Here is a 434,806-nt window from a genome sequence, read left to right on the forward strand (position 1 = left end):
CGACCTTTATATGCCATTATCTTTGAATATATTGGTTTAATCAAAAAGTGCGCCATACATTTTTTGTTCGCCTTTTTATGACGAAGAGATTCATGTATAATAGAAGCCCAAATCTGTTAATTTAATTTTTCCAAAAAATCCGACCTTTATATGCCATTATCTTTGAATATATTGGTTTAATCAAAAAGTGCGCCATACATTTTTTGTTCGCCTTTTTATGACGAAGAGATTCATGTATAATAGAAGCCCAAATCTGTTAATTTAATTTTTCCAAAAAATCCGACCTTTATATGCCATTATCTTTGAATATATTGGTTTAATCAAAAAGTGCGCCATACATTTTTTGTTCGCCTTTTTATGACGAAGAGATTCATGTATAATAGAAGCCCAAATCTGTTAATTTAATTTTTCCAAAAAATCCGACCTTTATATGCCATTATCTTTGAATATATTGGTTTAATCAAAAAGTGCGCCATACATTTTTTGTTCGCCTTTTTATGACGAAGAGATTCATGTATAATAGAAGCCCAAATCTGTTAATTTAATTTTTCCAAAAAATCCGACCTTTATATGCCATTATCTTTGAATATATTGGTTTAATCAAAAAGTGCGCCATACATTTTTTGTTCGCCTTTTTATGACGAAGAGATTCATGTATAATAGAAGCCCAAATCTGTTAATTTAATTTTTCCAAAAAATCCGACCTTTATATGCCATTATCTTTGAATATATTGGTTTAATCAAAAAGTGCGCCATACATTTTTTGTTCGCCTTTTTATGACGAAGAGATTCATGTATAATAGAAGCCCAAATCTGTTAATTTAATTTTTCCAAAAAATCCGACCTTTATATGCCATTATCTTTGAATATATTGGTTTAATCAAAAAGTGCGCCATACATTTTTTGTTCGCCTTTTTATGACGAAGAGATTCATGTATAATAGAAGCCCAAATCTGTTAATTTATTTTTCCCAAAAAATCCGACCTTTATATGCCATTATCTTTGAATATATTGGTTTAATCAAAAAGTGCGCCATACATTTTTTGTTCGCCTTTTTATGACGAAGAGATTCATGTATAATAGAAGCCCAAATCTGTTAATTTAATTTTTCCAAAAAATCCGACCTTTATATGCCATTATCTTTGAATATATTGGTTTAATCAAAAAGTGCGCCATACATTTTTTGTTCGCCTTTTTATGACGAAGAGATTCATGTATAATAGAAGCCCAAATCTGTTAATTTAATTTTTCCCAAAAAATCCGACCTTTATATGCCATTATCTTTGAATATATTGGTTTAATCAAAAAGTGCGCCATACATTTTTTGTTCGCCTTTTTATGACGAAGAGATTCATGTATAATAGAAGCCCAAATCTGTTAATTTAATTTTTCCAAAAAATCCGACCTTTATATGCCATTATCTTTGAATATATTGGTTTAATCAAAAAGTGCGCCATACATTTTTTGTTCGCCTTTTTATGACGAAGAGATTCATGTATAATAGAAGCCCAAATCTGTTAATTTAATTTTTCCAAAAAATACGACCTTTATATGCCATTATCTTTGAATATATTGGTTTAATCAAAAAGTGCGCAATACATTTTTTGTTCGCCTTTTTATGACGAAGAGATTCATGTATAATAGAAGCCCAAATCTGTTAATTTATTTTTCCCAAAAATCCGACCTTTATATGCCATTATCTTTGAATATATTGGTTTAATCAAAAAGTGCGCCATACATTTTTTGTTCGCCTTTTTATGACGAAGAGATTCATGTATAATAGAAGCCCAAATCTGTTAATTTATTTTTCCCAAAAAATCCGACCTTTATATGCCATTATCTTTGAATATATTGGTTTAATCAAAAAGTGCGCCATACATTTTTTGTTCGCCTTTTTATGACGAAGAGATTCATGTATAATAGAAGCCCAAATCTGTTAATTTAATTTTTCCAAAAAATCCGACCTTTATATGCCATTATCTTTGAATATATTGGTTTAATCAAAAAGTGCGCCATACATTTTTTGTTCGCCTTTTTATGACGAAGAGATTCATGTATAATAGAAGCCCAAATCTGTTAATTTATTTTTCCCAAAAAATCCGACCTTTATATGCCATTATCTTTGAATATATTGGTTTAATCAAAAAGTGCGCCATACATTTTTTGTTCGCCTTTTTATGACGAAGAGATTCATGTATAATAGAAGCCCAAATCTGTTAATTTAATTTTTCCAAAAAATCCGACCTTTATATGCCATTATCTTTGAATATATTGGTTTAATCAAAAAGTGCGCCATACATTTTTTGTTCGCCTTTTTATGACGAAGAGATTCATGTATAATAGAAGCCCAAATCTGTTAATTTAATTTTTCCAAAAAATCCGACCTTTATATGCCATTATCTTTGAATATATTGGTTTAATCAAAAAGTGCGCCATACATTTTTTGTTCGCCTTTTTATGACGAAGAGATTCATGTATAATAGAAGCCCAAATCTGTTAATTTAATTTTTCCAAAAAATCCGACCTTTATATGCCATTATCTTTGAATATATTGGTTTAATCAAAAAGTGCGCCATACATTTTTTGTTCGCCTTTTTATGACGAAGAGATTCATGTATAATAGAAGCCCAAATCTGTTAATTTAATTTTTCCAAAAAATCCGACCTTTATATGCCATTATCTTTGAATATATTGGTTTAATCAAAAAGTGCGCCATACATTTTTTGTTCGCCTTTTTATGACGAAGAGATTCATGTATAATAGAAGCCCAAATCTGTTAATTTATTTTTCCCAAAAAATCCGACCTTTATATGCCATTATCTTTGAATATATTGGTTTAATCAAAAAGTGCGCCATACATTTTTTGTTCGCCTTTTTATGACGAAGAGATTCATGTATAATAGAAGCCCAAATCTGTTAATTTATTTTTCCATAAAATCCGACCTTTATATGCCATTATCTTTGAATATATTGGTTTAATCAAAAAGTGCGCCATACATTTTTTGTTCGCCTTTTTATGACGAAGAGATTCATGTATAATAGAAGCCCAAATCTGTTAATTTAATTTTTCCAAAAAATCCGACCTTTATATGCCATTATCTTTGAATATATTGGTTTAATCAAAAAGTGCGCCATACATTTTTTGTTCGCCTTTTTATGACGAAGAGATTCATGTATAATAGAAGACCAAATCTGTTAATTTAATTTTTCCAAAAAATCCGACCTTTATATGCCATTATCTTTGAATATATTGGTTTAATCAAAAAGTGCGCCATACATTTTTTGTTCGCCTTTTTATGACGAAGAGATTCATGTATAATAGAAGCCCAAATCTGTTAATTTATTTTTCCCAAAAAATCCGACCTTTATATGCCATTATCTTTGAATATATTGGTTTAATCAAAAAGTGCGCCATACATTTTTTGTTCGCCTTTTTATGACGAAGAGATTCATGTATAATAGAAGCCCAAATCTGTTAATTTATTTTTCCCAAAAAATCCGACCTTTATATGCCATTATCTTTGAATATATTGGTTTAATCAAAAAGTGCGCCATACATTTTTTGTTCGCCTTTTTATGACGAAGAGATTCATGTATAATAGAAGCCCAAATCTGTTAATTTATTTTTCCCAAAAAATCCGACCTTTATATGCCATTATCTTTGAATATATTGGTTTAATCAAAAAGTGCGCCATACATTTTTTGTTCGCCTTTTTATGACGAAGAGATTCATGTATAATAGAAGCCCAAATCTGTTAATTTATTTTTCCCAAAAAATCCGACCTTTATATGCCATTATCTTTGAATATATTGGTTTAATCAAAAAGTGCGCCATACATTTTTTGTTCGCCTTTTTATGACGAAGAGATTCATGTATAATAGAAGCCCAAATCTGTTAATTTATTTTTCCCAAAAAATCCGACCTTTATATGCCATTATCTTTGAATATATTGGTTTAATCAAAAAGTGCGCCATACATTTTTTGTTCGCCTTTTTATGACGAAGAGATTCATGTATAATAGAAGCCCAAATCTGTTAATTTAATTTTTCCCAAAAAATCCGACCTTTATATGCCATTATCTTTGAATATATTGGTTTAATCAAAAAGTGCGCCATACATTTTTTGTTCGCCTTTTTATGACGAAGAGATTCATGTATAATAGAAGCCCAAATCTGTTAATTTAATTTTTCCAAAAAATCCGACCTTTATATGCCATTATCTTTGAATATATTGGTTTAATCAAAAAGTGCGCCATACATTTTTTGTTCGCCTTTTTATGACGAAGAGATTCATGTATAATAGAAGCCCAAATCTGTTAATTTATTTTTCCCAAAAAATCCGACCTTTATATGCCATTATCTTTGAATATATTGGTTTAATCAAAAAGTGCGCCATACATTTTTTGTTCGCCTTTTTATGACGAAGAGATTCATGTATAATAGAAGCCCAAATCTGTTAATTTATTTTTCCAAAAAATCCGACCTTTATATGCCATTATCTTTGAATATATTGGTTTAATCAAAAAGTGCGCCATACATTTTTTGTTCGCCTTTTTATGACGAAGAGATTCATGTATAATAGAAGCCCAAATCTGTTAATTTAATTTTTCCCAAAAAATCCGACCTTTATATGCCATTATCTTTGAATATATTGCTTGCATCAAAAAGTGCGCCATACATTTTTTGTTCGCCTTTTTATGACGAAGAGATTCATGTATAATAGAAGCCCAAATCTGTTAATTTAATTTTTCCAAAAAATCCGACCTTTATATGCCATTATCTTTGAATATATTGGTTTAATCAAAAAGTGCGCCATACATTTTTTGTTCGCCTTTTTATGACGAAGAGATTCATGTATAATAGAAGCCCAAATCTGTTAATTTATTTTTCCAAAAAATCCGACCTTTATATGCCATTATCTTTGAATATATTGCTTTCATCAAAAAGTGCGCCATACATTTTTTGTTCGCCTTTTTATGACGAAGAGATTCATGTATAATAGAAGCCCAAATCTGTTAATTTAATTTTTCCAAAAAATCCGACCTTTATATGCCATTATCTTTGAATATATTGGTTTAATCAAAAAGTGCGCCATACATTTTTTGTTCGCCTTTTTATGACGAAGAGATTCATGTATAATAGAAGCCCAAATCTGTTAATTTAATTTTTCCAAAAAATCCGACCTTTATATGCCATTATCTTTGAATATATTGGTTTAATCAAAAAGTGCGCCATACATTTTTTGTTCGCCTTTTTATGACGAAGAGATTCATGTATAATAGAAGCCCAAATCTGTTAATTTAATTTTTCCAAAAAATCCGACCTTTATATGCCATTATCTTTGAATATATTGCTTGCATCAAAAAGTGCGCCATACATTTTTTGTTCGCCTTTTTATGACGAAGAGATTCATGTATAATAGAAGCCCAAATCTGTTAATTTAATTTTTCCAAAAAATCCGACCTTTATATGCCATTATCTTTGAATATATTGGTTTAATCAAAAAGTGCGCCATACATTTTTTGTTCGCCTTTTTATGACGAAGAGATTCATGTATAATAGAAGCCCAAATCTGTTAATTTAATTTTCCCAAAAAATCCGACCTTTATATGCCATTATCTTTGAATATATTGGTTTAATCAAAAAGTGCGCCATACATTTTTTGTTCGCCTTTTTATGACGAAGAGATTCATGTATAATAGAAGCCCAAATCTGTTAATTTAATTTTTCCAAAAAATCCGACCTTTATATGCCATTATCTTTGAATATATTGGTTTAATCAAAAAGTGCGCCATACATTTTTTGTTCGCCTTTTTATGACGAAGAGATTCATGTATAATAGAAGCCCAAATCTGTTAATTTAATTTTTCCCAAAAAATCCGACCTTTATATGCCATTATCTTTGAATATATTGGTTTAATCAAAAAGTGCGCCATACATTTTTTGTTCGCCTTTTTATGACGAAGAGATTCATGTATAATAGAAGCCCAAATCTGTTAATTTAATTTTTCCAAAAAATCCGACCTTTATATGCCATTATCTTTGAATATATTGGTTTAATCAAAAAGTGCGCCATACATTTTTTGTTCGCCTTTTTATGACGAAGAGATTCATGTATAATAGAAGCCCAAATCTGTTAATTTATTTTTCCAAAAAATCCGACCTTTATATGCCATTATCTTTGAATATATTGCTTTAATCAAAAAGTGCGCCATACATTTTTTGTTCGCCTTTTTATGACGAAGAGATTCATGTATAATAGAAGCCCAAATCTGTTAATTTAATTTTTCCAAAAAATCCGACCTTTATATGCCATTATCTTTGAATATATTGGTTTAATCAAAAAGTGCGCCATACATTTTTTGTTCGCCTTTTTATGACGAAGAGATTCATGTATAATAGAAGCCCAAATCTGTTAATTTATTTTTCCCAAAAAATCCGACCTTTATATGCCATTATCTTTGAATATATTGCTTGCATCAAAAAGTGCGCCATACATTTTTTGTTCGCCTTTTTATGACGAAGAGATTCATGTATAATAGAAGCCCAAATCTGTTAATTTAATTTTTCCAAAAAATCCGACCTTTATATGCCATTATCTTTGAATATATTGGTTTAATCAAAAAGTGCGCCATACATTTTTTGTTCGCCTTTTTATGACGAAGAGATTCATGTATAATAGAAGCCCAAATCTGTTAATTTAATTTTTCCAAAAAATCCGACCTTTATATGCCATTATCTTTGAATATATTGCTTGCATCAAAAAGTGCGCCATACATTTTTTGTTCGCCTTTTTATGACGAAGAGATTCATGTATAATAGAAGCCCAAATCTGTTAATTTAATTTTTCCAAAAAATCCGACCTTTATATGCCATTATCTTTGAATATATTGCTTGCATCAAAAAGTGCGCCATACATTTTTTGTTCGCCTTTTTATGACGAAGAGATTCATGTATAATAGAAGCCCAAATCTGTTAATTTAATTTTTCCAAAAAATCCGACCTTTATATGCCATTATCTTTGAATATATTGCTTGCATCAAAAAGTGCGCCATACATTTTTTGTTCGCCTTTTTATGACGAAGAGATTCATGTATAATAGAAGCCCAAATCTGTTAATTTATTTTTTCCCAAAAAATCCGACCTTTATATGCCATTATCTTTGAATATATTGCTTGCATCAAAAAGTGCGCCATACATTTTTTGTTCGCCTTTTTATGACGAAGAGATTCATGTATAATAGAAGCCCAAATCTGTTAATTTAATTTTCCCAAAAAATCCGACCTTTATATGCCATTATCTTTGAATATATTGCTTGCATCAAAAAGTGCGCCATACATTTTTTGTTCGCCTTTTTATGACGAAGAGATTCATGTATAATAGAAGCCCAAATCTGTTAATTTAATTTTTCCAAAAAATCCGACCTTTATATGCCATTATCTTTGAATATATTGCTTGCATCAAAAAGTGCGCCATACATTTTTTGTTCGCCTTTTTGTGACGAAGAGATTCATGTATAATATAAGCCCAAATCTGTTAATTTAATTTTTCCAAAAAATCCGACCTTTATATGCCATTATCTTTGAATATATTGCTTGCATCAAAAAGTGCGCCATACATTTTTTGTTCGCCTTTTTATGACGAAGAGATTCATGTATAATAGAAGCCCAAATCTGTTAATTTAATTTTTCCAAAAAATCCGACCTTTATATGCCATTATCTTTGAATATATTGCTTGCATCAAAAAGTGCGCCATACATTTTTTGTTCGCCTTTTTATGACGAAGAGATTCATGTATAATAGAAGCCCAAATCTGTTAATTTAATTTTTCCAAAAAATCCGACCTTTATATGCCATTATCTTTGAATATATTGCTTGCATCAAAAAGTGCGCCATACATTTTTTGTTCGCCTTTTTATGACGAAGAGATTCATGTATAATAGAAGCCCAAATCTGTTAATTTAATTTTCCCAAAAAATCCGACCTTTATATGCCATTATCTTTGAATATATTGCTTGCATCAAAAAGTGCGCCATACATTTTTTGTTCGCCTTTTTATGACGAAGAGATTCATGTATAATAGAAGCCCAAATCTGTTAATTTAATTTTCCCAAAAAATCCGACCTTTATATGCCATTATCTTTGAATATATTGCTTGCATCAAAAAGTGCGCCATACATTTTTTGTTCGCCTTTTTATGACGAAGAGATTCATGTATAATAGAAGCCCAAATCTGTTAATTTAATTTTCCCAAAAAATCCGACCTTTATATGCCATTATCTTTGAATATATTGCTTGCATCAAAAAGTGCGCCATACATTTTTTGTTTGCCTTTTTATGACGAAGAGATTCATGTATAATAGAAGCCCAAATCTGTTAATTTAATTTTTCCAAAAAATCCGACCTTTATATGCCATTATCTTTGAATATATTGCTTGCATCAAAAAGTGCGCCATACATATTTTGTTTGCCTTTTTATGACGAAGAGATTCATGTATAATAGAAGCCCAAATCTGTTAATTTAATTTTTCCAAAAAATCCGACCTTTATATGCCATTATCTTTGAATATATTGCTTGCATCAAAAAGTGCGCCATACATTTTTTGTTCGCCTTTTTATGACGAAAAGATTGTGCAATGCACAAAATACACCTTAAAGTGTAGAAAAAAATTGACAGCCAAATTCGAGTAGAGGAAGGCACCTATTACCACCTAAAAGTCATTTTACCCATAAATTCAAAATTATAAAAAAGTTCCCAATATAATTCAATTTTTCTTTTGCGGACTATTTTATTGCATTTTCTTGCACAAAATACACATAAAAGTGTACCAAAAAATTGACAGCCAAATACGAGTAGAGGAAGACACCTATTACCACCTAAAAGTCATTTTACCCATAAATCCAAAATTATAAAAAAGTTCCCAATATAATTCAATTTTTCTTAGGCGGTCTATTTTATTGCATTTTCTTCCACAAAATACACCTAAAAGTGTAGAAAAAAATTGACAGCCAAATACGAGTAGAGGAAGACAACTATTACCACCTAAAAGTCATTTTACCAAAAAAACCAAAATTATAAAAAAATTTCCCAATATAATTCAATTTTTCTTAGGCGGACTATTTTATTGCATTTTCTTGCACAAAGTACACCTAAAAGTGTAGAAAAAAATTGACAGCCAAATACGAGTAGAGGAAGACACCTATTACCACCTAAAAGTCATTTTACCAAAAAAACTAAAATTATAAAAAAGTTCCCAATATAATTCAATTTTTCTTTTGCGGACTATTTTATTGCATTTTCTTGCACAAAATACACCTAAAAGTGTACCAAAAAATTGACAGCCAAATACGAGTAGAGGAAGACACCTATTACCACCTAAAAGTCATTTTACCCATAAATTCAAAATTATAAAAAAGTTCCCAATATAATTCAATTTTTCTTAGGCGGACTATTTTATTGCATTTTCTTGCACAAAATACACCTTAAAGTGTAGAAAAAAATTGATAGCCAAATACGAGTAGAGGAAGACACCTATTACCACCAAAAAGTCATTTTACCAAAAAAACCAAAATTATAAAAAAGTTCCCAATATAATTCAATTTTTCTTAGGCGGACAATTTTATTGCATTTTCTTGCACAAAATACACCTAAAAGTGTAGAAAAAAATTGATAGCCAAATACGAGTAGAGGAAGACACCTATTACCACCTAAAAGTCATTTTACCCATAAATTCAAAATTATAAAAAAGTTCCCAATATAATTCAATTTTTCTTAGGCGGACTATTTTATTGCATTTTCTTGCACAAAATACACCTAAAAGTGTACAAAAAAATTGACAGCCAAATACGAGTAGAGGAGGACACCTATTACCACCTAAAAGTCATTTTACCCATAAATCCAAAATTATAAAAAAGTTCCCAATATAATTCAATTTTTCTTAGGCGGACTATTTTATTGCATTTTCTTGCACAAAATACACCTAAAAGGGTAGAAAAAAATTGACAGCCAAATACGAGTAGAGGAAGACACCTATTACCACCTAAAAGTCATTTTACAAAAAAAAACCAAATTATAAAAAAGTTCCTAATATAATTCAATTTTTCTTAGGCGGACAATTTTATTGCATTTTCTTTCACAAAATACACCTAAAAGTGTAGAAAAAAATTGATAGCCAAATACGAGTAGAGGAAGACACCTATTACCACCTAAAAGTCATTTTACCAAAAAAACCAAAATTATAAAAAAGTTCCCAATATAATTCAATTTTTATAGGCGGTCTATTTTATTGCATTTTCTTCCACAAAATACACCTAAAAGTGTAGAAAAAAATTGACAGCCAAATACGAGTAGAGGAAGACAACTATTACCACCTAAAAGTCATTTTACCAAAAAAACCAAAATTATAAAAAAATTTCCCAATATAATTCAATTTTTCTTAGGCGGACTATTTTATTGCAGTTTCTTGCACAAAATACACCTAAAAGTGTAGAAAAAAATTGACAGCCAAATACGAGTAGAGGAAGACACCTATTACCACCTAAAAGTCATTTTACCAAAAAAACTAAAATTATAAAAAAGTTCCCAATATAATTCAATTTTTCTTAGGCGGACTATTTTATTGCATTTTCTTGCACAAAATACACCTAAAAGTGTAGAAAAAAATTGACAGCCAAATACGAGTAGAGGAAGACACCTATTACCACCTAAAAGTCATTTTACAAAAAAAAACCAAATTATAAAAAAGTTCCTAATATAATTCAATTTTTCTTAGGCGGAATATTTTATTGCATTTTCTTCCACAAAATACACCTTAAAGTGTAGAAAAAAATTGACAGCCAAATACGAGTAGAGGAAGACAACTATTACCACCTAAAAGTCATTTTACCAAAAAAACTAAAATTATAAAAAAGTTCCCAATATAATTCAATTTTTCTTTTGCGGACTATTTTATTGCATTTTCTTGCACAAAATACACCTAAAAGTGTACCAAAAAATTGACAGCCAAATACGAGTAGAGGAAGACACCTATTACCACCTAAAAGTCATTTTACCCATAATTCCAAAATTATAAAAAAGTTCCCAATATAATTCAATTTTTCTTAGGCGGACTATTTTATTGCATTTTCTTGCACAAAATACACCTAAAAGTGTAGAAAAAAATTGACAGCCAAATTCGAGTAGAGGAAGACACCTATTACCACCTAAAAGTCATTTTACCAAAAAAACCAAAATTATAAAAAAGTTCCCCATATAATTCAATTTATCTTAGGCGGACTATTTTATTGCATTTTCTTGCACAAAATACACCTAAATGTGTACAAAAAAATTGACAGCCAAATACGAGTAGAGGAAGACACCTATTACCACCTAAAAGTCATTTTACCAAAAAAACCAAAATTATAAAAAAGTTCCCAATATAATTCAATTTTTCTTAGGCGGACTATTTTATTGCATTTTCTTGCACAAAATACACCTATAAGTGTAGAAAAAAATTGACAGCCAAATACGAGTAGAGGAAGACACCTATTACCACCTAAAAGTCATTTTACCAAAAAAACCAAAATTATAAAAAAGTTCCCAATATAAATTCAATTTTTCTTAGGCGGACTATTTTATTGCATTTTCTTCCACAAAATACACCTAAAAGTGTAGAAAAAAATTGACAGCCAAATACGAGTAGAGGAAGACAACTATTACCACCTAAAAGTCATTTTACCCATAAATCCAAAATTATAAAAAAGTTCCCAATATAATTCAATTTTTCTTAGGCGGTCTATTTTATTGCATTTTCTTCCACAAAATACACCTAAAAGTGTAGAAAAAAATTGACAGCCAAATACGAGTAGAGGAAGACACCTATTACCACCTAAAAGTCATTTTACCAAAAAAACCAAAATTATAAAAAAGTTCCCAATATAATTCAATTTTTCTTAGGCGGTCTATTTTATTGCATTTTCTTCCACAAAATACACCTAAAAGTGTAGAAAAAAATTGACAGCCAAATACGAGTAGAGGAAGACAACTATTACCACCTAAAAGTCATTTTACCAAAAAAACCAAAATTATAAAAAAATTTCCCAATATAATTCAATTTTTCTTAGGCGGACTATTTTATTGCAGTTTCTTGCACAAAATACACCTAAAAGTGTAGAAAAAAATTGACAGCCAAATACGAGTAGAGGAAGACACCTATTACCACCTAAAAGTCATTTTACCAAAAAAACTAAAATTATAAAAAAGTTCCCAATATAATTCAATTTTTCTTTTGCAGACTATTTTATTGCATTTTCTTGCACAAAATACACCTAAAAGTGTACCAAAAAATTGACAGCCAAATACGAGTAGAGGAAGACATCTATTACCACCTAAAAGTCATTTTACCCATAAATCCAAAATTATAAAAAAGTTCCCAATATAATTCAATTTTTCTTAGGCGGACTATTTTATTGCATTTTCTTCCACAAAATATACCTAAAAGTGTGGAAAAAAATTGACAGCCAAATACGAGTAGAGGAAGACACCTATTACCACCTAAAAGTCATTTTACCAAAAAAACCAAAATTATAAAAAAGTTCCCCATATAATTCAATTTATCTTAGGCGGACTATTTTATTGCATTTTCTTGCACAAAATACACCTAAATGTGTACAAAAAAATTGACAGCCAAATACGAGTAGAGGAAGACACCTATTACCACCTAAAAGTCATTTTACCAAAAAAACCAAAATTATAAAAAAGTTCCCAATATAATTCAATTTTTCTTAGGTGGACTATTTTATTGCATTTTCTTGCACAAAATACACCTATAAGTGTAGAAAAAAATTGACAGCCAAATACGAGTAGAGGAAGACACCTATTACCACCTAAAAGTCATTTTACCAAAAAAACCAAAATTATAAAAAAGTTCCCAATATAAATTCAATTTTTCTTAGGCGGACTATTTTATTGCATTTTCTTCCACAAAATACACCTAAAAGTGTAGAAAAAAATTGACAGCCAAATACGAGTAGAGGAAGACAACTATTACCACCTAAAAGTCATTTTACCCATAAATCCAAAATTATAAAAAAGTTCCCAATATAATTCAATTTTTCTTAGGCGGTCTATTTTATTGCATTTTCTTCCACAAAATACACCTAAAAGTGTAGATAAAAATTGACAGCCTAATACGAGTAGAGGAAGACAACTATTACCACCTAAAAGTCATTTTACCAAAAAAACCAAAATTATAAAAAAATTTCCCAATATAATTCAATTTTTCTTAGGCGGACTATTTTATTGCATTTTCTTGCACAAAATACACCTAAAAGTGTAGAAAAAAATTGACAGCCAAATACGAGTAGAGGAAGACACCTATTACCACCTAAAAGTCATCCAACCCAAAAATCCAAAATCACAAAAAAGTTCCTAAAAAAATTCAATTTTTTTTAGGCAGACTATTTTATTGCAATTTCTTGCACAAAATACACCTAAAAGTGTAGAAAAAAATTGACAGCCCGATCCGAGTAGAGAAAGACCCCTATTATGACCTTTAAAGCGTTTATCGTAAAACAAAAATTTCAAAAAAATTTAATTTTTCTTAGGCAGACTATTTTATTGCAATTTCTTGCACAAAATACACCTAAAAGTGTAGAAAAAAATTGACAGCCCGATCCGAGTAGAGGAACACCAATTTTATGACCATTAAAGCGATTTTCGTAAAAAAAAAATTTTCAAAAAAATTCAATTTTTCTTAGGCAGATTATTTCATTGCAATTTCTTGCATTAATTACACTAAAAAGTGTAGAAAAAAATTGCCCTGGCGGATTGTATGATGATTATTGTTAAATAATTGTAAAAATTTAATGTTCTTATTACTTTCAATCGCTATTACAGTTTATTATTAACATTTGTCGATAAATTTAATAGTACCGTGTTTTTTAGAATGTAGGTGGCAGCACTTTTTTTTCCTTTTCTTATATAATTCCAGTTACTTTTTTATCAAAAGAAAATCTTATATTTGTTAATCTGAAATATTGGTGAAAAAAATGTATTGTTTTATAAGTCTAAATAAATTTTGTGATTTTTTGAATTGTTTGACATCCCGGCAAGAAGTCTGGAATTGAAATAAATTAAAGTTATCTCATAATCGTATACGAAATTTAAAAATTTTAATTCCATTTAATACCTGATTTTTCCACTTTTTCAATGTCATCGAAGTAAGATAGATGGACAACGAAATAAATTCCACTTAAACCTAAAATTCGTTTTGCATTACACGTATAAAAATCGGTAAGTGTGCTTTCTGTTATATTGACAATTGTTTATATTTTTGTGCTTCGAAAATAATTTGCTCATGATTTTATTTAGAAGTAATAGTGAATGAATTTGATGTGTTTTTTCTGTTCAATGTGAAAATAATAAATAATTTATAAAGAATATGATGTTGGTAAAAAGTTTAATAAATTTAAACGTGAGGCATCAAAAATTGAACATAATATATTGTCTCAACAATTTTTTAGGTTATGCGTTGAATATAAAACAGTCGCCTTCACTTTTTTTTTTTAAATTGAGTACAATTTATTAGCCACGATGTTAGTGGCTTAAAAACATTAAAAATCGAGATAAGGTAAGTAAAAATATTTATAAATTTTTTAATTAAATACAAAATAGTTATAAAATTTTTAACAATACTTTTCTATTCTGTGATTTAATTACTTAAATTTAAAAGAAATTAACAAAATAATTTTCCATAAAACTATTAAATATTTATTTTACTAAAACTTGCATTTTAAAATTTCTAAAAATTTTCAGCGCAATTTTGCTACAAATTGTTCTTGAAACTTTTCGACAATTTTGCTTAGCATGTTTGCAGAAAGTTTTTGCTGCAATATTTCAATATTTGCCACAAGTTTGCTGCAAACTTACCTTATAAACTTTCAAACCTTGCACTGCAAACTTGCAGCAAACTTGCTGCAAGTTTCCGTGCTATTTGGGTAGATTACAATTAAAAAAATAACTCAAATTTTTATCAATTAATAAATTATTAATAAAACGTATTTAATTCATTTAAATATATTCTATTTCATATTGCACGCATTACGAAAACGGAATTAAAAGGTATTTAAGTTTGATGCTGCCTATTCCTTACAAAAACTTACGAAATAACAAAAACATCAGGTATTAAATGGAATTGATTTCTTCAATTATTTTTAATTCCAGCCTTCTTGACAAGATAATCATTCCGACATAGCACCAAAGTCTTAACCCGGAAGTTGTCTACAAAAATTATATGGTGAACTATTTAATTAGTCCAGGGGATGCTGAGCTACACGCAAATCAATTTCGGAAAAAATTTTGAAAAATTAAATTTTCGAGATAATCATTCTGGAATACCGCCAATAAAACAAGAAAAAAGTTTTGTAGAAGAAATGTATGGGACATTTTTTGATTGGTCCAGCGGATGCTGAGCTACAGTAAAAGACAAATTTGGAAAAAATTACAAAAAATTAAATTTGCGAGATTATCGGTCGGGAATACCACCAATAAAATAGTCAAAAAGTTTCGAACAAAAAATGTATGGGGCACTTTTTGATTGGTTTAGCGGATGCTGAACTACACTCAAATAAATTTCGGAAAAAATTTTGAAAAATTAACTTTTCGAGATAATCGCTCCGGAATATCATAACTGTTTTTAGAAAAAAGTATCGAACACAAATTGTATGGGGAACTTTTTGAATGGTCTAACGGATGCTGAGCTACAGTAGAAAACAGATTTGGAAAAAATTACAAAAAATTTTTGCGAGATTATCGGTCGGGAATACCACCAATAAAATAGTCAAAAAGTTTCGAACAAAAAATGTATGTTGCACATTTCGATTGGTCCAGCGGATGCTGAGCTACATTCAAATAAAGTTGAGAAAAATTTCGAAAAATTAAAATTTAAAGATAACCGTTCGGGCATATCGGCAAAGTCTTTAGAAACAAGTTGTAAATTCAGATGTTCATTACATGAACATTTTGCTTCCTCTTTACGATCATTAAAAAAATTTGCTTCTTCGTGGAGAAAGCATTAACATTGAAATAAACATACAAAAATAATATAATAATATAAACATTTGAGTACCTATACATTTAAGTTAAATTTAGAGAATTAATGGAAGTTAAAAAATCAAAAATTCACATTTTAGCCGAAATTTCTAAAAATTAATGAAAAATAATATATAATTTATAATTATTTACAATTATATCGATTCGTTTCAATGCAAGGAACACAATTATTTTATATTTAAACTTGAATTTAAAAAAAAACAAAATTTTTCAGCTAAAATGTGAATTTTATATTTTTTAACTTTCATTAATTTATGAAATTTACCTCAAATGTAAATTTTATATATAACAATCGATTCGTTTTCATGCAAGGAATACAATTATTTCATCTATAAACTTAAATTCAAATAATCACAAAATTTTATAGCCAAAATGTGAATTTTTGATTTTTTAACTTTTATTAATTCTTTAAATTTAAATTAATACTATACTTTATATATACCGATCAATTTGTCTTGACGTAAGGAATACCATTTTATTATATATAACCTTAAATTTTTCTATTTAAAAATTTTTTCGATTAAAAAAAAATTTTGGAAAAATGACGATAAAATTTTTTTTTTGGTATTTTTTAAAATCCTTTGGTCAGATTTGAGATATTATTATGATAAATAAGCCTACCAAATTTTATCTAAATTCATTAAAACCTGTTAAAGTTATCTTCTAAACAATAAAGGGATCCACACACACACACATACATCCGGAGAATTGATCAGGATCTCATATAACACGTTTCAGTTTAGAGAAATAGTATATTGCTTAACATGGGGAAGACAGACCCATTTACGGAGAGGACGAATGTTTTTAGCACGAGTCGAGCACTGAAATGAACGAAGCCGTAGCCCAAGCTACGCATGCAACATATTTTTTATCACGAATGCACGATTTGGACAGTTTTGTGCCCCGTCCAGCGAGTTTAAACTTCAGGTTTTTGAGTCGGTGCCAATGACATCCCGATTAGTATATCTAGCAGACATGCAGGTACTGTCTCACAGAAAACATTGACCTGCGTGCGCCGGTATAGAGCATGCGCACAGCAACAACGACAGACTGAAAAGTGTGTGTAAATGATTTGTTTCATGTGTGTGACGTCACGTTTTTACTCCCTAGAGTATAAATTTTTAATTTAAACGCACCCACGCACGCCGCTCGAGGAAGCAAAATTTCTAAAAATCATATTTTCATTATTAATGCTGCTTCTGTTTATTTGTAAAACAGTTTTAATCTACACAGAAGCTATTTAAAAATAAATATAAAAATAGGTTGTTCAACTGTTCTTCTTATGTTTTCTAAGTATAAAACTATTATACTATTAACTATTAAAATAATTTTTTTTGTACAATAAGATTTTTATTAATGAGAAAATAACCAAATTAATCAACAAAAAGTGAAAAAATTCTAATACGCAGCGGTCTTCCCTATTTTGTCTTTGCATCTGGTTAATAAACTTTTGGCTATAACTCAAAATTTAAACATTTTCACGATTAAAGATAGTGGATAAGTTTTGGACATTCTTTAAAATTATATAAATTTCCGCTTAAACAACACAGAAAAAAATAATCACATAATAAATCCATCTAGTTGGACTCTGGAGCCTGATCTAATTTATCAGATGATACAAACTATTTTTAGGATAGCATAACTACTTGCGTAATAGATGTTTAAAAATTTCCACGGTTAAAAACATAATTGACTTTTCCTTTAGTTCATAAGCTTTTACCGTTGTTTAAAATTTCAAAATTTACACGTTTAAAAATATTGTTATCTTTGCCCAAGTTTTTAGATACGGTTCAAAATTTTACAATTTTCACGTTTAAAAGTATGTTTGTTTTTCCCCGTAGTTCATAACCATTTGTCTATGGTTCAAGATTTTACAATTTTTACGTTTAAAAATTCCTCATTCTTTGCACAAGGTTGGTTAACTTTATTGTCCATGGTTCCAAATTTTTAATATTTTCACGTTTAAAATTATGTTTGTCTTTACCCATGATTCACAGGTTTTTTGCCATAGGTAGTTAAAAATTTCAAAATTTACACGTTTAAAAATTCGCTTGTCATTGCCTAAAGTTCATAAGTTTTTAGCCACAGTTAAAAATTTTACAATTCTCATGTTTAAAAATATATTTGTCTTCACCCATGGTTGATAAGATTTTGACCGAGGTTAAAGTTTTAAAGTATTCTCGTTTAAAAATATGTTTCTCTTTGCTCATGGTTCATAAGCTTCTGACTATGGTAAAAAGTTTCAAATTTTTACGTTTAAAAATACATTTCTCTTTGCCCATGGTTTATAAGCTACTAATCGAGTTATCATTCCTGACCGCCCCGGCTGTAAGCCGGTTGTAATGGCACTACCGGGCGACCACCATATAATAAAAGTTAAAAAATCAAAAATTTTCATTTTGGCTAAAAAGTTTTGTGTTTTATTAAATTATAGTTTATATATAAAATAATTGTATTCCTTTCATTGAAACGAATCGATTGGTATATATATTTATTTTACTGTTAATGCTTTCTCCACGAAGAAGCAAATTTTTTTGGTGATAGTAAAGAGGAAGCAAAATGTTCATGTAATGAACATCTGAAGTTACATCTTGTTTCTAATTGTACATGTTTTATAAATAAACAGAAACTGGAAAATATATATGCTGTAAGTATAGATTGAATAGGATTAGAAATAAAAATTGTTATTTTCGAAAAGATCGACTTACACTTTATTGTCAATAGCCATCGGTAATCCTTGTGTTACACGATACACCCAAAATACATTATACATATACATATTTTACATAATCATCGATACAGTATTAATAATTATATTAACAAACCAGATAGTACCGGCGAATAACAATAATTTTTTTGCTTCTAATTTACAAACTACACAAGGTATATTATAATAATTATATAGAAACTTTTTGTATCAGGATCTGTGGAAATGTATGCGATGATAGCAATTATAATATTATACGTTGTGTGTTTCGGGTGAGTTTTATTTATCTCTAATGCATTTTTCGAATTTCACAAAACAATGCGTTCTCTAAATTTTGAATACCTCTTTAAAAATAATAATCATTTTTAGAGATTTTAAAAATTATGTAGATTTTCATAATTGAAATTAGTACTCGGAAAAATGAATTCTGTTTATTTTTTTATAACTTTTCTGGATTTGTGGATCCGCCATTTACGAAATTGAGGTCTTTAAAATTTGATGAATATTATGGTAATTTGATTGTTATAATTTGGCACAAATAAATATTCTCCGCATATTTTCTCGCAAAATACTTGATACATTGAATTAATATTTTGTGGAGAACTCAAAAATAGTATAAGGATTCGTTGTCAGGCGCCAGAGTTTATAATAATAATTTGTTATAAAAAATTATTGAAAGAAAAATGAATATGTTGGTAATACAATTTTGGTCAATTCTTCAAATATGCATTTTTTTATAAACTTTGGTACATGACAACGAATCTTTATACTATTTTTCGGTTCTCCACAAAATTTTAACTCAATCTATCAAATATTTTGCGAGAAAACCTGCAGAGAATATTTACATGAAAAATCACATGAAACAATCACATAGCATTAAAGATAAGCATGGAAATGTTTAGCATTTTGCATATATTAATATAATTTAAAAATACTGAAATTCTATACTCTTTTAGAGTTTATCCTAAAATATTCATCACATTTTACAGAACTTATTGTTTCGTGAATGGTTGTATCTCCAAGTCTAGAGAATTATCTAAAATTTACCGAATGTATTTTTTGTGTAATAAAAGAAAATTTTTCCCCAAACGAAATTCAATACTTATTTATTATTAATAATTTTTAAGTTATGATTCACATAGTTTTTTTCTTTATTTCTTTTTCCTAACGTGTTATTTTTTTCCATTAGATGATTTTTGTTTAAAGAGGAATCTAAAATTCTATTGAGATTTTTTTTCGCACGCATAATGACAATAAGTATAGAACGCTTTTATTATTATACATATGCAGTGAGTTAGATTAGCAGGTAATGACTAAGAAGAATTATACAATCACATTGAAATTTTTTTTTCGAAGTTCATTTACACCGGAAATACATCAAAATTCGTGAAATCGATGTGAAAAGAAAAAAAATTTCTCTATGCTTTTATATTTGAAATTACTTAACATTTTTTTCCGTGAGGTATATTTTTTCAGAATTTTTTTTTTATTTTCACTTTTTATTAATTGTTGCACATTTCTGAATTAAAATAGAAATTTTAAATCTGACTCAAGAAGAAAAATTTTTGTTTGCTATTTTTATTCTTATAAAATTTTAAGACAACTCTTTCTATTCATTTCGATTTTACAAAATTTTTTCTACCCGTTTTCGTCGTTTATTATTTTATATTAAATACAGAACTCGGATTTAATATTGTCGAGAATAAAATTTTATATATAGTATATATGTGAAATGCATGTCATTTAATTATTGCATTATTTATAATAATCACTTTATAAACGCAACACACATCACACGCAACATTCTCTATAACAATATATTTTCTGATTCTAAATTTATAAATAATTATGGTTTTATAATTTATATTAAGACAAAAAAAAATAGGGATGTAATATATTGTAAATTATAAATTCCATATAAATTTTAATTCCTGCGCAATGATTAAAACAGTATAGTTATTCTTATATAATCAATTAAACAAACCACAGAGCTATTTAAATGTTGCTAATTTATACACGTATAAAGTTCGCAAGGGATATTATATAGATTTTTTATATTCTTCTCATTATTATTGTCCTTAATAACAATTTACTTTCATTCGTTTCGTATTACTTTCACGATTATTGTCCTCGTGTAATTGATGTCACTTTCGTCAACGTTTTTGTGTGCAAAATTTTTTTAACAGAATTATTATTACGTAAATAAATATTATTTTCACATATTTATATATCAAATGTTTCAATGCAATCGTGATACAAAATCCGAAGGCACACTGGAAACGATGATGGTCTAAATAATCATTATTTGATTTACAAAAGGATATTAGGAAAAAGTAATTTTATTATTTATTTATTATTAAATCAATTAACTTAGTATTTTTGAATGATTTATTTGATTATAATAATATTTGTATTTTCATTGTTGTTGAATAGAGAAAATCAATTTAGCATTATCGCATGCCCACAGACACGTTGACGAAAAGCATATTACAATTTTTAGATGAACACTTAGGTTAATAAAAAAAATCTCCATTCATGACTCGTTCTTTCTAATTTTATTTATATATATATATAGTAGGGGTGAGTGGGGAGTTGGGGGGTCGTGCTCCACCTTAATATTTTTAAAATGGCAATTAATATGACAAATTTCAATTTTTGGTATATTATTTCTCGTTAAAAACTAACTTTTTAAGTGGTACCAGTTATTTTTGGAAGTATTTTTCGTGTCTTTCCAGATAGTGAGTTAAAATATGTTTCTAAAAGTTTTTTTGTCTCTTTATGTTTAGGTCATTTTCACTAATTTTTTTAAAGTGATCACAATGTTTAATGCATAAAAATTAGCTGTCATTAATACCTTTTCAATGTACAAAAAAGAAATTCGCATAAAAATTGGATGTATGTATTAATTATTCTATGACTATTTCGAAAATGTAGAAAGTGGGGAGTTGTGCTCCAGCGTTAGTGGGGAGTTGTGCCTCACATCATATTTAACAGTTTTTGATCCTAATACGCACTCTCTATTTTCATTTTGCATTATTTATGAATAATTAGAATATTTTATGCAATAAAAATATTGTTCTTTAGTGAAATAAGACTTTTTACATCTGTATTCACTGTAAATAAAATTAATTACCTAGTTTAATTAAATTATTTTTAAAATAATCCAATTTTATTTAAATTATCTGAAATTAATCTTTTATTATCTTATCTATTACTTTATTTTAGGTAAGTTATCTTACTTTTCACATTTTATAATTTAAATAAAAAATATTCTAAAGAATATGTCTTTTTCTTCAATTTTTAACGGTGGAGCACAATTCCCCACTGTTTTTGAAAAGTCATAAAACCACTATTTTCCAAAAACAAGCAAAATTTCTATTTCCGTTTTGAATTTTGATTAATCCATCATGCCAAAAGTTGTGTTTTTACGTGTACTAAAAGTTCCATATAATAGAATAGTTAAAAAAAAAATTTTATATAATAGTTCTAATCGAAAACCAAAACCTGGAGCACAACTCCCCAGTCTCCCCTACAAATAAGGTTTCTAAAATTATCTTTCTTGTGGATTTAAGGTACCCCGCGGCACGTAATATATATTACTTTAATACTCAAGTTTCACGAAAAAAAAAATTTCCGGGATTAGGAAATTTTAACCAACAAACCAACCTGACTGTTAGTAGATAAATTTACGTTTTTGCCCGAGTATGGATAACTGTTAAAGATCTTTTGTTTTATATTTTGTGAATAATCCAAATCTAAATATTTCAGTAATAATATATAGGTATAATCTTAATCCTTATTATCTTTATTGTAATATTGTTGTGATATTATAAGATAATATTATGTGCTTCTTTGGGGGAAACGAAAATACTTTCTTTGCAAAAAAGACGGTTAGTATAATGTTTTTAGGGACCATACTTTAATTACGTAACGCTTCATAGGGGAGGGGGTGGGTCAAGCTATTTGTTACACACATCAAAAAAATGGTGCTAATGTATTAAAAAAATTTGTTTCATAGGGAGGGGGGGATCAATTTTCAAAGAAAAAGCGTTACGTAATTAAAGTATGGCCCCTTATGTTCTAGAAAATCTATGCTTATATACATTTGAAGGTTTTAAGCAATTTAATAACAAAGTTATCGCATCGAATTATATAACTTAAAATAATAGTAATAATGACATAATGTTTGTTTGTAACTTAACTGCGATTCGGCACTATGAATTTTCACGGTAGGTGTATCATACCGAATCGCTCTCCCAAAGTACCTGAGGTTTAAAAGTACCTTTAGAGTAGATTGAGATGTAAAAGACATTTTCAATATTTCATTTTAGAACAGGTGTTGTAGCTCAATTATCTCATTAACTATGAATAATTTCCTACTATAATTTTGTAGTTGATATACTAAATTTTTTGAGGCAGTTCAAAATTTGAAATAAAATAAAAATTAAACATTTTATAGTTAAAAAGAATTGTTTTGAAAGTGTCTTTTTCGCCACATTCTATACTATTGCGGAACAATGAATAACAACAATAACATTCCAGATAACAAGCAAGTTTGTTTCTCGCAAATACATAGAAAAATGTCCCTCCATTACAAGGTAACTCTGAAATATTGCTGCAGTCCTGAAATGAATAATTGCTGGAAGCTTGCAACATTTTTTCACATTAAGATTATAAAGGAGTTTCTACAATACATAGGTAAAAAAAGGCAAGTCCAAGTGCAAGCCGCTATGATGCGCGCATCATATACTGTAATTATACTGTGGCAAAATTACATCACTTTGAATAAAGAAATAAAATTATTTTTTGTCGTTATACATAGAGAAAAATATAATAAAAATAAAAGTGTATTTTATTGTCAGAGTAAATAATTCGATGCGCATAATTTTATTGTCGTAAATAATCATCTCTTTTTATATATTATATATGTATCTATGAGTGTATACTTTATATAGGTATATATATATAAATATCTCAGTTATTATTGTTCGAACAGCATTTGAACTTAGCCTAGGATTAAGTAATGCATTTTTTTATAATAAGGAATGCGAATTACAATCTTTATTTATTATTATTATTTTTTTTTTCAAAAACCGACTAAATTTCCAATTATCACACACCAGGAATGTAACATTAGGCCAGTCAACTACTTCACTTTGATGATGACGAAACGCTCGTCTCTTATAGAGCAATCAAAACTTTCAAAAATTGACTGCAACTTCATCACAATTTCGAATGAAAAAAGGAGGGGTCTAAAATAAGTGCCCACTTTTTTTCCAGCAAGAATGACCCCATGTGGCATTACTTAAGAACAGACGAATTTCTTATTTTAATTTTTATTATTAAGAAAGAATTCACCCTTTTTATTATTTTTTTTATTTCGATAAATATGTTTATATAAATACCTTTAGTTATTTTAAATTTATGTTATTTCATAACAAAAGATATATGTATGTAGTTATAAACTTTACTACTAGAACAATCAACAATAATAATAATAATAATAATAATAATAATAATAATAATGATAATAATAATAATAATAATAATAATAATAATAATAATAATAATGATAGTAATAATAATAACAGCAATATTAATAACAATAATAATAATATAAATAATACTGATAATAATAAGAATTATTGTTATGATGATATTAATAACATTTATATTATCTGTATACATATATATTTTCTCTTCACTTAATATAGGTGAAACCACTATTTTTACTTGCATTATAATTTAATATACTCACTTTTAGAAAGGTCTCGCGTAAATTGACTAAATTCCGTGAATATATACGTGTACAATTACTTTCTTTTATTTATATATATATATTATATGTACGTATAGTTATGTATATATATAATATTTTTCACTCTTTTTTTTGCAATTGAAAACTCAAACTGACTTTATACAAGTTTTTTTTATAATTTTATGGTAATATTTATCGTTAGGGATGTAAAATAAATATTTTTTTTTTTATTAACAATAATATAATATTCATACAATGCATTGGAGAATTCTGGTATATATAATCAACATTATTTTTTTTGTTATTTAAAAATATATTTAATTAAGTATTTACCTCTTTATCACCCAGTGAAATAATAGAGGTATTGTTTAACATTTTTGAACAATTTTTTGCAATTAATATAAAGTGCTAAAAATTTTATTACATTAATATAATTTTTAATAAAATTAAAATTCTTTTAAAATAATTTGGTTCTTTTTATAAAAAATAAACCAAATTTCACTGAGTGTTATCCATAAAACATGTGATCTAATAATAAGTGCATATGAAAAGTCTCACTATTGAGGCATGGAAAACAACGTTTCGACAAATAGCATATATGTCAACCTTTAAATGTCCATCTCAGGGAACCTTTACATAAACCTCAAGGAAAGCTGCCCTTAAGGTTGCATTGGAATGTTGACTAAAACATTTTTTGAATATTTTTAAAAAATTTTATGTAATAGTATAATGTAAATAAGGATCTTCATTCATTCCGAAATATTTCGAAAATTAATCTGTCACTGAAATCTTTATGGAAGCTGCCCTTGAGATTTCGCATTGAAAGCTTCCTTTCAAGTACCACGCAGGAAGAAACTGTTGGAAAGGAATGGAATTTTTTTAAACACTTTAAATATGCATACATATGTGTTATATGTATAATTATTTAGTAATTTTTCAAAATGCTCATGTGCATTGTATGAAGTATATATTTTTTTAATTTGCAAATATATTCATTATATTGAATTCAGACCATCATTTATAGCTACACACTAAGCTCAATAATAGTATAATTTAGTTTAGTTAATTATACCTTTCATTAATTTATTTACTTTCATATGTATTGTACGATATAGACGAAACATGTTTTAAACTTTCCATTGTTTTCATATTTTTTTTTATAGTGTGTCTTGCGTGTGAATGAGCATGTATGTATATAAATCGACTGCAATTTTATTATTATTATATAATATATAGTTACATGTAAAATACTCTGGGATGTACTATTATTTATTATATACATTACATATAATACATTTCATATTTACAATGTATAATACATTATATTCAGTAATATATAATGTATAATAATTTATGATATGTATATTATATGTTGTATATAATTCAGTATGTATAATGTAATATATAATATATGAATAATTATATAATTTTGTTTATTAATGTAATTCGTAAATCGTGTGCATATATTATTTATTGATATAAGTATATGACTTTCAGCGGTTTTTTAATTTTCTTTCCCCCGAATATCGCCTTTATTATTTTTTGTACCTAAAAGTTCAGCAAATGGCGCGCTAAATAACATTATTGAGTGTTCATTATCATTATTATATATTGTAAATAAATAGAAAAATTAATACTTTCATGTATTTTAATATACATATAATCCGTTTGACCAGATTAAATATACCTATATCGACATTATCATCTTTTTTTCTGTAAATAAAAGAATGTTTCGTTTTTATATATTATTATTTAATTAATGTATTGTCAATTAATTAATTGTTTTTTAGTGAAATTTAACCAGTGCAATTATTGTCCTCATATGTGTGAACATTTATTGTCAGTTTAACAAATTTCATTTTTTAATTAGGTTTAGTGTGGTAATGATTGGATTACTTTTCTGAAAAAATTACAGGAGCGGAATTTTATCATGAGACGGAGTCTCGCGGTTCAGCCCGCCGATAGGTATCTACGTGTCGAAAAGTCTTTGATTACATAACATAAAGAAACGAACTTAACCTCCAGTAATACATATATAACTTATTTGTGCGCGCACAGAAAAAAATTGGACACCTATTTGTTGCATCTTAAAATGAGTTCATGTTAAATGACATAGCACGTGGTGCCATCTGCCTGTCTCATTTTTGATGCGTATGAAATTGAGTAGAAATTTTGTACTCAATTTGAGATTAGGTTTTTTCTGGGCGTCGTATATGGCTTCACTGAGAAAAATGTTTAATGAAAGCAACCAATATTTGATTAGGCCAACAAAAAAATTTTGTTGATATTTAAGCAAACAAACTATTTGTTTGATATTATATTTCAGGAAAGAAATTTTAACCCTGAGTAAGAAGAAATTACAATTTTTCAAATAATCAGTTTACAAAAATTTTTCTTTTTTTAAAAAGTGACTAACCTTTTTTTATTAAAATGATTCCTTTAATATTAAAATTAAATCTTTTTACCATAAAAGGACTTGATCTAAAAGGAAATTAGTTTGATATTGAATGGACTATTTCTCTCAATGTGGACTTTGAAAAATCTCATCTCCGCCTGGGATCGAACCTCTGTTTTTAAACTGCGAGTAAAGTGCTCTGACCACTGGACTACCCATCTTTGTATGAGATTTAAACTAATTGTTTTCTTAAGATACTAACTGAAAGCGAATTAAATTATTTGGTTGTCGTAACCAAATTTTGGTTAGGACAACAAACGGTCATTTGGTTTTTTAAACCAAACTATTTTGTTGTCGGAACCAAATTTTGGTTGGAATTTAAAAATGTTGAACCAAATAATTTTGTTGTCCTAACCAAATGTTTGGTTGAGATAACTTTACGACTTTATTTCAGCCAACCAAAATTTGGTTACAAGAACCAAAATTGCCTAACCAAACGATATTGTTGCAAACACAAATTTTTTTTTCAGTTTTACATCCTAATAATTGTTTTTTAAAAAAAGTCCGGCGTGTTTTGTTTGAAAGTATGACATTAAAACTTTTAAAAAAAGTTCTTGATAAGTAGACAGTCTGTAAATGCAAATGTTATTATTATAGGTCATGTTCGTTTGTTAAATTGTGACCAAAGACTTTTCGATAAATGCGCCTTGGACTTCAAGCACAGATCCATCAAACTATTATGAGATTCCGGACCTATATATGTATGATCACTGAAATATATATAATATATACTAGCGGAACAGGCACTGTCTACTTGTGCCTGTAAAAGGAAAACGATCTTCCGATAGACTGTAGTTAAGGGGGTTCACTCGTGTCATGGGTTCAAAATATCAAAAAAAAATTTTTCCTACAACTTTTGTAGAATATGTGGTTAAAATAAAATGATATTTCAATATTCGATGTCGTTAGAAAGTTATAGCGCTTCGGTTTCTTATCAGCGACCGTTTTACACACGAGTAATATAGCTATAATAATAAATATATAATATAATAATATATATATACATATACCCAGATAGCACACAAGTCTACTGCCAACTTGCATTGCAAGTTTTGCAAGCTTGCAATGCCCCATCCTTTACAATCTTGCAAAAGACTTGCAGCAAGTTTACTGCAAGTTTGATGCAAGTTTGATGGAAGTCTTCTGCAAGTTTGCTGCAAGCCAGCTGAAAAGTATTATTAATTTATTATTCAATTTATTAATTAATTAATTATTAATTTAATTTCAGATACAAATTTTTAGAATTGAACTGAGTATTGTTTTTAGTTTTGCAAAATATACGGTTTCATTTGCAAACTTGCAGAAGACATACAGAAGACTTGCAGCAAACTTGCAAAACTTGCAATGCAAGTCGGCTGCAAGTTGGCAGCAGACTTGCGTGGTATATCTGAGTACTACACGAAGAGAAAAGTCTAGCTTTTATAGCATGATAAGGCATACGTTTAACGCATGAATCTTTTCCATGCTATTATAGTAGAGAAATTCTAGTAATATTAGTAATAATTCATAGGTTATTTGTATGATTAGTGTCCATGCTTAAAAGGTTTGAGAAACATGCTTTCGTAGTATGTATTTAATACTTTAAATGCACAAGCGCCACGCGCAAATCGTATGAAACTGAAACCTATACTACTATGTAGGAGTCTCACGCTTTTTCGTTATTAGAGTCCTGCAACTGGCGATGAATCCACGCCCACTTTAACTTGACTTAAACTTGGTGATCGCCAGTTGCAGGACTCTAATACGGAAAAAGCATGAGACTCCTGCAATAGTAGTAGGTTTTGGTTTCATACAATTTGCGCGTGGCGCTTATGCATGTAAAGTATTAAATGCATACTACGAAGACGTGTTTCTCAAACATACTAAGAAAAAAGAATTCTTGCTTTAATGGTAGGTACCATTTTTATGCTATTAAAGCTAGATTTTTCTCTCCGTGCATGTACTTTCGGAAATTGTCGGTACGGCGACACCGAGCACAATCATCGAATATATACCTATCTTCAAACTAAGCTATAACACAATCAATAATTAAGATAGAGACGTGATTCGTACTTGAACTTTTAAACGCGTTTTTCTCGAAATCACTTTTTAGGGTTCCGTTCACGCAGTGAACTGAAACGGAACCCTCATGGTTTCACTCATGTCCGTCCATAAAATCCTGCCCCCCCCCCCCTCTAAAATCTATCCATTTTAACCGATTAGGCTCAAACTTAGGATATACATACGTATTTTCGATTATAGCGAATCCTACACTCTAAATTTAAATCAGTGAAAATTTTACTGAATTCAAATCAATGGCTAAGTTTTCTTTAATTCAGTAAATACCACTGATTCTCAGTGGAATTCCACTGGTGAATTAAAGAAAACTGAGCCTCTGATTTGAATTCAGTAAAATTTTCACTGATTCAAATTTATAGTGTATTGGAATTGAATTTAATATAACTATAGTACAAAACTCGAAATTTCGGAAAAAAGCGTGTCTCCCATTTACTTTTACAGTTTTGGAGCTAGGATGCTCAAATTTTGTATATATACGTAATTTTGCAAGTAGATTAAAGGAAAATTATAGTGAACCCAATTGAATTGAATATAGTTATATCCCAAAAACTCGAAATTTCTGAAAAAAGGCGTGTTCCCCCCGTCTTAACTTTATAGTTTTGGAGTTAAGAAGCTGAAAATGGTACACATATTTAATTTCACGTTGATATTTCACGAAAAAAATAGCCAAGCCCTTAAAATATTATATTTAAATATTTAAATAATCGTGAAGCAGCTGAACTTGTACCTGTTCTGGTGAGAACATGTACAAGATGTTGTACAATTTCGACACCAGAATTTGGAACAAGTTCTTGTACGATAACTTGTACAAGATCTTGCACAAGATTTTGTACAATTAAATTATTTAATATTTGTGTACAAGAAAATGTACATGTTCTTGTACAGGTTAATTTATGTTTTCGTTTAGTAAAAATTAAAAACTTTAAAGGCTGCACAGTAGTTTTCTTAGGACTTTACAGCTGCGCAATAATTTTTAGCATGCCTAAATGAAAGGTTTTAATGATTCTAAATTATTAAAATCTAAATTTTTTTAATGAACTTGTACAAGAACATGTACATTTTCTTGTATACAAATGTTAAATATATTTACTTCTACAAGATCTTGTACATGTTCTCACCAGAACAGGTACAAGTTCAGCAGCTGAATATGTACATTTTCTTGTACAAGATCTTGTACAGGGTTTTTCAATAGGGGTGTAGCTCGTACTTGACCAAATTTTTAAACTGGTCGTTATAATATCTCAAAAACGACTTGACCGATCGCCTTAAAATTTATAGGGTATGTTCAGCACATGTAGGTGAATAAGCTGAACTAGGATAATTAAAAAAGGTCATGTCGTTTTTATTTTAAAGAACAAAACAGACCAAAAATTGAGTTTTTTTTAGAAATAAAAATTTAAAGTCGCGTAAAATTTGTATTTTTCAATATTTTAAAATAATCCTAGTTCACCTTGTAGCTACAGTAACACACATTAAAATACTTTTTTGCTTTTTGATTTCTAATCATTTAGTTGGATGGAATCGTGGCGACCAGTGCAATACCTTTTTTTTACATAAAGTACTTCCCCGCGTTGTATCACGGAAAGTTTTCATTATTTTGACTTCAAAAAATTTATAAATGTACTTCAAAAGTTACTAAATATATGGTAAAAAATTCAAAGTTCTAAATTTTAATCGCTCTTCAAAAAAAAATTCCCAAAATAGAGTTAAAAAACGGCCGTCACACGGGTGAACCCCTTTAAGGTGGTTCTACAATAAGTGCAGAAGGCAAATGCAAGTCAAAAAAAAAAAAAACCAAAAGTGCAAGAGAGATTGCTAGACTATCTATCTCCTTTGCAATCATGGTTTTCTTGGACTTTCACTTGCCTTTTGCACCTATTGTAGAAGCTCCTTTAGGGGCATGGTATTTCTCTCACTGCGTTTGTACGTAGGCGCAAAACGCCTCATCACATTAAGCAGCGTCTACAATAAGCTCGTCGGACGTGGACGCGGATGTGTACCTAATGAGAGAGAGGGGTATAGATGCATCTATACCCCTCTCTCTCATTAAGTACACGTCCGACGCGCTTATTGTAGACGCTGCTTTATAGATTGTACTGAGAGAGAAAGTGAGCCCCTAACTACAGTCTGTCGCAGGCTCGTTTTTAAGGCCAAAGCAGAATAGATTCTTGAACGGGAACGCAACCTTGAACGGAAACGTAAGAATGAGTGAGAAAAGAATAAAGATATTTGTTATCCTTCTCTTACTCATTCTTACGTTTCCGTTTACGATTGCGTTCCCGTTCAAGAATCTATTCTGCTTAGGCCTTTAGCAGAGTAGTTCCCGTTCCAGTGGTATATATATATATATATTTCAGTGTATATGACTGTGATAAATACGTAAGTATGTAAATGAAAGTTTGTTGACTTTCTTTCAATTTTATGAAATTTGGTATTAGTCAAAATTTATATTACAAGAGAGAAGTTTTTAGGAAAAAATATTTCCTAAATTATAATTTTTAGAGTATTTAAAAATTATTTTTAAAAAACTGCCAATTCGATTGCAGTGCAATTATAAATAAAATGCCATTATTGTCAAATCGAACATTTTGTTATAGACAGTTGATAAAATTAACAAACAACTTGTATATCAAGACATTTCGTATAACCTATAAATAATAACATCGTGTATTGTAATACAAATTATATACAGAGTGTTCAAAAATTATGAAAACTGATTGTATCTCGAAAATTACGCATTTCCGTTATACTTTTTTTTGCACTGTAGGGTCTTATATTGGGCACGGGGCCGAATTTTTTGGGTTTAAAAATGTAGACCTTTTTGTTAGAAACAACTTTTTTGTTGATCATTTTTCACGAAAATGCTTACTTTTCGAGACATTTACAAGTTTCCATACTTTTGAACACCCTGTATATGTAATAATAAGTACATGTCTCTAAAAGTCAAGTCCATTTAAGAAATGCGTTGGTTTACACTAAGATTTTCTTTTCTCGCACCAACGCATCGATTGAACCTACATGTATATTGTGGAACTATCTTAAATATTGCCTTTGTTTCCACACATTTTTAAAAACTATCATTAAAAAAATTAAGTTTTAATAAATTATAAGTATGTCTCACAATTATATTGAAATTTAAATATATATTATAAAATGTAAATACAATTTTATCGCAAATATAATTTCATTAAAATTTAAATATACTTTCAATATCATTAATATTATATATATATATATACTTTCATTGAGATATACATACTTTCATTTTTTCTTAAAAACTAAATTATTTAAAGCGACTCATTTTATTTTGTACTTTTATCTTTTATTATAAAATGCGCTATCTTCTGTCCTCTTAGGTATCATTTTCGAAAATTAGAAAATACATTTTCACATAACAGCTTATTTTCTTTTCGTATAATTCTGTTATTTTTTTATTGTTAATAATACGTTTTATAGAAATATAACACAACCCAAGTAGCACGGAATATTACTTGAATGTCAAGGTGATATCAAGCGAGAATATTCTTGTGACATTCAGGCGATATCATAATGTCCGCTTTATGGGGACATTCCACGGTGATATTCCTGTGATATTGAGCGGAATATTCCTCTTATATTGAGGGAATATTCCCGTGAAATTCATGTAATATTGAGGGGATACACTGCAAAAATAAGTGACTTACTTGGTATCTTACAATAAGATGTAATATGGAAAAATGGTATCTTCCATCTTAAAAAAAGATATTTTATAAAGTATCTTATTAATATTTAAGATGTTTTTTGAGTTTTAACAAGAATTAAAATATTTCTTCCATCTTAAAATGTAAGTTACTTAGGTAAGTTTCTATAAATAACTTGAATTAAGATATTTGTGGAGTCATAAGATGTTTAGAAAAAAGATGCTTGTAAATTCTAAGATACGTCACAATTTGAAGTTACTAAAATATAAAATACATTAAACATCTTACATAAGAGGCCATAGTTAACCTCAAAATTTTTTTCATCAAAAATATGTGAAGCACTTTGTCGAAGATACTATTAACATCTTAAACTAAGATATTTCAAATAACTAAAAAGTTACTACCAAACATCTTAAAAATGACTACCAAAACATCTTATATTAAGATACTTCTTTTTGCATGTATCCCTGTGATATTGAACGGAATATTCCTGTGATATTGAGGGAATATTCCTCTGGTATTGAGGGAATATCCCTGTGTTATTGAGAGAATATTCCTGTTATTTATAAAATTCTAAAATGTTGATTGTTTAGAATATTTAAATAAAAAAATAAATAAATGAAAAAAAAATTGAAAAAAATTTTTCTTTAGAATTTTTTAAATTATCTCATCAATATCACTGGAATATTCCCTCAATATCAGAGGAATATTCCGCTCAATATCACAGAAATATCACCGTGGAATGTCCCCATGAAGCGGACATTATTGATATCGCCTGAATGTCACAGGAATATTCCCACTTGATATCACCTTGACATTCGAGCAATATTCCGTGCTACTTGGGAATATATTGCTGTAAGATTACCTTAACCTTACATGGATGATTCGTAAGCTTAGTCTGTAAACTTTAAGTAAGTTTAAGGTGCATGAGTTATATAACACTGTCGTCCAAAGTAAAAAAGCCGTAAACAACAATGTTTTTATTGTTAATTGTATACTTTTTTACTTTGGAAGTCAGAACACACTGCGGGACAATTTCACCAACGCCGGTTTAAAGTTAATTAGCAATTAAATTTAATTTAACCGCCCATGATTTGCAACAATATTTCAAGAATTTTTCATTAAAATATTTGAAAACCTTTAGTGAAATATTTCAAAAATATTTAGGAAATATTAATGTGCTGTGTGGAGAGAAATTCATACGTATAAACTGAATTACCGCACATAAAATATGAGGTTATAATTTTTAAATGATTATTAAATAGTTAAAACGTGTCAAGATTGTAGGAATTGTAAACATGCTTTCAGGTCATATTAATTGAGTAAAAATAAATTGTCTTAAAATTACAAAAGAAAATAAAAAAAATATATTTCAAATATGTTAACCCGTGTTTTGGCCCCGGTTTGGTCCATGTTAAAATTTCTACACAAGAATTTTCCATTCATTTAAATACATTATTATTATTATATTACCGTGTAAAAATTTTGTCATGGCCTAAACCGGGATCATATCTGGTATTCCTACACTGAGAGACCTTTTGCACCGTAGCCGACTTTCGACAGGCGTCTGCAGAGCATTCTGTTGGTAAGCTACGAGACTATACGTTTGGGCTGCTGCAGTACATTTTTGGTCGCGTGGCTACCAAAACGTTGTACAGCTACAAACCAAAGATGGCGTCCCCACAACTTCGGTGAGCTACTCACCAACATTTTGGACAGTCACGCTCCCAAAATTGTACCGCCGCACACCAAAACCATAGTGGCGCTGCTGTCACTTACCTTGTTCCGCTGCAGTTCAAAAGGTCTATCCAAGAAGACTAGAATAAGGAGGTCTAACTCAGGTAGTGGGGGTACGTAAAAAATTGGTTTTCGAGGTTGGCCGAAAGGCAGAGTGTGCGGTAGACTTCTGCGCACACCAATGCATATACATTTTTGTTGCCTTGTCAAGAATTACTGAAACTTGTATGTATTGGTATGCGCAGAAGTCTACCGAACACTCTGTCTTTCTCGAAAATCCGCCTACTGCAACTACCAATTTCATACGTATATTTACCATACCCTCACTACCTGAGTTAGACCTCCTTATTCTAGTCTTCTTGGGTCTATCAGTGTAAGATTCATAGCGGAGGCACTTTCATTGCATAAAAGGGGGACTATATAACATTAGTTTCAGGTAAAAGGTGCAAATGTCGCCGTTGTATATCATGGTTATGATCATGCGCAAATTTGAAAATTCAAATTATGCTTTTTATTTTCATGATTATAATTGTTTTATTAATCATTTTTGTGTCTTTATGTAAACCACATATGAGAATACAAAAAATTATAAAATAAAACAATAATAATCATGAAAATAAAAAAAGCATAATTTGAATTTTCAAATTTGAACATGCGCATAACCGTGATCCACAACGGCGACATCTGTACCTTTTACCTGAAACTAAGGTTATATAGTCCCCCTTTTATACAATGACAGTGCCTCCGCTGTGGTAAGATTGTCATGAAACTTCTTACCCGATTTGCGCCACAAGATGAAGCCACATTTCAACGCTTTGAGTTACCCATATCGGGTGAGACTTTTCATGACATTTTTAGGCCAAATATTGCAATTTCTAAACGGGAAACTTACGGAAGTTTTCAATTTAAGCTTACGAATCTTCCATATGTGAGCTTAGGTAAGCTTACAGCAATATATTGTGCTGTGTGTGTTCATGTAGAAAAAAATCGTTTCCCATTATGAATTTAAGTTTTCCAAATCAAAACTATTGTTCGTGGTAATAATTTGTTTATTAATAATAATAAATTTAGTTATTATTACTTAATTTTCATTCAATGTTCTTCAAAATTCATTTACATGAATGGAAAAAAAATTCACCTTTTTTTAACAATGTAGCACGATATTTGTCTGAAGAATACTGTAAGCTTATATTTGAATGGTTTGTAACGTTACACCGTACACCAACTATACAGGGAAAGTATGGAAACTTGCAAATATCTCGAAAATTACGCATTTTCGTGAAAAATATTCAAAACAAAAGTTGTTTCCAAAAAAAAGATCTACATTTTTGAAGCCAAAAGATTGGTTCCGGGACCCAACAGTGAAAAAAAAGTATTACGAAAATGCGTACTTTTCAAGATATTTGCAAGTTTCCATACTTTGGAACACCCTGTATAAACTTAACTCAAGACTTAAAATAATCCCAAACAGCACATTATATTTCCTAAACATTTCATGAATATTTCATTGAAAGATTTGAAATATTTCAATGCAATGTTCATGAAATTTTGATGAAAACAGGAAAATGTCCGCCTATAAGAAATATTGCCGTGCAATTTTGCTGAAATATTACACTTTAAGACTCCTGCAATATTACACATGAAGACTCTGCAATATTCAGGAACTATTTCAAAGAAAGTTTGAAACTTTTTTAAAATATAAAATCAATCGTTATTTTCATCATCATAGGAAATTAAAAACTACTTCGCAGCTGTACAAGGCATAGAAACTGAAATCGACCAGTGCGCATCATTTAAGTTCGAATTTTTCTATAATATGTGAATGAAATATTTCAGCAAAATTACACCGCAGTATTTCTTATAGGCGGACATTTCCCTAATTTCAACAATATTTAAAGGACTTTGCATTGGAATATTTCAAAATTTCAATTAAATATTTTAGAAATATTTAGGAAATATCATGTGCTGTGTGGGAACTTAAAATTGATAGTAAGGCTTTGTCGTGTATTGTCGTGATAGTAAGGCTTGCGGTGTAACGTTACACTCTAAATTTGAATCAGCAATAAGTTTACCACTGGTACCAATCATTGTATATACGCTGAAGAATCAGTGAAATTTCACTAATTCATCAGTGCATATACTCTGATTGGAGATTTCGCTGATTCAAATTCAGAGAGTAAATGGCATTTAAAGAATGCTTACCTTATCCTAACAGCAATATGTCATGCTATTATAAATAATATAATAACTTTGTATACTGATAACAATTACATTAAAATATTTTAAAATGTCATAAATTTTTTAAAGCTACGAATTAAATTTTGATTTGGAAAATGATAATAATTTTCAAGATGTCAAAAATTTTATATATACTTTCAAAATTTGAAAGATACCTTTGAGAATTGTATTTTCCGTTATACCATGTGACTTATTGACGACATTGTGTCGATGATGTCGCCTAAAAGTCATAAGGTGTTAAGGAATGGATGCGAGAGAGAGAGAAATTTCACTTTAATTAACTAATATTATTGTCAATGTATCTCAACTCTCGAATTCATTTTGTTCTTTGATAAGAACGGGAAACGAATTTAGTGACTCAAAAGATGACTGATTTAAAAAATACTTTTATATATGCATGGTTTAATAAAAAAATGTCATTCTAACTGAATAAAAGAATCTTTTACAGAAATTTTAATTAAAGGAAAAAAATTAGTTACCTTAACTAAATAATATTGTTTTTGTATGGACCAATTATTTTTATCTGATTCAACTAATAATTAGATTTCTCAGTTAACATATTTACTGTAACATATTTTTATGTACCATAGTTTAAAATTATCTATCCACATAATACCAATAGTACATTGTGCATCAAGAGCATATAGGAGCTGTTTTTCGATGACTTTGTAAGTCGATGCACAAAGTCTTAAAATTTAGTAGGGTCAGTTGTGATAAATGGGGACAAGAGGTTTTGGAGCTTAATTTTCAGTTTTAAAATTAAGTTCAACGTCAATATTTTAACCTCAGATCACCTGCAAGAGGTTCTGAGTATTGCCACGCTTTTACCTTAACAATTGGCAGCAAGATAATTCAAGTTATCGCTCAATGCATAAAAACTTGAAAATCAATGTCAAACAGTTTCAGTATTTTGTCTCGCATTTCAAAGAAAACAGACTTAAAAATCATACCAAATTTTTTTCTTATTCCTTATGACTCCTATAACAGAAATTCACTTGAATTTTTCATTTTTGTCAATTTGGTTAATAATGGCAAGCTGTCCCCATTTACATTGAGTTTTCGAATTTTTGGAGTAAATGAGGACAGCTTGTCATTATTAACCAAATTAACAAAAATCAAAAATTCAAATGAATTTCTGCTATAGGAGTCATAAGGAATAAGAAAAAAATTTGGTATGATTTTTAAGTCTGTTTTTTTTCAAATGCGAGACAAATAACTGAAATAAAAAAAAAAATAAAAAAAATTTAATTGGTTTAACTATTATATATCTACCACAAATTTTTTTCAAGTTTTTTTTATCCCTTAGTACAGTAATATACTTTAAGAAACTTTTTTCTTAAAACTTTCTTAGAAACTATGCTGTCCCCATTTACCCCAAATTTTATGAAATTTTCTAAATTTTGGGGTAAATGGGGACAGTCAGTTTTATGCGTTTAAAGCTTATCTAAATTTTTTTCTGCTGCATAAAATTAATCCTGGGAACGTAAATAACAAGTTAAAAAAAATAAACCCGCAAATATTACCTTTTAAAGGAAGAAACTTACGTGATTAGTGAAAAATAGCGATTTTGTCCCCATTTACCCCAAATGACCCTATTTTACAAAGTAGATCAATTTTTAACAGATTGATGCAATCTAAATTAGGGAACGTTCACAAATAATGTCATACACTTTTTCAAAATTTTTTACCCCTACTCCATCTGTCACGATATTTTGATATAATTTTCTTGAAAAAGAAAAAATACATTGTGTTACGTTTGGCAAAGACCCCCCTCCTCCTTTTCAGTGCGTCGCATCATTTGTGAACGTTCCCTTAGCTGTGGAAATAAAAAATTTTGATAAAAATTGATGAGACTATTTGAAGGATTGTCATTTTTTTTAAACAGTAAGTCATCTTTTGATTAATTTATAATTAAATTATTATAAATGATCGGGGGAACCCTTTAAAATTGTAGCTTCTTCTCGCAGATGCAAGCCTGCAATTCTTTTCATTTAATGACATATTTTTTCTACTTTTTCCTTTTTTTTTAGTTTTGACATTTTCGTGTCTTTTTTATTTAATAATTGATTCAAGAATGAAATTTGTATATTTACTCATCTTGCATGACGTCGTACGAATTATCATCTGTCGTTGAAGGCTGAACGTAGGACATATTTACTTCTGAGACGAAGGGGTTCGTCGAGTGGAATGGATTGACGGAACTACTTTCCGTCGAGCCATAATTCACCGTTGAATGTGGTTCAATTTTCTCTTGACTGTAGTATTCATTGTATTGTGGAGGTCCAGAACTGTCGTGAGTGCTCCATTTCTCGCTTGTTCCACCCAACGATGGTTGTGTCTGGGAAAGAATTTTTTTTCGTTTTACATAGAGTAACATTATTTTATAAAATATATCACTGGAATATTCCCTCATTATCACCTGAATATCCACTCAATGTCACTGGAATATTCCCTGAATGTCAACTTGGACTATTCCCATGAGGCGGACATTTTTATTTTTCTAGAAGATCATGGTAATATTCACTGAGAAAAATGTTTAGTCAGAACAACCAAAATTTGGTTGGGTCAACAAAAAAATTTTGTTGGTATTTAAGCAACCAAACTATTTGTTTGATTCAACCATAAAATTTGGTTGAGTGTTTTTTGTTGGCATAATAAAAATGTTTGGTTAGCTCAACCAAATTTTTTTTGTTAGGTCAACAAAAATGTTTGGTTTATCAAACAAACAGTTTTTTTGTAAAATTAAAAATTTTATTTGACCTTATTTGTTTTCTTTTTATCTTTTTTATTTATTTCATTATTTATTTATTATCAATTTAACACTGAATTTATATTTATCCAATTGAAATATTTGTGGACATTAAAAAATCTCATCTCCGCCTGGGATTGAACCTCTGTTTAAAACTGAAGATCGGGAGCTCTGACCACTGGACTACCCATTCTTATGAGAGATTTAAACTAACTGTTCTCTTAAGGCCAGGTCCAAGTCGTGTCAGCTGTTCCATTGAAACTTCAATGGAACAGCTGACTCGACTTGGACCTGGCCTTAAGTTATGAGCTGAGAGCAAATCAAATTATTTTGTTGTCGCAACCCAATTTTGGTTTAGGACAACAAACGATCATTTGGTTTTTTAGACCAAACTCTTTTGTTGTGTTAACCACATTATTTTGTTGTCGTAACCAAATTTTGGTTGGAATTTAAAAATATTCAACCAAATAATTTTGTTGGCCCAACCAAATGTTTAGTTGAGATAACTCTACGACTTTGTTTCAGCCAACCAAAATTTGGTTACAAGAACCAAAATTGCCTAACCGAACAATTTTGTTGCAAACACTAAATTTTTTTTCTCAGTGTTCCACGGTGGTATTCAAGGGATATTCAGGGGATATATCGGGCTGCTTGCTTCAGATATGTATCTTGGTTAATATTGTCAAAGTCGATTTAGTAGAATTGACCCCTTGTTTTCTAGTTATATTAACTAAGGTGTTTGGTTAATATCGCATGTATCTATAGTCAATTTTGCTAAAGTTTAATGTGTGAATTAGGAAAAAAATATTTAAAAATTTTTTTTTAATATTTTTTTTTCGTCTCATTTTGACCTCATATATTTGTCACAATAATATACATATAATGTTAAAATAAGGCGAAAAAAAATTATTTTAAAAAATTTTTAAATATTTTTTTCCTAATTCTACACATAATAAGGAACATTTTTTCTTTAAACAATTTTTTTCAAAAGTCAATTATTCATAAGTTTATCAACAATTGAAAAAAGGGTTATTTTTGTAAACAAATGGTCATATCTTGCTCAAAAATCATCGTAGAAAAATTTCAAAAAAGCGTTGGAAAAGTGATGAAATATGCTTTCAAATGCCGTATTCAGAATTAAATTCTGATCATTTCTTCACAAAGTGTATCAATTTGAAATTTACAAAAAAAATGGAAATTTTTTTTTTCATTTTAAACAATTAAACAATGAAATTTTTTTTTAATTTTCTCTTTTGTATCGTTCAAGTCAAATATATAAGCTCTAAGATGAATATTTGACGAAGATTATATCTGTATTAGAATTAAAGATACAAAACTTTTTGTAAAGCCTTTATATGCTGTAAGGTGGGCAAATATTATTGTGCGGCAGTGTATATCTACCTAAAAAAATACTTGAGTATAGAAAGAATGGCTAAATTTTTCAAAAAAAGAAGTTAATAATAATGTAATATAATGTTAAAAAGTATTCTTTACTATGAATTCAGACTGCATCGTCACTGGTGGTGGTCGAACTGGTGGCCCAGTTTGACTTAGTTCACCTAAAGGATTCCAGGTTTTTTGTTCTTCTAAACTTGGATCCGCCCATGGCTGCAACTCTCCAGAACAGAAAAAGGCGTAAAAAGCTACTCCAAAGAAGTGAACACAAGCCGCCACGATAAATACGTTCACCCAACTTTCTTTTTTCTAAAAAGCAATTAGTTTTCATATTGTCAGGATAGTACTTCAGAAATTGTCCTCTATTCAATTGATTTAATGGTTAATTCAAAGGTTGAGTATATACAAACCTTGTCTTCAGTGATGTGATCCACAAAAATAGGAACAAGCAGCCCAGCAATTGTTCCAATTCCATTAGACAGTCCCATCAGAATGCTTGCGTAACGGGGAGCAATATCGAGATGATTGACATTGAAACCAGAAATTGCGAATCCACTACAGGCAACCCCAATTGTTAAACCCGTGGTTGCTGCTAAAGCGCTGCCTTTGGTGGTTGCATTGGCGACTACCAAAAAGAAAAGTGCCTCCATTCCAAAACCACCACAATTAAAGAGCTTTCTCACATTTGTTGTGGTCATAATTCCTCGCTTTCGAAGATGATCCGCCAGCAGACCACCAAGGGGTACGATGACCGTCATCAAAAGATGGGGCAACGAGCCCACGAAACCAGTCTAAAAAAACAATTCAATTGGAGAACACGATACGGAAATAGTAAAGGGATGAAAGTAGAATGTGAGAAGCATGTTATAAATATTTTTTTTATCAATATGATTATGATTAATTGTTTTACCTCAATTATATTCATGTTAAATGCCTCGTGCATGAATCGGTTTTGGAATAGCACCAATAAATAGAAATTCCAGGATCTGCAAAAATTAGCGACAATGATAGCGTAGACTGGAGTCGACCTGGCAATGCTTTTCCAAGGTGTCGTGGTAAATGTTGGCATTGGTAAGACGGCTTGACCTTGTCCTTGACCCAATGAATCCTCGATGTATTTCAATTCTCTCCCCGAAATACAAGGATGTAATGAAGGCTTCTCGAACGCCAACCACAACCATAAACAATACCACATCAATCCAGCAAACCCTAAAAACCATAGCAGGAAACACAATATTAATTTTTTTTAAACTTCTCCATTCGTGAAATTGAATTTAATGCCTCAATTTTATATAGATTTTGATACTAAAATATTTAACAATTTTTTTTTATGTTTATGTATGTAAATTTCCTTTACCATAAAAATAAAAGGATGCTGACCATCCTAATCCTGAGCTGAGAATACTTGATAGAGGCATTCCTATAACCATTGCAGCATAAGATCCACAAAATGCAAGAGTTGCTAAACGTGATCTTTCTAGTGGTGGAGCCCAATATTTCCAAATACCGTGACATGCCGGATATGTTACTCCCTGTAATTTTGTTATTTCTTCCAATAAAACTTATATTGCTATGAGTTAATGTAAAATTTACGTACATAACTTCTAAATGAAGTTACAGATTTAAAGCGGGTTTTATCCAAAATGATAAACTACCTCATGATTTTAGTACGTCAATTTCCCATTTTTCATAAACACCCATGCAGCACCTAAACTTCCAGCAATATTGGCAAAATTCCAATGTTGGAAAAATACAGACACCTTTGAGGAAATGTTTTTTATTTAATGCAACTTCAGGTGCTCTAAGAGTATCTTATATCAAAAGAAGATCTTGAGTTATATTTAATTGTCAATTTAGAGGCTCCTCATACAAAAAACATTCACCATATAGGTGACCTCAATATACAGGCTTAAATAAATTACCGTTAATGGACTGCAGAGAAAATCTTTTTAGTCCTTTATTGTTAAATAATTTGAATTTATATGAGATTCACTTTAAACTGTTAATAAAAATATATTCTCACACCATCTTAGACCGAAAGATAAAGATTTATCTAAATTATTATTTTTTTCAAGAAAGGAAGTTGAAGAAAAGTACTTAAGGAATTATGAAATCTGTCTGAGGAGATTATAACTCTCGGAATACCTAATAGATAATCATTCAAAGCATTATTAATAGTTATAAAGACTGACGTACCTCAACCAATCCTTTGCCGACTTGCGTCAACATTTCCATGGCAGGATTCACCATTAATGCACCAGGCACCAATAAATTTAGAAATGATGAAGTCGCAATTGCTAGTCCAAATACTTTATTTGCAGGATATAGAGAAGCTAAAAAGCCCCCTGGTACTTGAGTTATTAGATAACCCCAAAAAAAAGACGAGTCCATGGCACTTTCGGTGTTAATGGACCAATTAAATTTCATGCCTTCAGTATTGTCAGTTGTATTTTTTAGGATTATTTTCGCTGTACTCATGTTTAATCTCATTCCAAAAGAAATTATAAAACCTGTTTTTATAAAAATTCTTTATTACTTCTTTCGGTTTACGTTGAAAAATAATGTTTAGAAAAATTATTTTCGGATTAAATATTTTATGAGTACTCTATTTTATTTGGTAGTGTATTACGTTGAATAGTAAAGTTGTGAATGTCTTTACCTGTGCAAGCTAAAACTGCTACCGTGTACCTCTTAGACAAACAGGGACATTCTGGTTTGATGTAAGTATCAATATGTCGTAAAGGAGGTCTCTCAGGTTCTGGTATTGAGTCAAAAGAAGCGTGTCTACTGTAACCCCTCTCATCCTCGAATCCTTTATTGTCTCTATTCCTATCACCGGACATGGCAAATTCATGATAGCTTGCATTATCTCGCCGGTATCTGTAAAAAATTATTTCACCTAAATTCTGAAATTTTTTGTTTTTTTGTTATTTAAAACATCATTCTACTTTCTATTTGTAACAATTTTAAATTAAGTATTCTTTAATAACAATAAGTTATTTTGAATACTTATTTTGAATACTAAATAGAGATTATATTCTGATGTAATTATTGTCTATGACAAAATCAGATATATCTCTTATATCCAGAATAATTTGAAAATTAAAAATGGAAAAGCAATTAAAATTAATAAATAAATATTCCTTACTCTGCGAGTTTTCCCTTTAAAGAGTTAAGTGCCGCGAAACCCGTCGACGCAAATCCGGACATTTTCCAATTATTGGGGTTGTTTTGAATTATCTTGCTATCACGTTGTTACTTCGCAGCCCCTGTAATATAAGTTACAGAATGAGAACTGACAATAAACGTGCCTATGGTCCAGTTTATCTAAATAATTAAAAGAATCAAATGACATAGCATGTGAATTGAAAATTATTAATTAGGTAATAATGTTTGATTTATGTGTAATTAAATAGTATTAGGTCTTCTATACATTCATCCCAGTGCCTACTTTCCCATGCGAGAGTACGAAAAGTCAGGTTACTGACTAAAAGTAGATGCATGAACATTATAAAGGGTTAAGACGGCACTGTAATATAAAATTTTTGGAATTTCGAATTCAAAGGGCCAAGTAGATATAATTAACAATCAATATAAAAAATTGTAATGGAGGAATGAAATTAATAAACACAATTTTTGTTTTTTTCTATATAGGGATGAAGATCAACATAATGGTCTACTCGTAAACTCGACAACTTTCCAATATTCTTGAGAGCAGTGGAAGATCCCCTTTCATGGTTTTAACGGGTGTATTTGGGGAGTGAAGGGAGTGTTCTTTCAGTTTGTGTGAGTGTTTAACGGAACTAAGGGTTGGGGGTGGCTTTAGGAGCAAGGGCTGTTTATTTGGAGTGGAACCCTCTTCAAGCTTAATCCGCGAATTCGCCAGGGAGAATCAGCAGTGGATGAAAAACGGCTACTGGAAAGAACCATCATGGCACACAACGCGCTTTTCTTTGTCAAGAATATTTTTAGGATCAAATTTGCTGAGATAGATAGGTTACGGTACTTCGCAATTAGGAAGATAATAATATTTTTTCTAGATTAAATAAATCTGGATTTTTCTGGACATAATAGTGGAAAAAATTCTGATCCGTTTTCTTAATTTTTATTTTTAAGTCAGAATTTATGAACTGGTCCGCATTATAATCAGATAATATCAGAAAAAATTTGATTACTATACGTTAACAGTTTCTCAAAAAAGACATCGACACCCTCCTCTTTGATTCCGGATATGTAGTAAATAAAAAAATAATAACACTTAATTAATAATTGTATAAAATATTAAACAATAATTCTTTAATCACTTCTAAAATACTAAAACTCATTTGGTAAAATGGAGGACCAGTTCATAATTTCTGACTCATGCGTACTATAAGAATATCCGTAGAATATCTTGAGGATATCCATAGAACGACTGGAGAAATCCGTAGAATGTCGTGAAGATATCCGAAAAATATCCTTTATAGATCCATTTGGCTCGTAATATTACAGTCATATTAACCGGTAATATCACCATGAGACGGACATTTTAATATAACTGTAATATTACGTGTTACTTGGGGAGGCGCACAGTGGTCTGAAATCCGAACCTATATAGCTGGACAAAACTACTTTCGCTTCGTTGAATTTTCGAAAAATTTGTTACTCGGGGATTTTCGGGGTTGCCGAATACGAATCTGAAATCAGTTTTCGAAAATTCAAACGAACGGATCCAATATGGCAGACATTAAACTTAAAAAATTAGTGGATTTTAATGAAGCATGGTATTCAAGGATTTTCTGGATCACTGATTACGAATCTAAAGTCAATTTTCCAAAATTTAAAATGGCTGTGTTGGCTAAATACCACGTTTCTTTCAAATCCAGTAATTTTTTAAATTTGATGTCCGCCATATTGGAACCGACATTTTGAATTTCTGAAAACTGACTTTAAATGAAACAATTATTTTACTTAAAAAGTTTATTTTCTGAATCTTTAGACTAACAATTTTAAAAAAATTTTAGAATCTCTGGGGCATAAATTTTCAATAATTTTAATTTATTAATCAAGTAGCTGTTATTTTTCCAATTATAACTGAAAGATTTTAAAATTTGAACAAGAATATATTCTTCTTCAAATTTCTCAGGAAATGTAATATAATTTTTTTTCTCTGAACAATGTCTATTGAAAAAGTAATATCAAAATTACAGGACGAAACAGACAAAAGGCATATCGTGACACGTGCCCACAAAAGGATAGCGCTGAATTGATTGCGAGAAATACATTACCGGAGGACAATTATTCCAAAGGGGAGATGACATTTTGCGATATTCACAGTTCTAATGGCCTTTTACACAATTCCGCAATTTTTATTTGGTATTTCATTAAATTCTTCTATTTATTTCAACAAAAATTTTACATACCAAATATTTTGTTGTTCGAAAATATAGAAAATAATCCATAACTCTTTATAATAATGTTTTTCCAACAATTGAATAGATAAAAAAGTCCCGGTTGGGTTATTTTATGTTTTATATATATTTTTTATATATATATATTTAAGCTTTATAAGATATAGGTAGTAGATTTTTTATGTTTATTTCTATTTTAAAGAATATTAACTAATTTTGCTTCCTCGTGGAGGAAGCTTTGTAGTCCTTTCGTTTATAAAATTTTTAGAAATGGTGAAAACAAATTTTCCTCTATATAGAAACATATGAGATCCTGATCAATAGTCCGGATGTATGTATGTGTGTGTATGTGTGTGTGAATCGTTTTTGTGAACAAAATATCTTTAACAGGTTTTAATGGATTTGGGTAAAATTTGGTAGGCTTATTTATCACATTTATCTTTCAAAAATGACAAGAGGATTTTTAAAAATACCCAAAAAAAAAAATTTTATCGTCCTTTTTCCAAAATTTTATTTGTAATTGAAAAATTTTTTAAATAGAAAAATTTAAGGTAATATATAATATAATCGTCTTCCTTACGTCAAGACGAATCGATTGCGGTAGGTATATATAAAGTATAGATTTGATTGAAATTTAAAGAATTAATGAAAGTTAAAAAATCAAAAATTCACATTTTAGCTAAAAAATGTTGTTTTCTTAAATTTATGTTTATATATATGAAATAATTTTATTCCCTGCATTGAAACGAATTGGTTGATATATATAAAGTATAGATTTGATTTAAATTTTAAGAATTAATAAAAATTAAAAAATCGAACATTTATATTTTAACTAAAAAATGTTGTGTTTCTTTATATTCACACGGAGAGAAGAGTATAGTGGTTCATACTTAACCTGCAGTCATGGTTACTAAACAATATAGTGACTTTTTCAATTAACAAAACAAACTGTCAGATGCACTAAACGTCCGTTTATTTATCACGATTACTCACTTGTTAAGTAACGTACACAGAATAAACTGTCATCTCTACAACTTTGTTTATAATTTATTTAAATAAACATTAACGATTAACCTCTTATGATTCAATAAAAATATCGCATTTGTGTTGTTAATAATATTTTCAAATTTTATAGTCAGTATTTTCCAAGATTTTGTTATATGGTTATCATGGTGCAAATCGTCAAAAAGAATTTTATAAAAAATACGGATTGGTGGGTTTAAAATATTAAATTAGTATAAAAAGTATTTTTATATAATACTTTAGGAGAATGAAAAGCTTACAGGATTTATTTTCATAGTTTTTAGAAAATATATTTATTATCTTCAAATAAAAAGTAAAGAATAAATGTTTATAATCGTGACAATATCGTAAAAAATATTATAACATAAATAAGTATAGAAAGATTTGAAAAATATTGATGCTACTTAACCTTAATTTTTTTTCATTTTATTCTTTAAATGTGCAATATAACTGATTTTAATATATCTTTTAAAATTAATCTAATAATTTTATTTTTAAAAAAACCCAAGCAGTAAAGTGAATAATATTTTAATGTCTTTTTTAAAAATATATGGATTAATATATAAAATATACCGATTGCAAGGTTGACAATTATTGGTATAGTTCACTTAACTAAGCAGACATTCATCTTCACTACTTTGTTTAGTACAATCAACACGAAAAAAATAAAAGCTGTATAGTAACCTATACTGAATACTCATTTCTCATAACTCAATTTTTCTTCCTAAACGCATAATAGTCGAATGCACTACAACTCTTTTCTCCGTGCAAGTTAATACATAAAACAATTGTATTCCTTGCATTGAAACGAATCGATTCGTATATATAAAGTATATGTTACACCCAAAATGAATTAAAATTTTCTTACTTTTTCAAAAAATTTAATTAATTTAAAACAGTTTTCAACTCGAAATTTTTTAAATCAATCAATTGAATAGGAGAAATTCATAGCTTCCTCCACGAGGAAGCAAATTTTTTGCTTCACACAATGAGGAAGCAAAATTTTTATGAAATAAACATAAAGGACCCCCTCCATGTTTATTTAGGTATTATATCTTTCAAAATGTATCGCTTTTGTATAGCATTAAGTAAACAAATGTTGAAATTATAAATCAATGATAATTTCACCGTTAAATTATTTAATTTTTATTTACTACCTAATTTTTAGCAACAGTTTACTATATATTAAGTCGTTCACAAAGCATGTGATATATATTTTCGGAAATTTGACACCCCTTCCCCCTCCCGACCGTGATACTTTCATGTTCTATTCATCTTTTTAACATGAAGAGTGATATTTTCCTGATACGTCCCCACCCTCTAAAGTATCACATGCTTTATGGATGACCCATATATAAAGATAGCAACGTCTAGGGTATTTATAATGTACATGTATTTTAAAATAATAAAATAAATAATATTTAAAAGAATAGTATATTTTTTGACTAAAATAATAAAAGAATAGATTATTTAATTTAAATGAACAGAACATGACATGCGGTAGACGTTGTATAATTATTTTTTAATTAACATTTAATTTTCTTAAATTTATATTTAAAATATTTCAGGACAAAATTATTGATTTAAAAAATTTTTTAAATGTGTAATTAAAACTTTTGCACTCATTTATTATTTAATAATTTTAGACTATTCTTCTTATTGATCTTCAACAAAAGTAAAAGAAAGAGTCTTGCGCCAAATTTGGTTCAATTCGCACATGAATAGAAGATAATTCTGACAAAATACATTAATGCTTGTACCAAAAATGATTATAAATTATGTTTTAAAAAATAAGACTTGAAATTTTTTTTTGCAAATTTGATTATTAGAAAATATCAATATTAATTTTAAAAAAACTTGTATAAAAAATTCATTATTTTAATGTATAATATATTAAAAATTTTTAAATTATGGAAAATTAATTTTAAATAATGTATCAAAATCATGAGAAAAATAATTTAAAAAACAATAATTTGCAAGTAATTTTAACATTTAAATGGGCAAAATTTGCTCCTCTTATGTAATAATTAACAAGGTCTTCATCTCAAGTTGGAGCATTAATCCTATTAGAAATTTGATTTTCGCCTGAAAATCTTGTTTTATGGAACAAATTATGTTTCCATAATACACAAAAAGTGGTTTAAATCCGAGTGATACTATCACTGCCACAGAAAAAAATTCAACACTTTGAAAACAAAATCACCAACAATTTAACAAATAATTTTTTATTCCGAAACTGATTGCACACATTCTTCGGGGAAATTCCCTTTTCAATGGAAAAGGAAATCCAAAAAATAACGAGATTTGGCGGAGAAAGGATAAAGAGGATGAGGGAGTGAGGGAAGGTAGGGGAGGTCAAAATTAGGAGCAAATATTTTTAAGGATCTCGATCACATTTCACTCACCAATAATGAAGTCCAGATCGCGTAAGGTGCAAAGCGGGTTCGAAAGCGCGGGGAACGCGACGGAGAACGTTTTAACGTCGTCCTGTTTCTCCTCGTCTAGAGTTGAGCTGGTTGCAATAGTTTTAGGCGCCGGCGTCGCGTAAAAGCTCGCACTCTGATTGGTCCGATATCACAGCGCATCGATATCACTGGCCAACCTCCTGCAGGCGTACCGTTTTCGGATCGACCCCAGGCGGAGCTTGCCTGCTTGAGGCCTTTTTGACAATTAATTCGTTCACCTGCCGTCAGAAATTATTATTTTTTCGCCCCTGTGATAATAATCGTCATAAAGTGAGCCAAATTTATCTGTAGTATTTGTATTATAAGCCATGTGGAGATCTTGAAGAGGAAAATAAAAATCCTCGTTTAAATAAATGTTTGTTTCGTTTCGACATTTTTATTTAAAGTTGAATGAACCTGATACAATATATATCTAAATCTGAATCAGTGAAAATTTCACTGAATTTAAATCAGTGGCTCAGTTTTCTTTAATTCACCAGTGAAATTTCACTGAGAATTAGTGGTTTTTACTGATTCCCAGTGAAGTGAAATTTTCACTGATTCAGATTTAGAGTGTATATTACTTTTGCAAATAATATTCTTCAATCTCTTAAATTTGACATAGTGATCAAATCTGTTTTTTGTTTTAATTATTTCAATTTATTTATACTACGATTTGTTATATTAATTAATATAGTTAGAAAAAATATAAAAGTGACAGATATAGATATACGATAAATACACTACTGGAAATTATCCATCTCTTCTATACACATAATTCCACTGTTAAATCTGTCCGTCGAAAATTAACTAAACTGTTAATTTAGACATAAGAAAAGTACGACAGTCGCCAATCGCATTATATTCATTTCTCTCTGTGTACTTTATATGCTATATTGTATATAGATTTTTTTTATTTTTTTGAGAATTAGTTGTAAACACCCAAGTGAAAAAATTAACGTTACTAATGTTACTAACATTAGTACCTATTATAAAAATTAAGAAAATGTTTCTGTAATATATATTTACGCAGAAACTTTGCGAGAATCGATCACCAGAAAGTATATTTAATGTTCTTAGAGAAGCGTCCTCTTAATTTTTTGTTAACTTCTTCGAAAAAGTCAACCTGAAATGGTTTTGGTAGCGTTTTCAAGACATCAAGACATCTTAAACATTTGAATGTCTTAAAAACGCTACCAAAACATCTTAAAATAAGATACTTCTTTTTGCAGTGTATGCATAAAAAGTTGTCTATATATTCAATTCTTTAACTCTGTATTAATTTGTTATAAAAATTATTAATTCTTAATTTTTATATTTTGAATACAACTTCAGAAAGCTTAGTGATCTAAGTAAAAAAACATTGATTTTTTTGCAATTTGGTGTTTTCTATTTCAAATTAGTTTTGTTGAAGGAAAATAACACCACACACTAAAAAAGAAATCTTGATTTCAGCCTATTTTTGAGGCTGAATTTAAGGTGTAAACGGAGTCAGAACAATTAAAAAAGGACAGACTTATGCAAAATATATGGGCTTAATTTAAGGTGTAAACGGTTTAAGACTTTGTTTTACTGTGCATATTTCATCGGTATATAAGTTCATAAACCAGTTTTTGGTAAACTATTTTCACTATTTCAGTTTTAAACAAAAAGAAACCAAAAATTTATTGGATATCGCGGTATAAGTTTGGAAACCACAATGTTGACCATTTCGGGTTGACTTCTTCGGAGAAGTTAACCAAAAATTGAGAGGATGCTTCTCTGCCCATAGGTATAGGGTTTGCTGACTAGTCGGACCGACACCAAACTGATATCGTAATCCAGTACCGAATATTAGTACTGAATTAACAATGCAAATTAAGTAGGACGAACACTGGATACTGATACTGAACACTGATACTATGGATTTTGACACCGAAATTCAGTATCAGTTCCAGATACTGAAACCGTTAACAACTTAAAATTAAAATGCCTGGAAACTAGTGTAATTTTTATCTTAAAACTAAATTAAGTCAATTTTAGGACTTAAAATCATACACCCAAGGCAAAAATAGTTCTAATGTTAACGGTTTTAGTCAAAAGTGAACTGAAAGTAAGTATTATTTTTTAGTGTGTAAGGAACCAATATTGGACCTGTACTGGATTCATGTTGAAAATATATACGATTACTGCGGATTTGCAGTACAAAATTTATATTGGACAAGTTTCAATTTCACGTTGGTTCTCCAATACTGTTTTTATGTTGTTTAATTTAACTGATGACGGATCGATACTGGATTCATGTTAGAAATCCGATACTGGATAGTACTAATATCAATGATCGATTCTCGCAAAGCTTCTGCGAAAATATATTTCAGAAACATTTTCTTAATTTTTTAATAGGTACTAACGTTAGTTTAACGTTAGTAAGATTAGTAACGTTACTAAAGTTAATTTTTTCACATTCTCAAATGTATTTATTTGTAAATGTTTTGTACCACCCCATTTTCTTACAATCAATTTAGTATATCCAATAATCGATTCAAATATTTGAGTTGTCTCAATTAAAGATCACAACTCGGAGTTATGGTTTCCACATTGATAAAAATTTGATGTCAGTTCCACAAAATTCAAAATGTACATACTTTTTGAAAGTTTATCTGGTCACAGTGAATTATATTTTGAATGTTGAAAAACATACATCGGATTCAGATTATACACGGAATAAATTTTCTGTTTAGCCGACAACGCTATCAATTTGATACTTTTAAATTAGTGTGCATGCGTCAACAAAATCACAGTAAATACCTGAACTCAAAATGAGTAGCAAAAATAGCAGCAAAAATATGAGTCAGGTTGGTGGCCGCACTGTCTATGTCGTTTAGCATTGACTTATTTTGAACTGCAGCAAAAAAGAGACTAGGTTTTTTCTGTGATGTCTTTATGGAATATCGAACGAAGAACAAGCGTTCTTGTTCAAATTAATATGAAGGTTAATTGATAGTCCTTATCAAAATAAGATAGGAGATTGTGAATATGTCTTTTCATTGAGAAAATGAGTATAATAATTATTTAAATTTTGTATATCATCTTCTTTGTTAAGCGAATTTTTTTGCAAATTAATATGAATCATCTCAGATATTAGTCGTTTATTAAAATTATTTTCTTTGTCAAGTGTCAAAAAATTATTTCAATCCAATCCGTGATTAAATGTACTACCATGAATAGCAACAACATTATTTTTTGAAATTTTATGTTCATTAATTTTTGTTACGAAATGTCCACGATAGATCAGGGTTTGTAAAAAACCAAAAAAAAAACCGCTGTCAAGTTAAATTTTTCTGTTCACTTGACTCCAAAGGGGATTTCGCGTTCTAAGACACTTTTTTCCTGAATTTTTAAATCATTTTATAGATAGATTTCGATCAACGACAGAACGTCTTACATTTAGATATTTTCTTAACCAATAAGACAACTTGGGACAACTTTAAGACGTTTTCTACTCTCTAAATCTGAATTAGTAAAAATGTTTACTAATTTGAATTAGTGACTCACTTTCTTCTTCTGAATTAGTAAAATTTTACTAATTGTTAGTAAAAGTTACTAATAATAAATTTTACTAATTCAGAAGCAAAAAGTGAGTCACTAATTCAAATTAGTAAACATTTTTACTAATTCAGATTTAGAGAGTATGTGTCTTGCGGTATTTTTTGCGGATTTTGTGTTTTTTGTTGTGGTTTTTAAAATTTTTTGGCCATATTTTTGATCCTATCAAATAACAAAAAACGCTATCTTCTTCCTTATAAAAAAATTAAGAAAATTATATATAATAAAGTTATTTTGCCTGAACTATGAACATTCTAGCAACAAAACAATTTTGGGGTGGTTTTCTACCCCAGATGTGCTTCCACTTATGAGCCTGCTATGTTGCGCTGTTTAGGGTTAAAATAAGACACCAGTTTTTGCAGTGATTTACATGTTTAAAAATAAATTTCAGTTACCGTAATTGAAAATTGAATAAAATAAGTAACTTCTAAAAGTGTATAGAGGAGAGTGACAAAGAGTGGGACAGTTTAAACAGTAGGACACTTTAATTTTCTGAAAAACTACTTAAAGAAACTCGACCAAAATTTATTTGTAAACCATGTTTATGACAACACGCTATCTCCCAAAATTTTAGCCACATTGATTCATTATTTACAAAGAATATTGAAAAAAACTGTTTTTGACGTTCCGGAGTAATTTTTTTCTTGAAATACAATGCTGATTTTTATATAGATGGGACAGTTTTAAAAAAAAGTGTAATTATTACTTCGTTTACTCATGTTTTTAAATATAATATCCAATAATTTAAAATATTTTAAAATTTCACAAACAATTTTTATTTAAATAATTTCTTGCGATTGCTCAATTTAAACAGTGGGACATTCAACACTGGGACAGACAAAAATTTAAGTTTATGAAACGTGGATTTTGGCAACACTGATTATAAGTTGTGTCAGCTATACGCATGCGCATTTATACTTACACAGCGACTAAAAATGTGATTTTTTTATGCTAAAAAACAATAAAAAATTCAAAATTTATAATTAATAATTATTACAATTATTGTTCGACAACATTTAAAAAGTAACACTTGGTACGAGAATGACTATTCAAATTTTTCTCCAAATTGTTTTTAGGTTATGACCAAATTATGACGTATGATTAGCAGTACTGTAAACGTAAAAAAAAATAATAGCAATTTTTTATATGAAACTTGACATCGTATTATTTGTATTTGAATATTCTCATTTGAAATAATAATTTGATTATTTGAAACTCACTTTTAAAATTAATATTAAAGAATTTGAAAACAAAATTTAGTTTCTCTCTGCTTCACTCAAGTGAGAGTCGAATTTTTCTCTGTTGAAAATGGAAAACGTTTCGGTAATTAGAGAAGAATTTGAAAAAAATGTAAAGAGGCATATGTGATAAAACTTCTAGTAATCGGTGTATGTGGAGTAGAAAGCATTTAGAAAAAGTAAAAAGTATTTTAATCGATGATAAGTGTGGTGCATATTTGACTATAATTAATAATAATAAATTATTACTGCAGTTATGAGAAAAATATTTGCAGTCTTTTATTCTAATTCATAATAAGATATTTGATATTTCTATTCGCCTGACGCGCTTTGGGCGTTTAGGTTAATGCCTAGACATTAACCTAAACGACTAAATGAATCCAGTCTAATAAGAAATAAGCATCTATTTCGTGTATATTTTTCTATTCGCCAGCGTTTAGCTTAAAGCCTAGGCATTAAGCTAAACGACGCATACTTCTATTCGCCTACGACATGTATAAACGCGCAGCCTTTGAGATTGAAAACTCGTCAATTATCGTGGTGGGAGTGGATTCAACGATAACGACAGTGAAATCTGAGTTGTTTGCCAGGGGAAGAAAAAGTATTCACGTCGACGAGAACGAGCGGTCCAAGCAAAGTCAAGATAAGGCCGCCGACCATTGAACGAAAGCAGTAGCAGCATCCACGTTCCCCTCATTGGATCGATATTTCCTGGCAACCGTGGAGGGCCCACCCTCCTCCCCCACAATTCACCCCTAAATGCTGACTCTGTGTTTGCAACAATGCGAGTTAACTCCTAACGTCTAGCGATGGCCTCGAGCTGTCATCGATGACGGAGCATTTCTTTTTCTGCCCTTTTTATGGATAGAAACATAGCTGATCCATAAACCCCTCCTATAGAAATATTTGGCATCTTCATGGAATGTTATGACTTGATGACTACGCCGTATATACATCTCACTCTCGATGCTTCGAAGCCTCTGATTAATGAGGTTATATTTCGTCCCATTCTGATGACTTAATAATAATGGTTTACGATTATGTCTCACATAATAAAAAATGGGGCGAACTGAAAATAATAATTTACACCAAATGCGGTTAAATTACATTAAAGTTGTTTTCAGAAACCGCCAAGTGACGAGTTTCAAGCGCGTTATCGATCAATTTTTAAAAATTATTCCACCATATTGGTTTCGAAATTTTTAATTTTGAAAATATGATTTTTGATTCGTAATCAGCGATCTTGAAAACCCCCGAGTAAAGAATTTAAAGCCATATAGCAAGGCGCAAGTGCATCACTATCGACTTATTTATTTACTTTGAATAGTTGTTTTCTTGAAAATTTCTTTAAGACCTTTATATGTCCCGTTTCAAAAATTAAAAAAAATTAATTCAATGTTTTTGATTAAAAAAAAATTTCAATTCTTCTGACTTTTTCATTAACATGTTCAAAGTCGGGATTTAGAGAAAAAATCTATTTTCACCGACAACCAAGAAAAAAAACTGTGGAAAACCATGTAGGTATATAAACTAAATTGAGATTCGAGGGCGATGTTGGGAAGGTAATTTATATCCGTCCTATATAGTGTCTTTTAGGTCTCGACTCGATATCGTCCTTTGGGACGAATTAAATTCCGCTCAATTTCGGTTTCAAACGTGGAATCTTTTTTTTATTTTTATTTATATATTCTCCACTCACTTCAGGCTAAACAAGTCACGTGACCAAGAGATTATACCAAAAAAAACTTTACTAGTAAATTCAGTCAATCTCGATTGAAATCTAAGATTTTACTTGGTTCTATATAGTCTTGCTTCTTCACAATCTAACTTCATGAATTGATATTCCCAATCAGTATATGTAAGTTTCCAACATACTCTCTTAATCTGAATCAGTGGAATTTCACTGATTCCCCAATGTATTTTCACTTATTTGAATAAGTGGTATACTTTTATCACTGATTCAAATTTAGAGAGTAGGAGATATACCGGGGTTACTTGGCGTACTTTTCACTCTTTGTTGTGTAACTTACTCATTTTTGCTTTTTTAAAAAAGTTATTGTAGAAAACTTGTTGTAACATCTCAGCTTTAATTTAAAAAAAAGAAAGTTGTAATATATATTAATACTTTTCTTTTTATATCACTTTATTTCAAGCTGTGTAAAGCGCGTCAAATAACTCCGGCCCGGGGTTGATTAGCGCTGGAGTGAAATTAATTAAATTATATAATTTAAAGTTTAAACAATATAAAACTTAAGAAAATAAGTCTTGTACTTTAATTTTACAATAAAAGGATTGTTTTTGGTGCTTATTAATGTGTAAAATATATATTATATAGGATAAAATTCCTGTAGCGTATACTAAGTGAAAAAAAAGTTGATCGGATCAGGCTGAAACTTGGACATAGTTTAGCTCTAGGGGTGAGTACTTTAAAAACGAAGTATTGTTAGGTTTGTCTTATATGTTTTCAAAAGGTTTTTTCCTGCTCTTTCGAACGATGAAAAAATTTTTTCAAAAACTTCAAATTTTTTTTTTTTTTGAAAAACAAACTTTTTTTTTAAGTTCGGTCTTTTTTATTTATTTATTTATTTTTTTTTTTTTTGAAAGCTAAAAATGTGTATTTGTACCACAAAAAATAATGAGATATCCTTTTTAGGGTTCCGTACCCGAAGGGGGAACCCTATTAATGAGACTAGTGAAGCAAGGCATGTTTCCCCCCCCCCCTGCTGGCCACATTTTTTCACATAGAGATCTCAAATTTGGTACACTTATGTATTTTTACGTGAAAATTACAGGAAAAATATAGCGAACATGATTCGGATCGATTTACATAGCGTTGGCAAGGAAAAATCAAAAATTTAAAAAAAAGCGTTTAATCATCCTAGCACACACACTATTTGACCAAGACAGTTAATATTTGGTATACATACGTATTTTTGCGTATAGATTACAGAAAAAATATAGCTTGCACGATTGGAGTTGATGATCATAATGTTTTTAAGGTAAACTCATATTTTTAGAAAAAATGATGGATTTTTCGAATAAAAAAAGAAGAAAATTTTATCTTAAGGGATTCAAATTTATAAATTTTTACGTATTTTTACGTGTAGATTACAAAAAAAATATAGTAAGCATGATTGGAGTTGATAATCATAGCGTTTTCAAGGAAAAACTGATAATTTTCGTTATATGTGACTATGTGTCTATCTATGTTTTTTTATGCTCACATTACAGGAAAAATTAAGCAAAATTGGAATTTTTCTACCTGCCTTTACACTTTAACCCCCTTAATTTTTAGGTTTAAGGGTACGGAACCCTCGGTTTTAATGCGAGTGTAACTCGCACATGTCCGATTTTTTTATTTTCGAGATATTAATTAATTAATTAATGTTAATAAAAAATGAAATATTTCACAAATAAACAAAGTTATTGCAATCCTAAAGGTACCAATTGAAAGCTGCCGTAATTCCGCATCCAACGAGCCCTATAAAAAACCTTTCGAAAACATATAAGACAAATTCTTTTCTTCTTTCTGTTTAAAAGTTAAAAGTCTTCAAAAATTCACTGTTAAAATTTTTTTAAAAAATTCAACCCCCTCCCTCTCCGACAGTTTTTGAAAAAACCTAAAAATACTTAGTGGTTAAAGTACTCACCCCTAGGGCTAAACTATGTGCAAGTTACAGCCCAATCCGATCAACTTTTTTTTCACTTAGTACACTACGGGAATTTTATCCCATATATATTATATATTCAACTACTTGTAGCAAACTTGCCTTGCAAGGTACACGGCAAGCTTAACAAAATTCATCATATCATATCGTGTCTAGTAAATTATTATTTACTGTAGGGGTACCTAATTTGATTAATGATTGTAATATGTAAAATATTTTTGAGAATATTTAATAAGATATATAAATAAATTCCTTAGTATTGCACCCCATTGAAGATCATATCGGGCATCTTGTTAGGCTTACACGGTGAAAGGCCAAATTGATTGTGTTAGATCAGTGATTAGAGCCGAGTATGATGATCCGAAAATGTGATCTTTAAATTAAGTTCATGAGAGTTGATTGATTGAATATAAAATTTACCATGTTTGGTTCTTTAAAAAAAATTCATGAAAATAGCTGGAATAGCCATTTTATGACCATTTAAGATAAAATTACTGATAAACTTGATTTGTCTATAATACCTTTAAATTTTTTGAACATACACTTTGGGCGGAGTAGAAAATTAATTATTCAATGCCGAAAATCTATAATTTGTATATGATATATACTTCCGCAATTGTTGTGCGCAAAAAAAGTTTGATTTATTGATTTGTAAAAAGTTATACAAAAAACTACATAAAATTATTGTTGTGATAATATGCATTTAAATGTGACATGGTTGAGATCAGTGAGAATCTGGTCCATTAATGAATGCAATCGATGGACTCTTAACCCCGTATAAGTCGTTAGAACCCTTCCTAATTAAATATTTAGTGCTTTTACAAAGACTCACGTATTTTAACTTGGATTTAATGTTTTGTTCGAAATCACAAAACGATTCGTCTATCCCTCTTCTCTCAGGAGATAAACGATTTTTCCTCTGAAGATTGTCGCTTGGTAATGAAAATTTTCCCTTCTCATTGTTGAAATTAAATCGTCCTTGAAGAATCTTTCTCGTGACATTGCAATCATTTTCTTCATCACCTTCACGAGTTCCGTCGTTTTGGCCTACACTTAATTGGAATAACTTACCATTTTTATGTCCTAAATGATAGGAAGTTATCATGTCACCTGGAGAATTGAAAGGTTTGTCTTTTATTTTTTTTCCTTCCCCTTTCTTGATGTGGATATAATTTCTATAAGTTTTTTTGCTTTCTTGTTCATAATCTCTTTTCAATTTTTCGCTCATCCATCGTTTTTCTTTTTGACACACTAGTTCTTCTATTTCTATCCCCCGCTTTTCTTCGCTTTTATTTTTTCTTTTTGACACTACTTTACTGACACTTCTTTTTTCCCCTTTTCTTCTTATTTTCTCATCGCCGTTTACTTCCTCTGCCACCCATTCTCTTTTTTCTTTTTGCCATCCTATTTGTTGATTTGCATTTTCTTCATTTACTTTCCATCCTCTTAAATTTTTTATTTCCATATCTACATTCTCTCCCTTTTCTTCTTTCGCTTTCCCCATTTTTGTCACTTTTCGTTTCACTTTTCTTCCTCTTCTGCTTCCTACTTCCTCACCTCCCTCTATTTCTTGTTCAATCCATTGACTTGTTTTTTTTTGCCAAGTAATTTCTTCTTTTTCTGTCATTTCTTTATTTACACTCCTTCCTCTTTCTTCGATTCGGTTTTTAATTATCGTATCCTTTCTAGGTATCTTATCGATTTTTCTATTTTCTCTATCTTCCTCTTTCCAGACCGTTCGTTTTTTTCCTTCCTTAATCTCATAACTTTCTTCATCTCCCCCTGCTCCTTGATATCTACCACTGAAAGTGGGATTGTCACTTCCCCCTGCCATTCTCCTTGTACGTCGTCTCGAATTTTTAGTGATGGAAAATTGTGAAGATGAAATATTTGCGCTAGAAGAAGAGCATGTTTTCTCTCTGGAAACACTTACGAAGTATCGCTCGCTTGAAACAAATGATTTTGAACCATTATTCGCTTCTTGATTCAGAAGCAAGTGACAAACATTTTTTCTAATCAGATGTTTAATTCTGTCAATTGATTTTTGCGAAAATGGTTCACAAATGGCTTTGAATAGATTTTGAGCTTTTGCCACACTTTTTGGACACAACCAAGAGTAGTGAATTGAATCAATTCTCTTTGATCTTCCACAGCCGCATGATTTAATTTTTTGATGCTCCCTATTGATTTGACAACGTTTGTCAAGAGTTATGGAATCAACGTTAGTTTTCAAATGGAGTCTTGAATTCCTCACCGTGATAGTGGAGGACTTTCTTGAAGCAGGAGAAATTGAAGATTTAATCAAATATGAAAAATCAGCTGAATTTTGATCATGTGGAGATGATGTTAAACATGGAAGATAATATGAATTTGGAAAACCTCTTGGACGTGGAGAATTTTTGAGTATTAAGGAATCACTTGAATAAGAAAAACCACGTGAAAAACCTGCAAACGATAATTGTAAAAAGATGGTCACCAAAGATGAAATAATTAAAATAAGTGAACTATGTGGAACAGAAAAGCCTCCCCTGTTGGCAAAAAACCATGTTCGTTCTAAAAACGTTTTAAGAACGTTTTTAGAATGTTTCATGTCTACCAAATAATATTCTGGAACATTATTTGAACATCCATGTTCTTAAAATGTTCCAGAACATTATTTGGCGGACATGAAACGTTCTAAGAACGTCCTTAAAACGTTTTAAGAACGAACATGGTTTTTTGCCCACAGGGTCCCTTACATTTTAGTAAACAGAATAGTCCATTTAACTGACTGTTTAGTCAGTCCAAAATGGATGATTCTGTTTAGTATAGATTTCACTGACATGATAGTAATAAGAACTATACTCCTTACTCAACATTCCTGTACAAGAAAATGTACATGTTCTTGTGCAGGTTTATGTAAAAGTATTTCTACTTGAACGCGTTCATTTTGGTACGTAACCCTTTAACATTTATAGAGAATCACATTAAATGCAAAAGACTTTCTAAATGGAAAAGGTGTTTCAAAAGGAATATATTATACATATATAAAAGAAAATCATATTGCTCGGAAAAGAATACCTTTTGAAACAGAGGAACTGCATGGAGACATTCGTTTCAGACAACCACGACAAATTCCTCTTCTACAAAAATCCTCTACTGGTTTTGTACATCTTGGTCCATTTTCAAAAATTGTTATATCTATGATGGATATGATTTTAGTGACGTTGGTTTGCAACGAAATGACTGAATCCTTAGAGACCACATTTGGATTAACAACTTTTATCCCTGGCTCTCTTTGGACAACATTAACACCTTTCGATATTGTTTCTTTCATTTCCCTTATGTCAATATTAATTCCTTTAGTTAGCACCTTCTGTTTCATAGTCTGTACGGAAACATTTACAAGTTTTTTATTGAAAATACAGTTACTTCTCATCAAGCCCGACTGAGGATTTAAGCGACAATCTTCTACTACCTTAAAGGTATTTGCTTTAAGGTTACCGGCCATTACCTTTAGAGTGGGAGTGCAAGAATTGAAATGTTTTTGTTTGACAATATGATTTTTGGCAGATGATTCTATTGTAGATAGTTGGATATTGGAGACTTTTATATTTTCATTTTTCGGAGAAAAGGAATTATTTACTTGAGATTCCAGATTAGAATATTCATGTAAGTCTCTTTGGTGATTTACAATTATTTTATCTTGATCCTGTTGAAAATTAAATGACTTTTGGGTTTTTATTAATTCAACAGGAGTTTCTAGACACGACAGATTTTCAGATTTAAAATTTTCCTCCGTTTTTTCGAAATACAAACAAGAAACAAGATTTCTATCAGGAATGTCAAAGCTTCCTCTACATGGACACTCAGAATCGCATCTTGGAATTGCTTCCTCAGAATTCGTTACAATTACAAAGGTAGGTTTTTCCTTTTGCAAAATATTAGCAGAAATTTTCTGATCCACCTTGGATACAGAAGGAAACGATTCAGTGCAGATACATTGGTCAATTTTTGACAAACTTTTTCTCCTTGGAGAAGGATTAGGGCAAAGAACAATCCGCTTTGCCGGTTGAGGAACATTTCCTTTGGACAGAAAAGTGGATGAAACATTAACCTTAATGAACGTAACATTAGTAGACGTTTTATTGTAAGTTTTCGCATCCATATGGTTATACTTTGGAATAGTACTCTTGGTGGCAAAACATCTGGAAAGCTCAGAACATCTTTGACTCGGAGTTGTCGACCTCTTTCTAGAAGCTAAGGAGTCTAATCGAGTTCCTTGTTTTTCATTTAATAAAGGAATCGATGAATTTATATTTTGAGTTGTAGATCTACTTGTTCTTTGCGAATTGTAAGGTTTTGAAACTTTGTTCTGTAGAACAGGAATCTTAGAAACTGAACATGTATTTGATGATTCATATTGCCTTCTGAATGAGGATTGTCTCTGCGAACAAGAAAACAATCTTGAATTTGACTTTTCTTTTTTCAAATCCTTCATTTTTGAGTAAGATCGACAACTAATGGGTACAGGAATTCTAGACATAGATTTCTCTGATTTTTTAAAATTTTCATGAATCTGAGGTTGTTTGTTTTCTTGTTCTTGATTTTCTTGGCTATTGGCACGATCTAAATTTTCTTTGGCATTATATCTATCCTGAGGAACAGGATAATTTTGATTTTCTAAAAGAACGGATTGATTTTGCTGATTTCGAATATGATTAGTTTCTTGATTTTTATTGACTGAAGAGTCCAACGCTAGTTGAAGATCTACAACCGAACAAAAACATTCTGAATCTGCATTTTTTTTATTTTTATTTGATTGATTTAAGTTTTTAACAACAAGAACTTTCTCTACATCAGTCAATTTTACTTGTGAATTTTCCAATTGTTGGGTATTAATTTTCTTTTCCTGAGTTTTGTTTGACTCAATTTGTGACGTGAATTTCTTGAGACACTCTGAGAGATCTTGTAGCTTCAGTTCAATTTGAGAAAAACTGTGTTTCGAAACACTAACAAGTACTTCGCAAGGACAATATATGTTAGGAGCTTTGGAATCACTGAAATCACTAATCTCAAGAGTTTCTAAACCCTTCCCTTGGAGAATTTCTACAACAGGAAAATTTTCTAACTCATGAGGAATTTCTGGTTTCTTCAAGACTTCTGATTCGTCCAAATTTTTTGCTTTAGGTAATGCTTCCGGTTCAATAAACACTTTTGAAGAAAATTTCAAAGCAAGTAAATCATTTTCTACAATTGTAGAATCAGTTTCACTGATTTTCTCCTTCTTTTGTTCTTCTTCCTCTTCCTCTGATACTACAGCTAGACAATTTTGTTGACAATAATTGACTCCTAATTTTTGTGGATTTAATGTTTTATGTTGGATCTCGTTCTTATTGATGATTCTTCTAGAATAGTTTGTGATTTCAGATGTGGCAATTCTTGTAGAAAAAAGAAAAGGTTTAGAACCGCTGATTTCACCCAAAAGGGATTTTAGTTTAAAGCTGATGTAACAGGGACGAACTTCGCAAATAAGACACAAATTATTGATGGTACCACCTAGAAGAGAAGGAATTAAAAATTTCTGAACAAAAATAATTGCAATTGTGTTTAAATTACTTGATTTTACCATCTATATTGATTAAGATATCATTGAGTTGAGAGCAAACATGGTCAAACTTTTTTTTAATAGTCACCAAGGAAAAATGTTGAAAATTCTGATGGACTTTGTAGATATTCCTGATTAAATCATCAGCTTTGCAAGGTAATTTTAATTTTCCACATTTTTTTGACTTAACTACATCAACACATCCACAAGAGGAAAATTGAACTCTTGAGATTGTTGTTCGCAAATATTCAGCTTCTGAATTTGCTTGGTATGATGAAGATGTCGATTCTCTCTGAAAATCGGAATCACTACGTTTCGTTTTAGAGATTGAATCTGAACCTGATTTAAAATCAGTTTCATTTTTCATTTTGTCATTTGATTTTCTTAGTACATGGAAACCTGTACTATTTTCATCTTCAGAACCAACTTCTGCAGCAAGGTCGTCGTCAAATTCCGTTTCACATCTTTTATAAATTTTTCAAGAAATTAATTACCGGAATACATTTATTGTCAAGTTTTGATAAGGTTTTAATTATAGAAAGAATTCTTAAACAGTTTGAAAATTCAATGAAAAATAAATAAAGAAACGAAAGTGAAAAAACAAATTCAAGTACTGAAAACAAAGAAGAGTGATTTTGACGGAATAACTGAAAAAATACGAATTGTTGATAGTAATACTTACGACTGGTCAATCCAGTAATCCTTTTCGCAAACGTAATTATAGACATTGAGATAGGTGAGAGAATCTTTCTGAAAATCAAGAGCACCCAGTTGACGTCCAATTCTATTTATCCTATTGTTCAATACGAGGGAATTGATGAAAGATCCAAAGACACCTTCCTTGATCAAACACTTGATGGCTCGTGTAATAACGTCTTGGACGACAATTCCCGTGGCCATGTGGTTTCCACAGTTCTCATTTACGCAAGTACTCAGTGTTGTTGTCGTCGTCTGTCCGATGCAATTCTTCAAGCATGGAAATTGCTTCTGGAATCGATCAGCGTTCTCCGTATAAATGAATCTTTCCAGCAAGGCGTGAATTTTATCCTCAAGTGTCGAAACGAAGAAGGGTCTAATTTTCTCCAGATATAAATCATAATGGCAAAAGTTGATTTCCTCGGATTCAAGATACGTTTGATCACAGGTATTTCCCTAAATCAATGATTTATTTATTATCATGATATTTATCCGTTTTCTATTTTCGAACCTGCCGATGCTCAATATAATATTTCATTCAAAATAAGTATAGTTTAAAACTTCCCAGAAAAATACTCTTTAAATTTGAATCAGCGAAACGTCGCTAATTTGCAGCTGATTCAAACAGCCTTTATACACTGATGAAATAGTGTATATGCGCTAATTATCAATGTATATACGCTGCTTGAATCAGCTGCATACTTATAGCTGCCCAATCAGCGATTTTCCGCTGATTCAAATTTAGAGAGTATGATGAAATTGCTGTCTATCTAAATTATTTATGTGCTTTTTTCATTCCATGTAATTCTCTTTTACAATTCTAATTCTAAGGCAAAGACAAGAAATTTTATAAAATAATTGACCAACTTATGAAACATTTATACAACTAAAAAGAAATTTTTTGTACTCCTAATTAGGATCATATCGTTGAATATGAATAGAAAATTTAATTGAAAGGGTGCGCCTCCAATTATTATGGTAAATGATTTTGGAAATTTTTTATTTACAGTTTCTATAAGGTCTTAGAAAAGAAATATTAAAATTTAGATATTGTTTAAAAAAAGTTGTGAAAAATTAGAAATAATTGTTTTTGTTTATAATTAACCTATAGAATGCTGTTTTGCTGCAACACTTTTTAGCTGTTAAAATTCTTTGAAAAAAGTCTCACTAATATAAGTATTATCTATTGTCATGCCTATTAATTTATTTTGCAGGATAATAATTAAAATTAAAATATTAATTATTTATGATATTTGTTTGAATCATTTCGTTTCTTCTTGTAGGAAGTATTTTGTTAGCAATTTTGAATATTTTTATTAATAAAACAGGTTAAGCTCATTTTTGAAATTATAATTAATTGTTATGTAATAAATAAATAATTAAAGAAATAAAATACAATGTAAAGAATAAAATATAGTGTAAAATATAAAATAAATAAATGCATAAAAAGAAGTTTATTTGGATTTGCATTAAATAATATTCGAAATTTTAAAAAAGCTTTATATTAATTACAGAAAATTGTTATTTAACCCTATAAGTATAACACAAGTTTGATAAATTTTGAAAATAAATATATCATTAGGTTAGACAAATCGTGACCTCCATGAAGTTGGCCTTGACGCTCAGCGTCGCAAAATTATTTTTCACAAGATCAAAAATATCAAATCATTATTAAAAAGGTTTTGGGTCCACATATAATAACTTGAAAAGTATTTTTTAAGGCATTATTTGGACAGAAAATCTTTAAAAAAATAATTTGACATTTTTGGTCTTGTGAAAAACAATTTTCGGTGCTAAGCGTCGACACCAACTTCATGGAGGTATAAATCGTATTATACTGAGAACAATAAAAAAGTGCAAATTATTGGACCAACTAAATCATTTAATTCGAGTAAAGGTCTTGTTATTGGCTATAATAAATTCGATCTTGTAAAGACAAAGTGTTTGATATTATAGGGTTACGTTACTTTTTTTTTATTTTTGAAGAAGAGTCAATTACCAAGAATTCTTCCAGCTCGTTACAACAAAATGGCAATTTCTCCTCTGGCATGTCACGAAAATTTCTTTAAAAACTTCTCTTGTCCATTTTCACATTCTCATCATATTTTTATTTTAATTTTTTCTGTCAACAGTCCATTTTTTCAGTTGTATGTTTACCTATAAATTCTTGACGATAATCTTGTACCAAAATAATGAAGTTGGCAGATTCTCGGAAGTGAATGAAAAATTAATTTTTAAAACATCAAAAAAGTTATGTTTTTTTATATTTTTATTGGGAAAATGCACTAATTGCGGCGCGATTCGAGTCAAAACACCTTTGAAATAGAAAATTCGACATTTCTATTGTATAAACTCAATTTAAGACTTATTAAACTAAAAGCTTATGTTATAATCATAAAGCATATAATTAATTATATTTTATAAATTGCATTTAATTGGAAAATATAACTTAATATCTTAACTTTAACTAAATGATGTTAAGCACTTTTCTGAGTTAGGTCTTTTGCAAGTTTAAATTACATCAAGAAGTTAACATTCGTTTTTATGTAACGTGCGTAGCGTAGTTGGTAAAGCGTTAGACTCATAATCCGTAGGTTGTAGGTTCGATTCCCCCCATGCGTTAGATTTATTTATTTCTCAGGTTTGCGTTTAATCATTAATTGTATATATGAATTAGTTGAAAAATAAAAATATGCAATCATAGTATGCAGAAATTACGTATTATTTAATTTATTTATTTGAGTAAGAATTTAATTTAGAAATGGAAGAATTAGTAAATAAATATGTTATTTACTCAATTCAAATCTTGATTTATTTGAATCAAAAAATTCTTACATTTTATTCAAATAAATTATGTATTTGTATTATTTGTATTATTTGTATTAAATAAAATAATAATTGCCGCAATTAAAGAGGTTTTAGTTTCAATTAAAACAATTACTTATGACAAATAATCGAATATTTGATTCAAGAAAATTTTTAGTTGTTTCAAGAAAAATATTTTATTAATACAAATAAATATTTATTTGAATCAAAAAACATTCAGTATTGAATGAAATAATTTTCATAATTGATTCAAATAATTATTTATTAGCTTTGAATATTCCATTTATTTGATTTGAATACTTTGTATTTGATTCAAATAACTATTTATTTGATACGATAAAATAAAATACTTATGTCTAGTAAATATTTATTTGAATGGAATAATTTTCATAATTGATTTAAATAATTATTTATTAGCTTTGAATATTCCATTTATTTGATTTTAGAACTTTGTATTTGATTCAAATAACTATTTATTTGATACAATAAAATAAAATACTTAGGTTTAGTAAATGTGTATTTGGTTCAAATACATATTTATTGGATAATAGACAAGTAAGTGATGTATTTGGATCAAATACTTTTTATTTGATCCAAATAAATTTTTTTTCAGTGTAAGTAATTGTATCAAAAAAAGATTAGAATAATTTTTTTAATCATTTTGCAACAGTTATATTAAATATAATAGTAATAATAATTATTTTTTATGAACGCGCCATAATTGATGCACTCGCCGTAATTGGTACACTTCCCCAATACCTATTGTACTTTGGGTATTAAAAATTTAATATAATAGTTAATAGTCAATATACTTTTTCATGAAAATAATAAAAATCAAACATTTTAATCATTACATTCCGCTTTATTGCACTGTTCGAGACTTTTTGCAAAATTTTCCTATTTTATATGAAATTGGAACAAAATATCTTTGAAATGCAAAAAAAAACACTTTAAATTAACTTTAGTATACCTATTGAAACGTGATATGTGTTTATTTGCTCATTTAACTTCAAAAATTATTTATGAATTTTAGTCAAATAAGGAGAAATAGAAAAGAACTATTAACTTTTTAAATGCTAAATAATTTTTAATTATTATTCAAGTTTTTAAATGGTACTAACGATTTTTGTATATATATTGTATATACATATTTCAATAAAAATGTTATACTCAAGAATCCTCAATTAATTAGATACGCCTCGCTCTCCTATACAGTTTTTTCATTTGTAGTTTATAATTTTAATTGAATAACATAATGGTAATAATGATAATGTGAAGAAGAGGAAACAATAATGTGAAAATAATCACCTGAACAACGAATATAAAAAAAATAATTATCACACTGAGAAAAAAAATTTAGTGTTTGCAACAAAATTGTTTGATTAGGCAATTTTGGTTGCTTAAATACCAACAAAATTTTTTTGTTGGCCCAACCAAATTTTGGTTGCTCTGACTAAACATTTTTCTCAGTGCACTCTTTTAACAATCCCACTGAAAGCCTAAAGATCTTGGAAAAAAATTAATCAAGACTAAAAGACTGTTAATGTATGTCTATCGTGCAATTTGAAAAAATGACCTTCACCCCAATTTTCCATTTGCTTATCACCATTTAAAATGGACCATTCCTCCCTCGCACGTTAAGTCTAAGCCTGAGGGTCAAAAATCTTTGTTCAACTGTTTGCAGGGCAAAGCATCGCCACAGGAAATCAAAAGAGAAAGAGAGAGAGAGAGAGAGAGAGAGAGAGAGAGAGAGAGAGAGAGAGAGAGAGAGAGAGAGAGAGAGAGAGATGTGTGAAATCGCAGAATCTTTGTGGCAATACATCACGTGTATGATATGGGTTGTTATGCTACGTCTCGGCGTCACGCGAGTATTGATCCAAAACTTGGCGAGGTTTTTGTGTGTGTGTGTGTGTGAATATGTGTACTCGAATGGGTACCCGACGTCTCACCCCGGAAATAGAGTCGTTCGACTCCTTCCAGTTCCTCCGCTCCCCTTCCCACCATCTCTTTCCCCACCTCTGATCTTCACTATTCGTGTCTCATCCCCGAATCTTTCTTCACTCCCCCCTTACAATTGACACTCGTCCTCTCTCTTAATTGAGCTCCTTCATAAAACTTTTTCAACCCTCTCATAATGCTCTTTTTTTTAAATATTCCCCTTTCATAGAGATTTTTTTCTTATGGTTTGACGCTTTCTCACATCTAATATAATCGGTAATTTTTTTTCAAACAGAGTTGTTATATTGACTTAAGAAACATTTTGCTAATTGCTTTATTAAAATTGAATAAATATTTATCAATTTCTATAGAATTCCTTTTCCCATTTTTTATATACATTAAACCTTATCTGTAAATATATTTGAATCCATGTAAAATTTGTATGTAATTAGTCTGCAATAATTTGGAGACACCACTGCTCTCTATATATCTGAATAAGTGGAATTTCACTTAGAATATGTTTCAAAAGTCTTCCACGTAGAAAAATAAGTGCATATACACTTATTTTTCTACGTGGAGAACCCGTTTAGGAAAATCTTCTCGATCGCCTAGAGTCAAGCTGAGCGCAATCTAGAAAGCGTCTAGCATCGCTAGTCTGGAAGATCTAGCTTGTCCCAGTTCTGGTGCTACTCAGACACATGTCAGACCCTGAATAACGTCGCTAGTCTGGAAAGTCTAGACAGACCCAGATCTGATGCTAGACAGAAAGTCCAGATAACTAAAAAATTTTATTTTGTAATTTCTAGACTGTATCTAGCGATACTGGTCTGGAAAGTCTAGCCAGACCCAGCTCTGATGCTAGCCAGAAGTAATAAATACACTGGAACGCCGGTTATTAGGACAGCTCGGGTGTGTGTCCGAATAATCGGGACAGGTCACCTTGACGAAAAAGCATAAACTTACAGGGCCGTAAGAATTTTTTTTTTGCCTTCGATTGAAATACATAACCAAAGTTTGACAGTTGAACAACGATTTTGAGGTTAGACGCATGAGACGTAAGAAAAAAAAATTAATTAAGTGAGAAATATTAATTGTTTTTTAGAAATAAAACAAATTTTACTTAGCAAAATTGTCACACAGTTTATTAATTTTTATCACATTCATATAACACCAATAAATAATTGCAAAATAATACATTAAGTCAAGGCGGGGAACGGACTCTTTAATAGATGCGCTACTGCGTGCAGAGATACTTCATCCCCTTTCTCCTCACCCCGTTTTAACGCCTAAGCTTTCCAAATAATCCAGTGTCCTAATAAAAGGCGTTCCAGTGTAACTCAAATTTTTATTTGTCGATTTAGGCGCGGTCGTTAAAGCGTTAGATTAGATCTTAGGTTAGGTATACAGTGAAGAAACGTTGGTGCACTGCAAAAATAAGTAACTTATTTTGTATCTTACAATAAGATGTAATATGGAAAAATAGTATCTTCCATCTTGAGGGGGGAAACCACATTACGACGCTGTTTTTAGCCGTTTTTCGGTATTTTTTTCAAAAGAGATAAAAATTTTTAAATGAAATGCAAGTATGACATCATGTTGCATATGTATATTTATTTGTGTCTCACAATTTTTTAAGCATTTTTATTAAAAACATTTCAAGTTAGCAGCCATTAAACCTGGAGCTGTGCCGTCTGAGTTTATGATTGCTGTGCAAGGTGGAGTCTACAAATTTGATCTAAAAGCAAAAAATAAAGGTTATTCACATTTTATACAAATTTTATTATTAATTGAACTAATTTTTAAGTGAAAATATTGAAATTTGAAAAATTGACACTACTTTTAAGTTAATGTTTGATTTTTGGCATATTTTTTTGCGTCTTTGAGATTAAAAAAGAAGGTATACAATTTTTTTTCTTTCTAACGTTTAGTTCACTTAATAATAAATTTAATAACGAACAATTTGCAATTTTCTTTTTTGAAATTGGTCAATAACATTTTGAGCTATTCTGCACAGCAATTTCAAAAATCCTGTTTCGAGAAAAATGCTTTTGAAAAAATATCGAAAATTTGAAAATAATGATAAGAAAAAAACCATTTAACCACTTTAATCTGCTATTCCTGCACCATACATTAGTCCTTTCCCACACAGCACCCAAAATTCCCTGAAACTTGACAGAACCTCACATGGCGGGGTTAGGAAACTTTAGTGGCAAGGTTCATACAAGTTTGTGTCGATGTTTAAATGTCCACATGAAAAGAATATTTACACGAAACTTTGAGGAAATATTACACATCAATATTCACGTGCAATGTTCAGTCAATGTTGTGTCAATATTCACCTATACTTATTATATTAGTAAATGAAATTTTTATAACTAGGCGAAAATGTAATTTCAATATTGACACAACATTGACTGAACATTGCACGTGAATATTTATGTGTAATATTTCCTCAAAGTTTCGTGTGAATATTCTTTTCATGTGGACATTTAAACATCGACACAAACTTGTATGAACCTTGCCACTAAAGTTTCCTAACCCCGCCATGTGAGGTTCTGTCAAGTTTCAGGGAATTTTGGGTGCTGTGTGGGTCCTTTTCTTCATAAGTCAAATCATAAATTCACAAAGGGACTTCCTCGTTCCTCAGTGACGCCGTTACCAACCTGCTTCGCTACTCGGAGCAAGCTTCATCCATTGCCTGTAGCACAGAGAGGACCCCGAATTTTGCTGTAAAAAATTTTTCTACATACTTTTGAATACATAAGCTGAATATTTATGCAAAAAAACAATTCGATTTTTTGAATCCTGTAATGTGGTTTCCCCCCTTAAAAAAAGATATTTTGTAAAGTATCTTATTAATATTTAAGATGCTTTTTACGTTATAACAAAAATGAAAATATTTCTTCCATCTTGAAATGTAAGTTACTTTGGTAAGTTTCTATAAGTAACTTGAATTAAGATATTTGTGGGGTCATAAAATGTTTAAAAAAAAGATGCTTGTAAATTCTAAGATACGCCAGAATTTGAAGTTACTAAAATATAAAATACATTAAGCATCTTACATAAGAGGCCATAATTAACCTCAAAATGTTTTTCATCAAAAATATGTAAAGCACTTTGGCGAAGATACTATTAACATCTTAAACTATAAGATATTTCAAATAACTAAAACATCTTATATTGAGATACTTCTTTTTGCAGTGTGGACAGGGTTGCTCACATAGCATAGAATTGTGACGTTAAATAAAAGCAAGTCGTTCACTGTCACTTTTGTGTGAATCTTTCTCCTTTCTGAGCGAACGAATCGACTTTGCGTAATGCGACTTTTTACCTAATGGTGTCAGTTGGGTAAACGAGTCACAATTTAAATTAAATTTGAATCTTATTGTATTATTTATTATAAATAATGAATAAATTGTAGGATATTAAATAAATAAACACTTATTTGATTGGAAAAACCCCTTTCGGGTAAAAACCAATTTTATTCTGTTTGAAGATTTAAAATTAACAAATTTAATAATTCTCAGTTGAATTATAGAATTAGTTAATTTAAATTATTTATAATATAATATTTATTGTAATTACTCTAAGTTAATTACAATACTTAGTTTGAAAATCATAAGTTACGCACAAAACGTCTTCCTTCTAACAATTCTCAAAATGTTCTGAAATTCAAGCCGAACTGCCGAAGATGCTCGCTTTATATACTTTCGTTAGTGGGAGGAGTTTTATCCCCTCTTACTTATTCAGCCAATCGGAGCGCTCATGTCGTGCTTTTCGACGATCCGTTACTTTCTGTTACGATCTATGCTACGCAGTTCACGAGTAAAATCAATATTTGCTATTTTTAGATTGAAAGACGTCTCGCATTAGTCATTGCATTACTGCGTAGAAAAATCGCCGCCATATTGAATTTTAATACCAAAACTCCTAAATAATAAAATATTACAATTTTAAATCATAAATAAACATTTTGTTTATTTATTTATAATTGTTTTATAAATATAATTTTAATTGCATAATTTATATTATTATAAAATACTTTTACGCTCATTTTAATATCATTTAAAATTATTAACGATAATTTTACATGGTTTAAAAATATTTACTAATTATAAACAATATCAAATAATATTTATTGGATTTTTGAATAAATATTTAGCTTATATTTTCTTTTCGTTAAATGACATAAGAAATATTAATTTTATAATAACAATTACTATATATATATATATCATAATGAAAAATAAATGGAAAATGTGTTTCAATTAAATAATTTAAAATTTCATCAGAGTCTAAATTTTTAAATCTCTATTGAAATTTTTCGACTCATTTCATTTATTTTCGAGTTCCCTAGAAAATTTTAGTAGAAGCAGACGCAAGACGTCACAGCGGACATTTAGGACTTGAACTAAAGTGGCGCCGCTCATCTATGAGTGTCTTATCTGTTCCGCCAAACATTTTTCATTGTAGGGTCGTGGGTTCGATCCCCGTGGGTAGTAAATTTTAATTTAATTCTTGAAATTTAATATTAGACGTGCAAGTGTACTGAGTTAATAAGAATTGTGGATAATATTAATTTTTATTGTATGCGCAATTTTTTTAAGTTCAGAAATATAACGAATTGTTCTTATAAGTTAAATCAATTAAATTTAATAGAAAATTCAATTTGTCCAGCGCCAGGTCATACCGTCTGACCGCTTCTAGTATTACACTTTTGGCCAGCTGCTGGCCAGAGTTTCTGGGCAGCTGCTAGTCTGGAAACTAGGCGGTCTGGCTAGAATCTGACCAGCCTAAGAGGATTTTTCTACACGGGAACTTTCGAAACATTCTAAGTGAAATTTCACTTATTCAGATTTAGAGAGTGTGATTCTAATTATAGCGTACATGCATATTAGTGAAATTTCGTAAGTTTAATAGTAATCACTATTATTTCAGATTTAATGATGAGTAGGTACGTTACAAATCCGAATTTAATCTCTATATTTGTATGTATCGCGTTTGAAAAAAAATTTACAATATGATTAAAAAACCAATTTTCCCTTTTCTGTTGATTCTAGTACAAAAAAGGACTCCAATTACGAATACCAAGTCAGATTTTCAAAATTTTAAATGGTAGGTCCAATACGGCAAAACGTATTGGCTTGAAGCTTGTTAGTTTTTGAGGATAATGAAGAGTCTTCGGGGCAGATTTTTAGAAGCAAAATACTTTGACAATAACCCAGAAGAATTAAGCGCCACTCTCTAAATTTGAAATAGTTATAAACTAATTACAAAAAGAGTATGTATTATGCTTTTTGAAATTATAGTAGAATGCTTAGCGCTGTGAATCAGTAGACTTCACTAATTCAAATTCAGAATGGAAAAGCACGGCATACACACTAAAAAAAGTATTGATTACGGACCATTTTGAGGCTGAACATGTACAAGGGCATTACATGGACTTGTATAAAATATTGTACAGGTTTTTTAAATCGGAATGCTTTCTCTTCACAATCCGGGATATTTACAAATGAGAATTTTGGATTTTCTACCTGTCAAGTAGAACTGCTGCTGATAAGATTTAATAATATCACGTAAAAAATATTTTTCCAACAAACTATCATCAAAGCTGAAAGTATCGATTTCTAATTTCCCTTTTGAAGTATCAAGCACTCACATAGACGCTCTCATCAAGAAACACATTACCATATTTCACGACCCCTATTTTCACTTACACCGCAACTCAGGATAATTAACACAATTAAAATATAGCTACAACAACCAAAAATTTTGCAGACGGAATGACAAAATAAATTTTCTCAACTTCCATCATAACCTTCTCCTAATACTTTACTCAATGAACAAATCAATTTTGCCTCTCTATAAATTTAACTGGAAATTTCATTCTGTAATGTAGTTACAAAATTTAACTTTCAAAGAAATTTTCATGAATCGATTATAATTTTTTTTCAATTAAATATACTAACATGGTTACATTCATTTTCTAATGATTTCAAAATATTTCCTGCATATGAACTAAAATATTTAGCGAACTTTATGCAAAAAAAGAACATTTCTAAGTGTAGGTACTATCAGTGATTTAAAGAAATCACATTTTATTGAAGAATATTAAGGGTGATTTAGTGTCTTGGAAAAATTGAAGATTATCAAGGACCCAGGTGCGAGTTGGCGGTCGGCCCCAAGTTGGGCCAACCATGTGCTCAGTCGGCCCACCTTGGGTAGCCAGAGGACGGGCCAACTAGCGAATTGATAACGTCAACCGACCTAGGGTCGACTTGGTTGGCCCAACTATGGCTGCCAAAGGTTGGCCGACTTTGGCATTAAAATTTTTGCCGACCAATAAAAAATAAAATATAAAAATTTGTTATACGAATAACATATACACTACCGTCCGAAATTGTGCGAACTCTGCTTTTTCAACAACTATAAAACTGTTCAAATCTTCAAAAATATTAAAACTAAAATTTTTTCCTCTTTATTTTATTAAAGCTAATAAAATTCTGAAAGAAATGCCACCTTGACAAAGAGAATATGTTAATTTTTCAATTAGATATCTAAGAAAAACCCAATTTTCAATGTTTTTACTATTTTTTTTATTTCTCTGGCAAAAATTAATATTTTTAAACGTTCTTAGGCTCATTGAAATCATATTTTGTTATGCAATTCAAATTATATAAAACAATTCATGTACACATTCTTCCCGTGAAAACCGTGAAAGTTGGCTCATAAAATGTCAAAAAATTTAAATTTAATTCTACAATAAAATATAATGTTTAAAAATCAAGTAAATATATCATTCTAAACTTCTCTGATTTATGTAAGTAAATTTAAGATTTATACATTTTACTGATCATTTTTTGTCATATAAATATTAATCACAATTTTTTGACATTTTATGAGCCAACTTTCACGGTTTGCATACGCTAGCGAAGAATGTGTACATGAATTGTTTTATATAATTTGAATTGCATAACAAAATATGATTTCAATGAGCCTAAGAACGTTTAAAAATATTAATTTTTGCCAGAGAAATAAAAAAAATAGTAAAAACATTGAAAATTGGGTTTTTCTTAGATATCTAATTGAAAAATTAACATATTCTCTTTGTCAAGGTGTCATTTCTTTCAGAATTTTATTAACTTTAATAAAATAAAGAGAAAAAAATTTTAGTTTTAATATTTTTGAAGATTTGAACAGTTTTATAGTTGTTGAAAAAGCAGAGTTCGCACAATTTCGGATGGTAGTGTATGAGTAATTATTCTAAATTCATCATACAATTATTTTAGGTATTTAAACACTAAACGCATACATACATTTTAAAAATATTTATCGCTCGCAAGGATCGAACCCGCAACCTAACGCACCGAAATCTATAACACGCTATCCATTACCCTACGCTTACATGAGAGTCTAAGGAAAAATTAGTCTCATAAGTTGCATCTTCAAAGAAATTTAGCCGACCATTAAGAAGTGGGTTTCTTAAAATTTTGGCTGCCACAGTTTTATTAATCACCATTTTGTTTAAAGTATATCCCAACTGTGATTGCTAAATCACAAGTCATGTCAACCGACGATTCCATAGTCGGCCCAACTAGGGCGGCCAAGGTTGGTCCAACTGTGGCTGCCCAAGTCATGCCGACCATTATCCCCCACAGTTGGCCCAACTAGGGCTGCCGACGTTGGCAGCCATAGTCGGGCCACCTTTGGGTGACAATATTTACCATGGTCGGCCCAACTAGGGCGGCCGACTCTCGTGCAGCCCTAGTTGGGCCGACCATGGGCCAACCAACCATCTCTAGCGGCCGACCGACATTCGCACCTGGGAAAGCGTAGGAACAGAATATTTTCTCTTAGAGTCTCAAAGAATAAACAATTTGCTAAATGGAAATGCGGTTAAATAAAAATTTTAATAAATGGTAATTCGGCATTATATAAATCGATAAAAATATTTAAAAGCTTAGAGATAAGTATCTATGTGGATCTTAATGATAGGTTTGGGTATCGTCACTAAAACGTCCTGCCTATCAAGATAATACACATTTCAGGTGGGAGGAGACTGGTCTCTTTGATCAACGCAACCCTGACTCAAAGCACATTACGTTTTACGACCTCGGTTCACTCCCCTCGTGAAAATGAGTCTCAGTCAACTAAAGCCACAACTCCAGCTTTAAACTGTTTTCCTAAACTGTGCTTCAGGCCTTCTCAAAATGTATTTATGGGGAAGGTGTTCTATTTTAGCAAAAAGTTATTCTAACTACTACTTTATTATTAATAAACTTTATTTATTTCTATAAAAGCGAAATGCTAAGACTGCCAATGCGGACAACATTGGCCCAGTAATGTCTACCGAAAATACGGCAAATATGTTATTGGGACAGAAGTAGAGTTCAAATCGTCCCGTTACTGTACCAATTTTGGTACCGATGGTCAGTTTCTTCAATTTTCCGAACTTCGGCTGACTCTGGGCTCAATACTATCTTTTTAATCTCCCAAGTATCGAATCTACACTGTTAAAAATGTTCGTAGTTTTAATATACATAAAGTATACTTAAATTTAAGAAACTGATATATTAGATATATATATTTTTATAATTTTATCAAATTTTTTTTTTATTCAAATTAAAAAATTGTATTTTACTCAATTTATACATGTTCTTGTGTACAAAATAAGGTTTTTATTAATAAAGCAAAGTAATTTCTTTCTTGTAAATACAAGTTTAAATCAATTTACATTGTAAAAATGCATATAATTTGACATTTAGAGTACTTAACCTAAATGTCACATATATAAGTATTAAAATACTTGTATTATTTAGAATGATTTTTTGAAAAATTTCCCCGTTATAAAACATTATTTGGACATGAGCAACATATTAGTTAAAGAATTACGCACTGTTGTTTCAATTTACTGTAATAACGAGTAATACTTACCTATGCAGAAATTGCCACTTTTCATCCCGATTACTGACCTGCCCCCGATCCAATTTCCTGTTCTGGCCCCGGGTTAGTAAATTTCTATGGGCCCGACCAGGGCTCGGCCTGGTTGCCATATTTAAAATTTTTAAAAAACTATGTGAAAATACATTTATAGCATTTTATGACATTTTTTACTCTCTAAATCTGAATTAGTAAAAATGTTTACTAATTTGAATTAGTGACTCAATTTTTGCTTATGAATTAGTAAAATTTTACTAATTATTAGTAACTTTTACTAAAAATTAGTAAAATTTAACTAATTCTAAAGCAAAAAGTGCATTGAAAAAAAACTAGTACGTTTTACTACTTTTTAACTACTCTGAGTAGTACAATAGGTCCTCAAGTGAATTTAAACGGTTCTATTAACTATATAAAAATAGTTAAAACAATTAAAAATGAGTGTCCCGATCAAATATCTCGACCGACGCTCGGACACACGCTCTAATGGTAGTCGGGTAGCAGTGAGCCGCCCACAGGCTGTCACTGCTACTTGACTGGTAATAGAGCGTTCGTCCGAGCGTCGGTCGAGTTATTTGATCGGGACACTCAAATGTAATTCGTAGAATGACATTTTGTGATTGTATTAACTCAATTTAAAAATGATAAAACAACTCAAGATGTAAGTAGTAGATTTTACTACTTAAAGTGGTTCAATAGGCTTTAAGAACATTTTTTTGTAGAATTAATAAATCTTTTGCAATTAAAACTACTACTTTAAGCAGTAGATTTTACTACTTAAAATAGTAAAATAAAATTATTTTTTATTTATAATTGTTTATTATCAGTAGAATTGACTTTTTCATCCTCTCTCCTATACTGACGCTTATTTTATGCCCTAATGAAAAAAATTTCTAACCGACGGGAATTGAACCCTCGAGCCTAACGCTCGCTAACCCATACCTTAACCGACTAACCACGCACGCTCTCTACGACAGTCTGCAAACTACTCGAAGATTACTTTCTGCTTGTCCAATTGGTAATTAATTATTTACAGTAGTCATTTTTACTACTTTTATTAGTTGCTATAACTATCCTTTTTAAGTTTTGACTTGTAAATTTTTCATCTTTTAATTATATATTATAAGTTGTTTAATTGCATAGTGCAGTAAAATCTACTACTTAAAGTGATAGTTTTAATCGCAAAGAATTTTTTAATTCTACGACATAAATGTTCTTAAAGCCTATTTGAACCACTTTAGGTAGTAAAATCTACTACTTACATCTTGAGTTGTTTTAACATTTTTAAATTGAGTTAATACAATCACAAAATGTCATTCTACCAATTACATTTTTAATTGGTTTAACTATTTTTATATAGTTAATAGAATCGTTTAAATTCAGTTGAGGACCTATTGTACTACTCATAGTAGTTAAAAAGTAGTAAAACCTACTAGTTTTTTTTTAGTGTAATAAATGTGTTTTTTGTTATTTCTTCAAAGAAAAAACCCCATTAAAATGACGTAGACATTTTTTTTTTCAAACAACATTCAATGTCCAAGAAATGTGTCAATTTTGAAAATTATTTTCGCATCAGAAATCTTCTTTTTCTTGATTTATTAAAACTAAATTATTTGTATATTTTATAAAAATGAAAAGACGAAAATTTCGAAGATAGCAGATAAATAGGGAGTTTCAAGTGTCGCGTGGAATTTGCAAAACGAAGAATAAGAAGGTTAGTGGCTGAAAAAGGTTCAAGGCCAGAGTTGCGTTAACTTTTTTCGAAATCAATGATTTGTTGGACGTGATTTTCAATTGAAATACTATAGGAAATCCCGTGTGAGCAGACTCAATCGCGTGCGATAAAAATTGTCATGAGACCTACCACGAAATAAAGACCTAAAGATGGTGAACCGCATATTTATGCAGTATAGTGTAGACGTTAAAGGGAACATTAATAAGATTCGAATGAGGGGGTGAAAAGAGAATAAAAATGTAAAATCGAGGGTGGCTCTCTCATATCCATTGCACGTGTTTGTGCCCGAAATATGATCAATACTTTAGTGAGAAATTTTCCCATCAGCGGCGCTTATCATCCAAAGAAAACGCCATCAAGATTCAATAGTCTGTATCTGTCAAAGACCTTTCACAGCTGTTTTCCTATTTGGACATTACAAAAATAATTGTAAGTCTATTTATTTCCTCTTTACTATTTTTGATTGTTTATTATAATTATAATTATTAATAGAATTTTCATTTTCTTATTTTCAGTTCCACCCCCTTTTTTATATTTTTACACTCTGTGGAAATACAACCCTACCAAAAATTACTAGAGTTCAATTTCTAATAGGGAAAAATCGACTTCTATTTTGCTTTTCGGACAGTTTTACGTTTATTTTTCTGTTTTTTCATTTTGATAAAAAATTATTCTATTTTATTGTTTTCAATTAAGTTTTATGCTGTTTTCTATAGGAGTCCTGAATGTTTTGTTTATTATGTCATTATAAGTAGTCTCATTTTGAAAAATGATTTCTTTATTTATTTAAAATACATCCGGGTAAAATACCTTTAGCTTATTGTCAGTACTACTCATTACAATAATACAATTAGGAAGGCAATTGTAGAGAAATGTGCAAAAGAATTTTGTCATATTATTCTAATTCTTGAACTTATTATTGAAGGACTATACATGTATAAGAAATTAATATTTGATTTATATAATAATATAATAATTATTTTTGCAGTACAAAACCTCAAAATGCGTTATGCTCTCGTGGTATTCACTCTTTTTGCTGCTGCACACGCAACAATGTATTTGCCCCCATTGAAGGTAATATATTTTATTGCATTTTTCGAAATTCAATAGTCTATCAAATTCACTCGTATTAAGGTACAATGAATTTTATTTGTCAAATATTTGTATTAAAAATACTTTAAATAAAAAAATGTTTTTTTCAATTTGAAAAGGAACATTATTATGCGGACCTAGTACTTCGAGAATTAATCGATCAAATGGGAAACGATCTAGTGGATGCTGCAGATTCATATTTAGAATATCAAGACGGATCAAGAATTGGTAATGATTTTCAGGCGATGAAGGAAATTCCAGTTGAATTGCCAATTGACTATGATGGGATTGAGACTCTAAATCCTAATCCGAGTATTCGCGATCAAGAATATTTGCAGCACAGTACACTATGGAGTCATCAAAAGTCTGATGAAAATGGAAACGACAGACACAGAATTCAACCCGGAGGACTCAAGGGCGCTAAGGATGAGAAATCTGAAAATACTTTGCCCGCCTATTGCACTCCTCCTAATCCCTGTCCAGTTGGATATACAAGTAAGTTATTATTCATTTTGAAGCAAGTGTTTCAATTTGCAAAAACTGAATATCTTTTTTATTATTTTTTTTAATATAACAATTACTCTTCATTAATGTACCAGGAATAAGAATTTCTATTCGCTGAAGAATCCAATAATTTCCTATCAAAGAAGTTGAATTGAAAAACTATCAATTGAGCCGCTGGATACTAGAAGGATACGTAAATTTTTCCGGCCGGAAAACGAAGTCCTCTGGACACTCAAAATTCATTTTTCGAATTTTAATATTTTTCGAGCATATTCTTGTACAGAATTCGATTGCGCATCTTTTTTTCTTAATAAAAAACTTTCCATCTTTTTCCGGTTTCGAAATACATATAAGAGAAAAACTGGTTTTTTGGAAACGTAAAATTTAATTGTTTTTTTGACTTCAACTCGCGCTAGCTCAGTCAATTTTACGAGTTTTTCTATGAAACAAAAACGAAAATACGTGTTATTATATCCTACGAGTGACTAAAAAAGAAAAAAGTTTTTTGGATTAAAAATAAAAAAGTTATTAATTTTTTATTGAGACATTGCGAAATTCGTTAAGTGCAATTTTCTCAATGCGGGGAAGTAAGCCCTTCTAGAATCCAACGGCTCAATTTTTATCCGCAAGTAAATCTAATAATTCCTTATTAAAGGTTTTGATAAAAATTCTATCAAATTCTATCCTACGAAAAATGATATAATTTTCTATCAAAGGATTTGTATTGAGTATCTATCAAGTTCTATCCGCAGATAAATTTATTAACCTCTATCAAAAATTTTGATAAAAATGAAGTTAAGGCAATAATTTGATAGGATTCATTTTTCCAAGAATGCTCTTAGAAGTTTTCTTAGAAGTTTCTTTTGCGAACTCTTTAATAGTGGAGGGTTTATGAATCATCTAGATATGATGGATTTTGTCAAATAATGTTCTGATTTTTTTCATTGACCAGGTTGGAAAGTACTACTTTCCCTACTGAAAATCCCTGTACAAGAAAATGACAAGTTCAGCACAAGATCTTGTATGTACAGGGATTTTCAGCAGGGTTGGTTTTTAAAGTATTTTCTTATATTCGCTTTGTTATTTGATGTAGGTATAACATCAATTTCTCGCTATTATTAAATTAATGGAATTAAATCTAAGTAACCTACCAGCACTATGATTTAAAAAATATTTGTGACGTACGTGCTATGAAAAGAGGTATATTACCTAAGTAGTAAAAGCAAACGAATTATAAGTTATATTTACGACAATTTTATCTTGGATTAAAAGTTTCTTTTTATAGCCTTCTACTTACATGAAATCGAATCAAGTTTTTATTGAATTTCACTTGAAAATTTCTAAACATAACATAAAATTTTTTGCTTTCTCTTAAAACATTACGGTTTCGGTATTCAAGTTTAGGTTTTTAATGTAAAAAATTTCGGTTTTTTTGGTTATCGGCAGAGATGGCAACCGAAACCGAAACCCTTATTATAAAAATAATTCAAATCCATACAAATATTTTTATTCATATTATTATTATCAGAAGGAAACAATCGGAAACCGACAACCAAAAAAACTGAAATTTTTTACTTTAAAAACCCAAACTTGAATGCGGAAACCGTAATGTTTAAAGAAAAGACAGTAACCGAAAAAAAGTCGGGTTTCCATCCCTGATTTTTACCTTTGTACTCGCTTCTACATTATCTGAATATTTTAGCTTTAGCTATTTGATTACATACTGAGAAACAGTTACTCGGGTCTTCTTGGATTTATTTAGAGGGAGATTTAAATTAATTATAAATTTAAAATTTGTTTTTGTATTAACTTCATTATATTCAAATAATTAAGAGGAAAATTAAAAAGCAGTTATAAATATGTATTTTTTTAAGGGGAAAATCATTGCATCACTGATTTTGAGAATACAGCAGCTTTCAGTCGAGATTTTCAAAGCGCCCAAGACTGCATGTGCGACACGGAACACATGCTTGATTGTGCAAATGAAATTGACACTGAAGAAGAACAAGCAAACTTGAAAATTTCCAGTACCGATCTCGACCAAATTGTTGAAAGATTCCAGGTACAGAAATAATTTCATGAAGGTAGTAAAATAGTCTTCATTTTCTCCATTCAATCACAAAAAAATAAATTATTTTATTTTCCTTTTAAATTTGCGTTTCAGGAGGAAAATCCATTCTTTCAAGGTGAAAAATTGCCCATCGCTGCTAAAAAAGGAATTAACGTTGTTTATTGAGTTATCAAAATAATAGGACAGCCCCGGAAAATTTGGATAAAGAAGGAAAACTGAATTTGAAAATAATGGAAGGAAATTACAAATTTCTATTTTATGGGCAATATTTTTTTCTTTTTATTTTCGAATACTTGACAGTAATCGAAAAATATTGATCGGTGTGTAAATTTTAATTTTTTCGCGATCAACAAGACGAAAAGTCTAAATAGTTTCAATTGATTAATAATTTGTCTCCAGTTGAAATCAGATAAAGTTAGATAATTCTAATTCTTTTATATTAATTCCTTTTTTAATATAAATATAGAGAATTTTTTATTTGTTAAATTTTACTTTATTGCGATTAAATTTTATTTATTATTTTTATACAATTTTTATTGTTCTTTTCTTTATTATGCATTTTTACAATGTACTCATGAATTTTTTAGAGTTGTATTAGAAATGAGAATTAATGATGAAATAATGAAGACTTCAAAATATATCTAATCAATTATTACGAAATATATTTTTGAGAGATAATTGAAAGTTAAATTGCAATTTTCGAAATATTACAAAAAGATAATTAGTTTTACATAAAGAAATAAAAATTTTTTTGTTTAAAAATAAAAAAATATTTTTGGAGATCAATAATCAACAGATATCCTACTTAAATTAAATTAAATAAAATAAAGGTTTCTTAAAATTTCCGAATACTTTCGCAAGTTAATGAAGGAGATTAAAAAAAATATATTAAAAAATTGACAAATTAATAAAAATACTTGTAAATGTAAAAACTCTTTTTGGAAAAACTTTTATTTTAAATATTCTAGAATCTAATATTTTGAATATGAACTTGTATTTTGAAAGAGTAAAAAATTTTCAAAACATTTCTTAAATATCCTGCATAATTTTAGGAAACAAATATTTATCAATATAAAAAAATACAGTACCGTCGGAAATAGTCGGTACGGCTGACGTTTGAGGAGTTGAAATTTTATGCTGACTTTAAAGCAAGATATTTTAAGTTAGAAACATGTAACTTAGATGGTTGGAAAGCTGATAAAATTCTGCGTGTGAATGTGTATAAATAAAACTTTTTTCTTATTTTTCACATTTATAACGCCGAAAAAATTTCAAGAAAAAATTATGCAATTTTCCTACTTCCGTACTAATGTTTTTGACTCCTAGCATAATCTAGAATAATGTATGGAAATATTTGACAATTTTACAACATAATTTCTTAGGTCTTAGCATTAATTTGCATTTTTGAAACTTAAAAAATATTTTGTGGTTCCTAAAATATGTTAAAAAAGGTCCGAGCATGTTTTTCTACAACTCAGCAGCGAATAATCGAAAAGTGATGATCGACGGCTGAGTTGTAGGAAAACATGCTCGGACCTTTTTTAACATATTTCAGGAACCACAAAACATTTTTTAAGTTTCAAAAATGCAAATTAATGCACGGAGAGAAAAATCATACTATATTCACATGGGTTGTGTCACTCATTATTCACATCACCTGAGACGTGTTTTTTTTAGACAAAATGTAAAATTTTTAGACATAATGTAAAAACTCGACGCAGTGGGGAGACATGCCCGTCTTTAAACCATTATACTGTCAAAAGCATTTGACATCTACTATTTCTGTTTTTTCCCATTTGCAAGAAATCCATCCGAAAAGCGCATGGATTTCAAGCTTTTATATAGAGAGAAGGAAGGCAATTTTATCATGTTTCTTAAGCGTTTAAAGTTTACAGATCAATCAGAATTAGTATACGTGTCTTTCTAATTTTACACAACGTTTATTCATGTAATAAACACAAGATTTCATGAAAAAATATCTTGCGTGATAAACGATTTTTACATGAAATAATGTTATGTGAAAAAAGCAACAGTGGCTCATGTGAATATAGTATGATTTTTCTGTCCGTGTGCTAAGACCTAAGAAATTATGTTGTAAAATTGTCAAATATTTCCATACATTATTCTAGATTATGCTAGGAGCCAAAAACATTAGTACGGAAGTAGGAAAATTGCATAATTTTTTCTTTAAATTTTTTCGGTGTTATAAATGTGAAAAATAAGAAAAAAAATTATATTTATACATTTTCACACGCAGAATTTTATCAGCTTTCCAACCATCTAAGTTACTAGTTTCTAACTTAAAATATCTTGCTTTAAAGTCAGCATAAAATTTCCACTCATCGCACGTTCTGAAAGCTATTAAAATATTGTAATGTTGTATTTTTTTAATATATTTTATCGTTTATTGTAATACGTTTTTGAAAATTATTTTCCTTTTTTGTTTTCTTTAAAATGACTAATATAATGTTCCATATAAATGATTTTCAATAATCAAATATATAAATCAATTAACAATATTATACTAAATTAATTAAAGAAAATATTATGTTTGTCTATTGAAATTTATTTTTACGATTGGTACAAAAATTTGTGAAACAGTTGAAAAATACATGAGAATATTTTAAATATAAAGATTTTTTATTTTTTTACCTTAGCCATTTAACAAAAAAAATCAAACCAAAATAATTTGGTTTACAAAACAAAATCCAATAATACAAATCAAAAATTGTAGAACTGCATAAATAAAAAATTACGGTAAGACAATTTTCATAAATAAATTAATGCTTACGACTGTAAGAGTATTTCAAAAAATTGAAATTAAAGAGATTTTTTTTTAAAGATTCTTTCAAAAAGCTCAAATTTCAAAATAACAAATGAGGAAACTCAACTTCTAACAAAATAGAAAACAAGATTAAATTAAATGAACATAATAATTATATCGTTTAAAAGTTTAAACTTTTCGAAAGAATCATTTATTACGCTTCGATTTTATATATACATTGCGATTTCCGATTTATTAAAAAAAACTTTATAGTTTTCTAAAACTCTTTAAAATCGGGTAAATATTCGTTAAAGCGTCTTGAAGATCACTTCGATTCTTTGCACCTGGAAAGAAAATTTTCTTATTTGTAATAGATATATATAATATATAGAATCATTTCTATAAATTTGTCGGTATAGGTAACGATTTTCATAAAAACTTCATTGTCTGACCTTCTCTCACAAATATGCTTCTATGTGTAAGATAAGGACAGATAATGCAATTTTTATGACAAATGAGTTTTATTTCAAAAGAATTTTATGTCAAATAAGTTTCATATCAAATGATTTTATGACAAATGAGGTTTATGTCAAATAAAATTTGGGAAATATTCATGCAAGTCGAAATTTGAGTCAAATTGAATGATTTTTGTAAAAGATTTGAATGCGACTTTTGAAAATTATTTTTATATGAAGGGTGCGCTGTAAGATAGCGTTAAAATCAGTAAGAAAATCTTGTTTGGACAAAGTTTACGATAATTATAAACAATATCAATAGTTAATATTTAGCTCCAAAAGTGTAAGTGCTGTTTTGTCGGATACAGCTTTCTTAGAGTGCACCATTCATATATAAAAATTAATTTTAAAATTGTTTGACATTTTTTAAATTACTTTTTGCTTCCTCGTGGAGGAAGTTTTGTAGTCCTTTCGTTTATAAAAATATTCAAAGTGGCGGAAACAAATTTTTGTCTATATAGAAACATGTTATATGAGATCCTGATCAATTGTCCGGATGTGTGTGTGTGTGTGTGTGGATCCCTTTTTTGTTTAGACGATAACTTTAACAGGTTTTAATGGATTTAGATAAAATTTGGTAGGCTCATTTATCATATTAATATCTCAAATCTGACCAAAGGATTTTAAAAAATACCAAAAAAAAAAATTTTATCGTCTTTTTTCCAAAATTTATTTTTTAATCGAAAAAATTTTTAAATAGAAAAATTTAAGGTTACATGTAATAAAATCGTATTCCTTACGTCAAGACAAATCGATTGGTATATATAAAGTATAGTTTCAATTTGAATTTAAAGAATTAATGAAAGTTAAAAAATCAAAAATTCACATTTTGGCAATAAAATTTTGTGCTTTTTAAATTGAAGTTTACATATGAAATAATTGTATTCCTTGCATGAAAACGAATCGATTGGTACATATATATAAAGTATACATTTGAGGTAAATTTAATAAATTAATGAAAGTTAAAAAAAAAAATTCCCATTTTAGCTGAAAAATTTTGTATTTATTTAAATTCAAGTTTAAATATAAAATAATTGTGTTCCTTGCATTGAAACAAACCGATATAATTGTAAATAATTATAAATTATATATTATTTTTCATTAATTTTCAGAAATTTCAGCTAAAATGTGAAATTTTGATTTTTTAACTTCCATTAATTCTTTAAATTTAACTCAAATCTATAGGTACTCAAATGTTTATATTATTATATTATTTTTTTATGTTTATTTCAATGTTAATACTTTCTCCACGAGGAAGCAAAATGTTCATGTAATGAACATCTGAATTTACAACTTGTTTTATATGTACAATTTTTGAAATAAATGAATTTTGATAAAAAATAAGTGTTTTTAATCAGTCGCTTAGATGCAGAACTGACTTCATAAAAATAGAAGATACAAACTCACCAGTGAAGACGATTTTTCCATTAACAAAAATTAAAAGTACAACTCTTGGTGCAACCATTCGATAAATTAAACCTGGATAAAGTTCTGGTTCATAACTTGAAAATTGACCATGCATATGATTGAGATTATCTAATTTGATCGGAAACTTTAAATCTGCAGTGGCGACAATATTTTGTATTTTGAAGTTTAGAAATTTGGCCTGAAATTAAAAATTTTATAAAATGTAAAAAGATTAATTTTTTAAAAATAAAATTTAACTTATTTTCTTTCTTTCTTTTTGAAGGCTCAAAGTAATTTTTATGCTAAAATATAATTTTTTTTTGTTGATATTCACAGTAACTTTTTTTCTAGAAAATAGAGGTGAAAAAGGTGTATTTATCGAAAACAGGTCAATTAAAAACATATAACTTATTTGTATAACATGTTATAATGTAAGTAAATATAACTTGTCTTGGAAAGAATGATTTTTTCATCTATAAAATTTAATTAAATTGAAATTTGGATTAATTAAAATTTGAACCTCATGAAAATTGTTTATAAATTCAAGCTTCAACTAATTAAATTATTTATTTAAAAGATGAAAATTTTTAATTTTGTGTCCTCTAAATTAATAAAAGCTCAGAAATGTTAGAGAAAATTATTTTTAAACTAAAAAATATTTTCCCACCTTCCTGAGCTTAAATGAATATTTCTACATTATAAATTTTATTATTTGTTTTTACATTTTTACCTCCGGAAATTAATGAAATAATAAAAAAGGTGAAAAAGGTAAGAAATTATGAAAATAGGTGAAAGATTGACTCAATAAATAGATTAATAACAAACCGGAAATCCAAGCTTCTGAATAATTCTGGCGAATTTCCTCGCAGCGAGAAAAGAATCTTCCTCACATCTTGCACCAGTGCAAACCAACTTCCCAGAACGAAAAATTAAGGCAGTCGCTTTGGGATCGCGGATTCGCATAATTAATCCTGTGAAGCGGGCAGGATTATATTCCGAATTTCTTGTTCGAGTATTAATATAAGTAAGTTTCAATTCTGTTCCTAAATTTACAGTAGAAACGACATTTCTGAAAATTGAAACAATTATTTATCATTTTTTCAAGTTTAAAGTATTTAAATTCTTTACACTTTATAATTCAAAATAACGCTGTCTATATTTAGTTAGACTACTTTTGTATTATTTTAGATCAGTATTTTTAAAATACTACCTTAAAAACATTAATGAAGTTTTTTTTTTTTTTTTTTTTTTGAAAAACGAAGCTTACTGTAAACAAGGTTCGAAGACTTCTTTTGTGCTATGAACTGGTGTCATGGGATTCATTGCAGATTGTGGATTTTGCGAAGTACTTGGTCGTGGAACGTTTGCCTAAATTTTAGAGAAATGCAATTAAACTTTCCATAAAATAGGAACAAGAATTCATTATTATCATATTACACAAATTATCCAGCATTGCATCATGCAAGCAATTTTAACCAGATTAATTTTTAATGATAAAAATTAAGACAATTTTTAAAAACTAAAGGCTTCGTCAGTGTTTTGAGAAAATACTTTCAGTGATTTACTTTATTTTAATAATAGAAATAATTGACAAAAACACAAACTCAAACATTAACATAACCTAAAATTACCATATGTCAAGAACTTACGAATACTGGAGGAGCCATCGAACCCTCGTCGCTGGCATTTTTAGCCGGCTTGTTTAAAAGTCTTTTTAACTCGTTGTCACTTTGTAACGCCATTGTTTAACTTTTAATTAATACAACAAATTGTAAAAATTAAATTTCAAAATAAATTTACATTATCACATAATTATGTATATATAATATCCGATCCATGGCGATCATGACCAGAGACCATGATCCATGTCTTCTTAACTACAGCATCTGTATAGAAAGAACGTAAAACTATAAATAAAGTTCCTCTTCCTTCCCATTTTGCGCTGGCGCAGTGCAGTTGAAAAATAAAGGTACGGCCACAGCTCAGCTATCAGTAGAGCCTCCATTAAGGTGTCAGTTCATCGAGATATTTCGAGTTCAAGATATGACGTCAGAAGCCTGGAGGGACAACAAACAGACGACACAATGTTATTCTTATGGGGAAGAAAATTAGTTTCCACTTTCATCAATTTTATTCATACTTTAAACATGGAAAATGCTTGTTGACATCTAATAAAATTAAAATGTGTGTTGATAATTAATTTTTTTTATATATTTGGTTCAATTGCATTGACAGATTCTCTGAATTCGTGATAAAATATAAATTTTGAGGTTAGGGGTGTTTGTTTACTAATCACATTTTACATTTTAACAACATTATTAAACAATATCCAGTATGCATGTTATTAAAAAGATATAAAATATATATTTTAAGTGGGAATTACCACAGCAGTAAAAGATTTCAAGTTAGTAAACAAACACCCCTAACCTCAAAATTTATATTCTATCACGAATTCAGAGAATCTATAAATGCAATTGTATCAAATATAGGGGAGACTGGGGAAAACCGGCCATGTTAACAGTTGTAAGGCTCTAGTAACTAAAGAAACTAATGAAAAACCTTTTACAATACCTTGTTGGAAAGGTCATCTAATTGCCATCTAATCTAATCTTAAAATGTATTGTTTAGCTGCTGCCAGAAGACTAGAAGCAGGAGAGACAACTACGTTGAAAACATACAATGATGGAAGGAACTTTAACTTTGGTTAGAGTGCGAAAGACGAATTTGGGTGTTCTGCGCTTCGTGCTAACACATATGCAATGTAAATACGTTATATGCAACACGTGGAATCGTGATTCGTAGTTAAAAAAATAATTATTGACAAAATATTTTAGAAAAAAATAATTTTTTTCAAAAGGAGTAAATCTAGATCTTCTAAAATTGTTTGAAATTAATATTTATTATATATTTGTTTGCGTTAAAAACAATTTTTAGTTTTTACAGGTTTTTGAGGTTATGTTTACCCTCCACCCTTCTTAACCTAAAATTGTTTACTTGGAGAATTTAGATGATAATTTATTTTGTAGGAAAATAAAAAAATATACATGAATGTTATTGGCGACAAGCTTAAAGAAAAGTGTCGCGCTAATTCAAATTTGTTTATTTGTGAACTGATGAACACATCGCAACATACCAATCAAATTCACTTGAATAGTTTAAACTTAGTGACCACACTTTTAATACTTCAGATACAATTTACGTAGAAAAAATGACATTTAGGTAAAAAACACTAAAAAAAACCACGAAAGAAAAAAAAAGATACTAAATTTCCTACTAAAATATTTCTCTCACTAAAAATGTTACTGAAGGACCAAAATCTTACTAAATTTAGTGGGAAAACCACTAACTTGGCAACACTGGTTTGCCCCAGTCTCCCCTATAACAAAATTAATTATCAACACACATTTTAATTTTATTAGATGTCAACAAGCGTTTTCCATGTTTAATAAGTATGAATAAAATTGATGAAAATGGAAAGAAATTTTCTTCCCCATAAGAATAACATTGTGTCGTCTGTTTGTTGTCCCTCCAGGCCTCTGACGTCACACCTAGAATCGACTCTGACGTCAGACAGAGCCTAATGGTAAAGGCCTGAGCAGAATAGAAGTTAGTTCAATTGTGTAATTAATCGTAATTATTTATTTTTATCTTTCAAATTTTTAAATTTTCCCGCTATTTCCAACGTCATCTTGAAACTTTGAAACGTTTCCAAAATTTCATGAAACTTTTCTGTTTTTCAAAATTTAATGAAACTTTACAACCCTACTTCAACAATTAGAAGTCTCAATAACCTTGAATCTTAATTGACCTAATTATTCGAACCATACCCAAATTGTGTAGCAATAGAAGAAGAAGAAAAAGAACCTTGAGTCTTAAGACTCAATAGTCTCAACAGTATTAAGTTTCAACAGTCACAAGTTTTAATAGTTCGAATAATCTGAAGTCTCGTGTCATCCGTCGTATACGACAGACGGACGGACGCCAATTAGTTTCCTTATAAGAGTTTTAGATCAAAGCAACGAAACCCTAAATAAGGGAAAAATTATCTTGATTTTAGGTATTTTATTAAGTGATTTCTTTTTCAAACGGAAAATGAAAAAAACATCTTTTACCATTAACTAAATCTCTTTATTGCTCTAAACTCGTACCTTAATCTCTTTAAAAGTACACTTGTAGCTAAAAATGAGTTTATCCATGAAAACTCGTGCATATTAAAATTGCACATCTCTCTTTTTTTATTCTTGTCTCCCATTCCTTTTTCTTCTATCTTCTCCTTGCACAGCAGGTGAGTTTCCGAGAAGTAGATTGCCACCAACACGATTACTAATCGTTAACCACATTCATAGGATAAACGTGTCTATAGGTGAAAATGAAGTGTGAATGTGAGGAGTGTAAAAAGGAAAACTCGAGATGAAAATCTCTCGATTTTTGGTCCACGACGAAGGATCGAGGTCCGAAAGTTGGGATGACCGCCAAAAAGGTATATTATTCATTCTTTGTTTTTTTTTCTAGAAGCTCTCCGATTTAACGAGACTGTGCTGAAGTTGTAGTCCCTCAATTAAATCGAGACGAGGCGGCGATTGTGCGACATTGACTTTTCTTTCACGAAAATAATCGCATCTTTGCTTTTGACTGTCAACGGCCTGATGTCGATTTGTTCTTGGGCTCTTACCATTTTTTTCCAAACGATCGTCTTGCTCACTTGTTTGGGCAATACTGTCAGGAATTGGCAAAGGTTTTGCAACTCCAATTCTCACAACACCTTTTGGCGCACCCTTCAATGCCTGTACGGCTTGGTCTAGAGTCGCATTCTCCAATGTGATATCGTTGACAAATAGTAAACGATCGCCCGGTATTAGCTGACCGTCAACTTGAGCAACTCCCCCCGGTACCAAGGATCTTATTACTATCACAGTTTCATTGGGATTCATTGGATCCTGTAAAAGAAAAGATTTTATTTTTTTTTATTAAATGACAGGAACTTTTGATGAATTTCATCTTTAGTTTGGGATCATCCATAAATTACGTGATCCTTTTTTCTGTTGTTGAAATATTAACTCCCTCCCGCCCCCACACTGTTAGAAATGATCTTAATTTGAATATTTGATATACATAAAGTACTTAATTTCATTACCTATATAAGAATCAGAATTAAAAAATTTTGTTTTAATTTACATTGTAAAAAGGCACGTAATGAGACATTTAGAGTACTTAACCTAAATGTCACATTTCCTAACACCGTAAACATGCCAGCACTGAGAGATCTTTTGCACCGTAGCCGACTTTCGACAGGCGGCTGCGGAGCATTCTGTTGGTAAGCTACGAGACTATACGTTTGGGCTGCTGCAGTACATTTTTGGTCGCGTGGCTACCAAAACGTTGTACAGCTACAAACCAAAGGTGGCGTCCCACAACTTCGGTGAGCTACTCACCAACATTTTGGACAGTCACGCTCCCAAAATTGTACCGCCGCACACCAAAACCATAGTGGCGCTGCTGTCACTTACCTTGTTCCGCTGCAGTTCAAAAGGTCTCTCAGTTCAAGAATTGGCCTGACTAGTCGAAGCCACAAATAGAAGAAGAAGAAGAGGAAGAAGAAGAAGTCTCTCAGTGAGGAAATTTGAAAATTAGGTGGATCGAAAGTATGATTCATGATAGAGGTCTTAAAACACAGTACGGAAGACAAAAGGCCTTATTTCTTATGATTGCCCACAAGGATGGGGTTTTATCCCTGTTAGCAACTTAGATTTTGGGTCTGCAGAAAGGCAATAGGAATACCTATCATGGAGGCTAAAACCGAATATGGTTGTCTGGCTATACCAGATGGTACTTCAACCCAGATTTTTAGATTCGGTAATTGTTGGTGGATGAGAAGCTAGTTGATAAAGGTGAAAAAGAAACTGGAACGAGCAATAGAGGAACCACAGAAGCTATGAGAACCACGCCAAATGTAGCGTTGGGATTCATTATAGCGGAGGAACCTCTACATATCGAGCACAATAAGTAAACATATTGGTTTTTTTGAAAATTTTAACTTTACACGTCTAACTTTCTGGACATGAATTTTTTGGCAGTTTTTGACACGATCACTTCTTCGATTTCCACTTTTATTCACAAAAAATAATTTACATCCGAGAAGATTTCTGTGCACTTACAATTAGTGCATAATTAATTTCTAAATTAATTAATTAATTCTAAAGCTATGCTTAAGGCCAGGTTCAAGTGAGGCAGCGCCATCTACATTGATACTCAAATTTTGGAAAATTTTCAACAGCCTTTTCTTGAAAACAAGATGGTAAAATGCTTTTTCCTTTATAGATAATTGATTATTGGCAAGATATACACCAGCTAAAACTTTTTTTGAGTTAAAATAATAAAAAAAATTTCATGTCAATAAATTAAATATGAGCACTTTTTTCACAAAAACTGTAACAGTACTTTCTCAGAAATTACAATCAAAAATGCAATTTGCATTTGGAAAATTAATAAACGCTAACAAATACACAACCTAAGATTTACCAATCACGAAAATAACAAAAAAAAATTTTATTAAATATTTAACATATTGATACTGGTTTACTGATTGTGACAGCCCTTTGGTAGATTATATGTATTTCAGGTGGTTAGCAACAGCGCCAATCTCCTCCTTTCGGCAAAACTGCGAAACGTCTGGTGACATATATAACCTGCCAAACGGCTGTCATAATGAGTAAAATATGTTATGTTAAAATACTTTTTTTTTGTTATTTTCGTGATTGGTAAATCTTAGGTCGTGTATTTGTTAGCGTTTATTAATTTTCCAAATGCAAATTGCATTTTTGATTGTAATTTCTGAGAAAGTACTGTTACAGTTTTTGTGAAAAAAGTGCTCATATTTAATTTATTGACATGAAATTTTTTTTATTATTTTAACTCAAAAAAAGTTTTAGCTGGTGTATATCTTGCCAATAATCAATTATCTATAAAGGAAAAAGCATTTTACCATCTTGTTTTCAAGAAAAGGCTGTTGAAAATTTTCCAACGTTTGAGTATCAATGTAGATGGCGCTGCCTCACTTGGACCTGGCCTTAAGACAATTTATATTAATATAATCTGTATTTACGGTTTGTTTTCGGACATAACAACATGTATAAATAAATAATTCTAATAAATATTGAAGCAAATTATTATCATTTACCTGATAATCTAAAATAGAAAATCCAAGGCCTCTCTCTCCCTTAACAAGCTCTATTATTTGTGGCTCGGAGCTCCACATTGCAAGACCCGTCAATGGCTCCAGAGATCTTGATTTTATTTTATTGAAACTGGCATCGGTGACGGTTGCAGTTGTCGTTGCCGATGCCAGAGAGCCATCAGACTTTGCCTTCACGAGACGATCCATCGATGGTAGTAAATTTTGTAAAGAGCCTCCGAGAATACTCTGAACAAGATAATATCATGAAATGAAAATATTTACAATATATAAAACCTTTGTCATAGACTTTTTTCAATTTCTTCACAAGTAACTGCATTTCACAAAAATATAAAAATAAATAAATCATTCAATTATAAGTAGATAATCCAAAACAGTAAATAAATAAAAAAAACTTTACCCTAGTTTGAAAAGCTGCCTGATGTTGAGCTGTGTCAATGGGACAAAGCGGATCTTGAGATTTGATATTTCTTCCACAAACCATTCTCACATGAACGGGTAATTCCTTCAAAACACTCACGACCTCCATGTGATTAATTCCCAAAAGTCGATATCCGTTGACCTAAAAAAAATTATATAAGATAAATAATAGTTTATATAAAGTACATGAAATTTTAAAATAAAATGAAACTACTAAACCTCCAGCAATTCATCTCCAGATCGTAATGTGTCATTTTGTCCAACTGGACCTTGCGGCAAAATTGAGCGTATATAATGATGCGGCCTTACTTCTTGACCATTTTCAACATCGACTGTTCCCTCTAAGCTTATTCCTAAACCGCTTCCTTCGGCAAATTTTTTTAATTGCGCCACCTAGAGAAACAAAACACAAAATTTTGAAAAGAAATTGAAATTCGAAATGGTGATTATTAAAAATAGTACATAAAAAATTAAAAAATAATAAATAAACACTTACCACTATTTCCACATCGGGACCAACTATTTTTTGCCATTTGGATTTAATTGCAGCTTCAATTTGAGGCGATAGATCTTGTGAGGGATCACTTAGAAGAGCTTCCACATTTGTTTCTGGTGAAGAGCCACGTTTTTCAGCTTCTTTCTCCATTTCGTGAAGAATTGCACTATCAATTGTTGTATGTGACTCGCCCTCTGCTTCGATTTCAGTCGTTGATTCTCCATCTTGCTGCAGAAATGTATTTTTAAATTTGAATTTTTTTTGGACTTAATTTTTTTAATTTTTATTGTTTTTCAATTAATTTTCCAGTCTACATGTAATTCGTCATATTGTTATTTAATTCTAAATGAATTTAATTTTAAGAAGTAAGAAAGAGAATTTGTTGAATAAATAAATAAATAAATAAATAAAATAAATTTTCTATTGTCTAAAAACTTACTGCAGTAATTGGAAAAGTAGCAAGACTCGTAATAGATGGAGAACTGGGTTGTGGTAATCGAAGTTCACTGGCGGCAATTGCTTGCTGTAATTGTTCGTATTTTGGACCTCGGAGATACCTTTCTAAACAAAGAACAACAGTGTATCCCGTACTTCTTAAAACTTCAACTGCCTCATGATTCGAATAACCCTGCAGTGAATGACCGTTCACCTCGACAATTCGATCGTTTATTTGAATTTTTCCACTTAAATCAGCCGCACTTCCTTCGCTTATACTTTTTACAAAAATACCCGAGAGTTCCTCTGAAATGAAAAACAATTTGTTTACGTTTTATTAAAGGTAAGATACAAATAAATAAATAACAAGTTTAAAGTACTTTTTATTTTTAAAACTAAAAAATGTCGATTTTCAACTATAAATAATTTGCAAACAAAAATATACAAAACGTGAGAAAAAAAATTTGTTTTTTTACCCTTTTCACAAACGTAACCAGCGATCGTTATACCGAGACCATAACTATCTTTTTTCAGCTCAACGGTAAAACGTTCCATTTCAGGCAAGGAGTCGACGTCAATTGGATCCATTGAAAGTGCTGGAAGGTCTTGGATTTGAATCGAACCTGTGAGCGTTGGAATGAAGGGCGCCGTACCAATGGGCGTCGGATTTCGCACGACGTCCATAATAAGGCTCGGCCTCGTCTAAAGCACAATTAGTAATTTTATCAGACTGTAACCTAAGCACTAATACTTTACTTTTTAATTCATTAAAAAAAAATAAGAAACTATTCGCCATTTTTTTTATAAGAAATTAATTTTTATGTAACGAGCAGAAGTAAATAATTATTACAAAGTTATATGTTGATAAACGATTTATAACGTATCAATTCTAAAAAAATGTTTTCTCGTCTGATGAAGAAAATATTTATAATTAAGATGTTCAGCAACTTTTGAAAAAAAGCTGATGGTTTTAAAGGATTAAAATAATTTTCGACTCTTAATCCTTTTAAACACTTATAATTTTACCAATTAAATTTCTTGAAAAATTTAATTATATATTTTCAAAAATTTTGAAATGAAATTCTTTGAAAAAATTAATTATTTTCTAAATTTTCAATCCAATTTTACGAAATTTTAATTATTATAAATGTCTGTTTGTCTCAAAAATTTTGATTGTGCATCACGCGAAAATGGTTCGATTGATTTATAACTGAAACTTGACAGAATTTTTATTATTAATAATAATAAAGAAAGTGTAAGTACTCACATGAATTTCAATGTCGGGATCCTGCGTGTACATGTATCCATTGTCATAGTTGGAATCCGTTTTTGTGTGCCGAACATTGTAGGTTTCAGGAGTTGAATGAATCAAATGTCTATCGAGTTCGTCGGGATCACCGAGAATTTTCGTTGGTACAATCGGAGCGTGACTGCCGAGGGCCTGAGAGAAAAGAAAGATTGCGTTTTGTCATTCAACAGCAATGAATAATTTTCAGTTTCCCTTTTTTTTTTTTTGGTTTTTTGTTTTTCTATTTTACCTGATAATCGGGTGAAGTAGGTTCGACTGGTCGCGCAACAACGAGTCTCACGTGTGTTCCAGATTGTCTGAGAACTGCGGCAACTTGCTCGCTACCCATTCCCCGTAAATTGACATCACCAATTTGCAAAATATGATCTCCACTCTGCAATCTATTGTCCTAAAATAAATAAAAAATTTACTATTACTTTCTTTTTTTATTTATTCTATTTTTTCTTGTCTCATTTCAATGACACTTTTTTCTCGGATTTGTGCAAGTTCCCATAAGAGCCCATAATTTCTAGTTTCCTGTTTTCTTTTTATACATTTATAAAATTTACTTACTCGATCAGCAACCCCGCCAGGAAGAATAGTCTTGACGACAACTCCAGTGCTCCGTCCGCCGATAATTCCGAATCCAAGACCACTTCCATCATTGATGAGATTTATTACTTCTACTTGTGCCCACTCGGTGTTCAACTAGAAAAAAAAACTCGATTCAAGAATTGTCAATTTCTCGAGCTTTAAGGTTGGTTCCACAGTAGGCAAAATCGCAAAATTGTCATCTAAACTTACCACCATGTCAGTGCCACTTTTAGCGATTTCGCTAACGGCGGACGGAGCTGTTTCAACAACAGGAACTCCAGGAACAATAGTTGAAATGGATGTTGATATTGGCGCAACAGTAACTGTAGTTGTAATAGGAACAATTGGTTTTGATACACCCGGTGAGACTGCAGATGGGAGGGGTGGTGGTGCTGATTGCTCTTTGGAAGTGGTGATGTCGGTAAATCCACTGCAGACGCCAGATCCAGTTCCCTCGGCTGCAGCTGCGGTCGAAATCGAGGCCCCGGATACCTCATCCGGCGCCGCTGGACTCCCAATATCTAATACATTTCAAATAGTCCATTCAATAATAATAATTGGCTGAATTTATATCAATTCAGGCAGGCTAAACGTTGTCGGAGCTGAAAATGAATTTTTCTCCGAAATTCTCTTCTTTAAAAATCCGGTAGAAAAATTAAAAAAATCAAACCTTGGGCGCTTCTTGCGACAATGAGCTCAACTACTCCACGAGCCTTTTGAAGAATCGCAATTGCCTGCTCATGGGAAATATTCGAATCCAAGGGTTGTCCATCTATCGCTAAAATTTGATCTCCTTCCACAAGACGACCATCGCTAAAATGACAAAAATTTAATAATAAATTTATTTCCCTTTCATTATATTCATCAATTTTTTTTTATAAAATAGTTCAATATTTTACTGGCAAAGTAATTAAAATATTTTTTATTTTTAATATTTATAAAAATAACACAATAATTAAAATTGATTTCAGAAAATTTCAGTTCAGTTTGGGATAATTATAAGCGATTTAAGCCCCTATAAACTTCCTATATATATATTTAACCTCATGAAATTGTTCTAGGCAAGTTAAATAACAACTTAAAATAAAAAAACAATCTTTTAAAAGAAAAAGAAATTGATTTATTGGTGAAAATTAAATATTCTGTTTACATTTACTTTAGTTGACCCTATATTAGCTATATGTAAAAGTCATTATTCAATTAATTCAATAATCTCCTTGTGTTTATTTTTTCTAATTCACGGTTCAATGTTTACTTCGTTCTGTTTTTTCTTTTAATTCTTTGTTTTATTTTCGATTAAAAATAATATACCAAGCTCATTGGAGCATTTAATAATTGACAAGCGATTATTGCTGATGAAAATAACTGTATCGTGACCAAGTGCACTTCACAGTGAATCGACAATTTGGATATTTTTATCGCTTTCTCTTCTCCTTTTTATATTTCATGATGAAAGCTTCATCGATGAGGGCACTTATATATATGTATATAATTAATGGAACATTTTTAATTAAGTTGACGTTGTGAAAAGATTTCAAGATTCGTTATTATCAGTATATGAAAGAGATATGTAGGTATTCAAATTAGTAGCTTAAAAATATATCTACATATCCCGTTCGTTGATGAAGTAATTAAAAAAATTTAAAGCTGAATAAAAAAAGCAAAACAAAAAAACAAAAATGGAGAGAAATAAAACTCAATAAATTCGAAATATTTTTCGTGGAAACATCACGAACTTTATTATAAAAATTTTTTGAGGACTTTGAACGAATTGAAATTCAAATAATTTCAAACTTAAATAGATTAATCCTTATTGAAATTTTTATGAATTAAAATTTAAACTGATTCAAATTCGGATAAATTGAATTTATGATTAATTAAATTTATGGTTGATTAGAATTAGAATGAATTTAACTTTAGATAGATTACAATTTTAATCAATAAATGTTTTAACTAATTTAAATCTGGATTTATTGAAATTTGTCCCAAACAATTTTTTAATCGATGAAAAATTTTGATAAATTCAAGCTTGGGACAATTGAATCATTTATAGAAAAGATGAAAATTCATCATTTTCAGACAAGAAATTCCTCGTAATTTTGTAAGGAATTGACCTTTCCGCCCGTGTTGCACCCGATGTCAAGATCAAATATTGCATGTTTAAGATACTGGATATATTTTTATTACGTTTGAGGGAAATTTATATTATTATATTTTATAACATTATTTAAAAATATTAAAAATTTGGTCAACTAATTGTTTAAAAATACTTAACTTGAAAAATGTGTCTTAAATAACCCAGAAAATTACTTTTCTAGAGTAGCGGGCGGAAAAAGCCTATTTTCCGCCGGCTGTACCTGCACGAAAAGTCGCGTTTATCATGCATGTAGGACAAAAAAGTAATATAAGCTCAAGGAATATTAAAAAAATTCTTTTTAAAAATAATAAATTATTTTTTAACATTCCTGAGGTTAAATCAATATTTTTTTTACATTGTAAATTTAATTATTTATGAAATATTACACACGTAAATGAATTTAGGTACTAATAATAATTAGTTATTTCTCACTAATTGATATACATATAACAAAATTAACCAAAATTTTACTTATTTACTAATTCAAGTTGATTTGATTTTTTAAAATAAAAATTTTACAGTTTATACACTTTTTGATTTCTTTAATATAATATGTTTATGATTTCAACATTTTTTACGATTTATTCTTTTCCTTTTCTTTTATTCTAATTCCTTTAGTAAAATTACAATTTCAAGTGTATTAAATACTGATTAAATTCACTGCTTACTAAAGCATAATAATAATTCAAAGCTTCAGAAACTCAAACTTTGTACATTTCATGTTTATTAACTTCAAACTATGATTAGTTTTAATTAGAAAGTTTAGATTCAAATAATACATTGTTAATAATTATTTTCAGTGTATTATAACGTATTATGACTAAATCTCCGTGAATTTAATTTTTTCAATAAAGGTTTATTTAACAGAATTTTTAAGTTGTCAATTTTCGAGACGCTTTTCATAAATTATAAAATTTATTAATAGTTTAAATTTTCATTTGATAGAAATTCATTAGACATAATTTTTTTAGCTAAATTTTCATTTTTTCGACTCAGTTTTTGTAATTATTTCTATATTATCACGTTATTTTTATCAATATTTTCTACTTAAACGAATTTTCTTATTATAGGAGAATTTTTACTGAACTAAAAAAACGTGATTTTTATATTTTTAAATTGTCATCGAATTCATACTGAATTTAAAAAAAATTTTTTTTACATTTTTTTTATCTCTCACAAAAATTTGGAGCGCGAACTTTAAAATTGAATATAGCCAAAAAGTATTGTAGCAAGATAATTTTAAAATTTGCACCAAAAAATCTTATACCAATTATTTTTTCGGACAATTAAATTCAATTAAATGAAAATTAGGTTAAATACATATGATTATAAAAAATCGAAAATTCCATTTAATATATTAATTTAACTAGTATATGATGTTTATTTTTTTATTTTTTAAATTAATCCACTTTTTATTATTAAAAATCTCTTAGTACATAAGCTTTCGCCCAACGACGTCGGGCCTCTTCAGATGAGAATAAACTACAAAAAATATAAAAAATGAGGTTCTCTTTTCTATAAGTAATTTTTCTGTTGAGAATAAAAGATAATAAAAAATTATAAACTTCATTTAAGAGTTAAAACCTTTTGTAGAAAAAATGTTAGAGTTTTTTTAGAAAATGAAAGAACAAAAGGGCATATATACATATAATAAATAGTATTATTAAATTTATTTTATTTTTATTTTAATAGCATAAGGGACTTGATTGTACAAACTATGTAATAGTATACAATGGAGATAATAAATTCTATTCTAATAAATAATATTTAAAAATATTTTAATTGAAGACGATATGTAAATAATTAAATAAAAATCATTTACCTTCATTTAAAAAAGAAGATTTTGAAAAGTTAATTTTCAAAATAAAAAAATAAATGTTGTTAAATATAACATTAAATAAAATTATGAATCATAAATGAAATGAATGTGAAGAATAAAATCCAAATTTCTAATGCAAGAAAAACAAAAAGAATTTAAAAAATTATTTTGAGACAAATATTGTTTTTATTGTATAAAAAAAAAAAAAAAAAAAAATTATGAATTAAAAAATAGAGAAATTTATTTTTAAAAAAATACAATTTTTAGTTGCGTAAATATAAAAAAAAAGTATACGAAGTGCATAATAAAGTGAGCGATGAATGTTTAAAAGGGGTCAATTTTGCATTATTCCCTTGTAGTCGAGGGTGAACGGCATGAAATCGATTGACAAGACCTAAAAACAAAGCCAATCGATTGCTATGAACGCTCGCGATTAACTAAACTAAAAAAAAGAAGAAAAAAAGAAATAAATTTCCCAAACTTAGGGAAAAATCGTGCAAATCCCCCCACTATCAATAAATCGAGTAGTGGTGGGGGAGAGGGTAGGATTCGTGACACGTGACAATTACTCGGAGGATAATAAATAATCGACCAGTGGCGCGTATCAGTTACACACATCAAGCACACAAAGCGTAAAAAAGAAAGGCAATCAAACGAAATTAACCTTGTGTCGAATGATGATCACTTTTTTTTCTCGAAAAAATCCCTTATAATATCACCGAAATTGAAAATACTGTCAACGAAAAAGAGTAAAAAATACACTGCATCAGTCGATCGTTGGTAGTCTCGCGCATTGTAACAAGGAGTCAGAAGCAGACGACATCGTTGTTTCACAATGAATTTGGAGTTTGTGTAATTGCGACCTTGCGCAACAACAGTTTCTGATCAACTGTTTTATCAGACGATGACGACGACGACGACGACGACCGCACATAGTCGCCCCCGCACATATACTGCAAGTGAATCCTTAAAAAAAAAGAAAATCACGCTCACTGTATATACTCACTTCAGTCTCTAAGCGCAGTGTCCGTGTTTGTGTATCGGAGTGCAAACGGCACGCAAAGGGAAAATTTTTGAAAATGGAGGGGTTGAATTGACGCGCCTGCGTTCTTCTTTCTTTTGCAAAAGGCAACCCCGCTTTACATAAATACGACCCTCCGCAACACTCCGCAAACTTCGCGAAACGACCCCACACGATGCGTCACTTTCCACCCCCTTTTCGACGCGGTCAATCATCCCCGTGGGACGGCCGACTTCTCTCTCACCCACTCAATCCACTTGCTGCACACAAACCATCATATTACTCGCCCACATCATGCAATCCAAATGATGTGTTCATTATTTTTCTTCTCTCTGCAATTTATATATTTATTTCGAATATCAATTAAAATTAATTTTCCACTTCTCTCAAGCCATATCGTATTGTTCTCAAACTAATTGGAAAATTCGGGGCGCATGATTATTCCATAAAAATCATTAGTTAGATATATTTATTTTTTAGACGAATTTTCATTTTTCAAATTAGCATTTCATGGCAGAATTTCTTTTTAAACGAATATTTACATTACAGAATTTTCAGATTCACCGAAATATAATTCTTTAAAATGAAAATCACAGTCTTTTTAGCACAAGTGCTTAAAAGGAGGGGAAATAGTACCTTTAAGCACACTTTCTCCTTCCATCACAGCAATTTAGTCGATCTCGCGTGATTGTTAAACTCACGCGTGTCTCGATTCCCTTACTTTTGCGCACTTGACACATAAATAACTATTTTTAATTACGAAAATGGATGTAAAAGCTAAAATCTTTAAATTCTATTAATGGATGAAAATCATAATTTCAGGAAAATTATTTTCCTTCACTTTCGAAGAAAATTAAACGTTCCCAATTAAATGATGAAAATTTCGACGAAACTGATAAAGATTCCTAATTTTAAGAAAATTATTTTTTTATGTAAATTCTGAGAAGTTGAAATTTCTCGAATCGAAATACATATGTGCCCTGACGCGGTGAAAGGGACCTTATGGTCCAATTGCAAATTGTACTTTAAATGTTCACAATAAAAAATGAATTGAACAAAATAATTTCTAATTTTTGGAAATCAAATTATTTGAGTTGCTCTTTCATTTCCAAAAACTAGAAATTATTTTGTTCAATTCATTTTTTATTATGAACATTCAAAAGTACAATTTGCTATTGTACCATAAGGTCCCTTTCACCGCGTCAGGACACATATATATATATATATAAAATTCAAGTAAAACGAATGAGAAATCTTTATAATTTATAACTAAAAGAAAAATTATTTTCTATTTAAATTATGAGACACAGTTCATTCTCTTTAATCAATCATGAAAATATTATCTATTGATGAATGTGTATTTTAGGATTGCAGTATTTCTACTGAAATTCAAATAGAGAGAGAGAGATACAAGGTGTATCAAAAGTTCCGGGACAATTGGATATTTCTTAAGGATTGCATTTTTGGAAAAAATGTTCAGACTAAAATAGTTATTTATGGTACGAGTGATGCAATCACACGAGTATAATCAGATTTACGCAAGAGTGTCATACAACAGTTTTTGCAACTCTCCTCTCCTCCTTCACCTAAATTTGATGTCAGAATTAAAAAATCCAAAATGACAGACCCATTATAGTAATCTTTTAAATTTAAAGGTAATTGATTAAAAAAAGTTTCAGTTATTTTTTATTATTAATAATTTCAAGTCCAGAAAAAAGTGGTAAGTAGAAAAAAATATGCGCTTTTTTTCCTCTACAATGACATATTTTTAAAATATTTTTTCTATGAGTTTGAAAATTTAAAAATATAGTGGAGGGGCGGACAATACAATAATTCAACTGGGCATAACGATTTTTTTAAGACGCATGAATAATTCATGAACTTAATTTGTTAAAATTCGATTTTCTATATTACAGAATTTTTATACTTAACCGAAAATTCATTTAAGAGAATTTCTATTTTATCGGATTCATATTTGCCAGAATTTAAATTTAAATTTAGATAAAAAAATTGTTTTTCCTTGTTGATTTAATGCATTCTGACTCTTAGGTATTACTGATGCGTCTCGAATTTTTTCTTTTGTAATGAAAGTAAGGAAAATACAAACTTACATTCCAGCAATTCCATTTGGTTGAATTTCTTGTAAAAATATGCCAATGTCTCCTTTATCTTTGCTTCGTAATCCAACAACGCTAAATCCTAGACTCATCCCTTCGGATTTAAAAAGCTGTGGAAATTTTTTATGTATATATAGTATATCGCGAAACAATAAATTAATTTACAACATTTCTAAATGGGGCATACTCTAGAAAAAGAACCATCCAAAAATTATTAATTCAATCGAATAATTTTAAATTTCGGGTGGCATTTTCAACAGAAAGTATATAAAAAAGCAAACAAATAATAATAATAATCAATAAAAAATTTATCAATATTTACTGAATTTACCTGAACAGTAAAAGTTTGACGGCCCTTCGCTGCAGATTCAATTACTTTACGAAATTCCTTGGCGTATGATGGAGTTGTAATGTGAGGCATGCCTCCAACATCTGATATTAAACTTGGACTCGTCACCTGGTTAAACATATTTAATAAGTATTTACTTTTTTTGACATAATTTACAGAGTCATTTTGAGTATATTGTAAAATTTCTTTCATTAATTCCGATTGAAAACATTTGATTAATTAATTTACAAGATAAAGTTAAATTATTTGCACTGTTTTTTCTTTTTATTAATATTATAAAATTTTGCATATTTTAAAACAGGAAAGTATTTACAAGGTAATCGTATTTTTTTCTTTATATTTATTGTTTCAAACTACTTTATCCCCGAAGGAGTATGTACTAATTTAAAAGGTGTACACAGTAATATATGCTATTACGCACGTTAATATAACTACACAAATACTTATTACGCGTAGTAACATGCATTTACATGAAAAAACCGAAAGTAATACACGTTAATACGCAACTATTACGCGAGAGGTGTTCACGCCAATACACGAGTAAATAGAAATCTAATAATTTCACTAGAGTAGAGATTACAGTACCTTTTTTCATGAAAATTGGCGAAAGGGTGAATTATTTACCAAAAATAGGTGACAGAAAAGATATTATTGCTCGTCATTGCCTATTTTGGTGTTCTAGATTTTTCCAACCTGAGTTTGATTCGAAAATCTAGTTGTAAACAAAAAAAAACTCAAAAGCCTTATTTTTTGGTTTAGACAATCATAATTTCATAAGACGAAAGTTAAATTGTGTCGATTTTCTTCAAAGGGACCAACTCATAAAACGGAATGCTAGAACTTGACCAAAAATGGGAGTTTTGGGAATAATTGGAGTTAAGAAATTCGTACCTGAGCGCTGGTATCTTCACTGCTACTGTGCACGAGCGGAGCAACGGGTACACGTTGATCATCAAATTCGTTAGAATCCTGATAAAGTTCTTGGAAAATATTTTGCCCAACTGGTTGTAACGGTGTATTCGGTACAGAAAATTCCAACTGTCCACTGAGACGAATATCAAAGTCACCAGGAAGAATTGATGGATGTTGTCCAAGTTGTGTGTTCAATTCAGAGAGGGAATCTTGCAGGGTAATGATACTCCGAAATACAGGATCTTGGAGAAGTGCAATTAATGAACGAATATCTTGATTTGTGTGCATTTGAAGTTTTGGATCGTCACAATCCTCGAGACGCTCCTCCATGTGCTCCAACAAGTGGAGAGCCGTGGACATGTCTTGAAAAATTATAATATATGTCTAAGAAATTTATTTCATTTATAATAAATCGATATAAAAATTACCAAGAAATGCAAGAAAATCGTTATTTAACAAATTTTGCTTTATTTATTGTTACTTAAAAAGTCTAGACTAACTCTGGATTACTAAAACAGATAAATTTATGCATTTGTTAATTATTATTAATATAATGATAATAATGGGACTGATGAATATTTCCTACACTGAGTTAGTTGGAATTTTTACGTTGTCCAAATTAATAAGCTCGAATTTCTATGTTGCCGAATTTTATAAAATAGAATTTTCATATTTAAGAATTTTTATTTAGCTGAATTCATAATTAAAGGACATTATATTTAGTTGAAATTTAAAAAAACCAGATATTCTAGTTGACCAAAGTTTCATTTAATATAATTTCTATTTAACAGAATTTATATTCTGCACAATTTCCATAATACAGAATTTTTAATTAACATAATTGTTCTTTAATCTAATTTTCATTTATCAGAATATTCACAATTTCGATTAAACTGAACTTTCATTTATTTAAAAAATATTTTTACAATGTCTCTGCATAAAATATTTTACTTCAATATGCAATTTCAACAATGCTTCCTAGTTATTAGTTATTGTTGTTTAGTTTCTAAGAAATAATTATGTTTAAATATTAATATATTTTATAATTTCTTTAATTTGAGTACCTTGGTACAAACGGGCAAATTTTTCTTTTTTTTATAAGTCCAGCTTTTACATGTAAATAAGAGATCATATTTAATGATCAACAACAAGTATTGAAAAAAATTCTCTTTCGCGACGTAAATTTAACACTCAAAACAAAAATCATGTTAATTTAATTTTTCATTATTTAATAAAGAATAATAATTACCTGTATTCAACGCCATTGCTGTTCTTCAACAGCTTCCTAGAATACTTTAATTCTCCTTTCTGTAAAAAATAAAGTCAAAGAGACTTAAGGAAAGAAAAAAAAATTTCAGGGAGTGTACCTTTAAATTTCCGAAGCTTACAAAAAAACAACTAAAATATATTTTTTGCAATTTTCATTTTAAAAAATACAATATACTAAAAATAATAATAATAAAAAATAAAGTGACATGAATCAATGGTTGAAACATATTAATGAATTCTTTTTGCGCAATTAAAAATACAATATCTAAACTTTCAAACATAACCTACAAACGCCTATAATATTCTAAAATAGGATTTATTTTCAGGTCAAGTTACGTAACAAGGACAATCGATTAATAAATATCTAGAAATTATTATTTTGTTTTTGCTAAAGAATATATTCTTATTAAAATGTGATGAAAAAAATTGAATAACTTACGTGAAAAGGCGATGCGCGTAAAATTCCAAAACAAGAAACAGTTAATCACAAAACTTGTATTCGCAATTATTATAAACTTATAAAGGCTTTTACACAATATTATTTATTTCAGGAATCATGCACTGTTAATTAATAAATGGTTCTGGGATATTTATTTTACTTTTTTTTTTACTCTATATAGCTGTGACTAGACAACTATTTTTTGACAGTAATCACAAGTTCACAGATGATTTTTCTGACAGTTCTAACAAACATGACAACTGTTGACAGCTTAACAACTAGTGACAACTGTTGATGTTCACGCAAAGTTCTCTGATTGTTAACAAAATTTCTCCATAGGTAACAAAGAAAAAATAATATTATGCTAAATAAAATTTATTTAATTTTCCATTTTTTATAATAAAAAATTTATAGGTATTATGAGTAAAAAAAGCCACCAAGATAAAAAATATCACTAAAATTTAATTTGGATCTAAATGGGGCTTTCACAATTACTATAAAGGTTCCGTCAAACCGTGAAAATTTTGTTGAAACACCCCATATGTGACACTTCCAGTTCCCCTCCATATAACTATGATTCTGCTCTCATCTATCTAAAGTTTTGTAGTCTTGGAACATAATATTGAACAGATTGAAACTGAACATATAAGAGAACAAAGTAATTTCCATTACTGACTGTTACTTATTTAGTCAAAAAACAGAAATATACACATTATTATTTATACTTTCTTTTAGTATTTGTAGCCTTATGCTTTTATTGAAATCTGTGTGGTTATTAAATAATGGAAGATGTTTTAGATGAAATTGTTTCTTCAGAAGATTTAAAGGTATTCTATGTTTTATCAATAAAACAAATTTATTTTCTTGCATCAATTATTTCACTGCTTTTTTTCTTATTTTTTAAAATGCAAAAAAAAAAAAATATATATATATATATATGTATAAAACCATAATTTAACAGTGCTTTTTAAATATCGAAAACCGTTAGTATTTTGTTTAAAAAAATATGAGTCACTTTTTTATAATATAATTTCTAGTATATTTCCTTTTTTCTTTTTGGTTTTATTTTTTCACAGTAAATTAAATTCATATTACAACGTAACATGATTAATTTGCATTTTGCCTGGTTAAAAATTCTTTAAAAACTTTTCTCTGTTCAAATGTATTGTAATAGAAACAGAAAAATAAAATCGATTTTATCCCTCGTAAAGAATATAATTACGCCTAAATTGTTATTGATTTTATTAATTGGATAAATTGTTAAAATATATCTACGACATACTCCTTTTATCTTATCTACTTATTTTCACAATCGTATGCAATTTTCTATTTTGTCATATTTTTTATCGATTTAATAAATAATATATAGGTATTATCAAATTTCGTTATTCTCATACAACGAAAAATAAAATTACATTCACTTTTTATTATTATTAATTAATAATCTCTTTCAAATTGAAATCTATTTGTAAGAAAAATATTTCTTTCGTCATTTTTTGCAATGACGTCAGCTATTTTCCTTGGAAAATTATATTCTAAACAATATTTACAAATCCAGGGACGTAAGAAAGAATTTTTTTCAGGCAGCAAAAATTTCAATAAAAATTGAAAGTATTTTTTTTTTATAAACATAAATTATTATTAGAGAAAAAATTAGACGGACGGTCAAAATAAAAATTAATTCAACTCCACCTTTTTTTACATTAAAAAAAATACATTTAAATTAAATTAAATTACTAATATAGTTACTAATTTTTTAATAACAATGTGAGTAAATTTATTTTTTATTGTTTTAATTATTAAAAGTTGCATTGATGGATTAAGATTAAAAACTCATTAATAACACTGGTTTACAGTGAAATTGTCACTCGAACAAAACATTTTTTTCCCGATTAATATGTGTTTTTTGAGTAAGAAAATCATATTTCAAATTCTTTTCCCTCGTGCAATTTTTTTGAAACATCAAATTATGCATTTTCGAGGTGTCACGTCACATAAAGTCACCGGTAGAGAAAGTAGTTAATCCAAATGTAAAAAATAAATCACTGTTTGAAAGATAATTAAATTACCTCTCAAACCATTGGTCAACCAATAAAATCCATTCAAAATTGTCAGAGTTACAGTCGATCAAAGTTCAAATTTCAAGCAAATTTTAATGATTTTTAAACATTCGTCTAACTTTCGCTAATTTTTTCAAAGTTAAACAATCAAAAAAAGGCAAGTTCAAAATTTTTTTAAATTGTATATTTAATTACGAAACTTTTAAGCTTTTATAGACCTCGGTCGGATAAAAAATGACAATTCTATACACTAGATTTATTGAACAAAGAACTTTTTCACTTTTTGTATATTTTCAAGTGATTTCGATCTATATAGTTTTGTACAAAACTAAGTTAAGCGAAGCTCACCAAAATGAGTACTCGGGGGATTTCGGGGTCGCTGATTACGAATCCGAGTTCAGTTTTTGTATAGTATAGTAATATAGTACTATTAAAAATAAAATCTAACCAGACTAGATGTTGTCACTACGCGATAACGTAAGTAAAATTAAAATATACGGGATCCGCCATTATGAATTTTGAAAAACTGACCTCAGATTCGTAATCAGCGACCCCGAAAACCCCCGAGTACTTACTTTGGTGAGCTTCGTTTAACTTAGTTTTATACAAAACTATATAGATCGAAATCACTTCAAACAATACAAAAAGTGAAAAAGTACTTTGTTCAATAAATCTAGTGTAGAATTGTCATTTTTTATCCGATCGAAGTCTATAAAAGCTTAAAAGTTTCGTAATTAAATATACAATTTAAAAAAATTTTGAACTTGCCTTTTTTTGATTGTTTAACTTTGAAAAAATTAGCGAAAGTTAGACGAATGTTTAAAAATCATTAAAATTTGCTTGAAATTTGAACTTTGATCGACTGTAACTCTGACAATTTTGAATGGATTTTATTGGTTGACCAATGGTTTGAAAGGTAATTTAATTATCTTTCAAATGGTGATTTATTTTTTACATTTGGATTAACTACTTTCTCTACCGGTGACTTTATGTGACGTCACACCTCGAAAATGCATAATTTGCTGTTACAAAAAAATTGCACGAGGGAAAAGAATTTGAAATATGATTTTCTTACTCAAAAAACACATATTAATCGAAAAAAAATTTGAAATTTGTAAACCTGCGTAATTAATTAACTAATTATTATTAGTACCCGTTTTGTAGAGAGAGAGAGAGAGAGAATTTCTTAAGCGGATTGTCTAAAATTATTTTAATGACATATCCTTAAATAGATCTAATAACCAAGAAAATATTATATCATTTTATATAAATGTTGATAAATATAAGAAAGAATATTGATATTTTAATATTTTAGAAATTTGAACGTACTTACCATGAAAATCTACGTTCATCAAATGTATCTCAAAAAGTACAATTTGAATATGCATGGTGCTTAGTAAGAAGCAAATACCCAGCTGATATCAGAAAAGGAATTATTCTCCTCGAGGATTTATTTAATCATCCTGAAGAAGAAACAGGAAAGCGTGACTGCCTTTATTATTTAGCTATAGGAAATGCCAGAATAAAGGTATTTATAATAATTAATAATGAAATTATTTACATTTTATGTATCATAATTATGAAACCTTAAAACTGAATTATTAAGTCACTTACTTAAATTAAATTTTTAATATTTCGATTCTGTATTAGTCATTGAATGAAAGGATCAATTTAGCATTTCGTTGATTTATGTGTATTCAGAAATTTTATTAAAGACTCTAATAAAAAAAACACTACCACAAAATAATTGAAGAAAAAGATAAATTAATATATTTTTCTTAAATTTTTTCGTCTTTATTTATTTATTTATTATAATTTCGAAAAACTAAACTGTATAAACGTTTTTATTTTTAATTTCAGGAGTACACAAAAGCTTTATCTTATGTTAGAGCATTTTTACAAATAGAACCTGGCAATCAGCAAGTACAACATTTAGAGACTCTTATAAAAAAGAAAATGGACAAAGGTAATTTGATTTTTATAATTTTAGTATGTATGATCACAAGATATTTTGATCGAAAAAAATATAAAAAGAATAAATTTTTTTAATAACCAATTTTTTCTGAATTTTACAAACTTGGACAATAAAAAAATGTTAACAATAATTACTTTTATTATTGTGTTATTGCTAAAAATATTTATTTTTGTTTCGTAAATGACAGGCTTTCCCATGATGATTTGGCTCTTTAATTTGCATTTTAAAAATAATATTTAATTTCATAAATGAAAGTTGCTATATGCTTTTGTTTGTAAACATTAAAGTTACTTTTTCATGTTGGATTAATTACAATATGTAAAATTTATTTTTTAAAAAACACAAGGGACATGGAATTGTACGCATATATATTTTTCTAATTGAAATTTTTCGAATTATCAATTTTAAAGTTCTCGCATTGTTTCTGAATTTACAGCAATTATTACTGCAAGTTTAGGGTTAGATAAATTCTGTATGACACAAGTGCTTTGGTTTTTTGTTCTGACAATTTTGTTTGTGTATGCGTGTAGGTCTATGAAATTAAAGAATAAAATAAATAAATAAAATAGGTATACGGTATTCAATATAAAAAGTGATTAATTTTAAGACTATTTGTTTTTTTAGAAGGACTAGTTGGTATGGCTGTCGCTGGTGGTGTTATTATAGGAATTGCTAGTATACTTGGACTTGGCATAGCAATGTCAAAGAAATGATAAAATGTATGGAATTTTGCTACTGAACCAAAAAAATGTAATAAATTTAATATAATAAAACATCTAAAAATTATTTAAATGTTTATATAACAGTTCACAGTAAATGAAATCTAATAATTGAATAAGTCTGTGTACATTATGTATTTCTATGTAATAAAAACATACAAATATTATTTTTTTTAAATATAATTACCGGTTTTCATTACAGTATTGTCAACCGCTCTAAATCGCATTCAGTCTAAGCTGGGTGAAAATTATCCAACAATTTTGTAATTATTTTTAATAAGTTAGAAATTTTTTTTCAAATTCTCTTTATTTTTCCTCTATTCTCTATCAAATAAGATTTCATTTCATTTTTGAATTATTAAATAGTCAGTGGACATTTTAATATCACTTGTGACTTGAGCCTACATAGAAAATATTAAGAAATATTAAAAAATAGAAAATATAATGAGCCTAAAAAGAAATTTTTTAATGAGGATATTAGCAACATATAACTTATATTTTCATGAATTATTGAAAACTGCCTATTAATCAATCAAAGTAAAATACCAAATAAGAAAATAATTGTCCCCTCATTTCTATGAGGTGCCATTCATTTTAGTGACCAAAAATCAAATTTCTTCAATTTTAACTGTCATTTACTTTTGCGATTGATCTGGCAACAAAATTTGTTATTTCTTGGATGTAAAAGAATGTAAGAAAAAAGTATGATATTGGTACCAAGTCATTTGATATTTAATTTTTAAAAAATATTAAAAGTAAAAAAATATTTTTCAAATATTCTAAATTTGAATAGTTAACAAATTAGTTATATTTTGTTCATTAATTGGTTTTAAGTATCAGTTTTGTTATCACCTTTTCCTAAATATTTTCGGTAAATTTTCGATAAATAATGAAAAAAGTTACTGTGATTCCTTTTATATAGTGAAATGAGATAAAGCAAGCCTCGGATTATACGACTTTTTCCACTTTTTTTTTCATTTTTTACAACATACTTCTTCTTTAAAAGACAATGCAGATCTTCTTTATTTCAATTATTTAACTAAAAACTCTAAAATTTAATGGTTGTCATAAATTAAAAATAAAAAAACTACAGCAGTTTACATTTGTAGACAATTTATTTCAAATTTTAAAAACTTTTGCAATTCAATTCTTAAAAAAAATTTAATTTAAAAATCTGTAAAACTTAATTCGTCAGAAATTTTTTTGTCCATTAATAAGTACTAAAAACTGTGCAAAAGTTTAAAATTTGAATAAAATAAAGTTTTAAAAATGGAACTTTAAGAATTATTTTTAGAAATTTGTCCTACTTAATTAAAATTTTGAAAATTTGTCTTTTGTTAGTTCGATTCTGAAATATTCTAAATAAATTTTCTTGATAAAATTCTTATAGAATTCTTCTTATTAAGGAATTAATAAAATGAATATAATATCTAATTATTTTATCAGTTTTTGGAAAATGAAAACCAAAAAATTTTAGTATTTTATATTTTTTTCAATTTGAAGTTCTTTTACAATAATAAAAAAAGGGGAGGAAGGTCGCATTGTTTCCGCGCCGGTAGCGTATGTATTTAATTTTCAATGTTAATTTCTATAGCAACAAGCTGTTGACATTATTGATGAAAGTGTTACGAAATTTCGGGTTGTAAATTTGTTATCTCTAATTTCGTAAATTATAAACATGTTTGTTTGTGTTTGTTAAATAAATTTTTTGAAGAAAATTAAAAAATATGTTCAAATTAAATATAAATAATATGGTAGCTGCCAATTCATCTTGTACTAATAAATTTACTCCAGACCAATGGATAAACAATAATGAATACAGGTTAAATTTATTACAATATTACATTTAATTTATTTATATGTATAATAATTATCGTCATTTGAATTTTCTGTCTTTATAGTAAATTTTTCAATATTCTTAAACTAAGTAAAAAAACTTGAAAAATACATCATATAATTAAAAAAGCATAAAAACGTAAATTTCGAATGGTAGTTTAAATGTTCAGTGTCGCGGATTTTGTCTACCTATGTAATTATTTATATATTTTCAGGCACTTTAAGTTCAGTTAAACTAGGGTTGATTGCTAAGGGGCAGGGAATTAATCAGGGAATTTTATGAAAAGTACTAGAAAAATATCAAATTTCTAAAATTGCTACTAAAATTATAATTTTTGAAATTTTCAATTAAAATTTTTTCTTCTAAAAATTATTGTCTTATATTTTTATAATTGTAAGCCTCGGTCATTTTAGTCAATTTACATTACAAAAAAGTCTAAAATGTCGGTTTTTTTATTTTTAATGAATTTAATTAGTTGATAAATATTTTATTATTATTAACAATTTCTTATTAGAAATTAAATAAAATTTATTTGGAACTAATTGAATTTAAGATTTCGTAAATTGGAATTTCTGTAGATATTTTATAAGTTTTAAACAATAATTAAACTTTGGAGAATGTTAGATTGGAAAATGTTTTAAATAATTAAATTTTCACAAATCGATTAAAATTATTAAACTTAAATTATTCAACAAAGAATTTTAAATACAATATTTGGAAATAATTGTATTTTAGAAGAGTTCGAGTTAAAATTTTAAGAAATAATAATTGAATTTCAGGAGATTATTAATTGAAACTTTCATTTTAAATTGGTGAAATTTTTTGCAAATCTTTAGACAATAATTGAATTTTAGTGAATTTGTAATTGAAAACTGTTTTAAAAAATGTAATTTTCGAAGAATTTGTTCTAAATTATTGAAAATAATTGATTTTGCAAACAATTCGAGTTAATATATTTTTTTAATAATTCAATTTTAAAAAATAAATTAAATTCGAAAAAGTCGTGCAATCCGAGGCCTGTTATTGAAAACCTCTTGAAATATTTTCATTAGGGTCAGGGAAAAACAGATTAATATTTTTGTGTCAACCCTGAGTTAATTGTCAGCTATATCAATAAAATGAACTAAATGTTCCTAAAATACTTACTTTTATAGACTTGCATGCAGTAAGGCACATCGTAGTTCAGCAGAACGCCTCATTTTCGAAGTTAAACGTATCGCCGAATTAACAGCAGAAAAGGATAGATTGAATAAAGAAGAAACAGATTACCATTTAAAAGAAAATATCAAAACAATAGAATTTTCGAAAGATGAACTTTTTGAAATTCAGAAAAACGTCGCTCTTGAAATAGATGCTCTACTTGTTGGGATAAAAAGAATTTCAAATACTTTGAATAATGAATTTGAAAGTGCTTATCTAATTTGTGGAAAATGCCTTTTTGCCAGGTAATATAGTAAAAATTTATATAACATTTACAAGTTTGCCATATGAAAAAGTTGAAAATACATATATGGTGTATAACGAAATTATTAAAAATTAATTAATGTTATTAATTAATAACCCCTCTTAATTGTTACAAAAGAAAACCCAACGTGATTATTGTTAGACGCCAGCCAATTTTTAGATGGAATTGGCAAACCAGAGAAAACATCAAAATAACCCCAAAACTCAAAATAAATCAAATAGTCTCTCAGAGGAGATTCTGTCGAGAACGAAAGTCGCAAAAAGGGACACGACCCTTGAGACACGACACAACAAAATTGGACTTACCCACGTCGACAAATTCAGCACACAGCTTCCTCCCGGCAGGTCCTCGTGGTCGATGTAACTCGCCGGTGTCGAGAAAAAGGGGCTGATAAATAACACAAATTAACACTTCTTTTCTACTCTTTATTTGCTAGTGAGTCGAGCTCTATCTCGACTCTATCTCTGAACACTCTCGACACTCTTTACAAAACTCCTCTACACAACTTAATCAACAACACGCAGAAACGTCGACGACTCAATACACGCTCTCTGTGTCTCTTACATTGATTTCTACTTCGATCGCCTTCGTCTCCGACTCGTTCCATGAGTGGCCGCCGCGATGGCGCCACCTCCTGGACTCCTGCGTTGTCTCTGCTACAAATCCCCAAACGCGCGAAACCCAACCCCAGTCAAAAATTGCCTTGTGACGAATTACTTCGTCACAAACACCCCTCCCCTAGGCCGTTACTACTCCCAGCAGTAACGCCTAACCACAACACCAAACCCAAGTCGAAAATTAATCGTCCCTTGTCGACAATCTGGAGGACTACATTTTGTCCATGGTCCTTCGCCTCTCTTCAATCAACTGTCGAACCGCCAAATTGATTGTTTCAACTGGTAACCCGGTCATCATTCGAGTCAGTTGTTCAATGGCGCTGACCAAGTCCATAGCAGGAACCTCCTCTGTCGCCACTAACTCCGAAGACGACGGTGTGTTCTTCTTCGGTGGTTCCGTTTTCTCTTCTGCAGAGACCACCGTTGGCTTACGAGGTGTCACGTCGTAAAGAATTGGGACTGCTGCTACATGTCGGGACTTCTCCGGTGTTTTTGGGCCCGATGGTGAAGGATCAACTCCCGATTGGGACCGTCCTCGCGCTTTCTCCAACTTTCCCCTGTCACTAATTGTTGATGACTCCTTTTTCTCCAGAAACCGTTCGTGAGCCTCTTTACATCTGGGGCAGTTGATTAGGGTGACATATTTCCTGCCGCAGTTATAACAGCAAGATTCTGTCACTTTCTTGGGACACTCCTGGCGTCGATGTCCTCTCAACCAGCAGTTCTGGCAAACATGGGGAGGGGGGTCGACTGTTGGGTCGGTCAATATTGGTTTTAATCCATTGAACATAACCCCGGTCGTCTTTGTAGGTAACGGTCTGGATCGATTTCCCCCACCCACATCGCCCCCTTGTCGCAAATTTCCGGTCCCAGATTGGCTCTCATTCCGTTTGGAGACAACGGCTGATGTTTTAGATCGATTAGGAGGTCCAGGCGGAGTGATTGGCCTGGGTGGGATTTCCTTCTCTTCCTCCTCCCCTGGGTAGACCAAGTCTTCCTTCCTAAAAACCTTTCTCCTCTTTTCCTTCTCTTCCCGTTGTCTGTCCCTCAACTTCTCCAGCTCCATCGTCGACTTTCGAGGCTTGTCCTGTATGAACCGCTCCAGTTCGATCATCGACAATCTTGACTCGAACTGCGCCCAACTTTCGCCCGCGCGTTTATGTGGGTGATCGTCAATTGGTTCGGCCACCGGTAAGGACTTTGGTTCGATGACCCTATCCCCCGAACGATCATCGCTCAATCCCCCAGTCGCTAACAGCGGCCGTCTGACAGCCCCCAATTCCCCGGTCGTCATAGGATCTGGATTTGGAAAGTCCAAAAGTGAAGGTGGGACCGACAGGTCTCTTGGTGGTTCGAAGGTCCTCTCTGGGCGATGGAGTGACATCGATCTTGGTCGATAACGATCACTTCGCCGTTCATCTCCTCGTCGACTATTCCCATGTCCGGACATCCTCTCTCTCCAATATGGCCCCCGTCGCTTATCCCTCTCTCTCCGTCTCTTACTACCCTCGTCAAAACTCCTCCTCTGATCTACAAAAGAAATAATCATTAGATATGGTCACTAATTTCGCGGAGGAAGGTATCGTTTTAGGTCGGAGACATGGATTTTAGGGATACGACGACTCTCGTTATCACTTAAGACAAAAACCGTAGGTGATAATTTCTCCACGATCTCGAAAGGGCCCTCATATTTCGGTGCGAGTTTCGTCGCGAAATTCCGTGTACCACTCGACAATTTGTGTGATTTACGGAGTACTAAATCACCCACATTAAACAACCCCTCACGTCGATTACGGTTATAGTACTCGGTCTGTCGATCACGTTCTTTGTCGATAAATTTCGCTATCAAGTCTCGCAACGCATCCAACCTCTTTACCCTGTCTACCCAATCTTCTGGCGCAATTCTCCTAACCTGATCTCGTGGTTCTACCTCCCGTCGCAAACTTTTAACCGGTCGAGGATGTCTTCCGTAATTCAAAAATGCGGGAGACGTTTTAGTCGCCACCTGTGTCGCAGTGTTCATAGCATGGCGAAACTCGTGAACATGAAGATCCCAGTCGCGATGATCATTCCCTATGAAAGTCGCAATCATGGTCTTCAATGTGCGGTTACTCCTCTCCACAGGATTAGCTTGCGGGTGGTAGGGTGGTGTGGTGATGTGTTTGACACCATATTCCTGAAGCGTTTCCTTGAGGAACTTGTTGTCGAACTCCTTCCCATTGTCTGTTAATAAAAAGTCAGGGGTTTCCCAGCGAAAGAGGACCAATTCTTCAAATGCTTTGGCCACCGACTTTCCATCAGCTGATCGCAACGGTTTCACCTCAACCCACCTCGAGAAAAGATCTTGGAACACGACAAGATATTTACACCTACTCTTGCTTGGTGGAAACTCCATCGTGTCCGCTGCCACTACAGCCCAAGGTCGCTCAACTATCCTCTGTCCCATTAGTCCTGCCGGTCCTGCTTGTGATGCCTTGTGAAGCTGGCACTGGGGACATCGAGTGACATACTGGTGGACATCATTCCAGATTCCTTGCCAGTAATATTCTCTCGCCACTCGATTGTACGTTTTCTCTACCCCCAAATGACCTGCCGACGCCAATCCATGGCCGTCGTGGAGAACTCTCTCTCTGTACTCCTCAGGTACCACCAGTTTCCAACCATCCTCGTCGCCAACAATCGGAAGGAGTAACGGGTCACTCCTATGTCGATAAAGATGATCGTTCTCAATTTTCCATCCAGGAAAACGCTCCGGGAATTGTCGAACCAAATCTCGTCGCTTAAGGTACCATTGATCCATAATGGTATCAAAGGCATCGATCATCCCTTCGTCATCCTCGCTCATCCTGGACAATGCATCTGGGACTTGGTTCAATGCACCTCTCCTGTGAATGATTTCAAAATCCCACACCTGCATTTCCAAGGCCCATCTCGCTAGTCGACCACTCGGGTCCTTCAAGTTTCTGAGCCACTTTAGGGCACTGTGATCTGTGATCACCTTAAACTTGTATCCCTCGATATACGGTCGCAACTTCTTAATCGCCCACAACAACGCTAAACACTCCTTCTCCGTGACGCTATAATTCCGTTCTGCCCCTGTCAGAACACGGCTGATATACATCACCGGATGTTCACCGTCGTCAAACTCCTGAGTCAACACAGCTCCAATAGCAAAATTACTCGCATCGCATTGGATGGTGAATGTCTTACTAAAGTCAGGACGGGCCAACACTGGCGCTGTCGTAAGTTTGTCCTTCAACTTGTCGAAAGCCTCTTGTTGCTCCTCGCCCCATTCCCAGTCTTGACTTTTCTTGAGCAATTTAAGAAGAGGTATCTTGATTTCGCTATCGTTCTTGGATAAATCTCGAATACCACCCCACCATGCCCAAAAATCTTCGGAGTTGTTTGACGTTCTTTGGTGCTGGATAGTTTCTCACTGGCTCGGTTTTTTCGGGGTCTGGTCGCAATCCTTCATTGTCGAGAAGATACCCCAAGTAGGTAACCCTAGAGCACCCAAACTCACATTTCTCTGGGTTAACCACAAATCCCGCGTCTGCCAACTTCTTTAAAACTATCTCCAGCCATTTCACGTGTTCGTCGAAAGTATCTGTCACAATTATTATATCGTCGAGATAACCAAACACGTGAGGTTCAAATTCCGGTCCGAAAAGAGCATCAATTACTCGTTGAAAAGTCATCGGCGCGTTAGTCAAGCCGAATGGCATTCGTCGATATTGCCACAGTCCTGAGCCGGGGATGGCAAAGGCCGTGTACTTTCTGCTCTCTTCTGCCATTGGAATTTGGTGATATGCCAGTTTCAAATCGATCTTCGACAAGTATCGCGCCTTCCTCAACTTGTCGAGTATGGAGTCTATCGTCGGAATTAAATAGGCGTCCTTGACGGTAACCTTGTTGACATCCCTATAGTCCATACACATTCGAAAATCTCCATTCCCTTTTCTGGCAATCACCGGTGCACTCCTCCAGTCGCTACTTGATGGTTCGATCACGCCTTGCCCATGTAATTGAATCATGTGTCCTTGAGCCCACGTGATCATAATAGGTGACATGCGTCTCTGTCGATGCTGTACTGGTGTCTCGTCTGTAACCCTTATATGGTGTTCTGTCAGATTTGTCACCCCCAGTACGTCAGATTCTGGAAGAACCAATCGGTTCACCATTTCTTGAATGATCTCTCTTTGTTTGTCCGTCAACGCAGAGATTCCAGCGCATTCAGCGTAGATCGACTCATCACTCTCAATCCCATCCTTGACGCCAAAAACATGCCAGTCGCCATTGAAAACTCTCCATAACCCCAGTCCCAATTGTACCTCCATATTCCAGGCTTTACAGAAATCCACACCCAAAATTATGTCTTGTACTACTGAACTAAGGACCTTGACGCTAAATGGTTGAGAATGGCCATCCACCTCGATGTTCAAATTCAACAATCCAGCTGTCTCAGTTACTCCTCCAATGGCGCTTCTTATCGATGTATTGCAAGGCTGGATGCGGCTCTTATAAGGCTCAGCTACTCTGTCGCTAATCACCGAGATCATCGCTCCAGGGTCGAAAAGTGCCTCATAAGATTTGTCGCCAATGGTCATTCGAAAGAAATAACGATTTTCCATACGACTGCCGTCTACATCCTTGTCGAATAAGGGTTCTGGGTCAGCTGTGCCCGTCACAGCCTCTCCCCTCCCCTGGACTATTGGTACTGACTCCATTTCAGTATCTTTAGTCCCATCTGTCACTAACACGTTTTTGAGTGAACGCTCTCCACTCATTTGGCTTTTTGGTACCTGTGTCGCAAATTTAAATGAATTCTCTTCATTTAATTCGTCAGTACCAACTCTCTCATCACACTGTGTGAGTGGTCTCTTCCCACTCTGTTGCCCACTACAGGATGCACCCTCGTTGATGGGGAAAAAATTTAACCCTCTTGGTTTACTCTTGTTTTCCCCTGAACCTTCTCCAACCCTGGTCGCTACCCCGTCGTTAAGAATCGGTTTTAAGGATTCTTCAGTGGGTTGGAGGGGGGTACAGACCCGCTCTGTGCCCCCCATTGTCCGTTTCCCAAAGCGGCCCTCACTTGGACGCAATTCGGACAATTAAGGAAATTCACGCCAGGTGCTCGACAAACAAGGCATGACTCTACCTGGACTCTAGCTGGGCACTGTGCCGCGAAATGACCACGCTGTTGACAGACAAAGCATGTCCTCATGGGGCATTCCGAAACTTTGTGTCCGACCATTTGACATGTGAAACATGCCCCCACAAATGGCTTCGACCCGCCCGTCGCAATTTGTGTTGTATGTCCAGTATTTGTAACTCCTTGTTTTGGTGGAAATTGGCGCTTGCCTTTCCCAGCGGCCACTGTCGCAAAAGTAGGGTTAGAAGCCCGTATCGGAGTCGCGGATGGCTGAGGACTTGATTGCCTAATTGCATTCACCTCTGTAGTCCCTTTCTCAGAATCGGTCTTCTTTGTCTTCTTCGACTTTTTCCCCTTACTCTTCTTGTCGACCACCTTCTCTACCTCGCTACCCGTCGCTGACTCGTCTTCTAAAGCCGCTATCTTCTTGGTCTCTTTAGAGGAAGATGGCTTTTTCTCATCCTTCTTCGCACCCTTATAAGCCGCGGCGGGAAAACGCATTTTCTCTTTAGGGGGAGGGGGAACGTATCTGTCGTCGAGGTCTTGAACCTTTTCGAACTGTCGCAAATTTCTCTCTAATTTCGAGAGTGATTCTAACCCCGATGAATCAACTTGTTTACGATAAGTGGGGGTAAGTCCCTTATACGCGATTTTAACCTGTTCCCTGGTCGACAATGGTTTCCTAAGGTGCCCCATTATCAGTCGCAAACTGGTTATGTAAGAGGATATTTTCTCCCCTTTCGCTTGAGTCCTACTCCTCATCTCGTCTATCACTTCGTCGTCATCAATGGTCGTTAAATACTCTCGTCGAAAAGCTTTTTTGAATGACCTCCACGAACTGATTTCATTACGAATTGTGCGGAACCACCTACTCGCATTACCCTTAAAAATGCTGGGGAGTGTTTGGAGGAGATCTTCGTCGCTTATCATGGCGCAATCTCGGCAGTCTTCTATTCTCTCCAGGAATTCTTCGGGATCTTCTCGTTCTTCACCCGAGAACTTAATATCCCAATCTTTAAGAGTCCTATTGATTTGAGTTAATCGAGAAGCTACACGATAGTCTCTTCGCCTCTGAGTCCTGTCGCTAACGTCAGTCTCGTTATCAGTTGAAGAATTGTCGAAAAGTGTCCTCCTAGCATCAACCCGTGGTGTATTTTGGGGGGTATGCCTTCGGCTGGATTCCCTACGTCTCTGACGATCCCCTTCCCTAGTCGAGAATCTGTCGCTAACTTCCGATCTCACACTTCTATTGTCGCTACCTAACTCGCTGGGTTCGCTCTTTACGCCTGAACCCCTTTCTCTCTTTATGTATGTGCGCCTACTGTCACATACTTCCCCACTCCTAATCCTGTTGTCGCCTACTGTCCGGGGGGTTGGGTTAGGGATGGTGTTGGGACTCTCTCCTCCTGATTGGTCCTGATTAACAGAAGTTATTTCATCCCCTTCCCCTGTCGCAAATTCTACTGGATTTTGACATGGCCGGTGGAAATTGCTATTATCCCCCACATTCTGACCCATTCTAGCCATTAAATGGTTATTAATACGGATCAGCTGTTGTAGTTCTGGACTCAGGGTAAACTTGGCTACAGACTGTCGCAAGCTAATCACCCCGGGCGACATCGTCGCTGAAACCCTCATTGACGGGGCAGAATTCACGGTGGTCGTTGGCGCAGAGTTCATAGAATGAACGGCTGACATTCGTGGTGGGGAATTCGTGGGGATCGACGCTGTGGACATCACCGGTGGTGATTGTGGAAGGGGCGGTGGAGGGGTTGGAAAGTCATCGGTGGTCGGACTTGGTCTGCTGTGCGATGATTCACTTCCCCCCCTTTTTCTAATGGCTCCTTGAATTTGTCGGTCTCCTAAATATCCCAAGTCACGAATCGACCGTGAATTTTTCTCCTCGTCGCTACTCGGATAAAACTCGCCTCCTCTTTTAAGATTTACGTTAGGCAATAAACTCTCTTCCGTGAATGCCTCAAACTGAAAAACTTTGACTGAGTTCCCCTTATCGTACTCGTCGCAAAAGGGCACGTCAGTTTCTGGGGGAAGCGCGAGTTTTAATTCTGCCCGAAACAGTCGTTCGCGCAGAACTTGTAAAGAGCCACTAATACATAATTGATTAGTCAACAGGCTCGTTACCACTTGTCCTACCGGCATTCCTAAAATCACTTGCCACAATTCCTTCGCCTGTGGAATTGTTGACAAGAGACGCATTCTTTCTTTGTAGAAATGCATTCGTTCAATTGCCTCTGCCATCTTGAACGCTCGAAAAAATTTAATTGTCGAAAAACACAATAAAAAAAATTTTTTTTTTTTTTTTTTTAAAGGGGGCCCGTTCCCTACTAGATACGGCACTGGTCAATAAAAAGAAATTCCGTTAAATAATCGAGTCGCCACAAAGAAAATTTTTCTCCCTTAAAAATTTTCACGCAAAATTGTAAATTAATTTTTTGAAGGGCCCGTCGATCCGTTGACACGGCCCTGGTCAATAATTTTTATACACTTGCTTGACTAGTCGCAAAGGAAAATTTTACTCCCTAAAATTTTTCAGTTATTTTGGAATTCTAGAAATAGGGGTGCCAATTTTATAGGTACGGCCCTGACAATTAAATTCAAGTTAACACAACTTGACTTTTCACAAAAATAAATTGTCGCAAAAATTAACCTGTCGCAAAAATTAAATTAAATAAAATTTATAATTTTTGGGGCCCGCTAACTATTAGTCACGGCACTGGTCACTCGTAAAAATTTACTTTTATAACCGGGTCGTCATTAAGAGAATTTTTCCCATTAAAAATTCTCACGTAAAATGTCAATTAATTTTTGATAGGGCCCGTCGGTCCGTTGACACGGCCCTGGTAAACAAAAAGAAAATTCAACAATTACTTGACTTGTCGTTAAGGAAATTTTACCCACTAAAATTTCCAATTATAATTAAAGAAAATTTTTTTAAGATGACCGTCGCGATAATAATACGGTCCTGGATTAATTTTTGTTTATTTAACAATTCTCTTTTTTAAAAGTCACACTAATCGACACTCAAATTTATTCCACGCGTTTCATTTAAAATTTTCAATTTCTCCACTCATTGAAAATTTTACAAGTCGCAAGATTCCCTACTGCGCAAGTCACAAGTGTTTGAAATTTCTATCTTCTTCCAAGTCGAGAAGCATGGCTCAAATTCAAACACCGAGATATCACGTAATACGCATGCGCGACGAATCACATGGTATGGTATAATTAATACGCCGGCCACGTGGGAAGCAATTATTATTAATAAATAATTTTTTCAAAATTTAATCACGCACAAAAATCCAGAAAAATTCACTGATTCCGAGAAAAATCGATTCGTCAAAATCGGTCGAGAAATGTCTCTGAAATTAATTCTTGAAAATTTCTACACGTGACTATGGCGGACGCTATGCATATTAAATTTACCTGGGAACACTCGCGAAATTTTCTCACTTTAATTGCCCGAACACAACTCCTCAACCATGTCGCAAATTATAAATTTCAGGGCAAAAACAATAAATTCATTACATGAAAAATTACAATCAGCAACAAAATATTTTCTGTCGAAAATATCAGGTCGAGAAAGTCACAAAAATCAAGTCACAAAAATTTGTCGTGTCTCAAAGTTTCTCAACGAGGCCCCACGTTGGGCGCCAATTTTTATAACGAAATTATTTAATTAATTAATGTTATTAATTAATAACCCCTCTTAATTGTTACAAAAGAAAACCCAACGTGATTATTGTTAGACGCCAGCCAATTTTTAGATGGAATTGGCAAACCAGAGAAAACATCAAAATAACCCCAAAACTCAAAATAAATCAAATAGTCTCTCAGAGGAGATTCTGTCGAGAACGAAAGTCGCAAAAAGGGACACGACCCTTGAGACACGACACAACAAAATTGGACTTACCCACGTCGACAAATTCAGCACACAGCTTCCTCCCGGCAGGTCCTCGTGGTCGATGTAACTCGCCGGTGTCGAGAAAAAGGGGCTGATAAATAACACAAATTAACACTTCTTTTCTACTCTTTATTTGCTAGTGAGTCGAGCTCTATCTCGACTCTATCTCTGAACACTCTCGACACTCTTTACAAAACTCCTCTACACAACTTAATCAACAACACGCAGAAACGTCGACGACTCAATACACGCTCTCTGTGTCTCTTACATTGATTTCTACTTCGATCGCCTTCGTCTCCGACTCGTTCCATGAGTGGCCGCCGCGATGGCGCCACCTCCTGGACTCCTGCGTTGTCTCTGCTACAAATCCCCAAACGCGCGAAACCCAACCCCAGTCAAAAATTGCCTTGTGACGAATTACTTCGTCACAGGTGAAAAAATGAAGTAATTAAATTAATTATGATTGCAGAGAACATCGTATTGGAATTGATTTGGTTTATGATGACGTACAAAAAGAGTTGCATAAAGAAAATGAATTGATACAAAGAATAAAAATTATTTTATTTCAAGTACTTGAACAATCTCAAGAACAAGTTAGAAAATTAAAATCTATTTTATATCATATGAATCATGATCTTGAAGGTAAAGAATATAATTTAAATGTTCATCAAGAAAATTTAAACTCTAAGGAAAGTTGCTTAGATCTGAATTCTCATCGTGGAAAATTTAATCACAACTCGTAAGAATATTACCTTTGCCTTCTATATTTAAAAGAAATTTAATTTAATTTAATTTAAAAAAATTTTTTACTTTTAAAATTTCTGTTATGTTTTGTAGAAATTAATTTTTGGTCTCTAATTAAATACATAAAGTCAAATTAGCATGATAATTTTTGTTATCTTTTACGATCTAGAAGATCAATTCTACTTTTCTGATATAAGTAATTTCATTCTAAATATAAACTATATGAAGCATTTTTTGTGAATTTCCAGGATAACTACATTACAGGAATGGGAAATTCAATGGCGGGAAATTATTTTAACCGGTACTAAAGAAATAAATACAGCTAATACATTGCGAAGTTATGTAGATAAAAGCTTGAAGCGAGCTATTGATGATTTAAATAAACAAAAGAAATTAACAGACGAAGCTTTTAAGAAAAGAATCGAACAAACTAGTGAAGCAAAGATAAAATTAGAGAATGAACATTCAGAAGTAAGTTCTTAAGGCGGTTTTAACAAGTAATTGATCCGTTATTACCAATGCCGGTTTTAATTCGTCTTTATTTTTAGATATTTTAATTTTCACATTTTTAAGTCTGGAATTGCATCCACTAACTTAGGAATACTTAGATTCAAATATATTTTTCTTTACCAACATGAAAATAGTGAATTGTCATTAAACTGATTTTCTATATTTCAGAATTTTTACATAACCGAAAAGTTACTTCACAAAACTTTTATTTGATAGAATTTCCATATAACCGATTTTTCATACTATAGAATTTATACTTAACCGAAAAATCATTTAACAAAATAACTGAATTTTCAAATAGTATTGAATTAAAAGAATTTTAATTGAAATTTCGTAAAATTTATGTGAAAGTTTTGAAAATAATTGAATTTTTAAAAAGAATTTCATTAAAACTTTAAAATATTACAGCCACCTAGCGGCAATTCGTTTTTTTTTTTTTTTTTTTTTTTTTTTTTGACTCGGTTATTATATTAAACCTACACCGAAACAAATAATTAAAATAGTGTAATTTAAATAATTAGCACTAAATATAATAATAATATGATTATTTAGATTATTCGCCAGACAAAAACATTGGGTGGCCAAATCACAAATTTGGAAAAATCAATTGCACAAAAAGAAAATTCAATGGCACTTGTTTTTAAACAGTTAAACAATTGCTGTAAAAAAGAGGATTCGATATCACTATATGATGTATATAATAAATCATTAATTGCGGAAGTCGTGGATCAGAGGAAAATAATTTCAGAACTTCAAAGAAAATTATATGATGTGAGTTTAACTCTGTAAATTACATTGAAGGAATTTTAAAATTTGAAAAGTATAATTTTAAAATTATTTTAGGCTCAAACTTGTATGCGTTCTTTATTTAAAATTCAAATCCAGTTGGAGGAAGATATTAATATTAAAAGTAATACAATAAAAATTGACGAAGTTGATTGTATGACTCTACGGCAAATTTTGGAGTAGTTTTGTACTACAGTCAGGTCTCACAAAGTGACCAAATTCTATCTTTTTCTAAATCCCCACCTTACTTCTACCCTCTCCATAGTTGAAAGATAGTTCCACCAGAGCCGAGTCACAAAATAAAGAAAGGCCCCCAGGCAACTTATATTGTATTGAATATAATTTCTTAATAAATTATATTACTTTTATTGAGAAAAAAAAATACAATGGTGAATATTTTATAATCGATTTTTTGTTTAATTTTTTTAAATAGAAATTCTTCGATATTAAAATTAGGCTAATTATTTATAGAATCCACTTTCTTAACCCTAGAAGGAGTAACTGGGGTGTCTAGACACCCCAAGCCACATTCAAAGTATTTTCTTGACTTAACCATTCATTTTTTCGCGACGGGACCATAACGATAATTCAATTTGTACATCTGACCGAAATTTTTGCTCCAGGAAAAGCTCTGTATCGAATTGAAATACGTGTGGGGTATATTTACACCCCAGTTATCCCCTAACGTTACAAAATAGACTACAAATTTATAGATTATACATGAGAATAAGTTGTATTTTATAAAAAATACATTTTTAAACAAAATATATATTGTTGAAAAAATAAACATTTTTTATTTATAACTTCATATGGAATATCAATTGAGGATTATTACTGATAATATTATATTCACATATATTATATACATATTCAAATTGTAAAATTTTATATTTATAACACCCATTTTAATAAATATTAATTGATAAAATCTATTTTATAATTAATTTTTGTGATTTTTTCAATTGGTCAATTTTCATCAATTTTTTTTGCACTTCAGTTGTTCAAACAATTATATTTATTTTTATTTTTTTAAAATAATGCAAAAACCAATATTTTTTCTAAAAGTGTATTTATTCACCTTTCAAAATCTGATCGATATTTTTAAAATTGTCAAATTTTCGAAAAACTACAACATTTTTAAAAAAAAGACAAATTTGGCAAATTTTTTGTTTTTTTTTCGTTTTTGCAAGCTTTTTTAAACTTTTTTTTATTTTTATCAAAAAATCAGTAAAACTATTGTTTTCTTTACTAAAAAACCAATAAAAATCACAATATATAATTAGTTTTATGTCAAATAGAAACCTTTTTACACAAGTTTCAATTTGGAGGTGTCTGGACACCCCAGCTACCCTTTAAATTATATTCGACACCACAAAAATTCAGGCGTCTAATTTGGGAAATTTTCATGCGTCCCCAGAAAAATCACGATTGTCTGATCTTGACTTCTTTCTTTTAAAAAAATATTTGTCTAAAAGATAGTTTGTTTTAATAAATTATATAAGTAATAATAACGAATATGTTCGTAACTGTGAAAATAATTGAAAAGTTTACAAAAATGTAATTTATTATTTTTATTTCTTTTTACAAAATTTATATTATATTGAAATATAATTATTAAAAATATTAACAATATATGAAGTAATAAGTTGTTATTAATTTTCAATTATTTACTTTCAATTAGGCGTCTCTGGTTCACTATGATCGTCTGAATCCAAAGATTCAGAACTTTTACTTTTGCACTCAATTTTTTTACTATGATCAGTTAACATACTAGTTGAATTATTGGATTCACTGTTATTATCACTACTGGAAGACGTTGTTGAATCTGAATCTGAATCTGAATCGGAATCCGAATCAGTATCACTACTGTCAGAAACAACTCTAAAACAATACGTATATAAACTGCATTATTACTAATTGCATTTATACTAACTTTTAATTTTTGAATGCTCATAACTTCCTTAAAAATGCAACAATTTTAAAAGCCTTTTTTTTAAATGTGTGTTTTTAAACGTACTTTTCAAAAAAAAATCGAAATTTTTTTTAAACCATTTTAAAAATTTTTTACAATATTTTCGGAATTTTTTAAAAATATTTTTGGTTTTTTTTATACTACGTACTTTTATGTATTTTGATGCGCTGATTACGAAAATCATAGTGACAATAGCCAAAAATTTGATTTTTGTGGTGAAAACCATAAAAAAGACCCAAAATTTATGGTTTTTTTCGTTCATTGGGTAAAATATGCAAAATTAAAAAAAAACTTTCAAATAAAAGTTATAGACCTTATTAAAATACATTTTTATATCTTATGCATTTCTTTTAATTTTGCATTTTTTATCCAATAAACGAAAAAAACCATTATCGGGCTAGGCTTAAAAGTTTCGTAAAAAGAAGTGGTTTTTTTAAAAAAAATTTTGAAAAAAATCGATTAGTACGTCAAATGAGAAAAATGACTTTTAATCATTAAAACTCAAAAATTTGATAGTAATATGGTTTAAAAAAAATTTTCGATTTTTTTTGCAAAGTACGTTTAAAAACACACATTTTGAAAAAAAGATTTTTAAAATTGATGCATTTTTAAGGAAGTTATGAGCATTCAAAAATTAAAAGTCATGAAAAATCTCCAATTTTCAAAATTCCATAACTCGAAAACGACTTGCTAAAAAAAATTTGAAAAAATTCATGGAAGCTAGTCTCAATTAGTACACAGGGTGTTCCAAAAGTATGGAAACTTGCAAATATCTCGAAAAGTACGCATTTTCGTAAAAAATATCCAAAACAAAAGTTGTTCCCAAAAAAAAAGATCTACATTTTTGAACCCAAAAAATAGGTCCCGGGACCCAACAGTGAAAAAAGAAGTATCACGAAAATGCGTACTTTTCGAGATATTTGCAAGTTTCCATACTTTTGGAACTGTATATGAGGCAAAATTCCTGAAATGTCCGAAAAAAAATTAAAACTTCTCGAATTTAATCCATACTTTTCTAAAATGTTGTTATTGTTGGTGAAAGTCTAAAAATCAATTGTTATTGAATTTAATAAAATAGTTTTTGAATTACAACGTTTTTAATTTTTGACTTTTGAAAAAAAAATTTTTTTTCAATGTACAATATTTATAAGTAGAATGCATAAAAGTTAACATATATATAATGATTTTTAAAGCTTTTTTGACGAGCTACACGCTGTTAATAAAATTTTTTTTTTTTTAAATAACATTTGACCTTGAAATTCAAGGTCAAAATGTTAATTTACGTTTATCTCAAAATCGGATTTTTTAAAATTATTTTTAACTATCTCAATGGAAAGCTTGACTAATTTCCTACAAAACATGTAATTTTCAGAGTGGGATCTTTTAAAGTTTTTGAGATATTAATTAATTAATTAATTAATGTTTATAACAAATCAAATATTTTACAAACGAATAAAGTTACCGTAATTCTGAAGTTAGTAATTGAAAGTTAACGTAATTCCGCATCCAACGAGCCCTATATGAAGTATTTTGGATAAGTAGATTGTTGCAATGTATGTATGTATAATATATTGCAATGTTAACTAATTGTTTATTAACAATCTACTCATCCAAAATACTTCATATAGGGCTCGTTGGATGCGGAATTACGTTAACTTTCAACTACTAACTTCAGAATTACGGTAACTTTATTCGTTTGTAAAATATTTGATTTGTTATAAACATTAATTAATTAATTAATTAATATCTCAAAAACTTTAAAAGATCCCACTCTGAAAATTACATGTTTTGTAGGAAATTAGTCAAGCTTTCCATTGAGATAGTTAAAAATAATTTTAAAAAATCCGATTTTGAGATAAACGTAAATTAACATTTTGACCTTGAATTTCAAGGTCAAATGTTATTTAAAAAAAAAAAATTTTTATTAACAGCGTGTAGCTCGTCAAAAAAGCTTTAAAAATCATTATATATACACTGAGAGAAATTAAACACAGATTTCGTACTAAACACACGTTCAGATAGTGTACCTAACCTTTCGAGCAACATCGGTTCTAAATTGTATCGCAGCTGCGCTTTTTGGTGGACAGATACTGTACTAAATCGTTTGTCCCACAAGTTAGGTCAGAGTCAGTACTCAATTGGCGCTGCTGCTGTTCGATTTTAGTACTGCGTCTGCACATAATTGTGGTACAATATCTGTCCCTCAAAAAATGCAGATGTTGCGTTAAACTTCTCTCAGTGTATGTTAACTTTTATGCATTCTACTTATAAATATTGTACATTGAAAAAAATTTTTTTTTTCAAAGGTCAAAAATTAAAAACGTTGTAATTCAAAAACTATTTTATTAAATTCAATAACAATTGATTTTTAGACTTTCACCAACAATAACAACATTTTAGAAAAGTATGGATTAAATTCGAGAAGTTTTAATTTTTTTCGGACATTTCAGGAATTTTGCCTCATATATATAATTAATAAAAAATTAAGTCGCATTACTTTATAAACAAAAGTCAATATTTTTAATTCTCAATAAATCTGTTAACTAATTAATAAATATATTAATATCACTAGTATTATCAATCACTTGACAATCAGTGTAAAAGAAGATAATTATACTTACGGAGTAATTGGTTTTTTGTTTATTGTCAAATTACTAAAACTGGTCATTAAATTACCATCTTCTGTCTTAGTATTTTCTATAATCAAGTCCTTTGCATAAATATCATATGCTGAATTTTCTAATGAAGGTAAGTCAAAGCCAATTTCTTCTTTCTTCACTTCTATCTATAGAAATAAAAAATTAAAGTAAATTCTAATTGCAATGCACTTTTTTCTTTTATTTTTTTATGAAAATAAATAAAAATTACCTGATTCAATTCTTTAAGAAGAAATTCTAACACAGAATTTGGTGATTGTTGAATCCATATTAAATAATCTTTTATATAAAGTTGATTAAGAACGTATCTTGGTTCGCATGATGAATTAAAGAAAGTGTATATTTCGCACAAAGATTTAACAACATATTTTTTTCCTAATAAAATTATAATTAATAATATCAATAATAATTATAACATAATTTACCAATAATAATGCAAAAAAGAAACTTTCTACATACCAAGTTTTAAGACTTGTTTAATGTCTTCAATTATTTTCATAGAAAGATTCCAATTTCTAAACAATGGAAAACATAAAGATCGTCTAATACATCCAATAACTACATCTTTCATTTCCAAAAAATTCTGAAATCAGTTTATAAATTTATAAACTAAATGAAATAGTTTGCTTGAAAGTAGACATAAAATTTAAATATTAACTATAATATATTATTAATATTTTTCAAGAGTCATATGAATATTCCCCACACAGAACTTGTTGGAATTTCTACGGTTTCGAAATTAATAAGCTCAAATTTCTATGTTAGTGAATTTTATACACTAGAATTTATATTGAATTTTCATATTTTAGAATTTTTATTTAATTGAATTCATAATTTAAGAAATTTTTATTTAGTCTAACTTTTATAAAACAGATTTTCTAGTTGAACAAATTTTCATTTAATATGATTTCTATTTAACATAATTGACATTTAAACGAATTTTTATTTAACATTCTAAATAAATTTTCTTGATAATATTCTTATAAAATTCTTCTTATTAAGGAGTTAATAAATGAATATAATATCTAATAACATTTGTTATTTGAAGTAAAATATTTATTAGCTAATTATATTTAATTGAAATAAAAAAATCGACTTTTTCGACTTTTCGGTATGTAAATCGACTAAATAAATTTTCCTTCAAGTATGAATGCAGTTAAATAAAAATTCTTAAATATGAAAATTCAATACAATAAAAATTTTACTTTGTAAAATTTGATAACATAGAAATTGGAGCTTATTAATTTCGAAACCGTAGAAATTCGAACAAATTCAGTGTGTGGAATATTCATACGTCCCTTTGTTAATATAATTTAAAAATAAATACTGATTAACTAACTGATAAAATTTTCTCAATATTTTACCTCAAACCACGATAAAGTAGAACTTAGTTTAGCAACAGTCCATCCGCTTTCAACTGTATTTTCCCCTAAAGTTGTTCTATAATTATAACAAAATCCAAAAAGTATATCGACAAGACCTAGACTAATATTTAAAATTTCTTTATCATCCAATAAATATTCTTTATTAGGCATTTCTTTCAAAATTGAGACTTCTTTTTCAGTGAAAGTTACATCCTTATCACTTATTATTTCCCATTCGGCTTTAAATTTAATATACTCATCGATTTGTTCTGATTCCAGATATTCTGCTATGTAATGCACAACATTGAAACTACTTGACTCATGTTTTTCTCTAAGATTTTTCCGAAGATTTATTGGTGTGTCGTCTGGACGAGGAAGATCGATTATTTCCGCCAACCACGATTCCTAATTTCACGTTATGTTAGTAAAAAAAATTAATTTTACCATTGTATGTATTACGCCGTCAACCGGGGTAATTATACCCACAAAAAGCTATTTTTTTTCCTCGCAGAATTTATTCAGATTTTTAAAAAATTAACTGTTGCGTTATGTTGATAACAGCCTTCTAAAGAGTTCCCATAAGTTGGATGAAAAAAATTTTTTTTTTTTTGACACAGTTGCAGAAACTTAAAATCGTGGATGTATTACTCCCGTGGTAGGGGATATTATACACATCAAAGTTTTATTTATAAAGTAATGGGCGCATGAATTTTTCATAAAAATCATTAATTATAATTTTTATTTTAAAGTAGGAGAGATTCTTAAGAATTATTAAAAAAGCGTGGAAAAAAATTGTCGATGAAAAATAATCAAAATTGTGAAAAAATATAGATATTTAAAATAATAGGTAATTTATTTAAGACTTTAATTTCTAAAATAGTCAAAAATTAAAATTTTTTTTATTCTGTATGTTTTTAGGACCCAAATGGTACAAGAAAAAAAGTATAACTTCCTGCGATCATTAAAATTTAAAGGACTCAAAATAAAGGTGATGACTCCCTTTAAAATATAAATTTTAATCATTAAAAACTGTCGATGGGTAAAATTGACCCTGAGACGGTATAATTACCCCGGTTGACGGTGTTTAAATAATAATAATAATTGGTACCTCAAATGCGTCTAAGGCTCGAGATATTTTATTTGCAAAACCATATTTAGAAGAATTTAAGGATATGCAAGAATCTTCGCTTGGTACATTTTGAGGAATAAACCATTCATCGTCATCGCCATCATCTTTATCATCTTCTTCGTTATCATTTACTACATCTGTACCACTTGTTACAGGGTTACCTTTAAATATATTTATGTAATATTGTATATAATAAATTAGGTACTTTGAAGAAATAGAATTATTTAATTAGGGAAGGGAATGGGGCAAAGCGGACATATTAACAGGTTTCACTCTCTGGTGATCGAAAGAAAAGACTGATTTTATTTTATGATGTCTTGTTTTAAAAGTAATTTCATTACGCAACTTTTCCATAGACACCTATACTGTATGATGTATTGTTTGGTTGCTGCATTAACTTGAAAAAAAATTTGCAAACTGCACGATTTGCCCCACCTCGTGGGGTAAACCGGCCTTACTCTACTTTGTAACCATAAAAAGATGGGGTTTAAAAATCTATTACTTACATATTAAATTACTATCATATTTAGAGGAATAAGTTCAAAAAGTGTGAAAGCGTTTTAAAAATATGACAAAAATAATTTGGAGCAGTTCCAGAATAAAGACCCAAAAGTAAGTAGACTATAAAATATAATTAAAAACATAATTATGTATGTAGAAGGCCTTTTAATTATAAAATTAATTAAAAAATGATTTTAACAAAAAGCGAATATTAAAAGAATATAATTTTTTTATTTCAAAAGAAAGAAAACAAAAATATTCATACATACTGATAACTTGAATATCCGGAATTATGGTTTTTTTTGTTGATGGTAAAAGTAAACTGCTTATCATATCCAAATTTTCAAAATGTTCTCCTTTATTAATTTTTGAAAATCTCATAGAAAAATCTCCTTTTTCACAATCATAACTTCCTGTCGATGCATCATTTTCCTCTATTTCTCCAGGAAGATTTAATCTATTACAATTTATATTTATTGTCATTCAATTGAAAAAAAAAATAATGTTAATAGATACTTAAAGTTTCAACATCTTTTTTTTATAATAAAAAATTGAACTTTTTGTTTCTGAAATATAAATAATCAAAAGATCTTGAAAATAAAGAATAAAAAAAATTATAATTTTTTTCATATCTAAAATTATTTCTTTAAAATTTTCTACCTAAGGTAATAAGGATTGGAGAAGAATCTGAAATCACATGCCTCAACATGTACTTCAGTATCTTTAATATTCGCATAAGGTGCGTGAATGACAACGAGCACTTCATCTTCTGTTTGGGTCAACTCAAACCGTGGAGTTAACATTTTTGCGAAATACTAATACTTAGTCACCTGCAAGTAACCAATTAAAGCATTAAATTTTTAACATTCCGCAAAATTTCAAGTATGAATTTTCATTAATATGAATATGAATCTGATTAAAAATTTAAGTCGGTTAATTAGAAAATAAAAAAAAGAGTTTAAACAAAAACTCTAAATAATTAAACTTTTCTAAAACAACTTTGAATTTTTTAAATTTACAATGACTTTTTAATTTGAGGTCGTATAAGATTCAAACATAGGTCAATCGATCCTTTTTCAAAGAGTTTATAAAATAGATACGGTATATTAAAATTACATAAAAATTTAATAGCAAAAAATATAGAAAAGCACTATTAAATTGTTATAAATAAGGAAAAATGATATATTGTAAGAAAGTGAAAAATAAAGAAAATAAATCTAATTTCTGATAGTACCTGAAATAGACTTTTTTTGAAATTTTAATTTTTCAATTATTTATTTATTTATTTAATACAATGGTTAACCCGCAGTCTCCTTGAGACATTAGTTTTTACAATTACTGATTGATAGAAAAAAGTTAATTTTGTTTTAGTTTAAAAAAAAATTTTTTGTTATTAAATTTAAAATTATTTATATTTATGTAAGGGATTTGAAAATGTAAAAACTATGTACATAGTATACAAGAATAAATACTACTACTACTACTACTTGATAGGAAAAAGTTATAAATATTTAAATTTTTAAGCACTCTTTTACAAATTTCATGATTTCTCAGGACGCATGAAAAAGTTTTAAAAATTAATTGTTCAAATTTTCATTTAATACAATTTCATTAGAATTAGAATGAATTTTAATTTAGACCGATTAGAATTAATACCAGTTATTATTTAAAGTTATGTCAAATTTTTTTGTCTAGAATTTATTTGAGTAAAATCGCAAAAATACTGCAAAAGTTTAAAAAACTAACAAATATTATAAATATAACCTAAAAAGTGGACAAAATCTTTAATATCGTAATATTCTTTTAATAAACGTACTCTGTAAAATTAAAATATTTTTTTCTATTTTCTATATAAAAAAAAATTAATATACCAATTTATTTAGAATTCTTAAAATAAACATTCACACCTGATTATGTTTACAAATTTCGCAATCGCGTTGGGTTAACTACACTTCATTTAATATTGGAAGACACAATTAACAACTCGTTTCAAAGTTATAGAAAATAATTGACACTACTTTATTTTTACATTAACACATATTTACTAACTCTATATAGAAATTATTAAAATTTACTGTACTCAAATCTATTTTATTTTTGTAATTATAATAATAAACATCCAGGAATGGAAAATTACTTCATAAATAAGGTTTTCATATAAAGTCCGAATTGTGACACTGTCCTAGAGATAAGGCTGCGGTCACACCTTCTTTCTTTTAATAGATTTTCATCTCTTTCTCTGTTAAATGATTTGAGCTTAACTGTGTCTTATTTTAAGGTGCTTATATACCTCAAATTTCGATCAGATGAACATTATTTCTGGACCGTGAAAATGCGTGAAAAGTCATTTTCACGGCGGGTATTTTTGAATTGTTTTAAACAAAAAATGTTTTTTTAAGAAATATAATATTAAATAATTGTTTTAATATGTAAGAACACTTTAAAATAGTGATAGAAAAATGATTTGATTAAAAAATATAGCAAATTTTGCTTTAAAATGTTTCTGCTACAAGAAAGTGTAAAATGACGATGTTTGTGAAATGGTTTGTACAGTGTACATGTGTACATGTTTCTTTCAGTTATTCGAAACAATTAGTAGAATTTAAATTTATTTGATAAACATTTCAACTTACCGATTTATTTCCAGCACTCATTATTTATTACAAGTTAAAAAGAAACGATATAACATAAACAAAACTCTGAGAGACACTCACAAGGAAGAAGCACTGTACAAACCATTTCACAAACATCGTCATTTTACACTTTCTTGTAGCAGAAAACGTTTTAGAGCAAAATTTGCTAAATTTTTTAATCAAATCATCTCTCTATCACTATTTTAAAGTGTTCTTACATATTAAAACAATTATTTAATATTATATTTCTTAAAAAAACATTTTTTGTTTAAAACAATTCAAAAATACCCGCCGTGAAAATGACTTTTCACGCATTTTCACGGTCCAGAAATAATGTTCATCTGATCGAAATTTGAGGTATATAAGCACCTTTACAGTTTGGTATCCTGGAAAATTCAAACGTAAAATTATTGTAAAATACATAAAAAAAGAAAAGAAAAAAGGGAATATTTTCAAAGAAAGGTGTGAACGCAGCCTAAGTCATTTAACTTACATGAAAATTCACCTTTTCGATTATGTTTTTGATGTTGACATTTTATATTTTATAAGCATGACTAATACAAAAGTCTCAAAACAGTCAACAAAGAAAAATATTTGCTAATTTTTACTCTTTATTAGGACATTAATAAAAGCAATGCTAATATTATTAGTTGTGCAGTTACGAATATTATTGGTATGTATAATTTTAATTTTTATAGTAAAATTTCTTTTAATAAATACATTCATCAATTGAATTTCGTGCTTAACCTTAAATTTGGATTGTGTGAAAATAAATTGTAAACAAGATTCTACATAGTTTGTTTATTTTCTTTTTAATAATATTTTATTTAGCATTACAATTTTTTTTACTATTTTATTGCATTGAAATTAACAATTTGAAATTATAGGTAGTATAAATTTTAATGTTCGAATATAATCAGTATTGTTATTAAATCCTCCCGGTAATTTCTTTTTTCAATACCCTCATAATGGATTGAATTTTGGAAAATTTAATTCATTTCTTTTCCAAATGCAACTTTTGATCCACTAGGCGAACATATTTCGAAAATTTTTAATTTCAAAAATGATAAATTTTGTTAAATTATTTGATAAATTATTTTTAATTCTGGAAAACTTAATTATTGTTTGAAAGGAAACTAAATACACTAAATACACAGAAAATGGCTTACAGTTAAATTTGGCTATATTTTCAGAATTTTTAGTTGAAAGTGTCCTGATTGAAAAGAAATTGTCCGGAGGTCACTGAATTAATTTTTTTAATAATAGTTTTTTATAATATTCACTTTCGAACAGCGTTGTTTCGACATTTTTTTTAGCTAAACTATTTATTCAGTGACCTCCGGACAATTTTTTTTCAATTAGGACACTTTCAACTAAAATTTCTCAAAATATAGCCAAATTTAACCGTATGCCATTTTATGTGTATTTAGTGCGGGGTCCTTTAACAAAATCTTTTGAAATTCAATTATTTCTAAAACTTTCAACTGTTAACTTCCAAAATTAAATTAAATTACTCTAAAATTGAATTGTCAGAAATTTAAAAATAAAATTACAGCATTTAAAATTTATTTCAAATTAAAAATTTTGTGCAATTCAATTATTTGAAAAAAAATTAATTTAAAAATCTGTAAAACTTAGGGGAGAGGGCCCCAAGATGGATATTTGGTATAAAATTTTCGTAAAATTGGTCACTTTCGGATAATTTAGAAAATGTCATCAATCTAAATTTAAACTATTTTATTTTATATAATTTTATTTTCATTCAACTCAGTTTCTTACATTTATTTCCAGTGCTTACAATAAATCTCAAAAATTGTAAATTGATCTGAATAAGATCACCAGTATGGATATCCTTTTTACTCAGAATGCTCCTGAGGACTTGGAAGATATTCCACAAACAGAAGAACCTGTTTGGATTTTAGGAAAAAAATATAACGCAATGAAAGGTGATTACTGTTGTACATATTAGTGAGTAGAAGTAGACGTAATTTATGTTCATTTTTATTTTATTGAACGATTAAATTAAAATTCCAAATACATTAAATTAATATTTATAAATTTCTAGAATTAGACGCAATTCGAAGAAATATTCAATCCAAATTGTGGTTTACATATCGAAAAAATTTTGTACCCATTGGTGGATTTGGATCCACATTTACTTCTGATAAAGGTTGGGGTTGTATGTTACGATGCGGTCAGATGGTTCTTGGACAAGCTTTAATTTCATTACATTTAGGTATGTACATGTATTTAACATATTGTACAAATTTTAAGTTTATATATTTACAAATAAAAATATACGCGGGAAATCCTATTTATCTTTAAAAAAAACAAGATTTATGGAATGTCCGTACGATGGGTGTGAGTATAGTGGACAATTTCTACTGACTTTCAAAGAAGATAGTTTAATTTAGAAAAAATATAAACTTGAAACTTAGTTTGTTTGAAAGCCTAAAGAGTTCTGCGTTTAATGACATATAATTCAAATTTTTTTAATCTTTTGGAGAGATTACATCAATTGATATATTTTTAAAAACATTTTTGTTATTTTCCCATTTTCGATTAATTTTTTTGAGGCCCTAATAATTTAGAAAAATTGAAAGAAAAATTTTAAACTTACACAGCTTTAATTGCAGTGTCAGTTTTAAAAAACGCTTTTGAAACTTAATAATATTTTTATTATAAATGCCAATGTTAATAATTAAATGAATGAAGTAATATTGAAGCATTATTATTATTATTTTTATGAATAATATTAAAATATTATCAATTTTTATATTTTACTGATAAAAGAATAAAATACAATTGCCTGGGTTACTACGCTTTTTGGAAACCTGGAAAAGTCATGGAAAAAGTGTAAAATATTTATTATAATAATAAACTTTACTGTATTTTAATGAATTTTTTATATTTAATACAGCGAAACCTCTCATAAGACAATTTTAGTGGGGGGTTCTCTTAAAGCAGGTTTTTCGCAAGAGGAGAAATTGATGCGCAGTGACCGTTTGCGCATGGCGGTCTATTTCAAAATAATGTTGGAGTTTATTGAAAATTATGTTAGAAGAAATAAAGAGATGAATATAAAAAATAGTAGAAAAATTACAGAAAGTAATCATAAATTTCTTTCTTGCATTTTTTCCATAACCAAAATTAGCCTAATATTTATGCTATTGTGTTTTGATAGGTTTTGACAATTCATAATAGTGGTTGTTTTTTTATTTCTATTAAGTATTTTATTTATGTTTTATATTGCAGTTATTTTGTTTTTTTCGATTTAAAAATACATAGTATTTTAGAAGATATTTAATTGGGCTTAAAATTTTTGAAAAATATAAATTACCTCTTTAGAATTTATTTTATTACAGGTAAGAGATATGATAAGTAGTTTTTAAGTGTGCAAAGTATTATCTAACAAGGAAATATCAAACTTTAATATTTGGCTTTAATCTTTTAAATTATTACCATCTACCTCTAAAATAAAGTTATTTATTAGAAATTAAATTAATGAATTGTAATAGTTGTAATTCAAAAAAAAAAAAAAAAATGAAACAGATAATCGATTCTAGAAGTATTTAAAAGAATTTATATAATGATGTAATTTGTATAATTATTATAAATGAAAAAGATAGGGTACAAATGTAACGAGAATTAAGTAATTTTTATTATTTGTCTCATAATATATTTAGAATTAAAATAAAGATCTGAGTTTCAACAATTTTCTTACATAATGTAATTTAAAATATTATAAAGCAACGTTTTAAATATATAATGAAAATAAATATTTTTAATGTAATTATTTATGAAGAACACATTTCATAACATTCGTATATTCTTTGACATTATAGCTTTGGAATTATATCACTATTGTTAGCATCAGAACTTTTGGAAACTTCTTCTTGAGATTTTTTCATAGTCAGATTCTCCCATTTCCGAAAGAGACGATAATCCGAAAGTGTATATTCATTTTTCTGTTTACACCAATTGTGTAAAATGTGAACTGTGGTGTTAATATCTTCAGAACTTGGAATACTGATACTGTTAGGCTCTATTGATTGGAAGATTTTTCTCTCATGTAACTTTTCCTTCGCAATGGTTTGAGGATTTTTTCCTGTGACAATTTCAATAATTTCGCAGTCGCTGAGTTGTTTCCATCCAGGCTCGTGCTGATCTTCAGATAACCATTCTTTCACCTCAGATCGATCAACTTTTTCAAGACCTATTCAACAATAAGAAAGTTATTGTAAATTTTAATTATAATAATCTTATAACAAAAACTTTGCTCTATAAACAAACATTTATGATACAAGTGTTGATGAATAAAGAGAGTGTAAAATATGTACGTGGGATTAGAGTGTCCGTAAAAAAGTCGACTTTCGAATTTTATTTGGACCACCCCCCAGTTCGTTTTCAATACATAGTGCCAGTAATCAATCGAAATTTCCCATTGAAAGTACACGGGGAAAATGCACTTTTTTTAAAAAAAAAAAAAATTCATAACTTTTTCAATTATTGAGCAAAAGATTTTTCAGGTCACAAATTCTTTTATTTTTAGCTACACTTTATGTTGGCATTTTTAAAAAAAATTAAATATTCAAAATTTTTAAAATGGTAGATGATCAAAAATAGGTCTTAAAAATGCATTGCAATGTAATCAGTGATTTATCACATAAATCCAGAATTTTGAAAAATTAAATTTTGCTATCCGATTCTTGACTAGAGACTCAAAAACCTCACGAATAAGAAGAATTGTTGTATTATTTTGAATAATTATATGATAAATCATTTATTACATTGCAGTGCATTTTCAAGACCTATTTTTGATCATCCACCATTTTGAAAACTTTGATTTAGAAAAAAAAAAACTAATTTAGAAATTAGTATTGCAAAAATATATTTCCATTTTATGAACATAAATGAATAAAAACGTAGGATATAATTTACCTTTAATTTTGTTGACCATTGCATGCATTTGGCTAATTGTTGTTGAATTGTCAGAATCATTACTATTCTTTTCCATTACTCTTGAAATTCCACGGAGCTTATTCCAAGCATTTTGTAAGTTCTCCTGAGTCAAGGATTGGAATGCCTTTGCAAGCATGCAACAGCAGTCTCTGAGGTTAAAAGATTTCATAAAGTCCTGAACAGCAATGTGGTCATTTTTTAATATTAACAATCTAAGTAGATCCTTTCGATAGAGAGTTTTTGCCTTTGCAAATACGCCTTGATCCATTGGCTGGATGAGTGACGTAACGTTGGGAGGTAAAAATTCAACTTTAAAATTTTCGTTTACATTATTTAGAATTTCTTTCGGTGGATGGCAGTTAGCATTATCGAGTAACAGCAATACTTTTCCATATTTTTGTGTTTGCACTTGCATGGCCTGTACTAACGGAATAAACTGATCTTTATACCAACTGAAAAAAATCTTTGCATTCATCCAAGCTGAGGCTTGATGTGTATACGTGACTGGTAAAGACGTAGTATAATTATTATTAAAGCAACGGGGTCTTTCAGATTTTCCAATAACTAGTAATGGTAGAGTGAAAGAACCATCTGCGTTTGAACAAAATAAAACGGTCACCCGGTCCTTTTTTAATTTCCAACCTGCATAAAAAAAATATTAAAATAAATTGTAACTATAAATATGTATTGGAGTCACTACAGAGAAAATTGCAAAAATTTTTTTGTCTATTAATAATTAATAAACATTTTGTGTTTTTTCTTAAAAGTTAGTGAATAATTTTAATTTTTATCCAATTTTTATTAAAAATAGCAACTCATTTTACTATATCTGAAAGATTCTCTATAATTCAGTTCGCGGTTTAATTTTGTTAATAAATGATTCATTAACAAAATATTAAATAAAAAAATTTTATTTATTTTATAACTTTTGAACAAATTTTTTTTTAACAAAATTCAAGAAATAAATTTGTAGAGAAACTTTTGGAGATTAAAATGAGCGATTGTTTATAAAAATTGGATACAAATTACAATAATTCCGTTGACTAACTTTCAAGTAAAAACACAAAATGTTACTTAATTATTAATAAACAACAAATTTTAAGTAAAAATAATTTTTTCGGAAAATTGTACAACTGGATCTTTCAAAATTGAGTGAAATACATTTTAAATATATTTTTAGTTTCCTTGTTAAAAACTACTTAGTTTGATGTTTAAAGATACATATATCCTTAATCTTTTTAGTTTAATAAATTAGGAATGAGTCGAGATTTCATGGAGATTTCACTTTAAATGAGTTTATAATTTCCATTTAAACTAAATTTAAAAAGTGTGAATTGTTTTGTAAGTTTTTAAAAATCATCACATTCAACTTTGCAGTTTTATAGGTTATAATTATTGCAATTCACGAATTTCAATATAATTACAAGTCAAAAAGATTAAAAACTACCAACATTTTTTTATATTAATTTATTAAAGTTAGAAAAACTGTGAAAATGTTAAATTAAAGTGTGTTTTACCTGGACAATCATAATCCTCGTTTGCTCCAGCTAGAGTTACTTCTGGCAGCCGTTTCCAATAAACTCCACTTTCGTCTGCATTAAAAATTAAACTCAAATCGCAGCCTTCCTCTTCAACTAAATTTTGAAAATAAAAGGCAAAACTTATGGCAGCATCAACATCCGCAGATAATTTTTCTCCTTTCATAGATAACTGTCTAATACCATATCTTTTTTTAAACGCATGCAGCCAGCCATTGCTAGCTTTAAAATTTTCCGAGCCGTTTAATTGTTCATTTAACACCAAAGCCTTTTCGCAAATCAGCGGTCCACTCACTGGTTCACCCGCAGCACGTTTCTCGTTAAACCACCTGATTAAAACTTTCTCCAAATCAGCATTATGCACTGGTTTTTTGACCTTCCTCTTTTGCAGGACTTTTGGACTTAAATTCTCAACATCTTTAAGGCTTTCTGAATTTTTCTTCAATCTACTAACAACCGATGGTGAAATATGGTATTGCTCAGCTATTTCTCTCAACTTATTTTTTGTACTTCCATTATTGAGGCTTTTTATAATATTAATCTTCTCCTGTAATGGAAGATGCACGTGAGTCTTCTGTTGCTTATTGCACATAATCAGTCTTTACACTTACAGAAATATTAAACTTTAAATATAAACTACATAACTGTGATCACAGATAGGGGTTTTTTTGCACATTTTTAGGCAGGTTATTTTCTGTTTACATTGTTAGCCATATGCTCCGCTTGACGCTACTGCGCATGACGCAATATATATCTAAAGTTTGAGGCTGCAGTCCCATGGCAGCGTTTTGCGTTGCGTTTTGTCACTAGACCATGAGTGTAAAAGAGATGCAGATATATGTTTGCTATGTTTACACTCAGGGTCTAGTGACAAAACGCAACGCAAAACGCTGCCATGGGACTGCAGCCTTAGGGAAGGGGAACACGATAGGGGAAATTTGTCTTATTAGAGGTTGTCTTATGAAAGGTTCGCCTGTAACTATTTTTATATAAACCATTCTTTTATGGAGTATGGAAAAATATCATATTAAGTCCTGGAAAACCTGGAAAAGTCATGGAATTTTGTTCGAGAAAAATCGTAGCAACCCTGAATTGCACATTTGTTACAAATCCTTTATTATTTAGCACAAAAGCAATTAAATACAAGTGAATTTATCAAATCAAGTTTATTCAATAAACTATGTAATTAAAAAATTATTCCATAATAGTTTTGGCAACTGTTAAAATAAATTCTAGATGTAACATAACTGTTGCCCCAAGATCAGATCTTTCGAATAAATAAATATATATATATAAATGTTGCAAATATTGCGTCAAAAATATTTAGGCTACAAGATAGGACTATTGGGAAAATTAAATTTGATAATTGCGGATAAACTTCAAAATTTCATCCTTGAGTACCTATCAAACAATTTACATTTTAAAAAAAATCCGACATATTGATTCCGCCATTTTGAATTTTCAAAATTTGCTGATAGATTCGTAATCAGCGACCCTAAAAACCCCCCGAATAACGAGTTTTAAGTGAATCCGACATGTTGAATTTTTAAAATCTTAATTCAGATTCGCAATCAGCAAGCTTGAAAACCCTCGAGTAAATTGTTCCAAGTACATCCGATGAATTAAATAAGATTGCCTTATTGGATCCGACATTTTGAATTTTTATAAATTGACATCGGATTCTTAATAATCAGCGACCCCGAAAACATAGATATACCAAGTGTGAATAAAATCCGTTCCCTTGAATAATGTGCTGTTTTTAATTTTTAAAAACTAAATGCAGATTCGTAAACAACGCCCACAAAAACTCCTAGATAACAAGTTTTAGAAAAATAGAGGGATATTTTAAAAATCTTGATTTGTCTGATTTATTGTTTACACATTATTATTTTTATTGCAGGTAAAAACTGGGAGTGGACGCCGGAGACAAAAGACAGTACGTACCTGAAAATACTAAGTCGTTTTGAAGATAGAAGGGCTGCGCCTTTTTCAATTCATCAAATCGCTCTAACTGGAGCCTCAGAAGGAAAAGAGGTCGGTCAATGGTTTGGACCTAACACTGTTGCACAAGTATTAAAGTAAGCTTCATTTATTTTTGAGACTTTCACATTGTTTAATTACCAGTATAAAATTGATTAATTTTTTCAATAAAAAGTAAACTAGATCAAAGAAAGGTAATTTAAAATAGCGAATCCAATATAGCGGACGACAAAAAAATATTTAAGGCCAGGTCCAAGTGAGGCAGCGCCATCTACATTGATACTAAAATTTTGGAAAATTTTCAACAGCCTTTTCTTGAAAACAAGATGATAAAATGCTTTTTTCTTTATGGATAATTGATTATTGACAAGATATACACCAGCTAAAACTTTTTTTGAGTTAAAATAATAAAAAAAATTTCATGTCAATAAATTAAATATGAGCACTTTTTTCACAAAAACTGTAACAGTACTTTCTCAGAAATTACAGTCAAAAATGCAATTTCCATTTGGAAAATTAATAAACGCTAAAAAATACACGACCTAAGATTTACCAATCACGAAAATAACAAAAAAAAATTTTATTAAATATTTAACATATTGATACTGCTTTACTGATTGTGACAGCCCTTTGGTAGATTATGTATTTCAGGTGGTTAGATACAGCGCCAATCTCCTCCTTTCGGCAAATTTTTCCATTTTCCAAATGGAAATTGCATTTTTGATTGTAATTTCTGAGAAAGTACTGTTACAGTTTTTGTGAAAAAAGTGCTCATATTTAATTTATTGACATGAAATTTTTTTTATTATTTTAACTCAAAAAAAGTTTTAGCTGGTGTATATCTTGCCAATAATCAATTATTCATAAAGGAAAAAGCATTTTACCTTCTTGTTTTCAAGAAAAGGCTGTTGAAAATTTTCCAAAATTTTAGTTTCAATGTAGATGGCGCTGCCTCACTTGGACCTGGCCTTAACGGATTTACATGAAACTGTAAGTTGTTTGAAACTTGTTACTCGGTGGTTTTTGGGGTTTCTCATTACGAATATGACGTCAGATTTCAAAAATTTAAAATGTCGGATTCAATATGAACTATATTCAATTTGACTATTTTTAAAAAATTTTCCACCATTTTGAATTTAAAAAAATTTTTTAAACTGACATGATATTCGTAATTAGCGACCCCGAGAACACCTTAGCAACAAAAGTTTCATGTAAAACCGACTAATTTTGAATTTTTTTTGTCCGCCATATTGGATCCGCCGTTTTGAATTTTTGAAAACTGACATCGGATTCGTAATTTTCAACCTCAAAAACCTCCTATCAGTGATTTATATAATTTTTCTGAATTCATTTTTTAATCATATTGAAATTTCTTACTGTGCAAGTGTCTTTCAACCGAAAATTATTTTTTAAAAATAGTTCCATGATTTTTCTCGACTTAAAACTAATGGGATATCATTTCTAATACCCCAAGGGACCATTTAAGCATGAAAAATTCGATTTTTGAAATTGTTTGGGTGGTTTTACCCCTTAACCCATAAACGCCGAAAACCAAAAAATTTTTTGTTCACTTTCAACCTAAGTTATTATTAATAAAACGGTCAATATTTTTTACTAGAGATACGTTTCCCGTAGGTCTTAAGTGTGCTCTTTCCGATTCCGGTGTAAAAAATGTTAGTTTTCAAAAATTCAAAATGGCGAATTTAATATGGAGGACGACTTTTTGAAAATACCAAGAAAATACAATGCAATTTGCTTGAAATTTGTTACTCGGGGGTTTTCGGGGTCGCTGATTACGAATCTAAATTTCGTTTTCAAAAATTCAAAACGACAATCATAATTTTTGAAAAGGTTTTCTTTGTCTTTTAGCCGCCTTTTTACACGTTTCCAACTCTTAGCGCGTGGAGGTAGACAAGTTCAAGAATCATTTATTTTATTGGTAAGCTGAAAATGGAAACTATATTTTAGTTATCGACTAACTTTAGCCGCTGCTTGTCGAAGACAAAAAAAAAAAAATTTGTCTGACATTTTGGATCCCCCATTTTGAATTTTTGAAAACGAAGTTCAGATTCGTAATAAGCAACCACGAAAATCCCCGAGTAACAAGTTTTGTGTAAATCTGATGCAATTTAAAAAACATGTCCGCCATTTTGGAGCCGACATTTGAAATTTTTGAAAACAAAATTCAGATTCGTAATCGGCAACCTTGAAAACCCCCGAGTAACTAATTTCAAGTGAATTGCATTGAATTTTCAAAAAGTCGTCCGCCATTTTGAACTTTTGAAAACGAAGTTTAGATTCGTAATCTGCGACCCCGAAAACCTCCGAGTAACAAATTTCAAGCGAATTTCATTGTATTTTCAAAAAGTCGTCCTCCATATTAAATTCACCATTTTGAATTTTTGAAAACTAACATCGCATTGGTAATCAGCGACCCGAAAAACCCCCAATTTTGCAAAATGCAGGCAAATTCAATGACATTAGGGCAGTTTAGCACATATTGATCAAAACTTTCACATCTTACTTTATATTTGACGCCATATTGGTACAAATGTATATTGTTAATTCATTTGAAAAAATTTAAAAATTATTTCTGTTGCAGGAAATTAATTGTTTTCGATGAATGGAGTTCTATAACGATACATGTTGCACTAGATAATACATTGATTGTCAACGATGTCTGTTAGTATTAAAATTTAAATATCATTATTAACCCTACACCGCATAACAATTTATGCACAAAAAGAAGTTTAAATATACGTCACAATTTGAGCTATAACTTCTTAAGCTTAAGTAAGTTTATTGATAGATTCAAATATTTTTTTTTAATTATAAGTTTTAGTAAATAAATAATTTAAATTCATATTAAATTGAAGAAATTTTCCAATTTCACATATGTAGTATGAAACATCATTCGTTTTGTTAGACATAAGTACTTCATGCGGTGTGGAGTTAAATTCAGTTAAGTAATCAATATTAATAGTATTAGATTTTTGTCTCTACATTGCTCAGAACTTACATTTTTTTTACTTAGTTCATTGTTTTGAATAAAAAATGCAAACACGTTTTCTCGAATTAGAAAAAACTTATCCCTGGAGTTATGAGTATTTGAATGTTAAAGATATTTCTAAAGTACATAATTTTATTAATAGTGGATCAAATTTGTATGAATTATTACATGAACAATAAGATTTAGGCGGATTTCATTTATTTAATTTGATAACATTTATAAAAGATTTTATTCTTTTATTTATTTACTTAAATTAATGAGTCCATTGAATGCCCAAAAAAAATTTTTTTTAATGTATAGTTTAAATTATTATATGAAATATTTGTAAAAATAGACTAGTCTGTTTGTTGAACTTGTAAAATATTTTAAACTGATTGTTTTAGGATAGAGTCTCTCTTTTTAACCATTTTATTTTATTTTACCATATAATTAAAAGCGTATTACTGTAAGTACAAGCGTTGAATAGTTTTGTATAAATATTTCATTTTTCTTGTAGAAGGTTAAAAAAATGATAAAAGAAAGACAAATAGAGAAAATTGGTCAGTAGAGAGCATGAAAAATGGGTTTCAACTTGGCAGGGAAAATATTTTCAGTGCCTCAAATCACGTTGGAAAGAAAGGTGAAGATGCAACTTTCACTTTCGAAAATTGAAAGTAGGGTATCCCATCTTACCCACAGGGGAGGGCAAGATGGTCATATTTCACTTTTCTACATTTTGTTAATTTTATATTTAATTATGCAACAAATGTTCCTAATAAGACTGATTCCCAAAGATGATTATTGTAATAAATAATAAAATATAGATATAATTCCCCTATATTTTCTTCTTTTTTATCACTAAGAAATTTTTGATTTTCTGTGAAATTTTGTTAGTCAATACACCTAATATGTCCCTATGTACCCCTTTCAGTGTTTGCCTTCAAATGTATTTTTAAACCACTTTAAACCCTTATGAGTATTTCGATTCGTGTAGTACAGCTGAAAGATTTGTACACTTAAACTATTTTTTAACGTATAGTTAGCTTTGCCAAAATTTTAGATTTAGACATTAAGATTAAAATTATCATCCTAAAGTTTATAAAAATGTTTCCACATTTTTTCTTGTTAGCACACAGTGGAGGACGAAACTCTTTGTTGACATGTCTTGAAGATAGATTTTAATATTTAATGTAGATATTTAAAAAAATGTTTAAATGTTTCAATAATTATAATTAAATTAAGGTGTGGCAATCTTTTTGGAACTTAGTAAAAGAATAAAACATATCCATATCAGAATTATTATCTTCGGTTAAATATGATGATGAGATCGGTACCGATCTCGAAACGTCAAGGATATGTTTTATTCTTTTACTAAGTTCCAAAAAGATTGCCACACCTTAATTTAAGTAGATATTTATTTTTTGTTCAGCTCATATATATTTCAATTGTGGATGTTAATTTGACTTTCAGTAAGGCAGTGCAAGGTCGAAGGAGCTACAACTGCAGAAGCGGATGGTAATATTCCGCTGCAAGCTCCAAGTCAATGGAAGCCTCTTTTACTTCTAATTCCACTTAGGCTGGGTATAAGTGAAATTAATCCAATCTACATAAATGCCCTTAAAGTAAGTAGGAAATGTTGTATATTTTTTCTCTATGTTACTTGAAAATTGTACATTCTGTTGACTCTTAGCAAGGGTTGTCTGTTTAGTAAGATTTTTTTTGTTAGCTTCATCGCCATAATCATATATGAGAAATGTCACAATATTTTAGACAGAATTCCCCAGTTAAATCAGTTTTTTTTTAAATTGGTGACAACTTTAACTCGAAATGTATTTCACGCAGGTGGTTTTTAAAATTGATTCATTTTGTAAGGCTTTAAGGAACTAATCGAAAGTAATTTACTAATGTTTTTCCATTCATACTTTTTCAAATGGACAACTCCTCAAAAAAAGAAAATTTTTTACGCAATAAATACTATCACATTCAAACAGGAAACCATCGAAACTACAGTGTTGATATTTTTATGACAAAAAGCGAACTGCCCATAAAACTTAAACATTATTTTATTTCTCATAATTATCTTTATTATAATTTGAAAATGTCTTTGGTATTAAGCAGTATTTTTCATAATGCACCATTTAAAAGGGCGTTTCATCAGCCATAAAAAATGTGTTTTGCAAAATTTGTTTATTACATTTTAATACTATAAATAACTATAGCAGATACTCAAATTTAATTGAAAATTAAAAGAATTTTTGCTTTAGTACATAACAAACTTAACTTAAAATATTATTTTCAGACTTCGTTTCAATTTCCACAGTCCATGGGAGTAATTGGAGGAAAACCAAATCTAGCTCTTTATTTCATAGGATGTGTAGGTGAGTGGTAGAAAAATATTTAATTTATGGTTTTTGTGTGTGGTTTAATAACCTTACAGCTAATTCTGCTGATTTTCCCCATTCGATAACAATTATCTAAAACAAAAATTTATTGCTATAGAATGCAACTGCTTCATAATTGTTAAAAAAAGTGATTTTAAACTTTACTTTATTAATAATTAAGATGATGATATCGATCACTCAGAGTTAAGTTAAATTAAAAATAAAAGACGTTTACGTTTCAATAGCACAGCTGCACTCTTCAGAAACTTAAATTTTATTAGAAAAAAATTACTTTAAAAAAAAGTACACAGAAATAAAAATTATAAACAATATAAATAAAGGTTTTTATCTTAAAAAAATAACATAAATAAATAAAATTAAGATATTTTAAAATGTTGTTAGATTATAAAACGTCTAGATCCATAAAATCGCTAATCACTGATTGCCTATGTGTTTAGGTGTTATGTCGTACGTAAGGCATTGTAGTAAAAAATGAAGTTGCGATGAATGACAAGCAAAATTCCGATTAGTGTTAATCCAGTCTTGAAAATTATTTTTTGGTTGTTGGAAAAGACTGAAGCATATATTAATTTTCACATCTGGGATATTTACTATATTTTTATTTATATTTATTTCTTTATCAATTTTATCCCTGACTTTACATCGGTTCTGAGTAATTAATAAGTTGAAAAATGTGGTTGAATCACCGTAAACATAGATATTTAGGTAATTATCATTGTATTCTTGGATTTAATTATTTAATATAATGAAACACATGCCAACTATATCAACAGATATGATTGTATAGATTGTAACGTGTTTTTCTGCTATTAATTGAGTGTATCAATGCAATAATCGGACGCACGCTCTGATGGTAGTCCGGTAGCAGTGGGAGAGCCATTGACTAAACTATAATAATAAAAATGTCAAAATTTATAACTAATCGAAATACTAAATTAAGATCGACTGACAATAGTTAAGTTTTTCTGCACATACCGGTGTTTCGAAGGAAGTTTTCTAAATGTCATAAGCATTAAATGGTTACTCACAACAAAGTTCAAATAACTAAAACTCAAAAGTTTCGAATGTGGATTGGTGCTATTGTGACGCTAATCACAAAAAATACTTAACGTCACAACCCGTCTCAACCCGAAAAGATTAGTGAAGATAAATTAATAAATAATACAAGTTATTTCTCTAAAATCGGGACATTACCTAAACGGGACTTTAAAAATATACTTTAAAAACAAAAAGAAATCTGCTATTCCGGAAAACCTATTGGTTGATCAACAAATATAATAAGTAAACAAATGCTAAATTCTGGTGTATGAAGAAGTGCGATTCCAGGTGAGATTTTGACTTTTTAGGAGTAGGTTAACCGATTGCAATGAAACTTTGGAATTTTGTTATATATAGTAAGACTAATCTTTAACGTAAATTTCAGCCTAAAATATTTGTTAGTTTACGAGATTTGCAATAATAACAAAAAATTTAAAACTGCTATATCTTCAGTTCTAATAAACGGATTGAGGTCTACTTTTTTTTAAAATGTCAAGGAAAATGAGAGGAATAAATCTCTTTCAGAATATTTTTTTATAATTTTACAACTAAAAAAATTATTAAATAATAATTGAATAACTTTCGCGCGACTAACTAAAATTCAATCACTTAAACGCTAAAATGATCTTACCTGTGTTTTCTTTAATGTTCCAAAGGATTTTTATTGTAAATGTAAGTTTAACTTAAGAAATTTTATTAATTTATTAGTATAAACAATTGAGATTTCTGCTAGTTGACGTGCAGACGACATTGCGCACGCAGCATTCTGACATAGCCAATTTAGTCCACGAATCACGTCAGTTGGTTACAGGAGAATGCTGCGTGCGCAATGTCGTCTGCACGTCAACTAGCAGAAATCTCAATTGTTTATACTAATAAATTAATAAAATTTCTTAAGTTAAACTTACATTTACAATAAAAATCCTTTGGAACATTAAAGAAAACACAGGTAAGATCATTTTAGCGTTTAAGTGATTGAATTTTAGATAGTCGCGCGAAAGTTATTCAATTATTATTTAATAATTTTTTTAGTTGTAAAATTATAAAAAAATGTTCTGAAAGAGATTTATTCCTCTCATTTTCCTTGACATTTTAAAAAAAAGTAGACCTCAATCCGTTTATTAGAACGGAAGATATAGCAGTTTTAAATTTTTTGTTATTATTGCAAATCTCGTAAACTAACAAATATTTTAGGCTGAAATTTACGTTAAAGATTAGTCTTACTAAATATAACAAAATTCCAAAGTTTCATTGCAATCGGTTAACCTACTCCGAAAAAGTCAAAATCTCACCTGGAATCGCACAGAAGGCATACTCATACTAACTTGCAAATCATTTTTTATTTCAATTAGATGGAATAATATCATGAATAGGGGAATCCTATAAGGAAAACGTACAACACTTTTATATTTTAATACAAGTAAAATTGTTAGAATTAACCAGAGCGGAGTGAATTGTAAGCAAGTGAACTATGAAGAAGTGAAATATAACGAAGTGCATCGCAAAAACGTAAATGTTAACTGTAACTAGACTGGATATCTCATGATAAATCTAGCAGCGGTTTTCCAGTAAACAAGGGTATAGGGGCATGAATAAGGGAGTGAAGGTAATGAAGGGAAAAAAGAAAGAAAATGTTTTCTTAACAAATGAAGGAACGTAAAAAGTGAGTAAGTGAACATAAGAAAGGTGCAGAAATTTGTGATACTTTGTCGGAGCAAATTAACAAAGCACTAACAATAAGCAATTATTCCAAATTGAACCTGTTTCCAATAAAAATAACATACAACAGATATTCTACCAAGATGGACAGAGGCAAAATACTTGTATTATGTCTCTGTCTATACGAGCAGAACTCGAAAGAAAAAGGCGAAATAATGCAATGATATAAAAAAATTGTTGCTTACTCGATAAAACCACAATAAAGAATGATAAAAAAGACGTTGTATGTTTATCTTTTAAGACAATTCGATAGATTAGGCTTTCGGACTTTTAACAATTCGATCTTTTGATATAATTCGGTTATTCGACATTTTGGATTTCAATCAATTGATAATTTAAACTTTTGAGATTTAGAACAAAATAAGGCGACTCCTTGATAAAATTAATATTGTTTATTTGAATAAAAACGCCTAAATAATTTCCAGTTCAATATGTTTTACTGGAATTTTTCGTATAAAAAAATTATTTCAATTTTATTTCTACAACATTGAAGGCTTTCATTTTTTAAATGTGACACGCTAATTTTTACAACTGTTTCTCATTTTGTAGAAAATTACCTTAGAATTAAGAGTCATTCAGGGTGTCTAACGGTCAGGGAAAAGTCTGGGAATTTCAGAAAATTTCATTCAAAGTCAGGGAAATTACTGTAAATTTTTACAAAAATTAAAATTTTTTTAATCTAAAAAAACTTGAATGGTTTTTATTACCATTTGTTACTACCATTAGAAATTAATTTATTGTTAAATATGTCAATAACCATATTTTTGTCCAAAGAAAGCAGAAATAAAGTTATTAAAAAGTCAGGGAAAAATAAAAAAATGTCAAGGAGGAGTCAGGGAATTATTTTCTCAATCCTTGTTAGACAGAATGACTCATTCTTTTCGTGTCATACTTTTCGTATGGGAGTGAGAATTATTTTTTAAACAAATAACAATATTTCCAAACGGTGCATTTTGGTGAAGATGTTAAAAATTATGTTTTTAAAGAAATAGGTCCTTATTTGTTTGAATCGGATCATTTTTAAAAAATTTTATAGAAGAAATATTAAGAAAATTTTGATCATATGTAAAATATAGAAATAAATAATTGGTGTATTATTATTATTATTAATAATATTATTAATAATAATATTTTGATTTTTTAAATGTCAAATAAATATTTTTTCTGGAGGTTTGTATCCGGGTACAAACATTCTAAAAAAGTTAAATTTTTTTGTAGGTGACGAAGTGATTTTTTTAGATCCTCATACAACACAAAGGTCCGGAAATGTTGATCAAAAAATAGATGAAAATGAAATTGATCTGGACATGACGTATCATTGTAACGTCGCTAGTCGAGTTCACATCACTGGAATAGACCCCTCAGTTGCACTTGTAAGTGCAGTATTCTTTTGTAACTAGCTTCTTTTTTTCTTGCCTGCCAACTGCAGCATTATTATTTTATTTTATTGCTATGGTACTATTTATTAAAGGTTTGAAATTAATATGACAGTTACGTAACTCCGACTGCTTTTTTTGTTTGCATCAATACCAAATCATTAACTTGTATATTTATAGTGTTTTTTCTGCCAAACGGAGAATGATTTTAAATCATTATGTACGTTAATGCAAGAAAAGCTAATATCATCAGATAAGCAGCCACTTTTTGAACTATTGGATGAGCAAACTGCTCATTGGTCTCCAGCAGAAGATGTTATGGTTTCACAAGTCCTAGGAGCAGCAGCTTCAACTGGTAAGAAAGTTTTATTTTTTAAGTATAATAAAACAATTTTTAGTAATACATGATCGACCCTTATCTCAAAAAATCGGAAAATAATGTTTTAATTTGGTATATTTTAAAATAATATTTTTAAAAATGCATTTTTCTACAAGTTATGGAGTGTAAAAGTTGAAAATATGAAAAATTTGTAATTTTGCCAAACCCAACTCTATTGAAACAAAATGAAAAATGTCTTGGAGAAAAACATATTTTTTTATTTTGCTTTCCCTCTCCATAATTCAGTTTTATTTTTATTTCACACTTTGGTAAGACAAAACTGTACCACATTTTTCTATTCACTAGTTTTAATATAATTATTGACTGCTTTTAGTACTGGAATTCGAAGATTTTAATCGACAATATGATACATCAGACGAGGAATTTGAACTTTTAGGTTAATTTTAAATAACTTCATCAGACGAGGAATTTGAATTTGTAGGATAATTTTATGAAACTTATCAATTCTATCATTACCTTCGCCAGCATAATTTGAATTAATTTCAAAAAATATTTTTTTTTTCATATACTAATTTCTATATGTTTTAAATGAATCAAATGTATTAAAAATTAAAAATACTCATAACCTTTAAAGTAATTAACATCACTTTATATATCTGCAATCAAAAATAAATACTCTCATCAGGATTTGTTATAAATATTTTATTGTAATATCAGAATAATTATGAATTTAATATGTTTTCGAAAATAATCTAAATTTGTACCAAAAGTTTTTGTTGTAAAACTTTTGATATTCTACATTCTTGATGTTAATTTACTGATGTATCTTTAATTATTTATATGGTTTGAGTTTATTGTTTGTAAATTTGTTTAATTATTAAAAAAATTCATGTTACTGTTAAAGTGAAATCAATGTCAAGTACAGTTTCTTGTATTTTTATTTATAAAAAATTTTAGTGTATGGTCACAATCAATTTGTATTTAATACATTAAATGTAAGTACACATAAAGATGTTGACAAAAAAATTTTCTGATACAATAAACAATTTTTTTGAAAAAGATTTTAAATCATTATGTTATTTTTGTATTATATCAATACAAATTTTATGTGATTTGATTTACTTTCCGGCGGCTCATATATTGACCTATATATAATATCAATGTTGACTAAAAACCTTATCGATTTTATAGAATATCACTTTCAAATAACTAACTTTGTTTCGTGTAAGGAATCCTAGGTTACAGTGTGAGTGTAACACACACTTGACGTATTTTTTCTGTTTTATGTTTGACATTTTTTTAGAATATTCAATACCTATAAGCAATTATAATTTAAATTTTTTATTTATTGTACAAAAGTTATACGGATTTTAAAATAACCGTGTTATCTGAAAACTCAAAACTTCAGTGCCCTCTAAATTAATAAGCTGGAATTTTATAAAATAGAATTTATATTCAATTGAATTTCCATATTTCAGAACTTTTATTTAACTAAATTCATAATTGAAGGAATTTTTATTTAGTCGAGTTTTTAAAAAACAGATTTTCTAGTTGACCGAATTTTCATTTACTATAATTTGTATTTATTAGAATTTATACATATACGTTAAAACTTTGTATTATATAAATTTTGCATAAAAATTCGTTTAACTAGAGAATCTGTTGAATAAAAATTTCTTAAATACGAAAATCGAATTCAATAGAAATTCCAACAAATTCAGAGTGGGGAATATTCATGCGCCTCATTTTCAAAATCAGCTACGTACTTTTGTAGTTTCTGTAAATTAAGAAAAAAAATTAATTTGCTCCAGATTATTTCTTGCATCGTCTGTACTGTTTGTTGGGGGAGCCCCTCCAAAAAAAAATCGTCTCACATGACCTGCTTCTCATACCGCCATTTTGTTATTTTTTTTAATAACATTTTTTTAAAAGCTTCCACACATGTCTAACTACATACATAATTGAACATTATTGAACCTTTCTACCCAAAAAAATATGGGTTTAAAAAACGCTTAATTTTCGCTCTCTACAGTGGATTCTAACCAATCACATTTTTCTAGTAAATGTATGAGACTTTCAAAAATAGTTCTCATTGAAAATCTGTTGTTCTAAGAATCCAAAAATAATAGTTGATATCTCAGAAAGTAGATAAACAGTATTAATCGTAGTGTTCCGTTATATAATAACGATGTTGTGAACAACAAATTCCAAATTATTAAAATCGGATCCAATATATCTTACTTTACCAATATCCCATAATTATTCTGTAATTTTTACTTTATATTTCGCCAACACTTGGCGAAAGAAGAATTTACACTATGTAAATTGTTATACTTTTTGGAAATATAAAATTATCAAATGGAAACTTTGATAAATTGTCTTTATCAATTTCAGATGAGAAATTTGTTATAAAAATGAACAATAACATATGTTAACATATACAAATTAAAGCACAAAGAAAGAAATATTGCTATACTGAAGATTCTGTTTCATCATGTTTCATTCATGTTTAAATAATAGATATTTAGAAATGGTCAAAATTTGAGCAATAACTATTATACTGCATAACGCATAAAATTGTGTATAGAAATGAATAAATACACTTCCTTGAGCGTAAGATTGAGAAACCTGTTCTTATTCTGATTTCATAGCGGACATATCCGGCTGTATCTGGTTTCAAGCAGTCTTTTAAAATTTGTTTTCGTGTCCCATAAGTTCTTTTGCACTTGAGCCATCTTCGTCTTATAACTAACGTACTTCAAAAATATCTAAATATAATGTATTGGTACATATGTATACAAAATTGTGTATATATATATATATATATATATATTTATAAATTAGAGTATTCTTTAGAAAAATGCAATATTATTAAAGCTTAACTTTCCTAATGCAAATAACTTGTGTCCAAATCATAACTTAAATTTTTCGAATTTCTAAATAGAGTCACATAACGCTTGCAAAAATTGTTTTCGTTGATATTTTTTAAAAATACAAAGTACTAGGCAAGTCATATGTACTAATGAATAATAATTTAGTTCCAATAATTTATTTCACGGGAAAAATAAATTAGAAAAATATGATGTAGTTTTGACCAAAACTATTGCCTGCTTATATAACATATATATGAGAGGTGTGTCGACTGTGAGAGGGAAAGCGGTGGCCATCTGTAGTGCGCCACTCGAATCCTTTCTTTGAAATAACAGTGCATGCAAAGCACATGAGAAAGTATTAAAATATCTCCACATATACATAATTGTTGCCCTCAAACCATAGTACAACACTTCTACCATAGATTGAGCATCTGATGCAGCTGTCATATGAATTAGAAACGAACATAACCTATATTGAGTTGAAATTCACGTAATATTATTATACGCTATATAACTATAACCGATATAAGTGTTTGAGAAAACAATTTTCTCCCATTTTTTCATACCAAACATTTACCTAAATGTTGGTTCAAGAGGTTTAAAATTATTTTCTCAAACATCAAGCCGTCATAGTTTGTTATTTTTATTGATAAAGACAATTATAAATGAAACGAAAATTAAAAAACATTTTGAATCCTAACAAGCGAAAAAAATTTATTTATAACTATTTCACTGGAATGTTTGATTACTTTTTATGTATTTAAAAATTATTTGACACAGCAATTTTATTTTATTTTTATTACATAACTATTTATAAATTAAACTTTTTAATGCAAGTAATATACGTAATGGGAGTAATACAAGTTATAAATATTTGGATCAAATCAATAATACATTTTAAGAAAAATAATTAATTATTTTAGAACAATTTATTTATTTCACTGAAAAATTTAGTTACTAATGCAATTGAAAATTATTTTATTTTATTGATTCAATTAAACTCAATTTTTTAATACAATTTTTTTTAAACATAAAACATTTTTCGATCACATAAATAGTTTATATAAGTTTATAATTAGGAATATCAGTTTAGTTAAGTAATTATCAAAATTTTATCTGAAAAGATATCTTTAATTGATAATCGCCGGCGTCTAAAAGGGCTAATGCGTTAAACGTCATCGTTTTTTACTGGCCCCTGGTTATTACATATTATTGTTTATTAAAAATTTTAATTTTTAATTATATATTTAAATTTAAATTTATTTTCAATTTAATAATTAAAATTCCAGAGATAGTTGAACACTCTAAAATTTTAAATAATAAATTTATAAATATAATGATTTCAAAAAAAAATTAGATTGTTTAATTATAATAATATTGGTAATGTGTACCTATCAAAGATAAAATGTAAAAATTATTTATTTTGTGAATTTTTATATAAAATTATTAGTTTACAAAAATTGAATTTAAAAGCATTAATTAATGATTTATAAATAATAATAATTAATTTTTTAATTTTATTCTTTTTTTTGTAAACCATTGTAATTACATTGTAATTAAATAAATAAATAAATAATTGGTTTAATTTTTTAATTAATAAAATAATTTTCGTAAATAATTTGCACGAAAATAATAATTATACTGTAATTAAATAAATTAGCAGTTATAAATAAATAATTTTGATAAATTAATTTGTAATTTACAAATTTATATTTTAAAAACTCTTGAAAATTCCCACGTGGGATCCTATATTATATGATTCCGTATAGGTTCCCTTATGAAATCCCAGCTCCCACATAGGAATCCAAATGGGATTTTATGTAAAATCATATAGGAAATTGGAACACGATTTGGTGTATGATATCTTGTAGGAATTTATGATTTTGTTTCTACATTGAAACCAATGTGAATTCCTACATTATTTCCTATAATTTTTCTGGCATATCATTTTTGTCAATTTCCTTTATATAATTAATCCACCTCAAATCTTATAAAAAATATTATATACAATTCTAAAGATTTCCTTATAAAATCTTACATAGAAGTTTTAATACAGAGGAAACCATATAAGATTTCATGTGCATTCTTACACAAGATTTCACATTGACTTGAACATAATAAATCATATGGGATTTCATGTAGATTCTGAAATATCTACCTAAGACTTCACATGGAATTATAGAAAGGAAACAATATACATATATAGGATTTCATTTGGGAATTTTAAGTTGGCTATGTAGATGGCAGTTTACAAAAATTAATTAATAATAAAGTCCCTTTTCTCGTGGACCGTCACAAATGAGGGAATTTTCCAAAATTAAGTGGAATTAATATTTTTAATTCTATTCAATTTCAGCCTTGTCACTGGGTATTTTAATAGTATTTTATCCTAAAATTTGACACCAATTTGCGGGCAAACTTATTTTTTTAAACCGTACCTTTAAGCTAAATTTTAATAATCCTAAATTTTTGATTCCTAATCTTGTATCTAATAAAATATTGCTTCAGCACGAACCAGCCTTGACCTTATATATATATAAGAAATAGTTACATTGTGTTATCAGTAAAAGTGCTTACAACTTAGATTATATGGCATTTGAAGCTAAATTGTTTTCTCAATGATAATGAAAAATGTTTAAAATAAATTTTTAAAAACACTTATCATAAGTATTAACTTAGGTTGAGTGTATTTTAAAATTTATTTTAAGCGACATATTTGTAAATAACAATTTATTTACTCTTTAGAATAAAATTGCAGAAAATAATCAGTGAGAATTACAATATCTAATTTTAAATAAAAAAATAAATCTGTGCATTTATAATAATATCAAAGTTGTAAATCTTGTTTTAACATATGAATATTTATATTATGGGCAAATCGTTTATCTTAGTCTATTCATTTGTTGCAATTACAAAATAATTTTTTTTCACCTCTACTTATTAATTATTCGAGATATTTGTGTGAAATCATACATATATACTATCCTAAGTTATCTCTTATCTGTATCCTCTTCCAAATGGTCTCCCCTCTCTTTTTAAGTAAACTTCTTAAGGTAGATTCAGTGCTTTTGTGTATACTTTCTAGTTAGAGTTAATTCTCAGAGTAACGTTGATGTCGAACAGAGCGTATGCGCTCTGTATAGAATTTTAATTTAAAGTTCAAAAAGCAAAATTTAAGAAAATAGTGAAAATGAGTATTCCGGGAAAATTGGTGAAAAATGGTGTTTATGAATTTGCTTATATGCGGCCAAAAGATACAAGAACAAAGTGGCAAATATTCAGGGATGGAATTTATAATAACAAAAAGAAAACAATTTTTGGACACACTAAGCATGAGTGGAGTAAGAATTTTTTATTCAAAAAAATATTTCAACTATTTTTAATGAAAATAGGAAATTGTCTTCTATGTCAAATATTTAGTACATTTATTTTTAAAAACAATGATTTTTTTTAACAATTTTTGAAAACAAGGTTTTTTAATTATTTTTAAAAACAATATTTTTCTTAATATAAAACAATTTTTAAATACCTAACTATTTTTAACTGTCAATTATTTTTTATCATAGTGTTTTTTAAAAATAACACAAGTAATATTTTTATATACATAAAATTTAGTACAATTTTAACATTAAAATAATTCATTTTTTTATATTTCGTAAAAAATAAAATTTAATCAAACATTAAAATAACACTGGTCATATTTTTTACATTTAGTAAAAAATAAAATTTAGTAAATTTTTAACATTTACATTTTTTTATTCAGTTCAAGTGGAATAATAACTTTTATTTAAAATGTTATAAATAGTTTAAATATTCTGGAAAATAGACACTAAACAGATAAATTTTAAGAAACTTCAAAATGCTATTTAAGTCTTGCACAATAAAAAGAATGTTTAAATTTTTGGAATGTTAAAATCGCTCATAAGTTGAAGTTGAAATTTTTTTTGTTCATTTCATTATTAATTTGCTTTCATCACATTTTCAGAAAATGTCGCTACTCGCGCGCGTAGTTGTGTGTGTGTGGGAGTGTATGCATATAAAATTTTTATATATAAATAATTTTTTTTTTAAATTGTTCTTATAGCAGGATATGTATAAAATAGTTTATTATCTTGAATTAAATTAATTAAAAACTCAACTACATTATTTTTAAAATTCCAGAAAAAAAATGTTTTTTTAATTAGTTTAAAAATTATTTTAAAAAATTATTTAATAAAATAAAAAAGTAAAAAAAATGGTGACGAGAGAAGTTAAAAAAAGCTAAAAGTTTAAAAAAAATTTTGTTAGAAAATACATAGACAAATATATTACATTTCTACAGTTGCGTATATTTTAATTACAAGTAATTAGAAACAGCAATTATAGATTATAATTCTGACATGGATTTATCGATAAATAATTATCACATCAAAGTTAATTTTTGTTTTTGAAAATAGATGTCGCTTTATCGAATGTAGCATTTAGAATATTTGTATGCGCAAATAAGTAACAAAACAGTCGTTGGTTCGACGAAAAAACATATACCTAACTTTATAATAGCCTTGAAAAAAATATACTGTTTCAAAATTCCATTGAAAATTAAAACATTTCAAATAAGATTTGGAAGGCATATACAACAATTCAAAATTATTTGGCATTTTTATTTTACGTTATGCCAGTATTAAAAAGAATTACTTTATACAATTTACAAAAATAATTTATCAAATATTAATGTAATTGTTTATGACAGAACACAGAAACAACCTGGTCTCAAAATGAGTAGCGTACGCTACAAGGAGGGGGTCCTTTATATTTATTTCATAAACATTTTGCTTCCTCATTGTGTGAAGCAAAAAATTTGCTTCCTCGTGGAGAAAGCAATGAATTTCTGCAATTCAATTGATTGATTTAAAACGTTTCGAGTTGAAAACTTTTATAAATTTATTAAATTTTTTGAAAAATTAAGAAATTTTAATTACTTTTGGGTGTAACATATACCTATACTCTATATATACAAATCAATTCGTTTCAATGCAAGAAATATAATTATTTTATGTATTAAGTTGAATTTAAATTAACAAAATTTTTTTTAACTATAAGATATGAATTTTTGATTTTTTAATTTTCATTAATTCTTAAAATTTAAATCAAATCTATACTTTATATATACCTACCGCAATCGATTCGTCTTGACGTAAGGATGACGATTTTATTATATACCACCTTAAATTTTTCTACTTAAAAATTTTTTCAATTAAAAAAAATTTTTGGAAAAAAAACGATAAAATTTTTTTTTGGGGTATTTTTTAAAAATCTTCTTGTCATTTTTGAGAGATTAATATCATAAATAAGCCTACCAAATTTTACCCAAATCCATTAAAACCTGTTAAAGATATCGTGTTCACAAAAAAGATCCACACACACACACATATACATCCCCAGACTGCACGTAAACTTGCAGCAACCTTGCTCCAATGTTGCGGCAAGCTTGAAATGTCCCACCTAACACAAGTTTGCATGGTAAGCTTGCCGAAAGATTGCAGTGTAAAGTTACTGCAAGATTGCATGATAAGATTATCGCAAGCTTGCATAGTAAGCTTGCAGGGTAAACTTGTGGCAAGGTTGGTGCAAGGTTGCCAATAACCTTCCCCAATGAGCACAGAAGTTTGCATTGAAAATGAGCACTATGCGCACTTGCAATCACAAGTACTTACGGCTGCGCAGTACATTTTTTTGACCTTCCAGGAACTGGTGCTCAATGTATGTACAAAAATAAATTTCCTCTCCCCAAAACATTTTTTGTTATATTCCGCAAGCTTGCCATGAGGTTGCCGAGAAAACTTACATGGCAAGCTTGCTGCAACTTTCTGTGCTGATTGGCAAGGTTATTTGGAAACCTTGCACCAACCTTGCGACAAGCTTACCGTGCAAGATTACTGAGCAATCTTGCGATAATTTTATTGTGCAATCTTGCAGTAACCTTTCACTGCAATCTTTCGGCAAGCTTACCCTGCAAGCTTGGGTTAGGTGGGACATTTGAAGCTTGCCACAAGGTTGCTGCAAGCTTACGTTCTATCTGGGTCCGGAGAATTGAGCAGGATCTCATATAACATGTTTCCATATAGAGAAAAATTTGTTTTCACCATTTTTAAAAATTTTATAAACGAAAGGACTACAAAGCTTCCTCCACGAGGAAGCAAAAGTATCAAAATCGAACTTAATACGTGGACAGTGTCGTAACTAAAAAGGGTTAGATGAAGCCCCGACTTAATCGCAACAATTATTCATTAACTTTTAATTGAATCATAAATAATATTATAATGAGGCTTTACTGTAGGTTATTTTTCTTTTTCTGTCTTTAAAATTTCACAATCCGGTTAGATTATACATCGAAAATACTTTTTTTTATGAAATTAGGGCGCCCTTTTACTTTCCGGCGGCTCATATAATACATAGTTAAACCAATTGCAATTTTTTTTATTTTTTTTTCATTTCAGTATTTTGTCTCGCATTTGAAAAAAAACAGACTTAAAAATCATTCCAAATTTTTTTCTTATTCCTTAAGACTCCTATGACAGAAATTCACTTGAATTTTTGATTTTTGTTAATTTGGTTAATAATGACAAAAATCAAAAATTCAAGTGAATTTCTGTTATAGGAGTCATAAATAATAAGAAAAAAATGTGGTATGTGGTCAAGATAAAAGCTTGGCAATACTCAAAACCTCTTGCAGGTGACCTGAGGTTAAAATATTGACGTTGAACTTAATTTTAAAACTGTAAATTAAGCTTCAAAACCTCTTGTCCCCATTTACCCCAACTGACCCTAAATATATTTTTTGACAAAATATTTATCAACTCTGGGAACATGACAACGAATTCTTATTCTTAAGTGGAACTTAACTATTATTTTTTAGTGAAAATCACTTATTTTTAAGTGCATATACACTTAGTTAGGAATTCGGTCGATTAAAAACTTTATATTTGATCTGCAAACATTCTGGTTGTACAAAATTTAAGTATTTTGAGTAACTCTTTGACTATCTTTAGAAACTTCTTAAGAACTAATATTATGAATTTTGAATTTCAGTGAGGACCGCTCTTTTTTACTTAGTTTTTTTTAGTATATTAGCAGCATTTTTTGCTATCTGTATGAAAGGCTTATTAGCGACTTTGAGAGAAGATAAACCGAGATGGATTCTCGACAGCAGTATTATTGGAACTTCTCCTGGTAAGAAATCTTAACAAGAAATAAATTGTTAAAATTATTTTAAAATTTAAAAGATACACTGAGAAAAAAAATTTAGTGTTTGGAACAAAATTGTTTGGTTAGGCAATTTTGGTTCTTGTAACCAAATTTTGGTTGGCTAAAACAAAGTCGTAGAGCTATATCAACCAAACATAGTTAGGCCAACAAAATTATGTGGTTGAACATTTTTAAATTCCAACCAAAATTTGGTTACGACAACAAAATAATTTGGTTAACACAACAAAATAGGTTGGTCTGAAAAACCAAATGATCGTTTGTTGTCCTAACCAAACTTTGGTTGCGATAACCATTCAATGTTAAATTGATAACAAAATAAATAATGATAAATATAAATGATAAATAAATAATGAAATAAATAAAAAAGATAAGGTAGAATAAAATTTTTAATTTTACAAAAAAACTGTTTGTTTGATCAACCAAACATTTTTGTTATGCCAACAAAAAAAACTCAACCAATTTTTTTGGTTGACTCAAACAAATAGTTTGGTTGCTTAAATACCAACAAAATTTTTTAGTTGGCCCAACCAAATTTTGGTTGCTCTGACTAGACATTTTTCTGAGTGATAAGTTCTTTAAAAGAAAAGAATTTTTCCATTGCACACTGCTTCAAGTTAAATTAGATTTTGCAAAAATGGTGTCAAAATTATTATTGGTCTTTGAATTCAGCCACAATGTGAAATTCATGTTGTTGCTAAAAAACGTCACTGGTCTACAAATGTTGCTGCTTTAAATCATAGAATATAAAATTTTTGAACTCTTTATTTCAATCGTGGTGACTAATGACACTGTTAAACTATTATAATAAATAATAAGTAATTAGGTATTAAATAGGTAATTAAAAATTACCTTGTCTATAAATGACAAAATTATATTTCAATGTCTATAGCGTTATTAATTTTTTTGCTCAATGAGCATTTTTTATCATTGAGCCTAACATATATATTTTACAAATTTTGAATTTTTATTTATTAAAAATTTCAGGTCTAGGACTTCGCCCTTTAACAACAGATATAAGTGACGAAATGATAATATCTTATAATACAAAAAATAGTACTGATATTAACATTTGGATTCAAAGGTTGAATTTATTTCTAAGCGGTAAGTATAATGTTATTGCCAAGAATGTTCTTAGAAAAATTAATTAAAACGTCTTAAAATGCTTCTACTAAAATTTAAAAATCGGCATTGATTTGGATTAAAATCATTATGAATTACCGAGTTCTGTATCAACTTGTATATTATTAGATAATTGTATGTTTTAACATTTTTATAACTTTGTGTAGATTACCATAACTCATCGTTACTGTTAAATGATGGACGAAATCAACAAATCTGCAACTATGATTCTCTTCCACAACCCAGCAAAGTGTGTATGTTTGATGTGGATAACTTAGGTCCGTGTTCATATGGAAAAGGATACGGATTCGCGTCTAGTAAGCCATGTGTGTTTCTCAAGTTAAATAAGGTAATAACAGAAATTTTAATATATGTATATATATATATATATATATATATACGTATAATGCAGTATTCTAATTGTAAATGCATAGGGGAATAATTTTCAGAATTCACGTTTCCCAGTGAATATTTTTTCCAATGGACATATTTCACAAAAATTTATTTTTCAAAATGTACATAAACCAACTAACTTCATTGTTGTTTAATAAATAAATCATTTGATATTTATAACCATTCAGACTAGCTATAATATGGTTGAGACAAAGGACCCCGCACTAAATACACAGAAAATGGCTAGCCATTTTAAGCCCGTAAGCTTACGGTTAAATTTGGCTATATTTTGAGAATTTTAAGTTGAAAGTGTCCTTATTGAAAAAAAATTGTCCAGAGGTCACTGAATTAATTTTTTTAATCAAAGATTTTTATAATATTCGATGAAACAAATACTTTCGAACAAGTGATTTGACCACTTAGATACGCAAGTTTATTATAGGCAGCGTCATTTCAATAATTTTTTTTAGCTAAACTATTTACTCAGTGACCTCCGGGCAATTTTTTTTAAATCACGACACTTTCAACTAAAAATTCTCAAAATATAGCCACATTTAACCGTAAGCCATTTTCTGTGTATTTATTGTATTTGTATTCTGTGTATTATTGTATTTATTCTACTACAATACGACGAATAATAATAATATGTATTTAAAAACATTTGGATATCATATTAAATTTTTAATTTCATCGGCATTAAATAAATATTTCAATATAGTTTTTACAAAGCCGAGTGTTTCTTGCTGATATTATTTTAATTTAATAAATCCAAAGTGTCCATTTCTTGAGAGCTGCACAGAAAATTTTTGTAATCCCGCAACAGATATAATTTTGTCAATATAATATATATAAACACAAATGAATTCGTTAAATTTGTTTTAATAAAAAAATTAATTTTAGATATTTGGCTGGATACCAAAGTACCACAATGATCCAGAGAAACTGCCGAGTAATATGCCACAACAACTCAAAAAACATATTCAAAATACTGACTCAACCCAGGTTAGTTTTGGTATATCTTAAAAATTTAAATTTGACAGTTGGATCATTAACAAATCGCCTGCACAATATATTATTACTACTTTGATGACTTTATATTTAATATTTAATCAGCAAATTTCCTTTCAGATTAAAAATATATGGCTATCTTGTGAACCACTCAATCAAATGGTGAATAACACTTTTAATGAAATTATAGACTACTACCCAAAAATACAGGGATTTCCTGGGTATTTCTACCCATACGAAAATCAACCTGGATATCTTAGTCCTCTGATTGCTGTGCAGTTTACAAATTTCAGAAGTGAGTATATAAGGTTTTAGGAAGTATCCGAATTCCCTAGAGATTTACAGGCATTTCCCGTTTATAGGCTGGAGCCGTTCTAGGCGAATTGAAAAATTGAGTTTTGTTTTGTACCTGGCGGCATGAGTAGGAACTAATAAAAGTAGCAAATCCGGTCTTAATCCGGTATAACATCTTAATTAAGATTTTAAACCTGACTAAATCCGGATTCGTTACAGATTTTGTACTTATCAATTCCGAACTCTTACAGACTCATTTCGGATTAGGATTTTTTACCAGATTAAATCAGGATTATTGTGGACTAATACCGGATTTTCCACATAAAGATCTCAGATTATTACGGACTCATGTCGGATTTAGTTTTTTGACAGTACTTAATCCGGATTGTTGCGTACCGTTTACACATGCAAATTCTGGATTATGTATTCTGGACTCATTTTGGATTGTTTTTTGATCTAACTAAAATCAAATTGTTGCGGGCTAATCCAGACTGATTACTGACTAATACGGATCATTTTCGTATTGTTTTCGTACAATTTCTGGACTAATCCAGACTGATCTGTCTGTATTTAATCTGAAATCAGTCCGAAATTTTAACCCAGGTGCAAATCTCTAGGAAATTCTGATATTTCCTAAAATTATAGACATTTCGCAAATTACCTGGTCTTCTGGTTTTGCCGGTAACAAATACATTTTAGTGGGTAGCAAAATTAAAACCAGGATATCAATTCAAATAACATCTAGACAAATTGTTTTCTTAGTTAAAAATATAAAGTTACTTTTTTAACAACTAACAATTTATATTATATTTTTCAGAAAATACAGTTGTTGAAATCGAATGTCGAACTTGGGCGAAAAACATAAGGGATGGAGACGACGCAGACTCAAAAGCGTATAGAGTACGCTTCTCATTGAAGATGATCGTTTAGTTTATTTATTTTCTCCTACTATTAAAAAATGTACTTATATGTATATAAATAATTAATTGTCAATTGTTATCAAATTATCAAATTCTATTAAATTAGTTACCATAAAGCGCCGGATAATTCAGAATATCCGGTTTGCTGAAAGGATTAATGTGATATTTACAGAGAGAAACTATATTTATTTATGGTAAAAAATAATCTGAGGGGAAGCATCACTGAAATGTAGCTGTAAATCCTCTTGTACCTGAATTTGTTATCAATTAGTTTGCCTAATTGACATTGACGACTTACTATAATACTATTAATTCTCAGGAAGATTTCTGAATAAATAAATTTATTGTAAAAAAAAAGTTTGCAACATTTTAACAATCAACTTTGATGTCCTCTTCATGTGCTTACATTTAAATAATAATAATAATCTTAATTTTAAAATGAACAAGCATTTAGTTAAAAGACATGCGTTGAAAAACATGGATTTATTGGATTAATCAACTTTCATCAACTTTGACAATTACAGAAATTTGTTAATTATAAGTATACAAATCTCTACATAATTTAAGAATTTTGCAAACTTCAGCGTCTTGACTCACTCTTGTAAAACTAATCGTAGAAAAAGTATCTTCCTGGATAGTTTTAACGAATCTGTGTGCGAAGAAAGTTTGCACAGAACGTGTCAATATTTTGTCGCCATTCACTTCATTTAAAATGACAAGTAAAAATTAACACGAAGTTATTGAAGTAAACTCTATTATTAATTTGTGTATAAACTTCACATATATTTTCACTTGTCAATTCTTCTGCAAATTAATGTTGAAACGCTTCTGGATAGATTTTTATAGTGTCCTGAAGCATAAGATTTTTTTCCGATTGTTTTACTAGTGTAATTATCTTAATTTCTGTTACAATTTATACGTACAAAGTCAATAATTATTGTCAATTCACTTGTTCAGTTATTTCAACTAGTTATAAGAAAATTTATAACATCAACTGTGTAAAGAAATAAGAAATTTACTGAATGTCTTTATGTTTAAAGTATTATTATTTTATTCTGAAAAATAAAACAAGAATAAAACCGAGGGGGAATTTACTCAGGTAGTCAAGTGTACACTCTTCCCGTAATACTTGTGTAATAACGTGTAATACCGCGTTATTACGGTGCTGTAATAACGCAAAAAAATCTGTAATATCTCTGTAATAATGTGTAAAACTCTGTAATAACGTGTAATAACTTAGTAATAAGGGTAATATGAGGTGTAATACCGGTAGTCAAGTGTACACGTTTTTAACTAGTAAATTCCCCCGCGAATACAACCAACTTGTATCAGTTATAATTATAAAATTTTGTCAAAATACTACTATGCTACTGGTAATGCGACTGTTTCATTGTTGAAAATTTACGTCCCCAGCGCTGGCCTCATGAGGTACTAATGTCTCCTTAGTACATATATTAAAGTGGGTCATTATTTCAGAAGTGGCATAGGCAAAAAAAGTACTATAGGACTGACTATATACTTTAGGAATTAAAAACTAGTTAGCATACAAATTAATACACAACAATCGAATACAACGCAACTACGCTCACGTGAAGTTAACACTCTTTTTATAAAATATCAAATTGTATTCGATATTCCTTAAACCTACAGCATAGTTCTACAGTTCTGTATAAATACTTTAAATAGTTCTGTCAATTAAATCTAAAAAAAATGAAAAGTCAAAATTAAGGTACTAAGTTTACGCAACATCATTTTTACGACCAAAAATAGGTCTGATACGATAAATTGCTTCCATAGTAATATTTTTATAGTTTCCTAACAAATTTAATAATAGTTCTACAAATTTTAAAAAATTTTTAAAAAATTTATATTTTCAAAATCAAAGTATTGTAGTAACGCTTGGATGAAAGGATTCAAGAAAAGAAATTATTTAACTTTTTTCTAAAATAAATGGCAATTTTATAATTGTAAATCACTTTCAGCTTGCCCTAAGACTAACGACGTGGGCATAGTGTTAATAAAAATTAAAAATATTATTTTTTGTTTTGTCGATTTAAAAAATTTTGTTTTTATTTTTTCAGATGCATAACCTTCTCCGTAGTCTAAATTAATAATAGAATTAAGCTTTTTAGCGCATTCAAGATCAAGGTTCTAAAAGTAAATGCCAGGGTTGGGCAGGGATATGTGTGAAGCCTCTCGGCCTCGGCATTTTTAAGTCTTAATGAAAAAGAAGAGTTGTTAATGTTAATCTTATACCGCACCCAGAATTTTAAGAACACACAATAGATTGATTATTCACCTGCTTCATTTTTAATTTTTAAAAATTTACATCGGATTTGTAAACAGCGACCCCAAAAAAACCCCGAGTAACAATAAGTTTCAAGTTTGTGACCACTATGTTTGGCATTATTAAACAAAAATTCAATGAATAATTTACTATACTTATATTTCGAAACTTTTTTGTTAATATTATATAGATTAATTAGATGATTCAATAGAATTTCTAATAAGCTATTCAGTTTGAAAATTTAATTTTAAATCATTTAAATATCAATATAACTGTCACTTTTTCAGGCTACACGAAAAGAAATCCTTTGCAATAAATGTTAAAAATGATACAAAAATTTAGTATATTCTTTAGCAAGTTATGGAAACTAAGGCTATTTATTAAAAATTAATATATTTTTAGCAAAAACTTTGTAGAAACAGTTTTAACAGAAATTAAAATTACTATTCTAAAATTCATAAGAAAGTTTTCTTATTTTTACTAAAACTATATGAAAAAGGGAAGCGGAATTAAAAAGCGCGCATTTCGTTTGCAAAAAAGAAACGAAAAATTAAAAACGAGGTTAAAATAAAAGAAAAAAATTTTTCATTATTTGCTACCTGTCGAAGGATTGGGGCATCGCTGTTAATTGTTCTCTATTGTAGCAATGCAGCTTTGGTTTATATACCCCAGTCGAAAATCGTAAGTTTCCCTGAAGGGTTCACATGGCCTTCAGGTAACTGTTATGAAGGTTTCAAAAGCTTCATGGCAACTATTTATACATTAGACCTAAAATTCTGTGATATTTGCTTTCTGACTTCTTAACGGGTAGCTTTTTCTACAGCTTGTTGAATATCTGTGGACATCTAGCAAAAGGTCTACCAGTTTGCTTGGTGAATGCTTTCCTAATGCCTGGTTTAATGTGTAAGAAAGCAATTCTATTTGCTTTTCACAAGTTGCAAATTAATATGTAATTAATTACCTTTTTTACACTTCCTGAAAACTAGAATAATTTCATTAAATTAAACTAAATCGAAAAATCATAAAAATTCTATAGTAATTTGTAAATCCGTTTTATACAATTAATAATTATTTTTTATATATTATATAAAAATTATTTTTCAAAGAAAACATTTATTTTTAAACACTTAAATTATATACGAAAAAAATTATATATAACTTGAGCAAAATTTAGGGTTAGGAATACGAACACGGTGAATACCTTTTATATTGAATAATGAATACAATTTCTTAAAAAAAAAGACAAAATATTTCATATTTAAAAAAAAGATTATTATTTTTATACTTGATATTTATGAATATTTTTTATAAATAATATATTCTTTATTCTTTTAGAATTTCATAATTTATGAAAATGAATTTAACAGCGTATTTTTATTTACAAATTTTGGTTGACAACAATGTACTAAAAGTTAAAAATTTACAAAATATTTTAATTATTTATTAAAATATTTAGCAGACGTTGATAATAATACATAAAATACATTTTATACATTATATATTGTTTTTAAATATTTATGAAGTGTCATAACAACCATCTATATAAATTTATGCTTTTAAAAATAAAAAATCAGTTTAAAAGTATTCTACATGAAACATTAAATTATTAATCAATATTAATTGTGTAATTTCACTATAGAAAATTAATTGACAACTAACTTTTAATTGAAATAAGATAATAATTAATTAAAAAAAAGTATTTAATATCACTAATAGATATTTTATAAAACAATTGTACGATTTTAAAAAGACTGTGGAAATACCGAGTCTGACGTAAATAATTTTTCTTTAATTCTTCAATATTTAAATATAATAATCTAATACATAATATTTTTACGAGATAAATAAAGATGGAAAGAAAGGTTAAATTTAATTTTTGATCATTGTCATTTTTCCGCTGTTTCCTGAAACATCCATGACGCTTCATTTAATTTTCGCCACCTGAACGCTTTCTTTTTATATATGCAAAATCCTGCAACTCTTTGATAACTCTCTCAAAGCTACTTGAATGCTTTGTTTAAAACGTACAAAATTTTTAATTTTCAAGCTTTCCGTGGAAGCGAAAAATCGGCCATAACAGGCCTCCTGAAAGTTTTCTATAGCTAGTTATCTACTGTCTCACAATTCTCTAATGGTTATCTCAATACTTCAAAACAACTTTTTGTTCAGCTTAACATAGCGTAGGATTTTCGGTTGAGTCCACAATAGACAGCGTTAAAGAGATTTGAACTATTTAAGGAGATAAAACCCATGCTAAATTCTGCTTAAGAGCTCCTTAAGTAGTCCAAATCTATTTAACGCTGTCTATTGTGGACTCAACCTTCGACTGGGACACAACTACACACGCACGCAGGTTCGCTTTGATTTTCTTAACATATGTATATCCCTACCTAACTTATCGAAAATACGCATATACATAAACGCAGAATATATCAACGCACACACTTATATTATACAGTAAGAAAAGTTCCATGGTAGTCACAACCCATGAGTGCGAGTGAGACAAACTTATGCGTAACGCATGCTTTCCTATGACTACCATGGTACTTTTCTTACTGTATACATGTTTCACGAAGGTAGAAAATTTCCTTATATACTAAGAAGATAGATTTTAATGCACTTGCGAGAAACGCTTTATTTATTAGTTTAAATTTTATGCGCTATTATTTTTTAATATTCATAAGAAAACAATAACTAACTTAAACTAACGTTTAAGAGGTCATTTTTTTAAAGTAACAATGATTATGAATTTAATTAGTTAGTGAATTGAGTAAATATTTAAAACTTTATTAGCTGAGAAATGTTTTTACTTTTAAAAATTAATTACTACTGATGGTTATGTGAACTTTTAAGTTGCTCGGTTATAAGATCCACATTCAATTCAGTTTAATCTTAATATTGATTAAAGAAATACAATATATGGGTGATTCTACAAACGAAGGACGAAAATGAAGAAAATATGGACACAACATTTTTTTCTCATTTAAGGTCTGAAAAGTACTTCCCTGTTGAAAATTCCTATGTGAGAACACATATGGGATCCCATCCAGGATCTCTTGTGAGTTCTTATGTGGGTTCCCGTACAGGTTCACACATAAGATCCTGTATGAAAAGGTTCCTGGGATGAACTTGCGTGAGATCAAGCGCACGATCTTATGTCTCTGTAAAAGCAATAACACAGGATCCCATGAGGTTTCCTGTGTAGGTTCCTATATGAACAACACGATAAATAGAAACACACATGGGATCTTATCCGAGATCTTGTATGAGTTCTTACATAGGTTCTCACATATAAGAAGATTAATAGCATATATATAAAAGCATTCTATAAAATCTTATTAAGCTGCTATTAATCTTCTTATATGTGAGAACCTATGTAAGAACTCATACAAGATCTCGGATAAGATCCCATGTGTGTTCCTATTTATCGTGTTGTTCATATAGGAACCTACACAGGAAACCTCATGGGATCCTGTGTTATTGCTTTTACAGAGACATAAGATCGTGCGCTTGATCTCACGCAAGTTCATCCCAGGAACCTTTTCATACAGGATCTTATGTGTGAACCTGTATGGGAACCCACATAAGAACTCACAAGAGATCCTGGATGGGATCCCATATGTGTTCTCACATAGGAATTTTCAACAGGGTTTAACTTCAAGTTAATGACACTAAAAAAGATATCTGAAAGTGGCCAGACAAAATATTAAAAATTACAAAAGATATGGTTGTTTATAAACAATTTATCCAGGAAATTAAGATCGTGCATAGAAAATTCACATTAACACAAAAAATAATGGATGGATTTATACAAAATTTATTACTCGGGGGTTTTCGGGGTCGCTGATTACGAATCCGAGGTCAATTTTTCAAAATTCAAAATGGAGGATCCAATATGGCGGAAATTTTTTTAAAAAATCGTTCGGATTTGCTTGAAACAAGTTTGGGGTCGCTGAAAATGAATCCGGAGTCAGTTTTTCAAAATTCAAAATGGCGGATGCAACATGGCGGACAAATATTTTAAATCACTGGAAACTACTTACTTCAGACGAATATATTAAGTTTTTTCAAAAGTTGTCCGCCATATTGGATTCGCCATTTTGAATTTTGAAAAACTGACCTCTGATTCGTAATCAGCGACCCCGAAAACCCCCGAGTAACGAATTTTACAAGGATCAATAAAAGGTATCGGTTTAATTAGTAATTTGTTTATTTAATTTGTTTATAACAAATTACGTGTGTTCTACTAGAACATAATTTTACAAATCACAAATCTGTAGGAGTACTTTAAGTGTCTAATAATAAAAAATATTTCGATTTTGTTGTGATATTCATACGATTCACAGGAAAAAGGTATACTTTTTATTTGTTTATTTATATTAATATAATTATATATACAAAATGAAAATTAAAGATTGGGGTTTAGCAATATCTTAAAAATTTAGTGAGGATTATTTTAAGTCAAGAAAATCGAAAAATGTTGAAAAATTATTAGTTTTACGCTGTTTTCAGTGCTTAATGTATATGAGGCATTTCATATGAGAATACGGGGTCATGTCTCGGATTTTTCTCAAAATTCGATGAATTGAGGGCCTCCATGCAATAAGGGGACGAGCGCGCCAGTAGAAGTCCCCGCGGACGGCGCGCTGCCGGCTGCGCAAGGAGACAACGAAAATCACGTTCGTCCCCTTATTGCATGGAGGCCCTCAATTGTACTGTTAGTGGTACTAAATAAGTGTACAAATTTTCAATTTGAAATTTTTAATATTTTTCGAGATATTTACAATAACAAAAAATGTTGTAAATGTTTTTTACGCAGAAGATCTTAAACTTTTAGAAAAAAATTATTTTTTTCTAAAAATCCGAGACATGACCCCGTATTCTCATATGAAATGCCTCATATACATAATTCACGCTGAAATGAGAAATTCTGAACTTCTTTATTTACTAAATAGACAAATTTTTCTGCACTTGTGAGGAACTTAATAATATTACATTGTTAAATATTTAAAAATAAAAATAATTATTTATTAAGAAATAATAAAATATTTTATTACCTTTCAAAGAACAATTTTTATTATAAAATCATTTAATTTAATTATAGAAGCAAACTTATAACTCCTTATAAAACTTATAAGCCCCTTATTACATTCTAAAAATTATTTAGATTTACAAAATATAATTTATTCGATTTTATTAAAAATTTTGGAATGTGGAAAGTATTAGAAGGAATTCGAAAATTAAAAAATGAAATACGTTATGTTAAAAGTGGGTTCCGGAATGCAGAAAGGGAAAAGTGGAATTCGGAATGTGAAAAATGGAATGCTGAATGTGAATAATAGATTGCGGAATGAGGAAAGTGAAAAGTGGAATGAGGAATCCGTAAAGTGAAAAGTGGAAGCGGAAAATTAAAAATGGAATGGGGTATGTACACAGAAAAAACCTAGTCTCATTTTTGTTGCAAATCAAAATGAGCCAATGCTAAACGACATAGACAGTGGCGCCACCAACCTGGTTCATTTTTGTTGCACATCAAAATGAGTCGCCTAGGCGGCTCATTCTGAGTTCAGTTTTTTTCTGTGTATATGGAATATTCATGTATAATGGACCCCAGTAGGGAAATGAACAATAACTTATACTAAATCCTCATCTGTTTAAAAAAGACAATTCTAATAATATAATGTGTACTTGTCGCAAAGTATTCAATAAAGGAGTACTACACTGTTTCGAAATAACTCAGATTTTCATTTTTCTCCTTGTTGTTTTGTCTTCTGAAAGGAAACACCGGAAACAAAATTTGTCAGAAAATTACGATTGGTACAAAAAAAAAATTTAATTTGTTAAAATCTACCGTGTAATTATTCCAATATGCAAGAAATCATGCAAAATTGCACCAAAGTTCTTTACAAGGTCTTTTAATGTAAAACTTACTCAGGAATACGTGAGGGTAACTTATAAAGGAACTCGTTTATAAGATTCCATGCGTGATCTTTTATAGAAATTTTCAACAGAGAATTACATATTCCATTATTTACATATTTTCGGCAAACTTATGATTACAATTCTCCTTCCATGTGGGGTATTACTCACCCTGTCACATTATTTCTTTTACTTTCACTTTATATTATTTTCTGTCAGCAGTATATAAGTGCGGAACATCATTTTCGTAAAATTATTTGAAAATATAGTTTAAATTCCAATTATTTAATTTTTATTTAAAAAAAAAAAAAAAATGCTAATTAAATGTTAACTAGCAAAATTACACGCGCGCAAGCGCGCGTCCAACTTTGATTACGATGGTTCTTTTAAAATATTAATAATAATAATAATAATAATAATAATAATAATAATAATAATAATAATAATAATAATAATAATAATAATAATTCTGCATCAATGGAGTAATAAATTAATAATAGGTATATTTCTAATTTTCACGTTATCATTTATTTATACACAGAAAAAAATGAGTTTGATGTTATATAAATAAATAAATTTAAGTAAAAATTTTAAAATATAAATATTAAAATATTAGAAATAAATATTTTTGATAAAGTCAATGTTCGATGAATTTTTTATAATCTTTCAAATTACAAAAAATTAGTTATGCTAAATATTTTTTTGTATTTTCTATAAATATTTCGTTGCAAATGAAAATTTTAAAATGTTTTTTTTTCAAAAAATTTAATTAACTGATAATTAATAAATATTAAAAAATTATATAATCAAAAAGAAATTTAAATTAACAGAAAATTATTAATTATATTTTTAAAAGTATTAAGCAATTAAAAAATATTTAAAAATTTTGAAAAAATAAAACCTAAAAAAAATTTGTAATGTTTTAAACTTTAAACTTAAATTAAAAATTAAAATCAAATTGAAAATTTTTTAAAAAAGCAAACTATTTTTATATTGTTTATAGATAAAAAAATATAACAATTTAATAATTAATAATAAAAACAAATTAATAATAATAAATTTATGAATAATAATTTATAATAAATAATAATGAATAATGAAAAAATAATGAAAGATAAATAATAATTATAAGTTAACATGTTCTAATTATCTGTAATAATCATTACATTTAAAAAAATGTATATATAATATAATAAATTTATAAATAATAATAAAAATTATATTATAATTGAAACTTTTTTTTCTATAAATACCAAGTAGGAAATATACTGGTGCTGCACACAATGAACAATATTTTTTTTTACTTTAAACTGTCACTTACAATATATTAAAAATATCCGTCGTGTTAACCATAAAATATTACGAAATCAAGAATTGTCAAAATTTTAGAAAAACAAAAGGAACAAAATACGACTAACTTCAAGTGTGGACAGACGGAATGAATGAATGAATACGGAAATTATTATAGTTAATAAAAATAGTGTACAGTGTATTAGAGTAAATGTTGAATTAATAAAGCTTATTGGTTTTTAAAACTAATAAATAATAAATAAATTATATCGAAAATTAAATTGTAATTATACAAGAAAAAACGCATTATAACCAATGTATATTTACAACTAGTTTAAACTTTAAACTCCAGTAAGTGGTTTATGCAAATATAATGAACATGTAAGTTTTCTCTAAGGTGATATGTTAATTATTTTGATTTTGTTTGATCTGTAAGAATAATGATGTTGCAATTGTCAAACTAAACTCGTGTTTGTAGTACTCTATCAGTGTTTGTATAAATGTTGTGACACTTTTAGTGGGGGATTGTGCGGACCATAAGGATAGGTTGTTTCTAGGTGTAACCTTGAACTTACTGATTCAGAATAATTGTAAGGCCATCAGGTAGCCTCGAATATATAAATACGATTCTTCAGAATCAACTATTAACAGTGTAAAACTGTACGTTGTTGACAAATTATATTATATATTCCACTCATTAAACAACATGTTCACTTTGTTCAGTATCTTACTTTTGTCAACATGCATTGTTGCAGAAATTCGTAAGTACATGAATTCTAACACATAAATCAAACGGAAAATTATATAAATATTATTCATAATTAAATTACAGATATTAAGAAATATGTTTAAAAAATTATATATTATATGTTTCTTGGAAAATTTTTATACTATAGAAGAATGTGCTTTGTTTATGAAAATGTTGTTATTAGACATACAAAAATAACATGACTTTTAATTACTCTGAAAATTGTTCAAAAAAGTGTTAATAAAGCAATAAAATTGTAGCTGCAACTAATTTGGATAAAATTTTGGTTTAGGTATTGAGATTTTTTTAGAAATAGAAAATATTTACTGTTTTTTCTTACTAAAATTCAAAATTAATATTTTTTAATATAAGCCAATGTTTGATTTAAAAAATTCATATTTATGTATATCGGTTTAGTGTTTTATTTACTCCTTCCAACATTATTAAAATTATTTCAAACATTTTTAGAACGTTATGTGAGCTGACATTAACATTCTAAGAACGTTGTGAGAACATTATTGGAACATAGAACGTTTTGTGCCCACCGAGACATTTTCTTATTGTTTTAGTTCCTTTAAATTTAAGGTGGAACGCAATTAAAAGCTTAAAATTGAGGTATTACCGGTTTATCCCAAAGAATGGGGCAAACCTGACCTATAAAAGAAAGCGGTTAATGTCTCGAAAACCAAACTATATCCCTTGAAAATGGAATGTAAATTTTATTTTCTGGAAATGTAGAGTATTTTGATGTATGACTCAGGAAAGATTTTTTTTTTATAATTATAGTGCAAATTAGCTGACACTTGACAAACAGGCAGACACTCTCATCAAAACTGGATTTTTGCTATCAGAGCACTTTTCAACGTAAATATCTGTTGAGAAAGTGACTCATTTGACGAGAATGTAATCTAATAACATCTTTTCATTAATAAATTCAATACTTTTCAAGGTAAATCTTTAACGAAACTGCTATTTATTTTCCACAACGCATATTTTTTTAGAGTTGAAGGTGATTTAACATCTTCCACAAACATATAGCATATATGTAGGAACAGTACTCTCAATCATACTGATTCATAAAAATATAATAATATAAATTTGAAGATATATCGTACGCACACGAAGAAAAAGGAACAGTTAGCCTAACTGAATATCTAGTTAGACTTACTATTCGGCGTAGTGAAATATGGGCACACTAACCCAGTGGGAAAAGCACGATTGGCTGAATATTGGTCCATTATTGGGAGCACTTTTGCTAATCTTGGTCTATTATTTTAGCCAATATTGGACCAAGTCTGGGAGTGTAGAGACCAATGCCAAGGCTCGAATTTCAATATTGGCCCAATATTCAAAAATATAAAAAATCAGACTTCAGCCAAGATTAAAAAAATTAATTAATAAAACTAAAATATAATAAAATTTTTTGTTATATTTATATATTATATTTTATTACATATAATAAAATTATTATTTCCCTTCGGATCAAGGGTTACTTTATATAAAATCATCCGCAATAAACGGAAAAAAAAAAAAATATTTTCTAATGTCCTGGCTAGGCATTAACAATTATCAGCTGAATAAAAGAGATATTGTAAAGATTCTGTACCCTATTGAAAAACCCTGTACAAGATCTTGTAAAAAAAATGTACATGTTCAGCAGCTGAACTTGTACATAATCAAACAATAATAATTAATGAAAAACTATTGTCTGCTAACAAGCGGCTGGAGCTGCTGACTATTAATTTTCTGAAAAAAAATAAATAAATAAATTTTTTGAGTCGGTTTTAGTGAAAAAAATCAAAAAAACGACTGTCTGCTAACAAGCGGCTGGGGCTGCTGGCTATTAATTTTTCCAAAAAAAATTCTTGCAAATAAAAAACCTGCTAATAAACATTCCAAGAAGGTTTTCCAAAAATAAAAATAAAAATATATTAATAAATAAAATAATTAATAGCCAGCAGCCCCAGCTGCTTGTTAGCGTTTTTTTTTTTGGTTTTTTTCATTAAAACCGACTCAAAAAATATATTTCTCAATGAATTTTTGATTTTCTTGTTGGAAAAACTTCTGGGTATGTTTATTAACAAGTTTTTTATCAGCAAGAATTTTTTTTGGAAAAATTAATAGGCAGCAGCCCCAGCCGCTTATTAGCAGACAGTCGTTTTTTTGATTTTTTTCACTAAAACCGACAGTGTTTTTCTCTCTCATAAACAACATCAATCGGTTAGGGTATAAGTATTCGCGATATGTACAGAATCTTTACAATATCTCTTTTATTCAGCTGATAATTGTTAATGCCTAGCAGGACGTTAGAAAATATTTTTTTCTTTTTCTCTGTTTATTGCGGATGATTTTATATATAAACCTTTATCCGAAGGGAAATAATAATGTTATTATATATAAATATAACCAAAAATTTTATTATATTTTAGTTTTAATAATTAATTTTTTTAATCTTCGCTGAATTCTGTTTTTTTGTATTTTTGAATATTGGTTGAATATTGGGCCAATATTGAAATTTGAGACTTGGCATTGGTCTCTACACTTCCAGTCTTGGTCCAATATTTAGCCAATTTTCAGCCTTGGCAATTTCCCACTGGGTAAGCAGCGTAGTTACACTTACTAAAGGCTCTAGTCATAGTCAGACTCTTTAGTTAGTTTACCTAATTGATGTAGTCCTACACACTAATCTCATTAGTTAGGCTAACTAATTTAGTAAGTAATATATACTATTATCTTTAGTTAGTTTAACTAATTGGCTTAAAACACAGTAATTTCATTAGTCAGGCTTACTAATTTTCTTAGTAAAATATACTACGTTCTGTAGTTAGTTTAACTAATTGTTGGATTGAAACACACTACTCTGTTTAATTATACTAAATAATATGTAGTTTTATGGTATTAAATAAAAGAAATTAATTATAATTATATAATTTATTGTATCCAATGTTAACATTTTTGCAATTGAATCACTTAACAAATGTTTCCTTACATATTTTTATTTACATTTATTATATAGTTTTACTACATAAAACAAATCAAAATATTTAAAATAGTTTTAACTATATAATAGTACATTTCATTAATTCAATAAATAACGGACACAAAATGTTTCACTATATATTGAAAATTAACACAGTTTAATAAAAATGATCACTATATGTCATTATAAATTATTAGTTAGTTTTAAAATTATTTAAACACACATTTCACAATTTTGACGCAATGTGTACAGTGAAATTAATTATATGAAATGGATATGCAAACATTTTAATGTTTACTTAAGGAAACGTGTGCTCTCAAAAATGGCGTCCATTTTCTTCATTGAACCAACTAATGTTTTCATTATAATTAAATGTTAATTTCACTTATTCAGATTTAGAGAGCAGAGTTTTACTAGTCGTCTTCCACCGTTAAGGGATTATTATTTTATAAATGAAAAATAAAAGTGGCAAATATAAGAAGCGATATTTGTAAAAAAAAATTGATAAAAATACAAAAAATTATTTAAAAATAAAATAAACGTAATGGCTTTTAATCTTTTTTATTACATGTATTGAACTCATATTTGAATCGACTTTAAGACGCAAAAATCGTTTTAATTCCGCAATAATATAAAAAAGTCATAAACTGCCAATAGTGTTGAATCTTCATAAATTTAATTAATTAATAAATATTTTATTACTATTAAATATTCATTACACCAGTTTACAATGAAATTGTCAATCGAATGATTCATATTTACTTCTAATAGTTATAGAATGTAATAAGCAAACAAAATTTTTCCTCATGCAGTTTTGCTGTAATTGAAAATTATTGTGGTTTTCGATATGTGACTTAATTCACTTAACTTAACCTGTGTAGGAAAAATTTCTATCCTGATTCCAGGAAATTACGTATAAGTAACCGAAGAGGAAAGTAACAATTCTTGAAAACTCTTAGACTAATCAGCTGAAAAAACATTTATTTCGGTCATAGAATATATGAACTTGAAAGCTCTTATTTTCAATAACATTTTCCAATATTGATCTTTTAAACATATTTATTTCTCTATGAGAGTTATCTATGTATGAGATACGCACTACAATGTTAAACACTCTAAAACGAAACAGGTGCTTCAAATTGTATAGAAGAGCAGAAAAAATTCAAGTACTTGCCATATTGTATCCGCCAATTTGAATTTTAAAAATTCGATGTCAAATTCATAACTCATAGACAAATAAAAATTTTTAAAAGGTCAAAATTAAAAAATGTTGAGGAGGATATTACCTTTTAAGTGTATATGTTTAATGAGCAAAAAAAAATTTTGTTCAAATATAAAAACCGAAAAATACTCCAAAACAGCGGTTTTCAATAATTTTCAAGGTCAAATTTCTCAAGAACCTAGGGTGATGTCATATATAAACTTGGAGATTAGCTTAAAAAAGACTACACCTCAAAAATCAATGAATGGATTGAAAAGATATAAATAGTGGAACTTGAAATATTCGTTGACGATTTTTTAAACTCATTTTAATATTGAAATGTAATTCGCAATGTCATCATTAAGTGACATGTTTCAACAATTAATAATATTTACTTCAATAAACTATTACATGACTTTTAGTATTTTACAATAAAAGTTAAACTTTACGTCAATTTTATGACACGGAAAAAATGTCATGCGTACACGGAGAGAAAAAACATGCTTTTGCAACATGAAGACACATGATGATGCTGAAGTCCGCAACGTTTTCAAAAACGAAAAATTAAAATAGAATTATTTTTTCATGTCAATTTATCTCTAATTTTGATTTGCACAAACTTTCCAGAAATTAATACTTTTATAAAAACCAGTTATCCCCGAATAACTTTAATTTTAACCCAAAGTAATAGATATTGTCTAATTATTTTTTCGTTTTCGTTTATAAAAACGTTGCGGACTTCAGCATCATGACACATGCTTGTGCCGCATGAAACTTCCCCATGCGATTTTAGTAGGACAATTCTTGTAATGTTAGTATGAATTAATGCCTTTTTCGTATGGAAGCAATCCATATCTAAAAACGCATGCCAGCAAACATACTCTCGTAGTAAGGACTTCATACTAGGTATAGAAGCAAGAGCGCCACGCGGCAAAAGCATGGAACATCATGCTACTATATGTGGCGTAATTTTTATTACTTTTCTTCGCGACGCTACGCAAATTATATGACACGAAAAAGGTTATACAATAAATAAAAATGAAATTTTTTTAAAATTTATTATAAAATAAAAATATTTCTTTCTTGTGAAAAATATAAAAATATAGAAACCTGTCAAACAGATTTTTTGATTTTATAACAAAATTGAAAAAAGCTGCTTTAGTCACTGACGCATGTGGGCCAGGAACGCCGATTTTTGGCCAAAATTCAATAACTTTCAAAAAACCAAAAATTTACCACTGTCAATTATACTATCTATAGTTTTTTGGGTCGCTGATTACAAATCTGAAATCAGATTTTGGAAATTCAAAATGGTGGATCTAATATGGCGGATATGAAATTTCAAAAACGAATCAATTTTCAAAAACCTTGGTATCTGGATCGCTGATTAAGAACAAATTGCAATTTTTTTTTTAAATCAGGCAATAATTTTTTGAGCTACATTGTACAGCACCCACATAGCACGACATTTTTCAGCAAGTTTGCAGCAAGTTTGCACGGCAAACTTACGAAGTTTGCATTGCAAGTTTTCTGCAAACTTGCGAAGTGTATAGAAATGTCCTCAGTGCTGCAAGTTTATAATGAAAACTTGCCGAAAGTTTGCAATGAAAACTTGCCAAAAGTTTAAAATGAAAACTTGCCGAAAATTTGCAATGAAAACTTGCCGAAAATTTTTCATGTAAATTGGCTAAAAACTTTCATTGTAAATTAACCGAAAACTACCCTTATAAAATTACTGAAAATCTTTATGTTAAATTTGTCAAAAAATGTTATAGTGACCTACCCAAATTTATCCCGAAATATATTATTGTTATTTTTAAAAAATTTTGCATTGTAAACTTACTAATAATTTGTTTTTAATTTGACTGAAACTACATAAAAAATTTAATAAATATTAGGTTATTCTACTTAAGGAAATTAATATTTTAAACTGATGTAATGTTAAAAGGTTAGAGATAATTAACATTAATTTAAATTAGTTATAGTACTACAATTCTTACAATTATATAATAATGAATAATGGAGCAAAGGGATAAAATAAAATTATTAATTTAAAATAATATTTTTTTTAATAATTAACAAAAAGAGATGACGATATAACAATAAAATAAATTTTTGATTTTTGAAAAAAAGAAAACTATTTTTATTTCTTTCTTCTTCTTGAAGTAAATAAATTATTCTTCTTCCGAATGGATACTTTCAATTTCCTCTTCTAATGTCACTTCGGTTTCTTTTTTTTTCCTAGAAAAGAAAAACAATTTAACACTTATTCAGGGAAGTTAATACATTTAGAAATTAATAATTATTTTTTCTATCTAAAATGAAGTATATATAACTCACAGTAAACGATTATGTCTGTTGCAACATTGGTGTAACCAGCTTTTAATTCCAACATACACCTCCTCTCTACCTACATTAGGTATTATTTTCCTGACTGCCTCTAAAATAACAATAAATAAGGATAAAAATTTATAGATTAATATTTTAAACAATGGTTTTTAAACAGATGAATATTACATTTTAATTTATCTTTACTTAATTGTAATTTTTAATTAAATATACTTATATGAAATTTTAATAATAAACATTTTTTTCAATATTAATTCACAGAAAATATAATCAACGTTGCAACAATATTTCACTAATTTTTTGGATATACAAATTGTGTAATAATAATTATAAAATTCATTATAGAATTATTATTATTAGTATTACTGGTAATCTATAGTAAATTATTACTAAATTATTACTTTTATTAGTAAATTATTAGTATTATAATAATAGTTACTTTTACACTTACTGAATACAACGAGGTTTATTTTCAGAGGCTTGAAAGCTGGCTTCTTTCTTAGTCTACCCAAAAATGTATAATTTTTCCCTAACTCATACGTAAGAAGTTCATCTAGCATGTTTTTTATTGTGATTTTAAGGGAATGGCTTCTTCCAATTGAACAAAGAGCATTAATCTAAAAAAGAACTTTAATTAATAAAGTATAATTATTTTATAGAGTAGACATTAAGGGCTAAATGGATTAATTAGACCTTTAGATAAAAAAATCGATTATCACATTTTTATTGATTTTGGTACAATTAAATATACTTTTTATATTAATAACTATTAATAACTTACAACTTTATCACGAAAACGTCTTGATTTCATTTTTTCTTCAGCATCCGTAAGTTGCTCTTTATTTTTAACTGGAAATATTCTTAGCTCTTCATCGTCAAAAAAATTTTGAATTACAGGACTGCTTTCTGATTTTTCAGCAATCGATTTCATCATTACATACATAGCATTTATTTTTTTTATTGTTTGTTGATCAATTTTAGGACCTGAAGGATGTAAAATATGTTTTATTAATAAATACTGTCATCCGGGGCTAATATGTTAAAAAATCGGAATTCTGGGTTCTATGATTAAACAAAATTCCAATTTTTATAAAAAAATGTTTTAAGGTATACTGTTGACACCCTTTTAAATATTTTCACAAAATTTTATCAGAAAAAATTGTTTATCTTTAGAAAAAATAATTATCTCAGTTATATTAACTGAAAATTTGTACCATAATAGCCCCGTAGTTGGGGAAATCGTGGTGAAAAAGGGGTTTTTTATTCTTAAAATAATGTATTTCAACCATTTATAATTTTTCAAAATTTTAAGAATCTGACTTTAGATTTGTAATCATCGACTTCAAAATTCCTTAGAAACCCATTTTTTAAAAAAATGCAATGATTTTTCAAATAATCATCTGCCATATTGGATCAATTAATCAACTTGTAAAAAAAAGTCCCCATTTTAAATTTTCTGATACAAAAATAATTCATTTATACATAAAATCGAACCGCATTAGTTTTTGTTTTTCTTTAAAAAGAAACCGCAAGTTAGATGGAATCGTACTCTGAAACTAACTTACACAAATTTAACGTTCTATCCAATAAACCAACTTAAATATTGGTAGTTTAAAATTTTTCAGAAATATAAAATCTTTAAAAATCTGTATATTTTTATAACTTGTGAATAACCTAAAATGTCAATGTCAGATTGGTTCGTTGGTTAACTCTTTCGATTAGTGGTTTCAAGTTTTAACTCCGTATTATCTCAATATTATAAGTAATTTTACCTTAAGGGGAGGAAAAGCTGAAATTTCAACCTTTTGAAATTAAGGCTGTTTAAGGTTGTCTATTTTTTGTTAATATTGAATATTTAAAACTGTAATATACTATGTGAAATCGAAAAATAATTAATTCATTAATAATTTATTAAATAGAACTTAAAATTTTTAAAAATCGGAAATTTTAAACTAATATCTCAATTTTTATTATTTTAATTTTTTTTAATTTCATTATTTGAATTTTAAAAAATTCAATTTTTTCAAAAAATAAAATTTCTGATAAATAAAAAACATTGTAACATTTTTAAAAAATGCTGCTTTTAATTTTTCGTAGTCAAGTATGATTTCAGGTTTTAAAATAATTTTAAAAAAATTGTTACCCCTAAATCAAACCAATTATTATCAAACCAATCAAAACCAATTATCAAACCAATTTTATCAATTATTCTTTTAAATTCAACTTCTGCAATTTTAATTATTTATCATCGGTAATTTTTTTGTAAACTTCTTTCATGATTTGTCTTCTAAAATAGACAAAAATATTTTTTTATTTTGGAAATTTACAATAATTTTATATCCCAAATAAAAATATGAAAAAATTGACACCCCTTGACAACATTATTTTCGATGAGTTGAAATTACACCGGTCCCTCTCTTTAAAGCGGACATTTTAATGTTACTATAATTTTTAATTTAGTTACTATTACTACTTAGGAAATAGCTATTACCTTCCATGTGAAAAGACTCAGATGAATCTGTGCGAGAAGTATTATGACTTACAGGGCTACTATTAGAGTTCGTTGACGAAGATGTTTTATTTAATGTCACAGCGACGTTACATGTTTCATTTTCTAAAAAAATTGCAATAAATGTTATGGTATTAATAAATTTAAGTCACTAATTCTTTTCAGTCGAAAGTCTATAGAATAATCTTAAAGTAAAATCAGTGCAAAATTAATTACCTTCAGGTACAATTGGACTGTCGTTATTGTTTAATTGTAAAGTAGCACTTGGTGCTGGTTTCCACAAAGTGTTACTTATGATGGCTGTATAAGACAATATATTAATTTTAATTTATTTGAAAGGTATCTAGTTATACATTTTTATGTATTATAAAACAAAATACACTAGATACAAAATATAATTAAATTCATTTAACTGGAATTAACTAGATTTACTATAACATTATGAATATATCGACACAGTTTAAAGAGCGCTTTAATTATTCTTAAAAAAAATTACCAATCTGTTTGCGTTTCTTTGGTACACTGCATTCAGGTTCTATGGAATCGTCAAACTCCTCGTATTTCTTTTTAATACATCTAACATGTCTAGATTTTTTTAATTTTTCAAAATTTTTATGTTCATCACTTTCAATGTCAGTCAACTGTAAATATAATTCGCATTTCTTCATTGCTGCTTCATAAGAATCTGAAAAACATTAGTACAATTTAATACATTGAACCCTTGAACGCCACCAGTTTGAATTAAAAAATTTGGATATCCTGTGGACAACCTCTGAATATCCTAGGATATCCTGTGGGCTTTTGAGGTCACTGATTACTAATCTGATGTCAGTTTTTTAAAATTTATTTAAAATTCAAAATGGCGGATCAAATATGGTGGACGAAATTTTAATAGTTGAGCTAAGCTCTTTAAAATGACTGCGTGGGGGATTTTTCGGTAGCTGATTACGAATCCATTGTCAGGTTTTAAAGATTTTCTAAATTCAAAATGGTGGGTGCGAAATAACGGATTTTTTTAAAATAATTACATTTGCATGAAACTTGTTATTCGGGGGTTTTTAGGGTATTTTTTTATTATTATTAAAAAAATAAAAACAAAAGATGATAAATGGAATTAGTCTCAGAAACCCTGAATAAAGACTTTCATGCAAATCTGATAATTAAACAAAATTGTCCGCCATATTGTATCCGCCACACTGAATTATAAAATACTGATACTGGATTCGTAATCAGCGACCCCGAAAACCCTTAACAGCAGTTAATTCGCCAATTCGTTTACTATATGAATTAGTAACCGTTGTGACTAATTATTAGTAAAAAAACAAATTAGTATAGAGGAATCGATTCTTTTGAATTGAGGATCACAACAAAATAAATCGATCGACGCTAGATTGACAAAATATACAAAATGAAGATCCAACAAGGAGAATTTTTAGAAGTTTTTTTGATTAGCTTGCAACTAGTAACTTAGATTTTTCACTGTCATTGATTACAAGTCTAATATTAAATTTGGAATTAATGATCCCAAAAGCAGCAAAGTATCAAGTTATAAGAAAATCGTTTTAATTACAATTTTTTGATTCATCGGATGATTAAAATACTAAACTTGACTAAAAAACTTAAGTTTTGTTAAAAAATTAATATTCGTTGATGTTAGTGATATTTATGTAGATAGAAGATATATGTCTCATACGCTTTATTGAAATTTTGTTTTAATTTAATGTTTAACTGAAAAAATAAAACTTACTTGAATAACTAAAAAGTTTAACCACGGGAAATGGGTTTCCATCCTGGTCCGAAAATTTTCTTAAATCAATATCTCCTTCTTTTTGTAATAAGCTGTATAACTCCTTTTTTGAAATATTTGATGGAAAATATGACGCTATTATTTTTGAATCGTCATAAATTGCCCATTCGTCTCTTATAATTTCCAGAGAACCATCATCGAATTCAACAATCGCAAATTTATTGTCACCCATGATTTACTAAAATTTTTCGTAATCAAAATATATAAAAGTACGTAGTATAAAAAAAAATATTTTTAAAAAATTCAAAAATTTGCAGATGGACTTTCACTTTGGCGTAGAGTAGATCATACGTATATGGGGTAAAATTCCTGTAGCGTACTAAGTAAAAAAAACTTTCATCTGATCGTGCAGTAGCTTGCACGTAGTTTAGCCATAGGGGTGAGTACTTCAACTACAAAGTGTAGTTAGGTTTTTTCATAAATAGTCGGAGAGGCAGGGCAGGGGGTTGAATTTTTGTGAAAAATTTAAACAGTGAATTTTTGAAGAATTGTTACTTTTTAATAGAAAGATGAATAAAAAATTTGACCTATATGTTTTCAAAAGGTTTTTTTCTGCTCTTTCGAAAGGTGCAAAATTTTTTCAAAAAATTCAAAATTAGACCCTTTTTAAAAAATTAAAATTTTTTTGACTTCTTTTTTAAGTTTGGTCTTTTTTTTATTTTTTTTTTGAAAGTTAAAAATGTGTATTTTCACAACAAAAAATATTGAGATGTCCATTTTTATTATTTTCGAGATATAACAGCATCCAACGAGCCCTATATGATCTATTTTGGATTAGAGGATTTTTTATAAACAATTGCAATGTTATCCAATTGATTATTAGACGGAGAGAAGAGTGTATTGAATGTAACTACGCGCTGAGTAACAGTCACTAAACAATTTCGTTTGTTTTTGACTGACAAAACAAATTTTAAGGATAACTAAAATTTTGTCAGATGTATTAAACGAATAGTGAATTTGACATTAATGAATATTGTTCCTTACAAGGAACAGTCAAATTGACTGAAACTCTTCTTTCCACGTAACAATCCACTTATCGAAAGTACTTATAATAGGGCTCATGGATGCGGAATGGTGTCAACTTTCATTTAGTAACGTACATATATATATATATATATATATATATATATATATAATATATATATATATATGATTTCCAAAGGTTTTTTTGTGTCCTTTCGATTAGTGAAATTTTTTTTTAAATTTTACTCCATTTTTTAAGAATCATTACAATTATTTATAAAACATTCTCTAATCCGAAATAGTTTTTGAAGAAACCTAATAATACTTCGTGGATAAAGTTTTCACCCCTTGGGATAAACTATGTGCAAATTATAGCTCGATTCGATCAACTTTTTTCTCACTTAGGAATTTTACCCCATATACATTGATATGGAATGACCGATTCCTAACGTAACCTTGTCGAAAACATTGGTTAGGTACACTAGATATGGAATGACTCATACTGAAGAAAGCGGCGAAATCTTTTGTAGTATAGAAATGTTCTATTATATTTTATTATATTATATAATTATTTTAATATAATGTTTTACATTAAATTTCAATTAATTATTAGTTTTAGTATTTAAATTTAATTATACTTTTAAATACAAATACTAATTTTAAAATAATATAATATAACATAATATAATATATAATATATAATATATAATATATAATATATAATATATAATATATAATATATAATATATAATGTATAATGTATAATGTATAATGTATAATGTATAATGTATAATGTATAATGTATAATGTATAATGTATAATGTATAATGTATAATGTATAATGTATAATGTATAATGTATAATGTATAATGTATAATGTATAGTATGTGTATAGTATAGTATAGTATAGTATAGTTTATAGAATAGTATAGTATAGTATAGTTTATAGAATAGTATAGTATAGTATAGTTTATAGAATAGTATAGTATAGTATAGTTTATAGAATAGAATAGAATAGAATAGAATAGAATAGAATAGAATAGAATAGAATAGAATAGAATAGAATAGAATAGAATAGAATAGAATAGAATAGAATAGAATAGAATAGAATAGAATAGAATAGAATAGAATAGAATAGAATAGAATAGAATAGAATAGAATAGAATAGAATAGAATAGAATAGAATAGAATAGAATAGAATAGAATAGAATAGAATAGAATAGAATAGAATAGAATAGAATAGAATAGAATAGAATAGAATAGAATAGAATAGAATAGAATAGAATAGAATAGAATATAATATAATATAATATAATATAATATAATATAATATAATATAATATAATATAATATAATATAATATAATATAATATAATATAATATAATATAATATAATATAATATAATATAATATAATATAATATAATATAATATAATATAATATAATATAATATAATATAATATAATATAATATAATATAATATAATATAATATAATATAATATAATATAATATAATATAATATAATATAATATAATATAATATAATATAATATAATATAATATAATATAATATAATATAATATAATATAATATAATATAATATAATATAATATAATATAATATAATATAATATAATATAATATAATATAATATAATATAATATAATATAATATAATATAATATAATATAATATAATATAATATAATATAATATAATATAATATAATATAATATAATATAATATAATATAATATAATATAATATAATATAATATAATATAATATAATATAATATAATATAATATAATATAATATAATATAATATAATATAATATAATATAATATAATATAATATAATATAATATAATATAATATAATATAATATAATATAATATATAAAATTCGATTTCTTTGAAATATCTTTTGAAGGAACATTTCTGGGACTGTATAGAGCAGTTATTCAAGATAGTATTGTTGGGATCAGCGAAGCATGAAAATGTAAACAAATAGAGACATACAGACTACCTACATTGACTTTTCTTTCACTGCATTAGGATTAATAATACATTTAAATACAAATATTAATTTTACAAAATTAAAATTTAAAGTCAAATAAAATATATTTTAATATTATAATATAATATGTATTTATGTTAACAAAAAAGATATCTATGGATAAATTGATTTTTAAAATAACAATTTCATAATATTAAAATTTTTACTGTATAATTTAAAATAATATAATACATAATATACTATATAGGCGAAAACATGTGAGATTTCCGTCGACCCTTTAAATTCGGCCGCATATATTATTTTCTTGCTCTGTAGCGAAAAAAAAGACATAGGTATTTTTTTACTTTTTTATTTTTTGAAAAATTTTCGAGTTATGAATTTTCAAAAATTCAATTTCTTCAATGTAGACCTATTTTCAATGGCTGATAACTTGAAAAAAATGGATTTTTTTAAAATTTTTGATAAATGAACAAAAGTTTCAGTTTTTCTGTTACTTCTCCATAATGTTAACAAAATTTTTTTTCATTTTTTATTAAAGAAATAAAAATTTTTATAAACCAATTAAGTTTTTTTTCGATATGATTTATTTTAAAATTTTTTTTAAAACATACTTGGAAGTACCAAGAAAATTTTGCAAAAAAAATTCAGAGTGGGCCGATAACTTTTATAGATTTAAATAAACATTTAAACACCGCGCAGTAAAATTGTTAAAAATTATTTTTTTTCTTTTTTTTTGAACCTGCAATCATATTTCACTATGAATGAAAAAAAATAATTTTTAACAATTTTACAATTTTTTTAATTTTCAAAAAAAGTGCAAAATGCTGCGCGCGGTGTTAAAATGTTTATTTAAACCTATAAAACTTATCGGCCCACTCTGAATTTTTTTTGCAAAATTTTCTTGGTATTTTAAGGTATGTTTAAAAAATTTTTTTTTTAAAAAATCATATCCCAATTTAAAAAAAACTTAATTTGTTTATCAAAAATTGTAATTTTTTTAATAAAAAATGAAAAAAAATTTTTTTTTTATATTATTAAAAAGTAACAGACAAACTGAAACTTTTCTTTTCTTATAAAAAATTGAAAAAATCCATTTTTATCAAATTATCAGCCATTGAAAATAGGTCTACATTGAAGAAAATGAAATTTTGAAAATTTTTCAAAAAAATAAAAAAATACGTATCTCTTTTTTTTCACTACAAAACAAGAAAAAAATATATTTGGCCGAATTTAAAGGGCCGACGGAAATCTCATGTGATTTCGCCCATATATAATATTATTCTATATTATATAATTCACTTTAATATTTAGGTTTTAAAACTTAATTTTTGTAAATTATATTTATTCAGCAATCTAAATGTAGTGATAGAAAAGTGTACACAGTTTGAATGTCTTTAGTTGTTTATATTTCATACTTCACTGATTTCAACAATACTATCATAGATTACCTCTCTATACTGACCCACAAATTTTTCCTTAAAGGATCTTCCAAGAAATCGATTTTTATACTGTAGTTAATTTAGGTAGATAAATATTCGCCGTTTATATAATATTAAATATGTGGGGCATTCCATCCCAAACCAACATGACGTTGACTTTGACCTTTTCGTTTTGGCTTAACTATTTGTACCTTTATGAATCTCCAAAAAAAGGTTTTTCAAATTTTTTCTTCATACCGTTTACAAAATATGAATTTTTTAAAAAATGCAAATATGCAAAATTTTCAAAAAATGCATGAAGTGAAAAAGATGTATTTCAATATTATCTACAATTTTCGTCTAAAATTTTTGATATGATTAATAATTTATGATTTATTATATTATATTATATTATATTATATTATATTATATTATATTATATTATATTATATTATATTATATTATATTATATAATACTTTTTAATATTATATAATTTAATTTAATATTTAGGTTTTAAAACTTAATTTTTGTAAATTATATTTATTCAGCAATCTAAATGTAGTGATAGAAAAGTGTACACAGTTTGTATGTCTTTAGTTGTTTACATTTTCATACTTCACTGATTCCAACAATACTATCATGAATTACCTCTCTATACTAACCCACGAATTTTTTCTAAACGGATCTTCCAAGAAAATCGATTTCTATACTTTAGTCAATTTACATGGAAAAATATTCGCAGTTTTAATCAATTAAATATATGGGCATTCCATGCCAATCCAACATATCGTTAAGTTTGACCTTTTTATTTTGGCTTATTTATTTTTACCTTTATAACTCACCAAAAAAAGCTTCACAATTTTTTAAAATTTTTTCCTCAATCCGTTTAGAATATATGAATTTTTAGAAATATACAAAATATGTATTTTTCAAAAAAAGTAAATATGGAAAATTTTTAAAAAATGCATAAGGCATAAAAAATGTATTTCAATATTATCTGCAATTTTCGTTTAAATTTTTTCTTACTTTTGCATATTTTATCCAATGAACAAAAACAAATCAAAAATTTTATGATATTATGTATGGTATTAACCATAAAAATTAAAAAAGTTTGGTATTGTCACTATGATCTTAATAATCAGTGCATAAAAATACATAAAACTACATTGTAAAAAATCTGGAGATATTTTTAAAAAATTTCGAAAAAATTAAAAATATCGTTTTCCCACGTCCAGATTAGGCTTAAAACTTTTGTAAAAGAAAATAATTTTTTTGAAAATTTTTTGAAAAAATCGAAGGATACAAGCAGTTTTAAAAACAAGATTTTAACATTTAAATTTAAAAAATATGAAAAGTTTTAATTTTTTATTTTTTTGCATGAAATTTCCAAAAAGTTTAGTTAATAACACACATTTTGAAAAACATTTAAACTAAATATATTATAATTTATATTATACTACATTTTATTACTTACAAAGAAGTTGATGGAAGATGTCCCTTATTGGAAACTACACAAATACACATAAATTATTTTCACTTCTATTTTTCTTCCCCTTCCTTTGCAAGATACTGATATCAACTAAAGGAAAAATTTTGGAAAGTTCAAAGCATTATACCATGCTTGCGACGTTGTCATATTACTAAGACGTTGACTGCTCCATCATGTCATTGCGACGTGATACCTGGTTCGATTCAAATATAGTGATTACATTTACTCTTCGTTAACGCGAGTGTCTTCATTTTCAATTACTAGTGTTTTTAAAAGTTTAGTAAATCTTTACTTTCTTTTAAGAAAAAAAGTCAGTACATTGTATAGTTGATTTCGTGTACTTTTCAACTTTAAAAAAAATTGACAGATCTTATTCAGCTTTAAGTGAGTATTATTTTATGTAATTATAGAAATATATATACCATCACATACTTAAAAAATTATTTTATCAAGATTAAAATGAAAAATCAATTTTTCAAAATTACATTTATTTTAAAAATTTGATTCATTTAAATATAATAAAATTTATATTGATTTGGAAAAAATAAATGTTGCATTAAGCATTTTATTCATTATCATATTGTTTTATGTATTTACAAATTTTATATTTATAAAATAAATATATTATAGAATTTAGGTATACTTATAATTTTTTGATTTAATTATATAAACTAAAAATATTTAGAATGCATCAGAGCAAACATTTTTTTAGATATTCAAAATGTAACCCCTTTTTTATGAAATTCAAAAATATAAAATGTTTTTTTAGGTATCTTCCTTATCCTCTTTAAACTTGCATATATACATATCAAATTATAATATATGGGCGAAATCACGTGAGATTTCCGTCGATCATTTAAATTTGGCCAAATATATTTTTTTCTTGTTTTGTAGTGAAAAAAAAGAGATACGTATTTTTTTATTTTTTTGAAAAATTTTCAAGTTATGAATTTTCAATTTCTTTCTTTTCTTAAAAAATTTTTTTCTTTTTTTATAGTGAAATATGATTTCAGGTTCCAAAAAAATTAAAAAAATAATTTTTAACAATTTTTTGAAATTTTTAGAAATTTGTAAAATTACAAAAAATTGTAAAATTGTTAAATACTATTTTTATTCATTTTTTTGGAACCTGAAATTATATTTCACTATGAAAAATAAAAAAAAATTTTTTAACAAGTTTACAATTTTTTTTAATTTTCAAAAATGCGCAAAATGCTGCACTCGGTGTTTAAATGTTAATTTAAACCTATTAACTTATTGACCCACTCTAAATTTTTTTTCTAAATTTCTTTAGTATTTCCAGATATGTTTAAAAAAAATTAAATAAATATCATATTCAAATTTAAAAAAACAATTTGTTTATAAAGAATTGTTATTTATTAATAAAAAATGAAAAAAAATTTTGTTAACATTATGGAGAAGTAACAGAAAAACTGAAACTTTTGTTCATTTATCAAAAATTTTAAAAAAATCCATTTTTTTCAAGTTATCAGCCATTGAAAATAGGTCTACATTGAAGAAATTGAATTTTTGAAAATTCATAACTCGAAAATTTTTCAAAAAATAAAAAAGTAAAAAAATACCTATGTCTTTTTTTTCGCTACAGAGCAAGAAAATAATATATGCGGCCGAATTTAAAGGGTCGACGGAAATCTCACATGTTTTCGCCTATATAGTATATTATGTATTATATTATTTTAAATTATACAGTAAAAATTTTAATATTATGAAATTGTTATTTTAAAAATCAATTTATCCATAGATATCTTTTTTGTTAACATAAATACATATTATATTATAATATTAAAATATATTTTATTTGACTTTAAATTTTAATTTTGTAAAATTAATATTTGTATTTAAATGTATTATTAATCCTAATGCAGTGAAAGAAAAGTCAATGTAGGTAGTCTGTATGTCTCTATTTGTTTACATTTTCATGCTTCGCTGATCCCAACAATACTATCTTGAATAACTGCTCTATACAGTCCCAGAAATGTTCCTTCAAAAGATATTTCAAAGAAATCGAATTTTATATATTATATTATATTATATTATATTATATTATATTATATTATATTATATTATATTATATTATATTATATTATATTATATTATATTATATTATATTATATTATATTATATTATATTATATTATATTATATTATATTATATTATATTATATTATATTATATTATATTATATTATATTATATTATATTATATTATATTATATTATATTATATTATATTATATTATATTATATTATATTATATTATATTATATTATATTATATTATATTATATTATATTATATTATATTATATTATATTATATTATATTATATTATATTATATTATATTATATTATATTATATTAAATCAAGATTCGCGGTAGAGAATCGACGCCAAGTAATTTTTCCAAACCGCGAATCTATTTTCTCAAAATATCGGCATTTTTCGACCAAAATTGGATATCTCGAAAAGTTCTTTATCGATTTCGTTCAAACTTTTTTTGCCGAGTAAAAAATGTCAAAAAAAGAACTTCTGTAAAAAAAATTTTAATTTTTTTAATAAATTAGGAAAATTAGGCTGAAAAAACACAAAAATTAATGATTTTTTAATATTTGCTCACACCTGGAGCCTGTAGTTCTTAACCGATTCGCTTGAAACTCACCTATAATATCAATTGGGTCAAAATCTCGATATATATTTCAGGATATTTTAATACACTCAAAAAATTTAAAAAATTTTGAATTTTTAGGTTAAAAAATAAATTTTTTTGATATTTGCTCACACCTGGAACCCATAATTCTTAACCGATTCACTTGAAACTCCCCGACAATATCAGTTCGGTAAAAATCTCGATATATAATTAAGGATTTTGAAATACACTCAAAAAATTTAAAAAATTTTTAATTTTTAAGGTAAAAAATCGATTTTATTGATATTTGCTTACACGTGGAGCCTATAGATCTTAATCGATTCGAGTTGTGAGTATTAAATTTTAAGCATGCATTACCAAAAATTTATGTACTTTAAATTAAGACAAAAAAGTAAAGAATCAAGATGTAAAAGTTTTAAAGTGTACATATAGGTGTGAATAGAATTTTAATAATCCGTGTATTTGCCAAAAATGCGTTTTACACAAATTAAAAAATATTTGATCACATAAAAATGGGAACAATAAGTTAGACAAAAGTATTAATTTATTATTATTATTATTATTATTATTATTATTATTATTACTATTATTTAAGTCAAACAAAAAGTATTGAAATCTCAACAAAAACATCTTCGATGCAAAAAGTTACGCCAAGTAAAAATTATCTTAGTTCTGGAAACAATTTGTGAAATGAAAGTTAGCCAAGTAAAATTTATAATTATATTTTAGCTTTTCACAAGACGTATATTTAATTATATTTTTAAAATATGCGTGTAATAAAGAAATGTAATAAAAAAAATGTAATAGAGTTTAATAATTCTTCAAATAATAAAAATTTAAATCGGATTTCTAATTAATAAAAATTTATTTCATAGGCAAAATTGAAAAACTTGGCGTAAATAATTTTTTTACATCTACTTATGCTGTAAATGAATAAAGAAACATCGATTAGGAGTGTAAAAAAATCATCTATATTCGCATCTCAATTATTTAAAAATTATTCAAGCCAAGTTTTTCAATTTTGCCTATGAAATAAATTTTTATTAATTAGAAATCCGATTTAAATTTTTATTATTTAAAGAATTGTTAAACTCTATTACATTTTTTTCTATTACATTTCTTTATTACACGCATATTTTAAAAATATAATTAAATATACGTCTTGTGAAAAGCTAAAATATAATTATAAATTTTACTTGGCTAACTTTCATTTCACAAATTGTTTCCAGAACTAAGATAATTTTTACTTGGCGTAACTTTTTGCATCGAAGATGTTTTTGTTGAGATTATATTATTTTAAAATTAGTATTTGTATTTAAAAGTATTATTAATTATAATGTAGTGAAAGAAGAATCGATATGGGGCATTCCACGGGAGATTTTCATTCAATTTTTTTTCCCCGAAACATTTTTTTTCGAAATCTATATGAAAAATAAGGAAATACGTATATTTTTATTTTTTTATTTGATGAAAATGAAGGAAGTTATGATTTTTTGAAATTTAACGTCAACGAAGAAAGTGTGTTTTTAGAACATTTTTAATCTATTGTACTAAGAAATTAAAAATTATGCTATATATGACATTTGTTCATTTTGTCTCAAATTTTTCAAATATGTGCTCAAAAATAACGTACTTATAACAGAAACAACAAAAAAGTTGAAATTAAACTTATAAAGTGAGTTTTCTCAAAAGAGACACTTTCGACTTTTAATTTTTTTTTGCATTACAATCTCTGATGATTGAAGAATTTTTTCCCCTATCTGCGAAAGTGGTATTTTTAGTTTTTAAATTACGATTTATAATTTTTTTAGTACAGCTCACAGAATTTAAGCATTTTTTCTACAAATATAACCTTTTTCCATTAACATTCATTTGTTTTTTTTTAATTTTCATAAAAACATATTAAAAATCGTTGCGTCAAGCTTAAAAATTGTAAATAGTAATTTAAAAACTAAAAGTACCACTTTCGTAGATAGGGGAAAAAATTCTTCAGCCATCAGAGATTGTAATGCAAAAAAAAAATTAAAAATCGAAAGTGTCTCTTTTGAGAAAACTCACTTTATAAGTTTAATTTCAACTTTTTTGTTGTTTCTGTTATAAGTACGTTATTTTTGAGCACATATTTGAAAAATTTGAGACAAAATGAACAAATGTCATATATAACATAATTTTTAATTTCTTAGTACAATAGATTAAAAAATGTTCCAAAAACACACTTTCTTCGTTGACGTTAAATTTCAAAAAATCATAACTTCTTTCATTTTCATCAAATAAAAAAATAAAAATATACGTATTTCCTTATTTTTCTTATAGATTTCGAAAAAGAATGTTTCGGGGAAAAAAAAATTTTCAATGAAAATCTCCCGTTGAATGACCCATATAGTTTATAAATCTGTTATTTTGTTCATATTTTTATGCTTCAGTGATCCCAACAATGTTATAATAAATTACAGCTCTATACAGAAGCACTATTTTTTCATGAATTGATACTGAGTGTCTTGGTTCAAGACGAACAAATTTAAGATTTGAAATCTTTGTCAAAATCAAGCATAAAGTTCCTATGCAATTTTTGAAAATATGCAACTTGAATACCACGAAAATGTCTCCCCACCACTGCCTCTAACAATGTTAAAAGTGCTTTTTATTTTTTAAAAACTCGGAACAGATTAGAATATTTTAAAAAAGTGCATATGAATATTTTTATGTCCAAGAAGTTAGAACAGTAAAGTTAAAATTTTCAAAAATCAAATATTGCCCTGCATTGTGTTCCAGTCGTACAAAAATTAATTTTTTAAAACACTCAAAATTCTTTTTTGAAAATTTTAACTTTTTAGATAAAAACATTTTTTTGGTTTTTGCTTAACAAACACTTATTGCTTGTTTTTTGTAAATAATTCCAACCTTTAAATATCGTTTGATTATTTAAATACATATATATTTTTTAAATTATTTTTTAGGGTTCCGTACTCGGTTCGGAACCCTATTAATATCGGTTTTTTGAAATCGTGTACCCCCCCCCCTAATCGGCCACACGACTTTATCTGGAGAACTGAAATTTGGTACATATATGTATTTTCGCGTGTAGATTCCAGGAAAAATATAGCGAACCTGATTGGAATTGATTATCATAGGATTATTAAGGAAAAACCATGAATTTTTACGAAAAATGCCTAAAAATGACTATGTCCCCCCCCTAGCGGCCACATATTTTGACATAAAGAGCTCAAATTTGGCACACTTACGTATTTTAACGTGTAAATTACAGGAAAAATATAGTGAACTTAAATGGGATCAATTTACATTGCGTTGTCAAGGAAAAATAAAAAATTTCAAAAAAATGGTATATTCTACCTAGCGCACACAATATTCAACCCAGACAGTTCATGTTTGCTGTATAAATGTATTTTTGCTTGAAAATTATAGGGAAAAAATATAAGCACGATAAGCAAAAAACGAAAAAAGGTTATCCAAAGTGATTTAAATTTATACATTTTGACGTACTTTGACGTGTAGATTACAAAAAAATATAGCGAGGATGATTAGATTGAATTTTCAGGTGCTGTCAAGAAGAAACTGATAATTTTAGAAAAAATCATGAATTTTCTCCCAATAACGAAAAAAATTTTATCTAAAGGGCTTCAAATTTATTATTTTTACGTATTTTTGTGTATAGATTATAGAAATAATTTAATAAACATGATAAGAATTTGACTTTTTCCTTAAGTTTATTTCTTCAGTCGTTACAACTCTAAAATAAAAAAAATCAGACAAGTGCGAGTTACGCTCGCACTGAAATCGAGGGTTCCGTACTCGAAGCGAACTTATTTGGTATAAAATCAAATGTTTCAAAAATATGTGTTGTATGTTAAATAATATAAGTGATACAAAAAGGAACAATTTTGTAAAATTCAAGAAAATTGTTCCTCTTCGTATCACTTATATTTTTTGTCATACAACACATATTTTTTAACCATTTGTTTTTTTACCAAGTAAGTTCGCTTCGAGTACGGAACCCTTGGTTTCAGTGCGAGTGTAACTCGCACTTGTCTGATTTTTTTTATATTTCAGATAAAAATTTCTGTATCGTACTAAGTGAAATAACAGTTGGTCGGATCGGGCGGCAACTTGCACATAATTAAGCCCTATGTGTGATTACTTTAACCATTAAGTATTGTTAGGTTTTATATGAAAATGTAGAAGGAAAAGGAGATTCAATTTTTTTTAAAAATGTAAACAGTGTATTTTTAAAGAGTTATAACATTTAAGTAGTTATATGTGAAAAATATTTTGACCTGTATGTTTTCAAAAGGCCTTTTCCCGCTCTTTCGAATGGTGCACAAACTTTTTCAAAAATATTTAAATTTGACTCCTTTTTTTGGAAATCAAACATTTTTTTCCTTTTTTTAAAATCGGTTTTTTCTTGAGTTTTTCTAAAGTTAAAAATATGTATTTTCACTGCAAAAAATATTGAGAAACCTATCCTTTTTTGTTATTTTTGAGATATTAATTAATTTATTTATTAATATTAATAAAAAATGTAATATTTTACAAATAAATGAAGTTATTGAAATTCTGAAGCTATCAATTAAAAGCTGTCGTAATTCCGCATCCAATGAGCCTAATATGAACTATTTTGGATTAGTGGATTTTTCGTAAACAATTGCAATGTTAGCCAATTTTTTAAAAATAATTCATATAGGACTCGTTGGATGCGTTACTGTTTCCTTTCATTTGATAACGTCAGAATTACGATAAATTTATTTGCTTATAAAATATATCATTTTTTATTTTATTGGTAATTTTTTTATAACATATGGGTGTAGTTCCGATTAGCCCAAACCGCCAATCTTTTTGAAACTGTGTATATCCACGTATTTTGGTGTGCTGATGGCGAAAATCATAATAAAAATTGGCGCAAAATTGAATATCATGGTAAAAACCATAAAAAACACCATAAAACTATAATTTTTTGCGATTAACTCTTAATAAACACTAAAATTCCAGAAAAATTTTTCAACAAAAATTGTAGGTCTCAAAAAAGCAAAAATTTTATTTTGTATACATTCTTTACCAGAAGTGATTATTTTTCGAGAAAAATAAAAAAAACATAAAAAATGATGGAGAAACAGTGCACATCATAACTAGAGAGAAATTTGGTACATGTAGATATACTCTCGTATTTTGATGCGCAGATTACGAAAATGATAGTGAAAATTGGCGCAAAATTGATTATCATGGTGAAAACAATAAAATTATGGTTTTTTGCGATTAATCGTAAAAAACGCAAAATTTCGAAAAATGTTTTAGACAAAAATTGTAGGTCTCAAAAGAATATACAATTTTTTTACCAAAAGTGATTATTCTGCGAGAAAAAAGAAAAAAACCAATCAAAAATGATGGACAAGCAGTGCACATCATAACTAGAGAGAAATTTGGATCCCACCCGATTTTGTCTGCAGAATACTTTCGGCCGTATCCGACCCCTCTCGCCAAGGTTTCTTTAAAATGCAAGCGAGCAAAGCTATACGCGAGGAAAAACGCAACGCGGCCGTATGCCGCATAACTTTTTTTGTCGCAGATCAATTTCCCCCATAACCTACCCCTCTCGCCAAGATTTTTTTAAAATACAAGCGAGCAAAACTCTACGCGAGTAAAAACGTAACGTGGACAACTTCTTTTGTCAATGGTATTCGAAGTTTTTTGAACTTTTCTCAAAAACTAATCAGTTTGGGTGAAAATGTATAGGACATAAAATGTGTGTTCTTTTGAGACCTACAACTTTTGTATACAACATTTTTCGAATTGTTGCGCTTTTTACGAGTTTAGTATAGTTAATTTTTTTTGTTTTTCAGTAAGGAAGACGATGGTATACTGTAAATTTTTTAATAAAGTGATAAGAAATGTGAAAGAATTTGTAAAAACGATCTATAAAAAATAGAAATTTTTTGCATTTTGCGTCGGGTGCATAACCACTCAAGTTTTTCATTCTAGGGTTATAATTGAATTATTAAATAAATTATTTTTATAAAATTTCTTTAATTTGGAGAAAAATAAAAAATTAAATGTTAATTTTCAATTAGAATTTATTATATTAATTTATGTAAAATAATATTTTCTATTGATGTGATAAAATTATATTGAAATAATTAAAAAATGGTTACAAAACTTGATTTATGATAGAATATAAAAAATTTAAAAAGATTGATCTTAATATCTTGATTGCATTATCTCTAAAAATTCCTTTAGAAAAGGACGCTCGTCATTACAGTTCCCTCCTTTCTTTATTAAAGTACTTATTAATTAGCATATAAATTAAACTCTTTTCATTACAGATATTCTACATTAATAATTTTTGTAGTTGCTGAAAATTCGAACAAGAACCTACTGCTAAGAGGAGGAAGGTAAATAAGATTCAGCAACGTGAAAAACGCGAGCTGAAACGAAAGTCATGTTTCATCCAAGACGAAAGAGGACACCACGATTATGTGGTTACTCAACACGTCATTTCAGACGAATTATTAATAATGAAGTAGTAGATGATAAACAGTTACCTGGAAGTTCGCAGTTTAGTGGTACCGATTCTGAAAGTGATATTGAAAAATCATCAGCCCGTGTTTCAACACCAGACACTATTAAAAGTGTCAACAAGAATTTTGAAATGTATGTATTTTATAAATTTTCTACTTTTTTTTCTATCATGTGAGCCATTTATTTATAGTATTACTTTTTTTAAATGTCCTATAAACAATTTTATAATTTATAATTAATATTAATGAATTTAACTAAAAATAACATAAAGTTGCGTTTATCAGTAAATTAAGTTGTATTAAAAATTTTGAATTATTAATAATATTGTTTTTGAAAAGTTTCTTAGAAATTTTGTTTTAGAAAACTGCTTGAAGTTAATAATTTTTTAAAAAGAGGATATTTTCTTAATATTGGAGCAATATATTATGATGATTTGATAAACCAATTTTCAATGTCTAGACAAATGAGCAATTATCGTACACAATATTAAATAATTAAAAAGAAGAATGTTCCAAATTTGACACATTATATTTTTTTAGAATTGAAAGCGGACAATTAAAAAACGTCCATGATAATTTTGATGAGGAGACAACGCAGACGTTTGTTACTTCTACAAGTAATTCAGAAATATCTTTTGATTTATTAAGGAATGAAATAATTGTGGAAGATCAAAACGATTTCAGGTACTATTTATAATTAAACTGTTTTATTTAATCAAAGTAAAATATTTTATTTATTTAAATCTAAAAGGTAACCCGCAGTCATAATATTCAATAAATACATTTTTACATTTTCATCAAATAAATTATCTAGTAAATTTTTTGTGGAATTTTCAAATCAATTTAAAAATTATCGAGTCTAGTAAGTCAGTTAGCAAAATGAAGGGCTTATGCTTTAATCTTGTTTTCTTAAAGTTTTGTTTTTAAGATAGGTGAACACGATAACAAAAACCGCTTATTCGATGCCTATAAAATTTGGAATGCTTCTTTTACACATAAAAAGATATCCTTAATGGAATAAATTTTTGTTTTGATAAAATCTTATTTATTTATTTATTAACAATTAAACAGATAAGTTTTCCAGGAGATTTAAAGTTAATAGTTTGAGCTTCCTTCATTTTTTCAAAATTTCTTTTCCATTTAATTACATTTATGAAAATTAAAAAGTGACAAAAATAAGAATCAAACAGAGATTTTCTCACTGCATATCTACAAATGTAAATAATCTGCCACAAAAATTTAAAAGTAAATTGACAAAAAGAAACTATTGAAGTTAAAGAAACAAAGAATTGAAAAGAATTGAAAAGATTTTCAAAAACTGAATTAAACTTTGATTATGACATATTATTATATGTCGGTAAAGAAAAAATGTCACTTTTGAAATAGAAATTTTTTAACTTCGAACTAAACAAGTTTTAATTATAGTTTCATAAAAATTACAATAACTTTTATTGAAAATGTGTGCGTTAAAAAAATTATAAGAAATTAATATTTGATCGACAAATTTTTAATAATTTAAAAAATTTACTTAAAACATGTTATTTCCGGGTTTTCCGGGTCTCTCATAACGAATTTGGTGCCAGTTTTTAAAAATTCAAAATGGCGGAACCAATATGGCGGACGACTTTTTGAAAATCAAATGCAGTTCGGTTAAAACTTCTAACTCGGGGGTTTTCTGTCACTAATTACGAATTAGGTGTTTTTCAAAATTGAAAATGTTAGATCCAATATGGCGGACAGAAAAATTAAAAATCTATTCAATTTACTAATATCAGATTCTTAATCAGCGACATTGAAAACCCCTGAATAACAAGTTTCAGGCAAAACTGTCAAATTTAAAAAAATTTATTTGTCGTACTGGTTCCGCTAGTTTAATTTTTGAAAAAGTAACATCAGATTTGTAATCAGCGATCCAAAAAACCCCGAGTAACGATTTTCGAGCCATTTTTTTAAAATTATTCCCCCATATTAAACTTTGAAAAACCGGCAACGGATTCGTAATCAGAGACCTTAAAAATGTAAAAATTATAAATGACTAAAGGATGGTTTTACGATTATTAATTCGTACCTTAAAGGGTTAAGAGAGTTTTAAATGTATAGTTTCAACACAAAAAATATTAAAATTTCTTTTTTCTTAACTTTCGACATATTTATTAATTATTTAATTAATGTTAATAAAAAATGATATATTTTTATAAACAAACGAAATTATTGTAATTCTGAAGCTATAAATTAAAAGCTGACTTAATTCTGAATCCAACGAGCCTAATATGAACTATTTTTTTAGAGAATATTTGATAAACAATTGCAATGTTAGCCAATTGTTAATTAAGACTTTACGAATTCAAAGTACTTCCTATAAGGTTCGTTGGATGCGGTTAACTTGTTAACTTTTATTTGGTAATGTCAGAAATACAATAACTTTATTTGTTTATAACATGTATCATTTTTTGATAATTGAAGTATTAACTAAAAATTGTAATTATTATATAAGTAGTTGAAAAATATTTGACATATATGTTTTGGGAGCTTTTACAAATGATGTCACGCACTGAGGAGGAAGAAGGAGATCTTTGCTAAACGTGACACAATGTATTTTTTATATAAGAAAATATAGTAAAAGGGCATGAAGGGGGGGTAGGGGTTAAAAATCTTGAAAAAGTGCGTGACATCATTTGTGAACGCTCCCTTTCAAAGATTTTTTTAGCTCTTTTGATTGGCAAAAAAATGTCAAAAATATCAAAATTTTATCCTGTTTTTAAAATTAAAAATTCTGTTTGTTTTTTTTCAATCGGCCTTTTATTTCTTTTTCAAATTGTTTTAAGAGAGTTTTAAATGTATACTTTCAACACAAAATATATTGAATTTTCTATTTTCTTTGTTTTCGAGATATTTATTAATTATTTAATAAAAAATTATGTATTTTATAAGCAGAATTATCGTCATTCTAAAGCTAAGAATTGAAAATTGACATAATGCCGCATCCAACGAGCCGTATATGAAATATTTTTAATTCGTGAATTGTTAATAAACAATTAGCTAACATTGCAATTGTTTATGAAATATCCTCTAATCCAACGTAGTTCATATTAGGCTCTTTGAATTCCGCATTACGTCAGTTTTCAATCAGTAACTTTAGAATTACAATAACTTTATTTATTTGTAAAATATTTCATTTTTTATTAACATTCATTAGTTAATTAATTAATTAAAATATTGAAAGTAAATAAAAAGGACATCTTAATATTTCTTTAAAAAACCAATCTTAGAAAAAGTCAAAAAAAATTTTATTTTAAAAATGAGGCAAATTTTAAATTTTTTGAAAAGTTTTTTTATGTAGGGGAGAGGGCCCCAAGATGGACATTTGATATAAAATTTTCGTATAAGTGTATATCGCCACGTGATTTTTTTACATTACATTAAAAAATGTTTGTTTACAAATAAAAATTTTTTCTTTGTGGCCAGAGAATACCTTATTTATTGTACTTTCATACGGTATGCACCATTTTAAAATATCCTAAGACATTTGTATTCTACAGCACAAAATAAAAACTTTGTCCATCCTGGGGCCTTCTCCTCTATAAAAAATTTTTGATTAATTTATTACTATTACTTAATACTTATTATTGATTAATTTCTTTACAGGATGGATTGTTCTGACTCTGATTTGCAATATTGGGATACTGAAGAAGAAGAATATTTACATTCTGATGCCAGTATTGAGAGCACTTCATTAGACGATTCTTTCGGTGAGGAAAATAATGATAGTGATGAAATATTTAGAGTTGAAGAAACAATTGTTCATGTACTTGATGAAAATGATGATTTGAATGATACTGACGATGATGATATTGATAATCAAGACAGTTCTAACCCACGAAACATTTTTCTAAGGAAATTACGGGATTGGGCTTTGTTTTTTCACATTAGTCTTATGGCACTTTCTGCTTTATTATTACTCTTGCAACCTTTTATAAACTTTCCGTTGCCAGTAGATGCAAGAACTTTGTTGAGAACAGTAAAACAAGTTAAAATTTCCAAAATGAATGATGGCGAGTATCACCACTTTGGTTTAGACAGAGCAGTAAAAGGAATTATTCGGGAGTTTAATAAACAAGGTCAATCAATCAAAAAAGTAGAATTAATGATTAATATTGATGGTTTACCAATCTCCAAGTCTGGAACTGAAAGCCTCTGGTTGATTCTTTGTTCCGAACTTAACGGTGATGTAGTATATCCTGTTGGTGCCTTTTATGGAAAAAAGAAACCGGATGATGCAAATGAGTTTTTGAAACAATTTGTTGACGAATTGTCTTATTTATGCAACAATGGCTTTGAAGAATCGAATGTACGTATTTCATGTGCAGCAATTATTTGTGATGCTCCAGCCAAGTCTTTCGCTTTCAATCTCAAGGGACACACTGGCTATGATAGTTGCTCAAAATGTGTTATAACTGGTGAATACATTAAACGAACAACAAAACGCAAAAATGGAAAGAAAAATAAGAACCAACGGAAAAACAAGGGCACAGTATGCTTTCCCGGAACTAAACCTTTTGCAGTTAAAACTGATGAAGGCTTTGCAAGAGGTGATTATGAAGAGTTTGACACCGGGAGGGAAACAATTTTACAATCCATTCCAAATTTTGGTTGTATTTCAAATGTTCCGTTAGACTATATGCATTTAGTTTTATTAGGTGTGATGAAAAAACTTATTAAATTGTGGATTACTGGTCCATTGAAAATTCGATTAAGTGCAGTAGATGTTGGAAGAATAGATAAAAGAATGCGTACTCTTCGTTACAATATACCAACTGAATTTTCAAGAAAACCTAGATCAATGTTATTATACCGTTTTTGGAAGGCAACAGAATTCCGTACATTTCTATTGTACGCGGGGCCTGTTGCTCTACAAGGTATTGTTTCTTCTGAAATATTTGATAATTTCATACTTTTACATACTGCAATTTCAGTTTTAGTTGATGAGCTTCTTCTTCAAAATTCGACAAATATTGATGCATGTCACGATATGTTCATAGAATTTGTGAACGGATTTGAAAAAATATACGGCAAAGAGTACGTTTCTCATAACGTTCATAATTTATTGCATATCTGCCCTGACGTAAAAAAGTACGGACGCCTTGACAAATACAGTTCATTCAGATTTGAAAACTATATGTCCACAATAAAGAGGATGATAAGAAAGGGGGAGAAACCTCTTCAACAAATTGCTAAAAGATATTCTGAACGTGAAGCTGCACAAAACAACTCGGAAATAATTGAAAAAATTGAAATAAAGGATGTTCATAGTACAGGACCAGTAACAAAAGATTGCACTAATATAAAACACCAGTTTAAGAGATTGGAATGCAAATCATTTAAAATTAATTGTCGTGAATCTAAAAACAGTTTTGTCATTTTAAAAGACGGAAGATTTGGCCAAGTACTAAATATTGTAGAATGTGACGATGACATTCTATTAGTTATTAAAAATATTGTCTCTATTGAAAAATTATACGACAATCCAGATTCTCGATATATTAATATTCATATTGGAAATTTTTCAAGAGATGGTTACTGCACAATTTCATTCAAGAACATATTATCCAAAATGTGGAGAATACCTTCCAAAAGAGGAATAATCATGCTTCCTTTAAAACATTCTTGATGATCCTTCTCTATTGAAGAAGTATAAGATAATTTCCTAATAATTTAAAAAAAAATAAATTCACTTTTTTAAAAATTGAACATATATTTTATGTATATATTTCGTTAAAACTTAAATCTAATAATAGATGAATTTGTATGAATATAAGTTATTTTTCTTAATAATCAAAGTGAATTTAAAACATATTTTTCAACAAATTTTTATTATCGGATATTGACATATTTATCATCGTCATCTATGTGTTTATAAATAAAAAATAAATATTATCCTAAATTAATAATTTTATTTTATTTCTCCGTTTCATTTTTATATGATTATGTACTATATAATTACAATAATTGTAGTAGTAAAACCAATTTAAATTAATGAAAATTAATTTTTTTAAATTTTTCGTATATAGAAATTTAGATTACATACAATTTTTCCAGAGGAATTTCGGCAAGGACACCTAACATTTTTTAACAAATTTAACATGAAAGTTTCCAGTAATTGTATCAGGTAAGTTTTCGGTTAATTTACAAAGAAAGTTTTTAGAAAATTTATATGACAAATTTTAGGCAAGTTTTCATTGTAAACTTTTGGCAAGTTTCGATTGCAAACTTTCAGCAAGATTTTATTGCAAACTTTCGGCAAGTTTTCATTTCAAACTTTCGGCAAGTTTTCATTGCAAACTTTCGGCAAGTTTTCATTACAAACTTGCAGCACTGAGGACATTTCTATACACTTTGCAAGTTTGCAGAAAACTTGCAATGCAAACTTCGTAAGTTTGCCGTGCAAACTTGCTGCAAACTTGCTGAAAAATGTCGTGCTATGTGGGCAATTTCAATAATCTTGTTTCAAGAAAAACGCGTTTGAAAAAAAGATCGAAAAATTGAAATTTATGATAAGAAAAAAACTATTTAAAGTGCTTACATTTCAATCTGCTATTCTAGCAGCATACATCAGTCCTTTCTCTTTTTCCCAATTCAAATCACAAAGGGACTTCCTCAGCGACTCCGCTATCTACCTGCTTCGCTATTAGAACCAAGCTCCCGTCATTACCTTTAGCACAGAGAAGACATCGAATTTCGCTCTGAAAACTTTTTCAGCATACTTTTAAATATACAAACTAACTATTTCTGCAAAAAATTGATTTTTTGAACCCTGTAATGTGGTTTCTCCTTTAATACCTATAGGTATGTCCGATTTGTCCCATCCCCTGGAGTAAACCAGACATATCTCAATTTTAAGCTTCTAATGAGGATGGATTTACATGTTGATGTAAATACAGAATGCTAAACCGAAAATAATAAGAATAGAAGGGATAGTGACATGTCCCTGTCTTTTTCACTCTCATTATTTTTGGTTTTCCATCCTGACATTGACCAGTCGCATTCACCGACACCTCGAAGCACTCTATTCGTATATCTCTATACGATAAGAAGAGATGACTTAAAAGTGTGTATAAACAATTTGTTTCACGCCAGTGACGTCACTTTCGCAAAAGTAGCAAAATAGTGCATGTGTAATGAAAGATATTTTTACACTAAAAGGAGATTTTTATTTATTCTAATTTTGTACTTTACAGCATCCTACATCAAAGTCTGTGGTCGCAGAAATCCTCAATTAGACAATTGTATACGAAATTCTGTTGAAGCAATGAGAGCCAAACTTAGAGAAGGGATTCCCGAACTTAAAATTCCTTCTATAGAACCAATGTATATGGACAATGTTTCGTTGGCTGATTTACCAAATTTTAAAGCATTTGCTCGTGATGTCAGATTGCATGGTTTATCTAATTTCATAGTTGATAATTTGCATTCAGATTTGGAAAAAAATCAGTTTGAAGTTGAATTAACCTTTAAGGAAGTAACACTTAAAGCTGATTACGATGTTAATGCAAAAATTCTTGTCCCTGTCGCTGGAACTGGACCCATTAACATAGTTGCAAGTGAGTAAATATTATATCAATTTATATTCAACTTTTATTAAGCAGTATATAAATTTAATTAAGATAAATTATTAAAATATTATTATTCTTACAACTAGATTATAGTTTAAAAAGACAAGAAAAATAAATTTTCTGTATTAAATAAATTAGTAATTTTTCAGTTGATTGAAGAGTGGAGTAAAAAAGACACAATTGTAACGATTGATTTTACTCTTAACAATTTATCGAGGCACAAAATAATTCAATTCAAATTAAATAAAAAATATATACAAGAGGAAAATTAAATTAATAAACTAAAAAACTTATGTAGTCGGTGGCTTAAAATGATGCGATGACGCATCATTTTGTTTTGGATTCCGTCTCCACTCAAGTCTGGATGCTGCTGAGTTGCTATTTTGCAAAGAACAAAATCGTTAATTATGGGCCCAATTTTCCGATAAATAATTAAATGACTCGACCAACTGAGAAATTCCAATCACCATGTATTAAGTCCCACACTATATTTATTATAAAAGGATATAATTCTCCAATAATAGAAAAAATAATTCAAAAATAGACTGTCGGCGACAGGCAAAAATCAAGGCGTTTGGATTCTAATTCCTATGTGAGCAGGACATATTTTGGTAAGGTCCAATTCGTATTTATTGCTAAGCAAGATTCAGTGAGGTCCTTTGTATATTCGATCAATTCAATTCGTACCAATCAGTTTTCATCGGTTGAGAATTCAAAAAAAGTGACCAACTCGTCTATTGAATTTCTGCTGTCGATTGGAAAAAGATTAAAGCTCAAAAGTTTGTTCATTGAATCGGTACGAATAGAAAGTTTGGATATTGAATACAGGTTTGTCGAATTCAGGAGAATTCCAACATAGCTCCAATTCGAATTTGTCGCTAAGCGGGAATCACTGAAGCCCAGGATGTATTCATTTCAATTCGATTGAATTAGTTTTCATTACTCATCCCAAAACAAGCCTCACAATAGAGCATTTTATGACCGCGAAGGTCCTTCTTCTCAACCATGAACCCAGAAGTACAAACCAATAACAACAAATCGAACGTGAAAACTATTCCACATGACAAATCAAATGGAAATATTAATATTAAACCAATGACTATAACAAAATAACTGGAACGTACAGCACCGACTCACTAACTAACAATGTGAACGACTTAACAAACCTGGTTAAATTTTCGGATTGATTTCAGATTAAATACAGAGAGAACGGTCCGGATTAGCCCAGAAATTGTACGAAAACCGTATTCAATCCGTCAGCAATCGGTCTGGATGAAAAGATAAATCCAAAACTCGAAAAAGTTACAATTTAAAAAGAAAAATTTCATACAAGTGTCATTTTTACCCCATTCTATACTATTAATTACTTTTACTACTTTCAACCTATTTTATATATAAATAATTAATTTTTTTGCAGCTGATGTTACAGCAAAAGTTATAATGAACTTTAAGGTAATAGATCGCAAAGGAAAAAAATTTGTTTTCTTTCCATCAATGAATACCAAATTGAATATCAAAGATTATACTTCGCAATTTACACCCCAGGAGGGACCTGATAGTACACTTTCTACAGCTATCAACGCTGCATTAGAGAATAGCCGTCAAGAAATTATTGACAGTACAACACCAAACTTAGAGAGGAAAATTTCTGAAGATATACTGCAAATTGCTAATAAAATTTGCAAATTTTTCACATATGATGAGCTATTTCCAGATCGTGAATAATAATGATGAAAATTATTTAATTTATTTCTTGGAAATGAGTTACATGTAATTTATTTAAATCTAAATAACGTTAAATTTAAGAAATTTTTATAACAAATATCTATTAAAATTTGAAAATAAAGCAAATAGAAAAAATAAATATTTTAACTAAAACAAGAGATTGAATATTGGAATTGGAACCCTTTTTGAACTTATAGTAACTTCATTTATTTCTATATGGAAGGCATTTAAGCAGGTTTGGAAACCAATAACTGTAAATTTAAATTTTAAACAAAATGTATTTAAAAATAAAAGTGAGTAAAACAATTTTATAGTTGATAAAGAAGGTAAAGGTGTTATGTAAAATAAATATGTTTATTTCACATATCATTTAGATTTAATCAATCAATAGTAAAAATAATTAGGAAAAGTTAATACATGATATTTGTTATATACATTTACTTACTGTTTTTGATGCCCTGAAAAAATGACTTTTCTTTTCTCTGCACTGTTGACTTTATTCATTTTTATAGAAGTAGAATCACAAATATTTGATGAAAATAAACATCTCAATTTTAATTGAATAATAAGTTAATCGAATTTACAACTTAACCACACTTTTATCACGCCTGACGCATTAAAAGCCAATCAAAACAATTATATTGTGAATTTCGTCCTTCAGGGGCGCTGCAATCTACGTGCGCATAAATTATTCTGTTTCACGATTGCACGATCTTTTCCGGAAATCTCCAAGCAAACTAAATATGTACATGTGATATTACAGTAAATAATAGCGAGAAAAATTAATTTATTGAAACTTCGATGTTTGTAATAACTTTAATCATCAATAAAATAAAAAGGAATCCAAGGGGCGCCACTTTTCCGATAAAAGATATATTATGTATCTAAATTAAAATTCTGTTTTTTAGAAAAGGTTTGAAAAAATTGAACTCTGCAAAAAGAATATATATATATATTAAATATCATAGAAGTTACTCTGAATTATATAATAACATATATACATTTTGATATTTAGTATTCAATTGTAATGTCACAAGTAAGAAGAATTACACTTTAGTACTATTAAATTTGTAAAAAGGTTGTGGTTTTATAATTTCTTGAAATGGAAAGTTTTTAAAAGCTTTCCCAAATATTTCAGTGAACGCTGTTGATACTAATTCATTAATTATTGGCCGTATTACAGCAAATCCTGGTTGCCAAGCTCCATTTATAATGCGATCTAAAACTTCCTCCAAAAAATTTCTTCCTTGTAGCAAATTTGATATATGCAGTTCTAAATCTTTTATTGTTTGCACGTTAACCTTCACTTGCATTGCTTTTTTTGGAACACTGGTTATTGTTGTAGTCTGCACAAGATTATCTAAAATGCAGGATGTACTTTTAAATATTTATTTCATTTATACATTAATAAGTCAAAATTCGAATAATTATTAATAAATTCAATTACTAATAGTCTGCAAAAGTAATATTCTACAGAATAAAATTCGATCAAATCATAATTTCTAAAAATTTGATTTGGAATGCGTCCCTGATAAATTGAGATATCTAAAAATCTGTCAGTAACAATATAATCACTTGTTTCGCATTAATTTGCCACAAATTAGGTCTTAATTGACACATGAACACTTTTTATACAAATCCCAATACAGTAAAACCCCGTTTATCCGAGGTGGTGTCCCAGTAGTAAGTTCTGCATTATCCGAGTCTAGTCCGCGTCATCCGAGTTATTTTTAATAAATTCAAATTTTTTAAATTATTATGGAATATATATAACATTTTTTCCCGTTTGTAATAAATAATAATTGTTTAAAGAACAATAATGTTAAATTGTAATAAATATTTAACAATTCGGATTATCCGAGTTTTCGCCTTATCCGATAGGTAGGTCTGGTCCACATTAGCTCGGATAACCGGAGTCTCACTGTAGTTACTTTATCATATTAGATTGTTTAAACAATATTTTTAGTGCCCGTTGAGTTTTCAACGCTTTTCCGTTCAAAGCGCGCTAAACTGATCCACTTAAGGGTACAAAATCCTATACAGTGATTTTCAACAGGGAACCCCTCAAATATGTGGTTTACAGGAGTAGAAAAACTAATTATGTCAACTATAATATTTTTAATGCACTTGTTTAACAAATAAAAAATAATAATTGTGAAAAACTATTACCATTGTCCTAAAGGATGTTTTTTCCTCAGGTGTTTGTGGTGACTATACGCGATTTCTCCAAAACCACTGTATCAACCGATCTGGAACTTTAAGACTTTGTTCCAGCTCGATTGGTACAATTGTTTCAAAGAAATCGTACACTAAAAAAAAATTTATTTCATTCAAATACTCGATTACTTGACTATTATATTTTATCAAATAAACATTTACTTGCAACAATAATTTTTATTTGAATTCAATAAATCCCAGGTGCGAATTTCGGTCGGCCGCCAGAGTTGGTTCGTCGGCCCATGGTCGGCCCAACTCTGGCTGCCGACCGGTCGGCAGCCAGAGTTGGGCCGACCATGGTAAATATTTGCACCCAAAGTTGGGCCGACTATGGCTGCCGACGTCGGCAGTCACAGTTGGGCCGACTATGGGGGATTATGGTCGGCACAACCTTGGCAGCCATAGTTGGGCCAACCTTGGCTGCCATAGTTGGGCCGACCATGGGGGACAATGGTCGGTACGACCTTGGCAGCCAAGGTCGGTCCAACCTTGGCTGCCATAGTTGGGCCGACCATCATAAAGTAAATTTCTCTCCTACCATTGACAAATGTAAAATGTTTTTGTTAATTTACTTGTAATTGATTAATTTAAAAAGAAAAAAGGTTATATGTGATTAATTTATTATTTTGAATTACTAACTTTAATTTTTTTCAAGCTGTAGCTTATAACATTTATTTTTCTCCGTGACTCATATGTCATTGCGTAGTGTAGTGGTTAGCGTATTAGACTGCGGTGCGTTAGGTTGCGAGTTCGATCCCTGCGAGCGTTAAAAATTTTAATTTGTATATATGTATGTTTACGATTGCGTTTAGTGTTTAAGTATATAAAATAAATGTATAATGAATTTAAAATGATTACTAATATATGTTATTTGTATAACAAATTTTTATATTTTAATGTTTATGGTCGGCAAAATTTTAGCTGCCAAGGTTGGCCCAACCATGGCAGCCATAGTCGGGCCGACTATGGCTGCCGACCGTCAAGTTGGATGGTCGGCAGCCAAGGTCGGCCCAACTATGGTACCCATAGTTGGCCCGACTTAGTCGACCATAGGTCGGCCGACGTTATCAATTCGCTAGTTGGCCCGACCATCGGCAGCCATAGTCGGGCCGACCAAGGCTGCCATAGTTGGGCCGACTATCATAGCCGACGGTCGGCAGCCATAGTCGGGCCGACCATGGCAGCCATAGTTGGGCCGACCTCGGCTGCCTTAGTCGGGCCGACTATGGCTGCCGACCGTCAAGTTGGATGGTCGGCAGCCAAGGTTGGCCCAACTATGGCTGCCATGGTCGGCCCGACTATGGCTGCCGACCGTCGGCAAGGATGGTCGGCCCAACTAGGGCAGCCTTGGTCGGCCCGACTATGGTACCCATAGTCGGTCCAACTTAGTCGACCATAGGTCGGCCGACGTTATCAATTCGCTAGTTGGCCCGACCTCTGGCTGCCCGAGGTGGGCCGACCATGCACATGGTCGGCCCGACCATGGGCCGACCGACAATTCGCACCTGGGATTGTATTTGAACCAATAATTTCTGTATTTAAAAAAATACCATTTAATTCGCTAAAATAATAATTATTTGGTTCAAGTAAATAATTATTTGATAAGAGTCAAGTAATCGAGTATTTGAATGAAATAAATTTTTTTTTAGTGTAATTACCGAAAAAGAGGTAATTCTGGACAACAAACAGTTTTAAAATTATTATGTAATATGTTTAGTTTGTGAAACACGTCATAAGAACAGTGGCTAAAATGATCCCTTAAAAAATAAACGTTTAGGTATAGTTGCTTTATTAAGGTCCAGTTTCACCAACTCCGGTTAAAAGTTAATCAGCGATTAAATCCCTAACTGACCAATCATGAGCTGTTAAATTGACTTTAATCGCAGATTAACTTTTAACCGAAGTTGGTGAAACTGTTCCTAAAACTTACACAGAATCAATGAAAATGTTCCTTTATTGTTTATTGTTGATCCGAGGAAAAATCCCGAAAAATCATAATCTCCAACCAATTTCTTTTTAGGAAACTTCTGAGTGTATGTTATCTGAAAGAAAACACGTAAATAATTTAGTGATTAATATGGTGGTTTAAAGAAGCTGAAATAGGATGTATAAAAATATCAAAAAACGGCAGACGATGCAGTGATATGAAATCGAAAAGAATATATAGGGTTCAAAATATCCTAGAGCATAACAGAACTCTTGAACACCCAAAGAAAAGTGAGAGTATAAATCAATGTCATATATTCTAAAGGTTTTCAGGGTTGCTGACCCCAAACTTCACTGAATTAAAGTAACTAAGCTGTCGGATCAGAAATTTAATGTCAAATTGGCAATTGCCAACCGCCAAAATGCAATTGGTTTTAATGAAAATGTCAATGAAAGGTTATTTGGGGGTTGCTATGTGAAATTGACAATCTATCATTTAACAGCTATCAATAATAATCAACTGTCAACTTTGCTGAAAGTGATTTTTTCAAATTACCAAATCAATTGCCCCATTTTTTAAAAGATTAATTTTTAAGAAAAAGACATTAAAAGAGTTAGTTTTAGTTTCTAAAATATACCTTGTAGTTATCTAAATCACTGAAGAATTTTGTCACTTTGCTAGCTGTCCATCCACTTTCCGTTATATTCCTCAAAGTTAATTTAAATCCTGCATTTGGTAAACCTCTGCGTACTGATACTTCCTTGGCATAAAATGGATCGAACGGAGTCACATTGTATTTTGGTAATCCAGTTTTGAAATAGGGCCTTACAGCATTTAAACTTTCCACGATGCAAGAATCAAATTCAGGAGAATTCAGATAACAATTTTTAAAGTATTCTCCTAAAAAATTACAAATTATTTTTTTTCTCAATTTAATCGTTAAACGCTTTAAACATAAACCCGTGTGGAAATTTATCGTGGCTAGTGTTTCCACCCTCTCAAAAAAGAATGACCACCTGAACGTCATAAATTAGTGTGTCTTTCCTTTCGAAGTGACAAGAAATTGTGGTGATAAGGGAAGATCAAAGGTACTATCTCAAAGTCTATTTATACAAAACCGATTTTATAGTTTTTATTATCTGGATTTGAAGAAAATCTTAGGGCTGATATATTACCTCATCACAATGGCGTGAGAGCCCAATCAGCACGAAAACTTGCAGGAAGCTTGCCGTACAAGTTGTGCAAGATTGCAGTGCAAACATTTAGCAAGTTTGGTGCAAGTAACAAAATATCCTCTCTCACGGCAAGGTAGTTAAGCAAACTTGCAAAAAGCTTGCTGCAAGCAAAAACATTTTTTTAGAAACAATGTGTTTAAAGGGTTTAAACATAAAGGGCACCCTGCTTTGGAGGTTAAAAAATTTATTGCGCGCCGTAAGAGGATATTTTGCGAGAAAACACAATCACATATGACCTTAAATCAAAATTTTTATTTTTTTTAATTATTAATTTGATTATTTTTTGAGAGCACTATTAATTAAATTTTTATTACGTTTCCAAATATTGAAAATTAATCAGAAATATTACTTTCGATAATTAAATTTTTCGACGTAAATCCGACTTGTTTTTTTTTCACTAACCAAATGTTTTGTTCTCTTAAATCGAATAAAAAAATAATTAACCTTGATAAAATTTGTCATTTAAATTTAGTTTAAGTATCCCGTTTCAATTTAAACTTGTTTGTCTTTTCTTAGAATTTATTGGCTTTTAAAAAATGACGGAGATTTAATTTTATTGTAATATTTTTTATGTTCGAAGATATTATTGATCATGAATTCAAAAATATTCATCTAGTAATTAATAACAGAAGGTAAAGAAGAGAGTTTTTAAAAAAGTAGCGATAAAGATAGTGAATTAAGTGACGCATTCGAGGCTCGGAAGAGATTGAAAAAAGAAACAGAATCTCATGAAAAATACATTGAAAACAAATTAATGCGTAGTTTTTGTCTCTTTTCTTTTATGAGAGGAGAAAGATTTTCGAATGCATCACCATTAACGTGTGCCAAACATTGTAAATAAACGCATATATACTTGGACTAGTGAACTCATCAAAAATTATTATTGCGCGGTCGTAAATTGGTTAGGTAACGAACCTTGACTCAATTGCAAGTTTATTTCGCAAAGTTGACACTAATAAATAAACAAAATAATTATAATGATGTAAAAAATACTTTTAAAAAAAATTGCTAATATATAAATTTTTTAAAATAATAAAGCCTTTTAGTGCTTTATTTAAAATATTTCAAATTTTTTAATGGTCCAGGGAAACAATGACTTTCTGCTTTGAAAACTTGAATTTCAAAAGTGAATTAAATTGCATAAATTATATATTGATAAAAATTGAAGATTTTTTGTTTTATAACTTAATATTTGAATTTCTTTGGCACTAAAATTATCTTTTAAATGTAAATAATATTTTATGTGAACAAATAAAATCGATTACTTTTTTATGAAAGTTTACTTACCAAATTCTATTGACAAGCATCCATCGAGTAGAAAAAAAATAATTATTAATTGTTGTCTCAAATTCATTATTGTATATAATAAATACAATTTTTTAAAGATTTTAGAATAAAATTGAAGGAAACTTCACGGTTACTGTTTATACTTTCACTTTTAGCCAAGCATCTGAAAGGCATACTTTCTTATAAGTCTGCTATACTCCAAGATTTTTAGGACATATACTTGTGTAAGTTGATTATCCCTGATGAAACATAATTGCCAAATCCAATCAAAGTGTAATGATAAAATTCCTAACAAAAAACACTGAAAAAGAATGTTGTTAATCTTTGAGATTTTTTGTCATTTGTCAAAAACAGAATTAAATTATTAAAAAATATTTTAAATTGCTTTGATATATACACAGAAACACATTTAATATTATTAATAACTACAATAAATCCTGACATAGATCTGTTTTTTTCTCGCAAAACAAGTTTTTGAGATTTGGTTATAACTTGGTATATTCATTCCTTTGTGGTAGTAACATAAAATTCCCAAGTATTTTTTAAAAATTTCCAAAACTGTCCTCGATATTCGATTTTAATTTTTTTTTAATTTTGTATTTTTAATACGGCGCTTTAAAAAAAATTAATTATAAATATTAATTACTATGTATATAAATTTCAGGTTTTTTTAAAGTCACCAAGCAATCGGCTCTAGATGATTTTTGCTAAAAATAATTAAGTTATTAAATATAGGTATTATTTAATTATTAAAAATCCATAAATTAATAAAAATTAATTTGAGAAAATTATTATAAACAATATTGAAAAATAATTTATTAGTCTAATCCAGGCGCTGATCCACGGTGGGGCGATCACCCCCCAAAAGCTTCTTAAAAGTTACAAGTTTAACATAGAAACTAAGAGAACATTTATACTTTCTGTCCACCATTTCTTTTTATCTTTTTAACAACACCGTTTTCTTAAAAAAAGTCAGTTTTCAAATCCTTAATTTCCTTATTCGTCAAATTCTTGTCATTTCTTGAACTTCAAGTGTTCCAATAATGATGATTTTTTTTAATTTCCAAAACACGCTTATTGGTCTCTCAAGTAAATCTATTTAGCTTTACAAATCCAAAGGAATTGTTAAAAAAAATTAATTTCTTTAAAAGATACACTATTTTTTTTTTAAATGGCATTTTGCAAATTTTGTATTTTTTTTGTTTTTGTAATTTTATGACCATATTTTTGATTGTATCAAAAAACAAAAAAACGCTATCTTCTTCATTATAAAATAACGAACAAAATGACTTATATAATAAAGTTATTTTGCGTTAAATATGAACATTTTATCAACAAATCAATTTAGGGGTAGTTTTCTACCCCAGTTGTATACTTCTACACATGAGCCAGGTATGTTTTACTGTCTAGGGTTAAAAAATGTTTAAAATTAAAACAGACTTTTTTCATCTAATATTTAATATTCCGCTTGTGTGAAACATTTTTTTATGTACAAATGAGAAACTATTTATTGTACTAAAGTAAAATTAAACTGTCATTAATTAAAACATTACTTTTTTTAAACTAAAGCAAATTATTAATAAGAAAATTTTTCTATAAAGCGAGTTAAGGGAAAAGAAGTTTAAATAAAATAGTTATACAAACCACGGGTTTTATATGCTTAAAAAGTACTTAATTCCATTGAGTCTTCACAATTTACAATGACAATGTAACTTCAAAAACAAGTCTTTAGAAGTCGGATATAACAAGAGATTAATCACAAAAAAGAAATACAGGGATAATAAATAACAAGAATTTATTATTCTTTAATTGTAATTTCTGTAAGCAAAACAAAACAACATTGACGCTCGCGCCGTTATTCGTGTTTCATACCAGATCTGAAAATGGGAAAGATAATTGACCTATGATTATGTCTATATCATTTTGCAACCTAATTTACTTGGAAAATTTTGTTATGTTGTTAAATGCGAAAAAAATTTTATTTTTAATATCTTTAAAATAAAAAATATTATTTTGTACATTATTATTAAATATTTATTCGACAGTTTGTATAATTATTGAAGAATTTTTTCATTAGGGAATTGCGAAACTTGATTTTCGATGTTAACAATTTATGTTTACCATACTAAATAAATTTTATATGATAAAAAATATAAAAATATTATATGTAACATTTAGTTTTTTAAATAGTTTCTTAGGAGAGTTAGTAATAAATAGTTTAATTTACAACAAATTTTAGAGATTTTCGGAATGAAGTTAATTATGATATAACTCTAACGACAATATTATATTGAACATATGGAAATAATATATTTTCAATCTCGAAAAGTGTAAGTGTTTGCATGTCATTGGTTGCGCATAAAACTTTAAGCCAGTGAAATAAAAAAAAATCGCACTTTTCGAGATTGAAACTGTATAAATTCAATTTCCCGCAAATCTCCCGCAAATCCTATTAGTGAAGTCAGTTACAAAAAGTTTGTACGTTTTGTGAAACCAGATGAAATTTTTGTTGTATATAATTCAGGACAATTGGAGATGGCGGTACAGTTTCACTTCCAAATTTTGATTGCGGGCCATTCGATTTTCATAATAATTTAGTATAGTGACTGAAGGCCTAAGCAGAACAGTTTCGCGAACGTTGTTCATGAGATAGAAAAAGACACAGATATATCTCTGTTCTCTTCTAACGTATGCATTTCGTTTGCGAACGACTTTCGCCAAGTTATTGTGCGTTTGCCCTGACACTGATAAAATGGTGTCTACGAAATCGGAACTACAAATCGACTAATAAACAACTATAATAAATGCAGTACTGGTTTTTACGAAGTGTGATATTCAGTAGGCTGGAAATGAAGTTATGAAAATTAACAATCTTCCTTAAGAGAAGTTGTATCTTCGCAAAAAACAAGATTTGAAATAATTAAAAAAATTTTAATCGTGATAAATGAATTAATAATGGGGGAAAAGTTACAGAAATGTCAATATTATGTTCACATATAATTTGCCAAAAAAATTTTTTAAAAATTATATAATCTATTAATAGAAAGTAAGTGTCCCCGCAATTGAGCCTAATAAAAATCGATTTAAAAAAGTTCTCTGATTGACACAGATTCAAATCGATCATTTCAGTTCTATGGCTTTGAATCACACTTTGTCAATTACTTTTAGATGTATTGTTTGTTGGCTATTGTTCTCAAGAAAATAAATCATCGGTTTTCCTTCCAACGTGTTTATAATATTTTGAGCAGCTATTACTGACATACTATTTCTTGTTTTCACAGTTGCACTGCCTTGATGTGGTATAATTTCTATAAAAAAATTATTTAGTTAATTAAACGTAAATGAAGAAACACACTTTTTGTTTTATGTTACTTTCAACTAACCAACATTTGGTAATTTCAGAAGTTCGAGATCAGAAGGAAGAGGTTCAGGATCAACGACATCGAGGCCAGCAGCAAAAATCGTTTTATTTTTTAGAGCCCTCACCAATGAATCAGTATCGACAACTTTTCCTCTTCCAAGATTGACAAAAACGGCAGTATTCTTCATCTTTGAAAAAGTATTGTCATTAAACATATTTAAAGTCTCATTTGTTAAAGGAGTGACTGCGATCACAAAATCGCTTTGTTCTAAAAGTTTTTCAAGAGACACAAATTTAGCTTGTTATTCATCACCTAAAAAATTAATTTCTTATTTAATTTGAATTTACTTTTTTCTTAATTTACCTACCAACTTTCTTTTTTTTGTGTCCAGTGCTATTTATGAATGCTATTTATCTCGAATCCTTTTAAGCGTTTTGCGATTGCTTGTCCAATATTTCCGAATCCCACGATTCCTATTGTTGAGTCTTTTATATCAACTCCTAACAACCATTGTGGCCTATGTTCAACTTTGCCTCTTTATAAACAGAGATAATTAAATATATTAATTTATCGATAAATTAATAAAATTAAAATTAAAAATTAGAATCAAAATTTTCTTAAACAGTTGTTGACCATAGTAGATTATGATTAATGTTCCTAGTGTGAGTTGAACCTGGAGCTTTGGTGCTATCGGGGGGAAAAAAAAGCTACTCTACTATAGTTCTTATGACAACCTACTCTTCTAGTTTCAATCGAGCTTCGTGGGCTCTTTTGGCTGCACTCAATAGCAACATCACAGCGGTATCAGCAACAGAGGATGATGAAACTTCAGATGTGTGTCCAACTTTTATTCCCCTTTTTTAATTTCTTGAACATACAGATGATCGTAACCGGCTGACATTGTCGAGACGGCTTTCATGTTAGGACCTAATAAAAAAAACAGAAAATCATGCTTATGAACCCCACAAAAAGTACTGGATAGCATGATCTAAGAAAACAGATTGGACTATTTAGTCGAATCCTTTTTGAATAAAATAACCCGCTCGATTAAAAGGTATTTAGCTTACTTCCTAGGCAGTAAGTTAAACTTAGGCAAATATTAGAATGCACGAGTGAAGGACACGCATTCTTATATCTGCCTGGATTCAGTCAGTCATTTAGCTTACTGCCTAGTCAATAAGCTAAAATGTTCCCGGAAAATGGAAAAAGATGTATAAATATCTTTAGAAACCCATAATTAATTTAAAAAAATCGGACAAGTGCGAGTTACACTCGCACTGAAATCGAGGGTTCCGTACTCGAAGCGAACTTATTTGGTATAAAAACAAATGTTTAAAAAATATGTGTTGTATGACAACTATTATAAGTGATACAAAAAGGAACAATTTTGTAAAATTCAAGAAAATTGTTCCTCTTCGTATCACTTATATTAGTTGTCATACAACACATATTTTTTAAACATTTGTTTTTATACCAAATAAGTTCGCTTCGAGTACGGAACCCTCGATTTCAGTGCGAGTGTAACTCGCACTTGTCCGATTTTATTTTTTAAAAAATATTTTACTAAAAAAATATAAGAAACATAATTTTATTTCAACTCGCAATATTTTTATTGTATTTACATTTTAAAAATATATTGAATATTAAATTTTATCTTTCTAAGTCAAAAAGAGATAAAACTTAAGATATTGATATAAGGCTAGTAGCTGCTTGTCAAGGAAAAATCGAAAGTTATCTAAAAAATAAAATTTGTTTATTAATTCCAGAAAAATCAACTCGAATCATCCTCGCTATATTTTTTTTGTAATCTACACGTAAAAATACGTCAAAATATATAAATTTAAATCACTGTAGAAAAACTTTTTTCGTTTTTTGCGGAAAAATACATTTTTTTCTGAAATTTATCATTTTTCTTCAAAAATTTGATAAAAATTGATCATCAACTCCAATCGCGCTTACATTTTTTCCCTGTATTTTTCACGCAAAAATTGAGTTTTACAGCAAGTATGAACAGTCTGGATTGAATATTGTGTGCGCTAGGGAGAATAAATCATTTTTTTCGAAATTTTTGATTTTTCCTTGACAACGCTATGTAAATTAATCCGAATCAAGTTCGCTATAATTTTCCTGTAATTTTCACGTAAAAATACGTAAGTGTGTCAAATTTGAGCTCTTTATGTCAAAAGATGTGGCCGCTAGGGGGGGGGGGGGGTACATACTCATTTTTAGGTATTTTTCGTAAAAATTCATGGTTTTTCCTTGACAACGCTATGATAATCAACTCCAATCATGCTCGCTATATTTTTTTTGTAATCTACACCTAAAAATACGTTAAAATATATAAATTTAATTTCCTTTAAATAAAATTTTGTTCGTTTTTGGTGGAAAAATACATTTTTTTCCTAAAATTGTCATTTTTTCTTGAAAAACTTGATAAAAAGTTAATCATCAACTCTAATCGTGACCGCTTTTTTTCCCCTGTATTTTTCCCGTAAAAATACATTTGTATACTAAATATGATCTGTCTGGGTTGAATATTGTGTGCGCTAGGGAGAATAAATTATTTTTTTCGAAATTTTTGATTTTTCCTTGACAACGCTATCTAAATTGATCCGAATCAAGTTCGCTATAATTTTCCTGTAATTTTCACGTAAAAATACGTAAGTGTGTCAAATTTGAGCTCTTTATGTCAAAAGATGTGGCCGCTAGGGGGGGGGTACATAGTCATTTTTAGGCATTTTTCGTAAAAATTCATGGTTTTTCCTTGACAACGCTATGTTAATCAATTCCAATCAAGTTCGCTATAATTTTCCTGTAATCTACACGCGAAAATACATATGTGTACTAATTTTCAGCCCTCCAGATAAATTTATGTGGCCGCTAGGGGGGGGGTACACGATTTCAAAAAAACCGATATTAATAGGGTTCCGAACCGAGTACGGAACCCTAAAAATGTTAAATTGTATTTATTTGATAATATTTAAAATAATTTTAAAATTCAATCAATTATTTTGTTGCCTGTTACAATAAGTTGATGACATCGTGAATTATATTTTAACTTTAATTTAAAACGTGAACACCAATTGTTTTGGCCTTGTGTTTCTGGATGTCGTGGTCTTTCGTGAACAATTTTGTAGTGTGGTCAAATAGAAACCAATTCTTTTATTATAGAAGCAACAAATTCTCGGCCATTATCACTTTGTAGAATACAAGGTGCATCAAACGTGAAAAAAATTTTGAACTCTTCAGCAGTATAAATTGCTTCTTTTGATTTTAGTCGTCCTAGATGTAAATATTTAGTTGCGATATCCTGATAGTTAATAGAGCCACTTGTATTCTTCGTCAGGACTTGATTGAAAATTAATCAAATTGACCTGTCTTCTGCTGTTAAATCCGTCAGAAGTAACAAGTTTCACAACACTTTTTTTTATTGTACTCCTTTTTACGCTTGCAAGTTGTACACCATTGGAACAAAAATTCGCCCGCAGTTTGAGTCTCGCTTTCCCTAGATATGCGCTTTTGATACATAAATAAATATTTTTCATCAGCTTTACCAGCAGCATCAAGCATTTCGCTGTTAATATCGGCATGAATACCGAGAAAAATCCCATCATGTCCAGGAATTGCTTTAAGAACTTGTTCCCTTGTTGGAATAGAAGATGGGATAATTGTTAAATCACATCTGAAAAAGGGGAAATAAAATAATATTGGTTAATTACTAAAAACCCTAGTTATTTATTTTGGTACAACAGGAGCTATAGAAACTTATTGTTAGTGCGCAACAAGTTTAACTTAACTTTATGTCATTTTCTTCATTTTTTTATAAGGAAGAAGGTAGCGTTTTTTTTCTTTGATACAATCAAAAATATGGTCAAAAAATTACAAATAACACAAAATTTACAGAAAATTCCAAAGTTTGAATTTTTTGGGGATAGTTTTCAATCCTAGTTGTATTGTCTAAGATTAAATTGATTGAATCCATTTGAAACTCTTTACACTAGGGTGAAAACAGAAATTCTCTCACTTAAAAGTTCCCTGTAAGTAGAATTTAAATTGAATGGAAATTAGTTGTAATAAACATTTGGTTAAATAGAAATTATATCAAATGAGAATTCAGTTAATGAACATTAATTCTATTAATTCTATTCTATCTATTTTTGTTAATATGAAAATGTCTAATATGGGGAATATTCAAGCTTCCCAAACTCACTTGGTTCTAAGGAGATCTAAACCAACTGCAGGTGTGTCATCACTGATCACGAGAACACGTGGTTTAACCATCTTGAAATATTTTTATCAACGTTCAACTTGTAATGATAAATGTATACTAATTGTGTTCCGACAGAAATTCCGAGTTATATAATACAAATATCTACACACCGTAAAGCAAGAGTAAACTGTCAAGTGATTATAGACATATTAACAATCGGAAGTACACAATAATAATTGTTAGATGAGACCCATTAAATTTAATTATTTTCTATGAACGATCCTACATAGAAAATAATTAAATTTTATGGGTTTAAAAAATGTATTTCAGGTTCACTGCAAAAAAATCTTATTTTAAAATGTTTTGGTAGCGTTTTTAAGACATTAAAATGTCTTGATGTCTTGAAAACCTTACCAAAACATCTTAAAATAAGATACTTCTTTTTGCAGTGTTGTTATTTCTGATTATTATATCTCTAAATACTAATTTTAATATGTATGGAAATTCTCACAAATTTTTTTTCTCCCAAAAAAAATACACGGAAGTACTATTTAACTAAGATATACATACGTTATTTAAATAGATAATTAATAATGTGTGTGACCAACAGATGTCTTCACTCTAACAATTCTATGAATTTTTTCCTGAAAGATATTTTTTGTAATATTTATTACAAATTATAAAAACATTTTTTCAAACAAAATTTTTTATAATTTTATGTCAAAAATAAAACATAACATATACATTTTTAACATATCTTCGTTCTGTAAATAAAGGTGCTTTTATACCTCCTTTGTTTTGAGCAAGCGATGGATTTTCACTGGCACCGAGTGTCGAATATTCTTTCGATAAGACAAATTTCTATTAATAATACTTTTAATAAATAAACTCTTTGACGTGAATCACACTTTATAGTCATGTAAATAATCACTCAATTATATTTTGGTCAGTATATATTCGCAGTTTCGTTCATGTTATTAATTTACATGTATGTCATTTTACCATTAATTTTTTAATAATTTTGACTTAATATAGGTATTTAAATAGTAATAAATGTACAATAAAGATAGTAAAGAAGAAATTTTAATTAATTTTTAATTCAATCATTGAATTCATTACATTTGTTGAAAAATTTAATTACATTCGAAAAAACAAGAAATTTAAATGACTTTATTTCTTCAGTTTTAGAAAAATACAAAACGCGTATACAATTTCAAGGGAAACTATATTTTTTTAATTACAATTATTCGATGCATAAATTAAATTTCTCAAATCTAAATTGCTAATATAGAAAAAGATATTTTCAACAACCAAGTATGGTATTTTTATATCCAATATATTTTCCAAAGAGTTACTCGCTAATTTTATTAACATATTCCTTCTCTTTGCTTTATTGATTTGAACATTTAAAATATCAAAATAAATTGGATATAAATCTTTAAAATCACTGAAATCAAACAGTAAAATTTGTTCATTACGCATGTACAATTCGACTTGAGCGACATTTTTAATTAATAAATCATATAATGAAATTTTTGCCTCCAATTGACAATGTCTCATTCTATTAATTTCTTCAATACACTTGTGAACATATTCACTATTATCTGATTGAAATTCATCGACAGCAAGTAATTTCATTTTAATTGAATGTTGCATTAGTATTTCGGAAATTTCACTTGTGAAACAAGAATTCGTATTGTATGTCCCACCATATTGTAATAAAACATGAATAATTTCATAGTTTTTACAATTTATCGCAAAATCAAGTGGTGTTGCGTTAACAATGTTTTTCAAATTTACAATAGCATCATATTCCAAGAGGAGTTTAACCAAATTTTCCTTACCATTTTTTACGGCAATATGAAGAGCAGTGCTCTCCATTGTTCTAGTTTTTGAATTGATATCAGCGCCAGCGTCTAAAATTAATTGGACAATATTTGCTTTTCGATGTGAAGCAAGATGAAGTGCCGTCTCGCCATTTTTATTTCGAGCTTCAATATTAATTTGCGATTTTAATAGAAATTCAATAGTATCCATACAATCGTTAAGAACACTAATGTGTAACAATGTATTGCCATGAATGTCTTTTGTATTTAAATCTGCCCCGAATTTCAAAAGTTCCCTCATCATTTTATATTGACAATTATTTATTGCAATTTCTAATAATGTAAAACTTTGTTCCAAAAATACATTTACGTTAGCATTCGGTTTTAGTAAATAAGGAATTATTAAAGTAAATCCCTTTTCAATCGAACAACATAAAATTCGATATTCGAAAAAACCTTTAATTGATGGTTTTTTATGTTTCAAGAGTTCATCAAACATTGTTTTGTATTTTGCTTTTCTATATTCTTTGGAAAATTGTGTGTACAGTGGTTCTGGTATGTGGATTTTGTCAAAATTTTCCGATACTATTTTAAAGCGGCGTATTAAAAATAATTCAACAATATTACGATGTTCTACCGAATTACCAAGTACAGCAAGACAAAAAGCTAATTTATTATTATAATTACATACATTTGGATTTTTGTCCAATAGAAATAGAACTATGTTTGTATTTTGATTTTCGACAGCGTAACAAATTGGTGTTTTATAATTATAATCGATTGCATTGACATTCGCGCCTTCGTGAATTAAATGTCTGAGAATTTTTTCATCATCTTGTTTTGCAGCCTCGTGAAGACAAGTTAAACCATTATTATCAATAATTGAAGTGTCGCTTTTATATTTTAGTAATAATTTGACAATTTTTTTAAAACCATTTCTACAAGCTATATGAAGTGATGTACAACCATTGATTGTAATTGCATTAACATCGGCTCCATTTTTTAATAGAAATTTCACAAATTTTTCATCATTATTTTCAACACTCACATGAAGAATATTTAAATTTTCATCAATTTTTTCATTAATAGATGAACCACTTTTTAATAAATATTTGCAAATATCCAATTTATTGTGAGTATACGCGTGATACATTGGTGTTCGTCCAAATTCATCTTTTGAATTTATGTCAAAATTATACTTTACAAGCACTGCAATTATTTCCCTATTACCATCAACTACAGCCCTATGTAATAAGACTTTAAAATTACTCTCTGAATTTATCTTTTCATCGACATTCATTTCATTTTCATTTTCATTTTGATGTTCCAAAAGAAGAAGTAGTATTTTATGATTACATTGCGAAACGGCAAGGAAGAGAAGTGAATAATACGAAGTTGAATTTATTTTAATTACATCATTTTTTAATAGTAATTTTACAATATCACTACGATTATTCTTAACAGCAAAATGTAATGCTGTCTCGTTTTCACGAAATGAATTTATATCCGCTTTATGATTAATTAAATGTTGAATAATTTTTAAATTTCCATTTTTTATTGCCATATGAAGAGGTGTGTAATTAAATTTATCTTTAAATTCAGTGTCGGCACCTTTATCTAATAATAATTTGACAAATTCTTCATTTTGTTGATCAATTGCAATGTGTAGAGGAGTTTTCTTTTCTTTATTTACAACATTAAGACGAACATTTTTTTCCAATAAAAGTTGAAGTATTTCTATATTATTTTTTATAATTGCTAGATGAAGAGGACTATTCTCAGTTGAATTTCGAGTAACATTTACATTTGCACCATTTTGTAGAAGCAATTTTACAACTTGCATATTGTCATTATTTAAAGCTTCGCAAATTAATACATATCCCTCTAATAATTCTGGATAATCGGAAAATTTATAGTGAGTAATAATATGTTTAACGTCTTCTTCATCACCCAAACGACAGCAGTTAATTAAAGATGAACATATATCCAACGACATAATTCTTATTTGTGTGTGCTCTCTCTAATTATTTTTACAGCAACTCACTAACTCAAGAACATCTGTTGAAAACATTTTTTTTTTAGTTGCAAATTTTGTAAAATGTTTTTTTAAACATAGACAATACATTTAATAGTTAAAGTTTCGTATGTATGTATATAACTGCAAATCAAAAATTATAGTACACGTTTTTAAGGTTAAGTTTTAACAGGTATATTTATTATAAATAATGATGTAATATTTTTATTATTGACACACTTTTTATCATCTAATAAAATTTTATCCATGACCTGTGGACAGATCTATTTTATACGTAACGTAATTTTTCTTTAAATTTAAAATCATACAGTTCGATCATTTTAATTTGTTATACTTACAATTATTTTTCTTCTGAGGAATAATAATTTTTTCTTTTCACAAAATGTAAACAATAAATTTTTTGTAATATATTAAATAATAAAACAATATTTCCTCTTCTGGAACTTGTAATTTTTATTTGATTGAGCAAGTAACTGAGCAGATCGAATCAAAATTCGTACAATTATTAACTTCCTTGTTTTATTTTATAATTTTTATCAAGAAGACAGAAACGTCTTTACTCTTTATGTTGTTTTGATAAAGTGACAGGTCCAGAGTTGACAAGGATTGAAAATGACCAGGGATGGGCTCCATAATAATAAAGCTGCTTCTACAACTTTTTTTCGTATAAAACGTAAATCGAAAATTTAACATAAGGTAGAAAAGGATAGAGAATATATTTGTCTTCCTCTCATGTTTACGAGATTGATCCGACTTATCTTGTAACTATATATCTCTGTCCTTTTCTATAACGCATGCATTTCGTTAGAGAACAAGAATATTTTTTTAAGTATATTTTATTCTCAATATTAGATTTCCGTTGTTTCGGTAAAGTTTAATAGTGAATTAGATTAGGCAACAAAAATTTTGAAAGATATAAATAATAATACTATTGTCATTGAAATTTTATTTTACATCAATGCAGTAACATATTTACATTTATATATTTGTTCATTATTATTGAATGTTTAAAAAATGATGTTGACATTTTTTTCAAAAGATTTAAAATTATTTCAATACTTTTTCAAGTAAATTCTTGATCATAAAAATATATAAATAAAAAAATTTATAATTTTTTGTAGAAATATGTAGTCATTATGACTCTTCTTCTTCACCTGTACCCAGCAGCATGTTAATAAGACTTTCGGTGTCTATCTTTCCGTTGTCATCAATATCCATTAGATCATATGCATCATTTATTTCCTTTTGAGTAAATTTATCTCCGAAAGTCATGAGAGCTTTCTTTAATCTGAAAGTAAAAGAATTTGAAAATTAGCAGCTAAAAGTAAAAAAAAAAATTTTTCCAGCGACGGCAATTTTCCTTTTAAAATCTCTAGTAATAATACTACTTTTAATGTGGGGAAATACTAAATATTGTAATTTTGATATTTTGAGTATTGGGATTTTCAAATCTGCGGTAAATTTCCTTTCTTTGACGGTAAATTTGTTTCTTTTAAAGAGGGTAATAATCGTTCCCACATTCAATGAGGTAAAATGATTAATGATGGCGAAATTACAGCAGATGGGAAAATTCCATTACCGAAACGGAACCTTACCATGTTGAAAATGTCAAATATCCAGAAGATGGGAATTTTTCTTTTATCAAACCAAGGAATATTGCCATTTTTAATATGGTACAATCACTTGTTTATGTAAAAGTGACACATTAAAAGTGGGAAATAATCGTTCCCTCTTTCAAACAGGGAAAATTCCTTTAATAATTTTTACAGTGATAGGTATATTTAATTTCATAAATTTTAAAAATATTCTTCTTTCATTTTAATTTTAAAAGAAGTAATGTAATTAAAATAAATAGTGAGAGTTTTTTAAATTACAAAAGAAAAGAGAGTTATATCATTGCTAGAAAAGTAAATAATTTAAAAATAATTAAAATAAAAACTTTTCTATAATATAAACACTGTAAGTTCTTGGAACTGCTTTTGTAACTATTTTTTATTGTTCATTATTCAGTTAATTATTTATTTAATAAAACTCATAGATATATAATAAATTATCTTGTAATGAGCGAATCGAATTTTTACTTAATTGTATAGCTGAAAATATTTTAATATTGTTTTAATTTTATATCAATTCTAACCAAAAGTATAGAAACCCTTGATTTAGAGTTAAGCAATGTTTATACTAAAATAAAAATTAAATGTACCTTTGTGCGTCAATTTTTCCATTGCCGTCATCAAAACTTTTAAACGCTTGCATTACAACGTCATCATCATCAGCACCTTAAATTATTTAAATTTTTATTAATTAATTAATTTTTTCTATGGAATGTTTATATTCTTTATAAGATATTATTAATAATTATATTAATTATTCGAAAAAGTCACTTTGATAATCAACTTAATTGTTTAGAATCTTTTACTAAAAGTACCTCCAGATCCAGACATGCGAGTTGCAAAAAGATTAAGTAGTTGTGTAAAGTTGATAGGACCAGACGCTTCTCCAATCATTTCATCTAACTCTTTTTCATTACATAAACGTCCGACTTGATCGTAAGTATGGCGTAAATCACTCTTAGAAATTATTCCATCTTTGTCATGATCCATCATACTGAAACCCTATAAAAATAAAAACATTTTGTTGGACTCAATAAATAGCACAATAATTTTCATATTTTTTACAGCCTCCTTCAAGGAGGTAATTTATATTTAAAGATTCGAATTTTTAATTTTTACATGAAAGTTCAGTTGATCTATGAGATTAACTATTGATACGGACCGTAGCAATTCGCAAGGCTGAAATCTTTTAATGGAGGGAGACGGGTAAATTTGCAAAGGGAAATAAATCGAAGCAAACGAAGAGGAACGAAAAAGCCGGTAATTCAGTAACCTTTGAAAGAAACAATAGGAACGTGATAAAAGTTCAGTTCGATAATTTTGAAAATTAAGTATGTACCTATCGTGTCGCGATTAATTAAAAGTCAAGTGTTTCGACAGTTATATAGTGCGAGTGTTCTATATCCACTTGGTGGATGAATACGCACGAAGGAATGAATCTGATGAACATCGTACTAATTGAAGATCATATGGACATCATCAATTAACGACTTTGGATATCCACAGCGAGTAAGTCGTATCAATAACATATAAAAGTGTTAATCAAATAACTATTTGGAAATTAAATTAAATTAAATTTGTGTTCCACTTTTAACAATTAAGATTTAGGAAAGAGATTCAAATGAATCAAATTCGATTTGTTGCTAAAGTTAAAACTTCCCTTATAAAAAAAAATAATTACTGCGGAATAATTATTGCAAAAACCACTGAATTAATTACTAGAAACTCCAGTAATTTTTTCGTGATATGTATTTTTTAGTACAACAACAAAATTTTTAATTTCAATGGAATCATATTTTTTTGTTAATTTTATTCCTAACCATTTAATTTACAACAAAAAACTTTTGCACATATAGAAACTTAGTGCACAAGTAAATTTTTATCAAATGTATGGCGAAAAAATTACTGCGGATGCTCTAGTAATTATTCCATTGGTTTTTTTGCAGTAATTTATCCCAGTAGTTATAAATAATTATTTCAGTAATTATTTTTCATAAGGATTTATATATCAAAATTTCTGTTCAAGGAAAATTAAAACAAACATGAATGAAAATTTATATAAAATTAGTATTTGATAAAAACTTATGAGATATTATACAAAGCGATTTTTATGTTTCGGACCCCATAAATTTTTTTTAAAATCTAATTTTTTTCGTTTTTTAAATCCTAGGATGTCCACAGGATATCCAGGATTTTAGTGTGCTATGTGAACATTTTTTTTAATAATCTTTAAATTATACCTCTTTAAATTCCGCCACTTGTTTCTGCGAGAACATAGAAAATACATTTGAGCCAGATCGTTTTGTTCGTTTACTGCCACGGCTAGCTCTATTAGATTCTGATGGAGATTTCGTTGCTGGTTCAGGTTCTGGCGCGGGGGCAGCTGCTGGGGCTGGTGCTGCATCAGGCTCTGCTTTTGCCTCAGCTGCGGGCGCTTCCTCCTTCTTTTTTGGTTTTTTTTTCTTCTCCTTATCCGCCTTTTAATAAAATAACAAATATATTTCCAGCACAAATCGATAAATTTCAGTTTTTAAAATTTTAAGAATTTTAGATTCGATTAAAAAATTAAAAAAATTTGTTATCTGCGACCCCAAAAACCTTCAAATGCATTCGTTGAATTTAAAAAAAAAAACTTCCCGCGACTTAAAAACAAATAATTGGTCACGTTCTAAAAGAACTTTTTTAAAAAATATTCTTTTAGAATTTGATTTTTTTTCGATAAGTCAAAATAAATTATTTTTTGTAAAATATTTTTATTACTTTTATTTAATATGTACGCAACTAAAAACATTTCTATTTTAAAGTAATAAGAAACTATTTTGTCAAATTAAGAAATAGATTGGTTTCATTTAGCACAACATTTTCTGATCCATCTGAAGTTTGGTCTTGTTCCAAGTATGTAGTCCAAGTCATTTATTTACTTGCATCACATCCATAATACTATCGTCCATATTCCACCCACGCTTGGCTTAGGTCAAGTCAAATTTTCTTTAGCCAAAAACATTTCATTTTCACATAAATATATAAATAATCTGCATTGATTCAAAATTTCATGATTTCTATAATATTATATTTTCAAGTGATAAAGATTATTTATAAATTTTATAATTGTAATTTTAACTTAGGTATTATTATTTATTTATTAGCGGGACAAGCCCTTTCGTTCAAATGTACTCCTAAATTTTAATAGTTACGTAAGTAACAATACAAAATATGAAATATTAACTAAATCTAGGTTGGCGCTATAAAAGACGTTGGTGAAGTTTGCGAAAAAAAATATTTTTCACTCAAAAAATAATAACTAATTTTTTGCCTACAATTTTTTTTCAAAAAATTATTGATCAAGAAACGTTGCAAAAAAAATTTTTTGATAAATAAATAAACAGTTTGCATAGAAAAATATTTTCTCTTCTCAATCGTTGATCAAAAACGTTGTGAACTTCACCGACGTTATAAAAGTTAGAGTTCAGTATAAATTTATACAATAAAAAAATAAATTTAATTATATTATTATCAAAGGAAAAAATGAATCTGTATAACCATTAAGTCTATTAATTACAAAAATAAGCATTAATTATAACTACAAAAATATATTTAGTACAAAACCTTCTACAAGTTCAAAACAGTTTTTTTGAATTAAAAAATATAAAACAGTTCTAGAGAAGTATATTATATTTTATTTTTAAAATATATCAAATGGCTTTGTGATGGATTAACTAATTTTAAGTATTTGTGGAAATACTTAAAAAAATGAAATTAGTTGAACTTTAAGTCGATTTTCTCTTCTCAGAATTATTGGTGGTGTAATTCATAAAAAATTATAGTTTATTTTTTCACATTATGACGTTATCTATTATAATATGCAGTTAATTATGAAAATCATGTGCCAAGAAAAATACAAATTTACAAATAGACTGTCTCGTTCAGTGTAGCATTTATCATGTCAGAAAGTGCCATCTTTCCAAACGCTCGTTTTGTAATATGCAAATTAAATCCTCAAGGAGCACTTATTTCCCGAAAATTTTCGAATTATTACTGGAAGCGGCTATTACGGGTAAAAGGCACCACTCAAGCTTACGCAACACTTCTGCTGCATCCAAGGATCTGCTGTTTTACATTTCTGAGGCTACTGCCTCGAAACAACATTTGCAGGTCACAAATCATTGTTTCAGTCAACAGTAATCAAGGATTTAAACTTTTGATTGATTCTACCTTTAACCTCAACCTCCAAAATTTGTACTCATTAAATAAAAAATAATTTAATAGTATTGTTCAGTGAACCTTTTCTTTTAATCCTGTTCTCTTAACTCAAGTCTTCCACTTGTAAATATAAAACAAAGATTTTTATTAAATTTTAAAAATATGTTATGACCCTTCAGGTCATAACACAAGACACATATATGTATATGTAGATATTAGAATTGATTTTGCCAAGTAAATTAAGTTAACCACACTAAATTTTTCAAATGAAAAACAATTGCTAATTATGCCATTGTGGAATTGGGAAAAAATATACTTTATAGGAAAAGAAAATTTGGAAAATGCAATTAGAAAAATCCAATTGGGAAATTTTTTTATGAAAAAGTTTCTATTAGGAAAAATTGTTATTAGGAATATATAATTAGAAAAATAAAATTAGGAGAAAACAACAAATTTTCGACTATGATAAAAAATTGTAATCTAAAAGTTAATTTAAATCCTATTTTTTCATTTCTCTCCACTACCCTCACAGTAACGAATATTTGAGGATATCTTATGTACGTCCTAGGGATATAATTTCGTCCGAAAACATTAGGATATCCCTAAGATGTCTTAAGGAAATCCTAAGAATATCCAAATTTCCCCAAATAAAATTATCTAAATTTTGGAATCCGACGAATATTTTAGGATATCCTAAAATATCCAGTGATGTAACTCCCATAGCAATGGACATCCTTGAAATATCATTTGGTTCGGGAAATCTTAGGGTTATCCTAATTTCCCCGGACAAAATGATATCTCTAGGACGTCCACAGAATACTTTGAGTATCCCATTCACAGCAACGGATATTTTAGGATATCCTACTGACGTTCTAAGGATATCTAGTGCCTTTCAGAAATTAGGATGCCTTCAATATGTCCATAAGATAACCAAGGATATCCCCGGAAGATTCTGTAAATATGTTAATTTTTAAGTCTCCGGATATCCCTTGGATATCCTAGGTTTGTAGAATATCCTTAATATCCGAATGCAATAAGAAATAGTATACATTTAGCTGTTTATTCTTTTTTTCTCGAACTGCTTTGAAAACAATTTTATACTAATTTCTGTTCTATACGTAGAATTAAAAGATAATACTTTTATTACGAAGAATTATTTTTTTTTAATTGTGCGGTCTATTTTAACCTTCTTATAGGATGTGTATTAAACCTAATGTGTATGCATCCTTATGGAATGCTAATGTCACTAATGTATTTTTTCTTTCATTAACTACCAATATTCTCATTGTACAATTATTTTTAAAATTTATTAATTTTTTCTACATGTATACTTGTGACTAATGCTATATACTAATTGTTACTAATACTAATTTTATGATAAAAAAAATTTTTACTACAGTATTAATTACAATTAATAAACAATGTAAGTATATTTTAAGTAACAATATTTTTAGTTTGTTGTTTTATATCCTCAAATATATATCAGAAACTCTTTTCATAGTATTTATTTAAGAGTATCCTGATAGAAGAATTTTTAATTATAAATTCGCAAAATATTTTTTTAAGTATCACGATAAGGAAAGGAATAATCAGTAGCCTGCATTGGTACTGTCATGATGTCCTGTTAATGTGTTTTTTTTGGGGAGGATTTGCAATTACACTTACCATAGTTGTTTAAGTAATGTTAAGAAGAATTGTACGAGAAGATAGCAATAAACCTACTGTCTAAAATTTAGAGTTGAAATTGCCTAAGTATATTTTACATGAAATTCCCCTTCCACAGATTGGCATTTGAGCAGGGATATATGCCCGGTAAAACGCCAACGCATATATGACCATGTTTAGAACGAGCTTCCCGAAAATAGCGACCTTACATACATATATTTGAGCTACTGCAAATTGCTTTATTTCGAATCAGTATCGTTATAACTTCACCTTCCCGAAAGAAAATACAAGTCAAATGCGCGTCTCCGAATAAGCACTCTGAAAAAAATTACAATTTATTTATTTCACTGGAATGTTTGGTTATTTCATCTAATTATAAACACACTTATTATTTATTATTATTATATATTTCAATCAATAATTTTATTTTATTAACTAAATTAATAATACAATTAATGCATTTTTATTGCTAAAATACAGTCAATTTCAATTTCATTATATTCTCAGAAATTACTGATTAATAAATTTTTATATGGAGCGATACTTTTATAACAATTCTATTGGAGGGCATATTCGGCTTTATACGCAAAAGGGTTAAATTTTTTTTTTCTACTATATCAGATCCGCCATTTTGAATTTTGAAAAACTGACAAAGAATATATAATCAGCCATCCCAAAAACCCCTAGATATATCTACATTAATAAAAATTCGAATATTTTTTGATAATTGGTCAAACATATTGGATCCGTCATTTTGAATTTTGAAAATATGACATCGTATTCCTAATTAGTTAGATCTGCACATTTCAGTAATGATTACTGCAAATTTTAGGTACCAGAAAAAAGATTTATTATAGTTCAGTAATACATTTTCATTCGTTCTCGTCATGTAATTCAAAGAAATAAATGTTTTGATCAAAAAGTCTGTGAAAAGCATTGTGATTGAGAAATTTACAATTTACAACTTTTGAAGGTAGGTGTACAAGTATAGTTTAAGGAAGCTTTCATCTTTTATTTATCCACTGTATCGATGATTTTTTTGACGTTATTTCCTGGTACTGGGTTCTCTTCCATTTCAGCAAATTTTTGACGTATCGTTGCATCAATTTGACGCTTAAAGGATTCCATTTCCTTTCTTTTAACGAGACCTTCATGAATTTTTTGTTGCTTCTCTAATTTACGCTCATTTTCTTTTTCACTAATCTGTTAAAATAAATTACTTATAGTAATAGAAATTGAATATTATATATGAGGAACATTCTAAATAAGAGGTCAACTCTTTGATTTTATTCATCTTATGGTTTTGAGTTGAATATCGGCGCTTTTTTATTTTCAAGAATAAAATAATAAAATAAAAAGTAGTATCTTTTTATCAGAATGTACCTGTTTTAAAATTTCATTTCGATAATAAATAGCCTCTTGATGTTTTTTACTCATCTCTTTTAAATCATTATTAATAGTCTGACTTTGAATTGTAGCGAATTTATCCAGTTGTTCTTTATCCCTTTTTATTTCTAAAGCCAACATGATTTGTTTATCTTTAATTTGTTCATCTCGTGCCAATTTCAGAATAACTTTATTTTTTGCAGCTTCAAAAGCTTCTTCTTTTTCTTTTAACTTCCATTGTTTTTCAACTTTTTCTTGTATTCTTAAAGCAGTTATTTCTTGTTGTACATCCTGAAACAAAAATCCGTTTATTTTAATTGTTGACGACAGAGTACACACAATTTTAACTTGTTTAGTTTCAGATTCCCAATTCAGATTTCCCTAAAACTTTTATGAAAATTTGATTAACTTAATGTTTGTAAATAGTTTTATTAAAAAACTAGGGTACAAATTTAATTTTTTAGATACGTTTTGAGCCAATATGAATATTGAAATTATCCTCATAATCTTAAAAGAGAATAATTACTATAGATTTTTCCAACAGCTTAAGATTATACAAAAAGTCGTTACCTTAATTTTGCAAACGTTTTGAACTTCAAGTGCAACTTTTTCTTTTTTCTTCTCTCTTTGATACCTTAATAAATTTAATTTAAGAACATTTTCCTTATCACGTTGTTGTTTCATTCGATGATATTCTTGTATCCTGAAATAAATATTAACATGTCATTGATAAATATTTTTGTTGAGTAAATTGGGAAAAAATTATCTAGTTTTCGAACTTACTGCCTTACTTTACTAATGCTTAACAATTTGACATAAATTTACCTAGCTTCCATTATTCTATTTTCTTCTGTCTCAACATTTTTAAAATGCTTTAACTGATCGTTCGTTTCAGACAAATTCTTTCTAATGTTTGCATTTTCAATCCCTTGAGCTTTAAGTTTAGAAATGTCTGCTTTTTCATTCATAATTCTTATATAATTGTTCATTCTATTTTCTTCTTGCTTTCTTTGAATTTCTAGTTGACGCTTTTCATCATTTTCCAATATTTGGGTCTTTAACGCTTCAGCATAGTGTCGTTTCTTTTCATATTCTTTTCTCTTATTTTCAATTTCAGACTTAATTGCTAATCTTCTTTCATTTTCCATCATATCATTAATGTTTTGCGCTTCCATTTTAAGTTCTTCATTGATAATATTCTTTTCAGCAATCTTAAAAAGGAAATATTATAAATGCCTCTTAACAAATTTCAACTTCTGAGGTATGTGATTTGAAGAAGTTTGATAGAATAAAGCTTAATTTAATTTCTATTAAATTAATAAATAGAATACAAAAATTTCTTAAAGCGATACAATTATGTAATATGAAAATTTTAAACTACCATTGATATTTGTCGATCCATAAATAAAATTTACTAAACTTACTTGTGCATCTCTTACAGCTCTACATTTCATTTCTAATATAAGTCTAGAACACTTTTGAATTTCTTCTTCTTGTTCCATTTTAAGTTTGCTGGCTCTTTGTAAAATGTGCATGGAGCGTTGTCTAGCTTCCGATAGAACATCATTTAGTTTGTCATTGTTTGTATTTATTCTCTTAGAGTCTATTTTATTCATTTTCGACTGCCTTTTCATACTTTCAAGTATCATATTGTTTCTTTCTTTTTCCTCTAACTGTTGTTGTAAGTGAATTTCTTTACTAGAGACAACTTTGCCAACATTTTTGTAGTACTTAAATTTTTCTGATGTAATTATCTGAGGAACAGCTGAAGTCATTTTCTCGTCTTATTACAAAATACCTTTAGAGAAAAAAAATTTCTATTTTATTAATTTTTTTGGAGAATTGATTCAATTGTATAGATTGTGGTGGATCCAATATGGTGGAGAAAAATTTTAAAAATCGAGATACGATCATAAAAATGGCTACTTGGGGAGGTTTTAGGGATCACGCATTGTGCATCCAATGTCCAATTTCATTATAGATTTACTTGAAACTTATTACTTGGGGACATTGAATTTGTAATTAGCGGACCTGAAACCCACGAGTAGCCATTTTTATGGCTACTCGTGGGTTTTTTATTTTTTATTTTTTTTTTAATTAGTTAAGGTCTGTGAAAATGGCAGAACGACATTATATTATATCATGTTGAGGTTACACTTTTTCACACAATTTATTGTATTCTTATTTTTCATAGATATATGAAACGTCATTTTTTAAATCACAAAATATAATTTTGCAATATTGTAAATAATATTATAGAATATTTAACAGATGTTATAAATATGAACAATATTTTTACGATAATTTTAAGAATCTAATATTAGAAAGTAACTGTTACCTTTTTGTATATGAAATTAATATTTTGAATTTTATACGATTAATTCGTGAAATCTGCTTCGCATATTATTTTTTTTAAATATTTGACGTTAGCAAATATTTGTATTCAGCATTAGATACAATTTTGCAATATTTTTAAAAATATAAAATGAATTTTTAACAATTGTTATTTGTAAATACTGTGAAAATAGTTAAGATTCAATATTCTTTTTGACATTTAATTAACCCTATTTGTTAATTAATTTAATAAAAATGTTTAACAATAATATTATTAAAATTTTTAATAATAAGAAAATCTAATTATTTAACAGATGAATCCTGATTTTTCCATAAAAAAGAATATATGTTATTTATAAAATTTTGAGTTTTTGCTTATTTTCAGTGATTGGCACTGGAGTTTTTTTATTGTCATCCAAACTATACACATATATTCTGCTTCTTTGAAATACTGGTCGGAATCATTTAAACAATTTCTATAATTTTACCAATCGTCTGGTTATTTATCGACTTATAAGACTTAAATTTAACCGAACTTCTTGCTGTTAACTCCACATATAATTTTCATTATTTAATCAATATTAACATGACAACGTATGTAGCTATTCTACAAAGTTTATACATTTTTTGCGTTTGAAGAAGTTTTTTAATATAATGATACATTATTAATTACCACTATAAATTATTTTTTTTATATATTATTATATTGAAGAAGATATAAGATATACAGAAAATTTATTTGTTTCAAACAAATTATCTTTCATTCAAAAATAATTATTTTCGTATCAACAAAATTTTTTATTTAATTCAAATAAAAATATTTTTTTGACCCTATAGCAATGTTAGCCTGTTTGTCATTTGTGTCAAACAATAGAATCACTTGCAGCTAAATTTTTTCTCCTGACAGTTTCTTATGTTATTCATTTCTGCACAGCGAACCCGCGGGATCTATACCCAGTCTCCCTAAATTTATTAGGTATATATCTATATCACAGAAATATTAAAGTTTGCATTAAAATTAATCAAATACGGACATTTCTATCACTTTCAATACAAAATAAAAATTTCCATCAATCTTTTTCGAACATTTGAATAAAATTTTAATCAAAATTATACGAAATGAAACTCTAATCCTTTGCAATGAAAAGATTTCTTCTATATAGAAACATCGCATTAAATTAAGTTGAGAATCTATAAAATTACGCAGAATAGTTAAGAAAACTAATCAAATCTATTAAGAATTTTTTTCACCATAATAAATTCAATCTTAAAAATTAACTTCATTAAAATGCAAATTTTTATTTGCTTCCTAAATATTTGTTTAATAAATTTGTTCGTCATTTAATGTATTCATTATAATATTAAAAATTTTATTAAGTGTCTACTGTTATCTGAGATAAATTTACATTAAAAATTAATAATTTTAGAATACTATTTAATACACGTGTACGGAACATAATATATATGTGATTTTAAGATGTCAATAAACGCTGTAAAATTAAATCAACGAACAACTGAACCTACAAAAAGAAGATATAAAAGTAAGGTAAGTAGTAAGTATAAATAAATCAATCGAAGATCAGGAAAAATATCATTAGGCAGTAGTGTATAAATTTAAAAGTAAAGTTTTTTTTTAATTTTGTGGTTTTGTATGGTCTAAAACAATCCTTATATTATGTGAGAAAAATTTTGGTGCCTAAAGTAAATTTCGCAGTGCGTAAAGTGAATCACTTTACACACCGTTTTAAAAAGAGCTCCTTTACACACACTTTTCGGTGTGTAAAATTTAACTTTAGAGGTTAGTGTTGCAAAAAATAATTTTTTTTAAAAAAGTTAATATTCTCATTTTTCTAAAAACAAAAGACGATTTAGGCCAGGCAATAAAGACAAAAAGTGCCATTAAATGTAAACAGGCAGTTCTAAATGGATTTCGGTAGTTTAAAGGCCCCATAGTTTGCTCTCGATTTCCGGTTGCAAAAATTATTATAAACAATGGTTAAAGTTGGGATATATTAATAATAATAATTTCTGCAACCGGAAATCGAGAGCAAACTACCCCCTTAAACTACCGAAATCCATTTAGAACTGCCTGTCTACATTTAATGGCACTTTTTGTCTTTATTGACTGGCCTAATTATCAATTTCAGATTCGAAGGGTCAATAGAAGTTAAATTAAACAGCAAATAATATGCACGAATTTTCAATGAACAACACATCAATTTTTAATCAACAGTCATCAGACTTTCAGTTTCTTTCCGCTTGTCACTACATTACTATTCTCGGCATATATTTTTACAACAATGATTTAATTACACTTGAAGAGCGAAATCAGACTGTTCCTGTTCTAAATACTTTCTTTGAATATATCAATAAATCGAAAAATGAAACTGAGGCAAAACATCAGCTTCTAAAAACTATATTGAAAGGAAGTGATCTATATGGTGGACAAGGAAATGAAACACTTGACATGAAATACGTAAACGAAACATATCAGTACATCATTAGCACAACATTGTTTTCTCACTATGGCAACATTAATGGATACTTGGCAAAAATAATTAACAGGGGAAATAATACAAATTACTCATATCTCAAGGAGAATGTGTTTCAACATCTCTCGGAAAATTACACAAGTAGGGAATACTGTTTGGCAAAAAATTACAGTTTGAAACTTACACCATTGACAATTAAAAAAGTTTTTCAAGATCACATTTGGACAATTTTTCCCCAACCTGAACAAGATATGAGTATAATTGAAGTGAATTATATATACGCAATGGTAGGTTTAAAAATAATCAGATCTGTATCAGCAGACGCAGTGAGTCTTACGTTCCAGGAATATATTTTAATTTCCCGCGAAATTGATTTGCACAATTTCAGTAATGAAATCTATGAAATGGTGTTGAAATTATTCTCAACTCCTGCTTTATTTTTCTACGCCTTTAATCAAAAAGTTAAATTTCGAGAAATAGATTATACTCTAAATGATGGATTTTGGAATGAAGCTTATGAAAATCTATTTTCACATATCAGTTTTACTGTGAAAAAAATTGTACAGGAAGATATTAAAAATAGTTTGCATTACAAATTGGAGAAGAAAATCAGTGCTCTAAAAAGTCGAACGTTTCGTGCCACGGAAATACTTAGATTTTATTGTGATTATGAGAATTATGCACAAGTACCTGTAGTTTATGTGCAAGCGTATATGACTTTCTACCTTTGGCTAACGATTCTTATTCTTCCAGATCATTGTCTAATTGGTGATCTTCCTGATTTGGAAAAAGTATACGAAGATCAGTTTATAGACGTTAGGGAGACGTACAATGCAATTGAAAAAAATGCAATTGAAAAAGTCTTAGTGGATGGAAAAATGGTAGAAAAAATGAATTTCAATTCTGTTATGCTCGCACGAGTTCCTACCTATCCAATGCATTGCATGTATTGTCCACCTATGGACCGAAGGACAAACAGCAATATTTATCTTTTGTTCGCAATAAAAAAAGAAGGGGAAAATGATTTTTATGCACTTAGACAAGAGAATAATACTCTGACCTTACTTACAAACAGTGGAAACGAACAAGAGTTTTCTAGAGCAATTGCTAATGATTCTTCCTTACAGATGGAAAATGAAATATTTTCGAAAGCTCTTAAATATAGGAATGAAGATTATGGAATATTTATAGAAAGGGTTGCGGATATAAAAACAACACAGTTTCTTAAAAGCCTTAAAATGTACTATTACGATGAAACGCTTGGGGAAAAATTTCTGAACTACGTGAAATCTCTTATTCCATTTTACAAGTGTATTGAAAGTGCAAAAGCAGGCAACGTGGTAGGAGCGACATTTATTTGTTCTATGGATGTTCTTAGTCTGATTCCACTTGTGGGTTTTGCAGCAAAATATACAGCTACACTAAGCAGTAGCTTAACGGTAGAAATTGGTAAAAAGTACTTAATCACTAATACTCTTGTAAGAGCAGGAATTATTAACAAATTGCCGATAACAACAGCGTTGAATGAAATTTCAAGAACTGCTGCTCGAACAATCGCAACTGAAATTCTCACTAAAAGACTCTTGAAAGATTTAGCTGTAGCGTCTATTCGAACAGTGGATCCTGGATTTGAATTGTCTTACCAAGTTAGTCGCTTTGGGTTTCAAGCACTTCGCAACCTATTTCGAAACATGATTTCCAATTTTAAGAACATTCCCGCAGTTAAAAGCACAGTAGCATTTATAAAATCATTAATAACAAATGTAAAACAAAATTTAAACGTTCCTGATCAGATGGGATTACTACCACTGGTTCTAGCAGAGCATAATGGTTACAACCTTGTTAGGTACTTCTATCCCGGTGGATCACAATTATTTGGACCTGCCTGTGTTCAATCGTTTGGAAAAACCGCCGAATTAAGAAGCATTGAAGGATATTCATTCCAAATTCCAGTTGTGCCAGTTAAATCAAATGGAGCATTTTCTTACAAACAATACATTCCGGAAACTGGTAAAATAACAGATATCGAATTTCAAAAGGGAAACAACGACGTTTTACATCGATTAGGGGAACTGTTAAACGAATTGGTTATCGGTGGACAGAAAATAAATCTGTTACACAATTATCATGTCTTTCATCATGAAATAAAATGGAACAAAGTACCTGCGAAGGAGCAGACCGAAATTTTTCATCAACCTATTGAAGAACCCAATCAGGAATCACTTCAGAATCCCGCGAATACACGAGAAAATATAATGGAACAGCACACCAATTCTCATATTCAAGAGAACTTACCTAACTCTAAATCTCCAATTACTATGGAAGAAAACACAGGAAATAAATTTCCTCAAGTAACAAATTCCGAACTTCCGGGAACATCAACAGGAATTGCAAGAAAAGAACACGACTATTCACAATCCCTTGATCCATTATACTCTATGAATAAGAAATATTTTGTTAATACACCATCATTTCTTAAATTAGATATTCCAGAAATGAAAAAAATTCTACTCGTAGAAGATGGATCAGTAACTCAGGTACAATATCGTCACAAAAAGTTTGATGCAGTTCCGGAAAAGATTAGAAAAGTAGATGTTGATGATATTCCGGGTACATCGAGACAATTTGTAAAAAATGTAGATTCAACAATTAATAACAATATCATAAGATATCCAATATACACAAAAGAGGTGGAAATTTTAAGGATGTTGAAGAATTATGGTTTAGCTTTTATAAAGACAAACAATGTGGAACTAAATTTCCTACGCACTACTATTAACAAATTGGCCCTCCTTCAATTGGAGACAGGACTTTCACAAAAAGCAGAAATTAATTTGTGGTACACTCAAATTGTATACGGACATTTTAACAAAGATGTTTTAAGACAATTGAGAGGAAATACTTTCTTCTTTAATGACATTACTCTATTAGAAAATAAACCACCCGGTCCATTTGTGATTGATAAGATAAGACAATCTTTGGAAGTAGAAGTTCGATATTACTTAACGATTGATTCTTCATATTGTGGATTTGTGGATTTAACTCATTTTCATGACGAATTTAAAGGAAATTACATCACATTCAGCGACGTGTTATTTACAGTAACGGATTCTTTTTTTATTTTATCTGATAAAATTTTAATTGTTCATCTCAGAAATAAAGAAATGTCGAAAGATTTATGGCAGCACTTAAGACAACGAGATATTAGCAATTTATTAAACGAGGAAGTAATTAAAGAAACTGCAAGAATGAAAACCATCTCAAAAGTTGCCAATTTCATTAGCGAAAATGCACTTCTACATACATTCAAGACATCACAAAATGTACTTTCAAATTACATTTTAAACATAAATCCAAGTGGTTTAAGCTCTGTACCAACATATGAGAAGTTAGCTCACGATTTAATACATTTGAATTCTTTGCATTCTTATAATGATTGGAAAATAGAAAGCAATAAGTATATTCAAGATGTGTTATTAAATTATAATTTAGATGAAATCACTGAATTGAGTGAAGCAAAAAAAATAATTAACGAGATTTATGATTTTGTTTATACTCAAAATATAGAAGAGGCATTTGAAAATTACAGAAAGATAGTAGACGTTAAACGATATCTTCGATTTGAAGATTATTATGTATTATATTCTTCCGCGAACAACAAATTAGTAATGACTAAAGATGGAGTAAGACGATTTGAAGCTGCAATTCATCGACTTGCTCTTAAACAATGTAGCGAGGAAATAATTATGAAACCAATTATACTTTACCGTGGTGAAAAGCTGGATATGGAGATGTCTTTAAAGCTTAAATCAATTGACAAGAATAATATTATTAAATTTGATAGATTTATGAAGTTTTCTGTAAATCAAATTGTGGAAGAATCAAATTGTTTAAACATGGTGGGCACATCATCACAAATTCCGTTATTAATGGAAATTAAAATAACAAATCATATAGGCGTTGTGGACATTAATCGTCTTTTTAATGATGGAAATCCATTTCATATAGCAACAGCAAATTTTGAATTCGTATTGAATGACATACGCTTTAAAACAATTAAAGGTAGGAAAGTGTTGTATATGAAACTTTCTGATTATGATAGTGGAATAGAAAAAAGAATGGTTCAAATGGCAAGGAGGCTTCATGAGCTATTTTCCACAGATACTACGTTTTACTCGGATATTGTTAGAATCTCGCAATGATATGGTATTTTTCTTTTGTTAAGAAAAATCATATTCGAATAATAATTACAAAATTAAATCAAACAAAACCAATTATCACTTTATTATGGTGAAATGATTAGGAGATTTTTTATAAACATTAATTTAATTATGTAAGAGGGAAAAAGTACCATTAGATTCTTTTAATGTGTATTCTTGTTAAATCTTGTTTAATAATAAATATGTTTTGCTAAAAAAAACTGTGATTTATTAAAACCATTTAAATCTTTTATTGCCTATTGCTCTTAATTGTTAAAAACTTTCAATATATTTTTACAAATAAGATTCAAATCTATCATATTTGAGTCTTTTAAAAGTGTCATGTTTTATTAATTTTTCAAACTAGAAAAATACATTGTATATTTTGCAACAATTTCTAGATTACATTTCATAAAATAGAAGTTAAATAAAATCTTTTATTTACAAATATATGATTGATCTGTACATATGTATAATTAAATAGTTGTAAAAAACTTATTAAAAAACGCAAAATAAATGAAGAACTTTACATAGGGGAAAGTGGGGAGTTGTGCTCCGGGTTTTGTTTTTCGATTAAAACTATTACCTATATAAATTTTTTTTTACTATTCTATTATATACAATTTTTAGTACACGTACAAGCTCAACTTTTGTCATGATCGATTAACTAAAAAATTCAAAACGGAAATAAAAATTTTGCCTTTTTTTCGAAAATACTGATTTTATGACTTCTTAAAAAAGAGTTGTGCTCCACCGTTGAAAATTGAAGAAAAAAACATATTTTTTAAAATATTCTTTATTTAAATTATGAAATGTGAAAAGTAAGATAACTTACATAAAATAAAGTAATAGGTAAGATAATAAAAGATTACTTTTAGATAAAATAAAATTATTTTAGAAAAAAAGACACTATTTGTAGACTATTAATTGCCATAATAAAAAAATTACGGTGGAGCACGACTCCCCTATTAAATATCGACAATTACAAATAGTTCTTTCTTTTCTCGATCGGGTTCGTCGTAAATTTGCATAGCTGAATAAGTAATTGCCTTCACCTCACAATCTTGACTGTGTTTCCTTATATCAAAAGTTTCACCGGCAACGCGTACCTTAATCTTGAAATTTGTGGAATCAAATTCAGTGATTGTGACTTTCTGAAAAAGGTGGAAAATAAATTACTCGATTTTTTTGCCAACTTGCAAAAGAGATTTTAATAATGTAAAAATATAAAAGCGTTTAAGGAAGAGAATATATATGTAATGCGTGTATGTGATGTATATTATAATTTTTGAGTCGAAATAGTTAAAATAGTAACAATAAAAAACATTTTTTTTAAAGAATGGATAAATTATAACCCGACGTTATGATCAGCTGATTGTAACATGAAAATTCGGTTAAATCAGAGTTATGTGTTACTTATAAATTCTGTTGAATGTGAATTCAGTGAAATAAAAATACTTTCAAGTAAATATTTAGGTTAGCAGCAAATTAAATGAAAAATAATTTTGTTAAATGAGAATTCGGTGAACTAGAGTGTTGGCTATGTAAAAATTAGGTTACATAAAAATTAAAATAAATAGAAATTGTTTTGTATAAAAATTCAATAATTTTTTATTCAACACCGCCAAAATTCTCATAAGTTGAATGTGGGGAATATTCATGCGCCCCTAAGTTCATATAAGCAAAGTTGCAATACTGTGCTTCGAAATATTTTTTCAATTTTTCCTATAGTAAAATGTTAAATCTTCTACACGAAGAAAATTTGTTCCGGATATTTTACTGAATTTTAACTGAATGTTGGGATATAGTTGCACAAAAGAAATTTTTCAAAATATTTTTTTTATTTTTTGTAGTGATGACAGTTAAAACTTAATATGATATTTTAATTTATTACAAGCTTATACTGTAAATATATGAAAAATTTGAATCATTAAACATTGGTTTATATTACGATAACGTATACGTAGATTATGTTGACAAGTCTACAAGAAATTATAAATCAATATTTATTCAGTGAATTTCTCAAAAAGTTGGTTTTTGAAACAATCGTTTATTAAGATTTAAAAGTAACCAAAAAAAACCTGTGCTATTTATCACTTTTTGATGAATCTTTTATTTAAAATATGTAGTCCTTCTCTTAACGGTCTACTAATTTTACAAACAAATCAAATTTAAAGCTACATGTAATTGTATGGAATTTTAGTTTGACGAATGAAACTATAGCCAGCTCTCCTGAGTATTTCCTTTTTGGGCACTACATAATTCAAGTCCAGTTCGGTAAAACTTACGTACAATTCTAACCGTATTTGTTTTCAGGATTGAAGTACTTTTTTATGAACTTTTATACCTTCTATATATTATTATTATTATTATTATTATTATTATTATTATTATTGCACAATCTTTTTTCAATTTTTCAGGAAACATAATAAAAAATTATTTTAATTCATTAACTATTATTAGAGGTGAAATAAACAAAAAATTGAATTTTGTTCAAATGTATTTTCAAACTAAATCATATTTTTAAATTAAATTTTAGGGAAAATAATTTATTTTTAATATACAAACAAAATAATTTTTTTTCATTAATTTGTTTCTATTCAAATCACAAATAAATTTTAAATAAAATTTTCATAAAAAATGAATTAATTACTTAAAAAAAATAAGTTTGCTTCCTAATTTTGTCATATGTAGTCTTAAAATTAGTTGTCATATTCAGAAATAATTGAATCTAAATTATTTTTTTTTTCAATAAATTGTTTGAACGTTTCTCACAAGCAGTAAACTAAAATCCTGGTTAATATAAGAACAGCTCAAACCTTCAGAAGCAATGTAAAGCGAGCGATTATATGTATTGCGTTATTATTTACAAATGTATGCGTTTAATATGTATTAAGTAAAATAAAAATGTGTTGCGTGTATTTGGTGTAAGGTTAACATGATGTATACTGTTTCAATTCCTATATGTGAGTATAAAATTGTAAACGATCAGAGAATCATTAAAGTAGGTGAATTGAGATTTCCAGTAATGGTAATATTTATTTTTTATATTTCTGCCTGAAGTTTTAACGAACTCTTCAATAATAATTTATGAAATTTCAATTCTGTTTTATCAAAAACGGACCTTAATATTCTTAGCTATTGCTCTAGTTTATGTACTGCCAGTACCTTACGGTTTCCCGAACTGAACTTGCGACACTAATATATGTATTATAATTTTTTATGCATTTTACATTACTGTTTTATGAAATTCATTTTACTGTACTAATTCTTGAAAAATTACCGTTTTGCTGTTATATCCCTATTTTACCGAACTGAGATCAGTAAAACTCTCGGAACAAATTTTCTCCGTGTATATATATGTAGATGTACTAAACATAAAAACTTACTTTTCCTATTATAAATGGATCTGCAGAAAAGAGAAATAGCAATTCGTCCAAAAAGTGAAAGAGAAGGCTATCCATATCATGCCCCTCAGCTTCCAAATTATGAATTTCTTTAATTTCTACTCTTTTTAAATCCGTCATATATCCGTACATTGCCATTCCACATTGTTCGAAAGCTTCCTTTAAGGTACTGCCCCAAGCATGTAACCTAATAAAATTACTTCCTTATGATTATGTTACAGGGCTGATAAAAGTTATAATTTTTTTAAAAAATTAAAAAATACGACTTTTTTAATTTAAATCTGCCCGAGGTGAAATTTAAGGCCTACTTTTCTAGGAGTAAAGTAGGGTTAAACAGACCCCCTTTAGCTAAAGGGGATTCAAATTTCAACTCGGGTGATCTTTTTTTCTAACTTAATATTGAATTGAATTTCAATTTATCCGAATTTTAATTTAATAGAATTTACATTTGAAAAAATGTCTATGCGTCCTCAGAATGTCTTTTTGACCAGATTATCAAAAAGAGCATCTTTTTTTCGTTTGACTTTTTTTGTAGAACGAATATTTTAGATAATAATTAACAAAAACTGAGAAATTTAAATTCTAAAAATTCATTCAATTTTAGAACATAAATCGTTTCAAAATTAAAAAAAAACTCAAAAACACGTTTTTTTGACACTACTCAAAATCCTGACGTGATGTACAATTTTGGAACCCGGGATCGTGTTCAACACACAAAAATGCTTTGGAAATCACCTCGATATCTTAAAAAAATCTTATTTGTTTTTAAAAATTCAATAATTCTGTAATATTATACCGTAGGTTTGAATAACCAGAATTTATTTTTAATTTATCAAAACGTATATAAGTGGCGCTCCTGTGTATTGTCAATTAAAACTTAAAACTATTAATACAAAATAATAATTTACGGCTATTTTGTCGTTAATTAGTTATTTTAAAAATGTGGAACATCTTCTGAACTTTTTTAATTATAACTTACTGAACGTCTGCGGTATGATCCAAATCTGAAAAATTTAAATACCAAACTTTAAAATATTTACATTAAAAAAATTAATTTAACGTATAAAATTTAATGAGAGTTTTAAAGAAGAAATAATGCAATTCTGGAAAAAATATTAATTTTAATTTATTTTCTCTGATTTGAAAATAATTGAAAAATTAGTTTATATAAGATCAAATATGCAACTGTAGAAAATTTTTAAATGTATTTATGTCATTTTCATAATCTAAATTTTTCATATTTTACAGAGATTACAGTACATTTTGTCGTCTGCTATGTAACGAGATAGAGATCACGTGTATTTTACATGTGGGTGCAAAAATTTGTTTAAATTAAATAGGCTTCAACTAAATGTTGTTTTTTCAAAATTTATTATACTTACATTCATACTTTTCTTCAGGAATAATTAAATCATCACTTGTTATTTCCTCCATAATGAAAAACAGTAAATTCTCCAACTAAATATAATTATGTATAACCTCTTGAAACATTAAATAACAAAACAATATTTTTTCTTTTGTAACTTCTAAGGTTAATTTAATCAAATCAGTAGGAAGATATATTTAACGAAAACTGCTACTGCTTCTATATTGTAATCGCAGTTTTTAAATAATTTTATAAACTTGATACATCCAAACAATACCGGAATTATCAATGCCTGTAAGAAAAAAATGTAAACATCAGGTCTGGGTTGTTTCTACTTTTCAGGGAGCAATCACTGTCAGAGTTGGGAACGTATGCGTCACACCTAGTCTGCGTTTAAGTTGCTTCCACAATAACAATCTTTAGGTTAAGGTTAAGGTGTTTTTATACATCCGTTATTTAGGCATTTTTCAAAAAGAAAGTCTTTCTCGAAATGACATTTATCAAAACGGTGGGCAGTCTAGCGGATTTTTTATTGGTTTGTCTTGTTTTTTTGTCAATAGATTTTTTGAAAAAAATTCGCCCTAAAAATCGACTTTTTCCTTCAAATAGCTGCCAAATCCACAAAAATTATTATTTTTAAAATATCCTACGTACTCTAAAGCTAAAGGCACTCTCACACCTTTTTGGCTGTCTGCAGGCTACCATGGCAATGCATGAGAGTGAGTGCGACAGAAGATTTAAAATTTTGAATATTCAAATTTTCTGTCTCACTCACACTCGTGCGTTGCCATGGTAACCTGCAGGCAGGCAGCCAAAAAAGGTGTGAGTGCGCCATAAAACTTTTTTTTTCTTTCTTCGTGAACGACAACAATTAGTTGAAAATATTTGTTTTATAATAAATAAGATGTTTCTTTAATTGAAATTTAATCCTGTCTTATTATTTTCCTTATTGGGAAGATTGTTTATTGATTTTTTATATTTAGTGACGTTTTCCTTACAATTAATTCTCTAAACAAACAAACAAAAAATAAACTGGCCGGTTTACCTCAGGGGTGGGGCAAACCGGCCAGTTTGCAAATTTTTTTAAAATTGATGCAGCAGCTAAACAATACATTTTAAGGTACATGTGTCTCTAGGAAAAAGTTGCGCAATTAGATAAGCTATTATAAAAGGTTTTTCATTAGTTTCTTTAGTTACTAGAGCCTTACAACTGTTAACTACACTGTAAACTCTGCAACAAAAAAATATTATTCTTATTTTTTTAACTTTAACGTATTCATTTGCGTAGAATTATCTCGTTTTGAATTTAATGGCATAGGGCTGATAATTTAATTTAAAAAATAAGGATAGTTTTACGGTGTATAATTTAACGCTGCAGAATTAAAAAATTAAATTAAAAACAAATTTTATTTAATTTTACGGTGTACAGTTTTTTTGTGCATAGAATTATAAATGTAGAATATTCGTGTATAATTTAATTTTATAAAATTAATTTTTATATGAAATTCAAATACGAAGAATTTAAAAAAGTTTAATTGAAAGAAAATATATATTTATTTCTGGTGTGCAACTTAACGGCATAGAGTTAAAATTTAATTAAAACAGAAATAATAATATTTTTTTGTGAAAAGTTTTACGGTGTAAAATTTAACCGTGAAGAAGTCAGTAAATTAAATTAAGTTAAATTTTATCTAATTGTAACGTGTAGAGTTTTTTTGATAAGAGTTTATTTGTATAGAATTAATAGCACTTTTCTAATGCAACGTGTAGAGTTTTATCATTTAGAGATAATTGTGTAGAATCAGTACCAACTCTACTCAGTTATTAATTCTGCACATTAAATGAAAATTGTAATTAAATTCGTTGCAAGAAAACAAAATTGTTATTTAAAGGACAATTGTGTACAGTTTTCTTGTTATGAATTTAATTATTTTCATTCAATGTGCAGAATTTATAATATGTAGAGTATACTTGTGAAGGGTTTTTTTATTTTTACTGATAAATGGGGATCAAAATAAAAAGGATTTATATTATTAAGAGAAGGCTCATTTTGTAATAAATTGTTTAAAGGCATTGGTGTTCGTAAATAAATTTTTTTTTATTAATTAAAACTTAAAAGACAATATATTTAAAATATGAAAATTAGCACTCGAAAAATTCAACGAACAATTATTGGCTTCTATTTTTTTCATAATTACATTTTCGGTAAAAAAAATGTCAATAATATTATTTAAAATATACAGATAAAAAGGAACGTTTTCTTATGCACGCACTATTTGCCGCAGCACAGTCCATACATACATATTACAATATTGTCCTGTGGTTTTTTTGTTTTACATTAGAACCATTTTCATCACTCAAAAAAATATTCGTAATATAATCTTTTATATTAAAACATTTAACAAAAATAGTCAGAAATTGAAATAGAATTTGAAATCTTAAATTACACTATATTATTAATTTTAATAATTAACTATTTTGACACTTATAATTTAAGTGCACCTCAATTTTGTGAAGCATATAAATATTTTTCATTCGATGTTTGTTTTTTCGTTTTTCTATTAAAAAATGGAACTGGCATACTCTAGACAATATTGTGCGTCCAGAGGAAATATTGTTACCCAAAAATACCAAAAATACAAGAATCTTTGAAAATAAATATTTTTTAAATGTTTTTTTTCAGTCTTTCTATTTAATTTTTGACACTTTTAAACAAATATTTAATCATTTTTCTCAACATTGTATTATAACAAATAAAATTTTTTTTGATTAATTATTATTGAATTACCATTCAATCTTTCGACAACTAATTGATGTCTTTATATCCTTAATTAATCGACATTCATATGATTTAAATCATGTGAGAAAGTAATACTTAGTTTCTTTTTTTTATTTAACAAAATTTTTTTTCCAGAAAAATGTTAAAAGAACAGTCTTATTTTAACTCTCTTATGTATGTAAATATTTATAATAACCATTAGTAAAACACAAAAGCATTCGCAAATTCTACCCTCACACAGAAAAAATTGTCACATATTTTAATGCTCTCACAATCATTCGTTATTTTTTTTTATGTCTTCGTCGTCAAAACTCACTAACAATATTTTATTTACAAGTAAATTACGCTTGCTCTATAAGATGGAATTTAAGGCAGTGTTTTTTGGCTAGTATCTCTTTCTTTCGTTTTTTAGGTCATATAGCAACTCGCAATTCACTGTTTGCACTTTCATGTAATATCACTGGTTTTGTGGCACTGAAATTTAAAATGTCTCCGTTTAGTTTTAAAAAGAAAGTACTTATAATATATTGAACATTCAAGGAAACAATTTCAAAGCCAAGGTCCAAGTTGGGCTTCAAGAATAATGGCTGCATCACTTCTACCCATAACCCTTAGGTGATTTAGTAAGTCAGTAACGGCAGTTGGTGCTCGGTGTCTTGCTTCCCACAAATCTAAAATGTGCTCCGTTGGACTCACCTTGGTAGCAAAGTAATTTATATACCTGAAACAGAAAGTTTTAATTAATTAATTTAATGACTTGATGCAACTTGATGTCAATTTAGTCAAGCAACAATCCTTTAAATTGAAATAAAAATGAAAAATGTACCTGTCAACTTGAAGCATTTGCGCCAGCATTCTCCAATCATTACCAAGTGCATTGGGTGGATCAAGGCACTGACAAAGTTGCCTTCTAAGAGATTTGGTAAATCGAAACGGTCGCAATGTTGCAGAATCAGTTACAGTACTATTTGCATGTCCACTGCTAACAACAGTGACTTCTCTAAGTGGTCTAGTGATGCTTCCCGAAGAAATGAGATTTTTCATTCCGTCGTAGAAAATTTTAAACATCTGTTTACTGTCCGAATTACCCTGAAATACTTGAAGTTTATAGCATCTCATTGATAAATTCTCACTGATTGTTTCTAAATCAAATGCCACATTTCTTGTATTTTCCATACTATTCCAAATATCGTTAAATAAAATTTCATGTTTTTCAACTGGAATCTGTTCATCGTTGCCAATTTCTTCTAAATGAATATGAAGTGGCTCACCATTATCTTCAAAGAGTATTGTTCTTGGTTTATCTAAAATGAATGTTTTTACTTGTGCCTCTCTATCGATTACTGTCTTCATTGCGGCTTTTGTGTCTTCAATTACATAAACACGAATACTAGATTCACCTGTTTGACTAGCAAACAAAAGCAGTTTTAATCTTTTTGTTGCTATTGAATTTTTGCAACTTTGACCAGCCAAAATGTAAACTCTTAATTGATCAGTTACAATAAATGCCTCCGAATGATCGAGTTGAGTGAAAAGAGGTGTATTTATTGTTTCACTTCCTAGAGTCAATACTCTCTCCCACTGAATTACTGAATCTTCATCCATCGATGAATTAAGTGATATTTCATCAATATCTAAACTTCTAGAGGCCCATATGCTTAATTCCCATGTTGTTGAATGCATCATTGCGCAATGTTCAAATTGTAAAATTACCGGTTTATTTAGTGTAACTGACGATGGACCACATGCAACCACCGCTGAGAGCTGAGTTATTCCATCTAATGACAAGCAACAATAACAAAAAATATTCATTAATACACAAGTTGACATCCAGGTTCGAGAAGGACTATGTTAAATAAAAATTAAATTCAAGAAGTAGTCAGTAGATTTTGACTAAATAATATTATTTTTGTTTATTAAATTCTAAATAAGTTAGAGACTTAATTAAATTTTCTTCTTTCTATTTATTATTGTATAGGTAATTTGTTTGTTTGTTTGACTTAGAATGAAAATTTTATTAATTGCTATTTACTAACCTGGTAGTCGTGGCCTAAATCGATCATCATTGAGTACTGCCAAATAAAGTTTCTCCTTTGATGGTTTCGATACAGCGCCTTCAGGAACGGACATTGAAATTCCAGAATCCGTTAATACCAATAGAGCACCCCTTGTATTTACAACGGCTCGTGCAACATTTTCCGTTTCTAATTTTGGTGGCATCACACTTTTCGTTGAAATATTGTAGCTAAATTCCGATGATGAATAGGAACTGGTAGCACTATTTTCACTGTCTGAATGGATTTGCTTATGACTGGAGAATTCTTGAGTTGATGTACTCGGTGTTGGTGAAATAGACGAAGATTGTAATGGTAATGATAGATGTGGAACATCGTAATGATGCTCCGAAGATGAACGTGACATTGGTAATTTAGGATCGAAGGGATACTCATAACAGGCAGGAACTCCCGTGAGTGCAACATCTGGTTGCATACTCAATTTTTTATCTTGATCGGAGAAAAATTGCGGGTTAAATTCTGTAAACAGGTTTTATGATTTTCATTACGTTTGTATAAAAAATGCATTGCGCAGATTATTTATATTAAAAAGAAATTTAGATGAAAAATGTGTCAAGTTTACATACCGTTATGAGTCATTGAGTACAGTGAATGGTTGTGGGCCTTACGTCGAAGTAGTTTGGCGAGAAAAAAAATAAGTCCACTGGTGATAAGAAATGTCACGGTCAAACCAATATGAAAGGCTACATCCAACTCTCGATTGCCTGGAAAAGTTATAATTTCTTTTTATCAGCTACTTAATTTACATATTAGAAAAAATTTCCTAACTTTTAATGCAAGGAATAAAAAATTTAAACTTATTGCTACATAAAATATAATAGTTACCTTTTTTAGAAGATTCCACTCCTAATTTCGTGGCATCGACTGTAATAAAAGAAAAGTATTTGTTTAAAAGAAATTTCTAATTCACATAAATTTCTATTATGATCGTAAATTATTTTGAACTCAACTAAATCACTATTAATTAGTTAGATCAAAATGTAATTTAAACTAAAAGTCAATTTTAATTAAGATCTTCAGTACTTTTTTCACCTAATTGATAAAAATTTACGAAAAAAAATTATTTTAAAAAGTAGAATAAAAGAATTATCTTACCATTGCACATTCCGTCTGTGCAATTTGTTATTGTAATATTCTTTCCTTGACAGATTCGACCTCCATGACTTGGAGAAGGTTCATCACATGAGCGTCGTCTTATATGAGTGCAATCACTTCCACAAACAGACCATGCTGACCATTTAGACCAGCCTCCATCTACCACTGTGGAAAGAAAATAATAAAGTTTCTTCAATGCAATTTATTTTGCAATATTATACATGGAGAGAAAATCTAGCTTATTTTATAGCATGATAAGGCATACGTTTAACGCATGAATCTTTTCCATGCTATTATAGTAGAGAAATTCTAGTAATATTAGTAAGAATTCATACGTTATTAGTATGATTGGTGTCCATGCTTAATTAATACTTTCAATGCATAAGCGCCACGCGCAAATCGTATGAAACTGAAACCTACTACACGGAGAGAAATTTGTTACGAATAGCTCACAAGACTTACGCGTGCGCTTTTCTCATGAGCTTCGTTTGCTAATATCGCGAAGACTTGTGCTAACCCAGACAGCACGTAAGCTTGCAGCAACCTTGCGGCAAGCTCAAAATGTCCCCCTTAACCCATGCTTGCATGGTAAGCTTGCCAAAAGATTGCAGTGTAATGTTACTGCAAGATTGCACAGTAAGATTATCGCAAGATTGCATGGTAAGCTTACCGAAAGATTACAGTGTAAGGTTGCTGCAAGATTGCATGATAAGATTATCGCAAGCTTGCACGGTAAACTTGTAGCAAGGTGCCAAAAACCTTCCCCAATCAGCACAGAAGTTTGTATTGAAAATGAGCACTATGTGCACTTACAATCACAAGCACTTACGGCTGCGCAGTACATTTTTTTGACCTCCCAGGAACTAGTGCTCAACATATGTACAAAAATAAATTTCCTCCCCCCTAAAATTTTTTTTTATATTCCACAAGCTTGTGCCAAACTTGCCATAAGGTTGCCGAGCAAACTTGCTGCAACCTTTTGTGCTGATTGGCAAGGTTATTTGGTAACCTTGCACCAACCTTGCGACAAGCTTACCGTGCAAGCTTACTGAGCAATCTTGCGATAATCTTACTGTGCAATCTTACAGTAACCTTACACTGCAATCTTTCGGCAAGTTTACCATGCAAGCTTGGGTTAGGTGGGACATTTGAAGCTTGCCGCAAGGTTGCTGCAAGCTTACGTGCTATCTGTGAATTTTGCACAGCTTGTGCGAGTTTTCCTCGAAAGACATGAAAAATCAGCATGGATTTCTTGCAATTTACGCAAGATTGTGTCTGTGCTATTTTCGAATGGACTGTTCATGCGTTATTAGTAACAGATTTCTCTCCGTGTACTATTGCTGGAGTCTCATGCTTTTTCGGTATTAGAGTCCTGCAACTGTCGATTAAGCCACGCCCACTTTAACTTGACTCAAACTTGGTGATCGCCAATTGCAGGACTCTAATACCGAAAAAGCATGAGACTCCTGCAAAAGTAGTAGGTTTTGATTTTTGTACTATTTACGCTTGGCGTTTATGTATTTAAAGTATTAAATGCATACTACGAAGGCGTGTTTCTCAAACATACTAAGAACGTATGAATTCTTGCTTTCTTTGTAGGAAAAATTCATGCTTTAATGGTAGGAATCATTTTCATGTTATTATAAAGCTATATTTTTCTCTCCGTGTACTAATTTAAGAAAAAATCGTAAATTATACATGTACAATGTTATGGGGTTTTTTTATTTACCAATAATTATTCCTAGTAATAGAAGTACTAATAGATATGATAAGTGTACATCATTTTTCATTTTAATGATTAATATATTAAGCGGTCTGTATAATTAAAATGATTTGAAAAAACATAATTCATTAGATAATAACAAAGAAGATATCGATCACTAGGAGTGATATATATATAATATATATTCTTTGTTATTATTTAAATTGCGACCGAGTGATAAATATTTTGAAAATTCATATAATTTATTCTTATTAATTAATATATTATTTATTATAAACATTTATTTATTAATAAATAGAAATATACAACTAGAAATCGAAAATTGAAACAAAAATGAAAATTCCAAAAATTATAAAAATCTAAGTGATAAAAGTTTGTTTACAACATATCTTGATAAATGAAGTTCGAATTAATTGATTTCAATTAAATAAATGGAATTGAATGAAATATATATGGACATTTGGAAACATTTGGAAAATTTAATCAATTTAACTGTAACATTTATTTTATATTTAATTTTGGCTCTGACATAATATCAATTCTGTGAAACTATAACAAGTTGAAAATACATGGAGGTAAATGCCCTCATACGTAAATATTTAGTCAATTATCACCCACATATTGTCAATTTAATATAATAAAGGAAATGATATAGCTATTATTGTCCAAAATTTAAAAGAACATTCTACTTGATGTCAATACAATGTGGCACGTGCCAAACTATGTCATCACAAGATAAGATTGTATCAATACAATAGCTGATATTTTTTAAAATGTAAATATATGACTATGAATCATGTATAGAATTATTTTTTCTTTCTCTTACTCAATAACTTTAAACCAATTTATTTTCAAATTAACATATTGTTTATATTTTTAAAATAATTATTTTTTAGACGATTTCAATTTTTAAATTAAAATTTGTCAGATTTTCTTTTTATACAAATTTTTACATGACTTTTTATATAAAAGATTTTGAATTTAACAGAATTCTCATTCAATCGAATTTTCTAATACCTAGCCTTAGCGTCATTTTCTACTTTCAGAAAAGCGAAGAAAGTTTTATTTCCTTTGATGTAGCACCACTTTTCAGAGGGCAATGGTATCATATTTAAATTTCTTTGCAAGTTGTGAAATAAAAATGTTCTATTCCATCCATTTTTCAGATAAAATTATTTTTTTAAATAGTTTAAAGAAAAAGTGAAATAAAATAATGAAAATGAAACATGAATAAAATTAGACCGAAATCATTTATGTTCTTGGTTTATAAAGACTTTCCCCTTTCCCATAAAAAGCTTCTTCTTCTTCTTCTTTGAAATTTCTATAATTTCAATGCAATTTGAATGTCTTGTATAATCCCTTACAGGTGATCGATTGTAAAATTGGCGTTCATCCCCCACCTACATTCACGTCGAGTACTTGCTCTCTGTATATTTCTTATCGACAATTTTCTCCTTCCTTTCAAATTTCACGACGCGTCTAATTTTGATGTCCAATAGTATTCAAATTGCATTGCTTAAGAACAGAGCGAATTTTCTCATAAAATACTCATGACGCTTCTCGAAATAAATGGCATTATATTGCATTCAATTATAAATATTTATTTATTTATAATTTTTTTAAATTCAAATTTTATGTTTCTTAAAATCTTCAGTAATTCATTAACTAATAAAATAAAAAAAAGTTACTATCGAGTTTTTATTATGAAATTTAATAAATATTTGAGTTTTTGAATTTTTTTGAGAAATAAAATAACAGTAGTATATTGTGCACCAGGGGTGGGAACACCGAGTTTATTGCCGAGCACAAAATAGTAGAAAAATTTCATAGCGAATAACTTTGGGAATTTTTCTTTCAAATTGAAATCTTGGTAAATTTTAGATTCTTACTTGGACAATTTGTACTACAATCATTTCTCTGCTGTGCGGGACCTAAACATGGTTGACCACCGTTCATGGGAGCTGGATTGCTACATGTTCGGGTTCTTTTCTGACCACCTTTAGCACAACGAGAATGGCATTCAGACCATGAAGACCATTGAGACCATCCTCCATTTACTGAAAGGAAATTCAATTTTATTGCAGTATTACGAAATTTATAATTTTACAATTTACAATCACAATTTTCTTGATAATTTTTTATTGGTCAATTTTGAAATTCGTGCCGAAATTTTTTTGTAGGTTATTTGAAATTTCGGTCAAATAAAAATTGGCGTTTGAAGAATTCTGTTAAATTACAATTCGTATAAATAAATATTTAAATGTGAAAAAATAATAAATTTGAAATTTACCATAAACTGTGAGACTAGCAGGATCACTGAGACGTTTAGCTGCAATATTTTCAGCTACACATGTATAATTTGCTTGATGACTTAATTTTGTCTGTCCAATCAAAAGATGTCCTTCGCTGGATACCAATAGAGTATCCGCATTTAAATCTAATTTGACACCATTTTTTAACCAATAAACATTTGGCAATGGAACACCAATTGGTGGAATACATCGAAGTTCTGTACCTTGTCCAGCTTCCACGGACTGAGAATACGGCGGCGATTCAAATTGCTTTTTTAAATCTGTTAACACAAAAATAAAAATTAAGATTCGGTGATTTGGATTCTCTAGCATGTCTTAAAATGAATTTTGTTAAATGCCTGTTCGAAAAATAGTTATTTATGATACAAGTGCGTAAAGTGCGTAAATCACACGAGTATAATCAGATTTACGCACGTGTATCATGCAACATTTTTTGTAACACGCACCTCTAAAGTCAAGTACCTATTATGAAGAATTCCAACTGTAATAATTCGAATAATTTCGACTGTATAGAATTAAAAAAATCAATCGAAAATCAGGAAAAATATCATTAAGCAGTAGTGTATAAATTCAAAAGTAAAGTTCTTTATTTAATTTTGTGGTTTTGTATGGTCTAAAACAATCTTTATATTATGTGAGATAAATTTCGGTGCGTAAAGTGAATCACTTTACACTCACTTTTCGGTATGTAAAATTTAACTTTAGAGGTTAGTGTTGCAAAAAATAATTATCTTTAAAATGAAAATTGTAACTTGTAATTTTTTTTTTTTAATTAATAAAAATAAAATTTTCCAGACACTCACAGGCAACATCCACAGTTGCTGGTTGACTTTTGATTTGACCAGAACCTGACCATGCAATGCATTCGCATTTAAATTTATTCTTTCCAAAATACTCTTCAATTTGATCTCTGGTTATGTTGTGTTCACATTCAACTATCCGTGTTCCCGTGTGTGGATCAACAAATGCAGTTTGAAACGATTCCTCTGCTCTAATGCCATTGCATAAATAGTAAATTTGCAATGCATGAGCTGCTTTACAGTGAAGCGTTGCCGGTTTGTTTTTAATGACAAATGCATCTAATGGCTCAGTTAGAAATACTGGCAAATGACCACTTTCCTCGGATATAAATTCAGTATCAGTTGCAATTGTTGCCGATGCAGTGTCATCTTCCTCTAATAAATAAGAATCATCATCTTCGCCTGCTGTAATCAAACATTTTTTAATTAGTGTACCAAAAAATGGTGAAATTTATTATACAAACTAAATCAAACAAATTCTAAGTGGCTCGATTTTTATATTTCTATTTTTTTATTTTCCTTTCTTGGTGTATTTTAGTTTTGCATTTTTGTTGTGAAGAAAAAACTCTAAATTGGAAAAACTAAACGTAAGAAAAAACTAAAGTTTATATGGGTTATCCCATAAAAATTATTATTCAGATTTTTCATTTTAAAGAATTTTATTAGACAAATAATTTTTTTAGACGAATTTTCAATTTTCGAATTAAAATTTAACTGAATTTCTTTTTATACGAATAATTATATAACAAAATTTTTAGCTACCGAATGTTTGTTTGCCAAAATTTTTATTTTACAGTCATTTTCTTTACATGACTTTTCATTTAAAGGAATTTGTCTGTTTTTAAAATTTAGCAATCACGATTTTCTTGATAATTTCTATCTGGTCAATTTTAAAAATTTTGCCAAAATCTTTCTGTCGATTGTTTGTTTAGACTTTAGACATTTGTAATTCGGTATCTAAAAAGTTTGTTAACAAAAAATTCGTATAAAAAGAAAATCTGTCAAATTTTAATTCAAAATTTGAAATTCGTCTCAAAAAATAATTATTTCTAATAAAATATTATACTTTAAAATAAAAATTGTAATTAATGATTTTTATGAAAAATTCATGCGCCCCGTTTATATTTAATTTTTTTTTTGTTCGTTTCAATGAATACTTTGCCTAAATTATATTGGCATTCATATATCTATGAATAAGGCATACAAGGATTATGTGTCAGGAGGGGAAAGCCGCATCACATGGTTCTTTGATCATGCATGAAAATTAATACTATGAACAACATTTTTGAGAGTCTTCGGATCACATGTGTGTGACTCACTTCCATAAAGCATCTTAGAAACTTCTTATTTCTATTCTTATATATATTTTCATCATCACCACACATTTTTTTACACCATAATTCAATACCAACTACACACACACACAAGTTTATCATCACATCCATATACATTCTCACAGCTTCTACTTCAACCATTATACGTCTTTTTATACCCACATATTCTTCAAAAAATCTCACATTAACAATTTCATCCCCTTTTCGTCATCTACTAAAAGCATTACGTCATCTGCATATGTTAAGTGTATATACATATATATGTATAAGTATGCTATATATTTTATTATCCCCTCAAAAAGCACCTTTACTTGTCTAACTTCCCTTCTTATCCGAAAATTCCTTTACTTTAACACTATTCCCATTTTGTACACGGTGCAATTTTATTAAACTTTTCCGTTTTTCCCTCCCCAACTTTGTAGTCACTAAATTTTTATTTGTTTCTCAAGTTTTTCCTATTTCTAACTTTATGTACACTATCAATTTTTATTTATTTCCTTAGTTTTATTAGATATACAAAATGTAATTATAAAAAAGAAAATAAATTTTCATTATTTTATTTAAAGATTTTTTTTGGATTAACATATTTAATAGAATTTCTTTCTAAACGAATTTTTAAAATTAATCAATTAGAAAATTAGCAAAAAATTAAGATTGGTTAATTTTCAAATTTATAGCTAAATCTTGGTTGTTTATATTCGGAAATTTGAAATTTCGATTAAATGAACATTAGGTTTTTTAAGAATTTTATAAAATTACAAATCATTTCAATGAACAGAAATTATTGAAAATTTTAATTTTTTTAATTGTAATTTAACGGAATTTTTAAAACGACAATTTTCCAATTGACCGAATCTTCAAATGACCCAACAAATAACCTACAAAATAATTTCAGCGCGAATTTCATAATTTTATTAATAATTCGATTGATCATTTTTAAAATTCGCGCCAAAATATTTCTGTCGATTGTAAAAATTCTGTTAAATTTCAATTCATGTAAATAAAAATTCGGTGAATTGGATAATTCTGGTACTAAAAAATTTGAAACACTAAAAATTCTGTTGAATGAGAAATATGTTAAATTGAAATTCAGGTGAATTAGAATTATTTTAAATATAATAAATATTAAATTCTGTAAGAAAGTAGGAATTTTAAAAAATAAAAATTCAATAAAATATGAATTTTGCCAAACAAAAATTCAATACCTAAAAATTCTGTAAAGTAAATATTTGGTTAAAAAAATCTGTCAAATTCGAAGAAATGAAAAATTCGTCTAAAAAGAAATCTAATAAAATATTTGCCATATGGAAATTCTGACTATAATGAATTTTCATTCATTGCGCCCCTTTTTAACTATTATTATAGTGTCAAATGATACCACATACTCAAAATAAATTATGGTTTTGGTGTAAAGCCTAGAATATCTATATTCAATAGGAAATGTGAGCAACTTAATAAATCCCGCACATCCCTTAAATTATATATATGAGCCTAATCTGCACAAAGCTTAGAAGGGCTCAGTGCAGTATTAACCACGGCAGAGTATTCCTAAAATAGACATTTAAAACTTTGTCCCCGCACTATATTATAAAGTCACATGGTTATACATTTCTATATAAGATTCTAAGTCATCGTTTAAGAAAAAAAATTCTATTTTTAGAAAATCCTAGAGTATAACCTAACATAAAAAAATTTTTTTTTTTCTTTTGAGCTAGCAGTACATATTTTGAAAATTTAATTGTCCAATGAAATCTGCGCGTAGGCGGCCTAACGTATATCAATTTAGTGCTGCTGGTAATTATTTTTTGATGCATAAATCTGTCCAGTAGGTCCTCTTTAAGACTCATTTATCTTTCACTGATGAAAGAGAAGCAAATATTTAAAGAAGCTTTATATTCTGTATAAGTCAAACACTCCACAAAAACGTTAAAAAAAAGAATTTTCTTTTCAAGGGAACCACGCAAAAAAAACTAATAAAACTTTATTAGTACGTTGAAAAATTGTACATACGTAATAAAATCGTCATTTATTAAAATAAAAAAATATATAGTTTTCATTTCGTGTCATATTTCTTTTGTTTATTTTCTTTAATCAAATATGGACAGTTTTTATCTATTTTAACAAATATATATTGATGCTTCTTATCAATTTTTTTCGATTTCTTTGTATTAAAGGTTATCTGAGACTATGGAAATATATTATCATCACTGAATTTCACAGTGTATTTCTCATTTTCATATTTTGCTATAAGAAATAATATTTAAATATTAATATTTGAAAAACGAAGGCATGAATAAGCACTAAAATTAATTTTTTAGAATTTTCATTTGATAGAATTTCATTACCTAGAAATTATTTTTGGCGGAATTTTTATTTCTTCGGATTTGATAAAAATTAAATGGAATTTGACAGAATTAAATTAAATTTAACCGAATTATTACCCAAATTTTTAAAAAATTGCGCCGAAATCTTTCTGTTGATTGTATAAACTGTCATTTGCAATTTCGGACAAATTGCAAAGATTCGTCGTTTTAAAAAATTATATCAAATAAAAATTCGAGCAAATAATAATTCTGTCAAATTAAAATTCGATAAAAGAAAAATTCTGTAAAATGAAAATTCGTTTAAGTAACAATTCTGTAATATGGAAATTTGATTAAATTGAATTTTTGTTAAATAATAATTCGAAGAAATAAAGATTCGACCAAAAATAAATTCTATTTAATGAAATTTTGTCAAAAATTTTTATAAATTAATTTTAGAGTATATTCATTCGCCTCGAAAGAACAATGATTTTCGAGAGATTAACAAGGATTAAAAATCATTAGTATTTAAAAATAAATAAATACAAAATGAAAAAAATTATTAAAAAATTAATAAATATATAAACTATAGGTATTCGTTAGAATATTCGTGTTTTAATTCCTTTTTGAGGTAATTTATCTGCCTACATTGAATTCTTTTTATAATAATTTAAAGAACGGTAGCTATTTCACATTTATATTTTAAATTGAAATGAATCAATGCACGTATATCACAAAATAATTTCAAATATATGATCAAAATTCACAACCCTTTCACAATCTCAAAATTAATTTAATTTCTTTCAATTTTTTCATAATTTGCTGGGATTAATTGAACGTACTAATACATGTAATTAAATAATATTTATTATTAGGAGAAATAATTTATCAAAATTATCTACTATAACTCTTGTGAAACGGGTCAATTAGATAAATCGCCGTAGGGTGTCGAACTTTTGGATATAAGAGCAAAGCTTCGAAAAATGTCCACTCAAAAAAAAGTCGGAATTGTAAAATAATATATTTTTAATAATTTAATTAATTAAATTTTTTTAATTAATCTTTTAAAGTTTAGATAGATTTAAAATAAAAATTTAATTTTAATTTAGAATCGCAACACCAAAAAGTTGTAATTCCTTTGAATTTTGATGTTTTTCGACGCTTTTCTCTTATAAGTAACAAAAGTGCGATCTAACCGTGTATGTCATCACTAAATCTGCGTGAGGCGTTTCGCTCTCGCGGAATCATCTTATTTCTACACAAAGTGTTAATAAATAAATATATACAGCAAAGATTTATTACGTAAAAATAAACACTTGACACTAATAATTTCATAATTAGATAAAGTTATCAAAATAATATAGGGGCGTTTAAATTTTTCCTAAAAATCGATGATTAAAATTTTCATTTTAAAGAATTTTATTAGTTGTAACTAATTATTTTCTCTTAACAAAATTTTTAGGTACCAAATTTTTATTTAAAATAATTCTAATTTAACCAAATTTTAATTTAGCAGAAGGCGATCTTTTAGAACGAGACGATGCAACTGTCGCTAAAAAATTTATTTTACAATATATTTACAAGCTGAAATCGTTGGAATAGTCGAACATGTAAAATAAAATCTTTTGTCGACAGTTTACAATGGATGCGCGCGCATTGTCTCGTCCTAAAAAATCGTTTTCAAGACAATGCGATTTAGCTATTTTGAAAGCAGCTAAATATACAATGGAAATTATTACATTATTTTAAAATTATTATTCTGATATTTCGGTAAAATGAAATTTGCGAAACATTTATGCGTCCGTTATTTATTTACTTTTTTTTTCTTAGTCGTGCGACAATATTAGGAAAAAGGAAATACAAGAGCAGGGAACTAGAAATTTACGGTTAGTTTGTGAGAGGAAAAATTACCCTAGAAAAGTGATAAAATATATAACCTATATATGGAGAAGATAACAAAGAGTAAAGGACAGCAATATACTATTAAATTGTGGAAAAAAAGTTTTATATATATATGCAAATCAACTTACCTTCTTTAGATGTATAGTGTTCATTTGCATTGATAAGAAGCAAGGAGAGTAAAATGATTAAAAAACACAATTTCAGACACATTGCGATGAGGCATAGAATCATTCATTCATTTTCTGCATATATATATTTATATCAATCAACACTACTCCTAGAATTTATGTTTGTGGCAAAAATGCACATAAATCAAGTATACTGCTTCCTCAGTAATAGACAGATTCTCAGGAGACAATTGCGGACCTGCAACAATGAATAAAACAAAATATTAATTCTTTTCCCATAAATATATGTATATACCGTTTTGGCGGGAATTTTAAAGTTAATCAATCGCAATTTTTTTAATTATTTCTGATTGGTTAATTTTAAAATTCGCACCAAAACTTTTCTGTTAAATATTTTTTCGGCAATTTGCAATTTCGGTCAAATGAAAATTCGGTGATTTGGTAATTCTCTCAAATGACAATTTGTGCAAATGAAACTTCCGACAAAAATAAAAATAATTCATTTCAATACAAAATCTCTATTGAAAATTCGGTTAAATAAAAGTTTTGTCAAGTAGAAATTTTGTTACATGTGAATTCAGTTGAAAATTAAATTGAAAAACCAATTATGTTATATTAAAACTTTTAAACTATTTAGTAAAAAATTCTGGAATTTCGAGAACTTCTTTATTAGATCAGAAAGAAATTAAATCTTGAAATTGCAAGAATTTCTAATATGTATCCAATTCATTCTTAAATATCACTCTGTTTCTCCTTATACAACATCAATGCGTAACATAGTTGTGACATCCATTTTTAGGGTTCCTTTCACAAAATGACCACAAAGAAGATTACAATCACTTTTTGTCCGTCCTGATTTATGTCCCCATCCTCCTATAACTTTCAGTCATTTTAACAATGGGAGTTGAAAATTGATAGAAATGTACGTATATTTTCACTTGTAGATTACAAGAAAAATATAGCAAGTCTAATTGAAATTGATTTTAATACATTTTTTTTAAAACATACAATTTTTATCATCCCGTAACTATTACAATCTTTTAATTAAAAATAATAAAATGGGAATTGCGTAATACGCCTTTTGATGAAAATACCTAATAATATAAATGTTAGAGTAAAAAAGGGACCCCCACAGAACAGAAAAGATTTCCCAAAGATTTATTTGAAATGTTCGGAATATTTAATTGCAATGTTTATTAAAAATTGTGTAAAGATTTAAATGTCCCGATTAAATAAATGTTTAGTGTGAAACTTTGTGAAACTTTCCTGAACATTTAAATTAAATTTTCGCCTAATTATAATTATAATTCGGTTAATTTAGGTTCTGTGGGGGAGGGAAGAACCATTAAAATTGGTTTTAATTGTTTTTTTTCAAATAAACACAAAATATAAAATACAATTTAACAGAATTCTCATATTCAATCGAATTTCATGTAATTCGAATTTTGAAATTATAGAAATTCCAATTCAGCAAATTTTAATTTGTCCAAATTAAAAATTCGATTAAATGAAAATTTAAACTATTGTCTAAAATTATATCTCCAAAATAATAAGAATGGTATTAAAAGTGTTTCGAATAAAAATAAATAGGAATAAAAATAAAATTGTAAAAATGTTGCATTGTAGATTATGGTTATAGGGGCTTTCAACACTATGTCACGTTTTAACAAGAACCACCCTTCTTCTTGTTCTTGATATGTGACGTCAAATGTGAACGTTCCCTTTGCGTCTAAAATAATGAATGCTTTTTTTAACATTCTAAGGCTTCCTTTTAAGGGCGTTCACTCTGAATTCTATTCTTTGAAATATAATCAATTTTCTTTAAATTTATTTCCGAATTTTTTTTTTAAATTACATATTTCCTTACATTTTTTATCATTTGTAAAAAAAAATAATAATAACATAAAAATTTATGAAAAAATTAAAAATTTCAATTTTCCATTTTCTATCATTGCAAGAGGTTTTGAAATTTTTGAAAAATATTATAAATATAAAATAAAAAAATATATATGTATATATGTTTATAAATTTATAAATATTTGTACCATATATAATGGAACATTTTTTGAAAATTTGAAAAAAATCAAGGAAAATTGAGTAAGTATATTTTTCAAGAATATTTCAAGAATATTTCAAGAATTTCAAACAAACGCACGCCCTTAAGGTAATTTTTTATAAAGAAATGAAATTATTTATTAACGATTATTTTTATTATAATTTGCACCATCGTAGAATATTTTGAATTTTTCAATTCTTTTTTTTTTGATATTGTATTCGCAGTCTTTTTTTTGAAATCCGTCAATGTGGACTGATTGGGGATTTATTCATATGTATGTATCACTTCACAGTGAAAGGACCTCAGATTGTTGCGTTAATTCTCCCTTTGCGAACAATTTGATTCCCTTCCACTCTACTCATACACTTGAGAAAAACGAGTCGCGTGTAGGGGATATATCCGTCCGTGAATAGGCAATTACCACAACAACCTAAGGTCCATTTCATCGTGTAGTATATTTCAGAATCACGAGTGCTGGCTCACAAATATAAAGCCGATGATAATTTCTTGATGTAAGTGAAATTATTCTCATTATACAATAATTTACAACTTTCCCACTATATAACGATCGTATTGAATTGTAATATACATACATCCATGGGTGATTCTTTAATAAAAGGTCATTATACTTTTACTTTCCAATATTATGTTTATGTAACTCAAATTATTATTAAATTATTTTTTTTATTTATTATATCAAAAGGAAAAAAAATATTTTTTTCTTTTCTAAACTTTTAACATTTTTAAATTGAAAAAATGCAATTTTCCACAAAAGAGCATTTTCCTAATCGAAAAAATGAGGCGCATGATTATTCCATAAAAATAATTAGAATTTTCAATTTAAATAGTTTTATTAGATCGAATAGAAATTCTTTGAAGTAAATATTTGGTTGTATAAAAATTCTGTAATATATAAAATCTGTTTAGTGGAAATTCCGTAAAAAAATAATTCGAAAAAATAGAAATTTTATGTTTAATCTTTAATGGAAATGTTGTAAAAAAAATAATTCAAACAAATTAATTTTAGCATGCGTCTAATTTTGAACAAATAGAAAATTTTTTAAAAATATTTATTTTATTGCCAAAAAATAAATTGATTAAATGATGAGAAATATCTATAAATATTTGAAGAAATGTATAATGAATTCATGATACACGATTTAAAAAATTACACACATTCACAAGTAATAAAAGTTGAAAGCGGTTTAGGTGGTATTATAACAATGAGAAAAGAGGATGCTTACAAACAGACGTTACTCTATTGGTTTTCGTTACTAACGTTAAGTATACTCTTAAAAGAAAAGAACCGTCTTCGTATTCGTCTCACGTTTACGAGACTTCCTGTTTGACGGATGCAAGCGGTTTCGTCTCGAGTTTCATCCAATTCACAGAAACGGAAGTCAATATCTAATTGTCATCAATATTTATTGTCATCGTAAAAGACCGCATAACTATGCATATATATAAAACTTGAAGATAACTTGAAGAGAAATAGATTTCTTTTTCTCATTTTAATACTCATTTATTGTTTATTTTATATTTTTTGATTTTAATTATAGGAAAATTTTTTTAAAAATATTTTCCATCCTTACAAAAGAAAGCTTTAAAAAGCCTTTAAACCCTTGTTTTACAATCAGTAATCTTATTTGTGAATTTTCATTACATTTTTAATGGAACTTGATATACTTTTAATTTTTTTAAAGTTAATAATTCCATTATTTGCAAAAAAAAATCGAAATTCGAGAAAGATAAAAAGATTATTTTCATTCGTTTATTACAAAAAATTGTTTATATTTTTTATTGTAATTTTGGACTCTATTTATTACATTTATTAATCATAAATATCAAGTGAATAAATTATTATTATATATAAATTATTATTATTATTAAATTAATAAATAAATTTTTTTTCTTTTATTGCTTTCAACAGAAAAACATGTATTTCATGAAAAACTCTTGCCCATTAAAAAATATTGACGCACACTTTACAAATTTGGATTCAATACTAAAAAACACGATAACGTCTGAACGACTTGACGCATTTGCGAGCTTTTTGACAGATCATGGGCGAGTGGATGAATTGCACTATATTAATGCTTTTAAATTTGAGTTCTTACAAATTGAAAACATTTCAATTTATTCCAGTAATAGAGAAAAAAATTTTTTTTTTGTAAATACAATTATATATGATGTATTCCACGCCAAAGTGTAAGTCCATCTGCAATTGCATCTCCGATTTTTTTGAGATTTTTTTTATTTTAGTATTAATTGAGACTAGCTTCCATGAATTTTTTCAAATTTTTTTAGCAAGCCGTTTTCGAGTTATGGAATTTTCATGAGTTTTAATTTTTGAATGCTCATAACTTCCTTAAAAACGCATCAATTTTAAAAGTCTTTTTTCAAGATGTGTGTTTTTAAACATACTTTTCAAAAAAAAAAAATCGAAAATTTTTTTTAAACGATATTACTAACAAATTTTTGAGTTTTAATGATAACAAGTCATTTTTCTCATTTGACGTACTGATCGATTTTTTTTAAATTTTTTCAAAAAAACTACTTCTTTTTACGAAACTTTTAAGCCTAGCCCGATAATGGGCAAACGATTTTTTATTTAGCCTTAAGATAATGTTATTGATTTTATTGTGTAGAAAAGTGTAGAAAACAAAAAAATATTTTTTATCTATTAGTATGACAGAGAAAAACAGGTTTCGAAATTACTCTGCTACTGACGATATATTAAATTTAAAATAAATCATAATTTCCATAATTTTTTTTATCAAATCAAAAAATAAAATAACAAAAATTTGGAATGAATATCTCACGTGTAATGCCTCATATAGAAAACAGGTTTCATGTTATGCTTAAATAAAGAACCATAAAATTAATTACTATTTCTTATATAAAATAATAAAATGCCTATAGCACTACTAACTCTAAAAATGTTAATTGCAATGTAGAATTAAAAAAGTTTGATGTGGTCAATTACTATATGTATGTACAGTATGAATGTCAATAATATCCCCCAAAGAAATTATTAATTCTGATTGGCTATCCTAATGGAAAAATTCAAATTAACCAATTAAATTTGATTAGCGGTCAAGTATTCTGTATAGTATTACCTACAGAGTGGATTCAATAGGAGTATACAATAATATTCTGTATCTTATATATAGGAACTATAACAAGAAATTTTAAAAGATTTTATTTTTACTTTTTCTACATTCAACGATTACTAGTGTTACTCGTAATTTTGTAATGTTATGTAGTTATTTTTTTTCAATGTTAACTACTATTTAATTAATAAATATTTAATTTCTATTTTTACCAATTTTTACAATAACTTGTAACTTCAATGTATTAATATTTTACTATATTTTTTGCTAGTTCAGTTGCTTGAGGGTTGTCATGGTATCGTATATAAGAGTGAGAGAAACAAAAAATGCTTTTATTTCTCTCACTCTTATACGTTACCATGACGATAATACTCAAGTAACTGAGCTGTATCTGCACCATAATATGTTGTTTAATAATTTTAAGAAAAAAAAATTATTCCACTTCGGCAGTGGCATTATTCAAGTAAACATAAGAAAGGAATTACTGTTAAAAATAAAAAAAAAAAACAATTACTGTTAGAGGTCGTCTATACGTTATCAATTTAGGTTTGAGAGAGTCATGAACACAACTACGATAGTCCAAGTGCCAATCTCATGAGTGCGAAACAAATAGGTAGTCTATCTATTTCTCTTGCTTTCATGGGATTTGCATTTGGACTTGTACTTGGCTATTGCACTTATTCTGGAACCGCCTATACACTTGTGAATATAAGTGGACTACATAATATATACGGTATTATTTGGGCTTAAAATTTTTTAAAATGTTTACGTATTTGTTCGACAGATGACTATGCGTCAGAGCAATTCTGTTTTGAATGTTTCCTTTCTGAATTTATATATATTTCGTGGTAACCTAACCTTGATATGCGTATTAGCCGGCCGGTGTCACGTTTTGCATGTTTCTTCCATCAATCGACGAGTAAGTATTATTTTTGCTAAATAAATTATTACTATGTGTTATGGAAATTTAAATATACGTAAAAAAGTTTAATTTTTATATAATCTTTTTAATATTAATATAATATTGTAATAATATTATAATACATAATATAATAATTACAATTTTATGGATTGGTTGATTTTACTGCCGAAATATTTATGTTGATTGTTTATTCGCCCATTTGCAATTACGCAAAAATGAAAATTCTATCAATTATAGAAATTCTGTTAAATGATTTTTAGGTTAAATATAAATTCTGTAGTATAAAAAATAGGTTATATGGAAATTCTATCAAATAATAATTCGAAAACTTTTTTTTATTCCTAAAAATACATTGTTAAAACTACAAAAAGCAAAAATTGTTTTGTTTTTTCATTGTTAATAATTACATACACTTTTTTTTAAAACTGTCCCATCTATTTAAAAATCAGCATTGTATTTCAAGAAAAAATTTACTCTGGAACGTCAAACACAGTTTTTTTCAATTTTCTTTTAAATAATGAATCAATGTGGCTAAAATTTTTGGAGATAGTGTGTTGTCATAAACATGGTTTACATTTAAATTTTGGTCGAGTTTCTTTAAGTAGTTCTTCAGAAAATTAAAATGTCCTACTGTTTAAACTGTCCTACTGTTTGTCACTCTCCCCTACATGAATACCCAGTGGACTAATATCATGGAATTAAAAAAAAATTCTAAAAAAACAAAATAGCGTCCTTTTAAAATCAAAATTTTAAAAATCATTGTTTTTTACAGTTTTTGGTTATAAAAAATGGAAATAAATTTAATTTTCAAAACTTTGATAATTAGTCCACTGAAGAATATGTTTTTTAACAACATGCAAAAAACAAATTCTCAAAATCTCGTTTAGATTTTTTGTTACAGGGGGTACACCAGTTTTAAAAAAACTGTTTCGAGAAAAACGAGTTTAAAGTTTATGTTCGTTTTTGCAATAGTTTTTGCGTACATGCAGGTATATATTCATGAATAACTTTTTAAAAATTCGAATTTTTTCACAATATTTTACACGCTTATTTTTGACTTTTAAAGGATTAAAAAAAATGTATAAAAAATCGAAAAAAAAGTTTTTTTCAAACGCATTTAAAAAATTCCTTTTCTTTCACTGCAACTGTTTAATTCCGAAGAATGATTTCTTTGATATCCTATATAAGAAAATTCTCTTTGAAACACAAACATCTCTTTAAATTAGAAAAATATGTTTATAAAATTAATAAAATAATATTGTAGATCAAATAAAAATTTTCTCTCAATTGGAGAAAAGATTTCTTTGTTTTAAAGGGAATTTCTTAAAATTATAGAGAAAAAATTCTTCGGAATATGTATGAAATAATTGCAGTGAATTAAAGAAGAGGATTATTTTTAAATCACAAAAAAATTCTGGAATTATAAAGCATGTTTTTCCTTCTTATATATTTATTTTAATTCTCATTTTATTTTTACCGGAATAGTATGAACTTACGAAAATAAATATGTCATCGAATTGTAAATTATCGAATTTCTATTTAATAGAATTAATTATAGAATATTATAATTATAAAATTAAGACACTTGTACACCTCATAAATTCTGAGTATACTCGGAATTTGTCAGAGATTTTACTAATTTTCATTGGCTTTATACATTGAGGATTTGGAAATTTCCCAATCAAAGCCAATCAAAATTAGTGAAATTTCTGAAAATGTTTGAGTATATTCAGTATTTGTGAGGTGTATAAGCAATTTTAGAACGTAAAGTTTACATTGAACCGAGTTGTAATAAGTATCAAAAAATTTCTATTTAATTAAAAACTGAATTTTTCTTTGCCAAAATAGTTTATATGAATGAATTATAATTTAAACGAATTTTAGTTTAACAGAATTTTCCCTTACAACAAAATTTTAAGTGACTCGAATTTGTGAATGCCCGAGCAGAAATTCGAATTCGACGAATCTTCATTCTGCTAAATTAAAATTCAGATCAATTAGAGTTCTTTTAAATAAACAATTGTATAAAGAGAAGTTTTGTAAAATTTTATTAAATAAAAATTCTGTTAAATAAAAATTTGTTTAGAAATGAAATTTCCTCAAAAGCTAAATCAAAGAAATGAAAATTTGTCTACAGGAAAATTGTATCCAATGAAATTCTTTTCAAATAAAAAATGTGACTATTGCAAATTTTATCGTATATTGTGTCACACAATTTCCATTAACATAATTCGCATTAATAACACTTGAAAACTTGTGGTTTTCGAAAGGGTGAAAATTCACACTAAATAATTTCTGGCTTATATTCATGCATAATAAATGTTTGGTTAGAGTGGCTTTAAAGCGTCTCTTAATTGCTTTGGCATAAATCTCATTAAATGCTTCTAATTTCTTAAAGTTTTGTGATTTTTTTGAAAAAGAGGGTACTAAACTGTAATTTTTGCTTAATCGAGTCTTTAAGATGCAAAAGATAATTTATGTACATATCTATATGTGTATATAAAACTCACCAAATAATTGTGGTCTATGTTCGTTTAGGGTTGCCACTATATCCTATCGCGTTTTCTTTAGGCCTTTTTTTATTACAGTAATCTTGTAATTACTTCCTCCGTTACGTAGCAAGATAAGAGCAAAACACGAATCTAACATCCTTTATCCTCCCCATCATCGTGCAGCGTAAACCACTCGTTGGCATATCGCTGTTTGTCGTCAGGTAGCGCGAATCAGGTACCTTCAAACCGCTTGAGCACGTGATTTACCCGACTGATGATGACGATGAAAAATTCACTAATAACAGAATTCATCACGATATTGATTCATTGTTCTTGATTTAGGCAGCTTCATTTCTAAAACAGAGAAGAAACAAAATTGTTAGTTCGTGATATCATTATACACGCATAGAAGAAGTTTGCAAAATTTTTGCTACCACGACAAATTTTTATTGTTGATATAGAGACGCATGAAACGCACGAATAATGCCTAAAATTAATTTGTTACAATTTTTATTTCATAGCATTTCATTGGATAGATATTAGAATTTTCTTATATTTTTAAACGAATTTTTACTTAACAGATTTTTTAGGAACCGAATTTTAGTTTGAAAGAATTTTTCTTTACCCAAATTTTTATTTAAAATATTCTAATTTAACCGAATATTAAATAACAGAATTTTGAATTCGCCAAAGCTTCATTTGTCCCAATTTTGATTTACAAGAATTTAAAAAATGACTATAATCAGAAATAAGTATCAAGAAAATCGTAATTTGTCAATCATTGTACTTATTACATTATTTTATAAATATCAATGTTGGAATAATTTGTTCATATCGTTGAAGCTGTATACTTTTGTACAGAGATGAGAAAAAATATTTATTTCAAATTTGTACAGCAATTGACGAACAGAGATTGAAAATGATCTGTTTACATTATTTTCAAAGGCATAGACAAAGATCAAAGAATCGTTATAGACAGCGTTTTAATGATTTTGTTTGTAAGCATATCCTATATAGAATGGTATATAGAGGGAGTTTGAATACGGTACACTGTTTATGTCACGACATTTACTGCTAATACACCAATGGAGATTATATTCAAGATTACACACGTGTACAATTAGGGAGGAGTGTACCTCAGCTCCCTCAGTTCCCAGAGTGAAAAAAAATTATGGGAAAATGTGATTTTTGTTTTATCTATTCCGCAAAATAATTATAACGTGACGAATAAATATTTCTGAATTTATATAACAATTTTTCTGACATTCAATTTCAAATTATCGAATTTCATTTCATTTATAAATTCACATTCAATTCGACGCTACAAAAATTTTAATAAACTCCATGTAGGTAGTTTTGAAAATTTTTGGATTTAAAAATTCAAAATCACTTTAAATTCTGCTTGAATTTTTAAATGACAGAAGTTTACTGAATTTTCATTTAATTTAATCTGCTAAATTAATACTTCGTTATAGTGGAACTTTTGTAAATAAAAAGCTGAAAAAAACCTTGTAAAATAAAAATTCCATAGTAGTTACAATATAAAAATATTTATAACACAATTTTGATGAACCTGGCATTTTTAATCCTACTAAATATATTTCTAGTGGGCATATATGTAAATAATAGTAATCTTTTCAAAGTTACCAATTGTATATTAACAATGATGGAATGATTTCAATATACTTGATTGAATGTTAATCCTCATACACTCAGGATTAACTCGCCCTCCCCCCCCAAAAAAAGAATCATGGGTGTCCCCATAAAAGTGCGTGTGATGTATTTCTTGAGAAAAAAAAATCTTTGTAAAAATAGATCTAAACTTTCATCTTTTTAAGAAGATACTTAATGAGACTTTAGCCCTATACGTTGACTGATCCCTACTTTAGTGCTACAAGACACGTTCCCCATAATTCCCGCCACGTGTCCGATTTGACGCGTTTTAATTATTTACTTAACGCAATGTTATTTAAATATTATCCTGAAAAAAAATCGTTTCACGAAAGGGTAAAAAAAACAGAATTTGATTTAAGAAAAATATATATTTTTTATATTTATTTCGTTTAAATTAAATACTTATTTATAAACATAATAAAAAATAAAAAAAATTGCGATTTTTGTCTGTTAAAATTGACATTTTTTTTATTATTTAAAAAATCTGTTGCTATATAAAAATCATTGTCATATTTACAATGATTTACAATGCATTTTGAGTTAAAATTTTTTTTAAATAAAAAAATATAAAACAATAATAAATAAAAAAATAAAAAAAAATTTTTATAAAAATATAAAGAAAACATTTGTAACCTATAATATTTGTGCAGTTAAATTTAACATTCAAATTCGAAGAGTGTGACAAAATTTTTTTTGTGCATGTCATCTATTTTTATTTGTTATTTAAGTATAGTAGCACTTCAGACGTCCGTCCGCTTTCTGTTTCACTTTTTTTTCTCTTCCCCCCACTTCTCGATTATATTTTTGTTTTTTATTTTCAATTACCTATTTTTTTTCTCTTTTACGATGAGTTTGTTAAAACAGTAACAATTAAAAAAGATTTATTTTATTTTCTTTCTCAACAACTTCGCGCGTGCTATCTATTCGATTTATTTTTTAGGGATGTTTATTGTTTTCTTTGGATTTTTGTGTTTCTTTTCTCGATCTTCTTATACTTTTTTTTTAATTTAAGAATTTTATTTCCTTTGACGCAGTAAAGATTTTTTTTCACTTTTATTTCTTTTTTTTGCTTCTATTAAAGGTGATTGTTAAAAATCTTTGAATAGAAATTCATTAAAATTTCGAATTTTCTTTCTATAGGGAAAATAGGACATAAAAATTTTTAAAAATTAATTTTTTAAATGAATATTACAATTTGCGAATTAACTTTCCTTTGATTCTTATTAGAATTTGTAAAAATGTTAAATTTTCTTCTGCAGAGAAAATAGAAGAAACAAATTTTTGAAAATTAGTTTTTTTAAACAATTTTATAAATTAATTTTACAATTTGCAAATTAACTTTTGTTTGGTTTCTTATTAAGAATTATAAAATTTGTAAAAATCAAATAGTTTATAATTTTGTTTTTAATTATGAATTCTAATTATTTAAAATTAATAATTTAATTGTTAACAAATAAATTAAATATTTATTTATATAATTTTAAGATGAGTTACGGAAACATGTTTTCTTTGTGGTTTGTAGAAAAAAAACTTGCCTTTTTTTACATGAGAGAGACAAATTAGGAAAAAATTTGGAATAATTTTGGAGATACAAGACATTTCTTAATTAAAGAAGTATGTGTCGCATCGTCCATCTTAACACAACCGCGAGCGAAAGTCGCAGATGAGCGCACATGTACGTCGGCGGTGCGTACGTCTTTAATTTAAAATTTTTGTATGCCTCTAAAACTTTTGTTACATCTATTTTAGCCTACAGTTTCCTTTATATAGTATATACAATAAGCTTATTTTCAAAATTTGTATAAAAAATATTAAAAATTTTTTTTAATTTTAAAACTGTTTTTTCAATATGCACATTAGTAATTTTTATATTTATTTCTTCTGGAATTTTTCTATTTACAGAATTTTATCTTTACCCAAAATTTTATTGAAAAGAATTCTAATTCAACCGAATTTAAATTTGACAGAATTCTTATTATACAAAATTTTAAATTACCTATTTTAATTTTTAAATGATAGAATTTCTAATTGACCAAATTTTTATTTACGTAACTTGTAATTTTATAAAAAAATTCTTAAAAATCCAAATTTTCATATTGATTAATTTTAAAATTCACGTTGCAACTATTTTAACAGTTACTTTTTCAGTTATTTGTAAAGTATTAATTTTTACTTATTTGTAAAGTTTGGTTAGATAAAAAATTGGGATTTTATGAACTCGATCAAATAACAAAGTCTTGTGAAAAAAATTCAGACAAATAAAAATACGATGAAATAAAGATTAAGTCATTTAAAATGTTTATTGACTTAAAATTCTGTTGCTAAATTGAAATTCGCGTAGGTAATTTAGAATTATTTTAAATACAAATTTTGGTAAAGAGAAATTATTGCAAAAAATTGTAATTTAACTTAATTTTACAAAATTTTACGTTAGACGAATTTTTAAATTCCCGATTTTTCATTTCACCGAAACTTTCATTAAATAAATAATTAAATGAATGTTTAATAAAATTTTAAATAAATAATTAATTAAAAAAAATAAATAATAAAATATCGTATATTATAAATATATAAATAAAATAGATGAGAAATAAAAAATAGTTCACATTTAAGAATATTATTCGGTACGTTTCTTTTCATTGGTGAAATGTATAGCGCTTGAGGCCTAGAAATATTTCTCAAATTTCATTTTATCGAAATTTTTATGTGTCAGCAAAAATATCAAATTACTGAACAACCGTTTATAGTGTGTACCAGAGTCTATGCTAGAAAATTCATTTAAAATTTTTAAACTTTTCACAAAAGATTTTTTCGGATTTTTTATTTTTCTAAGAAAATTTTTTTCATAATTTTTGAAATATTTTATTCTAAACGCAATTTTTATCATTTTAAGATTTTTCTATATACAATAAATCTAATTTCAATTCATTTCTAACAAAAAGAAAAAATTAGATTAAAAAATAATATTTTATATTTATTTAATCTTATTTAGGTAGGTTATTATTATTTCATATGTTTAATATTATTATTTATTTTTATTTATTAATAATTTAATATTAATTGAATTTTTTTAAATAGTTAAAAAGATTCATATTTTTGGACAAAAATATTTTAATTAAACAACAATTTTCCAAAAAATATGATTATTATTTGATAAATAAATCATATTAGAGAATTAACGAAAAAGCTATTTTTACTATTATCTGTAAAAAAATTTCTTTGCACATTACAACGTAATAAAAGAGAGTTGAAATCTACATTTTTTGCTGACTTTTACGATTATCGAAGATTAAAAAAAAATTTATTTCATTTAGATATTAGATAAACAAAAAAAAAAGAGAAAAAAACTGGCTCCCACGGTCATCTAATATACCTATAGGGTAAGGGATAAAAAATTCGTTACGCTCTCATGTTACTCAGGCTAAATGCATGTGAAAACTATTAAGAAAAAGAAAATTTTACCGTAAATTAATTTACTGAACTTTATAGTAAAATTTTAATTTATTCAAATTTTTTCACTAATGACACAATTGCGTTATTTAAATTTCATTTTATTTCTATGATAAATCGTTTTCAAAATTTGCTATAAAAATTTCTTAAATAAAAAAATGTTTCCTTGTTTTTATTGTTACATTATAATTATTATTCTATCATTAATATTTTATACTTTATTAACTAATGATAATTAATAATAATAATAATAATAATAATTAATAATTATTTATACAATACATGATTAATTTTGGTAAAAATTAAAAATTTTTTAAATAAAAATTTCTTATTTTAATAATTTGTTAGACCACACATGAGGAAACTATAAATTTTTATTGATAATTATTATTCAACTTTATTTCACTTTAAAACTTAAAAAAAACATTTCCCCTTATAATTTTAATGAAATATAAAAAATATCCGAAAAATATTCGGATAAATTAGAAAATTCTCGTAAACAGTTGTTTGGTAAATTAATTTTTGGTCACACAAATTTTCAGTAAAATTTCTATATAAAATGCTATATGATAGTTACCACATGCGGTCTCACCAATATGGGCGTAACAAATTTTTTTTTATGCCCTATACCCAAGAGATGACCGTGGGAGCCAACTTTTTTTTCCTTTCTTTTTTTATGGTTTATCTGTAATATCAATCAACGAAATAAAATTTTTCTCCAAATCTTCGGGAAAAGTGAAACCAAATACACAAAAAAATGTAGGTATCAATTTTATTTTGTGTTCGAATTTGCATAGAAATTATTATTTTTCTTTTTCTAATAAATAGTCAAAAATGCATTTTGTCAAATTTTAAATTTATCTTTTATAAGAATAAATTTCTTTTTAGAATTTCAAAAGAAAACATCCAGTAACAAGTTTGGAATAATATATATATATAATTAATTAATTATTAATTTTTTAATTTATTTTATATTTATTTATAAATTTATTTTATTTAATGCCTATTTTACATTTATTTAATTTAATTTTTAATTCGTTCAAATTTTAAAATATTCATTAAACCATCCATAATTTTCATTTTAATTTAATTAATAATTCCCTTTATTTATTTTTAACTCCACGTATAGAGAATAAAAATAAGTAAATTTCCATTCATTTTGTAATTTCATTCTTGAAAAATAAAAAAAAGAGCAAAAAGAATCTAACCTAGGTTTTCACGCTATAAGTCTAAGAAGTGGTGATCAATCAACCACGTAATCTTAGGAATAAATAAATTTACGAAATTAATCTTTTAAAATCAAACTAAAAAGGAATTAAATAGGATTGAAAAAAATTTAAATCTATTCCCCATATAGCATAATTAAACTTTATTTTACTTTTTTTTGCTTATGGCATTGAAGGAAATTAAAAAAAGCTATAAATCAATTCCTACTTTTAGAATAAAAAAATTTTAACATCACCCATTTCGGAAGGAATTGTTCGGATTTAAAAAAATCATTTTTTATTTCAAAGGATTTAAAAATAGAGATAGGTACCTACTTTATATTTTATTATTTTACGATTTTATATTTTTGTAATAAATTTATTTGCAAAATGAATTCGCGAAATATATTTTTATTTTATTATTATATTTTATATTTATTAGGTATTTCATTTTATTGATTTAATTTAATTAATTTCTTTTTATTTATTTTATTTTATATTTTATTATTATTTATATTATTTGTAATTTTTAAAAGATTTACGCACAAATAATTATATTCTGCTAATGGAATGCAAGTTATATTTTGGAAGCAATGAATTTTGTATATCATATTTTGGAGTAATTGAAAATTTAGAAAATATAAAATAATTTTAATTATTTAATAATTAATAAAAAATTAAAATTTGTCTTAAATATATAAAATATAACTTTATTTTTAATTCCAATCCTACTTTTAAAGCAGATGATAATTTTTTTCTATGTCTCGATATTTCAAGGTGAAAATTTAATTTCTGAATACACAAGACGTGCGCGAGAAGATTTCGCTCATTAACCTAAAAGACTAAAAATCACACTTTAAAGTTAGACAATATTGGACTTGTGTTAATTTTTTTTCAAATATTAAATGTCGAGACACATGAATAAGCCCCTTCATTTGATAGAATTTTCATTTATCCATATATTATTATTATTTCATCGAATTTTTATTTATAAGGATTATTAATTAAATATATTCTCACAGTTGATAATTTTTATTATAAAAAATCAAATATTCATTTGATAGAATTCAGCAAATTGACATTTCTAGGAATTTTTATTTAATCGAACTTTTAAATTACTAAAAAATAACCTAAAAAAAATTGCTGCGCCAATTATAAAATTGACCAATCACAATTTCTTGATAATTTTTGATTGATCAATTTAAAAATTCGCGCCGAAAATATTTTTTGTAGTTTTTTTGTTCGGTCATTTGCAATTTCGGTCAGATGGAAATTCGTCGTTTTAAGAACTATTTCAAATAATCAACTAAGAAATTCCGTTAAATGAAAATTCGGCTTTTTAGAAATTTTATAAAATTACAAATCACATAAATAAAAATTCATACAAAATTTTGTAACGTAATTCGTCTAGTAAAAACTTTCGTTAAATCGGAATTTTTGAAATTAAAAAATTGTGTAAAGAAAAATTCTGTTAAATAAAAATTCCAGTTAATTGAAAAGAATTTTCAATTGAAAAGAAATTCGAAAATTCCAACTACTGAATTTTTTGTGGAATATTCATTCAACCATATGCAATATTTATGATAATTTTATACACTGTCAAAATAAATAAATAATTTTTTTAATTTAGATTATCCATTTTTTATATAGTGAAATTAAATTTGAAATAAATGACCTGACCGACAGTATATTATATTCTTTTTAACCTACAGTCAAATATTACTTTTAGCCCTCTCATATTTTTGTATTTCTATTCTCTTTTTTTTAGGCTTCTTTGGCGCCCCGGGCGGTTTGGCTAGGCCTAAATCCAGTCCTACAGGAAATTCTAAAGAAATACCATAATTAAAAAAAAGCGAAAAAAGAATAGTCAACATATTCCTTAAATATTTTTAATCACAAAAGTAGCGTAACTACACGAAAAGAAAAAAATTGTACAAAAAAAATATGACAAATTTTTACTATATGTACCGTTTTAGACTTTTTAAAATTCATTTCAAGATTTTTCAAGACTTTTTCCAATTAATTATAAAATAAATTACTAGATTTATCACAAAAAAGTCTTGAATGAAATGAATTTTACAATTCTAACAAATAGTAAAAATTAGATAATTAGTATTATTTTTGTAAAGTAGTATTGAAATATGAGACGCATGAATATTCCCCACACTGAATTTGTTGGAATTTCTACATATTCACATATATAACATAATTTGTCGAATGTTTCATTTGTACAAATTGTCATCTGAGAGAATTATCAAATCTCAGAATTTTCATTTGACCGAAATTGCAAATGGCCGAACAAATATTTGACAGATTGATATATTGGCGCGAATTTGAAAATTAGCCAATTAGAAATAAAGAGAATTGTGATAGTTTACTTTTAAAATTCCCACCAATGATTAATTCGTATACAAATGAATTGTTATTTGATATATATATAGAATTCTTAAAATTATAATTAACCAATCAGAAATTATCAAAAAAATTGTGATTGGTCAATTTTTAAATTCGCGCTAAAATCTTTTTTTTATGAATAATTCAATTAAATAAAAATGCTTTCAAATGTGAATTCAGTTAAATTAAAATTCTATTAAGTCAATATTCTGCTAAATAAAAATTAGATTGAAAAATTAAAATTTAACCTGCGTGAAAATTTTGAAGAATATAAATTCTGTTAAATAGTAATTATAGTAAGTGAAAATTCGGTCAATTAGAAAATTTGTTTTATAAAAGTTCGACTCAATGAAAATTCCATTAATTATAAATTAAATTAAATAAATATTCTTAAATATGGAAATTCAATTAAATTTAAATTCTACTTTATAAAATTTGGTAACATACAAATTCAAGCTTGTTTTTTCGACACTGCAGAAACTTGAACAAATTAAATATAAAAATATGAAATATAAAAATATAAAATCTACTTTACAAAATTCTCTTAAATAGAAATTCGATTATTTTTAATTCAACAATGCAAAAATTCTTACAAATTCAATATGTGGGGAATATTCATGCGTCCCTTAAAATTCTAACAAATAATAAAAATTAGTCAATTAGTATTGTTTTCCTAAAACAGTATTAAAATTTTAATACTTTTTTCGTGTGGAATACAACATATTTTCTCCCATTGTTTATTGAAAGTACATCTAGAATTATCCATTCTTTTATTGATTGAAAAATGAAAATTTTGATAAAAAACTTTGAAAATTGAATTTTTATAAATTAGTTATTACTCTTTATTATTAAATTTATTATTTTAGCGTAAAAAATATATTTATTCTCCATATGGATACTTGTTAATGCAAAAATATTGTTTTCTAAAATCGAACAAATTTATTTATATTTACATAAAAAATATAAATTGAAAATAATTTTAATCCTTTATTTTACTCCTATATGGACATAGATAAAAAAATAAGTACAGCTAAAATAATATTTACGATTTACAAACTATGATTGTTTATAGAAATTTTTCATTTCGATCGTTATAAAAATTGTCCCGAGTAAAAAATGTAAAACAGTAAAAATACTGTTATTTTGAACATTTAAATTTTATGAGTTTTGCTTTTGTAAACAATAATCTTTTCCTCTTTTGTAAACAAAATTCAGAAACGCATCAAATCTGGCCTGTAACAAGGCAAGATGAAAGAAATTTTAACCTTCACGAGAGGATGCTATGTGAAATCATATAAATATTTATCTCCAAAAAAACTGATTTTGGAAATAGTAAAACAAGATTTAGATTGAAAAACCCATCGAAATATAGGAATAATTGAAACTTACTCTAAGGATCATCAGTAGTTGAGATATATATATATATATATATATCCATTAAAGTGATTAATTCCCCTAAATTTCAATCTCACATATATACACTCACAAAACCAATGTCTTAAAAAAAGGAAATTTCGAAGTCTTTCACTCCTTTGATCTTTTTTACGGCATCAGTACACACCAGGATTCACATGATATATAGTTATATATCAGTTTTATCAAGTGACTTTTGTTCCAAGCCTTTGCCGACTCTGTTAAATGTATGTATATAGAAAATTCGTAGAACTCCAAAAAAAGAGTATTTAAGAGAGTAAAGTATTTCCGTGCGTGACGACAAAATATTGTATGTGTAGTGAAAAAAAAAATGTTCGCAACAACACATTGAGAGAGACAGAGAAACTCAATGAGAGTTCACGTCAACCCACATCAGCCTACTGACTGCTGCTTGCTAGCCAGCTAGAGGAGTTAGTCAGTTCTCTATAGTACTATGCTCGCAGAGCGCCAGGCCTGCAACTTGCTTGCGGAGGGTTGGCATAGCGGGGTGTGGTGGATTTTCAGAGAGAGAGAGAGAGAGAGAGAGAGAGAGAGAGAGAGAGACATGGTGGGGGACATAATCTGTATCGCGCTCTGTGGATCCTTGTAGATACTGCGGATTGTCGTCGTCCACTCTCTCAATATATATATACGTACATACATACGAAGAGAAACGAGATGAGATACTTTACATTTGGTACAGAACTATATAGTGAAACGAAAGATGGTTGGGAAAGAAGATGAGAGAGAAGGAAGTGCTTGAATATTTAAGATCTTAAGTGCTTTGTATCGTATTAACCATTCGTGCATTCACCAGACTTTCATATATACATATAGCATATCTACAGAACCTCGTATTTGCAATATACGTACATATATATATATATTTGAGAAAAACCATTTAGATAGATTCAATACATCTTTATCTTTTATATTCAATAATGATAAATAATAGTAATCATAACTGTTTCATAATACTTGAATTCTTCATTTTGGATATTATACCTATTAACGGTTATTTCGATAAAATATATATGTATGTTATTTCAACTTTTTTCAGAAAACTTCTTCAGATTATTATTGAAGAGAAAAATCGTAAAACCGTTATAGATAAAATTTAATTTTAATTTAATTTAAAATATTTTTATTAAATATCTATAGAGACAGAGAAAGAGAGAGAGATTTCAATGGAAAAGTAAAAAAATTGTATATAGTACAATTTTGTTTTTAATAAGTTTCTGTCCACATGTGGATCCTCTTGAGTCAACATGTATATAGCAAAAATTCGTGCGTTCATTAAAAAGAAGTACTGTCTTAAAAATGTTTTAATATACATAGAGAAAGATATGTAATGCATTTTTTTCTCCCTTTTAAAAGTTATTAATAAAATAATTTTTTTTGTACTTGAGAGATTTTTGGAGTCGATTATGAAAAATCTGATATTACATTCATAATCTACGACCCCACAAATCCCACAAACTAATCCATTAATTTTTACTCTTTTCCGACATATTGGATTCGCCATTTTGAATTTTTGAAAACTGACATCCTCGCTGATTCATAAACAGTGACCTCGCAAACCTCTGAGTAACAAGTTTCCAGCTAATATAATTAATTTAATTAATGTCAGATTAATTAAGGCTAATTGAAAAATGAAAAATCGTTTAAAAAATAATTATATTTAATAAAATTTTTTAAATTGAAAATTGTAACTAATTATTTTTTGTGGAATAATCATTTGCCCGGAAAATTCCCTAATATTGTAATATTCAGTGATATGTACTGAATTGTAACAAACTGTTATTGGTTAGCGTAACTATTTTAACAAGTTAATACAGCCATTGAAATAGATATGTTGCAACAAACGAAGTACTTAAATCCAAGTAATAAAATGGTTACGCTAACAAATAAAAATAACTACCCTAACTAACAAAATTAGTAACAGCCCATTTTACTGTCCCCAAAAATGGTCATTGTATTAATAGTGTCCATATAACTAAACTTTTTTTTCTCATTCAGGAATGTGATTACCACACACATATATAATAGCCAAACCCCGTATTACGGAAGAGACTTGACTGAAAGGGACCTCATAAAACTTATGGCATATATATATTAGAATAAAAAAAGTTTTAAATATATTATTTCTGAGACTTCGATAACAAAATTTTCCAGAAGGTATTTTCCATTTCTGTGTGTATAGTTTCGTATCTTTACTTTTATTATTATTATAAATACCCGACTTAAAAAATAATTTTTGTAATTTTGAAAGGATATATTATATAATTTGTAAAATAAAAATAAAAATTCGTTTAAGTAACAATTCTGAAACATAGGAAATCGGTTTAATAGAATTTCTGTTAAATAATAATTGGAAGAAATAAAAATTCGGTTAAAAGTAAATTCATGGTAATGAAATTCTGTGAAATGAAAATTCTAACAAATTAATTTTGAAACTTATTCATGAGTCTCAAAAATAGCTCCATTTCTGTTTCATTAAATTTTCTTATTGAACTGATTGCCAAATGTGTACTTTTGATAAAATATATAAAGAAATAGCTAAAACATTATTTTTACAAATATTGTAGGAAATTTACATGTTTTCTTTTCATATCTCAGACAACAGTCTTGTCGTTTGAGTAATACACCATCGTCTCAACTGAAAGAATTTAGTTTATAGTTCGGAGAAATTATATATACGATCTGGCCCAGATTGTTGATAAAACGTAGTACTCGATCATATCCCGACTAGATAACCTATAAATTTCTAGCAAAAAAAATATTTATCTACGCATGTAAATGCCAGTCAATATTTACTTTTTTTTATTTATTTGTATTTTCTATCAAAATTTATGTATAATTAATGCAAAATAAATAAGCATTGTATTTAATAATTATTAATATTAATTATTATAATTATTAATTTATAATAGTTGACTTTTCAGTCACAATTTTGAAAATTATTTTTCAGCTACCGAATTTTTGTTTGTCAGAATTTTTATTTTATAGTTAATTTCATTTACATGACTTTTTAATTTAGAGAATTTTAATTTAACAGAATTCTCATTCAAACGAATTTTTAAATGACAGAAATTCTAATTCGCCGAATTTTACACATGTGCGAAGACCAAAACGGCCCAATACTGGCCCAGTATGTATTTGCAAAACAGGCACCGAGCCATAGCAGACAATGTTGGTCCGACTCTTGTAGTGTTAACTGCGATTAGACGTCGGCAGCCAAGTATCAGACGCCATTACTGGGCCAATATTGGCGGTGATTAGTGGCCCAGTATTGTCATAGTTTAAAAAAGTTTAAAAAATTGTATTTATTAATTAATTAACTAATTAATTCATTATAAATTTATAATTCAAGTCCTGACAGAAAGCACAATTGTTTAAACATTCGAAAATTTGTAACGCTCGCGGGAACCGAACTCGCAACCTAACGCACCGAAGTCTAACACGCTACCACTACACTATCCGCGGATATGGGAATCTCAACACAAAAATGTTTTGATAAGCTGCATTTGACTTTGAGGAACATTTCAGCCGTCAATGGGCCAATAATGACCAGTAATGGGACAGAGTTCGTCTCAATTATAGAAAATTAGAATTACCAAGTATTGGTGCCAATATTGGCCCAGTAATGTGACGGAGTTCGGCCCAATAATGGCAAATTAGAGTAACCGATAATCGGTGCCAATATTGACCCAATAATGGGACGAATTGATCGCCAGTACTGGTCCAGTAACGTTTGCTGTACTTCGACATACATTACTGGGCCAATGTTGGGCCGTATTGGCAGTTTTAGCATTTCGCATATGGGTAGTTTGTACCAATTTTTAATTGATTGAATTTTTAAGACGCCAAATTTTCATTTCTCCGAAATTACTAATGGCCAAACAAACACAATGGACAGAAAGATTTCATCGCAATTTTTAAAATTGACCAATCACGATTTTCTTGTTAATTTCTAATTAGTCATTTTTAAAATTGCGCCGAAATCTTTCTGTCCACTGTAAGTTCGGCCATTTATAAATTCGGACAAATGAAAATTCGGCGTCTTAAAAATTTTATCAAATAAAAATTGGTACAAAACTAAAATTCGGTGAATTGGAATTTCTGTCATTTAAAAATTCGATGGAATGAGAATTCTTTAAAATTAAAATTCGATTAAATTAATATAATTAAAATTTCAGTGAGAAAAAATAATTTAGTGTTTGCAACAAAATTGTTTGGTTAGGCAATTTTGGTTCTTGTAACCAAATTTTGGTTGGTTGAAACAAAGTCGTAAAGTTATTTCAACCAAACATATGGTTAGGCCAACAAAATTATTTGGTTGAACATTTTTAAATTCCAACCAAACTTTGGTTACGACAACAAAATAATTTGGTTAACACAACAAAATAGTTTAGTCTAAAAAACCCAAATGATCGTTTGTTGTCCTAACCAAACTTTGGTTGCGATGACTAAATAATTTGATTCGCTCTCAGCTCACAGCTTAAGAGAACAGTTAGTTTAAATATCTCACAAGGATGGGTAGTCCAGTGGTCAGAACTCCCGACCTACAATTTTAAAACAGAGGTTCGATTCAAGGCGGAGATGAGATTTTTCAAAGTCCACAAATATTTCAATTGGATAAATATAAATTAATCGTTAAATTGGATAATAAATAAATAATGAAATAAATATAAAAGATAAAAAGAAAAGAAATAAGGTCGAATAAAATTTTTAATTTTACAAAAATAATTGTTTGTTTGATCAACCAAACATTTTTGTTGACCTAACAAAAAAAAATTTGGTTGAGCTAACCAAACATTTTTGTTATGCCAACAAAAAACACTTAACCAAATAGTTTCGTTGCTTAAATACCAAAAAAATTTTTTGTTGGCCCAACCAAATTTTGGTTGCTCTGACTAGACATTTTTCTCAGTGTTTCTTGAATAAAAAGTCATGTAAATTAAACGACTATAAAATAAAAATTGTACCCCGAATTTTAAAACTGTCAAGAAATAGTACATTGTGCAACGAAAGCGGAAAGAAGTTGAATTTAACAATAAAGAATTTAATGAATCAAATATATGTAATTAAATTAAGTGTAATCTCATCTTTTCCTTATAATAAGAACAAAATAACATTAATATTAACAGCTCTCGGAACTTGAAGAATTTTAAAGCTGTCGAGCTTCCAGCATATATGATCTTGTTGAGAAGACGTCGAGTTGTACTTTCATTTCTCAGGGCTGCTTAGCAAAAGTAAAGTGGCTTATGTCCTCGACAGTTACAAAAGAAAGAAAAAAGTGGAGAACATTTTTTAGCACTTCGTCAAGTTCATCAAGAGAGCTAAGACTGTATATTATTATGTCTTTTCTTTTATTGTTATAAATTTAATTAAAATATAATACTTTTTTAATTAAATAATTCCCACATAACACATAATATTTGCATCGGTAGTTTTTTCGTCCCCTTACAATTTCATTCAAGTGAAAATTCGGACAAATAAAGATTCGGTGACCTAAAAATTCTGTTATGTAAAAATTCATTTAAATAGAAATTCTTTCACATATATATTGTAAAAAATGAAAATTCGCGGCTTAGAGACAATTTCATTAATTAACATTTTTTGTGAATAAAAATTCTGATTAACAAATTTTGTTCGATATTCATGCGCCCCTATTTTTAAATGACAAAATTTATTTTTTTCACCAAAATAATGGATGTTTTAAGTATTCTAATGATTTATATAATAATGCATTTTTAATTTTCGCGAATGTTAAGTTCTATCACTTGAATTATTTTTACTATGTTTTTTTAAATTTTAAAGCCCATAGCATAAATAATATCGAAAACGATCGAAAAATTTGATTTAAATTAAATAAAACAAAATTTTTATTTCTCAAATAAAAAGTTTTTAAAAAAATTTATAAAATTTCCATCCTTTTCAGCTGTTCATATATATATTTCCCCCCTTAAGTCTTTATCTCTGTTTTTGATTAGGCAATCTGTGATTGAGTTATGGTGTGGTTCGAAGACAGGGGATATTTTCAATAGAGCTCGCGTTAAGCGTACCGATAATATTTTCGACTCTAGTGTGTACGATATAAAAATTTAAATTTCCGAATGTTCCAATAAAAAAGCTATATATTATCATATAATCAAAAATAATTTTTTGAGGGTAGAATTTCTCAAACGTATCACCTAAAATTTTCAAAATGTCATTTTTGTATTTTTTTTGTTATCAAAAACAGAATTAAAATTATAAAAATCAAATTTTAGTTTATTTATTCATTTACTTGATTTATTTATTATTCTATTAATAAATATAAAGCTGTGGTACCTTAAATTATTTTGATTTTTTTGTTCTGACTCAATCACTAAAATTCTACTAACGTCCACTTGAATAACACGCACCCAGTTCAATATGAAAAAGGCTTCACCATAATAAAAAGAAAAAGATGATAAATACTGATTTTTTAAAACAACTACGTTTTATCAATACATCTAGAGAAATTTTTTTATTCAAACCAAATATAATTTATTTATTTCTTTATAATTTTCCCTGATTTGAATGAAATACATAAATAAAAAATAGAAAATATGAAAACAATAAAATTAAATTTATTTTCAAACAAATAAACATTATTTATAGCTCTGAAAATTTAAATAATATTTTTTCTCCGGATATATGAACTATATTTATATATTTTTATTTAATAAATTAATAAAAGTTATGTACATAAAACTTTTTATTTATAAATTTAATTCCCTATAGTTATGTGAAGTCAAGACATAAATATTCAACTAAAATTTGTTGACAACTCACTACATTTGATCTCTTGTTTGATAAAAACGAGGGAAAGACAAAAGATTAATTGCTCCTGCTCCGTATTGACATTTCACTAAAATTTTAGCAACTTGGTCAAGCGGAACTTCCTGACTAAGAGTGAGTCATAGATTTACCCTCTAGTCTCATCGTCAGTGAAGAATAAATCTATTCTTCCTTCCTATCTTTTTTTCTTTTCCCCTATTGTCCCCTTTTTACCCACAATACTCTCTCTTTTTTTCTGCAAAATAATTATACGTTTCGACTTAAAAAATATAGTAAAATATTATATTAACTTTTTTATATTTATAAAATAATAAAAATTACAAATTTCAAAATTATTATAATTACATATTTATTTTAATAATTATTATTTTATGATTTTAGAACATTACTAATCTAAGAAACTATATATTTTATTTATATACCCACACAGCACCCAAAATTCCCTGAAACTTGACAGAACCTCACACGGCAAGGTTAGGAAACTTGAGTGGCAAGGTTCATACAAGTTTGTGCCGATGTTTAAATGTCCACATGAAAAGAATATTTACACGAAACTTTGAGGAAATATTACACTATAAATATTCACGTGCAATGTTCAGTCAATGTTGTGTCAATATTCACCTATACTTATTATATTTAGTAAATGAAATTTTTATAACTAGGCGAAAATGTAATTTCAATATTTACACAACATTCACTGAACGTTGCACGTGAATATTTATGTGTAATATTTCCTCAAAGATTGTGAGTATATATTATATATATTTCGTGGGAACCTAACCTTGATGTATTAGCCGGCCGGTGGCACGTTTTGCTTGTTGTGTCTTTTTTATTATCTTTTTAATGAAAAAATGTCAGGACTATATATATATATATCTCGTTTTTCAAAATAATATATAACATTTTATTTAATGTCAATAAAAACTTGACATCTGAGATGGTAGGTATTTCAAATCTTTACTATTATGGTAGGTTTCCCAAATATTTTCTAAAATTTCATGTTTCTCAACACTCACCTGAATTGGCATGTTTGTTCCTTTAATCGACGAGTATTATTTTTGCGAAATAAATTATTACTGTCTTGTGGAAATTTAAATATACGTTAAAAATGTTTAATTTTTTTTTTTTGAAACACGAACAAACTTAATTGTATTATATTGAATAATTTTCAACTGAAATAATAATTGATTTTAAAACAAAAATAGAAGAGAAAATTTGTTCACATCAAAAAATGATTATTTATTTCTCATTTAAAAAAAAATTTAGAAAATAGTTGTTTCTAAAAATGACAATGTAAGTAGGAAAAAGTTACTAATTCATGTTTTCCAAAATCTTTTCTCAGATTTGTAACTTTTGAAAGAGACTGTCACGAGACAACTTCCTTAATACTCGTGCGCAGTAGTTTTCTATGGCATCTATGGCTTCGCAATAGATTTTAATGATTACAGTCCCTGAAGGTCTGGGGATGCACAGTGGGCAAAAATGCTCTTTTTTGTGTAAATTTTATACAACTTTTTTTTATAGAATTGATTTATTTAAATAAATCAAAAAACAAATGATATATAGCTTACCCAGCAAACACGCGTTCTATAAAATATAATTGCTCCATAAAATTCTCCAGTCAATCAAGATTATTTTATTTTTTTATTTTATTCATTATTTTATTTTTAATATGACCCTAAAAACCCCTAGGAACCAAGTTTTATAAAAAAAAAGAATATTCTATTTTGAAGTGTTTTGAATTAAAAACAGTTTTTCTTTGATTTATATTTTTAACCTAAACAAAAATTTCTTTGAGTCAAAGAAATATTTCTCCCTTACTTAAGGACGCTGAGTTACCACGACTGCGTTGGCGCAGATTACGTAAATTCGTAAACAGCTTTGTGTGTCTCATGGCAGCGTGCAATTATAATCGGATTTATAGTCTAAACAAGTTTGTACAGCTAAATTTTGTTTGATTCAAATAAAAAATTTCGTAAAATCAAAAAAATATTTCTTTGAGTCAACAAAAAAGAAGTAAAGAAACAATTTCATTAAATCAATGAAATTTTTCTTTGACCCTATAACAATTCACAAATTTCTTTGATTAAAAGAAAACTTCTTTGAAACTATCTTTTTTCTGAGTGCAGTTCAGCCAATTTCAGCATATTGAATATTTTCTAAAACGTTGCAAAAAAAGTTTAATATTGTTTCTAACTTTTTATGAAATTCGTTTCGAGGTCTTATTAGTGACATCATGATTTATTAAAACATATTTAAGTATCATTATAATGTTCCTTACCCAAAAGATAATTAGGAGGCCACTTGAGGAATTCTTACCCATATGTTCTATAAGTGTTCTAAAACACGGAAGTCATAACTATTCCAGAAATTATATTTCCTTTCTGATAAAACGATGCTAAAGTCGTCTAAAATTTAAAAAAAATTCTCTTCTCGTTTTAATAAATATCAAGAACTCTGTTCTTGAATTATAACATTATATATGTATCAAGTCAACTGTTGTTCTACCGATCCATGTAATGCATGGTTGCCATACTGTCAGGGGTAAAAATTTTTTGAAATAAAGTTTAAAAACATTGTTTTCATTTATTGTTTAAGAATTGAAAGATTAATTTTGAAAAAATTTGTGTTCTCAAATTTTAAGGGGAGGTACCACCCCCAATCCCGTGTATTAGGAAATCCACATTTTCTTGTGGCCCTGATCTGTCCCTGATCGGGGCCAAATTCACTATACACTGAAAAAAATTTGCTTCGCATTAATGACTATTAACCATATAGCAACTTTAAAACTAGTCAGCGTAACCAAGCATTCTAGTCAATTCAGTTATGTAGCAAGGTTAATATTGTCAAAGGCGATTTAGTAGAATTGATCCCTTGTTTCCTAGTTATATTAACTAAGATTTTTGGTTAATATGACATGTATCTATAGTCAATTTTGCTAAAGTTTATTTAGTCAAAGTGATTCTAGTCAATGTAACTAAGATACCTGGTTATTCTGATAAGGTTCCCTGGTCATTCCGACTAATTGTCGAAATCAACTTTGACCAAGATTTCCTAGTGGGTTACTCTCGTAACCAGGCAAATTAGTCAATTCCTGGTATACGGGTGTTCGAATTTTTTTCAGTCAAAATAAGAAAATTTTTGACCATTTTATAATTTTTATTTTTTGAAAAAATTTAAAATTTTGAAAATCCATGCGAGAGATTCTTAAGAATCATTAAAAAAGTGTGGAAAAAAATTGTCGATGAAAAATAGTCAAAATTGTAAAAAAATATAGATATAGAACAAAAAAATCATTTTGAGCTCCTATAACTTGACAACCTGTCGAAATTGTTAAAAATAGTTTTGGTGTTTAAATAGGGGAGAGTAGTCAGGGTTGGACAGTGGTCAGGGTTGAGCCATCGCGTTTATTTTGTTTTATTACACTAGATCCATCTGTCTTTGTATGTAAGTATTTGTTAGCAATGTCAGCGAACTTTTCACATACGTTATAGTGAAGTGTGCGAACAATAAAGACGTATTATGCAAGTCAGTGCTGTACGCTCAACAAAAAACTTTTTTCTTGTTTCAAAAGAAGACAATTAAGTGCAGAAAAAATATCTCAAAGACAAAGTAACTTGACTAAAATTGTTCATTAAGATGTTATATGAAAATGTGGAACGTAATATGGTGTTTAGATCACGCGTGTGTGTGATGTGACGCTAAACGACAGTGGCTCAACCCTGACTACTTTTTTTTTTAATTATAACTCCGAAACTTTTGGTCAAATATTTTTACAATGTTCAGCAAAAACATTACATTTTAGTAGATCTTTCGAACCATATGCAAGAAATCTTAAAATTCGGCTTACAGGGGAAGTTGTAGAGAAAAATCAAAAGGTCAAAACTATGTCCAACCTTGACTACACTCCCCTATAGGTCCACTATATAGGAATATAATGGTAAAAAAAGTAAATTTCGATTTTTTCGACCCGAAGTCTCTTTTAATTCACAAACAATATCAAAAGAATAATGATTAAAAATAGTGCATTGATCCAAATAATAGGTGATTTCAGATGTTACAAATTAAATTGTCCCTCAGGGAGCAAATTAGATTATACGGTAACTCGAGGGATATTTGAACGCGGTGCATATTTAAACGAGTCTTATCTTTGGAGATAATTTTCCGATTGATTTTAAAGACAAGCACCGTCATTGCGGTTTATTGCAGTTTGTCACTCTTCGCAGGAAAGTTTCGCCTAACAATAAAAAATCTTAAGAATACTGAATACAAAAAATCAAGATTAATTGATTTACAAAAAAAATTTATTTGATTCAAATAATCTGTTACTTGACTATTATCGCAGATAAATATTTATTTACATCAAATAAATATTTATTTAGATCAAACAATTATTATTTAAGTCTTAAATGGTATTTGTTTCAAATACAAAAATTATTGGTTCAAGTAAATATTTATTTGAGTCAAGTAACCGATTATTTGAATAAAATAATTTTATTTTTCAGTATATGGGACCATCCATAAATTATGTTGCGCTTGAAGGGGAGGGGGGTCAAGAATTTGCAACATTCAATAGAAAAAATGGCAATCTAGATTCTATCATTTTCTATCCAGATTGTACAATGTAACATCTTGATTGTAGTGGGTAACATAACCATACTTTTTGTAACATCTTTGATACAGTACCGAGTAGCATAATGATAGTACCGGATAACATCTACTTTTTACCATCTTAAGATCATTAGTTCTTACCATCTATATTCCTCTCCGTAAATACTTATTATTTTTACCATTGATAAAAAGGTTTAATAAAAAATAAAAACTGAGAATTTATTTTAGAAATATTTAAAGTATATAATTGAAATGTTACGAATTTACATTGGTCTGTATTTAATGCATAAAACATAAATTTAATATTAAATTATCATTTTGTTGTAAAGTAGAATGTGGCGTTATCGGTAAAATGATTGCCGCGCGTTTTACACGCTAGATGACAGTATAATTGTTTTCTTTGTTGCCTAATTTAAAAATAAAAAATAAAATAGGGTCAGTTGGGGTAAATGGGGACAAGATGTTTTGGAGCTTAATTTACAGTTTTAAAATTAATTTCAACGTCAATATTTTAACCTCAGATCACCTGCAAGAGGTTTTGAGTATTGTCAAGCTTTTATCTTGATAATTGGCAGCAAGATAAAAAAAGTTATCGCTCAATGCATAAAAACTTGAAAATCAAAGTCAAACTGTTTCAGTATTTTGCCTCCATTTCAAAGAAAACAGACTTAAAAATCATACCAAATTTTTTTCTTATTCCTTATGACTCCTATAACAGAAATTCACTTGAATTTTTGATTTTTCTCAATTTGGTTAATAATGACAAGCTGTCTTCCATTACCCTGAGTTTTCAAATTTTTGGGGTAAATGGAGACAGCTTTTCATTATTAACCAAATTGAGAAAAATCAAAAATTCAAGTGAATTTCTGTTATGGGAGTCATAAGGAATAAGAAAAAAATTTGGTATTTACCCCAAATTTTATGAAATTTTCTAAATTTTGGGGTAAATGGGGACAGTCAGTTTCATGCGTTTAAAGCTTATCTAAATTTTTTTTTCTGCTGCATAAAATTAATCCTGGGAATGTAAATACCAACTTAAACAATTATAAACCCGCAAATATTACATTTTAAAGGAAGAAATTTACGTAATTTGTGAAAAATAGCCATTTCTTCCCTATTTACCCCAACTGACTCTAATACAAATTTATTTATTATTAATCAATAATAACAAATTAATTAAATTGTTTATCTATTCAATTCAATAGTAATTTTTAAAAATTTTAATTAATTTTTACATTATTTCCACTCACTATGAATGTGCGACGAATTCATCGCACATTCATATTTTTCAATCCACCAGGGAAGTTTTTTTTAGATATATCAAAACACCCAAAAAAATATTAATTTTTTTCTTGAAAAAGTACAATACTTGTGTTAAAAATGAAAGATTTAATTAAATTAAATTTTCAGTATATAGACGAGTTTTAACAACTTTTTAGGAAGAGAAGGTAATTTTCAACTAAAATAATATTTGAAATTGAACAATAAGAGCATAAACATTGTAAGATTTCAGGATCTAGTTCCTGCGTTAGCTTTCATAAGGTTATTCTCATATTAAAGGCTCATAAGTCATGTTGGTTGACTGGCTACCCACACAATACAAGAATTAATTATCTGAACATTGCCAGACGTTTTCACTGACATTTTTAGACTATAAAAATTGTTAAGCTCAGTAAATACTGCCCTAAGGAGAACAAATTTATGCATGTGAAGAAATGTTTAACACGAAATTTGCTTTCAAGAAAAACTAAAAAATAAAAATTTCTTCAAGTATAAATGTTTATTTTTTTAAATTTAAAAAGAAATTCGTAGTGACATTTATTGAGGTAATTTTTTTGTATTAAACATTTTTTCACATATAAATTTTTTTTGTCAAAAAAATTAAGAGTAAAAAATGTCAAAATACAAAAGAATTGTTTTACATTCGTTCTTGACCTTTTAAGAACATTTTTATGAGTTTCCGCTGCGCCAACTTCCCACAAGGCATTGTGTTTCATATTGTACGAAGAAAACTTATTCTGAGAAATAAGATTCTAGGTGGATGTTTTCAGAAAATATTTTTTAAAAAAAATTTAATTTATCAAATCAGAGATTTATAATAACTTAAGCTGATTATTTTAAATTCTTCTAAATTTTATTATTTAATAATCTTTTCACAAATATTTTCATAAAAAAAAGAAGGAAAAAATATTTTGAATAAAATCATCGATTAAGAAAATTTTGATAAATCATATAAAATGATTTTAAGTTATAGTTAAAAAAATTTTTTTTTTCTCTATTCTTACAAATTGTTTTTGTTTTGTGTTTATAAATAATAATTATTGTAAGGAAGAGATTTAATGTAAAAAATTATATTTTTTGTGTTTTCAATTTAGTTACATCCTTTTGTGTAAAAAAAAAGAAATATGTAAATTATAAGATTTCACCTACATAATTAAACTTACCTAATTATTATGAGGCTAAACTTACTTGTATAATTATTATAACAATAATTTAAAAAAAAACTTTCTCTTTTACCAAAACATTGTATTTTTTGCTCTTATAATATTTTTGTTTACATTTAAATTTATTATATACGTTTTTTCATTACTATTGTATTTATTTTGTTTAAAAACATATTTAAGAAACTTTAGGATCAGTTGGGGTAAATGGGGATAAAATCGCTATTTTTCAAAAATTACGTAAGTTTCTTTCTTTAAAAGGTAATATTTTCGGGTTTACTTTTTTTTAGTTGTTATTTACATTCCCAGGATTAATTTTATGCAGCAGAAAAAAATTTAGATAAGCTTTAAACGCATGAAACTGACTGTCCCCATTTACCCCAAAATTTAGAAAATTTCATAAAATTTGGGGTAAATACCAAATTTTTTTCTTATTCCTTATGACTCTCATAACAGAAATTCACTTGAATTTTTGAGTTTTGATAATTTGGTTAATAATGACAAGCTGTCCCCATTTACCCGAAAAATTTGAAAACTCAAGGTAAATGGGGACAGCTTGTCATTATTAACCAAATTGACAAAAATGAAAAATTCAAGTGAATTTCTGTTATAGGAGTCATAAGGAATAAGAAAAAAATTTGGTATGATTTTTAAGTCTGTTTTCTTTGAAATGGAGGCAAAATACTGAAACAGTTTGACTTTGATTTTCAAGTTTTTATGCATTGAGCGATAACTTTTTTTATCTTGCTGCCAATTATCAAGATAAAAGCTTGACAATACTCAAAACCTCTTGCAGGTGATCTGAGGTTAAAATATTGACGTTGAAATTAATTTTAAAACTGTAAATTAAGCTCTATAACCTCATGTCCCCATTTACCTCAACTGATCATTATACAGAAATCTTTTATAATAATAAGCTTATAATATTAAATGTCCAAAGAAAGCGACACCGCAAAATATAATTTATTGCAATATTTATATGTTAAAACCTAAATATATTACAAAGTTGTTCTACTTCATGCAAATTGTACGTAAAATTATTAACACTATTATTATTATTATTATTATTATTATTGTTATTATTATTTTTATTATTATTAAATTTAAGTAAAAGAATATTATGTGCAATATAAACCCAAAATAGTAAATTACTTTATTTTTGAAATTTCATGAAATAATTTGTTTTATAAAAATTAACAAAATGTCTTGCCAGACAAAATATTGAAATTTAATAGTATATTATGCACCAAGGGTGGGTACACCGAGTTTATTGACAACCAAATTTTGGTTAAATCAACAAAATGCATTGCTATACAGTTAACCAAACTTTAATTGAATCAACGAAATGTTTATTTGATTCAAACAAATTCTTTCTTCATTCGCAAAAATTTATTAAAATATCCCGATCGTTTATTTAGATCAAATAAATATTTTTTTGAATCAAATAAATGTTTATTTATATAAAATAAATATTTTTTTTGAATCAAATAAATTTTTGTTTGAAGCAACCAAAAAATTGTGTTAATACAAAAAATTATATATTTGGTTCAAATAAATATTTTCTTTGAGTGTAATTTTTAACGCCATCGTGAACAGCTTTTTTCACACAAATGTAGATGGCGCAACTGTGAACAAACGTTAAAAAACGCAGTGGTCAGACCTAGACAATACAGCTTTAAAAATAATTTTTTTAATTTTTTAAAATTCGTACCTGATTCTTTAAAAACTCTGAGTGATGTCACCCTTTACGTTATTTTATTTCTACCATAATAATCTTAGCAAAATACAATTCTAAAACTATGCATTTTCACAAGTGCTGCATGAAGATGTGTGCGGGCTTTTAAAAATGAGAGTAATGTATTTTGTGCATTAAATGAGAACCAAAAAATTATTTTTTAAACATTCAAATGTTAATTTTCTCAAAAAAAAATTTAAGGATTTTAAATACTAAAAAAAATTTACAATCTACATACACGTACAAGTCTTTCTAAAATAATGAAACTTAATTTACTTATATAATATTTCAATTTGGTATTTTTTCATTTTTATCTAAAAATAACAATGTATGCCACTATAAAAAAGTACCATTTATTTTTACAAAGTGGCAATTTGGAGTAATTCAAACTATTTTATTTTATATCTGAATTGCACCGAGGAGAAATTAACAAAAATATTAGAAAATGTATGTTACTGATATTGAAACCATAATTATTTTTGAAAAAAAAAATTTTTTGCATATTATATATTAATTATCTCGTAGCCAAACATTCATTGGAACTTTAGTGAATGCTGTATTTAAAAATGTTTGAAAATGCTTGGCAATACTTGATCTTGCCGCTGGTTTCATTTCTTCAATTATTTCTTTAGCATTCTCATTGAGAAACTTATTCATTGCTTGACCCAATACATTATTGATTTTCAACTGATCCACCACATTGAATGCGGCAGTATCCAAATTAAAGTCAACGATCAGACGGGCTATTCTCATATAGCTAATTCCATCTCGTATTTCTTCAACACCCTGTACTTTAGCGATAGCTGCAACATCACCTGAAAAAATAATAAATTTCTATCAGCGTGCGACAAGCGTTTCACGTTTTAAATTGAGGCACTTTAATATACGTATTTAAAGTCAGAATAAATTTTATTTATTAAAGGGAAAAAATTTAACAAGGAACAAAAGTAGGCTTTTAAGGTGTTGATTGATGTATAATCAATAAATGGTCAGGTTTGATCTAAATTAATAATCACACATGTTGGTTAACCATGGCGGATCGGAAAATATGAATGTACGACGAATTCATCGCACATTCATATAGTGAGTGAAGATAATGTGGAAAATGAATGAAAATTGATGAAAATTACTGTTGAATTTAATAAACGAACTATTCAATGATTAAATCTTTAAATTGAATAAAAACTGTAAGAAATTATTTATACAGAAGTTATTGGTTTAAGTGAATATTTATTTGATTAACCGATTACTTGAATCAAATAAATGTTTTCTTCAGTGTTTGAACAATTTAATTTAAATAGAATATGGAAGATTTTTAATTTGTACCCTGGCGAAACGCAAACTATGAATGTCCCAGAAAATCGGCACCAAATGTTTTAACAGCGTTTAATTCATGATAGCGAATCAATAATGTCGACAAAAGTTATTTCGGGGTCGCTGATTACGAATCCGATGTCAGTTTTTAAAAATTAAAAATGGCGGATCCAATATGGCGGTCAAAAATTAGAAAACTGTAATAAAGCTTTTTTTGTGTGACAAAAAAGATAAAAACCAGAAACCTTATAATCCGCTATCTTGGATCCGACATTTTTAATTTTTTTTAACTATATTTTAAAAATGAAAGTCACTATGTGCCTCGTCGCTATTGTCTGAAGAGTATCGAAAGAAAAAAGCCATAAATCATCGAAACCCGTCCAGGACAAAGTCGTGACCAATTACACGAAAGTAGTACAAATCAGTAACTCTTATCACCGGTCATTATCTACAGGTAAAGATGGTATCATCTTAAAATTTTCTAAAGTCTCACGAAAGAATATTCATGTTCGTTAGAATCAATTAGAGATCAAAAGACACCACTAGGTAATTAAATTGGAATTTAAGTTTCTTTTTTGGAAATGCGTAAATATGTATTATAAAGGTTAAAACTAAAATTATTTTCTTTTCTTATTTTTATCTTATTTAATATTTTGAATCAAATTAAATCAGAGGCCATACATAGGGATAATAAATAACCCCCCAAAAAAATAATTAACAACTTAATTGTAATAAGATATTAATAATTGAGCAGTCCAGTGTGACGTCATCGTGCAGAACAAGCAGTAATTTAGCGCAGATATTTCTTTTATCGACGTGTATATATATGAGAAATATGTGAGTGACATGTTATTAAATTTAGCAATAATTATTAATTCATTTAATTTAATAGTAATGCACATAAATTTTTGAATACAAATTATAATACACAAAATTTTTGAAGAACAATTATATTGCTTGAAAATGTTGAATAAGTATTATCTTGCTTTGATATTTTATTAATAATTTTACGAATGGCGGACACCAATATGGAGAGATTATATTGACCATGGTAATAGTGCTTAACGTCCGATCAATCTCGGGTTGATTGACAAATTACCACTGAGTCTACATATACACTACCGTCAGAAATTGTCGGTACGGCTAGCCAGAGCACTATTCAAAGCACACCTGTATTTAAATCATATTAACACTCATTGTCAGTCAAAATAAAAGCAGAACATTATAAAAAAAATTGAAAAATTATTATTTATTCAGATATTAATTTCGATGGTGTCACTCTCTGGAAATCAAGTTCTAATGAGTTTTGGCCAATACTTTGTGGAATTCATAATCCGAATGATAATGTTTAATTAAAAAATTGGGTTCTTTGTGATCCTAATGCGTAATAATATATTTAGTAAAAGTGGAATCACGTTTAGTAATTTCTATATTCTATTCAAGTTCTTTTTTTATAAATTAAAAATATTAAAATATATTCTTACCGAAAGAAGCCCAAAAGTTCCCTTCACTTTGAATTGGAAACAGAAGAATGTTTCCTACGACTTTGTAGTGTCCTTGTAGATCAATTTTTGGAATTTTTAAGTGCAGATCAAGCCGTAGAGTCGTTATGTTAACTCTAACCTTTGTTACAGAATAGTTTCCAGGTCCAAATGCTGTAATATTAGAAAACAGGGCATGAACACGCACTGCACCTTGATCATTTTTCATTCCTAGTTCTGGAATAGTTAGAGGTTCGATTGGTGGCAGATCCAATTCCGATATTCCTAAAGACAAATGTAAAAATTTGCAATTTTTATTTATTATACGTTCCACTGAGATAAAAAAAATCAAGTTCACGAAAAAAATGTTTCTGTCTGATTGTATAATTATGACTTAATTTTCCAAAAAGTTCTGTTAGAGTTTTGGAATTTTTATTCACTGCAAAAAGAAGTATCTTATTTTAAAATGTTTTGGTATAGCGTTTTTAAGACATTAAGATGTTTAAGATGTCTTGAAAACGCTACCAAAACATCTTAAAATAAGATACTTCTTTTTGTAGTGCTGCACAGAAAAAAATTAATCTCTAAATTAGAGATTTAATGTGAGATTTACACATAAACTACATATCTCTGGAATCGGACGTCGGATGTGAACAGATTTCTAGAACTGAAATTTGGGGTTATATCTATAATCCGAATATTAGTAATATGAAAAACACATATTTCATATGGCTAAAAATCATATTAGAAATCTCTAATTTTATGATATGGAACATATAGTTCTAAACTATCAACTTATTTGAATAAATTAAAATAATATATTATTAGAATAAACATTTAATTTTTTTCATATTTCTTAAGTATGTAAATGTCTGCTAAAATTACATTTGAAAAACGTTTTAAATGTTCTAAAAACATTTTTAGAACTGTAAGGTACTTTAAATTTAGCCTATACACTATACAGAACATTTTTATTAATAAAATTCAAATTAAAAAAATAAGATAGAAACAATATTGTAAATTTTTAAAGGTTTAGAAACTGTTTATAATATCTAGAACAAGACAACATTTACACTTACCTCTAACTAGATATGGTCTCAAATGATTAAAGGATTTTTGAATACAAAGATCCAGCTTTACATCCGTCCTGTTGCATGGTAAAATGTACTCCGCTGCAATTATATTAATATGAAATTAATATAATATAATAGTAAATAGTTGAGAATTATAATTAGTAAGTAATTTACAAATAAGGTGAAGGTCAAGTTTTTAAATATGGCATTGCCAATTTTTAGATATTTCTTTAAGTAAAATTTGCATCCTAAAAAATCCTTAGTTAGTAAATCGTATATGACGAATGTTGAATATCATAAATTTAGAAAATATTGCCAATTTAATGCTTTATTAAAAACTAGTATATAACATTTATATTAGAATAATGTATTTATGTTTATTTTTATTATTATGACTATGAATACTTTCAAGATACGGCAATTAGTATTCTACGCTGTGTTACGCTATTAAAAACAAAAAGTAAATAACGTAAAGCAGTGGCAAATCTTGGTGCAAAATTATAAAAAAATTTAATTTATCAGCGTATGCATTAACTTCTCGACATATACGATCGTAAATTGAATTATTTCCATATTCAGTTCTATAACAGTTAAATTTAAATAATGAAAAATTACGCAATGTTTTTGATGGGGCAGAAAAATTTACACTTTGTTAAATATAAGGACAGTTGGTAATACCAATTACAATTAATTAAATCTAAATACAAAAATCTAATTGAAATTTTGAGTATGTATCTTAAAAACACTTCTCAAATTAGGATAATTATGTAAATAAATGTTGTAAAGTATACTTATTTGTCAACAGCAAAACGCAAAAATCTGTTTTGAATTTGTTTTAATCTCGATACCTATAAGAGACCTGCTAGTAGGGTGACCATATTTTAGAAGCAGCTCTGGGATTGGTAATGATCATTACAAATCCCAGAACCTTAAGAACCTTGTTAACTATTTCATCAATATGATTATTGAAGTTGTCTTTTCAAAGTCGAAATCCAGTGACAACAGTGCAGCAGTATTGGACACCTTGGATACTGCAGCATCCAATGCCACAAAGAGGATGGACTATGGGGCATCCAGTTTCCTAAGGTTCCCCAGGTCCGTTTGGAAAGACTTAAAAGTAGAAAAGGAAGCACTTGAAGCGTTTTTAGCGTCTACAGCAGAAGAAGTTTGATTCCGTCTGACCTAGACAACGAGACAATCAAAGAAGAACGCGAAAAGTAAGTAAACTAAGTATCTTCAGAGGATCGAAGAGGAGATCGTCAAGATGGTAGTCTTACAAAGTCCAGAAGAATGTCAACATGCCTATTAAGGACGGACTTAAGATTTCCAGATCTTGGAAGTGAGGTGAAGACAAAGCACCGAATCTTAAGCAAACCAGTAAGAAGAAAGCGACGAGTGGATCCACAATGGTGATCCGAGTCCAACAGGAAAAACATGCCGACGTACTGAGCAAACTTCGGAGGGAAGTGAATTCGACGTCATCTACACGCAGGTCGTAGGTGCAAGACCTACAAGAAAGGGAGATCTCCTGATCAAAATCGGAGGAGACTCCAATAAGGAGGCATTCACCGCTGAAGTCAACAAAGCGGGTAGACCGTGGATCGACAGTTCACATTGGAGATCCGCAACCTCGATTTTCTTATTATTATAATTATTATTAACTATTAATTATTGATAATTATTTCTTGATGAAGTAATTGATAATACTAAAATTCTGTCAATTGAAATAGTTTTAAGGACATACAATTTTAGAACGGTGTGCGGTTGTAATACGCTTTAAAAATATTTTGCACAACTGGCCTCTCTTTCAATAATGTCTCAGAATAAAATAATTTTACAAAAAAAGAGATAAATAAAAAAGTTATGCTGTACTATATTTTGTACTAAATAGATAGAATCATTTATCATATAAATATGTTATTAAGATAGAAGTGGTTTACATAGTTTTATTTATTTAATTAATGCTACGATTATTATAAATGCGCATATGACATTTTATAAAGGACTTTTTTTATTATTTAGGTGACATTATGAATCTTTGGACTTTCGTCAAGACAATGTGTGTTCAAGGTGAACAGATTTCAGAACTAGTTTGATGAACAAATTTTTATTCTGACTCATTTATTTTACAAAGTACAAAACTGGTTCACAATTTTTTCGTAGTCTGTGCTTGAAATAAATAAGAATTTTTTTTCCAAACATATTATAATTAATATTTAAACATTGCAGCTATAAAATTATCTTCTTTTTTTTCTTTTTCTGATTACGTAAAAATTAAGCTATAATTCTTATGATTATGTGTTTAACCTTTGTCGTACGTACCCTCTAATTTGGCCTCTATCTTTCTTTAGGCTGTATTACAATATTGCTTGCAAATAAACAATTTTTTAAATCATACTTTTGTTGATTTATGTATGAATTGCAAAATACATAAAAATCTTTTTTTGAATTACTTCAAATAAAAAATTTAATTAAATTATAAATTCTTTGAGTTTAACTTCCGATTATGTAAAATATTAAGCTATAACTCTTGTGATGATGTATTTAACCTTTGTCGTACCCTCTAATAGCTTCTGGCTATGGTTTGTATTTTAATATTGCTAGCAAGTAAAAAATTAAGAAAAATCATGCTCAATTGATTTACGTTTTATTTGCAAAATACATAAAAATCTTGTTTTAGTTTACTTCAAATGAAAAAGTTAATTAACCCGAGTCGAAATTTAAAGTCGCCTTAGAGCCTGCTAAAACGTACGTTATAGAAGGTCTTATTTACATTGCGTTAGGATCGACTTAAGACCTCATAGATGCTACTTATGTCACTTTTAGGCAGTTATTATTTTCTAAGGAGGTCTTAATTAAGACCTTTTCAGAGCCTGCTAACTACTGCTCAATACAATATGCGCTTGCGCATAGAACTAGTCGGAGGTGGTTAGTAGGTTCTATGGAGGTCTTAATTTAAACTTCTTTAGGACCTGCTAGGACCTACTCAAATAAGTGACAAAAAAGTCGTTGGTTCCGCGAAAAAACATATCACTTTATAATAGCCTTGAAAAAAATATTCTGTTTCAAAATTCCGTTGAAAATCAAAACATTTTAGATAAGATTTGGAAGGCATATACAATTCAGAATTATATTTGGCTTTTTTATTTTACGTTGCCAGTATTAAAAAGAATTACCTTATAAATTTTACAAAAAAAATTTATCAAATATTAATGTAATTATTAAAATAGTCTTGTTTCTTTAAAGAAAAATAATAGTAAGAAAAAATACAATTTTAATTAACATTTACAAGCTCAATAAACTATTTTTGTAAAAATTTGTAAGGTAAGTTTTTTAATACTGGCAACCTAAAATAAAAAAAGACAAATAACAATTCTAAAATGTAAAATGTTTTCCAAATCTCACCTGACACATTCTAGTTGATTTTCAATGAATTTTTGAAACAGTTTTTTTCGAGGCTATTATGCAGTGATATGTTTTTTCACCAAGCCGACGATTTTTTGTCACTTTTTTGCTGTCTTAATAATTAGAATTTGTATGAAACAAAAAATTCTTTCTTTCATATAGCAATACAGTTACAACTGTAGTAAGAACAAAATAGTTTTGTTGATTCTACAGAAACAATGTTTTTCGTTGTACAATTATTTTTTAAAATTTATAAATAATAAAACTTGCTTAAACTTAATGATTTATATAAATTTATTGATGCATATCATGTCATTTTTTATAATTTTCTACTCGTTATACACGTCCGCTTTCAAACACAAAAGTTTTAAAACTAAGTATTAAAAATGGACACGTGTGGAACCAAGACATTATGGAGGGAATGCGCACGCATTCTCCAAAATAAAAAATTTCCAGTTTCTTTGGTCAGAGTATCAAAAAGTACTTAATTCGATCTAAAAAGAACTTAATAGGCTCTGTCAGTCATACGTTTTTATGTAAGGGTACCAAAGAGGACTTAAATCTATGTTAACAGGACATAGTAGGCTCTAAATCAGTTATACAATTTCAAGTCAGGAAACTTAAGAGTACCTAAGTCAATCTAAATAGGTCCTAGTAGGTCTTAAGTCGATGAAACAGGTCTAAAAAGTATCAAAATCGAACTTAATACTTCGTAGTAGGACTTAAATCAACTCTAAATTTCGACTCGGGAAATCATAAAATCTCTGATTGTGATTTTAACTTCCAAATCGATGACGTTATTATTTACATATTGCACTGCAAAAAGAAGTATCTTATTTTTTTTATAACTTGCTTCTAAGTTATCTAAAACAACTTAAAATACATTAGTTTCTTAAGATATAAGATGGATAAGAAGATATACTTTTGGTAACTTGCTTCCAATGTATCTTTATACTCTCTAAATTTGAATCAGCTAAAATCCGCTGATTGGCAGCGAATAGTCGCTGATTGAAAAAGCTATAAGTATGCAGCTGCGAATCAGCGACTAACAACTATTTCAATCAGCGGAATACTCCATTTTAAAATAAATTTATCTTCCGACGAAAATGACCGACGTTCGCCGATTCGTGATTCGCTATTTTATTAGCTGTAACCGCTGATTTGCAGTGAAAACTTTATTCGCTGATTCAAACAGTGAAATTTTCGCTAATTCAAATTTAGAGAGTAATAAGATACTTCTTTTTGCAGTGTGCATATCTATAAATTATATAAATACCTGAAAGCTGAATTTTATTAGCCAATTTTTTTTTATTTTTGGTTTATTGGTCATTCTTCGATTTTGTTTTAAAATTTAAATGAAAAGGTGCAACTTTTTATCTGTGGATTTTTTTTCTAATGTGTATACTGTAGACAATAAATGTATAAAAAAACTTGCGAATTCTTCCAATGAAATGTAATTAATTTTTAAAACATAACTCGTCATATTGGTTAAATATGAAAAATAAATTATTTTGTAATTTGATGTGCATATTTTTGTAGCTCTTCTCAAGTTCACAGAAAAAAACTGAATTCAGAATGAGTCGTGTAGGCGGCTCATTTTGAGTTGCAACAAAAATAAGACTAGGTTTTTTCTGTGTTTATAAAATGATGACAAAGATTTAAATAACTTATTATTTAATTTTTTAAATTGACACATTCAGCTCATCAGGTTTTTTTCAGATTTTCTTGTTTGAAATAATATATTTCACATATTTGGGTTGAATTAATCATTAAAATATCTAATATTGATCGTCTAAAAAAAAATTAATTTTCTTACGTTTTCTTCAAAATTCTTCGAAAAACTTGAAATTCTGCGATTTAGATTTTGTCAAAAACATTTTCTTACATAAATTTAAATGATAAAGAAGATGACACTGACAGATTTTGTCGTCAATTTTTTGCAATTTATGCTGACCAATAGTTATTATTACAATGAAAAAACGAACATTTTAATTTTTTCAGTAACGAAAGTAATGAATATGGATAACTTTTTACAAAAATAAAAAAATCAATCTTGCAGTAGGTGGGTAACCAATAATAGACGTAACCTATTACATCGGTGATATTTCTCATAACCATAGGTGAAAACTATGCTACGAGTTTGCGATTTTCAATGAAGAAATGTGGAAAAAATGGAAAAGATTACAAACTACATTAACTGGAAAGTGAATTTTGAAGAAAGAGAAGCATAAGATTAAGGATGATGAGAAAGTGGAGAAACCGAAAGTAAAGGAAGAAAACGATTTGAAAGTGTAAATGATGAAGAAAAAACGTGGAGCGAAAGAATGCTGACATTAGAAGAAAAAGCGTGTGTTAAAGGAAGAAAATAGGAAGTGGAATAGGAATGGGTAGAGATGTGGCAAAGTAGAATTGGAAAATGAGTGCCAGAAGGAAGTTGAAAGGAAAAGAGGTCAAAGGGTTGAAAGCGCATTGTGAAAGGTGGATGGAATATATAATGTTAAGAGTAATAATGGAGGAATTCAAGTTTTATTGGAGCAATATAAGCAAGTGAATATGGTTCACTCACATCAGATTTTTGTCACATGGTTATAATTTAGTCTAATATTGATGTAACATGAACATTTTTTTTGCACTTCTAAAATGAGGCTATAAACTTTCCATTCAATGTTAATTTAACCTTTGTTGTTGTTTATTGTAAAAAATAAAAAAATTAATAATAAATTAGTTTCTCCTATGCGAGTGACGGAGGGTTAAAAAAAATCATGAATGCATTATTTTCGAAAGAATTAAAAATTACAAATATTTTATAATTTTATAAAATTTTAATTTTTAATTATAATGACTAATTTTGGTGTATACGATAAAAAGGCTTGCATTAAAAAGTATTGAAAATTTTAAATTCCTAGCAATTCAATTTTTGTCCAATTTTTATTATTCTCCAACGATGAGGAAGAATAAAATCTCAATACTTATTTATGATAGTTGAAATTAAATTAAAACCTCCATTAATATCTAAAGTTTTTTTTTTATAAATATTGCAGGGCACTAAAAACAGTTTATAAATGGCAAAGTTTATGATTAATAAGAAATTTATGTCATTACAAAATACTTGTTTCATTCGAAATCTGTAAATTTCTGAAATAAAACAGTTATTAAAAATTCTTTTGAAAAATTAAAAAAAAACAAATTCGTTTAAAAAATAAATGTAGAGAACTTAAAATACCATTTTTGTATTTTCCAAAATTTTTAAACTGCAAAATTATGATATAAAGAAAAAAATAAAAAACTTTGAAGAAGTTGCATTAAAATGAATAAAATTATTATTATTTCAATATCTATTCGAAAGTTTTCTGCAAAACAGGATAAAAAGGGAATTTCCCACAATACATGGAATAAACAAATTTGGAGTTGTACAGAATATGAGATAATTTCAATTCAATTCTTCTTAGCAGAAAATAAAAAATTTTATCTGAGGGTCTATATTTCTGGAGATGAACTTCCTTAATTACAAAATAATTTCCTCCAAATAACTCAGTAAAAAAAATTTTTTTTTCATCTTTCAAACTAATTTCAAATTTAGATGTAGAATTTATAAATCGGTTTGGGAGTGGAAATAATTTACATAATTTATTTTTTATAACACATTTTAATTATATTAAGCATAATCAATTATAATTCAGTAAAAATGGACTTTTTATATATTCATTGCGCAAAGATTTTTAAACACTTACAAAAATATTCCCTTTCCTTTATTTAAATATATTGAATGGACGTGATAATTTTTTCAAGCTACTAAAAAAAATCATGATAATTTTCAAGTTAAAAAAATATATTTATCCAAATTAGAAAGAAAACTGAAAATTTTCCAATTTAGAAATTTATTTCCTTTTTTTCAACTAAAAAATAGTTTTTTTCAAATTTCAAAAATTTTTTATAATTAAGAAAAACTTTTTACTTTCTATAACTTTGACACACTTAATTTTTATGTTTTTTTTAATCATCGTAAAAGAGAAATTAATTTTTCTTCCATCTTCAAGTATTTGTAAATGATGATTTGAAAAAATTCTGTGGTATAATAATATTTGCGGTAGGAAAGTTCTCCTGGGTCAAAATGACTCAAAATGTGTCAAACGAAGGGTTGATTTTTTCATAATTTTTTAATGCTTAAAAAAATGTTATGTGTACAAACTAACATAACTAAAAAAATTATTTATAGTATAACTAACAAATTGAAAAATAAATTTTATGTAAAAATAATGGAGTAAAAACATCGAATGTCAAAATAAAAAAAAATAATTTTTTGTTGTTTCTTTTTTTCTACATTGAAAAATCAGACGCATTTTGTTTACATTTATCCGACAAACTAAAAAAAAGTATTTAGTCATTTTCAAGATATGATTTTTGTAAAGTAATAATTTGTTTTTGTTTTGCAAAATAGCTCTGCTTAAAACCTCATCAGTTTCGAGGCTCCAATAAATTATACTCTACGGCTTGTTATTGTATAAAAATATATATAGAGACGACTTGAATTAAAAATCTGATAATCCTGACATTTTGTAAGAGATCATGTAGGTTATATTTACATATATATTTTTAAACTTCAAAATTGGTTCATGTAATAAAAAAATTGTGCCAAATACTGCGTTGGCAAATAACGCTAAAATATGCATAATTATGAAATTTATTTTCTTTGAAAAAAACGTTTACTTTCTGTGGATTTTTTAAAAAAAAAATTTTATATACTTTCATATATTCTTTTTTATTTTTAAAGTAATTTTGTCCATATTATTATTATTTTTATTTATTTAATAAGTTGACGGTATTAATTATTATTATTATTATAAAAATATTACAAAATTTTATTCTAGTCAATTTATTTTACCAAGAAGAAAACTTTGTATTTCTTACATATTCGGAGGTTTTTTTTTCTTTTCCCAAAAAAAAGATCTGACCTCATATTTCATGAAGGTTGAGTATTTTTTGGGGAGGAGGGGGAAATAAATTTAATTTGGTTATGGAAGTAGTAAAAAGTATTATCAAATTTGAACTCTCATTGTTCGTGTGATATTATGTATTATATACATTTTCACTGACTGATCTGTTTCATTGAGTGATGTGGATGAGAATGTTGGGGCTTGATACCTCCAAAGTAGCACTCATACACATGAAAGAAACTAATGCTTACTTTAAGTTCATAATACTTTCTCCAGCCAATTCAGCTGAGGTAGTTATGCAATCTCTGACATAACCTTCGGCATACCAAGTTACGCCACATTTTCTATTATGCCTTATTCCTTTTTACTGGATTACCATTCTTCAAAAAATGACTTTACACAAAGTGCACACGAATCTATTATTGTTTTGAATTTATTCTTTCGCCAATGACGAGGCTCAAATATTAAATTAAAAAAAAAAAATAAATAAAGTAAACAATATTCGGAATAAAAAAAATTAATAACAATATTTTATTTATTTAATAAAGTTTTCCCCAAAAGAGGAAAAAATGTAACTAACTTTTTAAAATTAAAGAAAACCTCTTTTTACTATTTTTCATTCCCTTTTCATTATAAAAAAAATTATATGCAAAATGTTTCATAATTTTAATTAAAATTCTTATTATTTATAATCTGTGTAATTTAAAAAGACTCATAAATTATTTAAATAAATGTTAATCTACATATAGTGAAAAAAATGGAAACGGATTTTTAAATTGTGCAAATTTTTTGTTGTGTTGAATAAAATTTTAGAAAGGAAAATAATTTAAAAGAAAATGTTTAATTATATGTATATAATATCTTTTGTAATAAGGAAGACGAGTAATTTTCGAAATATCAAATTAAATATAATAATATAAACAATTGTTCGTGACTGATTGTCTTTTATGAGCATCTGAAAATAAAGCTGTAGAAGAAGAAGAAGAAGAATAATTTGTCATTTATTGTGTAATTAATTAGTTACAATGAAAAGTTATTAACAAATTTTTTTTATGTCAAGTACCTTATTACTAAAATTAAATTTATTACTAAAAGAACATTTTTATTCATTTAAACTTTGTAATTATAAAACATAAATATGATTTATAATACAAGGAATCAAAAAGTATTTGAAAAATTTTAATTACTTTTTTACCAACAAAAAACTAATACAAATTTTGTGGCTAATAACTAGTGTTTTAAATTGGAAATTTACTACCCTTAATTGTGAAAAATGTCCCGAAGATCAATTTTTTAATCCAAAAAAGTTATACTCAAAAAAGTGAAAAAATCCAAATCTGTATTCTTAAGACATTTTTTTTTTAAATTATAAATGATTTTATATATTTAATTAATTAGTATTAATCATATTTAACAAATAATTAAATTATTTTAATAAAATTAACTTTCACCTTTTTTTAAAAATTTAGAATTTTTATTTTAGAAACACAAATCTTACGTGTATCAAAATTAGGTTTTCTGGATATTTGATCAAACTTGGGTTGAGCTGTAATGATGGTTTGGCCAAAAGCACTTTGGTGGTATAATCCCAAAATGAGAATACTTATTATCCTTATAGTCGAAAACATTTTCTTTTTTTTAATTCAATACAATAAGAAAATTGCTTAAAAACTGAATTGAACAATTTTTATAATGTACTTAATGTCCGAAAGAAATTCACCAATAATTTAAATTTCCATTATTAAAAGGAATAAAAATTGTCATTAAATGTCTATCACGTGCATTCTGTGACCACGAAAAATTCTTTAAATATTGAAAAAAAATTTCAATAATTAGAAAAGAATGAATCGCGATCTTAAATTAAACTAAAGTGGGATCAACTTCATATCTGTCTTATATGCTAAAACCCCTTCTCTTGAGGTTCTTTCGGTTGAAAAGTCGCAATACAACATCATTTCATTCTTCTTACCTTAGAGAACGCATACTTTAAATGATGAATTATTTACGTGTTCAACAGATAGTTTGGACATTCTTGAAGGATAAACTTTTTTTGATAAAAAAAAGAAAAAAAAAGTTGATTCATTCCATTTAAAAGTAAAGTCTAGTTTAATTGAAATCATTTATTGAATAGAGAAGAATTTGGTAATAATAAAAAGTTTGCATAACATCCATTTGACACAAAGACATTACAATTTTAATGATAATAGTAAAATAATAAATCAATCAATTTTTTGAAGTTTGTTCCAAACTATGATTCGGGACATTTTGTATACTTCCAATATAAGTCAGGATATTTCACAATGTTTTTGGTATCACGGGATATTTCAGGATATTTCAGATTATTTTCGTTATTTCAGATAATTCAAAATAATTGAAGATAATTTAGAAAATTTTTAAATTAATTTACGGCACAATATTTCCACTATAATTCACGATATTTCAGAAAATTCACATTGCGATACTTCAGATAATTCAATATACTTTAAGATAATTCAGAGTATTTCAAGATAATTCACAGTATTTTACGTTACTTCCATAAATTAACGATACTTCATATAATTCATTCAAGACAATTTGAGATACTTCAGATAATTCACTTGAGATAATTCGAGATATTTTAGAAAATTCAAAATACTTTAAGTTAATTAAGATTATTTCAAAATAGTTTAAGATAATTTAAAGTACTTCAATGTATTTCAGGGCATTTTACGATAATAAAGATAATTAATTTCCGTATAGATGTTGATATATTTGTTTCAACCAAATTTGTTTAAATATTTAATAATGAAGGTTTAGTTTTTTTGTCATGTCAATTTATGAATTAAAAAGTATAAAATACAGTCAATTAAAAATAACATAACGTTCAGATAACTCTTTAGATAATTTACGTGTGTATACAGAACTGAAATTTAGAAAAATTAGAAAGCTATCAATTTGTTTCTTTTCTTTCAGAATTATTTTCATTTTTAATCACAAAACTGTCTTAAAAAATTAGTTTAATATTATGCAAACTATATTTAGAAAATATTTAACTATGTTACAAAAAGTAAACAAAATTTTTTTTATTTATCAACATGCATGAAAAACTGTGCAGCCTTTTTCACTTCATTCATAAATTTTATTTTCATTCATTTTGATAATTATTCAATTATATTACCTATAATAATTGAATAATTATTATTAAATAATTTTTTTTTAATTGTGATTTTTTTCTCGACGGTTTTATAATGTATTTGTAATATAAAACAATTTTTAAAACATAAAACATGAAAAACGCATTGTTTTTAAATTAACATTTTGTAAAAAAATTTTATATCTGGGTTTTTCCACGAGAACAATTGAATTTTAGTCGATGCGTCATGGTGATTAAAACAGTTGTATCTTTTTTTGGTTATAAAATCAAAAAATCTGTTGAATACATTTCTAATTCCTTATCTTTCTCAAGGGAATGAAAAATTTTTATTTTATAAAAATTAAAAAAAAGTTACAGATAAAATTAGTCATCGTGATGCCCGAACAGAATATCCGCTTTTTTATGGAAATTCCCAACTATTAAAATTAATAATAATTTTGTTAAACAAAAATTATTTTTTGAATATTCCATTTCGGCATTTCCAAAAGAAAAGAAAACCATTGATGATTGGTATACTGTATCTAGAAAAAAAATGTTATATTTTGACTGTTAAAAATTCTAATTGTTAATAAATTTGAAAAATGAATTTCAGTCTAATCTTTTAAGAAACTTTTTTTTAATCACACTAGAAGTAGAAAGACAATTTTCTTTCGAAAAGTAAATTTTTTTAATTTTAGGTATGTACATATTTTCAGTAACATATGACTTATTTATTATTATGAATCGTTCAATATATAAAAAATTGTCAATATTTTTTTTGTTTGATTTCTCATTATAATTTTACATGTTTTTTAACTGAGTAAATGCTTTGCATATTTGACTCGTGTTCACGTAAATACACTTAAAACGTAATATACTGATTTTATAAAAACTTTATTAAAATAATATTTCATAAAATACAATAATATTATCGACGTTATCATATTTTTGGTGGAAATTATATTGAGGAAGCGGAAGTAGAAAATATCAATCAATCCAAGTCCGGTTAATTAAAAAACTAAAACACAATCTTTGAACGTTTCGACAGCTTTCAGAAACGAAAAAAAGAATGCCAGACAAATTTATTAGATCAATGACAAATATCATGTATTAATTTAAAAAAAAAATTCCCTTACATTCTTTTTCGTTTATGAAGAAGACAGTGCGGTTCTGTCGAATCGTTAAAAAATTGTGTTGTTTTTAAATTATAACCTGACTTGGATTCATTGATATTCTTATAACTTCTTGAATATTTCATAAAATCTCGTTTGTCTAGTATTTAACTAAAAAGACAAAAAGTTTTCGATTTTTTTATAAGTGATTCTTTTTTGTTTCGTTGGATGACAAAATTTCTAATAATAATATAATAAAAAATTCTTTTGCTTTACATAAAAGAAGATAATTATTATTGATCTACAATAAATAAAATAAATTAAGTTTTGTGTAATAAGGAGTTATATTTTATATAATTTATTTGTATATTTATTATTTATTTATATTAGGGTCAGTTGGGGTAAATGGGGACAAAATCGCTATTTTTCACAAATTACGTAAATTTCTTCCTTTAAAATGTAATATTTGCGGGTTTATATTTGTTTAAGTTGGTATTTACATTCCCAGGATTAATTTTATGCAGCAGAAAAAAAATTTAGATAAGCTTTAAACGCATGAAACTGACTGTCCCCATTTACCCCAAAATTTAGAAAATTTCATAAAATTCGGGGTAAATGGGGACAGCATAGTTTCTAAGAAAGTTTTAAGAAAAAAATTTCCTTAAGTATATTACTGTATTAAGAGATGAAAAAACTTGAAAAAATTTGTAGTAGATACATAATAGTTGAACCAATTGAAATTTTTTTATATTTTTTTTATTTCAGTATTTTGTCTCGCATTTGAAAAAAAAAACAGACTTAAAACTTATACCAATTTTTTTTCTTATTCCTTATGACTCCCATAACAGAAATTCACTTGAATTTTTGAGTTTTGTTAATTGAGAAAATCAAAAATTCAAGTGAATTTCTGTTATAGGAGTCATAAAGAATAAGAAAAAAATTTGGTATGATTTTTAAGTCTGTTTTCTTTGAAATGGAGGCAAAATACTGAAACAGATTGACTTTGATTTTCAAGTTTTTATGCATTGAGCGATAACTTTTTTTATCTTGCTGCCAATTATCAAGATAAAAGCTTGGCAATACTCAAAACCTCTTGCAGGTGATCTGAGGTTAAAATATTGACGTTGAACTTAATTTTAAAACTGTAAATTAAGCTCCAAAACGTCTTTTCCCCATTTACCCCCTGTCCTCATTTCCCCCAACTGACCCTTTATTTTTTACCTTTTTTCTTTGAAAAATTATCATGTTTGCAATTTAATTAAAAAATTAAATTAGTTAAGAAATTTAAAAAAAATTGAAACCATATTGAACCATTAGGAAAAAAATCGAGAAAAATTGAAAGCAACATTCTGAAAGGATTGAGATTCTATACTAAACTGTATTTTTCAATTAAGAATTATTAAACAAGTATCTCACGACGGCTTCTCATTTATTCGTTTAGCTGTCCATGTACGGCTTAACCTTCAGGATCAAGTAGTTATTTTTAAAATTAAAAAATCTAAATTTGGATAACATTGCTCTAATTTACTTCTCTATAATATAAGTAGTGTATATATTTCCAGGAAATTTTATTCAATTAAAAATTATTATAGTAGCTCTCTGAAAAGAAATAAAAATAAATTTTTCTGCTTCTAAATAAAATTTAACTTGTTTTATTTTACCTTCATTTGTATTTTTCATTTTTGATTTTAAAAATTTCTACCATAGAAAAGATCTAATAGTTTAATTTTCTGAACCCCATGATTTTCAAGCAAATCTGGTCAATTTTTTAATATTTTGGATGCCATATTGGGTCCGCCATTTTGAATTTTTTAATTCTGACATCAAATTTGGATTTAGTGACCCCAAAAATCTTTAATGATGAAATCATATTTTTTTGTAAACTTTTTTTTGGACCGTTTTGAACCCAAAACCGATTTTCCGTAAGACTGTGAAGGGGTTAAAACCCGATTCTAATTTCAAAAATCTAATTATTATTATTATAATTATAGTACATATGTTATGAAGCATTTAATCCTTTTAGAATCGCAAAGTGGCACTTAACAATTTTTACAAATCCGCAGTTGGTAAATTTTGAAATTTCTTCTTTTTTTGCAATGAGCACGTCTATAATTTTGAATTCGTAATAGCATATATTTAGCATTTTCATGTCGCAGTTTTTCTGAAATTTCTGGTTTTAACAAAGAAATCTCGAACACGGAGAAACTTTAGTTTGTAAAATATTTGACATTATAATAATTATTTTTACAAAAAAGAAAAAACCAATAGTAAGAGAGGATGAAGTGAGAAAAATAACATTATTTTCTACTACTGTATTACAAAATAAATTTATCGGTATCATTTAAAAGTATAGTATATATTATTAATAATTACAATAAGGAGTTGGAATGATTAATAAAAGCTATATGAATTGTAAATTAGGAAAAAGAGATATTCACAAAAAGAATTTTGACTAGAATAATTATGAAAAGTAAAAGTTGAAATTTCACATATTACACTCTGTTTTAAAAATATTACTATTTTTATTGGAAAGAAGCAGAGGTGCTAAAAATATTGCTCATCTTAAAATTGGTTATTGTAACATCTAAAATTGTTTTTTGAAAACATTCCCATTGAAAATAGGAATTTTATTTCTTAGTAGCATTCCATTGGTCCAACTTTACCGATGATGTACGAAAAATAACCGGTTATTGCCGAGTATAACCGATTGGGTTTCATCATAGTAATATTATCAATATGTATGTATTAAGTATATAATTTGCAAATATGAGAAATGACTATTTTGAACATTTTATTCAATATTTAGATTTAACAAATTAGATTAATTTAAATAATAATTAAATCAAATGTATAATTTCATGTAAAAAAATTATTTTTAAATATGTGTTTATTATTATTTTGTGTTTTATTGAAAATAATTTATTTATTTTAAGTGTTTCATAAAAATTTCTGAAAATGAAATATTGAAAAATTTTAACAAAAAATAGTTTCAAACAAAGTATAATATCAAGTAATCATTGTAAAAAAGTAATTCTTAGAATTTTTTTTATTATATTTATTTAAAATAATAACTTTTTAAAAAATCTAAATTTTTTGAATTATTGTTAAAATTTTGAAGAGATTTTCCAAATTTTTAATTAAAATTATTCAAAAAGTTAAACAGTAAAGGAAACACAAAATGAAATTTACTGAATAATATTTAATTTTGAGAATTTAATTTAAATTTTACTTTATTCATATTAATAATTTATATTTTAATTAATAAATTTAAAATATAAAATTAGATATATATATTTTGTAGAAATTCTCTCGCAAGCGGCAATACTTTTTGTTGTTTAGTATAAAAAGAACTTCCCTTTTTTCTCAAGCGTGTATTGCGACGATTATGTGAATGTGTGTATTATTAGAATAAGTTCTTTATAATAGTATTGTATTAAAAGCGTGCGTTCCTCAAGAATACGTAATATGTGTGAGTATATATAATATGTTTACTGTGATATTTGAAGGTGCAACTTGGAACATTTAATATCGACTATGGTAAAATTTAGTATGTAGTAGTAATTTTTTTCTATTATTGTGGAGGGCTTTTTAACTTTTATGTCAATATTCCCAAAACACTATATAGTAATTTTATTTTCACACGGGATGGATATTTACCATAGTTTTTGTAAATTTCATAATTCTTTTTTAGTTATTAATATATTTATAAAGCTCGTTTTCAACGATTCGCCAACTTCAGTTCCCTATTTTTTTTTATTAAAATTTCCTACTGTTTAGAAATATAAATCCATAATTGTTATATTACTCTTTCCAAATAATTAAGAATACTCACTGAGTATAATATTTAAATAGTAATTTTCACAAAGATAGCGCTATATCCTCGTTTACTATTGGCTTTTTGTAAAATTTAGTTTTATAATATCAAATTTTATAAACTAAAGTTTCTCCGTGAATGAATCTGATTTTCTTACATTCTTACTTTTGAGGTTTTAATTAACAAAATATTTAGCAAGATGTAGTCTAAAGTCTTTTGATAAATATCGTAACTTAATTGCTATACGCGGAAATGTCATCTCACAGAAAATTAAAAGGCATTAAAATAAGCTGCAACGCTTATTATTTTAATCTAATTTTGCTTATTTTAATCCATTTTGGTATTAAAATAAGCAAAATTGGATTAAAATAATGAGCGTTGCAGCTTATTTTAATGCCTTTTAATTTTCTGTGCTTTCATCAGTAAGTGCATGAGGTTGAAATGTGATAATTTCCACCTACTAATTATTCTCTTAGATCAATAACAACACGTTCTTCTAATCCATAAGAATCATGATTTTCCAATATAGATTTGAAACTCGTAAACAAACCCTTTCTCGTCAGCACGTGCTTCTTTATACCCACGTTTAACAGGTTTGACAGGCATATCTTATATTGCTTCATGAAACTTCTGCCTTTGAATTTTATTTGAGTTTCGTCAATATAGATTACTTTTTGTTTGGATTTTGTAAGGTTTTAAATTTTTTATTCAATTGATCTAATACGACACGTAACTTATAGAATTACTTTGGATTATCATTTATAAATGAAATTTTCCCAACATGAAACGAATCCTATATTTAAAGACACAAACTGCTAATTAATGGATCATTCAATTGAATATTATTTGATCAGTAATATTTAGAAAGAAGGCAATCGTTTAATCTCCATCATTTAATTAATTCCCAAGAAGGTTTGTATGTCTGTGTCACTGATATCGATGCAAAGGTTATCCTCTGATTCGAAATTGCTTGGTATGTCTACCAACTCGTCATCCATTTTTAGTGCTGCCTAGTCTAACAAAATGGGAACCGTTTTATGTAAAGCTAAGTCTAGAGAGCAACACCATAGTAAGAGCGTCTAGTGCTTAATTTTTCATTTCAGGAAAAGCGACATTTGGTTCACAAAAAAATAAGTGATTTAAATAAATATTTTTCGTGGAATTGTAAACAGTTAAAAAATGAACTATACCTAAGCGAGGACTTCATCTAATAGGAAAAAAAGATTTTCCAAGAAAAACTGTGTTTTTTTACTTGATTTTGAAAGAATAATCCTTTTACATCTATATAAATTTTATTTAGTTTGAATAAAAAATACCTGTGGTTGAGAATGGAATGTTTTTAAAAAGTTATTTTAGAATATGTTTCCACGTAATGGAATATTTATATATTGATGTTATTTAAATTGTACACGTATGTTTCCTTAGTTTTTGTACGATAAATTATACATTTATTATAAAAGTTAACGAGTTGTACTGGTATTTGGTTCTTTTGAGTTCATTATAACCATCTGAAGAGATTTTGCGTCATTTAGCGATGTTTTTCTTGATTTAGGTCGAGAAATATTGTCTTTATTCTAATAAAAGAAATAAAACTTGATCAACCTTTCACTAAAATTCGATTGCTGATGAGTAATAATTTTTTTTCGTACGTCAGTCATGATACATATCGTGGGCCAAAAAATTTAATTCTTTGGGATAAAATCTGATTTTTACAGGAAATTTTGCTAACTTTAATTAATTTAATATTAATTTTGTTAACTTTTGCTAAGTGGTTTATCTGTATTTTTTGCAGAATTTCATTAATATAAATTTATTTAGAGATTTAAGATCTTTTCATTTTTGTTATGCCTCATTTAATAGAAAATTAAATTATTTTCGAAACTTTAAAAGCAGATTTTACAATTTTTAATTCATGAGATTTGTTCCAACGAATGGTAATCTATCTTTAAAAAATCTAAAATACCATCACGATCAGATTTTTGGTTAAGATCGATTAACAATTTATGACATTTGTAAACATTTTGTTCACGGAAACAAAACAAAATACAAAAAAACTTGTTTTGTTTCGGATTAAGTTATCGGAATCAAAAGTGAATTTTGTTTAATTTTGGATATCTGAAACAGGAGTCAACTTCGTTTAATTTCCTTTTGACTGCAAAATTTAATTTTAATTCCTTTTAATTACAAACTTCGGAGTATTTAGTTGCAAAGTTCAGTAAAGGTTATTATAAATATTAAAATATTCGACCTGATCAATTAGGTTCTTAATATATAATTGAATAAACACCAATTAATTATTTATTATATTACTCAATTATACATCAAGAAGAATAGATTTATTGTATTAATTTCTGAAATAAAAAATCTACAAGTATGTCTAAATTTTACGATATTCAGGATCACCAGGCCATGGTCCATTTGGCCCAGGAGATCCAGTTGGATAAGGACCACGTAGTATTTCAGTTGTTGATGGTTTTTCAGTTTGTACAATAATTTCCCGATCCTTATGCAGTTTCCTCGGATATGGAGAAAAGTCTGCAAATTGTAGATTTTAATAAAAATTTTAATCTCAAAAAAATTTAGTTTTATATTAATGATTAATACAGATTTAAACTCCGTACTTAATTTTTTTTTGAATTAAAAAACATATTCTCATGATGAACCTAATGTTTTTAATTAAACTTGATGGCAATTGATAATTATCTGTATTTCCATTTTCTTGTTTAAATACCTGTATAATTCTCACAATTTGATGGAAAATGTAAATTTTCCCAAGAAGTTAATATTCCCTGTTGAGGATTAATTGATTGTTCATTATGTTGATCATAGTTTGATGAAGGTACATTACTGTAAAAAACATTAACTTCTCCTTTAGGATGTATTACTCGATATCCCCATTCATCACTTATGTAGAAAATCACTGTGTGATTCCCATGCGCATTTATGTAACCATAACAACCGTACGTTATTCCTCTCAAATCTTTTACTTGATGGTGAAACTGATTGTGGAATTTGACATTGTATCCATAATTAAAAGTATCTGCAAAACATGTTTAAAGTGCGTTCTTATTATTATTCAGTAACTGATATTACAATGGATATTAAAAAATACGTGTTGGCAGGTAGCTACTGTTGCTATAATAATTATTCCGCAGAGATTAATTTAGCAAGTACAGAGCAATTTTTTCAGGAATGTTATAAACACTTAAAAATTTTATTGTCCTTTGACTCAATCGCATAATCCTGCTGCTTCGATAGACGACAACTGCCCCGAGAAATGCAGGTTGTGCTGTATTTTTTCAAAATCAAATCAATAATAAAACTTCAGATGTTTCAAAAATTAATTTTGGAGCGTCAATTTCAAAACACAAATGCGACAGCAAAGCAGATATATTCTGTCACATATCTGGAACTTGTACAAAATCGTAGACCAATGAATGAATATATTGAACAAATTTACTAAGATTGTTTTCATCTTGAAATAGCCAATCAGAATGAAAATTCGGTACCACGTGAAATTTACAGTTTCTGTTACACAATGTGAGTTCTTGGAATGACAATAACCTTAGCAGCAATGGATATTACAGGATATCCTATGGACGTATTATTCGTGTCCGGAAATTAGGATACCTCTAGGATATTCTAATTTCCGGTTATTTGTAGAACGTCCGTATGATATTGTAGAAGGTACACAGAAAGAAACTGAACTCAGAATGAGTCGTGTAAATGGCTCATTTTTATGTGCAACAAAAATGAACCAGGTTGGTGGCGCCACTTTCTATGTCGTTTAGTTTAGCATTGAATCATTTTGAGTTGCAACAAAAATGAGACTAGGTTTTTTCTGTGTAGAAGGTTATAATAACAAGAATAAAAGAAAACATTTTGTACACCAACAAAATCATAAATTTTATGTAATTCACCTTCTTCCAAAAATGTAGCAAACGATATAGTTTAACAGTAGAAGATGTACTTTCTGATGGTATAAGTAACAATATCAGTGTTGATGGCGAGGATGATTATTGCATTCCAACTGGTGAACAAGAAGAAAAAGTTCCAAAAAATTTGACACAAAAAAACTTGTCAATTTCATCAGAGATTAAAAATTACTCAAGGATGGTGCAGAATATCTAGCTTCAATTTTGAAAAAGAAAAACTTGCTATCGAAAGGCACCACAGTACAATTTTACCGAAGCAGAGAAAAGGAATTTCAAAAATTTCTGAGTACAAATACAGAATGATTTTCAGACGTACAGTACTAACAATTAGTGATAAATTATACATAAAATACATATTTCCTTACCGCTATGGAAGTTTTGATTTAAATATTGTTCCTTTTGAGAATCTTTTATTAATTCAATCGACTCACTTATATTTTTTTCTTCTGGCATTTGTTTTATATTTAAAGCAAATATCTGAAACTAATTAAAAAATTTATGAAAATTCAATTTTATTTTTATAATACTCCTTTAGGCGCATTCTTTAACATATTGCAATTAAATTCTTTGCTAATATTATTTTTTATTACAACATAAACAATTAATTCAATGCCATACGTAGAGATTTAAAATATGTAAGATTAGTTGTTTTTTAATATTATTTATAACTATTGTAACAGAATCATTATCACAATTCAATTGACACTCTAATTAAAAAGAAATTTAATCTAGTTTCTAAAACTTTTTTTACTTCAAGTAATAGTAAAAAAAATATTATTGTAAAATCAACACTTGTAACTTTAATTATAATATTGTGTCACATACCAAAGCGAGAAACACCATAAACAAATATAAAAGCATTATTAAAAGTGAAGCGCGTTGATAAATTTTTTTATAATTATAAAATTATCTAATTTACGTATGCACTAGTCAAGAGTTGACTGTAGGACTAAAGTTATCAATAAATATATTAGCTGTTATGCTAACAGGATTCAGCATTTATATTAACGATTTACTTCGCACTGTACTTCGACCTTTTCTCACTTGTCCTCTTAGTTTCCTTTATTCAAACATGACTCATAAAACACATACTAAATCTTCATGTAAAGATTTAACTAACTTAAAACACCATTAATGGATTATTTTTATTTTTCCAATAAAATCATTAAGCAGAATTATAAGAATGTCAACAAAAAACTCGTTTAAAAATAATTAAAATATTTATAGTATCCGTTAATTATTGCAATGCATTTAATTTTCAAGTTCAAGTTTCTATCTTTTGCAAAACTAATAATGCCACGTGTCATATATTAGAAATTAATAGCCAATTGCAAGAGATACATAACTTCGTGTTGTTTTTCCACCGAAAAAAATAATAAATAGGTTCTAAGAAATAAGGAGTGTCTGTATAAAATGTTTACTAGAGTATCTTCTTTTTAAAAATAAATAAATTTAAATATATTTATATAATCAATACACGAAATGAAAAGCTACACAAAATTTAAACTTGATTTGGAAATAAGGGGAAGAACTCATAAAATTTTATAAGTACATCTTTAAAAAAAAGAAATTTGAGTTTTCAATTTTTTTAAATTAGGCATTATTTAACAAGGATTATTGTTATTCAGTTTCACAAACCAGTAATCTATTCTCAGACGAAATCCTCTTACAAGGTCCTATACATTTTCATGCATAATTTCATGTACATGCGAATTAACCTAATCCCTCAAGAGAACCAGCAAGGGAAATGTACAAGAAATTGGAATGGTATAGAACGCGTATACGATAACGTGTGAAAATTTCTTTCTTGTGGGAACATGTATCAGTTCATGTACTTGTTCTTTTACAAATTCTAATAATTATTATTATTATTTATAAGTTTATTTACTCTCCCTGTATTCACTAGGGTTTTAAGTTCAAAATACATAATATCTACTAATCTAGTTAATTTAACCTGACTCAACTACATTCAGAAGGAATAATTTTTACTTTAAATAAAAATGATCAAATTATTCCACATCCAGCGCGACCGGGTTCAGAGTTTCTGGGGCTCTATTTGACGATAAAATAAAAATACATTTGCACGCGGACGCTAGTTAATTTATTAATTAAAATTAACAAACGTCTACACAGATCACAGGGAGGGAAGTTGGTGAACCCAAAAATACAAAATATAAAAATAAAAGATGAAGCGACTTCCAGGAATACTAATTTATTGAACAAAAGGTAAAATAAAATACATTAACCATATTTATACTTGGTTAGATCTATATAATGATCTTTAAAGGTCAAACAATAAAATGTAATTTTCAAATAACTCCATATATATGTATATGGATAATATGTATAATTTCGTCAAATTGTAATTAGTACGCTCTTAGTGAAAAATTGCGAATTTAGTGGATGCATTATAACGTTTTAATTTCTAAAGGTAAAAACCGAACTACAAACAAGACTGTCTCAAATTAATATCAAACTGAAGGGGAACTTGAATTGGTCATGTAATAATTTTCATAGTAAATATGTTATAAAGGTATTTAGTTATAAAATAAAAAATAATACAGCTAGCGCTAGGACTCCATTAAGTAAACACATGCAGTGCTTCCAATTATCACACGCTTAATATCTTTTTTCCATTAAGTCTGTAAATCAATTTGAATTTTTATCGATGCAAGAACTCTAATGGAGTTATAACGCTGACATTATCATAAATTCTTAAACAATTTTAAAAGCAAAACTCAATTTTATTATCTAAAGATCTTGTGAACTTTGTGTTGACAATGAACTATTATCTCCATCCTCACTATCGTCCGAATAACTTAAACTTTCTTCGGGAAAAAAATGATGATCAAAATCTGGTCTCAAATGCTTTGTACAAAGATCAACATTTATAATTTGAAGAAATGGTGAAATCACTTTAACTTTACTAACATCAATACCTGAACCTCCAACATAAACTTTTAAAACTATTCCATTTGTTCGACTTTCAGTACATTTTATAGCTAAATTAATCCAATTATTTGTCACAGAATTACATCCAGAAATATCAAGCAATTCCAATTGAGTTGCCATAACCACTAAAGTACATAAACCCATATCTTTAATTTCCGGACATCCGCGGCACTGTAAACTTTTTAAACTCAGAAAATTCCCTAAATGCTGATCCGTAACTTTTCCCAAGTAACTGATTATTAATTTTTCTAGTTTTGGTAATGTCACCAATCCTGCCAGGCCCTTATTTGTAACAGCTTGGCAACCTAAAAGAAGAAGAAAATAATTATTGGAAAAAGTAAATATTTGCCGCAAAAATTTATATGTGACCGTCCACGACAAAACAAGGCTTAGCTCCCAAAAAATCAATTTTGAGCTTTTGATGCTAATCGATAGATTTTAAGTTGCTCTTTCACATGCAAAAGTCAGAAATTGTTTATGTCAATTACTTTTGACACTATAACGTTCTAAAGACGGGCATGTCAAGCGTGTTCCTTGTTTCTGCTTCTACTTCAATCGCTTGCCCTGTGAAATTTAATTTTGGGAGCTAAGCCTTGTTTTGTCGTGGACGGTCCCATATATTATCCTTAAATAATTACCATGAATATCAAGATATTTCAGATTTTTACAACAGGCACTAACAACAAGTAAACAATCATCAGTAACTGAAATGTTCTGTCCAAGATTTAATTTTTGTAACTTTACTAATTCAGCAAGATTTTGCAAGGCCTGCGATGATAACATAGGAAAATATCCACTTAGTTCCAAATTCTTTAGACTATTTGTACGCAATCGTAGAGCTTGCATTACACTATCGTTAAAACTTACACAGGTTTGCAACGTAAGTGAATGCAATTTATCAAACTTTTTTAAAGCCTAGAAAAAAATCATGTAGAAAGTACAATAGCAAAAATCTGTATCGTAAATAACGAACTTACATTTAAAAAATGACATGGTGAAATCCCATTGCATTCGGTGAGAATAATTTCCTCAATTGAATCTGTAGGCAAATATAAAAGACATTTTCCAGTCAGACAATTCGAACTGATTTTTAAATACTTCAATTGCTTATTTTTGGAAAAAAGTTGTAACAAATCATGATCGCATGAATTTGTACAAGAACCCAAGGACAATTTTGTTATATTTGAACAACTTGCGGTTAGAGCAAGAATACCAGATGATGATACATTTAATGATGATAAGTTGATAGTTTGCAAATTTGGACAAAATTTACTGACAATTGTTAATGTACTTTGACTCAAACGATGAGAAGGTAAGGAAAAATCTATATGATTCAAAAAACGACCACAGCGAAGTAAAACTTTTCTTAAAGTTGGTGTATCAACATATTTTCTTTTTGTAGTGTGTGCAAATCCCCATGTTGTTTGAGATAAATCTAAATGACGAAATCCACGCCATGCTTCTTGACTTACTGCACGCCAACGTTGACAAACTAGAAGAAATGACACAATAGGAATAAAAATAAAACAAAAAACTTATAATTTTATAATATTTACAAATTATTAGAATTTTAATTTGTAACAACATCTCTGGTTAAAATTTCGGAATGATTCCAGATTAAATACAGACAGATCAGTCCGAATTAGTCCAGAAATTGTACGAAAACAATTCGAAAATGATTCGTATTAGTCAGCAATCAGTCTGGATGAAAAAATAAATCCGAGCTCAAAATCAATAATAATAATTAATCCGAAACATTCCGGTTTCGAGTCAGGTTTCTATTATCCGGAATTTGTCCGGTTAAGTCTGAAATTAGTATTATTTATGTGCTAGTAAATCCGATCTAATACGAAATTAATCGGATCATACACAACAAATAAATGCAAAATTATTTCTATTGAATCCGAAATTTATTCGACCTGTGTAATCAGTAAATCTAGAATCTTCATTCACGTTTGATCGAACTGACTTCGGATAGAGCTGATTAATTTCATCTTCACTTGTTACACAAATTGGGTGAATTTCGGATTTAGCCGAACTAATTCCGGATGACAAAAACCTGACACTAAACCGGACTGATTCAAACTAATTCCAAATTAGTCCACAATTTTTACCAGGGATTTTTATTTATCAGAATTTCTACTAAGTTGAAATTTTCAACGACAGAATTATATTTAATTAATTTCTTACCGCTTTCTATATTAACTTTATCTACAATGGGAAGATAAAGAAATATGTGAATTAAGCAATCATCATTCAATCGATGAATTGGAACTTTTTCATCTGCCAAGTAATACTGATGTGGTTCTACATCATCACTGTCATCGGATATTGTTTTTTCTTTCTTTTTCGGAACAATTTTTTTTTTATTTTCAATACTGTCGGGTTGATGCCAAGCATCTGCTGGCATTACCCTTAAATCTCGATTATGCAACTGAATTGCTTTCTTATAACCATCTTCTCTGGCTCTGAAAATTAAATAAAATTATTTAAAATAGTTTAAATTTCTATTTCGTTCAGCGCCTTGGTTTTACGGTTATATGGTTTGTGAAATCATTCGTGTAATTTGTTACAATCTGATATTGATGAGCTTTAAAATGATTTTAATTATATTCTACTCTAGTCTGATGTAAATAATATATTGAACTTAAGCTTATCGAAATGCAATGTTTTTTCATTTACAAGAAGTAATACGCTTTTTTCTGGCAATTATGTTACGGATGGAGTAATGTTACAAAGAGTTTTTGTTGCACGTGATACAGTTATTACTTTTGATTGCAAGTTCAGTTTTATTAAAAGTCTTGGAAAAGTGCTTGTCTTCTAAAGCGGGATCCCCACTCAAGTCCAGAATATACCCGTGGAGTTGTATAAAAAATTTAATTTACCTTAAAGCATCTTCAACATTATTGAATGTGACGAAAGCATAATTATTTTTGCCAACGTTCCTTTTTAGATAGCAGCCATCTAATTTTCCATATTTGGAGAACAGCTTTTCTAAATCTTTATGTGACGTCTAAAAATAAATACGAGATGGTAATGAAAAACATACCGATTTAGGTTTTAAATAATGTTATTTATCAACTTCAAACGAGAAATTCGATATCATTAAAAGAACAATACAAGCATGGCCAATTATTTTTGTTGCTGTCCAAGATCGGATTTTGTTAACTTTTGAAAATTTGTACCGAGTAATTACTTTAAAAACCACTGTAAAATTTGTTTAAATTCAGATTCAAATTATTTCATATCGCGTTTTTAACAATTAATTGACAGACAATAGTAAGGCTTTAATCTAAGGGAATAGGGCAAAAAAAATCCACTGCACCATCTGTATTAAAGATTTTCAATTAAATCATTTATTAATTAAAAGTACATATTTGAGTTTTTGCAATTCCAAATGAATGAGTTGTAGAATGTTGCTTCTTAGTCCATTTAGTCTTTCAATGTTATCCGCTGAAACAGTAAATACTTAGTTAGGCAAGAAAAGAGAATAATGAATGAAGACTAACGAATAGTAAATTAATTTAGCTTACTTTTTTAGTTCTTCAATAGGTGCGTCTTTGGCCTTGTTAAAATATCCACAAATATGCGTTCCCCAATGGCCAAAATGAAATCTTAAAACAGAAAGATTTTCTTGGACACGTTCAAATTACAGAAAGTTATTCTGCTTCAATAACAACTGTTAGTAAGAAGTGTCTTGGAGTCACATCGTTCTGAATCTCAGATTTCTTTAAAGTAGACTTGTAGCAGATGACGAAAATCCAAATAACAATCATCATAGTGTAATGTGATTGATTTTTGCGGATACTTTAAGATATAACGAGAACTAGAAGAGCATTTATATAGTTAGCCAAATCCTCTTGTTTTCTCGTTTCTCATCCGACAATGTCCATTTGTGTTAACACGTTAATGTTTATTGCGTCAGCACATTAATGCCCATCGCACCAGAATATTAACATCCATCGCATTGCCACGTTAATGTCCATAGCAATATTGCATTATGGTCTATCTCCCTGATGTTATAGCTTGGCCAACATCCAAAGATTCATTAGCTTTTCCTTTGATGATATCTACCTCCCTCAATTCATTATTTTATACTGATTTGTTCAAAACTCAATTTTTTGACAGATGTTCATTTTAACAATTTTACTATGAAATTTCACGTATGTTAAATAACAAATAGAAAATAATAATTTGAATTTTAATCACACCTTATCAATTTTGAAAATGAAATATTAATTATATAAAAAATTTTAAATTACATTTTAGGGGTGCGCTGAAACAAAGCTCTAACCACCGGAGTGACTTTTCAACAAACATCAAATTTAACTAGCTTAACTAGCTTAACTTCAAATTTAACCTATAAAAAATTGGCGTGATTTGTTGTATATTGCAACATATGCTATGATCTAAATTACAATTTTCATCACACGTAGATTTCGGAAAGCGATATCTTTTCAAAACATTGACAATTTGAAATTATTTTTACATAGAGTATAGAAAAACGCTTTTTTTTACGCAGTGGTACATTACTTTTCTTTCGTTTTTTAAATAGGAATATTATAATAAATTTTATATATTTATCATTTTGTTAAGTAAGTAAATTAATAAATTATGAAATGACGGTCAATGGAAAAACTCATGAAAGAAGAAGCAGTCTACATTATGCTGAAACAAAGTTATCACTCGCAGCGTAATTTACTATACTCAGAATATATGTTAATAATGGGAAAGCAGTTCTCAAAGGAGAAAGTTAAAATGAAGTTGTTCAACATTGTAAAATAAATAATATAAAGTAATTAATTAATTTTGTAACCCCGTCGGTTACATAAAATCTTCAAGGTGAAAAAATTGTAAACACTTAAATTCGTGGACACGGCATTCGGAGTAACCCATACAAAGGGACATACAGTCACAGCTTCTACGCAGATTTCAGTATCGGCATTCTCAAAACCCATACCGGAAACTGAGGTTGTTAACATAGTAAGTAGGAAATGTTTAAATAATGAATAATACCGCTGGTTTTCTCAATCTACAGAAAGTAGAGAAATAGAAAAACCTAATGCCACTGGTTGAATTAACAACTCAGGATAAGGAACAAATTATAAAGGAAAGTCATGGATCGATCATGGCTCAGTACTTTGGAGAGAACCAAAATCTGGAATAAATACAACTGTACCATCAAAGTTTGAAGATTATAAACATCGTAGACAATCAAGACATATATAGTCGCATAACTCTTTATTGACATTTCGATTACATCTTGAGACATCCACGGAAAAGAAGAGGTTTGTACAACGGTATAGGGTCAATAGTTAAGACACTTTTTGGAACATTAATACACTGAGAGATCTTTTGCACCGCATTAGAACTACGTGTGTGACTGCAGCGCCACTATAGGTTTTGGTGCGCTGCATTCTAAATTTTGTATCGTGACTGCCCAAAAATAAAAATGAACCTTGCGGCCGTCAATTTTTTGGACAGCTACGCTCCAAAAATTGTACGGCTGCAGACCAAAAACGTAGTTTCATAGCTGACCGCTAGAATGCTCCGCAGCCGTCTATCGAAAGTCTGTTACGGTGCAAAAGGTCTCTCAGTGTAGAAAGTGATTTCACTCTAATAAACGACATAGACAAACTATACGGAGAGAATGCAAAGCTTTCTCAAAGCATGGAGAATCAAACCATAATCATACGCAGTCTCCTCAATCCCAGCACCCACAACATAAACCGTTCCATCACTTTAAAAGAATGTAGCGAAGATATTAATTACTTAATAAGCGCAATAAATTATGTCAATCACGGGATTGTTCATCGATAACTTCTGACACCGAAGTTATTGATGTTAGAATTAAAAAATCTGGAAGAACAAAACGTTAAATATCCTATCAGACTGAATGACTACAACTACCAACATGTTATCGACAAATCCGAATTTTCAGTAGCAATAATAGACAGAAAATTGACATATACGTTTATAATCCCTGTTGTTTGGATCTTATTCCCATACCTGTACCTCACGGAAAAACTTTCTTAGCAGCAATTCCATCCCACGAATTTATATTAGTTAGCCAGGACAACACTTTTTACGTTATAGTAATAAACATTTAATCGAAAGTTGTAAACAAGCAAAAGCTGTTAAATTTTGTAAAAGGACGCAACCGAGTTATTTCTGAAGCGAAATACATTCTTGCGAGAGTGAAGTTCTTAAGTTAAATGTAAAACTTTTAGATGGTAAAATTTGTCATGTTTCAATTTTCCAAGTACAAGAACTCGTATTTATACCTTTATACGCCGAAAATCAATATATTTTGGTGCCAAAAAACCCAATAGAAATTAGTACAATTTGTGAAGAAGTACCAGTAATAAAAACATTCAATCGGTAACTGAATTACAGATGTTAATTAAATTGAATTAAATCGAGTAAAAGATAGGGAAGATTATAAGTTCATTAGATCAGGAAAATGCAAGTTGTGCAAAATTGTCATGCAAACATGTAGCAAGTTTGGTGCAATTAGAAAAATGTCCAATCACGGCAAGCTTGGCACACAATTGCTGCAAGTTTGCAAAACTTAACATAATGCGCAGTTGTAAACGGAAGCTTCTACGGCTGCGCAATAAATTTTTAACCTCCAAAGCGGGGTGCCTTCTTATTAGTTTATTTGGAAGTAAATTGTTATAAGTTTTTTTTTTAATATTATACAAGCTTGAAGCAAGCTTGCAGCAAGAATATAGGAAACAACTTAAAAAAAGAATTACAAAAATTAATTTTAAGAATAGTTTACCCCCTTTAAATTTTTTTAAATAAAAACGCTAAGACACGCAAATTTTATTTTGATCTTGTGGTCGATTTTTTTGAGCAAATTAATAAATACACGAAAAAATCTGAACTCAGAATGAGTCGTGTAGGCGGCTCATTTTGATATGCAATAAAAATGAACCAGGTTGGTGGCGCCACTTTCTATGTCGTTTAGCATTGAATTATTTTGAGTTGCAACAAAAATGAGACTAGGTTTTTCCTGTGTATTTGTATAGACATGTATAAAAATATAAATGTCTCCTAGTTTTAAGTCCTCTACAATATATATCAAGTTCAAGCAAATTGGAGATACACACCTCGAGTACCTTTGTTGTTAGTACAATCGTAAATAACTCAATGTACGAGTTATTAAATACTTTACTCTTAATATATTAGTTAGTATATAGATATAAACCGGTCAGATGCATTTAAAAAAATTCTTATATGAAACAAACAATTATTATTACAAATAAATGTGGATTTATATGTGTATGAACAAACGAAAAAACTTTACTTCTTTCAATATAATTTTAACAGAGAATGGGCATAATATGCTCAAGTATTATTATCTTTTTTTTACTAGAAAAACAGTTTTGCTCACAAACAGTAAAATATGTTACTAACCCTTTGTGCTAAGTTTCCAACAAATAGTTTTCGAATCGGAATACCATCTTCGGTAAGCAATGAAGTTTCTTCATTACTGGATAAGTCATAATCTGAAAAATAAAAAAAATGCGAATTATTATTTTTTATCATGTAAACAGATATTATAACGTTTAATTTTAAATACACCAATCATATATTAAACAAAAAAATTAAGAAAAAAATCGTTAGTATTAAAATTTATTGCTTTTTAAACACAAGTCGATAAATGTACTGTAACTTCTATATTTCAAAGAATTAATATTTCGTAACTTCAATACTGATTTTTCCATATCATATAAAAGCAATTTTAAAAGAAAAAATAAATTGAAAACCCCAAACCTTAAAAGAAATACTTTTAGGAGAATCTTACAAATTAAACTTTCTATAAATTTTATTTAAATAAGCTAATATTTTACTAATTTGTTACTTTCGGAGAAAAAAAATTTCAAAACAGTTATAAAAAATTTAATTTTTGACTGGGACGTTTGATGAAGAATCGCCAATATATATATAAAAATTTTGTCGTCTAGACGTTATTTTTAATTTTAGAGTATTTAACCCATAACCAATGAAATGCGTCTGAGAAAGTATGCTAATATTATAGTTTAGTACGCATCCTTAATGTCTATTAACTTTAAGTTAGTAATACATGCAAATAACACTAAATGTTTGTATCAAAATTCAACCTCAGATTTCTATATACAGAATATACCTATAACAAGAGAATGTGAATCTTAAATTATTATAAGTATTATTAAAAAACATACCGTCTTGTGAAAGAATACTTATGCGATGAAGAATATCAAAATAACATTGCCCAATATCTTCGTTCATTTTTTCTTTTTTAAATTTTCTTTCAGGAAAGATTTTTATCGTACATATTTTTTAAACAAGAATTGACCACAAAGTATAGCAACCATTTTTCTCTCAGGCTGCGCTCGATCGCTTCATTGCGTTGAATAAAGGGAGATACAAGGACAGATATATACTTTCATACGTGTTACACTCATTGTTCAACGTAAAACGCAATGTTCAAACCTGGCAACGTAGAATTCATATTGAATTATACTTTGAGCTGCAAAATTTTGCCACCAGGGCAACGCTGCTTTACCGAATCAGTTAATTCAGTTAAGTGGGGGAAAATTTAAGTTGGCACAAGATAATTTTTTTTAAATAACTCGTTTCAATGGAATTTTTGAACTTAAGATTAAGATTTTATTTCTTATTTTTAAAAAATTATTTAATGCCATGGTAAACAATTATTTTTTTATTTATTTTTTTTAAACCTACAAGTATAGAAGAAGTTGCTATTTTTAGAGAACTATTTAATCCAATCAAGACGATTTTTTCATTCCATTAAATAGTTATTTAAACATAGGAACTAAAATCTCAATACAATAAATGTAAGGGATTATTTTGCTTACTGCAGGGTAATTATATTATTCGTATATCACGAACTGATCACATAAAATAAGATCATTCCAATCTTAGAAATTATAGTAACCTTAAAATCTTTTATAGAGAAACAAGCTTGGGTTGCGCACAATATAAGGGTTTTGAACATAAATGTTCTAAAATGTAACTAAAAGGTACACATGGAATAAATAAATAATTTAATGGTGAAAAATAATTTATTTTTATTAATTTTAATTAAATATCGTTAACGAATTAAAAGTATAATTTCACAAATAAATACATACAGATCTAAAAGTTAATAGTGACAAAGTATAAACAATTATAGACTGCTAAAAATAAATACATATTTGAATGCAATATTTTACAGCTATATTTCATAAAAAAAATGTACATCTTCAATCGACTTGTTTTTTAGGCGTTGCTGCTATTTCAGCCATTGTAATTTTCGAATCCATTTGAATAAGCGTTTCAGAAATGCTATTAATAATAGAATTATAATTATTAAATAAATCGTGAATTTCCCTATTTAAGGCCTTTGATTCTTCATTCATTGGTAAATAATTCAACGACAAGGTATTTAATTTTTTTGATAGTTCTGGTGCTTCTTTCATACTCTCTATTTCCAAAACTGGATTTAATTTTTCTATTTCAGTTAGTAATCGAAGATTTTCTTTTATTTGCGCCTCAGAAGTCAATATATATTCTAATTTAGCGTCAGTTTGTGAATCACAATCTTCAAAATTCGAATCTAAATAATTACTTAATTCTGGTAATCTATTAATTAAGGTATTTATACTTTCGCGGCCAGAAAGCGCAGTTGATATGAATGTATTTATATTAAGGAGATTTTCAATAACAGGTGTTTCAGAAAATTTTTCCTTAGCTGCTGACATTGAAACATTTCCATAAATTTGCTTTTCAAGAGCAGCTACTCGCTCCTCTAATATTTCAAGACTATTCGACATACTGAAACAAAATATTTAAAATTAACAAATAAAATTTTTTCCTACATTTCGAAAGTAAAACAAATTTAATGGAATATTAAGGTTGTATTTTAAGACTGAAGAGTAATCTTTGATTTATGGAAAAAGTTTCGAAAAGCTCATTTAAAATTTATTAAAAATTTTAAATTAAAAATACCGACAACTGATATTTAAATTGTTGTTTATTTATTATTTATAGCATAATTTTACCGTTTAGAACTTTGAAAAATATCAAAATGATTTTTTATGTTATCTTATGTTTTCGCCATAAAAATCAAATTTTCGGATATTATCACTGATTTTCGTAATCAGAGCACCAAAATACATAAATATACGTGGTATAAAAAAATAGGAGATCAGTATACGGTAATTATATTTCTTATTAAAATTTTTTATCATTTATCTCAAGTACAATTTCTCATTAAGCTCTCCTCCAATTTTTATTAAAATCGGTTTATCCGATCGCGAGTATTTGATTATTTACTAAAATGTTAAAAAAACTTTGACCAACTTTGAAAAAATATTTACAAGTTTTTATTATACCATCATAGACTATCGAAACATATAAAAATGAAAAAAATCCATCGACCCAAAAAAATTTATGGAGCCACTTTAAGAATTCTTACCCATTACGATACTCATTTTTTCAAAACTGACAAATCTTTTACTAAATTGAGATTGTTAACAACGAGAATGTAAAAATAATAAAATTTATACAATTGCATGCGACGCAATATTTAAATCACCTGCGTTTGTTTTTTATAGAAATTTTTAACCTAATAAACGTCTATCTAATGTTTTCAACCTAAAAAAGGCAAAAATTTGTAAATTTTGAAATGGCACTTTTTTACAGTCATTTTAAATGGCATTTTTTCACAACTTTTTCGAAACGGTATATTTCTCCTCCCAAACGACGAAATATTCATAAAAAACAAATTTAATGTAAAAACGTGTTTAGAACATGTAATAAAAAAAGCTTTTTTTTAAAACTATCGGAATCATTCAACGTTTTTTTGAAATTAAAAAAACTACTTTTGTGTGTAGTTTTGTTGCAAAATTATAACAAATGAAAACAATTACCTAGTATATTTAATCCACTTATTTTAATCTCAATCAAAACAACTTGTTTTTCATGTCAATCATACATACATCAATATATAGATCTGTTAACTAATGAATTCAAAATATGTCATTCTTAAAGACTCACAGAAAGCTTCAGTTATTGTCCGCAGCACCACTGAACTAAAGGTTCTTCAATTACTTTTACAGTACACTTTGGATATCCATTTATTACTCACAATAATTATTTTCACCATTTTTTACTGATTTTTTGAGATTTTTAACCTCAAACCAAATGTTAATCGAATTATTCGAATTCGGTTAGCATCTGGTTTGGGTGATCCGCTATAGGGTTTCCTCTCAGGTTTATGCGTAATGGAGCGTTCACAGCTCGTCTGCCTGCGCAGGCAGCAATAAGAATAACAGAGATAAACAATTAGAGTTAAAGAGAAAAATAGTTATTTATGATAAAAAAAAGCAAAAACTTTATTTAATTGCGGACATCATAAAATCTTACATAAAATTTAAGAATTGAAATATCAACTCATTTACTTTTATCTATAAATATAACTAAAAAGACAATGTTACACGATTTTGGACAAATTGTCAAATCTGCGAACGTGCGAACGACCGAACACCCGAACCACCTCGCGGTTTTTCACGTCAAAAACATCGAAATCACAAACGGTTCTTTAGTTTTCGAGGCTAAAGGTGCTTATATACCTCAAATTTCGATCAGATGAACATTATTTCTGGACCGTGAAAATGCGTGAAAAGTCATTTTCACGGCGGGTATTTTTGAATTGTTTTAAACAAAAAATGTTTTTTTAAGAAATATAATATTAAATAATTGTTTTAATATGTAAGAACACTTTAAAATAGTGATAGAGAGATGATTTGATTAAAAAATTTAGCAAATTTTGCTTTAAAACGTTTTCTGCTACAAGAAAGTGTAAAATGACGATGTTTGTGAAATGGTTTGTACAGTGCTTCTTCCTTGTTAGTGTCTCTCAGAGTTTTGTTTATGTTATGTCGGTTCTTTTTAACTTATAATAAATAATGAGTGCTGAAAATAAATCGGTAAGTTGAAATGTTTATCAAATAAATTTAAATTCAACTAATTGTTTCGAATAACTGAAAGAAACATTTACACATGTACACTGTACAAACCATTTCACAAACATCGTCATTTTACACTTTCTTGTAGCAGAAACGTTTTAAAGCAAAATTTGCTAAATTTTTCAATCAAATCATCTTTTTATCACTATTTTAAAGTGTTCTTACATATTAAAACAATTATTTAATATTATATTTCTTAAAAAAACATTTTTTGTATAAAACAATTCAAAAATACCCGCCGTGAAAATGAGTTTTCACGCATTTTCACGGTCCAGAAATAATGTTCATCTGATCGAAATTTGAGGTATATAAGCACCTTTAAAATGAATCGAGCATAAACTTGGTTTTGTGGTGGCGCGTAGAAGCTTCCGTAGAGATGTGAACGCTCCATAACTTTACAACCCTGTTCGACGGATATTTTCACATTTCGTTGTTCCCAACTCTGCTTGTCACTTGACAGTGGGAATTTCGTCTGCTCTACGAAAGTTTATAAATACACCGTCAATTAAATACATATACATACACTAATATTTTGTTATTTCTTACTGGCTATTTGTGTATACAAGAGACTATTTAAATATAAAACAAAACACAAATGAATAGTTTAAAAAACACTGCTCAAAAGTTAAACACAACATTTTCAACATAATAAATCAAATTTTCAGGCTTGTATTCTTTTCTGTAAACAAATCGTGCTTCCGAAATAAACAAAAACATTAATTTAAAAAAATTTTTTATAAATAAAAAAAAATTACACTAATATTAAACAGTAAAAATAATTGAAATAAAAATATTTAACTAAATTTAAACTTAAAATTTCCGTTTTCATAAGAATTATTATATTAACTTATTATTTCTATCCAAATTTTAAGTTATAAATATAGATTTTAATGACTAATTTTCTGTTTGTTATAACTTGATTTTTTTCTCTCAACTTTTAAATAGAAAAGTATGTACTATTTTAACACGTTTGAATTGCTTCCGGCTTTAGGCTCCCGGTTAATTAATTCATAAACACGATTCAATTTAAATGAAAACTGAACTCTCACATTAAACAAAACTAGACAGAGAGGTCAGGAAACTAATGTTTATACCTCTTGGTTTAACATCAATAAAATCATTTTTGATTTAATTTTTTAAGTTAAAAATTTCTGCCATTTAAAATAATGAAGAAATATAAATATATTTTGTTTATTTATTGTTTAAACTTTATTGATGTATTTCAATTATTTTGCGATGCTGCATCTGCACATTTACATCATCACAGAGAATCATTTGAGAAAGAAAGAACTGAAGATGGTGCATTTAGTCCAAGAAGCAATAATCATTATGTAAATGGTGAACATCATCAAGAATTTGATCATGAAGCTATTTTGGGTAAGTGTATAACGCATATCACCTTTTTAAACTTTTATATTCCTTTTTTTACATTCTCATCATAATGAGAAGGTATTACATTTGGGCGATTTTGAGCAATCTCTAATTCCAGTAAATCTCGACGTTTTGAGACTTTCTGATGCCGAAAAAATGTGTCTTAAAAAAATGTTTGTCTGTATGTATGTATGTATGTATGTATGTCTGTAGACAAATTTTGTCCGACGATAACTCGAACAAATTTTAATGAATCGACTTCAAATTTGGTATACACTTTAAGTGTACCAAAATCTTGCCTGAGTTCGTTGGCCAGATGATTTCGTCAAAAATCAACAAAATTATTCAAATTTTAAGTTTTTAAAAATTTCAAAAATTCGCATTTAAAAAAAAAAATTTCAATTTTTTTTCGAAACATACGAGTAAAAATAAACACTTTTTTCCTCTGACAATTTTTAATAGCGATTAAAACAAAAAAGTTATACCTCTTTTTTTAAAAAAAGGACAAAAAAAGACAAAAACGGATGAAAAATGGGTAAAATGCAGGGCAAAATTACTTTATTTTGAGAAAATATGAGCAACTATGTATTATCTCTGTTTAAACCACCTTAAATTAACACAAATAACAGTAACTTACTCATAAAATTCCGAATTTTTTGTTTTTAATTTTTTTATAAGTCCAACTATTGTTTTGCATTTCCAAACATTGCAATTGTTTTCAAAAAATCCTCTATTTTAAAATAGTTTATATTGCACTGTTTATACCACAATTTCGTATTTTCTGATTATTTACTTTTGAATTGGATTAAATTAATTTATTTGTAGATTTTTTACATTCTCATCATAAATAAGAAAGTATTCGTTTTGGTCGATTTTGACTTTTTCTAATTTCAGTGAATCTCTACGTTTTGAGACCTCCTGATGCCAAAAAAATATGTTTTGAAAACCTGTCCGTCTGTTTGTCGTCTGTAGTCTGTCTGTAGACTTTTTTTGTCCCCACGATAACTTGAACAAATCTTAACGAATCGCTTTAAAATTTGGTACACGCTTTCAACATGTAAAAATGAAGCCTGAGTTCGTTGGACAGACTAATCCGCCCAAAAATTCAAAAATTATTCAAATTTTGAATTTTTAAAAAATTCAATTTTTCTCAAATTTGGAAAAATTTTTTTTTTTAATTTTCCCTTAAAATATTCCCAAAAGTAAACTTTTTTTCCATTAACACTTTTCGATACAGATTAAAACAAAAAAGTTAAAAAAGTTATGTTCTATAACGTTTAAGGTAACAAAAATTTAAAATTATTTTTGATGTGTTATTTTACTCATTAATTTTTTGCGGCACAGTTTTAACCTATTTTTCCACCTTTTCTTTCAGCAACTTTCCTCTCTAGATTCATGAATCTAGAGAATCTAAGAACTTTGCAAAGTTTTTGAAGCAGTATTCATAAAACATTTTTTTCACTATAACGAAAGCATTGTGAAGTGAAACAAAAATAATAAGCCAGTACCCGTAAAAATTTCGTTAATGGGTTAATGCATGCCTACTTTTTCTATTGTATGTTTATATAATTTTGATTAATTTAAATCAATTTTAATTCAATCACGATTTAAATCAAAGGGTTACACCCAGAGAAATTATATATTTGTCTCAGATCCAAATAAATTTAATTTGGTTTTAAGTATTTCTCTTGCTAGGTCTCTTACATTAAGAAAAAAATTCTTATTCCCTTTTGAAGAATTAAAAAGTTTTTCTAAATTATATTAGATGAAAAAATATCGATTTACAAGTTACAAGTTCAGAAACAAATTTAATATAATTTGTTAATCTCTTTTTTATGCAGGAAGTGTTAAAACAGCTGAAGAATTTGACAAATTACCAAAAGAAGAATCTAAAAGAAGATTAGAAATACTTTTGACTAAAATGGATCGTAATAAGGACAAATTTATTGAACGAAATGAATTGAAGGCATGGATTCTCCGATCTTTCAGGTAATGTAATGAAAGAATTCGCACTAGAATTTTTCATTTAACATTTTTGCTTCTTAAAATATATTTTTTACATTCTCATCATGTGAGGAAGTTTTATTTTCAATTTAAGTAATCGTTGATATTATTTTAATGTTCATAATTTAATCTTATCAATAAAGGACACGTGAATATTCCCCACATTAGATCTATCGAAATTTTTGGGGTGCCGAATTAAAAAATCATCCAATTTTTATTTAGCACAATAAATTAATTATTATTTTAATCGTGTAAACCAATCATGATAATTTACCATTTGAATTATAACTACCCAGGTGCGAGTTGGCGGTCGGCCCCAAGTTGGGCCAACCATGTGCTCAGTCGGCCTACCATGGCCAGCCAGAGGACGGGCCAACTAGCGAATTGATAACGTCAACCGACCTAGGGTCGACTTGGTTGGCCCAACTATGGCTGCCAAAGGGCCGACCAATAAAAAATACAATATAAAAATTTGTTATACGAATAACATATATTAGTAATTATTCTAAATTCATCATACAATTATTTTAGGTATTTAAACACTAAACGCAATCTTATACATACATACTAGGGCTGCCGACCGTCGTGCCCGATGGTTGGCCCAACTATGGCAACCACAGTTGGCCTGACTATGGGGGACTATGCCGACTGTATTTTTAGAAATTTTAAATAAGAATAAAAATTTTAATTATCATAAATTAATATAATAATAATTAATATTATAGTATTAACAAAATAATTCTTAAAAAAATTAACTATTTCAAATTATTTAATAAATATTCTATTTTATAATAAAATAATAATGAACAATTTATTTCATATCGAATCACTTTGGCGTTGGCAAAAAATTATTATAAAAATAAAACTTATTTAGATAAGAAAATTAGTCAATTCGAAATAAATTTTGCGTTTAATTTATCATGTATTTATATTTTAATTATTTAAACGACCATTATATCCCACAGTCGGCCCAACTGTGGCTGCCGACCGTCGTCTTCAACGGTTGGCCCAACTATGGCAGCCACAGTTGGACCGACTGTGGCTGCCAAGGTCATGCTGACCATAGTTCCCCATAGTAGACCCAACTGTGGGTGCCCTAGTCATGCCGGCCATTGTTCTCCATAGTCGGCTGAACAAGGGCGGCCAAGGTTGGTCCAACTGTGGCTGCTTACCGTCGTGCCAGATGGTCGGCCCAACTATGGGAACCATGGTTGGTCCAACTAGAGCTGCCGACGTTGGCAGCCATAGTCGGGCCACCTTTGGGTGACAATATTTACCATGGTCGGCCCGACTAGGCCGACCGAAATTCGCACCTGGGTAACAAATTGTAAATTTGTGCTAATTTTAAATCGAATTTCTTCATTCCAAAAATGATTAATAAATTTTTCTTTTTTTGATAATTATCATTTTCTGCTCTAATTAATTTTTTCACAATTCTTTTGTGATATCTTCTAAACTTGCTGGAATTAAATATTTAAATTATTAGTTATTTTTATTTGAATCTAATGTGGAGAATATTTATGAGTCTTATCAATAATAATTTGTCGTTGTTAACAGTATGTTGTCAACGGAGGAGTCACAAGATCGATTTGAAGATGCAGATGCAAATGAAGATGGAAAAATAAGTTGGGATGAGATTCTTCAGGACACTTATGGTTCTGATTCTGAAGATTTAGCTATCGATGATAAATTAGTTAGTGATGATAAAACTACATTTGAAACAGCTGATTCTAATGGTGATGGGTTCTTAACAGCAGACGAATTTAAAGCCTACACACATCCTGAAGAAACACCAAAAATGTTTCCATTATTATTGAAACAGGCTATTGACGATAAAGATACGAACAATGATGGTTACATTGATTTTCAAGAGTTTCTTGGAAATAGAGCGAAAGGTGAAGATAAAGAATGGCTTTTAATTGAAAAGGAAAAATTTGATCACGAACATGATAAAAATCGTGATGGCAGACTAGATGATAAAGAAATTCTTTCCTGGCTTGTACCAAGTAATGAGTAAGTATTTACAGTAATAAAATTTTCAACAAAATTCTTATGTTAAATATATTTAAATATATGTTGTATATGTATATTATTTTTTTTACATTATCTAATATACAGTTCCCATAATGTGAGTATTTTAAAATAAGTGAAATTCCGAAAATAGCAAATGTTGAAGAGCGCTCTACAACATATATGAGTTTCATCCAAATTGATTTCGAATCTATAAGCAGATTATTAAAATTCAAAATGGCGACTCTAATATGTCAAATGGGATATTTTTAATTTTAAATACCGAACAAAGTCGTTTAAAATTTGGTTTTTCTTTTGAATACGAATTTAATTGTTTTGTAAATTACAACTTATAATAAAATTTTCAGTGATATTGCAACAGATGAAGTGGATCATTTGTTCGCTGCGGCAGATGATGATCATGATAATCGTTTGTCATACGAAGAAATATTAGATCATCATGATACATTTGTTGGAAGCGAAGCAACTGACTATGGCGATCACTTACAAGACATCCATCGCTTTGAAGATGAACTTTGAAAATAATTTAATCATCGATTATAATTATAAGTTATAAATATTTTTCAGTAATTTTAATGCCTGTGCTGAAACCACTCGATGCTCTGATTTGAAAGTTATTACGCATAAAAATTCTCCTTTTGCGTATATCTGAACATGTAGTGATTTCAACGTAGGTCTTCTAAAAACTGACGAGTTAAAAGCGACGAAATTAATCTCCATCAATATTAAAATATTAATTTAATTAATTATAATATTTTATTGTGCTTACAATTATTAAAAAATTGACTGATTCACTTTTTATATTCGCATTTATTATTTATTACGTCTATTAACCAAAGTAATATTACGAGGAATTATTCCTTGAAGCGTGATTTGGTTTGAATAAGAGAATATCTGTACTGAATATAGTAAACTTCTAGCTTAAGAAAACTGTTACCATTATTAGTAATTTGTCCCTGTAATATGGACTAAGGTAATTAGGAGTTTAATTGGCAAAAGTATTAATAAAGCTTTTAAAATCTGTACATCTATAAATCTTCCATTGACTCTTATATTTTTTTGAGTCGTTTTTTAAATTATCACCAATGTGATACCGATGTCTACGAATTAAATTTTAGAATTTTTTAAAATTTCTATTAGTCGCCCTACAGTTGATGCCAAATTTTACTGTCGCACAAAGAATTATAATAATTAACTGCAAATGAATTGTACCTACATATGCTTTGAGAGTTAAGTGGAAAATTTTGCAAATGCTAACAATAAGAAACATATGATCAGAAATGAAAATTTAAATAATGGAATATAAACCTATTTTATTTAACAATTAAATTATGCTCTACAAATTGAATTTAACAGGATGTCAAATTAATTTTAATTCCATAATTTTTTGAAAATTAAACAAAATTTTTAAAAAACAAAGATAATGGTATTTTTTCTTGCCATAAAATCATGTATTAATTTTTGGAACTAAAACTATTAGAAATTGCAAAATACTTTACCGCTATAAAAGAATGGATAAAGGAATTTCTATTGGATGAAAGTAAAGAAAGTATGTACGTGTGAATGAAGAGGAAGAAAATTAAGATGTAAAATAAGAATAAATTAATGTTAAGATTCAAAAGTGTAAAAAGAAGTTTGTAAAAACTTGAAAGGTATTGGGATCTCTTGTACTGTAAGACGCTCTCTGGCGAAAATTTTTGTAACCCTCGAGAGTAGGTCGTTTTGTCTAATTTTGTCCAACTTCCACCAATCAGCGTAGGTTTTTAACGCGGTGTCGAAAAATGGTACCACTGAGAGGAGGTTAAATGATTAAGCCACGCCCCACAAGAGATCCCAATACAAAAAAATAATAAAATATGAAATTATCATTCAAATATTAAAGTATTTTGTTGTAAAATACTAACACCTAATACAGAATATTTTTTAAATTTGTTTATAAAATAATAATAAAAATAATATTTTTAATTTATTTATAAATGTATACGGGCTTACAAAAAATATGATTTTTTATTGTATGTGCCATTCCATGAGTTTTTTTTATCACTTTTCGGAGTAACCTATTCAAATTAAATGAAACATTTTTTTAATAATATTTATTAATAATATAAAGGTCCAAAATAATTACTTTTTAAGTAAAAACAATTGTTTATTTAAAAAATACAACAATAAATAATTTAAAAAATTCACTTTTTTTCTGCACCACCAAATAAATTGGTTTAAAAAAATATGCACAAGAAAAATGACGTAATTCGAAATAGTTAACTCACAATTTATTAAACAATGTTTGTTTACTTTTTTGTATTTTATTTACTGTGAAACGTCTGCTATCGATGCGCGCGACGTTCGGAAGTTGTCCCTCTCGTTATTGAGCAGAAGCTCATTACACTAGCGTAATAAAAATCATGTGTCAAAAATGAGGTTTCTCATCCTTCAAAAATGTTTTTTATGATTTTTTATTGCAAAGTAGTAAGTCGAATTCGCGTAAATCGGGGTTTAAGTTTTCATATAAAATAAATACAATAATTTAGAATTTAGAAGAAATATGTTTAATAAAGTATCAAGTAATAAAACTATTTACATTTTTATGAATAAAAACAACGTAAAAAACAATAATAAATTATTTATTAATTAATTACGAAATTCGCGCGGCCATAAAAAAACCGCGTATCTTCGGAGCTTCTGTTGCATTTGCGTAGTTATGTTCTGAAGGCGCTTTCTCCAACTTATTTTGACCCTTCGCCACCTGTGAACTACGAAGGCTCCTTTCTCTTTTTTACCTTCGGAGATAGCACGCCTCAGAGTGCGAGACTGGATATGATCCTTCCTCACAAATCTGAATGTCTACAGTTTTTTAAAAAGTTGAGAAAAATTTTTTATGTTATTTTATTCCTTCCAAGGATCGAATTTTTCTCCAGTTTTTATTAAACATTCCGGAAGGGAAAATCCTTACTCCATACCTACGGTTTTTGTCCGCAAAGCCTAGAACGCACTTCAGGCCAGGTAGTATAGTCCATCCGCTAACCAAATGGATTTGTAATTTCAGGAGCACAGATTGTGCTGTTATATCACAAAGCTCCTAGAATTACTTTCTGGATTCCTGGCAAGATTAGAGATTGTAATACCCTAGATCAGGCGGCTAATAAATTTACACTATAGCCATTAAAACAGCTTTTAAATGTACACTGTAAAAAAAATTTTGTGTCGATTTACACGCCGAATGTAATCAGTCAGATTAGCCGTGGAATCTTTTAGTCCTTACAAGTCTCCCGGTCTGGACGGCATCTTCCCTGTTCTCTTACAAAGAGCTACAGGGGATGCGGTGGGACCATTGGTGAGGCTTGCCAGGTCTAGTCTGACTCTCGTTTATGTTCCAAAAGTATGGAAAGATATCAAAGTTGTCTTCATACCCAAAGCAGGGAACAACGGATATTCCTCACCGAAGGATATTTCCGTTCAATTAGCCTGGCATCTTTCATCCTGAAAATATGCATGGTAGACAGATACATCAATGGTCTAGTGGGTCAAAGTTGAACTAAAACCAGCGATGTCTTAAGGAGCATTACGGGTGCGGTGCCCACTACGCCCACAATGGGTCCTTGGTGTTCTCTTAGGACTAGAACTCTTACCTGAGACTACATAGGAATAGATGCCCCAAAGAATTGAGCAGGTGGCGTACGTCTTTCTAAAAAACCTTAGTGGGTAAGCCTCTTCTTAATATGATTAGAGATAGGACTTTTCCACTTTACCTCTTTTTGTACGAATCAATACCAATTAAGTATTTAAATATGTCTGTTAACGTAAATTGCTTTCTGAGAATTTTCAGGCATATATGTAATTAAAATAATTGCCATATATAAATGTAAACTGAAAGACTGCATACCGTCTAATTATATTGGATACCAGTTATAAAAGTTTATACTTTGTATGAAATAAAATTAATCAATAATTTTTCTGAATACAATACTTTAATCATTTAAAAATGCATTTGCCATTTCGTATTTTGGAAAGTTGACTTCAAATTAGTATTCAGCAGTAACCAAAAAACTTTTCGAAAGTACCCCTTAGGCAGTGAGTTCCAATAAAATCTAATCGCTCTGTACCTCATGTTTGTTTCATTTTAATAATGTTCTTTTTCAACTTAGTCATAATAACTATATGTTACAATCATAGAAACATAAAGTAACAATAAGTATTTTATCTAAGGTTGATGAGGTACTCTCACATAAAATGTACTGTCTATACTTCTTTATTTTTATCGACAGAATCTATGGACACTATAATGCAACAGTATTGATTAAATTTTTTTCATACAAAATTTAAACCTTTTCATCCGGTCATTATTATAATTACAGACACTGTCCACACTTTCAGTTTAAATGTAGATACGGCAATTATTTTAATTATAGGTACGTTTAATAGTTCTTACAAGACGTTGTTCGTTAATATACATATTTAAATACTCGGTATCGATTCGCACAAAGAATGAGGGTGGTCATAAGAATGACCAAAACAGATTGCCTTTTGCCAATATTGCATATGCATCAAAGAGATGGATATAGTTCAAAAACCATACTATAAAGTTACCAGATATATTATAATTGTAATAGGATTAAGTCGACATCATCCCATGTGGTTCAATTTATTTTCAAAATTTTACATTCTTTTTATTTATCTTTCTTTTATAGTTTTTCAGGTAATATTACATTTGATTATACAGTTACTTTTTAAATTTAATTAATTAAGAAATTTAGGTTGCAGGATTGGTAAAATCATTCGGTAATGTTGACATGATATTGGAGTGCATGTCGCCAATATGTTATGTTTCAATGAGTACAATTCTTTATATAAATAACATTCTTCAAGTAAAACAAGTAATTAATGAATATTCTTTCTTTTGCTCTCTTAAAAAAATCTATGTTGTTCACTGATCTTCTTGCAATTAATTGTTCTAACAAGTTTTAATAAAAATTTTTTTATGTTGTAAATTTAATTTTTTCTGCCGTTTATACTCCTGCCCTATTGGCATATTACGCACTCGACAAGAGTCCCCGAGAAATACTTTTTATGGATGAAGCATAACCATTCTACAAATTTTTGCAAATTTTTAACCTAATGCGCCTACAGTGCGACTTTCGAAGATAGGAGTACTCGCATTTGCCTGAATTACCCGTCATTGGGTTTTCTCGCCAGAGAAGAGGGAAACTGTAGAAAAACCTCTTCTGAGTACAACCGGTTTATCGACTGTCTAGTTTCGGCGGTATACATCGGACAATTAATCGACAATGCATACCGTCGCACCTAGACGTCAAACCTCCCGCTCAGAATAGCTCACATGTCGGAAAAATCCCCGGCTGACGGGGGGCGCGAACCTCGTTCGCTCAACCCGCAAAGCCTGGAGCACCAACCAACTGAGCTATTCCGTCGGTGTAAATTTAATTTACTTTATAAGATATGTAATTGAGCAACCAACGCCCGGACTGTGGGTCCCAAAAGCAATATCTACTTCGAGTTGCGCGGTGGAAACGAGAACGAGCCAATAAAGAGACTAGATTCTATACCCCTCTACGCAACTCGAAGTAGATATTGCGGTTGCACATTTTGTACTTGCACCAGAATTTGGAACAAGTTCTTGTATCAGAACTTGTACAAGATCTGGTACAAGAAAATGCATGTGCTCTTGTACGTATTCTTGTGCAATATGTACATTTTCTTGCACCAGATTTGGTACATCTTCTTGTACATGTTCATTTATGTCTTCATTTAGTAAAAATTAAAAACTTTAAAGGCATGAACCTGCATAAGAATAAAATGTACAAGAACATGTACATTTTCTTGTATACAATTAAATATATTTTCTTGTACAAGATCTGATACAAGAATTTGTTCCAAATTCTGGTGGAAGAAAATGTACATTTTCGCACCAGAACTGGTACAAGTTCAGCTGCTGAACACGTACAAGATGGATTTTCAATAGGGTTGTACGCTGAGGCTCAATTATACTTTCTTTGTAGATAAATGTTATTTTCTGGAAAATAAAAACTGACTGGGACACGTTAACATCAGAAGCTGAAGTTGATATTCTACATAAATATGGGAGAAAATGTCAAATTTACACTATTATATATACTCGTACATATTTTCTTATATTAGATTCGCAATTACATATTTAGGAAATTGTATATACAAGATTTTGTAGTTAAATATACCTTTATTACTGTCATTAATTCATAAACCTTTGATTTTCTACTTTTTTAATATTGTCATTTTTCAGTTGGAATATTTGGAAATGTTATATTTTATTATTTTACACATGGCATTCCTCTGTTGATTAATATTTTTCAAAATAGTAATAAACCCAAACCGCTGCTGTTTCTTATTTATTGTGGCGTAGATTCACAAAAATACTACTATTTGATATTATTTTACAGTTATTTAGTTGGTTGGTTTTGTAGTTATTCGATTGCAAGTGGAGCTACTCTTCTTGTAATGTTTCTTGAACATGCTTGCGGAATATTTGATATTATAGGGTAAACTCAATTTATTGTTTGTATTTTTAGACATTTATTAAAATTTATAAAAACTTTAAGTCAATGTGTGATTTATTCGGTAGTATTAAATAAGACTACAACATACGTATTGTTCGCAGGCATAAGTTGTCTATTGCTATTAAAGAAAATCCTGATTCTTTTAATGACATTAGTTCTCGAAAAAAGCTTAAGAGGGAAATTAATCTTTGTGTGTCAATGCACAGAAAAGTTCTATTGTTTGTATAACATAAATTTTACCTAAAATTGAATATACTATTAGTATTATTATTTTGACAAATAATAAATAAATGTTTAATGTAAAGTTTTTCACACTTTACACTGAGAAATCAAATCAACGGACTAATAAAAATCTTTTACTTTTTGAGATTTATCAATGATATTCAGACTGTTCTTTCAACTCCCTATCTTTTTGTATTTGGGTGTTGTATATTGTTGCTAAGCACGACGGGAGTCCAAGTAAGTGAATGATATTGATAAAAAGAAGTTTTTGCATCTGTTAGCTGCAATGTCAATAAAGAATATTCACCTATAGGCTCTAATCTTATTCTGTGATTCAGTATGTGATGAATATGAAGGAGTCTGGTGATGGAATGAGGTTCGGAGTTTACGTAATATGTCAAGTATTTCATATTTTTCTTTTAACACTACCAACTCAGCATTTACTGGATAACAGCCTTAATCTTTCTAGCTCTATGTACAAATTATTTTTCAAAGTTTTAATATTTTTTTAAATTAAAATACAGCAAAAAAGATCATAACATTAATTTATACTTACAAGGATTATTGCTTTTATTCATATATAATTTGAGCTCTGCAAGTTGTCATTAACGTCCCTGGTTAAAATTTGGGACTGATTTAAGTTTAAATACAGACAAATAAGTTCGGAATTAGTCCAGAAATTGTACGAAAACAATTCGAAAATGATCCGAATTCTAAAATAAATTACTTTTTGAAAGATATACCTTAATATAAACTTCTAACTTTGATTCTACATAATATGCATCCAACAAAAATGGTATTTAACATAATTTTCATTTAATAAAAACATATGTACACTTTCGGGAATTGTCATATGCTTCTCCTTTTTTAATGAATTACTTGTAAATAAATACTTTAGCGTTATGAACTTTGAATAATTTTATAACTAACAATTATTTTCATAATTGATAAAATTAAACATTTATTTTATTAGATACAATGCAGATTGGTACCAACTGTCAACTGAAACAAAAAAATTGTTACTTATAATAATGAGAAAAGTTTCTGAACCAACTACATTTATCATTGGCAAAATATTCATACTTTCATTGCAATTTTTTACGAAGGTATAGTAATTTTTAAAATTGAATATAAATTAATTGCTTTTTGGGACATTCTAGAAAGGTCAGATTATGTTTTATTAACATTATTTTTAATTATTATGAATTTAATTAAAGGTTCTTCAAACATCAATGACATATTTCACAGTATTGAGGTCTGCGCGAGGATAAAAAGAAATTTTTACTGTTCTTTATGAATAGTAATTTAGATATTTGAATAGTCTTTCAAAAATCTTTAGTAGTAGACAAAATGCTTAGACGATCACACTTTATAAAGAATCGTAATATGGTATTAATTTAATTTCAATGCGTTGAAATTGTTCATCATTAAACATGATCTTCATTAAATCGATAAATTGTAATTAAGAAAAGAAAAATTTTTTATAGCGAGTTATGTCGAGTCACGATTACTTGAAAGTAAATAAAACTTATAAAAACCGCTAATATTTTGTTTAATTATAGAAAAACCTCAATTTCATTTCTAACGGCTTAAGAAATAATCAGCGACTGAAATTCTAAGCACGGCACTCTTCATAGCAGTTTGAATTTTAATTAATTAATTTTTTCAAACTGAAAAATTGTAGATCAATATATCGGAAAAACTTTTGTTAAAAGAATAAGTCGCGTACTATATCACTAAAAAATAATACTATTCTTAATTAATATACAAGATATATAAATAGGTCAAGAGTCAATCTTTTAACTTATACGGAAAGTACACTTATTATTACCCTAGGGCAATAATAGATCCATTACTAACCTGCAAGCCCGAACAATTACCCACATAGCACAACTTCTTGCTGTGAGGTTACTATAAGGATATCTGTAGGGTTTGTAAGGTTATCGTGTAAGCTTGCAGTAAACTTGAGGTAATCTTAAAACTTCCGCCTTACAATAAGCTTACACAGTAAAGCTAAGGTAAGCTTACACAGTAAGGTCGTGGTAAGTTTACATGGTAAGGTTGTGGTATGCTTACACGGTAAGGTTGTTGTAAGCTTTTCGTAAGGTTACTGTGAACATAAAGTAATTGAAAATATATTAAAAATAATTACATTACAATATATATTATACCTATTATAAATTTCTTTTTATAAAAAATTATATATATGGTAAAGTACGTCATGAATCCCAGTAGGGTTTGTTAAATAAAATTTACTGCGCAGCGGTATGTGCCATAGAAAACTACTGCGCATAAATATTAATAAAATTTATTTATTAACAACATTCTATGTTTACAGTAACCTTACAGCAAACTCACAGTAACCTTACGAAAAGCTTACAACAACCTTACCGTGTAAGCATACCACAACCTTACCGTGTAAGCATACCACAACCTTACCATGTAAACTTACCACGACCTTACTGTGTAAGCTTACCTTAGCTTTACTGTGTAAGCTTATTGTAAGGCGGAAGTTTTAAGATTACCTCAAGTTTACTGCAAGCTTACACGGTAATACAAACCCTACAGATATCCTTTCAGTAACCTCACAGCAAGAAGTCGTGCTATGTGGGTAATTGTTCGGGCTTGCAGGTTAGTAATGGATCTATTATTGCCCTAGGGTAATAATAAGTGTACTTTCCGTATAAGTTAAAAGATTAACTCTTGACCTTTTTGTATATCTTGTATATTAATTAAGAATAGTATTATTTTCTAGTGATATAGTTCGCGACTTATTCTTTTAACAAAAGTTTTCCGTCCAGCATTTATAATCTCTTAAAAATGCTTTCTCAAGGAGATTGAATTCGATGAAATTTTTAAAATTATTTCTATATCTAGGTAATGTCAATATATTTAGTTATTTATTTTTTCCAGAATATCCTGTTATTTTTTATGCATATCCCTAAATGTTTCATCTGAACAGAACCATAAATTATTTTTAAATTTTTTGAAACATAAATTTGTAAAATCGCACGAATATCCTAAGAATTAAAGTAAACTAATTATATACAGGAATTAAATTTGAAATTAAATTTGTAGAAAACTATTATTTCCATAAATGTCAAGAATTGACGTAAATAATATATTTATCAATAATTTGGTGCACTTTATCGTGAAAGCTGTAATTCATATTTCATATTTTTCATATTTATTTCAGTTGATAGTTCAAACTGAAATCGTAAAGGCTCTATGATGTTGAAGTATCAGCATCCAAGCAGGTTAGGTGGTTGGTGGAGATGTGAACTTTGAGAAGGGTCTAAAGGGGTTGGGTTGGGCTTGTTCCAGGGGTTAGCTTTGTCGAAATATAAGTAGTGCTCTTCTCATTTCATTACTCGTGCTAGGAGACAAAAAAGAAGTCATAACAGAAAAAAATGTTTTAAGAAAATATATATAATTTTTTTCGATATTCTTGCAACAATTCATTTAGTTTTACGTATTGTGTGAATCATCTGATGTTGATATGAAGTTGCTACACACTTTTAAATTTATTCTACATTTCATGTAGTATTTCATATTTGTGTACCATCATATGTTAAACAATAAGTTGAATGCAGCAAGGTATGTTAACATTTTACTACATTAAATAATTATTATATTAAATAAGATTAACAGATTTGATAACTATATTTAAAAAGTCAGCTAACTTTATTTTAAAAAAGTATTAATAATAGAATTTGTTATAACAAAATATTGTAATTCTTAAACAAAATTAAATTAACTAAATTTATTATCACTCACTAATTTTTATTAAAAATATTTGTCTGGGGTTCATTTTGCATTTTTAACAAAATAACGTAAACATATGAAGAGAATTATTATAACTTATTCGAATAATTTTTATACTTAAAATCGTTTTAAATGAAATTAGAATTTGCTGTAAACAAAAGATGAAAAAAATTTTTCATTTCTTCTTTTGTAATTTTCAAAGTGGTATTTTAAAAATAAAAAAATATTTCTATTATTAACATAATAATTTTTACAGTAAAATTTTTAAACTAATTATTAATTTATAAAAGAATTTAATTGATAAAATTTTTTTATTGATGACAATATGCATGTAGGTACTATAAATGTAATAACTTTTATGATATGTAAGAGTTTTTTAACCTGTATATTAAGGTAAATTAAATATTTAACTACAACTATATGAAGTTTTTTCTATTGCTTGAACATATAAGAATATTTAAATATCTTCTTTGACATTTTTAAGACATAAGTTTTCTCTTTCTTATTCTTAGCTTATTACAGTAATCTTTTAATTAGAAAAACAGTTATTTTGAAAAATTTTTCTCTTACAATTGGAAAAAATGTATTAATTTAATTTTTTTATTTGAAAAATAAATAATTAGTAAATAATAATTAATGAATAATCTTGCGAAAAACTCACAATTTATTTCTTTGAATTTGATTTTTCTCAAAAACGGTAAGTCGTACTAAAAAATTTCTTAAACAAAAGTTGTAGAGAAATAATTTCGTGGTGCTACTACTGTAGAACTTAATGTGTAAAAATAGAGACTTTTCCTCTTCCTCGTACCAAAAAAATCATTTTCGCTCTTTGGTGTAAATAGAAACGTCCTAGAGCTCAAAAAACCACAGTTCTGTTCAATACTTTTGTGAGTATATTTGAAAAAGTAATTAATTCAATCCATGCGTCAATGATGATTCAAAAATTGTATGCATGAATAATATACAGGGTGTAGCAAAAGTCCCGGGACGGTTAAATATATCATAAGGATTATACTTTTGGAAAAAATCTCCAATACAAAATTATTCAGGATAAAAAATCGATTGTGGTACGTAAACGACAATTCGGCCCAAGGGCCTTACGTGTGAAAAATTAAATTTTTTAAATGACATCGACTATTTCTAACAACACAGTGTTATTGCGGAAAATTGTCTCTATCCAACCATGTGGGCCTTAAATATTTTGTTTCTTTGACGAAAATTTAACATTTTATCAAAGATGTGGAACATTTGCTGTGTTATTTGAACAAAAATCAAACTGTTTAACACGTGATTAACTTTGGGCTTTAAATCTTCCGTGTTATAGATTCTCCCTATACAATGATTGGTGCCAATTTAAGATTTGGCATTGGGGCTTCTGGAAATGTTACTTCGAATGCAACTAAAATTTTTCAGTGTCATCCAGGAGGAAAGACAGAAGCGACAATTATTTTTGGCTTAGGGACACTAGGAATGAGTGCAAATATTTTATTGATGTCGCTGATATTAATTAAACAACAGTTACGAAGGTATCTTTTAACAATAGTGTATTTTTATCCCCTTGATTAAATTACTCGGTTATTATTTAAGAAATTCCTTGCAAGGAATGTAATGTACAAAATAAAAAATAGCGGATTATAACTAACCGGATTAGGGTTCGTTGCACAGAATCAATTATATGCGCTAAGATTTACTTGAATATTTATAGATATATCTAAGTGAATGATAATAAGGATTACATGAGGAGCTGGATATTAGAACTCGCCCTCCGCTCGGCTGAACTCCGTAGAGCCAGTCAAACGTTCGAAAAAATGATAAAAATTGAAATTCAAAATTTTGAATTTTGAAAAATACTACATTGTAGGAAATTAAAAGGCGCATCATTTTTCTCTTTTAAATTTTTTAATAAAACGAATAGTTTAGTTTCTAGAGACCAAAAACTGAGAAATTTAAATTGTTACCATTTACCCAAGCAAAAATTTCTGTCACACGCCGATATTGACAACAGGCGCAATCATGCACCAATACTGGCTGGCCGACAGTTGGCTTACGAGTATTGGTTCAGTACTGATATGGATTAAATTCTGTACTGTGCCAATACTGCAAGCCAATACCGGCATGCCAGTATTATTGAGACAGTAATGGCAAACCAGAACTCGGTCAGTATTAATTCAATACCGAATGCCAGTATCCAGAAAAATTATCAAAATTGACCTCCATGAAGTTGGCGTTGACGCCAGCGCCGAAAATTATTTTTCACAGGACCAAAAATGTCAAATTATTTATTTTTAAAGATTTTCGGTCCAAATAGGTAATGCCTTAAGAAATACTTTTTAAGGTATTATGTGAACCCAAAACTTTTTTAAAAATGATTTTTTATTTTTGGTCCCGTGAAAAATAATTTTCGACGTTAAGCGTCGACGCCAACTTCATAGACGTGAAAATTGTGTATTTGAATTTGAATTTGAATCAAATTCATTAATAATTGTCGGAGATACGATGATATATGTTTTAAAACTTAATTAAATTTAACAATTTAAATTTCTCAGTTTTTGGTCTCTAGAAACTAAACTATTCGTTTTATTAAAAAATTTAAAAGAGAAAAAAGATGCGCCTTTTAATTTCCTACAATGAAGTATTTTTCAAAATTTTGAATTTCAATTTTTATCATTTTTTCGAACGTTTGACTGTCTCTACGGAATTTAGCCGAGCGGAGAGTGAGTTCTAATATTCAGCTCCTCACATGTAAAAAACAATATTTTGAGCATGAAATATAATACCTATTTATCAACGGATTAACATCGACGGGAAGCTTATAAATTCATTTTTTTTCCTTTTAGATGGTCACAAGGACTTTTATTTCATCAAGCATTTATTGACTGTTCAAGAGCTGCTATACTTTTACCCCTTGGTTCAAGCATTCTTAAGTGTCAACCGATAAATAAGTGTTCTTTGGTTGAAACAGCTTTTTTATTGTTAGTAACTGTATCAACAGTAAACATGTTAACTATTGTACTGAATGATAGTCCAGTGTTTCCTGAGTGTGACGATGAGCCGGAATTAACTGTCCCGCTACTAATGGATTCGCCACAGGTAAATTATAATTTAAATTAGAAATTATACTTTCGAAGGCACGGAAATTTTACTGAAATTATTTTGAAATTTAGGGTAAACTTTTTTAGAATATAAGTAAAATCTATATTCCAAATACTATTCTAATATCCCCCCCCCCAACCTAAAACAACGAAAGCCATTCACCAGAAGTAATGAGAAAATTTGTTTGTTAATTCAACTTTTTTGGGAATAATGCTAAAAGAGGATTGACAGAGTTGGCATTAATGAGCTGATTCTTTCTCCTCGCTCCTTATTATTTTCCATCTAAATAATTCAGTAATGATCGTAATGATAAAATAAAAATTAATTTTAAACTAATACGCACTGTTTTCTTGAAAGGATCAAATTGCAACGAATTCATCCTTTCAAGAAAACAGTGCGGTGATATTATATAGCTTAATTTTTGAGTTTTCATATTTTTTGTGTTAAAGAGCGGATCATTAACCCACATATCACAACTTCTTGCTGTGAGGTTACTATAAGAATATCTGTAGGGTTTGTAAGGTTACCGTGTAAGCTTGCAGTAAACTTGAGGTAATCTTAAAACTTCCGCATTACAGTAAGCTTACACAGTAAAGCAAAGGTAAGCTTACACAGTAAGGTCGTGGTAAGTTTACATGGTAAGGTTGTGGTAAGCTTACACGGTAAGGTTGCTGTTACTGTAAGGTTGCTGTAAGGTGACTGTGAACATAAAGCAATATGAAAATATATTAAAAATAATTACATTACAATATATATTATATTATAATTTTTTTTTTATAAAAAATTATATATTTGGTAAAGTACTTCATGAACCCCAATAGGGTTTGTTAAATAAAATTTACTGCGCAGCTGTATGTGCCATAGTAAAACTACTGCGCATAAATATTAATAAAATTTATTTATTAACAACATTCTATGTTTACAGTAACCTTACAGCAACCTCACAGCAAGAAGCCGTGCTATGTGGGAACAAATACTTTTTGTTAATATTTTGACGTACGTTGTCTAATCTGCAAAAATATCAATGTCTTAAATCCTCAGTCGATTGTGATACATTTTTTAAAGCAAGATAGAGTCTTAAAAATATAAACATAGATCATTTCTATGGTTGACTACAATTAAAATAATATCTAAACGTTTGTAGAAACATTATCTGATTGTGAATGAAATGATTTTGCTTCTGAAATCAAGAATTAAAAGAGATACAAACATTTTCGCTTTTAGAATACAACCATAAAATATTGTATTGCTAGAAAGTCATCTCCAAAATTAAAATAACCCATACTATTAATAAAGTGCACGAACTTGTCAAGTTAAATTAGCTAATTGTACAACTAGAGTTGTCACGTTAAAAAATTCAAAACTATCGAAATTTTTATGCTTTGAGGGTGATATATAACATTTACAAATTCTTGGTCAAAACATGAAGGCGGTAAAAAGTTTAAGGAGACTAAAGTTCATAATTATGATAAACAAGTGAACCAAATAAACTTTCGTTTTAAATATTTAGTGTATGGAATGCTAAAAACAGTGAGTAGAATAAGTAAAACTAAATGACTCTATTAACATAAAGTAAAAATCCTTCCCAGTGAAAAAAGGTTTATTAAGCAAGCCGTTTGGATGATAGAGAGCAAACCGTCTGCTCAATAGTCTAAACGACATTTAGACATTTAGAAATAACATTTTGAACTATTGAGCAGACTGAATATGCTAGTTTATCATCTAAGCAGCTTACTTAATAAATTTTTTTTACAATGCTTACATTACAATATTGAGTTCAACATAATGTTGTGCTAATATTAAATATTTGATTTTAAAATTAATCGTTATTTTAAGTGCTCTACTTTCTGAATTATCTTCAGAAATAAATAAAAAAAACTGCATTAGTGAGGTAAGTATACTCTTCGCATATATAATGTAGTCTTTCAAATTAAACCTTCATATAGTTGAATGGGAATGCAAACAAATTATATAAAATACAAAATAATAAAATAAAAAAAATGTATAAATATCCGTATGTGTGTGTTCATTTTAAAAAAGAAAATTATTTGCTATTAAAGTGACATATTTCCATAGTAGTATTTTTCTTATTTTTTGCGCACTTTGCTCACCCAGTAAATTTAAAGTGAAAATATAAATATTACTATCAAATACAATTTTAAACTTTTAATTTTTATAAATTTAAATTTTCTGTTTCGTTCCTGTAGACGGCAGCTTGAAGACGTAACAAGAAAGGTTTTTCTTTTGTTTTAATTCCTTGGCTCGGAATGATCGTTATACTAGAAATTCGAGTGATAAAATCATCATTCCTAATAATAACTTTATTTGGAATTTAGATTAATTAGAATGTTATCACCATGTAGAAAAAAATAAGTGTCAAATTTTAATAAAAGAAGTGGTTAATACACACCAATTGATAAAATTCGTAATTTATAAAGGGAAACTTTACTTAAATAATAATTAAATAAAATTATATGCAATTAATGACAGTTACAAGTTAGAAGCATCAGTGAAAAAAATTTAAATTAATTTATCCTAATTAATCTTTTTTAATATGAATATACACACAGATAAATAATAAAACTATAAAATGAAGTAGATAGACAAGATAATTATAACGTATTACTTAAAAAACACTTTACAGTAAATTTTTTCTGTCAGGATTCTGTTTTATATTATTTAATAATTTTACACATGACAGCATTGTATTGCTCTGTAAAAATTGAATGTAGTAGACAATTATTATTTTTTTTTTTTAATTTAACAAATTTATTTTATTAAATAATAATAAAGACTTTAAATGAATGATGAGAGGTCCAAGCTTTTTTCCCGATGAAATTGCTTCAATGTGGCCTTTTGGATAAGTGGCAGCGCAAAGTACTGATTTTCCATAGTAGCTTTATCTGCCTGCAGAACATTTTAATGTTCCACAAGTAAATCGTATAAAATATTTGTAAAAGAGAGGTTACAAATTTTTTTTCGTTTTACTTTGAATATATTTTTCTTATCTAATTATTTTTTTGCTATTCGGATGTTCCTTCGCAATACCGAATACTTCAGGATATCATGGGAATGTCCGGATGCCTCCAAAAATCAATATATTTACTGACATACCTAGGACATTTGATAGATATCCTAATTTCCGCGATTTACAGAATGTTTGTAGAAATTAGGTAAAAAATTAACTTTTTCCATCTATCTTAAAAAGTGCTTCAAAAATTTTACTTAAATTATTTTTAATAATTTTGCTTTTAATTTTTCTTAATGCTTAGAAGCTAACCTTGATCTTCATCCTTAGTTCCTCACAGCACCGGATATTTCGGCATATCTGACGGTCATTCTACGGATATACAGTAGATCTTATGTATATCCACAATGTCAAAAAGTATCTTATACCCTTTGAACCTCCGCAGGATATCCTGAATATTCAGGTGTTATGAGGGGTTCAACTATTTAGAGTTTCAAAAGCCTTACAGTGCATATTTCTTTTATTACAATCGAAATTTAGACAGTCTTTTCGAAGGCTTTTTAAATTGCTCTACTTTTCACCTAACTTAAAAGTCGAAAAAAGACTATTTGGATATCTTTCACAGAAAATCCTACTCTCATTTTTGTTGCAACTCAAAATGAGCCAATGCTAAACGACATAGACAGTGGCGCCACCAACCTGACTCATTTTTGTTGCACTTCAAAATAAGTAGCGTACGCTACTCATTATGAGACCAGATTTTTCTGTGATTGTGATATTCTACCATAATTTTTTATTCCACTCTTAGATAATAAATTTTTGCTGTTCAAAAATATTATCTACATATGATTTTACCATAAATAAATACAGTGAAACCCACATATATCGGTTTTAAAGGGACCAAAAAGAATATCCGAAGTGAATGGGAATCCAATATATCCGGAACCTACATTTTTATATCCGAGTGAAAAATATCCAATGTAAGCGCGGGAATCCGATTTATGCGGGTTCTACTGTAAATAAAACATTTTCATCAATTTCAATTTATTTTGGAAAATGATTAAGTGTCTTTGTAATTCCTTACTTTCCTTAGAATTTTAAAGTTTGGTGAAAGTTAGAATATTTTAAAAACATCTGTAGAAAATTCCTGGTACATTCCTAGGACATGAATGGGTTATTTAAAAGTCCTACGTAGAAGATTATAAATTTTTAATATTCCTTGTAGAATAAGTATTAGTTTTTGATGAAAATTATAAAAATTGACTTTAACTAATCAAAGTAAATGTGAATTGATTGATTGTCAAAATAAATTTTTAATTTTGTGAACTAGTGTAAGTGAAGAGAATTTAAGTTTTCCCTACAGAGCATTATAAAAATAATATTTCATTATGGAACCTCCTTCAATAACTACAAAACTACATGTTAAAGGATTTTCGGTTTTCTCTAATTACAAATCCACCCACTATAAAAAATGACAACGTTCTGAATACAGTAAACGAAATTGTACATAACATTACCCTAAACAGCAACGGACATTTCAGAATATCCTATGGACGTCCTATCCGCATCCGGAAATTTGGATATCTCTACGATGTCGTTAGGTTATCTATAGATATTCCTGAGAAATCCTTTGGATATCCTACTGCCCGGTTATTCTTTAGACATCCGTAGGATATCCTGAATATCCGGATGCTGTTAAGGTAATTAAAAAAAATTAAAACTTCGACGACCTAAATGACGGGTGGGAGCTTATTGCTCAATTTTACATGTTAACAGATTTCTATAAAACTTCCTCTACAATATTATAGGATTTTCTTATACGGCAATTAATGTTATAGAAGTGTTCTGCAGCGCTCGTCAAAAAATTGTTCATTTTATGCTACAGAACACTTTTACAAGATATTGTAAATTTTATATAACAAATTTTTTTTATTGTTTTAAGGAAATTTTTATCATTAAACAACAATTATGTTTTCTAAGTAAAAGGATTTTACAAAATTGGGTGTTTGTTTAGATAGAGTTGCATTTTTTAAATTAAAATAAGTACTTTTTAACACTTAAACTTCATTTCCTATATACATATTGAAATATATGAAACCAATTTCCAAGATAAATAAATTTATTTTCCGAAAAAAACAAATTTTAAGCAGGTATATCCCTAAAACTAAACCCCATACTCACTAAAATTTAATGTACGTATCTTTAGTATTTATTTAAATATTTTATCAGATTTTAAAATATTTAAATCTTCTAGGAATAATAAATTAGACCATGTTATGAAATATTAAATTTTTTTTATAATTTTAAGGTAAATTCTACGGAATATTTTATGTTGTCTCAAGATATGTTAATTGTTGGTAACTACTCTATTTGAATATAATAATTTATATTTTACACCCAAAAAAAGTAATCTTATACTTAGAGTAAAATTCCTCTTCTAATATCCTCTAAATATTTCCTCTTAAAACAAGATTATTCAATTGAAATATAGAATATTTTTATTCTTCATTTTAATGGAAGAATGACAAAAGGATTCCTTTTGTATTTTCCTCTTTAATTAAGATTTTCCGTTTTAAATTTAGAAGATTTAAAAAAAGGAAACGGAAAAAAATAATGTAATCGTTTGATCCCTTTCCCTGGGTATGATAGTTGTGAAGTTGTTTTTTAACCTTTCAGTTTTAATATTTCTGGTAAAATGTCAACAAAAAGGACAAAAAATGGATTTGCTTTATTAAAAATACAGAAAATATAGTTAAATTCAAATTAAATGAATATTTTTAACGCTATTTTTAGATTTAAAAAAATTTGGATATTTCTTGTGAAATTTTACTACTCAGGTAAATAGAAATACTATAACCCCATTTTTGAATCTTTCGAATTTTTTAAATCTTTTTATTTACTTTTTTAAAAAAGTTTTAAAACGTTAAATAATTTCATATATGAAATTTTTTTCTGTCCTATAAAAAATGTTAACTTTTAAACATATCATCATGTTTTAAAATTATTTTTGCGCTGAAAATCTCGTTGATCATTACAACTGATTAATGAAAACTTATTTTTTGTATTTTAATTATCAATATAAAATGTTGATAATTAACCAAAAACATGACATTGTTAATGTTATATTAAAAAACAATTTTTATTATTATATTGAAATGAACTATTATAATTTTACTTAATTTTAATTTAAAAATGTATTTTCTGCAAAGATTTTATTATTTGATTGAAATTATAAATATTTTATTGATGGCTTTGACATTAAAAACAATTTTACGAGGTTTGGATGTCGACATTTAATTTAAGAGGAAAATCCTCTTAAATGAAGAATAATAATTTTGATACCAAAATTAAGAGGAAAATATGCATTTATTTTAGAGGAATCCTCTAGATTGAAAATTACTTTTTTTAGATAATGATAATATCAGTCATAATAAAATTCTTTTTTATTGACTTATTGATTCTGACTTTATATTCTAAAAACCGTCAGAATTATTTCTGTAACATATAATTTTTTTAAATTAATCTCCAAGGAATTGTTCTAATTATGTCAGACTGACCCAACAAAGAATTCTTATAAGAATGTAGAGCAACTTATGAATAATTGTTTTACTTTTGTTATAAATTTTATTTTATGAAAATTTGGTTTGATAAGTTTACTTATAAAAGTTAAAAACACTGCGTATAAAATGTTAACATTACTTAAAACTGTAAATAATACATACAGAGATGATAGAAGTAATATAAAATTAACTCGGCTTTGATAATTAAGATCTTCTTTAAGCTCGTCCGATAGTCTGATTTATATTACTGTTATCAACTCTATTAATAAATTGTGAATAAAATTAATCCAATTTTTTCTTCACGGGATTCTACATGACTTGATAGGAATAAATGCAATTATATTCAAATTATTAATCCTACGCTTAAGTGTAAATAAACCTAATTTTTTTCGTGTAACTCAAGTTTAATAAACAATTTATACTTTTATACTTAATACTTATATACATATGTATTTTTATTTCAAATTAATATTCTATTTAGTTTAAATTCGAGATCTACTAAAAAAATTTGATTTTATAGGTACAATTTGATAGTGGAATAAAGTTTTCACAAAACGTCTTTGATTCCAAAAACGTTTTAATAACGTTCTTCAAAATGTTATTTAAGTAAACATAAACGTTTTAAAAACGATTTAGGAAAGTAACTGGAACACAGGCGTTTTTTGTCCACTTGATGTTCATAATACATTATTCTAACAATTTGTTTCTTCAATCAAGTCATATAGATTTCTATGTAGTTTCAAAATATTAATAAAGAGTAAGATACTAATATTGAATACATCTTTATCTTTTTCAGACAAGCGTATATAATTTTTTTCAAAACCATCACTGGCAGCAGAAAATGACCAAGATAATTAAAATAATATAGCCTAGAGAAATGATAAATTCATAAAACTGTGAAAATGGATTTCTTAATCAAAACCAGATTTCGCACATGGTAGGTATTTTTAAAAGTTTTTGTTATTTATCCTATATAATTAATTATATAAGTCGAAATAAATACCGTTTTACTGACTCATGTATTCTACTGTTCACAATATGCCATTCTAAGATGGGCTTGTTGCACTCAACGTTTTTTTATGGAGATAAATACCTTTCATTTTCTATAACGATTTAGTTTTTGGCGTTATTTTTCATTTTTCATTTATATTATTAATTATGTAGCAATGATTGCTCTTGATCTGGTCGACCCACTGAAAACCACAAACTTTTACAGGATCAGCATATACATATAAAGTTGCTTTGCTTGAACCACAGTCGTCACCAGTTTTCATTTCTTTTCCCTGCGGAACCACCGATTTTGGACCTAATCCTCGAAATAAGCTTTCGAGGATCGTGATGTTTATAATATGTTGGCCAAAACTCAATCGTTTGTCTAACAACACTCCCAGGTACCTCAACTGTCTGCCCCATTGAGACTATAAAAAAATAACGAATTTTGAACACGACTATAATTTTACCGCGTTACAACACATATAAATGAGTGCTCCAAGTTTATCCTAGAGAGACTTATGTGAAAAGTATTGTACTATAATAGCATTAAATGTTCGGAGGCATTTAGAACTTTTAACACCCTATTTCGTTGACGATAAAATAGTTCAATAGTTAAGTTCGATTAAAAGAATACAGTCGTCCAATAATATTAAATTATGAGTCGGGAATTCTTCGTAGCTACAAATGTTGTAATTTTCTTTATGATCGGACAGAATGCAAACTTTTTGGCGTAATTGAGTAAATTTTATAAAACAAATTTTCTTAATTTGTCAATAAATTTATAAAGCGAACACGGTTTTTTAAAAATCATATAAGACAAAGGAAAACTTTTGTTTATTATAATTATATCCAAATGACTTTAGTTATTTTATAATACAAGTGCATAAAATCGTTGACATAATACGTGAACTCCGAGCTGGACAGATAAGTTGCTATTAATTATTAAATTAGTAAAACAACATTTCTTGTCTTTTCAATTTTTCATATCATAAAGTGATTTAAAAAATCAACTGATTGTTTTCTTTAAATACAAAGTGAAAAGTGTTAATTTCAGAAGAATCACCACATCATGAAGTTTCTAATAGATAAATTCTAAGTGGAAGATCAAACGATGAACTATTATTCAAAAAACGTTTAACTTATAATATAAGTAGATAGAAGTGAAAGTTAAATTAAAATGAAACACAAAAGCTTTTGTAAAAATGTGAAATGGAAAGTCGAATAAAAATTTGTATTTTAAACATCTTTAATGTGTTATTACTTATTTACTGTCATTTTTTAAAAATGTAATGATAACGACTAGAAAACATTAAACTTCTCTGCTTTTCTTTTTAGGAAAAGAATTTTTTTATTATTGAAATGCATGTGAAAAATTGATACAAAAAAATGTTTTTGCATCTTACTAATAAATTTTTATGTAGCTAAAAAGTTATGTAGCTGATGCCTTTAATTCTTTAAAAACTAATGTTTTAGGCCAGTTAAAAAGTAATATGTAACTAAATTTATGTTTTAATATTTTATTCATTAACATTGATATTAATTGCTATCTAACAATATACTATGGCTTTTATTTTAGTGCGTACTTTTTGGTACGTTTATGATATGGTTTGCCAGTATCACCATTAATTTGGGTCCAACTTTCTTAAGTGGAGCTCTAGCAGCAAATACGGATACAGTACAAAATGCACCAAGCTGTCCATTAGTGCATGGACCTTTTCGTCATTACATATTGAATGTACTATGGATTGCTGTTAATATAATTTGCATTGTATTAACATTATTTCACTTAAAAAAATTGCACAGGGATTTAACAAAAGCAAACGTTGAAGCGGTATGTATAATCTGGGATAAATATAAAATTTTTTAACAACATTATATTTTAACTTGCAATTTATAAAGCTGAGTTTTAAACATAATTAAATCAGGAAAGGATTATAAATAGCAGTGCTGTTAACAAAAAGTAAGCAATTATTGCTGTGTGGCAAATATAATTTAGCAAGTTATTATGAAATGAATGAAGCTTGTTGAATAAAAAAACTTAGCTTTTCGATGGTTTTTGTTTTAAATGCTTAAATTGTATATTTACTAAGTTATCATGGCTTAAAAAAGGTGTGTTTTTTAATAGTACTCCTGCTAGCCGTGACAACAATTCCCGACAGTACTGCATTTATATTATTATAATTCTCATTTTAGGTAAGAGTTGCTGGTCTTGTCACTACACTTGTTAGTGTAACAGGTGGGCATAGCGTAATGGAAGGAACAATTACTGAAACAAGGCCGACTAATAGTGCATCTAAGGTAAAAATGTTATGTAGTAAAATAAATACACAATTGAAATGAGTGCTTCTTTGCTTTGCATTACGTGTTTGCTACTACATATCAATGTTTTATTTAGGGTGTAGAAATAAAATTAAAGGTATTAACATATACGAAAGTATTAAAAAGTTTCAGGATTAAAAAAGTTTTTATTGTATTTGAATATTGCCTCGCAATAAATAAATATGAATTAATTAAATATGCACAATTACATAAATGTCACTAGGATGACGGAGCAATAGCAGAACATCGTAAAATGAGAAATTATTTTCGACGCATGGAAAGAGATGGCGTGCAAAGAGTAAAAATGTTCTTAGTAATAACAGCTGCTTATGTTATTTTTTGGGGACCCCTCTTTTTTGTGACTTTGGTACATCACCCTTCCATAGGAAACGCTACTGGCTATGAGGCAAGTGAAGAAATTACATACTAGACATAAGAAAATTAGAGCCAAATTTTTAAAATTTGTTTTAGCGATTTTCTCTCAATTTTATTGAAATTAACAAATGAAAATATTTCGAGGTACTCGTACCGAATTTATGCAATCAAAAATATTAATAAAATATTAATTGTAAAAACTATTGCAATTGACCCAAAACTCTACATATAGGTAGTTTGTTAATATCATGTAAAGAAAAATGATGTTTCCAGGTAACACTTCATATAGCATACGTTCATGCATTTGTAAATCCAGTTTTGTTTTTAACTCTTCATCGAGGACTTCGGAATTGTTTAATGGATTTTTGCTGTGGTTGCTGTATTACCGTTATAAAATATATGTTAGATACTCCATCAACCATTCCTGTAGAATCTGCACCCTCGGCAATATATGAAGCATCTACTACTATACCTATGCAACCGGAGTCTGACTTCAGAGAACGTATTTCCAATCTGCATGACTTCAAAAACATTGTTTTACTAAAACCGCCGCTTCCGCCACTACAGAAGGCCCAATTTAAAGTAAGTTTAAAATTGTGACGAAACTCATAATCGATCGCATAGAAAAGTGCTTTGTTTGCAATTGTAATTAAATAGAATTCTAAAATAGAATCCAATCCGGTATGATTGGAAATATTTATGCCGTGAAGGTTCCCATAGAACGAGATAGCTCTAATTTCTTGACAATCCCTATTTAAAATATCACACATGAGACCCTATATCGAATTTCTTTATAAGTTCTCTTACGTGTGAGTTACTGCAATAAAAATTTTAATCGAATTGTCGTTCCAAAGAGCAGAATGCGATGCGCTTTTGTTTTTGTGAAAGCTAGTTTTTTTGGTGTGTATAGGCCTGCCTTTCAGTTAATCCAGAGAAAACAGAATTTTTGTTATCTTTACTAGATAATACAAGATTCTCACTGTGAGGAAACCAGTATTTCATGGAAAAGAAGTTCCTTTTTCCGACTCGGTTAAATATATAGGATTAAATCTAGACAAGAAGCTGACCTGGAAGAAGCATTTAGATTATCAATATACACTAGAGTCTCCGAAGAGAGGACAGAAAGAGTCTTGGACCTCTCTACGGAATTCGTCCTTGACGCCGAAAATTGTAAACACTCCAGGGCCGTATATCGTATCACAGAGATGTGTTTTTTTTAACAGAATACATTCTGTTACGTATGTAAAACACTACGCGAGAAAGGTACACTAAAAACAAACGCTCCTGAGTTCACGTTCCTCTTTCTGATCCCGCCCATCTCTTCCCCCCTCACTCCTTACCGCGCCGCGTCACTACTTAGTCCTCTCTTCAGAAGTCCTCTCTTGGGAGACTCCAGTGTAGTAAGTTTTGCACTACTTTTTGGGAAACACACCAAGCTCCCAGCCTCTATACTGAAGATCCCAGAAATTAGTGTAGGACAAGACAGAATGGTCAAAAGAGTGAAACTCAAAGCTCGCTTCAAGACCATTGTTCCTTTGAGAAAGAATTGGAAAAATGCTGTCCACTTGGGGGTGAAGTATGGTATACGTATGGATCCAAGATGGAAAGAGGCACAGGCTTGGGTGTATACTGTAACTCTAATGCCACTAAAGTGACATTATCTTCCGGTAATTACACCACGGTTTGACAGGAGGAGGTCTGCGCTACAATGACTTTCGCAATGATTTGTCTTAAAAAAAGAAAATCAGGCAAAAGGATCAACATTTGTGTCGAATGACAGGCAGCTTTGAATCACAGAAAAAACTTGGACTCATTTTTGTTGCAACTCATTTTCTTTTGGGTATCGAAATGAGTATGGGACAAACTTCATGTTATTCAAAATGATATTGGCTGGAATTTCAGATTTCTAAGTTGGCATCATAAGCAGAGTAATTTTGTATTTCAATTATTGTTTCTAATATTTCAACAACACCAGAAAGATTATTTTGACCAGTACGAATATTTAGAAGTTTTTAAATAAAAATTATTTATTATTATTTACGTAGATAATAATTAATTTCATAAGTTTTTAAATTTACCGCTATTATTTAAGTTGGCAGTACCGTTCCTGTTGTCAAAACACATGTTTTCATTTTTCTAACCTAAAAACATATTTCCTTTATTATTTTATTACGCGATTACAAGCAATTTTTAATCAAATATATTAAGTCTAGCGTGTTATTTACTTCTTTGTAATTATTATATTTCATGTTTTTGTGCAAAATTATTCGTTATTTCACAATATTTTTCCATTTTTCTTTTTCTCAAAATGAAACTTGCCTGTTTCATTTTGATACTTTTACCTTAGAACTCGAAATGAAACAACCAGTTTCATTTTTGTTGCGAATCAAATTGAGTATAGAATCTATACTCAATTTGAATTCAGGTTTTTTCTGTGATACCTTGATTGTATTCCTGGCATAAAAACTAATCGATTGATGTATACAAAGTTTACATTTTACTAATATTTATAAAATTGATCGATATTTTAGTTGTAATCCTTCTTTTAATCTTGAATATGTATGAGTGTATCATGATGAGGAAGCTACATGGTCATGAAATAAACACCTAGTTTTTTAAATTATTATTAAAATTTTTAATATTAGCTAATTATTGGTTGCCAATGATGGTTGACAATCATTGGCATCGGCGTGGACAGCCCATGACTATACCAATAATGGTCCATTATTGGGTGCGAATGGTTTTTTCATTGACTGCTATCATTGGGCCAATTAATACGCCAATGGTTACTCGTGGCAGTTTCCCATTTGGGGGGTGAGGCTTTTTAAGACATTTTTGGGCCAAATATGTCAATTTCTACAAATCCAAATTTGGATACGGATGTTGTGGTTTTTGTACACAGAAAAAATCTTGAGTGACCTATCATTCCAACGAAAATTCACGAAGTGTGGATAGACTTACGATTCGGGCAAATCATGCTTCCGTCCGGTAGCGCGCTGGTCGCCCAAGATGGCACCTTCGAGTATCCAAACACTTAGGTTATTGCGCCACCGAAAAAGAATTTTACCAAAATAAAAATGCCCCACACTCAGCTCTTTGAAACGACGATTCGACTAAGATTTTTCCTTGTATGAAATCTAGACCTGTAGAATAAATTTCGTGAAGAATAATTGTTACCATTATTAATAGAAGATTTTTTGTTTCATAGGAACATGCTGTTCCGGAAAATATTTGGAGTTCAGTTTGCAGACAAAAAATAAGTGATCAACATGAAGAACAAACATTCAGAATCCCCGAAGCATTACTTCCGCCAACACTAGACATCAATGAAATGCATTGTGTGTTTACACCTGCGAGTAGCGATATATCAAGTGAATAAACATAAAACTAGTGCACTGTAATAAATAGAAAATCACCATAGACAAATTTTTTGCAAGTGATTATTTCTAAATAAAATTTGTGTTTATTTCATAATAAATATTCATTGTTAAAAATAAATTGTACTTCATAAATTTTCTCTTTTCATAATTATCGTGTTAGATCTTAATTTTATTAAGAAATAAAAATGCACAATTTACAAAGAAAGAAAGTTTGTCAATTTAATTATTTCTTGATATTTCTTGAAAAAGGAAAAATTAAAAAAATGTACAAAAAGATGTATAATTTACTCTCTAAATTTGAATTAGCTAAAATTTCACTGTTTGAATCAGCGAATAAAGTTTTTACTGCCAATCAGCGGATAACATTGAAGTAGTGCTTTACAACGATGCGAATTGAATTTGAATTTCAATGCATTCTGTCAATTCTTGTTTACTACTTTTAGCTCAACAATTGGAGCTTTTATCTATTTTACAATAGATTTTTTAATAATAAGTGAAATATTTTTTTATGTGTTATTTTCTTTTTTCAAATGATCATCAATTCTCCAGTTATATCGTGTTGCTACTAAATTTTTTTGAGATTAAAATATCGTTTTCTTTGTAAATTTTTCGCTGTATGATAAATGTATAACTTTTTGATGAACTAAAGAAAGGAAGAAACAAATACCTATATAATGTTTACTTTCTAACAATTTGAATTTTTTACAAAATAAATAAATTGTATAACTATATTATAAAACTCATTTCATATTTAATTTTTTAAAAATCTGAATTGGTGATATTTCACTGGGTAAAAGTTCAGAAGTCGATGACTGAACATTTTAATAAGATTTGTATCTTTATAAGCAACAAGCATATTTTGTTTCAACTTTGCTGTTTTGTAAGAGTATATCAAACTTGGAGTAAAAAGGAAATATTTCTGATAGTGATACAAAATAGTTTAACACACTGTTACAAGTAAAATTTGTATCGGGAAGTAGTAAGATAATAGACGTAGTGGGTCGATGAATATGTTAAGTTTGAATGACATGTTTCATGCATACATGACACGCATCGACTTAAAATTCATTGTAAATAAATTTAATATTTTATCATTCTTAATAAACCATTAAATGTATCCACAAATCAATAATCATATTTTCCGAAGAGCAATTTCTCCTTTCATTTCATTTACAGACGGTGTGAGATGACAATGTAGATAGATCATACGTTACTTTGTAACGTTCTACAGTCTTATAACACACAATAAATATAAATTACAAAAAACGATTAAATGCTGTTTATAAATTATTGAATAGAGTAATTATCAATGACTTTGTTATCACATTATGTTTTAAACCTAAATACAAAGGTAATTTTACGAATTTAAAAACCTTAAAAGTTAACATAATTTTAAACATATTATAACAGTGTAAAAAAAATTACCTGCAGTAAATTTAACTCATTTGTAAATATTAACAAGAATTCATTTAAATTAAAAAATAATTATATTTTCTTCGATTTTTTAAACGATAAACCAAAATAATATATTTCTTGAAATTGTTGATAGAACATGCAAAAATCTAAAGGAATTGATCACTATTTAAAAATTGTAAAATTTTTTTTATCTTTGGTTGGACAATGGCCTTATCAATTACCTAGGTACAGAATTTTTTGTCGAACAATTGGTCTTGGAATATCTACTATAATTCTTTTTCCAGGTGTAAGTATTACACTTTAAAGAATAATATATTCTGATCAATTATATTTCTGTTTTCAAAAAAATTATTATTATTTGTAGTACAGGAAAATATATTTAAGGATTTTGTAATGTAGTTGAAATTTTAATAAAGCTTATTACTGCTTTATGCTGTTTTTGTAGTTGGATATATTTTCTCGTGCGGCGTCACATATAATACTCATATTTAACTTTTTTTTCTAGTTTATGGCTATGTATGAAGTAAGAAATGAATCTACTACTTTTGTTGAATGTATACCTCCAATATTTGCAGTATTTGCTAGCTATTGTTATGCTATCTGTTATAGCTTAAATATAAAAAAGGTATGTATTTTCTACATGTTTTTTAAAAGTATTGCAAAGATTTTAATATCTTTAAGATTAGGAAAAAGGAGACTCGGACAAACGTGTCGCATTCGTGAGCACGACATCCTTAAGAAAAAGCGACTTACTACGTTTCCATTTTAGACAGCAGAGTATTTTACTTAATAATACTCTACGAATACAGCTAACTATATGAATCCACCCCATACTTTTCTAAGTAGAATACCTACACTCAGGCATACTTTCTTTTCTTTTACCTTTTTTTCCCTTGCATAACCCTGGAGCTCGGTGCTCCGTGGGAAAAACCGTTCTTGTTCTGGTTGACCAACTAAAAACCATGCATCTTTCGGCTGGACTAATCCTCACGCTACGGAACTGCCGTCAAGGTTTAAACATCGTAGATGAAGGTCCCTGGGATCACAGTATCGTGACCCTTGCCATTGCCGATCATTCTGGCCTATTTATTCTTCGTTCGTACGAGTTTTCTTGGATTCCTCAAGGGCCTCCCTGAAACTCCTCATCCTCCGCTGCCTGCGATGTGGCTAATGTTCGCGTTATCGCCATATTTTTCTCTACGTAAGAAGCAGCTTCAACTTCCACTGCAGTTTGCAAACTAATGCCCGAATTCACCGCACTTGAAGCACGTAGTTAATTTGTCCGCTGCCTTATAAACTCTTCCTATATGGCACATAAACCCGTGTAGAAATTGCCATATTTGGCCCAACAATGGCTTAAAACGTTTCACCCAATATGGGCCAGACCTGGGAAGCGTCAAAATGTGGCTTCATCTTGTGGCCCAAATCGGGTAAGGCGTTTCATGCCAATTTTATGAACGCCCGATTTGGCCCAGGTTTGGACCATGACAAAACAAAACTTTCTCCAGCCTGTCTGGTTTTAATACATCTTATGTTTGCCAGGCAAAAACTAACTAACACACCCAAGTTGTGTTGACTTTAATGCTATTACTTGAGTCACTCAGATCGTCACTTTCCTGCTTTTTGGAAGCATGCTTCTGGAGCATTTTCGCCAACACCTGTTGAACGTCTTCTTCCTGAGTAAGGCATTCCAGTTCGCAGATCTCCAGTGTGACCTGTCGATCCACGGTCAGCACCTACTCCATGCTTCCAACCGCTTTGGTGACCTCCGGGGTAAATGCCTCCTTATTAGAGTCTCCTCCGATTTTGATCAGGAGATCTCCCTTTCTTGTAGACCTTGCGCCCACGACCTACGCGTGGCTGATGTCTGGATTTACTTCCCTCAGAAATTTGCTCAGTTTTCGGCACACGTTGGTCCTGCTGCGACTCGGATCACCATTGTACATCCACTTGTCGCTTTCTTCTTACTGGTTTGCTTAGGATTCGGTGCTACCGTCACCTTCGCAATCTTTTTGATAAGAGGTGCCTCCTCTAACTTCTTTCTTCTTCGTTTCGGCGCCAGTTCTCTGTCGATTGCCGGAGCTTTTTTTTTGTTTCTGTGCCTCTATGACTGCGCGCTAAAGCCGCTTCTTATGGATACGCTCTCTTTTCCTGTTCCACTCTTCCCGGTTCACTTCCGCGTAACCTATAGCGCCATCAAGGTTGCTACTTTCAATTATCTTCTAGGGCGAGCTTTGTTTTCGCTTCACTAACATCATCCTGAAGAATCTTAAATCTGTCCTTAATAATAATGTTTACACTACATCGCTTTCGCTGAAATCCAGCGGAACGACGGCAGGTTGCGGAGGAAAGAGAGACGTGACTTAAGTGCGCCTTCGTCACTTTCACTCTGCATCTGTCTGCCTATAAGTTTGTTCTACAATAAGCGCGTCGAACGGGGACGCGCTTATTGTAAAACAAACTTATAGGCAGACCGTATAGTAAACGAATATTCTATCGTTACCCTCTTACGTCTATTCGAAGACATTGATGTTTTACATTAAGATAGCAAAATTCTTAATGCATTTAATCTCTCTCCTGATCAATCTATTCAATGAGATAGTAATTTGGCATTTGTTTTGCACATACTCAAAAATCTAAAGTTTAGCTTTACTCGACAGAACGTTGACTGTTCAAATCCTGCAATCGTATTAAAAAATTTAATGTATGACACAAGAAAAGACGAAATTACGATGGGTTTGCCGAGTTTTTAGTACTTGTCTCGTATTTTGATTTGCTTTGCTTTTAAGTTTGTAACTTTATTATCTATATAGCTATTAAGTTTCAAAGAGAGATAAAAAGAACACGCGCATTTTCTAAATTAATTTTATTATACTACACGGAAAAACTTTGTTCAAGAATTATTTTTAAATTTATTCAAGAACGGAGGATATGGGGAAAATACTTGAATTGCTGCAGAACCGTATAGGTTGAAATATTATTTATAGCTTTTCGGGAAAAACTGTAGTGAATTTCTGGACAACTCATTGAATTTTCAACCAAAAATTCCCGAACTCGTTTAAGAATCAAAAAGTATGAACTGCGAGAAAAAAATTTGCCTGAGTGAGAACTCGAATTTGAGACTTCGAACTACGAAGACTCAAGATATCTGCCTTATGTCGCTCGGCTACAGAAACGTGTTACGACATTATAGATGGGAATCATATTTAACGCAAACAGGTGCTGTATCTATAGCTCACGCTGCTTCTTCTTTCTTAAATAGTTCTGGACTTTTTCAGCGCACAGTGACTGAGATATTATAGTCGCGGCGTCAAGAAAACTTATTTTGAATTCATAACAAAAACTCCTGAGAAATTCTTCAATGATTATAGAATTTTTTATAAAAACTAGTAAATTTTTCCCATATCCTCAGTTCTTGAATAAATTTGAGAATAATTCTTGAACAAAGTTTTTCTGTGTATCATTTCCCAGCAAACACGTTCTATAATTGTTCTATTAAAATTAAAGAACATTGTTCTATAACAATTGTGGCATCAATAACATGTAGCAGTTATAGAACCAAATGGTAACAGTGTTCTAGAACAATGTTCCTAATATGTTACATAACTGTTCTATTTATTTGTTCCAGAACTGTTCTTAGATATAAGTTCCATAAGTGTTATAGAACATTTAAGTCACAAATGTTCTAGAAATGTTGTTCTTCTAGAATTGTGATATAACAATATTATGTCATCTTTCTAAAACAGTATAATCTTTTTGTTATAGAATAAATCCGGAAATTTGTTGTTAAATTATTCTGTAACAAATTATGTTCTATAAGAGTTTTAAAACATAGATGTCACAAATGTTCTAGAAAATTTGTCCCGCTTCTGCTCTAGAACTGTGCTGAAAGACTATTACATGACATTTCTAGAACAGAGTGCTTGTCTTATTCTAGAAATTATTAATATGACTATTTGGTCTAGAATTATAAAATTTACAAATCTTCAAATGTTCTGTAATACTTCAGTCACAAATGTCATTAAATGTTTGATCCTTTTTGTTGTAAGATTCATATTTGAATTTTTTTCATTAATAATGCCTTGCAATGTAATTTTGTCAATTTTTATGCCAACATCAATTTTTTTAATATTTGAATATTATATAACATAGAATTTCAATAATATTGGATATTGAAACTTGTCCGAAACATAAATTATTTGCTTTTCAACAAAGAATTAATGTACATCACTCATCACACTATTCTTATATATAATAATATTCTTGTAAGATAAAGTTAAATATAACTGAATTTTTATTTAGTTATATTATATAATCGTTACATATCTGTTACAGAGATCAGAGCTGACATTTATCGTAACTTGCTTGTAACATGCTTGTAACAGAACGTGTTACATCTTGTTATATAACAAATATATAACCATTACGTACTCGTGTTTGCTGGGTTACAATTTAATTATTACTATATATGCCTATTTACATCTTACAATAATCTTTGTTTAGATAGAATCTTTAACTGAGTGCATGAAAAGTGACTGGGAGTTAATTAAAGGATGCAAAACTGAACTCGAAATTATAGAAAGATCGGCTCAAAAAGGAAAAACTTATATAACAGTTTTTGCAAGTAGTTTAAAATTAATTTTAATGTGTCTTTATTGTCAATATTTCAAAAATAATCAAAGCATGAGATGTCTTTTTTATGTTTTTTAATTCTATATGGGATTCCATGCAGGATTTCAAGTGTGTTTACACACCAAATCATGTCCGAAATTTCGGTGTGCTTTTATATTGGAACCTCCATTAATTCCCACATGGAATCCAATATAAGTTTCCATGTTAAATATATCTCATGTGGATTTTTCCAGTAATGGTACGGTCTCATCTTCGGTTGCCTACACAGTCAGCCTCCCACCACGCAGAAAACGTACAAGAGTAAGAGAGACAGAAAATTCAAATTCAAATCTACAGACTCTCTGATTGGCTCTTACTGGCTGCATGCACAGGCAGCCGTGAGGTGTGATCGTACCATAAGGGAGCACTCACACCTTTTTGTCTGCCTGCCTGCAGGAGTTGTCATGGCAACGTGAAGGAGTAAGAGAGGGAGAGAAAATTCAAATTTGAATTTACTATCTCTATTACTCCTACACGTTGCCATGACAACTCCTGCAGGCAGGCAGGCAGCCAAGAGGTGAAAGTGTACCCTTAGTCGATATTTTCAACTTTATCAAAATTCAAATTTTATATTTTTTAAAACTTTCTTTTGAAATTTTTAAAATACATCTTTAAGATACATAGGATACAAAAGTTTTGGAAAATAACTCAAAATTGTCTTCATTACAATACTTTCTCTGCAGAAAATCTTCTTTTTTCTGGTTGTATAGTTTATATAATATAATAACCATAGACTCATGTATGAATGCTGTTTACGTAATATTATTTTCAGTTTACTCTTACGTAAGTTCATCTGTATACGTGATGAGTCCACTGCTGCCACAGTTGCTTGATCTTATTTCACCTCTCAATGAATCAAGAGCAAGACTTTTTGTTTTTCATGTAGACTATGTTTTTATTGACAAAGAAGAATACTATTATTTTATATATATCCATGCAATGCTTGCTGCATACATAACATTAACAAACATAATATCAATAGACTTTCTTTTTCTAAGTACTGTGCAACATGCTTGCGGAATGTTTCAACTTTTAGGGTAAATTGTAATTTTTAATATTACAGCTGTTGTTTCAATTATTAGCCACTAGCATTAGAGGTATCTAAAATTCTTGTTAAATTTTGTTCGATAATATAACTTGCTAAAAAATAAATATTTGTATTGTTTCCAATATTTTAAGTTATACTCAATCACATTTTATTTCTCAATGAGTCAAGAGTATTTTGTTTCTAAACATAAGCTTTAAATTCGAAATAATAAAAAAATTAATGTTTTATTTTAGATATAGACTAGCACACGTTGTTGACAAAAACTACAAAATTATTGAGCATGATGTCATTAAGGACCAGAAGGTCAATAAAAAAATGATCAAATGTATTCAGCTATACAATGATATACTTAAGTTAGTATTTCATACATTTATATTTACAGAAGGACTGTTTGTAGTTTTATTTTGACAAAATTAGACACAAATATTCTAGTTAATTTATTAATTACCCCACACACAATTTTTAAGTAGATGAGATTCGTTCATTTTGAAAGTTTAAGGTTTTAATGGAAATTAAAGAATTTCTCTAATAATATAATTGTAAACTTCAGTTCGTTTCCTGTTCCAAAAACGTTTCGCAAACGTGAAAAAGTTTTAGAACGTTATTTAAGGAGACATTGACTTCCTACAAACGTTATTGGAACATAGAAATATATTGGGAAATATATAAATATGTTGGGAATATATTAAAATACATATAATTCTGCTGATTCGATAAAAATTGTGTAAAAACTTATGAGTCTTTATTAAACGAAAATTTTATGCTAATGCATTTTCTGAATACAGATTTACAGAGATGATTGAGTTCTGTTTTTCTAATATGTTTTTGTTCATCATTGGTATTAACATGTTAATGATAAGTTTTCAAGGAGTACAGGTAGGTTAAAGGTTCCACATTTTTTCTACCTATATAAGAAATGTAATTGATAAGGATAAATTATAATATTTAAATATTAAAACTTTAATATACATTTTTGTATAAAATGAATAACATACGGCTAAGGCTTTTACTTTAGAAATTTTAAATATAGGCAGAGGTGGAGTTCCTGGCAAGCAACTTTTCAATAAATTTGTTTCACATAATAAATTTTCTTTGCTTTCAATAATGCATATAATAATTAGTTATAACATTTAAGAGATTTTTTGCATGATGCGTGATGCTTGCGGTTCCAACCATCCAGATTCACAATTATTTATACAAATCGTTAGCCCCAAGTCGAATGCACGCAACTTTCAGAGACATTTTGGAAAGTACGCAACTTCCACAGCCGTTTTGGAAATCACGTAACTTTGTGGTGCAGAGCAGAATGTACGTAACTCTGAGAATCGTTTTTGGAACTCGCTTATGTTGGTTTTTTGTGTTTTTGCAAAATACAAATTACAATATTTCTGCTCGGAACATAACATAGGATGCTTGTAGATTAAATAATTGAGATTTTATTGAACATTGCCTTACACTTTTTATTGCTATGTTTCGAGCAGAAATATTGTAATTTGTATTTTGCAAAAACACAAAAAACCAACATAAGCGAGTTCCAAAAACGATTCTCAGAGTTACGTACATTCTGCTCTGCACCACAAAGTTACGTGATTTCCAAAACGGCTGGGGAAGTTGCGTACTTTCCAAAATGTGTCTGAAAGTTGCGTGCATTCGACTTGGGACTAACGAAATGTATCGATTAATTTTAACTTATTAATTCAATCACCTAAAATATTTAATATCGAAAACCACGAAATCTTTGACGCATTTTTTCCAATTAAATATATTGAGGATAGGGAAGAAAGAAAGAACACAAATTGATAAAATTTTGGATACTGGTTACAAATCTGATACTTATTACTTAAAGCTTTTGCTTTCAAATTAAAATTACATTCATATATGAATAACAGAAACACTATTAACTTTAATCACATAATTTTAATTCATCAATGGTTTTCAAAAGTTCTCTTCAATTGTTGAGAATTTAACATGTGATGATAGAAAGATATCAGCAATATAAACATCAATCATCTATTTACTTAAGCTAACTTTTTACAGATCGTACTGAACTTAAACAATACACAAATTCTTATGAGATTTGGATCTTTTTTTATGGGACAAATTATTCATTTATACTTTAACACTATTCCTGGACAAATGTTAATAGATGAAAGCTCTAAGGTCAGTCAATATTGGTAAGATATCCAAGGACATGTATATTCAAAATCATTTTAAATGAATCTACTGTACAAGTCTTGCAAATGTTTAGCACCCGAAATTGAAACATGTTCATGTACATTTTCTTGAGTTACGTGTGATCTTGTATATGTAATTATATCAATTGTTTTAGTTATGAATCCAATTGGACCAAAATGACCATTAAATCTCAAAAACTTCTGTTATTTATGCTTTTAAGAGCCTCCCGTGAATGTAAAGTTACTGCAGGAAAAATTTACGTAATCTCAATGGAAAACTTTAGTCAAGTGAGTTATTTTTTGTGAAAAATAACCGATATGCATTTATTAGAATTGTAATTTCTTGTACTTGAACATTAAATTATTTTATTTTCAGGTTATCAAAACATCGTTTTCATACTTAAGTGTTTTAAGTTCAGCGCAATAATAGAAAATATATTTTAGTTCTTATATACCAGATAGGAATTGTATCTCAATAAAAAAGATTTTCTCTATTTTTAATATAGTGTATTATGTATCTCATAAAGACTTCAAAGTTATCAATGCTCTTTGAATTCAAATGAGGCTCCCGATCAAATAAGTCGTCTGGCTTGCACGAACGCTCTGTTACCGGCCAACCCAAGTGCGAAATGTCAAGAATGCCAATACAGCCCAACATTGGCCCAGTAAATTCTGTCGAAATACGGCAAACGATACTGGACCAGTACTGGCGATCAATTCGTCACATTACTGGGCCAATATTGGCACCAATACTTGGTAATTTTAATTTTCCATAATTGAGACGAACTCTGTTCCATTACTGGGTCATTATTGGCCCATTGACGTCCATGTTGGTTTTCGCATTATTGGGAAGTAGCAATGAAAGTATCTGCACTGAGAAAAATATGCTATTGAATCATCAGCATTTCTGCCAAAGGTATAAAAATTATTGATTCAAAAGCATATGCTACAAAATTTTTAAAATATTTTATAGATTCTATAGCATATGCTTTTGAATCAATAATTTTTATACCTTTGGCAGAAATGCCATTGATTCAATAGCATATTTTTCTCAGTGTGGGTGGCTCACTATTTGATCGGGACCCTCAAATTATTAAATCAAAAGTTACGATGTTTAATTTTTTTAAACTTTTTATTAACTTTATTTTGGTAAGGTATAGTTTACAGTGAACAGTCTAAAAAACAAAGGCATGCATTTTGTACGAAATGTAGGCGATGAAAATTTTACTTTTTTAAATAATTGCAGGAAACTAACAAAACCTTATGTACAAATCATACAAATAAATTTACAGTATCCTGACTGTAAGACATCGAACTGCGTGGGCAATCGATTTATAGAAGAAAGGAAATAGGTCTGACGGCTGTTAAATACTTTATTCTTAAATTGCTTATTCTACGCAAGTTTAAAACACTTTCTTGAAATTCATAGTATCTGAATTTAATATTGCACATTTCTTGGCACTCAATTATTTTCAATCAATAACAGTTCTCCGTATCAGCAAACATCTATGTTACTATGTAGGTTTCCATGTAGAATTAATTCCGCATGGAATACCATATCCCAGGTGGAAAAGTTCCCGGCCGGTAGTGACTATCGGTAATAACTACCGGTACCGCTACCTGTATAGTCTACCGGTAGTTATTACCGGTAATTTTTCTGGGAATTACAACAAATTTTGGTTGCGATTTCCGGAAAAAGTACCGGTATTCGCTACCGGTAGTGACTGTACAGGTAGCGGTACCGGTAGTCACTACCGGGAACTTTTCCACCTGGGATAGGATCCAATATGAAATAACACATAAAATTTTTTATTTAAAATGAAAAAATAAATTAGAGTTTTGAAATTTTTCAAAATCTTACATTTTACTTTTGTAGAAATAAACATTTTTGCATTTACGGAGTAACCACAAAATTTTGTCAGATTTTGCGAGGATTCCCACATGAAATCCAATGTAGGTTTCCATGTGGAATCTTATGTGGGTTTTTCCAATAGATGTACATTTTCTTGTACAAGTATCTTTCTTGTACAAGATCTCACACATGAACTTGTTCCAAATTCGTATGCATATTTCTGTACAGGAATTGGTCAGAACTTGTGCAAGTTCAGTTGCTGATCCTGTACAGGAAATTGTACAAGATCTTATACAGGGATTTTCAGTAGGGTAACATCCTAATCTGAAATGAGTCCGGAAATATTGGGAATTTATATGTACAAAATCATAATTGTTATGGACTAATACCAGATTTTTTACACACAGATTTCCAATTAAGATTTTAGATCTGCCTAAATCCGAATTCGTTACACATATATAGATTACCGACTAATTTGGAATTATTTCTGGTTAAGATTTTTGATGTTTTAGGTATATTTTCTTAAAATTCAAAAAATCTAACAAAAAATAAAACTAATATTATTAACAAAGTACCATATTCAACATACGATAATATTTTACAACAATTCAAAGAAAAAATATGTCTTACATTTAAATTAAATAAAGTATATAAAATATTTGATAAAGGAATAATTCGAATTATCACTAGGGTTAACAAATTGCAAGGTGATATTATTAGCCATACTGGAGCAAATAGAATGTAGGGAATTAGAATTTTAAGATCTCTTTGATGTATGTCTCTAATTTGATCTACTGCAGGATGTCCTCCGCCAGAAACGCATAAAGTTACGGGTCCATCAGCCCACATTTTGTCTTCCTCACTGTGGAATATCTGCTCAACAATTAATATTATATTTGTGTTTGGTATCAGAAAAGAATAATTTTTTTTTAAGTAGCAGAACTATGTAATTATACAGTACGGTTGCATTAATCCGGACTACCACTAATCCGACACTCCGCTTGTAATCCGACAACGTCCTAGCTAGAAGGAGAGGGGGTTATCCGCGAAAGAAAAATTTTTTTACTCAGAAATCACGGGTAAAAATGATTTTTGTGCAAGTAAAGGTTTACAAATGTAAAATATTATAGAGAAATGCAATTAAATTTATTTAAATAAATTTTTAATTTTTAATGCGTAAACATAAAGTTTTTTATTCAAATTATTTAATACACTTTTTAATTTTTGATTACTGAGTACTTGTTGAAACTTTTGTCCGAACTACAGGAGTTCGTGTAATAAGTACTCGGCAATCCGGAAAATTCGCTTATCCGACATTTACGTGCAAAGCAACTATCAGATTAACGCTACTGTACTGTATTTCGTAAATGCGAGAATCGTGTCAAAGTTTAAGAACAAGGAAGATGGTTTTTGGTGAATATTACGGAAATAGAATGTAGTAATATTAAGTGAGACATGCGTAGAAAGTAAAGAATGGATGATGGTAAAGAAAAGATTACCGAGAAGATTTGAGTGGATTATTCAGGAAGCAACGATTAAAGACAGGAGTGCAGGAGGTAAGATTTCTGGGGTTAAAATGGGTATTGTATGAGAAGAAAAGTGAAAAGGGTTGAAGAAAGAGTGGGCTTCAGCTTAGTAAAACACGTAAACTACAAATTACTTGACATTCTAGGAATATAAACCGACGGCTATCGATACCCACGTAGCACGGAATATTGCTTGAATGTCAAGGTGATATCAAGCGAGAATATTCTTGTGATATTGAGGCGATATCATAATGTCCGCTTCATGGGGACATTCCAAGGTGATATTCCTGTGACATTCGCGTGATATTCGTATGATACTGAGGGAATATTCCCGTGAAATCCATGTAATATTGAGAGGATATCCCTGTGATATTGAGCGGAATATTCCTGTAATATTGAGGGAATATCCCTGTGATATTGAGAGAATATTCCTGTTATTTATAAAATTCTAAAATGTTGTTTGTAATATCACAGGGATATCCCCTCAATATTACATGAATTTCACGGGAATATTCCCTTGATATCATATGAATATCACGCGAATGTCACAGGAATATCACCGTGGAATGTCCCCATAAAGCGGACATTATGATATCGCCTGAATGTCACAGGAATATTCCCACTTGATATCACCGTGACATTCAACCAATATTCCGTGCTACTTGGGTAGAACTTTAGCATGGCTAGTTATCTGGGTGATATGTTATCATGTACCTTATGGTTGACTCGAAGTCTTCCAGTAATCCAAGTTAAATACATCATTTTTAAAATGAGAATTGCTGTCCACCAAGAATATACAGCCCATAATTCTTCATGTATTTGCAACTTATCTGGTAACATGTTTGTATAAAAGTGACTGATTTTATGATTTTCAGTCGAAGCTGTAAAAAATAAACGACATTTGAAAACGAGCTGTTTATATAGATTCATAATTACAGAAAATTGGGCGCAACTTTCGGGTTAACAGCATCCAGATATTTAGGATATCCCAGAGATATCAGTAAATATCCTGAGAACATCCTAGAGATATCCTAATTTCCAGATAGGGCTACTAGGACGTCCATAGTATATTCTGTAATATCCGTTGCTGTTATGGACATTGGTTGTATTCCTCTGATGGATTATCTCAAAATTTTAAAGAATCTTTGATAATCTTTGATAAGATCAACAGGTTTTGAACTACACACGACCATAGTCCAGATTTTTGCGGGCTAATTATTAATTTATTACAATATTTTGCCTTGGACAATCCGCGCCAGGATCAAAAAAATTTTCTTTGAATCAAATTTTATGCATTATTGTAGGGTCAAAGAAAAATTTCTTTTTTATTTAAAGAAATTATTTTTTTACTTCATTTTTGTTGCCTCAAAGAAATAAATTTTTATTTTAATGTACAAATTTCTTTAAATGAAAAATTATTTATTACATTTTGAGATTGTAAATACTTTCATATTTTACCTTGAAATATAATAAAGAATTTTTTCAAGTGAGGTGTTTTACATGTAAAACACTGAACAAAACTTTATGAGAAAATTTTAATCGCACGAAGAAAACAATCAAATACACTGCAAGTGACTATTTCCACATTTCACATATCACTTGTATATCCCAAATAAGACACGAACAATTCACAAATTCTTTATCACTCACTGTAAGAAAATAAAAAAAAATTATAGCTATACAAAACTGTTTAGATCATAAATAATGATCTTTTTTTTATATATTTGGTTCAATTGCATTGGTAAATTCTCTGAATTCGTGATTAAATATAAATTTTGTGGTTAGGAGTGTTTAACTTTTAATTCTAACTTAAAATATATCTTTTATGTTTTTTAATAACATGCGTATATATTATTTAATAAAAATGCTGTTATAAAATGTAAAATCGAGCTTAGTAAACAAACCTATAACAATAAAGTTAGTTATCAAGACACATTATATTTTTATATGTCAACAGCCGTTTACCATGTTTAAAATATGAGTACATAGTAAAATTAATAAAAGTTTAAATACATTTTTTTCTAACTCACGCACCGAAAGTACACCATTTCTTACCTGTAAAGGGGGAGAAAAGTATGTCTTTCCCGGCAAGTGGGAGGGAAAGTTACTCGTGTATTTGCAGTTCTCGTCTTCGCTCGGGCACTCCCTACGTCTCGAACTGCAAACTACACTCGCGGAAATCAACCATTTTCCTCCCTAGATGCACAATATACTATTTTCCCTAATAATAGAATAGACCTATTCATGCTGATCATTCTGTCCTCTCCCAACTCATACGTCATTGTATGCGCTAAATAAGGACAAAACGATCAGCATGAAAAGGTCTATAACAGTGTGTCGTCTGTTTGTTTTCCCTCCATCTTTCTGACGTCATACTCAACTCGAAATATCTCGATAGACTAATGGAGCATTTACACCTTTGGCAAAAAATTTTCTTCACTTTGCATTTTCCGAAATACACTTACCTGATTGGTTGTCCACAATGAATCAGATTGTGGACAACCAATCAGGTAAGTATATTTCGGAAAATGCAAAGTGAAGAAAATTTTTTGCCGAAGTTGTAAATGCAACATAAGGCAGTCCAACTTCTGACGTAGCGTGACGTCACTTTTCAAAATGGTGACTGGTTGGAAGACATGCAATGCATTGAAGTCAATGCAGCGAATCAGTTTTTTTAACATAACTTTTGAAAAATTAATTTTTGAACCCAAGTGTAATTGTAAAATATTTTTTATTTATCGAGATCTATTTTTTAAAATAATAAAAATTAATTTTTTGATTTTATTATTTTAAAAAATAGATCTCGATAAATAAAAAATATTTTACAATTACACTTGGGTTCAAAAATTAATTTTTCAAAAGTTATGTTAAAAAAACTGATTCGCTGCATTGACTTCAATGCATTGCATGTCTTCCAACCAAACATCATTATGAAAAGTGACGTCATGCTACGTCACAAGTTGGACTGCCTTATTACACAGTCGAGTCTAATTACATACATACACATTTTATAATCATTTACATATCTTACTTAATTTACGTCAGAAACCAATTATGGCGCGACATTCTTCCCAACCCTGCTTTGAATAACAAATTCCTAACCAAAAAATAGCAGTATGTAAATAACAGTTAATAATTTAAAAAATATATAAAGTTTTAAAAATAGTAACTCATAAAAATGAATGCATTTACCTCCTTAATAAGGCGTGTGCCTAAAATATCAAATATTATTGTAAGAAATTATGCACGTGAACCTTTTTCAATGAAATGGACTCGACCGGAAGTGCCGTCTTGTATTTCAACAGAAAAAAGTGGTGATTTAGGATTGGATTATAAAATAAATCCAAAAGAACCCTGTCAATTCTACCAAAATGTTCCCGAAATGGAAAAGTAATTATTTCATTCTTTTAATATATATTTTTTTTCGTGTCTCTACACCAATATTTTGACATAATAGAAAATATTATTGTGATAATTGACAACTTTTTTAATATTAAAGAAAAGAATTTCTTTGAAAAACAATATTTTTTTAAATAAATATATTGAAAGTAATTGTAATGAATATTTTAAAAGTGTTTCTTTAATGATAAATTATGTTAATGTTTAAAAAATAAGTTGAAGTGTGTACAAATATTTACCTTTTAATTTATAATAAATTCAGGTGGAAATGGTCGAAAAAAAACTAATTAATATTTTTTTTAAAACTAGTGTTTCTTTGATATGTTTAATACGACAGAATTTTTACTTAATTTGCAAATTGTTGTGAAGTGTGTCCTAACTGAACAACAAATATGGCAACGTCGCACCGTTTAAGAATTTTAATGGAAAGTGGTAGTCAAAAACTTTATTCTTTTTTAATCACTTATTAAAAGCTCTAAATTGACTCGAAAAAAGGGCTAACAATTGGATTTTAACTGATTTGGTTCTTATTCATTGTTGATAGAAATTATGATTTTCTTTAATTTAAGGGGAAGCACCACTTTCAATTTTTTGAAACAATTATTAACATTAAAATGTCTTTTAATTTTCAGCTGTGATGAAAATATAAAAAAAATATTTTCTCTTGAATTTAATTACGCTAAAAAGACAGCAAAATTAAAATCTAATAGAGCTATTTCGTTAGTAGAAAGTCATGATGAGGACAAATCTTTTGAAGTAAGAAGTAAGTTTTTTTTTAATACAGCGAATTCAAAAAAAAGGAAATAATTTTCTTTTTACTTTACATAACTCATTGTACCTTAGAATTTATATCTGTTCCTAAAAGCCTTTCATAAAGTTGATAAAAAAAGTTGTTAAATTTTTATCTGTTAAAATTGTATGAAGCTAAAGCTTAAGTACTTTTTTTTATTATGAAAAGATTGGAAATTTAAAAAGAAATATTCACGTCCGTTTATTTGTAATTTCATTATTCAAATTATTATTAGAATTTTGAACAATTTGAATATAAATTTTAATTAAAAATTTAATTATTGTTAGTTATTTTTTATTCTTTTATTTTAGTTGCAAGACTGACGTCTGAGATACATAATTTACAGGAAATTATGAAAAATAATCCCTCAAATAAACAATGTAAAGTAGCGTTAAAAAATAAAATTGAAAAACGGCAAAAGTATCTTAGAGTACTCCGTACTGTCGATTACAAACGTTTTGAATGGGTTTTAGAACAATTGAATCTTATCTACAAACCATTACCTGAGTAAGTATGTTTATTAATTATTTTTTATAATTTTTGTTGTTATTATTATTATTATTTATTATGTAATTTTTTTTAAGATTTCATATGGTAGTGACTAGAAAAGGTTCTTTGAGAGCATTGGCAAAAATGCATTGTGATAAGATTGTTGGAGAAAAATTGGAAGCTTATAAGAATGAATTAAAATCACAACAAAAGAGTTTTTATGAAAAGAAAGCCAAACATCTCGCCTTTATTAGAGAAGAAGAGATATTTTGTGGTGTCGAACCAACAGTAACTGAAGAAGATATTGAAATTGCAAAACAAATGGCTGCAGAATTATAAAACCAAGTTAATATTATTCTTTCACTGTTTTTCACCATTGTAATATTATAATTAATGTACAAATTATATTTTAAAATCGATTTACTTTGTCTGAGTAAAAATATATTGAATATTTTGTTTGCAATTAATATAGAGTTATTTATTGCAAAACCATTTTAATACTATAATAATAATAATAATTTAGTAAAAAATTAATCCACTCGAACTTTTGAAAATATTTTGAAAAGAATAAGAATGTTTAATAAAAAAAAATTTATTGAAATGAAAAAAATATTGTATAATTGATTGATAATGAATATTTTTAATGAAAATTGTCTTGTGACGATACATTCTTAATTTTACAATTGCTTTTGCATAATATTTAAAATTTAATTTTACTTAAAAAAATTTATGCATATATGTATAAAATTTCGTTTCAACATTCATTTGTTTTTACAAAATTCATAAATTAAAGTGGTAATACTGAATATCAACATAAATATTAAAATAATATTATACATATCTATTAATTTACACAATACAAAAATTAACCGCTTTTAATTTCCGCAATGTTTGTTACGTTTTTCCTAACTATGTGTTAATCGTTTTATAAATCCATCAAAATATTTTTAAAAAAAATTTTTATTTTAAAATTCCCTTTATTCCATAAAGAGAAATTTCAATCTTTCTAATTGTATTTATTCATATTTATATCAATTTTTTTTTGTCGCCAACATTTTATAAAAATGATCGTAAATGTAGAGAAAAAAAAGTAACAAACATTGCGCAGACGAAATTGGATTTTATCCTTTTAAAAAAAATTACTTAATTTCAAAGAATTGAAATTAATTATTATTTAGTAGGAGATTTTTTTTACACATTATATAGCTATAATTATCTATTTCTTGATCTTTTATTATTATTTTTTTTGGCATTATTTCCTGATCGCACTTTATTTGTCTCTTTATTGTTAGTAAGATTATCTTTTGCTGGAGCAATAATGTCTAAGCTACCATTTGTCACTGGTCCATTAGAAAATTGTGTATTGGCATCAATACTGCACACTGTTCCATTTTGTGAGTAGCCACTTGAACCGGAAGTGTGATTTTTACCACTTGTTTCTTTACTATTACCAGAAATCACATTCGAATTATTAAAATTACAATTATCCTCACTGCCACTATTGCCAATTTGCGATTCTGATTCACTGTAACGTTCAACTGTAATTAAAATAATTGCAATTAATAAAATACTCAAATATATCATTTGAAGATATAAATTTGTCCCTTTACTTCCATAATAATTTAATTCAATTAAAGTTGAATTATTTTTTCGATTTGTGATTTCATATGTAAATATTCTCCGCAGGTTTTCTCGCAAAATATTTGATGCTAAAATTTTATAAAGAAAAATTTATTTAACAATATGCGCAAGAAATAGTTTCAGTTACTTACTCTTTATTCTCACAATTTTAACGCCAAAACCACACACTATAAAATTTACATATTTTAACTTTTATATAATATTGTGAATTTTCTAGTTTATTACTTTCCTACTATTTATTAGAAATCTAATATTTACACAAAAAATAATAAACAGAAATTAACAAGCATTAACTGTATATTGGAAATAGTGTAAACTATAATCAAGTGAAATGTGTAATTCAAACAGGTAATAATGAAAAAAAAAACAATCATTCTTCTAAAGAGGCAATAAAAAATATATTTTTTAAATTCATTTTAACCGTTAATAATTTTCTGACATAAATATTTAATTTCATTTTATCACTATAACGTAGTCAAAATTTTAGTCACATTGAAAATTATATGTAATATCTATATGTCTCGTTCAACGACGCTTACCTTTAAGATTTTTTGGAGGCAGCAGAAAATAATAGTGAAGCACAAAGTGAACTAAAAACAATATCAGCAGCTCCAAAAACCCTTAAAGGGTTACATACCTTTATGTCCACAAAAAAATGAGTGATTTTGTTCATTATTTATATCCGTTTCATTAAAACTTTATTAAAATAATGAACATTGCATTAAGTAGTATATGTTTCGAGATCATTTTAACGAGTTTAAAATTTAATTAATGTTAATAATTATACAAATAAAAATTTGTTTATAAATAATAATTCGCACAAATGAAAGTTTAATTAAACATAAACTCCGTCAAATGAGATTTTCTTGAAACTGGAATTTTGATACGTGAAAATTCTTGTGATTGAGGATGAAATTAAAATTATCTTCCTTATCCATACCTCTTTGACTTTCGAATATTTTTTTGTATATTTTTCATTTTCCACTCCCTCGTTAATAGTTTTTTTGTCTACTTATTAAAATTCCCCCCTAAATTAATGTTTTCTTATCCTTTCGTACTTCCGTCTCGATACCTATTAACTTCTGTTACCTTATTAATTTTAATTATTTTAAGGGGTTACAACCTGACATTTTATAAAAATTGATTTATTTGCTTAATTTTGAAGCCTACATACTTACTATAGTATTTTAAGCCATTATTTATTATAATATTAAAAAAAGAAAGTTATAGACATTTGACTTTTTAAAACCTCAAAAAAAAAATTTTTTTTCAAAGTGCTCCCATTTGATCAAAAAAATTTTTTCTCAAAGCGGATACGTCACACGATAGGCAATAATGTAGTCATTGCAACTTTAAAATTGTCATAAATAATAATTGGGAATAAAACATGTACAATAAGAACAAAATTATAACTATTAAATTTTGTTTCGAAAGTAATTATTTATTGAACCGAAACTCGTTACAGTTCGTCACTAATTTAAAAAAAATCTAACTTAGAGTCTCGCGCGAAAATTCTATTTACATAATATTAAAGACCTCAAAATTAACTTTACAGTGACATATTAAATTAATCATAAACTAACAATTACTATTCTTTTTCACTTAATTGAACATAGAGAAATTAAACAAACACTTGTTACACTACACAAAAACAATTATTTAATATCTCTAAACATAAGAAATAAAAGTTTCGTCATGCAAAAAATCTACATGTTTGTGAAATTCGATTTTTTTAATTGCACTAATACTAAAAATTGTTTACAAACATAAAAATTATATCTAGTAAAAATTCATTAAAAACAAAATGCATAAAAAGCAAGTAGGATCAATTGGAGGTATCGTGGTAATATAAAAAATAATTCGATGAACTCACAATTTTTCGAAACATATAAAAATAAAGGAAATATTATAATTAGTTCTAAACATGTATATGTATAATCAAGAAGTAAAATATATAAAATAATATATTTTACAAACGTTATAATATAATAGTTCGAAAAGAATTTATAATTGATTTCCTTTATTATTTATATAAATTATACCACAATTACCCCGATGGACCCTAAATCAAATTCTCAACAACAACTCTTTTTTTTACTGACTTATATTGACATCAATAATTATGAATATCCGTTCATGTCCTTACTTTTATCTTGTGTTGTGTCCACTAAACCACTAACAGCCTGTAACAGAATAAAAAACGTTTTTCAGTTTACATAAAACATTGATATCAAATATATTAATCCATTAAACGCACAAATGCCCCAAGATAACGAGTTTCATGACAATCCGAAAAATGTTTGGGCGCATGAATTTCCAATAAAAATCATTCATTTTGAATTTCAATTTAAAAGTATTTTAATAGAAATAATTATTTTTTATTAACTATTTTCAATCTCGATTTTGAGTACTCTGCTTCAATTTGACTGTTGTTCATTAATTTTTTATTTTAAAAATTCAAATTGTAATACTCACTGCCATAGATGTGATTGAAGATTTTGAGAACAATCTCTCAGCTTCTTTAAATTTTCTATTTCGTTTGTCTGCTTTACTGTTTGTATTCTTATTGCTCGCTAAATATCTATCCCATCCTCGAATTATATTGCCATATAATTGTGTATCCTCTAAATAGCTACCTTCGAAAGCATATATTTGTCTTTCTAAATTTGCCAAAGTATCCTGAAAATATGTATGTAGATATTAAAATTTACCAGAATTAAAAAAAGAACTAAGAAAACCCTAAAGAAAATACTAAACAACTTTCTTTTTAAAAATGCGTAAAATAGCCACTTACAATTTTTATGAAAAGTAAAATATAAGATAAAAATTAATAATATAAAATGTAAATTGTATACTACGCAGAAATTTATTGGTTAGGTTTACAAAATTGTTTGCATTCAAATATTTATCATTTTCAAGACAAATAATACTTGTAAATATCAATTTTATTGTAAAGCAAAATTATCCAAACGCTTTTCAAAAAATTTTAAACAAAAAATTTCTTTTCTTTTGAAAAAATTTGCAATTTACACAATGGAATTTATTTTTTTAATTTTACTATTTTTTTCCCTAAAATTCATAAAAACAAATGTTTGAAAGTTTTATAAAAGCAGAAAATTCATTAAAATCCATACAATTAAAATTGAAATGTCAACTTAAACAAATTTTAAATATTGCGTCTTTTATATTGTTTTCGTAAACAGAAAACTGACTGTTAACGAAATATGTTTACATATAGACAGGAAGTTGATTTTTAAGTTTTATTTTGTCTAACAAAGATTAACACACACCCTTAATAGAAACAATTGTAAACAATAATAATTATTGTACAATTAAAGAATAAAACTTACGGCAATTTCTGCTTTTCTTTTAACAAGTTCAGCTAATTCTGCACGAAGATCTACAGTTGGCTTTGAAGACATTTTAAATCTTCTTTTAGACAGTTCATTAATATTAAAAACAATAATATATCTAAGGAAAAAAAGTTGATATGAAAAATTTACTGCAAGTTATCGAACAATATTTTACATATTTGTTTATTGACACTAAATAAAAACACTGTATTGTTTGCTCAGTAGGCTCAGTATATTTGGAACAGATGATATTCTCAAACATTGACAGTAACAGCGTTGGGTAACTTATAAAATTTATGTGCATCTTGCGCAGGGTTGTGAATGAGACAAACTGTTCTCTGTGAGTACAGAGAAACTTCGAAATCCGACATTTGTGATTAAGGGTACGGTCACACCGCGAAAGATAGCGAGGCTACCTATACCTATAATATAATATAACGTATAAAGGCGCTTGTATACCTCACCGATCCCGAGTATACTTGCGTCGTGTACCATTGGAGTAAAAGAAACAAAAGATATTTTCGTCTCTTTTACTCCAATCGGTGAGGTATACAAGCGCCTTAAGAGTGAGAGAAATAAGAACATTTTTATTTCTCTTACTCTTATACGTTATATTATATTATAGTGTCTTAAAATCATAAACCAAACTTTTTGTTCGAGATTAGTATCAATGCTTTGATGACGTCACTATGATTGCCAACCAACACGTCAGTCACGCAACGCAAACATTTAGGAACATATTGGAGAAAGGCCTTTAAGGAGAGTCCAGAATTGAACGTCGACGTATCATTCTAACTTTGTCTCTCCCATTGTCTGTCCATAAGGCCGACGCGTCGCTATCAAAGCGTCGACGTTCAGAAACCACCTATTCTGGACTCTCCCTTAGGCTGCAGTCCCATGGCAGCGTTTTGCGTTGCGTTTTGACACTAGACCCTGAGTGTAAACATAGCAAACATATATCTGCATCTCTTTTACACTCATGGTCTAGTGACAAAACGCAACGCAAAACGCTGCCATGGGACTGCAGCCTTAGGATCTCATTGGAGACGCACCATAAGGCCTTTCTTCAATATGTTCCTAAAGGCCTAAGCACAATAACAACATAATCGGAATCGCAATCGTAAACGGAAGAATTAATAAGAGAAGAACAACAATATATAACTCTCCTTCTCTAACCCATTCTTCCGTTTGCGATTGCGGTTACGTTTCTATTCTGCTAAAGGCCTGAAACATAACCGGAATCGTAATCGTAAACGCAACCGGAAGAATGAGTTAGAGAAGGATAGACATATTGTTTGTCCTTCTCCAACTCATTATTCCTGATGCGGTTACGATTCCGGTTACGTTTCTATTCTGCTTAGGCCTTTAGGCTGCAGTCCCATGGCAGCGTTTTGCGTTGCGTTTTGTCACTAGACCATGAGTGTAAAAGAGATGCAGATATATGTTTGCTATGTTTACACTCAGGGTCTAGTGTCAAAACGCAACGCAAAACGCTGCCATGGGACTGCAGCCTCAATGTTTGCGTTGCGTAACTGACACGTTGGTTGGCAAGCTCAGTGACGTCATCAAAGCTTTGTTTAGGCTGTGTCATATTATGACGTCAGAAGCCTGGAGGGACAACAAACGACACAATGTTATTCTTATGGGGAAGAAAATTTGTTTCCACTTTCATCAATTTTATTCATATTTTAAACATGGAAAACGCTGTTGACATATAATAAAATTAAAATGTGTGTTGATAATTAATTTTGTTATATATTTGATTCAATTGCATTGATAGATTCTCTCAATTCGTGATAAAATATAAATTTTGAGGTTAGGGGTGTTTGTTTACTAATCACATTTTACATTTTAACAACATTATTAAACAATATCCAGTATGCATGTTATTAAAAAAGATATAAAATATATATTTTAAGTGGGAATTACCGCAGCAGTAAAAGATTCAAGTTAGTAAACAAACACCCCTAACCTCAAAATTTATATTTTATCACGAATTCAGAGAATCTATCAATGCAATTGAATCAAATATATAACAATATTAATTATCAACACATATTTTAATTTTATTATATGTCAACAAGCGTTTTAATTTTATTTAGTAGCTATTTAATTGTAAAAAAAGTTTCCATTAAAAATCTCTTAAAATTGAATTAATTCGATCTAAGAATCTTGCGAATATATGACTTTTCCGAAATTCAATTATTTTTAAAATTATTAAAATTCTTTGTAAAAGTAAATTGAAGTAAATGTAATAAAAATGTTTTTAATCCTATTTAAGTAAAATTCAATAATTTAAAACATTTTAAAAACTCTTCAAATTGTCATAAATCACACCAGTTTACAGTGAAATTGCCAATCGTACGAAACATTTTTTTTATTAATATGTGTTTTTTAAGTAAGAAAAACATATCCTAGAATCGACTCTGACGTCACAAGTGACAGAGCCTAATGCCGTTTCCGAATTGAGATTTTTAGCACATTTTTGATAAAGTGATATACTCGGGAAGTATGCAGTATCCTTTTTTTCACTTTATCAAGTTTGCGCTAAAAATCCCAATTTGGAAATGGTCTAATAGAAAACTCAACCAGAAGAATGAGTTAGAGAAAGACAAACAATGTGTCTATCTTTCTCTAATTCATTTTTCTAGTTGCGTTTACGATAACGATTTCGGTTATTATGGGTAGCCTCGCTATCTATCGAGGTGTGACCGCACCCTAAAGATGCTTTTATACATCCAGTATTTTGGTGAAGCAATTGGCTTGATTAAATTTTCACGGTTGTATCACTGAATTTGATTGACTCTGACTAATATTCCATATCCACCGTGAAAATTGAATATTTTTAGAGTGCTAAAAAAAAGAAGTGTGCTAAAAATCCCAATTCGGAAACGGCCCAGCCGATTGCTTGACCAAAGTACTGGAGATATAAAAGCACCTTTAGGCAATCATCCGGTTTGCATCCATCTTGAGTTTTCCCCCACTCAACTTGTAATACCTACACTTAACTTCGCAACCCATGCCTGACCCAATCCGACTCATTCTCCTTATTCTTATTGGCAACTTTAAGGAGTCAATATAGTTTCAGAATTTATTAATTAATTTAAAGTTAATAGTAAAACTATTATTTAATTTGCCTTATTACTTAGAACTAAATAAAGTTTAAATAAAATTTATTAATTAGTCAAAGTTTTGAAAAAGTGATTGATAAAATACTGTAAAGTATAATGGATTGTTCTTATTTAGATAGAAACACTGTCGTTCAGTGCCCGTACGATAGTAACCATAAAATTGCACAGTCTAGAATTCAGATACATCTTGTAAAATGTGAAAAGGTACTTAGTGTATATTTATTTTAAACTTTATTTTCTCTGAGAAAAAAGTCATCCAAAATTTAAAGTTACTGGATTGGCTTAAACTTTTGTACATTTTTGTTTTATATTATATATGAGAGTAACAAATCCCTAAAATATTAACTCATTTAACACTTATTTTCAAATCCGTTTAATGACAAAACTTTATGGATTTTTTAAAAGGTGTACTTTTTAATTCCAAAAAAAGTTTTAAAAAAACAATTTTTTCAAAATTAACCCTTATTTTTCATTTATTGGTCCTTTTAAAATTTTATTGTCAATTTCACAAATTAAAATTCATAAACTTATGTTAATAATATATTATCCACATAGCACGGCTTCTTGCTGTGAGGTTACTGTAAGGATATTTGTAGGGTTTGTAAGGTTACCGTGTAAGCCTGCAGCAAACTTGAGGTCATCTTAAAACTTCCGCCTTACAGTAAGGTCATGGTAAGGTTCTATAGTAAGCTTACACGTTAAGATTGTAAGTTTCCTGTAAGGTTGCTGTAAGGTTACTGTAAACATAGAATGTTGTTAATAAATAAATTTTATTAATATTTATGCGCAGTAGTTTTACTATGGCACATACAGCTGCGCAGTAACTTTTATTTAACAAACCCTATTGGGGTTCATAAAGTACTTTACCAAATATAAGTATAATTTAAAAAAAAATTATAATATAATTATTTTTAATATATTTTCATATTACTTTATGTTTACAGTAACCTTAAAGCAACCTTAAAGGAAACTTACAACAACCTTACCGTGTAAGCTTACCTTACCTTACAGCAAGAAGCCGTGCTATGTAATTTAAAATCATTTCATAATAAAAATAATTTGAAGTGGGAAAAAGGGGTTAAAAATGAAAAATAAGGGTTAATTTAAAAAAAATGATATTAAATTTTTTTTTGAAAAAACTTTTTTGGCATTGAAAACTTCATAAAAAAGTTTCAAAAAACTTTATTTACAAAGTTTTGTTATACAGATTATAAACTAATAGTCTTTTATAAAATTCAGTTTTATTTTTATCATAGTGTAATATAATTGTTTAAAAAAGTAGAAGAAAAAGAAGATCTAATGGTTTCAAGTAACTTTAATAAAATTATCGATTTTTTAAAATTTTATGATTATAAAATTTTCCCCAGCCTGCGACAACTTTATGGCAAGCTTACGCTGATAGCTTATGTTAATAAAATATTTAATAGGAAGGTCACCGTTTTGAAAATAAGCTTTTAATGTAAGCTTATCGTAAGGTTGGAGCGCAAGGTTCCTCTCCACGTTACACTATCGGTCAGAATTGTGTGACCATCCTTTTTTTGATAAATGAAAAATATCTTAAACATTTTTAATAATTTTCTACTGAATGAGAATTACTTGTAAACATGTGTAATTTTTTTCTTCAAATATGGAAAATTGTACAAAAAAAATTGGAAAACTTATGATTTATTTTTTTGTACCAAAACCCGTCTTGTAAAAAATATATAAAACTTCAGGGTTCATATACAGAATTTGGAAACCGTACAAAAAATATGAAATTTTAAAAAGTTCCTAGAAATCGTTGAAAAAGCTTGGAATTTTTTTTATTTCTTGAGACTTATCTACCGTGGATGTACCAGTTACCGTCCATGTCCCAGTATCCGTCCGTTTTACAAATATCTCGTATAGTAATTTAAATTATTTTTTAACAATAATTTATTCCTTTTGGCACGCAATCGACTTATTAGTTTAAGTAAACAAATAAAAGAAAATAATTTTTTTATAAATGTTATTTTTAAAATTAAACTGGACGGAAGCTAGGTTTTAGGTGGACGGCAACTGGGACATCCACGGTATAGCAGTTAAAAAATAAAAAAAATTTTAATTTATATAATTTTTTAAAAACTGTTAAAATCTAAATAAGATGTCTAAACGAAAAAGTTGTGTAAAATTTTTAAATAAATTAATTAATTTATTAATTTAAGAGTCATTCATATTCAGGTGTCAAAAAATTTATGTAAAATATAGAAGTTAAAAAAATAGATTTGCAATTTTTTAGGAATTTTCTTCAATTTGACCTTGAGTACATCCAGAAGGTCTAGAATTTCAATTACAGTTTTTTTGTACGAACCATGAACTTGAAATTTTTTCGGGCGGTGGACCGAGAAACCGGAAAATGATAGAGAATTTCTTTCGTGACCTGGAATTTTGAAAGTTTTTATTGAAAATTTGCAATATTGAATTAAGTATCATTATTATAATTTTATAGAATAATTTATTTTTGAAGTTTTTCATTGTGAACGGGAAAATTATTTCACGACTGAAAAATGACGGGTAATTTTTTTTGTTAAAAAAGACCTGTTTCGAATTTTTTGGTACAATTTGACAGCTTGCATTTTTGAAATAAAAAATTAGACGTTAATGCTTACAAACAATTCTTATTTTGTAGATAATTACTATTGAAATATGCCTAAGAACTAATATACCTAAAGTTCTGAACGTTCAAATGAACGAAATCACTTTTCTGATCTATAAATCAAATGAATAAAGTCATTGCGGCCTAATTTTTAATTTAATTAATTTTTTTACGATTTTTATCAATTAATTACGAGAAATTAGTAATTCCCATAGTCCCCGACAGGCATTCAAATAGACAATAACAGTCACATAAATAGACAGTGGGTTAACATTATGTTTCTTAATCACAGCAACATCCAGAAAACTTTAGAGAGATTTGCCCCTTTAATGCCACTCATCGTTTTCCGAAATCGGATATGCAGGAACATATAAACAACTGTCCTTCACAACGACATTCGCAACCTGAGCTATATCAGAGTAAGTTTGTTTATATTATTTATTTATATTAGATATCTCGAATATGTATTCCTTACTGCTCGTTTTATTTAAATCAACTTATTGTTAGTATTATAAAACTTAAAATTTCCGACCAATATTGAAAAATAACGAAAGTTTCGAATTGATGTTCCATCAGTTTTAATGGTTTTTTTTTGTTTTACAATGTTTTTGACATCGGGTACTATGTAGATTCCCATGTGGAAATTTTCAATAGGGTTGATAAATGGAAAATAAAAACAACCTCATATTTACAGAATATGTTAATTGCGGCTCGATCAAATCTTGCCCACCATCTGAAATAGACATTGACGAGTGTTGGGAGGATGATAGCGATTCAGTTTTTAAAGCAGATTCAAGCTCATATTTTAATAATTCTGCATCATATGTCAGCAAATATGAAAGGTATTTCTTATATATTTTAAGTTAAATTATATTAACCGATTAAGGACGGGATAGACATTTCTTATATCTCACGAATCACCCTATCGAACTTTTTAAATGTTGCAAAGTAAGTGTATAAAAGGCAAGGAATGATGTGAAGGCAAAAAAAAGATAAGTTGTATATTTTTTTTAAAATCTTAGTTTAAAAAACATTCAAGTAAATAAGATTTCTATCCATAGGTGTGTCCTTTTCTTGCTAACGTTCGCACAAAACATATTTTTAATGAAAAAATTCTTTTAAATTGTTGATAATTAAATCCTTAATTATCTTATAGATTCGAAGCTAATGTAAGAGCTCCTCGGGGATTTGCTGAAGTAGATATGTTGGATTCCTCTGTAGGAAGTTCAGCACTGGATGAAATGGGTTCGGTGATAAGTTCAGGAGGAATGGGACGTGGATCAGCAACAATTAATAGAGAAAAGATGCTTCAAAAAGTTGGTCGCGGCAGAGGAAAGCCAAAACATTGCGATTAAACTATTCATAACATAAAACTAAAAAAAATTAGTATAATAGTAATATACTAAGAAACATATATTTTTCTATTCATTTTTTTTCAAATATACATTTATATGTATTATCAGAAAAAAATATTTTTTTATATTTCTTACCATTCTGTATTTTTTGTTGACGCCACGCAATTTTTATTTCTCGACTTTCAAAAAGGCGCAAATAACGAAATAATTATTATAATTATAATTTACAGTTTATTTGTAGATGAATAAATCTGAAATTCATTTTCATTGAATTCGCTTATTTTCTTTATTTACAAAAAAATCATAAAGTGTTTAACGAAAAATATTAAATATTATTAATATTAATATTAGACAAAATATTACAAATATAAATAAAACCATAAATACGTGCAAAAATATAAATTCATAATAAAATAAAATAGTTTAATAATATAAAATGAAATAACAAAAACTCATTTTTGAGATTTCTTAACAGTTAAGAGCACTGTTTAGAAATTCTGGTAATTGCCACAAATTTTGGAAAGGCGTCTTTTTTTTAGTAAGGATGTAACCAAATATTTTTTTGTTGTATTTTTAAATTGTTTTTTCCTTCAACAAAATATACACATTCCGCATTTATGCAAATCTGTAAAATATGTTATTAATCAGTATTTTAATTAGTTACTCTTGAACCTTCTCATAAATGAGAACTTAAATTGGGAAAAAAAAATTTATCAGCGAAGAAAAGCTTTAGAACTTTCGTTTTCAACATAAAAAGAATATTGTTTGAAGAATACAGTAAGCTTATTTGAATGGCTTATAACGTTACTCTCTTAATTTGAATCAGTGAAATTTCACTGGTGAAATAGCTAGAAGTCGGTTACTGAATCATTTAGTGAAATTTTCACTGAAAATCAGTCATATATCACTGATTTCAAGTGAAAATTTCACTAAATGAATCAGTCAATCTGTATTATCGGTAATGGGTAAAACAGATTGACTGATTCATTTAGTAAAATTTTCACTGGAAATCAGTGATATATGACTGATTTTCAGTGAAAATTTCACTAAATGATTCAGTAACCGACTTCTAGCTATTTCACCAGTGAAATTTCACTGATTCAAATTAAGAGAGTACATCGTAAGATTCCCGGTCAAATTTCTAAATCCAAAGTGCTACAGTAGCCTTGCGCGGTAAACTTAAAAATAAATACCAGAACGGTTTGAGGTTTATCTTAAGTCTACTGTTGACTTACGGTATAATGTTACAAACCATTCAAAAGAACTTACAGCATATCCTTCCAGCAATATATCGTGCTAAGTAGGTTATTATCTCATCAAAGGTGCAAAATGTATATTGAGGCATTATTCTTCCAATACGTTATAATGTTTAGATTGTTATATTTTGGGGAAGAATTATATTCTCCTTACTTTATTATCACCGCAGGGACTTCCTTCAGCTGGTGGAGCAAAAGCTTTCGAGCAACCTTGATCACGCAGTCGCTCACAAAAAAGCACTGAACAGACTAATGGATCATCCTGAAAGAGGGGTAAAATAATTATTGATAATAAGTAATAATCTAATCTCATTATTTATTCCTACCGATGGTTGTCCGCTACCAAGAGTCTTGTAAATTCTTGGTAAACCTTGTCGTGGTGGTGGAGCTTTTAACTAAAGGACATCAAAAAACCAAGATGTAAGGTAAGGAGAAAAAGAGATATGGAAAGTAAGGACGTTTACGGTGTAGTAAAGGGATACCCCAGTGCCGGCGCTGCTGAAAGTGAACAAGTTGGCTTTCCATCGTCGGAAATAATCTAGTGACAACAGTATTGCCGTATTGAACACCTTGTGTATACTCATGCTGCAGTACACTGCAGCATCTAATTCCACAAGGCAGATGGACCATGGGGACACCCAGTTTCTTAAGATTCCCCAGGTCTGTTTGGAAAGACTTGGAAGTATAAGAGGAAGCGCTTCAAGCGTTTCTAATATCAGCAGCGAAAGAATTTAATTCCGTCAGACCTAGACAACGAGACAGTAGTTGAAGAAGAACACGAGAAGTGTTTAAAGCTTAGGCAGGGGAAGGTGAGTGTCTTCAGAGGATCGAAGAGAAGATCTCCAAGATGGTAAAGTCTTGCGAAGTCCACAAGAATGTCTACATGACAATTAAGACTCTTCAGAATCTTGTCAGTGAGACGAAAACAAAGCACGACCTAGCAGATAATGGAGATAGCAATTTTGATGGCGTTATAGGCAATGTAGAGGTGAACCCAGAAGAGAGAAAGATGAAAAGAGAGCGTATATCTATGAGAAGCAGCTTCGGCGCGCAGTCATAGAGGCGTAGAAACAATGAAAAAGCTCTGGCAGTTCGGGGAGGACTGGCGCCGAGGCGAAGAAGAAAAAGCAAGAGAAGTCAAAAGGATTGTGATGTTGACAGTAACATCGAATCCTAAGCAAACCAGTAAGAAGAAAGCGACGAGGTGACCTATAAGGATAATCCGAGTCGCAACAGGAACAACGTATGCCGACGTACTGAGAAAACTTTGGAGGGAAGTGAATCCGGACGTCAGCCGTACGCAAAATATCAATAACAGATGTAGAAAATGAAAAGTAGAATTTTTATTGTTTGCATAATTCGAATCCTTTCTACTCGAAATAAAATATTATGCACAAATTTGTACACGGAAAAAAAATAGTTCGTGAAACATTCGTAAACTAGTTGTTCACTTTTGGACGGGCCAAAGTTTGGAAATCTTTCATTAACTTTTTTTCAAGAATTCACAAACTTTTTTTGTGCGCGTGCGCAGACATTAATGGTCATAAAGAGAGTGATGAACTTTCGTGAAATCTTGGAAAAAGTTAATGAAAGATTTCCAAACTTTGGGACCGTCCAAAAGTGAAAAACTAGTTTACGAATGTTTTGCGAACTATTTTTTTCCGTGTATGTTCTGAGCAATGTATAAACAAAAGACTGATTTTATTTATGTAGATACCTAATAATATTTATATAAATTTACCTTTTTCGCCTGACAAAATTTGGTTCCTGTTCCTACTAAGCATTGTTCATCCATTGACATCACTTTGCCGGGCAATGGCACATTCACCGGTTTATCTTCAGGTGGAAGATTGTAAAGACCTTCCGTTTTTCCTGATCTGTGGTAAATATTAAAATTTTTTTTTACTTTTCCTAATCGCTTTCTAAGTTAGCTACAAATGAATGCAATGTCCGCTTGCAGAAATGATCGGTAAATTTACTATTTATTAGGGTAAGTGTACCAATTGCGGCGAGTTCATAAAAAATAACTATTATTACTATCATATTTAATATAACTGTTGCCAAATGATTAAAAAAAATTATTTCAATCTTTTTTTGATACAATTACTTATAAAGATGCACATTTAAACAATTATTAATTTAATTATTTGAGATCAAATTTTTTCCGCGCCGCAATTGAAACATTTTTTAGATTTCCATTGGCTCCAATTTCGGCGGGCAAAGTATCTTCAAAATACAAGTAATTTTGGTCACCGAAACTGATACAAACGCGCCGCAATAGAAAATTACGGTATTAGTTTTAATTTCTCATATTTGTTTAAATAATCGATTTTTATAAAGTTAAAATTTTTTTTAAATATTTTAATAGCATAAGCTTTTAGTTTAATAAGTCTTAAATTGAGTTTATAAAATGGAAATGTCGAATTTTCTATTTTAAAGGTGTTTTGACTCGAATCGTGCCGCAATTAGTGCATTTACCCTATTTGAAGATCATTTTCACAAATGGATTTTGCAATCACTCTTCCAGCTAACTTGGTAAGCGATTAGGAAATGATTTCCTGCCGTGTTTCGCGTTACAAACTATTCAAATAATCTTTAAGTATCACCAATGTATCATGTTAATGTAGGATATGTTTACAAGAAAAATAATTTTAATATTGTATTCATACCGTAAATATTCCTTAATTTTTTCTTTACTGCATGGTGAAAATTTTACTCTGTTTTTCTTTTTACCGTTGTAACCCATTATGTAGGCATTCTCATCCCCTGGACATGTTGCATCTCCAGAATCCATTTCGTCAAATGCACCAAACCTGAATTGGTATAATACCCTACTGTTAATTCCCATATGAGATCCCTTGTAAGATGGCTTATGGTTTCTTATATGTATAAGATTCTATACGAAATCTTATAAGGACATCTCGTAAGAAGAATCTCATCAGTGTCCATACAGGATTCCATATTGGATCCCATATAGGGTCGAAATTTGAAAAATAAGATTTGTGAATATCTCAAAAACGGTAAAAGATACGGAAAATCGGACAAAATTTTGAATTTATTTTATATAAAGCAAAAATATTTTGTGTTTAAAACCTAAAATATGTCTCATATTCTTTTTTTAAATAACTACTACATATTCCCATGTGGGATCCTATGTGAGATCCCATATAGAATTCTATATGGACACTCATGAGCTTTATCTCATGAGTGTCCATATAGGATTCTCGTAAGATCTCATGTAGTATCTCATATGAGAAACCATAAGTGATATTATAGGGGATCTCATACGGGAATTTACAATAGGGTAATTATCAAAATATTAATTTAAAAATCATGTTGATATTGGACAAACGATTAATTTTAACCAATTACATTGTGACGTTATTTTTTGTGATTGACGTCACAATTGCACCAATAGCAACTAAACTTTTGAATTCTTGTATTTTTGAGTTTCGATATAAATAACGATTTAATATTTACCGCATTTGAGAATTTCCTATACTTGACACAAGTCCAGTTGTAATACTGGCGCTCCATTTTTAAGGAATTTTACATTAATTTAGTTTAAGTTAGTTTTAGGTTGGCAGGCTTTGTCGAATTTCCGGTAATATCTCAAGTATCGCGGGCTTGATATTGGAAAAGTCACTTAAGTAGTATTAGTAATTCAGAATTCTGGGAGAAGTAAGGTAGGAAAATGTTTTTGATTAGTTTAAATTAAAGAAAATCGTTGCGTCATCTAGTGTCAATTTTAGTGTTAATTAAGAATTTAGTTTTCAAACTCACTCTCTTGCCATCTAACCCTCATCGAATCAACATGTTTAGTTTTCAATAGTTTTTCGGTCATGTGTTTCGAGTATAGTTTTGTGGTTACAGTCATACTAATAAAATATAAATTATTTCTAATTAAATATTATTAAAGTTTAACATCAATAAGTTCGGTTTATTTCAAATTAATTGCAATAACTCGTTTTTCTACCATGGGTCCAATCATCAATGCAGAGCATAACTGTAAGTCAATTTTTTATAATTGTTTGTAAGAATCTTTTCGTTTTTATTATTAATAGAATAATGTTAATAAATAAAGTTTCAAAGGAAAGATGAAAGATGTTATAAAGAAAATGATTAATGTCAATAGTTTACTTAATTAAAATATAATATTTCATTTATTGTTAATTTATTGTGTACGAATTATTTATTGTTACCATGAACTCTCTTATTATTAAAAAAAACCATCCCTCTCTCCACGACCTGCATAACTGACACTAGCACCGGCACGTGCAGAAGATTTAATAAATAATTCTTATTGGTCGATCTTAATTAGTATTTTATTAGTTATAAGTTTGAGATTTGGATTATAGTTTAGTCCGGTTGACAATACCGGCGATACAAAAGTTGTCTGGCGCCCTTCCATACCGGGGATCGTCCATAAGAATAAAAGGTTAAGTCGCACAGTAACGTTTTGCTAATTTTGTTATTTGATTTTTCTAAGATTTAAAGTAACATAAATTACGTTCAGAATCGAGTCACTTTGCATTAAAGTTTGAATCCAATTTCGTCCAAGTATAGTAATTTTGATAATTAGAATTATTTCTCGTTTGTTATAATAAAATTTAGAAATCAAGTTTAAGAGTAATTTTAGAGTAAAAAAAATACGTTACAACATATATAAACATCATAACACTCAAAATTCCCGAATGTTTGGGGAACCCGTCTATTAGGAAAAGCAGTTTGTATGCAACCCGCGGTAGCTCTGATTGATTTTTCTTTGCTAAAGCATTTCATTCTGAACCCGCAAAATAATCTTAAATTTGAGCCCCTTTTTGGTACTTTCCAGTGGCCTAACCCCTTAAACGAAAATTAAAATAATAAAATTTTTAAATATCTTACATGTGACCCAATTCATGGGCTGCTATATTAATTCCATAATATCCACCATTGTCAGTTGCAATAGAAGCACCTCTAAACATTGGGGCTTTATCCAATGTGTCTATGTCTTTTTTACTCGCTCCTGCTATAAATGAGATGCCTAAAAAAATTACGAACAAATGTAAGTTAATGCATTTTAACTAATAAAAAGATTAGATGAAAATTTAGTTGAATAAATTTAAACTAACTTAACATTTAGTTAAATATTAAAATTTTGTTTAAAAAAATTTTCGATTAATAAACTGTTAGATGAAAATGATTGTAAATTAAAATTTTGATTATTGCTTTGATTAAAAGAAAATCCTATTGAAAACAGAATTTTGTTTTTATATCTATCTTTATTTTTCTTTTTATCTCTTACCACTAGAGTTTCGTTTATATATTTGGCCTTTTATTTTCTTTTGTATTTTCAGGTCCAAACTGCAATTTTTTTCAAATTATTATTATTATTATCAACTATGAGAGCATTTTGAATGTTTTTTCCAAATTAATTTTTTCTTACCCAGTTATAAGTAAAGCTGTATCGTAATAGTGTGAGTAATTAAATTTATTGTTTATTTTTGCTAAATATCGCCCAAAGTCATTTACATAGATTGATGCAGTTGGATTCTTATCATTAAAACGTGGCAACATGGTTGTTATCGGACCCTTAAAAAATAATAATTATTAATATTAAAATTACATATATTCTCTTGTATTATTGTCCCGTAATATTGGGACATTATTAATAATAATTAGATCAATATTTTTTTATAATATTGAGAAAATACTCTTACATTAATTATAATGATTCCTTTAATTCTTAACCTAATTTTTGGATCCTCTAAATCTCTGAATCGTAAATCTACTCCGTACATAAAAGTTGTTACGTATTTCAATGTATCTTGAACGCTTTTGTTAAATTTCCTAGAAACAAAATATATAACAAATTATAATGTATCCTTGAATTTTACTGCCAAGAAAAAATTATTTATATAAAAAAATATTAACAATTATATGTATAATATATATGTTGAAGGCGAATAAAAAAAATTATTTGCCTGCATTGAATCAGGCAATTAATGCCTATAGGTATTTTGGAAATTTCCAATTAACGGTATTGGAAACTAAAGCAAAAATTTATTTTCGCATTTTTTTGTACATTAAAATTTTTTGTTTCATACTTACAAAAAAAGAGCTTCATCAATGAAAACTAATAATTCCGGATAAGCAACGTCTCTCTCGACATCATTTGAAATAATTTTTGTTGATATTAATTTTCTTTTTTTTGGATATACAACTGCGTGTAGATTAAAAATTATATCAAATTCAGAAAAGTAATATTTATCAAATAGAAATTATTAATGAATAATACGAATTATTATTATTGGCAGACAATCAATTTTTTAAATGTGTATATTATAATTAGTGGTTTAAGTGCAACAGTTGTCGAGGTTTCCCTTCCCGGTTAAAATTTCGAACTGATTTTGGATTTGTTGATCAAACTAAAAATACAGACTAATTTCATAGAACTTATAAATTGATCTCAGATTTAAATTGTCTTTTCCGATGGACTAATTTCCGACTATTACAGATCAGATCTATTTTTTAACTTTGACCTTCTAACCAGTCGTCACTACCTTGGTTTAAATTCTGGAATCCGTAAATAATCCGAAATAGTCCAGTTTATGGTCGGGTTTTTGTCATCCGAAATTAGTTCTGTTAAGGCCAAAGCAGAATAGATTCTTGAACGGGAACGCAACCGTGAACGGAAACGTAAGAATGAGTGAGAAAAGAATAAAGATATTTGTTATCCTTCTCTTACTCATTCTTATGTTTCCGTTTACGATTGCGTTCCCGTTCAAGAATCTATTCTGCTTAGGCCTTTAAGTGCGGAATTAGTTCGATTTGTGCAACTAGTAAATTCGAAATATACTGTTGCTATAGTTACGTTCGAATGGACTGACTTCGTATTGTACCGGAAATGTTGAATCAAGTTACTATTTTTTAAGTTTAAAATATAATAAAATTTACTAGTCACTTCAAAAAGCAAAATATTGAAGTACTCTGGTTATTATTATTTTTTTAAATAAACGCATTAACGAAACGTAAATAAGTTACACGTTCACTGTCATATTCATTCAAAACGTTTCGTTTTTCTGTTTGCTTTAGTAGTCATGATTTTATTTAATTTATTTTAAAAAAAACTTACCGACTTTTCTTCGGTTGTCTTTGTCGGCTATTTTCCATCTATTTTTCAAATTATTAAGTCGCCTTGTTTTTTCATAATTTTTCCGTGGCTTAGATTCTTCTTGAAATGTCGTTTCTGACAAATCTTCTTTGGGAATTGTATATATTGTGATATGATCGTCACCTGTGCCATCCTTAAAAGAAAAATACAATTCTTATTGATATAGATATTTTTTTTATATTTTTGTTAATGTTTTGTCACTTTATTATTTTTATTTTTCACGCATGGGTACAAAAAAGTACAAAAAGAATGTTGCAGGTTTAATGAAAACTATATAAATAATAATTGTACTAGCAAAATGAAAACTATATAAATAATAATTGTACTATATGTTCAATTACCACAAGTGTATTCCCATGGTCGTCTACCGTTGTATAAACAGCTGCCTTATTTTCCTCATCAAGATAAAATTCCTTATTTAAATCCTCCAATGCCTTAAAATTTAACATAATAATTATTTTTTATTATTGATAAATAAATTGCTGACAAATTAAAAAATTTAAATAATCGTACATTTGGAATAAGTTGAAATTGAAAACCATAAGGTGATTCATTATCAGGATTTGCGGTCCAAACTTCTGCGTTCCTTCCAATTAAAAATTCATCACCAGGATGCAAATAATGTTCAACGTCATCGTTGTCATAGGGTATATTAAATTCTTAAAGACATAATATAACATTATTTTTGAATGATTCAATTATTTTTAAGTTAGATTTTAAAACAAAATAAAATTATTTTCTTAATTAATTTTATTATTATAAGTATTTGTTAGACTATTGTTAAATTACTTCAAAGTATTTTCGATTATTTTCTTTTGCATTATTAGTTTTTCTTTTTTTAACAAACTTATCAGAAGAATATAAAATTTTATTTTATATACCTTTGACATTTGGTGCTTGAGAAATTTTCTTCACGTTATCACTTGTAAAGTTTTCGAGTATCTGTTTGTGTAAATAAAAATCACATATTGAATAAAATCAATATTTTTTAAATGTTTTATAAAATTTTATGTCTCGAATACCCAAGTGCGAAAACTAAAATTTGCCAGTACTGGCCCAGTATTTGCAAAACAGACAACGAGCCTTGGCAGACAATTTTGGGCCGACTCTTGTGGTGCATGGAAAAAATAAGTCAGCAAAACTTTCGTAAACTAGTATTTCACTTTTGGACGGGAACGAAAGTTGTTCAAAAAGTATAGACACAGTTTATTAAGAAAACAAAACTAATTATAAAAATGTGAACTGTGTATACGAGCCGATGCTCAATGTGCTCTGATGTTTCGGAATCAGTTTATCAAACTTTCATAAACTCTCAGCTAGAACTTAAGTACGTGCACCAAAGATTTCGTAACACTTATATGCATAAAAATTCGACGACAGTCAACCAAACGCTTGTAAACTCACAAAAAATTTAGAAAAATTAAAAAAAAATTCACATTCAGGGGTATTTTTTACTTAATTTGTACATCACTTGAAACACAATTATTAATATCTTATATACGCACTATACACAATTTTATCGACATTAAAATTCGGAATTCGCTTCCGCGGGATTCGAACCTACCTAACCAAGATATATAACGCATTTTGTCTTAGCAACTAACCGCCGCGGCTATCGAGAGCCACGCGAACGAAGAAGTTAATTCCACTGATCAACACTGACCAAGCTACGAACTGCGCATGTTCGGAATTTTAGAAAAAGTCTACGATTCTTTCGTTGACTGCTGTCTTAACTACTCTCTTTTATGTTTCAAACTTTCGAACCTCAATTATTACAATGTTGTAAAACTTTTTATAGAAATTCGACAGTCTTTAAACAATATTATTAAAAACTGTTCAATATAGATTAACAAACTGATCTTTCTATACAGTTTGTAAATAATTTCTTGACTCTGTTTCATTTTTTCGGTAAAGTTTATGCTTCATTACTAAAAAGTGTATGAAACGTTTAAAAATTTGTGCCCCGTCCAAAAGTGAAATACTAGTTTACGAAAGTTTTGCTGACTTATTTTTTCCGTGTGTTAACTGCGATTAGACGTCGGCAGCCAAGTATCAGACGCCATTACTGGGCCAATATTGGCGGCGATTAGTGGCCCAGTATTGTCATAGTTTAAAAAAGTTTAAAAAATTGTATTTATTAATTAATTAACTAATTAATTCATTATAAATTTATAATTCAAGTCCTGACAGAAAGCACAATTGTTTAAACATTCGAAAATTTGTAACGCTCGCGGGAACCGAACTCGCAACCTAACGCACCGAAGTCTAACACGCTACCACTACACTATCCGCGGATATGGGAATCTCAACACAAAAATGTATTGATAAGCTGCATTTGAGGAACATTTCAGCCGTCAATGGGCCAATAATGACCAGTAATGGGACAGAGTTCGTCTCAATTATAGAAAATTAGAATTACCAAGTATTGGTGCCAATATTGGCCCAGTAATGTGACGGAGTTCGGCCCAATAATGGCAAATTAGAGTAACCGATAATCGGTGCCAATATTGACCCAATAATGGGACGAATTGATCGCCAGTACTGGTCCAGTAACGTTTGCCGTACTTCGACAGACATTACTGAGCCAATGTTGGGCCGTATTGTCAGTCTTGGAATTTCGCACATGGGTATATTCGAATTCAGCGTTAAAATTATGTGATTAATGTAAATTAAAAAAATTAATCAATAAGTCACTTACCATAAAACAGTTTGCAAAAGGAGACAAAATAATATATAAAAATATGACAAAGTAATACATTTTTTCTGGTGAAAGAAAAAAACTTTCTATTTTAAAATGGAAAATTCTTAAATTAACTATAATTGTTAAAATTACGTTGATTGTTTTTAACAAACTTCCAAATAGAGTCAAATGTCAGAACAAAACGACTAACAATAAGTAATAAAAGTAGACATAAATTAAGTCTAGTGTGCACTAATCGAACCATAGATCTTCGTTATGCAGGTACACTATTTATATATATATATATATATATATATATATATATATACGACGTCAAATGATTCTCAAATTTTTATATATTAAAATATTTGTCAACCTATGTCTCAATTTATGTGAAATTAAATGTAAATTGACGTAAATTAAAAAGTAAATACAAAATTTTGATAAGAAATGATGTAATTTTGATCGGCAGTTTTCGTCTTTTGTTTGTTGAAGTTTTATTTAATATTATTTACAAACATATATTAATATTTATAATGGTAATTAGAATACTTTTATTATGTGCGCAATCAACGACATTGACAAAAAGGTGAAATTAATTGAAGACCTTTAGTATGATAATTAACATTTGTTTTTAAAATGGCCAAAAGACGTTAACCCTTTATTAACTGCGATGACGAAGATTTGACGCACAAAATTGTCGTCATCAGCAGTTAAGGGGTTAATTTAACATTTTCCTATAGAATTTTTATATAATTCTTAAAATAGATGGTGTCAATATCAAATATCCAACAAACATCTTCTGAACTTCTTTTTTGTCTTAGAACGGAATTAATTAAGTTTTTATACTCATTTATACAGTAAATCTATATATTTCCCTTATACGTTAATAGTGAATTAATTCGACACAGTTCGCTTTAGCGTTGGCCCTATTGAAAATCCCTGTACAAGATCTTGTACAAGAAAATGTACATGTTCGGCAGCTGAAGCAGTTCTGTTTCAAGACTTTGTTCCAAATTCTAGTGCCGAAATTATACATTTTCTTGTACAAGATCTTGCATAGGGATTTTCAATAAGGGGGTTTCTATTATCCGAAATTAGTCCGAAAATAGTATTATTTGTGTGACTAGTAAATCTAGAATTAATCCGAAATTAATCGAATCATACACAACAAGTAAATGCAAAATTACTTCTATTAAATCCGAAATTAATTCGACTTGTGTAATCAGTAAATCTAGAATCTTCTATCACTACTTACGTTTGATCGAACTGACTTCGGATTAGACCTAATTAATTCCGGATTCACCAGTTACACAAATCGGGAAAATTTCGGATGTAGACGAATTCCAGATTAATCCGGAAACAGTCCCGAATTTTTACCAGGGAGAGTCATAGCAATTTGTAGCCAAGGAGAATGAATAAACTTTATGATTATTTGGATACTAATAGTAATACTATTGATACCGAAACTCAGATGCGATGCTTTTTTAATATATTCAGTATAAATGGCTCATTTCATTTAAATTGTCATATTCAGCTTCCAGAAAAGTTGAGTTGGAAAATTTTGATTTTAAGGTTGAAACTAATTTTTTTATACAGTTTAACATGTTAAATTAACAAAATAAATAGTGGTCACAAAATTAAAGTCATATATTTCTTATGGCAGACGGTTTTTTTTGGCAGAAATCGTCATATCTAAGATAAAAATTTTTTTCTGTCAATTTTTGATAAAATAATAATACTAAATATAATTTGATTTGACTGATGATAAATATACTGAAGTTTTTGGGGTCGCTGAATCCGAATTTGAAGTCAGATTTAAAATATTCAAAATGGCCGATCCAAAATGGCGACCATGAAAATTTAGAAATTGATTCGATTCGCTTGAAACTCGTTACTTAGGGGTTTTTTGGGTTGCTAATTACAAATATGACGTCAGATTTTCAAAATTTAAAATGGTGGATCCAATATGGCGACCCAATATGGCGGATAATTTCAAGACTGATGCGATTCGGTCGAAATTTGTTTCTCGGGGGTTTTCGGGGTCGCTGAATTCGAATTTGATGACAGATAAACCCAAAAATCTTAAATACGATGAAATCAAATTTTTTTGAAAGCTCTGTTTGGAACCTTATTAGGCCTATAAGTGATTTTTAACTGGACTGTGAAAGGTTTAAAAATTATATAGGCAAAATGCAAATTTATGTCCTTAAACATTATGAACATAAAACAAATAAACATCTATTCATTTCGCCGAAAGAATTAAAATAAAAATTTTTTGAGGGTGGGTTATAACCCCATTTTATGGAAAAAAATTAGGGGAGAGGGTTGCGTGTACGGGTCATGTAATACACGATTTATGCTATAATTTAAAACTTTTTTGAAGTTTTTACCACGTCAGGTTAAAGAGAAAAATCATATTAAACACCCATAAAAACATGTTTCTTGGCGGTTTTTACCCCCACTTTTTTCAAAATCCTGACATGCTAGGCAATTTTAAGATTCAGGATCGTGTTCAGCGCCCAAAAATACATTAGAAACCATTCTGATATCAAAATAAAAGAAAAAAGTTTTATTTTGTAGGCCTCTGTGATTTATTACGTTTACTGAAGCCATATATACAAATTTGCATTACACTTATGACCATAACACTGTTGACATTTTGCTCGTTTTTCGCTTATAAAATGAAAACGGTTATACTTATATCGACGGGGTTAGTCTCATTTGAAAGAGAATCCAAAAATACATTAAATTCCATACCGATATAAAATTCAAAATATTTTCTAACCATTTTCAAGGCGTTACACTGTTGACAGAAATTCAATTACGAAAGTGTTTCGGCTTTTTCTGCCTCCATGACAAACGAGCAGATTTATACTTATATCGTTTTCGTTTTTTTCACACACTTCGTTGTTGTGTTCTGCTGCTTATGCGATGGTAAAGAAAATTTTTTGCTCATAAGGTAATTTAAATAGCAGGTAAAAGTAGGAAATTCTGCCGGCAAAACGTAAAAATACAAAAGTGAGAGACACGTCATTTTCATTTTCTGGAAATTGTATAAAATAAAGTTTAATTACCAACATTTGATTTTCCTTAAATATAGAACTAATACTTCACGAAACATTTTTTTAATCTGGTTTAAACACTATATTTTCGATATTTCATTCATTTGAACATTGAAAATGTCTCCGGGGACGCATTACACTTATGACATTTTGCCTGCTTTTTGTTCTGCCAATATTATAAAAATCACTTTTATGTCCTTGTAAGTAGAAAAATTATTGAAAATTATTGCTTTTTACTATATAAACAAATTAATTTCAACTAAGGTTATATCAAATAATTTTTTTTGGCAAGGGACACGAATATGACAATTTAAATGAAATGAGCCAAATATGTATTTCATGTATTTTATAATACGGTTTTTATTTTATTTCATTAACATAATTACACTTTGTACACGAAAGCAGATGCTTTTGTTCACTGTTACCTGGAATACCTTACCGACACAAAAATTTGAAAATCAGATAAGAAATAAAATATTTTTTCTATTATTGTACTGAAGATAAAACACTTAAGTATGAAAATGATGTTTTTAAAACCTGAAAAAATAAAACGTCATTAATATAAAACTAAAAGTAAATGTAACTAAATGTAACTATTTCTTGTTGAAAATAGAGCCGCTTGTTTTGATTTTACATATCTACTGTATTACTTACTGAACTATAGTTTTCCATTGAAATTGTATAAATTTTTCCAGCAGATACTTTACATTCGCGGGAGGCCCTTAATAGTATAAATAATAGAAGTTTCTGAGATTTAATACTCATCTCAGTCCAATTGCATTCATAACTAAAACAATTGACAGCATTATACATATTTTACTAAAACCTTAAAAAAATATTTTTTACGTCCATTTTATCCAAAATATAGTTTTTTAATTCTAAAATGAATTTAGAAATAATATTAAATGTTAATTAAGATTTTAGTAGGATATCTTACCAATATTGAGAAACTTTAGAACTTTCATCTATTAACATTTGACCAGGAATGGTGTTATAGAACAAATGAATAATTTGTCCCAAAAAAAAGGTTCCAAATCTTATGAGAATTGGTGTATTATTTAAGTTTAAGACAATCTAAAAAATAGTTAGTTTAAGGGGATCAACTATCTTGTAACGTTTGTAATTAGTGAATCAATTTTTAGCTCGCCGAGCCAGGGTTCGTTGATTCAGAAAATACGAAATAATAACAGGGTTAATTACAAAACAAAACAAATTATTTATTTACACTAGTATTTACAAACTTCGGCAAATTTACGGAGATTACAGGTGTATCGCGGAAGTCGGTTTCAAACAAGGATTGTCCGCATCTATCTCGATACGTTGAGCCGCGGAATCAGAAAATCGGGGTCAATCTGATAAGTCGCTTTATTTGAGCAGCGAATTACTGGTATCGGCTTCAGCCTCGATATGATGAGCCGTGGAATCTAACGCTATATTGCCTAAAAATCTGCGATGTTCTCATGAACCACGAGTAAAACTCGTGTTCGTGTTGTATACTAAGAATAAAACTCTAAGTATATTTAAAAACGGAAATGATCTACGTGAATACAATATTGCGTTACTATACATTTTGTTACGTTACTGCACATTTCGTTACTATTCATTTTCGTTACGTTACTTTACACTATTTACAATAAAACCAATATACTGTTTCAACGGGTAAAACCACGTTGAAGCGAGAGTGAAACCCTCTACGATACGTATTCGGAGTAAAACTCCTGGAGCAAGGCTCCTCGGGGTAAAACCCCTTGTCAGAAGAGGCTCGGCTCTGTGCAGTACGAAAGTGACGATTCTCTGCGGGAGCACAGCTTATATAGCCGATGGATGGGCTGGGCGCACGCGAGAGAGCTCACACGGTGAGATCGGGTACTACATCGGTATACTGCGGTCGGTAATACACTTATCGACATGTGATAATATCTGGTATAAATACTTACCGGCAGAATTTGAACTATTATTACAATGTGAAGTAAAATGGAACTCGATTAAAGCAATAGATTTTATATAATTATGGTTATCGACTTGAAAAATATGATTTCAAGAAAAACAAATATAAAGTATTCAATAACAATAAAGAAGTCATATTTTTACAGTGTCACTAAATGAGACGAAATGAAAATAGATTTATATAATGCGACGATTAGGATAAAAAAGAATTAGAATACAAAAAGATTAAGCTAAATATGAATGAGATCAAGTAACGGTTAGTTCAAATAAGGATTGGATTAAATAAAGTTTCGATCAAATAAGAATTAGGTCAACCCAAGCAAAAATTTCTTTCAAACGCCGTGATTGACAACAGGCGCAATCATGCACCAATACTGGTTAGCCGACAGTTGGCTAACCAGTATTGGTTCAGTACAGATCCCTGTTGAAAATTCCGACCTCGTTTACGACGTCGTATTCTAAGTAGTTTGCGACGTAGTAAACGACGTAGAAAACGACGTAGTAAACGAAGTCATTTGCTATCCCAAATTCCGCTTTCATTTACGACGTCGTTTTCTACGTCGTTTACTACGTCGCAAACTACTTAGAATACGACGTCGTAAACGAGGTCGGAATTTTCAACAGGGATATGCATTAAATTCTGTACTGTGCCAATACTGCAAGTCAATACCGGCATGCCAGTATTTTCCCAATACTGTGTCAGTATATTATTGAGACAGTAATGGCAAACCAGTACTCGGTCAGTATTAATTCAATACTGAATGCCAGTATAGAGAAAAATTATAAAAATTGTGTATTATTGTTGGTTAAAAATTAAATTTACATATATATTTTTTTTTATTATTTTAAAACTTCTTTTCTATTACTGCAATGCGTTCGTTAACTCTCTAAATCTGATTTAGTAAAAATGTTTACTAATTTAAATTAGTGACTCACTTTTTGCTTTAGAATTAGTAAAATTTTACTAATTGTTAGTAAAAGTTACTAATAGTTAGTAAAATTTTACTAATTGAGAAGCAAAAAGTGAAGCACTAATTCAAATTAGTAAACTTTTTTACTAATTCAGATTTAAAGAGAACGGAATTACGAATTTAAATTTAATATTAAAACTTTTTAATAAAAAAATACATAATTAATCAAGTTCTCAAATTATTTTTCTTACACTGAAGAAATATATTTGAATCAAATAAACTCTATTTTAACCAATAATTTCATTCAATTTCGGCAATTTGAAGAAATACAAAAAAATATTTATTTTATAATATTTGAAGAAATTCTTTGTACTGGCAAAATACAGAATTACTACTGCTAAATTTCAATATTGAACCAGTACTGAACGCCAGTACTAAGCCATTACTAATATAACCAGTACTGATAAACGTTTTATCATCCCAAACATATGCCAGTATTGGTTTAACATTGGAGGTCAGTACTTTGCCAGTAATTTCCAGTACTGGCGCAACACTACACCGGTTGTAAATTTTTGCTTGGGAAGTGGAAATTTATACCATTTGAGAATTGGGATAGATAATAATTAAGAGAAATTAAAATGATGTCAAATGTTTAGTGTATAAAAGAATTAGGATAGATAAGGATGATTTCTGATAAGACATAGGTTAAATTAATTATCAGTGATTGTCACTGGCATGGAAAAGAGTGGACAGAAACTTGCGTAGGTAGACATAAGGCTCTGTTGTGGTTAAAAACTTAAGAGGAGCTTTGCTGTTGATCTTCTAAAACTTAATAAGATCCAAGTTAGAACTATGTTCGTTTTCTTACGGAAAGCGACTTACTCAACTACCAGCAGCATAAAATCGGTAGACAAGTTTCACCTGGGTGTAGATTGTGTGATTCGAATGAGGAGAGAGAAAGAAAGTGCACACTCAAGGATAAGTATTTAGGTTTAACTCACCTGAACTCCTTGAAAACTTATTATTAACATGTTAATACCAAAGATGAGTAAGAACATATTCGAAAAGCTGAGCTCTATGTTCTCTGTAAATCTGTATTTAAAAATGCATTAGATTAAAATTTCCATTCAATAAGAGGCTGATCAGTTTGCACAATCACATAATTATATAAAGAAAATTAATTTAATAAAGAAAATACACGGAAAAAAATAGTTCGTGAAAGTTTCGTAAACTAGTTGTTCACTTATTTGGACGGGCCCAAAGTTTGAAAATCTTTCATTAACTTTTTCAAAGATTTCACAAACGTTCATCACTCTCTTCATGACAATCAATGTCTGCGCACGCGGACAAAAAAAAGTTTGTGAAATCTTGGAAAAAGTTAATGAAAGATTTTCAAACTTTGGGCCCGTCCAAAAGTGAACAACTAGTTTACGAAAGTTTCGCGAACTATTTTTTTCCGTGTATTGTAAGAAATTTATAAGGAAATTTTTAATAAAAATAGTCACAAAAGTAACTTTTAAATTTAAAGTAAAAAAATTAATTTTATACAATTATTTTATAATTATTTCAAAGGGTACAGTAACATGGAACAGAAATACTAACTCAAGTATACCATTATATAGTTGAATACATCTGACCATTCTTTGGTTGATTTTGTTGTCCTCAATGATATCACACTTATTAACTTTGTAGTTTTTGTCTACAACGTTTGCCAGTCTGTATCTATGAAAATATATTTGTGTACTTATTTAGCGTTCGGCATGCTTAATTTAGAATTGCAAATTGGAAACTATAAGTTCGACTTTTTTGCAACCCCTTTACCATAAACGTATATATACAATATTGTTCTTAGTAATCTGAAAAAAATTGTAGCTTACCCTAAAAGTTGAAACATTCCGCAAGCATGTTGCGCAGTAGTAAGAAAGATAAAGTCTACTGCTACTATATTTGTTAATGTTATAAATGCAGCAAGAATTGAATGAAGATATATTAAATAATAGTAATCGTCGTTTTCAATAAAAACGTAGTTGACACGAAAAACAAAAATTCTTGCTCTTGACTCATTAAGAGGTAAAATAAGGTCAAGCACTTGTGGTAGCATTGGACTCATCACATAAATGGCTGTACTTGTGTAAGAGTAAACTAAAAATAATATTACGTCAATAGTATTCGTACATACCTATATTGTTTATATATATTAAGCTATTCTACATGAAAAATAATTTCATAGAGAAATTATCATTGTTAGGAATATATTAAATGTAAAAAAAATTAAAACGGAATATTTTTATTTACAAAAAATTTAATTAACTAAAAGGGGCTCGATTGTTTACAGATTCACAGTGACTTAACGATTCAAAATATGTTTCGTTTATTGCTTTTAATATGTTGACAGTTAAGACAGATTAAAATTAATTAAGCTACTTGCAAAAAGTCTTATTAAGTATTTTCCCCTCTGGGCTGATCTTTCTATAATTTCGAGCTCAGTTTCGCAATCTTCGAGTGACAGCCAGTCACGTTTCATTGTCTCAGTTAGAGATTTTATCTAAAGAAAGTTATTTGTAGATATAACTGGGTATTTTTATATTTTATGTCCTTTACCTTCACAGCTATTAAAATCTTCAAAGAAAAAAAATAAATACATACCTTTGTAATGTTTAAGCTGTAACATATAGCATAAGAAAAGCTAAGAAATACTGTAAATAGTGGAGGAATACAGTCAAAAAAAGTAGCAGAATCATGTCTTACATCATACAAAGCTATTAACTAAAAAACAACATAAAAAGGAGAATTATATCTATATGAATGTAATGGTTATGATATCCATTTCTTCGTGTACAAAAAATAACAAAAAGCAATAAGAAATTATACTATTTTAAACTTGAATACTTACGCCTGGCACAAGAATTAATGTACATATTCCTTGACCAACTATACGATAAATTATTTTTTCCTTGGGTAATTGATAAGGCCATTGTCCAATCAAAGTTAAAAAATATTTTATAATATTTAAATAGGGATCAATTCTACTAGACTTGTTCATATTCTGTCAACAATTAAAAAAATATATATATAAATTATTTTTATTTGTCTGGGGTCCACCACTACTATTCTACAATCGGAAATAATGGTCATATTCTATGCCCTGGAATATTGCAGATATAAGAACATCTATATTATTTCGTACAGCAAAGCAGTTATTTATGCCTTAAAACATTATGTAACTACATCACAGTTGGTTGAAGAGTATCATACAGCACTCAACAGACTAGCTGAGTTTGTGTCTCTGATAAATGTCTTGCCTTGCAATTAATTATCCTTATCATCCAGCCAGAAGAATGTCAACATAACTATTAAGGACGGACTTCAAACTCTTCAGGATCTTGTCAGTGATGCGAAGACAAAGCTCGCCTTAGCTGATAATAGAAATAGCAACTTTGGTGGCGCTATAGACTATGCGGAGGTGAACCGAGAAGAGCGGAACAGGAAAAGAAAGCGTATCCATGAAAAGTGGCTTTTGCGCGCAGTCATAGAGTCGTAGAAACGAAGAAAAAGCTTCGGTAGTTCGGAAAGGAATGACGCCGAGACAAAGAAGAGAAAGCGAGAGAAGACACCTTTTGTTAAAAAGATTGCGAAGGTAATGGTAGTACCGAATTCTAACCAAACAAGTAAGAAGAAAGCGACGAATGCATCTGCAATGCTGATCAGAGTCGCAGCAGAAATAACGTGTGCCGACGTACTATGGGCAAACTTTGGAGGAAAGTGAATCCGGAAGTTAGCCACACGCAGATCGTGGGTGTAAGACCTACAAAAAGGGAGATCTCCTGATTAAAAATGCGAGGAGACTCCAATAAGGAGGCATCCACAGCTGAGGTTACCAAAGCGGTTGGAAGCATGGGGAAGCAGATGCAGACCGTGGATCGAAAGGTCACACTACAGAAACGCGACCTGGATTGCCTTACCCAGGAAGAAGAGGTCCAACATGCGTTAGCAGAAGTGCTCCAGAAGTCAGGAAAGTGACGGTCCTAGGACCCAAGAAGAATGAATCTCGCGATTGTAGTCACCGACCCAGAGGAGTCGGACAAGCTGGAGAAATTGGGACGCATCCCACACAGCACAATATCTTGCTGTAAGCTTCCCTTGTGTTTAAACCTAAGATTCATTAGCTTACAGAGTAAACTTCAGGTGAGGTTAAAGTGAGCTGCAAATGTCCTCTTTACCGTAATCTGCAGTGTACGATTGTAGTCAGCTTACAGTTAAGCTTACTATAACCTTACTGTAAGCTTCCCGTAAACTTACTTACCCGTGCTGTGTGGGATAACGATTGAATGTAACGAGCGAACAAAATTAAGAATGTCATTTTTGTCCCATGAAAACTAAACTTGTTGGGACAGGAAAACTGCTGCAAATCGAAGTGCAAAAATTTGTCAAAAAACCCACTTGCGAGGATTGTTTGTATTTGCAAAAACTGATAAATATTTGTTAACTAATAAAATCGAAAATATAAAAAATAAAATAAATATCGAAAAATAAATTAGTTTCCAAAAACAACGATAATTTATAGTCAATTAATATTATATAATTTATAATGTCAAAGTTATATTAAAAATTAATAAAAAAAACTCTTAGCATTTTAATCAAGATACACAATGGTACAATTTTAGTACTATTAAGACAACCAAAGACGTTGAGGTTGACTTTCACTTTGAATACCCCTATAGAACTATAATTATTACTCACTCATAATTTTTTTTATATTTTAGATGACGTCTTTCCTTAATACTGTCTTCGTGACTTCTGCATTGTAAAAATTATTTAACTAGATAATTACCTTATTTTGATAATAATTTGCTGATATTTTTATAGGTATATTACAGGTAAGTGTAATTAATATAAAATATTAAAAATATTGTTGATTTGTATCGAAAAAGTAAAATTACTATTAAGTTTAAAACTCTACTATCATTCGTAAAAGTACCTTTGTATTTAGATTTAAATCATAATATGATAATAAAGTTATTGCCAATCACACTGATAAATAATTTAAATACAGAATTTAGTTGTTTGCAGTTCACATTATTAAGATTGAAATTTATATTGCATTTTTCAATTAACGTTTGCTCTTTCTAGATATGGTCATCGCTTGTATGCTGTGAATGAAATAAAAGGTAAAATCGCCCTTTGGAAAATACGATTATTGATTTTGTAGAGACATTTAATAATCTGCCAAGAACTATTGAATATTAATTTCAGTTACAATGAATTTTGAATCAGTGGATGACATAAGAATTTAAGGCTTAATGGTCTGCCAAGAACTATAGAATATTAAACTCAATTACAATGAATTTCAAGTCAGTAGCTGACGCATATATGCATTGAACGTGTCATTTAACCATAACGTATATTCATCGACCCATTACGTCTATTATCTTACTACATACTTCCACGATATAAACATTTTCTCTTATAGTGTTGATTGCTACTGAAGTGGAATAGCTTATCTCTTGTACAAGGCATCGATCAATTGTACATTGATCAGCTGATTTAAATATACTGCAAAGATGAAAGAAATATTGCAAAATTAAACAAAACAGGGACATCTTTATTTTGCTTAATTAACAGTTTTACGAAATTAATACATACTTCATTTACACCTTAAACTATAGGAAATTTAATAAATATTGAAAATCATTATTTTCCTTAATACGATGAACAGTTTTAGAAGGCTCTGGGTCCAAGCAAAAGTGTGCCACACTTTTTTTGTTGTCAACTTCCAGTTTAAGACTTATGTGTCATTCTTGAAATATTATCTCCAAATTTTTAAAAATCCAACATTATTCCAAAAATATTCAGACTTTGATCGTGTGTAGATAAATAGCTGAAATCTGTTGATATAATCAAAAAGTGCGTCATGCATTTTTTGTTCGTAACTTGCGGGTTAGGAATTTTGTGACAATCCGGAACTATTATCTCGAAAATTTTAATGTTCAAAATTTTTTCAACAATCCAAAATTTATTTTGACGTAGCTCAAAACCCGTTTGTCCAATCAAAAAGTGCGCCATTCTATTTTTGTAAGACTCTCGGGTTAAGACTTTATGGCGGTATTCCCGAACGATTTTCTCGGAAATTTAAATTTTCGAAATTTTTCCAAAAATCCAAAATTTACTTTGACCTATCTCAAAAGCTGCAACTGTAAAAAAAAGGTACTAAAACAGTACCGATTTAAGGTATGAAAATAGAACCAAATAACAATTTAGTACCTAAAGTTGGTATTAAATTAATACCCTGGCCGATTTGATTTACCTAAGTTAGACCCAGCTGGGGCGAATGTAAGTCGAATCTAAGTCTAATTTGAGAAATTATCGAAAAAAGCTTTTAATTGATGAAATTTTTTAAAAATAAGTATTGGGTGAGTAAATGAGGACACCAATGCAATAACCAGACGGACGCTCGGACCGGCCGCGCTGAAGCCAGTCAACGAATGAAAAAGTCGAAAAAATTAAAATTCAAAATTTTGATTTTTGAAATATACTACGTTGTAGAAAATAAAACGGCGCATCTTTTTTTCCTTTAACTTTTTTTTGTAGAATGAATAGTTTTGACAATAATTGCAAAAAACTAAATATTTTCAATAAAAAAATTTTATTGAATTTATAAACACAAATCGTTCCAGTTCCGACAAATATTAATGAATTTACTTTAACTTTGGTATACCCACGCATTTAGGTCTAGAGAAGACGATAGCATGATGAAAAAGTTAAAAACCGTAAATTATTTAATTATTTATTAATTTAAATAATAACTTACCTGTACTCTCGTTTTCCTATCTTCGCCGACAAAAAGTCTGTGGGGAACTTTTTCGTTAAAAAAACTTCCAGTGAGACATTTGTTCCTCACATATCGAAGAAGTTTTGTGGAAAAATTCAGATCGATTTATTCAAAAATGACGAAGATACACAATTTTTAATGAAAAACACGCAACGCTTTGGCTGATTTGTGTGTTTATATTGCTGAACATCGACCTTATCGAGAATGCCGTCTGGCAGTGTGGATCGTGGATCGTGGTCCAAAGAAAGAAAATAGTTTTCTGGAAATTTACAATGCAATTCAACAATTAATAACAAAATGGCGAATGTTTAAACTTTGAAGTTGCGCGAGCGGCTGAACGTTTGGCATGTGTTTGCTACCATAATAAGCTCGTTTAAACTTCAAAGTTTAAACATTCGCCATTTTGTTATTAATTGTTGAATTGCATTGTAACTTTCCAGAATACTTCTTTGGACCTGAATGAACAACTTTCTCACTGGAAGTTTGTTGCTGGTGAATATTTACGAAAATTCCTCACAGGGTTAAAATTGCAGTTCATGAATTTTGCAATGTCTTATTAAAAAATTAATAACTTTTATATTTTTAATCAAAAAAACTTTTTTCTTTTTTTAGTCACTCGTAGGATATAATAACACGTATTTTCGTTTTGGTTTCATTAAGAAATTCGTAAAATTGTCTGAGCTCCCGTGAGTTGAAGTCAAAAAAACAATGAAAATTTTCTTTTTAAAAAAAACAGTTTTTCTCTTATATTTCGAAAACAGAAAAAGATGGAAAATTTCTATTATTAAGAAAAAAAGATGCGCAATCGAATTCTGTATAAGAATATGCTTGAAAAATAATAAAATTCGAAAAATGAATTTTGAGTGTCCAGGGGGCTTCGTTTTCCGGCCGAAAAAATTTACGTGCCCTTCTAGAATCCAGCGGCTCAACAGTTCATAATAATTGCAATTTAATTAAAAAATAACATTTTTCTTAAAAGTGACAAGAACTCTATTATACCGACCACACACGGTAAAAGTGCGCGAATATGAATGCGCATGATCTTCTGTCGGGAAAATTCAAATTGTTAACTACAACTATCTCATAATTTCCTTAAGTTCATTAATTAAATTTATTTAATTCACCATAAAAAATCAATTTATAAAAATTTTCTCAGAAATGCCGAAAAGGTGCACCCAGATATATGGCACGACAATCAAATAATGTCAATTTGAATTATTAAATATTTTCTCAATTTTAAATTTTTTACGCCACGAGCAGACATTTTTCTTTCTGTAGAGAGGAGAAGTTTAAACCTTAATTTTTATTGGCAAAAAATCTCCATGCTTTATTAAGAGGATGGAATTAAATATTGTTTAATAAAATTTTTATTTTCTCTTCATTTTGAATTTTTGAATCCACGAGTAGAAATCTTTCTCTCTGCAAAGAGGAGGAGTTTAAATCCTAATTTTTATTTTGTTCGTGGCTTCAGGAAATAAAAATATATAAAAATTTAATTTTTTTAATTTTACAATATTTAGTTCCATTCCCTAAAAAAGTAATGGAGATTTTTTGCCAATAAAAAATAAGATTTAAACTCCTCCTCTTTGCAGAAAGAAAGATTTACACTCGTGGATTCAAAAATTCAAAATGGAAAAAAAATTTTTAATTAAACAATATTAAGTCCCAT

At 28.5% G+C, this 434,806-nt stretch overlaps 36 protein-coding genes, 1 long non-coding RNA gene and 1 pseudogene across 43 annotated transcripts; 15 read left to right on the forward strand and 23 right to left on the reverse strand.

The window, feature by feature from the left end:
- The first annotated feature begins 37,467 nt into the window (after positions 1-37,467).
- On the forward strand, positions 37,468-216,668 carry LOC127289083 (uncharacterized). Its single transcript, XM_051316846.1, has 4 exons — positions 37,468-37,731; positions 181,239-181,268; positions 214,411-214,773; positions 216,203-216,668. Exons 1-4 carry the CDS (start codon positions 37,695-37,697, stop codon positions 216,508-216,510), a joined length of 738 nt encoding a protein of 245 aa, XP_051172803.1. The 5' UTR covers positions 37,468-37,694; the 3' UTR covers positions 216,511-216,668.
- LOC127289070 (vesicular glutamate transporter 1) lies at positions 37,998-50,094 on the reverse strand. Its single transcript, XM_051316832.1, has 9 exons — positions 49,686-50,094; positions 44,016-44,136; positions 43,527-43,747; positions 43,064-43,377; positions 42,225-42,399; positions 41,778-42,076; positions 41,278-41,658; positions 40,967-41,176; positions 37,998-39,061 (listed from the first exon to the last, which is right to left on the reverse strand). Exons 2-9 carry the CDS (start codon positions 44,075-44,077, stop codon positions 38,813-38,815), a joined length of 1,911 nt encoding a protein of 636 aa, XP_051172789.1. The 5' UTR covers positions 44,078-44,136; positions 49,686-50,094; the 3' UTR covers positions 37,998-38,812.
- Positions 58,778-62,579, reverse strand: LOC127289067 (uncharacterized). Its single transcript, XM_051316827.1, has 2 exons — positions 61,276-62,579; positions 58,778-60,660 (listed from the first exon to the last, which is right to left on the reverse strand). Exons 1-2 carry the CDS (start codon positions 62,360-62,362, stop codon positions 58,940-58,942), a joined length of 2,808 nt encoding a protein of 935 aa, XP_051172784.1. The 5' UTR covers positions 62,363-62,579; the 3' UTR covers positions 58,778-58,939.
- LOC127289080 (uncharacterized) lies at positions 64,886-84,087 on the forward strand. The gene is made up of 6 exons (XM_051316843.1): positions 64,886-64,946; positions 80,262-80,363; positions 80,923-81,008; positions 81,146-81,521; positions 83,405-83,592; positions 83,695-84,087. The coding sequence occupies exons 1-6, from the start codon at positions 64,901-64,903 to the stop codon at positions 83,764-83,766; spliced, it is 870 nt and encodes a 289-aa protein (XP_051172800.1). The 5' UTR covers positions 64,886-64,900; the 3' UTR covers positions 83,767-84,087.
- On the reverse strand, positions 86,554-90,142 carry LOC127289084 (uncharacterized). The gene is made up of 5 exons (XM_051316847.1): positions 89,937-90,142; positions 89,555-89,655; positions 89,113-89,356; positions 88,288-88,486; positions 86,554-86,709 (listed from the first exon to the last, which is right to left on the reverse strand). The coding sequence occupies exons 1-5, from the start codon at positions 90,027-90,029 to the stop codon at positions 86,633-86,635; spliced, it is 714 nt and encodes a 237-aa protein (XP_051172804.1). The 5' UTR covers positions 90,030-90,142; the 3' UTR covers positions 86,554-86,632.
- Positions 92,394-109,050, reverse strand: LOC127289065 (patj homolog). The gene is made up of 17 exons (XM_051316825.1): positions 108,776-109,050; positions 108,317-108,375; positions 107,047-107,429; positions 106,138-106,263; positions 105,801-105,916; positions 99,383-99,525; positions 98,923-99,233; positions 98,692-98,826; positions 98,369-98,527; positions 98,098-98,271; positions 97,307-97,532; positions 96,835-97,136; positions 96,396-96,623; positions 96,119-96,292; positions 95,880-96,041; positions 95,465-95,707; positions 92,394-93,224 (listed from the first exon to the last, which is right to left on the reverse strand). The coding sequence occupies exons 2-17, from the start codon at positions 108,330-108,332 to the stop codon at positions 92,796-92,798; spliced, it is 3,327 nt and encodes a 1,108-aa protein (XP_051172782.1). The 5' UTR covers positions 108,333-108,375; positions 108,776-109,050; the 3' UTR covers positions 92,394-92,795.
- On the forward strand, positions 109,406-113,596 carry LOC127289088 (mitochondrial fission 1 protein). Its single transcript, XM_051316850.1, has 4 exons — positions 109,406-109,602; positions 112,151-112,363; positions 112,696-112,801; positions 113,435-113,596. Exons 1-4 carry the CDS (start codon positions 109,558-109,560, stop codon positions 113,521-113,523), a joined length of 453 nt encoding a protein of 150 aa, XP_051172807.1. The 5' UTR covers positions 109,406-109,557; the 3' UTR covers positions 113,524-113,596.
- Positions 114,615-129,260, forward strand: LOC127289076 (tektin-1). Its single transcript, XM_051316838.1, has 6 exons — positions 114,615-115,351; positions 116,521-116,811; positions 126,989-127,258; positions 127,512-127,734; positions 128,326-128,544; positions 128,617-129,260. Exons 1-6 carry the CDS (start codon positions 115,257-115,259, stop codon positions 128,740-128,742), a joined length of 1,224 nt encoding a protein of 407 aa, XP_051172795.1. The 5' UTR covers positions 114,615-115,256; the 3' UTR covers positions 128,743-129,260.
- LOC127289074 (uncharacterized) lies at positions 117,243-126,954 on the reverse strand. Its single transcript, XM_051316837.1, has 2 exons — positions 126,529-126,954; positions 117,243-118,978 (listed from the first exon to the last, which is right to left on the reverse strand). Exon 2 carries the CDS (start codon positions 118,896-118,898, stop codon positions 117,660-117,662), a length of 1,239 nt encoding a protein of 412 aa, XP_051172794.1. The 5' UTR covers positions 118,899-118,978; positions 126,529-126,954; the 3' UTR covers positions 117,243-117,659.
- LOC127289072 (protein SHQ1 homolog) lies at positions 130,106-138,342 on the reverse strand. Of its 2 annotated transcripts, none has more exons than XM_051316835.1 (9): positions 138,054-138,342; positions 136,843-137,012; positions 136,452-136,639; positions 135,661-135,842; positions 134,553-134,957; positions 133,648-133,771; positions 133,400-133,563; positions 133,153-133,316; positions 130,106-130,440 (listed from the first exon to the last, which is right to left on the reverse strand). In XM_051316835.1, exons 2-9 carry the CDS (start codon positions 136,983-136,985, stop codon positions 130,233-130,235), a joined length of 1,578 nt encoding a protein of 525 aa, XP_051172792.1. In that variant the 5' UTR covers positions 136,986-137,012; positions 138,054-138,342; the 3' UTR covers positions 130,106-130,232. The 2 variants fall into 2 exon arrangements, with proteins under 2 accessions (XP_051172792.1, XP_051172791.1); XM_051316834.1 differs by having other exon boundaries at positions 138,090-138,341.
- LOC127289078 (cysteine protease ATG4B) lies at positions 139,274-158,220 on the forward strand. The gene is made up of 10 exons (XM_051316840.1): positions 139,274-139,488; positions 140,607-140,761; positions 140,881-141,051; positions 147,216-147,393; positions 149,898-149,977; positions 151,755-151,906; positions 152,584-152,662; positions 156,662-156,816; positions 157,000-157,174; positions 157,533-158,220. The coding sequence occupies exons 2-10, from the start codon at positions 140,659-140,661 to the stop codon at positions 157,598-157,600; spliced, it is 1,161 nt and encodes a 386-aa protein (XP_051172797.1). The 5' UTR covers positions 139,274-139,488; positions 140,607-140,658; the 3' UTR covers positions 157,601-158,220.
- LOC127289071 (jerky protein homolog-like) lies at positions 142,469-146,054 on the reverse strand. The gene is made up of 3 exons (XM_051316833.1): positions 145,295-146,054; positions 143,757-144,419; positions 142,469-143,031 (listed from the first exon to the last, which is right to left on the reverse strand). The coding sequence occupies exons 1-3, from the start codon at positions 145,905-145,907 to the stop codon at positions 142,655-142,657; spliced, it is 1,653 nt and encodes a 550-aa protein (XP_051172790.1). The 5' UTR covers positions 145,908-146,054; the 3' UTR covers positions 142,469-142,654.
- On the forward strand, positions 153,152-156,639 carry LOC127289090 (uncharacterized). Its single transcript, XR_007844121.1, has 3 exons — positions 153,152-153,391; positions 153,474-153,967; positions 155,077-156,639. It is a non-coding gene; the product is annotated as an uncharacterized LOC127289090 (long non-coding RNA).
- On the forward strand, positions 162,926-173,047 carry LOC127289079 (sodium/potassium-transporting ATPase subunit beta-1-like). The gene is made up of 7 exons (XM_051316842.1): positions 162,926-163,373; positions 167,101-167,241; positions 168,262-168,378; positions 168,564-168,745; positions 169,690-169,791; positions 169,918-170,092; positions 170,909-173,047. The coding sequence occupies exons 1-7, from the start codon at positions 163,223-163,225 to the stop codon at positions 171,019-171,021; spliced, it is 981 nt and encodes a 326-aa protein (XP_051172799.1). The 5' UTR covers positions 162,926-163,222; the 3' UTR covers positions 171,022-173,047.
- LOC127289077 (uncharacterized) lies at positions 187,546-198,105 on the reverse strand. The gene is made up of 9 exons (XM_051316839.1): positions 197,972-198,105; positions 192,042-192,279; positions 190,791-190,979; positions 190,511-190,594; positions 190,277-190,399; positions 188,567-188,769; positions 188,237-188,402; positions 187,777-187,876; positions 187,546-187,677 (listed from the first exon to the last, which is right to left on the reverse strand). Exons 2-9 carry the CDS (start codon positions 192,271-192,273, stop codon positions 187,611-187,613), a joined length of 1,164 nt encoding a protein of 387 aa, XP_051172796.1. The 5' UTR covers positions 192,274-192,279; positions 197,972-198,105; the 3' UTR covers positions 187,546-187,610.
- LOC127289069 (uncharacterized) lies at positions 198,160-213,028 on the forward strand. Of its 2 annotated transcripts, none has more exons than XM_051316831.1 (4): positions 198,160-198,370; positions 206,981-207,308; positions 207,716-207,859; positions 210,821-213,028. In XM_051316831.1, the coding sequence occupies exons 2-4, from the start codon at positions 207,097-207,099 to the stop codon at positions 212,841-212,843; spliced, it is 2,379 nt and encodes a 792-aa protein (XP_051172788.1). In that variant the 5' UTR covers positions 198,160-198,370; positions 206,981-207,096; the 3' UTR covers positions 212,844-213,028. The 2 variants fall into 2 exon arrangements, with proteins under 2 accessions (XP_051172788.1, XP_051172787.1); XM_051316830.1 differs by having other exon boundaries at positions 207,007-207,308.
- Positions 216,669-217,448: 780 nt separating the features above from the next.
- Positions 217,449-223,559, reverse strand: LOC127289082 (uncharacterized). Its single transcript, XM_051316845.1, has 4 exons — positions 223,177-223,559; positions 221,292-221,554; positions 220,658-220,769; positions 217,449-217,870 (listed from the first exon to the last, which is right to left on the reverse strand). The coding sequence occupies exons 1-4, from the start codon at positions 223,241-223,243 to the stop codon at positions 217,557-217,559; spliced, it is 756 nt and encodes a 251-aa protein (XP_051172802.1). The 5' UTR covers positions 223,244-223,559; the 3' UTR covers positions 217,449-217,556.
- A 1,825-nt stretch (positions 223,560-225,384) lies between these two features.
- LOC127289089 (glyoxylate reductase/hydroxypyruvate reductase-like) lies at positions 225,385-231,394 on the reverse strand (annotated as a pseudogene).
- Positions 231,395-231,815: 421 nt separating this feature from the next.
- LOC127289068 (putative ankyrin repeat protein RF_0381) lies at positions 231,816-235,212 on the reverse strand. Its single transcript, XM_051316828.1, has 2 exons — positions 234,948-235,212; positions 231,816-234,632 (listed from the first exon to the last, which is right to left on the reverse strand). Exon 2 carries the CDS (start codon positions 234,568-234,570, stop codon positions 231,982-231,984), a length of 2,589 nt encoding a protein of 862 aa, XP_051172785.1. The 5' UTR covers positions 234,571-234,632; positions 234,948-235,212; the 3' UTR covers positions 231,816-231,981.
- Positions 235,213-235,535: 323 nt separating this feature from the next.
- On the reverse strand, positions 235,536-242,215 carry LOC127289085 (myosin regulatory light chain 2-like). Its single transcript, XM_051316848.1, has 5 exons — positions 242,088-242,215; positions 238,463-238,699; positions 237,038-237,224; positions 236,813-236,888; positions 235,536-235,897 (listed from the first exon to the last, which is right to left on the reverse strand). Exons 1-5 carry the CDS (start codon positions 242,088-242,090, stop codon positions 235,744-235,746), a joined length of 657 nt encoding a protein of 218 aa, XP_051172805.1. The 5' UTR covers positions 242,091-242,215; the 3' UTR covers positions 235,536-235,743.
- Positions 242,216-242,913: 698 nt separating this feature from the next.
- Positions 242,914-245,940, reverse strand: LOC127289073 (cilia- and flagella-associated protein 45). The gene is made up of 6 exons (XM_051316836.1): positions 245,812-245,940; positions 244,898-245,271; positions 244,299-244,684; positions 244,044-244,176; positions 243,471-243,764; positions 242,914-243,290 (listed from the first exon to the last, which is right to left on the reverse strand). The coding sequence occupies exons 2-6, from the start codon at positions 245,246-245,248 to the stop codon at positions 243,099-243,101; spliced, it is 1,356 nt and encodes a 451-aa protein (XP_051172793.1). The 5' UTR covers positions 245,249-245,271; positions 245,812-245,940; the 3' UTR covers positions 242,914-243,098.
- Positions 245,941-247,337: 1,397 nt separating this feature from the next.
- Positions 247,338-253,102, forward strand: LOC127289064 (uncharacterized). Its single transcript, XM_051316824.1, has 2 exons — positions 247,338-247,605; positions 247,955-253,102. The coding sequence occupies exon 2, from the start codon at positions 247,996-247,998 to the stop codon at positions 252,499-252,501; it is 4,506 nt and encodes a 1,501-aa protein (XP_051172781.1). The 5' UTR covers positions 247,338-247,605; positions 247,955-247,995; the 3' UTR covers positions 252,502-253,102.
- LOC127289087 (protein archease-like) lies at positions 252,826-257,590 on the reverse strand. The gene is made up of 4 exons (XM_051316849.1): positions 257,288-257,590; positions 256,885-256,909; positions 255,888-256,092; positions 252,826-253,652 (listed from the first exon to the last, which is right to left on the reverse strand). The coding sequence occupies exons 1-4, from the start codon at positions 257,337-257,339 to the stop codon at positions 253,467-253,469; spliced, it is 468 nt and encodes a 155-aa protein (XP_051172806.1). The 5' UTR covers positions 257,340-257,590; the 3' UTR covers positions 252,826-253,466.
- Positions 257,591-259,350: 1,760 nt separating this feature from the next.
- Positions 259,351-292,914, reverse strand: LOC127289066 (netrin receptor UNC5C). Its single transcript, XM_051316826.1, has 12 exons — positions 292,418-292,914; positions 282,324-282,659; positions 273,723-273,960; positions 268,059-268,460; positions 267,234-267,515; positions 266,833-267,000; positions 263,221-263,385; positions 262,951-262,989; positions 262,692-262,829; positions 262,087-262,584; positions 260,877-261,828; positions 259,351-260,771 (listed from the first exon to the last, which is right to left on the reverse strand). Exons 3-12 carry the CDS (start codon positions 273,823-273,825, stop codon positions 260,600-260,602), a joined length of 2,919 nt encoding a protein of 972 aa, XP_051172783.1. The 5' UTR covers positions 273,826-273,960; positions 282,324-282,659; positions 292,418-292,914; the 3' UTR covers positions 259,351-260,599.
- An 11,184-nt stretch (positions 292,915-304,098) lies between these two features.
- Positions 304,099-322,127, reverse strand: LOC127289081 (protein takeout-like). Its single transcript, XM_051316844.1, has 4 exons — positions 321,762-322,127; positions 311,931-312,023; positions 310,855-311,136; positions 304,099-308,871 (listed from the first exon to the last, which is right to left on the reverse strand). Exons 1-4 carry the CDS (start codon positions 321,889-321,891, stop codon positions 308,567-308,569), a joined length of 810 nt encoding a protein of 269 aa, XP_051172801.1. The 5' UTR covers positions 321,892-322,127; the 3' UTR covers positions 304,099-308,566.
- Positions 322,128-329,663: 7,536 nt separating this feature from the next.
- On the reverse strand, positions 329,664-334,823 carry LOC127288929 (uncharacterized). Of its 2 annotated transcripts, none has more exons than XM_051316646.1 (4): positions 333,062-334,823; positions 332,602-332,719; positions 331,048-331,341; positions 329,664-330,836 (listed from the first exon to the last, which is right to left on the reverse strand). In XM_051316646.1, the coding sequence occupies exons 1-4, from the start codon at positions 333,095-333,097 to the stop codon at positions 330,679-330,681; spliced, it is 606 nt and encodes a 201-aa protein (XP_051172603.1). In that variant the 5' UTR covers positions 333,098-334,823; the 3' UTR covers positions 329,664-330,678. The 2 variants fall into 2 exon arrangements, with proteins under 2 accessions (XP_051172603.1, XP_051172601.1); XM_051316644.1 differs by having other exon boundaries at positions 329,690-330,836; positions 331,033-331,341.
- A 136-nt stretch (positions 334,824-334,959) lies between these two features.
- On the reverse strand, positions 334,960-343,635 carry LOC127288928 (F-box/LRR-repeat protein 7-like). Its single transcript, XM_051316643.1, has 7 exons — positions 343,399-343,635; positions 342,611-342,702; positions 338,074-338,201; positions 337,379-337,656; positions 336,166-336,680; positions 335,827-336,103; positions 334,960-335,493 (listed from the first exon to the last, which is right to left on the reverse strand). The coding sequence occupies exons 1-7, from the start codon at positions 343,463-343,465 to the stop codon at positions 334,988-334,990; spliced, it is 1,863 nt and encodes a 620-aa protein (XP_051172600.1). The 5' UTR covers positions 343,466-343,635; the 3' UTR covers positions 334,960-334,987.
- Positions 343,636-344,243: 608 nt separating this feature from the next.
- On the reverse strand, positions 344,244-346,247 carry LOC127289119 (uncharacterized). Its single transcript, XM_051316896.1, has 2 exons — positions 346,111-346,247; positions 344,244-345,013 (listed from the first exon to the last, which is right to left on the reverse strand). The coding sequence occupies exon 2, from the start codon at positions 345,010-345,012 to the stop codon at positions 344,443-344,445; it is 570 nt and encodes a 189-aa protein (XP_051172853.1). The 5' UTR covers position 345,013; positions 346,111-346,247; the 3' UTR covers positions 344,244-344,442.
- A 1,394-nt stretch (positions 346,248-347,641) lies between these two features.
- On the forward strand, positions 347,642-354,270 carry LOC127289120 (reticulocalbin-2). Its single transcript, XM_051316897.1, has 4 exons — positions 347,642-348,585; positions 350,421-350,568; positions 352,141-352,596; positions 352,962-354,270. Exons 1-4 carry the CDS (start codon positions 348,375-348,377, stop codon positions 353,131-353,133), a joined length of 987 nt encoding a protein of 328 aa, XP_051172854.1. The 5' UTR covers positions 347,642-348,374; the 3' UTR covers positions 353,134-354,270.
- A 2,818-nt stretch (positions 354,271-357,088) lies between these two features.
- On the forward strand, positions 357,089-361,077 carry LOC127289123 (uncharacterized). Of its 2 annotated transcripts, XM_051316901.1 has the most exons (9): positions 357,089-357,307; positions 357,366-357,485; positions 358,626-358,743; positions 358,886-359,141; positions 359,261-359,377; positions 359,528-359,618; positions 359,720-359,856; positions 360,355-360,487; positions 360,599-361,077. In XM_051316901.1, exons 1-9 carry the CDS (start codon positions 357,164-357,166, stop codon positions 360,650-360,652), a joined length of 1,170 nt encoding a protein of 389 aa, XP_051172858.1. In that variant the 5' UTR covers positions 357,089-357,163; the 3' UTR covers positions 360,653-361,077. The 2 variants fall into 2 exon arrangements, with proteins under 2 accessions (XP_051172858.1, XP_051172859.1); XM_051316902.1 differs by lacking the exons at positions 360,355-360,487; positions 360,599-361,077 and adding an exon at positions 359,941-359,991.
- Positions 361,078-362,703: 1,626 nt separating this feature from the next.
- On the forward strand, positions 362,704-379,986 carry LOC127289121 (uncharacterized). The gene is made up of 8 exons (XM_051316898.1): positions 362,704-362,978; positions 364,471-364,672; positions 365,984-366,236; positions 375,337-375,591; positions 375,954-376,058; positions 376,303-376,485; positions 376,728-377,036; positions 379,663-379,986. Exons 1-8 carry the CDS (start codon positions 362,969-362,971, stop codon positions 379,831-379,833), a joined length of 1,488 nt encoding a protein of 495 aa, XP_051172855.1. The 5' UTR covers positions 362,704-362,968; the 3' UTR covers positions 379,834-379,986.
- Positions 379,987-380,483: 497 nt separating this feature from the next.
- Positions 380,484-390,133, forward strand: LOC127289122 (odorant receptor 9a-like). Of its 2 annotated transcripts, XM_051316899.1 has the most exons (10): positions 380,484-381,185; positions 381,384-381,536; positions 381,756-381,875; positions 385,754-385,874; positions 386,694-386,958; positions 387,203-387,322; positions 387,755-387,845; positions 389,007-389,143; positions 389,299-389,431; positions 389,520-390,133. In XM_051316899.1, the coding sequence occupies exons 1-10, from the start codon at positions 381,144-381,146 to the stop codon at positions 389,568-389,570; spliced, it is 1,233 nt and encodes a 410-aa protein (XP_051172856.1). In that variant the 5' UTR covers positions 380,484-381,143; the 3' UTR covers positions 389,571-390,133. The 2 variants fall into 2 exon arrangements, with proteins under 2 accessions (XP_051172856.1, XP_051172857.1); XM_051316900.1 differs by lacking the exon at positions 389,520-390,133 and having other exon boundaries at positions 389,007-389,129; positions 389,299-389,394.
- Positions 390,134-390,256: 123 nt separating this feature from the next.
- Positions 390,257-394,935, reverse strand: LOC127289125 (uncharacterized). The gene is made up of 4 exons (XM_051316905.1): positions 394,577-394,935; positions 393,980-394,170; positions 393,236-393,402; positions 390,257-391,868 (listed from the first exon to the last, which is right to left on the reverse strand). The coding sequence occupies exons 3-4, from the start codon at positions 393,359-393,361 to the stop codon at positions 391,518-391,520; spliced, it is 477 nt and encodes a 158-aa protein (XP_051172862.1). The 5' UTR covers positions 393,362-393,402; positions 393,980-394,170; positions 394,577-394,935; the 3' UTR covers positions 390,257-391,517.
- A 644-nt stretch (positions 394,936-395,579) lies between these two features.
- Positions 395,580-397,666, forward strand: LOC127289124 (28S ribosomal protein S15, mitochondrial). Its single transcript, XM_051316903.1, has 4 exons — positions 395,580-395,911; positions 396,553-396,683; positions 397,022-397,217; positions 397,295-397,666. Exons 1-4 carry the CDS (start codon positions 395,700-395,702, stop codon positions 397,536-397,538), a joined length of 783 nt encoding a protein of 260 aa, XP_051172860.1. The 5' UTR covers positions 395,580-395,699; the 3' UTR covers positions 397,539-397,666.
- Positions 397,667-397,917: 251 nt separating this feature from the next.
- On the reverse strand, positions 397,918-402,480 carry LOC127289059 (chromatin modification-related protein MEAF6). Its single transcript, XM_051316817.1, has 4 exons — positions 402,191-402,480; positions 401,316-401,519; positions 400,987-401,023; positions 397,918-398,737 (listed from the first exon to the last, which is right to left on the reverse strand). Exons 1-4 carry the CDS (start codon positions 402,260-402,262, stop codon positions 398,412-398,414), a joined length of 639 nt encoding a protein of 212 aa, XP_051172774.1. The 5' UTR covers positions 402,263-402,480; the 3' UTR covers positions 397,918-398,411.
- A 2,753-nt stretch (positions 402,481-405,233) lies between these two features.
- Positions 405,234-409,565, forward strand: LOC127289058 (gametocyte-specific factor 1). Its single transcript, XM_051316816.1, has 4 exons — positions 405,234-405,528; positions 408,231-408,357; positions 408,633-408,780; positions 409,095-409,565. The coding sequence occupies exons 1-4, from the start codon at positions 405,421-405,423 to the stop codon at positions 409,291-409,293; spliced, it is 582 nt and encodes a 193-aa protein (XP_051172773.1). The 5' UTR covers positions 405,234-405,420; the 3' UTR covers positions 409,294-409,565.
- A 39-nt stretch (positions 409,566-409,604) lies between these two features.
- LOC127289057 (venom metalloproteinase antarease TserMP_A-like) lies at positions 409,605-420,662 on the reverse strand. Its single transcript, XM_051316815.1, has 14 exons — positions 420,404-420,662; positions 418,587-418,647; positions 418,219-418,364; positions 418,047-418,139; positions 417,667-417,838; positions 416,643-416,754; positions 416,252-416,381; positions 415,978-416,123; positions 415,837-415,895; positions 415,437-415,575; positions 413,219-413,362; positions 412,291-412,426; positions 410,704-410,811; positions 409,605-409,918 (listed from the first exon to the last, which is right to left on the reverse strand). Exons 1-14 carry the CDS (start codon positions 420,461-420,463, stop codon positions 409,829-409,831), a joined length of 1,596 nt encoding a protein of 531 aa, XP_051172772.1. The 5' UTR covers positions 420,464-420,662; the 3' UTR covers positions 409,605-409,828.
- Positions 420,663-420,846: 184 nt separating this feature from the next.
- On the reverse strand, positions 420,847-431,475 carry LOC127289063 (odorant receptor 9a-like). Of its 2 annotated transcripts, XM_051316823.1 has the most exons (11): positions 431,287-431,475; positions 431,049-431,105; positions 429,202-429,354; positions 428,955-429,074; positions 428,733-428,853; positions 428,186-428,450; positions 427,911-428,030; positions 427,310-427,400; positions 424,388-424,524; positions 424,105-424,237; positions 420,847-423,987 (listed from the first exon to the last, which is right to left on the reverse strand). In XM_051316823.1, exons 3-11 carry the CDS (start codon positions 429,349-429,351, stop codon positions 423,937-423,939), a joined length of 1,188 nt encoding a protein of 395 aa, XP_051172780.1. In that variant the 5' UTR covers positions 429,352-429,354; positions 431,049-431,105; positions 431,287-431,475; the 3' UTR covers positions 420,847-423,936. The 2 variants fall into 2 exon arrangements, with proteins under 2 accessions (XP_051172780.1, XP_051172779.1); XM_051316822.1 differs by lacking the exon at positions 431,049-431,105.
- Between the last annotated feature and the right edge of the window lie 3,331 nt (positions 431,476-434,806).

The sequence above is a fragment of the Leptopilina boulardi genome, unplaced genomic scaffold (assembly GCF_019393585.1).
Source record: "Leptopilina boulardi isolate dan_hultmark-lab unplaced genomic scaffold, ZJU_Lbou_2.1 LbouV2_399, whole genome shotgun sequence".
NCBI lineage: Eukaryota > Metazoa > Arthropoda > Insecta > Hymenoptera > Figitidae > Leptopilina > Leptopilina boulardi.

Bases quoted from the DNA above. Each gene is read 5' to 3' on its own strand.
- LOC127289065 (XM_051316825.1), bottom strand. The intron at 97,137-97,306 runs GTAAAAAAACAA...TTTTCATTTCAG, and splicing joins TGGTTACGTTTGTGAAAAGG to AGGAACTCTCGGGTATTTTT. The intron at 96,624-96,834 runs GTAAGTTTTTAG...ACATTTCTGCAG, and splicing joins CTACTTTTCCAATTACTGCA to CAAGATGGAGAATCAACGAC.
- LOC127289071 (XM_051316833.1), bottom strand. From the start codon at position 145,907: ATGTGCAATAAGCAACAGAAGACTCACGTGCATCTTCCATTACAGGAG. The intron at 144,420-145,294 runs GTAAAACACACT...TTTTTTATGCAG, and splicing joins CGAGGATTATGATTGTCCAG to GTTGGAAATTAAAAAAGGAC. The intron at 143,032-143,756 runs GTAAATTATATC...ATTGTTGAATAG, and splicing joins AATGGTCAACAAAATTAAAG to GTCTTGAAAAAGTTGATCGA.
- LOC127289080 (XM_051316843.1), top strand. From the start codon at position 64,901: ATGGCAAAAGTTGATTTCCTCGGATTCAAGATACGTTTGATCACAG. The intron at 64,947-80,261 runs GTATTTCCCTAA...TTTTCCCATCAG, and splicing joins CAAGATACGTTTGATCACAG to CGGCGCTTATCATCCAAAGA. The intron at 81,522-83,404 runs GTAAGTTATTAT...TATTTTTTTAAG, and splicing joins CTGTCCAGTTGGATATACAA to GGGAAAATCATTGCATCACT.
- LOC127289085 (XM_051316848.1), bottom strand. The intron at 237,225-238,462 runs GTATAATTTAAA...TTATTTTTATAG, and splicing joins AAGTGGCGGAATTTAAAGAG to GGTTTCAGTATGATGGATCA. The intron at 235,898-236,812 runs GTACATTTAATT...TTTTACTTTCAG, and splicing joins GGAAAAATTGACGCACAAAG to ATTAAAGAAAGCTCTCATGA.
- LOC127289122 (XM_051316899.1), top strand. From the start codon at position 381,144: ATGACTTTGTTATCACATTATGTTTTAAACCTAAATACAAAG. The intron at 386,959-387,202 runs GTAAATTGTAAT...GTTTTATTTTAG, and splicing joins GGAATGTTTCAACTTTTAGG to ATATAGACTAGCACACGTTG. The intron at 389,144-389,298 runs GTAAGATATCCA...CAATTGTTTTAG, and splicing joins TCTAAGGTCAGTCAATATTG to TTATGAATCCAATTGGACCA.
- LOC127289125 (XM_051316905.1), bottom strand. From the start codon at position 393,361: ATGTTACCAGATAAGTTGCAAATACATGAAGAATTATGGGCTGTATAT. The intron at 391,869-393,235 runs GTACATGATAAC...ATTGTTGAGCAG, and splicing joins GACTTCGAGTCAACCATAAG to ATATTCCACAGTGAGGAAGA.
- LOC127289123 (XM_051316901.1), top strand. From the start codon at position 357,164: ATGGATATAGTTCAAAAACCATACTATAAAGTTACCAGATATATTATA. The intron at 359,378-359,527 runs GTTTGTATAACA...TTACTTTTTGAG, and splicing joins ATGCACAGAAAAGTTCTATT to ATTTATCAATGATATTCAGA. The intron at 359,857-360,354 runs GTACAAATTATT...TTATTTTATTAG, and splicing joins CTTAATCTTTCTAGCTCTAT to ATACAATGCAGATTGGTACC.
- LOC127289063 (XM_051316822.1), bottom strand. From the start codon at position 429,351: ATGAACAAGTCTAGTAGAATTGATCCCTATTTAAATATTATAAAATAT. The intron at 429,075-429,201 runs GTAAGTATTCAA...GTTGTTTTTTAG, and splicing joins CATTAATTCTTGTGCCAGGC to TTAATAGCTTTGTATGATGT. The intron at 428,854-428,954 runs GTATGTATTTAT...AACTTTCTTTAG, and splicing joins ACAGCTTAAACATTACAAAG to ATAAAATCTCTAACTGAGAC.
- LOC127289064 (XM_051316824.1), top strand. From the start codon at position 247,996: ATGCACGAATTTTCAATGAACAACACATCAATTTTTAATCAACAGTCA.
- LOC127289088 (XM_051316850.1), top strand. From the start codon at position 109,558: ATGGAAGATGTTTTAGATGAAATTGTTTCTTCAGAAGATTTAAAG. The intron at 109,603-112,150 runs GTATTCTATGTT...TTAATATTTTAG, and splicing joins TTTCTTCAGAAGATTTAAAG to AAATTTGAACGTACTTACCA. The intron at 112,802-113,434 runs GTAATTTGATTT...TTGTTTTTTTAG, and splicing joins AAAAAAGAAAATGGACAAAG to AAGGACTAGTTGGTATGGCT.
- LOC127289081 (XM_051316844.1), bottom strand. From the start codon at position 321,891: ATGTTTTCGACTATAAGGATAATAAGTATTCTCATTTTGGGATTATAC. The intron at 312,024-321,761 runs GTAAGATTTGTG...ATATAATTGCAG, and splicing joins AAAACCTAATTTTGATACAC to CGGAGTACATTTTACCATGC. The intron at 311,137-311,930 runs GTAAGTGTAAAT...ATTTGTCTTTAG, and splicing joins GAGACCATATCTAGTTAGAG to GAATATCGGAATTGGATCTG.
- LOC127289070 (XM_051316832.1), bottom strand. From the start codon at position 44,077: ATGTCCGGATTTGCGTCGACGGGTTTCGCGGCACTTAACTCTTTAAAG. The intron at 42,400-43,063 runs GTACGTCAGTCT...ACAAAATTACAG, and splicing joins TCGGCAAAGGATTGGTTGAG to GGAGTAACATATCCGGCATG. The intron at 41,177-41,277 runs GTTTGTATATAC...ATTGCTTTTTAG, and splicing joins ATCACATCACTGAAGACAAG to AAAAAAGAAAGTTGGGTGAA.
- LOC127289074 (XM_051316837.1), bottom strand. From the start codon at position 118,898: ATGTCCGGACATGGGAATAGTCGACGAGGAGATGAACGGCGAAGTGAT.
- LOC127288928 (XM_051316643.1), bottom strand. From the start codon at position 343,465: ATGAACGAAGATATTGGGCAATGTTATTTTGATATTCTTCATCGCATA. The intron at 342,703-343,398 runs GTATGTTTTTTA...TTTATTTTTCAG, and splicing joins AAGTATTCTTTCACAAGACG to ATTATGACTTATCCAGTAAT. The intron at 338,202-342,610 runs GTTAGTAACATA...ATTTATTTTTAG, and splicing joins TTGGAAACTTAGCACAAAGG to ACGTCACATAAAGATTTAGA.
- LOC127289079 (XM_051316842.1), top strand. From the start codon at position 163,223: ATGAGTATTCCGGGAAAATTGGTGAAAAATGGTGTTTATGAATTTGCT. The intron at 163,374-167,100 runs GTAAGAATTTTT...TTTGAATTTCAG, and splicing joins ACACACTAAGCATGAGTGGA to TGAGGACCGCTCTTTTTTAC. The intron at 169,792-169,917 runs GTTAGTTTTGGT...ATTTCCTTTCAG, and splicing joins AAAATACTGACTCAACCCAG to ATTAAAAATATATGGCTATC.
- LOC127289078 (XM_051316840.1), top strand. From the start codon at position 140,659: ATGGATATCCTTTTTACTCAGAATGCTCCTGAGGACTTGGAAGATATT. The intron at 149,978-151,754 runs GTTAGTATTAAA...TTTGACTTTCAG, and splicing joins ATTGATTGTCAACGATGTCT to TAAGGCAGTGCAAGGTCGAA. The intron at 151,907-152,583 runs GTAAGTAGGAAA...TATTATTTTCAG, and splicing joins TCTACATAAATGCCCTTAAA to ACTTCGTTTCAATTTCCACA.
- LOC127289077 (XM_051316839.1), bottom strand. From the start codon at position 192,273: ATGGGTGACAATAAATTTGCGATTGTTGAATTCGATGATGGTTCTCTG. The intron at 188,770-190,276 runs GTAATAGCTATT...TACATCCTTCAG, and splicing joins TGAGTCTTTTCACATGGAAG to GTCCTAAAATTGATCAACAA. The intron at 188,403-188,566 runs GTAAGTTATTAA...GTTCTTTTTTAG, and splicing joins GACGTTTTCGTGATAAAGTT to ATTAATGCTCTTTGTTCAAT.
- LOC127289057 (XM_051316815.1), bottom strand. From the start codon at position 420,463: ATGTATTACTTTGTCATATTTTTATATATTATTTTGTCTCCTTTTGCA. The intron at 410,812-412,290 runs GTAAATTTATAT...CCCCTCTTTCAG, and splicing joins AATTTTGTCAGGCGAAAAAG to GATGATCCATTAGTCTGTTC. The intron at 409,919-410,703 runs GTAAGGAGAATA...CATATTTTACAG, and splicing joins GTCCCTGCGGTGATAATAAA to ATTTGCATAAATGCGGAATG.
- LOC127289083 (XM_051316846.1), top strand. From the start codon at position 37,695: ATGACTCCTATAACAGAAATTCACTTGAATTTTTCAT. The intron at 37,732-181,238 runs TTTTGTCAATTT...TCAGTATCTTAC, and splicing joins AATTCACTTGAATTTTTCAT to TTTTGTCAACATGCATTGTT. The intron at 181,269-214,410 runs GTAAGTACATGA...TGTACTTTACAG, and splicing joins ATGCATTGTTGCAGAAATTC to CATCCTACATCAAAGTCTGT.
- LOC127289120 (XM_051316897.1), top strand. From the start codon at position 348,375: ATGAAGAAATATAAATATATTTTGTTTATTTATTGTTTAAACTTTATT. The intron at 350,569-352,140 runs GTAATGTAATGA...CGTTGTTAACAG, and splicing joins TGGATTCTCCGATCTTTCAG to TATGTTGTCAACGGAGGAGT. The intron at 352,597-352,961 runs GTAAGTATTTAC...TAAAATTTTCAG, and splicing joins TGGCTTGTACCAAGTAATGA to TGATATTGCAACAGATGAAG.
- LOC127289067 (XM_051316827.1), bottom strand. From the start codon at position 62,362: ATGGATGCGAAAACTTACAATAAAACGTCTACTAATGTTACGTTCATT. The intron at 60,661-61,275 runs GTATTCTTTTCC...TATCGTTTGCAG, and splicing joins CAGTTCCTCTGTTTCAAAAG to GTTTTTCACGTGGTTTTTCT.
- LOC127289066 (XM_051316826.1), bottom strand. From the start codon at position 273,825: ATGATTCTATGCCTCATCGCAATGTGTCTGAAATTGTGTTTTTTAATC. The intron at 267,516-268,058 runs GTGAGTGTCTGG...TTGTGTTAACAG, and splicing joins AGCAACTGTGGATGTTGCCT to ATTTAAAAAAGCAATTTGAA. The intron at 267,001-267,233 runs GTAAATTTCAAA...ATTTCCTTTCAG, and splicing joins TGCTAGTCTCACAGTTTATG to TAAATGGAGGATGGTCTCAA.
- LOC127289087 (XM_051316849.1), bottom strand. From the start codon at position 257,339: ATGGAGGAAATAACAAGTGATGATTTAATTATTCCTGAAGAAAAGTAT. The intron at 256,910-257,287 runs GTAAGTATAATA...TAAATTTTTCAG, and splicing joins TCCTGAAGAAAAGTATGAAT to ATTTGGATCATACCGCAGAC. The intron at 256,093-256,884 runs GTAAGTTATAAT...TAATTTTATTAG, and splicing joins GATCATACCGCAGACGTTCA to GTTACATGCTTGGGGCAGTA.
- LOC127289058 (XM_051316816.1), top strand. From the start codon at position 405,421: ATGGATTGTTCTTATTTAGATAGAAACACTGTCGTTCAGTGCCCGTAC. The intron at 408,358-408,632 runs GTAAGTTTGTTT...TCATATTTACAG, and splicing joins GCAACCTGAGCTATATCAGA to AATATGTTAATTGCGGCTCG. The intron at 408,781-409,094 runs GTATTTCTTATA...ATTATCTTATAG, and splicing joins TATGTCAGCAAATATGAAAG to ATTCGAAGCTAATGTAAGAG.
- LOC127289121 (XM_051316898.1), top strand. The intron at 366,237-375,336 runs GTAAATTATAAT...CTTTTATTTTAG, and splicing joins TACTAATGGATTCGCCACAG to TGCGTACTTTTTGGTACGTT. The intron at 375,592-375,953 runs GTATGTATAATC...TTCTCATTTTAG, and splicing joins CAAAAGCAAACGTTGAAGCG to GTAAGAGTTGCTGGTCTTGT.
- LOC127289073 (XM_051316836.1), bottom strand. From the start codon at position 245,248: ATGACTTCAGCTGTTCCTCAGATAATTACATCAGAAAAATTTAAGTAC. The intron at 244,685-244,897 runs GTAAGTTTAGTA...TTCCTTTTTAAG, and splicing joins GAGCTGTAAGAGATGCACAA to ATTGCTGAAAAGAATATTAT. The intron at 243,765-244,043 runs GTAACGACTTTT...TTTTTGTTTCAG, and splicing joins AAAACGTTTGCAAAATTAAG to GATGTACAACAAGAAATAAC.
- LOC127289068 (XM_051316828.1), bottom strand. From the start codon at position 234,570: ATGTCGTTGGATATATGTTCATCTTTAATTAACTGCTGTCGTTTGGGT.
- LOC127289119 (XM_051316896.1), bottom strand. From the start codon at position 345,012: ATGTCGAATAGTCTTGAAATATTAGAGGAGCGAGTAGCTGCTCTTGAA.
- LOC127289084 (XM_051316847.1), bottom strand. From the start codon at position 90,029: ATGGCGTTACAAAGTGACAACGAGTTAAAAAGACTTTTAAACAAGCCG. The intron at 89,357-89,554 runs GTAAGCTTCGTT...TTCAATTTTCAG, and splicing joins GTCTTCGAACCTTGTTTACA to AAATGTCGTTTCTACTGTAA. The intron at 88,487-89,112 runs GTTTGTTATTAA...TTTTAATTTCAG, and splicing joins TTCAGAAGCTTGGATTTCCG to GCCAAATTTCTAAACTTCAA.
- LOC127289072 (XM_051316835.1), bottom strand. From the start codon at position 136,985: ATGTTAACTCCACGGTTTGAGTTGACCCAAACAGAAGATGAAGTGCTC. The intron at 136,640-136,842 runs GTAGAAAATTTT...AAATTGTAATAG, and splicing joins TCCAATCCTTATTACCTTAG to ATTAAATCTTCCTGGAGAAA. The intron at 135,843-136,451 runs GTATGTATGAAT...ATATATTTAAAG, and splicing joins TCCGGATATTCAAGTTATCA to GTAACCCTGTAACAAGTGGT.
- LOC127289059 (XM_051316817.1), bottom strand. From the start codon at position 402,262: ATGTCTTCAAAGCCAACTGTAGATCTTCGTGCAGAATTAGCTGAACTT. The intron at 401,520-402,190 runs GTAAGTTTTATT...ACATATTTTCAG, and splicing joins AAAGAAAAGCAGAAATTGCC to GATACTTTGGCAAATTTAGA. The intron at 401,024-401,315 runs GTGAGTATTACA...ATTCTGTTACAG, and splicing joins CTTCAATCACATCTATGGCA to GCTGTTAGTGGTTTAGTGGA.
- LOC127289082 (XM_051316845.1), bottom strand. From the start codon at position 223,243: ATGAATTTGAGACAACAATTAATAATTATTTTTTTTCTACTCGATGGA. The intron at 221,555-223,176 runs GTAAGTAAACTT...GTAATTTTTTAG, and splicing joins ATGCTTGTCAATAGAATTTG to GAGAATACTTTAAAAATTGT. The intron at 217,871-220,657 runs GTAAGTTTTAGG...CCTGCATTTTAG, and splicing joins AACATTTTCATTGATTCTGT to ATAATCTTGTGCAGACTACA.
- LOC127289124 (XM_051316903.1), top strand. From the start codon at position 395,700: ATGAATGCATTTACCTCCTTAATAAGGCGTGTGCCTAAAATATCAAAT. The intron at 396,684-397,021 runs GTAAGTTTTTTT...CTTTTATTTTAG, and splicing joins CAAATCTTTTGAAGTAAGAA to TTGCAAGACTGACGTCTGAG. The intron at 397,218-397,294 runs GTAAGTATGTTT...ATTTTTTTTAAG, and splicing joins ATCTACAAACCATTACCTGA to ATTTCATATGGTAGTGACTA.
- LOC127289069 (XM_051316831.1), top strand. From the start codon at position 207,097: ATGTTTCATCCAAGACGAAAGAGGACACCACGATTATGTGGTTACTCA. The intron at 207,309-207,715 runs GTATGTATTTTA...ATATTTTTTTAG, and splicing joins GTCAACAAGAATTTTGAAAT to AATTGAAAGCGGACAATTAA. The intron at 207,860-210,820 runs GTACTATTTATA...ATTTCTTTACAG, and splicing joins GAAGATCAAAACGATTTCAG to GATGGATTGTTCTGACTCTG.
- LOC127289076 (XM_051316838.1), top strand. From the start codon at position 115,257: ATGTTCAAATTAAATATAAATAATATGGTAGCTGCCAATTCATCTTGT. The intron at 127,259-127,511 runs GTAAGAATATTA...GTGAATTTCCAG, and splicing joins GGAAAATTTAATCACAACTC to GATAACTACATTACAGGAAT. The intron at 128,545-128,616 runs GTGAGTTTAACT...AAATTATTTTAG, and splicing joins TTCAAAGAAAATTATATGAT to GCTCAAACTTGTATGCGTTC.
- LOC127288929 (XM_051316644.1), bottom strand. From the start codon at position 333,097: ATGCTTTTATATTTGTTTATGGTGTTTCTCGCTTTG. The intron at 332,720-333,061 runs GTATGTGACACA...TTTTTTAATTAG, and splicing joins TTATGGTGTTTCTCGCTTTG to TTTCAGATATTTGCTTTAAA. The intron at 331,342-332,601 runs GTAAGGAAATAT...CATGTTTTGCAG, and splicing joins AAATCAAAACTTCCATAGCG to ATACTTTTAATTATGGATAC.